General features: G+C 41.3%; 1 protein-coding gene across 4 annotated transcripts; it reads left to right on the top strand.

Moving 5' to 3' along the window:
• Positions 1 to 50,182: 50,182 nt before the first annotated feature.
• On the top strand, positions 50,183 to 444,957 carry EBF1 (EBF transcription factor 1). Of its 4 annotated transcripts, none has more exons than XM_033853521.2 (16): positions 50,183 to 51,181; positions 53,355 to 53,511; positions 54,075 to 54,138; positions 54,770 to 54,825; positions 65,837 to 65,910; positions 75,381 to 75,449; positions 301,885 to 301,966; positions 319,452 to 319,569; positions 347,546 to 347,676; positions 366,239 to 366,365; positions 412,194 to 412,282; positions 428,822 to 428,887; positions 429,907 to 430,084; positions 430,751 to 430,930; positions 434,711 to 434,905; positions 443,182 to 444,957. In XM_033853521.2, exons 1-16 carry the CDS (start codon positions 51,048 to 51,050, stop codon positions 443,211 to 443,213), a joined length of 1,752 nt encoding a protein of 583 aa, XP_033709412.1. In that variant the 5' UTR covers positions 50,183 to 51,047; the 3' UTR covers positions 443,214 to 444,957. The 4 variants fall into 4 exon arrangements, with proteins under 4 accessions (XP_033709412.1, XP_033709410.1, XP_033709408.1 ...); XM_033853519.2 differs by having other exon boundaries at positions 347,543 to 347,676; XM_033853517.2 differs by having other exon boundaries at positions 319,452 to 319,593; positions 347,543 to 347,676.
• Positions 444,958 to 537,512: the final 92,555 nt, after the last annotated feature.

Below are 537,512 nucleotides of genomic sequence, written 5' to 3'. Positions count from 1 at the left end.
CATGCACAGCACCCAACAGGACTGCTTTACATAACCCCATGAGACTTTTGTGTGCAAGTGGAAGAGATAAAAACAAAACTATTGCTGTCTTTTTGTGTCATAAAAATGATTTTTTGTCTCATTTAAAATATTTTTTTCTAAAATCCAAAAACTTGTCAGGCTAAAATATTGGAATTTCAAATATGGTAAAATCTAAGACCCTTCAAATTTCTTTCCAGTTTTGGTGATGATGGAATGCCGTCTCAGAGATATGACTTCATTAAACACAATAGGTAAGATTCCTTCATAGGCCTGATGGGGGAATATGAAAATAATCCCTGGAAAAATTTGGGCATTCTTTAGTTCTCAAGTATTGGGTAAGATGGTATTTAAGGGCCCTTCATTGCCCTATATGTGAATGCAGATCAATTGTGAGAGGTGGGGATAAAATAAGCAGCTTAAATAGCCTCTATATTTATTTGTTTGTTGTACTACTAGTAGAAAGAGGAAGGGTCAACATGTCACCATGGTTGATATAGCAAATAAGCTGCTTGAAACTACACAAAAATGTACCTGCTTGTATTTTCTGTGCAGTTACCCTCTCTTTTGTTGTGCCATGATACCTCCCTCAACTTATGTACCAATTCCAGCAGCATTACACAGAAATCCAAAGAAATGTATTCTTTGGAATTATGAGGAAGGGAAGAATCAAACATTTTATAGCATGCTTTATACAAGTATACATGTCACCATCGTTTTCTATGTGATGCCATGCATGGAGGGTCAGTAGGTTCAGGGGATTCTGGAAGCACCAAGGTCTGTGGGGTTAATCACAGCTGCATTCATGGGCAGTAAAAGAGAAGGGCCTTATCTTGGTCACTTTCTCAATGCTAGTAGCTACAAAAAGAAGAGGACAGCAGACATCTTAGGGAGAAGAGCCAACATGAAATGCAATGTCCTAATTACTCTAGGCAACCTCTCATGATAGCCTCCCATAGCTCCTTGAATCCCTACATACTTGCACAAGGGATAGTGTAATATTACTGGAGCATGTGACTCCAGATTAACATTATTGTCGTTGAAAAAAATAAAAACAGGTTCAAGTGATAGGGTTTGAAAAGGGTTCACAGTGGGAGGGAAACTACTGTAACAATGTAGACAGAACCCTTTGGATGGATTCATCATGTTTTTCTTTTTATTCTTTTTTTTTTTCTGCTTCAGAATCTGTAGTAGAGATTGCTGTGTTCCATGATGCATTCCCGCTTCTTATAAGTTTTATAGGGAATACCCCATTAGGAAGAAGTGCACGTTAGGATGGTTAGTGAGTCAAACTCCTCTGCCCTCTGTCAGAAGTGGGTGCAAAAGGATTTAGACCAAGTGCTTTCATCATTTGATGTTCAAAGTTTTCACTATATGAATGATGTTTTGTTTGTTTGCAGGTCAGTAGCCTTGGTTTCAATATCCCTGTTTAAAAGTGTTATCATGTGTCTGCCAGAAAGAATTGCTGATGATACTGGAAAAAATTGAGTTATCCTTAACAATTAAGGGTTTTGCAGCAACATGGATGGACCTAGAAATTGTTATACTGAGTGAAGCAAGTCAGACACAGAAAGACAGATATCATATGATGTTGCTTATATGCGGAATCTAATAAAGAAAGGTACAAATGAACTTATTTACAAAACAGAAATAGAGTCAAGGATATAGAAAACAAATTTATGGTTACCAGGGAATAAGTGGGGGAGGGATAAATTGGGGGATTGGGACTGACATATACACACTACTATATATAAAATAGATAAGTATTGATAAGGACCTGCTGTATAGTGCAGGGAACTGTACTCAGTGCTCTGTACTGGCCTATATGGGAAAAGAATCTTCAAAGAAAAAAACAAGGGGGGCTTCCCTGGTGACTCAGTGGTTGAGAGTCCGTCTGCCGATGCAGGGGACATGGGTTCGTGCCCCGGTCCGGGAAGATCCCACATGCCGCAGAGCGGCTAGGCCCGTGAGCCATGGCCGTTGAGCCTGTGTGTCTGGAGCCTTTGCTCCTCAATGGGAGAGGCCACAACAGTGAGAGGCCTGCATTCCGCAAAAAAAAAAAAAAAAAAAAAAGACACAAAACAAGGGTTTGGGGATTATATAATAAACATAAATGTGAAAAACCTTTAACACGAAAGGAAAAATCCATTAACTCTGTGGTCCCTGTTAAACATTTTGTCCCTTTAATTTTCAAATTTTGAAACCCAGCTCCCATGTTGATGGTATTAGGAGGTGGGGCTTTTGGGAGGTGATTAGGTCATGAGGCCAGAGACCTCAAACATGGGATTAGTGACCTAATAAATATAGCACACAGAAGATATTATGCCCATTACATGATTTTATTGCAGAGCCAGAAGACCCACATTATGAACCAGAAACTGGTCCCTCACCAGACACTAAGTCAGCTGGCAACTTGTTCTTTTTTAAAAAAAATAATTAATTAATTTTTTGGCTGCGTTGGGTCTTTGTTGCGGTGTGTGGGCTTCTCATTGGGTGGCTTCTCTTGTTGCGGAGCACAGGCTGTAGGTGTTCGGGTTTCAGTATTTGTGGCACAGGGGCTCAGTATTTGTGGCTTTTGGGCTCTAGAGCACAGGCTCAGTATTTGCGGTGCACGGGCTTTGTTGTTCCACGGCATGTGGGATCTTCCTGGACCAGGTATCGAACCCATGTCCCCTGCATTGGTAGACAGATTCTTAACCACTGTGCACGAGGGAAGCCCCTGGTAACTTGTTCTTGCATTTTTCAGCCTCAGCAATTATGAGAAAAAAAAATTCTGTTGTTTATAAATTACCAAGTCTCTCCTATTTTGTTTTAGCAGTCAAAGAGCTGTCTGAGGAGAAATATCTGTGAGCTTGAAGACATATCAAGAGAAACCTTTAAATCTCAAAAGAAAAGAGAAAAAGGGCAGGAAAGAAATCAACAGAACAGAGTAATCAATAATTGTGGAGCAATGAAAAATGCTATGACCTATACGTAATGGGTATAAGCAGGAGAAGAATAAAGATAACAAAGAACAGAAAATATTTTTTAAAAATGATTGAGAATCTCCCCAAATGAATGTCTGACACTAAAACCACAGCACCCAAACTTAGAGGAGCATATGAATAGTAAAGAAAACTCACCAATATCTCTCAGGAACATCAATACAAAAATCCTCAACAAAATATTAACAAATCGAATCCAACAATGTTTTGAGGGAGTTTTATATCGTGAATGAGAGGGAATAATCCCAGGTATGCAAGGCTGGTTCAACATTCTAAAATCAAATAATTATATCCATCATATCAACACCCTAAAGACAATCATTAGCATATCAATAGATTCAGAAGAGCTTTGAAAAAAATCTAACACCCATTCTTCATAAAAACTCTCAGTTAAAGAAATAGACTGGAGCTTTCTCAAGTTGATAACAAAAATCTACAGGAAACTTTTATCTTACAGCATGATTAATGGTAAAAAATATGAAGCTTTTCCACTAAGTTCAGGTAGAAGCAAGGATGTCCCCTTTCATCACTCCTTTTCCATATTTTACTCCAAGTCCTTGCTAATGCAATAAGGCATGAAAATAAATAAAATAAATACAGATTGGGTAGAAAAAAATGAAAGCAGCCTAAGTAAAATGTGGACCAATATACTTTATGGACACCTCACCAAAGAAAATAGACACTTCGCATGTAAGCATACAGAAGAGTAATCCAGATTACATGCTGCTGTGAAAAAGCAAATTAAAAATACAATTACATACCACTCTATAACACTTAGAATGGCTAAAATGTGAACAATGACAAGAACAGATTCTGTAGGGGATGTGGAACAATAGGAAATCTCATTTGTTATTGGTGAAAATGAAATATAATACAGCTATTTTGGTAGTCTGACACTTGCTATAATATTGAACATTCCCTTACTGTACAGTCCAGCAAGTGTTCTCATGTATATTTACTGAAAGTAGTTTAAAACATACTGTCCAGACAAAAACCTGCATATGGTTATTTATAGCACCTAATTCAATATTGCCAAAATGTGAATGAAACTAAGGTGTCCTCCAATAGGTGAATGAAATGATATAGTATTAATATATTCTGGGAATGGGATAATATTGAGCACTAAAAAAGTAAGCTATCAAGCCATAAAAATATATGGGAATTTTTTTTCTTTTGAAATTTAGGTGATTTTCTTTATTTTTTAATTTAAATTTTATTGGAGTATAGTTGATTTACAATGTTGTGTTTGTTTCAGATGTACAGCAAGTGATTCAGTTACACATATGCATATATTCATTCTTTTTCAGATTCTTTTCTGATAAAGGTATTCCCAGAATATTGAGTAGAGTTCCCTGTGCTATATAGTAGATCCTTGTTGCTTATCTATGTTATATAGTAGTATTCGTATGTTTACCCCAAGTTCCTGATTTATCCTTACCCCCCACCTTTCCCCTTTGGTAACCATAAGTTTCTTTTCCAAGTCTGTGAGTCTGCCTGTGTTTTGTAAGTTAGTTCATTTGTACCAATTTTTAGGTTCCACCTAGAAGTGATATCGTACAATATTTGTCCTACTCTGTCTGACTTCACTTAGTACAGTCATCTCTAGATCCATTCATGTTACTGCAATTGGTATTATTTTCCTCTATTTTATGGCTGAGTCATATTCCACTATATATATGTACCACATATTCTTTACCTATTCATATGTTGATGGACATTTTGGTTGCTTCCATGTCTTCGCTATTGTAAATAGTGCTGCAGTGAACATTGGGGAAGATGTGTCTTTTCGATTTATGCTTTCCTCCAGATATGCGGACAGGAGTGAACTTGTTGGATTATCTGGTAGCTCCATTTTATTTTATTTTATTTCATTTCATTTCAATTTCAATTTTTTTGGAGTATAGTTGATTTACAATGTTGTGTTACTTTCTGCTACACAGCAGAGTGAATCAGTTATACATATATCCAATCCTTTTTAGATTCCTTTCCCATACAGGTCATTACAGAGATTGAGTAGAGTTCCCTGTGCTATACAGTAGGCCCTTATTTGTTACCTCTTTCATATATAGTAGTGGGTATATGTCAATCCCAATTTATCCCACCCGCCTCCCTTTACTGGTAACCTCCGTTCTGTGCTCCATAGTAGCTGTTACCAATTGGCATTGCCACCAATAGTGTAGTATTGGTGGCACAGTGGTTAAGAATCCGCCTGCCAATGCAGGGGACACACATTCGAGACCTGGCCCGGGAACATCCCACATGCCGCAGAGCAACTAAGCCCGTGGGCCGCAACTACTGAGTCTGCGCTCTAGAGCCCATGAGCCACAACTACGGAGCTCATGTGCCACAACTACTGAAGCCTGTGTGCCTAGAGCCTGTGCTCCACAACAAGAGAATTCACTGCAATGAGAAGGCCGCGCACCACAGTGATGAGTAGCCCCCGCTTGCTGCAACTAGAGAAAAGCCGTGCACAGCAGCGAAGACCCAACACAGACAAAAAAAAAAAAAAAAAAAAAATAGTAGGTTTCCCTTTTTTCCACACCCTCTGAAGCATTTCTTGTTTGTAGACATTGATGATGGCCATTCTGAATGGTTCCAGGTGATACTTCTTTGTACATCTGATTTGCATTTGTCTAACATAAAGCAATGGTGAGCATCGTCATATGTGCTTTTTTTTATAAAGTGTGAGTAAAATTTACCTCTTGAAACAGGGTTATTGAAAGTTTGCCTTGTTTTGAAGTCTATTTCGATTACCTACCCCAAGACATTTTTTTGAGGACTGTTGCCATTTACAGCTCCCCAGGCATTGTGAATATGAATTGCCTATAAGGTCTAGTTTTAGAGTTGTTATGGGAAACAGAAGGTGGCAGGATTTCTATTGTCCCTCTCTGGTTACTGACACAACCTTAGATGTAGGGAAAGTCCTGTTCCTGGGTTTTAAATTAGAGTGGAATGTGCCTGACCAAGGGCTTCTGTCCCATTCCTTCTTCCCCCTTACCCTTCATCCCCCGAACAAGTATAAACACCTGCAAAATCACCTGTTGAGGGTGCTGTCTTGCAGAGTGGGATGACCCTAGCGAAGGAGTTTGGAGGTTGGAACCCAAACACCAGGATATGTTGAGACCAGGTGATTTTCCAAATGTCATCCAGCCCAGAGAGTCCACCATCCTTTGGGTGTCAGAGGGTTGGTTTAGTAGTATGAGGGCACACTTAGATCTGGAAATTGTGATCCCATGAGGAGGTAGCCAGGTACTACAGGTTCAAGGAGGGCGAAGTAGCTGGCATATCCTGCCGAGGCCCTCAGGCCCACAACAGTCCAGCCTTGGGACCAAATTGGGTCTGTGTCCAGGGATGTGACACTAGCAAGTTCACCACGAGTAAACGAATTTAGTGATCATTTTTCTTTTCTGTAATTCAATTTTAAATTTATAATGGAGTATAGTTGATTTACCATGTTGTGTTCATTTTTGATATACACCAACATGATTCATTTATACATAGATGACTATATATTCTTTTTAGAATTATTTTCCCATTGAGGTTACTACAGTGTGTTGAGAAGAGTTCCAAGTGCTCTACAGCAGGTCCATGTTGATTACAAGTTTTCTGTCTGTAAATATGTATATATTAACTCCAGCCTCATGATTTATGCCTCCAAAACACCTTTCCAGTTTGGCAACCATAAGTTTGTGTTCTAAGTCTGGGACTCTCTTTCTGTGTTTTAAGATAGTACCTTTGTATCAATTTTTAGATTCCACTGGTAAGTAATATCATATATTTATCATTGTCTGATTTATGACACTTAGTATGAATGTGTCTAGGTCCTTCCGAGTGGCTGCAGATGGCCTTATTTCATTCATTTCATGGCTGAGTAATATTCCATTGTGCATATGTACCATAATTTCTTTATCCATTCTTCCTTCCAAGGACTTTTAGGTAGCTTCCAAGTAGAGACTCTTGTAAACAGGGCTGCATAAAGGTTGGAGTGCCTGGGTCCTGTCAATTTATGTTTTTTCCAAGATACAGGCCGAGGAGTGGAAGCACCATATGCTCTGAAGCTCTGTTTTTTAGATTTTTAAGGAATCACCATTCACTTCTCCCGACTGGCTGTTAGCAATTTACATTCCCACCATCAGCTTGTCAGGGTTCCCTTTTCTCCACGCCCTGTCCTGCATTTCAGGTTTTACACTTTGTGAGGTTGGCCATTCTGACTGGTGCGAAGTGATACCTCTTTGTAGTATTGATTTGCATTGCCCGCCTGTTTTGTTGGCCAAAAAGGGAGTAAGGGTTTTTCCTGAATATATTTAGGAATAACGCATACGGCTTTTTTGGCCAACTGCATCATTGGCGATGTTCAGCAGCTTTGCATGTGCTTTAATGGCGAGTGCAAACTACCTCTTGAAATCCCTTTCCTGCAATTCTGCCTTGCTTACAAGGCCTTTATGAATACTTGGCTCAAGAAATGACTGCATTATAGGTGTCAGTTACAACCCTGCATGTCTGTGAATTGCAGTGCCCCTGAGCACTAGTTTTCAACTTGTTTAGGGAATCAGCCACAAAGGGGCGGGATTTCTACAGAACCATTCCGGTTACTGGGGCACCTGAAGGATAGGGAAATTCTTCTTCCAGATTAGGAAACTAGAGTGGCATATGCCTGTCCAAACATCTAGGGCTTGTGTCTCATTCCATCCCTTCATTCCTCTTCCTCACCCGGAAAATTCCAAGCTGTGCAAAACCAGCTGTTGAGTGTGCTGCCTTCCCAAAGTGGGGAGACTCTAAGGAAAGGAGCTGGACGGGGGAATCTGAATACCAGGAGACGTGGAGATGAGGTGACTTTTCCAAATTCTTCCCAATCAGACGGTGTACCATCCTCTGGATGTCCCATGCATGTTTTAGCTGTAGGAAGGGTCCCCTGCACCTGGAGATATGGGACCAATGGAATAGGGACAAGGCAGTATTACTCTAAAAGGGATGCATTTGCTGTCCCATCCTCACCAAGCCTCTCAGACCGACGAGTGTAGAGCCTTAGGTCCCATCCAGCTGTGTGTCTTGATGTGGTCAGTCCAGGTTGCATCACAGCCCCTGAACAAATTTTGTAAGAATTTCTCTCTCTCACTGTCTTTTTTTTTTTGTTCTTGTTATTTAATTTTATAATGGGGTATAGCTGATTTTCAATGCTGTGTTTCTTGCTGCTCTACATCTATCCACTTGATTCACTTAAAGAGAGACATCAATAAATTCTTGTTCAGATTCTTACCATTCTTATATATTCTTTTCCGGTGACAACAGTATGCTGAGTCCAGTTCTTTGAGCTATACAGTAGGTCCTCTTGATTACGTATTTTGTCTATGGAACGGTATCTTTGTTAATTTCAACCTCCTGGTTTATGCCTCACCCCATCCCACCTTTCCCCTTTAGCAGCCGTAAGTGTGTTTTCTAAATGTGTGACAGTTTCTGTTTTGTAATTTAGTTCATGTGTAGCCATTTTTAGATTCCAGCTATAAGTGATATCTTATGATAAGTCTCTTTTTCTGTCTGACTTCTGTCATTTAGAATGATGGTACCTTAGTCCCCCCGAGTTGCTGCAACGGGCCTTATTTCATTGATTTCACGGCTGAGTACTATTCCATTGTACATAAGTACCACATCTTCTTTATCCATTTTTTCCTTCCAAGGACATGTAAATTGTACCTAAGTTGAGGCTCTTGTAAACAGAGCAGCACTAAATGTTGGGGTGGCTGTGTCCTGTCGATTTTTGGTTTTCCCAAGATATATGCCCATGAGTGGAAGTGCCGTAGGCTCTTAACTCTGTTTTTTAGATGTTTTAGGAAACACCATACACTTCTGCAGAGTGGCCGTTGGCAATTTACATTCCCCCCATCAGCGTAAGAAGGCTGCCTTTTCTCCACGCTCTGTCTTGCATTTGTGGTTTTTACACATTTTGAGGATGGCCCTTCTGAGGGATGTGAAGTGATACCTCTTTGTAGTGTTGATTTGCATTGCCTGCTTGTTTCGTTGGCCAAAAGGGGCGTATGCGTTTTTTCCTGAATATATTCAGGAAAAATGCGTACGCCCTTTTTGGCCAAATTCATCATTGGCGAAGTTCAGCTGCTTTACATATGCTTTAATGGCGAGTCCCATCTGGCTCTTGAAATCCTTTTCCTGCAATTCTGCCTTCGTTTCAAGTCCTTTTCGATGACTTACCTCAAGACATTTTTCGACGATAGGTATCTTTTACAACCCTGCAGGTTTTTGAATTGCAGTGCCCCTGAGCTCCATTTTTCAACTTGCTTTTTTTGGAACATGGCCACAAAACAGCAGGATTGCTTCAAGCCCTATTCTGGTTCTGGGGGCAAGCTGAGCCTTTGGGCAATTTGTCTTCCTGATTGGAAATTAGTGACGTGTGCCTGTCCAAGCACCTAGGGCTTGTCTCTCATTGGATCCGGCCCTTCCCCTTCATCGTCCGGACAAATTCCAAACTGTCGAAACAGGATGTTTAAGGTGCTGATTCCCCAAGTAGGGAGATTGTTAGGAAAGAGGCTGATGAGGAGAACCCGAGCACCAGGAGATGAGGAGATGAGGTGCCTTTTCCAAACTCTTCCCGATCAGACTGTACCACACTCTGTGTGTCCCATGCATGTTTTAGCTGTTGGAAGATTCCCTTGCACCTGGAGATTTGGGACCCATGGAATGGGTACCAGGCAGTATTACTCTAAAGGGGCTGCCTTTGCTGACCTATCCTCACCAATCCTCTCATCCCAGTGAGTGTCCAGCCTTAGGTCCCATCCAGCTGTGGTGCCAGATGTAGTCAATCCTGGTTCCATCACAGCCCCTGAACGAATTTTGTAAGAATTTCTCTCTCGCTCACTGCCTTTGTTTGTTTTTTGTAATTTATTTTTATAATGGGGTATAGCTGATTTTCAATGCTGTGTTTCTTGCTACTATACATCCAATTGATTCACTTACAGAGAGACATCAATAAATTATTTTTAAGATTCTTACTAGTCAGATATATTCTTTTCTGGTGAATAGAGTGTGCTAAGTCCAGTCCTTTGAGCTATAGAGTAGGTCCTGTCGATTACATGTTTGGTCTAGCAAACGATTTCTGTGCTACTTTCAACCTCTAGGTTTATGGCTCACTGCACTCCACCTTTCCCCCTTTGCAGCCATAAGTGTGTTTTCTAAATGTGTGACTCTCTTTCTCTTTTGTAATTTAATTCATGTGTAATCATTTTTAGATTCCACCGATAAGTGATATCTTATGATAAGTCTCTTTTCTGTCTGACTTACGTCACTTAGAATGATGAGACCTAAGTCCCTGCAACTTGCTGCAACTGGCCTTATTACATTGATTTCATAGCTGAGTACTATTCCATTGTACAAAAGTACCACATCTTCTTTATCCCTTTTTTCCTTCCAAGGACATTTGAGTTGTACGTCGAGGTTCTTGTGAACAGAGCAGCAGTAAACGTTGGGGTGCCTGTGTCCTGTCGATATTTGCTTTTCCCAAGTTATAGTCCCATGAGTGGAAGTCCGTATGCTATGTAGCTCTGTTCTTTAGATGTTTTAGGAAACAGTACACTTCTCCAGAGTGGCCATTGGAAATTTACGTTCCCCCCATTAGCATAATAAGTCTCCCTTTTCTCCACATCCTGTCCTGCATTTCTGGTTTTTACACTTTTTGAGGATAGCTCTTCTGAGTCATGTGAAGTGACACCTCTTTGTAGTATTGATTTGCATTGCCCACTTGTTTGGTTGGCCAAAAGGGGCGTAAGCGTTTTTCCTGAATATATACAGGAAAAATGTATACGCCCTTTTTGGCCAAATTCATCATTGGCGAAGTTCAGCCGCTTTATGTGTACTTTAATGGCGAGTCCCATCTGGCTCTTGAAAGCCTTTTCCTGCAATTCTGACTTCCTTTCAAGTCCTTTTCTATGACTTAACTCAAGACATTTTTCGATAGTGAGTATCATTTACAGCCCTCTAGGTTAGTGAATTGCAGTGCCCCTGAGCTCCATTTTCCAACTTGTTTTTTTGGCAAGTGGCCATAAAAGAGCAGGATTGCTTCAAGTCCTATTCTGCTTCTGGGGGCAAGCTCAGCATTTGGTCAGTTCCTTTTTCTGATTGGAAATTAGAGTGGCATGTGCCTGTCCAAACACCTAGGGCTTGTCTCTCATTGGTCCCCCCCCCCCCCAATTCAGCTTCATTCTCCGGACAAATTCCAAACTATGATAAACAGGATGTTGAAGGTGCTGACTTCCCCAAGTGGGGAGATTGTTAGGAAAGAGGCTGGAGTGGCGAAGCTGACCACCAGGAGATGAGGAGATGAGGTGACTTTTCCAATCTCTTCCTGATCAGACAGTGTACAATCCTCTGGATGTCCCGTACATGTTTTAGATGTAGAAAGGGGCTCCTGCATCTGAAGATTTGGGACCCATGGAGTGGGGACCAGGCAGTATTCCTCTACAGAGCCTACATTTGCTGGGGCCTCCTCACCAAGTCTCTCAGGCCCACGAGTGTCCAGCCTTAGGTCCCGTCCAGCTGTGGGCCTGGATGTGGTCAATCCGGTTGCATCACAGCCCCTGAACCAATTTTGTAATAATTTCTTTCTCTCTCTCTCACTGTCTTTTTTTTTCTTTTCATAATTTATTTTTGTAATGCGGTTTTGCTGAATTTTATTGCTGCGTTTTGTGCTGCTGTGCAAACACTTGATTCACTTAAAGAGAGACATCAGTAAGTTCTTCTCAGATTCTTAAAAGTCTTATATATTCTTTTCTGGTGACTACAGTGTGCAGAGTGAAGTTATTTGAACTATACAGTTGGTCTTGCTGATTACATATTTGTTCTATGGAACGTTATCTATGCAAATTTCAACCTCCAGGTTTATGCCTCTCCCCACCCCGCTTTTCCCCTTTAGCAGCCATAAGTATGTTTTCTAAATGTGTGACAGTTTCTGTTTTGTAATTTAGTTCAAGTGTAGCCATTTTTAGATTCCAGGTATAAGTGATACGTTATGTGTCTTTTTCTGTCTGACTTATGTCACTTAGGACGATTGTATATAAGTCCATCCGATTTGCTGCAAGTGGCCTAATTTCACTGATTTCAAGGCTGAGTAATATGCCATTGTACATAAGTACCACATCTGCTTTATCCATTTTTTCTTTCCAAGGACATTTAGGTTGTATCCAAGTGGAGGCTTTTATAAACAGAGCAGCACTACACGTTGGGTGCCTGTGTCCTGTCGATTTTTGGTTTTCTCAAGGTATATGCCCATGAGTGGAAGTGCCGTAGGCTCTATAGCTCGGTTTTTTAGATTTCTTAGGAAACACAGTACCCTTCTCCACAGTGGCCATTGGCAACTTAAATTCACACCTTCAGCGTAACAGAACTCCCTTTCTCCAAGCCCTGTCCTGCATTTCTGTTTTTTACACTTTGTGAGGATGGCCCTTCTAACTACTGCGAAGTGACACCTCTTGTATTGTTGATTTGCACTGCCTGCCTGTTTGGTTGGGCAGAAAGGGCATATGCGTTTTTCCTGAATATATTCAGGAAAAACGTGTACGCCCTTCTTGGCCAACTGCATCATTGGCGAAGTTCAGCCGCATTTCATGTGCTTTAATGGCGAGTCCAGTCTACCTCTTGAAATCCCTTTCCTGCAAGTCTGCTTTGCTTCCAAGTCCTTTTCGATGACCTACCTCAAGGCATTTTTCGCCGATACGTATCATGTACAAGTCTGCAGGTCTGTGAATCGCAGTGCCCCTGAGCTCCATTTTTCAACTTGTTTTTGTGGCAACTGGCCACAAAAGTGCAGGATTGCTACAAGTCCTGTTCTGGTTCCGGGGGTAAGCTAAGCCTTTGATCACTTTCTCTTCCTGATTGGAAATCAGAGTGGCATGTGGCTGTCCAAGTACCTGTGGCTTGTCTCTCATTGGTTCGCCCCCTTCTGCTTCATCCTCTGGACAAATTCCAAACTGTGTGAAACAGGATGTTGAAGGTGCTGACTTCCCCAAGTGGGGAGATGGTTAGCAACGTGTCTGGAGCGGGGAAGCTGACCACCAGGAGATGAGTATATGAGGTGCCTTTTCCAAACTCTTCCTGATCGTGTGGTGTACAATTCTCTGCATGTCCCAGGCATGTTTTAGCTTAGGAAGACTCCCCTGCACCAGGAGATTTGGGATGCTTGGAATGGGGACCAGGCAGTATTCCTCTAAAGGGGCTCCATTTGCTGGCCCATCCTTTACCAAGGCTCTCAGTGCCACGAGTGTCCAGCCTTAGGTCACATCCAGCTGTGTGTGTGGATGTGGTCAATCCAGGTTGCATCACAGCCCTTAAACGAATTTCTCTCTCTTTCACTGTCTTTATTTTGGTAATTTATTTTTCTAATGCAGTTTTGCTTAATTTTTTTTTGCTGCGTTTCCTGCTGCTGTACAACCACTTGATTCACTTAAAGAGAGACATGAATAAATTCTTTTGCAGATTCTTAAAAGTCTTCTATATTCTTTTCTGGTGACTACAGTGTGCTGAGTGCAGTTCTTTAAGCTATACAGTAGGTCTTGTCGATTAACAGTTTGGTCTATGGAATGGTATCTATGCTAATTCCAACCTCCCGGTTTATGCCTCTCCCCACCCCACCTTTCCCCTTTAGCAGCCGTAAGTCTGTTTTCTAAATGTGTGACAGTTTTTGTTTTCTAATTTAGTTCATATGTAGCTATTTTTAGATTCCAGCTATAAGTGATATCTTATGATATGTCTCTTTTTCTGTCTGATGTATGTCACTTAGGACGATCGTAGATAAGTCCACCTGAGTTGCTGCAACTGGCCTTATTTCATTGATTTCATGGCTGAGTAATATGCCATTTTACATAATACCACATTCTTTATCCATTTTTTCTTTCCAAGCACATTTAGGTTGTATCCAATTCAAGGCTCTTGTAAACATGGCAGCCCTAAACATTGGGGTGCCTGTATATTGTCGATTTTTGGTGTTCCCAAGGTGTACGACCATGAGTGGAAATGCTGTATACTCTGTAGCTCTGTTTCTTAGATGTTTTAGGAAACACAATACACTTCTCCAGAGTGGCCGTTGGCAATTTGCATTCCCACCTTCCGCGTAACAGGACTTCCTTTTCTCCACGCCCTCTCATGAATTTCTTGTTTTTACACTTTGTGGAAATGGCCCTTCCCACTGCTGCAAAGTCATACTTTTTTGTAGTGTTGATTTGCATTGCCTGCCTGTTTGATTGGCCAACAATGGTGTATGCGTTTTTCCAGGATATATTGAGGAAAAACGCATACGCCCGTTTTCGCCAACTGCGTCATTGGCGAAGTTCTGCCACTTTTCATGTGCTTTAATGGTGAGTCCAATCTACCTCTTGAAATCCCTTTCCTACAAGTCTGCCTTGGTTACAAGTCCTTTTCGATGACTAACCTCATGACATTTTTCAATGATACGTATCATGTACAAGTCTGCAGGGTTGTGAATTGCAGTGCCCCTGAGCTCCATTTTTCAACTTGTTTTTTTGGCAACTGGACACAAAATAGCAGGATTCCTTCAACTCCTAATCTGGTTCTGGGGGCAATCTGAGCCTTTGGTCAGTTCCTCTTTCTGATTGGAAATTAGAGTGGGATGTGCCTGTCCAAACACCTAGGGCTTGTCTCTCATTGGTTCGCCCCCTTACACTTCATCTTCCGGACAGATTGCAAATTGTGCGAAACAGGATGTTGAAGGTGCTGACTTCCCCAAGTGGGGAGATTGTTAGGAAAGAGGCTGGAAGGGGGAACCCGACCACGAGGAGATGAGATGCCTTTTCCAAACTCTTCCCGATTAGACAGTGTACCATCGTCTGGGTGTCCCATGCATATTTTAGCTGGAGGAAGGTTCCCCTGCACCTGAAGATTTGGGACGCATGGAATAGGGACCAGGTAGTATTACTGTAAAGCAGCTGGGTTTGCTGACCCATTCTCACCAATCCTCTCAGCCCCATGAATGTCCAGTCTTAGGTCCCATCAAGCTGTGTGTCTGGATGTGGTAAATGCAGGTTGCATTCCAGCCCCTGAACGAATTTTGGCAAAATTTCTCTCTCTCACTGTCCTTTTTTTGTTGTTGTTAATTTATTTTTATAATGCATTTCCTGCTGCTATACAACCACTTGATTCACTTAACGAGAGACATCGATAAATTATTTTTCAGATTCTTAAAGTCTTGTATATTCTCTTCGGGTGAGTACAGTGTGCTGAGTGCACTTCTCTGAGCTATACAATTAGTCTTGTCGATTACCTATTTTGTCTATGGAATGGTATCTATGCTAATTTCAACCTCCTGGTTTACGCCTCTCCCCACCCCACCTTTCCCCTTTAGCAGCTATAAATTTGTTTTCTAAATGTGTGACAGTTTTTGTTTTGTAATTTAGTTCATGTGTAACCATTTTTAGATTTCAGCTATAAGTGATATCTTATCATAAGTGTCTTTTTCTGTCTGACTTATGTCACTTAGGATGATCGTAGATAAGTCCACCCGAGTTGCTGCAACTGGTCTTATTTCATTGATTTCATGGTGGGTAACATGGCATTGTACATAAGTACCACATTTTCTTTATCCGTTTTTTCTTTCCATGGAAATTTAGGTTCTATCCAAGTCGAGGCTCTGGTAAACAGTGCAGCACTAAACGTTGGCTGCCTGTGTCCTGTCGATTTTTTGTTTTCCAAGATATATGCCCTTGAGTGAAAATGCCGTAGGCTCTGTAGCTCGGTTTTATAGATTTCTTAGGAAACACAGTACACTTCTCGAGAGTGGCCATTGGAAATTTACATTTGCACCATCAGCGTAACAGGGCTTCCATTTCTCCATGCCCTGTCCTGCATTTCTCCTTTTTTACACTTTGTGAGGATGGCCCTTCAGAAGGCTGCAAAGTGATACCTCTTTGTAGAAATGATTTGCATTGCCTGCCTGTTTGGTTGGCCAAAAAGGGCGTATGCGTTTTTCCTGAATATATTCAGGAAAAACGCATACGCCCTTTTTGGCCAACTGAATCATTGGCGAAGTTCTGCTGCTTTTCAAGTACTTTAATGCCGAGTCCAATCTACCTCTTGAAATCCATTTCCTGTAACTGTCTTGCTTACAAGTCCTTTTAGAAGACTTACTCAAGACATTTTTCCATGATAGGTATCATTTACAAGTCTGCAGATTTGTGAATTGCAGTGCCCCTAGCTCCATTTTTCAACTTGTTTTGTTGGTGACTGGCCACAAAAGAGCAGGTTTGCTTCAAGTCCTATTCTGTTTCCGGGGTCAAGATGAGCCTTTGGTGAATTCCTCTTCCTGATTGGAAATTAGAGTGGCAACTGCCTGTCCAAACACATAGGGCTTTTTTCTTATTGGTTCACACTCTTACGCTTCATCCTCCGTACACATTCCAAACTGTGTGTAACAGGATCTTGAAGGTGCTGACATCCCCAAGTTGGGTGATTGTTAGGAAAGCGGCTGGTGGGGGGAAGCTGACCACCAGGAGATGAGAAGATGAGGTGTCTTTTGCATACTTTTCCTGATCAGAAGGTGTACCATCCTCTGGGTGTCCCATGCATGTTTTAGCTGTAGGATGGGTCCCCTGCATCTGGACATTTGGGACGCATGGAATGGGGACCAGGCAGTATTTCTCTAAAGGGGCTCCATTTGCTGGCCCATCCTCACCAACTCTCTCAGGCCCACGTGTATCTAGCCTTAGGTCCCATCCAGCTGTGTTTCTCGATGTGGTTAATCCAGGTTTCATCACAATCCCTGAACCAATTTTGTAAGAATTTCTCTCTCTCTCACTGTCTTTTGTTTTGTTTTGTTTTTGGTAATTTATTTTTCTAATGTGGTTTCGCTGATTTTTAATGCTGTGTTTCCTTCTGCTGTACAACCACTTGATTCATTTAAAGAGAAACATGAATAAATTCTTTTTCAGATTCTAAAAGTATTATATATTCTTTTCCGGTGACTACAGTGTGCTGTGTCCAGTTCTTTGAGGTATACAGTAGGTCTTGTCGATTACCTATTTGGCCTATGGAACGTTACATATACTAATTTCAACCTCCTGGTTTATGCCTCTCTCCACCCGATCTTTCCCCTTTAGCATCCATAATTGTGTTTTGAAAATGTGTGACAGTTTCTCTTTTTTAATTTGCTAATGTGTAGCTATGTTTGGATTCCATCTATAAGTGATATCTTATGTCTCTTTTTCTGTCTGATTCATGTCATTTGGAATGATCGTACCTAAGTCCAGCCGAGTTGCTGCCACTGACCTTCTTTCATTGATTTCATGGCTGAGTAATATGCCATCATATATAAGTACCACATCTTGTTTATCCATTTTTTCTTTCTAAGGACATTTAGGTTTTATCCAAGTCTGGGCTCTTGTAAACAGAGCAGCACTAAACGTTGGAGTGCCTGTGTTCTGTCGATTTTGGGTGTTCCCAAGGTATACGCCCATGAATGGAAGTGCTGTAGGCTCTGTAGCTCTGTTTTTTAGATCTTTTAGGAAACACAGTACACTTCTCCAGAGTGGCTGTTGGCAGTTTACATTCCCACCTTCCGCGTAACAGGCATCCCTTTTCTCCATGTCCTGTCCTGCATTTCTGGTTTGTACACTTTGTGAGGATGGCCTTTCTGACTGCTGAGAAGTGATGCCTCTTCGTAGTGTTGATTTGCATTGCTTGCCTGTTTGGTTGACTTTTCCAAACTCTTCCCAATCAGACGGTGTACCATTCTCTGGGTTTCCCATGCATGTTTTAGCTGTAGGAGGGGTCCCCTGCACCTGGAGATTTGGGCTGCATGGAGTGGGGACCAGGCAGTATTCCTCTAAAGGGGCTGTATTTTCTCCCATCCTCAACAAGTCTCTCAGCCCCCGAGTGACCAGCCTTAGGTCCCATCCAGCTGTCGGTCTGGATGTGGTCAATCCAGTTTGCATCACAGCCGCTGAACGAATTTTGTAAGAATTTCTCTCTCTCTCACTCTCACTCTTTTTTTGTTGTTGTATTTTATTTTTATAATGGGGTATAGCTGATTTTCAATGCTGTGTTTCTTTCTGCTGTACATCCCCTTGATTCACTTAGAGGGAGATATCAATAAATTCTTTTTCAGAGTTTTACCTCTCTTTATATTGTGTAAACACACAGTGGTTACAGTGTGTTCAGTCGAGTGTATGTGCTATACAGTGTGTCCTTATGGATTATGTATTTTGCCTATGGAATGGTATGTATGCTAACTTCAACGTTCCTGTTTATACCTCCCCAACACCATCTTTCTGGTTTTATAGCCACAATTGTGCTTTCTAAATCTGTGACTCTGTTTCTGTTTTGTAAGTTAGTTCATTTGTATCAAATTTTAGATACAACCTATAAGTGATATCTTATGATAAGTCTCTTCCTCTATCTGAATTATGTTTCTCAGTATGATCACATCTAGGTTTATCCAAGTTGCTGCAACTGGCCTTATTTCATTCATTTCATGACTGAGTAATATTCCATTGTACATAAGTACCATATCTTCTTTATCCAATTTTTCCTTCCAAGGACATTTATGTTGCTTCCCAGTCTAGGGTCTTGTAAACAGGGCTGCATATATATTGAGGTGCCTGTGTCCTGTCGATTTATGTTTTTCCCAAGATATATACCCAGGATTGGAAGTGCTGCATGCTCTGTAACTCTGTTTTTTAGATGTTTTGGGATACATCATACACTTCTTCAGAGTGGCTGTTGGCAATTAACATTCCCACCATCATCATAACAGTGTTCCCTTTTCTCCACTCTATTTGCTTTATTTCTGGTTTTACACTTTGTGAGGATCCCATTCGGACTGGTGTCAAGTGATATTTCTTTCTAGTGTTGATTTATATTGTCTGTCTGTTTGGTTAGCCAAAATTGGTGTATGTGTTTTTCCTTAATATATTAAGGAAAAACGCATACGCCGTTTTGGCCAACTGCATCATTGGGGATGTTCAGCAGCTTTTCCTGTGCTTTAATGGCGAGTCCAATCTACCTCTTGATATCCCGTTCCTGCAGTTATGCCTTTCTTTCAAGTCCTTTTTGATAACTTACCCCAAGAAATCTTTCGATGATATGTGTCATTTACAACCCTGCAGGCTTTTGAATTTCAGTGCAGTGTGCCCAGGTTTTCAACTTGTTGTTTTGGGAACCAGCCACAAAGAGGCAGTATTCCTTCAAGCCAATTCTGGTTGCTGGGGCAACCCAAGCATATGGAAAATTCCTCTTCCTGATTGGAAATTAGAGTGGAATGTGCCTGTCCCAAAACCTAGGGCTTGTGTCTCATTCCTTCCCCCCAGCTCCCTTTCATCTCTCAGACTATTGCAAGCCATGCAAAACAGGCTCTGGTGGGTGCTGCCTTCCCCAAGTGGGTACACTAAGGAAAGAGGTTGGAGGGGGGAACCTGAACACCTAAAGATGTGGAGATGAGGTGACTTCTCCAAACCCTTCCCAACAGTAGGATTCACCATCCCCTGAGTGTCCCAGGCATGTTTTAGCTGTAGAATGGGTTCCCTGCACCTCTAGGTTTGGGACCCCTGGAATGGGGACCAGGCAGTATAACTCCAAATGGGCTGTATTTGCTGGCCCATCCTCACCAAGCCGCTCAGCCCCACGAGTGTCCAGCTTTAGGTTCCTTCCAGCTGTGGGTCTAGATGGTATGACTCCAGGTTTTTGTTACCGCCCCTGAATGAATTTTTAAGAATTTCTCTCTCTCACTCTCTTTATTTTTGTAGTTGATCTTTATTTTTATAATGGGATATAGCTGATTTTCAATGCTATGTTTCTTTCTGCTGAACTTCCACTTGATTTACTTACAGAGAGACATCAATAAATTCTTTTTCAGATTCTTACCTGTCTTATATATTCGTTTCCAGTGATTACAGTATGTTGAGTCGAGTGTATGTGCTATACAGTAGGTCCTTGTCGATTACCTATTTTTTTCTATTGAACGGTATTTATGCTAATTTCTATGTTCTGGTTTACGCCTCCCCCACATCTCCTTTCCCCTTTAGTAGCCACAGGTATGTTTTCTAAATCTATGATTCTGTTTCTGTTTCGTAAGTTAGTTCATTTGTATACATTTTTATATTCCACCTCTAAGTGAGATCTTATGGTAAGTCTCTTTCTCTGTCTGAAGTATGTCACTCTGTATGATCGTGTCTAGGTCCATGCAAGTTGTGGAACTGGGCTTATTTCATTCATTTGTTGGCCGTTGTACATAACACCACATCATCTTTATCTATTATTTCCTTGCAAGGACATGTAGGTTGCTTCCACATCAAGGCGCTTGTAAACAGGGTTGCACTAAACGTTGGGGTGCCTGTGTCCTGTCGATTTTTGGTTTTCCCAAGATATACACCCGTGAGTGGAAGTGCCGTATGCTCTGTATCTCTGTTTTTAAGATTTTTAAAGAAACACCATGCAGTTCTCCAGAGTGGCTTTTGCGATTTACATTCCCACCATCATAGAAGCAGGGGTCCCTTTTCCCTACCCCTCTTCCTACCTTTCTGGTACAGTTTTTGAGGATGGCTATTCTGACTGGTGCAAAGTGATACCTCTTTGTAGTGTTATTTGCATTTTCTACCTGTTTGGTTAGCCAAAATGGGAGTCCGGTTTTTCCTTAATATGTTAAGGAAAAACGCATACGCCCTTTTTGGCCAACCGAATCATTTGTGATGTTGAGTACCTTTTCCTGTGCCTTAATGTCGAGTCCAATCCACCTCTTGATATCCGGTTCCTGAAATTCTGCCTTGCTTTCAAATGCTTTTTGATTACTTACCCCAAGACATTTTTTGTTGATAGGTGTCATTTACAACCCTGCAGACTGTAAATTGCAGTGCCCTTGAGCACAGGTTTTCAACTTGTTTCGTGACAGGCCACAAATGGGCAGGATTACTTCAAGCCCAATTGTTGTTCCTGGGGCAAGCTGAAGCTTAAGGAAATTCCTCTTCCTAAATGGAGATTAGAGTGGCAGCTGCCTGTCCAAACACCTGGGGATTGTGTCTCATTCCTTCCCTCCCTTCCCCTATAACCACCGAACAAATTCCAAGCTGTGCAAAGCAGCCTCTTCAAGGTGCTGCCTTCCTCAAGTGGGGAGAGTGTAATGAAAGAGGCTGGTGGGTGGAACTCGACCACCATGAGATATGGAGATGAGGTGACTTTTCCACATTCTTTCCGACCAGACGATCCACCATCCTCTGAGTGTCCCAGGCATGTGTTTCTGTAGGTTGCCTCCCCTGCACCTGGAGCTTTGGGACTCATGGAGTAGGGACCAGGCAATACAACTCCAATGGGACTGCATTTGCTGACACATCCTCAGCCATCCACTCAGCTCAGGAGTATCCAGCCTTAGGACCCTAGCCAACTGTGGTCTAGATGATGTGCTGTGTTTCTTTCTGCTGTAAATCCACTTGATTCACTTGCAGAGAGACATCTATATAAATTCTTTTTCAGATTCTTACCAGTGTCATATATTCTTTTCCGGTGATTACAGTGTGTTAAGTAGAATTTTTTGTGCTATACAGTAGGTCCTTGTCGATTACCTATTTTGTCTATGGAAGGGTATGTTTGGCCATTTCAACGTCCTGGTTTATGCCTTCCCCCACCCAGACTTCCTCTTTAGAAGCCATAAGTGTGTTTTCTAAATTTGACTCTTTTTTCTGTTTTGTAAGTTAGTTCATTTGTATCCATTTTTGATTCCACTTATAAGTGATATATTTGATAATTCTCTTTCTCACTCTGACTTATGTAACTTAGTATGATCGTATCTAGTTCCATTCAAGTTGCTGCAACTCTCCTTATTTCATTCATTTCCTGGCTCAGTGATATTCCATTGTACATAAGTACCACATCTTATTTATCCATTGTTTCCTTCCAGGGACATTTAGATTGCTTCCAAGTCGAGGCTCTTGTAAACAAGCCTACACCAATGTTGCAGTGCCTGTGTCAAGTCAATTTATGGTTATCCCATGGTATACGCCCAGGAACGGAAATGCTGTATGATCTGTAGCTGTGTTTTTCAGATTTTTTAGGAAATGCCATACACTTCTCCTGAGTGTCTGCTACCAATTTACTTTCTCACAATCAGTGTAGCAGGATTCCCGTTTCTTCACGCCCTCTCTTTCATTTCTTGTTTTTACACATCGTGGCGATGGCCATTCTGAGTGGTGTGAAATGGTATGTGTTTGTAGTATTGATTTGCATTTCCCTTGTTAGACCTGCGCGGTCTCCTAGGATTTTCGACTCGCCCAGGAAACAACAAGAGTCGGAAGTCGATGCAAAACGCAAGAGGTTTATTGAAGGCCGGTGCACCGGGGTTCCTTGGTCCTCACGCAGGAGGTCGAAGAAGGAACCCTTTTGGGCGCGAATATGTCAGTTTTATAGGTTCCCATTTCCCCGTATGTAAATTATAGATTTGGTTGTGTTCTCCTGCTGATTGGTCCCGGCTTAGGCTCGGACCAGAGAGGGAACTTGTCCCCAGCTGCCTGATTGGTCTTTGACAGACACCTTTTTTACATTTTGTTATCTCCCTCCTTCTCCCCAGCTGCCTGATTGGTCTTTGACAGACACCTTTTTTACATTTTGTTATCTCCCTCCTTCTCCCCAGCTGCCTGATTGGTCTTTGACAGACACCTTTTTTACATTTTGTTATCTCCCTCCTTCTCCCCAGCTGCCTGATTGGTCTTTGACAGACACCTTTTTTACATTTTGTTATCTCCCTCCTTCTCGGAAGGGGGCCGGACATCCTGGAAATTCACCCATTGTCTAAGAAGCCCCTATTGTCTGGAGAGTTCTTAATCATTAGCTGGAACAATGTCCCTCGAGTCCCACACCCTCATGTCTTGTTTGCCAAAAAGGGCGTAAAAACTCTTCCTTAATATATTACGGAAAAATCATACACCCTATTTTGCCAACCCATTCATTGGTGATGTTGTGTGGCTTTCCATGTGCTTTAGGGTGAGTCCAATCTACCTCTTCAAATCCCTTTCCTGCATTTCTGCCTTGTTCAAGTCCTTTTCAATTACTTACCCCAAGACATTTTTCGAGGTTAGGTGTCATTTACAACCCTGCAGGATTTGTGAATTGCTGTGCCCCTGAGCACCAGTTTTCAACTTGCTGTTTTGGGAAGCGGCCACAAAGCGGCAGGATTGCTTCAAGCCCCATTCTGGTTACTGTGGCAACATAAGCCCTTTGGATATTCCTCTTCCTGATTGGAATTCAGAGTGACATGTGCCTGTACAAGCACATAGGGCTTGTGTCTCCTTCCTTCCCCCTCTTCCATTTCATCATTGGGACAAATCCCAAGCTGTGCAATCCGGCTTTTGAGGGTGGTGCCTCCCCCTGGTGTGGTGACTCTAAGGAAAGAGGCTTGGAGTGGGGAACCCCAGCACCAGGAGATGTGAATATGACGTGAATTTTCCAGACTCTTCCCGCCCAGACGGTCCACCATCTTCTGGGTGTCCCATGCATGTTTTAGCTGTAGGTTGGCTCCCCTGCCCCTGGATATTTGGGACACATGGAATGGGGACCAGGCAGTACAACTCCAATAGGGCTTCATTTGCTGGCACATACTCACCAGTTCGCTCAGCCACACGAGTGTCCAGCCTTAGGACCCTAGCCAGCTCTGCATCTACATGATGTGACACCAGGTTGGGTCACGGCCCCTCAAATAATTTACTAAGAAATTTGTGCTCTCTTTCTGTTTTTGCAATTTATCTTTATTATGGAGTATAACTGATTTACAATGCTGTTTTTCATTCTGCTGTACATCCACTTGATTCACTTACAAGGAGACATCAATAAATTCTTTTTCATATTCTTACCAGTCTTACATATTCTTTTCCGGTGATTACAATCTGTTGACTCGAGTTCTCTGTGCTGTATAGTAGGTCCTTGTCGATTATCTCTTTTCTCTATGGAAGGGTATGTATGCTCATTTCAACCTCCTCGTTTATGCGTCACCCTTTCCACCTTTCCCATTTAGTAGCCATAAGTGTGTTTCTAAATCTGTGACTCTGTTTTTGTTTTGTAAGTTAGTTCATTTGTATCCATTTTTAGATTCCACAAATAAGTGATATCTTATAATAAGTCTCTTTCTCTGTTTGACATATGTCACTTAGTATGATCATATGTAGTTCCATCCGAGTTGCTGCAACTCTCCTTATTTCATTCATTTCATGGCTGAGTAATATTCCATTGTACATAATTACCACACCTTCTTTATCCGTGGTTTCCTTCCAAGGACATTTAGATTGCTCCAAAATCCAGTCTCTTGTAGACAAGGCTGCACTAAACTCTGTGGTGCCTGTGTGTTGTCGATTTATGGTTTTCCCTAGATATACGCCCAGGAGTGGAAATGCTGTATGCTCTGTAGCTGTGTTTTTCAGATTTTTTAGGAAACACCATACACTTCTCCAGGTGGCTGTTAGCAATTTACATTCCCACCATCAAGGTAGCAGGGTTTCCTTTTCTCCATGCCCTCTCCTGCACTTCTGGTTTTTAGAATTTCTGAGGATGGCCATTCTGACTGGTGGGAAGTGATAGCTCTTTGTAGTGTTGATTTCCTTGCCTGCCTGTTTGGTTGGCCCAAAATTGCATACGTGTTTTTCCTTAATATATTTCCTTATATTTTAAGGAAAAAACCTTACGCCCTTTTTGACCAACAAAATCATTGGTGATATTGAGCAGATTTTCATGTGCTTTAATGGCGAGTCCAATCTAACTCTTTAAATCTCTTCCTGCAACTCTGCCGTGTCTTCAAGTCCTTTTTGTTTACTTAACCCAAGATTTTTTTTTTGCGGTAAGTGTCATTTACTGCACTATTGTCTTTAAGAATTCCAGTGCCCCAGAGCACTGGTTTTCAACTTGTTGTTTCGGGAACGGGCCAGAAAGTGGCAGAATTTGTTCAAGCCACATTCTGGTTTCTGGGGCAACCTGAGCCTTCGGGAATTTCTACTTCCTGATTGGAAATTAGAGTGGCATGGGCCTGTCCAAACACCTCGGGCTTGTGTCTCATTCTTACCTCTCCTTCCCCTTCATCCCCTGGACAAATTCCAAGCCTGCAAAACCAGCTGTTGCGGGTGCTGCATTCCTCAGGTGGGGAGTCTCTAAGTAAGGAGGCTGGAGGGGGGAGCCCCACCACCAAGTAATGTGGAGATGAGGTGACTTATCCAAACCCTTCCGTCCCAGATGGTCCACCATATTCTGGGTGTCCCAGGCATGTTTGTGCTGTAAGTTGGCTCCCCTGAACCTGTAGATTTGGGACCCATTGAGTGGGGACTGGGCAGTACAACTCCAATGGGGCCGCATTTGCTGGCACATCCTCACCAAGCCACTCAGCCCCAGGAGTGTCCAGCCTTAGTAACCTAGAGAGCTCGGTGCCTCAATAATGTGACTGCAAGTTGGGTTACTGCCCCTGAACTAGTTTTTAAAGTATTTCCCTCTCTTTCTCTCTCTCTCTCTCTCTCTCTCTCTCTCTCTCTCTCTCTCTGTCTCTTTGTAATTTATCTTTATGTTTATAATGGGGTATAGCTGATTTTCAATGCTGTGTTTCTTTCTGTTGTACATCCACTTGATAAACTTACAGAGTGACATCAATAAATTCTTTTTTCAGATTCTTACCAGTCTTATATATTATTTTCTGGTGATTACAGTGTGTTTAGTCGAGTTCTGTATGCTATACAGTAAGTCTTAACGATTACCTATTTTCTCTACGGAAGGGTATGCATTCTAATTTCAACCACCTGGTTTATGCCTCCCCCCTTTCCACTTTTCCCCTTTGGCAATCATAATCTTTTTTAAAGTCTGTGACTCTGTTTCTGTTTTGTAAGTTATTTCATATGTATCCAGTTTTAGATTCCACCTTTAAATGATATCATATGATAATATGATCTCATATCGTTTCTTCCTCTTTCTTATTTATGTCACTTAGTGTGATCATATCTAGGTCCATTTGAGTTGCTGCAACTGCCATTATTCATCATTTCATGGCCGAGTAATATTCCATTGTACATAAGTACCACATCTACTTTATCCAATTTTTCCTTCCAAGGATATTTAGGTTGCTTGCAAGGTGATGCTCTTGTAAACAGGGCTGCACTAAGCGTTGGGGTGCCTGTGTTCTGTCGATTTATGGTTTTTCCAAGATATACTCCCAGTGGCGTTAGTGCCATTTGCTGTGTAGCTCTATATTTTAGATTTTCTAGGAAACGCCATACACTTTTCCAGAGTGGCTGTTAGCAACTTACATTCCCAGTGTCAGCTTAGCAGATTTCCCTTTTCTCCACGCCCCCTCCAGCATTTCTTGTTTTTAGAATTTGTGAAGGTGGCCACTCTGGTGCAAAGTGATACCTCTTTGTAGTGTTGATTTGCATTTCCCGCCTATTTTTCCTTAATTTCCTTAAATTAAGGAAAGACACGTATGCCCTTTTTGGCCAACTGAATCATTTGTGATGTCGAGCAGCTTTTTTTTTTTTTTTTTTTTTTGCGGTATGCGGGCCTCTCACTGTTGTGGCCTCTCCCGTTGCGGAGCACAGGCTCCAGACGCGCAGGCTCAGCGGCCACGGCTCACGGGCCCAGCCGCTCCGCGGCATGTGGGATCTTCCCGGACCGGGGCACGAACCCGTGTCCCCTGCATCGGCGGGCGGACTCTCAACTACTGCGCCACCAGGGAAGCCCCCGGCATCAATTTTTCCTAGTTACTGATGTAACTTCAGTCCGGCATCCTCTTCCAGTACAGTTGTGTCTCATCCACATTAAAAACCTGCTTGGGTAAATACACACCATCATCAATAATTTCTCAAAGTGTTTCCGGAAGTTCCTGGACAGCTACCCTATCTGAACTTGCTGCCTCCCCACTTACTTTTACATTGTGAAGGTTGGCTCTAGCCTTGAACTGATGAAACCAGCCATGGCTGGCATTAAGTGATGTGCCCTCTGATTCTTTGCCATGTTTCTTCTTCAAGTCTTCATAAAGGCTTTACTTACCCTAAGACACTTTTTTTTGCGATAGGTGTCATTTACAGCCCTGCAGTCTTTGTGAATTGCAGTGTCTCTGAGCACCCATTTTCAGCTTTTTTTGGGGAACCAGCCAAAGTGGCAGGATTGCTTCAAGCCCCAATCTGATTACTGGAGCAACCTGATTCTTTGGGAAATTCCACTTCCTGATGGAAATTAGAGTGACATGTGCCTGTCTAAACACCTAGGGTTTGTGTCTTATTCCGTCCCCTACCCCATCCCCTTCATCCCAGGGACAAATTCCCAGCCAGCTGTTCAGGGTGCTTCTTCCCCAGGTGGGGAGACTGTTAGGAAAGAGGCTGGAGGGAGGAACCCGACCACCAGGAGATGTGGAGATGAGGTGACTTTTCCAAAGTCTTCCCGGCCAAACGGTCCACCATCTTCTGGGTGTCCCAGGCATGTTTTAGCTGTAAGTTGGCTCCCCTGCTCCTGGAGATTTGCAGCCCATGGAGTGGGGACCGAGCAGTACAACTGCAATTGGACTTCATTTGCTGGCAAATACTCTCCAAGCCTCTCAGCCCCATGTGTGTCCAGCCTTAGGACCCAAGCCAGCCGTGGGTCTTGATTATGTGACTCCGGGTGGGTCACGCACCTGAACGAATTACATAAGAATTTCTCTCTCTCTGTCTTTATTTTTTTTTTGTAATTTATGTTTATAATGGGGTATAGCTGAATGTCAATGCTGTGTTTCTTTCTGCTGTACATCCACTTGATTCACTTACAGACAGACATCAGTATATTCTTTTTCAGATTCTTACCAGTCTTGTATTTTCTTTTCCTGTGATTACAGTGTGTTGAGTTGAGTTCTGTATGCTATACAGTCACTCCTTATCAATTACCGCCTTTGTCTATGGAAGGGTATGTATTCTAATTTTTAAACGTCCTGTTTTACGCCTCCCCCCTGCCACCTTTCTCCTTTGGCAGCCATAATTTTTATTTTTTTTTTGCGGTACGTGGGCCTCTCACTGTTGTGGCCTCTCCCGTTGCGGAGCACAGGCTCCGGACGCGCAGGCTCAGCAGCCATGGCTCACAGGCCCAGCCGCTCCGCGGCATGTGGGATCTTCCCGGACTGGGGCACTAACCCGTGTCCCCTGCATCGGCAGGCGGACTCTCAACCACTGCGCCACCAGGGAAGCCCTGGCAGCCATAATTTTGTTTTCTATATCTGTGACTCTGTTTCTGTTTTGTAAGTTAGCTCATATGTATCCAGACTTAGGTTCCACCTATAAGTGATATCTTATGATAAATCTCTCTGTCTGACTTATGTCACTTAGTATGATTGTATCTAAGTCCATCCGAGTTGCTGCACCTGACCTTATTTCATTCATTTCATGGCTGTGTAATATTCCATTGTCCATAAGCGCCACATCTTCTTTATCCATTTTTTCCTTCCAATGTCATTTAGGTTGATTCCAAGTCGAGGCTCTTGTAAACAGGGCTGCACGGAACGTTGTGGTGCCTGCATCCTATCAATTTATGATTTTCCCAAGATATAAGCCCAGGGGTCTTAGTGCCGTATGCTTTGTAACTGTATTTTTTAGATTTTTTAGGAAAAACCATACACTTCTCCAGGGTGGCTGTTAGCAATTTTACATTCCCACCTTCATGGAAGCAGGGTTCCCTTTTCTCCACACCCTCCCCAGCATTTCTTGTTTTTAGACTTTTTTAGGATGGCCATTATGACTGGTGCAAAGTGATACCTATTTGTATTGTTGATTTGTATTTCCCAAATGTTTGGTTGGTCACAAAGGGCATATGGGTGTTTCCTTTAATATGTTAAATGCTCTTTTTGGCAAACCCAATCTTTGGCGATGTTGAGCAGCTTTTCAAATGCTTTAATGGTGAGTCGAATGTAGCTCTTGAAATCCAGTTCCGGAATTCTGCCTTTTTTTTCAAGTCCTTTTCGGTTATTTACCCCAAGACATTTTTCGGGGGCTGGTGTCCTTTACAGCCCTGCATGCCTTGTGAATTGCTGCCCCTGAGCACTGCTTTTCAAGTTGTTGTTTTGGGAAACGGCCACAAGGCGGCAGGATTTCTTCAAGCCCCACTTGTGTTACTGGGGCAACCTGAGCCTTTGGGAAAGTCTTCTTCCTGATTGGAAATTAGAGTGGCTTGTGCCTGTTCAAACACCCTAGGGCTTGTGTCTCATTCCTTAACCCCTCTTACCGTTCATCCCCTGGACAATTTACAAGCCCTGCAAAACCGGCTCTTGAGGGTGCTGTCTCCCCTAGCTGGCGAGACTCCAAGGAAAGAGCCTGGATTTGGGAACCCCACCACCAGGAGATGTGGAGATAAGGTGACTTTTCAAATCTCTTCTTCTCCAGGTGGGTTCACCATTCTTTGGGTGTCCCAGGCATGTTTAGCTTAGCTTGGCTCCCCTGTACCAGGAGATATTGGACCCATGTCTTGGGGATTAGGCAGTATAACTCCAGTGGGGTTGCAGTTACTGGCACCTCATCATCAGCTCCCTCAGCCCCATGACAGCCCAGCCTTGGGACCCAAGCCAGTTCTGACTCCAGATGTTGTGACACCATGTTTGGTCACCGCCCCTCATCGAATTCAGTAAAAATTTCTCTCTCTCTGTTTCTTTTTTCTTTTTTTGTACTTTATTTTTATAATGGACTATAGCAGACTTACAATATTGTATTTCTTTCTGTTGTATAGCAACCTGATTCACTTATGCAGAGGTATCTATATATCGTTCTTCAGATTCTTACCAGTCATATTTGTTTTGGCTATTACAGTGTGTTAAGTCAAGTTCTACATGCTATACAGTAGGTCTTGATTGATTACCTATTTTCTCTATGTAAGGGTATGTATACTGATTTAAACACCCTTTTTTTATAGCTCCACCCCTGCTTTTCCCCTTTAATAGTCAAAAGTTTGTTTTCTAAATCTGTGACTTTGTTTCTGGGTTGTAAGTTCATTTGTATCAATTTTTAGAATCCGCCTATAAGTGATATTGTATAATATTTCTCTTTCCTTGACTTATGTCACTTGGTATGATTGTATCTAGGTCCATTCGAGTTGCTGCAAGTGGCCTTATTTCCTTCATTTCATGGCTGAGTAATATTCCACTGTACATATGTAGCACATCTTCTTTATCCATTCTTCCTTCCAAGGGCATTTAGGTTGCTTCCATGTCTAGGCTCTTGTAAACAGGGCTGCACTAAACTTTGGGGTGCTTCTGTCTTGTGGTTGTTTGGTCTTCCCAAAATATACGCCCACCAGTGGAATTGCAGTATCCTCTGTAGCTCCATTTTTTAGATTTTTAAGGAAACTCCATTCTGTTACCCAGAGTGGCTGTTAGCAACTTACATTCCCACCATCAGTGCAGCAGGGTTCTCTTTTCTCCATGCCCTCTCCAGCATTTCTTGTTTGTAGACTTTGTGATGATGGCCATTCTGACTGTTGTGAGCTGATACTTCTTTTTTTAATACATAATTTATTTGTCTATTTTATTTTTCATTGCATTGGGTCTTCATTGCTGCGTGCGGTCTTTCTCTAGTTGTGAGCGGGGGCTACTCTTCGTTGGGGTGCACGGGCTTCTCATTGTGGTGGCTTCTCATTGCGGAGCACAGGGTCTAGGACTGCAGGCTTCAGTAGTTGTGGCACGTGGGCTCAGTAGTTGTGGCTCGCAGACTCTAGAGTGCAGGCTCATTAGTTGTGGCACATGGGCTTAGTTGCTCTGTGGCATGTGGGATCTTCCTGGATCAGGGCAGGAACCTGGGTCCCCTGCTTTGGCAGGCGGATTCTTAACCACTGCACCACCAGAGAAGTCCCCCCGATACTTCTTTGTAGTGTTGATTTGCATTTCCCGAATATTTGGTTGCCCAAAAAAAGGGGCTTTCAGTTTTTTCCATAAGTTTTTATGGTCCTTAAGCCAGAAGGGTTCCACCTGCTTGTTTATTAAAGTGAAACATCTGCACTTGGATTTTTAATCTGAGGGGCTATGAGGGATGTAACGCAACTGCTGGTTACTTTGGTAACTGATGAACCAACCTGTCGTCACTTCCCCATATAAACAGTGGCCTCCTCCTCCTCTGAGTAGCGAAGATGACTCCCATGTCCTACCTGCCATTTGCCATTAAGTGGTGCGCTGTTGCTCCAGCACCTTTTTGCTTTGCAAGAGTAGGATCCTCTAACCAATAAATCATTGATGTCTCTGTTGCTTTCTCCTGGCTGTTTTCAGTCTCAGAGCTGGACAAGTATAGGCCTTCCAGGCCTGCTGGGTGCAGCCCACCAACCATATAGTGATTCAATATTTTTATAGATTATACTCCATTTAAAGTTATTACAAAATAATGGCTATATTCCCCTGTGCTCTAAAATATACCCTTGTTGTATATTTATTTTATATATGGTAGTTTGTCTTAATCCTATACCCATATCTCTCCCCTCCCTACTTCCCTCTTCCCACTGGTAACCACTAGTTTGTTCTCTACATGTGTGATTCTGCTTCTGTTTTGTTATATACATTGATTTGTTTTATTTTTTAGATTCCACATGTTGGAGAGGGTGTGGAGCAAAGGGAACCCTAGTGCACTGTTGGTGGGATTCTAAATTGGTGCAGCCACTATGGAAAACAGTATGGAGGTTCCTCAAAGAACTCAAAATAGAACTACCATGTGACCCAGCAATTCCACTGCTGGGTGTATATCCAAAGCAAACGAAAACACGAATTCGAAAAGATACATGCACCTCAATGTTCATACCAGCATTATTTACAATAGTCAAGATATGGAAGCAACCTAAGTGTCCATCAACAGACGAATGGATAAAGAAGATGTGGTATGTATATACATCCATACAATGGAATATTACTAAGCCATAAAAACAATGAAATTCTGCCATTTGCAACAAAATGTGGATGGACCTAGGGAGTGTTATTCTTAGTGAAATAAGTCAGGCAGAGAAAAACAGAAAAATGCCTTCCATCATTACTACTGAGAAAATAGTTGACTGTTGTTTAGAGGTCAGTCTAACTGCTATGCCTTTAAAGGTAATTGTCTTTTTTTACTCTCAGGATTTTTCTCTTTACCTTTGTTTTTTGCCATTTTACTATCATGCATCTAATTGCAGATTTTTGTTTTATTTATTCCTTCCAGTTTTATTGAGATCTAATTGACATACAGAATAATGACTTGACATTCATATATGATGCAAAATGATTACCATAATGTTTAGTCCATCACCTCATACAGTTACAATTTTTTTTTACCTTGTGATAGCTTTCAGGGCCTGCTTTCTTAGCAGATTTATTTAGATTTATTTGCATGGGGTTCCTTGGATCTCCTTGATCCATAGATGAATGTGTTTCTTCAGTTCTGGAAAATTCTCAGCCATTTTCTCTTCAGACATTTCTTCTGCCTCATTCTCTCCTTGTAGGACTTGATCAGATGCACGTTAGATCTCTCACTGTACCCTCCTTGTGCCTTACTCTCTTTTAAATTTGTTTCCATGTTTCATGCTGGAGAGTTTATTCTAATTTATGTTTAACATATATTTATATAATACATAATTAACATAAAATTAGATAGTTTCATATCTAAAAATGTCTAATTAATGAGTTCATTAATTCTTCCTGTATTTTATACAATCTGCTGTTTATCTCATTCATTGTATTTTAAAATTTTTATTTATTTATTTAGTTAGTTAACTATTTAGGCTGCGTTGGGTCTTTGTTGCTGGGCGCGGGCTTTCTCTAGTTGCGGTGAGCAGTGGCTACTCTTCATTGCGGTGTGTGGGCTTCTCATTGCAATGGCTTCTCTTGTTGCAGAGGATGGGCTCCAGGCACGCGGGCTTCAGTAGTTGCGGCATGCGGGCTCAGTAGTTGTGGCTCATAGGCTCTAGAGCACAGGCTCAGTAGTTGTGGTGCACAGGTTAAATTGCTCAGCAGCATGTGAGATCTTCCCGGACCAGGGCTCAAACCCATGTCCCCTACATTGTCAGGCAGATTCTTAACCACTGCACCACCAGGGAAGCCCCTCATTCACTGTATTTTTTTTATCTTCTCTGCAACCTGCCACCTCTTTTTGACCTTAGCTCTAGTAATCTGAGTGCTGGCTCTAGTACAAACTCATGGATTTATAGAGTCTAATTTAGACTCACAATTGGTTAGAAAATAGGACCCATAAGCCTAGACTCATCTTTTCTGAAGAGAGAAATATATATTGTGTGCTGTAATGTGAGGGAGAGTTGGTGTGGGAGTGGGGAGCTGAGTGGAGGGAGGGAAAGGCAGCACATCAAGTACAGGTGGCATTGATGTCAACGTGAGTGGCTGTCGTGCTGTAGCTGCCACACAACAGCATTTGGCCTAAGGTTACATTAATAAAGATATTGTCTCTAGAATAGGGAGGTGCTCTACACTGATCATTCATTCAACTGATATTTGTTGTGTGTCAGAGATATTACACAGTGTTTTTGCATCTAGGAAAGCTCAGTGAACTAAAAACAAGCAAACATTCCTGGCTTCATGGAGCATATGTTCTGTTGGTAAGGGGCGGACTGTATACTTTAAGCACAGTAAATGAGAGAAGTGTTTATATTAGAAGTTGGTAAATGCTTTAAAGAAGGTGATTCAGAGTACAAGTATGTGGGGAGAGGGAAGATGTCTGTTGCGGTCAGTGTGGGCCTCATTGAGAAGCTGACCTCTGAGAAAAGATTGAAGGACCTGAATTTACCAAGAGGATGTCTGGGGGATGTTCTTTCCAGGCAGGGAGGACTTCCAGTGCAAATGCACTAGAGCAGCAATGTGCCTGTGTCCATTCGCTGCATTTTTAACATTGGTTATTTTAATACTTGTTTATAACAGCTCTGTTTGTTTCTTTTTCAAGTTTGCTATGACAAATTTGATAGTTTCCTATAATGTAATCTGTTTCCTATGATATACCTGTTTTCTGCAGGTATTTCCAAGTTTGTCACTTAATTCTTTAAGCTTGGTAATGAATGTGATGTCTTAGTCTGTTTGATAGTCTCCATGTCTGAGGGGAGTGCAGATGTGTTTCTGCTTTTCTGCTTCCTTTTGGTTCTTCTGGATCTCAGAATGGAGGGGTGCTTCTTTCTGTTCCTGCTAACCTTTGACTGCTGGCCTTCTTTGCCTTTGTAAAGTTACTGGTAGGGTAAGCAAGGCCTGGCCCAGGTGTTCCCGCCCCCAAGAAGCTTTGGGTTCGCTCTGTCAGGGACCTGGGTCACTCCCACTTGGGTATCAACTTAAACCATTTTCACAGTTTGAGATTCCTTAGTCAACTCAGCTTGTGAGTCCCTGGGTGTCAGTTCTTTTGGGGTCCAGTCTGGACTCAAAAGTCGCCCAGTTTTGGGGAAAGAGGGATAGGGTTCCACTAACTTTGCCCTGACATTGAAAATTCAGCTTTTTGAAACCCCAGCTTAAAGTGAGCAGGTTTCCTAAAAATTTTTACCTTTCATAGGCTTTGTGCTCTGACTTTTGCTGCCCCTCCTACATGCAGTCCCTGAGCAGAAGCCCAAAACAACAATAACTTGAAATGCTTGCAGGCATAAGTGCTTCCTATATTCCACTTTTCTCTCTGGTTATGTGTCTTTCTCCAAAAATTTGCCTGGGAACAGCCAACTGCTGTTTGGGGTCCTCAGTCCATTTCAGGAGATGTTGAAAGTATTGAAACCAGTGTGTGCAGGGTGTGTTTGTGTGCAGGGGGGAGTGATCTGAATGATGGTTGTTTTTAGTCTCTCATATCCTTAAATGTGTTCAAGTTGGCATGGGATCCCCAGAACATAATGGAATTTGGGTGCTTAAATCCTTGTGAAGTGCTATACACATGGCCATGGACCAGCACAAGAGAAAATGCACTTTGTTTAGACTTCTTACCTATCTCCAGCTGTTTAAGAATGTGTTTCACGTCTTTACTAGACAACTGCTTGCATGTCTTAAGGCTATGATTTCCACAAGTCTTAATACAAGAAGCTGAGCAGTCTTTCTAATTGTTAACATATTTACTGGAGAGGAAATAGATTCATCTGTACAAATTATCAGGCTTGAGAAGTGAAGCCTTCAAAGATACACAGTTAAGGAATCGACAATTGCTCTTATTTATTAGGAATACAGGCTGTATTTTATATTTTAAAAATGTCAGTCTCATTCATGCTCTTATGCAAAGTTAATGAAATAGAATATTTTCATTAAAATATTTTCAAATAGCTATGTTACTGAAATTAGGACTACTGTGAAGACTAAAAAAATTTAACCCAAATTATAAAGCATTTTGTTCTGAAGACATAAGTGTACTCTTAATTGTCCTATGCTTACCACATTGTAAAGTTTAAAATCCTTGTGAAAATTGCAAGTGTCAACTTTCCTACTGATGCGGTACACAGATTTCAAAATCCAGTCTTTATTCTGTTTTATAGTACATGCGTTTTGAAGGGCACAGTCCATCACAGAAGAAAATATTTCTTTTTCTTAGTTATGCAACACATGTGTTCATGCCATTCAGTTTTAAAGTAGAGTGAGTTGATTGTTCTTCATTCTTTAAAAAGTAAAGTGAGATAATAATCGCCTTAAAGTACCTATCATAGAAAAGTTATTTCCTTTCTCTGTGGGTTCCAGCAGCGATGTTGAAGACAAAGTCGTGCCCTGAGTGAAGGTCGTGAGGGCCTTTCCAGGGCCCAGGGCAGTGGTGTGGAGCAGCATGGGTTTCTTTCCTTGTGCAAGAAGCCAGGCCAACTCAGCCCTTCCTGACTCCATAGCCTCTAGATGACCCACCTCAAGTTCCAGAGGGCTGAGGTTCTCAATGACCCCTGAGTAGCTGACTCGAGTCATCGTGGGTGATTTCTTCCACATTGGTTTTTGCACATTTACTCAGAAATTGGAATCTCAAAGGGGAAAGCACATCTCTCTCTTTAGAGTCAGCAGGGCAGAGTTGGGGAGGGGGCAGTGTGGTCTGGGTGGGGGACTGGGACTGAATGTTGATTCACCACTTACAGCCTTTGGAACTCACACAAACGCTCGTCTTTCTCTGCCTCAGTTTCCTCACTTGTCAGAGAAGAATAAGGACTGTTTCCACCTCATGGACTTCCTCTGAAGAAAAAATGAGGTCGTAAGTGGAAGGAATTTAGTCACTGGCATATAAAAAGTGCTCAATAAATGTTTGATTTTAATATTTAGACACGAGAAATGTTTTGCACAGATTTGGTTAACTCACCTGGGGAGAGTAATATTCTTGAGAGAGAGTTTTGAATGTAGTTCAGAAATAATTAAATGCCTTCCTTGATTGAAATAGAAAGGCAATTAAGACAATGAAGCATTTTTCTCTGTGTTATCTAGGACATATTTTTCTCATTTTCCTCTTGTAATGGGAAAATTTGAAACTCACACATAGTGGTGACAAATTACTCATCCTGAGGTTAATTGTTCCCCAACAAATACATTACCAGTAGGGAAGGTGGATGATTCCACAGGTTTCAGAATCCAACTGTGGGTAGCATGATGCTTGGGATTCACACAGGCCTGGGTTTCTGGTGTGGCCAGGACAGGATTTTGGAAAAGTTTTTTTAATCTCCTGCAGTCTCAGGCTCCCTCACCATAATTAGGGGTAAAAGTACCAAACTGCAATGGTGGTATCATCAGGTTTGTAGGTGACAGGCTATCACATGCCGAGCCACAACTGAAAGCTGACTTTGCAATATGTTCCAGGTGCTTACTTATTGTAAGAGGGAGCAACCTGTTCACATAAAATGAACCAATTAACCAAGCTCTGTTCACTTTACGCAAGCAAACTGTCTCCCAAATATGTGTCTCTGGTTATCTGGGATGGGGCACAAACAACACTAATATGTGCCCAGGAATAGGGTGATGGGATGGAGAGAGGGGACAGAGATGACTTTGAATGTCATAGCTGTTGCATCTATTAATTTCCCCATGCACATGATTATCTATTTGATAGTGTTTTTTAAATTTCACTAATATGTATTGGGAAGGCTTTGTGACAGATGAATAACTCACAGTCCCTGTCTTCAAAGGAACATAGGGCAGAAGAGGGACTTATGTGGTTGGGTATGATATCTGTTGGTTTAAAACTTCAGGAGCTTCCTGGGTGAAATCTGGCCTCTGTACACGGAGGGCAAGGAGAGACCGAAGAAAGAGACAGACCACTCCAGATTTGTAGGTGGCAGGTTTGATAAGCAAGAGAACTTACATGCAAGGCTTGTCTTGGGTAGCTGCAAGATGAGTAGATCTCTGCACGTGCCCGACCGAATCTTAAAAGTTTAGGTAGATTTGGGATGATGGGATTCAGTCTCGTATCCTGTCCAGATGGTCTCAACAACACATTGCTCTCTCAAGACTGTGTCCTTGAAAACAGTTCCCACTGTGGGAACAGAGGGCAAATGTATATTTAAAGGACAGGGGAGGGGGCTAGCAGCCTCAGATTGCCCTTACTCAGCTCGAGGGTCAACAGGAGGTCACGTCTCCTCCATGACCTCCTCCAAAAATGTCTGAGTAGGCTAACACTGACAAAACTCTAAAATCTCTTATGAGTTAACATAAGTTTATTTCTTGCTTGTATTAAAGTGCATTTCCTCGTGCAGTTTTAGGGACCCAGATGCCTTTGACCCTGTGATTCTAACATCCCAGAGCCGGAGTCAGCATGGCTCGTGGGTCAAATTTGAATACTTTTTTTGTGAATAAAATTTTATTGGAACACAGCCACATCCATTTGTATGTATTACCTGTGTTTTGTAGCTGCTCTCACACTACGACGGCAGAATGAGTACTTGTGACAGAGGGAGTATATAGCCCATGAACCCTAAAATATTGACTCTTAGCACTTTACAGAAGAAGTTTGTTAAGCCCTGCCTTATAGCATTGGAATCTTCTCTTGGATTATCTGATTCAGCTCACAGAAGGGGGAAGAAGGGTGGAAGATCCTGTGGGAGGTTTTTATAAGCTATATTTGGAAATGGCTTCCATCAATTCCACCTACATTTTATTGGCCAGAGCTCGGTTGGAGCTTCCCTGCTAGGGAAGCTGAGAAATAGAGTCTTGGCAATGGCCCAGGAGGAAACACAGCAGTTCTCCACAGACTGGTACTGTGCTAGACTCTTCCATTTACTCTATCTTCGTTGTTCCTCAAAACAACTGTTTAATGAGTACAGTACTACTTTGCTGATGAGGTACCTGAGGTTCAGAGAGGTTAAGCAACTTGCCTCAAGGTCGCTCAGCATCAAAATAGTGGGAGTGGGCATTTGATAGTCAGGATATCTTGCTCTGAAACTTGCACTATTCTCTCTGAAAAAAACTTTTTTAAAATTGTGGTAAAATACACATAACATGTACCACTTCAGCCATTTTTAAGTGTACAGTTCAGTGGCATATACAATATATTTTGGAGAGTGGGGAGTTTCTTAGATTTTGACAGGAATTTAAAAGCACAGGGCTTTCATTTCAATGATACTATTAAAAAGTTAAGCATAGTCAGACTTATCTGGTAATTTCCATAAAACCGAGTACTGACATAATATTTTTAATCTCACATTTTAGTTAGTGTTTATTGGTGCCAACAGTGATTCTTTATTGTCATAAGCTGGCAAGAAAGGGACAGAGGTGGATTTGCTACTGAAATAACTCCTTTAAGCTTTTCCACATGTATTAAGGAATGTTTCATGGTGGTTCAAAAAAAGAGAAAAATGGTAGAAGAATTGAGACATTACGCCAGACATAATTATACAGGATACCAGCCTCAAAGAACCTACTTTTTTGAACTCAGAACCATCTTGACATTTGAGTGGCAATTTAGTTTCCACAAAACAATGTTTTCCAGTGTTTTATTATTGTTCATTTATAAATCTTTGCTTTTGTGGTGTTTTTCATTATTTTTATAATTTGTTTTCACAGTTGTTTGTGCTATATGCATAAAGAATTTATCCCTAGTTTTATGCTTGTGCATATTTAAGTGAGATAGTAAAATTAATTTAAATTAAAACATGAGGGATCCAGGAGAATATTTTCTTTTTAAAAGGTATGTGTACAGTCGTCCTTGGTATCCGAGGGGGATGGGTTCCAGAACTCCACAAATAGAAGAATCCAAGGACGTTCAAGTCCCTTATGTAAAATGGTGTAGTCCAGTCGGCCATCCGTATCCACAGGGTTCCACATCCAGTGGATTCAAGCAACCTTGGATCCAGAACGCAGGGATACGGAGGGCTGACTGTATATGACTCAAGTTTACAAAAGACCACCCCACAGAGATAGTTTTCTTTTACAAAAGAGTTATATTTGAATTAGGAAACCATACCAGTCAGGGCAGACTAAGCTAAGCTGTGATAAGCGAACCCCAAATCCCTGGTGGCTTAAATCACTTGCTTACATTAAATCTATTGGGTAGGGCTTCCCTGGTGGCGCAGTGGTTGAGAGTCCGCCTGCCAATGCTGGGGACGCAGGTTCGTGCCCCAGTCCGGGAAGATCCCACATGCCGCGGAGCGGCTGGGCCCGTGAGCCATGGCCGCTGAGCCTGCGCGTCCGGAGCCTGCGCTTCCGGAGCCTGTGCTCCGCAACGGGAGAGGCCACAGCAGTGAGAGGCCCGCGTACCACCAAAAAAAAAAAAAAAAAGAAAGAAATCTATTGGGTATTGGCAAAGACCTCTGCTCATTGTGATCATGGGCAGCAGGACCCCAACTGATGGATCTACCCTTGGTAATACCTCTGGTTGAGGGGAGTGACTACTCTGGGTCCTCTCACTTCTAAATAAATGCTCTGGCTCAAGTAGGTCAGATGACCACACCTAACTACAAGCAGAGTACTGTAATTTTGGGGGAGTACCCAGAGGAGAGAGAAACCAGGAATCAGTTCACAGCAATAATGTGTGTAACAGAAAGCATCCTTCATCTTTCTGTCAAGTAGTACCCTGTGCCCTGATTTCAACACTTTCTATTCCCTGGTAGAGTTGCAGACAGCTTTCTTAATTTCATGGGCAGCTGTGGCTCTTGGGTTACAGCCAGACCTGGCTGCTTACTAGCCACGGGACAAGGGCAAATCTCAACCTCAGCTCCTCCCTTGTGAAATGGGGGAGAAATGTCACTTGCATGGTTTGTTTAGAGGAGTCAAGACAATAACTCATGTGAAATCTCCTTCTCAGTTGTAAACTATTATCCAAAGGAAGGTAATAGTATTGTTTTTGGTAGTCAGTCATACCACACTGAGGATAAGGAACGGAGAGTAATGATTTCACCCTACAGCACTTGTTACATGATCAATATTTTCTCACAAAAATTTACTGAAAATTCACGAGAAATTTCCTTAGGTGATCTGCTCTTGAAACCTGAAGAGAACAGCTCTCCAATAAAAAAGCAGAATGTTCCTCTTGGCTAGAAAATGAAAAAGCATTTTACATGGCCCCAAATCTATATGGTCCAATTTTCTAGCAGATTCCTACCTTAAAAAATGTGAGGTTGAAGAAAAGAAACACTATCTATCTTCTTAAGAAGCAGTAGCTTTAAGTTGGGGATCAGTGTGAAAAAAATTATAAGTGTCCCACAAAATAGTGCTGAGGATAGAAACAAGATTCTTGTACTACTGTAGTGTTGATTCCTAAAACTGAAATCACCCAAGTATCTTGGAGTTCTAGTTTAGTAGAACTGGATGGCATCCTAAGATGGTCTTACTCCAACACTCTTATTTTCCAGATGAAGAAAGTAAGGTCTGGAAATGTTAATTGATTTGCCCTAGATTATGTTCCTTAAACACAAGTTGATAAGTCAAGTATTTTTCCCTTTTCCCCAAGCTGAAATTATAGAGATGAACCCAGTGGAGAAAGAAATGTTTCTCTGTTCCCTCATACAATTGCTAATAAGAATCTTTTCTAATCAGAGCCTATAAAATTCCCTACATTGTGTATCTGCAAGTGGACAAAGGGCTCACTGGAAATTCTTATGAAGGTCTAGCAATGATTTTGAGATTCCTTTTCTGCCTATCTAAAATTCAATTGTTTCCCCATTTCAGAATTTTCAAAATGATGTTTTAATCCACAGGAAATGTATGAATTGAGTAAGAAAATAAGATATACCAATTTCTCATTGAATAATTTCGTTATCTGATTATTCTATTTAATTAGAAGTGGAAGTGTACTTTTCATCTTAGGAGAATTTTCACATTGTCTGCAAAAAGAAAAAGAAACATAAGCTACCTTCCTAGGCATATTAGTCAGGAGAGGCCGGATTATGCTGCAGTAAAAAATCTCTGGGACATACAGTAAGAAAAGATTATTTCCCATTCACGTTAAAAGTCCACTGTGGGTTGGAGGGCTCTTCACTTTTTGCAAAGAGTGGCAGGTGGAGCGAAACTCCATCTGGGGATGGCCAGCAGCTGTGACACGGGGAAGGGGATTTGGTGAATTGCACACTGGCTCTTAAAGCTTCTGCCTATAAATAACACATACTGCTACTGCTAATTCCTCATTTGTGAAAGCAAATTACAAGGTCATATCTAAATGCAGAAGGATCAGAATACTTTAATCTTACTATGCACCTGGAAGAAGAAAAATCATAATTTTGGTGAGCATCTCTAATGGCTACCATACTAGGAATAAAAAAAGAAGAAAATAAAAACAGAACAGGACCCACACAGCCCCACAGTACGTGACCCAGCTGTCAAAAAGCCAGCGTCTCACACCATCAGTATGAATCAAATCCCCAATCAGGGTTAATAAAATACCTGTCAGCTATACAACAAAATCTCTTAACACATTAATTTGAGGCAGGTAAGATTTCCTGCGTCCATTTATTCATCTTCATACATTAGTATTGCATAGAATAGGAAGCAGGTACAAATGAACTAAACTAAATGGGCTGGGATGAAGTTTCTAGAAATTCATTTTGGGCCAGCTAAATGGGGAGACACATTTATGCCTTTTGTGGATTTTATTAGACTCATTTCTCTGAGGAGAAATCAGTTCTTTGACATGATTATACCAATCAATAGAGTCTTTCTAAAATAATTTGACAATAGAAAAGTTAGAGCCTGATTAGATAGAAAAGTTCATATTCACTTAAATTGCTAGTAAGAGTAATTGTTTAATGGGTCACTCTACAAAGGCACCCTGAACCTTTAAAACTTAGCCTTTTGGGGAAATGTCTGAAGGTCTGGAATATGTTTAAACAAGCTTCATTTGTTTCTTTTATTTGGGTACAATTATTTGCTTAGATACATATTTTAAAACTTTTAGTGTATTACTAGCAACAAAGTGTTTCAAGTGGGGGGAAAAACTAGCCCAGAACATCCCCAAAATTAAAAAATAGTGTTTTGTACTTTCCAGAATAGTAAGCACTTTTATAGTCTGTCTTTAGATCCTTCTTGGTAAAAACCTACAAAGCAAAAGGAAAGGGTGAGAGTCAAAGTCTGCTGATCTACTGTTTAATTATATCTTCCCCCCCCACCCCTTAAAATCTTATAACAGAGCAGGGTTAACATTAACACAGTAACCACAGTAAACCAAACATATTTTACTACATATTTTATGTTCAAGATGAAAATGAAGATATAATAGTGAGATAATTTTATACAGAGGTACCATGAATTCTCTGTGAATAGGGGTAAGTCGATTTTGTGTTTTCTGCCTTACTTTCTTAAGCTATCATTACTAATTTTATAAATAGCAAACTTTTATTGAATATTGACTACAGTACCAGGGGCTGTACCAAATACTTTATATTTTCCCCTCACTTATTCCTCACAGCAAACCTACTTTTACAAACAAGGAAATTGAGGATGAAATGACTTGACCAAGGTCACCTATCTAGTTAACAGTGGAATCCTCTTTTGGGATAAATCATTGTGGTAATATTTCAACTAAGGTATCTGATAATTGCAGTGGTTTTCTAATCCAACTGTCCTGGAAAGAATTTAAATTGGCAGTGGTTCCTTTATTCATAAATATATGAATGCCCACTCTGTGCCTGGTCCTGTCGTAAAGCCTGTGGATATAGAGCTGAATAAATTTGCAAGGCACAGAGGTTAAGAAAAGTGGGTTCTGGCATCACACCAACAGACTTGGTTTGGGATCTTCAATGCGACCTTGGACAGGAACTCTAGCTTCACCTGAAAACTGGGAAATTATACTGATGCTTACTTCATGGTTTTCCTGGTAAATTAAATGAGATAATGAAAGTCAAGTGTTTAGAACAGTACATTGCATAAGATGCTCCATGATATGCTTTCAGTAAATACCAGCTTTTATTGTTATTTTTGTCGTTGTCGTTGGTATAAGCAACAACAGACATTGTCGAGGAGCTCCCTGTTTAGGGAGGACGGGGAGACATTTAAAGGATATTTTCCTGTCCGATATGATATGAACATTAGGCGAATCAGGAAAAGGCGTGAGTGACTGCCTATAGAATGGGTTTGGAAAGTTTTCGCGGAAGAGGTGAACTTGAGCCGGTGATTGCAAGGGGAGAGGAGCTTCTCTAGGTGGAGAAGGGTGTAGGCATTCCGCTCCTGTACAAAGGTGCGGCGGCAAAGGTGTGTTTGGAGGAATCTCTAGGCTCTGGCAAAGTGGAACATTCTAGTGAGGGCAAGAGGAATGAAAAGCAAATGGAAAACCAGTAGTGGGAACTTGGGTGGTCTGAATCAGGAAAGGCTCTGCCTTGGCCGGCAGTGACGGGAGGGAGGCCGGGTGATCGCGAGGTGGCGCTGTGGCTCCACGTAAAGGGAAGATTCGGGCACCCGCGGGGTCACTGCATGCCCAGGGCAGCCTCGGAGAGGCGGGGCACGGCGGTCTTGGTGGGCTTGGCACCATCTTCATACAGCGACCAAATAATGGCGGTGATAAAGATAATAAATACGCAGATAATCCGAAGCAGTCTCTTTTAGGACACACGGCATCAATAATCAGAAACCGTCCGCGAGGAACAATTAAGAACGCGGAACTGTCCAGCAGGGATTAGTGCGCGCGCATTCCGGGTAATTTGTGGACCCCGGGGGAACCTGCCTCGCCCGCCTGGAGCCGAGCTGGGCGCTAATCTGTAGCCTCTGGGCGGTTCCTGCGCCCTGTGGACGACCACCTCCTACCTGCATGCCAAAGGAGCTACAGTTTCCACGCCTGCCGTGGGGCGCTCAATCCGCATCCTGCCCGCACCTTTCCTCCGATTGGACCTGAGATCTTTGGGGGACTACTTCGCTGGGTTTCACATGCAGATATGGACACACGAATCACATATGAGCTCAGGCTCAGACACGTGTACGATGCTTTTGCACACATTACATGCACACCCACTCACATAAACGAGGGCTGTCTACACGTGGCACACGCACACACACTACACATGCACTCGTGTACTCACGGTTGTGTGCAAAAATCCTCAAGCACGCGCACACATGCACCCAAGTGCGCGATGTCACTCACTGCCACACACTCGTATTGCACAGACCCACGATATGCAACCACTCTTCGTTTGTACAAATATTTGCACACTCACATCACACACATCCAACAAAGACCTCCAAGCGCGGAGCGGTGCGTAAATATCCAGTGAATTGCACGTTAAAGAAAACACACTCGAGAACTTTTTGTGACTAGGGCATCTCGAGGTTGTCTGCTAAACTCGTCCTCTCTTCTACTTTCCTCTAAGCAAACTGGCCTTCTCCTTCCCTTCTGCTCCAAATCCTCGAAGGCCTCAGTTTCCTTCTTTCAGATTTGCACTACTGAAGGAATGCTAATTTCCGAACAGCCCGGCAACCCCTGTTCTCGCAACCTGGAGTCTCCTTCCGTGCGGGGAGCGAGGGCCATTCAGACTCCAGAATCAATCAGCCGGATCAGACTCCAATCCTGCGGGCTGGAGGACTGTGGGGAAGGGTCAGGGGAGGAGTAAGGTCGCGCCCTGGGGCAGCCTTTGACTGGGACCTTTCTGGCAGTGCCCCTAACTGTGTTCTCTCTGCACAGAGTAACTTCAGCTTTTAGCTATGGTCATTCCAAGGCCATACGGCCTTCCTCCATTAAAGCGCATCCGCAGGTGTCCAGATTTCTGCCCTCTGATGGGCGTCCCATGCATCCCCGCAGTCTTTAATTTATATTTCAATTAGGCAACTTTGCGTGCGCCTGGAGCTCTAAAACTTCAGCTAGGGCTGGGGAGAAGCGGCTGACTGGAGGTCACATAACAAATGTGGCAGAGCCAGGGCTGGAGCTGGCACGACCCTAGCGCGCCCTGCCGCTGGCGGCCCCGAGAGACGCGGGCATTTGTATCTGACCGCTGGAGTGCGCATACAGTTCGCGTATTAGGGCTTTTCAGAACCGTTTACCCTCCTCTCTACTGTCTGCTGCCTGCTTTCGGGGGGACAACTTGCACCCACGCTCCTTTCTCATCCAGGATACCTACAGGCTCGAGAGCTAAAGGGGTCTTCGAGCCATGGGGGTCAAGCACCAAGGCGAATGGGGGAGATAAGCGCCGAAGCTGGGTGAGTGGTTTGGATCCAAGGTTCAGAGGAGAGGCTCTGGAGAAATTTGGACTCGGCGAGTTTATTAGCAATGCGGCTGTGGACAAGTTGTTTCATTTTAATAACAGAGCGTCAATTTTCTCACCTGTAAAATAGGGGTGATCTTACCTGCCTTGTTTGTCTGTTGTGGGAATTCGGTGAGTTTATGCCCATAAAACCTTCAACAAATGGGATCTGCTCTTATCGGGGGGCCGCCCCAGAGGAAACCCGAGAGTCTGCAGGCTCGATCCGGGAAAGGTTTGCTCGAAACCCTGGCCTCAAGCCCTCGTCCCATGCAGACTAAGCGCTCCCAAGCCAGAGCCCCAGCGGTGTTATTTGCCTGATTTCGACCTCCTAGCTCTCTGTGGGTGACTTTGTCCCTCTCTAGGCCTCAGTTTCCCTGTCCGTGCTGTGGGAAGAGGCACGCTCCCAGGGTCTGGAAGTATCAGTCAGACTGGGTGAGCAAACCGGGGCTTCTCTGCAGTGCTGGGGGGTCGGAATCAGGGTTCATGGTCCAGGGAAATGCCCCCTTCCTTTTGCCGCTTGCCAGAGAGGACTGAGAGCAAGGAGGGAGGATAGACGGATTTCCGGTGGAACCGTGGCCTCCTGCTCCTACGCATTCCTCGAGGGCAGCGGGTAGACGTATTAGGAGGGCAGGGGCAGGGTTTTGCCGCGGGCGACCGGGATCCGTTGTTTGACCACCCCCGCCGGCGTCTGGGTGCTGCTCAGGGGCCACTGCGGAGTTGCGCCCCGCTCAGATCCTCTCTTTCCCAGGGCCCGGGGCCACCACCCTCCACCCACCTATCCTCCTCCTCTTTGGGGCAGTGCCTTGGCCTCTGTCCAACCCTGCCCGTGACTCCAGGCCGCGGAGGGACGCCTTCGGAGCCGGCCGCGCGCGGCAGGACTTTGCGCCTTTGGCCTTCATCGCCTCATCTTTCCTTTTTCCCTTCTTCCCAGCTTTGAAAGAGGCATCTTTCTTCCGGTTTCACTCTGAGTGGGCTCTGGCTAGCGGCAAAAGGTAGGGGGCACTTCCCAGACAGGCGGCCCTTCTGGGGGCGTGTCTTCATAAGGGGGACCGAAACGAAGGAAATTTCTAAATGACAGGTCCCAAGTCTGGCCTCCTGGGGGCGGACTAGCGGAGAAGATTCCCTCTTTCCCTGGGACGTCCCCCTAGTCTTAGATGGGCATCTTAGCTGGGCATCTTGTCTCCGCTCTTTTGGGGAGAGGGTGTGTTTCTATTTGCTCTCCCCGGAAGTTACCGCGGCGACTGATGCTCTTCAGGAAACGGACTTGATCTCTTTGTGCTTTAAGAGGGTTGGGATATCCAAGAGTGAGAAGGTGTCAAAGGTCGGGGTGGGGAGAAGGGCTTGCTCACAGGGCCTGAGTTACCCCCAACGCGGGGAGACCCCGAGGGCTGGGCAGCCTTGTCTACTGTCTGGAGCAACTGAGAGGAAGTGGGTGGAAGCTAAACCGCGTCCTGGCGCTCTGAGAAGCCCTGAGGGAGTCTTCACTCCAGGGGAAATATCAAGTCTTTCCAATTGCTCCTTCCCCATATAAACTCATTCTGCTGTATATTTTCCTCATGTACATGTTCTTTACCCCTCACTTTCTTCCTCCCTAATTCTGCAGGTCTGGACAAGGCCTGGAAATCTGCATTTCTAACAAAATTCCTCCTTCCCCCATTTGATTAAGCTGATAAGCAGGGTTTACCTTATAACTGATTACTCTGATAAGTTACCCTAAAGTCATATCACAGATATGCTACAAAGCCTGGGCAATGCTATACATACAAGTTTGTCTCTCCACAGAGGATGTGACTATAATGTAAAAAAGCATGAAGACAGTCTCAGTACATACTTTACAGTCACCCCTGTACACACAGGTTTTGCTTTTTGGAGGTGGTGCAAACCTACCTGAGGGAAGACTGAAAAGCGTTTAAGGGATTTTTCAAAGTTTAAAACTTCCAGTGCTAGTTCATTATTCACCAGAGGAAATCCACAAAAAGGTACCATTCTGCTGGCCTGGGTGTTGTTCCTAGTTTTCTATCACCCTCTTTGTCTCTTCTCCACCTTCTCTTTAGCTTCCTTCCTGCTTAAACATTTATTACTGGGTAAGAAAGCAAGATTGAAAGCACAAGGATACCCAGAAGAAAAACTACGAATACACTCTGCTTGATTAAAAGAAAGTACACTCACCATCCCAGGTGAAGTATCTGCTGCCTCTGCATAGCCAAATGGACTTGGTCATATCAAAAGATACTTGCCCCCTTTTATTTTTCCCCCCATGGCCTGGTGGATGTGGAGGTTGCCTTCCTCTTATTTAGTTCCTGGAGATTACTGGCTCTGGGGCAGGAATTGGGCTGCTGAAGGCTTCTTTCTCTGGGCCAATTTCTCTTTTGGATCACGCAGCTTCAGGCCCCTCCACAAACACATCATTTGCAGCGTGCTTCTAGATTTGCTTGACCCCCCTAGAAATCCATCTGTAGTGTTGCTGTCACTGAACCTGGTCCTCAGAGTGGCTGTGTCTCTCCTTTCTCTGTCACCTTTGGCAGTGATCTGATGCCCCATTGTGCGTTCCCCATCACTGGGGTATGTACCTCACCACACTCAACTTGGAGTCCTAGCACTGTTTACTGGGGAGTGAAATGGAGGCTCAGGCAATTAAAGAGATGGAGATCTCGGTCTTATGCCAGTGCTACCTGGGACTTTGATAGGAAGGTGGCCTCTGCTTCCTGGTCCCCCTTCTCTGAAGGATCCCCTCAGAGAAGGCAGGGGATGGTCCAGGAAGGGGAAGGGATTGGTTCTGGGGACCCTTTGGGCCTTGAAGGTTAAACTTGGAGCTTTGGGAAATTTTCAGCAGGCCAAGTTTCAATTGTGCACTTAAATTCTATAGAGATAGAGAATGTCCAGCTTCCCCTATTCCCTCTTCACAAAACTATAATCCTTCCAGTGTTTCCACCAACATACCCCTTATGAACATCTACTGTGTGCCAGGAACTCTGGTGGGTAGTGTGGGGATCCTGATGGATCAAACAGATCTCTTCGAGAGCTTCTTGGAGGAAATGGCATTAATTATGATATCAGGGAGGAAAAGAGCACATTAAGTGGTCCAAATTAAATGGTATGAGACTGGGCAGGCTTTGTGCACAAGAGATAAAGCAGTGTTGAAGACAGTGGCCGTGTATCCTCAGGCCTGAAACACAGTCTTTCAACTAGTTTATGAATCTGGAAGTGGCTCCCACTTTCCTGCTCTGTCAAGAGCACTAAATTTAACTTCTGCCTGTCTCCATTCCATTCAACATGAGCATGTGTACTTTTCCATCACTGACCCCATGAGCTCCCTAAATCAAAAGGCCAAGAAAGGCCGGCAGAAAGGGGACCTGGATTTCTGGCAGAGAATTTCCCCGAAGGAGCCCTTAGCAGATTTGGCTGCAGTCAGGGAGTTCCTTTGAGGGCAATGAAACAGAAGTTCACCATGTGCTTATTAGAGGTTACAACCTGCTAAAAAATGATGGGGCACGTTACGCAGAAACATCTAGCTATTTCCTTTGCCAGCCACAAGCTTACATGTTGAAGGGTCTGAGGAAGGAGATCATTTCGTCTTCCCTTCCTTCCTCCCTTCTTCCCTCTCTCCCTCCCTTCATTCCCTCCTTCCCTGATCTCTCTCTTTCTTGACAGGTGGCAGAGGCCGAAGTTGGGGGAAGGTTTGTTCAAGCCCCCATTTTAACAGAAAGAATGAGGAAGAGAGAAACCCTACACCAGATAACTAATCAGAGACGTTGTTTTTGCTTTGGTAGTTACTCTAAGGAAAAAACTATTTGGTGGGGCGGTGATGAGGGGGTGGGGATTTATTCCGAGCAAATTTTAAAACGCAGCCTGGCACAGCTCCAGTGCGAGCATTCGTTAGGTAAATGGTGGTTTACCTATCCCGCGGGATGCTCCAGAGAAGTGAGCATGTGAGGACAGTGCCTAACGCCGGCGGTCTCCAGGCTAGCCGCGGAGCGAGAGGGGTTTCAGTGACTTGACTAGGGGCAGAGCCCGGGTCCCCCACTCCCTGGGGATCCACAGCGCCTTGCTTGCCGGAGCCCAGGGTCCACCCCACCCTCCCAGCGTGGAGGCAGTGCCGTCCGCGAGCTCCCAGCGCCGATCTACACACCCATTTTTCCAACCCACCACCCCCTCCTCAAAGCGAAGAGGTGGGCACCTGGCATGCGCGTCCTGCTTTTTCTGCCCGGGCTCTCCCGTCTCCTCCACTTTTGCCCCCGACGTCCCAGAACAGCGGAGCAGGACACGGCCCTGGGAGGGCGCAGCCTGTGCGCCTCGAGCGCGCTCAGGGCGCGGCGAGGATGCTTAACAGACTGCAATGGCCGGGATGCAGACCCCAGCTCAAATCCCTGAGAAGAATATCCTCCTCCCCTTCCTTCTGTCTCCCTTCTCCTGCCCGGCTCTGCCCAGCTCAGCCCCGCTCCTCTCCAGCTCGGACACGGGTACTAAGCGATCCTTCGCGCGCCACTTTGCGAGGAACTTTGGCCGGCTCCCCTGCGCCACCCGGAGAGGGATGTTAATGAGGGAGCGTGGCCCTGTGCTGAGAGCCAGTAGGCTCCTGCGCCGCGATTGGCTGAGGCGAGGCGGAAGGATGACGTTATGCAAATGAAGGGGCGGGTCATTGCCGCGCGGGCCCCGCCTCCTCCCTTTGGGGTTAGTGTGCTTGTGTTTAGCTCTGGGGAGAGTCAAACTGGATTCCATAGGGAAAGCCTGCAAATCACTTCTATTTTAGCAAGGAGAAAACAGAATCTCCATTCAGCAGGGTCCACCTCTCTCTCTTTCTCCCTCTCCTCTCCTCTCCTTTCCTCTCTGTCTTTCCCTACCCCCCTCCCCCTTCCCCCCACCCCACTCTCCCTCTCTGGTGTATCTGTCTATGGCAACCAGCGTCCTCCTCATCTATACGCACTGAAAGGAAAGAAACATCTTTGGTTGGGAGAGAAGGAGGAAAAAAAAGAGAGAGAGAGAGAGAGAGAGGAAAAACTTGCCTGGTTGTGGAAAATGACACTTGAAGTAGCAAAGCCGGCAGCGCGAGTTGAGTCTATTGTTTCTTAAATTGCCATCAGGGTTTTTTTTTTTCTTCCTGCTTCTTCAAGTGAACGGTACCTCTACAAAAGGAAACTCCAGCCCCTCCTGTCCTCCACCGGCCTGTGATCATTACAAAAAAAAAAAAAAAAAAAAAAAAAGAAAGAAAAAAAAAAGAAAAAAAAGCACCCAAACCAAAAATTAACCAACCAAACAACCCCCAACAGCCAAGCATACATCTCTATTTTTTTAATTTTGGTCTTTTTGTTGGATTTTCCCTTCCTTTTTTCTCTCCTTTTTTTTTTTTTCCTTCGGGTTATCGCTCAGTTTTGAGCGAAGGTTTACATTTTTAAAAAATTTGCTTTCCAGCCCGTCTTGATCTTCTAGCGCGAGTTCAACAACTCAAAAAAAAAAAAAATCTCTGGCTGGCGTTTTTCTTTCCTTTTTTTTTTTTTTTTTTTTTTTTCAAATTTTCAAGGGGGAGGAGATTTTCCACAAGAAAAGGTTGTTTTCATGTTTGGGATTCAGGAAAGCATCCAACGGAGTGGAAGCAGCATGAAGGAAGAGCCGCTGGGCAGCGGCATGAACGCGGTGCGGACGTGGATGCAGGGCGCCGGGGTGCTGGACGCCAACACGGCGGCGCAGAGGTGAGTACCGCTCGGGGACCGCGGCCGGGGAGGCAAGCCGCGAGCAGCAGAGCCGGGAGGTGGTAGCGGAAGCCGCCGCCGCGGGGCCGGGCCGCGCTCTTGCGTCTGCCGCTCGGCTCTGCTCGTCTCCGGGGCTCCGCTCTCCCCGGCCGCTCTGTCTTGGTTGCCTGCGGCCGCAGAGCCAGGAGCTGCCTGCGAGGAGCCCGCGCTTTACCGGCACTTTTCCCTGCCTGGTCTGTGACTGTTTTCATTTTGTTTTAAGCCTGAAGAGGCGTCTCACCAGTATGATGTTGGATATCTGTGTTTTTCTGTGATTGCTGTTTCTTTTCAGGCCGCCTGTCTTTTTTTTCTTTCCTTCCTTTTCCTTTCCTATTTTCTTCTTTCCTTTCTTTTTCTTTCTTCTTTCTTTTCTTTGCCTTTTCTTCTCTATTTCTTTCCTTCCTCCTTTTCTCTCCTTCGTTCTTCCTTTCCTTCCTCCTTTTTCTTTCTTTTCTTTCCCCCCTTTAAAAAACTTTCCTTCTCCTTCCTTTCCTCCCTTTCTTCCTCCCTTTTTCTTCCTTACTCCTTTTCCTTCCTTTCTTCCTTCCTTTCTTCCTCCTTTATTTCCTTTCTTTCCCCCTTTCTTTTCCTTCCCTCTTCCTTCTTTCCTTCCTCTTCTTTCTTCACTTTCTTCCTCTTTCCTCCCTCTTCTTTCTTCACTCTTTCTTCCCCTTTCCTCTTTTTCCTTCTCTTAACTCCATTTCTCTCCCCTTTTCTCTTTCAATTTCCCCCTAGAATCATCTCTTATTTCTCCTCTCTGGTTCTCCCTCCCTCTCCCTTTAGCTTTCAGTTTTTCTTGGTCCACCCGAAGAACAGCAACTCCTAACTTTAATTCTGATGTCTCTTAAAAGTCTTCCCCGCCATCTATGACCATGGCCTCTTCTAGCCCCTCTGCCACTCTCAGCTCCTGCATGCTAGGCTGTATGGCCTAGAGGCACTGCTTTTGGAGATTGACCCGGGGGAACTTTCCTGGGCACCCTCAGTACCCATTCTGGGGACTCCTGGTCCCAAGTGAGAAATGGTCCCCCCCCTTTTTTTAGGCCACCAGCTGGGCTTGGGGGAATGGGAGATCTGTGGCTCCATGCTCTCTCCGGCCCAGAGAGGGCGGAAAGGGAAGAATGAAGATGACTAATTACATCATCCTCATCTTCTCCGGGCTGGGGACAAGTGTCCACAACACTGTTCCCATCCCCGATGATAATAAGGATGGGGGTGGTTGGCAGTAAGAGTGAGTTGGGTAACTGGGCTAGAAGCGAAAGTGTGTGTGTGTGTGTGGCGCGTGCGTGTGTGTGTGTGCGCGCCCTTGTGTCGGGCAGGTCGGGCTGTCAGTGGCCGCCCTGCGCCCCTGGTGCCCCAGGCTCCAGCCCCCGGGAGGGCGCGCTCAACCCTCAGCCCTTATCCATAGGATTTCTGGAAAGGGTGTGAGGATTTCTGCGGAACAGCGAAACTTTGTCAGGACAGGTCTTTTAAAAAAAACACCCAATTCCCTTTCCCACAGCGACCACTCCTGACTGCTCTGAGTTCCACCCACAGATCCTTTTTCTCCACATGCTTTATTTGTGGGGGTGGGGACAGACAGCTTCCCGAGGCCGGGCACCCGCGGCTGGCCGGGGGCGGGGAGGGGGCAGCACATGAGGTTTCCCGGAGGATGGCTGCTGCAGCGAGGAGCTGAGCATGTTCCCCATCCATTCTCACCTGCCCACGGGAGATTCGAGGGAGTGGCGAGAACCAACTCCCATGCCCACCCTCCCTTTAAGTTGTAAACGATCGGCTTTATTCCACGATCGCGCTTCACCTCATGCACCGCTACTTTTCTTCCTCCCCACGCAGCGCGCGTCTGGTCGGAGTAAACGCGTACAGCGTTTTATCTCTTGCGCAAAACCCAAACAAAACTTTCACACCTCTTCGTCAAGTTCGCGGGGCGCGCAGGTCCTCGGCGGGGAGGACTGGGCAGGCGAGAGCACGCATGTCCCGTCGCCGGGTGGGCCCGGGGCGCCTGAGGGGGGCGTGTAGGGAGCCCACAGGGCGTTTTGGGGGGGCAGAGGTGTTTGAGGGTTCGCGCGTGTGTAAGAGGTGACAAGGGGTCGCGGTTGTTGTCCCGCTTAGCCGTCTAACTCTGCGTCTTTGACCGCAGCGGGGTGGGTCTGGCCCGGGCTCACTTTGAGAAGCAGCCGCCTTCCAATCTGCGGAAATCCAACTTCTTCCACTTCGTCCTGGCCCTCTACGACAGACAGGGCCAGCCCGTGGAGATCGAGAGGACAGCCTTTGTGGGGTTCGTGGAGAAGGAAAAAGTAAGTGGGCGCAGCGCCGCTGCCCCTCGCCCCCAGCCGGGGAGCAGGCTCAGGCGCTTCGGGAGGCGAGCTCCTCGCGAGTGCAAAGCATCCATAACACACTCCCGCGCGGGGTCCCCCAAGCCACTTCCCGTTCTGGGCGAACCCGGACTCCTAGTTCCTGAGGTTCTGCTCCAAAAAAGCTCGTGCTTAGTCCCCAAAGATGGAGAGAGGCGAGCCCGTCTTCGCACTCCAGAGTCAAGGGCCCTGGGGATGAGCCCGCCCTCGACCGCGCGACCACGCGTGGCTCCTGCCTCTGCTGGCCCAAGCTCGAGCCCCCAGGCCCTAGGAACGGGATCTCCCGTGCGAGCCCCACGGAATTTTTTAGAAACTTAGAGGGAGCAGTAAGGGTCGGGAGGGCGGCAGAGGGATCACAGTTGGCCACAATTTCTGCTGCTCCCGGGCCTGTCCGGCTCCCAGGCCAGGGGTCCCTGCTTGGGGAAAGTTGCCTCGAAGTCTGTCCACTAGCTCACGCCGACCTCTCTCCTGCGTCTCTTGTGTCTTTGCGTCCTGCTGCAACCCAGGAAGCCAACAGCGAAAAGACCAATAACGGGATTCACTACCGGCTCCAGCTCCTCTACAGCAATGGTGAGGTTCCCGTCGGGTCTGCGCCGGCACCCCGGGGCTCCGGGTGAGGGTAGGGGGCGCGGGGAGCTTCAGGTGGACGAGAACCCTGAGCAAAGCTCAGTCGTCCGCCATCCTCGGGGTAAAACGGCCTCTCCTAAATTTCTCCTGAAGAGGTTTCACCTGAGGAGGCCCTGAGTGGCTCGAGGGCGGCGGCATTAGCGGACGCGTACCTGGGTCCAGGTGTGGCGCCTTGGCCCCCGCTGGGCTGCTTTCTTTCTTCTTCCCCTTCCTAAGGCCGGGTTCCTCCGCTTAGCGTAGACTTCATGCCCAAGTCCCTTGAGTTCAGGGGGCTACAGCGGTCAGGGCCTTGGTGGCTCCCGGAGAGCACGCAGAGGGACTCCAGCCGTGGGAAGGGAGAGAACCCAGGTGGGGGTCCGCCTTATTCCCAGCTGCTGTGCTTGAGGGTGGGGCCGCCTTCCAAATGCGCTCGGGCTGGGCCAGAGGCCCTTCTCCGGGAACTGGGGAAGGGGGTCCTGGCTGCTTCTCCGGGACAGTCGGAGTTCCATCAGCCTTGGAGCCCCATTCTTTGTTTCCTGCAGATCCTCTCTCACTTAATTCTCCTTCGTTCCCCTGTCCCCCGCCCCTCCCCCAGGAATAAGGACGGAGCAGGATTTCTACGTTCGCCTCATTGACTCCATGACAAAACAAGTAAGTTTCTTAAATTCGCGCCGCGGGGGTGACTCTACGGCCGCGAAATTTGGGAGAGTCTAGAAGCTGGCTACTCCTTAGCGGGAGGGCTGGGACTCGAACTCTCAATGCCAGGGCGGACCGCGCTCTCAGCGCAGCCTTCCAAATGCCCAAAAGCACGTTGACTCGCCGCGTGGAGGAGATGGCTCGACGTCTCCTTCTTTATAAGGGAAATTCAGACCTTGTGATTTAAGACTACGCGGAGTGCTGCGTGGGGAGAATATGGGCTGAACTTCCTTTGACCCGGCCGGGGAGCCCCAGGGGCGCAAAGGTGCGCAGAGACCCTCGTGCAGATCGGGCTGAACTAGTGAAACCCAAACCATCAGGGCCTCCCCCGGGAGGCAGAGGTAGAGGAAGCGGGTGAGGGGCAAAGGCAGCTTCCCCAGAAACGGTGAGATGGTCTGAGAGCGCACTTGACCCACTCTACACATTTTTTAAAAAAGAGATGGTGGTGGTGGTAGTGTTGGAAGACGGAGCGACAATTGTTAGAAGATATTTTGCAAAAATCCTCCTGGCTTTTGCCTCCAAGTTTGGCAAGAAGCCAGGCAGCATGAGTGAGCTTGTGGTCTTAAAGGTACATAGACGGCGTTTTCTTTAGCTCCCAACACGCGGGTGCCAAGCAGTATACATTAAGGTTGAGTTATGGTTCAAAAGATACAATTATGAGCCGAGTCAGAAAAGAGGTCTGACGTTTTTACGAGGGGCAGGAACATTTTCTCTTTTTAATTTTAAGAAAAAGTTTAAGAATTAAATATCTGGTTAGGTAGTTGGAGGATTTTGTGACAAAAAAGGAGACAGTTTTATAGGGTGGGAGAAAGAAATCAGAACAAAGAGAAAAGTTACCCATGTGTACTGACCACCAATTTAGTGAGAGGGTTAAAACTGGTTTGCTTGATTGCGATTTAAAAATATTCCCTTTAAAATAAGGGATGTAGTTTTCATAGATACTGGCTTGGAAGGTTTCAAATTAGAGAATACATGCATACTTAAAAAATGTTTTTAGATACCCATGGCTTAAATATGTTGTACAAAATGCACGTCAATAAGCTGTTGGGAGTTTTAAAATCTGCTCAGCAAGAACCAATTTAATAACAGCTAATTGTAATTTTTACCTTTATTTCATTGTGAACCAAGTAAAAAGCATGAGGGTATGACATGTATTTTTTAAAATGATAAATACATATCTCTTGAAATCTATTTCAAGTTATTAGCCTAAAATATTTGACTTTCTTAAAGATCTGTTTTATTTCTTAGTTGATAGTTCAGAGTAAACGCACATTTATGCTTTTACTCTTGGTATTATTATTGTTTTTTATTATTATTACTATACTGGTTCTGATCATTACATAGGATAATTCCCTTTGATTTGGACTCTCTGTATTTTGTTAAATTTTTTTCCTGCCAAGCAAAAAATGCAAAAGCCTTATTTCAGTAACTTTTTAAAAAAATGATATCAAAACAAAAATGTCTTAAGTGGAATTTTGTTGTTAAAAAATTGTCTTTGATACCCTGGGTATCTTTTCCTGCCATTCCCATCACAGGAAAGAAAAGATGGGAGGGGGAGAGGGAAAGTATGATTTCTAATACATATTCTTTATGTACTTATTAGAGTTTATTTTTTAAAGAATAAAAACTCCCCACAAACCAGTATGTAAGGCCTGTCTGCCTGTGAAACATTGGCCACTTAAATATTAAATTATCGGCAACTCTATGAAGTGAACAGTTGTAAGGCGCACAAAATTAGGACATGTTTGATTTTAGGCCCCTTAAACCAAAAGTGCCACAAGAATTGATCTTCCCATTATGAGATGAACTGACTTTACACACTCTTCTAAGTTGGAAGAATAATCTTGATTTTTATAAAGCAATACATCTAATATCATTTTACTAACAAGGTCATAGAGCTTAAGAAAAACTTTGGCTAAGGCATTCTTTGACTGCTTGGTGTCATAAATTCTATCGGTGGTGGGGGTGGGAGTGGGACCAGAATAAGATATAGTGTAGTAATAGCAGGTATAAGAGAGTTACTTGCCATACTGTGACATCTCACTGAAAGTTAAAATTATAAATGTAGGCAATTGTATATTTTGGTGGGGAGCGACCTGAAAAAAAGGCTTAGTAATTATCTGAATTTAGTCTAAAAATATCAAGAAAAAAGATTTTTCCAGGCATACCTGTTTGCTTTCATAATAGTTGTCTAATGCCTTCTCTGTAGCTTTTACTTTGAAAGGCAATCCCTGCCCGTTATCCGGTTGCTTTTTCCTTGATTATGTGCTGTAAGAGTTTGGGAAGTAGGTTAGCTTCTTGTGTACACAGCTAATACAATAGTCTTCAAAAAGCAGATCAGCGCGAAGAGCATGACTTTCCTTAGCTGTGACATAATTATTACGTTTTACCTTTGATGAGTAAAACAGTGGATTCTCATCTAGCTTGAAATTATTCTGTGATAATTAAATGCCAAGTCTGATTTTTAAGTTTCTTAAATTTTTTATTTTAGTTAAGTGTGCAGTGACCCCTTCAATCAGAAGTAAGTCTTGACATAAGGTGACCAATTAAACGCTTACTTCTTTTTCCCCTGTGAAATTATTCCAGGTAGATAGACTCAGGATTTTGATATTTAGAGTGCTGAATGGAATAATTACAGTGATGTGATGAGTTCTAATAACATCATAAGTTTCAGTGGGAGTATCTAAGCAGAGTTCAAGTGTCTTCTCTTAGCTGCTTATTTATCGCAACGTTTTTCACATCAGAGGTGCAGCTTTATGTATGTGATGTCATATCTTTGACTCAGAAGTTGGGGTTAAGACTTGAAGGGAATCTTTGGCAAGCAAAATTCAAAACTAGCTGTGCACTTTATATTTTCATAGAATGTTCGTGATCTTGGGTAGAGGTAGCAGCTTTGAGATCAAACAGAAATGTACTCAATCAACCAAGATGTATTGGTATGACACAGTATTTCACACCTTTTCAAAGTGTCTCATTACACTATTTGGGGTAATGACTCTTAATTTTTGACTCTACCAGGAAAGGGAAAGCTTTATTAGAAGTGAATGTGTGAGGATCTGAGCCCTCTTATCCCTATGCTTTTCTTATAAAACACTAAGGATATAATTATATTTAAAATATTTGTCCACCAGCTAGAAAACAAGAAGCTTGCTTTTGGGAAGGGTTTTGCAAAACCAAGTTTAGCTGGACTAAAAATAGGGTTTTTTTTTTTTTTTTTTTGTCATTGCTGTTTTTGGTATTCCATTAGTGAGCATGCAAAAAGGCCTGTAGGATCCAGAAGTTGATGGCTGTTGCATCCAGAAATGGTATCTACTGCAGAAACTCAAATGAACTCAGTGGGAGAGGTCTGAGTTTTAATGCGCCTCAGTTCAGATTTTCCTGTAGTATTTGAGATATAATTACATTCTGTGATTGCTTCAGTGAGTTATCTTTAAATAGTTTTTTTTTAAAAAAAAAAACAACCTTTAACTTATCTGCCCTCTTACCATCTTGCTTTGAAAAAAGGGACATTTTTATAATTCAAAGAAAGAGTACCAAATTCCATAAAGTTATCAAAAACAAAACATTCCCTGCCCCCAAACCAAAGCTCTTTTTTGGAAAGGGAAAAATAATAGTCACATAATCTTTTTGTGTATGGATTTGAAGGTAGGTGATATGGTGAGGGGACCCCTAAAAAGTCCCAGCACTGTGGGAAGTCTAAGGTACAATAATTAGAACTGCTGTCATAGTTCTCTTTCCAGCTAATCTTTATATATTTGTTTTGATATTCTCGGTATTTCAAGTTATTGATGCAAGTGCACTTTTTCCGATTGATTGTTTCATCATGTCCTGCCACAGCTATGTAGATTTGATTAACAACCCTTTCTGTTCATGGTTCTTCATTGGTAGATAAACACATTTTTAGTGTATCAATAAGTTCCTAAGGAATTCAACTAGGCCAGCAGAGAGGTTCTTTCATGTATTTGGGGAAACAAACAAGCAATGACAGGGCAAGTTTATAGTTAGGAGCCATATTTTAGCAGCTTTCTCTCTTCTTTGGTAACATGTCAAAAATGCAGGTGATTTGAATTTCCTTGCACATAGAGGAATGAAGAAGTTTGGGATTTTTATGCATGATCAGGACCTGTGTTTGGGAAAATGTAAACTCATCACAGTGGAAAATGTGTTGTTTGGAGTCTGGGGGTGAAAACAAAGCTGATGGTTTTGGAGAGATTGCCGGAGCCAGATGGCCTAGTACTTTCCCAGTCTGGCGGTCCAACTGCTCCCTCCTGGATAATATACAGCCATTTGTTCGGGGATATTTACGCTAGAGCTGTTTCCATGTGAATGTTTGAACAGCATTAAAAATGAACGTATTAGTAGTGATGCATTTATCGAACTTGTATGACTACACGGATAGTCTGTTCTTGTGTCTTTACTTATATTGCTGAGAGGAATGAAGGAGGGTCTGGATGTTGGTGAATTGTTTATATAGTTGTTGAGCAAGAATGATTTGGTCTTAGTTATTAAAATATGTAAGCATTTGGAAACTAATTGAGGTAATGGTAGCACCTACCTGGAAGCTCAGTTGTGAAAATTAAATGAATTCATACATGGAAAATGCTTAGAACAGTGACTAGCATACATTAAGTGCTTAATAAATTAGCTGCTTTTATTATTTTACTATTATTACTATTATTACCCCATTGAGTTGACAAAACCAGTTGTATCTACTAATATAGATGTAAATGTAGTTATCGTATGAGTGAAATATCTTTTATTACTGCTAGAAAAAGAAATATTGCATGATATTGTTAGACTGATTCAGTTTTTATCTTGGTGTTTGAATAATATGAGAGATTTTATTTCTTTGAGACACAAAAGATGCATTCTGAAGCTAACTGCTTTTGGTACACATTCTCTTTTTATTCAGGGCTGTGATGTAACTGAACAGCATACTGAATATGATATCATTCCTTTGCAACTTTCCTAATTCAGTTCTGCAAACAGGCCTGCTTAGCTGCTGAGCTTAAATTACATCTTTGTAATTTGTTCACCAGTAGCTAAGCTGCTAATTGAAGCAAAATAATTTTTTATTTTATTTCACTATTAATTTTGGATTGCTGTTTGACACAATTGTTTATGAAACGTCAATTTTGTAGTGTTTTCTTGGTCACAGGTTAATTTTTAACTAAGGCTCCCTCACATACTGGAAATTTCTTGAACCGCATTAGCTAACACTTTTTTTTATTTTAATGACAAGAAGTGGAACTTGGTGGTCGAAAGTAATGATTAATATTACAGCATGTTGATAATGTACGTGTTCATATTTTTTTATTAGTTTTGATTCTTGGTAATTTGCTGCCAAAGTCGTGTCGACAGTCTGTATTTATAGGACACTTTACTTCTGGTTGAAGGAGATACTTTGTACATTCATGAATGTATTCTTTAAGGTGACAAATTAGGTTTAGCCTTTTATTTTGTATTTGGAAAAAAGAGTGATGTATTTTCAAGGTTACTGTTTTGATTTAAATGGAAAATTAGGAGTTTTTGTTAGTTATAGGTAACCTATCTACCTGTCTTCCTTCCTTCCTTCCTTCCTCCCTTCCTTCTTCCCTCCCTTTCTTCCTTCCTTCCTTTCTTTCTTTCTTTTTCTTTCTTTCTTTCTTTTTCCTTTCTTTCTTTCTTTTTTTTCTTTCTTTCTTTTTTTCTTTCTTTCTTTCCTTTCATTATCTTTTTCTGTCTTTCTAAATTAATGATGACAAGTCTCCGATTGTTGGTTTGTAAACCAAGAAAGACTCCTAATGAAAACATTTTGTTCCTAAAAACCTTTCAGATTTTAATGAACCAAAGTCAAAAGTATTCTCCTTGCTCACTTTATTTTTGCATGGAACACAAAGAGTTAAAATTATTAGAAAAGTAAACAAAGAAAACTGTGCTCAATTCTCTGTATTTCTTTTGGCATCCCATTGAAGTGTGATCCCTGTGTAAGTTCACCATCTATTTTTTGTTTTACTGTGTGGTCTTTATCCATAGTAAGTTTCAATTAACTTTTAAGACCCAGTGATATTTTAGAAAAGTGGAGATGAACCACAATTCACAAGATGCTTTCTAAAACAGTGGCAACAGAGGCAGATTTTTTCTATTGATTGATTTCTTTTCGAAGTTGGTATAGGTTAATGTGTAATTGGGCATTTGAAACTGATGGCATTTCATCCTCTCACAGCAAACCTTCTGGCACTGTTGTGTAAGGATGTGAAAGTTTAACAATTCCTATTTTTTCCTTCATTTTTGTTATTATAAAAAACTATTCTTGAAAAAAACCTCAATCAGAAAGTCAACAAAGTATTAACAATAATTGTGATATTTCCATTATGCTCATTAGAGGAGAACGTTAAGAAAAGGGAGGCTAGTATATCAGAAGAATAAACCTGCTCCAAATATGTCAAGTTTTGACAACTTGTTTATCAGTTTCACCAGGTTTTTAAAGTTGAGATGAAGTTTGTGCTGTTTATTCTTTTACTTTTTTTCCTGTACAAGCATTCCTGCCACCTTAAGGGATTTATTTGCATTGGCAGGATTAATGTAAACATCGTTTTCTATTTTATTGTATTTTGTTGTTGTTTTTGTTGTTTCTTAGGTTAAAACCTCAACTTGCTTCACCATCAAATCATTTATTTAAATAATGTATTTGATATGCTTTCTCTCCCGCTCCCGCCCATCTCTGTAACAGGCCTCCCATCCTTACTGCTGATGAACACACTGGTTTCTTTAAACCACTGTTGTTTTTGTCACTCTCACAGCAGACTACCTTCCTCCCAGTGAGCAGATGCATGACTTACTATGGAGGATGAAGATAAGCCTTCTTCTTGGTGTTCCATTGTCTAGGTCCTAGACCAGCTGTCTATTAAAATGGTTTCACTTAAAGTAGTCAGTGCTGTTTATATGCTTCTGTGATCTCCCAACTGATCCGGCCTCAATGAGCTTCACTCACACCGCACAGAGGCACATATTTAAATTGGGAAAAGAAGCAGAAACTTCTCCCTAAGCTGGTGTTAGAGAACCCCTTTCCTTTTAGGCTCGAAGTCTGGGTTTGCTGAACTGTGAACCAGTCTTGACGTGTGCACTAAATGTACATGGTAGAGATTTGATATGTGTGAAAGCTGGAGGGAGAACTTGTAGGCATTTTTTAAAAGTCTGTTTTATTGTTGACACTCTACATTGAAGACGTTCATCAAAATAGATTTATCCTGTTTTCCTATGTTGGATCTCATCAGAATGTCGATTTCTTGGACCATACTTTTATATAATAGTGTGGTGTGTGTGTGTGTGTGGTGTGTGGTGTGTGGTGTGTGTGTGTGTGTGTGTGCATGTGTGTGTTTTAACAAGCTTTTTCAGTAAAAAAAAACTGCTTAGGCAAGGTTGGAGGTGGAGCTGCCTTTGACAGAGTTTCACTGTGTAGCTAACTTTATTACACTGAGGTTCTAGATTACTCTATTTCCAGAATTTTAGTTCTACTCCTTAGGAGAGGGAGAAGACTCTGTTTCACTTGTTTTTATTTCAGAAGTCACAGAAGCAGCAAGCACTTCTTCATCTGTGTTTATGTGCTGAAAAGTATTGTTCTGCTGAGGCCCCAAGGAAAGGGACAGAAGAAACTTCATGCTTCCTTCCGTCCCCAGAGTTTAACTATTTCTGAGCAAATCCAGACTCATGCTTTCATTTTTCTATGCTTGATGTAGAGAAGATTCTCCATTTTGACTCTGCTGCCAGAAGCGAAGTGGCAGGTTGACATTTGATAGACATGTATTACGGAGGCCATGGGCCTTCAACAAATGATGTCCAGTCACCAAAGACAAAAACATGGGATACCTGGGAGACCATGGGTCATCTACTGTTTGGGGGGGTGTCAACATATTTTCACTGCAGCATATCTTTAATTGAGTATCATCATGGGCCCACTGATTTCAGTGGAACCAGCAGCCTCAGTAAAAAATAATATTGGTATTATCTAGAAAGAGTCAAAATGAGAAGGTCTGATGTAATTGATACTCCTTTCTCCTCCCAAAACCAATTTTTTTTTTAAACAGGAAGGAAAACCCCATTAATACCTATGAATTTTATTCACCAAGTTATTTGAATTAGTTTAGCATGACAGAAAACTAAAGTTGAAACAGGTTTTCAGGGGTATTAAGAGAACACACAAAATGGTAGTGATAATAGGATTTCTCAGAAATGCATAATAGAATTTTTAGCACCATGTATGAGATCTAATCAGTTATTTACAGTGTCTCTGATTTTTTAAAGCAGTGATTGTAGTAAATAAAGCAGGCAGATATAAGTTTTGGTTTTGAAAACATTTTCAATTTACTTAATGCATTTTCTCGAGTAAAGCAACTTCCTGGGTATTTAAAAGGTCTTTTAAGATTGCAGGAATGCATCATCAGTGCATGCTAAAACTAATGGGTGAAAATTTAAGTCATAATATGATGTTAACATAATCTAGATGATTTCCCCAGAAGATAGTTATGAATTACTTAAAGTGAGTAGTAACTTTACGGTACACAAATCCGGCTGTGCTCTCTGATGGGTGGCAGGCACCCCCTTAACCAAATGGTCAGAGTTTACTGGCATTAGTGGAACGAGTTGACAGTGTGATGTGATACAGGGAGAAGAACTCAGCGTCATGGTTGTGGTATTCTGGCCCTGCATTACATAACTTTAGTCTAAGTCTGAGGAAACATTAGACAAACCCAAATTGAGGATGTTCTACAAAATATCTGGCCTATATTCTTCAAAAATGTCAATGTCATGAAATACAAAGACTCAGGAATATTCCTTATTGAAGGAGATATGACAACTGAATGCAGTGATTGGTGTTGGTTTTGTTGTTGTTGTTTGCTATTAAGGACATTATTGGGTATTTGGTGAACCTCAGATGTTTAGATTAGATTATTGTATTGTATCAATGTTAATTTTGTGATTCAGATAATTGTGCTATGGTTATGTAAGATAATTCCTTGTTTTAAGGAAATACATACTGAAGTATTTAGGGCATGTCTGCAGTTAACTAATAAATGGTTCAGGAAAAGAAAATAGAGAAAGAAAGAAGAATAAAGCAAATTTACTAAAATGTAAACTCTTGAGGCACCTGGGAAAGAGTATCTTGGAATTCTTTATATATCCTTACAACTTTTCTGTACATCTAAAATTATGGCAAAATAAAACATTAAAAAATATAGGGTTGGGCTTCCCTGGTGGCGCAGTGGTTGAGAGTCCGCCTGCCGATGCAGGGGACACGGGTTCGTGCCCTGTTCCGGGAAGATCCCACATGCCGCGGAGCGGCTGCGCCCGTGAGCCATGGCCGCTGAGCCTGCGCGCCCGGAGCCTGTGCTCCACAACAGGAGAGGCCACGGCAGTGAGAGGCCCGCGTAAGGGGGAAAAAAAAAATGTAGGGTTATAACAGGCTAACCATATAAATGCTTTTGATGGCCCAATGGTAGAAAATGTTTTCTCCTTATGCAGGTACTTTTTTTTTTTTTTTTTTTGCGTACGCGGGCCTCTCACTGCCGTGGCCTCTCCCGTTGCGGAGCACAGGCTCCGAATGCGCAGGCTCAGCGGCCATGGCTCACGGGCGCAGCCGCTCCGCGGCATGTGGGATCTTCCCGGAACAGGGCAGGAACCCGTGTCCCCTGCATCGGCAGGCGGACTCTCAACCACTGCGCCACCAGGGAAGCCCATGCAGGTACTTTCTGTCATTTTTAAATTTGTTGCAATTTTTGTTTTGTAATGGAGTTAGGTAAAAAAGTCAGAGCCTGCTCTGAAGGTCTGCAGGTCTGCACACATAGTGTCATAAGCTATCCTCCATCATTTACAGTTCTAAAAGTCTCAGGTTCATAAACAAGCACATTCTAGCCAACTATAAGTTAGTTACTGCAGTTTCTGTGTATTATAAAAAAAGGATAGTCTCTGGTTAACTTAAGTAGTTTCATCACCAAGAAATTGAGAGTTATCTGAATGTGTGAAAGTAATTTTGTTAACAATTTGCAGCTGTGTTATATTAGTACTATGCAGTGCTACATTGTTAAGTTAGTTAAAATGTATCCCCATGCAGAGCCCTGCTCTATCCATAGCTGTGAGCTTTTCTTTGGCCCAGGTGTTAACATGTAGATCTTCCAGTAAGCAGAGGTCTCAAGGAAACTTCCTGGTGACCTTAAGGAAAATGTTTGTACACATATTACTAAAAACAGACAAAAACATCTTGGCTGGTGAGGTGGTTTGGGACTCCAAATTTTGAGAGTCAGATGTAATTCTTCTTAGTTGAGGGAGATAACTATGGCTTAACTCCCCCTGCCCCAACCCTGCCTGTCCCCCCGCATATGCGGGTGAGTATTACTGTTTGGGTGGTTATACACCCCAGAGAGCACATGTTTTCAACCTGTAGGCAGGAAGGATTTCCCCTGATGGATGAATCATCTCAAGACAGTGAATGGACTCATTAACCATACCCTCACTTGTTTTCTACTACTTACCTCTAGAATATTACATGTTGGAGTTGGAAGTAGTAAAATGAGGCGACAAATACGAATCATTTAAAAATAAAATCCATGTGTTTTTCTATATTTTAAATCACTAGTATCTCAATCTGCTAAGCCTTCTGGGTTTTTCCTCCCCCATTGATTAGATTTATTTTTATTCTGAATTGAAGAGAGAATTGTGGTTGTCTTGACGACAGAAGCCCATCTCATACAAGGATCCAAAGATGTGCGTTATAATAAGGAGGTTGATGGGACAGAGAGGAACATATCCCCTTCCACTCAATTTGGGTTGATCCTTAACAACTGTCTTAAAACAATCAGCCCAGTGAGGCCTTTGGCTCTGAAAGCTAATTGGCCTTGCGGCAGTGGTGAATGGTCAAGAATTTGACTGTGGTAGTTTGTCCTCTGCTACTTGGTTCCATTCTTAGCTCAAATCATGCCTTTGTTTACAGGCCATAGTGTATGAAGGCCAAGACAAGAACCCAGAAATGTGCCGAGTGTTGCTCACACACGAAATCATGTGCAGGTAAGAAATACCTTTTTCTTTCCCTTTAATTAGCAAAGAGAAGATGAATTTGTATCTCAAATCTAGGTGAATTCAGGTTTATTTTTGGGTATATGTTTATCTTCTGTTAGACAATCTAAAAACTGTTAGATGTGAGTATTTGGTAGTAAAGTGTCAGGCATCACAGTGGTTCTCAATTATTTATTAGATTTCATCCTAAAAAACAAACGTTCCAATTTTGATATCGCATTGTTAATGGACACAAAGCAGTGCCCTCTCCTTTTTCCTTTCAATTGAGTAAAATACAGTATAACCCTTCTAGTGTTAATATATGTGCTCAACTGCATTGCTAGTAAAATAAGAGTTCTATTGAGGTCAGCAGAAACCTCTGTTTGGATAAGACTTGAAAGTTATAGTTCCCCTTTTTAATTCTTCCACTTAACAATGTGACTGTCCGTACGGTCACATAGGCATCATTCCTCCCCACACCAACCCAACATCTGATCTCTTAATCTTAGTTACCTTTTATATAACTATGACAATGTAGCTAACATTTCTTAAATGTAGTGAGCTTTTGGAAGGATGGCAAAGATGAGTCACTGAAAGGTATAAACATTCATGTTGTCCACAAATGAGTATCTTTATTTTTGTCTGAAGCTACGTTTGAAACCAGGCAAGCAGACCACATTCACTTCCATGGCCTCAGCCAACCCTCCACATGGGAGAGAGTAAACCAGAGAACAGCCTTGTAACTTGCAGTTTAGGATTCTAATTCTTTGTAAAATAACACTGGCACTTTGCTTCTGATATATTCTGAGTAATTGGATAAAGCATGACGATGACACTCTGCATCAGGGAAGGGCTACTAATTGCTTTGTTAGCCACGCAGGCTCTCCTGGCACAAAGCATGCTTGGCTCCTGACTGTTACTGACCAAACCATTTAGGAGTTTCAGCTGCTGCTTCGGCATGGGTGGGTTTATTTGCTGCCCACAGACTTGCGGGGAAAGCAATCTGAAAACTCTACAGGTGGAAATAAGATAGAAAAGAGATTAATGTGTTTCCTTAGTGAAGTCCCAAGTAGTAACTTCTTCTATATCTGTAATATGTATGTAAAAATTTCTTTTTCTCCTTTTTAAAAAACATTCTGCGAATATATTATTCTAAAATATACAGGAGTTTCACAAGTTTTCACTTTAGTGATTTGTAAAACTTGTTAATTGTTCCGAAAACAGGTTGCTTCTCTCTAACTTTAAAGCAGCAACAAAATCCAAAAATATGGTCATGGATTTCGTAGAAGATATTATTAGGCAAAATTAGTGTCATACTGTATACAACAATTGCACAGCTAAAGCTGAGCTGCGCTCTTCAGAATAAAATGAGTAAAATCATTTTGAAAAGCATTAAAAAAAGACCTCCTTTGTATTACTATTTTTCCAGCCATATCTCTATTTCGTCTTCCCACAATTAGCATGTTGATAGAATGAATTTTCCGTATTCTGTTCCATGTGATTCCAGCAAACAGGAGACAGGAAGATGGATCTCAACCAATAGGCCAACTAATATCTATAAATCATAGATTTGCATCTCATATCTGTACTTGTTTGGACTATGCTAGAAATTATTCTTAAGATACTTAAGATATATTATGCCTTTCACACACAAGCCTACACTCTGTTAATGCAATTTATATTTTTCTTGTTCTGGAAATTCATTGGTCCAAAGTACTTTATGATGCTGGTTGATGTGCTTTACTGCTGACGTTCTTTCTATATTTTAGAAACATAAAAATAGCAAAAAATAAAATTCTCAAGCCACTGAAGGCAAATGATGTTTGTACTGCATGGCTAAGAGGGAAGAGCCATATTCAAAATGTCATCCTGCTAATGCTACAGATGATGGTTTTCCTGGCTGCCTATAGATGTGTAAGGGGTACTGTTTGTTTACAAGGCCGCCATGACCCTATTACACAAGCCTGTCATCTATTGTGTGGCTAACAGTCTTTTAAATTGCAAATCTGATGCTCTTTAGGGGGCTTTAGGAAAAACATTCTCACTTTCCACACCATCCTATTTCTCTTGATTTCTTGCCGGTTGTAAGTGGAAGTTGGGATGTGCTGAATTTGCACCAGGGGTGCAAATGCAGGCTCAATTATAAGCATAAAATTAGAGTCTGTTCACCATTAATCAGCCTGGCTAATTGCTATGCACCACCATTAACCATATGGTGTGAAAGACAGCTTGCTCTCCCCCAGATGAAATTTCTTCACTGCAGACATGAAATAGTGAGGGCCCTGGATTTTAAAATAGGTTGTTTTAGATATTGAATTTCTAAACAACTTTCTGCAGTGCTTTCTATCAAGGCTAACGGCACAATAAAACTTTGCATTTATGTCACAAAAGAGGTATATTTATAGTATGTTGGAGCTACCGGTGAAGGAGACACAGAGAATTTAGATCGACAGGAAAGGGCTTGGGATGATTCTGTTTTGTTGTCATCAAAGAAAAAAGGAAAAAAATAAACACCAGGGAATTGTGTATTAGGTGGTTACAAATTTTAAAAAATCAGTTTTGTTCTGTTGAGAGGGTAACCCTATTGCATGAGCTGTCTAAAGGACTTACTGCCATGGGATTGTTATTGTTGTCTCTCTTTGAGACAAAACCCCTTTGACTTGATGGCATAAAACTCTTTCCATGGAATTCTGGGAGAGGTTCTGCATTTTTGGTAAACTGGAATTTATTATACCAATCATCATTATTACATTTTGCTAATACTTGGTGATTAAGCTCTTAAAAAGTATGGCCCAATGAAGGATTTTTAGAAGCAGGATTCATTCCACAAAGCATTTGATTATAAATGCATCTCCACATCCTGTGTTTAAAATGTGAATGGAAAATAGGAACTCTACTTGGTAGGTGTGTCCAGTTCCTAGCCCCCCAGGCAGGGCAAAACAGATTTTCTCCCTTTCCAGTGAACAGGACAATTGCAGGGGATGGGTGCTGTATTTAGGAAGGCATTTTTTCCCCACTGTCAGTGCCTAACATCTTGCGGACCATGAGCTCCCAGGGCTAGCCTGGTTCCTTGATATGGCTTGTTCTTCCTTCCTTTTTGGCTGGTGTATTCTCATTTTTTCCCTTTAGATTCCCACTTACGCATTCCTGGTTGTTGGCCTGAGCGAGGTCCCCTTATTATTCATTCCTGTGATATCCTGCGCTTTTCCTTCATAGCATGCAGCACATTGTAATTGTGTGTCCAAGGCCTGTCTTTCTTTGCTGGACTAAGAGCTCCTTGAAGACAAAGAAGTTACCCAGTTTTCCTCTCTGCTTTAGTTGCCCATGTGTGACATGGGGAGAAACTATTACTTCTCTCATAGGGTGGTTGTTAAGATTAAATGCTGTAATCCCGATAAATGCTTATCATGGTACCTGACACATAGTAAGTGCCGAATGTCTATTGTCATTATTAATAGTAGCAGCAGTAGTATTAGTATTGATATTAATAGAAGCAGTGGAAGTAGTGGGAGCAGTAGTAGCAACATCTGCAGTGCCTAGTTAAGTACCTGGCACAGAGTTGCTCAAAGGGAAAGACGGCAAGAGAATATTGAAAGGAAGGGAAGTGTCTACTAAAATGTTAACATGCTTTGTTCATTCTAGCTGTGCTGTTAAGGATATTTTCATTCATTCTTTTAGCACGTACTATGTGCAAAGCACAGTGGAATGAAGAGCCAAAGAGGACTGGCCCCTATAATAGGAGAGCTGACAGGTTAGCCTGGGAGAATGAGGCTCATAAAACAGATAACTAGACAGCAGTGTAGAAAGGGTAGACAGGGATAAGAGGTGAGGCCAAAGACCACAGCTGCTCAGAGAAAGGTGGGTTTTAGCTGCAGGGATTGGGAGGAAGGTGAAACAGGACCCGGATTTTAGAGGGTGCATGAAGGAGTATTTTGGTCCATTTGTTGGCAGTCCAGGCAGGATTTCTCTGGGGAGAGGTCTACAGATGGTGGGCCTTTGGCCTGGAGCTGGGCAGAGAGTCAGGGCGAAGGATCACCAACTTCTGAGGTCTTTTCTCAAAGGTGCAAAGTAAAGCTATGGGCTTACGTGGGATTGACAAGGATAGGTGAATAGAAAGAGAAGAGGCCATGGATACATCCTTGGGCAACAATCTCATTTAGTGTGTTCGAGAATTAGGAAAAAGAACCTTGAGCATACAGAGCATAGAAATAAAAGGAGGGTGTTTCAAAGTCTGGGAGCCATCCATGTAATAAGTGTAGGGAGATCCAGATAGACTTGAATACTGAGAAAAGCACCAGAAAGTCACTGGTGAACTTCAAGAGAGGACATTCAAGTTGGCGCTAAGGCCCAGAAGCCAGCTTTTATGGGGTTCAGGTGGCAAGGAGTGACGGCAACTCTGGCAAGGGGACAGTTGGACAGTGAAGAAACCAACTCAAGAGAAAAGAAGGAGTGTGTCTTTTTTTAAAGAATGGAAAAACTTAAGTTGGTTAACTGAGGGAAAGAATGAGCTTATTACTATTAATCAGACTATTCAGATAACTCATATATCTCATTCTCCAGCCACTTTGGCTAAATGGGTAAGATAATCTTGCTTTTTGTTGTAAGGCTTAGAGATGGAGCTGATGCTTTCCTCCACTTGAGAGAACCTCTACTTATGGGAAGACGTTCCATGTCCCTAAGATGAGGATCTGCAGGCCTCGTGACCAGGAAACAAGTATATGTTTCTTGCCATGATTTATGAAGCCATGTGTCAGTGCACTAGAGAGATGCCACCTGTGTCATGCTGCTAAGGAAGAAACTCACAAGCTTGCTTTTCCCTGGACTAGCTTGTCCGAGGGATGCACAATCTTGCTGGGGAAAGGGCTGCTGTTTTGAGTCCACAGTGTACGTAGGACACCGGGTGATGGGTCCCCACTCCAGTGATGGGCCACATTGCTCTCCTGCCACTTGGGTTGCAGGTTGCGAAGGGATGTGAAGTAGTGGGAATCCTGCCCTGTGACAGAGCAAATGAGGAAACTCCAAGCCCCCTGACAGATTCCTGCTTTAGGAAGCAAATGCCAGGTCTGTGCCTGGTGCAGTGCCTGACAAACACAGTAGGAGTCTAAAGAACAGCATTTGAAGGGATGAAGATCCATCAGTCACACAGTAATGAGGACATGATTGGCACTGTGATTTCTTCTGTTAACCTGGTAACTTTTCCCTTGAAGTGCTCTTGCATCTGTTGTTCCAGGTACTGTATTGTTTCAGCCCGAGACCTCTCCTGCCTTAAACACAAGTGAATCTGTTCTCCCTTCATTCTGTCCTTCTTGCTTAATGCCTGCCTTGTGTATGGTGCTGGTTGGTACCCACCTTTCTCAGTCCTTCTGAGTTCAGTAGAGGGACATAGGGAGCAGTTCAGCTTGGAGAAGGGAGGAAAGAGAAGGCAAGAAAGACCATCACAGGGAAGGAAGACAGGTCCTTGCTCTGCTTGGCTCTGGGTTAGAACTAGGGAGCTTTATGGGGTTAGATGCCAGCTCAGCCTAAAGGAAGACCTTCCTTCCCCAATTTGCAGTTGATTTTTAGTCTTTTAATAGGAAAATAATATTGCAATACAAAGCAGAAGACTGCAGGAGTACAGAAATAAAATATATATCCTCTATACTTCCCCACTTATTCCACTCCTTATAGGCTATTTCTTTGAAGTTTCTATTCATTCATTCAAAAAATACTTCCAGAGGGCCTACTGTGTGCCACACTCTGTTCTAGTTGCTGGGGACTCAGGGATGAACAGAACAGTCTAAGACCCTTGTACTCAAAGACAGACAATAAATAAGAAGACAAATATAAAAGATAATGTGATGAGTGCTAGGAAGAAAAGTGAAGCAGGCTGAGGGGCTAGAGAGCTCTGGGGGTAGTCAGGGAAGGGCTTCTGCAGGCTGTCATTTTGTGCAGAAATTTGAGTGAAGTGAGGGTGTGAACTGGCTTGTGAGACTATTTGTCTCTTCCCCTCACTCCCTTCCTCTCTCTCAGTCTTTCCTTTTTTTCTCCTAGAAGTAGGACCATACCGTACATACTATTCTGCAGCTTGGCTTTCTCAGGTCATAATATGATGTAGATGGCGTGTACAAACTTCTTTACATGATGGTGTGTACAAACCCACCTTCGTTCTTTTTAATGCTGCACAAGTTCCATATTTACATGTATATATGTACACACACATATATGTATATGTGTATATGAATATATTTTAAAAGTGGGCTTAAACTGTAGACACTGTTTTGTTGCCACTCCAGACGCAGAGCAGAGCCCAAGAATCCCGTTTTGGAGATGATGACTACGTGATGCAGTGACATGACTTGAGAGGCAGGAAAGCAGGAAACCTGTTGGGCTATTTTTCATACTTTGTATAGGGTTTTATAAATGATAAGTGACCTCCAGCCCTTAGTCTGTTTTCCTTTCTTCGTTATTCCTATTTTATTCCTATTCTATTAGTCCTATACACTTCTGTTCTTCGCATCTGCTTTTTTGCCTGGGTCCCTTGGGGCACAGCAGAGAGGGGTGGTTCTCACTTAGGCTGTGCTTCGATTCAGCTGGCTGCACTCCAGGGCATTTTTATTTTAAGGGGATGAAGACAGTGCTTAAGGCACAGGGCATATCTGAGGCCCAGTGTGGCCCTTGCTTGGGGAGGTGGTCTGGTGTATGGGGTGGGATGGAGGTGAACGTTCCTTTCCTCAGCAGTGTCTGCTCAGAGGGTCAGCTTGGCTTCCTGTATCTGCTACCTTCCTATTTTCTTGGATTGTATTTTCCCCAGTACATTACATTCATTCATGAAGTTATCCAATCCACCAACCAATATTTGAGCTTCTCTATTCTGTCCCAGGCCTTATGCTACTCCTTAGGTAAATAAAATTGACAGTGTGTTCCTTTATGAAGCATATGAGTTAGTAGGGGAGGGGGTGAGAGGAGACAGTGACAAAAAAAAATGCAAATATATATGTAAGTATATAATTTGCTTTGTGTTTCATGCCCTGAAAGGAAAAACCAGAGGAACCTATCAAGTGTCAGGGCTAGCTTCTCTGAGGAAGGAAGAAGCTTAGAGGCTGAGGCCCAAAGAGGGGGTAGAGGCTGGCTAACCAGGCAGGGCTTGGATGAAGAGCAGTCCAAGCCTGGAGGCCTGCCCAGACCTGGGCCTGAGGTCAGACTGAGCGTGGCCCATTAGAGAGATTGAAATTGGCCAGTGAGGCTGCAGCTTGGCAAGTTGGAGGAGAGTGACAGGAGACTGGGAGGTGGTCTGGCCATAGATGTATTCTCAGTGTGGTGGGAAGCCATTAAAAGGTCTTGGGCGGTAAAGTGACACAGTCCAGTTGACATTTTGAAAAGATCACTGTGGCTGTCATGGGGGAGGTGAAGAGTAGACACAGAGAGACCAGGTGGGAGGCCACTGCAGGAGTTAAAGCGAGAAAGTGAAAGTGACTCAGATGAGGGTGATGGCAGTGAGGAGGGAGAGAATCACATTGTCTTGAGATGTAGATTCTAGTCTGAAATTATCATCAGGTGAGTTGGAAGAGTCCCTGGAAGGCATTCAGTCCAGGCAGGACAATGGTGAGGGTTTGACCAATGGGGATTTGCCCAGTCGCTGTTTTGAAAAAGAAAGGAACAAATGGAAAATAGAAAGGAGAAATAGGCCTTCCCGTGCATTGCTTTTATCCCTGGGAAAAGACCTGGGCTCTGTCCCTGGGCTGCTTTTGGAGATCTGAGCCCTCACACTTAGAGGTGGGTACCACAATCGCCCCATTTTACACATGAGGAAACTAAGACTCCAGGAGGTGGAATACCTTGCTCCAGCTGCCACAAGCCACTCGGATTCCAGAGTCGGTGTGCTTAACCACTGTGCTCTTCTGGCAAAGCCCTTGAGATTGTAGGTGCAGGGGAGCAGAGTTCAGGGAGGATGGAGTTTAGTTTGTAAATTATTATTATCTTTTGTATGCATTTCAAAGACTGTACTCCTCATTCCCTTGTTTCTTCATCTTAGGTATTGGAATCCTTTGCGCTTTCTATCCCCAAAGTACTAGTATAGCAGAACTCAGGCCTGGAGGAAATAGTTTCCTCTAAATCAGAAAAGGAAAGGCTCTTAAGGGAGTGGCATGGTTTTTAGCTGGGGCTTTGACAAAGGAGATACAATTCTTGCTGTTGTTTTCTGAAGATACGAGAAGCAAATCGAATGAGCACCAAATATGGAAGCTGATTCTCTTTTCAGAGATATAGTTACAGCCAGAAGAGAGACTTCCTAACTTTGCTGAAAGACTCCCTGTGCGGGCATATATTTCTGGGTCCTGAAAATGAAGTTCAGTGTTTGTTTCTCTCTAGCAGCTCTCTAAATTTAGGCTCTATGATTCACTAAGTCGAATGAGTCTGTGTGTATGTTTGTGTGTGTGCGTGCGTGCCTGTGTAAGCGAGAGGGAGAAAAGTGCATATTGTGGTGCAAGGCAATGTATAATGCTTGGATAACTCCCTCACCTCCTTGACTGATCAAATACGTGCTTTTATAGTGTGCCCTTGGGTGTAGACTGGCCAGTGGACACATTTCTTATTTGCAAACAAGTCTCAGATGGATAGTTTTCCACTGACCATGGGTAGTTTTCAAAAACCCTAATTTTTCACTTTTTAGAAGCATCTCAGGTTAAGAAAAAACTGTCAACTTTAAGGTCACACATGGGGTGGGATTTTGATAGTAGGTGCTTTACTTGCCCACGTCTGCCTTTTCTCTGACCTAATAAAGAGTGTCCATTGCCAGGCTTTTGCCAGGCTTTGGAGCAACTGTCCTAAATGCTTCCAGGAAACTTGCACAGTGACCAGAGCAGGGCACAAAAGCCAGAGGATGTGTGGATCTCTATTTTCTTTTATCTTGCCTCTTTGTCTCGATTATTGTGTTGTACTTTTATTCTTACATTCTGAACATGGTTCAAAAGCAAACAGTTACAGTTTTAGGATTTGGGGAAGGTTGTGGTTGACGGAAACGTCTCCCATAAAAGAGGAAGGAGAAGAAAAAGGAATCCATTTAATACAAAATGACTGGAGGGGGAGAAATCACTCATACCTCATTATTGACGCGTTCCACACAATTAGTGTGATCTTGAGGGAAGAGTGTTTAAGCCACCCACAACCCTGAATATTCTCATTGGGTAGATGTAATAATAATGCATTTCACAGTGAACTCTTCCAATCCTGCGGGCAGTGGTGGGAAGACCCCATCTTAGGGCTGTCAGTCCTCGCTCTGTGGGAGTCCCTCTCCCTCCCTCCTTTGTGCAGGGAGAGGTTAAGCCTGGCCATTAACCCATAGGTGACCCAAATAGAACGTTCTGTCTCAGGGATCCGTTGATTGCCAGGTATGGCTTTGTGGTAATTCTAGCATTTGCAACCCAGCAATTTGAACCTTCTGTCTGCCTAAATGATGATTTTACATGGTAATGGTTGTACTAAATCCTCTTGCTTTTGCTCCATAGCCGCTGTTGTGACAAGAAAAGCTGTGGCAACCGAAATGAGACTCCCTCAGATCCAGTGATAATTGACAGGTAGGGACCGCTCTACTTTCTCTCGGTTCTTTTTCCTCATTATAATGAAACACCTGTCTTGCGTGGCTCATGGGTGAGGGTTAGGAAGGCATGTGGCCGAAATTTGCCTGTTGGTCATGACTTCAGCTGCGCCGAGCTATTGCGATTCCTGGGAAAGCCATATGGGATGTTCTTTGGAGGCCTGTTTTCTTGGATTGCTCCAGTTTTGTGTCTGATTCACGCTCCTAAAGGCATATTTTCTTCTTTCTTGCCTTTCTGTGGCTCAGTCCTCACGCTGTGCCAGGAAGCTTCAGAAATAAAATAATAATAGTTTGTGATTTATGAAATGTGGTTGGGTGCTTATAAATATTTAACTTTTATTTGAAAAATGTTTGAATCATTATCACTTTTAGCTACAGTAGTTCTGTTGGACGCAATCCATCTACATTTTAAGGTTTTATTTATGCATAAAAGCAGTTTTAAAGAGATCTGTGAACCAAGATTTTCTACAGTAATTTCCCGTGTTTGATTGTAGCTCACGCTGCCTTGTAGTTGATTAATTTATCCTGCTTGTCTTAATTATTGTGTTTTTAAACAGATCCATATTACTAATCTGACATGACCAAGTAAATCACTGTAGAACAATAAATCTGTTTTAGTTGTTCGGTGCAATTTTGAGTCAGTGTGTGCACAGATTATGCAAAGTTGCATTCCAAATATTCGTTTTATATTTTAATTATTGAAATTCATCGTATGGAAACATGTATAATAAACCATTTGTTACATAGCATTACTCATTGGGAGTTAAATGGCCTGGAAGGTTTATAGATACTGTCAGTTGTCAGCTAGGACAAGAGCTAGCGCCCTCCGTTAGCTGGAAGAGTCTTGCAGGTAAGACTGACTGATCCCTCATTGAGGAAATCAACAGCTGAACAAAAGTCCCTTTTGGGGTTTGGTAATAATGATTTTTGACACCTCCCCCCTGCCCCGCCCACCCATCTGTCTTTCCAATTCTTTACTTTTTGGAGGCTTGCTCTGTCATTTTTCAGTTGACTGAAAAAGTGTTTGCTTTACTGTAATTTGTGACAAAACATAGGTTGTTGATTTTGACTTATGTGATTCTTCAGGCTTAAACCCAATTTTGATTGCCAAGTAGCTTTATAAAACTTACATTTCAATCAGATATTTTAACTAAATATCTTTCACTAATACTCACCAAAGACATATATCTTTGCTTGATAAGTGACGATTAATATCTTTGATTCAAAGTTTGAAACATCAACGGTTTAGTGTGTAATGAAGTTGTGTGCTGCCTATAGAATTAGCATAGCATGTTTATCTACAAAAGCAGACATGCCATTATGTAATTTCTTTTTTCTGCAATGGCAGATAAATCTTCAAATGAATAAGATAAAAAATAAATATAACCTTTGTTGTTTGTTTCACTTAAATACCTCTCTTCAAAATGCCATTTGTTATTTTAAGCAGATTTTACTCTTCTATCAAAAAGAAAGTGTTCTGATCAAAGGACCAGCCCAAATATTCCCCCAAACTTTGAAACTATCAACATTCGGTTCTGCCACACGGTTTCTTTTGGTTCAGATGATAAGAACCTTACTTTGCCACCCGCAATGAAAACACTTTTTTTTTTGCTTTTGAATGGGTTAAGCTTTTAAGTTCTTCGTTTGGTTTTAAGCCGTGACTCTGATATAGAAGGTTGATATGACTGTGGTTTGAATAACATTTGATTTTGACCTGTTTCTGTGGGTTGCGATGGCATAAGAAACTTGACTCAGCAGCGCTGTAATTAGCCCGGCCCGTGTTTTTGAAACAGGATTGTGTTACCTGGATTGCATTAGTGTGGCTTCTATTGTTGCCGCCTTGCATCTGTCCCAGTAGGGTACTTAAAACCTTTTCTTGGCTGGGGTAGTTCAAACAATTTAGGCAAAATAAGTATGCACTTTATACTGTCGGTGGCTTTAGAGATATTACTCATGACATTTATCCTTTTCATTTTTTCTTTTTTGGTTTGACAAAGTAGAAAACGGTGTTAGCCAATCTTGGTCTCTTAAGAGAAGGATACTTGAAAAACGGCTGAAACCCAGGGTATCTGCATGAGTCCCAACATATGTTTATTTGCTGGCTGTTGCCACTGTCTCCCGTGAACCGTCTTTTCAAGCAGTGATGCCAGCTGATATGCACAAACCCATTTAGCTATTTTTATTTGCATCTGAGTTTTCAGAATTTATTTGTCCTTCAGTCTGCCAAAGGTTTTAAAAGCTCCAGTCCTGTCTGTGCTGATATGTGAAACTTCCATTTTTAACAACAAGCGAAGAGAATAACAACAGGAAAAGAACTTACACAGGGAAGGGCAAAATAGAAAAGATTTTTCAATTCCATAAAATTGCTGCAAAGGAAAAAAAAATGATGACAACCGTGTTTGAATTTCATACTTTCCAATTTGATTCTATATTACCGATTGCATAATATCTGTGTTACGTGCTTAGGGTTTGATTTGCTTTCAGATTTATGGATGCGAATCCCTGCATATTTTGTAAAAATAGGTTATGGGGCCTGCATTCAGTAGCAATAGTAACTGTTTTTACAAGATGCATACAATGTGCAATTATAGAGCTGAGGGTACAGGCAATCCTTGTGTTAGGATTTAGCATAGGTTTAACACGCAGTCACCTTTTGGGCACCAATAATTTTTAGTTCCCTTTGCTTGTCCTTCGGATTTTGGAAGAACAGTGCTATTTTTATCAGTCAAAAGACTTTTAGCAGTGGTTATTCAGGAAAACTATTTATAGGATTGATAGAAGAGGCTTTCTGGTCATACGGCAATGGTACAGGGTAAGCTATTTCTGTGTTAAATTTTGGCTGTATTTTTTGCTGCCGGTGATTTGGGGACATCAGGTCGGCATACTCTATCAAAAAAGTGAAATTAACAAAATCAGCATTTATATACTGTGATTTAGAAAATGTGTTTCTACTTTCTTCTTTTATATTAGCGTGCGACAAAGTAAGAAAAATATGACCCCAGCTCTTTTTACGATTGTGACAATTTGTCAAGTCACTTCAAACGAGTTTGGAGGAAAATTTCTGTAAATGTACAAAGTGGGCATGTGGAGTTGACTGCCAGGTTGTTTTTCTGCCTAATGCCAAATGGCTTGATTGAGAATTATAAAAATCCAGGCTGTGCCCAATGATCTAGATATCTGGGCTGTGTAGACATGGGAAAAGTCAAATGTGTTATGTTTAATACCTGATGACCAGGAACTAATAACAGCAAATTTCATTATCGTTGAGGTAAAGGGCTATGTGTGGTAATTATTGTTAAAGTAAAAAGCAAAAAATGACTTGCAGTTATTGGATTAAGGTGGAGATTGATTTAACATATTCGCGTAGCAACTCATATTTGAATTTAAAAGGTTTGCAATAAAATTCGTGTTTAGAAATTGAATAAATTGTAGTTTTATTAAAACATTGGATATCCTTGTGTCCTAACCTTTTTCATAGGAGTTATCTTAGTTCAATAAATAAAACCTCATTAGGCTATTCCCATTTCAACGAGTTTATTAAATTTTGCAGGAGTAATTAGCATAAGCTGGGCTAATTTTTCTGGAAGACTAATGAGGGAGGTTCTTAATTAGGTTTACTTTGTAAGAATCAGAAAAGATGATAATGACAAAAGTCACATAGGGTAGTCTGAATTGGGAACCCAGTTTTTCTGAATTCATAAAAAAACTTCCATTTTCTATGTGGAAACTTATTTATAAATGCTTGAACTGAATATATTAAGTGTGCAGACTGTTATTCCTTATCTAGTTAGTTAGGATTACTGTGCATTCTAGATTTGCTTCACAAAACTCTTTATTTTCCTTTGAGCAATGACATGGATGAATACAGATGGTCTTAACAAAAACATTTCTTTCTCCGAAGTATGCTATAGGATTCCTTTCACATAGAGCCCTAAAGTTTCCGGCCAGATTTGTACACTTACTTCCAGTAGGACAGGATAGGGGATGGCTCAATACTTGTTTGTTTGTTTGTTTGTTTCAATTTAAGATCATTGTGATTGATGAAATAGTTGGATCACTAAATAAAGGGAGAAAATAAGAGCCCAATTCTTCATTTCTTTGTGCTGTGGATCATGAGAATTGACAAGTGGACTGTTTTCTTTTAATAGATAGAAATAATAAAGGATGAAATTCCTCCTCAAATTATCTTCTCCTGTCTTGTGTGAATTTAGACATAGTCCTTTCGGGATATAATGTGGCCTGAGTAACTGGAGAGTTTTGAGTCCCTCACGGCCAATATTAAAAACATGGATTTTTAAAGCCTGCCAACTAATATCCTTGTAAAGATTTTGGGTTTGCTTAGTGCAGCTTTAACAGATTTGTCTTTCTTTTCCATTTATAGGAATCTCTGTATCTACATTTGAGATGTAAGCCCTGACATGCAACATTTAAAAAAAAATACATGAGTTTTGTAACATGAAGAATTTAGCCTGTTCGGAATTAGCTCTTTAGGCCACACTTACCCAAGGGTCTCCTAAAAAGAAAAAAAGAAGTGTATATTTGTCTTTTTCTAGGATTTTCTAAAGATCTTTCACAACTCAATCACTTTCACCTAGGTGACACTAAATGTGTTTTCTTTACGATTGTTGTCTGAAATAGAATGTTCAGGAGTGAAAATATTGGAATGGTCATTTTACCTGTTGAATTACGTCAGGGTTGTTCAGAGAAACAATTTTATTTAAGATCCATTCTTCATCTAAGAGGTTTAAATGCTGTAATAGGACTTTTCAGAAAAGCGCAGTGTTGTCTTATCATCAAGCTAAGTTCTCGATTAAATCGATCCTGATGTGTTTATGTAACATATATATTCATTTGTATAATAGGAAAACAACAGTAAAACTTCAGAATTAGAATATAATTGAGGTTTATTTTTAAACATTGAGCAGGGTGGGCTATATTCTAATTCCTATATCTACAATCCTAAAACGGTTGAAGGCATCAGGTTCCCTCGACAGTAAATGATTTCCCTGTCCTTTATAATCAAACTTAAATCTAAAAATTCACTAAAAGTTTTTCCTTTATTTTCTGTAAAAAAAAGTCCTCAACTAACATGAACATAAACATCCTTTTATTAAAGTTGCAGATGAGGCTTTTAGTCAGAGTTTCATGGCTTTATTTCATTGACCTTTCAACTCATTATTTTGGTCTTCATCAGTTTTTAGAAGGACCAACCACTAAACATAATCACTCTGCAAGGTGCACAGACAGCTATCTAGGGCTCAAGGAACCAGAGGTATCAATGCATTTCTCAGATTTCTGATATGACTTTTATATTGCCTGATTTCCTAACTTTGAATGCTCCATTAAAATAAAAGGAGGAGGAATTCACCCTTTAAAATTGCCGCAGGCAGGATAATTGCTGTCCTCTTGGTTGGTTTGAGAGGTTTGTGTTTTTCCAAAAGTGGAAAGGCAGCGCTGACCCAGCGCTGAGCGTGAATTTATGGTTGTTTATTAATCCTACCGTATTTAAACATTTGTTTTCTCAGTGGGAATTCATATGTGATTATTAGCGATGAGACTTATGTGAGAGACTATCATTCTAAATTTTATCACATATCAGATAATACCGTTCTGAATATGAGATGAGCCTGTATACTTGTGTGCAGTTTGCTACCGTGATAAGAAAATAATGAATACAAAAAAAAAAGAACATAACGAATACAATCAGCTAATAGCAGTCTATATTCCATTTGCTATCAGCTGTTCCCAAATACACAACCAGAATACATTCAAATGGATTGCAAATATGCTGACAATATATCATAATGCAAAGTACTTTTACATGGTATAATACTACTGCAGACACCGTATAATGAACAACAGTGGTTTTCCTGTAAAGGAAATAATGGCAGCAACTTCCAAGAAATGTATTTAACGGAGCTTCAGAGAATCAGCAGTGCATATGTGTAACTGGCCTGGGTGTCAAGCCCATGGTGTGGGTTTTAAATCCCATGTCATCATAACTTTGTTTTTGTAACAGTTCTGGAAAAATACAGAAAAGCAGTACAAACTCCTCTGTGTGTCATCTAACAACTTTGCACAGTTTGTGATGAGAATATATCATTATATTAAATATGCTTTCACTTTTCTAAAATAAATTGCTTAGAATGGGGGAAAAAACCCAAATCCCTCCCCAAATGCAACTCTCCATTGATAAATTTTACTTGTTTTTCCTTACTGCAGGCACCTGACCAGACTCTTTAATAAAAATTGACCAGATTTTAAAAACTCTGTTTAGAGGCCCATGCATATAAAGAGATGGCATTTTGGTCTTTTTAATTTGCATCAGGTATTATCTGAAATAGACCATTAATTTTTCCTTCTCTCTCCTCCCACCATCTCATCCCTCCCTTTACAAACCGTGTAATTGTATACCATCCTGGACAATATAAAAGTGACCTAAATACTCCAATTGCAATCAGTGAAATATGGTGAACAGTACAGGTTTGTCTTTGGTTGCTTGCTGCCTTTAAAGGTGTGTGTAGATGGAGATAAATCTCCCTCGCAAACTCTTTCTCCAGTTACAAGCTTTTGTCCAGAGGTAAATGAAGGTTTTAACGTTACAGTACTTATTGTAATAGAATTTTAATTGCCTTAACCCTGCTAATGTGTGAAGCTGAGTGTGTGTGTGTGTTTTTGTGTGTGCGTGTATTTTTCATGAGGAGGGGAATCAAGCCAAAAAGAAACCCTGCATATTTTTCATGGGGGGAGAGGGGGTCACATATGGTAAATGATGCAAACTTAATGAAACTGGTTCTGGGGAAGAGAATGCCATTGGTGTTTCGTCCATGTAATGTATATTCCACTTTCAGTGGGAACAGAGTGATCCTCAGTGTGCTTTGGGGATTTTTATTTTTGAAGGTGAAGTGCTTGGTTCCAGGTCCAAACTTGCCTCCAAACCCTACTTGGAAAGATGTAACTAGACAAGCTGGCAAATTATATAGCTTGATCCCACACAATAACCTCTAAAATGGCACTCGGTAACTATACCATCCTGCTAACTGTTTGAGGCACAATAGTTTTGTAATATAATATAAAGTAATAGTGTTAGCCAACACATCTTTAATAAGATATTGTTCGTGCCTTTGCCATATGCTACAGAGCAGCCTCTCACTCGGTGGGCCTTTTGATTCCTCTCAATAAGATTATTTCAAATACTCTAATCCTGAATCATTGACATGAATACAAAAGCCTAGTGACATCTAATAGATGCCTCTTAGCTTTGCTTTTCCTCTTGTTCCTTTCCTTTTTCTTCTCTTTTTACCTGACAAAAAGCTTATAGACACTTGGGCTCTGTCTCTCAGTAGCAGCATGGGGGGGGGCTCCTCATGAGATATAAAGGAGGAAAAAGGACTGACAGAGGCCTGATAAGCTACAGAGTGAAGGGCCATAGATTAAAAGTAAATGCCAGTAAATCCTACCCTGTACACTTAACTTGTCCTTTTATTGTTTTCTTTAACACTTTTCATGCCAGGAGAGGGAAAAAAGAGAAAATAATAATCACATTGCACGTGTCCATTTTTAATCTGGACACGGTCACTATACGTATCGTATAGTGTTTTGGCAAGATTCTCAAATTTTGGTTCATGTCAGTGTTATGGTGGTTTAAAAAAATGCCCCTTTAATCAATATCAGGACTCCCTCAAGAACTTTTTTTTTTTGCTCATTTGCTGCTTGATTGACCCAATATTGATACTACCTATGTCTGGTGGGTCAGTGGGTGAGTAGGTCAGAAGAGCCCTTCTGTAGGGTATGAACACTGATGACGTGGCATTTCCAGGTTGAAGTAACTTTTTCTTTTCTTTTTATTTTATTCATTTATTTAATTTTTGGCTGCATTGGGCCTTCGCTGCTGCACGCGGGTTTTCTCTAGTTGGTGAGAGCAGGGGCTACTCTTTGTTGCGGTGTGCGGGCTTCTCATTGCGGTGGCTTCTCTTGTTGCGGAGCACGGCCTCTAGGCATGCAGGCTCAGTAGTTGTGGCTCGCGGGCTCTAGAACGCAGGCTCAGTAGTTGCGGCGCACGGGCTTAGTTGCTTCATGGCATGTGGGATCTTCCCGGACCAGGGCTCGACCCTGTGTCCCCTGCATTGGCAGGCGGATGCTTAACCACTGCGCCACCAGGAAAGCCCTTTCTTTTCTTTTTTAACCAATGAATTGGAAATGATCAAAGTGAAAGATCAGGATATCTTGTTCCATGATGGTAGCTGATGCTTTTTTGTGTGACCTTGCTCCCTGCTGTGCCCCAAGCGTTGCCTGCGCTGGACGGTGCCTTCTACACAGGCTGGAGGTGAGACTGAGGCAGCAGAGTGCAGGCAGAAAACTTGGCTAATGGTCAGAGGTTGTTTGCCCTCCACCTTCCTAAAGCAACCATGATTTGACTAAAGCTTTTTCTTTTTTTTTTTTCTGTCGAAAGGTCAGACTATCATGCTATTTGCAATTTATTTATCATTGTTCAATAGAACAATAACTTCCCCCTATTTTGAATATGCTTTCCATTCTTTAGTATTCTGATCTGTTAGTAGTATCTTAAGGCATCATTTCTGATAGTCTTGGATGCACTATTCGTTGAAGTCCCCTCACAAAAGGAAAAGGTAGTTTGAAGAACCCTGGACCTGTGTCAGGTTTGGTTCCTCTCACATGTACACACACACACACACACACACACACACACACACACACACACACTTGTTACAAAGACAAAAACAAAGATGAAAAATGAGATGTCTCTTTTTTATTTATTAGGAAGTTCTTTAGAAAAGAAAGTTGGTTAAGAGATATCTTTGAAGCTATTACAATGTTGAAAACTTGGTTTTGTTACACGGTCTTTTTTTCTTAAAGCCAGATTCTAATCTCAGGTGTATGGCGTACATCTCAGAATATCTTTCAAAAAATTGAGTACTTCTTTCTGTGGCTATAGGAGTGGGAATGTCCTCTTCTGGCCATCTGGCATGTTTTCTTGAAGACCAGCATCTGAATCCTGGCCTATGAGCACCTTAAAACAAAAGAAACAAAATGCCTGACCATTGTGAATTTAATAGTAATTTACATCTGAATGGAACTTGCAAAGTTATTGGTGGCCTTTAAGGTGTAGTATTTCAGAGAGTTCTCTTCACACAAATGTTAGGGCACAAATTAACTCCATTTTACACATATGTAAACTGAGGCACACAGCTGAAGGAACTTTATTAGTGACAAAGCAAGTGATTAGAAAATCGGTGTCCTAGCTCTCAGCCTGATCTTTTTCCTTTTCAATTGCACAGCTGAAATAAAATACTGTTTTCAGTATTTCATGTGACCTCATTTATTTTTCTTGGAATCCACATTTCATCCTTTCCATGAATTAATCTAAACCTTTTTACCTAAACAGTTTTCTAGTATATCTGGCACTTAACTTCTGGGATTAAAAATAATAGTAATAATATAACATAAATTGTTGTACTCATTGCTAGAGCAATATTTGAGTTCTTGTGTCCTCATTTAATTTGATGAGTAAACCATTGTGTGTTTCACTAGGGGAGAAAACAGGCACTAATCCAAAGAGAAAACTGGGAAAAGGCAGAGTATAATGGAAAAGGCCTAGAATTTGGAGTCCATTGGCAGAAAATCAAATTCCTCCACCATTAATTCCCAATACCTGAGCCTCATGGGGTTCAATTTTTTTCATCTTTGAAATGGGAAAGTCATCTCAATTTTGAAGAATTGTGTGGGTTAAAATACCTAGCACAGAGTTCGGCATATATTAGGTGCTTGAAATCAGGCAGCTCTTGCAATCTGAATATAATATATTCCATGTGGATTGTTATTCTTAATGTGATGATTGCCATGGTACTTTCTAATAAGCAAAATTACCTTACTGAAGTTTATCGTGGTGACTCAGTCCTTTTGGTGAGGAGTTACTCATTTTTTTTTTCTTTCCACAAATACTAATTTAGCGTCTACTATATGCCATGCACTGTCTTCAGGGTTGGGGATAAAACAGTGAATAAGACACACATGGTTCCTGCCCTCGTGGAGCTTTTAGTGCCTCAGAGTTGAAAAAAAGAAAATTGGAATAGTAAGTGTAGAAAAGAATATATTGATTTTTTTAAATAATGGAGAATTTATTTTTATTTTTTAAATAATGGAGAATTTTTATTTTTTAAATAATGGAGAATGTTATTTCAGATAGATAGAGATTATTATTTTTTAAATAATGGAGAATTTTTATTTTTTAAATAATGGAGAATGTTATTTCAGATAGATAGAGATCATGGTGCAGAGGAAAAATATCCCTGGGTTCAAAGTTGCCTGTTAGCTCTTACTCAGTGGTATTGAACTTGGGCAAACTCCGTGGTTTTATTGCACTCCTCTGAGGCAGTCTACACTTTGGTTAAGACCACAGGCTGTGGAGTCAGACTGCCTGGGATCAAATCAGACTGCTCTGCCAGTGATAACTTCGGGCTGCGGTCAGATCGCCTCACTTCTTTAAGCACCAGTTTCTTCATCTGTAAGACCAGGATAGGAGTAGTAGTTCCTACTTTATAGGGTTGTGGTGAGGAATAAGTAGATAATGCATGGAGAGCACTTAGCACAATGCCTGGCACATAAATCACATTCAATAGAAGGTGGCTGTTATTTTTTTAAAAAAGGGCTGGAATGAAAAGATCTCTAAGATGCTTTCCAGCTATGAAATTCTGATTTGAGTTCCCTCTGGTATTGCTGAGGCTGATAAACTCTTTAGGAGGTAGACTGTAAACCCCAGCGGGCAGTGGTTTGCGTGTATTGGTTGCTGCTGTATCCCAAGCACTGAGCACATTTGCCTCACTGCTGTGTAGCAGGTGCTTAGAGTATATTTTTGTGAAATGAAAGAATGGAACTAGAAATGGAGTTGTTGAATCTGGTGGTCTCATCTCTCTGCCTAAAGACAGGCTTGTTATAACTACACAATAAAGTGAAAAGGCACTGCCATTAAAGAATGATGAGAAACAGAAAATGTAAGATAAAATATTAAATTTGTTACATTTAAAAATGTTAATCTTCACACGATTACCATGCAAATCCTCTCATTGCCTGTTTAACTGATCAAGTAAATCACAGAGCAGACAAGTGAAAAACCCTGCTGTTGACATTCGCACAAAGCACATTTTCAAGAATATATTCTGTTAACTAGTATGCCTGTTACACATGATAATGTGAATTTAACACACACGCGCGCATGCACACACACACACAGTATCCTTTGCAAGCAAGCAGATTTCAGAGAGTTTGGGGGGAAAGCTTTATTTTTGTATAGCAACTTGGTAATCTCCCATTATTATATCAAATGTGAAATCAGTGTTAGGTAACATATGTTTCAGCAGTGCCTTTGTTTTATATGACGTTAGAAGACTTAAGAGTTCACTGTTCTTTCTTTCAGGCAGGTATAATATTGATGTGCTACTCTGGTGATTGAAGGGTTAATGAATGTCCCCCCTCCCTCCAACGGCCCCCCCCGTCCCCCCCCTCAATCCCATCATGTGCCTGGTTGACTCTGAAAGAAGGGGCTTGAAGTTGCCCACAGGGCATCCCTTTTCCCAGCCTTCTCCAAGGCCACCTGGGCAGATGGGAGCTTGCCTCCTGTCCTTAGGACACAAAATCCAATCAGGCGCTGTGTCTGCTGGTCTCCCTGACCTGTGTGTGAGCTGGGAAGAGGGGGAAGAAGCAGAGGCCATTCACTGTTTGATAGGCTGCATCTTTGTGGCTTTGGGGGCTCCTGCGCATTCTTGAGGAAGGAAGTTCTCCCTTATTTTCAAGATAAGGTGTCATTCATGAGAGCAATGTGCTGAACTAATCAGGTTAATTGGGAGGCCCCGGATTGTCCTTATTGAGCCCCTCTCTTCTTCCTGTTAAAGGCAGATAGTGCAGACAGATAGATTACACATATTTTAGTTTTCCCCAAGCCCATGAAATCTGTAGGCGTTCGGGGAACGTAGCTTCAGTCGAGTGTCATTCAGGCTATCAGACTGTCGGAGCATGGGTTCTTATAGAGCACCACAGTATTAAAACAAAACACAAAAAATAAGCTCTTCAAAGGTCTGATCTCTTTTTTGTTTTCTCTTAATGTTGAAATAATGTCAGTGTTTCAGATCAGCCGGAATGACTATTTGTTCTAGAATCCAGATGGATTCCTCCCCGACTATTTTATTTAAGATTGAAACTTAAAAACAAAAATCTCATCGTGATATGCCATCATTGACAAGGAGTTTCTCCGGCTGTGTTTCGATTCTTCGGCGTCCAAGCCGGACACTGGGGGCTGTGGCCCTGACTAATGGCATCTCAGCCTCCCCTTGGAGCTGCAGCATGGAGAGAAAAGAGAGCTGCTTCCACCGGATTCCGTGAAGGGCGGGGATCCCTCCTCCTCCTTCCCCACTCCAGATGATTTGTCATAGTTTTAATTTTAAACACTGTCATTGACTATTCTTTCTTTCAATCCCACCTCTTTCCTCCTTTTTTTTTTTTTTTGGAAGTTCCAGGAATGACTTTAATTATCTCCACAATCAAATTCTCATTGCTGCCTCTGTGAAAGTGTGTAGTCATAGATGGCAGGGATTATTTTCTTTAGCACTTGGGGATAGAGAAACCGGTTGTTTCAAAATGAGAACCAGCTGCTTCCACAGAGCCCTATTTAATGGGGAGCCACTTTGTACACAAACCTTCACTCAGGTCGGTCATTACGCCAAGCCCCAAATCAGCAGTGTTTGGTGTATCACCCTTTATTAAATGTCGACCGAGGAGTGATTTAGCCAATAAGATAATAATAATAATAATTTAAAAAAAAACACACCCCATGTCTTTAATTTGCTTCTGCCGAACGAACACTTGGATTTAGAAGGAGCACATCTCAAACTTCCTCCTATGGTAATTATACTGTATACTAGTTTACCACTTCTCATAGATGGCGTGTGTGTGCGTGCGTGCGTGTGTGTGCGTGCGTGCGTGTGTGTGTGTGTGTGTAACTTTAACCCTCTCTAAATCTAGAAAATAAAATTAAGCTCCTCTTTCAACATAATCTTTCATTTGACAAGCACAGTAGATAGATGAAAGGTAGATAGCCAAGTTGTGGGTCCCATTAATAGAACCAATTGGAGGGCAGAGATAACCACTATTATCAAACATCTTTTATGCCATCCTGTAAAATAACGATGAGGGTGATATACCATTATATATTTTGCTGTCTTTCTAGCTTGTAGAAATTGGTTTGTTGTCATACCATGTTAATCTCTAGCAGCACCAGATTCGATTTGAAATAAGGAAAGTACTTTCACAGTTAACTGTACAAAATACTTTTGAAGCATACAAAGAAGGGAAAAAAAAGCATAAAAGACACGTAAAACCACAGTAGATATTCACTTATGGGAATGATTTGTTTTTGAACCTGGGTTGCATTTTTATAAGATAACCTAATTTTGGGGCTGCAACATTTATTAGATCAGGGTTTGAATGATTAAAAAAGAAAGAGCAGCTTCATAAAGATTTTTAAAAATCTAGTTTAACCAAATTTTGTCTTACAAAAGTGAGAGATTACTTTGCATTATTAATAAAAATATATGGCTACTTAAAAAATTATAACATGCTTTTAAAAATTTTTACATTGACATTAACACAATAAAATAATGTGAAAAAAGGACAAAAATTTAGAAATTTATTCTCACAGGGAGTTTGATCTGTAAGCTGAACACTGATATATATGCTTTTACTTGTTTTATTTTTAGGATTTCCATATTGAAACATAGTTTGTGGAAAATCTTACCTAATGATTTTTTAATTTCTTTGTTTACCAACTACTTTGATTATGTAATATCCCCTTAGTTCAAACTGTAATTCTATTGTATATTTCCTCTATCTGTATTTTTTAAAAATTCTGTGGGTTTTTTAATATAAAAAACAAATAACTGTTATATTTCCAGTCACTCAAATTTGAACTGAATTTTACTTCCTGTTTCAAAGGTCAGGGCAGGCTGACCTCAACAGCAGTGTGGAGGCTGCTGAATTATTCATATCATTGACTTTGTGTCAGCTTCCACATTTGTGGAGAGGGATGTTTTATTCATTTATCTCATTTAGGGTTCTTCTCTGCACCTGTTTCTACCATTAAGTACCCTGTAATTTGCATTTGATGCTAATTTAGTTTCATATCAGCCTGGTCCCCCCTTGTTAATTTAATTTTCTAAGACCCTTTTCATTACAGTAGAACTGTTTTCCTCTTTAAAGCAAACATCTATACAAGTAATTGTATAAACTGCCTTTTAAATAATATCTTTTAGAAGATTCCATCGTTTAATTCCTTAATTCCTATAATTAGCCATGGTTTGATTAATGTTTCAAAGGGTTAAATTAAAATGCAGAATTACTCAAATGCATGCTTGAATAATTTCTTATATACAGTAGTGTTAGTGTTTCGGTACTCTTCCTGATCATTCTCAGAACAGTACGTCTTAACAGCAGTAATTTTCTTTATTTAGAGTTCTGTTTAGTTTACAAATAGTAGTTTCTTTCAGATCACGGTGTTCTCAACATTTCTTGTGAGGTGTTAGTTTTTTCTTTCATCAAATTGCTGATAGACAGTGGCTTAAAAATGTTCCTGCAACATTAATAATGACATAACCCAGATAATCAGGGTGGAATTAGCTCTGATTCCTTGACATGTCATGGAAGTCTGGTATACTGAATTTCAGGAAACTGTGTTACATTTCATGTCTGTTTCTCCTTTTCCCAAGTCTTTTTATTCCTGTCTGCTGCTCAGAGTAGATTGCCTGGGAATGTCTCAGTTTCCCAGACAGGGTAGTTTTAGCAAGCTTTTGTTTGTATCTACAAGTACCCACTGGGCTTCATTTGCCACCTAGATATTGTAGAAATTAGACGTAAGTTGTTTGAGGGGGGCTGACTGAAATGGCGACTACTGTGGTCAGAGTGGCCATGTTCTTTGCGTGTCCATTGGGGATTTGGAGGTCATATAAGCCAGGTATGCAGCCCGGCCAGTCTGGGAAGAAGAAACTTTACCTCAGTCCTTTCCCTGTAACTGTTTGTAAGATCCTTGACGCAAACATGGCAGTATTCCTTATATTTGTAAGGTCCTTGACACAAACATGGCAGTATTCCTTGACACAAACATGGCAGTATTCCTTATAGAGGTGGGAATTTAAAACGGGGTATGAACTACGAAATCAAATTCTAAGGTACACGGAAATGGCAGAGAAGGAAAATTTGTGACAGGGGCTGAATGTTACTAAGAAATTAGCCCAAGCTCTACAGTGGCCCTTCACAAATCCACTGGGTTGGATTAGTTTTATCTCTTGCTGGTATTCTCCGGGGATGCCAAATGGTGTAGATGCTTTGGGTTCCAGGAGGATTTCAGGTCTATTGAAACTGGAGTTTGAAGGTGGCTTCTCTTGTTCTCTCAGTTATAAATGATTCTGGGGACTCCCACAAACAACTTTGTAATTTGTGGAAAAGTGAAAAGAAATCTCTGTTTTCTAGTAGATAGCTTCACCTGTCTGGTTTCAAGAAGGACTGTGGGTAGACTGTTTCCCAAGGGTCCCCTTCAGTTGGGGACATGTCGGGTATGCACCATCACTATGAATTTTTTGCATCCTATGGTGTATTAAGCTTGCTTTATGTTCTGCTGATGGGCCTAAAATAACGTGAGAATTTCCAGCAATGAAATGCAGGATCTTTATTCATTAGCAAACATGTAGTTACTGACTCCCTCCCCTTTCCCCTGCCCCATTTAGATATCCTTTGTAGTTTGGGCAAGTCTGTGAGCTCCACCAGAAATGTCTCCTTGAGGTTTGATTAAACAGCCGGGTTTAAAAACAATAAGGAATATTTGCAGAGCTCTTAAGATGGCAGGCAAGGTTTTCCCACCCAACTCTGGCTGATGCTGGGAATTCTACTGTTAGAGCCTCATCCTTTTAGCTAAGAGCTTTTGATCTTTACTAAGATATATATAACTTTGGGAAGGCTAACACTTTAATTCTATCACTCATTTACCTCTCTGAGGGAATGAAAGAAAAATTTTACATGGGTTTGGCTGTTTTCAGTTTACGTTCCTACTCTTTGGCCTACATCATTTTAGTTCCCATGGCAACCCTGTGAGATAAGCAGGGGGTTTTGTACCCATTTCCTGGAGATGGAGAATGAATAGTTTAGCTTCATCAAGCTAATCAATAAGCTACCCAGGTCTCAAGGGCAGGTCTTCTGAGGAATCCAGGTTGTTGTAGGAAGAGACGAGGTTTCTATCTGAGCTGAATGAACTCTCAGAGATTACAGTCCAGTCCCTTCATTTTACAGATGAGAAAGCTGGGGGCAAGAGAAGCTCAGTAACGTTGCCCAGAGATCTAATTAGCCTCAGAGCCAGGACCTTAAGCCAAGTCCCTGGCTCTGATTCCAGTGGCTTTTCTGCTACTACCCTGGGCCATCTGGGTCCTGCTCTGCTCTCCATTTTACCTTGTGGGAGATCAGCCTCAGGGAAGTGTATAAGTTGTATTTTCTGGATTTGGGTCCAAGGAAACCTGTGAGCTCGGTATCTCCAACAAGGCCCAGCATGGCGCACCACACATACAAGGAGCACGTGTTAAATTGTTTCTAAGAAATTATAACAGTCATGGGGAGGAGGAAGCACAGAATATCCCATCATATTATATTATTTATTTTTAAAAAACTCACATATTTCATTCATTTGCAACTGTGCTTGTTCACGCTATGTCATAACACTATGCAAAAATAGGATTTTCTGTTTATATTTCATCAATAGTCATCTTTCAGCAGGAATTTTAGAAAAGTTCTTTCTATTCTAGCTGTCTCATCGTGAGCAGTTGTCTCTATTATCTTTGTCTGGAAGGTACTGACATACATAAATATAGAACTTGGCAATTTTCAAAGTAAGTCCTAATTTAAAAATTATCTTATATTTAAACCTAAACAAATTTAATAAACTGCCCTTTCCAGAAATAATAATAAAGGAAATGCATTGTTATAGAATATAATTCGGAAGAAATCTTAGTGAAAGGGGAAAAAAAAGGACATTGAACTTCTCCCTGCTCAAAACTCCCTTTGTGTAGAGTGTTCCCTGAGCAGGTTTGTCACACCTTTTGAACTGCGAAGGAGGGGCAGAAGTCTGGGATGTGATGCTGAGAGAGACAAGTAGCCCCTGACATAGTCTGAAGCCGAGCTGCCAGAGAGTAATTCCAAAAGGCAAAGGGGGATTCACCTGGTAAGCTGGGGGTGAGGGGTGGGTAATCAGCAGCTTTTGTACTTCTTCAAGATATGGGGGAAAGGAGTAAGCAAAAAATAGCTCAGCCTCTGAATTCTACGCCTATCTGGCCTGCATAAATGATTGGGCTGATTTGGAAGCATTTTAGGTTTTCTGTCTTGGTTCAGCTCTGTGACTGCCTGTAGCCAAGAGCTATGTCTTTCTTTCCTGCATCCACTATCTGGTTATTTAGGGTGCATGCCCTAGTTTAAAAAAGATGAAAAAAGATATATCTTCTTTTCTTGTTCCCAAATTATCATAAACAAAAAAGCTGGATTTGCTTGTGCTCCCAAATATTTGGATGTTGGAACCCAGAAATAGTATTCCTGCTAAACCTATTAAAAATTGTTTCACTATGGAGTGTATTCTTGTTTTCATTCACAGAGGTGACGAGGACAAACACCCATTGATTTCATTGACCTCAAATAGGGAAAACGAACCAGCATGTTAATTTATTCACTAAATGTTCATGAAGCATCTACTGTCTGACATAAATTGTAGCCCCCATCCCTGAGTGGGGACTGCCCTGGAGGTACCATGTGACACTTACGGGGCACTCACTTATTAGAGACATTGCGTTCAGTGTAGAATCCCTTTCTCTTTTCTAGATCACCACCAGTTCCATTGAATCATTCATCTTTCTCCTGCCACCACCTGACCCCCTGCCCCACTCCCAATGTAAGATTTGAAGTAATTCATTATGCATCAGATTCAGTGTAGGTTAATGCCCTACTGTGCTAATTTTTGATCTTCAAGATACCCAAATTCAAGAATGTCCTTCTGTTATGAACCAGCATGCTTTGGTTCTATTATAGGCCTGGTAAGTTAACTCACTCATGCTGAAGTTGGATTTTTCAGTTATGATGAAAATGAGAAGCAACCTGGTATAGAATGCTGAACCAGGACAGAAGAGACCTGGTTTTTAATACTGCCTCTGCTGTTTTTAAGATATGTGAGCCTCAGCAAGTCTCTTAACTTCTCTGGGTTTCAGTTTTCCCATTTATAAAATGAGAGAATCGGACACTTAGGATCTTTAAGATTCCTTCTCTCTCAATGGTTCTAATCCTCTATACTCCTATAACTCTGGTCACTTCTTATATGTAACATTGAACAGTAGCCTATTATTAAACATTTGCTTGGGCATCACTTACTATACTACAAATAGCAACCTCAGAATTAAACAACCAGCAGTGTTCTCAACCAACTTTTATTCCTCCTCTATTACCTTGGTCCAGGTATCAGCTAGGTGATAAGAAGGTAAGGCAGTAAGCACAGCCCACATCTATTGCTAAGATTTATATTAAGGCAGGCGGCTTTGGGGTGAGGTCTTTAGATGATGTACCTTACAAGGCTAATTGAGTTGGTATATTTAAATTTATTGGTAGCGTAACTTGGGCAAGATGGGGAAGGGATCTAGTAAAATGAAAGCTGTGGGCTTGTAAAATGTGAGGCACGTGGACAGACACTTTCATCTACGTGAGATAGTAACCAGCAGAAGCTGCCTATAGGACATCCCAGAGCGGTCTAACCGGATTCTTCTGGTTTAGACTTGGCTTCCAGGTGAAGCCGACTAAATGTTGGTATATGTATGAAGATATATGATGAGTTGCACATAGCACATGCTCATGCAATAATTGTTCATTGTCAGCATATATGTACTTTTGGGGAGGATAATGTCCTTTAAGGCCAAATAACTCTGAGTATCTTTAGAATGAAGCTATGAAATTATATGCTCTGCCAGTATCCTGTGCTTGTATATGAGAATACAGTGGATATCCCTTAAGCTTAAAGAAATCAGAATCTCACAAAATGTCAAAAACAACTTTTTTGGGGTCATTATGTGCAGAGATAAGAGACTGAGAAACGAACTTTGTTCAGGATAGGAACAAGATTCCATATATCTATAGCTATTTTTAAATGTGAAATTCTTGAATCCTTTCATAGAAACATTGTAATATTTTGACAGAACCTCAAGGAAACAAACTTGTGAGTCCCATGGATAATGACTTCCTGAGAATTCCAGGTACAGGATAGGCCCTCTCAGGCTTTCCTGTTTTTTGTTTGCTTTCCTTCATTTCTTATTTTATGTCTAATAAACCTTTACCTTAAGCAAGATCAATTGTTAAACCAACTACAGAGCTAAAGTATAGAATATTAATTCTATAGTAATGCCCTATAAAAACCAAAAGAAATAAGACTATTAAAAGAAATCCATATGCCTCTGGAATTTTTATTTAAGTTTATATTAGCAATAATGACCTTGGTTCCAGGGAATTCAGTAACGATTAATGACCAGCAAGGGGTCACTGGCCCCGTGGTGCTTTGGGCCAACAATCCCTTCCAGCATGGGCAAGAACCGGTCATTTATCCCAAGGAAGTGCCCCGAGGTGAGGTCCTTATCCTTTGCCATCTGATTATAATTTAACCTCAGCTTTCAAAGGGCCCCGAGGAGCAGATACAATGGGTCCATGCTTTCAGATTTTTAAAGCGTTTGTTTTTGCCATGCAATTCATAGTTGAGTATCATTGAATGGAGTTGTCAAGAAAGGTTGATAATTATGTTCCTTTCTTTCTGGGGTGTGTGTACTCATTTTTCTGTGTCCATATCTGCTGGCTTTTAATGGTGTAGAAAGCATCTGTGTATATTCTTATACTTGTGTGTGTGTGTGTGTGTGTGTGTGTGTGTGTGTGAGAGAGAGAGAGGGGGGGGAGAGAGGGGGAGAGAGAGAGGGAGAGGGAAAGAGAGAGCTGTTGAAACACTCAATGAAGTATAAACAGTATAAAATAAAATTTAGGCTACAGGAACCTTCAGTCAAATAAGTTTTATTTGCCGCTTGGCAAGGATGTAGTTCTGTAATATGTAGAATATGAGACTAGAGGCAGAGTGAAATTAGTCTTTTCCTGGGGTACAGATGACCGGAGGCATGGTGACTGGCATTGGCTTTTACATGTTCTATGTGTTATTGTTGCAATTCCTATAATTACTGTTGATGATGGTGATGATAATAGCTAACCCTTATTAAGCTACATATTTGCTAAGTATTCTCTCATTCAATCCTTACAGTAACTCTATGTTGGGAGTATTTTTATTTCCCCCCATTTTATAGATGAGGAAACTAGGCTTCTGAGAGGTTAAATAACTCGCCCAAGGTCACCATAGCTATTAAGTGGTAGAGCCGGGAAGCCAGCCCTGCTGTGTCAGACCCCAAAGATCAGGGTCTTAATCATGACACCATTCTGCCTCTATTTAAAAACTAACATTTCCATTTTCTGAGTGCAGCCTTTAATATATTCATTTAGGCAAATTTCCATCTTTTGCTGGCATAATCACTATTCCTTTTGTTGGTCATTGCTCCCCTGGGCTTCCCTCAAACATGGTCAGAGGTGCCCTGGACTTTTTAAAGATGGAAGAAAGGCCACATGGCCCTGCATAATTTGACCGAGACAGCTGTGCAGTTGGTTGTCTCATTTAAATTACAACCACAGAAAAGATGTGCCAAGCTTCATTGACACAAGGCTGAGGGCAGGAACACAAAACGGTTTCCTGAACCTGCGCTGGGTTACTGCCAAAGGTAAGCAGGCACGCTCAGCAGGGTCTCATGGACCACTGAAGAGGCAGCAAGCTTCACTAAAACAATTATCCCTCCCTGGGCCTTTTCTAAAGGTTTGCAGCTCCAAATTCTCAGGGCAAAGGATCTTCTGGCTCTTAATTCTAGCTTGGAATGGCTGACACAGGCAGGACTTGAAGACAATTTGTCTGAGAGTTAGGGAGAAAAACAAAGATATGAGATTTAAAAGATTGGTGTTGCAAAGTATCATCCTGACAGGCTGTGGCTCAGATTTAGAGAAACCCCAAACTGATTTGCTGAAGGCTGAATGCAGAACCTCGTAACCACAGACCACGGAGGCATTCATGAGACCTGACAAGCCTACTTTTAATACAGAATCTGGTACAAAGTTTCATGTGTGTATTTTTGGTTTTTTTCTGCATCTTTTAGAGTTGAGTCTGATAGTCCAAATGGTATCTTTCATGTGCAGTATTTCCCTCTTTGCTTTGAGATAGTTTAGGAGCTTTCCAGGGCTGTGAAGCAATAAATCTATATCTACGGGATATATGATTTCTTCTTTTTTTCGGTGGAATTTTTACATAGTATATTTTTCCCTGTTAAATATATATATATATATATATTTTTTTTTTTTTTACAATACGCAGGCCTCTCACCGCTGTGGCCCCTCCCGCTGCGGAGCACAGGCTCCGGACGCGCAGGCCCAGTGGCCATGGCTCACCGGCCCAGCCGCTCCGCGGCACGTGGGATCTTCCCGGACTGGGGCACGAACCCGTGTCCCCTGCATCGGCAGGCGGACTCTCAACCACTGCGCCACCAGGGAAGCCCCCCTGTTAAATATTTTTAACATCAGTTACTTTGTTTTCTTTTTCATCTTTCCAAAACTTCATTCATGGAAGATGCTTCCCAAATCAGATTGGGTTTTATTAAAATTATTATGTCTTTCTGAAACACACATATTAAATCTTCCAGGAAAGTTCATTATAGCGATATAATTCTTTTTCTTTTTGCATGTGAGTGTATTATGGGCCTGAGTGTGTGTGTGCCATGTAGGTTTCTGTACTACAAACATATGTATGTAGTATGGGTTTTCTATTGCAGCTATTGATGACAAAAGAACATATTTTGAGACTAGTGAATTTTTAACTAATTATGATAAAAGGGAGGTGGCAGAGATTACCTTTTTTTCCCCTTATAGAGAAAAGAATTACAACAAAGTGAATGAGGACAAACCGCGTGTGTTGCGCTGCTGGGGGCTGGGCACCTCTGCAAATAGGGGATGGGCTCAAGGGAGGCCTGGGGGAGGGAGCGCGCCGGAGCCTTTTCCCCCCTACCCGTGCTCTCAGTGGTGGCATTGTGGGGACTCATGAATTACTTCTTACAGTCGGGGCTCCTTGCTATAAATCCAGCCTGGTGCCGAGAGCGCTGTGGGCAGCGGAGCACAGAGCAGAGGCCTCGGTGTTTGTGTTGTTGTTAGCGACACGTAGCGAGTTCCTCCGAAACGGAAAGGCCCCGGCTCCAGTTTGTCGCCAGTGAAAGCCGAAACATGAGTCGCACATGTGCGGCGGGAGCCGCCGGCCGCCGGGCGCGCAGGGGGAGTGCCACCGCCCACCGGGGTATTTGTTGGAGGGAGAAGTGGAGGGAAGGGTGGGAGCAAAGAAAATAGCTCCGGGGGAACCGGGCAAAGGATGCCCTGACCCTTAGCTGTTATTTGCCTCCCCGTTACTTGTCTGAATACTTGAGATAATTAAAAAAAAAAGAGGTGCCCTTTGTGATGTGGCTTTAAATGGCTTTCTTTCTCAGGATATTCTGTGTCTGTCTTGGGGTGGGTTTTTCGTGGGTTCCTTGGTTAGGAGAGGTCTTCTATCCCTTTAAGAGGTAAAAACATGAAAAAATGTAAATGTAGGGACTTTAACACTTCCCCCCTTCCTAACATTCATATAATTGCTGTTAAGCCACATTGAAAACCCTGGGGCCTGGTGTGCACCAGGGTAAAGTTACATTTCACAAGCAGAAAATTGACTCACCACTTAGGAAAATTGGCTACCAATTATGTGTCAAAGACTCTAAAGTCCGACCTGAGGTTTTCTTTTTTGCCAGAGACTGGAATTAAAAAGAGCACAGGCATCCAGCTTTGTGCCCTCTCCCCGCTCCCTGAGCGACTTCTTTCTTGCAGCTGAGTTTCTGAATTTCCTCTTGAGGCTTCTGGCCAGGGAAGAGGGCTCCTGGCCCACTGAGGGACAGGCTAGCAGGAAGAAGGGAGGCATGAGGAAAGGAGTCCATCGATAGTTAGAAGTTCAATCATGCACAAGGATTAAAAAATTTCTGCTTTATGGCACCTGGGGAGAACATTGCTTTTGCCCCAGAGCAGCTGACCCAAGGTCTGAGAGCTGTGACTGAGGCTCCTGGGGCCGAGGGGTGCTGGGGAAAGAGATGCTGGGGAAAGGAGGTGTCCTGGGACATCTGCTGTCTCTGGTGACATGGCATCATGTACAGAGCCCATTCAGGAAGCTCACTGATGCCTCCAGTTGTAGGAGGGGTCACCTGGGCTGGAGGGAGGGATGGATCCTCGGTCCTATGCGGAAGTGAGTCGTGGAAAGTTGGAGAGAGAACAAGAGCAAGAAAGGAAGAGTCAGGGATACAGAGACCACCAATGGAGGGAGAGAGAGAGAGGGGGAGAGAGAGACTGAGAACATGGGAGAGAGAGAGAGAGGGAGAGAGAGACTGAGAACATAGGAGAGAGAGAGACTGAGAACGTGGGAGAGAGAGAGAGGATATATGGAGGAGAGAAAGCAGAAGTAGATGGAGACGGGAGGGTGAGAGGGGAGAGAGCCAGTGCTCTGTACATCACCTTTTATCTCCCTACCCCTCCTCAGCCACTGTCCTTTGTTTCTCCTCTGTACAACTTGTCACACTCCTTGCCTTCTTTCAAGGTCAGCTTTCTCTTCCTGTTGGAGTGGCTTATCCCAAGTTTTATTTCTAATGCCTTGAAATCAATTCTTATTTTGTGCTTCATTTTCTGCCTCTAGAGGGAGAGAAAGAGAAAGCGTTAGGACTTGCCAAATTGAGTGAATCTGCTGTGGTGTGTTGGAGAGAGTTAGTTTTCGAGGACAACTGGGATGCAAATTCATACTGGAGATGATCCCAAGATAAGCACCCCTCCTGACAACAGGATGTGATATGTAATAATTTTAGTGAGAAAAACCATCCTTGTTTTGCCTTCTGGGAAATTTTATGCTAGCTGTTTCTGTTTGATTCTAACTTTGGAAAATTTCCAGACTTCTCAAGGGCCAACCATCTTAAATCCTCAATGGTTTAGACAGAAAAGACTGTTTTGTCTAAGGGACAGCAATTCTAAGGCTGAGTCTCACTCAAAATATCTAATTTCAATTTAGTACTGGCTTCTTAGCTGGAACAAAGAGAGAATTTATACTTTGCAGAATAGTTAGTTCACCTCAAAGTCTTTATTGGGTTAAAAAATATGTGGGTATGTGAATTTTTCTTATGTAGCAGTTCAGAATGCATAAAAGCTTGTTTTTCTAATTAAGACTAAAACATTTTGAGTGTTTTTCTCCCTCTGCCATCTTACATATTTAAGAGAGCTTTTCTAGCTTTAAGAATCTCACAGGCTCCCTCAAGTGATGCTTAATTAGAGAAGCCTTCTATCCACTAAGTATTTTCTTAAATGTATAATTGATTGTGCAAGGAAGGAAGAGCTGCAGGAGTGGAAATCATACATCATTTCATTATTAATGGCAATTTCTAAATAAAATGCAGACTTTGTCATGCTAATGGATAGCTGACTATGTTTCAATCAGAAGCTTTCTTTCTTTCTTTCTTTCTTTACTGTTCCGGGATGATTTGGGGAAGTTTAAGTAGCATTTAATATACTGACAAATATGTTCTAATGCGCTGGGCCAAGGTTGGAAAAAAGAGCCTAATCAAACTGAAAAATGCAAGGGAATGTTGTGACAAAACCAGTAATTTGGGGAAGCCACGTACATTACTTCCTTTCCTTTTTACTATAGTGAAGAAGCTGTATTTTTACCTGGACTTAATTTGCAAGATATGCATTTAGCACTTACCATGTGCTCTTTTCAGTGCAACGTTTCACAGATGTCCTCTTCATAGAACAACAGAACTGGAAGAGTTCCTGAATGGCCCTCGCCCTGTTTTCAGTGTGGAATTCATTAGCCAGAGTGAAAGTTGGAGTATCTCATGGACACTGAAATGGCTGCTTTTGATTAGAGGCTATCTTATCAAATAGTTTGAACTTCTCTTGAAAGTAAACCTTCCACAAGGATTTGGTTGCAGGTAGTTTATGTGAGCATGATCCTAGGAAGCAGGATGTGAGGAGAGGGAGAGCAGGTAAAGAAGAAAAACTAAGATAATGGTGCATTATCAAAGTCACTGGGTAGGCAATAAGTGTTTGATCCTGTTGGGATCTCCTAAGAGGCAGATTAAATATGCCTCCTAGAATTATGCTTCCGAAAGACAAGAGGCTGGGGCATTTATTCCCTGACTCCTGTCCCCAAGGTTGAGGGTTGTCCCTGGGTGCACTGACACCTTGACAGTTGTAGGCTGTGCTTGTGTTCAGGCCAGGCGGCTCCCTCAGAGTTCTCATGCCACAGAAGGAAGCCTTCTTGTGATGGCATGAAGTCAGGGTGAGATACGTGGCTGAAATCAGAATGGACCACAAAGATGGGAGGCAGGTATCAGAGACATCTGTTACAGAGGCTGAGTAGGAAAGCCTATGGGGAGGGAAGCTTCTGGTGCCTAATAGTCCATCCTTTGTTCTTTATTGAGCACCTGCAGTGTGCATGGGCATTGTAGGCATTCAGTGATTCTTTGTTGAATCCATCGATGAGCACACAAATTCAATAAATATTCAATAAATGTTTGATAAGTACTTATTGTATGTCTGAAGGCTAGTCTGTCTTCTTCCAACAAGTGTGTTCATGTTGTCAGACCAGGTGCTGTGATTTTGCTTTGAAAAATATGGTACCAGAATGTGGAAATACGGTCCCTATCTCTTGACAGGTCCAGGAGATAAAAAGGTGAATGAGACACGATTGGAGCTATGTGTCTTCAGCCTGAAATATAGACTGTTCTGGGGTGGGTGACTCTGTTAGGTGTTGAACATTTGCCTCTCACCAAGAAGCAAGGATTAGAAAGCAGGTTTTTTGATGGGGGATTTTGGGGAAGGAAATACAGATAGGGTTCCATGAGTTGCCTAAAGGTTTTGGGAAGCGGAAACTCCTGGGGGGAGGGAAATAGCATGGCAACTGGTGGGAAAGAAGGTTGGAAAGAAGGTCAGGGTTACTGTGTGAAGGCCTGTAAAAGCCATGATAAGAGGTATGGGTTTTCTACTGTAGGGAGCCATTTTTACATAAAGACGGGGAGTGGGGGGACCTAAAATCCATGTTGAAGAACTCAGTGGTCCAGACATGAACTCTCAATTCTGGTTCCCAAACCACGTCATCTTCCTTCTATTGTAGACAGATTTCTCTGTCCCTTCAGTTGTCGAAACCTGGGAATTATCCTCGATGCTGCCTTCTCCCTCATTCTGCACAGCCACACTAGGCATCTCTCAACCCTGTCCTCTCCGTATCATCCCCACTCCTACCATCACTCACCTTGACTCCTGCCCTATCTCCATGTTGGTGTCTCTGCGTCCATTTGGCCTTTCTAGAATCCACTCCTTCACACAGGAGCCAGAGTAAGCTTTTCAGAATTGACATCTGTTAGTGCCCTTCCCGAGCTTAGAACCCATCAGTGATTTCTTATTCCTCTTAAGATGAAGACCAAATTCCTTATATGCTGTGCCCGTTGCTTGTGTCAGGGACACTCCCTCCCTTTTTGATAACTTAAGTTCAATTCATCCATTAGGTTCTAGCTGCCTTTCTTTGGATTCTTAGACACTTTTACTGATGTCTCCAGCTGGGTCAGTTCCCAGCATAGCGTGCTGCAAGCTCCATGAGGCCAGAGGCTGTGGCTGTTTCATTCCTTCCCCGTACAGTGCCTGACACTTGGTAGGTGTCATATTCTACTTCTGTTGTAGAAGCATGTTTGAATTAGCAGTATTCTTGTCATCGTGGACCACTCGGCACAGTTAAATGAATAGCTAAATTCCACAGTACAGCTCATGGGTTCAATACAACGAGATTATTGAGGGTCTCTTTTGTGCGAGATCCTCTTGCTCGTAAGCTAGTGAAACAGAGGCTTTTCCTGCTCTCACATGCCTATACCCTTGAGAGGTGTAGATGTATGCAAACAGAGAGTTCACCAATAAGATGTGTTAGATGGTGTAATAGAGTATCGGGAGCACCCATATCGGGAACTGATTAATTCTGTATGGGGTGAGGGAAAGCTAGGAAGAAGTGATATTTGAGTTGAACTTGGAGGGATGAGCAGTGCTGTAGAGAGTGGAGTCCAGAGGCAAGGAGACCAAACTAAGAAGTTACTGGGATAGTAAGCCCCAGAGGTGATGAAATCTTGGTGGCAGGAATGGAAGGGAGTGGGCAGTGAACAAAGTGTCAGATTGGCTGTGAGGGGTGAAGGAGAAGAGAACCAAGGTGACCTGCCTGGATCATTTTCTCATCCACCCCTTTTTATGGTGGGAGGTGGGAGAATTGAAATTATCTAAATATGGTGTTTTAATGTCCGTTTTATCTTGACAGGACTTTATGACAACTTTATCTCAAGCTACAGCATTTTCAATAGCAATTGGATTGTAGGATACACAATTTGATTTTGCCAAACAGCTTTGGACTTGCACCCTATTTCATTGTCCCTGAGTTTCATTACTATCATTTTCTGCAACCTAATTCCATTTTCATTTGGATCACTCATTTACGTACCTTAAAGTTATGCATGCAGTAAATTCACAGGATAACCTATGCAAATAAGAAGTACCTCTCACCCTAGTCCTAAATAAACACTGTGGGTTTGTTAAATAAATTTGGGAGTTTCAGATCATTTCTTTTGTGTGATAAAATTGTAGCCTCACACTTTCAATTCATCTAGGACTCTTTTTTTTCTTCATTTAAATTCAAGGAGAAGAAAGAATATAAATATTTGCATTTTGAGTCAGAAAGGGAGGGGGGTGTAGAGGAGAGGGATGAAGGGGAGGGAGGGAGGGAATGTATACAGCTTCTTTTTTTGGTTTTGGCACAAAAGAGTAATTCCCATCAACTCAGCTTGGCTAAGAGAAGCCTTTGGATAAGAATTTTTGAGATCTTTGACTCTTTTCCACATAAAAAATTTTTTAAAAATAATAAAAAAGAAGAAATTACAAATGATCTGGTCTTGAAGTCTAAAAGTCTAACCTTTGATGTTGGCTTTTCGGAAGTTAAATAATAAACCACAGGTTTTTTTTTGTTTCATTCCTTTTTTTTTAAAGAGGGCTACTTTATAAAGCGTATTTTATAATAAAAAGAATGAAAACATAAATAAAAGACAGTCAAATATTTATACAGTTATTCAAAGGATTAAATGTATTTAGTAAGGTCCTAAGGTTATTTAGTATTTTCCCCTTCTTTGGAGTCTTTGTTTTTAGCTCTAGTATACTGAGGATATTTTTTTTCCTGTGGTTTTATTTATAAAAATTAACTAATTCCCTTACAATCCTGGCAGAAGTTACTTTAGAAATTTGCAAATGCAAATGAATGAGAGAAAAAAGAGAAGGTACAGATGAGATAAAGAAATATATATTTTTAAAATTTTATTTTATTGAAGTATAGTTGATTTACAGTGTTGTATTTCTGCTATCCAGCAAGGTGATTCAGTTATACATATATATATTCTTTTTCACATTCTTTTCCATTATGATTTATTACAGGATATTGAATATAGTTCCCTGTGCTATACAGTAGGACCTTGCTGTTTATCCATTCTGTGTATAACAGTTTGCATCAGCTAATCCCAAACTCCCAAACCATCCCTCTCCCACTCACCGTCCCCCTTGGCAACCACAAGTCTGTTCTCTATATCTGTTTCATAGATAAGTTCATTTGTGTCATATTTTAGATTCCACATATAAGTGATATCATATGGATATTTGTCTTTCTCTTTCTGACTTACTTCACTTAGTATGATAATCTCTAGATCCATCCTTATATCTGCAAATGACATTATTTCATTCTTTTTTATGGCTAAGTAGTATTCCGTCATATATATGTACCACATCTTCTTTATCCATTCATCTGTCAATGGGTATTTAGGTTGTTTCCATGTCTTGGCTATTGTAAATAGTGCTGCTGTGAGCGTTAGGGTGTGTGTATCTTTCCAAATTATAGTTTTTCTGGATATATACCCCAGAGTGGGATTGCTGGATCATATGGCAGCTCTATTTTTAGTTTTTTGAGGAACCTCCATACTGTTTTCCATAGTGGCTGCACCAATTTATATTCCCACCAATGGTGTAGGAGGGTTCCCGAGATAAAGAAATATTTGACTAATTACTGTGCTCTTTATATTATACTGCTTAGTTAACACCAAGTGTTATTGAATAAATGACAAAATAAAAAATGAGTAATAAGCTACCTGTCTGACTCGTAGATAAAACACCAGGAACCCATAGTCTGGAATAATATAATTTTGCTTTAAATTCTATATTACATGGATACTCTGTGGCAGTGTATACGTTCACATGTATTTTCTCCCACTTAAATTGGGAAAGATCAAAGTTTTTTGTAGCGTTTTAGTTTGTTTCATTACATCAGAATTTAAGTATCCAGACAGCAGTGTCTGGTGGATTAAAACAACAGTAACACCAGCCACAATACCTTGATTCACTTACAGCTCTTTGAAAGTCCCAATATAGTAATTTCTTAGCTGTTCAGTAAATTGGAGGTTGGAACCAAATATTCTCCACTAAGATCATCATCACTTTCCACTTAGGGTGAATTAAATTTCTCTTAAAAAAACATGAATGGGTAGTCTATATAATTAAACATTCTGGTTAGTAGATGATGTCTTCATATGGTATATACAGAAGATCTTTTTCAGGTATGATAGCATGGATATAATATAGTTTTATTCAACAATTATGTATTATATAAAGCCCCTGGAAGAATGGTGTAACATGGTTTCTACTCTTAAAGAACTTCTCACCTAGTGTCATTTTTCTATGATCCAGAGAATACCTTGGTGACTTGCTGTGAATTAGGGTCATAATTATGACCATAATTTATCATTGTACTGTGACTGCACAAGTGCCGGTTAATAGAGGATTCCGAATGACAGAATGCAGGATAAATCACTTCACCTTTTCCTGGAGCAGTGTCTTGGTGAGCTGAAGCAGAAGCAGAGAATGGAACTGATATCATTTCCATCCGCGAGCCCTCATGATGTATGAAGTGCCGTGAGACATTTATGGTTTTCTTGCTACCACCAAGACCTTTGGCAAAGTTCTAACCTTATTCTGGTCTCTCCTTTCTTCTTCTTTTTTTTTTTTTGTTAGCTATTTCCAGCTGTTTATTTTGTTTCGAGATGTTTAAATGAAGGGCATAATTTGAATCTAAATTGCGGTTGTCAGATCTGGCTAGAACAATAAGACAGCGATAGCAATTTGGGTTCTTCTGGCTATGTATTTTGTACTGAATTCCTCCAGGCAAGGGTAAGTTTGAAGCAGTGGTTCATTCGTTCATTCCTTCAGTGAGCATCTACTATGTGCCAAGCAAAGACTATTAGAGACACTGCATAGACTTTACAGTCTAGTGGGAAAGACAGACTTTCAAAGAATCACATAAACAATGGTGAGGTTACAGTTATGTTAGGTGCTATGAAGGCAGGTGCAGGAGGATGATATAAGTGCACACATATGTCAGGGAGGAGGAGATCTGACTTACGGAAGGAGTCAGGGAACATGGCTCCAAGGACGTGATGATCAAATGGAGAGCAAATCTCTATGTCTGCCTTCTCCTTTTAGTCAGAATTCCATGTGGCACAGTAGAAGTAGCATGGATGTTGGGGTCAGATGGACAAAGGTTTCAAACTTGTCTACTGACTAGCCATGTGACCTTGGATGAGTAACCTCATCTCTTTGAAACTTAGGCTTTTTAATCTGCAAAACAGGGAAAGCAGCGTCTATCCTGCTGGATTGTTTGGTATTGTAGAAATGTTATAGAAATAGTACTTTCCTTAAATGCCTGATTCCGTTAGATAGTAGGTGCTTACTACTATTATTTCATCTATGACAATATGTGAGTTATATAAATCAGGCCTTTTCCTTTCCAGAGAGATCTTTTTAAAGGGGCCTTTCCTGACCACCTAACCTAAAGCAATTTCCTATCATGACATCTTGTTTAACTTTTTTTTTGTACTGTTACTATCTGATAAATAAAAAATACTATATGTAACACTTATGCTATGCAGCATAATAATAAATCAAAACCTGAGAACACTCTACTGAACTTAATAACAGTCTATTAATACATGTGAGATCTATGGTATAATTCTGTGTAGAAGATGAATTTTTTTTTTAAGGAAGGCCAGAAATATAGTAATTATTTTAAATTTCAATACAGCTTCTGTTACTTGGGGACCAAGAAACAAACACAAACACACACACACACACACAAAGAAAAAAAATTTTTTTTTCCTTTGGGAAAACAGTGATATTCCTAAGCTGGTTTGGAAGAAGTTGATTGTTTCCCAACCAGAATGATATTTGGTATAACAATTTGAATTGATTGATCATGGTTTTAGGTAAATAAACTCTGCAATAGGGTCAGTTTTAGATGTATAGAGAAGGAGGCTCTGGGTTAGGATGCAGGAGGAGCACTGACTTCTGGTCCTGGCTTTGCCATTGCCTTTGGCTGGGCACCTGGGACTTGTTTGCTTTGCTTTTCCAGGCTTCAGTTTCCTCACCTCTAAATCCAATGGATAAAGAGTTTAACAGTCCTTCAGTCCATTCCTCTGGGATCTGTGCTTTTTCTCAGATCTTTCTCTGCTTGGTGAGCGGAGGGTACAGACAAGGGCCAGGCCCCAGTGAGTGAGAGAGGCTGCAGGTGTGTGTCCCTTAATGCCAACGTGCTGTCTCTGATGGGTTGGCGCCGACGGCAAGCTTCTTTGCATGGGAAAAAGTTCCCTTCCAATTACACAGCAGTTTTGTGGTGGCTGAGGGCTATAATGGGAATGCTTTGCAGCCAAAGCACTCTCATTCATAAATTCCACTGTGCCACTCTCTAATTTTTTTCTCGTTTGGATAGATCAGTATTTTGTGGTTCTCTCTACCACAGCCATGCAAGCAAATGTGAGTAGTTAAATATTGTCATGGCATTTAAGTCTCTGTAACAGATGGAGTTGACAGGGTCAATCATAGCAATATTCGGTGCAGTAAATAAAAGTAGATTGACCCTTCCAATGTCTTTTAGAAAGCTGACTTTATAATGAAGTACAGGAAGAAGCTGAAGATGGGAGCCGGTGTGTTTCTGGTTTATTTCTTTCGAAATAGATATTTTATCTTGGTAAAAGCCCTCTGTTCATCACACACAGCTAGATACATATGCTGAATGTCAACCCTTTCTGCAGGTGTGAATATCTATTGTAAATCATGGAAATTTAGGCTGCCTATTTTTTTCTTAATATTTGCTACATCTGTTTTTGCAACTTGCATTATTCCTGGGTTCCCTTGGAAGTGACTACAATGCAGAAAGCAAATAAAAGGAAATATTGTTCAAGAATAGAAATCTATAACATCACCACACAGAATCCATATGCGACATGGACTATTTTAGTATTTATTTATTTTTTAAACACGAGAAGTATATTCCCTCAAAGTCAGGGTATCAGTCCCTTTGGTGGTGATCTAAAAGATTTATGCTTCATGAAAAACCCATTCCTTTGAGAATCTATACCCTGTGTTTTTGTGGGTATGTATATTGCACAGAGCATTACAAGAGTTAACATTTGCTTTCTGCCATGCAGTGTTTGCTGTGTTTTCATGCAATGAGGGTTAAGCTTAAGTGTAATTTCAGAATTACTATTAGCTTATTAAAGCATCGAGGATTGGTCAGCCTCAGTTCAGATAACCATGGATGTGTGTGAGGATGGGTACCACATTGTGGTATAGTGAACCTGTAGATCATAACTCTGCCAAGGGTTTGCCTCTGTATTTCCCTTTGAAAAAGATGACTGTTCCTCTGTAGATATGTAGCACAGAATCTGTTTCTAAACAGTTCCAATAAAATCTGTTTATTGGTGTCTCTTGTCTACATACAGACACCTGTCTAAAAGCATAAATTCACATGTATAGAGTGGTCTGGTCTCCCCTGCATAAATATATGTCACCCCCATTGGCATCAGTGAAAGCTGTGTGCTTAGCAGCAGGAGAATAGATTCATATGCTGTGAAAAGGTGTGGAATTCTGATTTATGGTCTGTGTTGCTTTTAATGGATATACCTGCAATGGTCACAGAGCTAAAAACTGTAAGGTGTTAAAATAAAACATTTTACAGTGCAATATATTGCCTGCTTGTTAGTTAAAAGCACTACCAGGGAGTGCATTTTAGCTAAATTTGGTGGTATTAAAAATACATGCAGAGTATCTTTGCTTTCTCTTCTCCACTCTTTCTCTCTGTATTTCTCTGAGCATGATTTCCCTGTTCAGGGACTCACTGCCTGTGACCTCTGGGGCACTGAGGGTGGACATCCTGTGTAGCTTGAGACAAAACTAAAATGAAAGATTAAAGCAATTCTGAAAGATTTCAAGATAGGCTGCTGCCAAGTGGACTTTATAGTTTTGTTTTTGTTTCTTTTTTTTTTTTGGCTCCGTTGCGTCTTCGTTGCTGTGCGCTGGCTTTCTCTAGTTGTGGTGAGCAGGGGCTACTCTTTGTTGCAGTGCTTGGGCTTCTTATTGAGATGGCTTCTCTTGTTGTGGAGCACGGGCTCTAGGCATGTAGGCTTCAGTAGCTGTGGCACACAGGCTCAGTAGTTGTGGCACGCAGGCTCAGTAGTTGTGGCGCACGGGCTTAGTTGCTCCGCAACGTGTGGGATCTTCCGAGACCAGGGCTCGAACCTGTGTCCCCTGCATTGGCAGGCGGATTCTTAACCACTGCACCACCAGGGAAGCCCCCAACTGGACTTAAAAAGAAGAAAAAGGAAAAGAAACTAGTTTCTTGAGTCACCTGTACTCTAGATCATAGATAGCCATTTTGGTGTCAACCTCAATGGATGCAAAGTAGCTAGTGCTTTCAAACTCTTCATGCCAGGGCTCAAAAACCTTTGCAGAATCATGTATTAAAACGGGAAGGGGGAAGGGTAAGCTGGGACAAAGTGAGGGAGTGGCATGGACATATATACACTACCAAACGTAAAATAGAAAGCTAGTGGGAAGCAGCCGCATAGCACAGGGAGATCAACTCAGTGCTTTGTGACCACCTAGAGGGGTGGGATAGGGAGGGTGGGAGGGAGGGAGATGCAAGAGGGAAGAGATATGGGGACATATGTATATGTATAACTGATTCACTTTGTTATAAAGCAGAAACTGACACACCATTGTAAAGCAATTATACTCTAATAAAGATGTTAAAAAAGAAAAAAGAGTTCTCATCACAAGGAAAAAAAAAAAATTTAAGCATTTCCTTTTTCTGCCTCTTACTCAGCCACTCGGAGAGCCGGAGAAGAGCAGCCTTTCCTAAGCCAGTGAGGTGTCAGTGTGGAGCCGTAGTTCCTTCAGTTTATAGTCAAGGGTCAGCTTTGTTTTGGCAGATTATCCTGCAGCCAGTGCCCCTTACCCATAGCTGAGGGCTCCCGTGGTCAAAGGTACAAATGCCAATGAAAGCACCTGGATCCATGTCCTTCTGTGTAGTTATTAATTGAGGTGGCTTTTTAAAGAAATCCACGGCACTTTAGAGAATGGTTAATATTATGTATGAGCAGAAAACAATTTCAGGCAAAAATTTAGGATTACCTTAAGCAAAGCTTTTTGTTTTGTTTTGTCATCATTTAGAGGTACTCCAGGAAATACTTTAAACTTAACCATATACATCAAGAACTGGTGGGCTGGGACTTTCCTAGTGGCGCAGTGGTTAAGAGTCTGCCTGCCAATGCAGGGGACACGGGTTCAAGCCCTGGTCCGGGAAGGGTTCAAGCCCTGCTCCCACATGCCGTGGAGCAACTAAGCCTGTGTGCCACAACTACTGGGCCTGTCCTCTAGAGCCCGCGAGCCACAACTGCTGAGCCTGTGTGCCACAACTACTGAAGCCCGTGCACCTAGAGCCCGTGCTCTGCAGCAAGAGAAGCCACTGCAATGAGAAGCCCGTGCACAGGAACGAAGAGTAGCCCCTGCTCGCCGCAACTAGAGAAAGCCCGCGCACAGCAACGAAGACCCAATGCAGCCAAAAATAAATAATAAATAAGTAAAATTTATTAAAAAAAAAAAAAAGAACCAGTGGGCCTTATTATTAGAAATGCTGCGTTGTATACATTCAATATTTTATGCTTTACATGTTTCACTCCCTGCCCAATTGTTGCTTTTAGGTGAGCATGAATCAAATCCAAAGGGATATTTTTAGCTATTTCAAGAGCTCTTGCGAAGGAATAATAGTGTGAGTTGGTTTTAAGTTTCATGGTAAAACCACTTTTAATATTTAAATAATTTTTCTTCTGAAGTGGGGCAACTTCAGTAAGAAAATTTTTTAATAGCTAAGTTACTTTAGCAACTGACTTTCTTAAAATCTGGAACAGTGCTAAAATAAAGTATAATATAATATTTAAAATAAATGGACTTAAGACCTGTGAAAATGCTACTTCACAGCATTTGTAGGGAAATGTAATGCATGCAAAAGTATACAGTAGTTTATATAGTAGTTTTATTTTAACTAGTACAATATAAAAACCTGACATGCTGTGAAAAATAAATAACTTTTTGAAAATGCATTTTCCAGGTATGAAAGTGATATTGAAGAACGACTGAGGTAATCACTTTTGTATAGATTCTGAAAGTGGAAGAGAGGGGAAGAATAATTTATGATTTAATGCATAGAGTTGTGCAGAGGTGTGAAAGATTTTCTTTTCTGTGGGACCAGGAAGAATGTGCCATGCCATTTTGCCAAAAGACTCAGGGAACACAGCTGACATGTGAGCAAGTGCTTGTAGGAGTCTGGGCCAACTCATTTATACCCCGGACTCTCTTTATTTGGGTTTTGGGGTTTGCAGATTGAGTGAATGCATTTCTTTTTATTCCTTCACAGGAAAAAAAAAATAAAGACTCTTTTGGCTGTTAAATTAGAATTTTCCAAAGGAAGTAAACATTCCATCTCAGGCTTCTCACACGTTCTGATAAACAAACCACTTTGTATCACATAATGTTTATACAAAGGGAATAGCCTCTCCATTTTATGGATGAGGGACCAGAGAAGAGGAGACTTGCCCAAGGTCATACAGCTAGCTGGCATCTGGACCAGAATCTTTCTACTCAGTCCCATTCAACCTCCTGGTAAGAGTCACTGCAGAGTGTCTGAGACTTTTACAGGCAGCTAGGTGCCCAGGCACTAGATTGAGGGGAACATTGACAGTGTTGCTGATAGTATTGCTAATATAATAGGTCAGGCAACTCAAAACAAACCAAATGTCAATGGGTCATTGGCAACCCTAGGAGTGGCTCTGAGGTAGGGTCTTAGCCTGCCTGCCTTAGTCTCTATCAGTTCCTCCCAGACCTCCTCAAATAAACATACACTCTAAGTAAAAAACATTTGCTTGCTGTGGAACTTAGCTTCTAGATGAGTTTTTGAACTCTCCTCACTGCACACTCCCCAACATAATGACTTAAAGTCCTCTTCTGTTGTATTCTAGAGTCACCGCTGCATTAGGTTTTGTTTAAGTTGTTTTGACCCTGAGTCTTGATATCTCTCTTAGGTATGATTAGCTAGGTCCATCTTGATTGGAGAATATATACATAAAAAGTTATTTTCGTTGACCCTAAAAGTCTGAAATATCTGGGCTGTTACAAAAGTGCTCAGTAGAGAAGATGGGAGTGGGGGTGAGTGGGTTTCCCTCTGCTGCTTTCTGTGGCTTTTTGACTTTTTGTCATGAGGTTTGTAGGTCAAAGGAAAAGGAAGGTGAGTCTACCTTTTTATCTACCAAGAGGGATGGTGGTGGTGGGCATGGGTCAAGGGAGAATAGACTACTTAGAGAAGAAGAGATCATGAATCCCTTGGCTAGCAAGGAACAAAGAAAGATGAGGACAAAATAAAAATCAAGGTACTCTTCCTTCACAGTTTCCCCAAGAACTGTGATAAGTCCTTCAAAAATAGCCTTGGCAGCCAGCATCTCCTGTCACTGTGTCATTGTCCATGAGCCTAGGTGAGGGCATTTGCATAGAAATAGTTCTTGCAAATGAACATGCACCCCAGTCCTATTTTGCTAGAAGGTCTAAGGGCGTCTGGTGTGGCAGGTGGGAAGGTGACAGTGGTTCTTGTTGCTAAGGAAGCTTGGGGAATCCAAGAGGTGAGTTTGTCTTCCTTCCTTTCAGAAGCAAGGTACCCAGCAGTGCTGTCCCGTCCCTGATGAGATGAGGGAGCAGCTGAAGCACAATTCTGGAATCCTTCTCTTCTGATCTTTTACCCGCTTTCTTCAGTCTCTTTTCCTGCAGCATAAACTCCATCCCTCATTCTGCACACATGAGGCCAGTGCTCCCCAGGAGCCAAGTCTCTTCCGACCAGAGTCTGAATAGAGTGAAGTAGTTTCATGTTCTTCACCACTGAGTGGAGGGAGAAGGAGGAGAACTTCCATTTTAGATCTTCGGGAAGATAACCCAAGAACTGAATCTTTAATGGGAAAATTCAAGGTCCTCTAAACCCAAGAGAGAGATTTTAAGGAGTGCGTGGTTATCACAGTACTTTTGTGTATACGTGAAACTGGAAAGATCAATAGCCTGGAAGGTAAATTCTGATCCCCGCCATCCTTCAGTCCCCCCACTCATAAAATGAGACTGAAAAAATACGTCTTACGCATATGAAATAGGGGATCTGGTTAAATAATGTAGCCAACATTACTTATTATGTGCAAGACTGTTGTGGTCATCCTTATGGATAGATGAGGAAAACTGAAGCTTAGAGAAGGTAGGTGGCTTGTACAAAGTCCACAACTAGTTAGTAGAAAAACTGTGATTAGAATCCACGTAGTTTAATTTCACCGTCTCTGTTCTAAAGCACTGTTCTATACAGCATCCTGCGAATAGGGTCTAAGATCTTTCTCTCCTGTGATTTAGAGCATCAAATTTCTGCTGATAATTTAACCTTCAGTATTATTGAATACCCAGCACCACCAACTGGATTTTCTGACTTGGAACTGTCAGCTTCCGCCTGGCATTTATTTTTTTGTTTGTTTTGGTGGTTTTTACTGATGCTCCATACAGCAGAAGTAAAGCTGAGAAATTTTTGATGATTTGGGAATTTTCCCTTTTGCATAAGCTTTCAGTTGTTGGTGGTTGATAAGCCTTTGCATTTATTGCCCTCTTGATGAAACAGTGCCCTAAACTCAGCTGGCTTGGCTCCTCTGTCTCTGTCCGTCTCTCTTTGATGACTTCAATGAGCCAGTAATATAATTAAGTGCCCAAAATAGAGAATACCTAAGGCTTCTGTTTTTGTTTTCTAATTTTTATTGGAGTATAGTTGCTTTACTCTGGTTTGTTTTTGATTTTCTAGTAGGAAATATCCTCAATCCTTGATGTTCTCTTATATATGTTTTCCAAAGCTCCATGTTGAGCCAGGTCTTTGTTTATTAGGGAAGAAAATGGGGAAAGGGTACCATCCTGAGTGGATCAGGTAGGTAGGAACCATAGGGCCGGAGGATTCTGTGCTTTGCTCTTGGCTTTCGTTACCTGGAGCTCCATCATGAGTCTCAGGGTAGACTGAAATCCCATAGTGAGGCCAAAAGTGAAAGGAAAACCAGGACAAAGAAATCTGCAGGGCACGGGGCGGGGCTTGCTTAGCAAGGGCGGTGGAAAACAACGACAGTGAAGTAGCTTGTAGCTTGCTGCCTAATATGTGTAAAGCGTTGGTACAGGCAAGATGGAGTTAATTCAATAAAATAAATATAAAATACTCTCTCCTCTGTCAGGCCGTGCTGGAGGCGGGTCAGAGGTCACTGAGCCGCTTCACTGGAGCACTAATCGATTTGCTGTCAAGGTGGCCTGCTGGGGTTTCAAGCTGGAGAGGAATTGAGAGGAGCTCTGGCCCAATTTCCATAATTGCTCACTGCCTTTAGTGTACAACCTTTTATGAAACACAAAAAATATATCATGGAATTGTATTGATTACCCATTGGGCTGAATAATTCACTTAGTATTTATTACCTGACCCCAAGAGGTTAAATAAATCCACTATCTAACTTGGGTTTGTGAGAAATATTACTTATTCATTGAAATGTGGGCTGATTATTGCACAATAGGCCCGTATCTTTGTTTCTTGATTTTGCCATCAAGGTTAAGCCTTCTTGCATTCAGGGTGGGGGGCAATAAGTCGGAATGAAAAAAAGCATTGTTTGAGTTCTCCCCAAAATAAGCCTAAAATCACTGCTGAATATCATTTTGAAGCAGTTTTTTGATCTCGAATTTGAGTCATTTGAGTCGTTTCAAAATGGCCCCAAACTTGATGCATAATGATTATATATAGACATAAACCTGGTTTTCATTGCAAACACTACATTTTTGTAATAACAGGCTTACTAATGATGATGACATCCAAGCCCATTTTTATTACGTCATTTTTGGAAGATCATCCTGTTATACTAAATACTCATAAAGGAGTTGTTCCAGGAAACGAAGGAGTGTTGGGAGTGGGTGGGTAGGAAGACTCTTTCAGTCTTAAAGATGAATCAACCATGGACAGATGAGTGATATTCATTCCAAAAAAGGTGATTTCAAGTAACTTGAAAATGTGATGGAATTTAATCTGTTACCTGCCCTGGAGCTCCAGGGCATTTTATGAATTTGTAAACTTTGAGGTCATCATTAATTATTTATAGGCATTTACATATTTCTTTTACTCTGACTAAAGAGTCAATCCATTTTGATGTACTCTATATCCCAGTCACATCCAAATCTCATTATGTTCTCAGTTGCCACGAGCTCTCACTGTCAAGATTCAACTGTTCCTCGCCGTGCAGCCCTCCCTCCAAAAAACATTTTTAACTTTTGTGTAAAGTCTTTCTTCAGTTTCCTGTCCGCATCCTCCAGCATCTCAAAGCATTGTTTTTGAAGTTTAATGGAATTTGTTTTAGGTCAAGGAAAGGAAGCCACGTGAAGCTTTTTTTTTTTCTTTTTTGTCTCTCCCTTCAATGAAAGGGAAAGGAAAAAATCATTTGAGTTCAGTGCTAACTTTATGTTTGTTGATCGCTTAACATTTCTGTATCCAGGATCTAACCTTCCGATTAATGGTAGGAAAAGCCTGGGTTCTGGTGTTATACTCAGAATCTGCCTTTCCTGTGCTGTGGAGTGGAAGGAAGAGACGGCTGCAAAGCAGGGACAATACGCGCAGAGCTTCCTAAAGCATGTTCAGGTGTGCCCCACTTCGCATCTTCCGTGTGGCTGCCCATGTGAACTTGGGCATTGCATTTAATTTCTGTGTTCCATGTTAAAATGATTTGTTGATTACCACTTTGGGAACTTCACCTTCGAGTTTGGGCATTTGGTCTCTATATTTAGCTTGGGGGTGGGGCGGATGTGGGAGGGTGGAGAAGGTAGGGAAGGGAAAGAGAGAGGGAACCAAATATCGGAATTCTTTTTTAAGTGACATTTTAAGTCTTGCTTTCCTTCCCCTCCCTTCTCTCTGTGTGGGGCTCAGTTAAATGGAGAACATAGTTAACAAAATGACTTGAGAGCTCTTGATAGCCTCTTGAGTTAATTTGGTTGTAAGCACTGAACAAAATGCGTTCTCTGGATATGCTCATTTCAAGTGCTAATCGTGAATGCTAAATTTTTAAGGAAGCCAATGTCATAATACTGTTTATAGCAATTCCAAAATAAATATTAGTGAGACGCTTTAAAAGGACAGGGTGGTGTGAGAGAGAGAAAGAGAGATTGTTCTCTTCATAGAATTCTTCTGTTATTTAACATGGGCTCTGCCATAAGGCTCAGGCATTGCCTATATTCAAGAATAATAATATATAGGTGAGAGATCTATGTAAGAGACTAGAAATATCATTCTGTTTTATGCCCGCTTTACATAATAGTCCAAGGAAATTAGTTGAGAGCTGGTGGTATGTTTTGATTTCTAAATATAGCTGTTTTTGGAGGATGAGGAGAATTTATTCCTATGAAATAAATATAATGGGAAGAGGCTGGACTTTAGAGTCAGATGGTCTTGGGTTTGAATCCTGACTACTACATATACCTGGATGAGCTAATTAACTTATTTTGTTTCTTTAATTAGTACAGTGGGAGGAATAATACCTACCCTCACTGGGGTTGTGAATTGAGGACTGAGGATTATAGGAGATGATTGTGGCACATAATGTATGAACAAGTGGTAGTTGTACTACTACTGTTCTTTAGAAAATTAAGCAGGGATATTTGTTACTGGTCTTGGTGGAGATTCTAAACCTCAAACGATTACATATTCTAGAGCATTCCAGAATGTATTCACTAGGTAACCTAAAAGGAAAACACAGTTTGACATTTGGAAAAAAAAAATCTTTTTTTAACCATTAAAATTCCTTCAAAGAGGGGAGGAGTATGGCAGATTTTTAACTGCACCCACAAATATGGTGGTTTTGTTTTTTATTTTAACTAAAAGTGGCCAAGATTTCCCAACTGTTCTATTTTTACAAATTTTAAAAGTTTCATCGCTGGGTCAGATTTAGGGCCTGTGTGGGAAACGGCGCTCTCTGCCAGCAGCACTGCAAGATTCCTGCTGTGTTGTGGTTTCCATGTATTTTTACATTCCATGCATTGCTGAACTGTGTATAGAAGGGAGCTCTAAATCACTGGTGCCTTATGCGAGTTTGCAACCTTTTGATTTGAGCTTCAGAGTTAATGCATTATTTTAAAACTGGAGATTGTACACAAAGTGACTGTGCCCCAGATCATGCCTCCTCCCCTTCTCCCAGCTCCACCCTTCACTTCCCCAGTTGAGGTCGAAGGTAAACTTTATATAGCACAGGAAACATTTGGGGCTGCTAATAAACACATGTTACAAACGACGAGGCTTTAATTGTTGGATGTGTGCATGCACACTTGGGCTTTGAAGGAAGCCTGGTTTCGATGGGGAAGGCGAGAAGGGAGTTACTATTTCCCTCTAAGGTACAGACTTCTTAAGGACAGATAAGGTGTCTTAGTGGATTCCAGGCATGTTGCTGGAGAGTTCAGCCCCCCATCTCCTGGGCCCTACTCTCTACACACTCCACATGTCCCATCCACCGTGCACTAGCACTACAGCCACGTTAGTCCCCATCGAGTCCAGGTCTGAACATGTCACTTCCGCTCACAGACATTCACTGGAGCCCTCTTCCTCCTAAGTCAAGTCTAAATTATTTGACCTGTGGGCTCAAACCACCTTTCAGCTGCATATTCCTCGACTGTCCTCCAGGCACCTCACGCTTCTGCAACCCAGACTTCATTTTCCCAGACCAGTCAGCTCTTGCCCATCTCCAAGTCCTGACTTTCCTTCTTCCTTCTTCTTCCTGCCCTTCCTACCTGGCCCTTCAGCCCTCCAGAAGGAATCTCTCCTGCCTCTCTTTACTGCTTTATTTGGAGTCGGATCAATTTTAAAAATCTATTTATTCAACCAACATTTGTGGAGTATCTCTTCTCTGCTAGCTCCTTTGCTTTATTCTGGGAAGCAGATGATGATGATAATAATAACAATAATTAAAAAAAAACCCAGTCCCTGGCCCATCAAGGTTATTTTAAAATATTTTTTCTTTAACAAGTTATAAAAGTAATTTAACTACATTTCAGAAAAATTAGGATAGAAATAAAAAGGATAGATTCCACAATTCTACAATACTCATCATATTGCATTTTTTTATAACATCTTTATTGGAGTATAATTGCTTTACAATGGTGTGTTAGTTTCTGCTTTATAACGAAGTGAATCAGTTATACATATACATATGTCCCCATATCTCTTCCCTCTTGTGTCTCCCTCCCTCCCACCCTCCCTATCCCACCCCTCTAGGTGGTCACAAAGCACTGAGTTGATCTCCCTGTGCTATGCGGCTGCTTCCCACTAGCTTTCTATTTTACGTTTGGTAGTGTATATATGTCCATACCACTCTCTCACTTTGTCACAGCTTATCCTTCCCCCCCCATATCCTCAAGTCCATTCTCTAGTAGGTCTGTGTCTTTATTCCCGTCTTACCCCTAGGTTCTTCATGACCTTTTTTTTTTTCTTAGATTCCATATATATGTGTTAGCATACGGTATTTGTTTTTCTCTTTCTGACTTCACTCTGTATCATATTGCATTTTTAATTCATGTGTATTTTTAGAAAGTTATGATGGCATAACTACAATTTTGTATTCTTTGTTTTAAATTCCTATATATATATAAATTGCAATTTATATATGTATATAAAATGATTATGATATATAAAAATATAAAATTGCCCATGTCTCTATATATCCCATATTTAGTGAATAATAATAACTTGTTTTCCTATTTTTGAAAATTGAGGGTTTTTTTCATTTTTTATTAATGTAAATAATACTGATGAACATATTTATATTTATTTTTATAACTTGGTATTTCCTTAAGATAGTAGTTTCTTTAAAAAAATTAAGTATCAAAAACTCCCTTTTTAAGTAAACTCTGTTACATATTCAAGAACCTGAAAATATAAAACAGAACTGTGCTGCTGTCATGGGGTAGGGTATCTAAAACCCTACCCGTTCTTTCCCTTTCAAAATCACCAGAGACCTTGAGGCACCTCTGCCGAAACCTAGGGCTTTGCAGGAAATGCTTTGAAAGGCTTGTGATAAATCTCATAAGAAGAATTACTTCTTCAGACCTTATAAACATTTTCATGGCTCTCAATGCATAATGGCAGATTGTCTCGCAACAACTTGAGTTTCCAGTGCTCACCTCTATTGATTATTTGTGAGAGTATCACTTCTCTAGATCTTTGTGAACATTGTACATTATCATTAAATTTACTTTTTTAATAACTTAATAGATGAAAATTGGATTTAATATAGGCATACACTTCTTTCATTACTAGTGTGGTTGGACATTTTTTCCATATGTGCATTTATTATTTTCAAGTTGTTTTTTGTGACTTCTTTATTTCCTTTTCATTGAGGGTTTCTTTATTGGAATCTTAGTATTTTGATTATCAATTGGTTTAAATCTTTATATGGTAAAGATAATAGCTATCTAGAAATAATGTCTTGTACATATTTTAGGGTTATGAAACACATGTGATTGATTCTTCCATTTTGTTTGCAAAATAAATACCTAAGATTTCATTCTTATAAAACTTTGGCTGAGGGGCTTCCCTGGTGGCACAGTGGTTGAGAGTCGCCTGCCAATGCAGGGGACACGGGTTTGGGCCCCGGTCCGGGAAGATCCCACATGCCATGGAGCGGCTAGGCCCGTGAGTCATGGCCACTGAGCCTGCACATCCGGAGCCTGTGCTCCGCACCGGGAGAGGCCACAGCAGTGAGAGGCCCAAGTACCGCAAAAAAAAAATACAACTCTGGCTTAGCCCACTGAGGTAAAGGAGACTTTGTATTTTCCATAGCAATTGGCATTGAGTCTCTTATGTATCAGAGATTCTGAAAGTGCTAGTTGGATGGATAAAGTTACTATCACAGCTGCTTACTATTTTCCATCCTTAATCCTCATTATGATCCTACTCGTGTTCTCATCTCCAACCCTGCCCCTGTCCCCATTGCCCTGAGCCACTTCCACCACACTCTGGCCTCACTGGCCGCCTTCTGACATGCCAAACCTGTTCAGCCCTGAAGAACTTGCTGTTCTTTCTTTCTGGAACTTTTCCTGCAGAACATTCATAACTGCCTCTTTCTTGCTTTTCAGCTCAAATGTCACCTTCTCAGAGAAGTCTTTCTTGTTCACTTTTTCTCCCACCTTCCCTTCCCTCTTTCCGTTCAACCATCAAACCATCTATCCATCCAACCCTCCATTCATTCTTTAACAAATGTTTATTGCATCCACATTATGGTGCTTGGTACAGGGAATATGGTAAACAAAACAGATGAAGTCCCTGCTCTCATTGGAATATCTTGTTTCCTTGTTAATTATATAATCCCTTCACTTCTTGCTATAGAATCCATGTGAAGAAGTACTTTATTCTTCTTCCGCCCTATATATGCTAAATAAATATCTGCTGAATAAATAAATATTTCAACCCCTTCCCCCCATGCCCCCAATATGGTACCATTTCAATCGCTTGGAATGTTGATGGCATCTTTTCAGAAGCTTAGACTTTCATAGCCCAGAAGTCCATTTTAATTGGTTTCTCTCTTTCTACCTTGTCACCACATTCCTGGATAGAATGAAATTAAGGGGTGTTCTCCCTTTCCCCCACCCCAAGTCTTCCTGTTCCCATCCCACCACCCACTGGGTTTGGCCCAGAGGATGTTTTCTTCCTTTAGTGCATGAGCCCAGCTCTCATTAGTGTTAATGAGGGGGATGCTCTCTCATCTAGAGCCTGCTGGGATTTTTCAAGCACTAGCCACACACTTAAAATAGAGACACTTCAGAAATTAGGAAGCAGTTGCACAGAGCCCCAACTTCAACCTGCTTTTAATAATAGAAACCCTTATTTGCCAAGTCCATGTCAGTTTCTCCCTTGCAACCTTTATTTGGAAAAGGAATGGGCTGAAGTTCATTCTTCCAAAAGAGAGTAAAGGAAAGGTTCCTATGAGCTGGGGAACCCTGGGCATAACAAACCAGGGTTGAAAGTACTTTGTACAACTCAGGAGCTACAAAGATCTGTGCAAGATTCAGCGCTGGTCCACCCTGCTGAACAACTGCCCTGTGAGGCTGGAAAATTAGGACTAGAGGAGCAGGAACCAGAATCAGAATGTCCTTGTTTTATAACATTATTTATTTATTTATTTATTTATTTATGGCTGCGTTGGGTCTTTGTTGCCGTGCACGGGCTTCTCATTGCTGTGGCTTCTCTTGTTGCAGAGCACGGGCTCTAGGCACGTGGGCTCAGTAGTTGTGGCACACGGGCTCTGGAGCACAGGCTCAGTAGTTGTGGTGCACGGGCTTAGTTGCTCCACGGCATGTGGGATCTTCCCAGACCAGGGCTCGAACCCATGTCCCCTGCATTGGCAGGCAGATTCTTAACTACTGCGCCGCCAGGGAAGCCCCATCCTTGTTTTAAATCAGTGTTTATCGAATGCCAGCTACATGCTGGGCAAGGTGCTGAGTGGTGGGAAAATGACTGTGATTAAGACATGGACTAGAGGCCTCACAGTGTTAACATTTTGGGACAGTGGTATTTGAAGATCACCTGTGTGTGATTCACTTTGGTCAAATGAAGAGTCCTGAGCCTCTGCCAGAATCAGAATTTCTGGGAACAGACAACTGAAAATTTGCATTTTCAACAAGCTCCCCTTAGACTCTTTCACATGCTGAGGCCTGGAAAACAGGTCTGGTAGCATAGGGAAGAACGACAGTGAATAAATATTAAGTGTTGGATGTTAAGCCAGAGGAGGGTCTGTCAGAGCAGCCTAACCTGATGTGGGAATGAGCAGTGGTCTGGGAAGCCTTCCTGAAGAAGTGATATTTCTAGTGGTGACTTGGAGGAGTAGGGTTAACTGGGAGGGGATGGGGGCTAGGACTGGTTTAGGATAGACCATAGCATAGAGGAGGAATTTAGTACCTCTGAGAAGTATTCAGGTTATCAGAGTGAATGGGCATAATGTCCATGTGTTTACCAAGGATAAGGAATGGGAGTTGTATGCAAGTAGGAATTTCTTACTCATGAAAAAATCTGGCTACATAGACAGTGGCACTGCCCCTCCTGAAAGGCTGGGCATACCCTCTCCTGTTATCTAATGGAGGGACAGATGCATCCGGGATGGTCATGAAAATATGCCCTAATGGTACAGATAGTTGCCTGAGGCCAGAAAAGCCAACTGGGTGGAGTTAACAGAAATTAGGCAAGACCCAAACCAAATGCAGTAGACCCTGTTTCTTTTTTCTCTTCACTTTTCATTTTGTTGGATACCTCTCCCCAGCCCCCAACCTCCACTGCAGTGGGAATTTGTGTGTGCTATAGACAGATACCTATTTTCCTTCTTAGCTTAGAGACACAGGGAAGGTATGGAAGATGAAGGCAGATAAAGGAAGGCTTGATGGATAGAAGAAAGTGGCACTGACCCCATGCTTGTCTATCATGTCATTTTCTTCCTGGATAGAAGTTCTAAAAGATATTTGCTACTCTAATGTCATCAATGTCAATATCTAGAGTTGCATTAAGCTTTGGGAAAGAAAAGTTTGAGAATATGGATGGCTCCTAAGGCTTGTCGTTCTGACTTGTACAGTGCATGGAGAAGTGTGAGTCGGCTTCCAGGTTTTTTTCTGTGCTGGGAAACAAGGCCTGGAGAATCCGTGGGAAGGCAGGAGCAATGGTGGCCAGACTGGGAGTGCACATTGATGGAGCACATGGGCCATGGATTCTGTTGGCTGCTGGCATAGGTTTTGCCATCTTTGCTGGTTGGAAATGTTATTTTTGCCCCCATGGTTGTTAACTCTTATGTTTGCTCGGTTTGTAAGCACTGACTGGCTTCTCTCCATATCCTCTTCTTTCTCCTGTGGTCTCAAATGTTCTTGCACTGATCTGGCCACTTAAAAGTATGAATTTCCTGATATGGGATTATTTGTATTCATCCTGGAATTTTTCTTCCTTAAGTCTCAATTCTAAGAAAACTAGTCTTCATTAACACAAGAGTCTGCTCACCAAAATACTTACTAAATCTGGCTGTAGAATTTGACTTCATGACCTTTTAGGGTGGTGAATGTCAAAGACTGAGCCCAGGGCAGTGTGAAATAATAAACAACTGGGCTGTAAGATCCAGCTTGACGGGCATCATCTGAAATCACCTCCCTGAATTTATTAGCGTTAATCAATCCAGGCTGAAAAACGGAGCTAGGAAATCTCACCCACCATGCTCTATTTCATTCACACTTACATCGGGTAATAGATGTTTCTGAGTTTGGTTCACTGGTGGATTTTCTCGAGGCAATCAAAGGTGTCCCCAGATGGACGTTCCTTGGATGTAACTTGAAAAGTGATAAAATGCCCAAGAAGAAAATCACCAAGTTGTTTCACTTGAATTGCTCAAGGCTTTTTTCCAAAGGTAAAACTTATTCCTCTTCTTCCAAGGTGTATGTTGGCAGTGACTAACGTTAGCAGGAATCACATCTCATTTCAAACATCCAGACAGACCTGTAGAGACACATTAAGGAGACGACCCATTGAAAGAGAACTACCTGTAGAAAAATCTTTCAGGGCTCAGGCTAGGGCAGCTGCTCGTGACCTCAAAGATTGGAAATAAAAAGGCCACCGTTAGTTCCACGTCGGTTCTCAGGGTGAATGCTGCAGAGTGATGGAGGGTGTTAAGCTGTCAAATACAAGCAAGGGTTAATAAGGTTAAGGAAGAAATAAAAGCTGGTCAACAATAAAGCAGTACGGATAAATCAGGTCCAATAAATAAAGCATGTCACATCATGTATACACTGTGTGGGAAAAACAAAAATCATAACTCACAGACTCGAGCAATAGATGTGGAATTCTTCACTGAGACATCCCAGATTATTTCCTTGGGCATCTGGCATACTCACTTGGAGACCTCAACAGCCCTCTTTCCTCTCTGGAAATCACTTAATCGCTTCACTTGTGGGAGAATTCTCTAACATCAATCAGCGAGTGTAAATGTAAGAAGAGCAGATTCAGTGTAGCTTAGCACCTGATGTCAAGGAGAGGCCGTTACAAACCACTACACCAAGGAGGTGGTTCACTTTAGTCTCCTTTGACCTCAGCCCTGGAAAGGGAGGTCAGATAGATGTCTTCTATGTGGGCTGAGTTTGCCCAGCTGACTGGGGAAATACCGTGGCTCAAGGATTTTGCCATGTCTTTTGTACGTTTCCTCTAAGTAGTGCAAAGTCTTGAGGACTGTGTAGCCGAATTGCCTTCACACCCATAGACACTTTCCACTGACCACATCAAGGCTTCCAGAACAGTAATTTCAGAGGCAAGATGGCTCATTTTACCTAGGTTGGTAAGTGCCATGTTCTGGCTCGGTTTTAAGTGGTTGATAACTGGGCATTCTAGCTGACCCCTCAGCCTCCATTTTATTACTTCCAGACCCATGGGCTACGGAGAATACTTCTGATTAGTAGTCAGTCTCACTTAGAGATGATTCTATAAACCATAAGTACAAAGAGTCATGTGATGTATTTATTTTTTAAAGAAGCATAACCCCACTTACACATCTAAGTGAATAATTGCCCTTGTGGGAAGCCATGGGCTTATTTCATCTCTTTAAACCTTGTTTGCCCCTCAGCTTGTAGCATTTTATTTTGAATATCCTTGAGAGAGTGATAAATCTTCATTTTGGGCAGCTGTGTTTGGAAAGAGCCAAATGTTAGAAGTCAAACAGGTGGTCAACTTGGATGAGTGTTCTTCGTTGCATTAGATTATAAAGTATGAGTACGGATTTTTTTGGTCTGGTTTTGTGTGCAGTAGGACTGTGAAGGAATTTCTAAAAGAGAAATGCCAAAAAAGTGTCAAAGGCCATAAAATTGGAAAAACTGCCAAGTTACTCCAAGGTTTAAGTTCTGGTAGGCATGTTGGTTAAGCATCAGCCTTATTACCCTTTTACAGTCCTGGGTTATCAACTGCCGGTAAAGTTTGTGAAAGGTGAGGTTTCTGTTCTCACGAAGCATCTTCTAGCAGGCATTTGGAAGTCTATGAAAAGTGACTTTAGTGGCTTCTCTGCTTGGATCTGTTGAGACTTTGGAACTCCAGACATTGGCTGAGGAGTGTGTTGGTTTCTAGGATCTCAGCATCAGGAGTGGCCCAAGTCACAGAGATTTTGTCTGAATATTGTTGGCTTTTCCATTCTAGGAAATAAAATTTTATTTTCAGCTACTGTTTTCACCAACAATTCATCTTACCTTGCTTGAGTAATCCCAGTAGCAACCTACAGAAAGAATTTTGATTCCCCCCAAAAAACTCATAAAGCTATGGATTATCAGAAAAACATGCATGTTTTTCATGTGCCCGTCTCTTCTCTCTCCATTTTCCACTCTTTTCCCAACTCCACATTTAACCTTGGAAGGTTTTATTTAGGAAGCAAGACCTGATCATTTCTACATGGATTAATTTCCTATCATCTGTCGTGCCTCATGCTATTTCATGGTAAGCAATACGTTTGTGACTGTTCTTTTAGGATGCTTCTGGCTTTCCCTGTAAATTGGAACAGAGTGCTAGAATTTTGTTTTTGTGAGTACAAGGCAAAGTAATGTAAAAATTCAACAAATATAATCCTTTCCTATATCACTATCTGCATGTTCCACACCATACACATATGGAACTTTATAAATATAGTATGGTAGAGGAAGGGTTCCCCTGTTCCAAAGACTTAACTCCTTGAGGATATGTTTTCAGGACCCGCAGCCTAGTGAGCTTTATGGATATCACTGTGAGGTAGAGGCACAATGGGAAGACTGATGGAAAAAAGCATAACCTGGGCATCAGACAGACTGGATTTGAATTTCAGCATTTTCCTTACCAGTCAGAAGGCTTCACTTGGTTCAGTCTGAGTTTCATTTCCTTATCTATACAACAGGCATAATTCTTGTTTCCTAGGGGTTTTTGTACTGTATCTATCATGTAACTATCTTATGATAAAATGAGCACTCAATGATCTCTTAATTCTCTTTCTTTTGCCGAAAGTTATTCGCATAAAATGAATTGCGCAAACTTAGTATAATTTTTTGGGGAGTGAGAAAATTCTGGCATTGATGTAGAACATAAATTAATATTTGCTTAAGAGTTCTCTTTTCTACAAGTGAAACATAGCTTTTTATTACTGCAAATAGCCCCAAGCTTTCATAATTCCCAAAGTGAGAAATAAGCCCAGGAACTTTGCTCTATTGAAGGAAGAGATGAGAAGGCAAGGGCCGAATTCCCGGCCATTTGGAAGTACAATGATTTCATTTCACAATTCCTTTTCATATTTTATTTAGTGAATTACAAAATATTTTTTAAAGTCGCATGCTAAAAAAGAGAAACCTTTGAATATAAAAGTTCTTGCATGTTCTCATCTTTTAATCTGTCCCTCTGTTCAGCTGCATCTCATTGAATACCACTGAGGTGAGGAATCACTTTGAGAAAATGGTGTTGCATTGACCAAGCAGCCTGTACCTTTATCCCCCATGGCCCGTCTTCAGAAAACAGAAAAGACTCTGCTTTCAGTCCCTTTCCTCCTTCATTTTATACAAACTGCAAGGCACAAAGCCTTTTTGCCTGTCCTCTAATTCCTCAGCCCATCCTTAATTAGCGTTTTTATGGTTAATCCCTACCATATATCTTTAAGAGTTTCACATGAGTCGGCTCCCTACAAGTTTTATTGCATTCAAAATAGAGGCAAGCTGGCAGTGTGTGATGGTGGGAATATATACAGTCACCAAGAGGGGGGTTGGCTGTTACTTGTAATTGATTGCTCACTGAAGCCTGCCCGCGCACTTTACCCCGAGGCCTCACTTTCCTCCATATGCCTAGTGTCAGAACTTGGGAGCCAGCTGGTCAGTCAGCGCACATCCTGTGGGAAGCGGCAGACACAGGCGGCCGGGTAGCCATCAGCCTCCCTGAGCACATTTCCTCTGTGTTTTGATAATAGTTCTGTAAGCTTTAATTATGCTGTGTGACAACACATTCGTGAACTATCAAAATAAATCCTTTGAGGAGATGGCTGCTAATAAGTTTTGAAGCAACAGTGCTCATTGCAAAGAAGTACGGAGCGAGGCAGTCAGATTTTTCAGGATCCCCCCTTGACGTTGAAACCAGATGAAACATTCTCTTGCCTCTTTTATCGGGCTGACAAATGCGCCTTTGAAAGCTGTGCCCTTAAGAAGTTAACTGAAGACACTTATTGCAACACTCGAGTGTATCTGACACAAGGGCTTTACAATTAGCAGCAGTAATGCGAGCATAAAAGCTGTGCCTCAGTATTGGTATATAATCTGAAGAAACACTGCAGGGTCCATTAAGGCCATTTACAGTTGAGACGGAGACTAATGGTATTAAATTATTACAGCTATTGCTAAAGGGGCATTCTAAGCGAATCCCTTCCAGCTGGGTTGGTTGTATATGCTCTTTGTCAACAGCACAGTCCTTTAAGGATATCCTTATTGTTCACGATCATTTAGCCGTGATGCCGTGTGCTTTACTGAAGGTATAAATAACACCCAACAAAAAGACTGGGAATTAGTGTCTGATTAAGCTTGGCTTAGAGTAAAGTGGAGCCGGGTCGTTCTTGGGCAAAGCCCTCTTGTCTTTATACACACATACATGGCCTGTGGGCCCTCACATGGGATTGTCTGTGTTCATGAACTGAGTGTGACAGCATCCTTTTGCCTGGCTGCACGTGCACAGGTAGACCTGTAAGTCAGTCAGAGTTACTTGCATTGTTCTAATGCGATGGTTCTGTTTGGAACTCAGCAGATTTTAGGGAATTTGAGTGTCAGGAAAGAATTCTGTCTGAAACCCAAGTCCTTAAGAAATAATGGCAATATATAATCTTCAGCACACATTTATATCTTTTTTTCCCCTATGAATGTGATTGCCCTCTTTTGGGGTGAGAGAATATATGAATTTCCTTCAAGATTGTTTCCTTCAACTGTTGAGATATTTTAGCTCCCCCAACACCCAATCAAACAAGGGGAATTATTTTATAGAATAGTTGAGCCCTAGTCTTTGGTTTCAATTTACTAAAGCAAGGAAGTTGCAAAGAGAAACTTGGAAATAAATTCAAAGTTGCAACTGAGCTTGAGGAATGAACATAGCATGAATTAATAACACCAGAGGCACAAAAGAGAGAAGACTGAAGCACACAGAGTCACCCACCTTCTCAGACAGGAGGCAAAGGTCATTGCAAATAAGATCAAATTGGTTGCCACATTCAGTATATTCATATATATTACAGTTGTCCCTTGGTATCTGTGGGGGATTGGTTCCAGGACCACCCTCCCAATACCAAAATCTGAGGATACTCAAGTCTCTTCTATATTTGCATATATTCCATGCACATACTCCTAGGAATGGCTGGGTATACTTTAAATCATCTCTTGATTACTTATAATACCTAGTGTAGTCTAAATTCTATGTAAATAATTGTAAATACAAGGTAAATGTTATGAAAATAGTTGTCTGTGTGTGCAATGAATTCAAGTTTTGTTTTTTGGAATTTTCTGGAAAATTTTTTTTTTCCTGAATATTTTCAATCAACAGTTGGTTGAAACTGTGGTTGGGCTCTGAGAACACACATGGATAAGATATCGTCCTGCTCTTGGGGAACTTAGAGCCTAGTGCAGTAATTCTCAATCCATGCATCTTTCCACTGAAATAAAAATTTGTTTGCAAGGAATTTAAGGAACTCATGATCTCTTTGAGGCCCATCATTTGATTTCTTGATCTAGGGTTAAGAATTGCTGCCTCATGGGAATTGGGGGCCATAAGTTTGATTTTGAGGGTGCTTGGGACTTAAAATCCTGGCACAGGAGTTTGACTGACATGTAAGGCAACAAGGAGCCACTAAAGAGACCTCCAGAGAGGGTTAGAAATGGGCCATTGTCCATCCACCTCATTTTCAGGTGGGGAAGCTGAGAACCAGAGGTGGAGGTCGCTGCCCAAGCTCCACCAGCCATTCCTCAGGGCTCTTTGTCATCCTCAGCTGATTGGGTAGTGCCTGCCTGGCTCAGGGGCTTTGGGAACTATCAGGGTGGCAGCAAAGGATGCAAGATGAAAAACTGACCCTAGGTTAACATCTCCTTAGCAGAGATACACTGAGAAACAATCAGAGATGGTAAGAGAAAAGGAGACTTTAGGAGGAAGCTAAGAACAAAGGCTGGAGCCGCTGGCATGAAAGAAGCTCAGCCAAATACAGTTTTCATGCACATGGCTGTTGACCCCTGAGACACTTCCAGTGAGAAACTTCTTCTTGAACTTCGCAATAAAGTAGAGAATCTTTGCAATCTTTGAAACCTTTCACTTTGGAAATATCCACAAAACAAATGTGAAAAACAACCATTAATGAAGCAGATATAAAACACTTTGGAGAAAAAATAATTTAGCATTTTTATAGTTGCTATAGAAACACCTCAGCCCTCACTCTTGCTAATTAGTTGGATTTACACATTTTATATTTGGAAATGCAAATCAGTTTTCATAAATTATTATTTTTTTGTTTATAGTACTGTTATGCAGATACACATAGAAAGTCTAGGATATTATTTAGTTATCTAGTGTGACATATGTAGTTACATGAGCCTGATGTTTATATCCACAAGACATTTCTTAGTTTAAATAGTCTCCTGTTAAGTGTTGTGGGAAATTATACAGAGATGTATAATTTTTACAGAAGAAAATGTGAATGGTGGGGTGTTTGACTACAGTGTTTTCTCATGGCGTCTTGAGAGAGAGGGGGGGTGTCTCTTCCCCAGTGGACTATAAATAATAAACATTGAAAAACTTTTCTCTAGTCGTGGGAATTATGGTTGGTTTGGGTGTCTTCTGAACTTTTGGTACTAAACACTCCCATCTGTAAACACTTACTGGACTCTCACTGATTGGAGAAGACACAGAAATGTTTGGAGAAACGAGATTGAAGGACAGGTCCAAGATCTGGAGTGGCTTGTAGTCTTGTGGAGAGGAGGTGAGTGAACACTCAGATTCAGTCTGTGGGGATTATAGCTATATTACTGTGTTTTCAGGCTACAGTCGGAAGACAGGAGGAGTGAAGCGGTAGATTTGGCTTTATTATTGAAAAGGGGGATTCTTGGACAGAGCTGCGTTCAACTCCTAACCCTGCTACTTACTGTCTGCAAGATTCGGGGCAGGTTATTTGACCACTCCAAGCCTGTTCCTATAAAGTGAGGAGAAAGAGAATGACTTCTACCTCATAGAGTTTTTGTGAAGATGATAATAGAATATTTATAAAGTGTTTCGTTTGAGCCCAGACCATTACAAGTGCTAAGCCGGTAGTATCTATTATAAAATTATTATCACAATCGATTTTCATCATACATGCATTTATCCATTTTGTTCAACTATGTGTGGTTGAACAAAAAATAAAAAAGAATGCTGAAAGGAAAAGAACAGGGTCAATAATATTCTCCTTTCCACTCACAGTGTACCTGCCTCTGATTGAGCTCTAGATGTAAATTTGCTGATAATCAGGCCTTTATATATATGGATATTCATGCATCAGTATAAGACTGTAAATGCATGTCTAACACCCTCTATGTGTAATTTGTGACTTTCAAGCCTTATTTTGACGTTATGTAATTGTTATCTTCTACACTGACTTCAGAAGCTAACTCCCCCATCACAGCTGAAGCCGCTGTATTATAATTGTGTTGCTAGTGTTATTATTGGCCTGAGGTGAAGGAATCAGTAGGGTAGCTGATAGGATGACTTGAACCTTCAGTTGAGACCTTGAAATAAATCTAGATGTCCCTGGATGATTTTTGATAAGGAGAGAAAACAGGTAGCAGGGAAAAGGGGTAGGAGACTTAAATGTCGATCGAGTGTGAGGGAGAGAGAAAAAAAAGGGGAGAGGCTGAGGTGAGACGTGTAGGGAGGGGCTGTGGCCTTTTGCCAGGTGGTCTTGACAGGGCTGGTGGAGAGAGGAAATGAGTCTCAGAGAGGAGACCCAATGGGTGATTAGCCACATGTGGGAAATAAGGAACACAGAGAATAATGTTTATCTATGCTAGTATTTTTAGAGAACAAGGTCCTTCTAGTGATGGATTTGAATAACATTAGGTGTTCTAATGCTTCTTAGCCTTTTCAGTCTTATGTCCTCAGTTATTTGAAAAACAGAGTAAACAGGATCACTTCCTTCCCTAGGCTGATTTCCGTCTTCTCCTGAATCAATAAGCAAGGATTTGTTTCTTCTTTGTGTATATGACCCTATTTAAATTCAAGGTTCATGGTAACATAAATGGCAAGTGGGAGGAAAACAAATAAAGTACAAATACATAAATATATTTCTTTTTCAAAATTCGCCACATTAAACAAGCCAGTAGTTTTGATGTTATCTCCATAGGTTGTGGCGCTGCTCTTTAGTATGCCTACTGGGGTATGGCCAGGCAGGAAATGTAAGGAGCTGAAGCAGTAGGGAGTGATCGGGCCTCTGGTAACTGGAAAGCCAATGCTCCTGTTAAAGGGAAGTGCTGTAGCTGCTTGTCAGCTCGACCTGCTTGCTGCTGTTGGAGGATCAGAACCCAGGGTTACCAGACAGGACCTTTCAACAGAAGCCAGGAACTGGTATTTTAATGTGAAATCTGATTTTAAATGATGACAACCAATTTAAAAATTAAATCGCTGTCAAAGCCAAAACAAAATTATTCTGTGGGTGGCCTGTTTGTCACTTTTTTTTTTTTTAGAGCTGCACTGTCCAATACGGTAGCCCCTAACTAGATAATGGCTATTGAGCACTTGCAAAATGCTAGTTCCAATTGAGACATGCAGTAAGTATAAAATAAGCACAGGATTTTGAAGATTGTAAAATATATTAGTATTTTTAAAATATTGATTTTGTGTTGAAATGATAACGTTGTGGATATGTTGGATTAAATGAAACATTTATTTATATTAATTTATCTTGCGCTTCCCTGGTGGCGCAGTGGTTGGGAGTCCGCCTGCCGATGCGGGGGACACGGGTTTGTGCCCCCGTCCGGGAGGATCCCACATGCAGCGGAGCGGCTGGGCCCGTGAGCCATGGCCGCTGGGGCTGGGTGTCCGGAGCCTGTGCTCCGCAATGGGAGAGGCCACACAGTGAGAGGCCCGCATACCGCAAAATAAATAAATAAATAAATAAATTAAAAAAATAAATTAATTTATCTTGTTATTTTAACTTTTAAAAATTTAAATGACATATATGGTGTGCCTGTGTGGCTTGCATTCCGTTTCTAGTGGACAGGTTGTTATGTCTCAGCTTAGGTTTTGGCTGGCTGGCAGGTGTGCACCCAGCTGTACCTGCCTGAGCCCCCGAAGTGGTGACGCTGACATCTGGTGTCCCAGTCATGGGCACAGAGCCCTTGGTACCTGTGTTCTTCAGAAGCATTGGTGAACGACTGGGAATCACACTTCTTTTGTTTGCCTTAGTGTTTCTTAAAAGCTTATTTTTATTGAAAAAAGAGCAAACACTTGAAATTTGCCCATGGTGCCGATAAGCTGTCAGCATCACCATGGGAGTCACGTGATGCTCACATTTTAACTGATTCAAATGATTCAGTAACTAATCAAGGGTGGTGGCTGGTCAGTGGGGCCACAGCTAGAAACGCCAGCTTGGAAAGAGGGAAAGCTGCTGGTCAGTTCTTCTCTTCAGTTTTTCAGAGAACAGTGTGTTTGTGGATCTAATCAAGCAAAAGCACTAGATTCAAATCCAGGAAATATTGATCCACCTGCTAGGTGCTAGGTTCTGTACGGAATGTCTTCACAGACGTTATCTCATTTCATTCTCACCTCACGAAACACATCTAGCAGCCTCTATTGAGCTTTTATGTGCTTGATATCAGAGAGGAAAGTAGGAACATGTCAGAGTCTCCGCCCATCCCCAGACTTATGAGGGCTTTAATAATTTTCTGAAAGGCAGGATAGTTTGAATACCCAGATATGAACATATAGACTTCTTAATCTAGTTCAGTGGTTCTCAAATTTTAGTTGGTTGTAAATACAAATCCATATATATGGTATTTTATGAATGATGAAAGTGATTTTCAAGGGTGATTTTGACTACGTGTGATTTTTGTCTTCCATGCTAACTTTAGGGCTTGACTTCCTGCCTGAGATGTAATTCTTCTAAATGTGTAAGAGTTCTTAGTGTGTGATTCCAGGTGGCTAGACACAGAGATGTGGGGTAAATAGCCTCTGTTTCCAGAGCTTAGAGAATAATGTGTTCTTAATGTGAGGGTTGGTGGGGTGCAGAGAAAACCCACGGAAGCTTAGGCAGTCTCAGTGTTCCTGAGGCTGGGGAGTGGAGGGCTGACCAGTCTAGGGGAGACATTGTTTGGGAGTAGAGAGGGCAGCAGAAGGCAGTCTGGAAGGGGAACCAGCTGGCTCCTACAGCTGCCTAGGTTCAGTGGCCCACAGACATTACAGCTCCCTCCAGGTGCTTTGGCTTCACTTAAGCCAAATTCATGTTATCTCTAGAAGGATGTTCAAGATCAGCTCTAAGATGAGCCCCTGCAGCTTCCTATGGTGTCAGTTAGAGGGCCTACAACTTAAAGAACAGCCAGAACAGCCACCTGGATGTTGGAGCTTGGGTGATTGTTATGGATACTTCAGTGAAATTCATCAACTGAGAATTTACCATGAGTTGTGTTGTGCAAGGAATTTGGTGGTGGTAAGATAACGTTCTTTGAGGGCTTACCATTTGCCAGAGACTGTGCTAAACGTTGCAGTTACAGCATAGCTCATCTAATTCACACAATCCTCTGAAGTAGGTATTACCCATCCTGTTTTATAGATTGGGAAATTGAGAGAGGTTAACTAATTTGCTCCAAGTATCACACTTTTCTCTACGTGACTACATCAGCCATGGTTAGGTAGAGCTGCAAGTAAGGGAAACTGCCTTGATCCTCTAAAAAACAAAAAGAAGACAGTGACCTAAATAAGGCAGAAGTTTATTACTCTTACACAAATGAAGTCTGGAGGTAAGCAGTCCAAGGCCTCAGGGGAGGCTCTGCTTTATAAGCCCTCAAGCCAGGCTCCTTCTACCATATTCTTCCACCACCTGGAGGGTGGTCTCATCCCTGCTGTGCAAGATGGAGCCATGGCTGTCACAATGGCATTCCTAGTAGCAGAATGGAAGAAGGAAGAGGGCGGGGTTGATAGTACATACAGCATTCTGTTTGCATCTCATTGACCGGAACTTGGTCACGTGGTTGCCTAGCTAAAGGGACGTTGGGAAATACAGTTTTTATTCTGGGCAGTCATGTGCTCAGATAAAAATTGAAGATGTTATTACTTCAGATGAAGAAGAAAACAGATATTTGGGGTCAGCAATAGACTTTGGCCACCACAGTGACCTTGGTCACATCGCTAAGACTCCTCTTGATTTATCTGCAAAATGAAAATGCTGATGATAGTAGATTCTAACTCCAGGGATGTTATGTGGAATAAGTGAGGCTATTTGGAAAGCATTTAGTGTAGTTTCCCATAGCTGGCATCGTTTGAAACATCATAGCTATTTTTAATTATAAGATGACCGATCTTTCCTTATTTCTATTAGTTTTGTGTATATGGCAACATAGTTACTAGAGAAAGATGCTTATTTTCTACATTTTTTCCTTCATGTTCTATTATCACTCTTAAACAATACTTTTGAATCTTTTGGCTACCCTGTGACCTTAGTTCAATATCTATTTCCTTGTCAGGCTGAGGTGGTAAGATTCACTGATCATGAATTCTAAAAGATTGGGAAAAGAAATCATGAACACAATGTCAAGTTGGTTTTCCTTCTCTTTCTATTGATTCTCTCACAGATGGTTTCTTTTTCTTACAGAACTTAATTTTACATTGTGTGCTTGGAAAGCTGAGTGTCAATATAACCACAATTTTAAATAATTTTGGAATTTACTCGTCAAAGGAAGGGATTAATTGTGAAACTTTACATCTGGATCTGGATCTATCCTGGTTGTCACTATATTAGATTGGGCTTAAAAGAGAGGCATACCTTTTAAAACAGAGGCTTCTAGTTTTCTTTTTGGAACATGGAAGACTATCATTAAAATGCAACACCTTTGACTGGGAGGTTTGTGGGCTAGAGAGGTGTGCATGGGACAGAGTGTTATACCTTCAGTTTGCACCAGATCTTGACAAGTTATGCAGGAGATAGGGATGCACTGGGTGCTAAGCTAAACTCCTTCAGTGGTGTCCCTCTGGATGAGTCTATCTGGATTCAGTCCACAGTGGCAGTGGTCTGGCCCCTCTGCCTCACTGGCCCAGCATTCTCAGCCCTCCAACCACACTCAAGCTCCCTGCTGCCTCAAGGCCCTTCTGCAGTTTAATCCCTTTGCATGGAGGGCCTACCCGCCCTCTGTGCCTACCTACCTGGCCCTCATCCTTCACAGCCCACTTCCAGGAGGCCTCTCTGAGCTCTCGGGTTGGGCAGGCTTCTTGGTATTTACTCATAACACTGGGCTATTTTTTTTTTTTTTTCAGTGTGCCCATCTTGGGCTGTACAGATATGCTTCTTAGGTGATACTTGATTTGTGTCTGCCTTCCCCTTTAGCCTGTAAGCCCAGTGAAGGCAGGGACAAGGTCTGCTTTGGCTCAGTGCTAGGACCCCTGTGTTTGGCCTGGTGCTCAACAAATATTTGCAGAAGGAATGAATTTGGAAATCAATAAATTATCTGCGGGTCATCCTCTGGTGACTCATAAGACCTCTCTATAATCAACTTTTTTTTTGTAAGCTTGGCAGTTGCTTGGTGAGCATCACAGATTCTAGCTAACATGGAAGTTTAATGTTCTTTGCATCACAAGTTAACGTTTTCTAAGCAGAGACTAGAGTCACTTCAGCCCAGCCTGGTCTGGTTAGAGCGAGGCGAAGTCAGGAGGCTTCCGGATGACATAGAAAGAAAGGCAAAGAATTGGATCCGTAAGGTTGTGCGGTCCACATTAAAGAGCGAGATTTATTTTCATTGTATTTTTTCTTAACTGAGGGCATCTTATCTAGTTTGACAGGCTTATTTGGGACGAAATTTTGCTCTTTGTGACATTTGGAATTAATATGAGGAAATATTCTTTGTATTGCCTGGTGTTGAAAATGTCAGTAAACAAACTCAGCAGTCAAAGAAGGGGGAGCCCGGTAACAAAAGACATTGTTTCTTGGTGCAGGAGGTAAACAAGAGAGTTTAGAACAAAGGTTTTCTCAAAATAGGCTTTTTAGCAAACTTTGGAGCCAGGCTCTTGAACTCCACCCGACTCTATTCTGCTGAAGCGGGGATGCTGATGATAATACTTGTTATTTTAACCAGCCCCCAAAACTTACCAACACAAACACTGTCTTAATGTCTGGGCTGACAGCAGGGCTGGGAAGGTCCTTATAGGATCACAAAACAACTCGGGCAGTTGAGGGCTTCCGGCAGCCAGCTAACAAAAATATACTCTCAGGATGCAGCTCAGGGAGGCGTGGGACCCGCACAGCAGTGAGCCTGAAAGCCAGCCTTTCCGTTTTTATAGAGCTTCACCCTTCACATCTGGTGGAGCTGTGACAATCAGCGTTAGACCATTTTAGAAATCAGATACCCTGGGTACCAGGAAGTTGATTTGCCTTGCACTTCCTTAAGAAAACACACATTAATATTTAAGCTGGGTTTTCATAAAAGAAGGGTTGTGTGTGAGATGCGAAATAAAGTCAGGGGGCTGGGAAAACGCCCTCAGATACAGTGACCCTGATGCAATTCAAATTGTCCTCCAGATTTGAAAAGGAAAAGGAGAGGGGTTCACCCACCCCCAAGGGCTCATGGCATTTGGTATCTACTATTTTATGGTATGTGTCTATAATTTGGAAAGAACTGGATTTGAAGTTGTAACTTCCTACTCTGTAAACAGAAGTTGGAGATCCATGAAGGTTACCTTCTTAAGTGATCCCAAGAAACAGCGTTTATGATTTCTCCCTCAGTATTGTTTCTTAGCAGCTTTTTTCAATTAGAGGGCCGTGTGGCGCACATCTTCCCATTCCTGGGCTCATGGCGGCCATAGCGCTCCTGGTTCAGCCTTATTCATTTTCCTGCCCTCCTTGGGGTCCACTCTCTGTAGAGATGACTTTGAGATTGTATCAGATAAATCGGGCATGACAATCCTGCTAGTGCCATCTTGAATATAGAGTGTGATCTTGCTATGTCTCCAAAAGAGTTGTGGAGACAAATACAGTTCTTAAAGGGGAAAGGGGTTTTTCAAAGATCAGTGTAAATGGTTTACTTTAAAAATAAACATTTTAAATCACTTTGATCTTGGCTGTCCAAAAGATGCAAACTAGTCATGCTTCTGGGGAGTATTTTCCGGGGTTTTAAACCTAACATAGACCATTTCCTCTTTGCTTGCAAGAAGATAAATAATTTTTCGAACAATAGAACACATGAAGAAACCGTTGTGCGAGTAATAGGCAGGTAGGATATTGAAGGTGTTGTAAGAGCAGAAGTTGGTTTTGCATTTGCAAAAAGAGATTTGCTAACTTCTCTACGTAAGGTTATTCACCCAGATTTGAATCCTGCAAACTGCGTTTCCTCTCTCTGTTTCTATCCACCCACCCTCTCATATCCATTTCATCTGCAAGGATATCATGACATTTTTTTGGTCAGATACCTTATTGAAAATTTGCTCTCGCTTTGCCCTGGCATGTCTTCAATCTTTTGTTTCAATAATTAGACTTTACTCTTTTGGACCATATACTTGCCTGCTCATCAGGCATCATCATTTAAATATGATTCCAGCATGAACTGAATATCTGAATGTATGTGTATTTAGTATTTTGGTACAATGATTAATATTTTGAAGATTGCCTGAATTTTAGATTTTGATTAAGTAATACACAATTACAATGGGAGTAAGTTCTAATGTACTTTAAAAACCCAACCACAAGTTATTTGAAGATAAAATGAAATGATTTTGAGGTTTTCCAGATGTTTCTTTTGCATGGAAAAGCAAGTGTCAGCTGTACTAACATCACATACTATTTAATCCTTAAACTATTTTTTTTTGCTAGTTTTATATGTACTGTATAAAGTGGTTATCTCATGGATAACAGGAAGCCATCCTCAATAGATCAGCCATCTTTTTTGTATTTATACTATGAATTTTGTTACTCTAAAGATTAAGGAGGCAAGTGATCATTTTTAAGGAAGATGCTTTAAGACCAAGATTGACCTTTTCAACTGGCTTCCAATGGCATTTATTAAACAGGGCTTGCTTCTTTTTTTAAGTATAGTCATGAGGTTTGGGGGATGGTGTTGGGTGGTTCTATGTGGGTCTCTTACCACTATGAAGCAATTAGCTGAAAACATGTGCTCTTTCTTGCACAGACAGAACCACATCGTGGACAGAGGATAATCTGTATCAGGATATTTGAGTTCTAATCTGAGATCTTCCACTAACAAGCTATGTGATCCTAGGCAAGATGCTTAACTTTTCTGGGTGGTGGTTTCCTCACCTATAAGTTGAAGAGGGTTTGATTTGACAGAAAATTAGAAACATCTAGAGAATAAATAAAGGCAAAGCTGCTGTACTCAAGGAGACCGAGCCTGGGTAGGATTCCACTGGCTGGGTCTCCCCTCTCAGCTGCACAATGGTCCTTCTACTGCTAGCATTTTACATTCCTTATGTCTAAAAGAGATCATGTTAGCTAGAGCTTAAACTGATAAAGGCCATTTTGATTTCTTTGAAGTGTCTTTTTGCTGATATTGCATGTTGTAGAAAACTTGGAATATATGGGAAAGTTTGAAAAGGAACCCAAAATAATTCATTTTTGTCACTACCCACAGATATGCATTTGGAATACATTTCCTTTTTTTCTTTTCTTTTAAATTTCTTATCTGTCTCTTTCTGTTTCTTAATTAGAATAAAGTACATATATAGTATAAAATATAAAGTACATGTATGTTGTAAAATATATATTATAAAATACATATACTTTTGGAAAAGAATTCTAGTGATTATCATGTGTCATAAACTGACGAGTATGATTAACTGCAAACAAATAAAACCTGACCATCTGTATATGCTGCTTTGAATCATATAACTTCTATTCATATGATGTCACAAGGATTTTTCTATGTCATCCAGGCATATTTGGAAAATATTTCAGTGGTGATTTACTATCTCATTAACCACCCCCTCGTTATTGGATATTTAGGTTATTTCCAGTTTTTCATGGCCATAAATGTCATCGTGATGAATATCTTTGACTGCCACTCTGATTTCCGTCTTAGGATAGTTTCCCAGACAAAGAATTTCTGGGTCAAAACTTTAACTTCTTATACGTCTAGTGTATATTTATTTTATTTTTCGTTGGTCCTCCTTGTTTTGGTAGAAATAATCCCTTATTCTTATATGCGGAAATCTGATGAATTGTTATGTGAAATAGTATTCTGTAAAGTAGTGAACATGAAGCAGTTTTTACAGATTACAGAATAAAATACATCTCCTGTGTCATTATTAAATTGATAATTGTCCTCATTGAATGTTGTAGCAGAGAGTTGCTTTCCAATTTGGAGAACATGACCTGCAAAATCAATGCCATCACTTGTCATATAACTGGGATCTATCTGATTGCTAAGGATTTTCTTTCCTTAACATCATATGATACTTACCATTGGCTTAAACAAACAGAACTTATGTTGTTTCCAACTCCCTCGTTTCTGAACTTCTATTTTTGAAGAAAAATTTGGAACTGTGCATTTTGTGGGGAGTATAAATGCATATTTAAGGTATGAATGCTTCTTTCAAGAATCAATCTGCATCTTGGCTGGCAAACTTCTCAGGTGCACAAAGGGGCCCTGGCTACTTGGTCATTCATGGAGGAATATATTTTAAAACTACTTTCTTGACCTTCTTCTAACCTGGAGACAAGCACATTCCTCACTTTTTCCCAACCAGAGCGAACAAAATTTTCATGTGCAGAGAGTGTGTTTTCAGTGGATTAAACCCAAAGCTATGTTGTTCTAGAGGTCTTAGGACTGCTTATGTAGTGCACAATAAGCTTTGTAGCACAATTTAAATGTTCATTTTAACATATAAACAGTTATCTAGAAGCATTTCAGAAAAGCTCTTTTTAGGAATTGGCTTAAAAGTATATTGGATAATGATTTTCGAAGCATGTTTATTTTTTTGGTGTCTTTATTTAGGCATATAAAGTTTTTCCTTTTACTTGGACTCCATAAAGAAGTTCTGGGTCCGCCTTCTCTTTCTCTCTTTGTGCTCCCTCCCTTCCTTTTCCAGCTGTTTCTTTTATTCATCTGAGACATTAGGCGACGTTCTTTATTTTGCCGACAATGACTTATTTATACCTAATTGCTTCGATTCTGGGATTGTTAGGAAACTGTATTGACAATGATGATTTTCAGTTGTATCACAATGAGGGCACATGAATTAACACAGATCCCAATCAAAACATGGCAAGCAAGAAACAAAGCCCCCACCAGTGGCATGTTTCTCACATTGCCTTTGTTAAGTGTTGCATTAAATAGGAAGGTGACATTCTTTTGAGAAGTAAAGCATATGTAAATAGGACGAGTTTTTAAAAATAGAATTCTGCAAGTCAGACTCATTTTTATGGCTTCATAAGGCAGAGAACAAGTTAAACAGAAACCTCCTGTTTAATAGAGAATAGAAATTGGAGTTGTTTTCCTGCTTCATTTAGGATCCAAACTTTCTTGGGCATAGCTGGGTATGGTTGGGTATAAGTCTGACAAATCGATTCTGTGTTTGAAGTCATCACCATTGAGAACCCAAGATGGGCCTTTTTGGGCATGACTATGATTGTTTGTATGAGCTTGTGAAATTGCAAACCTAACTTCTGGGCAGCATTAAAAGTGGTATTATTTGGAATGGAGTCCCTGGTTACTTTGTGATTTGATGATTATGGCTCTTGATGTATTTCTCTTTCTAAGAGGGGAATAAAAGTGCTATACCCACTAATGACTGAATTGGTTGGTTCCACTTGTAAGCCCCATACAGCCTCTTCGCCATTCAGCCTTTTCCAAGTTAATCTATTGTAAAATTAGATTGTAAAAATGGACACAGTTGCCACCACCCTGGGACAATAGTGAAGGACTCATGATGTCAGCCCCACTAAACTCCCTAGGGGAAATCATTACATAATTCATTTGTGGTGTCACCCAGCTCCCCAAAGAGCTTGGCTTCCTTTTCGGTCTCAGTTATCTCTTGGAAGTGTGACCCTTCCGGTTTGATTGCCCTGAGAATGCAGTGTTTTCTCTTAATGCTGAAGCCCCCTCTCTCAAGGTCTGCTTCTTAAGTGACAGAGATGCAAAAGCAGCTCTCTCTACAGTGTTAATTCAATTCTCTATGCTATCATGCATAAACTGAGTAGCGCATCCAGTGGAGAAGACAGGAAGAGAGGGGTCAGGAGGTGTGGGTTCCAGTAAAATTTGAATAGCCACTGCACTCTCAAGGTTAAATGGTGAACGCCATCCATGACTGTTAGTACGCAGGACAAGTCAATTAGATGAACTGATTTTTCATGGTGTTGGGGGTTGTAATTCAGGGATTATTATCCTATAGGCAATTCAAGACTAGATTTTGAGGGGAGGCAGTGAAACTTTTAAAATGGATGGAACATTTTTTTATTAAGTAATTGATATTTTCCTAGGGCTAGGCTTTTATCAAAATCGCACAAGGGTCCACAGGCCAGAAAAGGTTAAGGAACTGGTGCCTTCCATCTTCATAATTTTTTAATGTTTTATTTTAAAAGTTGATGTTCTATTTCCTTTTATGCAGAAGAGACAAAAGCAGGCACAACTCTGATATGCCTTAATCTTTCATTTCTTCTCTCTCGTGGATGCCCAATAATAAATGTACAGGAAAGAAATACAAAACCCTATCCAAACTCAGCTAATAGCTCTGAGAAATGCACATTGAGAGTGCTTTAAAATCAGGTTACAAATATAATTTTCAATTTGCTGGGGAGAAAATAGGAAGGAAGAATCCTTTGGAATACAGAATAAATTCATAGTATGTACATTATCGGTGTGGGTTCATTATATTCCTTGTTGGCCTACAGCTCAACACGTCTTTAAGAAGCAAAAAGTGCGCACACCGTCCCTCTTGATGATATTTAGGGGAAGGCACACACGTTGTGAACTACTGTGAGTTGGGTTCTTGAAGTCAAAGAGGCAGTAGATGAAGTTTCATTCAAATTTTAAAGATGAGCAGTGCTATCAGTTAGGGACACTTAGGAGATTTGAGATATTTACTGCTCTTGGGGATTATTTCCTCCCTGGTGGAGTATTCTGAATGAGTGTCAAGGCCTTGCCCTGGTAGATTCCAGAAAATACATCCATCTTAATTTGCTGTGAAGCCTGGGAGCCCTTGTATTGCAGTCTCTGGTTCCCTGTGACCTGTAAATCCTGGAGTTTGTAGGAGTGCGCTTTTCCCTTTTTCAAATCCCCCATTTCCCACAACTGATTTTTATTATTTGGTGACATGCTGGAAGTGTTGCGGTGACCATTTAAGAAGTACAGGCAGATGTATTGCTGACTGGTTACTTACTGGAAGAGTTTCACATTATGTTTAGACTGGCTGTTGATTGTAAGCAGCTTTGCTAGTTTTACCTCAAACTTCTCAGGACTCTTAGCCTTCCCTCCTGAAAAATCCAGGATCAACTGAAGCTGTTGAAATAATACAACAGTGTATCTGGAGAATTCCACAGCACTTGGTAGCTAGTAGGGAAACATTGTATTTATTATATAACAAGGTAAGCAGTTGCAAAATGAAATATGGCAGCAACAGCTACCTTTCCACCAAGTGACTTTGTCACGCTTCAGTGATTTATTTTCTTTTTCATTTTGCTACTTTGTAGCAAAATAATGGACAGGAAAGACCCGAATTCCAGTCCCAGCTCTTCCAGTCATGGCTGTTGTACCTTAAGACAGTGCTTTTGCTCCTCTGGACTTTATTTTCCTCATCTGTAAAATGAGCATAATATTATCTGCTGACTTAATGTGGTTAGAGTGAGGAGGAAATGAGAAATCAAATGGCTACCACTTTATAAAGCATTTTAAAGCCAAGTGGAGGTTGCTCTTTCCTTGACAGAAACTTTCCCAACATTTCAGACTTAATCAGTAGACACGAATCTTAGTGGCTCATGGTTCTGGCTCTGGAGTCAGACAGGCTGGGTGAGCATCCTGGCCATCCCACTTACTCATATGTGACCTTGAATAAGCTGTTCGCCTAATCCCTGCCCCCGTCTTCCTCATCATGAAAATGGGAGTAATGGTAGTTGAGACCTAACAGAGTTGGAAAGTGGATCGAAGAAGGTAACTGTGCCTAGTCCCGTGCCTGGCATGTGGTGAGTGCTTAATAACAGTGAGCTCTTGTTAGGGTTTGGGTCCCTTTACCTACATCATTAAGAATGAGAACTTCCTGAAAACAGAGCCCTGCACATGTGATTTCAGAATACATGATACAGAGGCAAGCTGTCATCTTAAGAAGAAAAATCATCCAGGGTCTGCTGGTTAGTCCTCAGTAATCACCTTCTATCGTGATCACAGCGGATCTCCAAGTGGTGGCAGAGGACCAGCTTTTCTACAGTTCTCAGTTCCCTATGCCTTCCAGTGGTAGTCAAAATACTTCATGATTCAACTCAAGAAATTTAGCGCATCTTCAGAATAAATTATTATTGTCATTAGCACATTACCACCGAAGAAAATCTGTACAGGAACAGAATGCCCAGAGTGAAATGCTGCATGTTCATCAGCTTGTGAGCACCACATGTACGAGGATGTTTTTGTTTCGGTTGTCGCTTTTTGTACACCAAAGCTAAAAGCAAGACACACCCGATGGTGTTTGTTGACCTTGTGCCTAACGGAGTTAGCAAAGATCCAGTTAGGACAGTTCAGACAGGCAGAAAGATAAGTATGCCAGTGCCGAGAAGAGTCACAGAGGCAATGCCTCCTGATAAAAGGGCAAAGGTGACCAAGAGGGAACCATCTTACCTTTCTTCAGCTTATACATGTAAATGTGTCTGGCAATAAAAGCATTCCTAGCCTGCATTATGAGTACAGAAATTGAAAGGAAAATCTATTTTGGTAATTTCCAGGAGACTTCCTTTTGATGCGGATAGACGTTAATCAACTTTCCTATCCAGCTGTAAATTAATCCTCTAACTATCCATCCAGTTCACTGCTCTCTTTCCTGATTCTTGTCACATGTGGTTCAGCACCTGACATATCCCTCTTACTTTACAGCTTTCCTGAGGTGATAATTTCTGGCGTTTTACGTGACTATGTGTACTAAAGATGACGTTTTGCTTTAAAGGAAGTATAGTTTTAGGCGCCCAAATTGCTTCATCCTTTTGAATAGCATTCCTTCCTCCTTTTTACATATATATAAATATCAAGTATTTCAACCCTGAAACCAAACTAAAATTTCTTCCATTAAAGGGTATGTTCATTATTTACTTTGAGACAAATGCCCTATGGATCCTTAAACCTAAGCCTGGAAAATAGGAAATAATTCACTCTGGCTTGAAAAGGGTGGGGATTTCTTTGTTTCTTTTTATATTTATTCAGGAAAAGCTGACAATCGTCCCACATTAATGAACTACACCATCAATCACGGTGTGAACAATGAGCGGAAAAGCGAGGTATATGTCAGGCTGACGGCATATTGCCTTTTTCAGCGAGGGCATGGCTGTTTATAGCACTTTCGTTGGCAATTCCTTTTGCACTGGCACAGGAATAGAAAGAAGAATTAGAAAGGCAGCCAGTGGAAAGAGCTTTATGTTTTCAAATTATGGAAAAAAAGTAGTAGGGGAAAATTGAGAAATGATTATTTGTGTAGTTTGTGTACCTATCCCACAGAACTTAAAAGGTAAATGGAAAATGAGAAAGAAAGGGGTTTCTTTTATCTTTCATCGCATTCTATAGGGCTAGTTGTCTTTTCCTAAGTCCATGCCAAAAGGTTCAGAGATGGTGTATGTCAACTGCATTTGAACCCTGAAACTATCACACAACTGAATTGGTTTACTCCACCCTGAGCATCCGCATGTGTGTACGAGCTGGTGATTGATAATGAAAATGACTTCGGTGCCCTTAGGAAGTGATAGAGTTTTCTCTTTTGCCTGGCTCCTTCTCTCCTAGCACCAGCTGGTAAGAAGAGAGCTGAGCCCTGGTGGAATCACTCTGTCAGGCAATATTGTGGTAAACTGTGGCTCAGACCTAACAGCCTTGTGGCCACATAATCTATGAGGGGAGGCCAGCCTCATCTCTCTTTTGAGGGGCAATTTCTCCTCTCTTTCAAAATCTGAACGGCTTTTGCCAGTGTCAACTTAATAAGTTGGCCAAAAAAGACAAGATGAAGGTGATATCGGCAGCTCGTAATTATTAAGAATGCATAATGTGTTAGGGACAAATAGCCGTGACTTCATGGAATTCTCATAATAGCCCTGTGAGGGGGAGGAGCACTGTTATTGTTACAGATAGGAAACTGAGGTTCAGAGAGATTAAATGACTTTTGCAAGGGGCCACAGAGTCAATGCATGGCTGAACTGTAATGTGTGGGCCTCTCTTAACTACAGATTCCAGTTTCTTCAAAGCTACACCAGTGCTTATCAAACTGTAAGGCCGGGCTTCCCTGGTGCCACAGTGGTTGGGAGTCCGCTTGCCGATACAGGGGACACGGGTTCGTGCCCCGGTCCGGGAAGATCCCACATGCCGCGGAGCGGCTGGGCCCATGAGCCGTGGCCGCTGAGCCTGCGCGTCTGGAGCCTGTGCTCCGCAACGGGAGAAGCCACAACAGTGAGAGGCCCGTGTACCGCAAAAAAAAAAAAACAAACAAAAAGTGTAAGGCCTAATGACCTTATACTCTTAAAAATTCTTGGGACTCCAAAGAACTTTTATTTATGTGGCTTATATGTGTTCATATTGGCTGTATTATAAATGAAAATGAGAACTTGAAAAATGTTTATTTATTCCTTTTAAAATGACAGTAGCAAACCCATGTTTGCTATTAACCTAAGTTAATACATTTTAACATAAGTTATGTTATCATAAGTAATATATTGTAAAATGGGTAAAACTCTATTTTCTGAAACAAAATTAGTGAGAAAACTGGAATTATTTTACACTTTTACCAATCTTTAAAAAAATTTCTGGCTTAATAAAAGACAGCATTCTCATATTTGCTTCTGCACTAGGTTGCTATATGTTATTTTGGGTAGAGTATATGACGAAAATCCAGCTTTATCAATGCACGTAGTTGGGAAAAAGAGGACTGTTTTAATAGTTTAAAATAATTGTGAATATTCTTCTTTGATATTATACCAAAATTTTGACAAGTGGTAGTTTCTTAAAAGTTAGTTGTAGTGTTCAATCTGAAACCAAAACCAATGAACTTTTTTTTTGTACTCTTTATAATAAAGCCCACTGGTATATCTTTCACTTTGAATGGATCTTTTATCCACCATGATTTTTGTAACATCATGCATTGGTTATTTGGAAAATATTGGTCCTATGAATTATGTTCACTGAGCTGAATGACATTTTATTGTACAGTATTGAAAATTCATATTCATATTCATTAATATCCAAGTCAGTCTCAACAGAGAAGTTATTAGGAAGCTTTCAAGCTCATAGTGGGGGATACAAATTTCCCAAAATTCTAATTTTCACTTGAAAGCTTGAATTTTATCATTGGCAACATATGACTGTCAGTTGTTTTCCATGAAGTGACAGTTCCCCTTTGCTCATTTTTAAGAAGACGTTTGCCAAGTACCCAGTCTGAATAACCATTGTTTATCAGTTGTACTCACAAGTAAAAATGGTGTTCTGCCAAAAAAAAAAAAAAAAGACCTGTTTAGCTCACAATTCAAACAGTTGCACAAGTAGTTTACCTGAATATTATACTTCGGCATGCAGCAGAAAGCTCTATTTGTATTTCCCATTTCATCTCACAGAATCTTAGGAAGATGTAAGAAGGGTTGAGATTTAATACAATTTAATATTTTAATAAAGTTCAAGAAAATTAATAATTTTTGCTACTTCATCAAGAACATTTTAAGTGAAATGGTTTTTATGTTTTTTGTGTGTGTGCAAGTGTGTGTGTTTACTGGATGGTGAAGGATACAATGACTGTTGAGTACGGTTTGGTGTCACTGCCTTGATTCTCACTAAAGCATCGTCATTGCTTTATCCATCATTGCTTTTGCAATTCTGTACAAATGTCAGTACAGTGGTATTATGAGGAAAATAGGTTTGACCTCCTAAAAGAGACTCAGAGACCTTCAGGGTTCCATGGGACCACCTTTGAGCTGCTTTACACAATGCTGTCTCTCAAAAATGCCGGCGATGTAAGAACAACTTTCTGTAGCGGGAAAAGAAAACAGTAGGACAGCAAAACAGAAACTAGTTGGATATTACTATTTTTATAATAAAATTTTAATGTGTATTTTCATACACATATGTTTCTATAATGGTAAATAGAATGTTGGTAGGTTTTTATTTGTTATTAAATCTTTGTGCTTCATTTCAAATAAGGAAGAAAAAAATATTTACTATGGATCAGCGGAGAGCATACTTTTGAAGCTATCAGCCACTGCTGAACTTAGTTTTCACTTTTACCATGTCAACATTGGAACTTACTGATTCTCTGTTTACAATTCTGAAGACTAGCTATTTGGAATAGATGTAAAATACTTGTGTATAGTTGTAGCATTTTAAGAGGCAAAAAACTACCAACTTCTCACAAATGCTTGGAAAATATTCTTCTCTGTAACCAAAAACACCTCATCTTAGCCAAGAGAGAGAAAGTCTGAAGACTGATCCTTTGACTAGATGTAAGGAATTTTCTAAAAAACTAAGCTTAGCAACAAATTTTAAAAGACTCTTAAAGAAGAGTCCTGACTTTGTTGAAGTGAAGAAAATTTGGAGTTTTTATGGAAACTGATCATAATTACTACTATTTTTTAAAAATTATCCGTCCATTGTTTGGAATGACCATTGGCCATATTTCCTATTCTGGGGCATTACACAGACTCCGAAACTGTCTATGTCTCAGGCTGCAACATAGATAATTCTCAGATTTGAGTCTTTGGGTAAGAGCTGTCAATATGGGTCTTTCATTCTGTTTCTTTTTCTGTGAGAATTTTTTTTCTCTTTCAGAGAGAAAATGAAACAGAAAAACTCTTGTGTGTGCTTGAGGTTCATTCACTGCAATCTGAGAAGCGTGGTGTTTGGGCTGAGCCTTTGAAGCTTCCATGACAGAGAAATGCTTAGGGTATAGGCACTAAATTTTTCAGGTTGTGGCTATTTTTCAGTAGTAGGTGAGAAGCATGCATAATATACTTTGCAATCTGGCACAGTTCGGGAATCGAAGGTCTCTTTGATCAAGTCAACAGCATTTCCCAAAGTGTGGCAAGTTACCAGCCTATGTACCAGTGTTGGCCTGTAAGATAATTTTAGGAGACCCACAGGCATTTTCCATTTAATCATTCTACACCTATTTTTATGATTATCTTCAATTAGCTGCCTTTCTGTGTATAGTTTCCTTTGCAAATAATTTTACTTAAATGAGAGAGTGAATCATTTTAAAGTAAAATTATTAGGTAAATAATAATAACAGTGGTGGGTAGATTGGCAACAGATATACAAATGATAGAAGTTTGAGGAAGCTGAGATAGTTCAGATGTGTTTAGTGCATTCATTTACTTATCCAACACTATTTATTGAATGCCTGCCTATTCTAGGTACTGTGGACTCAACGGTCATTAAAATAAACAAAGTCCCTGCCCTTGTGGAACTCACATCCTAAATGGGGAAGATAAATACATATCTAATATAATGTCAGGTAGTTAATGTTATAAAGAAAAATAAAGTGGGGCTAGGGGCTAGAGCTTGGTAAGGGGGCTATTTTAGAGAAAGTTGAGGGAAAGCCTGGTCGGGAAGGTTGCATATGACAAGAGACCACTGTGAGTTGAGTTTAATTTCACTTTAGCAAGTATGTATTAGGTGTTTGGCTCTGTAATACAAATATAAATAACACTGGTCAGAAGAAGATCTGAATGGACGGTGCAGAGCTAGAAATTTAATAGAGCTCATAGTTTAATAAAATGGAATGCAATACAGGAACATAAGACAGATACTTTGAGAGCACAGAGGAGGGGAATGGCTGTCTCCAAGCAATGGGAAATGAGGTCCCAGAAGGTATCCTAGAAGAGGTAGTTGCCCTGAATCAAATCTTTCAGAATGAAGATGAGTTAGCAAGGGAAGGAGATGGTGGGAGGGTGGGGCCATTTACAGCAGAGATAACAGGATATGGAAAGGTGAAAAACATTCCTAGTAGGTGGAATCTGGATTTGGGGGGATTCAGAAGTAGATGGAGGGTGCGTAATTCTAGGAATATACATTTGCAAGTTTTTGAAAATTGGAAACTGTAAAATACTTAGTACTAAACTATAGAGAATACCCAGTGTTTCCATTTATTCAGAGTGTGGTTGAATGTCCTGTTAAGAGAGTCCTCTGCTCTTGGACTCTGCTCTTCAGAGGGCCCCAATTTGGCCCCGAGCCATAACCCTCCCGTGGATGAGAGGTCCATGGGGCCATCGGGAACCTGCCCACCCTCTAGATCACGCTCAGAGTTTCTGGCACCCAGGAATTTGAACCCCCAAAGGCCCTGAGCCCAATTCCAAAGGGCCTCCTGGTTCTCTCACCCAGGTCTACCCTCCTAGGGTGTGAGCATCAAGGTCAGAGGGCTGCTTGTAGAAGATGGGGAGGGAGATTGGATGTGAGGGCTGGAGTGTTCGTATGGGTGCATGAAGCTCCTTGAGATGTGGATCTGGGCCAGAGGTGGAAGGAGAAGAGAGCTAATGTGATGGGCTGGTCTCTCTGTGTCACCAAGCTCTTGAGTGGAACTTTGAAGAGTTCAAGAATTCTAAAGTCAAACCTGGCCTTCTAGGTCATTATGAAGGAATATTCATCAAGAGAGGAGGTATAACATATTTCACTTAAAGTTTGTTTTATAGCTTTGAAATATTTAGTCATGCGGTATGTGAGTCTCCTTTTATTAGGTATGGGCCTGAGTATCATAATTCTTTACAGTTGTTGCCTTTAAGCTAGAAATACAGTAATAATTGATAGAGATGTCCAGTTCCCCTAAGACCACTTAAGCAGACTTTTACTAAATATGCAGTTTTTTTGAGAAATTATATTAAAGTTTGCCTTACTTTCCATCATTTTTCCATGACTTTGACCTCCTCATTACCTCATAAATTCACATCCAGAATTGAATTAAATAGTTAAAAATAAGCTCACATTTAAAAATCACTTTTAGAAAGCAGATTTGGAGAAAGTAAGAGAAAAAGCCCCCCCCCCCCACACACACACACACTTTTTTTCGGTAAAAGATAGGAATCATAATGTTCCACATCCAATATCTAAACTATAATCTTTGTGATTAACCTATAGAGTGAAAGTTAATTGAAACGTTTCATAAAAATTAGGAAAAATTATGTCAAAACCATCACTAATTTACCAAGAAAGTATATTAAGAAATTATATGCTTACAAGTTTTTAAATAAAATTCTTTCTTGATTTGATTAAAAATACTAAGTACTTCCAGAAAAATTCCTTTCTAGATAAAAAGATCCAAGAAATCAGCATGATCATCAGATTTATCCAATAAAAAAAAGGGCGTAGGAAAGAGTGAATTCCAAATAAGTCCTGTGTAATGCTCCTGAAAGCCATGAGGTCACCAGTAAATTAAAGTTGGATTTGGGGCCCAGAATCTGTTAGAGCCATTTATTTTCTCGAAGGCTGGAGGCCAGACTCCCAGAAGCAGGGCTGAGATCCTCAGGGAGGCTGAATCCTCTTTGTTGCAGAACTTGACCCGTCATTGCACCCCTGGAATCAGTAGGTTTGAGCTAACACATTTGGGGAGTCTCTGTGCATCATGCAATAAAATTGCATTGCGTGTCTCTGACCAGAGATGAGATCATTTTTCTTAGCTCATAGTTTCAGGCCAGGACCACCCTACCCATAGGTGGAGTAGGACAGAATGTCTGTGCGCTGTGATGTGAAGCGGGGGGGCGGGGGGGGGGACCGCAGATTTTAATCTTTCAGCTACCCTGTGCCAGGCAGGGTGCTGGGTTCTTTCTTTAACTCTTCAATTAATCCTCACAACAGCCCTGCAAGAAAGGCAGAGGTTGAGGAATATATCCTAGCTCACAGAGCTTCACAAATGGCAGATCCTGGAGTCATAGTGCTGTTCACGTGATGCCTGATCTAGGCTCTTGCTTCGGCACCATGCTGAGGGATGTTGAAACTTCCTCTGCCCTGGGATATGGTTCTGCCTCCTAGACTTGCAGGCTCAGAGGGACTTGGAGTTTATACCGTCAGAGGATTCTTTTGGTGCTTGCATGCCCACTGCCACAATCCCAGCAGGTCCAAGCCAAACCTATCTAGAGCCCTCCGATCGTTGATCCACCACTCTGCTGAGAAATTTCCCCTTCAGTGACTGTGCCACGTTGAATCTTAGTCTCTTGTTAAATACAACATGACCCCAGGAAGATGTCATTAATAAATAGGTTAAGATTATTTTACGTCACTTGTATGCAAGCATCCAAAGAAGATAGGATATTGAGGGAGAAGTAGGAGAGGGAAAATCTGGTCGCTGAGGAAGGCCCTGGCATATCCTTAGTCTAATTTCATACCACTTTCTTCCATAACCCTGCTTCTCGCATCAAGGAAGAGAGGATTTCCAAGACAGAAGCTGACTTTTTTCCAAAGCTTGGCCAGGATAGGGGAGGGGGTGCCTGTCAGACAATGCAGAGGGATAGCCAACTAGAATATCCTCACTTCGCTCAGTCCACGGCTATTCACGCATGAGAGGGCTCCGTCCACTCTTTGAGTGGAGACCAGAGCAGGCCTCTCATGTATATAATTGATGGTGTTTTTGAAATGTTGAATCCAGAATGCACTTCCAAAAATCAAAATATGCTGGAAGAACTCGCTTTCTAGTTAAAGATCTTTACATGATGAGGATAAAAAACCAACCGTAAATTTTCTGCATTGTTAGTTTGAATGTTCAAAAATCAAAATGAACTGGCAAACTTAATCATTTAAGCTGGAGTCAAGAATTCTAACCTAATGAAAAAAGTCATTCATGAATTTTCTGCTTTACTAGTTTGAGCGAAATTGTGTGTGTGTGTGTGTTTGCCTTATTGAGGCTCTTAATGTAATGGTATATTTGAGATTTTGAGGTAGAAATGAATTTCTGATAAAATAACCATTCAAATGATGAAATGTAAAAATGGTAATGAAAGATCAGTCATTCTCATTATGAGGCATCAAGTTAACGTGATATAAGTGTTAAAGTTAGACAAAATTTTAGACTTAAGAGTTTCCAGGAAATACAGTACTTTACTCCAAAGGAATTCAAGTGATGTTTCCAGAGTTGTCACTGGCAGAGTAGACCCTGATGTCAGGGGATGCGCTTCACTCCACAGTTTGTGTTACTCTTTTGCCTGTGGTTATGTTAGCACAGCCCCCTGTAGCAAGGCACATTCACATTTTTTATGGTGGACTTTGTAAGTTCAAAGGTCCTTTGTCTCTAAGGGCAAGAGTTCAAAGAGGCTGGCTTACTTGCTGGATTTGGGTGAAGCCTCTCTATCTACAACAGTAACCAAGGCATAGTGGGAATCAGATTGTTCATTATGCCTATGGAAAATTGGGTTGTGCTTTAGTCTGTTCCTATATTTAGAATGTCACCTTTGTCTCTCATTGTTGGGAAAATTAAAGAGGAACTCGCAGTCATTTAATTTGGTGGACCCAAGAGATGAGAGATGTCCCTCATGTTGTCCCCCCTCTAAGGGACACCCACCTGCAGGCTGGATAAACCCATCCCACAAAGGGTTTGAGGGGCTTTCCTAATGCCTGTTCTCTGTCCCTTTTTCCTGGGAAGTGAGAGAGCCAACATTAGCGTGAGAGATGAGAACCCAAGTAACTCACCCCACCTTCCCATCTTCCTTGACAGCAAACTGGGATCGTTTGTCTCCAGTGATGAAAGTGGAGGGAGATGTTCAGAGGCAGGTCTTTCATGTGTCTGCTGGTTGACCTACATCAGCCTTATTTCCTTGATGGACTCTTTTCTCCCCATTGGGCCGGAATTTGAGATTTTCAGTCTGGTTTGTTTTGTCCCTTGCTTCTGACCACAATCTAAGTTTGTTCTTTGGTTTTACTTTTGCTGGTTTGTGATTGTGGTTCTCGACTTAGGCTTGATAGAATCAGAGAGAGGGACAAGGACAGTTACTTTGCACATTGCGAGGCTTTCTCTCATTGCCTTTTAAATTCAGAGCAATCTTTCGAGGCTCATAGGATAAGTATTATTAGTCCCATTCTACAGATAAGAAAAAAAGGCTCAGAATGATTGAAGGCCTCGTCCAAGGCCATTCCGCTAGCTGGTGTCTGCCTCCAAATATTTATTCCACTGTTTTCCTCACTAACCATGGTACTTCCCCTTAACACTGTTATTTCTGTGAGTAGAATTTTTATTCCTACTTTTCAACCAGAAAATACTGAGACTTTAAGAAATCTTTTTTTCCCCTTGATAATCCATCGCTTCAATAGCTGAGCCAGATACCAAGCCCAGGCCTTCTTGTAGGCCATGCTCACTCCCTAACAGGTCTAAAGAAAATGTTCTTAATATACCCCTTAGTGGAGATAAATCCTATAAAATTACATTTCAGCAGCAACATAAACAAGCACAGTAATTTTGGTGTGAAATGTGCAAAGTCTTATTTACAGAACATCTCATGATACTGTTCCCAGATGTCTTTTTAAAGAAATTTTTAGTTACATGCAAAGGAACTGAAAACCAGGAATATAATTGGTAAGAAATGTAAATCTGTCCAAAAAAAACAATTACAACAACTTGATGAGATATATATTTTCTCAGCATCAGCATGAAAGAAGGAACATTCTGATCCAGAAATGGTATGTAAGTAAATAAACTTTAATTGGTTTGACAATGCCCCTTTTCCTGGCAGTGCCAAGAATCCTAGCATTATAATTACACAGTTCTGGGCAGACATGTGGTTTCCATTAAGAAAGACTTGTGATTGACTGAGTTCATGAGGCATGTCAGAAAAAACACATCAATGTCTTTATAAGAAGGGAAGAGAAATGGATCTAAATGTATTTATAACTTCACAAGATACACAGTCATAAATTGTTCTAAAAGGGCATACATTTCTTTAATTCTGATGACAAAAAAAATCATTAAGGAAAGCCATTGGGAGCATTTTGGCCTCTGCTTCTATATGAACTCAACAGTTACTTGCATTCAGGCAAAAGGGCCACCTTTTGCCCTTACAAGGATTTATTAAAGGGTTCTGCAAGGAAAATGTTGAGGAAAGTCTTTGTTGAATAAGCTTTGGCTTTATGGGTCCTCGCTTCCCCCCCCCCCCCTTTAAATGGCCTTACCATTAACAGAAATATTTTTCAGATCTATTCTCTCTTAGCCCCACGTGGGAAGCTGGGGGAGGGCTTGTATTCTCCCTCAACTCTACCCCCAACCCAAATTTTTAGAAGAAGAGGAAACTGAGTCTTGGGAAGTTAGTTAAGTTGCTCAAGGTCTCAGAGCTAGTAAATGCCTTTAATTTAAAAAGTGTTGCAAAAACATTGGAGTGGGGGTGGATTGGGTAGGTGGTGAGGGGCATTTTTAGCCCTTGTGTTGTACAAATGCCAAAAACTCCACAGGTAACACAGAGGAAACTTTTGAAACAGTTTAAGTTTTATAGGCAGAAGGATAAAACTAGCTAGGTTGGAGAAGGGTGAATTTCCTGCAAGAATATTTTAAACCAAAACCTAATGACTTGCCTGAATCACCTAAAGTGACTAAAATATTGAATAGTTTATTTTCTGCTTTTGCATAAATACTTCTAAGATGACAAACATTTTTAGGCTTGCCAAATACTGTCATCTTTTGGCAATGTTAATATCTCAGGCTTGATCTGTTTTCTTGACAACAGAATAATTGTGTGTGTGCGCGTGTGCACCTTTTCTTGAAAAACATTTTGTCAAGAAGTGGCAAAACATGTGGTAGTGTTTTTAAAAAGACTATTTCTACAAAGGCATCTCTTACATAAAATATGAGATTTTTCAACTTATTTTAAATAAACCAGTGACTTATTCAATGGAATGTCTCAAACTGTTTTCATAAGCGATTCAGATATTTTTAAGCAGCCATCTGGTATGCTAGAGTGGATATGCAAAATGTTGTAGTTTGAAATTAATGAAACAATGCCTGTGATGTAAACAATAAAAAAAAATAACAATGAATAACAGCTACTATTTGTAAAGTGCTTACTATGAGCCAGGCACTATGCTCTGTGATACATATTTATTTTATACTTTCATTAGTATTAGGCGATAGAGATTATTAACCCTATTTTACAGATGGCGAAATTAAGGCTCAGTAATAAATTCCTCCAAGTTGCACAGACAGTAAACAGCAGGAGTGAGATTTCCTGGTTCTCTCTCCCGCCCCTGACATTATTTCTCTGTTGCTCTTTCTGTAATGACTGGGACACTGAGGCATATAGCATGTCCTGTGGCTGAGGTTCAGTGTTAGGATCCATTAATGGAATTCTCATACATATAATTGGCTCTTGTTATCACCTGGCTCACCAGTGCTCGGGAAAATGGAACGTGATGGGTTTCATTGATATTAGCCTGTGTCTAGAGTTGGATTATCTCTGACATAGAAGCCAGGAAAATACAAAGCCTTGAAGGACCACCTTATAGAAATAGTATAATTCTGTTATTAGCCTAGGTTTTTATAATTGTTCCAAAAAAGTGAAAGAACATTCACATCTGCCCATCCTAGCCCTAATTCCCCTTAGGTGTAACTACAGAGAGTGACAGACAAGGAGACCAAGGCACAGGGAGGTGAAAGTCACACGGCGAGCTTTGCTTGAGTTGAGGCTAGCAAACTTGAGCCCAGTTCTGGGTGGAATCACATTGCCTCTCAAAGCCAAGCCCGGTGGTTCATTTTCCAGGACTGAACTAGTGACATTTCAGTGAGAGCCCGTCTTCATGTGGCTACCCTTTGGTTTCACCACCATAGTTCAGGCCTGCCTCATTACACTTCTAATTTGTCTCGCTGCCTAGAAGTTTCCTCTTCTGATCTGTTCCTGCACACTGCAGCCAGGGAAGCCTTCTTTTTTTTTTTTTTTTTTTTTTTTTTTTTGTGGTACGCGGGCCTCTCACTGCTGTGGCCTCTCCCGTTGCGGAGCGCAGGCTCAGCGGCCATGGCTCACGGGCCCAGCCACTCCGCGGCATGTGGGATCTTCCCGGACCGGGACACGAACCCGTGTGCCCTGCATCGGCAGGCGGACTCTCAACCACTGCGCCACCAGGGAAGCCTTCTTTGTGTGCACTTCTGATTATGCCTCTTTCCAAGGAAGGGACTTCAGCTAGCTTCTCAGAGCTGTGACTGCTGAATGTTGGCTCACGGCCTTCCTGATATGAGCCCAAGGCCTGGTTTACCTGGGGTGTCCCCCCAACATGTTCCACTCCAGGAGAAGAGCACCGTCGTGCCGTCATGGTGGTATTTTTCCGAGTATGTACTTTATACTATCCAACTTGCCCTTTGACCCTTACCACCTCCCACCCCACCCCACCCCCGACTCCCACTCCTGTGTTTTGAATCCTTCCCATCCTGTGCCAGGAGGTTCATGTTTCGCTTCCTTCTTGAAGCTTCCTCACCTGCTTCTTAATCACCCTCTCCAACGGCTCCTCGGCCATCTACTGTTTTTTCCTGGGATCTCTCGTGTCACTTGTCACTTTCCACCTTGCATTCTAGTTGTTTTTCTTCATGTTAAATCTTCCTGCTAAGGCCATAAGCTCCTCACGGGCTGTGCCATCTAGAGCTTTGCCCAGAAATGAGGTACCTTATAGCACTCAGCACGGCAACCCAGGTAGTCAACAGGTGTTGTCTCGAATGACGGAAGGAGTGAGTAATAGCACGTCTTGGATGCCATTATAATCAAGTTAGTGTCTGGAACGAGCGAGCAGATGAATGAATGGCTGTGATGGACACTTGACCTCTCACAGGCCCTACCAGCATCTTGAGTGGAAGTTTTGAAATAGCTCTGCTGTCCTCTGTTCTTGGTGCTCACAGCCACTCTGCTCTCATGGTTATCAGCTGGGTTTGGAGCTGCACACAAAGAGAGGAAGACTTTTGTGAGCAGGGCTGCACCTGCACTGCACTTCAAGTGTCTGTCTCCATCGCAGGGATGCCTGCATTTGGTTTTAATTGGCAGTGGATTACAGTGATCGCCGTGACTAAGCGCTTTGTCTGAGGGATTCCAAGAGCCTCACGGCCATTTGTATACACCATTTGACATGAAGACATCTGTGTCTGCTCTCCAGTCTGACAAGAAATTGCCCATCGTTTGGCATCAGACCAGTGATCTCCCATCCCAGTAGCCTCCATTCAGGCCCAGTTGAGCATTTTATTAAAAACCAAGAAGCCCAGATCTCTGACCTGGGGATTAAAGAGGAGGCTTTGCAGAAAGCTCTCCTTCCCCAATCTGTCCTTTCCAGTTTCTCGCTGGAGCAGAGGGTGCAAACTACAGCTGTCCAGCTACTGTGATATTGGAGGCTAGTGGCTCGCTTAGGTGTTGGGGTGGGTGGGAGGATTTACTGCGTCTCAGAGAGCCGGGAAGTCAGCAGTCTCCTGCTGTGTCTCAGAGGCTGGCGAGCAGTGCTTGCATCACAAGTAGGATATGTCAACAGTGTTTCTCCTGGGCAGAGGAGAGGACTTCAGCCTGTGGTGGGCAGGACCAGTGGCTGCCAGCTGGTTTTCTGTTGGAATTGTGTAGGAGCTGGTTCAAAGGGAGACACCAGCTCTGAGTGCGGGGAAAGGAGAAGACCCCTTTGAGACTTTTCTCCCCTTGTCTCTGTGTCACTCCGCTGGCTCCATTTTGCCTAATTCTGGGCCAGAACGAGAGAAATAGAGCAAAGTATTTAAAGCAGGTTTCTCTCCCCTGCATCAGCTAGGGGCAACCCTAACTGGCTGTGCCCTTCTCTGTATTTATATTATTGATATGCTGTGGGAGACAGACTTGGGAAGAACAATGGGACCTATTTAAAGCCTCTTGGAATTGCATCAGCTGGTACAATAGCAACCCTATCCACTCAACTGCTCCCTTCTAAAGCACATGATCTTTTGGTTACAAGCAGTAGAAGGGGACTCCTAAGCAAAGCAATAGGGATTTATTGGAGAAATAACTGGTAAGCTTAAAAGTCAGAAGAGTTGAGTAATTAGGTGTTGGGAAGATGAGTATGTAAGGTAGCCCTGGGAATTTGGGTCATAGGAAGTAATGGTCTCCCAGGATGCCACCAGCCAAAGGCCTGGGCTCTTACCATTTCCTCCCCTGTGTTCTACTCTTCTCAAGATTCAGCATCTCAGGAGAGAGAAGTAGATTGGCCTGACTTGGCTATCAATTTCTCTAAGATAACAAAGAATGCACCACAGGCAGTTCACCAAAGGAAAAGTACAATTACAAAGAGATGATGGAGGGATTGGGCAGGTAAAATAACAAGACATCTGCCAGAATGGGCCAGGGCCACTGCAGATGGGCTCACAGCTTCTTCCATCTTTCTGGACAGAGATATTCATTCATTAATTTATTCAATCAGTCCACCTACTATGAGCACCTGCTATGGGGTAGATAATGTGCTCCATGCTGGGAATACCGTATTTAATAATTCAGTTGTCCAACATATACATGGAATCTAAAAAAATTAAAAATGGTTCTGAAAAACCTAGGGGCCGGACAGGAATAAAGATGCGGACATAGAGAATGGACTTGAGGACACGGGGAAGGGGAGGGGGAAGGGGAAGCTGGAACGAAGTAAGAGAGTGGCATGGACATAGATACACTACCAAATGTAAAATAGATAGCTAGTGGGAAGCAGCTGCATAGCACAGGGAGATCAGCATGGGGCTTTGTGACCACCTAGAGGGGTGGGATAGGGAGGGTGGGAGGGAGGTGCAAGAGGGAGGAGATATGGGGACATATGTATATGTATAACTGATTCACTTTGTTATACAGCAGAAACTAACACACCATGGTAAAGCAATTATACTCCAATAAAGATGTTAAAAAAAAATACTTCAATTATCCAGAGTGTAAGATGTGCTCTAGAGACAGGAGTTGGGGAGATTGATGTGCCTTCCCTACAGTGCTGCTGCAGTCAGCCCATAGGACACCATTCCTAATTCTAGTAAGTTTGCGACATGCATAGAAGGGGCCCCAGGCCTCTTACTGTCCTCCAGGAACTTCTTCATATGTCCCTATTCCAGCTTCTTCTCATGTTAGTCATTTCTTCTAGTGATTTTTTTTTTCTGTAAGTATTTATCCGTATGATTTTCAGTATATTAACTCCAATTCATTTACTTTTCTTCAGAAGTGCTCTTATAATTTTTTCCTGGACAGTTAGTTATATTATCTATATTATATTAATCTTCCAGGCACCCAAAGACAAATATAACGTTTCTACTTTTAGGGGTCTTCCCTGCCTAGTTCCTTCTTGAATGTCCAGTAATTGAAGAAAGCTCAGGGTTATTATGGAGCCTATGTATAGCTGTGTGACTTTGGAAGTCTAATGAACCTCTCTGTGCCTTCTTAATCCTCTCATCTGCCGTATGAGGTAATCCCTGTCTTACCTACCTCATTAGGCTCTTGGAAGGATAAAATGAAATAATGGATGTTCAAAGGCTTTAAAAAGTTAGAAGTGTTCTTAAAGCCCAAGGAAATATTAGGATTCTCTAACTTTAGGGTAAGAAGGCTGAATATAAGGAGTGATGACTTATAGTAAAGAAAATAAAAATAATAACAATAGGACTTCCCTGGTGGCACAGTGGTTGAGAGTCCACCTGCCGATGCAGGGGACACGAGTTCGTGCCGCGGTCCAGGAAGATCCCACATGCCGTGGAGTGGCTGGGCCTGTGAGCCATGGCCGCTGAGCTTGTGCGTACGGAGCCTGTGCTCTGCAACGGGAGAGGCCACAACAGTGAGAGGCCGGCGTACCGCCAAAAAAAATAATAATAATAATAAATAATAATAATAACAATACTAGTCCAAATTTGTTCAGTGTTTATTATTCTCCAGGCACTATGCTCTAAGCCTTTACATGGATTATCTCATGTAATGCCCACCCAGCAGCCTATATGGGAAATACTAATGCTATCTCCATTTTACAGAAGAAATGGAGGCTCAGAAAAGTGGAGCAGTTTGCCCAAAGGCACGTAATTAGTGAACATGGGAAGCCTGGATTTTACTAAAAATCTATCTGCTTTATTGCCCCAACTAGACCAACGTTTCCCCTGATATTTCTTGAGATCTCTTAGTTCTAAGATGGGACTCTTCATCGTTAACCCAGGGTTAGAAATGTGGGTGCTGGAATCAGACAGCCTCAGCTTTCAATGTGTCTGACACTTGAGATGTGTGTGATCTGAGTTATTTAGTCTCTCTGAGCCTCAGCCTCCTTACTGTGAAATGGTGACGATAACATACCTTATTCATAGGGGTGTTTAGTAGAAGTACACACGAAAAGTTATAAAAATAGTAATAATAATCATTATTAATTGGATGGTGAGTGATTGAATTGCTAAGCTGGGGTCCAGACAAGAGTCTTGTAAGTCTGGCAAATCCAGTGAAATGAGAGAGATTAAATTCTTAGGAATTTGCTCTCTCCTTCCCCCAACCTCGTGGCTTGCAGAAGTCCCCAAATATGTGGCTCCCTGACTGAATTCAGCCCTCAGATGCTTTTGGTTTGGTGTGCAGAATATTTTAAAATTTTGAATTGAAAACTTTTGAATTTAAAATTCTGAATTAGAAGCTAATATTATAAAATCAGAAGATTTCACATTCAAATCTGTGTACCTGGCTTTTCTTATAAAATTGGAGAATATGTAACCAGGGGCTCACATGCGTGCCTGGAAACCACCGACCCTTTGCTGAGTATAGCTCTTCTATTGACATGGGGATGTACACCTGTTGTGTGTTCCCATGGGCGCTTGAGGTCCCCTGCCTGAGAATCATCTTGGGAAAGCTAGGGGACGAGATAGAAGTGACTCTTTTTAATAAAAACGAAAGAAAGAAAGAAACCTAGTCCTGAAGTCATACCTGTTCTTAGTTTTTTTCATTATTTGTCATCAGCATTCTCTTGCACCTGTCATACCATGAAGTAGAGAGCAGCCAAGGAAGGGGAGACCAAGGAAGGGGAGATGAAAGGGAAAACCAGGGAGAGAGATTTCTTAACTAAGCTGGGGAAGGAGATAGGGGCTGGGAGAGACAGCATGGCTTGTGGCTCAGCATTTATCACGCCGTTGCCCCCTGAAACCGAGGGCTGTGCTGGACGGAAGAGCCAGGCTGCTCGGAATGGCTTTGCTGATATGCCATTCCTGGGGTAAGTAGTTATTGATGAAGGGGCTTAAGTGGCATATGGAGAAGGCCAGCCCTAGAGCCGATGCTCCAGGCTTCTGCAGGATCCACATTTCCCAGGGGATTTGCCCATAGACCTGCCTGCACTTGGATTCAGGAGCTGAACTTCATGGGTTCCTTGGCCTTCCTTCCTCTTACTTTCCTTCTCCCAGGTGCTGGACTGGGAGTTAGAAATCTGGATTGTTGTCCAGAATTCCTGAGTTTAACTCTGACGCCTCTGTCTTAATGGCTTTATTACTGATCTGAGAAACAGGAAAACAGCTCATCAGTAGCTTTTGTGGATAATGGTGGTTTGAGAGGTGTCACATCAGCAAAATTCAGAAAGCATATTTGTATCTAGAACTTTGAAAGAAAGAGAGGGAAGGTTTGGAAAAAAAAGAGAAAGTAAAAGCAGGGAGAAAACAGACTTCTGCATTTCTTATACTCTTTTTAGTGGCTTATTAAGATGCAGAAGATTTTAGAAATCGTTTCTCTCAGTGTTTCTTAGCGCTGGCCTGACATTAGAATTTCCTGGGAATCTTTAGAACAAATACTGATGTCTAGTCCCTGTCTCCAGACATTCTGAATTAACTTGTCTAGGGTAGAGCCCAGGAAGCAGCATTTTATAAAAGATCCCCAGGTGATTGTAGCGGACTGTCAGGTTAAAAACACTGATCTAACACTTTCACTTTATGATCAAGGTAGGTGATGTTCAGCGACTTCCAAATGGTCGCAAAGCTGGTTAGTGGAAAAACTATCATGAAAAGCTTAGATTGTCCGTTTCTCAGCTCTGGGTGCTTTCTCTTATGCCAGGGTTTCCTTGCAAACATCATTCTTGTACCTCTTCCATGACTTTTACCATATCCTTGTACCATCTGTACTATTTAAAAAAAAATAAATTTATTTACATCAACTCACTCTTTAAACTTGAATTTATTTGAAAAGGAAACTTTATGCACTGCAGTAAGTGCTAGTTTGGCCTCACCTGCAGTAAATGGAAGGTAACCGCAGAATACACGCAAGGGAAAGAAAGCAGCATTGTGATCTTCTAGCTGGACACTGCTGCCTGCCAGTGGCTCTGTTAAACGTGGAGGTTGGCAAGTGTTAGGTGTTCAAGAAATGCTAGCACCCAGCGGATACTCTCTCACTGACTTCAGAATAAGAGAAAACTGAAAAGGGACAGACTTCCTCACTGTGTGATTCAGTGCTATTTAATGCTTATGTTCTTGCATCACTAAAATCACCCTGAATACATTATTAGTACCTCTTTCTTTGCCTTAAAAAGGTGATATTTAGAAAAATACTCTAAAAAAGGGTCAAGTCCCCAGAAAATAGAAAAATGAAGTTTAAAATGAGGTCATCAGACAAGAGCCTTGAGAAGCCTAGAGAAGAGAAGTTAGAAAGCTGGAGTAAATCTTGGACAGTATCATAGAAATCAGTTTTCAAACCAAGTGAGAGTATTAACATTTCTGAGTTTGGCTACCGGGCTATATTATTAACATTTCTGACTTTGGCTACCAGGCTATATTATTATTAGCACTTTTTGTAGGCAGTGGTCTCCACTAAAGTGATAAGCTGAATTCAGAGGAGCTCCAGGCCCTAAAGGGTTCCTTTAGATATTTCACTCCATCTTTTGTGATTCCAAGTTTGATTTGGACATTTATGAGATTCATGGGAAATCAGCTACTAACTAAAGTGCCCAAATATCTTAACAGTAACCAGCAGTTTAATTCTACTTTATGTTACTGAATTCCCACTCTAAGAGACAATTCTCTCTATTTTACTTTATTTGGTCACACATACAAAGTTGTAGGATGAGATTCTGCCCAGATACATTACTAAAATGCTCTCAGGTATTATTAAAATGACCTGTCCTAGGCTTGGAACCTGTTTATTCTAGGTTTCGGTTGAGTATATTACCTCTGGTTTGGTCCTCACCTCCCCCTTCCATGCTCCCACACCCACCCATGTGGTAGCATTCCCTTTCCAAATTGAAATATTTGCTTCTTATTCTCTTTGATTTCCCAAAGACATTAGAACCGATAGGGAGCCTTAGTCATTCGGTCAATACTCTTTGATACATTTACCTAAGTGGCATGTTCTTCCCTGTGCTGTTGCAGCCACGCAATAATTAAATGTACCTTCAAACAGTATTGAAGGTAGGTAGTCTTTGAGCTTATTGCTTAATTAGTTCAGGTTTGTCCTATCATTTCCCATCACTGTGCAATCAATACTACTCTAGAGAACATTCCACCAACGTCGGAAAAAGATGCCTCCTGCGTCCACAAGTGGATGCGGCAGAGTTCAGATCGGGCTGTAAATTAGTCCTATCGGAAATAGCAAGTCAGTCATACTTTCAGAGAGCTTGCTGAGTGAATGTACCTCTTCAAAACAACTTATATACACAAAAAACCCCTACATGCTTCCTTGAGGCCCATTGTTTCTTCTTTCATGTTTTCAGGTTACTAAGAATTTCAACCACATGAAAGATACGATTTTTTGAAGGCTTGCTGCCAAAGGAGAACCCTTGTGCTGTTTGACCACCTTCTGGGCCATCACAGTAATTTGATTGAAAGGAAAAGCTGGTATTTTCCTGACGAGAGCTCTGTCCCGGGACTCAGGGAGTCCGAGCCTCCATGATGTATATCCAGGGCCTCTTATCAGATGATGTGTGGATGACAGGTCCTGTGAAGGCTCAGCCTCACGAGGTGACAAAACAGTATTTCTGAGCATTTTTTGTGTTGAATTTCCTTCCGGGATAATTCTGGTTAAATCAAGAGCTTCATACATAGGATGCTGGGTGGAAGTTTGGCCCTATTTAGACCACAATATCTATCTTTCCCCTTGAATACCAACTAGATTGTATTCTCCAAACCAAGGGATCACAGCTATTTCATTAAATTGCTTTTAGCAAGGGAGGAGCTTTCAACAAAAGCCAGCTAGATTTGTGATAGAAAAATCCAAGTATGGCAAAAGTAATTAGACTGTGAGTGCTTTGTCAACAGGGATTTTTGTTTGGTTATTAACTCATTTGTTCAAGAAATATTTATCGAGTATCTGCAATGTGTCAGGCACTATGCTAGGAACTGGAAACACAGCAGTAAATAAGGCAGACAGAGTTATGGCCCTCAGGTAGCTTAGTCTTGTTAATCTTTGCATCCTCATTGCCTAACACAGTGTCTGACATACAAGAAATAGTCCCTCAATAAATGACGATTAACTTGAGTAGAAAGTGTGCCCAAGTGCATCTTCTCCATCTGGGTTTTTAAGCTTTGGTCAATCTGCACCTTTGATTGAGCCTTACTGTGCAAAATAATACTTTTAGTAACAACTGTAGTGGCTAATGGTTATTTAATAAATGTCAAGCGATTTGCATTCATTAGTTTCTTGTCTCAGGGCACTTATCTATTTGACCTAGGATTTCTAAAGACATTTCTAGGCATGTTCTAAAACCTATCTACCCTTTACTACAGAGTTTCAATTAGTTTGTGGTTGGTCTAGGCTGCTAGTAGCTTATTTTGAATCCTCTTCCCCAAGCCATACATTAACAATTAAATTCCACATGCGTGGCTTATGTTAGGTGCATAGTAGGCACTCAGAGAGTCAGCTTGAGTGATTCGGATGCAATTTAAAATGATGCAGTTCGGAGCCTTGTTGAGATAAATCTTCAGATCTTTACAATAATGACTTAAAGTTATTATTGAATCCTGTTTGGCTATAAATGTCTGGTGGACCCTTTTTTTTTTTTTGAAAGTTTCTAGCAACACCGTTTTGATGAAAAATTTTAAAACAAAACAATAGCACTTTTTCTAAGTCCATCAGTGCAGTTCTGCAAAGTAATCTGAGCTTCTTGCACTGTTTTGCTAGGAGTTTAGGGATTACATCATATGTACAACCACCACATAAAACCTTTAAAAATCCAGAACTCAGAGTACTTGAACGTTTGTAAAGTATTTTTAAATTAATATTTAATGAGTTTTAATATTTTAATATTGTACTGGATTTTAAGTAAGAAAGTTTTTCTCATATTAGATGGTGGTGTACAATATTACTTGATGGGATAACGTTTAATTAAAATACACTAATTTATGTATTTGTTTATTAGCTTTATCCCTAAAGCAGAGAGAACCCCTGCATGATTTTATGAAAAATGTTAATGAGGGTTTTGGCATCACTAATAAAGTTAAATTAGCATAGGCAAAAATGTATGCTTTCACTTTCATAACTTTATAAATAGATCTTTAAGATGTTGATTTGACATATGATAGAGATCACTTTTCGGTGAAGAGATTAAACTCCCATGAAAACAACCTTCTATTTTTCTAATTTCCTTTGGGCTTTATTAGGTTTTACCTGATTTGTTCTTGTCTCAAAACACTTTCCCTTTTTTTCTGTAATTTCAGGAGTCATTTTGATGCAAGTATACTGTATTAAGATTTTTTTTTTTAACATTTGGAAATAGTTAGCTACCCTCACTCAATATGGTCCACTTTGAGTATTGATGTAGCAAATGAGAAACACCTTACTGAATAGTATATATTCTTTGGTGATTTTGCTTACCCCTAACTTAGATTTTACGCTCCTCAAGATTGGGGCCAGGTTTTTGTGAACTTTTGCTGCGGTTTTGACATCCCTCATATTTTAGAAATAAGCAATTTTATTATAGCCGTAACTTTATAATTATGGAACTTATTAGCTTATTTTTCCTTTTTTTAGAAAAAATGTTTAAATCTCTTGATATAGACAAGGAGAAAAAAAATAAGATGAAATGGCATAGCCCAGTTTTTCTGAATTTTATCTAAATGTTCTAGATATCAGTACACAAACACCTATTGTTTTTACTGCCCTGGGTGCCATGGATATACCTTCAGTAGCGTCATGTTTCCAGCAGAAAAGAAAACAGATTTGAAATACATTGAAAGGGGACAGCCCTGAGATATTTTCTCTCCATTCTTCTTTTGTTAGTTATTTATATTCACACTTCTTCACTTCACTACATTCCTTAGTAAACAGCTTGCAGGGGGGTTGACATTTGTTAATGAACTGTCAATAAACACATGTTCTCCCCGACTTCTTAAAAAAGACTGTTTTGGGGGTGAGCATGCGGGTTTCCAATTCCTGTTCACGCCATGGAGACACAGAAGGAATCTTGGCTGAGGACCCGGCCTCAAAGCTGGGCACGGCTTGCTGTCACGTGGTGGGAGTGCAGCCTTTGTGCCGGGAGGAGAGCGGCAGATTTTGATAGAGAGTGTGCTAGCAGTTATAGGAAGAAGTGGGGAAGTGTTTGGAAACAGGGCTGCTAGCATTCCCAACAAAGCTGGAGAAGTCTCTCCAAAGAACAAAAGGCAAACACACACTCAGAGTGAGGACTTGCATCTCTGTTGACATTCGAGTGAGTCAGAGGCTGACCCATGTTTGGAGAGAGAGGACAAATAATAACATCTTTGTCCAGGGAAATGGGTTCCAGTCATTTTCTCTTCTTTCTCCTGTTCTTATGCTCTCTTTGGCTCCTCTTTGCTCTCAAGAGCTAAAATCTCCACTGAAGTGTCTAATGAAGTCCTTATGACTATAAAATACCAATGGAGAGGAACCTCAGTCATTTGAAAAAATAACACTTTCTTGTCCGCTGTGGTCCACCCCAGTGACTTGTGGGCAGAAGGTGGGCAAAAGAATGATGCTGCAGCCGGAGGCTGGACTCGGTGGAGAGGGCAGAAGTATGCCTTTCATTGCTACACTACAAATTAAACGAAAGAAAGTTAGAACACCCTTTAAAGAAACCTATTTATAATTTCATTAGTACTATTACTGCCCTCTATTCAATTTGAAATAAATTGTCCCACGAGCAACAATTCTGGAAATCTGTGCTTTGGAAAAAAAAATGTTGTATTTCCCAGTATCCTTGTCTGGTGTGTGTGTGTGTGTGTGTGTGTGTGTGTTGTTTTTTTTTTCCTTAAAAATTTCATGCATTGTTAGGGAAGAAAAGTGTAGTCTAACTCACAAATGCATCCTTATTCTCATGTATATTTGATACCGGCCCCAGTCTAATCTGATAAAGTGCACTTTGCCTGTGGTGTCTTACAATAAGCTGGCTGCATTAGTGCCGGGAAAAATCAATACCGATTTATAATTTACCATCGAAAAAACCTATCACTTTTTATGACCCTCCATCCTGGCTCATTAATATTACATTAAAACACACACACCCACTGCAACAGGGGGAAATTGTAGCTTGTCAGGTCTACAGCCATAAAGAAACCTTTAATTGGGCTTAGTTTGGGAATTCAGGCACAGATTTTGTTTATTTGTTTTCTTTTTAATATATGATGTTTACCTTGGTGGATTTTAAGATGATGCATAATACACCTATTTTTCTGGAAAGAAAGAAGAAAAGCATGTCACAGAAATTCTGAAATACACTTGCACATAGCTCTCATAACACACATTTTAATTGTACCTAATAGAATCCTTCCCTATAGTCTCCAGACCCTTTTTACTTGCTTTTTTCTTTTTGTGTGAGTGTGGAATTTCTTTCCCCGTGTGGCTGCATTTCACCTGATGGTATTTCTCTTATCTTTTTGGCTTGTCAGAGTTGATATTTATCCCCCAGCCCCAGATCACGAAGAAGCTAAATGCCATCTTTTGCATTGTCTGTCTCCCAAAGAAAGGATGCATATTTGGTATTTCTTCCACACTGAATGGAGAATATTACGCTGACCCTGCTCAGAAACTGAGCGATTCTTGCAGTGCTTGCTCTGGTTCCCCAACAGAGAACTATTGTGTGTGTGTGTGTGTGTGTGTGTGTGTCCTCCATTCTTTCACCTTAAAGAAACCCCCAAAGAAAAATGAAACAATACTCTTCCCTTAACCAAGTCTATTAAGCAGCTTTGCCCTCATGTGTTTTTAGACTTAAAAGTCTTATATCTAAATTCTTTCCAGATAATGTAAAAAAAAAAAAAAATGATGTCACTGTTTATGTTGGCAGCCACAAGGGGCTCTATTTATTTCATACTATTCAAATAGTTTCCAGGGAATTTTTCCTGTTAATATCATGAAGCACCAACCTTACCACACGACTTGTTCCCTCTCCCTCACTGCCTGAAAGGTTAAGGTCTTTCCAACCCCCCTCCCCCAAAGAGGTAAAATGAAGTGTAAAGCAGAGCCAAATAAATAAATAAATAAGGGGAAGGGGAAATTCAGTGTGTTCTCAAGTGTGCAGTAGATCCACACCATGCAGCAAATACATGTCGTGATTGGGTTTTTAAAAGACGTCCGCCTCGCCCCTGACTGACAGGGCCTATTGATTTTTTAGGTTTCTGCCGTCATCGGTTTCCAGCCTCACAGCGGCCACGTGTCGGGGGTCAGGGCGCACCGGGGCACAGTGAGCCAGCCCTCGCCACTTCCCAAAGTGAAGGGCTGCTGAAAGAAAATCAATCATGTCATAAGTGAGAAGCATCAAAAATTTTCCCCCTGTATGGCCAAGACCCATCAGCCTGTCTCCACTCAGTAGCTAAGGTTAGGCATCTGTCAAGTCAGACTAGGTGAAAAGTATTAGAAATGCCAGTTAACCCATGGGTAGACTGTGTAGGTGTGATGCTGCCTGTTCCCTTTGGCCATCCCTGGATGACAAGTCTGGCGTTCTCACTTAATTCTGGAGCTGGGCACCCATTTTCCATCCCCTTCGCCTCTGTGTCTCTCTCTCCTCTCTGCTCCCTCTTCCCCAAGGAGGGGTGGATTGGAGCCTGCTACCCTGTTTACTTAAGAACTGGGGAAGAGTCCTAATAGAGGCTTTCCCTCAGCAGCCCATTGGGAGGGCAGCCATGTAGAGTTTTTACCAAGTCACAGACTGTATATCCTTAAGTGAAACAGATTTTCTCCACCCGATTTGTATTTAGCTTTGGAAATGCACATTACACGGATAAGTTTAATTGTAAAATTAATTGTGCACATCACATGGTAGAAATTTTTATTTGACCGCTGTGCTGATGCTTCTGAACTGATAGGACTCTAAATTTTCCTCCTGTTCAACTGATTGGGAGAAAATATATTTTCACCTCTAAGAGAAATGATCAGGAATATGCCGTTCATTTTAAAACAGCTTTTTATATTTCTTACATTCCAAATCTACATAATTCGCTTGTACAGTTTGGAGAAAGAAACAATATTAAGTGTCTAGCTTGGAGAAATCCTTTTATATGTTCCTTCTAATTCTGCGTTTGGTAATTGGTTAGAATGTAATGATAGATACCTTTCAATATATAAATTGTAGGTGATGTATTCTGTGGGAAGAGGCTAGGTTTTGATTCACAGATTTTAGATTGCGTTTATTTTAATCAGTCAAGTTAAAATGAATACTTTTGTTTGCTTGTCTGTTTAGCTGGACAGGAAGTGTGGGTGGGAGAACCGGCTGCTGTTAAGCTGGCCTCACTTCATGCTTTCCATCCACTGAATGTGTCTCTTTTCAGGCTTGTCTCTGATGGTTGACACTGGTCCACGACAGTCACTGTCAATTTGAGACCAGTTTCAAAGCTCCCGAGAAGAGCTTCTTTTTGGAAAATCTGCAGAAGGAGCTCGTTCGGGTGGAGGGGCAGATTCTAAGATCTCCTCCTCTGCTTGGGATGACCACCCAAGGAGCACTAGAGGATCCTGAAAATGGATTGAATGGAGGGCTGTGTTGTAACTTTCCACCCCTAAATTGACATTCACTGCCTGAACCAAGATATATACACACTAATAAATATTTTAGCTCTCTATGCTTCGGTGATTATGCTGGCCATTCCATACAGATAAAAAGACAAAATGTTTCTTTAATCAGTACTGTGATGTGAGACCGTTAAGGTAATAGTGCTTGAAACTATTAGAATCGGGAAGATATCGACTGGCTTGCTTTTGGCATGGCAATTATAATTACATTTTTAGGTTACATTTTATGGGTTTATACTAGTTATTCTAACATAAAAGAAATTTGCTGTCCAGAATTTTAACAGAGGGGAGAATGATCTAGCTTGAAATCCTCAGCCATCCAGGCATCAGGGGCTGCTAATATATGATCTAATTGTGATCAATACTTTTCTTTTCTAGTTTCTGTAACGACAAGGCCTTTGCAATAAAAACACTACCATCTTTTTGAAATCTGCAGAATGATAAATGACCCAGGCCAACGTGGGGGGGAAAGTGTAGTGTATTTTACATTCCTAGTGATTTATTATGGGTTTGTGAACATAGCTGGTGTGAAATCAAGCTCAGGAAAAAAAAGAGGAAAAGTACCCGACAAAGCAATCCATCCTGTCTGAAATGTTAGGTTTAAGTCCCATTACCACTGATGAGAGCCAAGTACTCTCATCACAGGCTTAGGTGCCCTTGAGTATTTAGATTCCTTTTGTTACATTACAGGAAAGGGAATGAAACCAACACAATGAAGCAGTACTTTGCTGTGTACAGAATGGCTAGGTCAGCCTAACTCATGTGTTACATAAAAAGGACCAATTCCATTCTGTCTTGACAATAAATGAAAGCTTGGCTTTGAAGGTACTCTTAGCCGGGGCTATTTGCTTTCAGAGACAGTATATTGGGCAGACTCTGGAGGCAGGTTATTTCAGGTGTAAGAAGGGAAATCTGCTCGTTTCATTAACTATTAGGGACTGAACTTCTTTTGGTGTAAAGCCGAGTCCAATCATCCGTGACCTCGTTTTGCCCGTACAGGGGTGCACTGCTGTCCTAATCAAACCCAGCTGGTCCTTCAGACCCAACAGGTAAGGTTTTTGAGGAAGCCCGGTAGAGATTTGTGAACTCTATAGTGTAAAAAGTGAAAAATGTGTCAACTCGAGCCCCCTGTCAGCCTCCACCCCAGTTGTTTATATCTAGTAGTGTTTCTCATGTGGTTCTGGTTAAGTTTCTCCATCTTTCCGTTTTTGACTTCTGTTTATAGGTTACCTGTGATATTTCGCTTCAGGCCAGCGCTTAGTATATAATATCACTGATGTCTTTCAGTCTTCCTTCCTTTTCTTTCTTGCTCTTTTTCTCCCCTCTCTTTCGTTCCATCCCCCAACTCTTTTTTTCTTACAAAAACTAAAACTCTTTTGTTAAAAAGAGTTGACAAAAAATATGAAGGCACTATATAGCATTCACAACTTTGGGGCCGATCCAATGTATTTTCTGCTGCTCACGAGACAGACCCTTGCATCTCTTAAGAAAATTTCCAGTGGAGCATTGAAGTGAATGCTTGTTTTTTTTCTTATTAACCAGAAAGTGTCCTGTTTTCCTGCCTTAGTAAACACAGCACACAGTCAGTACTAAGTACCAGGGCTAAGGGCTCTTAATCAAATGTGTTTTCCTTGCTCAGGACTGTGGACGGAGATACAGAAGGTGTAGGAGACTAGATTTTTACATGTGATTATTAATCATCTCTTTTCTCTTGAATCAGGCTTGAGATGAAAGGGGTAAAGAGTGTTTTCTCCTCAAATACCCAATTCATCCTATCAGATTCCCCACAGTGACTTTCTCCACTAAGGTCTTAATGCACTACTGTTAGAATGTCTCATCAGTGACCAGAGCTGATGGGGTCTTTGGACATTAGACAGTACCCATTAGTCAAGGTCCCTGGGCTAACATCTTCTGGATGGCATTTTCTTCTAAGTGTGCCATTAGTTAGTATAATGGACTGGTGTCTGTCAGCCTTTGGGGCAGCACAGAGGAGCATCGAAGACCCTTTGTCAGCAGCATGGTCTGTATTTTTTCTCTAACCTGGAAACATGTTCCCAGCAACATTTTTAGCCCTTGAGAGACAATAAATGTTAATGGCTTAGTGAAGTCTTTACGATCTCCCAGGTCAGAAATCTTTTTTTTTTCCCCTTAAAGTCTCAAATTAGGATTTACAAAATACTCTTCAGAACCATTATAGTCTTTTGGGTAAATAGTTTTCATTTTAAAACATTTTTATAATACACACACTTTAAAAAGTGTTCTAAATATGTATTTTTACAATTGATCATGACAGCTCCTTAAAGAACCATTATTGCCTATCAGGGAGATAACGTGTATGTGTGTTCAAGAAATTGCCTGCAAAAAAACCCCGTATCAAAGCTGTGTATATTTCCAATGAGAATTTTTTTCTTACCAGTAAACTTGAAAACATTATGTAAAACAATTAACATTTAGACAGATCATTACAGTGAGACAGTTCAGAATTGAGGATTTTTGAAATGCCTCTCAAATGGCAATTTAGATACTCCAGGCTGTGAAAGATCAGAACTGCTGGCTCCCCTTACTTGAGACAGTGAACATAGGTTACCAAAGCTGTGGGTGATTTGCCAGACTTTCTTCCTCAAGCCTGCGTGCTTTTGAAAGTGAAGAGACAAGGGATTGATTTTGTTGGGGCTCTCTGAATCATAGGTTGTCATCTAATCACAGAGGACTTGAAATCAGTCAGAATAGAGTAACTACTTGTTTGTTTCTTCAAACTTTTATTGAATATGTCACTGTGCTAGGAATTAGAGACAGAAAGAGAATAAGCTGCATTTATAATCTTGGGGAGCATGTAGACCTGTAGACACATTCAGAATGGTAAATTCGACAATGGAGGCGTGAATGAATGGGAGCACCTGCAAAGTGCATTAGAAATAAGAAGGAGGGTGCAGTTTGTAAGATCTGGGAGTCTGCAGGTTTCTTCAGGGTGCAAGGTGGGGCAGATAATTGAGGGTGCAGATCAGATGGGGTGAGATGGCAAGAATCAAAAGGTGACATTGTATATAACAATAACAATGACCACGGTTGCTACTCCTACTACTGTTAAGAGTTACTAGGCTTTCATGGAGCTCTTAGCTAAGAATAGTATATGAATTCATGTTTACTTCAGAGGATAAACTTTTAGTTCATTCAGCCAACAAATAGAATTGCATGTCTTCTGGGTGCTAGTAATTTGAAGCATAATGATAATAGACAGGGTCCTGTTCTCATAAGACTGTGGGGCCTGGGGCTCAGACATTAATTTAAAAAATCACACACGTAAATGAGAAATCTGTAATGGGATAAGTTCATAAAAGAGAGGACACTCGGGAATTTCCCGGTGGCCCAAGTGGTTAGGACTTGGTGCTTTCACTGCCATGACCCGGATTTAAGACCTGGTTGGGGAACTAAGATCCCGCAAGCCATGCGGGACAGTGTGGCTGGAACAGCACAAGCGAGGGAGAGAGTAGTAGGCGATGCTGCCAGAGGCATAATGGTGCCCTTCTGGTGGCCCTGTGGGCCATATGAAGGTCTTGGGCCTTTACTCTGCGTGAGATGGGAAGCCATTGAAGGTGGAGGACAGATAGACGGGAAGGTTTTCAGACAACAAGGGAGATGTCTGCCCAGTCTTTAATAAGCACGTAAATCCTAAACTTAAGGAAAGCATTTCCAGCAATGGGCATTGAGTATTAGAGGTCTCCTGGTGTTTCCTGAGTGAAACCCTAAATAAAACTACTGCAACTTCAGATTCATTTTTTTTTAGAATGGCTTCTGTGTCAGGTCCACTAACAGGGTTTTTAAGCTGACCTTGTTTCATAAAGATGTATTTTGGAACGTATACTTCGCCCCATTAAAGATCTGCTTTGATAACCCCATTGCTAAAACTCTGTCTAAACTGTCTAGTGATGTGACAGTTGTGTACCCAAATATGCAGTGTGTATGCTATCTGGGTGAGGTAAATGAAACAAACTCAGCTGAGGCCTAAGTGACAAGGCATTCGGCTGGGAGGGTGAAAGAGAGGGGAGGGAGAAAGCCCAGCTGGGACTGCAGATTGAGGTGGACAGGCTAGACAGTGGCCTGTCCTGATAAGCACCTTTCCACAAAGGTCATCAGTCAGTCATGAAGATGCAGCCTGGACACCTTGGCTTTTGTGTAAACTGAAGTTTCATTCTCTAGAGGAACCCGTGCAATCTCTGAAAGGAAGGTTAAAAATGACTGTCAATTAGCAAGATGACCAAGAAAAAGAAATACGTAGGTTGCAATCCGTATCCAAATACTTGTTTACCTGTTCTGTTTCCCTTTTTTAGCTATATTCCTTTGATATTCATCTTTGATATTAATCTTGCAACACTAGGAAGGAATTCCAAAGTTACGACTTAAGGTTCTAGGCACTTTTCCAAGGTGGAGGAGAGAGAGCATGTCCAGAGCCTTATCTCTTGATTGCAATACTGAATAGGTGTTGGGTCGCTGGTCTTTAGAGACTACAACAAAAATCTTCTGATGTTTATATCTCCTCAGGCTTTGATACCATTTGTGATGTCTCTGTTTGTGGTCTTTTGGTCATCTTCTGTGGCGTTTGTTCCAGAAAACAAAAAAGTTCTTATGAGGCTTGCAGCAAACTCTCCTTGATTTTCAATGAATATTCATCAGCACAGTCAGCCAGCTTCTTTATGCCTTGACCTGAGGTGGGGAGTGTGTGGCAGCCCACACAGAAGCCAAGAAGACCCTAAGAAGGGAACCACTGAGAGCCGGTAATCAGCCCACTGAGCCCAGTCGGGTCCTGGGCTTGAGGCTGAAAAGTGATTCCATTGATGTTTGCTTGTTCAAGTCCACAATTGCTTTTCTTACAGGTCCAGCTCCCAAATCTAGTTGACTTTTTACAATTGCTCTTTTGGCCACAGAGAACCAGAATTCACAGGCCTCCTGGACAGGCAATCTTCCGGGACCAATGGGAATAAGAACAAATAACACTCACTCAGTGATTTTTTATCATCAAAGTACTTTCTAAATATGAACTAATTCTTGTAAGAATCAGGTTAAGCATTCTTATCCCCACTTTATAGATGGGTGTGCCCAGATTTTATTATTCTGAAGATAGATTTTGAGTCCATGATAAGTGTACTTAGGATTATAGTCAATCGAAGATGAAAAGCCCTATTAGGTCCCAGGATTGCCCCTCCCTCTCCACCTCCACACAACCAGAGCAGGAAGCTCCCTGCAATCTACTTTCTAGTGCTTTGGCCAGGCTTGGTTTAAACATCCCAGGGGAACCTCCCTATAAGTCTAACCTTGGAGAAAGAATCTCTTTCTAAAAGCTGCTTTTGTGTTCTCAGTGCTGTGACCACCCCCCTCTGATGAAAGGCTCTTGGAAAGTGAGAGGAATATGGTTGGAAGTCTTTTTTCCTTTTTCTTTTAGGAGAACTACAAATTCCACGAGTCACATGGGTATCTTTTCCTTTCAGAGTAGATTTTTATATGCCTTTCTAGGTTTGCTAACAGACATAAAGGATTTTGAGTTACGGTTGGGACATGAGCTCATGAAATTAGTATTAACTGCTTTAACCCGTGGGTGCTCGTGTTTATAGAATAAGCAAGTCATAATCGCTGACCACAGCCATTAAAATCTGATGTGAGTCAACTTCGAGTACAAAGCCTTTCTATAAGCCAACCCTCTTGAAGCAGAAATGATCACAATTTAATATAACGAGAATAATTAATAAGGAGTGTGCCAGTGACCTTGAATATTAATATTGTTTCCTTTTTCTGTAAACAAACCGGGCTATTTTATTATTATTTTAGTGTGTAATTTGGCATAAACACTCCTTTTCACATAATTTCCCCAGGTGACTTTTGTCTCCTTGGCAATTTCCGGCTTTAATAAAGAAAACCTAATTAAGAAGGAGCTGTTGATTGGTGTGCTAGTGTAATTAACACAGGTGATGCTAATGAGTTTCTATGAAACTGGTGGCTTATGGGAAAAATAAACAGACTGCCGTTGCATATGGTCCAACTGATATCTGCACTCTGGAAGAAACGATGATTTCCCAGTCTCCTGTGAGGGGTCTGTGGGCATGGAATAGGCAGATAAAATATTTTATAAGATTCATTAGTGGAACTAGACCAAATTAGGAGCAAAAGTCTCCATGTTAGGCAACATTAAAAAATCTGATCTCTGGCTGTACTTGTTAGGGCTGTCGTTCATGTGCCTAAAAGGGGCAGATTCTTTTGTTTGAGTTGTGTTTCTGCCTTTTAATGTAGGCATTTGAAGTTGGCAAGGCCCCCAGAAGACTTTCTAGAAACACTTTAATGTTCATTCTCTTCTCCCTGACTTTGCCCATTAACCCTTGAGGATGAGTTGACCAGGAGAGCACATGGAATTCCTGCAAAAATTAAGACTGCTGAGAGCCTCCTTTCCTGGCCTACAACTGCTTCCTGAGGAACTCTTGATATTTATATTTTCAGTGGCATCCATGCTAGCCTGGTCCACCCACAGTTACTTAGAAGAAGGTGATTTTCTCTTTTTTTCCTTTCTTTGTTGGGCTGGGAGGGGAGGTGGGGACTGTGGTTCAGGTTTCATTTAACAACTTTATAAGCTGAACAAGATTCATGGCATCAGTGCAAATTTTCTCATTGTAAATTCTACTCAGCATACCTGGCAGTTATTTTGATAATTTATGAATACCTGGCTCAGTTTCAGAATAGATTTTTGATGTCATTGACATAAAAGACCAGTATATAATAAGACCTTTTATGTTTATATAGTTTTTCTGGACCTCTTCCCTTTTTCATTGGTGTGTCGTCTTCAAACTGGTTTTTGAAACATGTGTTTTCTCTTAATTTTCATCTCATTTTTATCATCAGCTGGATAATTCTTTCTTTTTGTTCTCCTGCCTCCAGAAATGCCTGTTCTACTTTGTCTCTCATCTATTGCTATGTGACAGAAAAGCCAGAGACATTCTGTGTCTAGCATTGCACCTCCAGGGACATCTTTTGAACTCTCATAATTTGTATTTATTGCCACCCACTTTGTAAGTTCACAGTTTAATTTGCCAGCAGTGGCAGTGTTAGGCCGACACAGTAAAACAAGATAACGTTAAAATGTCAGAATAAGAGGGGGCATGAATGATGCATTACCCCTACTAGGACTTGCACTTGTCATTCCTTTCCACCAAAGTGATGTTAACTACCTTTTGAGAGCTTTATCTGACTGGTATTACTCAGAAATAAGATCATTAGTTCACTGTTCTGATTAGGAAGCAGCTATGCTTGATTAACTCTTCTTAGACTAGGATCTCAGTGGAAGCATTAAATGAATCGTACTGACTTAGACATCTAGAACTAATTTATAATTATATTTTTGCAGTGATTGGTAGTTGTTGACATGTGTTTTTCCATGATGTGGTACTTAACAGGGACGAGTTAAACCTACTGGAGAACAGACAAGCATGTTTGAGTTGCACTTAAAATCCACGTTTCAGGGAGGGTCTTCTAGATTTTTCAATATTTTCCCTCAAGGACAGATGCTAAGCCATCCTTCTTAAGAGTATCCGTGTACAGTTTGTTCACAAAACTTTTTAAATTCCTGAGTTTTGGAAATTGGCCCTTTTGGAGTTTTCTCAGAATCATTGTCCTAGGAAGAAACTGGGTGAATTCATGTTAATTCATGGTGGTGACTTCATGTGCAAGAAGCAGGGTTAATGTGTATCTTGAGGAAGCTTCCCAAGTGATAAATCTAAGGTATTGGGACAGGAAACACATTTTCCCTTTCTCATTCCTCAGAACCACAGCACCTTTCTGTCCCTACCTAAATTATTTTTCCCAGTCTTGCCGCTGTCTGAAATTCTAGCATATTGATTTTTTGAATTCTGACCAAATACCTAGCTCTCTTTCCCCTTCCAAACACACACTTGACACTTGCACTTTAGTGTAAGAATCTTTTCAGAGCAGGTTTTGATAGGGAAAGTACTGAAACGCTAGGAGGTGGATATGGGCATGACACTGAAGAAGAGATTTGTCCTAGAACAAGGATCTTTCTTGATGGTAGTGAGGCCTCAATTTGTGTCTCACAGAAAAGGGCTTCATTTTACAATAAGATATGTATTTATTATGGTCCACAATTCAAGATGGTTGTATTTTAATTCAGACTTTTTGAAATAAGATCGTTTTTCCTTCTTGTATTTCCCAACAGAGTTAGAGATATATGGACCGGTCTGAGCGGGATCTGCGTATCTCTTGCACCTCTGTGTACACAGTGCCTCGTTCTTCTAGGGGCTCAGTATGCATCTGTTAAATTGAATGGGTGAAGCTATCCCTAAAGAGCAGTCTTCCCCAACCCCCCTCAAGTATTGCTCTCTGAATGTCTTATTTCCTGAAAGGGCTTTTTATCTGTGAAGATCCAGAAACTTGGGTTGTTATTGCAGATGCTGCTGATGAACCTGGGGTTACCCTGAGCATATTAACAGCGCCATCCCATTATGTTCCTTTATCATATACTTGACATCTGCCCTAAGTTACTATCCTTCACTATCTCCTCAAGTCAGCGTATGTTCTCTTTGGAGATTTCTTGGCAGCTAACCCTTGCTGTAGGTACAAATGAATTGGCTTTCGGCTCTTTGTATAAAAATGTAACCATGACTTGCTCTAAGAAGATGATTCAGCACTTGTTTTCAAGACCAAGCCAGGTGACTGTCTTTGGAGGAACAAGTTTCACTGGGTATCAGTGTAAGAATTCAAAGGAGGGCTTGGTTTCAGGGTAATGATGATAAAACCCTAGGAAGTACAGAAAAGAGAGTATGTGTTTGGTTTGCATTTCTTGGGTTTATTAATTGCCTCGTAAGAGTATACTTTTCGTCAGGGTGAATCACTTACAGTGAATTCCAGTTTGTTGATATTTTGCTCTGTGAGCCTATTTTTCAGTGGTTTTGCCCTGTATTTCCCAGAGAACTGATGCTCTCTGAGATTTGGCTATAATGCTGCTTTTGTAGAGAGGAAAAATGAAGCCAGAGAAAAATAAGTCGTTTTCTATAAGCTTATGTGAAAAGGTAGTCATCAAGTTGGAAAGACATTTTTTCCCTTCTCATACCTCTCTGGAGGAACCTTTTGATCAATATGGGTCAGGCTTGACTAAAATTAATGTTATTTTAAAACTGCTCTCATTTGGAAGTCCTCTTCCTAATAGCCTTTCTTAGAAGGGGAAGTTGGGAATACAGTTCTAAAAGAGATGTTTGGTCAAGAAAACATGAAAAATTTTCCCCATATCAAAGTTGAACATATGAGCATGTGCTTCAAGGAATCAACAAATACGACTTCCCCTAGAAATAATTGTTGTAACTGAATAATGATTACTTTCCTAAATCTGCCCCTCTGCATTATTCAAGGTTTCCTGTGTCCTGCATTGTCTCAACTAGAGAACAAAATGAAACTCTCACCAATTTTGTCTACCTCTTTTGCTCTAAGCCAAGGCTTTGCAGCACCATTAAGATGTAGATTATCATATTTAAAACCTGTGATGACACCGCTGTACCCATCTGAATGATTAATCTGCTCATTAAAAGAGTGCCGATGGGCTAGTCTAATTGGAACATGGATCTTCTTAAAGGACGTTACAGGGTCGGGAATAGGAAATATTACTCATAACATAAAGTAGGGATTAATTATGCTACCAAATGCTACCATGTGAAATTTACATATGGGTCTGGTTAGAGACAAGGATTAGAAAAAGTGTAACATCCCATTTTATAACTTTTATGTCAACTTTAAGACAGGTGGTGTGTTCCTATTTTAATCCCAAATCTTAAATCAACATTTGCAAAAGCTGTTATAAACTCAAATGCCACAGAAGGCTTAGAGGTTGGGATAAACACAGAATTTGCATATGTGAATCACTGATTTAACTGTATGGATTTTTAAAACAATTGCAAAGATCCAAAGCTGCAGAGCAATCTTTGCTCTCTGTTAAACCCTAACTTCTGGATGTTATTAATCTTCCTAGAGGAGAATGAGAGATGAACTGGGATCTTTAAGAAAATATGCAAATCCATTGAGCACAGGTTTACAAAGGTTTTTTTAAATAACCTTCCTTTAAACAAATAATATGTATAAAATATGTAAGAGGATTGCTGTAGTTGCAGAGGGGACTGGAGATTCAAAGCTCCACTTCAGAGCTGCTCTCTGTCCTAGGGATCTTGCGGCTGCACAAGTTAAAATACCTTATAAGATGGAGGTGATCCTAGTATCTTTGAGCTGAAAAGAATCTTGAAGGTCTTTTTTCCTAACTTCCTCATTTTAAGGCAAAGAAGCACAAAGCTTACACAGCTAGTGACAAGCCAGAGCTGAAAACCAACGTTTCTGACTCTGGTTAGAATGGTCCAGTGCTATTTTTGGTAAACGACATGGCATCTCTAGTCTGGTTACTAAGTATCTTGACACATCAGGTTATTTGTTTGATGCGTCATGTCTTAAGATATCTCTGTTTACTGAAGTCAGTCTGTTTGACAAATGTGAAGTACACTCTTACACATCTGGAGGATTTGTTGCGTCTCCATGACTTGAAAATTCATATTCCTTTTTACCTGTAGGCAGGTATCATGTCGTATGTATAGTAAAAATGGAAAGTTGCTGCTCCAGTGTAAACACTCTACCATGCTGGCTGGGCTAGCCGAAAAAGAAGTGACAGTCAGGGCACTTGGTTATCAGTTGGTCCCCACCTGTTGGAAGGACTGAAAGGACTGCATATAGTTTTTAGGGTGTTGCCAAGCTTAGAGAACTTCTTTGGGCATCAGTGACCATGTGATATTGATGTTTCTGGGACTGGGGTAGCCTTAAGCTGGGAATGCTGAGCTTAAAAAGGTACCCTCACAGGTTATCAGTTCAAGCGCCTTCATGCTTCTGGACCCTCTTAGCCACCTCTCACGTTTGTTCTCCCCTCTCCATCCCATTGCACTTGTCTGATGGAATTGACTTCACCATCATCTCTCACCCAGATCACTATCGGAACTTCCTGGCTACCTCTCAGCCTCCAGTCTTGACTCTTCTCCATCTGTTGTCTACACAGCAGTTAGAAGCATCCTTCTAAAACGCTTCTGAATCACTCTCTTGCTCAAAACTGGCCATCACTTGGACGGTCTGCCTCCTCATTGTCCCAGAGAGAAAAGTCCAAGCTTCTTAGCTCTGCGTACAGCATCCCTCCTGGCCTCATTTCTCGCCACTCTTTTCCTTATGCTGGACCACCTTGTGCTAACACAAACTCGCCATGCACTCTGAGGTGGCTTTTGTCTTGGCACCTGTTTTTTTCTGATAACTGGTATGTCCTTCTTGGCTTTCTCCTTGCCTCAGTTTTCATCTGGCTGTCTTTGACTAACCTCAGGGCTAAATTCAGCATTACCTGCTCAAAGAGGCCTTCTCAGACCCATTGGTTTAGGACAGTGTGCAACCCATCCTCTCTCCTAGCACTTTCTCACCTTGTGGTGATGCCTTACCATACGGCTCCGCCCACCAGTGGGCCCCCTGAAGGTAGGGAACATGTAGTGTTGTTTATTGTATTCCTATTTCTAAGTACTGTGTCTAGTTCAGAGGAGGAAATCAATAAACGCTGAAGGAAGGAAAGAAAGAAAGAAACTCTGACAAGAGTTTTCAGTCTTGTAAGTTGTGCAGAGGGAAGTGTTCTAGTGTTCTTTGGTTCCCTATTCCATTATATACCTTCTTTCGTTAATAGCTGGATCGTGCCTTTTTACATCAAGCTACAATGTCTTGGTTCAATAGCTTTGTTTTTTTTTACAAATCAAAGTTACCTGGATACAGTAGAAATCAGTTGACCACCACCTTTAATAACACTGTTTCTCTGGGGTTGTCCGTGGTGATTTCACTTCTTTGTAGTACGTTTCGCATGTAGGCAGAAGCCTGTAATCAAAAGAAGTTGGAGAGTTGTTTTCAGTTGGAGAGAAAAGCCTTTGTCATGGGTTTTGGAGTATTCTTTAAGCTTGAGTTGTGGCTTGTCTTGGCGGTCAGTTCTAAAGATATTCTTGCTGTAATCTGATGTAAGAGAAAAAATTTCAAAGAAACCTGTATTGCCATTCTGTGAAAGTTAACAGTGAAGTATCATTGCAGATCTGTTGGAAAATGTTTGTTTTCTGCGGTCAACCTCTGAACATTTTTAAGACTCAAAAGTGGTGTTCAGAGAACCTTTCTTTACAAATTCAAATCTGGTGGAGTACCATAATTGTCCAGTGGTGGAACAGACATTTGAGTATAATATTCTTCAGCGAATATCATTCATTCCTGGACCTCCACAGTCTGCAAGTGAAAATACAAACTATAGGCCACCAAGAAGTTAGAGACACATTATTATAGTCAAACCTTGTTGGCCAGAATGCCAGGAAAATGGAGCAGTTTGTGAATTTTTTTCCAACCTTGCTGGTGGAAAAGTAATTCTATGTCTTCCTTAGTGAATAATGGGCTGGCTGTAGAGATGTGATGTAAGAGGCATAGGAAGTTAGGCTGGATGTGAACTAACTCTTGGTACCACTGACTTGTTTTGCTAAGTTACAGAATTGTGGGCCTTTTGAGTCAGCAGGGAACTTACCAACAATCTGATAAAACCTCATCCTTAAAGAAGTGGAAACACAGGGCGCAGAGATGAATGAACTGGCCCGAAGTCCCAGAGCTAGGTGATCCCACAGATGGATTCATACCTGGTCCTCAGACTTCTAATTCATTGTTCTTTGTCCTTCAGTGTGAGTCCCTTCGTGGTCTTTAAAAAAGGCTCGCTTTTATGTTTGTTTGTTTTTCCTGATTATGAACTCATTACAGAAAGCAATGCTAGTTAAGTGAGGAGAGTGAATAGGATGTGGTAAGTTATAGTCTGATGAAACAACACTTTACTATAGTGACACTCTGGTTTATAGCACTGAGGTCTTCGTGATTCTATAAAGTCATAACAAAACATTTTCTCAGGGAGTGTGCAGCCTCAAAGTTGCAGATGGGCAGCTGTAATCATATTTGGCTTGGGGAAGCATTTTGTCTGGGAGGTGCAGTGCTATTGCCTTTTAGATGGGGTGTACGGTCTGCAGGTTGCCCTAATCCCCACTGCTCCCAGCAGCTTCTCTCTGTTAGATTATTGGCCTGGTCTCAGAAGCTTGAGTTTAGTGTGATGGTTTGTTTTGTTTGGGGCTTACAGGATGGTAAGCTGGAGATGCCCATTTTATTTTCAAAACATCTGAGAAGGGGGCTCCATGTATGGGATGGGCTGGTTGTTGACGATGTTGGTCACATATTTGGGAGCATACCGCCCCTCAAGCTGCCGGTGGCTTTATCAAATCACTTACACCAAGTCCAGCACTCCCATCATCACAGCTGGCAACCTTCAGCATTTGTCGGTGCATCGGCACAGATGCAAGGCATAAGCAAGTAAGATTAGTGCATTTGTGCCACTAGTCAAGTTTATACAAAAGATTTCCAGGTATTAAGGATTTCCTGTTTTATCTGGAAGAAGACTTTCTAGGATTTAGGATTTCCATTTTTCTCTCTTCTTGAAAATGTCTTCTCTCTCTTTCTCTCTCTCTCAGAAACATAGACAAAAAAAATTTTTTTTTTTTAAATAGAGATGACTTCCACACATGGGAGTTGTACTGGTTGGTGGGTGGTAAGTGTGTCATTTATCTCTTGCTTCTAAAATAATTTTAAATTAAAAAAATTAATTAAAAGAAGAACATGTTCTTGTAAAAATTTTGAGAGAATACGGACAAGTAAACGCAAATTATTTTTTATCCAAAGACTTGAAAAAAATCTCTCTTAACGGTTTCTACAGTTTGTTTCAGAATATTTTCTATGTGTTGATAAAATTGAATTACATATACTGTTTTGCATCTTGCTTTTTTCATTTAATACGTTGTGACATTGTGAATATTTTAATGAATCCCATAATTTAAAAAAATAATTGCACAGCATTACCTCCTATAGATATAACTTATTTAACCATCCCCCTTTTGTGGGATATTTAGGCTGTTTTCAGTTTTTTGAGATTGTTAAAATGGGGCAGCCTTGTGTATAAATCTTCAGGTTGTAATCTGTTTTCTTTAGGTTTGATTCCTTGAAGTGTAATCTTTGAATTAAAGGATATGGATATTTTTAAGCCTTCTGGTACGTTACTAAATTCCCCTCAAGAAAGACTATACCTATTTACACTTCCACCATCATTTTTTTTAAATTTTTATTTATTTATTTTTGGTTGCACTGGGTCTTCCTTGCTGCGTGCGGGCTTTCTCTAGTTGCGGTGAGCAGGGGCTACTCTGTTGTGGCACGCGCGCTTTTCATTGCGGTGGCTTCTCTTGTTGCGGTGCACAGGCTCTAGGCGCGTGGGCTTCAGTAGTTGTGGCACACCTGCTCAGTAGTTGTGGCTTGCCGGCTCTAGAGCGCAGGCTCAGTAGTTGTGGCACGCGGGCTTAGTTGCTCCACGGCACATGCGATCTTCCCGGACCAGGGCTCAAAGCTGTGTCCCCTGCATTGGCTGGCGGATTCTTAACCACTGAGCCACCAGGGAAGCCCTCCCACCATCATTTTAAGAGATTTCACTTTACTGGCATCCTCAACAGACCTCCCTCACTTAAAAGCCTCTGCCAACTTAGTAAGTTCAAATATGTTATTTACTCCTATTTTAATTGGCATCTTGTACTTATTCCTGAGGTTGAATATTTTTCTTTGTGTTTTTTTCATTTATCTATTTTATTTTTTGTGAATGGACTATTCATTTTTTTTCCTTCTTTTTTCTCATGGATTTTTAGTTAGGTTTAAAGCAATAAACGTTTATTATTCACATGAATTCAAGACTAACTGTAGTCATCTGAAGGCTTGACTGGGGCTGGGGGAACTGCTTCCAAGATGACACACTCACAAGGCCGTTGGCAGGAGGCCTCAGTTTCTTATTACGTGGGCTTCCTAGGGCTGCTTGAATGTCCTCATGGCATGGCGACTGGCATCCCCAAATTGACTGACCTGAGAAAGAGCAAACAGGAAACTTTAATGCCTTTTATGATCTAGTCTTGGAAGTCATACATTGCACTTCTGCCATATTCTGTTTGTTAGAAACAAATGACTGACTTTAGCCCACATTCAGGGTAGGAGAGCTAAATCCCACCTCTTGAAGCAGCACCTCTTAAAGAATTGGAGGACATATTTTAAAACCACCACAGAGCCTATCTTTCAAAAATATTTTTGCAATGTTTAAGTATTTTCCTCTGGTTTGTTATTGGTCTTCCTTTTTTTCACATTCAGAGATTTAAAGTTGTAATGAACTTAAGTCTAGTAATCATTTCCTTATCAAAATCTTAAAATTGTTCCATGCTGGTTGGTCAATAGCTGCTGCTCTGAGCCTCCCATCCCTTCCTCACCCCTCAGTTCAGACCCTTCTTTATCAATTAAAAGGGTCTCTTCTGGCACATTGAAGCGGGTGGATGTGATGCCTCCCAGGCTGAACCGCTGGTGTCAATGCAGGTGTTAGTCCTGCTGTTTTGAATATCAGCCCTCACTAAGGACATGTAGGCACATGGCTTCTTATTCTGTTCCATTGATTGGTCTATTCAGTCTGATTTCATCACTGTACAATTTTAATTTCTGTAGCTATATAATATCTTTAAATATTATAATTCCTTTCCTTTTTCATAACTATTACTGCTTATTTATTCTTGTATATAAACTATCGAATCATTTTTTAGGTTAAAATAATTCCTTTAAGATATTGAGCAAAATTTCATTGAAATCTGGGGAAGTTGACATCTATACTATATCTGGTCTTCCAACCTTGAATGAATATGTACACTCATTTATTCAAGTCTTTAATATCCTTAAGTAGAATTTTTCTGATATTTTTGGTTGGGCTTATTCCTGTTTATTTTGACATTTTTTTCTTGCTTTTGGGAATAACATTTTCTGAAATACAGGCAAAATGGTTTTTATGGTTATTTATTGTTCATATATGCTTATCGTTCTGGGGTTCTTGAAGACAGCAATTTTCCAAGTTTCAGAAAGTGAAAATTTGCTCAAGTCCTTTAAATACCTCCTTCTCCCCCTCGGATATGATTCACACAAATTCTGGTCACTGACATTGTATAACCAGTTCAGAATGACTTCAGGACAGCTTGAGTGACATGGGAATCACACAGGCCAGATTAAGGCTGATATCCAATATACCAGCCTTTGAATTTCCTGTTTCTGAATGTTTCTGCTCGAAATTACTCCTGGTTTAAAATGCAAATGGCGCATGGCATTGAACCTGGGGAATGTTGGTAAGTTTTGAACGGTTTGAAAACCGCTTTTCTGGTTTTATGTATAAGGTTCTTTCATCTGGATGGGAAGCTTGTTCCAGGGAATACCAGGCCTTTACCCCCCAATATTATAAAAATGATTGGGTGACTGTTAGCAAAGCAGTAATACCAGTGGGATGTGTATATTAACCTGTCTGTGGGGGGAAAATGCTGAGAGCAACAGGCCTATAATTTAGGTAATAGCGTTAGTCTATGAAAAACATGCTGCTTTTGCCTTGATGCTAATCAGGAAACCATCATACAGTCTTCCCTCACTGAGCAAGGGCAGGACTTAAAGGAAGTCAGCTGTCGTCATGTTTTTGAAGAAGAAAAAAATGAGAGGTGAACTGAACTCTGTGATAGGAACCTCACTCTAAAGCTGCTTCCTGAATTTAAAGGTGTGGTAGTCCAATCAGTAGCACAAATTGGAGGCATCTGATTTGCATGGATTAACAGGAGTGGGTCACAACCTTCTGATAGGTCAATGGCACCACTGGGGATTTGAAGGAAACTTTGATTCTTCCCCTTTTCCCCCTCTACCATGAAGCAATCATGCTGTTCTATTGTAAAAGAGGATCCCTTACTTATAAAGCCAAGCTTGTCATTTAAATTCACCCAAGTTAGGACACCACGGAGCTCTGTCAGATGTCAGTCTCAATACAGCAGGAGAATGTTTTTCAACAGCTTTCTAACCCCTTTGCCAGGGAAACACAGAGGCCTGGATAAAGGGGGAGGGGCAACTGACTGGGGCTTGGAGGGTTTTTACAAAGGCAAGATTGGAATTTTTCATTTAAGGCAGGTTTTCTTTTTCTTTGCTGCTGCTTCTTATTTTTCCCTTTTTTCTTTAGGCCTTGTGTAAAAGATATTTCCACAAAAGGGGAGTGAAAAAAATCAGATTGGTTGTAAAGACTCCTTCATTCCAGGGTCTCCTTGAAGGCATTGAAGCCTGGGAGTGAGGTTGGTACTTTTCTGCATCGGCGGTGCTGGCTGTTTGCCAGTCACTTCCCTTGCAAGATATTGTTTGGCTTGAAGGTAACTATGAAATGTTTGGCAGAGGAGCGGTCCATGGCAGAATATGGACAAAGAGAAATGGAGATTTTTCTGATTAAGCCTTCAAGGCCCTTGGTGCCCAAATCTGATCAAAATAAGAGGCACATGCCATCAAATTGGGGCTTAACCTGCACTGAAACACCTTGGGTCAGGGGGCTTCAAAATGGTAGTTGCAGAATCAGGAGCATTTTTCCTTAACCATATTTAACTAAATTCTCAGGAACTAGATTTCAGGAATTCTAAAATACTTGTTTGACACTTACTATTTTCTATATTTATTAACAGTTTTTTGCTCAGCATGTCCTACAGGTCAGATACTGTGCCAGGCCATTGGGACCCAACTTGCTACAAGATAGACTTAGCTCTTGCCCTCTTGGGACTTCCTCTTCAGGTCTGCCTCGTCAGTTTGCTTTTCTTACGTGTCTTGGTCTTTGCAGTTTGAATTCCTGGCCCTTGATGAAAAGGATCAATATTTCATACTTTCTTGCATCCACCACCGTGCTTAGCTTTGCAATACCTTACAGACGGGCTTGGTAAATAGTTCTCCTATTGTTTGATTGGTTATTTGTGTAATGTTTAAACTTTTGAAGCCTCAGTTTTCTCCTCTGTAAAACAGGATAATACTACCTATCTTAGAGGGTGCTTGTGAAGAATAAATGATATAATGCACGTAAAACACTCAGCAGAGAGCATGGCAGAGGGTGCTCAGGTGGTAATTGGGAGCTACTGGTGTTTTCATTAGTGTAGAAGCAGTGGAGGTATTAGAGGGAATGGTAGTGGTAGTGCATGCTTAACACCTAGAACTTCTGTTCTTGTTAATTTCATTGCAATCTTTCTACAAGAGTTTGCACTTCTTCTTTTAGTAAGCATTGTCAATTTCAAAGAATCAATGATTATTTGGATGCTTGGAAATAACTCGGAAGACACTAAAGTCATGAGCTGAAGCAAGTTCTTAATGGTGGTTGTAGACAGAATGACTGGAAGGTATGTGTGTGTGTGTGTGTGTGTATGGATTTTAAGATAAGTCCTGCAGTTAAGCTTCCAGTTAAATTTCTAGTTTTGGATTCCAGTAGCCAAATGCCTCTTGAACTTTCTCATTTCTTCTCTCCTTTTAATGGCACAGTTGTCCCTTCAGAGGTGATACTGTCATTCTCCTCCTGGTGAAAATGTTCAGAGACCATTGGGCTGCATCTCAGTGAAAGGAAACTGCCTCATAGGATTTCACCTGCGAAGGCTTTTGACATGACAGTGACGTGTCCCTGCAAAGTCGCAGTTTTGTTGGAATAATAGTATTGTGGATTGGATTGTGTGTACTAGAGTTCCACTTGGGTTCAAACCTTGGCTTTGTCATTTATTATCTTTGTGACTTGGGGCATGCTTCTAAATCTTAAAAACACACAAACACAAATCCACATGTATTTATATTTTTATTAACTTAATGCAGTGTCTGGCACATTCAAGCAGGAGCTTGTAAGAAATCAATATTTGTGGCATAAATGAACGAATAACCACTGTGACTACATTGGCTCTTCCTTTCTAATGTCATTGCCAAACGTGTTTTTGCAGGTCGTCTTCCTCTCAGGTGCTTGTTGAACCTGCAGCACCCTCTTAGGACTGTCCTCAGTAGTAGCACTCTTCCACTCTTTGAGGGTTGATTCGAGTTTTGGAAACAGTTTTGGTGCCAAAGCTGGTGTAAAACATTAGCCTGTTACAGACCATTTTGGATCAGAAATGCTGTGCGCCTGTAAGGGAGCTCCAGTGAGGTATATTCAGAGCTCTAAGCTGCAGATGCTCTCCAGCACAGCCTCCTAGAGAAACGGGTTGGGATGGGGTCAGATGCATCTTGATGTGCAGTTCAAGTTTGTTTAAAAAGCAGTCACACTTAAAGTCTCACTCTGGCCTCTGTGCTTTGGAAAGAGGGGGAATGAGATCTGGCTCTTGGTGAAATGAAAAGCAGAGGGCTGAGATCCCAGGCTGTCAAGTTGGTCCTGGGTTTGAATCCTGCCTGTCACGTACTAGCTATAAAACCCAAGCCTTCTTATACTTAAATCATCTACTCTGTAGTTACTTCTTTGTAAATTTTTATCCCTTAGGATTGCGGGAAAAAAATGTGCTTGGCACCTAATACTCCATGTTAAGATTCAGGATAATTGGCCCTTTTGCCTTATTTCAGTTTCCTTTTCACATACATACAAGGCTCTAACATGCATTGGCTCCTGAAGTCCTAGACAATAAATTCACGTGAAGCATTACTGCCTTGGTACCTTATTGTTTTGATCTTAAAAACAGTACTTACAAGATGCTGTCTAGACGGGAATAAAGACGCAGTCCTACTAGAGAATGGACTTGAGCATACGGGGAGGGGGAAGGGTGAGCTGGGACAAAGTGAGAGAGTGGCATGGACATATATACACTACCAAAGGTGAAATAGATAGCCAGTGGGAAGCAGCCGCATAGCACAGGGAGATCAGCTTGGTGCTTTGTGACCACCTAGAGGGGTGGGATAGGGAGGGTGGGAGGGAGACACAAGAGGGAGGAGATATGGGTATATATGTATATGTATAGCTGATTCACTTTGTTATAAAGCAGAAACTAACATACCATTGTAAAGCAATTATACTCCAATAAAGATGTTAAAAAAAAAAAAGGATGGTGTCTAGGAAGGGCAGTGCCTCATCTAGAGGACTGTGTTTCTAATTTTAGCATCTCAGGGATAGTGAGACTGTCATTTGAGGTCAGAGAGGCCACAGGGCCACACCACCTACCACACTGCTACCAGATTCCACTAGGTTGACAGGAAGGTTAAGCTTCCTGGAATCTGTTCTCCACTGCTCACCCCCTAGTTAGGTTAGTAGCGAGTACCAGTGGCACTTCTGTCAGAGGCGTTATTAAGTAGGGGTGCCCCTAAGAACACTTCATTGCAAACGGATGGCACATTTGTTCTCATAACATGACTTTCAAAAGCAGATTAATTATAAACTGGTTGAGGTTAATTCGGTTTGTCTGGATTGTGTGTTTGCAAGGCCTGGGAGTACATTTGGCACCGCTGCTGGCGCATTTGGATTTTAATGTCTTTGACAAGCCACAGCTTCCTTGGCCTGGGTAAATTGCCTACTGCCACACTTTCGTTGTACTAGATTGTGCCGGAGCGATTCTTTAGCTTCCGGGAGGGTCTGCAGCTTGCAGTCCTCACCCCCGCCCCCATTAGCCGCGTATCGATCTGAACGTTTACTGAGAAGCTGGAAACTGCAAGCTGTGCGAGGACACCCTGAGAAAATGATGGTTAATCACCTAGAAAAGTTTAACTATTTTGCATCAGTACAATAATACATAGGCACATAAGACTTTCAGTTCCCCAAACCCAAGAGGTGGTTTAACAATGCTGTGTGAAGTTTAACATCCTGCTATACATATACGTGTAAAAGGCAGGTTGGAAAAAATACGGTAAAATCCCCCCTCTTGTGCAGAACACTGTGCATATTTTTTCCCTAATTATGGAAAGTGCCTTTTTTTTTTTTTTTTTTTTTTTTTTAAGCCCGTGCTTTTAACATGCTATGAAACTGAGCTGTAAAACCAGGGGTTGAAAATCCGGCAAGGCCATCGGGCTACACTGTCCTTTGACTTTTGAGCTTCTCGATACTTCTAAGCCTCTGCCACTGGCTCATCCACTCCCCCACCATCGTGGAACTCCTCACCCCATAAGTGTCAAATTATGGTGGACTCAACTGGCAGAGTGGCAGCAGACTAATTAAGGGAAAAGAAGGAAACCTTTGGGTGGTATCTCATCTTCCCAAACTGTGGTTTAAGTCCCCCCCACGCCCCCGCCGCCCCAAATCTTCCTCTCCCTCTTCTTCTAAAACAATCTGTATAGTTGGCAGTTTTCTGAGCTCGGGAGATAGCCTTCCTGAGATTTGAACTTGTGACTCAAGGCACTGACTTCTGTGCAAGAGGCCCAAGCTCTTCAGACCAGACAGGTTAAAGCCCTCTCAGTCTCTGTGTTTCTGCTGCCTCTTCCCGAGCGGGATGGTCTCTGACGTTTATTTATCTGTGAGGCTTGCAAAATCATGGTCTGTCATAATGGTAAATAAAATGTGTTGGAGTTAATATGAAGAAGAAAGGAGCAATTACAACTGCTTAAAACAGTCTTAAAATATACTTAAGCGGAGGTTTGCCACGTAAACACACAATTAAAGCAGGAATTTGTGATGGATGCAAGGATATGACGGTCCTAGACCTACTGTTTACTGGTGTAGTTAACAGATGGATAAGTCAACTGATCCCAGCTGTGCAACTTACAAATATAAACTCATGTCTTACTAGTGATGTATGTCTGCAAGTAGCAACGTATTACTTTCTCTTTTAACTCTTGACTATTTGCTGGGGGTGACTCTGTAATATCCACTAGCTTAAAAAATAAAACAAAAGGATTTTTAACGGGTTTCCTCTTTCAGAAGTGGTAACCAAATATCTAGAAAAGGGAACTTTTGTGTAGGAGTTCTTCTAAAGGATAAGTTTAAATCGGTTTACTTTTTTTTTCTTTTAGGTTCAGTTATCTAAGCCTTATATCCCAAGCCACAGTTTTCAGATATTTGCAGCTAATTAATTCTTAGGGAATCTAATCTGAATTGAATTAATTTTCCCTTTTAGGGCACATGAAGTAACTTTTAGGTAGGAAAAAAAGGAAAGAACAGCTTTTGTTGAACAAAATTCTTGCAACTAATGCAAAGTAATATTGCCGTTCCTTTCAAATAATGCAATAACAAAACACCGAATGAAAGCATTGCATTGTATTGTTATATTTGCTGTTTAAATAATTTAGCTGCAAAAATCTGAAGGCTGCTTTAGCTGTAATTAATTATTCATTAATGACATGCTAATTGCACAATACCTTTGAATATTTAACAAAATGCAAAAGCCAGGCTCTGAAGTTACGTTTTTAGTGCAAGGAGGGGAAAAATCCTTTAGTCCATCACTGCATCAGGAGGACAAAAAAAGTCCTTTTTCAGATGTGAGGTAAAGTAGTAGTAGTGGCCTACTTTCCATTCTCCATCTCAGTCCCCCTTTGTGCAGGGGAATATAATGTCCTTATCTAGACTTAACAATTGACAGGGTGGTAAATCCCTTGACTTTTGTCCAAATGATTTCTCTACAAAAATGGGTTAATTATCGCCTTTCCCTAGCTTTTTGACTAACAAAAGGCCCTGGATCTCTTTTTTCCTTTCTTTCCTATTTACTGTAAGGAGCCCTTTGAAATGTGATAGTTTAATCGGCAACACCTTCTACAGGGGGAACACTGAGAAGCCGTCCTGGCTCTCGCCTGGAGCTCAGGTTGCTGTGTGAACATTACCGTGGTTAGGAGATATGACCTTTATTATGCCAAAGCCATCCTGGACTTTCAGGATGAAAAACTCCTGAGTGCTCGGTAGTCGACTTCATTTGTTTCTGCTAATAAAAGCTGGCGGGTTTTTAACAGTGTCTTTTAGTGGGTGGGATGACTAAAGGGCACTGGTGTTGAACTGGCTGAGTTGTGTTTCATTAATTCCCGTGCAAGGCCGGGAGCTTGCATCTTTCTGCGCCCTGTCTCTGTTTCCCGGCTTCAAAGCTCCTCATTGTCTCTGACCTGTAAGTCAAGGATAGTCTTGGTAGTGGATAAGCAGGGAACAGGGACTGGCTTTTTTTCTTTTTATTTGTCATTATCACCATCTTGGTCCCAATCAGAGAATCCCCGGCCCCCAATTCGGTACAAGGCAGTGAGCTGTGTGGCGGCTTGTCCTTGTGGTTGAGCATATATTTCATGCACTAGGGCCTACTTACTCAGTGATATTTTGCATTTGACTCCCATTACTATTAATGGCATTTATGAACGCACATTGGCGGGAAGGAGACCCCACTGAGTCTGTGCATTATCAGAGAAATGGGGAATTAGCATAGTCCCCCGTCTGGTCCTTGATGGATTTTACTCTGCCTTGGAAATACTTAGCAATTAAATGAGAAATCACCATTGCAGACATTCACCTGCTAGGAAGAAAAAAGAATGGAGAAAAGAAGGAGGAGCATTCACTCAAGTTGATGCCAAGTTCCTTCTTTTGCTTTGCATTCTCTTGTTTCAGAAATGTTACATCTGCTAGAAGCCATTGTTCAACATGGCAGTATATAATAGAGTCACTGTTTAGTAAATGCATGGCATCGTAGACCCACCCAGCCAAAAATGTGTCAGGGTCCAAAGTGTTTATGGTCTATTTGGGAAGTCACAGCCTGCTAAGTGAAAAGTGAAATGATGCAAAAGGGTGTATGATTCAGCACCACATGAATCAAAGAGTCCAGGGATTGCAAAATGGTAAACTGTGCATTTAGCCCAGCCCACAGTCAGATGTGTTTTATTTGATTTATATCTCTTTTTAAGTTTGAACTAATACTTTTAAATTGAGAGATTTATATAAAAATCCAAATTTCCATCTTCTCTCGAAAAGTCGGAAGGTCTAGCAACACAGGGCTTCCATTCCCACAAGGCAGCAGTTGGCTGGAGTTATGTACCATGGCCTTGCTCTCCTCAACTGGACACCACCTGTGCCTGGTTTCTACTTTGGGATAGGGGGATTCAAGGTGGGAGTGAGGCTGGGTTATAGTGGTCAGGGATGTCTCACTTTTGGATAAACTCGATCAAATTAACCCTACACACTCTCACAGTATTCAGCCATGATGAGACTTCAGATGGTTCGCATCACTCACTTGTAGCATGTTCCTTTCTCGTATTCACACCTGAATGGTGTCTGCCAGGTCACTGAGGAAATACCTCTGTTGCTTTCGGCATGGTCCTCAGATCAATGCCTATTTCACCAACATCTGAATTTCTTAGGATATGCTGTATTTCCTTTTAGATTTCAAAATAACTTTCATTAAGCATCTCCTTTTTGCGAGACACAGGGCTGGGCACTTTTCACATGAATCAGCTCCTTTTTGGTTCCATAAAAACTGGACTACAGCAGATGTTAACAGAAAATATTGGACCGCTGTGGTGGAATATTTGCCTGGACTGAAGTTTTGTTGGGAGATGACAGTGTGAAGAACAGGTTGCTATTCTTCACTGACTCTGGACCTTTCGTCTGCCCTGAGTACCTTTTCTTGAGTGCATTCACTAAGGATTAATGAGTGAGGTTGTTACCTAAAACGTTGCTTCTTCCCAAATCCTGATGTGAATAACACCCAAGGGAAGTAGGTAGGAGTGCCAGGAGAAGCCAATTGCATGAATGTTAATTAGAGACTTTTGGGCCCGGAAATAGAAAAGCAGCGGTAATCCATTTCTCCTTAGTCTACTGCCTCTGTGAAACCTTTCATTTTACTTAGCAGTATTAGGGAAACATCTGTGACCAGGCACCACCATACACCTCTGGGAATTGCTTAAAAGTGATACAACATTAATCTGTCGAGTGAGGAATACTGCTGTGGGGAGCATGACTTATAAACCATGTGAATACATGAACCCTTTTTCCTCGAGGTTTGGATTGAGCTGGGGAAGGGTGGCTACCAGAGGAGAATTTGTTCTTAGTGTGAATTAGGGGATGAGTGTTCAACATGTGACAACTAGAGCATGGGGGGTTCTTGGTTAAATACGGGTAGGGTGCGTTTGAGTTTGATCACGTTCATGGTTGGGAGACTCATTCAGTGAACATTTATTGAACACACACGACGGGGAAAGCCTGTATTTGTTGCATACGCAGCCATCTGAACCAGAGTCCCACAGTGGCCAGCTGTGTCCAGATTGGGCATGAGTCATGTTTTGTCTTCTGCAGAATTATCTTGTTGAAATGGCCTCTTTCGGGAAAAGCCAGAACATAATTTCTCTCTTGTGATCTATGCTGTTACTGATGAAAACGCTTTAAAAGAGCATGAAGGATGCGAAATGGGCACACCATCACGGTGTAGGAACTATGGTAAAACAAAAATTAAATCTGCTCAAATGCTTTTGTGGATTAATAACAGACAAGTGATTATGGATCAAGATATTAATATTCATCCACAAATTGAGGAAGAGTAGGAAAAGGTATAAGAGAGGAGATGTAACTTACTATCCTCCTATACACACAGGTGAAATCACAAATGTCTAGTATAAAAAAAGGAGGGGCCTTGAAATCCATTGGCATTTCCAGAAAATATTCCATGACCTACTCCTGTTGCAAATGTGCCTTTTACCATTGCAGGGTGATAAAATGCCACGATCCAGCTCCCGAGTACAATTAGGGGCTTGTGTGATACAGCAGGCAGCCGTTCCATACTTGAGAGTTTTCACTGTATAATTAAAATAAACTGAGGGCAGGAGACAAGAAATGAAGTGAGGGAGGAAGGTCCAGCTGAAGCATATTCAGACATGACATTTTCTGATGTCGATAACCATCAAAGCTTGGCTTCTCTGTCCAGGAAGACAAGAATGTCACGTGTCAGTCAAAGGCAGAGCCGCCAAGCGAGCTTGAGACTGAAGGAAGCCACGTAGGGTCCATCTGGCTCTGGCAGAGGTCAGACTGGCCTCCTCTCAGGCTTTAATTGTGCTTTCTTTGTGTCAAGGGTATCCACGTCCAGATTTCTTTTTGTTTTCTTTAAACATCTTTATTGGAGTATAATTGCTTTACAATGGTGTGTTAGTTTCTGCTGTATAACGAAGTGAATCAGCTATACATATACATATATCCCCATATCTCCTCCCTCTTGCGTCTCCCTCCCACCCTCCCTATCCCACCCCTCTAGGTGCACATCCAGATTTCTGATGAGTACTGATGAATACGGAGAGATAGCAGGTAGTGCAAAATTTGCTCTTCCCTTTCAAGCTGGGATTCTAGGCCATGCTTAATCCCAGTGGAATAGATAAAAATAACACACCCGAGAAGCAATCTCAGAAAGACTTATATTTTTAAGAGCCATTTTAAGCAGTTTTGGCCCTTATTCAGTATACCTGTGTAATGCCCCTGCTCCAATTGCATACTTCTTTTTTTTAAAGCATTCCAATGTACATTCCTCCATGGGGGGCTTTGTTGCTCTATTTATATCTTGTAGTAAACCAACATCCTATTCTTTGACTGAGCAGAAGCTGCCCTTGGTCTGCCCTCAGGCCTCTCCTGACATCACAGAGACAAGCAGACGTGTGAGAAGAACCCAGATCACCCCGAGCAAAGAAGGGAGTGAGTGTCCCACCCTGGAGAATGTTGGGGATGTTCTGACACCACCCTGCATCCTCCATCCTGCCCCCAGCACAGGAAAAACTGGAACGTCTGTTCCCCATGGCAGTCTGTCACTTTTGGCTCCTGAATAGTGCTTAGGAAGTACACCTACCCTCTAGGAATGAAGGATTTATTCTTTTACGGATCGTTACAAGTTCTTCAACATATGCTAATATTTTTCATGTTTCAGTTTTAGAGAAAAATATGGAGAGGGTTAGTGTTTTACAGGCCAAGGTTGGATTTTAATGGAGTGAGGATGCTTAGCTCTTTAGCGAGGAACTGTTAAAACAAGCTGCTCCACATTGCTGCTGTTCACCCCTCATTTCTACCTATGAGGGAAATGATTCTCATCCCAAGTCTATTTCAGGTATAGCTTTGCTCTGACATGATTACTCATCCTTACAATTTCTGTTGGCTGCAATCCTTCTGCTTGCCTCCCAAACTCTGGAGTTATTGGTTGCCGTGACATAGATTAGAAAGGACCTTAGTAACTGATGAATTTAAAATACATTTGTCTCTCCTCCTTACACAATTCCATTGCTAAGTGACTGCCTGGAGTGCTTTTTTGAGGAGTATAGCAAGGAAAGAGTGCTATGATAAAGCAGTGGCGTCTTTCCCTATACAACAATACAGCAGAGTGGAGTGACTGTCAGGTACTTTTTTTAATCATTGATTTTACCTAATCTTCTTATTTTCTATAGATTATGAGAGAGGTGATTCTAAGTGACTTGATGGGCCATGACTTATAGCAGTTGTGCTGTGTAGAATATTCCATTGCTTGCCGCTCCCCGTCCCCCCACCGCCCCATTCCAGGCTGTCTTCTGCCTTCCCTTTCTGCTTTCCGTTTCAGCTGAGATTTCAGGGATGGTTCAGAGTTCTCCCAGGCATACAGGCTGCTGCTTAGAACAGGCATGAGCACGCTCTTAGTAAAATCTACTCAGCTTGCCTCTCCTGATTCTAGAAGCCACATGGATTCTGAAAGTTAGGTAGGAGCTTTTATATTCGGATTCAGTAAAGGACCTGTCCTGTTTAGAAGCCTTTCCATAGGGACAGATCTGATCAGGGTGCCACTTATATAACACATAGCACAATTGGAATTAATGACTTATTTCTGAATTTAACTGTTTTATAGCTATCTATACATAGATCATAGGCTCCAACAGAGCAGTTTTGTTGTCTCTCTTCATTTCAGTGTCCTCAGAGCCTAGCACAGTGCCTTGTACATAGTGGGTACCCAATAAATACTTGCTAAATGAATTGAACAAAGGGCCATCAGGAAACTTTTGGACTTTGGAGGCCAGCCCTGAAGGATCCCTAAAGACTGTCTAGTTAGGATGATGACTGGCCTGTGTGTCATTCTGGCCACCCTTTGCATTAATGTCATAAGACAGGAGATGCAGTTTGTTCAGATGACTGCCCTCGATTCATCTCTGAGTCATGATTAGTCATTCTAGTCAGTCACCTAGAACAGTGTTTTCTCCTTCCCTCCCTCCCTCCCTCCCTCCCTCCCTTCCTTCCTCCATCCCTCCCTTCCTTCCTTCCTCCCTCTCTCCCTCCCTCTCTCCCTCCCTCCCTCCCTCCTTCCCTCCTTCCCTCCCTCCCTCCCTCCCTCCCTCCTTCCCTCCTTCCCTCCCTCCCTCTCTCCCTCCCTCCCTCCCTCTCTCCCTTCCTCCCTCCCTCTCTCCCTCCCTCCCTCCCTCTCTCTCTCTGTGTCTCCCTCCCCCTCTCTTTTCTCCTCTTCCCTCCCCTCCCTCCCTCTTCCTTCTTTAAAAACATTCTGGCCCTTTCCTTGCCCTTGCCTTTTCTAACATTCTGATCCAGAGATGTATGGCGTTAGCTTAGATCATTGCAGAGACTTTCTAGACAGCCACTGCGCTCAGCATTTCTCCCTTATAGTATGTTAAACCACATGGGTGTGTGCTTCCTTAAAGACCTCCTTATCATAACACTCCTCCTTCAGAAACCTTCACTGGTTCCCTATTTCCTTGTATGTGAAATTAAAACCCCTGTTTGAAATTCATGATAATTGGTAATCTGTTCCCATTCACCCAATCCTAGTGTCCACTGAAGCTTAAGAACCACTGTCATTTACTGAGGGCTAACCATGTCTCAGACTCCGTGATCAGTGCCTTTCCCCTGTGGGATTCTAGGTATTGCTGTTATTCCCAATTCATAAATGAAGTTATTGAGGTTTAAAGACTTTGACTATAGGTGATTCTGTTTCATTAGTCGATTGCCCAAGGTACCACGACTAGTCAGTGGTAGAGCCAGGATTTGAATGCAGGTGGTCTAATTCCAGAGCTAGAGCCCCTGACAGCTAGTTCACGATGTTATGCCTTCTGTACCTTGTATACTACCAGATAGGGGTTTCATAAGTACAGTGACATGTGCTAAATCCGGTGATATCTAAAGACACTGCTTCACAATGGTAAGTAAGCATTTTACATAGCACAGTATATTTATTTTTTATTTTACAGAGCAGAGTTTCTCAGTACAATCCCTTAAATGATTTATGTGTTAATATCTGAATTTTTACCCACTTCTTCCTTTCTTGTGTTCAATATTGGTAGTAAAAACATATTCCATATTTACAAAATGCATCTTTTCTCTAATAGTCACATGCTTTTTGTTACCTCAGAAAGTACTAAAGACAGTATCAGCTGGAAACTTTTCAGATATACCAAGGTTCCCAGACTCTTAAGGTATCCTTGGATACTTGGGAGGAGAAGCTGAGTTTGAATAATTCAGTGGAAACCCCGGATGATGTATGTGTGCGTGAGTGTGTTTCTGTCCACATAGTATGTGTATGCGTGTGCCAGGAACAGGAAGAGGACAGAGAGACAAGATGGATGAACAATATTATTAAGCTTTGACTATAGGGGATTGCTTCATTGGTTGCTTTGTCTTGGAATAGCCAAATTCCTGCCTCAAGAAGTCATTTTTCTAGAAGAGGGTCACTGCATTTGGACACGTTCCTGATATGACCCATCCAGTCTTGATTGCGTGGATCCAACCCCTCACAAATGTCTGTGTCTGGAATGAGTATCTCCTTCACTCACAGCAAACCTGAGGACTTGGTGCTTGAATGGCTCACAAAGCCCCCATGTACCATATGCTCATCCTTTTCATTTACTGTCCACCCCAGTACAGCTGGTTATAAGCAGCAACAGATGATTGCTTTCACTTTTTTTTTTTTTTTTTTTTGCTGTACGCAGGCCTCTTACTGTTGTGGCCTCTCCCGTTGCGGAGCACAGGCTCCGGACGGGCAGGCTCAGTGGCCATGGCTCACGGGCCCAGCTGCTCCGTGGCATGTGGGATCTTCCCGGACCGGGGCACGAACCCCTGTCCCCTGCATCGGCAGGCGGACTCTCAACCACTGCGCCACCAGGGAAGCCCCCTGTTTTCACGTTTGTCTTTTCCTGAGGCCAAGAGCTTTACCCTAATGATCTTCAAGGTGGTTGACATTTTCAAATAAATTCTGCTCGGACAGACATAACTTCTCACAAGAAACTGTCAGGAGCTATCTCCTGCCCAAACGTTACACAGATAATGATGATCATAATAATCAGTTTCAACTCATCCACAGGCCATTCTTTCATCTGGAGTGGTTTTAGACCAGGGATAGTCCACAGGGAAGAACCCTCGACTGGGGATTCGCTTCCTATTAAAGCCCATCCCCTATTTGACCAGTGGGGGGCAGTAGACTAGCTGTGCGGGGAGAGCCCATTCTATCTCCTGCCCTTATAAAAGGCTGGAAAGAGGGTGCCTTGTTAATAAACAGCCTGTCTTCTTTGTCTCCACAAGAATATTCCAAGAAATACAGCAGCCAAATTGCTTAGCAAAATTGTTGAGATCCTGGGCTCTGGAGTTAGACAAACCTAGGTTCACATCTCAGCTCTACCACTTGCCAGCTGTCTGGCCTTGGCGAAGCCATTTTACCAGTCTAAGCTATGGTTTCTTGGTCTCTCACCTTGGGCTAATAACACTAGTGTGCTTAAATGGCCTAGAATCCTGTAGTTCTGCAAATGGCAGTAGAGGCTGTTGTACTTAATACTGCTCTCTAGACTCACCGCCATCTGATGTGGGACCTCTCATTCTCTGGCAAATCCTACCCTTTTGGTTTCAGCAGGTGCATGGGCTGAGTAAACAACCTCCTTGGGCACAGTCTCCAAGTCATTGTCTCCTCTCCCGGGTGAAGCAGGTGGGAGGTGCCATCGCGATACCACTCTTTAGCTAGTTGCTTTGTGGTTCTCTCACCAGCAGAGGCCGAGGCTGACAATTCTGCTAAATAGAAGTGGGGGCAAGGGAAGCTCTCCCAGGATGCACCAGGGCAAGCTCAACCATGCAGCTTCCCACCAGCTAAATGAAACAGCAGGGCTGGAGTTGGAAGGGGCCTAACAAAACCCCTGGGCACAGCCCTTAGTGTGGAGAGCCATTAGAGGGCGTGCAAGTGTATTTCCTGCGACTATTTCAGAACTCTCAAGTAGAATATTCGGACTCCATAATCCAGGGCTTTTGTTAGTTTGGTCGCTGTATTCCTGTATGGGATCCTGGGGTCCATAGATCTAAGAAGGATGGATTTCCTCAATGGCAGTTGGGTAGACAATTTCTGAGGCAAGGGGCCATTTCACAGCCTCCCAGCTCCCCTGGGGAAGGCAGATGTAGTTGGCCCTCCGAGAATACTGACTGCTCACACTGGTAGGTTGCTTAAAAAATGGCAGACTACAGGTTTCCTTACAAATTGTAGCTCAAATGTCCACTTCCTACCAAGTCATACCACAGAGCAGAGTCTGATTGTGTCACTCCCTTGTGTACGTAATAAAGTCTAAACTTGATATTCAAGAGACTTTGTGATCAAGATGGCTTCCTTACAGTTGAATTTCAGTTGAATTCTCTTCTTGAGCCAGTGGTGCTAGAGATTTTCAGCTTCTGTGCCTTTGCTTACTCTGGTCTTTCTATCTAGTATTACCTGCTTTCTGGGTCATCTCCGCATCTCATGGTCTACCAGCCTGTTCTAGGAAGTCTTCCCAACTCCATTTCCCCAACCCAGCTGGAAATGTGTGTCCTGCCTCTGAATTTCCACAGCACTAAGTCTGAAAGCCACTTTTACCTTTGTACCTTGGATATAGGTTATTTATATGTGTATCTTCTCTCCCTGCCTAGTCCGTAAGTCCTTGAGGATGAGTTTCTATTCATCTTTGCATTTTCCAGAAGACCCAGCCCTTGTCCTATGTATGTTAAACACTCAGGTATGCACTGAATCTGTGAGGAGCACAGAGTACCCGTGGACCCCTTTTAATGTGATGCTTCTTGATTCTTTTACCCTGTGTGCCAGGTCTCAAAGTTACAGCAGAGTATGATATGGCCATAGCTCCTGTCCTCTTGTGGACTGGTGGGCAAGTAGGACAAGTTAACACACGTTGTATTAAGTGATTCCACAGAGATAAGTCTGGCACACCTCAGATGCTGATCGGAGGGGCCCTAGCCCACCCTGTGCCAGATCAGGAAAGACTTCCCAAGGCTAACATTTAAGGCTACGTCCTAAAGGAAGAGGATCAGAGCAATGATGTGGATTGAATGTCCCCCTCCTCAGTTTGTATGTTGAAGCCTTAACTCCCAGTATGATGGTATTAGAAAGTGGGACCTTTGGGAGGTGATTGGGTTTAAATGAGGTCATGAGGATAGAGCCCCCATGACGGGATTAGTGCCTTTATAAAAAGGGGACCAAGGACCAAAGTGTGCTCTTCTCCTATGTGAGGATACACAAGAACGAAGCTAGGTAGTCTGCAAACCAGGAAGGGGGCTCTCGCCAGGGCCTGACCATGCCGCACCCTGACCTTGGCCTTTCCAGCCTCCAGAACTGTGAGGAATACATTTCTGTTGTTTAAGCCCCCTTAAACTGTGGTATTGTGTTATGGCAGCCTGAGCACATGAATATAGTAATGAAAGTGGGGAGAGCATGAGAGTGTTTGGGAGCAGCAGGGACAAGTCCTAGAGGAGGAGGGGACACAGGTAGTTTGAGAAAGCCTAACAGGGGTACGACGCTGGAGTGGAGGGGCGTGGAAAGTGAGTCTGCAGAGGTTGTCGTGGGCACTACAATCCATGTTAGAAATATTGGACTCTCCTCTGAAAGCGAAAGGGAACCATTTAATCGATTCAGAGAATATATTAAAATATCTCAATTTTATATCGGCCACTCAGGATCCCACAGTAGGGATAAAGAGTGTCTTTTGAGTTGAAAGGGTCTCATACAAAATAAAACAAAAATATCACAGTTCCAGGAGCCAAGACTAAGGCACTTGAGCCAGAGAGAAAATTCCTCCTGCAAAGCTACGTTTTGCCTTCAAGTGGGAACACGCCGAGTCCACGGCGAGACATTATCCTCACGGCTCTCGCTGGCAGCAAGGAGCCGTGGAGGGTCTCTTGAAGTGAATGGGAATGTTTCTTGAGTGGCGTATTGAGAAAGCACAATGGCCGGGGGTGGGCGGTGGCAGTGCTCTCAGCTTTTGCTGGTGGGTGCCTGATGAAATACATCTTGACGTGTCATTGAAGTGCGGAGCCTGCGGCCCCGTGAGGTCACCTGTCCCACCCCCCGCGTGGGCAGATTGTTCCTCACTGTCTTTCTCTGCTGTTTGTCCAGCGGCTTTATGCACCTCAAGCGATGGGGCTTCCACCGCCTCCCTTGGGAAGCTGTTCCGCACTCGGATTGAGCCTGCTTGTAAGAAGGTTGCCCTGATCTGCAGCCCAAGTTTTCCTTTCTGTAATTACATCCCATCCCTCTCTGCTCTACCCCTCCGCGTGACCCTGAGCAATTCTTTCTCTTCATCGGTGTGCCTACACCCTTGCTCGGGGAGAGTATTTGATCCTTGGTCCTTTGTGTCCTCCCTGAGCTTTGCTTATTCCTGGCTGGTGCTGCGGGAACCCTTATAAGTAGCTCCTGCTGCAGTTCTCTTTAATCCTTGTGGCTTCCCTTCTTTTATTTCTGTCCAATTTGCCTATTTCTTTCAGGGTACTGAAGAGCCCAGAATGAATCCTAGGCTTCCTAACCGTAGTATTTATTAATCTTTTATATGGCAGACTTTCTCAATGATGCTAAACTGGGCTGGGTGGAATGTAAAAATCATTTAGAAAGACAGAGCTGATGTGAACCCCCTATGATAGGACTCCGGGCACTTCAAAGAAAAATGAATTTGACTCTAGGGACCAACCCCCCACCCAAACCTCAGTCCTCTGATATTCATGCACCTGCACTTCATTGTACTATTGAGGGCAGAGAGGGTGTGAATTTAAGCCACGGAGGGACGGGAATGACCCTCCCCAACAAGTCTCACTAAATCCAGCCTATTCTCCAAGGCCAAGCTTTCGGGTTCGCTACTCTACCACCCCTTCTTTGATCACGCTGACCCCCACTTTGGTATGACCAGATAACAGTAACCAGTCCTTCCTGTGAATTTCTGTGGCACTTTTGTAATGCTTACTTTTGTAGCACTTTCTCTTCTCTATTTTGTTCATATATCCATTCAGCAAACATTTGTCTAGCACATTCTCTGTTCTTGCTGTTATGGCTCATGCTGGGGGAAATGGAAGGCCAACAAGAATAAAACCCGGAGACAGAATTCTTGCCCTCAGGGAGCTTCCCATGCAAAGGAGGAAGCCAGTGCACAGCCACAGACAGATGCTGGATGGAGTTGGGCTGGGAGGACTGGGGAGCGGGAGGGATGCGGAATAGATTTCCCTTCTCATCATGGATCGTGAGTTCACGCATGTGGGAAGGATCACTGTCCGGTGCATCTGGGTGCCCTTCACGATGCCCAGCACGTGCCTTCAACGTAGTAGGTGCCTAGGAATGAATACCTGTTTGGAGCATTGAGACATGCCAGGCAGTGTGCTGAGCACTTTTTATGTGTATCTCATGAACTCATAAACAACTTTAGTTCCTTTTATGATTTCCATTTACCAAGGAGGAAACCAAGTCTCAAGGATATAAAGCAACTCACCGGAAGTCCCACAGGTGGTGAGTAGTGGAGCTGAGGTTGCACTGAGATGCTTCATCTCCAGTGTTCGTTCTCCTGTCTGCTGTGTTGTGTATACTGATCAGCCATTCATGCCTGGCTGAGATGGGAAACCGAGGCAGGAAAGATGTTCATGAGGGAGGGAATACAAAACCATTTTCCTTTCATGCCTGATATCATCCCTGTGCTGGTGCTGACAAACAGCAAGAATGGGATCAGCCAGGCATTTTGTACAGTCGGGCACCTTGGGAGCACACACAGATATTTATTTATCATTGGCGGTGTCAGGCAGAGGATGGAAAACCAAGCTTCTCCCTTTTTTTTTTTTTTTAAAAGAATCCAGTAGTATCATGTACATTCAGCCGGTCCATCTATTAGACCAAATCCTACTAGGGGGCAGAGGAAAATGGCCATCGAGTGGAAAGATAGCTGAATAAAAATGGAACATGAGTCATCTGCATATTTGGAAAACCTCTGGGCATTTAGCAGATTTTTGGTATCATGTTGATATTGTCTTGTGTACTCAGCACATAGTAGGTGTTCATTACACATTTGTTTAAATGAATACATGGCCACCACTTGTTCTGGTATATTTTATACTTTCTGGGGTGAGAGTTATTCTGTTGTTTAAGTGTGATCCAACCAAGCAATGGCTAATTGTAGTGATGGGATAGTATGGTCATTTTTAATGGAGTCGCTAAAGGGAAGAAAATTATAGTGTTATTTTGCCTTTTTGTATATGCTGCCCCCTTATTAAAAGACTTTTAGGGGGGTAGATCTAGTTTTTCTCCTGCTTACTCTTTTTTGTCTCACTGTGTGTGTGTGTGTGTGTGTGTGTGTGTGTGTGTGTGTGTCTGGCTGCAGCAAGAACCTGCAGCAGTGAATGTTGGTTGTTCTACTAGCTGGCTGGGTTCACTAATGCTAATCTGGGAGTGGACAGCAGCACCTGTGCCTGTGGTTCTTGGGAGGCTCAGTGGGCAAGTGGGGTGGCCGTGCTGCAGCAAGCACATTTGTGTCATGTCTCTGGAATGTTCCGCAGCTCCTTGGTGCCCATGGCCTGTGTTCTCTGAGTTCACCTTAACTGTGCCCTTGGAGCACAGCCTCTGACCAGCTGCTGCCTCCAAGATCCCTCTGGCAAATCCCTCCTTCTCAGCTTCTCTTGGTCAGAGGAGTAGGATTAGGGTCAGGGAGCCAGATGAAGGGCATGTGCCTGCCCATCACCTCCCTAGAGGCCAGGCAAAAACTGGGCCCATCATTTCTCAAGATGAACACAAGTGTCCACTTTCCTTTTTAATAGACTTTCAACCATTATAGATTAAAAATATATAGTGTACCCATTAGTAGCTCAATCTGGAGCCAGCCTTCCGGGGTTTCACCTTAGTTCTATCACTTTCTTGATGAGTCTTGGCCAAATTAATCTCTGTGAGGCTGCTTCCTCTTCTGTAGAATGGGGATAATAATAGCATCTACCTTGTAGACTTGTGAATACAGTCATATACATAATGCGTTTAGCGCAGGACCAGGGTATAAGTGTTACTTCTGCTTCTTTGGCAATGACATTTAGTGGATACTGTGTGCCAGGCACTGCACTAAACGCTCCATGTGCATTATGTCCCTTGATCTTCATAACGGTCTACTAAGGACACTGGGGCTCTGAGAGATTAAATAACTTGCAGGGGTTCGAATTCAAGTATGACGCCTAAATCTGTATTCTTGCCGAGTGTTTGACACGGCCCATTGCAAGGCCTGGGCATTTGAATAGCTTGTTTGAACTGTGGAAGACCTTTGAACTTGAGAATTGGGGAAAGAGGAAGGGAGAGTCCCAGATTTTTCACCCCAGAAGCTTCTATTTTCCTCCATCTTCCGAATAACCTCCCCTCCTAACTCTACAGAGTAACATGTCATCTAGCTTCCAGGTAACTTTGAGCATCTAAACCAGTCTGGCAATGGGGAGGTTGCTCTTGTGTGTGAGCGCGCATGCGTGTGTGTTTGTGTGTGTGTGTGTGTGTGTGTGTGTAGTATTGCGCTGCATCGCAGAGGTTGAATGAAGGAAGGAAGGAGCCGGCGTGCCCGTAAATGACACACGGCTCTAAAGTGTGAGTCATCTTCCATGAGCATTCAGGAGGGTCTGTGTCATCGCCACTGCTTGGTAATTATACGGCACATGCACTCATACTCCCAGCTCACATGCATTCTCATTTACTTAGATGTGTGTGGGATGTGGTGAAGATGTCCTGTGACTCCATAGTCTGTTTTCATCTGTAGTTTAGACACTAAACAAGGGCGAGGTTTGTTTTCCTGTGATCCAATAAAAGAGCAAAACACAAAGAGTCATTAAAATGTTGTGATGTTACTACAGATCGTCATTCTGTGTCAGTGTAAAGCAGAGGAGGTGCTTGTTAAAAGGTCTGTTCTTCAAATGTATTCACTCAGGTTCTTTCCTTTCGGGGTATGAGCAGATCCAATTTATTTGTTTTGGTGTATTTAATTCAAAGTGAACCAAAATCACCCAAAAAGATGTCAAGCACCTACTGTTTCTCCAGCTCTATGTTAGGTTACTTAACTTTTCAACCCCCTTTGAGAAAAGCCATGAACAGTTTAGAATTCATTGGCTCAGAGAGGTTCCGTCACTTCCTGAAAGTAATGGGTAAGCAACAGGATAAAGTTGCAAACCTGGGTCTCTTTATTCTCAGCTTTCTTTCCTCTTCCTCACAGCTCTGAAAAGGTTAAACAACAAACAAACAATCCATGAATCCTTTGATGAAGAGTTTAAATTTATTTTATTTACTCTCCAGTTGGGAGAAATCTGTATTATTTTCTGAGCATCTCCCAAACCCACATAAATCCAGTTGGGTTAAGAATGTGATTGGGAAATGTTCGGCAAACAATATATTGATCTTCTCATCTCCAGCTGACAAGGTAGCTTGTTGTGCACTTCTTTCCCTGTCTTCATTTTTGTTGTAATTATGTTATCCTTCAGAAGGATGATGCTTGCCTATTGTGGTAAAATTTCACCTTGTAGCTGGATTCTCCCCTCTTTTCTCTAGTGGAAAACATTTTCAAACGTTCCTTTGGGAAACAATCTCAGTAAAAAAAATTTAATTGGACATAAAAACATTTTCCCATCTGTGGCTTGAATTTTTATTTTTCAAAATTTAAATAATATACAATGTGTATTGATATATATATAGAGAGAGAGACAGTTTCTCACTGATTTAGGTAAACAACAACAACAGCACAGCCAAAAAATAAGCCTTGGCCACACGTGTCCTTAGCCCTGTGCAAACTTCTTTAACCTAACTGGAGAGTGGCTTCAGAAGTTCCAAGGAATCAGAGACAAGAGTGTCCATCATCGGTAATAACGTATAATGGAAAAGAATCTGAAAAAAATTGTGTGTGTGTGTATGTATATATATATACACATATACTTTAAGATATATATATATATCTGAATCACTTCGTTGTACACTTGAAACTAACACGACATTGTAAATCAATTCTACCTCAATTAAAAAGAAAAGGGAAAAAAAAGTGTGCATCACTGTAAGAGGAGTAAATGAAATCTTTAAGGAAAATATCTGCTCATGAGGATCCCAGATAGTTCTGTCAAACAATTTAGGACTTCAAATGTTGCAGTCTTCCCTCGTACAAATCTGTAGGACACTTTATACAAATGGAGACTACTACTCTGGTTATAAAATGTGAAGGCGGGCTTCCCTGGTGGAGCAGTGGTTGGGAGTCCGCCTGCCGTTGCAGGGGACGCAGGTTCGTGCCCTGGTCCGGGAGGATCCCACGTGCCGCGGAGCGGCTGGGCCCCTGAGCCATGGCCGCTGGGCCTGCGCGTCCAGAGCCTGTGCTCCGCAACGGGAGACGCCACGGCGGTGAGGGGCCCGCGTACCGCAAAAAAAAAAAAAAAAAAAAAAAAAAATGTGAAGGCATCTTTTAAAGGCCTGTTCTGGGAGTGCTGTACTGAGAGTCTCATAATAGTAGTTCCCAGCATTTCAATATTCTCTGAGCTTCCTGGGGCTGAACAGTTATGCAGTTAATAGAGAAAAAAGTGTTTAGACTGATGGTGTCATAAATTATATAAAGCTATAATTTATAATTTATATAATAAACTCTATAAAATTCCTAATACCATGGGTGCATTCTGAAAAAGATTATCGAATTCTACTTTCAATATTTATAAATGACTGATTTTTTACAAAGTATACAAAGTATAAAGACAAACATTCAAATTGCTTTTCATTCTGTTTTCCAGAGTTAACCGTTGTTTGCACTTTGGTATTTATTTTCTACTCGGTTTTTTGTGTGTGTGTGTGTGATATGCGGGCCTCTCACCGTTGTGGCCTCTCCCGTTGCGGAGCACAGGCTCCGGACGCGCAGGCTCAGCGGCCATGGCTCACGGGCCCAGCCACTCCGTGGCATGTGGGATCTTCCCGGACCGGGGCACGAACCCGTGTCCCCTGCATCAGCAGGCGGACCCTCAACCACTGCACCACCAGGGAAGCCCTCTACTCGTTTTTATTGCTTATATAAATAAATGTATTGAAATCTGTAAGTATGAGCACATATCATATATATAATGCCTAACGCCTTTAGCCCTCTTCTTTGTGGTTGTTATATTTATTAAGATGTGTTCCTTGAACATGTTTTTTAATGACTGCATAGTATTACATCATGTGGATATATCATCATTTATTTAACCAATCTGCCAAAGTTAGACATTTAAGATTTTAATTTTTCGTTATGATAAATAGTGCTTTGATGAGCATCTCTGATTTCCTTATGATAGATTCCTAGGAGTGTGATTATGGGATCAAGGGATGTGAATGTTTTTAAACTTTAGATGCGATACCAAAGTGCTTTCCAGAGAGGCCTTGCTGGCTGATACTGCCCCCCACCCCGCCTGGAGAAAGTGCTCACCCGCCACACCCTCACTGGTGCTAAATACTAACATTCATTTACATCTTTGCTGTTCTTTTGAGGAGCATCTGGGTGATTGCTAAAGTTAAGGTGGAGAAACCACAAAGAGAAACAGAAGTTTAAATTCCAGACAATAAACCCAAGTTGGCAAAGGCATTCTGGTTCTTCTAGAAACATCCTTCCCTTAATTCAAAGATGAGGATCTCCTGCTTCTAAGAAGCTGCCTCAACACTTGCCAGCCTCCTGGAGTATTAGGTGCCCCTCAGCCTCTCAATGTATGTTCTCGTGTTTCATTAATGCACAGTAGATAGGGATTTAGAGCTTTTACCACCTTGTTAATACTTTTGAGCCATTCTAATGTTTTTCCTATGCTCAACCCTCCAATAAAAAGCTGCTGACCTCTTGTACTTTCATGTGATACAGAGCATTTTGAGCTTCCTCTGCAGCTAACTGGTTGAAAAATGGCAAATTAAGTCAAAGTTTGATTTGCTCCACAGTACTGAATATTTAATTTTCCTGAGATGTTTTAGGGAATTGGTTAATAATTTTGGTGGAGACAGTCTTTGAGACATTCCATGAGGTCACCTAATCCAGCCTCCTGCCCCAGAATCGAACCAGCCCAAACCAGGGATACAGTGAGGAAGGAAAAAGCAAATTTAATTTCTCAGTCACAGTAGTTAAAAAGTATCTTGAAAAAGTCCACCAAACTTCTCTTTGTCCTGATCTGTGGCTGGGCAGCCAGTTAAAAAAAAAAAAAAAAAAAAAGTGCAGAGTCTGTTTAGTTTGCTGTGAATTAGCAGCACTGTTGTGAAAGAATCGTTACTGCTCTAAGTTAGGAAACTTGGTGGGTCAGAATGGGTTTCCTCTGGCGTTAAAAAACTCTAGACATGGAAAGCTTTGTGTAGGAGATAATCACTGTAGTCTAAATCCATGTAAGATGTGAAACTTGCTACCTTGATGAAGGGTTTGTCATTAGTGCCAATCTCATTAAAAGAGAAACAGAAACCTTGTAGCACTTTTAAATTTGTGCAAGATATGAAAATGGGCTATTAATTGAGTAACTTAAGAAAATCAAGAGTGAATATTTGGAACTGCAGAGGTGGTATTGCTTGGTGAGAAGAAGAGGAACAGGGATTATGCCTGTCTGCCTGCTCGCTCTTCCTCTGACCTGGGCTGAGTTACTTTGCTAGTGTTCCCTATCTGTAGAATGGAGTCATTTTATTGCTTCCCCCTTTAGACCTCTCAGAAATGTGAAAAATCATTTTCAGTTCTTAGGAAGCATGGAAATTCACAACGTGATAATTAATTTCCCGAAGTGGGTCGTACAACCAAATTGTACGTGGGAGGCTGAAACCATTTTAGAGGAAGAAGACACCAAAACGTCCTCATTCTTTTTCACATCAAGTGCTGAATGGCACAGTGGCGCAGCCTCGGCTGTGGGTGGTGGGGCTACTGAGGCAGCCACCCACGAGGCGGGCAGCTCCGTGCTGGCAGAGCAGCAGCATTAGTGACACAGTGGCCAGACTCATAGGAGCATCTTTTCACCCCTCATCACTCCCTTTGATTCCAGCTTTCCTTGATTAGTCATTTGCATGCTCATTTTTGTTCTGTTTCTCCCTGGGCAGGGTCTGTTACTGACTAAAGAGGGGAGACTTAAAAAAAAGAAAACAAGTCAGAGTGAGTCTTGCTTGCTAAAGTTTTGTTTTAGGTCCAGTAATTTTAATTGGCAGCAAAAGAGAAAAAACATGCAACAGATACACCTAACTTGCGTTTCTAACACTCAAAAGTACAGTGCTTATGGTAATGAATTTTATCTATTACGAGGGAAAACAATCACCTTTGATGACATTATAGAGTAAACACATTTAACAGCATGCTGAATTGCTGAAGTATCATTTTCAACGACCTCATTAGTGTCACTTAATTAAAACTTCCTGCTCTTGACTTTGATGCTGGTACAGGCAAAAACACAGAGGGAATTGAACAAACAACAACAAAAAAGGGTGGGGGGTGCATTTTCTAATGATAAATCGCAGAGGTTGCTAATGAAAGCAAATTATGTACCTTTTTCCTGCAACTCCGATAAAATAATATGAAACACACAGCAACTTTGCATCAAACAAATTAATCAGCTGTCAGCAGATTTGCCTTATAATAATCTCTTGCACTTATTGATCATTTAAAAAAGAGGGGGCTTTTTTTTCTCTGTACACAAGCATTAGGTTGGTGATAATTAAAGCTTCAGCTTCAGAAATGCCATAATAACCGTTAATTAGCAGGATGCTATTTTCAACATAATTTGCTAATTAGGCAGTGAGCTGGTATAGTGTATATACCTAATTATGAAGGGTCTTGTGCTGTAGACACATGTGACTGGAGTGTAAATGACACCATTATAGGGATCCTAGCGAATTTTTTGAAAATATAGTTTGTTCAGAGTGCTTAGTTCTTTGGAGGCTTCTTAGTACAGGGGATATTACCCTTGGCTGTTCTGCATGAGATTTAGAAGAAGAAACATTATATAGAAGTATACCATCTCTTTTATCTAGACAGTGGACAGACAGGATTACTAATTCTAAAGGGGCTTTGTTACCTAGTGCCTAATGCAAGGGCTGATAATTTAGGCACTGAAGTTGTGCTTTCTCTACCAGTAGAGAATTATTCTCTATTTGTCTGCCACACACAATTCATCTGTGCACCAATATGCTGTAAATATTTTAATAATACTATATGCCTACTGTACCTTGATTTTTCTGCCACAGGCTAATAACCTAAAACATGTATTTCTCTGCCTCTTGGTCTCCTCTCCCTCCTGTGTTTCCCTCTGTCATAAAGAAAACCTAGACTTTTCAAAAATGTATGGTTTTTTTTCTACATGGATTTTCTCCAGCCCATTTCCTAACGGTCTTGGATTAAAAAAAATTTTTTTTAAAGAGAGGAATGATAAAGTATGAAAAGTAAGGATGAGCTAGGATGCAAAAGTCTCAACTTATATGCATATTAGTTATATTTATGAGTTTAAATTTGGCTTTTCAGCAGAGCATAAGCAGGGTGAGATCATTTGCAGATATATAAACTGGCTTCCTGGATCATAATAGCCGATTTCTTTTAAATGTTTTACCTTGTTTCAAATAAAACTATATTTCTTTATTCCCTTTAAACGAAATGAACGCTTAATTCAATAATAAATGAGCTTCAGAGCAGCACAAGAGTCACTTAACTTAAATCTTTTTGTAGAGGTTCCCACTTAAGCAGCTTGAAAGACAGTAAATCATTCTGGAGAACGGACATCCCAATTTCATTGCTGCGCTGTAGAGAGCTGAATTAATGGCCTTTTCTTTAGAATGTATGGACGCGCTTTCCAGCTGCTGAGCCTGACAGTGTTATAGCTCAATTAATGTGATTTTGATGTAATTGCAGATAGGGAACGTCGTGCCAAAAAAATTACCCTTTTTCCTAAGAATTACATTTTATCATCCAGATGTGAAGAGGAGAGCTTTGAGGCTGAATATACGTAACAGGGACTCTATTTTTATTTTTAAATAATAGATCTCTGAAGGATAGAGAGAATAATGTCAACAGAGTTATTTGTTGAGCACTTACTGTGTGTCCTGCAGTGTGCTAAAGACTTTACTCCAACATATCAGTTAACTTCCTGTGAGGCCGGCCCTATTGTCATCCCTATTTTACAGATGAGAAAAGTGAGTCAAAGAGAGATCAGGCTAATAAGGGGCAGACCTAGGGTTTCAACCCCCGTATGTCAACATCCTGAGATCTTAATTAACCACTATGTGGGTTGCCTCTGTAAACTGTCATCAGAGGCCTCTGGCAGAATATGGTGGGAATCTATGAATGTTGAAATGCTTAGACTCACTTCCCAGAACATCACAATGTAGTGTGTGAGAAATAGGTTTTAGTCAGGCTGCCTGGGTACGAAGCCAAGATCTGCAATTTTCTAGTTGTGTTTGACTTTAGGCAAGCTATTCAAATCCTCTGAGCCTGAGTTTCTACAACTGTAAAGAGAGAATAATAATGGAGAGACTCTCATATAATTTGTTAGAAGAATTAAATGAGAGACTGTGTACAAAGTGCTTAGAACTGTGCCTGGAACATAGTAAGTGATCAGTAAGTGATAGCCGTGCTGACTGTTAGCTCAGTGCAAGCCAGCAGGGTCATCTGTCTCGTCCATTGCAATTTGCTTTGCCTCATCTTATCTATTGGGTGCAGGCTGCCTCTGGGAACTTGGCTGCTGCGTGTTTTCTGGGAAGAACCCAAAATGGCATTTAGCTTAATATGGGCTGTGCCTGTTATTGAGGTAAGAAGCCATTGCTTTCTTGTTTGGAAGCCATTTTAATTCCTGTGTTATTAGAATGGATAGTGATGCTAACTCAGAAAATGATTAGCTGGGTACCAGTTGGTGTATATAGCGTTACTCTTCAGCCCAAGCTCAGCTGACATCCATGAGGAAAGCACTGCTTCAAGGCACCATTTGGGACTCTAGGAGACAGAAAGAAGAACAAAATGATGGATTTGTGAACTAAAACAAATTCAGGAGACCTGTTAAGTTCACTGTAGGAAATCCAGTTAAGAAAATAGCACCGAGAATGACGATGACGATGATGATGTCATTGATGGTAACTGACATGTTATGAGTACTTACTATTTGCCAGACACTGCAAAATTATCCCATTCACTGCTCCCAGTATCTCTACAGATTAGAACTAGTGGATCCCTATTTACAGTGGACGAGGATGAAAGATCAAAGAAGTTAAGTAACCTGCCCAAGGTAATGTAGCTGTAAATCTTTGTCTCCATCCTCTCATCTCAGCCACTGACCTCTACCGCTTAGATGGAGAGTAGCCTCCTGAAATCAACCCTGAGGTCTGGGTGGAGGGAGGCATGAAGAGATCTGGATTACTTTTACTTCTCATTGTTTCTTGAATCAACAAAGAAGGCCCGCTTACCCACTAGCTCATCTCTTTGTAAATAATAATGTCCTCTATTTGTGGTTATACTGATTGAGTTGCAATTAATAAATTACTCAAGTCTCTATGGCCAAATTCGTTAAACAATCTATTATATACAAATAATGTACAATAAATTCTGGGCATTTTCATTGCTATGGGTCAATAATTTAACTATGATTAGCTATTTCTAATAATACACAGGATTGGAGCATTTTCATATAATAATACTAATTTGTATGGTGATGTCATTATTTCTTACTGTTACCTTCAGAATCAACATGTAAATATTAATATTAAATTTCGACAGCACATAGATACACTTATGTAACAAAAAGCACCATCATTTGCTCATAGGTGGACCTGAATAAAAATGAGTTGAATCCTTGGTATAATTGTCGAAATACAGACAATATGCATAGGTAGGCTTCATTATTTTTGCTGAAAGATAGTTCTGGAAAGGATTTTTTTTATTGTTGGAAATGTAACTCATATATTAGAGGCACATTTTAATGGTGAAAGTGTAAATACAATGTATCAAATAAGTACTATTTACTCTCATGATTTCGCTTTCTAGTAAGCCTCCAAGTTGGAGGCTTATTGAGTGAAATTCCTATTGTACCACCTGGATCCGTTTTCTTATTTCTCTATCCCACCGAACTTAGTTCCTGGACAGGTGAGTACTGGGAAGAGCATCTTGGACTGTGCCTGCTCACATGTAGTAACATATTGATTCCCTTCTGTGAGCACCATTATCTCCTACTTTGCAAACAGTGGGATAATTAATTAGTAATGAAGTTGCAAGTAATACCCTCTCATCTCCACCCACCACACCCTCATCAAATAACAATAGTTTAAGGTAGAATTTTTTTTTTTCTCCTGTCTAAGAAGTCTGGAGATAGTTGAGGGGTAGGTGGTGCTCCATTGTGTTGGGTCCCTGGCTTCTATTTTGTTGCTCTGCTGTGCATGGCTTCAATTCTCAAGGTCACCTACTGGTCAGAATTAGCTACTGGAGCTCCAGCCTTTGTCTCCACATCATAGCCAGAGGAAGGGGAGAAGAAGGGCAGGACCCTTCCCTTATAGGATACTTGAGGAAGTTATGCTTACCGCTTCTCCACACATCCCACTGGTCAGAATTGGTCATATGGCTACACAGGGGGTCAGGAAAGAAAGGGAAGCTCTGTGATCAACTAAAAATTAGGGGTCCTGTTACTAATAGGCTCTGCCACACAATGTCTTATCTTTCAGGAGTCATAAAGCCTTTGGGAATCTGATGAAAACTGAAACCTCTCACCTGAAAAATATACATAGTGGATTTTACAAATAATTTGAGGGCATTCAAGGACTTCTTAAAGCCCAGGTGCCCATGAACCCCAGTTAAGAACCCCTTGTTTCAAAACACTTTAAAACTCTTTCATTAATTTATTCAATTATGCATCATTTATTAACAGACATTTATTGTGTACTCACTATATGTTTGCTTTATTCCTGGCAATAGAGAGTTGAACAAGATCTGCAAATTCCCTGTTCTGATAGCTCTTGCATTCCAGGGGGAGGTAGACATTGAACAAGATAAAAGTGATACATACTTTAAGGAAAACAAAGCATATTGATATAATAGAGAGTTGAGTAATGGCCCAGGGTGGCAGTTACTTTGGATTGATGCAGTCAAAGTTATCTTTTCTGGAAAGGCGACCTTTGAGCTGAATGAAATCTGACTGATGAGACAGAACTGGCCACGTGGTGAGCTAGGGGACGAGAGGAGTTCTCTCATGCAGTGAGAACAGCATGTGTAAAGGCCCTGAGGTGGGAAGGAGTTTAGTATATTTCAGGAAAAGAACGAAAGCTAGGCAAGAATGGCATGAGATGGGCTTAGAGAAGTAGGCAGGGACTAGGAAATGGTGAGGGCTTTGTATTTTATTCTAAGAGCAGTGGAAACCATTTGGAGGGGAGGGGAGGATGGGTGTGTGTGTGATTAGGTTGGTCATATTTTAATAGATCATGGTGGTTGCTACAAGGAGAATGGCAAATGAAACGGACCATAGCACTGGACCATTCTGTTGCAGCGGATGTAAGCAGAGAGGGATTTACCCTCAGCTTCTCTTGTTTGTGTTGAACGAATGAAGGAGATTTTTCTGCCCAGTGGCATCCAGAGATTCGTCTTCTGCCACGGCTTTCTGATGTGGCTTTAGCAGAACCTGAAAGGCTTGCATATTTAGGGACACAGGCAAACCACATTTAAAACCACCTTTGTTCTGCAGCGCCCCTACATGAGGGACGGAGAGAGTTCACAGTGAAAAGGCAAGAAAACGACTGGCAAAATGAAGCTATGGTTCATCAAATCAGCTGTCTTCTCCACCAATTGTTTATTCACCCATCATGGGGCAGAGCAGATGTTAGCAGGCTACTGGGGACCAGGGTGAACTCAGTAGGAGAATGTTGGAGGATAAAAAGTTAGATAACTAAGAACATATGATTTTATCTTGTAAATCTCACAGGGGACAGTGTTTCTGTGAATGACACATCTGGGCTGTAGGGAAAGTCTCCAGTGTTTAAAACAACAAGCGATTAAACAGCACAAATCTGTGCGAACTTAGTTTCAAGTATGATCATTAAAATGATGCTGAAGCCAAAAGGGCTAAAAGAAAGGGGCGAGGATGTTAAGCCATGCCCTGGTTTGGCTTTGTGCTCAGAGGCAGTGGCTTTTCAATCTTCCTTAACTACCCAGAAGCCAAGGCTTGACTGGTTTATCACCAGTTCATGGTTCATGAAGTGTGTTTAAGATTCAGAATCATGGGCATTTGGATCTGAAAGGGACCTGAACTAGTCCAGTCCTTGGTTTTACACATGGGGAAAAATCTGAAGCCCGAGAAAGGTGTGACTTGTGTACTGTTTCTTGATTTAATGCTATTTCCTCTAGAGCTGACTTAAAGGAGCTAGTAGTATATCCCTTTGGTATAATGTGACTATTTTCAAATCCTGCCCCCTTCCCCAAACACTTTTATTTCTTGCCCAGGGTTGCAGAAGCTCAGCAGAGTTACACAGTTTAATCAAAATGAAATTTCCTGTTTTGAAATCAAATTGGCTGAGTGATCTGAGATCCACCCTCCAAAGAAAGGGAAATTTCCTTAAAATATTTTGAAAGCTGCAATATTTTCTCTCAGCAATAACTGAAAGATGGATTCATTTTCAGCTATAAATATGGGCTGAAAATTTAATCTCTAATTTTATGAGAAAAGGAAAGAGGAGGAGGAGATTTTTATGGATAAGGCAAGGTTGGACATTTACTTCATTTAGAATGTGAAGGTTTACAGGTGCCTGTTAAAATCTTTTAAAAAATTTCCCCCTTTGGGAGGGTGATGCAGTGCTTATTACCTGGACCTGGAGAATTTTAGAGCTATAGGAAAAAACTGACAAAAAGAATTCTCTGAATCTGAGCAGCCTGGCTCTGCTTTGATAGAGAGGCTCCTAACCCTCTTCCTGGGGTTCCTCCAGTCTGTTGGAAAGGCCTCGGCTCATGCCTTAGAGAGGCTTTCTGCATTCAAATCGCCCCTCCCCCAATGGACAACCTAATTGGCTAATTGTAGGCTCAGCCAGTTCACTTGGGCTGCAATTAGCCACTTATTTCTTACTTTGCAAATATAAGTGGGCACTTGAATCCTCAAAAAGTCCACTGTGAATTCAGTTGTGTCCAATTTCACCTGGACAGAGAGTAGTTAGGAAACAAAGTGAAATAAAATAAAAAATAGTCCTTGAAATAAAATCCCTCTGAAATCTGCCTCAGGCTTTCTCACTCCTGAAGAGACAATACAGAAACAGATAGTTCCTTTTAAAAAAAAAATGTATATGAAACATAACACACACAAATATCTCATTAACTGGAGACTTTATTTTTCTCCCAGTGTCCCTAATGTAGCACAGGGTGTACCCACCTGCTGGGTTTCAGCTTCATAACTTTCTGTAAGTCTACTTTTCCAATCCCCTTGATCTACTGTGTATAACTTAATTGGCTACTGTACCTTTCTGTGGAAAGTGAATGTGGTAACTTCTAGAGTGATGCGTTAATTCTCTTTGTTATCCTCAAAATGCGGGAGAACTGGAAGATCCATTTTAAATGTCTGCCCCTCACTGACTGTCTTAAAGCAAAGTGGAAGAGCTGTTGTTTTCCTACATCCTTTTGATGTGGTCGGTTATTGTTATGTTGGGTCCAAGAGACCTACCTGGGAGATGACGGGATGCAGACACTTTGCCCCCAGTTTTCCTTAGAAGTGCACAATAGCATTGAGAGGATCCTGGGTTGCAAATTGCATGGGGGGGGGGGGAATTCCAGAAAAGAGAAGACTGTGACCTCTGTGACTGCACAGTGTCAAGGACAGATGGGAAGAAGGTATAAATCAATATATGTCAACTGCACAGATGGTATAGCCATACAGTGTCCACGTCCTGATTTTCCATCCCCTGAAACTAAAATTAATAATGCCTTCATTATAGGCAGTAGATGCCAAGCAGTTGAGAGGACCCAGTGCACCTCAGGGCACTGCTCTGAGCAAAGTGTTTGAAACAAGAGTCTCTCTCTCTCTCTGTCTTTCTCTGTCTCTGTCTGTCTGTTTCTCTCTCAAGGTTAGCAATGCTCTGGATCATAAAGGGCAGGAAGAATCATCTTTTGTTGCTGAGTTACAGATTAAACAAACCAGAAGACAGGGAGACTGTGGTCGCATCCTGCTTTGTAATATTTTTATGCCAGTGCATCTTTTCCTGGGTCCTGGCAGTGCCGTAGTGAGAGGGTTAATTTTAGTGTGCCAGTTATTGAGCCTGGAGTGTTGAAGATCTCAGACAAGGGTTGGAAGTGGAGTGTAAAAGAAAAATAAGCAACCACAAACCGCCAAAACAAGTATTGGCACACCTCTACAAGCTCCGGCTAGTAATGATGAATTCAGTATTCATCACATGGACTAATTAATGCACGCTAACACATCCCAGTGCAATTTGCAAGTCACAGATTGCATTAGGTGATACAAATGACTCATTTGTGAACCTGAAGGATGACCTTTGGCAGGACTATCTGCTGACCTCAAAAATATTAAAGAAAGGTTATTTCACCTTGCCATTGTCTCCAAATGCCAAAATAGCCCAATTAAAAACCTTGACTTGGAACCATAGGAGCAGATGCAAGTCCTAAAGGGCATTAATTATTTTCAGTGTCAGCTGGTTGTATAACTGAGGCCAAATGAGAGTTTGGAAACCTATTAAGGCACTGTATTACATGCACTGGGTCTCAGATTTGAATTCAGAATAAGGCTCGATTTCGTCTATTTAGGCAAGCTGTATAGAATTTGTGCTGGCTGTCCTGTTAAGAATTAAGGGCTAACGTAGGTGAAATGAATCTCATCACCCTCGTTTGGGGTCCTCCCCTCTGCAATCATCCATTTATTTTCCCAAGTCTGTTTGCAGAAGCATTGTTAGTTACCATATTGTGAGGTCAAAAGCATAAACGTGTTCAGTATTAGTTTGCTTCCAAGTGGACTTTTTTCCCTCTCTATAAGCTTAAACACTACAATGATTCTGCAGTGTTTTCCCCCCAAATGTGGTGACAGATGAAGATATGTACCCAAGCTAGGTTCCCAAATGGCTAGTTTCTACATTTTTAACAGCGCACAGATTTCTAGGCAAATTGAAACACAAGGACCTCAGTATTCATGCCATTCTCTCTAGTTCTGTCATTTCTTTCTCCAGGTAGATGTTAGTGAGTCAGACCAGTGGAATAGCCTGCATTCAAAGGAGAAGGGGCAAGTCCATTAGATGGAATTGGCTCGCAGGGGATCCACTGGCTTTGGGAAAGAGTTTGCCAGATGCTCGTGGCTTTCACATCATCAGTTTTCACAGTGAACATTGTCCAGGCCCACCATGTGTCCAGGTGGCACAAAATGCAAGTGCTTGAAGGAGTAACACATTCCTTTTAGTCTCTTTATAATTGAAGTTTAGGATTCTGGTTTACCATCATCTACAGTTGAAAGGAATGGAAAAGGAAGATTTCACTCCTAGGAAAAGACAGAATAATGTGGTCGAAAGCCCAGGGGATGGGGGATCAGACAGATCTGGGTTAAGATCCCAGTTTGGTTAGGCGTTGTGTAAACTTGAGCTTGTAATTGAACTCCTCTTGGTTTCAGTGTCCTCACCTGTGACTTAAGAATAATACCTGATGGGATGGTTGAGGAGATCAAATGAAGTCATATATGTATGGCATAAGAGGTGCTAGGAAATTGTAGCTATCATTATTTTCATTGTGGGGAATTTAGGAGCATGTTTTCAAAGACACGTTTTTTCCTCTAGATTTTCCTTTCTGCACTTCTGTGGGGCTGTGTGCAATGTATTGATAACACGGCTGAGATATCTTAGTCCGCTTTTCAAATACCTCTGCAGTTGGGAATTTGCTAAATCTTGATACATTTCACACACCTATCTGTAAACTGAGATAATAGTACCTACCGCAGTGTGGTTTTGTGAGGATTAAATTGGATGATGGATGCATGTAGTGCTTAGCATTTGGTGGGTGTTCGATATATGAATGAAACCCTATTACCCGTGCTTCCAGGACATTCCTGTCCTTTGTCCCCACATATGCTACTAATGAGCCTTTGGTTGAGAGAAGATGTAGTTCTGTTTCAAGTCTTCTTCCCAGGCCAGTTCACTGGTGTTTTATTCTGAAAATGAGCACAGTTGTTGGAATACATCTTCTCTAAGCATTGGAGTAATTTCTCATTCTCAAGGGTGAGGGAAGATCTGCTTTCCCATTTGGTGTCTGTGTTTCTCCATTGTTTGCCAGCACATTGTTTGGCGCTGTCCCCTGTTACAGATCCAAGAACGGCAGGCACTGAGGTTGTTCTCGCTGGCCCCTCAAGCGTGGTTGATCTTATCCGTGGGATAAGAACCCTCTCAGGGGTTCCCCCTCAGGCTACTTAGACCACATGTTACCCAGGTAACATGACTACCATTTTCCCCTACAAGGTTGCTATTATTCTGAACTGCCATTAAAAAAATTCGAATTTTATTATAAGATCCTCATAAATGCCAGCAGTTAATGAAAGCGGGTTTATTCCTTGCTCTATGGGAGGTGACCACCCATGTCAGCCTTGGAGGGTGTCTGCACATCCTTGCAGGCCCAACAAGTGGTAAACAGATGGAGTCTGAATGCAGATTTTTTTTTTTTTTTTTTACCAAGAAAAAAATTCTTTCTTTCACCAAATAAGATTTTTAACATCCATTTGCAGAGAGCTCTAGGCCATGGTATATTGGGAGTGTTGGCTCCATTGATAATGAATGTATGAGTTGAAAGGCCACACAGACTCTATCAGTAGCTAATTTGTATATACAAGCCCACCCTTAACTTAAGTTTGGAGAAAACATGCATTTTCAAATGCATGTGCTGCCTTTGTACCAGAGTGAAACTTGCTATTGCGAAGTGGCTTATCTTTATTTTGGTATACATGCCTCACCCAGCACACAGGATGCTCCCTTGGATATCTGGTGATTAAGTCATAAATTCATGGTTGCACCATTCTCTTCAGAAAGGAACTCAGTTTAAAGGACACACCAAGTGTCAGAGTGGGGATACATGGGTGAGAGATTGCTTTAGTTACATAAGAACTAAGATAACTTTATCATAAGGTGGCTTAACCATAAAGGCAGTATTCCACTGAGGGATCAGAAAATTATGAAATCTCAGCTTCTCTTTCTCCCTTGGTCACAATCTCTTTTTCTTTCACTAGTGTTTTTTCTTTCAATCTCTCTCTCTTAGCCCTGCTGGTAATCCATCATTCCATCTTACTGGTTCTTAGGTCTTAGCTCAGGGTATGATCACTTAGGAAGCTACTTAAACGTGCAAATTATGGGACTTCACTCCCAGAAAGTTTATAAACAGACTGGATAGCGTCCAGGAATTTGCCTTTTAACAGATTACCCCACCCCACCCCAGGATATTCTAGCATAACTAGTCCTTGAGCCATATTTTGGGAGCAGCTGGACCACGCTAATGGAGACCAGTTTGCTTCCCCATGAGCAAGGTTGAACGGTACGGCAAGACTGAATATAGGAGCTTCCGATAGTTTGAAGATTTTTTATCGTTGCGTCAGTGGAATCCTTTTAAAAATCTTATGTCAGACTTTTTCTTCAAATGAGAACAGACACGGAGCTCCCAAATTAAACCTAACCTGAGTGGAGGTGCTCTGGCTGAACAAGGAGACTGGAGGACACTGCTGCTTGCTCTCTGTCCTCTCATCTTCAAGTGCCCCAGGGCAGCTCTGCAGCCTTCTTGGGGTTCACTTTCCCCTTTCTTCCCAAGTGAACCAAATGAAGGCCTGGCTCCCTGGGTAGAGGAAAGAGCACCTCCCTAGGACATCTGAGTTCCAGCTCCAGCCTTGCCTCTGCACCTCTCTGAGCTCCAGGAAAAAGAGGGGTTGGAGCTAGATAAGTTTTTCTGGAAGTTGTATGCGTCACAGAGTACCCTTGTGACGTTTGCTGTAGATGAGTAGCACCTAGAGTATTATTTACTCCATATTTGTGTTTATAATAATAATAAAAAAAAAATCTCTTCACCACTTCTTACCTAAATATTCACTTAGGTTTGGAGGTAGGCAGTGCTGTCTGTGAAAGCAAAAGTTTGATGTCTGTTTATGGTTTTTCTTTGCTAATACACTTAAAAATAATGTTATAACCACAAAAAAGTGTAAATGTAAAACCAGTGGTGGCATATAAACCTTGAGAAACGTTGAGCTGGAAGATCTCTAAATGACCTCCTTGCTCTAATATTCAGAGGGGTTAGTATCTAGATAGGTCTCTCTTGTTATTATCTTGGGAATTTGCAGATGGGGTAAGTTATAGGAAAAAACAAAGAAATCCTCTGGATACCGGAAGCATTTGAAAGACTAGCAGGGGTGGAGAGGAAAACAAATTGCTTGTACTGCTGGGAAGAATGAGGGCACTTGAGGCTTCGAGTGTATGTACAAAGGATTTAAATGGCTCAAAGAGAGTTTTTAATATTAATTTTGTGGAGACATAGGGCCACCAGCTGCTTAATTTTATTTGGGTCTAATAGGGAGCTTAATAACCGAGAACATCACTGGTTTCGTGTTTGTTTCTTTTATTGAGTGTCAAAGAGCTAACAGCTTTTATTACAGATCTCCCAGGGCCGAAGTTGGCTACTTAGGACAGTGGCAACACAGGCCTCTAGGGCAGAGTCCAAGGAATGAGCCTTACCTGGTGCCTGTCATGCTTTGAAAACTGAGCTCTAGATATATGGATTCCAAGAGACACTTTGTGGGAGGCAGTGGATGCTAAAGGGTTGCTTTCAGCCCACATTGTAGAACGAAAGACAATGTTAATGACCTGCTTGTTCCATGCAAGGGGGGACAATGAGTCCAAATGTACACTGGCTGAGCTGGCTTGGAAATGGCACAGGCAACTTAGCAGTCATGGTGGGCCAGAGCAAGGAAATGAAAATGTGATTGTAAAGTGAGGGGAACTATAGCATGATTCAATATGTCCAGCATCCAAGCACACTGTTATGAAATGGAAATCAGCCTAGGAAACATACTAGGTTAACAGCTTAGGCTGCAGAGACAGGCAGACCCAGTGTTCAAATCCTGGACAGGCAGACCCAGAGTTCAAATCCTGACTCTGCCAAGTCCTGGTGGTGATTCATTCGTTTTGCAAGGCACCTAATCTTTCTGAGCCTTGGTTTATTCACCTGTCGAATGGACGTAATATGTACTGCCAGGGTCACCTTAAGTGTTTAATGACTTAAACAACTTTGCACAATGTCTGGCATTTAGAATATTTTAAAAGTAAATTGTAAGTGCTTTTTAAAAAAATCACCATCATCATTATTATGTGATGGGTTTATTTAATTTATTTGTTATATCAAATCAAATGACTAGTATCATTATGACTAGTCTGATTCTTTGTTTTCTTACATCTTTATTGGAGTATATTTGCTTTGCAAAGGTGTGTTAGTTTCTGCTTTATGACAAAGTGAATCAGCTATACATATACATATATCCCCATATCTCCTCCCTCTTGCGTCTCCCTCCCACCCTCCCTATCCCACCCCTCTAGGTGGTCACAGAGCACCAAGCTGAGCTCCCTGTGTTATGTGGCTGCTTCCCACTAGCTATCTATTTTACATTTGGTAGTGTATATATGTCCATGCCACTCTCTCACTTTGTCCCAGCTTACCCTTCCCCCTCCTCATGTCCTCAAGTCCATTATCTATGTCTGCATCTTTATTCCTGTCCTGCCCCTAGGTTCGTCAGAACCTTTTTTTTTTTTTTTTTAGATTCCATATATATGTGTTAACATACGGTGTTTGTTTTTCTCTTTTTGATTTACTTCACTCTGTATGACAGACTCTAGGTCCATCCACCTCACCACAAATAACTCAGTTTCGTTTCTTTTTATGGCTGGGTAATATTCCATTGTATATATGTGCCACATCTTCTTTATCCATTCATCTGTCGATGGACACTTAGGTTGCTTCCATGTCCTGGCTATTGTAAATAGAGCTGCAATGAATATTGTGATACATGACTCTTTTTGAATTATGGTTTTCTCAGGGTATATGCCCAGTAGTGGGATTGCTGGGTCGTATGGTAGTTCTATTTTTAGTTTTTTAATGAACCTCCATATTGTTCTCCGTAGTGGCTGTATCGGTTTCCATTCCCACCGACAGTGCAAGAGGGTTCCCTTTTCTCCACACCCTCTCCAGCATTTATTGTTTGTAGATTTTTTGATCATGGCCATTCTGACTGGTGTGAGGTGATACCTCATTGTAGTTTTAATTTGTATTTCTCTAATGATTAGTGATGTTGAGAATCCTTTCATGTGTTTGTTGGAATCTGTATATCTTCTTTGGAGAAATGTCTATTTAGGCCTTCTGCCCATTTTTGGATTGGGATATTGGTTTTTTTGATACTGAGCTGCATGAGCTGCTTGTAAATTTTGGAGATTAATCCTTTGTCCGTTGCTTCATTTGCAAATATTTTCTCCCATTCTGAGGGTTGTCTTTTCATCTTGTTTATGGTTTCCTTTGCTGTGCAAAAGCTTTTAAATTTCATTAGGTCCCATTTGTATATTTTTGTTTTTATCTCCATTTCTGTAGGAGGTGGGTCAAAAGGGATCTTGCTGTGATTTATGTCATAGAGTGTTCTGCCTATGTTTTCCTCTAAGAGTTTGATCGTGTCCGGCCTTACATTTAGGTCTTTAATCCATTTTGAGTTTATTTTTGTGTAAGGTGTTAGGGAGTTTTCTACTTTCATTCTTTTACAGGTAGCTGTCCAGTTTTCCCAGCACCACTTATTGAAGAGGCTGTCTTTTCTCCATTGTATATTCTTGACTCCTCTATCAAAAATAAAGACCATATGTGCATGAGTTTATCTCTGGGCCTTCTATCCTGTTCCATTTACTTATATTTCTGTTTTTGTGCCAGTACCATACTGTCTTGATTACTGTAGCTTTGTAATATAGTCTGAAGTCAGGGAACCTGATTCCTCCAGCTCCGTTTTTTGTTCTCAAGGTTGCTTTGGCTATTTGGTGTCTTTTGTGTTTCCATGCAAATTGCGAAATTTTTTGTCCTAGTTCTGTGAAAAATGCCATTGGTAGTTTGATAGGGATTGCGTTGAATCTGTAGATTGCTTTGGGTAGTATAGCCATTTTCACAATATTGATTCTTCCAATCTAAGAACATGGTATATCTCTCCATCTGTTTGTATCATCTTTAATTTTTTTCATCTGTGTCTTATAGTTTTCTGCATACAGGTCTTTTGTCTCCTTAAGTAGGTTCATTCCTAGGTATTTTATTCGTTTTGTTGCGCTGGTAAATGGGAATGTTTCCTTAATTTCTCTTTCAGATTTTTCATCATTAGTGTATAGGAATGCAAGAGATTTCTGTGCATTAATTTTGTATCCCGCTACTTTATCAAATTCATTGATTAACTCTAGTATTTTTCTGGTAGCCTCTTTAAGATTCTCTATGTATAGTATCATGTCATCTGCAAACAGTGACAGCTTTACTTCTTCTTCTCTGATTTGGATTCCATTTGTTTTTTTTTCTTTTCTGATTTCTGAGGCTAAAACTTCCAAAACTATGTTGAATAATAGTGGTGAGAGTGGACAACATTGTCTTGCTCCTGATCTTAGAGAAATTGGTTTCAGTTATTCACCATTGAGAACAATGTTGGCTGTGGGTTTGTCATATACGGCCTTTATTATGTTGAGGTAAGTTCCCTCTATGCCTACATTCTGGAGGGTTTTTATCATTTATGGGTGTTGAGTTTTGTCGAAAGCTTTCTCTGCATCTATTGAGATGATCATATTGTTTTTCTCCTTCAATTTGTTAGTATGGTTTATCACATTGTTTGATTTTCGTATATTGAAAAATCCTTGCATTCCTGGGATAAACCCCACTTGATCATGGTGTATGATCCTTTTAATGTGCAGTTGGATTCTCTTTGCTAGTATTTTATTGAGAATTTTTGCATCTATGTTCATCAGTGATATTGGCCTGTAGTTTTCTTTTTTTCTGATATCTTTGTCTGGTTTTGGTATCAGGTGATGGTGGCCTCATAGAATGAGTTGGGGAGTGTTCCTCCCTCTGCTATATTTTGGAAGAGTTTGAGAAGGATAGGTGTTAGCTCTTCTCTAAATGTTTGATACAATTCGCCTGTGAAGCCATCTGGTCCTGGGCTTTTGTTTGTTGGAAGATTTTTTAATCACAATCTCAATTTCAGTGCCTGTGATTGTTCTACTTATATTTTCTTTTTCTTCCTGGTTCAGTCTCGGAAGGTTGTGCTTTTCTAAGAATTTGTCCATTTCTTCCAGGTTGTCCATTTTATTGGCATATAGTTGCTTGTAGTAGTCTCTCATGATCCTTTGTATTTCTGCAATGTCAGTTGTTACTTCTCCTTTTTCATTTCTAATTCTATTGATTTGAGTCTTCTCCCTTTTTTTCTTGATGAATCTGGCTAATGGTTTATCAATTTTGTTTATCTTCTCAAAGAACCAGCTTTTAGTTTTATTGATCTTTGCTATTGTTTCCTGCATTTCTTTTTCATTTATTTCTGATCTGATCTTTATGATTTCTTTCCTTCTGCTAACTTTGGGGGTTTTTTGTTCTTCTTTCTCTAATTGCTTTAGGAGTAAGGTTAGGTTTATTTGAGATGTTTCTTGTTTCTTAAAGTAGTATTGTATTGCTGTAAACTTCCCTTTGAACTGCTTTTGCTGAGTCCCATAGTTTTGGGTAATCATGTTTTCATTGTCATTTGTTTCTAGGTATTTTTTTATTTTCTCTTTTATTTCTTCAGTGATCTCTTGGTTATTTAGTAGTACATTGTTTAATCTCCATGTGTTTGTATTTTGTTTTACAGATTTTTTCCTGTAATTGATATCTAGTCTCATCACGTTGTGGTTGGAAAAGACACTTGATGTGATTTCAGTTTTCTTAAATTTACCAAGGCTTGATTTGTCACCCAAGATATGATCTATCCTGGAGAATGTTCCTTGAGCACTTGAGAAGAAAGTGTAATTGGTTGTTTTTGGATTGAATGTCCTATAAATATGAGTTAAGTCCATCTTGTTTAATGTATCATTTAAAGCTTGTGCTTCCTTATTTATTTTCATTTTAGATGATCTGTCCATTGGTGAAAGTGGGGTGTTAATGTCCCCTACTATGATTGTGTTATTGTTGAATTCCCCATTTATGGCTCTTAGCATTTGCCTTATGTATTGAGGTGCTACTGTGTTGGGTGCATGAGTATTTACAATTGTTATATCTTCTTCTTGGATTGATCCCTTGATCATTATGTAGTGTCCTTCTTTGTCTCCTGTAATAGTCTTTATTTTACAGTCTATTTTATCTGATACGAGAATTGCTACTCGAGCTTTCTTTTGATTTCCACTTGCAGGAATATCTTTTTCTATCCTCTCACTTTCAGTCTGTATGTGTCCCTAGGTCTGAAGTGTGTCTCTTGTAGACAGCATGTATACAGGTCTTGTTTCTGGATCCATTCAGCCAGTCTATGTCTTTTGGTTGGAGCATTTAATCCATTTACATTTAAGGTAATTATCAATATGTATGTTCCTATTACCATTTTCTTAATTGTTTTGCGTTTGTTATTGTAGGTCTTTTCCTTCTCTTGTGTTTCCTGCCTAGAGAAGTTCCTTTTGCATTTGTTGTACAGCTGGTTTGGTGGTGCTGAATTCTCTTAGCTTTTGCTTGTTTGTAAAGGTTTTAATTTCTCCATTGAATCTGAATGAGATCCTTGCTGGGTAGAGTAATCTTGGATGTAGGTTTTTTCCTTTAATCACTTTAATTATATCCTGCCACTCCCTTCTGGCTTGCAGAGTTTCTGCTGAAAGATCAGCTGTTAAGCTTATGGGGCTTCCCTTGTATGTTATTTGTTGTTTTTCCCTTGCTGGTTTTAATATTTTTTCTTTGTATTTAATTTTTGGTAGTTTGATTAGTATGTGTCTTGGCATGTTTCTCCTTGGGTTTACCCTTTATGGGATTCTCTGTGCTTCCTGGACTTGATTGACTCTTTCTTTTCCCATATTAGGGAAGTTTTCAACTATAATCTCTTCAAATATTTTCTCAGTCCCTTTCTTTTTCTCTTCTTCTTCAGGGACCCCTATTATTCGAATGCTGGTGCATTTAATGTTGTCCCAGAGGTCTCTGAGACTGGCCTCCATTCTTTTCATTCTTTTTTCTTTATTCTGCTCTGCGGTAGTTATTTCCACTATTTTATCTTCCAGGTCACTTCTCCATTCTTTTGCCTCAGTTATTCTGCTATTGATTCCTTCTAGAGAATTTTTAATTTCAATTATTGTGTTGTTCATCACTGTTTGTTTGCTCTTCAGTTCTTCGAGGTCCTTGTTAAATGTTTCTTGTGTTTTCTCCATTCTGTTTCCAAGATTTTAGATCATCTTTACTATCATTACTCTGAGTTCTTTTTCATGTAGACTGCCTATTTCCTCCTCATTGGTCTGGTGGGTCTTTACCTTGCTCCTTCATCTGCTGTGTGTTTCTCTGTCTTCTCATTTTGCTTAACTTACTGTGTTTGGGCTGCAGGTTCATAGTTCCCGTTGTTTTTGGTGTCTGCCTCCAGTTGGTAAGGTTGGTTCACTGGGTTGTGTAGGCTTCCTGGTGGAGGAGACTGGTGCCTGTGTTCTGGTGGATGAGGCTGGGTCTTGTCTTTCTGGTGGGCAGGACTGCATCCGGTGGTGTGTTTTGGGGTGTCTGTGACCTTATTGTGATTTTAGGCAGCCTCTCTGCTAATGGGTGGAGTTGTGTTCCTGTCTTGCTGGTTGTTTGGCATAGGGTGTCCAGCACTGCAGCTTGCTGGTGGTCATTGAGTGGAGCTGGGTCATAGCGTTGAGATGGAGATCTCTGGGAGAGCTTTCGCCGTTTGATATTACATGGAGCCGGGAGGTCTCTGGTGGACCAATGTCCTGAACTTGGCTCTCCCATCTCAGAGGCCCAGGCCTGGCACCCAGCCAGAGCACCAATACCCTGTCAGCCACATGGTCATATAAATGGACTTAAATTCCTTTGGGAAAACAATGGAGAAATCCATGCTCTATATATTTGCTGTCACACTGTGTAGCCCTCAAGTAGATCCAACTACTCCTTCAGTCAGTGCTTTGGGTCTGAAGACTAGCTTGAATCTCTTCTTGTGGGCTTAGCCTAGTTTTGTTTGCCTGTAGTGGGCTGTGTGCAGAAGCCTCGCACCTAACATGTGGGATTAGTGTTCCCAGCAAAGAACCGCAACGAATAATGTGACAGTTTGGCGCTTAGCCCTGTGGAGAAGTGCTGCCCAGGACGCCTCAATTCAAGATGGCGACAGCAGGCTCTGTGCACAGACGCTGCTCCTCACCCCCGCCTGAAGCTCCGGGTGCCAACTAGTCTTATTCTTGAAAAATTATTCCTTGATGGTCTTGAGTTACCGTGACAGGGTTATCCCCACATGAATTCTGATTAATTTTTCAGGGACAAGAAGTCTTTTGGATAGATAACTCCCGTCCTTGGAATTAAGGCACTTCTCAGTGGGTGTAGGAGAACTACATACAAGTAAAGAACTGTGACTTGCCTCTATTCTGCCAACATCAACCAAATTTGGAGCCCCCTTTGTCAGCAAGGGGGTCACCAGTAGTTGTCAGGAGCTATAGGTGTGGAAGGCATGAAAGAGCAAGGTCTGACAGGAGGCTGTGAATCGAGAAAACCAGACCCTTGCTCTTCCGAGACTCCCAGGAGAAGGTTCTTAATACACTTTCTCACCTGCCAGTGAGTGTGAAAGCCCCCAAATGCAGACCCAGTCTTGATACCAGTGGCATTTTTGCTTTGAGTTTTGGAATCAATTTCTGGAAAAGGTAAAGTAAGTTTTTTTTATAGCTCCTTTTCTTGTTTTTACTTATTCTGTCTTCATGTTAATTAACAACAACAATAAAAGAAAGCCAGCATTCTCTTGTAACATTAACCCTCTTCCCTACCTCCTTTCCTCCTCATTGAGAATGCGATGGGCATCTATTTCTTTAGGGTCCCTCTGTGCCCTTATTGTTCGTTTCGTAACTAAGAGTTGTGTGTGCCTCCAAGGAGTCCCCCTCCCCCAGTTGTTTCATATAAATGTCCAGTTATAATACTGGTTAAAAAGTTCTTGTTCCTGGTCTATCTGAGGAAAGAAACAATGAAGGGAAATTGAGACGGCCCCACTGCTATGGCTATATCCTTCGCCTGTGATGCATTACCATAAACTTCATTCCACATGTTTTTGGATTGTCTCTTCTTACATTTATCCTCTGAATATTGTTTCCTTTTGTTACAGCAACAGCTGGAAACGGTAAATTTGTGTTTTAAGCCAATGTTTTCTTTTGCCCTGGCATTTCTAAACATTTATTTTCCTATGAGCCAAAAATACCAGCAAAGACGCATTCTGAAAGATCTTCATCTCATGCTGCCCATCAACCTCCGATGCTGTCTCTTTAAATGAGGCCCCCAGAGTTCACTTTCTGAAGTTCATTAGCTTGTGTTATCAATAATTTAGGATAATACTCCAGTGGAGCCTGAGTGCCTGGCCCGCCCCATTTTCACTGTCAGTTTTCTCATACCCTAGCAGTCCAGTGAACTTGATAAGTGTCCCATCATCCTGTTAATCAAATTACTTATGAACTAAAATTGACAGTTTTCATTAATTATAAAGGATTATTCTAATTGCAATTCAAATTTATTCATTTAGAACAGACGGCATTCAGTAATATTTCAGGAAATTTGCATATTAAATGGAGAGGGTCGTCTATTAAGTATGGTAATGTATGCATATTTCCTTATTTTTAACTTCTAGGCCATATGCACTGCTGCTACTTCAGCAGGTGAAAAAGCAGAACGTGCTTAATTTGTTCAACAAACACAGGGGCCAGAGCACATCTTTTGGCACTCGGCTCTGGCCACCTTCTACCTTTACTCCTTCTGCTCTTCCTTTCCCCACCTCCCACATCCCTGCTCACAGCCAAAACCACGGGTGATCTTTCGAAGAAACTTTTTTGATAAACCTGGGCAATCCCCCCCTCCCTTTTCTTTTTCTTAAATGTAGGCACAGCTGGTAAGGGTTGATTGAAATGTTTTGCCATAGAAGCTGTGTTCATTAATTTCTTCAAGATGCTGAAGTAGGCATTAAGGTTGCCGGCTGGAGTCCTTCCCTGTGACATGTGGAACAGCAAGGGGCCTAATAGTCAGCCTTGTAACATCAACTGGTTACCCCCCTCGTGCGGCATGAACCTTTCCCCTCCAGTGAAAAATGAACCTGTCTGAGACAAAAGCACAAACCACGCATGCAATGAGACAGTGCCATTATTCACACCCATATAGGCTGTTTTCAGAGATCATTAAAAATCATATCTCCATGATATTAATAAGCACCTTCCCTGATCCAGGTCTCGGGTAACAGGGAGGTATATTTAGAGCCAGCCCACCACCTACCTAATCTGAGATCGTGAATCTGGGAGGAAAAAAAAAAAAATGCATGTAAGATAAAGGCTAACAAGCTGGTGTGCTAGGAGCCACTTGGCTTTTTAAACAGCTGGTGTGTCCCAGCGTTCCTTGCACCAGTCCTAGTGGGGAAAGAAAGGCTGTGGGGCCCCGGCCACATTAAGTTGTTGCTGGTGAGTGTTGCCTCCATTCCTTAGGAATTACTGATATCTGGTCTTAATGATTTGACTAAAGCATCTGCCAGCTCATTCATCTCCAAAAACTCCCATTGAATAACTGGTTACTCATTTAGCCTGGTTTTAAGTAGACTTGTTTTTCATTTTCTGCAGTTAAACTAAAAGCTTTGTTGTTTCACATACAGATATTTTATTTGCTGAGCATATTTATTTCAGTCTGTTTGTATAGCACTAGCGCTTTCGTGGCCATATGTTATTGATTGAAAAGCCTCCATGAACTCGAATTCTGAATAGGCGCTGTGTCCTTGGGAGGCGACCAAGAGGCATACATGGAGGGCCTGCTCACTGCCTTGCCAAACCCATCCTGAGCTCCTTCTCCGCCGCTCTCCCTCCTCCCAGGCAATACATAAACCAGAACTGGTGGAGGGTCTGATTCTCATTCTTCAGATGTTCACACAACCTCTCCCCACATCTCAGTGGGAGCACACAGAACCATGTTTCCTCTTTTTGGGGTACAGCCACTCCTGCTAGAATTACTAGGAATGACACCAAGAGAACAGACCACCAAAGGCTACTTGAGAAAACACTGATGGAAAATTCTCAGAAATCATTCAAGCCCACTGGCGTGTGTTGAGTTAAGGGAAATTTCCCCCCTGTGTAACATCTTTTCCTCCACTTAGTTCAGCTTTAGAACCATGAAAGCCCTGGTCTTAATCCTTTTTCTGATGAGAGTTAATTTTCAATCAAAGGTTTAAAAAATTTAATTGTCACTGATTACTGACATGCAATAGTAAAATAATATAAAAGAATGCCGCAAATGATTAAAGTAAAACTTAACAACGTATGCATTAAAAAAATCCCATAACTCTACTTTTGTTATGGGAAATATTAAGTTGCATAATGTGACCCAGTGGTACAGGATAATTGCTTAAGAGGCTGTATTATACAGATATTTTGTATATTATATCCTCATGTGCAGTATTTCTGGTGATTAATTCCTCAGCAGAGGGAGGCTCTATTGAACAGATGTTGATTATACAAGAATGTGGACCAAACGTGGTGCCAGGAATCGAGAGTGGGCACAGGTATGCCAGGCATCCTCTGGGAATATTGGGAGAGAATTTCTCGGGAATTGCTGTGCAGTCAGTGTCCCTACTATCTGCAAGAATAACTATTAGGTCACCTACAGAGTGCTACGTATTATTTGATGGAGGCTGATAGAGAGAGGGAAGGGTAGATGCAAGTGATGTATAAACATGATATAGAGCTGATGAGGTACATTTAAGCACAGTGGAGGGAACTAACCTCTCTGAGAGCCAGTTTTTTTTTTTTTTTTTTTTTTTTTGGTACGCGGCTTCTCACCGTTGTGGCCTCTCCCGTTGCGGAGCACAGGCTCCGGACTCACAGGCTCAGCGACCATGACTCACGGGCCCAGCCGCTCCGCGGCATGTGGGATCTTCCGGGACTGGGGCACGAACCCGTGTCCCCTGCATCGGCAGGTGGACTCTCAACCATTGCGCCACCAGGGAAGCCCAGAGCTCCATTTCTTAATATCTGTAAAATAGAGCTAAGATTTGCTCTGCCTTTTTCATGGGGCTGTTCTGTAAATCCCCTGAGATCTGTCTGTTTCCCAAACTCTCCTGTTCATCAGAATCACCTGAGAGTAGTCAAAAATACACATTTCCAGGCCCTTCTATCAAGAGATTCCAATTCTTTAGGCCTGGGATGAGGCTTGAGAATCTGTATACTTAGATATTTTCTGGTGATTTTTTTTTTTTATGATCCAGCCAATTTGGAAGGTATATACTGTATGTTAAGTGCTCTATAAAATACAGTACTCTGAAGGAGACAAGACTTGCAAAGTAATTAAAAAGTAGTTCAAGACTGTACCTTTACATAGCATGAAACTTTAATGGGAAAAACTCTAGATTATAGGAATTCCAAGCATTACCTACATTCTGGAATTTGAATTCTGGACAGGTAAGTCACTGGGACCTGTTGATAAAAAGAATGGCTGTCTGAAATTTGCAGTGTTTGTGCAGGAATGGGCTCTCTATGTGTCCATCCAGAAGGATCCATGAGGAAGAGCACTTATTCTCCCTGCCCCCCAATACGACACGTACAGCCCAGACTAGTGAGAGGAGCCCTCAGTCAACAGCAGGTGCTTTTGAACCAAATATCTAGGTCATTCTGTGAATGTTCTTTATAGTCAGATAGAATCTGGAGGTGAAACTGTCATTACCCACTAAAGAAATGAACTTGGAGAAATGGAAGAGAGAGCTGTTTCCTCTCTGTGAAAGCATATGGAAATGGTGATAGCGTTCAGGTACGGCTGTATTTATTAACCATTATTGACGCAGAACCACTTTGTACCATGTCAGAGGAGAATAAATTGGATAACAATGGGATGACAGCATCATCTAATCTTTTATCAGTGTTGCTTAATGGTTACATTTTAACTGCCACGTTCGGCTCATGGAGTGGGTGCTGAGATTCTTAGCTCCCAGTGGTCCTGACTAAGGATTAAAGCATGAATAGTAGGTATCCTGTCCTACTTGAGGCATCGCAGGCCTGGGCAAGGTGGGATGGGCTGAGTGACGTGATTTGCTCATCCACTATGCTGTCTTAGCTGGAAATGCCTGTTTTTTTAGGTTGCAGTAGTTACAGATTTTAGACTGGTTTTAGGAGAGATGGAAAAAAAGATAGGTCTTCCTTCCCTTTCCACCCCGGGGATTATGGAAGTTTAATAAAACCCCTATCTTCATCAAGCACTTTTTGTTCATCATCTAGTTGTAACTAGTGGACTGCCATGCTGGTTAGAGAAAGAATTAAACGGTTGTGTCTCTGACCTCTGGGAGCTGACAGCTTTAGTTAGTCATACTGAGTTAGGCATGAAACATAGAAAGATAAATGAGCAAGATTGAACACTAAAAGAGTAAATTTCAAAGGTCCAGGCATTTTGTGTAAAATGGATGTTACGTTTTAGTATTGAATACTTTAAAGAAAGGGAGGAGATTTGTAGAGGCTCCCTGTTCAGATGGGTGACTCATCGGGGAAAGTTTTCTGGCACTTGCTGCAATTTCAGGATGCACTTTCGGTGACAGAAGATAGAAACGAGCCTATAATACTTAGGAGAAGGAAATTTTCTCTGCTGAGCTGTAAGCACCTGCTCCAGCTTCCCCAGAAGCAGAAGCTAATTGGAAATAGAATTTTGTAGATTGCATAAGGACAGCAGTGCTTCCTTCTGGGGCTACATCTTGGACTTTACAATTTCCTACTGAATCATTGCAGCAAGCTTCGGCAAGCCTTTGTTTGGGGGCATTCCAGTACTTTTCAAGATCCTGCACAAATTGCTGGGGTGTGCATCTAGAAAAGAGGGGGCTCACTGTCTCCAGGCCTTTCCATAAACTGTAAAGGCCATTTGTTTTGAGAAATATTTGAAGATTGGAAAAAAGTTTACCAGGTATTTATGAGATTAGTCTGAGGGCATGCATCAATTAAATTTTCATTGAGCAAAGGAAATCACATCTAAATAAAATATATGGTTTAAAAAAATCATCTTTTCTGCAGAGATTAAACATACTGTTTCTTTAGTACAGGATCTAATGTCACCAAAGTAACCGAAGCTCACAGGTCTCCTTGAAGAACATTTTCCAAGCAAGAGGTGTGTTTAAGATTTAATGGTGCCTCACCTCCCTCCACACATCCCTATGCTCCTTTAGTTCCATGAATTTCTAAGTACTATTAATGGAAACGAAATGTGTCTCTTTCTAAGAGAAATATTGACAGAAGAGTATGCTTGTGTGAAAGATAGGAGGATAGGTCGACATGTAAAAGGCAATTTTATTAAACTGTTATAATGCTAGATGCCAGAATAGTCCTTTTCATCTTTGCAAGGACCGCTGCTTGGTGGGTGGCCTGTTTCTGCTTGGAATGGTGAATATTTATTTCCATTTTACAGATTAGGACACTGAGACCAAAGGAGGACAGATCGTTTCTGGCTAGTGCTAAGAGTCGGTAATAAAATGTCAGACTTATTCACAGCTCAATCTTTCTTCCAATCTTCAAATATTTCTCAAAACAAATGGCCTTTGCAATTTATGGAAAGGCCTGGAGACTGTGAGCCCCCTCTTTTCAAGACGCACACCCCAGGCATTAGGATAGTAAGGCCTCTTCATTTCAAACATATGCACTTGGGAAATCAGGAAACATACATCTGATTATATTAGAAACCCTCAAACTTGCTCTTCTGGTTTGGGCTCTGGTCTTTCCCCTGCTTCTTAGCTGATCTGTAACTGCAAAACCCCTCATAATGACTAGTGCCACTCGTCCTAAAGAACAGGGACCCAGAAGAGGGGTGAATTCTTCCTGACCCTACCAATGATCAGAGTGTGCCCTGAAGCATGAGTTTTGATTACTGTTAATTTAGTATGCATAACTTCAAATGGTCCTAATGGTCATAAAATTATCTGGTCCTCTTTAATATGCAACCAGAGTTCTTGGTGCTCTAGTAAGCTGGGGTATTTTTTCACATTATCCCTTGTTTGGCATTTATTTCTAAAAACACAAGAAAACAAACAAATTTTAAAAATTAAAAAAAAAAAATAACACTACAACCCTAACCTGAGCATATTTTCAGGCTCCGTCAGAGAGGAAACTCAAATATTCTGTGTAGTTTATGACACGTCCATACATTTCCCATCTCACATTTCCGTTGTTCTTTTTTGCTGCTGCCTATGAGTTTCATTTCCCCGTGTGCCATAATATTAATGTTTTTCCCTGCTGGCTTCCCAGTCCGGGGGTCACAGCTCATGTTTCACAGCACGAGACACCCAACCATAAATCTCCTTTAAATAATACAGACGGCAGGAGGGTCACTGTCAGGCGAGCCAGTCAGTCTGAACAAAGTGGCATTGATGCATGGCAAGCGGAACAGCTTGACCACGGCCCCGCCGGACAGGTAGAGTATGGAGCAGCCTTTAGTTAAGGGGAGGGAGGCAAGCACTCTGCACGGTTCCAAAGAGCCAACCAGTTCTGGTTCTCAGTAGGAGTTGGCTGCCAGTGATGGAGGCTTCCTGAAAATAATCACACCTCCTCTTGCTGGCTCTGGCTGGACCACCTGATTAGCATAATTTGTGTTTGGAGGTACAAACACATCTCTTTGGGTATAAATCTGCATTTCTTGAGGCCTCTTAGCCATATTTAAATTAAAACGAAGTTGGGAACTGCCAAGGTGGAAGTAACAATGCACACCTGATTGGAACGCATGCTATGCTTGTAAGGAAGCTGTTTCCCTATTGCAGGACTCAGCATGGTTAATTTAAGGGGACCAGAAACGGCTCGGTGAAACTCAAACCTCATAGCTGGGGTTGAGTTAATGGAAGCCTCAACTTTCCGAGGAACTCGATAAGATGGGGAAGGAAAGAGCTGAGGGTTTAGCCAGGGATTTGGTTTGTAGACAAAAGTTATAATGTATGGACACACGGACCAAGGTATCATGTTAGGATAATATATCTGTGACTACGCCTTTTGTGAGCAAAGATAATACACGTGCAAATCTGTATAGACACACATAGAGGGAATACGGGTAATGTGTACGAAGATAATTCCTTTGTGCATGAAGATGTATAGTGCATGTATCACACCCCAGTAGTTTGGGAAATAATTGGCAAGCATACAAGGTAATGTGTGTTACAAGTGAAGACGGGGCTAGTGAGAGGAGCCACAAAGTTCCCCCTGACATGATTTTTCAGGATTTATGTGTTGCTCACCAGTTGCCAAACTCCAGCTCAGTAATTTTCATCTGCCAAAACTTCCTGGTGGGCTGTTGGGGGGAAGATTAGCATCTCATATGTTTTTCTAGACTCTTTTTTCTGCAACTATTTAGTCACACTTTTGAAAAAAGTCAGTGTGACTTCGAATTCTTCAATTCCTTAACTCATTGTAGTGGTATGGGGTGAGGTTTCCATAGATGTGATTTCTAGAATCTACCACCTACCTGATAAATGCGCTGAGAACAAAAGAGTATGCATCCATTCAGGGGATGATTATGCTGGTTTTGGTTGGTTACATCCCTGAGCATTTGTTATTTTTTATATTGTTGACATTAATTGCTACTGTGATGTCATAATTGCTCAAAAAGTACATTTTGTGTGTTGGTAGTGGTGGTGGAGGAGAACTGATTCTCTTACTCATTTAAAATGACAAATGATATTGATTACGCAACAATTCATCTAATGGAACCAGGAGACACATGAAAATGGCAAGGTTTTGGTAACATTAACGTGAACTCTTGCTTATGTTCAGAAAATTTTGCTTTTTCAATTTCCTCAGTTTTACACAGGACATCTCAGAGATGAGTAAATATGTTACAAAATGACTCTAAATATCAGCTGACCATTTAATAAGTCTAAAATACATAAGCATTTTCTAATATTTGTAAGCAGTGTGCATAACTTCAGCCTCATCCTTTAAAGTTCATTAATAAACGTATATTTGCAATTCTTTGAAGAAGCCACATTTTTTTAGTTTGTTTCTGATTTTATGTATTTGGAAGACATTTTAGACCTAAGAGAAGTGTACCGGTAGCATCCTGTGTGTCTGTGCTGTTGCCGGGCACCATACTCCCCTCCTGGTCTCATTTACCTTACTCTGTAACTGTCTGAATCCCCCTTAGACTAACTGCTGGCTGAACGCAGGGCTGACGACTGTCTAGTTCACTATTGTACCTCAGGTTTCTAGCCACAGTTACCTTTAGGGTGACCTGCCCTGATTGCCTGGGGCTTTCTTGGTTTTCTCACCAAGAGTCCCAACTCCAGGGAGCCCCCTCGTCCCAGGCAATCTTGGCCCTTAGGTGCTCATCAGTATCTGAATAAATGAGATATCTGTAGGAATAAATCATCCTCCAGAGTTATGTGAGAGAAAAGTACACTCAGCTCCTGTTTAAAATTAGCATGATATATCTATACATCACCTCCCCTGCTGGTGGATAGGGATGGGAGGGCAGGGACTGTGTCTCTTCCATTTCTTTGAATTTCCCACGGTGCTCTGGAAACCCTTCAAGTTATAACTCAATCAGGTGCTAAACAAAACGTGATCAAATAGCAAATTGTTCTGTAGTGTCAACTCAGACTCTGTTCCTTCCTGGCTCTAGGAAGTTGGGCAAGCTACTTGCTCTATCATCTTTCTCTATTCTCCTCACTTGTAAAATGGGGATGGATGATAACAGTACTTTCCTCACAGGGCTGGTGCCAGGATTCAGTGAGACAAAGGCCAGAGCACAGCGTCTGCTCTAACAGCAGGTCTGTGGTGTGTGCAGACTCTTTCTCCTCCTGCAATACATGACGAATACTGAGTGTATTCAGGTAGGTGACAGAGTCTTTATGGTGGCACGTCTTGTTAGACTGAATTTGGAGTTATTTCTGTGTACAGTGGTCTGCCTGGAAAAAGAATACTTTTCTGTGTGTATGATCGGTTTCTAAAATGCCGCATCTGTTTTACCCAGAGTCTGCGTGACTTCTTTCCACACGGCCGGGGTTAGAAAGACAGGCAGCCAGCCAAGCGAGCTGTTACAGGTGGGACAGGATGAACAGGAAACAACACCCAGACTGGCCAAGAGGGAAGCTTTGGGTGGAGCCATACTGATTCTACCTTTACCCCTCTCTCCTCACCGAATCACCCTCCCCATGGTGGCAAAGCTGGGACCTGGTATGTCGGTGGCCAAGTTTATGTGCAGCTATCCTTAAAGGGACTAAAAGTATACTTGAATGAAATGAAAAAGTAAATCAGGAGTGATTTATAAATAGCTCCTGTTAAGGAAGGTATGTGTTTCGTGGAAATAATCTCATAAAAGTGACTGCTTTATTTTTTCTCCCTTCCTCTGTGTACCCATATCCTTCCTGCTACCCAGTAAATGGGGAAAGGGCAAAGGTTTCCTTACAGGTTCCTTGTTTTCTTAATTTTTCCGGTGGCACACAGTAGAACAGAGAGGAAGTGTCACTGGGACGGCTTTAGAACTTGAGTCATTCAATCCCCTTTGCCCCAGCCCTGGCGACATGACACATATTTCAATAATGAGCAAGAAAAATTGTTTTATGATAGTTTAATAAAAGCAGAAGACAAATGTTGCCCCTGTGCAAAGGAACTGAATTACACACTTCATGAACCAAATCAGTACGACAACATTTGGCTTTGTTCAAAAGGTGATACGCATTCACGGGCCCATGTTTTCAGCAAGTTAAATATGACACATACCAAGATTTCCCTGAAGTAAATATTGTAAATAATGAAGGCTCTGCCAGGGAGAGCTGAGAAATGACTTCATCCTCACCCAGTTACGCCGTGGTGCCAAGATGCCACTGTCCGAACTCGCCAACCAACTGCCCGTTTAATTGACTCATCTCACGATTAAGAGAGCGCAAGGCCCTTTAATTTTCCAATAAGAGTCAATATTCCTCAATTCTGGCTTAACTAAAATATTCACATAGGATCTAGGGCGTTTTATGGCATAAGCAAATTTGATTACCAAGTAACAAAATACATTTTGAGGACAGTTTGGAGTCACACAGCAGAAATGTTCACGTGAATAGGCGCAAATTGGGAGATTTTTACAGAAAGTAAAAGCTATCACTCTAGGCCTAACTCTTGTGTTCCTCCTTTAGTTTCAGCTTTTTCTGGTTTGACTCCAGTTAAAGTTTTCTGCTCACAAAATGGGCTGAATGTATTTCTTCCCTCCATTCAGATATGCTTGTGAGAAGCTGGGGTGATAAAGAGGGTGCATTGAAATGCCATAGTTAATATGAGAATTCACAGTGCCGGCAAGTGCAAGTCATCCGTCTAGCTCTAGGCCATCTTATGGCAGTTCCTGTAGCAGGGCCCTCTGTTGTCTTAGTGCTGGAGAAGAGACAAATGCAATTGCTGCCTGAGCCAGGCAGTAACGTAGATGGCTTGAGTATTGAGGTTTGAAACATGCATGAGGGAGTGGTGGGGACTGGGGTGAACTGGTGAGCATGTGCACTCTCTAAAGGTGGAGTCCCTGCTGAGTCCCAGCTAATTGTTGCCACGCGGGAATGCGGACCTAGTATTGCCAGAACATCTCATTTTCCAAGAAATTTGAGAAACCTTGATTTTTCTATGAAATCTCCCAATTTTCAAATGCTGGTCAATAAAAAAGTGAAAACAGGAAAGTTCTCTGTCCCCCCAAAAATGAAGGTCATGGGGTCAGAGTCTGCGACTTTTGCTTCTTTGCAGTTTAGGACCTGTAGCAGGACAGAACAAACATGCCGTGATGGACAGCGTGATGTGGCAGAGATGAGGAGGGCAGCTTGTGTGGTTGAGGCTGAGCTGTTTGCCAGGCTCTGTCCTCAGCTGTGCATGCTTCACCTCATTGTTTCCTCCTACCCCCTCAAGTAGGTGCTATGAGTAGGCGCTGTTACGTCTCCTGTTTTACAGATACGGAAACTGGAGCCCCAAGAGACAGAGGTGGGATTTGAATTCAGAGCAGCTCTGTGAGCTTCTGAGCACCACACTGCAGTTCCCCCACATTGATTTGTTGGTGTGACCCAACAGGAAGGAAAATGGGATGGGAGTCAGGCGCTTGGGTTTTGGTGTTGCGGTGGCCCCCTTCCTGTGAGAGTGGGTCCTTTTCTGACATTCATTCTGAGCTTGCACGTCTCACCTTGGCAGGTGGAGGTAATATCACCTGCCCAATTTGCCTCACAGGCTGCGGGGAATGATTATACCAGGAGTAAGTGCAGAAGAGCATGGAAAATTATGAAGTGCTCTGTCAACACGAGCGGGGGGAATAGTGTTCATAATTAATCAGAGGATGCAGAGAGGTGAGATTGTAAAGCCGCTCATTGTCTTTGGATCAAATACAATTAAAAAACAATCCCTTCTTGACTCTTCAACTCAATGAAGTGTCTATTTGTAGAAGTGGCTTAAAACTGAACTCACTTTGAAAATTAATCAGCCACTGCTAATGGCTAGAAAGTGAGCAGCCTGCATTTATTTTAAGTGGAAAAGAGCGAGAGAGAAAGAGATCCACCAGCTGAACAGTAGTTAACAGCCCAAACCTTGCCCGTTGTCTGCCAGGCTCGTGACAGGGAGGACAGAGGATGAAGGCGCCCCCACTGCCAGCGCGTTCCACATCCCCCAATCAAGGGACTCCCCTTCAGAGAAGTCAGGGAGAGAGACCATTGCTGGCCCAACTTGGAACTGTTAATTGATGCTGGCTGGTAGGGAAAACTCATCATGACCCAGACACAGTGAACATTCAAAGATGAAAACAGAAAAGAGACATACATGCAGGAAAGGTGGAGGGAAAATACCCCAAGGATGATGCAGAAAGATGTTGATGCATGTAGGCAGTGAGTAATCTTCTTATTTATAAATGAATGAGCTGGCCTGGGGAAGGGGAGTTTTGTGGCTTATCCCAGTCCCATGTGACAGGCTTCCTCACTGAAGGGGCTCTCTCCTCACTGACAGCCAAGTCCATGCGGTGTTTTCCTCTTCATCTTGGGGTCTCATCCTAATGGTGGTGCTAATTTGTCCCCTGAACTTTCGTTAACTGAAGATCCCCGCTCTTTGAACTTACGAGATCTACTTTGTTTCAGGAAGATTTCTTCCGTGAATTCTAGGTGTCCATGGTTTTCCTCTCCTCTCCTCTTTCCCCTTTTGCTCCAGCCTGGCAGAATCTCCCACTACCCTCCCATAGAACCTCTCCCATCTCTGGGATTTGGGTCAGAATATCGCACCCCCCCCGCCCCGCATTTGGAACCCTTGCCTGCTCTTCTCCGTGAACAACTGTGTCTTTGGGGACCATGCTGAAATCTGCTCTGCTCCTACGAGAAGCTTCTTTTGGCCTCACCCTACTCTGATCACTCCATTACTCAAGTATACTTAGGATTTGGGCACAGAGTCCCATCAATACTTTTGCTCTGTGATTGATCTGTGCTTCTTTCAGAGGTGGAGTTTTGATTGCATTGTGTGATTGTCTCTCTAATTAGTGAGAGGCCTTCATGTTAGCTTCCTAAGAATTTTTTCTCCTTTCCTATAGCAAAACAAACAAACAAACAAATAAGCCCACATAGATAAGCACTCCTTTATTGCCAGTCAGTGGAGGGCCATATATTGTAGGGGTAAGGGCATGGATTTTAGTATCAGAAAACTTGGTTTTGAGTTACCTCTTTACTACTTAATGTTGGTGTAAACCTGGCAAGTTACTACCCTCTTTAAACCTGCATTTTCATATCTCTAAAAAGGAAGTTAAGAGAATACCTGCATCATATCCCTATAGCATATATCTTGGTAAAGTACCCAACATGTACCTTGGTAAGCTCTTAATAAATGTTAGCTATTTTTATTATTATAATAGTAAGTTCTTGTTGACTGACTGAATCTATCACCTAACACTTTTCCTGGCACACAGTTGGTGGATATGCTCAGTTGAATGAATGAACAGAAGAACAAATGATTGAGTGGATTCATGAGTTTACCTGAGCCGGAAGACACAGATGTAGTCACCCATTTATTGTTGACTACTTATCTAGTGGCAGCTGGGAGTATAGCCGTGACTAAGGCAAACAATATCCCTGCTCTCATGGGCTTAAATCCTAGCAGGGACAGACAGATAATAAGCAAGTTGAATAAATAACCAAGGTAACTTCTCAGACGGTAAATTTTAGTGGTCACAGGTGAATATGAGGAACATAAGCGAGAACTAGTTGACTCTAGCCAACCTAGTGGAGACCAGAGAATGGGTTCAACTGTGGGTCCAGTGAAGTGTGTGAGAGAGAAATTATTCTGTGTTACTGCCAAGAGCAAGAAGCAGATCCAAATAGTGGAGGTGAACAAAGAAGTTGATTTTGGCTCTGATTAATTGAGACACTTCTGGTTCAGTAGTCTAGGAGTGGCATGGACTGCCTGGAGGGCAGCGAGAACATCATTGGAAGAGGAGTACAAGCAGAATCTAAGGGACATTCCAGCACCATTTGTAGCACTCTTTTGGATAATCTCTAAGGTTCTGTCCAGTGTAAGGATTCTTGACTTTTCCACTATCCAGTTGACAGATGAGCATGTCTCTTAACTTGTTTTGATAAACTCTAAGTGGTATCTGGGGGGAGGTGGTTGTGGTAGAAGGAAAAGAACACAGGCTCTGGGATCAGATAGAGCATGGTTCAAATCCCAGGTCTTCTACTTACTGTGTGTAGGACCTTACTTCTCTCAACTTTACTTTCCTCCTCTGTAGAATGGGTAGATTTATAGGAACGATGTGAGGATTAAATTAACTAAGGTACCTTGCATAGTACCTGGTGTCTAACAAATGGCAATTGCTGTTACAATTGATATTTCTGTGGTTATTGTGATTATCACCAAAACTTGGGAGCAGTCACCTTAGTCCTGCCAAGGCAGTGACTGGAGAATAAGTCAAGGGAGTAGCTCGAGGTAGGTGGGGAACAGGTGTTAGTTGTCATGTTGAAAAAAATTAAGGGTCGGATACGTGCTACCAGTTCCCAAGCCCAGTGCTCATATTATCATAAAATCAGACCTACCCAGAGAGCTCTCTCTCATCCCAGGTGACAGACAGTTCGTTTCTCAATTTTTCCCCTTCTGAGCTGCCCTTAGTGTTAATTAAAATTTGATTTGAGTAGGAAAGAAAATGTTGGGGTAGAAGGTGAGGGAGGAGTAAGGGCACAGTATGATTTGTTTCTGCAGCCACCCCCCCCCCCCCGCCCCCCAGCTCAGCACTCAGGCTTCCAGGGAGATGGCTCTGATACTATATTCATATATGCCATTGTATCCAGACGTCTTTGAGCAAAATATAACCCCAGTGGGAAAAACATAAGATCCGCTTCTCAGATAAGAACCTGCCAGTTCTTCTGGTCTAAAATGACTTTGTGTAAAAATGCCCTGCAGGGGAGGGAGGACACTCACAAACAGCAGAAGCATGAGACACATCTGGAGGGAACCCAAGCTGGGAACCTGAGGGCCTGACCATCTGCCAGAGGGCCAGATGCTGCTGCTGGAAGCCTCTCGCCTCCCGGCTTGTCATCTGGGTCCGATGATGCCATCCAAAAGGACCACAGAGTGGGAGGGCAATGAGCAATCCATCTTCCCCCACCCACAGTTTTGTATTGTGTGACATGGCCCAGGGGGCATGGGGAAGGGGATTAAAACATTTGCCCACAAAACTGCGCCTTCCTCGTGGAAAAGGCTGTCCTAAAACACGTGGCTCTGACCACCCAGAATGTATTAATTATTCCATTAAATATCCCTTTCTTATCCTTTAGTCTAAATAGAATGGACAGAGAGGTTTAGCTGTGTAGTTGTCCGTGGGAAGTGCCACCGTCTGTCAACTTGGGGGTGTATTGAGAGTGTCTAACCGACCGCATTCGTCTTTACATTATAGGATTTCCCGTATTGCAAGTGTTCTTCCTGTTAACAGCTTTGGTGTCTGATTTTGGCCAAAGCAGATCATTGGGATTCAGAGGGACATCCTTTTCTTTTTCCACTGCAGAAGCAATCAAGAGTCTGTGCATACGGCCCTCATAAAAGGAGAGTGATCAAAATCACACACACACAAAAAGGACTCTTAAACTGCAGATGAGATTACTGCTTCATGTGATTCCCACCATTCGGGAATGCCTTTCTGCCTCATAATTGCTCACTGATAGATAGACGACCCCCTCAGACAGTCTATCACTGCTCTGCAAATGTGGGTCCTGCCTCAGGCTTCATTGTCTTAGTGTGTAGCAACTTCTGCTGATTAGAGTTGCTTCTGGAACCGAAAAGCTAGGTTCCTGAGAGATAAAAAAGATAATCCACTGCTTAATGTGGGGATTCAGCCTCCACTGAATGCAGTGAGACTAGTGGAAAGTCTGAGGTTTTGAAAATAGCAGAAGTGGGGAAAATGAAAATGTGATGTCAATTTATATTCAACATTGTCTTCTATCCTTTTAAAGCTGACAGATGTCCCAGTTAGAAAAACCTCTGGTATTGGGTTGTGTGAAAAAATGAAAGCTACATTGTGAAAATTAAAAGAAACATCTCACTCTAAGACTGGGCAAATGCCTTAAGGCTCCGTGGTGGGAAGAACTTCTGATTCTGGTTGGTGATTCACCTCATGTGCTTCAAGGCCTTGGGCACATTTGACTACAACGAGTAATTTCTGAGAAAGTATAGTGAGGGGCAGGAACTTTTCTGCCAGTGTCAGAAATTCTTAAGTCTGATGTCAAATGTTTAGTAATGATGTGGAACCGTTGCCAATGCAAATATTGGTAAAAGGAGAGCACCTAGAGATATCAAAAAAGACCAGGGGCTGATCAGACCCAAGATGGACGTCTCTGGTGTTTAGTAGCTGATGACATACTTTCTATAATAATAACACCATTTTTAATATTGTTTTAATGTTTCGAAGACCAAGGGTGAACTTAAAAGTCATGGTCCTTAAATAGCAAAAGGGTTAGAGTCTTCTGGGGAACTGGACTCTGGCAAAACATTTCCTTTCACACGGTTTCGGAATTGACAGTGACTTTACAGTGGCAAATTGTAGTGGGTAGTGTTTGTCAATCGCTCTAGACACCTTGTCTGTCGACTTTTGTATATCGTCTCATTTCCTCCTTCCTGCAGCCCGGTGGAGGTACTATTAATATCCCCAGTTTCCATTGCTGAAGCTCACAGCACTCTTCACTGGTTGAGATGAGACATTTTTCTACTTTCCCAAGTTCATCATCTTGATCTTGTAAGAGGAAGGTGAAAGTGATTTGGCCAAAACAGCCCTGGAGACGGGGACAGAACTTGCGGACGCAAAACTAAGTCTTGTGGCTCTAGGCCAGTGCCATTTCCACCTTTGCATGATGGCTCTTCTGAAGTTTTGTTGCATGTGATTAGTATTGTCAACTTGAGAAGTTCATTTATTGATTTCATGTGTCTAAGAGCTCTTCTCTTGAACTAGATGAGAATAAGAGCGGTTTTAGTTGTCTTACAGTAGTACCGAGTGGCTAGTAGATCCTTAATAAATACAAACCGACTGCTCAGAATGTCTCTTGAGTTAAATGTGCCTTGGGCTGAAGTCAAGGGACACAAATGCTAGCCTGACCTCCATTATTGTCTGACCGTATGACCTTGGGCGCATCTCTGACCCTCTCATTGAGCCACCTGGTTAGGCTGGGTAGAGGGGAAACATCCAGGTTTCTCCTGATTCCCCAAGGAGAAAGATGAGGTATCAAAAAGCCTTTGGGTTTTTTCTACAAAAGATTTGTAAAGGCTTATTAGAGTTATTTTGGATATAGTTTTGATGGTGTCATGAAAGAAGGTGGCGAGATGATGGAAAACAAAGCAACCATCCGTGTGAATGTACCCTATGTGTGTAAATATGGACAACACATATGCACAACATCAGAGAAGCAAGAACTTTGAAATCATACACTTTAAGTCCCAGCTTCTGCCACTTAGCTGTGTGGTCTTGAGCAAATTACTGAAGCTTCTTAAGCTTTGATTTCTTCGTCAGGAAATTGTGGATAATGACACTCCCTTTAAACAAGACTAAATGAGAGAATTAAGGAAAACAGTCAGCACATGGGACATTATGAGTCAACAGAAATGGTAGCTATGACTACTATTATTGAATGAAATATTTATTGGGTATTTAGTCTTTCAGAAATTCGTATAAAGACTAAGGAGATACAATAAAGTATGGGGCAGAGCTGCTGCCCTCTGGGTACTTACTACCTAATCTGTAATAGATAAAGAAAAAAACCAAACCTACTTACTATCAGTGTAGCAAATAGTAAGGTACAGTAGATAAATGAATAATATAATCCTACACATAGAATCATACCATAGTCCTCAAAAGCTCTTTATCCTCAAGTGATTAAGGAACATTTTACTTTGATTGCAAGTGATTTGAAACTTGTCGTCTGTGAAGGGTAAACAATTCATATTATTTTCTCCTTTTATTGTCTTTGTGTCTAAAGGATCTTTCCTTGTTCAGCCTACCTTTGCCCTTAAGTTTTCTTTCATTTGTTATCTGTTGTCTAGAATACTTGCAATTTCTCTCTTCTTTCCCATCTTCTTTGAATCTCCTCCTCTTCCTTGAATATATTTCAGGAGAGGAAATGCTTATATGTGTCCATAGTTCCAAAAGTATAATGTGGCTGATCTCGGGAGTTTTATTTTTAGAACTTGGAAGTTGCATGTCAGCAGCTGGTTGGGGAACTCAAACTTCAGATACGTTTACAACTGGGAGAGGTTTCCACCTCTGCCTCAAGGGATCCAGGTTACAGGTTGGGTAGCTCTGGCTATATAGACTTCAGAACGTCCCTTGGTTAGGTCTCTCCTTCCCATTCGAATTGCTTACCCTTGTGCTCTCAGAAAGTAACTTATTAATTGGTGGTCCACCACTAGAATGATCGCGTTGTCTTCAGTCCCTGACCTGGGCACTTGACTTCTCTTCTTTAAGCCTCAGTCTCCCCATCTGCAATTTGGGCATAACACTTGCGATAGTTGTGAGTGTTAAATGAGGTAACGCGTGTAAAATGCTTAGGATCCATAGTAAGCACTCAGTAAATGTTAACTGAAGTTATTATATCGTCCTCCAAGTATTATTTTTTCTGCTTTTGTATACTTTCAAAATGCTGCACAGAGGGTTTTGCTTATAGTGAACACTCAGTGAATAATGTTGATGATCAACATTTCCTACTGACATCTGACTTATTACTGATGTTTAGAGTCCTATAAAAGAAAATGAGAATCCATTTTCTTCAAATGGCAAATGAGGAAATTTGGACAAGATTCTTATAGGCAGAAATAGATTTTGGTACTCATGATTTTATTACATTTAATGTTCATATTCATACATTTCACTGATGGAGTGTTACATACTATACAGTATGTATAGTATATGCACTGTATTACCTTTCTAAAATCTAAAGAATTCTGAATTCTGAAACATATGTGGCTCCTTAAAGGTGTTCAGATGGGGGATTGTGGATTTAGAGATGCGGAGGAATTCGTTCTTTATAATGCTTTTGTATACATTAGCCCATCTGATTGTTGCAAAAGTCTACTGAAATCGGTAGGGTGGGCAGGAGCTCTGTTTTACATGAGGGAATGAACATTTAGGGAAGTTATATGACCTGCCCCTCTGACACGGTAAATGGCTGAGTTCCCATGTTCTTTCTACAACATTCTCTGCTCCTCTCTGTGAAGCTGAAAGAACAACTAATCCTGCCAGTAAGACCATGGAGGAGGTGATATCAGGTTTGAGCTTTAAAGGATGGATCACTCTCTAGATCCACAAATAACTAGAAAGGGATGGACTGACGATTCTCGCTTTGGGACCTTCTTCATGTCACAGAGAATAATCTGCCTCTTGACTTAACCCAGGATAGTTTTAAGAGATATGAGCAAAAAAAGGGGAGAAAAAAAATCGGAAAGGGATAAAGTTGTATTTAGGTGTTAGGAGAATTTTACTTTTTTTACTTCTCTACCCTCTGTCCTATGTTTTCTCATGTTTGTGAATATAGATGACTTAAAAAAACCAAAGGAAAAGACCCTCAATACCCTTTTCCCTAACTCAAGCTTGGAAAAAGAACAGAAATCAGATTTGATTTGATTCCACTAATACCTATTCTCCCAGCATTATATTTTTGCATCAGAAAAGTTTAAAGATTGTTTCATTATACAATAAATAGTCTGTGAATCTTATCACTCTTGCCTGGAACTTGGAAGTGGCATTTTAGAAGCATGTTAATTTTTTAGTAGTGACTTTATTCCTTTGATCATTTGCAGGACTTTTAATATTTTGGCCAGAACTGCATAAAATACATTTTAAATGAAGCTTCTCAATCCTTCCGCCTTTTTTAAATGACATAAGCTTCGATTATTTGAAATGTTTTAACAGAGCTCTTTGAAGAACACCACATCTCTGCCACATTTCTCAGATAATATTGTCCTACACCTGGAACATGAGCCCCATTTTAAAACAGTAATTTGGTCCCTGAAGGGCCCTTCAGGCTCTGTCCTGCTGCCTGCCCTGGCTGCACTGTCTAGGAGTAAAGCCCAAGACAAATAGGGCTGGATTTATGCAGAGTAATTTAAAGCCTCCTGCCTATTCTTGCCTTTCTTTAGAGAATATACTTGGAAATTCGTTTTAAGTCTGAAGCATTCTTTGGACACCTGATTTTGTGATTCTGTTTTCTTCCTTCCTCCTCATAGAACCTTTATTAGAATGCTGACGAACCTTGGCCTCAGCAAAGGATTAAGTGAGCAGATTCTTCGAGCAGTAAATCTAAAGACATATTAAAAGCAAGGAAAAGGGATTTCCCCAGTGTTTTGGGGGGATTTATAAGTGCCAAAGGCTAAACAACTTACACGAGAAGTAAGATTGTCCCTTTTTCCAACCTGGACATGTTCTAATATTGTGACACAGGGTAGAATTAAGCTGGCTTACTAAGTAGAAACATGTAACATAATTGAAAATGCACAATACAGAGAGGAATTCTCAATACAGCGATGTCCTGTTGTAAAGATTACACTGATTTATAAGGAATGCCTTAACTCCTAATCCCAACCATGCAAGACCACTGAGTCGAGTCTTTTACAACCAGGGAAAGGGGGAAAAAGGCTTAATAATATATATTCGCCAAATTGAATATAAATTTGGAATTGGTGGTTGAGCAGGCCATTCATTTTTTCTAAAACAATGTAGCAATGAAAAACATTTTTTATTATGTTTTGACATGTGGATTTTCAAAGAAGTTCAGGCATTCTCTATTTCAGAAATGATGGGTATAGCCAAATCACGGAAGAGTAATGAAAATGAATGGTGTGTGCGGGAGAAGAATAAATATTGTGGGATATGAACTGTTTAGAAAAGATCAGCAAAGAAGAAAAGTGTCAGGCTAGTGAAATAAAACCTAAGGAATAACCTTATGTATAAGGTAAGGGTTAGAGAAAATTGAGGTGGAAGGGGACCTCGGAATTCATGCTGACGGAACAAAATCATTATAGCTTGAAATCAAGGATAATAAAGAATAGAAATTGAGTGCCCCATTTCTTTTCCTTTTTTCTTTTTGTAAATCATGATATCAGGAAAAGTCATATCATAAGCTCTGATCAATATGGGGAATTTTGAGAGCTGTTTATGCACCAGAGACACAGATTCCAACCTTGGCCAAGTTCTGAGAGGTCTGTTGATCCTTCCACCATAACTTTTTTCCTTCTTACCTGTGAAATGGGAAAATAATATTCATCACTCATGCTGAATTAGATGGTATATAGGTTGAAGAAGGAAATAGTATTGAACAGAATATTAAATGTATCAGGCAGAACTGTAAATGTGTGTGTGTGTGTGTGTATGTGTGTGTAGGAAGAAAATGGGGGGGTTCTTTGGAAGATAATATTCCCTGGTATGTTGCACAGTCACAGTAATGGTGAATAAAATCAATAAAGGCCAGGTTGACTGTATATACACAGTGAGGGGAGCTTTTGATTGAATAGTCACCAGTTGGCAAAAATAAATAAATGAATAAACAAACAAACAGATATTTCAAAGTAAAATAAAAATAAAGCCAATATTGCCCTTTGCTCCATTTGTTTTTCAGTGAGGCAAGAAGAATGGAAAATAAAATTCCCCCACATATTCCTAGTCCATAAGAATTGGAAAGCTATAGAGTAAGAGAGAGTTGAATATTCGGGACATTACCAAGGAGAATTTACTGAGCCAAGAATAGCAAATTACTGTGTAAAAGCAAATGTACAGTGTATACATACATACACATAAACACACACATATAAGCACACATATATACATGTGTATTCATACATGGACACATAATAAGCGCACGTATACACAAACACACACAAATGCACAATTTAGCTGGCCCTAAGAAGAAAAATACCAGTGAAAAGGATTAGCCCGAAGATGAGACTTGGGAAAGTGGTGGCTCTGACAGTGGCAAGGCTTTAGCACTGAGTCCACTTTGATTCCAAAGAAAAAATAACAGGGAGAGCTGCTGGGGAGATTTATTTTTTGTTTGCAGAGAATGAGCATTAGGGGGAAAATACACACATATGTATCGATAAGAAAGGAAGAGGATTTTGCTACCACAGGAGAAGGTTGAGCTCCTTTCCACAGTTATGGGTATGTAATTCCTATTGAAATCAATTTTCATCGTACTGAGTTTTCTAACTTCAGAAGTTGGTAACACACAGGAATGGGGTCTTAAAAAGCCAAAATAAAGCAGTGGCAACAGGGAGACATGGGGTTTAAAAAATGCCACTCCACTCCCCCCAAATCAGAAACCATCGTTGTGTTCAAACAAAGACAAGCACAAACCCAAAAGTGAGTGTGAACAGTGGGAAATGATGAGCTTTAATGTCCCCTGACTTCAGAGTAGTTTGTGATTCTTTTGTGGAAAAGAGACTACAATGTACTAGTTTGTTTGGGGGATTAGCTTCCTGAATGGACAGAAAGTGTGTCTTGTACTCCAAATTCGAGGTATTTTATTTGTCTTTAACATTTTAACATTTCAGTCAGGGGGAGGAAACGAATAGTGGCCCTTTGAGTGCCCGTAATGAGATACACACTAGCCCAGGTTGCAGAGAAACGGCAGTGACGCTAAGTGGCACTAAATCATGTCATGAAGACTTGGCTAAAAGGAGGGCAGAGCTAATGCCATCAAAGCTTATCATGTTTTATTTTAAAATGTTAAACAGAAAACCTACACCTTCAAGAGTGATCCATCCCCAAGTCAAGAGAAAATGGCATAATTTCAGCTGCAGAATATAAAACTCTCATCTGTTTGACACCAGACTCAATAGCAGGTTGGTAGGGGCAGGAGGAGGGACCAAAAACAAAGGCAGCAGACAAAATGAAAAGTATAAATAGAAGTATTGAATATACAGTAACCTGGAGGAAACCACTATAATGCTGCTTTCAGTACTCTTCTCCATTTGTAACAATGAGAAAGAAATGACTGAGGTATGTAACATAATTCTAGAGGAGTCCCAGGCTTAGACAGGAAGAAGGCCCGTGCCTTTTTTTTTTTTAAAATCACTTTTTATTTCATATTGGAGTCCAGTTGATTAACAATGTTGTGTTAGTTTCAGGTGTACAGCAAAGTGATTCTTTTTCAAATTCTTTCCCGTTTAGGTTGTTACATAATATTGGGCAGCGTTCTCTGTGCTGTACAGTAGGTCCTTGTTGGTTATCCATTTTAAACATAACAGTGTGTACATGTCAATCGCAAACTCCCTAACTATCCCTCTCTCCCACCCTCCCCGCCGGTAACCATGAGTTTGTTCTCTAAGTCTATGAGTCTGTTTTTGTTTTGTAAATAAGTTCATTTTTATAATTTTTCAAGATTCTGCATATAAGTGATATCATACGATGTTTCTCTTTCTCTGTCTGACTTACCTCACTCAGTATGACAATCTCTAGGTCCACCCATGTTGCTGCAAATGGCATTATTTCATTCTTTTTATGACTGAGTAATATTCCATTGTATATATGTGCCATATCTTCTTTATCCATTCCAGTGGACATTTAGGTTGCTTTCATGTCTCAGCTATTGTAAACAGTGCTGCAGTGAACATTGGGGTACATGTATTCTTTCAGACCATGTATTCTTTCAGACCATGTTTTTCTCTGGATATATGCCCAGGAGTGGGATATGATATCCCTTTTTCCTGTGTCTTTAGAAGAGAAATAAAACAAAAAAACTAATATAGGCTTGTTGGGAAGTTTGCACAGTTCTGAGAAGCACGAAGAAGTGGCTGGTGGCTATTTGTTTTGGTGTCACATATGGGATAAGGGTTTTTAAATGAATGAGCAAATGGAGATGATCTTTGACTTTCTTTGTAGGAAAAGAGTAATTATTATTACAAAGAGTAAAGGCTTTGTGCCCTGAACAACAGGGATTAAACAATTTTAAAATTATATAAGTACATCATTTAGGGAAAAATCCAATGTTGTTTGACCCCTTATAATATTCCTTGGGTGAAAGTTTTTGCTTTGCAACGTTCTTTTGCATCTAGCATATATATTTTCTTTCTACTCATTCTCACAACAACCTGGGGGATTAGAAGGGCGAATATATTGTATCCAATTAACAGAAGAAGAAGAGCAGCAAAAGTGAGTATTAAAGACCTAGATTTTGCTTCGGCTGTGCCAGTAGCTCGCTCTGTGTCTTTTCACGAATTCCCTTTATCCGTCAGCATCTTGGATCTACAAAATGGGAGTTTTTGAGCAAGTAATTGATGAGGCCGTTCAGCTCTAAATTCTAGGAATCACTGGATGCCTACTATCCCTAATGAATTAAGGATAGCAGAGGTTAAATTTCTCTTTTCTTGCTTCAGCATCATAATTGCCTTAGATGCATTTATTCTCAAGCTTTCTACTCATCTTTGCTAACATTTCTGAGGGTTCGCTCCCCTCTTTGGGTATACAACGTTTGGCAATAGAGCAATTACTGAGACTTGAACAAATTCACTTAAAAAATTTAACCTTAAGAAATCAAAGTAGAAAGACCATGTGAATACCTTCAGCTGTTCCAACTGAAAAGCTAAGCTTAAATATTATCTTTGGCAGAATTTTCCAGCGTCCTTCCTTTCAGCCATTTTATGCTTGCAAATCTACCCCCCCCCCCCCACCACCACCACCACCGCTGCCATCTATTGATTTGGATACTAGTGGTTCATTCAGCAAGTATTTATTGAATGCCTTCCATGGACAGGCAGGCTTATTGTATTAAGCGTTTGAATTAGCATTACAGAATGCCGGTCACTTTCTAAAAGGTGAGGTTTGAGGTCCTGGGAAATCAGGGTAGTTTTTGGTAGTGATGCGATCAGATCTTGCTCAGTAAGGTACACGCTTGGAGAAAGGCTCTAACACAGTCATTGGGAATTTGATGACTTGAGACATTGGTGAGATGGGGGCAGCAAAGGAAGAGAATTATTCAACGTATTGGTGGGAGAAATAGAAGAAAGAAAATTCTACTTGTGTTGATTAGGAGAAGGACACATCTATTCAGGGTAGGGCAGCAGGAGGAAAATCTGGTGGGAAAGTGGAGAGGAAGGAGGAGGAAGAGAATCTTAGGTTCATAGGTGGAGGTGGTGGTGCTTATTTCTGGGGTGGGTGAGGCCTGAGGAGAGTTTGATTGTGGGAGAGGTGAAGGAGGACTAGCAGAAATACACTGAAGCAAATTCACATAGAGACAGAAATCAAACCTTTTTGGTTACTATTTTTTTTCCAATTGCAAACTTTTCTATTCAGGAACGTATCAGTACCAGTTCCGTGGTCTTTAATATAATTTGTCAATTTTTATTGGGATCCGGTGGAGGTATAAATTTTAAATTGAGAAGATGTAGTCATAGAAAATGTTTTCTGCCAACTCACTGAACACATTTAGCACGTTGGGTGTGAACACTTTCTGTAGCTTTGCAGATTTATTAGCTTCATATCTCCAGACTCGGTGCACGGTCTTGCCCCTTAGGAATGTACAGAACTTTTTATGAGAACAATTAGGCCCACTTACGTTTTATTTGCCATGTTACATGCGAGCCATAGTCAATACTATGATATTTTGATTTTAACTCAGACATCGATTCCACACTCTACATACACAACATGCACACATACACAGAAGAAAAAAAAGAGTGAATTTTAAGAGCATCTTTTATTTCTTCAACCAAGAGAGAAAAATGGAAAAAAAATAAAACCCCTCAGAAGTAGGAACTGTTAATATATGTTGTCTTTGTGGCTCTCTTTCGATCAAATAAATAATCTGTAAGGCTCTGAGGGCAAAAGGATGTGACTTTTGCTGAGCCCTCACCTGCCAGCACCCCTCCATGCAGTCCGATTTAGACATATAAGCGGAGAAATCATTCTCCCCTTTCCCCTGGAAACAGAGCACCCAGTAGTAAGGTTAATCATTTGAATTTTGCAGTTCATATTGAGGCAAAACAGAAATAATTCTTCACCTTGGACCTTGGAAATTTGTTGACAAACATTTTAGAGCTCAAGATTAGACTTTTCTTCCCCTTTGAATCATAAATATGAAAAGCTTTAAATATATTATTTCATAACTTGATCTCCCACCAAAGTGAATCCCACTAGACGATATAAAATGGAGTGAAAAATCACTTCTAGAGTACCAGGTTAGAGTGAAAATAAACAGAGGAGTGTAAAAGGAGCTTCTGACCACAGAGGAGCTGGATGGGATGATGGTAGAATCTGCCCATGAAGGTGGTTATTCAAAGAGGTAATTTCCCCGTAAGCTTTTCTTCAGAGTTGTCTCAAAAAATTTATAAGGATATTGATCTAAGTTACTACATATGAAAATTAGGTTAAAACCATTTCTGATCAACAGGACATTCCAGAGACGAGCCTGAGCATAAAGCTTACTAATTCTACGACATAATTTAATAGGTACAATGGCTGGTTCTGAGGGAACTATGTATAAGTTGAAACCTCTTTTATTTTTTTAAATCTAGGGAAATTAAACTATGGTAAATTTTGGTAAATTTCAATGTGTACGTGATTAATAAAGGCTGTATCATTGGCCTGACTGTTACCACTTAGCAGAAATCCATGCACCTGCTAATTTTGTTGATCATAGTGATCACATCAAAATGGGGACGTGTGGTCTTATAAATCCACGAAAAGTTATTAGGAGAACAGAACAGAAGACATTCATTTGCTCAGTCATTGAAAACAAGTGTTTATTAAGTACCAACTTGTTTTTGCCAGCCAGTGTACCAGAAAGAGGCTATTTGAAATTGGGATCTTTGAAAAATCTAGGTTTCTACATTGATGGTGTCTCCTTCTGAAATGCAAAGTCTTCTTTTGTAAAGAGAATATTCCATCCTCTCTATATTTTGGAATTCAAACAAGTATTCATTTTCCCAAAGTGGCTATAATTAATCTCCTAGTGGTTAAGCAACACTACCTTATAAAGATGTTGGGTGAGAGTTAAATTTTTTTTTAGTTTGAAAGAAAAACAGAAACATCATTTACTTGAATTTAGTTTCAGATAGACATAGGCTCTGGGATTGGAGTTCCCCACGGCAAACACCCTCCTTTATCCCCAAATCGGAACAGAAATGCTTGAATTTGAGGAATGTGTTTGTGAATCTTTTGGACTTGAAAGCCCCAATGCAAAGCAAATGCCCATCCGTCTAACTTGGAATGTTATACTTCAGAAAATAGCATGGAATTTGTCAGTTATTGATGAGTATTGCTGGAAGACACAGAGCGTCTGGCTTTAGACCAGCACTTGATTTGCCAACGCAACACACGTCTGTTGGGTTTCTAAAGTGTATGGTTTTGCTACTGGTCCCTACTGCTTTTCCAGTGCCACACGCTGATGACAGAAATACCTCAGATTATGACTTTTCTTCTAAGAGGCTGCACAGATAACAGCTATATCCTTGCAGATAATCTGGAAGGCAAGCTTGATGGGTCCCATTTAAGGATCAGGACGGGAGAGCTGGGCACCGGCGGCAGCACACTTTTCCGTTCCCACTGAGCGCTGCGTAAGGCCAGCTTCCTAGGCCTGTTTCCTCTCTTCCTCCTGCCTTAGAACGACCTCCTTCAAACTGTGCGTGGAATGGGGGCTGTGGAGTCCTGCGGACGGCACAGGGGGAGAAGTACTTCAATACGTACTTTGCATAGTAGACCCGCTGGATTCAAGCACACATTTGCTGACATTTTACTATGCTAGGAAGAGAAAAATAAAAAAGATATAGAACATCATGGCAGCGGAGAATAATGATTAAGAACATAGACTTTGGAGCTTGGCACACCTGGGTTCGAGTCCCAGGGCTGCCACTCAGTAGTGCAGCATGTAAGGGACTTGCCCAGACTTTGTGGGTCTTGTTTCCTTGTCTGTAAAGGAGCAGGTATCTTGCCCACAGAGGAGTTAGAAGGATTTTATGAGCAGATGTGGGCAAAATGCTATAGCTGAGTGTCTGGCCCATAACGCGTGCTCAGTAAACCTCCAATAACATGGCGGTAGTAATTATCATGTGTGCCATTTCTGCTCTGCCAACTCCCCTGAAGCCTGGGTGTTATTAGCTGATTTTCTCCCCAGACCCAAGAGAACCACTATCCACCAGCTTGATCAGCCCCGAATGTGGATGTCACCTCACTGTATTTGCCTAGGTTGACTTCTAATAATTGAAATGGATGAGACTTGATTTAATACCACTGCAGCTATTCTATTCCATGAGCCAAATGCTTCTGAAAATACTAGAGCAGTGACTTAAGCATTCAGGGGAGAAAATGTTAACAAATGACAGTGTTGTACCAGAAACTTTCAGAGGCACAGGGCATTTGTGTACCTGTTGTGGCAGGTTTGTCCTAGAGGAAGGTGGGATGTGTGTACGTGCTGGAGCGCACAGTCTCCAGGAAAGCCCCTCTGCTCCCAGTCAGTGCTGAGCTACCCCGTAACTTTTTGCCCTGCTGAAATGAAGCTGGTTGGTTTCCACCTTGTTAGTTCATGGTGTTTGTGGCTTTTCTGCCAGACTGTGAGCTCCTCCAGGACAGGGGCCACGTCTTCTTTGTTGTAGTGTCCTCCCTGATTCCTTACACAATGCCACAGGGGTTACCAGGTTTTGGAGGCAGGCAGAACTCAGGCTCTGCAGCTTATCAGCTGTGTGGTTTGGGCAAGCTACGTCACCTACCCAGCCTTAGCCTCCCCATTCGTAAAATGGGGCTAATGACTCTTGTAGGATTGTTACGAGGATTCAATACAGTAATTTTTCAAGGTACTGAGCACAGTTCCTAGTACTGATTCAAGGCTACCATTGATGGAGTACATATCACGTGGCCGAACGCAGTACCTTTTCTATAGGAGGGGCTCTATAGTAGGGCTTGCTGAATGTTTTTTAACTACCCATGTACCTTGAGCATGTTTATCTACACTGATGTGTGTGTGTGTGTGTGTGTGTGTGTGTGTATAAATATAAAAGTGAAGGGAGGATATATACACGTATGTACATATATATATACATACATGTATACCTACCATAAATGAGTGTCCCTCTATTTTGAGATGGCCTGCCTTCACTTTTTCCAACATCAAACTTTTTGAAGAAAAAAAGATTGATAGGATCAGTGTTAGTGGTTGCAGGCATTTTATGAGCTTGTCGATTGTCTTCTCCACAAAGAAGTAATAAAACAAAAAGAACGAAGGAGAAAACAAACAGAAAAGATTGAGGAATGGAAACAGGCATTTTGCCCACCTCCTTTTTTTTTTCCAAGGGCTGTGTCCTTACCCACAGAGAAGTAAATTTCTAATACCATGCAGATTCAAGCATGAACAGCAAGGCTATGTGACATCTTGGGGTGTACATGTAGTGCTGGGTACTGGACAGTGTGTGACATGATCGTGTGTATTGCTCCATAAATATCCCTGTGTTAGTGAAGCCTCCTATTGGAGAAGATACGTCAGAAGACCACTATCTTTGTAGTCCAAAATCAATTGCACCTCTATGAATTATTGAGTTGTTTGCCACCACTTGCCTGTCCTTTCTTATTATAAGGGCTCTTTGCTGTGGTAAGGTTGGATAAGAATTTTTTTCGTTTAAGAAACTTGGTATATCTTTGTGTATTGTCACAAAATAATTAGGAGTGTCCACCTTTCTCCACACCTCTCTTTCCAGCTTGAGCATTTAAATGTTCCAATACTTGGATTTAGCCCTTTGCTGGTTGAGCACCAAGCTTCTAGCACATGGCAACCCAGAAGATGTGGCAGGCTCTGGGGACTCCAACTCATCTTAAGGAGAAGACACTCATTTTTCCTGTGACAATGAGCATGACATTCACATGCTTGCATCCAGTACCATCTTGCAGCTTTTATACCAAACGGAGAGACGTTACCAAATGAACATTTCTTGCTCTTATGTAAATAGATAGATTAATGGCGTTAAGTGAAAGCCAAGGCTGACTGAAATGTTAACTTCCTTATGGGGTTTTGAGTTTCTCTTATTTTTGATAAATGGACCAATCTGGCAATAAAATCCTTGCACAGTAGGTTAATAATGTCATAGCTGAACTGTGAAATAGTAATGTGTGTACCATCTCTCAGCAAACAATAATCCTTGAAGCCTGATAAATCTATTTCCAACCCAATTGCTGTTCATTGTTACCCAGGACTCCTTCTTTGCAAATACAAAGCAGTTTTGTCACATGCATTTTTAAGTAGAGGCAACTGGGGAGGCAAGGGCACATAGGCCTGTGAAAGCAGGGGGGGACAGATTCCTTTTCAGCTCTCCTGGGCCTCTGCTGCCCTCAATGTCTAAAGACCCGCCTCAGGATTCCTGCATTGCTGGTACGGGGGCACTGTATAACCTTCCGATCCTTCCGGCGCCCAAAGCACTGATGTGGTGCTAGAGGCAGAGAAGGATTGGGACCTAGGAAGCGAAAGTCCCCCCTGGCCCTTCAGTGTTCATTGATCACTTAGTAGCAGGCAAGGTTTGGTGCTGTTTACCCCAAATCCCTGATGACAAGAGAGGCGATGGAGACACTGCTCTACACCGACTTCCTGTAGAGCTGGGAATACAGGATCTGGCAAATGTCTGCCGGCTTCAGACAGCCCGCAGCACACACACACTCTGTGCGGAACACTTCAGTGCTGCGGATTCTAAACAAAAGACAGCCAAATGCCCTCCTGCTACTAAAACGAGGGAGAATTGCGCCCCCTCCCCCATCTTTAGCCAGTGGCGGTCAACTCCAAGGTAAAATTTATACTGTGCTGGTAAAAAGAGAACTGTATCCAAAATCATGGCCGATTTTGAGGGAATTATTTAAGCGTCAGAATCTAAGTAGCTTGGGGCAGTGCACATAAACTTGACAAACAGGCTACTTTAGTCCTGTCTGACTGTATCAGCATAATAGGGCAATGAAGCTTTTATTCATTCAAAGAAAGGTTGAGTTTGATTGGCAGGGCAGGCTGCCTGCGCGCAAGTGGCTCTTTTCCCCAACACTTCACTGCTATCAATTACCGTTTTGAATACGAAGTGTTTCTAATGTAAAATAATGCCAACCTCTGCCTCTATCCTCAGGCCAGAAAGCTTCTTTGTGTTATTTATTCCTAGTATGTGACTGCTCTGAACCTTCCTCTCTCTGCTGTTTTGTTTTCCCCCTCTTCTTTCCTTTCAGTATCTAAACGATGTAACATTGCCGGCAGAAGTGAGGTTCATGCAGAAAACATTCCTGTTCTTTATTTTAATCAATAATCTCCTGGGTGAATGACATTTCTACCTTAGTGATTTAAAATCAGTAGACCTGGGGATGTCCGTGCTTGTGAATCACCCCAGGTTCCAGGAACAAAGGAGGCATTTTTTTTTGTAATTTCCCCTTCGTACTACAAGCAACTGGGCTCTGAAGTTGATTTCATTTAGCAGTCAACTTCTGTCTAGAAAAATGCGCGCAACTGAACCGAATGCTGTTCTTATTTAAATCGGCAAGTGATTGCTGTAGCTGCCATCTGTTGGCCAGTTAGCTATTTTAATTTGATGCCTGATGCCGGGGATATTACCTGACTTTGTATATTGCATTTTGATCTGCATCGTGTTTGAGAAATGTCTGAAAGTGACTCTAAGGGAGAGGACTTTGAAGGATTCTGTTGAACAAATATGTACATATGTTAATACAGCGCTGGGCATACAAGCGTGGCAATATACAAGTGTGTATATTTACAGACAGCATGTGTTACATCTTACCTAATTGTCTTTATGACCAGATTGATAATAAATCCTTCGAACTTTTCTTTCCTCCACATTTCCAAGTAGCCCTCCTCATTTAAAGATCGTTAACCTTGAGCTTTCACGGTATCCTTACCCATTTTTCCAAAGCTGCAGTTTCTCTTGTTTGAAGCCCTGTTGATCAAGGCTTGGATGGAAGGGACAGTGTCGTGGAGGACCTCTGTACTCCTGAGGTACACCAGACCCTCTCTTCTGTCCTTTCTCAGAGCCCCCAGAGCTTGGGAGTGTTTACCGAGGCAGCAGGGCAGTCTGAAAAATGTACAGGGTAAGGAGTCAACAGGCCTGGATTCTTGTTGGTGGCTGAGCTTCCTGTCACTAGTTAGTTATGTGATTTGGGGACAGTCACTGAACCCATCCGCACCCCCATATCCTCGTGTGTAAAACGAGGTGATTGTACTGTGGAATCTCTAACTGCCTTTCCTGCCCTAATGTTCCAGGGAGCCTCGTTCAGGAGAGAGAAAAGAAGGCACGTGGCCCAGTCCTTGCCCTCAAGTTTCTCACAATCTTACTGAGACTGTAGGAATTATTCATATTCGCAGCTCATTGTAGAACCACGGGCGCTGATCAAGTGCTAGATTGTCCTCCTCTCTGTGTTTTTCTCTCTTCATTAATAAAGTCAAACTTCCTGCAACTTTTGAACGTGATTTTATGTTTCTCAGCCTCGCCTTTCATGTGATGTGCTTTTCTACGTAAGCTTCTTCCTGTTGGGTCTCTGTAATATTTGCTCTCTGTCTTTCTTTTCTCCCATTCATTAACACTCAGGTAGAAGTACACAAGGGCATTTCCACTTGAACTTGCCTCTCTCGACACAGCTTCTTTGCCAAACTCACCTTGATGCATGCAGTTCTCCCTTGGGTGTGTGTACTTACAAACGCTATGTAAGACTGAATGTTTTTTGACCACATTGAAGACATATGAGGTGCCTCGAGTTTATATGTTCACCGTTATGACCATGGATATCATTTAAGTGCCTGGTTTCATACTGTACAGACCAACCATCCTAGTCAGATATTTACGCACAGAACATTCAGGCAACAGAAGGGACATATCTGATCATAACAAGGCAGAAAGGATGGTAGAAATCCAGAAAGAGTGAATCATGGAATTTAGACTGGACAGAAAAAACTGTGTTTTAGTTTCAGATTTGGAATAATGGGAATCTATGTTTTTCTTCCAGTTATTGGATTCTTAGAGTATGGGAAGAAATTTAGGCTGGCTCATAGTTAGAAATGGGTGCTCTTGGGCAAATTATTTAACTTGTCTGAGCTTCAGCTTCCTCACTGAAAAATGAAGGCAATAATAGTATATACCTACATTATAGGGTTGTTGTGGGGATGAAATCACATAATGAGATAAAATGAGATAAAGCACATGTAGCAGGACACCTGGCCCACAGTATGCATGCAGTAAATATTTTCTCTTGTGGCTGTTGTTATGTGGAAGTCATAATACCAGAAACTAGTGTCTTAATTGGAGATATTCTCTTAGAGCATTGGGGCACCAGCTAAGACTTTGGGAGGCTCTGTAGTCAGAAATCACTCCAATCTATCCAGTAAACCTCGCTCTCTCACCTCTCTGTCTCCCCATGTCAGTTTCTCACGCTCATTTACAGGTTTTTTTTGCTGATAGTTATACATACAGATCTGTCCCCACCCGATAGCAGGTCAATATGCTACTCGTTTTAGTTGGAAAATTGCAGGTGATTTATTACTAGTGAAAATACTTTTGGGATTCCGCACTTGCGTGCTCAATTTATTAGTATTTTCTGGGTCATTTTCTGCTTGCACATTTGTTTAAACTTCTTCCAGGAGCAGCAACAAGCTCCCTCTGGAAGGGAGAGCTGCCTGACAGAGCTGCACTTGGTTTGGGTTCCATGCAGCAGCCACGTGGGGTTATGTTCTTTTCCACTGTGACTCAGGGGTTGGCGTTTGAGTTCTATTTCTTGTTGGTTTTACGGGCATCTGAAGCTATTATTTCCATAGCAAGATATGACAAACGGAAATGACTTCTTTTCTAATTATTCTAATGAGGCTTCCTGAGCATTACTGGAAAGGGAATCCACGGAAAGAGTGTATTATCACCAAACTTTGTACTTGCAGCATAGACTTAGGTCTAAAAAGGTCTCCGAAATAAAGTATCAATTAAAAAGGGGGCGTGTGCACATGTGTTTGTAGTATTTGGTTATCGTCATAACTCAGGGTCACCAAAATGTCTCTTTAAAGGGAGAACAGCCTAATCGGAATGAAATTATTTAGTCTCTATTTCTTATGAAGCTACAATAATATTTTTGAACAGTCAGCTGAATGCCTCCTAAGTTGCCTGGGTGACTAAAGGGCTTAAAAAGTTCTTCCATGGAGATAAATAAGCTGTCAATTCATGATGAAGAAAATCAAACTCATGGTGTTGATCTTGGCGGAGGTGGCTGTACAAGTATGAAAGAAATTTTTGCCGAGATGCAGCACAGCCCATGTGTTAGCAGTTAGCACTGCAGTGCCACACTGCGCCTCTGCTAGCCTTTTCGAAAGATAAACATGGTTGTCAAAATAAAGAAAAGAAAAGATTAACCCATTCAGGTGCATGTAAATAATAAATGACAGTCCAGCTGCTGAGAGTCTATAGGAAGAAAAGAGGCAAGGGTCCAGAGCGTGGTTTTTAGTCAGTTACTTGGGTTTCCTTTTCGGAACATCTTCTCAGGCTTGGGCTGGGAAGTGCGGGATGGAAGCTCTGAAGTGAAATCTGGGCGCAGTGGGAAAAGGAGGTGGCACAGGGAGAGGCTTAAAGGAAGTACGTGCCAAAAGCCAATGGTTTACTTTATTCCTTCCACTGTTACAACATCACAGTGTATTTCTCTGAACTGTGGTCTAGAGCCAGGCATATTTTGGAGTGAGTACCTAAAAGAAAATAGCAAACAGGATAATTCTGTTTATACCAGATTAGTGCACTAGTGTAAAAAGACGTGTGGGTGTTATCCTCCTGATACTAAAATCTAGAACTGGGCATGATCAGGGAGAGAGGGAGATTCATACTACTTTTATTTCCTTTGTGTTAATAAAACCCAAAGAGGGCTATTAAAACACAATACTAGCCTGCCTATCGGTTGCTGTGGTAGGTGGTATCTCAATTTATAGCCTTGGGCTTTATAGTTATGCCTCAAATCCAACACGAGGGGCACACCCAGTGGAGCAGTGGCTCAGACCTTTAACACTGAATAATAGGGGAATGCCAAATATTTTATGGAAAGGTATTGTTTCTCTTGACATTCTTGTGGCGCAGGTTATAGCAACTTCCTTTTTGTTTTTTGCCCTTGGAGGTCCTACAAAGCAGCAGGTACAGTAAGATGGAACACGTTGTGTCTCACACTTAGAAAGTCTCTGGTAAAAATCAATGGTTCTATGTGCTAAAGGTTCTCATAGCTGAGGCTTAAGGAGAGAATTCAGCAGTAGCTTGCTGAAGAGTACGGCCGATGGGAAGGGTCACGGGATTGAGGGTAGAAGATACTCTTAACCTGTTGAAGCCTCTGTTTCCTCATCTTTAAATGGCGACAGTAATGGTACTTACCCATTGGAGGTACTGAGAGGCTAAAGGAGACAGAACCTGCAAAGCACAGTGCCTGCCTTTTTGCAAGCTTTCTGTAAATACCTGACGTTGTTACTGATTCTTTTTGTTGCTAATATTCTTATATCTTATTATTGGTCCTAGTGTTTCGACTAGTCATGTGATATTGAAGATGCTCTAGAACAGGGGTCCCCAACCCTGGGCCATGGACCAGTACCAGCCTGTTAGGAACAGGGCCTCACAGCAGGAGATGAGCAGCGGGCCAGCAAGCAAAGCTTCATCTGCTGCTCCCCAGTGCTCCCCATTGCCCGCATTACCACCTGAACCATCGGCCCCCCAACCCCGTCCTTGGAAAAATTGTCTTCCACGAAACCGGTCCCTGGTGCCAAAAAGGTTGGGGACCACTGCTCTGGAACATTTTTTAGCTGTTAAACTTTTCTCATCTGCAAAGTGAAGGAGTTGGGCCAGATGATCTCTGAAGTTCTTTCCTGTAATAAGGTTCTAGAGTTCTCAAGGTCCATTGTTTTTGTTGTAATCAGGTGAAAAATGCCCACATTCATACCAAAAGTATCAGAAATCTAGAGCTCTTGTATGAAGGAACTGGGAAAAGCCTGAAAAGTTTTAGGTTGTAATTAAGAAAGTGGATTATGCAAAATTGACTCAAGGAAGGCAGTAGTGTTTCTCTAACCACATGGATATTATCTGGGTATGTGTAAATAAGAGATGGGTGAAAAAGATGAATACTAATCTCTGCAAAATTCAAATGAATATTAACTCTTATTCAGATAGTGCAAGTACGTTGCATAGAGAAATCAGGACAGGACATGAATTCTTATGATTTCATTTTTTTCAGCTGTGCACATCCTTTGGTTACAGAAGCAGCACAGGACTTGTGGTTTTGCTCATTTCCTAGTAAAGTATGACATCTGGGCTTCTTCTTTAAATATAGTACCTTGTTTGCTCAGGCTTATGGCTCAGTAATATTTGTTTTGTTTTATAAATGTAGTGAAAGCAGGGATTACAGGTATTCCTCAAGGAATAATTAGAAATAAAAGCTTATTTATACCAGGGAAGTTTTCGTGTAGGTGTGTTCTTGCTTGAGTCACAAAGAAGTGATACTGGTTTCAGTTTCAATTTTGATGCGTTGGAACGCTATGGTTTTTGTAGAGTCCATTTGGAGAGGTTAAAAAAAAAAAAATCACTCAGAATTCTCTGCACAAGTTCAGGTTAAAAATGGCTTGTTCTTCCTCTACTTCAAGCTCTTCTACCCTATTGGCAAGTCTGCTCCTCCATTCCTCTGTGTTTGGATTTTAAGAAATAAATTCGAGAAAGAAAAATATATAACTATGGGCACTGTTTCTGTAAAATAAAGGTGCGCCAGGGATCAAAGAGAAGCCTTGTCTTGGAATACAATTTGGCCACAACTGCCTGATGTGTGTGTGTACGTGTGTGCGTGTGCATGTGTGTGTGTGTGTCTGTGTTCATCTCTCCATGATTCATTCTGAGGGCTGTTTTAGCCTTCATAAAATATTCATGCTAGTTGTGCATGGTTCTATAATTGCCATCTCAGGCCTTGAATTATTTATAGGTTGTACTGTTCACATAGTCTCATTTACTGATAGAGAAGATAACACCATACGAGAGGATCCCAAACACTCTGAGGCCTGTTACTTTGCATTAAGTAGTGGAATTATATTACTGTAGGTGTAAAACGCTGGCCTTTTTTTCCTCCTCTCCCTTTAATATATCATTTTTGTATTTATAATATGCTAATTGTCAGGATGCTGTTAAGCCTCATAATTCCTGCCGAGTTTTGCAAAAATCAAGATGTGGCTGAAATGATTTAGCCCTTGATCCCAGAATGATTGTTCTAAAAAAAACCTGTCTTTACACACAGCATAATTTATTGAAATGATGTATGACTCTACATGCATACCTGAGCCCTTTTGTTTTGTACTATTGATCAGTTTGCATGTCTCAGTGTTAACCAACATGTGGTTGGTTTAGGTAGACATTTACAAGGAGGCTTTCAAGCTTGCTGTCCCTAATTAAATACTGATTCTCAATTTGGTTGTGTGACAGTTTCTCTGCACCTATTTATTTTACCTTCCTAATGCTTCTTTCCCTTTTCTGCCAACTTGATCTCTATTCCACATACATCATACTGTTTTGAAATTTATCCTAGGGTGGGAAGATATGGTGGTTGTATCTCTTCTCTCTTTCTGTGTGTAATTTAGTTTCAAAAGTACATGCTAATGTTAATCAATATCAAAAGCCAGATTTACCACAGAATGTACTTTTCTAGTATTTCAGTATCATTTTCCATGTTTAAAGATAAAAAACAGAGAAATTCATGGCAGCTCATAACCTACTGCTGATATATTTTTGCTCTCTCCTCCACCAGGGAAAACTCATGAATTTTCTGCTGGTTTAGGAACTTCCAACTCTTTACAAATCATGTAGCAAACCTTCCTCCATCTCCTCTCCCACAACTGATCAATTTTTTCCCTCCAGCCTTCTTGCCCTCCTTTCTGTGTGTGCTGTGCATTTCCCACACCTGTATCAGCTAACTCACTATTTCTCAAGTATACCTGCAGGCTGCTGCTGGTACATGGGATGATTTTAGGTTGGCAGTCAGACGATTTTTAAGTGGTACCCAAACTTAGCTTTTAGTAACACTAAATCAGCTAAGGAGGAAATAATTCCATGTAAAATTTCTTTTAGTCCTCCTAACTGGGCCAAGGTATCAGTTTGGTGCTAATCTGTCTTTAACACCTCTCTCACGCTTGCTTCATCTCTCTATTGAATAAATATGCTTTGGCAGGAAACAGTATCTAGCCAAAGTTTAGCTAATATTTTTGGGTTTGTTTTTATTGACTTTTATTTGTATTACTTCCCTTTATCTAAGGCAAGTGGCATTGGTTCTCATGCATAATGGTAATAGAAAAGTGTCACTTAAAAATAAATTTATTGGGAGTAAAAAGGAGGTGAGTCAATATCCATAAAGTATTAAATAAATACTATTATAGGTAATATGTAAAAGTGGCAAAAAATATGAAAGTGCTTTTATGAATGATTGAAGTTTAGAGGACAGTAGGATCATGCCAAGGCAGTGATGAATCGTTGCAGAGAGCTAGGGATTCAGTAGAGCCAAAGAGAAGGATAAGATTGAGTGATGGGCAAAAAGAGAAATTGATATGATGGTGAGATGAAGGCTTTTTTTTTTTTTTTTTTTGCAATTCAGCTATCTTTGTTTTTAGTAAAAAGTTCTACTAACTAAATAAGGTGCTATTCAATTTTTTCTTTGTTACTGAGGATCCACCTTTATGGATAAAAATGTTTTCTAATGGTGCAGGAGTCCCCTTTCCACCATAGTAAGACAGTGCCGGGGTGAAATTGACTATCATTAATGAATGAAGGCTTTTAGGGCTCAGAGAGGTTGTCGTAAACCACAGTGGATCTTATAGATTAATGTTGATAGGAGTGTAGGAAATCAGTGTAATTTTTTATAGAAGAGCCCTTGGACAAGCTACATTTCTCAATAAAGCCAGAATATTAGCTTGTTTTGTTATCTAAAGAGAATGTGCTCTGGAAGATTTCTGGCCTGTGCCCAGGGACAGCGCCTGGCATGTCTAGTGGCTTAGCACGTCTCCATTGTGCTTGAATTAGTGCTAGATAGCAGGGCTCTGATTAACTAATATTTCCCTAAAATTTACACACAGAAAAGTGAAGTATGATTGAAGATGAAATTAGATTACTGTTTCATCTGCTCAGTGTATCCTGTGGAGTAAATGCCTATGTCTGTACACTGAGGGGTGGCTGAGGAATAAATTATATAGTTCTTTAGGAGCTCATGGCAATTGACTTGACAAGACTGAATTGTATGCTAAGCAGGTTTTAAAATTAATTTTTAAAATTCAGATCTGAATGTCTTCTAATTTCTTAGAATCAGAAAAGACCAAAACCTTTCTATTTGGGTAGATAGGGGAGTCTTGTCTAAAGGCGGAAGAGGCTTAAGATTATCTTGAGGCTGAGATGACTGTCCCTTCTGGCTACTGGTTAGTGTTTTGGCAACAGAATTGAGTGGTGAAGCATTTTTAAAATTTTCTCAGCCAAGGTTTTGTGTTTTGGAAAGCCACGGCTGCAATTCCACGAAGCACCTCTGCACCTGCTCTGGTAACTGTCTTTCTTCTTTTAGGATTTTATCCCATTGGTTCTGACTCTTCCAAGCTCGGGCCTTGTGATTCCTTGAAGTTCCGTTTTTGTGTTTTCTTTCAATTTTAATTTTTAACATCTTTATTGGAGTATAATTGCTTTACAGTGGTATGTTAGTTTCTGCTTTATAACAAAGTGAATCAGCTATATGTATACATATATCCTCATATCTCCTCCCTCTGGAGTTCAGTTTTAAAAGGATGAATTTGGTGCATTGTTGTAGGAAAATGTCCTGTACCTCAAGGCCAGGTCTGAGGAAGGTTGTGACCCCAACTCTGCTGCCAGTGAACCATGTGTCATTCAGTAAGTCCACCAAGCAATCTGTTCTAATTTTTTATGGTTCCATCATTCACTGTTCACATCTATGGTGATGGAATTCAGATCCTTGGCCCCCTCAGGAAGTCAGAACATCATTTGTCATAACTTAAACAAGACTGCTTGTTGAACACTTTTAATTTCTGCCTCCATATACATGTGAGCACATGTAGGAAGGACTCTCTCGCTACTTCCTCCCTCTTCTGATTGTTCTGTATATTCTGTTCTGTTATGTAAATATATCTGTTAGCAACAGTTGTGTTAATGCAGTTGAATGGCATTTTTCCAAGATAGTCAAAGTATATCTAGAACATTATTTAATCAAAAAGGGGAAGAAGGTCGTGAAGAATTGTAGAACTTTGTTCTTTCAAAGTCTGATATTTGACTCTGATATCTTAATCTGTTTTCAGCAGCCATCTGCATGTCACAGGTTAAAACCCTCCAAGCTTCTGCTGGTCTTAGACTCATATGACTTGAAGTGAAATGAATGACCAGCTCGATGAGCCCCTCACTTCCCTGGTATTTCTGCCAAGTGGCGTCTGGTCTTTTCTTGAACATGTACAGTGATGGGGAACACACCATCTCATAAGGCAGCCCATCTCACCCTTAGAGCATTCTTTCCTTCTGTCGAAGAGACATCTGCTTGATGAAATGTTCACTCTTTGGTCCTTGTTCTGTCTCATGGGCTTTTAAAGAATAGATCTGCTGCTTCGGCCACAGAGCAAATGGTTCACATATTTAGAAACAGCTTTCTTGTCTCATCAAGGCTTCTCTCTTTCATTTATTTATTTGCCTTTGGGTGATTTTTATTATTTTTCAAGTATCTTTAAATTTGCATTAACGAGCTTATATTACCTTTATAAAGAAAAATAGACTTTTGAAATTTAATGTTAACGCTGCTCTCTTTTTAGACTAATATCTTTCACATTTTCTCCCTGTGACATTGAATTGAGTCCTCTGACCTCTTGACCACTCTATGCTAAACATACATGAGTGCAAAGAGCTAGACCATTATTAGGTCAATCAGATGTCAGTTTAGATTCCGGATGAGCTACTTACCTTGCTCTGGGGTCATGACTCTGTGGTTAAGCCTCAGATTTCTCATAATTAAAATGGTAATAATATTTGAAAATATCTACCATCATCCAGGGTCTATAGTAGGTACTAAATGAAATTTTATTGCTTCTCATTGTTAAACTTTTCTCTTTGTCTATATCTTAAATTATGACATCCAGAAATGATGTGGGACTCCAGGTGTACTGAGCACTTTGGAGAGTCGAGCAGAATCTTCATATCACCTCGGTTCTGAACACCATATTTCTAGTACTATGGCTAAATGTTACTTCATCTTTATTTTATTTATTTATTTTTAAAATTTATTTATTTTATTTTTAATTTATTTTTGGCTGTGTTGGGTCTTTGCTGCTGCGCGCGGGCTTTCTCTAGTTGCGGCGAGCAGGGGCTACTCTTCGTTGTGGTGCGCGGGCTTCGCATTGCGGTGACTTCTCTCGTTGCGGAGCACGGGCTCTAGGCATGCGGGCTTCAGTAGTTATGGCGCACGGGCTCAGTAGTTGTGGCTTGCTCGCTCTAGAGCGCAGGCTCAGTAGTTGTGGTGCGTGGGCTTAGATGCTCTGCGGCATGTGGGATCTTCCCGGACCAGGGCTCTAACCCGTGTCCCCTGCGTTGGCAGGTGGATTCTCAACCACTGCACCACCAGGGAAGCCCCTACTTCATCTTTAGTTGGAGTGGAGGATATGTGCTTTTCTCTTTCAGGCCCTCTATATCTAGCCCTTGCCAAGGTGCTTTGGCAAAAAAACGTTGACACCGGGTGGACTGCTTGTTGATAAACAGTAGCAGCTTTGGAGCATGAAATCCTGCTCTTTATGAGTATTTGGCATTTTGTGGAATTAGAGTTTTGCATTCTCTGGATTTTCTTGGCTTTCTTCCACAGCCTCCCTACCTGGTTCCCCACACAAGACAGCAGGAATAAATATCACCTTGAAACATGCCTCTTTCAAATTCAAAAGAATGGCAAGCAAACTGGTGTCCCCTAGAGCAGCAGAGAATGGACCCTCCACTCATCTTCATGAAAGAATAAAGATAATCTTCCCAAGTTCACAAGATGAAGAACTGAATTCTTATGCACCAGTCCAAGTCACTGGCCTGGATGAAAAGGCAGGATAGTGAAGCAAAAAGGGAACGGGGAAACTTTGGAGTTAGGTGGGTCCCCAAAGATAAAAACAAAACAAACAACAGAAGTTAGGAGGAGGAGGGAGTATGGGAAGTGCCTATGAGGACCTGTACCAAAGCTGGAAAAAGAAAAAGGACACCACCCACCACCAATATAGAAAAACAAATACTTTGGAGAAGAGGAAACATGAGGGTCTCATTGATTTCCTGTGACCAAGTAATGTTGAAGGGAGGGGTCCTCCCTCCTCTGCCCCCACAAACTGAACACCAATGTCCATCTCTACAATGGGCTGGACTCAGAACTGTGGATTTTTCTCTATGAGGATCCGATCCCTTGGGTCCCCAGATAAGCAACAGCATATTGTTATGCAAATTGTCCCTATTCCCTGCGGGATTTTGCTGCCCCTTGTGAAGACCTCTGCTGGGAAAAGCGCTTTTCAGCTGTCTCCTCCTGGGTTGATATCTTTATAGAGCGGCCAGAGCAGACGGCGTTCTGCGTTTCTTTCCACACAGTGCCTAAAATTCTAGTGTCTTCTACTTCTGCCTCATTTTTACGCCTACACACACCCAAACACCCAAGTGCCTTTTCATTCTGACACACCCCAGAAGACACCAGCCCTGGAAGGAGAAATAGTTGAATGCCTCACTCTTTTGGCTTCCCAAGGAAGAGTACACATCATCCTTCTTTTCTTTCCCCAGCTCTCTTTGTCGAGGGAACATAAAACCTCTTTTGGTCACTTTGAGTTGGTTTTATGAAGTTATTTTGAATCTTTTCAAGAGTAGGTTACAAGTGAATGCTTTCAACACCACACATGTTGCAAACGTCTCCAGCTTTGCTTATGCCATCCCCACCCCTTGCCCCCAACAGGGTATTGCCATGGCTCTTGTCTGCTGTGCAGCATTTTTTACCATCTTTACTGCCCAAAAGTTGTGCAAACATCAGGAAACTGGGGACACCAAGTCATCACACAACTTTGTGCACTAGTCCTTCCAGTTGGCTGTGTTGTATGTGACCCCAGACCGTACTTTGAAACCATTTTCTTGAGCACCAGACGTTGCCCAATTTAAAAATAACAAAAGAGCAATGTCCTTGCATCACTGTCAGTTTCTCTCCACTCCTTTAGGGTGTGTGAAGGGTGTTAACACTTGAACTAGACAGTCCCAGACCCCAAGGAAACAAATTGGCCAATGTGGTCCCCAGCAGACCAAGTGCAGCTCTCTTTTGTAATAAACATGTAATGAGGACATTTTTGCTGTGCTTATCTTAGTTTCCTTTACACTTCTGAGTGATATTTTTAAGGAAAAAAAAAAGCGTCATGTTTAACTCTCTAATGTTTCTTGGATCCAGATGAGAAGGACTAAACTCTCAGCCACACCCAAAATTAAAGTCTTTATAAACTCTGAGTTGATAAAATATGAATCTTTGTCTAGACATTCAAGTTAAAGCTCTTATTTATTACTATTAATTTAATGGTGGAATGGGGGAATATGGCAAAACATTTATGGAAGCCTTTTTTGTTGTCGTCGTTGTTGCTTACTTCTTGAACAACTATACTGTAAATGTTGGCCACTGTATTTGAGCTAAATCCTTGGGACAAAAACCACATAGAGAATTCCCAGATATAAACGTACACATATAACTGTGCCTTCAGGGGGAAATTTAAAAAAAAAAAAGTTTTCGGAGGCTTTGTATAGTCAGGTATAATGGTATCTTCTGAATCTTGTAAGCAAGTAGAAAAAAATAAGTGGAAATGGGTTCTGAGAGATAATGGTTTGGAAACATGTCAAAGAGGAGGCATAATGAGGAGCCTGTAGGATCCATTCCAAACTATGCAAGTACATAATTTTTCCAGTTTTGTTCATTTTAATGTCTATTATGACAATTAGTTTCTGAGGTTTAGATAGGATGTCATGGAGAAAGAAAAAAATAAAAAAATCTAACCGTATGCAAGTTGTAGTACTCGTCAAAAAATGGAGAGTTACGTTTTTCCAAAATCAAGGCAGGTGGAGAGAGATGTCGTCTACACGAAGGACTCAGCTCTCAAAGCTGCAGTCTTGAATGTAGACTGACTCCCACGGAAACCCCTGGTCTTTGCCCCGGACTTTTATCATTGTGTATAGCGCTCAATCCACGTGTATGAGGATCCGGCTCTTCCCTCATTGCCAGAGCTGCCTTGGACATGGGCAAAGTAATGAAAAAGGGACACCAGTTAAAGAAACATTGTCTCTCTTCTTGAATCTTGAATTAGATGACAAATACGAAGGTCAAGGTACACCCAAATTATATACTAACGATTTTGTGAAATATGAAGTCATGGCTTAGAAGGCGATTATAAATTATTCAGGTCTGTTTAGAAGCAAATAAGTACCTTCCCCCACCCAAACACCAAATGACCATCAGTTTTGCCATAAAAATGCAGACCCTTCCTCTAACTGTTGGTATTTTTGGCATCACATCGACCCTCCCCTTTTCATCAACCCCACTGGGGTTTCATTATTAGTTAGGATGTCAGGTTGTCTTGAAACCTGGCCAGGACTGATAGACCAGAACTTACAACAAATTTGAAGTTGACATTGACCACATTTATGGGACTGTCATGGTTCCCAGTGCTGCATGTTTAATATTTGAAGAAGAAAGAACAGGGGTTATAACTCAGCTCCTCACCACAAATTATGCATCACATTTATTCCACGTTTGTGCTGGTGTGTGTGTCTGTGTGCCTTGTTAGTTTGTGTGGGTATGTCTGTGTGTGTTTAGATGTATGTAATATGTAGCTATATATATATATATATATGTATTACTGGTGTCCCCAGTGTGTAGTTTATAGTTTGGAAAGAAATCATCTTCCATCATTCGTCACTGCCTAGCTGTTGTAGACTGGCCCAGAACATCATTTGTTAACTGCGACAAAGCCGCACTCATAAACGCCGACATGTTACATTAATTTATAGGCACTGAGTGACTTATTAAAAGTGACGTGTGAAATATAACAGGGCCCGGTATGGATGATTAGGTTTCGGGCTTTGAATTGTTGACAAGGCAGGGGTAATGAATTGCGGGACACCAGCTCCTGCGTTTCCCCCTCATTAGTCAGTATTAGCTGCATTAATAGTAATAATTGGATATATTCATCATTTAAAATGTTTTAATAAATGTTTGGACAGCACCCTATCGGAGCTGTCAAATATTAGGCTGGAAGCGTTGTGACAAGAGAAAACTGATGATGTTCCTTAGGTGAGAGAGATGTGCAGCTTTGGAGGATGCCAGCCTTGAGTGTCTACTCCCTAAGGAACTCTGAGTTCAGATGAGCTAGGGATACACACCATGGAAATGGGGAAACCCAACTCTCTCTGCCTCGTAGGACATTTCTGCTGGAAGGCTTTGAAGGAGGACAGAGGACCTGTCCAGGATTCAGGTCTGTGACTGGTTTGCTCAGGATGGTTTTCTGGGAAGAGATTAATTAAGAGTCCCATTGTTGAGCCAAGGAGGCTGTGTGGCTCTAGGCCAGTCCCTTCACCTTTCTGAGCCTCCGTTTCTGTGCTGATGATGTTTCATTTGGGTTCCCTTGAGACCTTTGAGAGCAAATGTGATCCTTTGAGTCTACGTAGACCTTTAATTGACTTCCCCCTTCCTTCACACTTAGCAGTATCTATTGAGGACTGATGTGTGGGCTCTGATGAAGGCTGAAAAGATGGATGAGACTTTTCTCTAGTCCCGAGAAGGTGATCCCCAAACACTGTTCAGTATATGCAGCGTGATCTGAGTCATATGGACCGGGTTATATTTCCTACAGTAACTGGGATCTAGAAACATCCCAATTTCATGGTTTAGCTCTTTGTGGATCTTTCTTTGTTACTGTGATCAGATTAGGGCTATTGTATTATACGCAAAAGACGTAGGGGGAAAAGGTCCAGTCTACATTCACATGGCTCCTAACCCCCAGCCCATTCCCTGGATCCCTAATGTAAACACAACAAAACAAAGCAAAAAAACCCACAAATGTATATTTAACTTGCATTTGAACAAATACAGATTTTAGACCAAGATGGAGAATGACTGAGGTCCCATAATAATAAGTAATAATAGTAATAGTAAACTTTATTGAACATTTGCTGCATGCCATTTATGGCCCTTTGGACTTTACATATATATATATATATATATATATATATATATATATATTATCTTATTTAATCCTCACAATAATCCTCCCAGGTAGGTACATTAATTCCCATTTCATGCATGAGAAGACAGGGGCTTAGAGAGGTTAAATGATTTGCTCAAAGTCGCATAGCTGATAAGTGGTAGTAGGCTCTACTAGATTTGCTCAAATGATTTGCTCAGAGTCACACAGCTTTTAAGTGGTAGTGGGCTCAAACTAGATTGGAACCTAGTTTGTCTGACTTCGTATCTTAGCCAGCCTGCTCACTGCCCCTAACATTTTGGGGGCCTGCTCAGTTCTGATGGCATAATTCAGGAGGGATGTCGTCTAATGAGAGAGTATTTGGAAAAGGATGAACAGGATGGTGAAGCATTTGGAGTCTTGTCCTAAGTTGGTAGAAGAATCAGGTTTGTTTATTTGGAAAAGAGGCCTGGGATGATAGAGTGGCCAGGTGAAATTATTTAAGGGTTATCCTGAGGAAGAAAGTTGGGTGTTGTTCTCTGGGTCCAAGCTACAACTGAAATTCCTGAAGGTGAATGACGGGAGAATTCAGTTCTCAGGAAGAGGGGGCCTCCTCACAGAGCTGTCCAGCATGGATGCCAAGGCCAGCCTCCCCCTAATGGGTGCTTTCTGTCACAGCTCCCTCTGGGACATTTCTAATCACTTTCTTCCTCGCTTACTATTCTTCAGTGGCCTTTGCACTTGCAAGGATGCTCTTCACCTAGACTTTGGCATGGCTTATCCGTATCCTTCAGGTCTCAGCCAAAATATCATTTCTGAAACCTTCCCTGACCACCTTTTTAAAGTTCCCCCTTTCTACCAGCAATCACTTCTCATCTTGTCTCTTCCAATAGCTCTAATCGGTAACTGACATTATCTTGTTTACTTGTGGGTTTTTTAAATAACTTGCTTTTTGTCTCTCTTCCACACTAGAATGTCAAATCCATGAGGGGAGGGAGCCTTCCCCTCTCTGCAGTCCGTCTCCAGCTCCCAGGACAGCCATAGAACTGCCAGAGCATCATTTGGCTGGGACATTGGAGAAGGGATTCCTTCTTTGGGCTGGAAGCTGTACTAGATAACGCCTATATTTCTCGCTCATTCTTGCAGCCTGTGAGCATCTCAGTGTTACAGTAGTTCGCCTTGTTTCTTTGCCTTATCAGAAAGACAAGAGAGTGTTTGAGATTTTATAAGACCTCAGTATCAGCTCTTGGTCGGTTTATAACCAGTACTCTCTTCATATCTAAGATAACCCCCAAGTTAATGGGTTTAATTTGCTCCCTCAGTAACTCTGTGGGAATTCTCTACATTTACTGCCAGTGAACTTCAGGTTCACGAGTATCAGCATGACATTTTGGCATCACTTATGTAAAATATGTTTAGAATGCACCAAAGAAAAAGTTTGGATTATACCAACGACACTTTACAGAATTGGTGTTTATTACAGATGACATTCCCCATTTCATGAATATTAAGATTATTGCCACATAGTATGAAACTATGGATGTTTTCCATTAGTACAATTTGATTTTGCAAACATTCCAGCATATGGTTCTTTTTTTTTTTTTTTTTTTTTTTTTTTTTTTTTGCGGTACTTGGGCCCCTCACTGTTGTGGCCTCTCCCGTTGCGGAGCACAGGCTCCGGAAGCGCAGGCTCAGCGGCCATGGCTCACGGGCCCAGCCGCTCCGCGGCATGTGGGATCCTCCCAGACCAGGGCACGAACCCATGTCCCCTGCCTCAGCAGGCGGACCCTCAACCACTGCGCCACCAGGGAAGCCCCAGCATATGGTTCTTTACAATAAGTCAAGATGCTCTGTACACACAGGTCACAGCTAGAATGTTCTGGTGTCCTCAGCTCATTTACTCTGGTCTTAGTTCTTTCTCAGGGGTAGGTAGCATTTTATCATGCTACCTCCATTATCTTATCATGCCACCTACATGCTTGTTTTTCTTTCAGAATTAAGCAGCTATTTATAAACTCTATCCCAGGTTCTGAGGATACAGAGGTGAAAAAGCATGATTCTTATCTTCCAGGATATTTACTGTGTAGTTCGGGAGGGCAGCAAGTAAGTAGAGAGTCACAGAGTCATGTGATAGACATGGTTCTGGAGGAGTGTGCCAGGGGAGCCCTGCGGTGGGAGATTGCATATCTGCCTGGAGGAACTTGGGAAGGCTTCTTAGACAGAGAGGTAGCGTTTGTGGTAATTCTTGAGCTACAAAGGATTCTTCTAGATCAGGAGTGGGCTGGAAGGGGTGGGAGGTCCATGTCAGGAGGAAGAAAGAGCATTTAAGGAGGCCTGAGAGAGCTCAGAGGGTTTTGTAGCATAGGGAAACATAAGGGACAAGGGATGAGATGGAGCTGACCGCGTTGCTGGAGGCCAGGTCATACATTGTAGCTTTTGTTCCATGAGGCAGTGAGAAGGCATCATAATATCAGTTATATTTGAGGCTGATGTCTCAGATAAACAAGATAGCTCCAGAAATCAGAGGCAGGGTCTTGGAGAAAGTCACTTGTTGGAGAACGTTAGTCTAACAAATGACTGCTGTTCCTGATGGGATGGTCTTCTTGAACAGTTTCCAGGTATGATTTTAAGAAAATGATAACCATATTGTAGGTCGCTTGCTTTGACTTTTTCCAAAAGCCTTAACTCACAATAGGATGCCTACTCTACAAAGGATGCAATTTCTCCCAGGGCATATGACTCCATTCAGTTTTTAAGCAGAGATCTTTTAACATGGGCTTTCTCTCACCCTACTCTTGATATGGCGTCGTTGTGGGAGCATGTGCCTGGTGGAAACGCTGACCATCAGTATGTGACTTGCTTTGCTCTAGTTGAATCCTTTTCTCAGCCCTGCAGCAGGCTCAGTGAGACCAGCATGAGCACTGGTGGCAGATAGAGAGCGTCTCTTCTGCCTCCTCCATTTGTGGTTAATTATAACTCCAGATGTTGACTATGTTGTCCTGGGTATCCACACATTCTATGCTTGTGGGTGAAACAGGTTGGACCTGTGGATATGCAATATATTCACTGTGTTTAGTTAGTTAGTTTGTTATAAACATGGATGCCTGGAGACTTCTGGGCCACTGGGCACAGCAAGGGCCACTGTTTAGAGTTTCTCCAACCTGGTTTGGCTGAATCTCGATTTACCTTGACTCATGTCAACGTTGTCAAATGAAACCACTTTATACTTGCTTTCAAACAATATGCCACTTTGACTTGGCAGTTCTTGTCCTAGGAAACTATAAGCAAATATTCAAATATGTGGGCAAAATTTTATGTACAAGGATGTTTACCAAAGTATATTTATAATAGCAAAAACTTGAGAGTAATCAAATAATAGGAGATTTGTTGAATATCTGCTATATATGATGAAATATTATAGAGTGAAAAAAATCACATTTTGAAGATTATTTGACACCAGAAAAGGAAATAAAATCTATATAGCATTGTAAAAGTTGTATATCCATGAAAAGATTGGGAGAAGATGAGATAGAGGTGGTTTTAATTTATTATTTTGAGTATTTAAACTTTTTTTCTTAGCAATAACTCAATTTTTATAATCAGGAAAAAGCTAGATACTATTTTAAAATATATTAAACTGGAATTTTTAAGAGGAATCTACATTTCAGATGCCATCTAACCAAAACAAAAAATGAAAGATAGTGCGATGCGTGATGGCAAGACAGTGGGAATTTCTAAGGTCAAACTAAAACTGCTTTGGCCCTAGCATCTTGTTAAGCACCAGAGCAGCATTTATTTAAGGCAGCATTTGACTAAGCTAATTCCAGACATTTCTCCCTACTCCTGTGCAGTTGGTTTTAAGTTGCAGAGGAGATTTCTGACTCAGGCCAATTGAGGGAGTATACATAAACATGGGGTTTATTTTGTCAGGGATGTTCTTGAGAGACTCAGTTTTTTACTGATCTTTTTTGTTCTTTGTGGCCATTTATTTACTTTTGAAAATACCCCCGCAGATCCTCACTTGAGTGAAAAGGAGATCTGTTCTCACGCCAGGGCTCAGTCACCAATCAACAAGGCTCTAAGAATTGACTCTAAATTCGGTTACTGCTGTTTTTAACATTCCAGCAGGTTGGCTTGCTTTCTGTAAATGAATGATGTTGCTTCACATATTTTCAGAAAATCCCACCCATGTTTCATATTCTGTGCTTACCGTGTAAAAGAAGGCATTAATAATGTTTCTCTACACCCTCCAGTTTCTTTTTTTCTTGTTTCTTTTTTGGCTTGCCTTTAACCGAGGTTCACGATGATGAAAGTTCTTACCTGCTACCTTGAATCCTTCAGGAAACATAAGAGACAAGTGACTAGGAAAGGTCTGAATTGATTCTACTCATCCCTTTAGTGAGTGCATGAGAAGAGAGGAGATTTACAGTTAAGGTCCTAAATCAGAGCTGGCTGTTAAAGTTTTTGTTGAGGATTTAGGGAGGCTAAAGCTAAAACTGAGTGTCATCTTGGAGGTTAATCCACCCGGCTCTGGAATGCGTGTCCCGCTGCCTGTGATACTGACATGGTGGAACAGCTGAGGGTGAGAGGCCCCGAGTTTGCCCGTGTGCGGGGCGTTGGAGGTAGATGTAATGATGGCAATGCCAGGGTTCTGAGGCCAAGGTGTTTATTCCCTGAGACAGAAGATGCTCCATGGGCTAGGGCTGAAGGGGAGCAGTAACGGGTGAGTCTGAGTGGTCATAAATGTCACACGTCTGTCTTGCAAAGCATTAAGCAATAGCCCTTTTAAAGTTCAGGTTGACCACGTGGACTGAGGAAAGTATGGCAGTGAGGGAGTCAAGAGGCTGAGAGGGCTTTCTTGTCCTTCTAAAAACCGAAAAGCACACAGTTGCACCAAAGAGAACCATGCAAAGATGGCGCCCAAGTCCATTGCCGATGGCTACCACCTTCCACATGATGGCACCTTGTCTCCAAACTCTGAATGGGACCACTTTTATACTCCAAATCCTCATTCCTATACCTGAGAGCCAGGGTGAGTAGGCAGGCAGAGTAAAAGTACCCTTCACAAGCATCCCGAGTACCCTCCGAATAGTGATAAGCTGGATACAAATTGTGTAGTAAGCAAGAACATGATTTTTGACCTTAGCCAGACCTGGATTTGAACCCAGGCTCTCTCACTTACTATATTTGTGACCGCAGACAAATGGACTATTAATACCATCTACCTTAATAGTTGCTACCTTAGGGTTGTTGTGGGAATTAAATGAGATAATATTAGTAACGTGCTCAGCAAATTACCTTGCACATAGTAAGCGCTCAAATAATAGTAATTCTAATAAGAACACAGATAATAGTAATCACGGTATTATCATGGTAGTAGCAGAAGTAGAAGTATTATTGCCAGTACTGTAGTAGTTTATTTATCAATACTTGTATTATTTCTGTGGAGATCCTGAAGTAAATATTCAATCAATGTCTGTTCACTCACTGTACAGTGGATGTTTGTGATGCACAAACAAGATTCTGCTGAGCACTGTGGAGGATAAGGGATCGTATAAAACATGATCCCTCCGCTTAGATGCTTATGATCTAGTTGGGTAGATAAAAAATGTAAATGCAGATAAGCTAAGGGACCAGTGTGGTATAAACAAAGGCTGTGGTAACTTAGTGCTATTTGGGCCAATGTGATTAAGGAGTCTCTGGCAGTGGCCTTGAAGGATGGATTTGATTTCCTTTCAGTAGACTGAATTCCATGCAATGGGAACAGTATGTGCAGAGGCTTGCAGGTGGGAAATAACAACCTTTCCGGGAACGTTGAGACGCTTGACCAAAGGTTAAGTGAAGGGCAGCTTTGGCTGAATTTGTTTCAGCCAGACATGGCCCCACACGTGGTCACTGAGGTTAGGCAAAATCTCAACACTCATAACCCTCCTGGATGTTCACAGCCAAGTGAACCAATCAGATTCATGCATAGATAACCTAAATATAAAATGACCTTGGGAAGAGCCCTGAGAAAGACACTTGTTGGATGCCTTAGGTGTATGGTGAAGTGAGACATTAACTCCAAATTGGGAGAATCTGGGCAGTCTTATTGGAAGGGGAAGAATCTTAACAAGACCTGGAAGGATGGTGGGACTTGAAGAGGGAGAGAAAGACATTACAGATCAGAGGAACAACGGAGCTAAAGCTTGGAGGTTGGAGAGTACTCTTTTATTTCCCAGCGAACATGGTTGTATCATGTTTGTGGGTTCACAAGGTTATTCTACTTTGGGATAAAGACCACTATAGTTTCCCGCGTGTCACTTGGCTAAAATGGAAGGCAGATGAGGAAGACCTCTCATCTGCTATTTCTTCACATTCCATCCAAGATGGGTGTCTTATAGGGAAAATGAATTGGGGCTGATTCTTCCCTTGATAAACAAACAAGAGGGAAGATGATTGCTGTGGACGTCCCAAGTTACCGATGTGTCCCAGGCAGAAGTCTGTCTGTATTCTCTATGCCTGGAACTCACTGTCCAAGGAACCAGGACAACTGTCCATTTTATCCATTGTCTCCCATCACTCACCCAGCCCCACTCTGACCTCATCAGGAAGGGGTTACCTTCCATTAGAAGTGAACCAACTACCGTAACACCGAAAGATCTGTTCAAAGCAAAGATCCTCTCCTTCGCTCTGAGCCCCCATCTTCCTGACAAGGCTGTAGACCATCTCAGTATGAAATACAGAGGCACAATTTTTTATCTGTGTTTCAGAAAAAAGGGAGCAGGAGTTCAGCCTCTACTAAGTGTCATTTAAACCTTGATTTCTCTACTACTTTGCTGCATAAAAGAACAAAATCAGGAGAGAGAAAGAGCAAGCTCAGTGTCTTGCAGATTTTTTATTTGATGATGACTTTGTTATCTAATGGTGACTTGATGTTGATGCGTGTGTGTGTGTGTGTGTGTGTGTGTGTGTGTGTGTGTGTGTGTTCTTCCCATCCTCTTCATTCTCTTGAGCCAACAGGTCTTGAAGAAGGCGGCATGTGACAGGCGCTGCGCTCTTTAAAGAATTGTGGTGTCTCAGCTTCTGAATTTCTTAGGCACCTGAACTAATGCTAGTTTACCACTAGAAAGCACTGAGTATAATGCGAGTGTCATATTACAATTAACAGTAATTCTGGTGGCTGTCATCACTTACTCTGAACAGAGGATCTCCACACAAGTATGACACCGTTATGGCTGCTAATTCAAAGGCATCGTGTGAACTATGACAGACCCTGGTGCACTTTTTATGCTTATTCAAATGAATGAAGTCTAGCAGTTTAAATGGAGTAGCGGGAAAGTTTTAACACATTTCTGTAGATAAGCCCAGGAAAGGTCAACTTGGAAAAAGAAGTTGTGTTAAGGAAAGTAATTAAACAGAGCCAGAGAAATTGAATATTAGTGTTTTAAAGAGTAAATGAGGATAAATTCTGTTAATTATGTGACTTTTTCCAGTACTAACATGATAATAAAGTACTCTAATTCTGGAGAGGCTTGTCACAATCCCAGCTGAAGCAGTGACCCTTCTTCTACTAGGTGAGACCAAGCAGCGACTTATAAAGCTTTCTAGCAAAAAGCAAGAAATCAGAGTTAAATGGATTTTTTTCTTCACTCTCTGTGTTTAGTATAGAAAACCACTACCCAACACCGACCCGAGACTGTTGGTGAATGGACTGTCTTACTTGAGACACAAAGCACTTGTACTTGCTTTTATGTTTAGTTCCTAAGGGAAGCAATGTGAGCAATTCAGAGTATAAATAGCCCAGTGCAGGATTCTAGTTCAATGATTAACAGCACCAAAAAGATTATACTTAGGATGTTGGTGAAATTTCAGTCTTCAAGACTTGAATCTTATAAAAATTGATGTCATGGTGAATGAGTGGGAACTTGTGTTAGGGCAGCAGAGAAATGAAACTTGATTGTTTGCAACATTATAATTATGGTGGGAGCACAAAGGAGAGAGTTTGGGGATATTGCTTTGGGAGGGTCAGGGCAGTGCCCTAATACATGTAACGTTTGAACTTGATCTTGACTGATGATGACTAGTTGCTCAGGTGAGAAAGGATGGGAGAAGGAAAGAGGAAGTGTGCTAGGAGGAGCCATAGCATGTGCAAAGGTGCAGAGTTAGCAAAGCAGAGAGAGTGATGAATGGAAGGAGAAGTGGTCCACATAAGCTTGAAGGTGCAAAATCGGAGGAAGAAGATTACAGGGGTAAGTTTGGTCCACATCGCGAAGGAGAGGGGTGCTTCAACAACAGAAGAAAGCTTAAAAATTTTCAAAAACAGATAGGCATTTGCACAGATTTTAGGACATAGTGTCTATGGACAGAGAGAAATACAATAGCTGTCAGTGCATGTTGACTGCTGTGTCCTCCAGGAGCGCAGAGAAACTATGTGCCTGGAGAGCTCTGTTCCAGCTCTTAGAGCACAGGCTGCCTAGTGAGCCCCTGTGTTCAAATCTTGTCTGTACTTGCCAGGAGCTGTCTGTTGGTAGACAAGTTAATCTCTTTGTCATTCAGCTGTTTTCTTCCCTGGAGAGTTGGGGCAAGGATGGAGGGTGAGTGGGTGGATGGAGGAGTGTCAGGTTGCTGTGAGGATTAAAATAAAGTGTGTACTCCCCTATGTTCATAGCAACACTATTCACAATAGCCAAGACATGGAAACAACTTAAATGTCCATCAACAGATGAATGGATAAAGAAGATGGGGTATATATGTACAATGGAATATTACTCAGCCATAAAAAAGAATGAAATAATGCCATTTGCAGCAACATGGATGGACCTAGAGATTATCATACTAAAGCGAAGTAAGTCAGAAAGAGAAAGACAAATACCATATGATATCACTTACATGTGGAATCTAAAATATGACACAAATGAACTTATCTGCAAAATAGAAACAGACTCACAGACATAGTGAACAGACTTGTGATTTCCAAGGGGGAGGGAAGGATTGGGAGTGTGGGATTAGCAAATGCCAACTATTATATATAGGATGGATAAACAATAAGTTCCTCTTGTATAGCACAGACAACTGTATTCAATATCCTGTGATAAGCCATAATGGAAAAGAGCATGAAAAGAATATATATATATATATGTATAACTGAATCACTTTGCTGTACAGCAGAAATTAACACGTTATAAATTCAACTATACTTCAATCAAATATAAAAATAAATGAAGTATGTACTAAGCACAGTATCTGGCACATAGTACTCAATAAGTATCAGCTATGCTTTTACTCACTACTATTTTTCTAAAACCCAACATTTGGTAAAATATTCAGTTAGGCTACTTTGGAGCTCTCTTTCCCTTAAAAAAAATCAGCCATTATCAGAAGGAAATTGGTATTCTGAGGCATGGTTAAGAATCATCGCAGTAGAGAGTGCATGCGCACTTGATCCTGTAATTCAAGGAAGAATACATGAAATCCCATATTTTCCCAGACTTTTCCCTTTGAGAACAACTTACCATCATCACTGTCTTTGTAAGGGAAGAGCCATCTTTTTTAAAAAAAAAGAAAACTCAAAACTCTATGAGTTCAGAGAAATGTTCTGGAAGTGGACTGTTTGGTTGGGAGAGAACACATACGGGGTTCAAGCAGACCCACTGCCCTCCACAGCTCCTAGCCTGAGTTGGGGTGGGGGGATTGTCAGGTTTCAGTTAGGGGCCTCTTTGTTACACATGGTAGCCATCTGAGGAGCACCCCAGAAGGAGATGAAAACTCAGGGAGAATTAGGGACCTCAACTGTAGCCTTTCGCACCCACCTGCAGCTTCTCTGCTTAGCTCTGAGGATGCTGTGCTTTCCATTAGGAAGGAACACTATTCATTTATCACCATTTTTCTTATCTCCACCATGTTGTGTGGGTCTTCCCACCAGAATTAAGAAGCTAGCCTTGAGTCAACTGGGAAAGACATTTAAGATCACGTGTGTGCATTTGGGGGTGGGGGTGGGGGTCACATCATGGTCTCCTTTCAGCAGATGACCCTTAAATACCTCTGGGGCAGGATTCATTTTTGTCTGTCACCCTCCAAGGGGTTCTAACTGGAAGTGACGGGGAGAAAATCCTTTTGTTTAGTCACTACTATTTTTTTTAATTTTTACTTTGTATTGGAGTATAGTTGATTAACAATGCTGTGTTAGTTTCAGACATACAGCAAAGTGATTCAGTTATACATATACATATATCTATTCTTTTTCAAATTCTTTTCCCATTTAGGTTATTACAGAATATTGACTAGAGTTCCCTGTGCTGTACAGTAGGTCCTTGTTGGTTATCTGCTTTAAATATAGTAGTGTGTACATGTCAGTCCCAAACTCCCAATCTATCCCTATTAAAAATTAGGAGACTCAGAAAATTGGGGATTCCCCCAGGCATTTATTCATTCACTTACTTGTTCATTCATTTCCCAAATATTTTAGTGCCCGACGTCAAGCCCTATCCTAGGCTCTGGGTAAAAAAGACAGTGATGGGGACTGAAGGGAACCACAGAGGTAGGATGCAGGAAAGTCATCCCTGGGGAGGCGATGTCTAAGGGAGATCTAAAGGATGAGAGACAACTGGGCCAGGTCATTCCAGGGCCCAGAGTGAGGAAGAGCTTGGCATGTTTGTGGAAGTAAAAGGAAGACCCCAAGGCTGGAGTTGAAATAGAGGCTGCCACTAAGCAACTGAGTGACTTTGGCCATACCACTTGACCTCTTTGAGCCTCAATAGACTAATCCATCAAATGGGGGCAACTCTACCCATCCCCTAGCACATCTTTCAAGAGTTTATTTTGAAGAGCAATTCAAGAAAAGTTAGAAAAGAGATGATTTTTCAAGTGAAGCACAGTTTAAAAAGTATACCATTATTTTTTATTATTGATTTAGCAAAGATTTATTGCTGGTAGACCTTAGCACAAGTTTGAATACCTGTTTTTCATCTAAGGAGCTTTATCCCTGGAAGTAACAGAAGCCCACTCTTATCCTATAGTTTCACTTTTAACTTGGTCCAGGGGTAGGCAGTGAGCCCTACACTGTAGTCTTGCTCTCTGCTATGAACTATAACCTGGCCTCAGGTCCTGGTTCTGCTACTTACAGCCTGGATGAGATGTTGTGCTCTTTTACCAACCTCTCTGGCCTCAGTATATTCACCTGTGAAATGGGGCCATTAATAGGACCTAACTGTCTGGGAGTGTCAGGATTCATTGGAATGATCCCTGTAAATGCCCAGTGCCTGGCACCTGCTGAGTGAAATGGGGGATCTAGGTGAAATCACGAGTGATTCCCATGCTAGTGAGGCCGCCCAGACTCATGTGTCCTCCCATTAAATGTAAGAAGGGAGAAAACTTGCTTGTACCGGGTTGGTAATATCTTCTGCCATAGACATTGTTCCAAACTGCTGACTTTCCAGGCCACAGGCTCTTCAGAAGCCAGGAGGAATGCACCGAGTCAGGTGTTTTGTTTCCTGCATGGTTAATTGGTTGTAAAATGCTAATAAAACTTACTGCTTCTGATTGAATTAAGTGCCCTAGGAAATCCAGCTCTGAACAGGTGGGCGTGGACGGTTTTCCCTGTGTCTGTGTTCATGTCTGTGGGCAGCCTCATGCTGGTAAATGTGCTTCTGGGTGCAGATGTTTTTCCTAACTTTTCCCATCACCCAACATGTCAGCTGCCAAAAGTCTGGGGGAAAAATCAGGCTTGAGTACATCTGGATTTCAGGTGACAAGGATTCTCAAAAATAACAAAACAAAACACGCCATTACCTCAAACGCAAAAACTAATTTTTTTTTTTATTATGAGAGGAGTCCCATTTAGTGGAACCACAGGGCTCCTTTTCTTTAAATTACTTTTTTAAATTAAAAAATGGGCCCAAAGAAGCCCTGCCCTAGCCTCAGAGACAAATCACCTGCTGCTAATTTGGTTATTACGCTTTAGAGCAAGTGATGCAAACTGGGACTCCACTCCCAGATCTGTTATATCTGGCCCTTATATTGTCTGGAAGACTGGCAGACTTCACACTTAATATGTATTTCCAGCTTCTCTCGAAATGGGAAGCTCTGGCAACACTGTCCCCAAGTTCCCCCATGGAGTCCGTTAGCTGGAGAAGAGTGAGGCTGCCCCACGTGGACCAGACATCCTCTCTTCAGTTACTACAGTTCCTGGTACTGTCTGAGGTGTTACATGTAGCCTAGTTCACTCATTGTTGTTACCTGCATGGAGAGATCTATCTATCTGTCTATCTATCTATCTATCTGGACAGAGAGTTGAGAAGGGGCCATAGCATATTGAGATTGTACAGCCTGAAAGTTACCAGGGCTCAATAGAGTAGAATATTCTTTCTTTCACATACACTTTTTTTGGGGATCCTTCCTTTTGCTACCTTCTCAGCTTCATCATTCTGTCAACATCTCCATCTCCACTTTCCTCCTCCTTTCCTGGAGGGCATCGGATGATGTGAACTCCTCTACATTCTCTCCTCCCCACCTAGCAGAGTCTCCTTGTCCTGCGGTCTCTATTAGGTGGGATACTAGTGGATTTTATTCTATTATGGTTTCATCTCGAAGAATAGAATTTTCCAGGACACACAGCCTCACATTTTTCCAGGTTCAGCTCTAAGAAGAATGGAGCCCATCTCTGTTTTGAGCCACTCAGGGAAAAGTCCTCCAGCTAGCTTGGACTGGGCCTGATTGGCTTGACTTGGATCACATGCTCATCTCTAAAGCAGTCATACAGTTGGGGGAGAGATGCCATGACCGGTCTGGCCTGGATTACAGGCACTGCTGGGGCCCAGGTGTGGAATAACTTAATACTGATGAAATACAAGGACTCTTGGGTGTGAACAAGGAAGTTTTTCAAAAGCAGCATGGAGGACTGTTATCAAAAATAGGGGAAAATGGATTCTGAGCAATCAACTCACTGATTCCTTCCACAATCTGGACCCATTCTACAGAAAAAAAGTATGGATAAAACTTTGGATACAACGTTCAGGTATTCAAGATCTGTATGTAGACCATCCATTGACTCTAGATTAAGAGTATCTGGACTAGATAATTTCTAAGTTCTTGTCCCATATTACTAAATGATCAACCAATTTTTGTGATAAAAGCTTCTTTGGAGTTTTGTTTCCAGTGTTTCTGGTTTAAACTGAAGCTGTTTAAGAGCGACTTGCTGGGAGGGGACGGCAAGGGAGTGTGACCTATGAGCTGCAAAGCACCCTCAGAAATCTCAATTATGTCATTGTTCATCAACAATATTGCTTTAGTTTCATATTCCATCAGCATCCTTATGATATCATGAGAAATAGTGCTTAATAACATGTCAGACTCTATTTTGCATTTTATGATTTTAAGATGATAAATTTTTTCTTATATTTTTATGAACTAGAACACACAGACTTATTGGATCGCCCATAATATAAACTGGAATAATTTGGAGCTCATGAGATTATTGTCAGTGCTCTGTGGGCATGATGACCACTGGTCATTTTTATTTGGAGACCGATCCTGAGCTTTAAATCCAAATTAAGGAGTCACTTGTTTTTGTCTGAACTTCACTTGTGTGGCATGTTGGAATGCACTGATTTTTTTCAATGAAAGCCATTGCTCAAATTAAATTCATTATCCCCAGTGGTGTGTGAGCCTGGAGGATGGGAGGCAACACAGAATGATGCTGAGATTGGGACGAGGAAGGATGTGTCCAGAAAAGTGAACAGACAAGGGGAGTGAGATTTTTAAAAAAGGGATGATGATGGTTTAAATAGGCTTCGAAATAATTTTCATCCTAGCAAGACTTCTTGCTTCTCTCTTGGGGAACAGCTTCTTCAGCTGATGCGTTTATCTTTTCTTTCCTTTTTGGTAGAAAAATGAGCTTATTTCTTTTCCTTGAAGCAAAAATTTGTCAAGTACAGCTTTCCCTGGCAACCAGGAACTCCTTTCTTTCTCTGTGGCTTATATTGGACAGGAGGTGGGGTGGGTGAATGAATTTAATTTTTCTTCTTACTCAGAGGTGATTTGACATAAGTTTTTACACCTGGTTTCAATGACACATGATTAGATGTCCATCCCTTCTGTGCAGTTCACTATTTCTGGTGTATAACTTTGCATTTGTCACATGGTATTGACATGACTTTTGACTTTAAAAAATAAATTAGATATCAAGGCTCAACATTCAGTGTACATCCGAATTATCTGAGTATCTTATCCCCTAGCTTACTCCCACCAGGGCAAGTTTCCCAGTTAATTCTGACACAGGTGGCCTGCACTTTGATGAGCTTCTATAAGGGCAGGGGTGAAGTTGTCTTCTGTGCTTGAGCTTGGCACGTAGTAGGTGCTTAGTTAATACTTAATGAAGGAGGGACTGAATAATTTAATGGATAACTTAAAGAAATAGGCTGAACCAAGAAATAGCAAATCACCAAGAGCTTTAACCACTGGGTTTCAATGAAGTCGTCAGAAGGGTATGTAGAATTTTGGAGAGAGGTGATCCATTTCATACTATTAGTTACATGACATTTTGTCCCTTTGGGTTATGCTTAAATGCTTTAAGACAAATGGCAAGTTTAACTTAAATAAAATATTTTAAACTTTGATGTTGAGGAATTTTAAAGTAAGAAATTGAGGATACCAATGGTGTGGAATCTGCCCAGCTGACACTCTTTTATGAATTATGCATATGAGAAACTAATAAATGACCTACATTTTACAGAGTATGAGATGGACTGCTCTTAGGTGTTCTCATTTGAATTAACTGCCATATCTTAGAGCATAAAGACTTTGGCAAAGACACTCATTCTTTTTAGTTCCTAATTTATCCCTTGCAAAATGGGGGCAGCATTCCCTAGGTTCTATTCTGAATGATATTCACTTCAATTTTTACAAAAATTAAGTTGTTTGTCTTTTCTTAAAGTAATGCCTATTCAGAAGAAATTCAGAGAACCAAGAAAAAAGTGGAAAAAAGAAAGATGTCATCTTTGTGCTGTAATTCAAAGTTAACTGCCATTAATACTAACGGTCTATCAAGTCGGATATTTACTTACTGTTTTCCAAATACAGCTGTACCTGGTGCTGTGGGGAAGATGGAGGCACTCTAAAGGTGTCTGCAGTGCTATGGAGTGGGTAGATGATTACTCAAGTGACTGGAGTACAGAATGTGAAGACCGAGTGTGACCAGAGCTGTAGCAGAGTGGAGGAGGGAATGATTAATTCTAGCTGAGGTTCTTGGGCTCAGTGCATTTAAACTGCACCTGGAAGATAAGTCGGATTATGGGAGGGTGAGATGGTGTGGGGTTGGGGAAGGCATTTCAGACCCAGGAATCCAGCCTTTGGGGAAGGCAGGAAGGAAACTTCATGTTCAGGGCGCGGGGTGTATCTCGACGTGACAGAAGCGAAGAATGCAGGAACGTAAAGAGTAGGGGACCAATGTGCCTGGAAAGGTAAAATCTTGACATTATTAGGGACTTTGACCAATCCCCTGATCCAGCCATGGCCGGAACACTCACAACAGATTAATACTTTACGAGTATTCAACCTTTCTTGGTAATTACTCAAAAACCCTATCACCTGCAGAGTCCATTTTTTTCCTCTGGAAGTTCTATTTTTAAGTGGTTTCGTTAAAAATAAAAGTTTTTTTTTTTTCCCTTTGGAGAAAAACTTGAACCATAGTCAGTGTGATCTTAGTACAGTTGGTATTTATTTATTGATTGAGTAAATGAATGACACTGAACATTTACAGTTCATAAAGTCTTGAAAAACAATAGTGACTTGGGTGTTCAAAAAAACCCTCATGTTTCAGTTACTGTGGATTTGAACTTCTTGATCTTTCTCTGGTGTCGGTCACCTCCGCAGGGGAAATTAATATCGAAACTCTTAGAGTCCTTAGGAGGAAAAGTGAAATTGTAACATCAGATTCTAAATGAGTCTGCTTTAAAATTTTATACACATAGGTATTAAACAGAGGGGTACTAAAAGCCTTTTATTTTCAACCTGTGGCTTTCTGTCTGCAAGAAAGACTTTCAAAGATAGTGACTTGTGGAACTGGTAACCACAGAGAGTATAACTAAATCCTTAAGGTGATGTTCACTGAGTCCTCCCAAGAGACCCAGGTTACACTGATTTTGCTTTGGCCATCATTCTCTGAACCTGGTTTGACTCTTATTACCAGACCCACTGGTCATTAATTGTGGTTAAAATGCATTTGAAATAGGCGAGGGTGTTCATAAGCAAAATCGAAACACATTAACATTTATAATTGGGAATATTCTAGTGGCAATACCAGAAATTTGTATGGTGACTTCACCTCTAATCTTGAATGAATTTGATGATGCTGATAAGAGAATAGCTAGATATGGTCAATGATCTGTACTCCCATAATATCTATCATACATATAACATACAAAGGAATGTAGTTTCATGGATGTGGGTTTTGGAGCCAAACTGCCTACATTCAAATCCCAGCTCTACCACTTACTTGATAGGAAACCCTGGACAGATCTCATGACCCCTCAGTAGTGTTATCTATAAAATGAGAATTGAGATAGTACTTCATAGGGTTGTTGTGAAGAGTAAATGGATTAATACATGTAAAGCACTCAGAGCAGTGTCTTGTACAGGGTACACTCATGTGTCTGCTGTAGTACCTGCTAAGTTGAGGTGTTGAGGCTCCTCCTACTTCACCTTTTAGGCCGGGCTTTGTGGGATGGGCCATTGTTATTGAAACAAAGTTGCCACTGCGTTTGCATCTTTTCCAGCCTGGGGAAGGATTTGCACCAGTGACCCAGAAATGCTTGTCTCAGATCCTATCCCTGGGTCTGCAGGAACTCTGTGCCATGTGATTCATTGCAGATCATGATCCTTGTAATGGAAACAGTTTAAGACAAATACATTCTCAGTCTATGCCCAGCCCCAAGAAGGACAAATACTTGGGTTTGTTTTTTGTTTTGTTTTGTTTTTAATTAATTTTTATTAGTATAGTTGGTTTACAAAGTTGTGTTAGTTTCTGCTGTACAGCAAAATGAATCAGTTATACATATACATATATCCACTCTTTTTTTGATTCTTTTCCCATATAGGTCATTTACAGAATATTGAGTAGAGTTCCCTGTGCTATGCAGTAGGTCCTTATTAGTTATCTATTTTATATATAGTAGTGTGTATATGTCAATCCCAATCTCCCAATTTCTCCCTCCCCACTTCCTTCCTTGGTAACCATAAGTTTGTTTTCTACATCTGTGACTCTATTTCTGTTTTGTAAATAGTTCATTTGTATCATTGTTTTAGATTCCACATATAAGCGATATTATATGATATTTGTCTTTCTCTGTCTGACTTACTTGACTCAGTATGACAATGTTTAGGTCCATCCATGTCACTGCAAATGACATTATTTCGTTCTTTTTTATGGCTGAGTAATATTCCATTGTATATATGTACCATATCTTCTTTATGCATTCCTCCGTCGATGGACAATACTTGGTTTTGTTATTTGCCTCATTCCTGCTGCAAATCAAACTACTAGGGTGACTCAAAATGTCTGCCCAGAGCCAAGGTTTGTACCTTAACACATTTTAAGCAAGAAACACTTGGCATTTGAGTAATCTTCATAAAAGAATATCCCTGAAGATGAATGCCTGCTCTGCCACACCAAGTTCTACAGTTCTTTGGATGTGTGATGCTTTCTCATTTAATATCCAGTCTAACCTTGTAGCAGTTGGTGTAAGCTACAGCACCCTTGCTCTGGCTTCCCTTCTCCATGTCATTTCTAAAGAATGGTGATTTATTCTTTCCCCATTGGCCACTGGTTATTCTGTCCTCTCCTCTCACTTTCCTGGTGCTTTTTCCCCACCTTTCAGATTTGACTTTGAGCGCCGGGAGACCTGTTTGTTGTGGGTCCTTTTACTGAAAACTATTTTTAAATTCTTTATTCTGCTGCTATGCTATCCCAAACACCTTTTTCTTTCTTTTTGGTAAATCCTTGCCACTAATTATGTCCTTCCATTACGGCCCAGCTTGAGCTCTGAGGTCACGGATGCTTTTCAAGTTGATCATGTTCGTCCCTTCAGGCTGAGAACACTTTCCAGAAATGTCTAAGATCCGAGAGACCTTGGCCAGGGGAAAAGGTAAACTCCTTGAAGTCAGTGGCCAAGAATAGGGGCAGCACATGCTCTCCCTCTGGGATCCCCAAGATAGAGCCACAGCTTGGTATCATTCCACCTCCCAGTGCGGGAAGGGAGGAGAGACTGCGCCTCATCTGCGTAGAAGCCTCTCTGTGATCCTCGTTCTCCCCTTCCTGCCTTCCTCATCTCTCAGACAGAACTGGGGGGGTTTGAGTCAAGGCAGGTCCTCTCTCAGCAGCGTACTTGAATATCAGGAAAGGAGAGGAGGTCAGCCAGGCAGTGAGAAACCTTTGCCCTCACAGAGGTTCAGCCTCCTCAGCCTGCCCTGGTGGCATCCCTAGGATTTTGGCAGACTTAGGGGTATCATATTTTCACAGGCATGAACTGTACTCTACAACTTTTCCTGTGGACTAGGAACCCAAAAGTGTTGACACTGAAAATAAAGTTTTCTCTTTCTAGCTGTTTTCGTCCCCTGTTTTGAAGGGAGATCTATTTTTCATGGCAGTGGCCATGGACTCGTGTTTACGTCTTCATGGCGGGCTCCCATGGAGTAGTGATGGCATTTCTGAAACAGTCTCTGGCATCTCGGGAGGTCTGGATAGGGATAGGTGCTTTCTGGTTAAATATTTTTAATTTGAGAGAATCCTTGTACTCCTGGAAAGTCTTCCTTGGTTACATCTGGGCAGTAGATCTGGTCCTGGAGCGGGCAGTTCTGCGCTTCGCCGTCAAAGCAAAGAGAATGGCTCAGTCTATGACAGGGACTCCTCCAAAGAGGCCCTTTGAATCATGAGGCATTTCTCTCTCTACCCTCCAGCGAGTGTGTGTGGGAACAGCTTGAATTTCACACAGAAGGGACCCCACAGTTGTTTCCACACAGCTGTTTCCTTCACTGGGCCAGAGTGAGTCTCCGTGTCTTGAATATCTTTGAGAAGGATCGTCTGCCACATAACCATCTGTGGGCATAAGTCAGAGGAACTTTCAGGGAGGCTTAAGGCTGCAAATGGGGCTTTTATGTCTTAGTTTAGGTGTGCCTTGATGCTTTTCCTTTCCAGCCTGGACATTATGAGAGCGGCTGAAAGACATGATTTTTCAGAATTTGGGTGGGGGAGGTGAAAACTCAACCTGCTCAGCCCAGATCTATTGCAACACTTTGCATAATCATTAATGATGTATAAGCTGTTGCCTAATGGACGGTTTTACTGTGTATGCCCTTCAGTTGTGACTAGCTGGAGTTCCTCTGTGATTTAAGCTACTGCCTCTCTCCTTTGTGTCTTGGCCTTTGGGTAGAGCTGCTGTAGTCATTATTATCTCTCTTTGGTTTCTTTTTTATTTCTTTTTGTAGGTCACTCAATGAAACCTATAGTTCTCGTCAGTTACATAGATCTTGGCTTCTTTTCTTAACCTTAGCATTCAAAGAGAGAAGAATACTTTCTGTACCTGAAAAAAATCTCAATATCTCCGAGTGTTAGGCAGTGAGCAGTGGCCAGGGACAAATGATAATGAAAATAATTATCTCTTCTTCTATGCCAGGTACTATTTAAACACTCCACATATATTACTCATTTAATTCTCAATAACCCTCTGAAGTAGTTTCTTTTATTGTCCCCATTCTACAGATGAGAAAATTGAGGCACAGAGAGGTTAAGTAACTTTTCTAAAGTCACACAGTTAATTAAAGAGTAAAGCTAGAATTATGATGAAAGCCACACCATGTTGCTAGGAGGGAGGTACTGTTATTCCCATGTTTTATTGAGGCCACTGAGGTTCAGGGAATTGTAGAAATTTACCCAGGCTTGTCTTATCTTTAACCCAGGCTCCTGTCCAATATACTCTACTGCTGTCTTCATTTTAGAATGTTCCCATTTCTACCCTTAGGAGGTCCTGGATTCTGTTTAGTTGTACAAATATTTACTGAAAACCCATTGGTTCTGAGTCTTGTGCCATGTGCTGGGTATACAGAGATAATTTTTTGTTATTTTACGTCCTCATATGGATGGGTCATATCCTCTTGGCTAATTTCATCAACTTTCCTTTTGGGGGGGCCTAGTGGTACCTTTGGTATCCAGCACTGTGCTTGTCACATGAAAGGTGCTCCTAATACTGAATATCTATTGGTTGGTAAAATGTGACACAAGGAAATCACTGAATAAAGAGTTATGTTCTACAGATGTGTGTGGTCGGTTCAGTTAATGTTCAACGATGGGTAATGTCCTACATTAGCCTCATTGGTGAACCTAAACACAACTTTCAATGGGATGTCACTTTTGGTTTTATGACTGTCACTTTCCTAATTGAGGTAGTAGACTAAGTAGTGCAGTAGCTCCGGTGTTGAGCTTTTATTGGGTTGGCTTTTGAAAAGCTAACGCTGTATTGGAAAAATCATGCAACTAGAAGTCAGGACATGTGGATTATAGTTTTATCTCTCAGAATGATTATAACTGTGTGAGTATTGTCGTGTCTTCTGATCTCTCAATTTTCCCACATGCACGACGAGGAAGGTAGACTCAGTGTTGGTTTTGGTCACTTATAAAGTCCTGTAAATCACGGAGAAAATTCATACCATGATGAGTCCTTTGGGCTAATATAGGGTATTAGTTTAGTTTTGACTGTAGATAAATATCTTAATTTTGTTGAGTCTTAGTTTTTTTTCACCATTCAAATGGGTTGATCATTCCTGGCCTGCCTAATTTGTAGGACTTTTGTGAGTATTTAGTGAGATTCTGGGTATATAAGTGCTTTGGATAATATAACACTGTATGAACACAAGATATTATTCGTATGGAAAGTTAACGGAAAGGTGTCAGGTTTCTCGCCACTCCTCCCCCCTACCAAAAAAAAAAAAAAAAAACCCTGGAGTTTGGTCCTGGTTGGGCTGTTTCCTGTAGTTTATGGAACTCTTTGGAACGCTAAAGGGTCAATAGGGGCTTTGTCCTGCCTTAGGTCAGTTTCCCACGGTTGGGGTAAGGCTGCACACTCTTTCCTCCAACAACGTTATCAAACACACCCGACACTCAAAATGTGGTAATTTGTTAGACAAAAGTGAGGGTTTGAGTTACACTAACCTCCGCTTTGTTCAAAGCACCCCCTCGGAATCTGAGATCTTCTCCATAGGCCAGCAGAAGTGCACGTGTCCCCCAGGTTTACAAATGCCTTAAAAACAGCCTGATAAATCATCCCCCAAGTTTGTGTACCATGTCCAACTTCGTGTCTCGGTGGGGATATTTTTAACTCCTGCTTCTAACTCCTCTCAGTTCCTTTAAGGAAGTGTGATCCGAAAGGGTCAGACATTTGGCATCTACTTGGGGGAAAACTTTGAAAGAGTTCCTGATGCTCCCCCTGGGGTAGGGCTGCCTTTCTCCAAAAGAACTGGCCCTTCAGAGTGTCTTTTCCACATAAGGGCTTGTGCGAGGCCCCAGGCACCAGTTGATGCCGTCTCTTCCCCACGACAGATGGTCAAGCCTTCAGTTTCAGCTAGTGATCTGCTGTTGAGAGGGCGGGCAGGAGATTCTGCCAGCGTGCCAAGTGACAGGGCTGCTTAGGGTAATGGGGATCTGGTGTGTGCCCGGCATAGCTTTTGTGCTAACGATGGGCTGGTGACAGGTGCCTTGCCCCGGCTCATCGCTGAGACAGAAGATCCCCTGCTCCCTTGATTCTGTTTCTCTCTGGCAGAGCTAGTGTCCTGTTTGCCGGTCTTTCAAAATCCATTTTGGCACCAGATGGACCCCCTCACGGTGGCTAGCAGTTGTCTGACTTGAAGATGTCAGAGGGTGTGCTGACAGCTCCTTCTAACACAACCTGAATCTGGCTGTCGAGTCTGGGCTCAAATGGCTTAAACACACACAGGCAGCAAATATTATCAACCCTGGGGAACTGGGAATGGGAGCCGGGTGCCCACTGGATGGAGAAAGGCAGCGACGTCTCCCTCCACAATATTCATGTTGACGGAGTGGAAATGATCGTACTAATAATTAGTCTTATGATTACACTTATTTGTGCAATTGCCATTATAGTACAGTTGCTGTCAGTGGTACAATTAGTATTAATATCAATACTGCACTACTTCTATTATTATTAAAACCACTATAGCATAATGGTTAAAAGCACAGGCTCTGTGCACATTTGAGTCAATTCACATTTAATAACCTTTGGGCAACTTAACTTCTCCGAACCTCAGTTTCCTCATCAATAAAATGGGATTAATACTAGAGTTTATTTAGGAGGCTTGAGTTGGGAAAACGAATTTGAAGTTCTTAGTGTTCTGAGCACAAAGTAAGCACCTAATACATGAAAGACATGATTATTTTTACTGCCACCATCACCATGCTTACTGTGTTCCAGACACTATGCATCATTGCAGTTAGTTTTCACACTTGCCCTGTATGGTAGGGACTGGTATTATACCCAATTTGTAGATAAGGAAAGTGTGATGCAGAGAAGTTCAGCTATTTATCAAAGTCACACAGCAGTACCTGTCAGAGTTTGGATGGGAATCCCATTCTGGGTATTTCTAAGGGTTGTGGCTTTTCTGTCATACCAAGCTGACTCTTACTGTCAACTTAGTGATACTCAGCCCTGTCCTGGGGTTTGGGTGGCTTTTAAATATTCCCTTCCAACCAGCTATGTTTGGAAGAAGCAGCCAGTTTTCACATCTCAGATGTCTTTGGATGTAGGCTTGAACCCCAGCAAGATGGCAGACTCACTGTCCCGACCTCCACCACATTGAACAGAGTCTGACAGCGGTGTGTGATCACTAGGACTACCCAGCATTTGCCTCTGAGAGTTCAGAGGAAAGGGACAGTGCAGAGGCACTTAGGATTGTGACCACTCTCTCAAACTCCTTTCCTTTCCCCCAGACTACGACTGAAGTCAGGAGTCAGCATGGCCAGTTGGGCTAGGGAATGACACTGTTGCTCTTTGAGCTGGATTTCATTTGACACAGTTGGGTTTCAGCAGTGTTCCATGAGTCATTTGTCTTGTTCAAAATGTTGATAAACTTTGGCCTCTGTGAAGAGAACCTGGAAGTAGGGATGAAGGATCGTTCAGAAGCCAGCTTTTACTGATGGGCAGTTGAATGTTGCATGATGTTGAAAGAGCCATTTCAGGAAGATGTTTACATTTTAAAATGTTATTTTTGGGTTAGCAAAGTCATTGTCTCTCTTCAAAGAGTTATTCCCACGCCATACTTCCCTCTTGGCAGATTCTAAGAGACCAGGGAGGAGAGAGATTCTGCTGGGCTCTCTCTCAGTTTGGTTTTCAGAAATTGGCTGAATTTGGTGCATCTTTGTGCCATGCTGTCATTACAGAGGTGTTATTTGGTCGATAGGCTTTGTACTCAGAGCTAAGTCCGGACTGAGGCATCCTGGAGTGATAGTTCTTCACAAATTATGTGTATTGAAGTAGGGATTTTACTCCAGTGTAGACTTGAAGTGGAGAAAAGAGGAAGACAAGAAAATTCCTATGGGAATTGAACTAATCAACATTTTAATGCAGTGTAATATTTTGGGAAAATATTTGGGCCTGAAATTCACAGCACTAAAAGTAAAAAGGAATGAAGAACTTTCGGCAGCTTTTAAAATGCTTCTTTCCCCAAACATAGGCAGGTGGAGAAGTTTCATTGTAGGTGGACAACAAGAATGCCCTAACTGGACACTTTTGATCCTTGCTGCCTTTCCGTGATGAACTTTTAACAACTGCCAGCTAAGAAATATAGAAATAACTCATCTAATTTATCACCCAGACCAGGACACTTTTGAAAGTTAAAGTGGGTACTGTTCATACTTACACTAATACAGCTGGTGTAAACTAGAATTATTCCTGGCAAATTGGGACCTTTGGTCACCCTAGCCAGTAAAACCCATGGATCTCACTCTAGAATCAATTCAGAGATCAAGGTGGCAGTGAGGCAGGACGTTCCTTCTTCCATCACAAATAGCTTTTGTCTATAGCATGCATGTAAGGAAAACGTATGGGATATGTTCAAGAAGCCAAAGGGCTTCAGTCAGTATGTGAATCTTACCTACTTCTCATAAGTACTCCTAATTAGAATATTTTATTTGGAGATGCTAAGATAAAAAGTGTTTACCATCTCCTTACATTCATCTAGCATGTATCTTGCCGGTTCATCATCTGTGAATTTACGGGGCTTAAATTACATGTTGTTGTTGGGGACTCTGAGTAATTCTCAGGCAGTTATCTCCAGTTGGACCCTGCCTTAAATTATCGGGAAGACTTACGCTCTTTACGAGTGAAAATACTTCCTTGGGGGCTTAATTCTTTTGTGACATCTGTTGGCAGCACGGAGAGCATTCTCTTCATAAAGAAGGTCCAGCTTGGATGCAAAACAAAGGCTAAAGCTTTAAACAAAATACTGGCTCTAACATCATTCTGAATATTTCAGGAAACGTGCAGAGAATAGAATGCATGACCCAGAAGTGACTTACTACTTTTTTCCCTTCTGTGTCAGGACTGAAATGCTAACCGTGATAATCTGTTTCTTCACAGGTTCTTCTTGAAATTTTTCCTCAAGTGTAACCAAAATTGCCTAAAGAATGCAGGAAACCCACGTGACATGCGGAGATTCCAGGTGGGTCTGTCTTGTCTTTCTTATACCTCAATAATGACATGAGTATTGGGAGAGGGTAAAAAAGTCTTAGGTGGAGAAGAAACAGAGTATCATGGTTTTCCCAGAGGTGAAGAGCAGGTGAGACTTTGGGTACCCTAGAAGTTGTTGTTTATATTAGAGAAGAATTAGGACTGAGCCACCTGCGTTCACTGGTTGAAGCAATGGTACCCTTTGAGCCTAGTCTGGCTTCCCAAATGGACTCATAAGCTTAAACCACTGCAGGTTAAGTGAAGTACATACAAAGTGATGCATCCTTTGCCGAAAGTTCTACAGGTAGAAAACTGGTAAATAGGACCTTTGTGCTGTTTTGGAATGATGTCACCTTCCACCCTCCTTTCTCTCTGTTTTCCTTTTCCAGTCTTGGAAATTGTTGTCAGTAATTATCTATTAAAAGTGGACCCCTGAAGAGGCAGGGCATATCTAGGGCGGTATGGGTGACACACAGTCTGTTTCAGAAATGTCCTTGTACAGCAACATGTAAATGTTTTCAAGCATCAGTCATATCTGCCACCATTTAAAGCATGAGTGGTATGTTAGCCTCATATAATTATACATTTACTAAAGGAAAAAAGATGTGAAAATACATGTGTTAACTTCCAAGACACAGACATGGTGGTTGGGTTCTAGGAAGGGTTGCTAAGTTCTAGATACATGCTTCTCAAGCCCTAAAGTGCTGAGAATCCTCCGGGGGTCTTGTTAAAATGCTAATTGAGGTGTGAGATGTGCCTGAAATTCTGCCTTTCTAACAAGCTCCCAAGTGGTGGCAAAGCCATGGACCACACTTTGAGTAGCGAGGTTCTAGACCCTTGTGTTGCTCTCCGTCTAATTTTATGACTAACTCATTTGCATGGTCAATGTTAGTTTCTCCGCCAGAGTCATGATTCATCTATGGATGCCCATGGGGTCTGTCAGTGAAAAATAGCATGGTGTTTAAGGTATGTTCTTAGGTATAGTTAGTCCGCTTTAAGTGTAGATTGAAATATATGATGTCTGAGAGGATCTTGACAAATTTTAGCTGCATATTCTCTGATGGGAGAAAGGGAAGGGATGATTCTGGGCACTGATTTTTGGATGTCAAGATCTCTTCATCTCCAAGATGATTATTGTTATTTTTATTATTATTTTTAACATCTTTATTGAGTATAATTGCTTTACAATGGTGTGTTAGCTTCTGCTTTATAACAAAGTGAATCAGTTATACATATATGTATATCCCCATATCTCTTCCCTCTTGCATCTCCCTCCCTCCCACAAGATGATTATTTTTAATAGGTGAGACTCAGTAGTCTCATGAAAGAACAAATTCAGTAGAAAGAAGACATTCTCTCCTGAGATTCTAAAGCAGTTCTGGAAATCATTTGGCCTTGCCACCTTTTGTCCTGACAGATAAATGGGGAGAATCCCTAGATTCCTAGTGTCCTGGAAAATGTTTCTCCTGGGGAGCTTCTGACCAAAGCGGGTAGACTTGGGTGCTTTCATTCCCACCCAGGACATTTTGTGTTGAGTTGGAGTCAGCTCTGCTGGTGAAACATGTGATGCTATTAAGTATGTGTTGCTGAGTGTCTTGGAATATGAGGTTGGGATTCAGTATAAACTGTGTTGTCACTTACCTTGGCCTTGAAATGGGCCATAGATCTCCTTTGACCAAACTTGGATTAAGAACAAGGCATATCCAAGCACGAACCAATTGATGTGTAATAAACGTGTCTAGTAGACATGTGTGATGCCTTATGAATACTGGGATCAAATTTGCTGTGCTTCTCAGGGCAGAAAAGTTAGAGATGGACTTTGGTGACACCAGGAATCTAAAAGAGTGTGTGTGTAAGATTTCTGGGGCCTTGTTTTTCCTCACAGGACCTGCCAGTGAAATGTCTGAAAGCTTCGAATTATAGGAATGTAGCTCTTGGATGAGATGAGAACCAACTCAGTCTATTATTTTTGAGAGTATCTAGAAAGCTTTATTTTTACAGACAAAATAGTTATTCTTGTTTAGCATAAGGGCTATTGAGTCAAGGAGGCGTGAGTTAGATTTCTGCAAAACCTCAATTTCCTCAACTGTAAAGTGGAGTAAAAATGATGATTCTGCTGATTTCACAAAAGACAGTATTTTGTAAGCATAACTAATTTGCACATGATCAAATATAAATGTAAGCTTTTGGAGAGAATATTTGCTGTAAACTAAAGCTGGGTCATTAGTTCAGTATCGGGTTTCTCAGCCTGGGCACAAATGACATTTTAGACTGAATAATCCTTTGTTTGGAGGTGGGGGTGGATTCGTCCTGTTTATCATAGGATGTTTAGTAGATGTCACTGGCCTCTACCCACTAGATACCAGTAGAGACCATCCCCCCACCACAGTCATGACAGACCACAATGTCTCCAGACATCGACAAATGTCCCCTTGTGGGGGTGGGAGTGCAGAATTGTCCCTACTTGGGAATCGTTGGTTTAGTCCTATACCTGATGACCTCCGACTCTCCCTGGAAATATCCAGCAACTTAAGCTCAATGAGCCCTAAACTCCATTGTCAGCCTCGTTTTCTGTGTGTGTGAGCCTCCACCCCAAGCTGGCTTCTCTTCCTGTGTTCCCTGCCTGGGTTCATTCCTAACTGCCTTAAGTGCTGGGGAGATGACTATTTACATTTGTGTCTGCATTCAGGGTGTTCCGTAGACATATGTATAACTATATGTGTCCATGTGTGTACCTTGATGTATGACTATGGACACTGTCCGTAATGATGATGATGAAACTAACATTTTTTGGGTACTCACTATGTGAGAGGTACTGTGCTAAGTATTTTACATGAGTTATCATATTTATCTTCACAATATATAGGGTTTAGGAATGTGCAAATAGGGATTATTCCCATTTTACAGATGAGGAAACTGAAGTCTAGAGAAGTTAAGCAATTTGCCCAAAGTCACCCATCTACTAAGTAGTGAGGCAGTGATTCAACCCAGTCAGTCCGACTCAGATGTTCTCTAGTGTCATGGAACAGTAAATAACTTGTCCAGAGCCTGTAGGCAGATACTTAGTGAGGCAGTAAAGAGGTTTCTCAACACCTGAGAGCCCCAGTGGCTACCCATGAATACGTGTTAGAATCCCGGGAAAGCTGAGGAGCATTTTCAAAAGGGGTATTTGCCCTGAATAGAACCTAAGGATACCGTCCGCATGCAGGACACCGGGATGCCAGCAAAGCTCACCAAGCAGTGCGTGGAGTTGTGTGGAAGGGGAAGAACTTGAGCACTGTTTCTGATCAGAGCCACAGTGTTGGTCAGTGTTTATTCGTATGAACTTTAGAGAAAGAAGCTGTTGCGCAGAAAACTGCCTGCGCTTCACCTAATCGATGGAGGTTTTAGCCACTTCTCCGGGGCAAGAAAGACCCCCTCACCAAGTGAAGCCTGAGTCCAGTGGCCCCTGGCAGCTCAGAGAGCTCTGTTCAGAAATCACACTGAAGTTCCCAACTGTTAGGACTAAATCAAGCGCGGGAGGATTAGTCTTCCCTGCAGCTTCCCTGGCTGACAGAGGTGTGTCCTAGAAACACTGGTGGAACTTTTCCTATGAATAGTCATTGATTTCCATCATTTTTCTCATAGTACGCTAATTAGGAAGCTGGTTTCAAATATATATATATATATATATATATATATATATATATATATTTTTTTTTTGCGGTACGCGGGCCTCTCACCGCTGTGGCCTCTCCCGCTGCGGAGCACAGGCTCTGGACGCGCAGGCCCAGCGGCCATGGCTCATGGGTCCAGCCACTCCGTGGCACGTGGGATCTTCCCGGACCGGGGCACGAACCCGCGTCCCCTGCATCGGCAGGCGGACTCTCAACCACCGCGCCACCAGGGAAGCCCTGGTTTCAAATATTTTGATGTCACTGTTGCCTCTGGGCAGGGGGTGGGGGGAGTGAGAGAGTGTCATTTGGGCACAAGAAAACTCCCTTTTACTCTTTACATCTCAATGTGACTTTTCCCCATCATACTGAAAACCGGAGGCCTGGAGACATCTGAGTGAGAAGGCACTCTTCTGCCAATTCAGTGGGCTCCCCCCACCTGTCGTGGGAGCCGCTTTTTCTCTCACCCCGTTTTGTATGCTTACCAGGCCAGCCTGATCTTCATGCAGCCGTGCCAGAGCGTGTCTCCTCTGAACAGCAATCAGGGGCCTGTGTAGGTGACTGAGGAGGACATAAGAAAGGTTGTTGATCTCTTGACATGTAAAGACATTCTGTCAAGCAAACTCAGACTCACAGCGACTGAGCTTCTGGTGTGTAAACAGAGACTGCTTAATTACACAGGTCATGTCAATTAGTGTGACCTTAGCGTTTTCAAGAAATTAATCACTTTCTGTAGAGCTCGGCTGTGTTCATATTTTAAGGCAGTATGGAATAAACCTTGTAGAGAATCTGGTACAATCTTTTTTCTTTTTTCTTTTTTTATAATGGATGTTTTCTTTTGAAATCCCCAGGCTGTGGTTAGGGTAACAAACTTGCTTAAATACAACAGTGGATACAGGCTTCATTCAGTTCTGGCGGGTGTGGGGACATGGGGAGGAAGAGAGTAGGAGGGAAAGCTGTGAATGAAGACAGCTCATGACAGGGAGAATTTCACTGTGACTAAATGAGCCCATTTCTTCATCTTGACACTAAAAACACGCTAATGTCAAAGGACTGTGTTAAAGCCATGTCACAGGTCTCGTTTTTAACTGACAGGAGCTAGACAATTCTAGGTTAAGATTTAAATCCTTATCAATAGCTTTCCTTGTTGGGGCTGGCGGAGTGGGGTGTTGAGGGGAGGAACAAGAATTGGGTACAAGCTGTCATCACAGTAGATACCATAATACCTGGAGACTGGGAAGTAAATTTCCAGGTTCATCTTATCTCTTTAACAAAGTTTTCCATAGGATGTAAATCTCTATCTGTGTATAAATGTTAGCTCTGTAACTACATGTGAACATAAATGTAATATATCTTTGTTCCTGCATGCATGCCTGCACTCAGTAGTATTTATTGACATGGAAGGTGGTGAGTGTACCGTGATGAACAAAAAAGACTGAGTGTTTGCCCTAATGAAACTTATATTCTAGTCAGGGTCTATTAGTTAGGTTAATACTAGCTGCTGTAAGAAATAGACCAAAGAATATATAATGGCTTGTGTACAAGAGAAGGTTGTTTCTTGCTAGTGTAATGGTACAAGGCAGGTGTTCCTGGTTGGTGAGCAGATCTTATACATGAAGTAGTCTGGGGACCTGTGTCTCCACCATTTCCTAGAACCTCGTTGTCTCCATCCATCCAGTTGAAGGGTAAAGAGTGCATGCAGGGGGCACGTGGACTTCTTAAACCCTGGTCTTCGAAGTGATCCTTGTCAAATCTGCCCACATTCCACTGGCTAGAAGTCTGTCACACAGCCATGTGTAACCACAGAGGGACCTGAGAGTGTCTAGTTGTACCACCCAAGAAGAAGAGAAAATGGATATATAAGGAACGATTACCATCAGCTGCTACGCTGTGTACAAATAATTACACATCATTAAAAGTTTTAATTATTGCTATAAAGGAAGTGAAACAGGATATTATGAGAGAGAATACCAGTGTGGGATCAGGGATGGGAACCTACTTTAAAGCAGGTGACCAGGGAAAACTTCTGAGGAGGGGACTTTTAAACTCCAAGATAATGGATAAGAATAACTCATCCTAGGGCTTCCCTGGTGGCGCAGTGGTTGAGAGTCTGCCTGCCGATGCAAGGGACGCGGGTTCGTGCCCCGGTCCGGGAAGATCCCACATGCCGCGGAGCGCCTGGGCCCGTGAGCCATGGCCACTGAGCCTGCGCGTCCGGAGCCTCTGCTCCGCAACAGGAGAGGCCACAACAGTGAGAGGCCCGCGTACCGGGAAAAAAAAAAAAAAAAAGAATAACTCATCCTGAGAAGAGCCAAAAGGATTTTTTGAGCAGAGAGAACAACAAGGCCCCAATTCATGTTTATCTCACATTTATCTGAGGAGATGAACAATCTTCTTTCACTTACTAATCATTTGGAGTGAGGGGTAGGAAATAGGAGAAACGACCAGGTTATTCTTCCCAAATTCCCACCAAAAATGTCTGGTCTTTCAAAAATGATGACATGGTAAATGACATTAAAAGACAACTCTCTGCCCCCCGTTTTTGGGTGAATTCTATAAATTTTGGAGAATCCTCGTTACTTATTCAGAAGCCCACAGTGAATGATTAGAGGATTCTTAAAATATATGCCCAAACCCTGCAGTTCCGTTCTGCTTTTAAAGGTGCTTAAATAAAGAAGGAAATATTCTTATCCCTTTTATTTCTCTCCCACTGTCCCCACCCCCTGTCTTATATTATTTTGACAAACAGCACATCTTGCAATTAAATTCTTTACCAACAGAACGCTAGGGGCCCGAGCTGCCATCACTTTCTTCCTACAGAATAATTTCAAGATGCACCATGCTGATTAATTATACTGAAAGCAGCTCTAATGATAGTTTCAGAATATAGGATTAATTCACATAACACGGTAAATACAAATGGTGGATTTTCAACCTGATATATTAAACCATTACGGCTTACTGGGCAAATATGTATTTTGGCATGAGCCTTATGCTGGGCCTTGGCAGAAAATATGTATCACTGAAAAGGAATCCTTATGAATGGGATTTGATGAGTGGTAGCTCTTCACTAGGAGGAAATAAATTCCTACATTAATTACAGTTGCTATTGAAAAAAATGTAAAATACATTAAACGATAGATGTAAAAGTGTTTGGTTTGATCAGTGTTGCCAATGGATATTGGTTCTGAGGATGCCTACACTTACTGAGACTTACCAACAGAAGGTATTCTTATATTCTTCCACTTTTTAGGTTGTAACTTATAGAGCTCTTAGTATGTGTGAGACCCTGTACTAAGTGTTTTACATATATAATTTTATTTATTTTTCTACCCTTTTCCCCTTGTTTACTTTCCTCCAAATGGGCACATTGGCTGCCTTTCTCTTCCATCATTTCTCTTCCCCAAATATACTAAACTCATTCCTGCCTCAGGATTTTTGCGCTTGCTTTTCCATCCCCCTGGAACTTCTTCTGCCATATCATTGAATGGCTGGATACTTCTTATTACTCAGATTTCAGCTAACATGTCACCTCCTTAGAGAGGCCTTCCTAATCATCCACTCAAAAGTAGCTCCCACCTAGGCGTCACCCCCCCTCCTCATTTTATTTTCTTCTTGGAACTTGTCACATTCCAAAATTTTCCTTCATTGCTTATTTATTTAGTGTCTGAAAACCCTTTTTTGTTCCCAATGGGAACTAAGCTCTTGATGGGTGAATACTTTGTCTTGTTCATTGCTGCTTCTGCAGTATATAGAATAATGCCTGGCACTTATTCCTATGATTAAATGACTTATCTAAGGTTACAGACTGGTAAATGATGGAGTCGGGGTTCAAACTCAGCACTGTCTGACCCTGGAAACTGAGCTGATGACTATATGCTACTTTCTTTCTCCCAGTTTCCATACCTGTGTGCCACGGTCCCATCGGCAGAGAGCGCGCATGGAAGTTCTGTTATGTTTGGGCTTACTGCTACTTAAAATGGCCAATGGGAACACATAAATGGAGAGCATCAGTTAAATGCCAATGATACCATTAAGAGTCATCAAAAGTATCCTGATCCAGAGAGAGAGAAACTAGGTTCAGATCAATGATGAGCTTTTTATGTCTACAGTGTGTCACAGTTCAGGAGACAGAAGCTGAGTCTAGTTTCCAATAGTCCAAATTAGTCTAGCACAAGAATCTGAGGATTTAGAAGTGTCTGTTCTTGTCTTACTGTTAAAAGAAGAGCGATTTTTGCCTTGAGCCTTAAAGGGCGGATTTAATTCAGCTACTCGCTCCCTCACTCCTGCAGTTCCACTCTGTTACATCCTGTAGGTTTATGCGTCCTCCATAATTTTTAATGAGTTATTTGGGCTCTTTCAACCAGATAGAAACTAGCAGTCAGGCTGGTTTCAGAGAATATCTCGTTTCATATCAGTCAAGGATATTTTAAAGGACAGAGTTAATGAAGACCCAACTGCAGCAGACCATTTTTATGTAAATAATACCTAAAGTGTGGTCAGCCAGATAGACACAGCGAAGTGTACTGGAAGAGACCAGAAGCAGGGGAGAGAGGGCCTAAGCCAGGAGCTTGTCTTGAGAGGCCAGAAGCTGTTGACGAGAGAAGTGGACCTGGAGTCTGAAGTTTCCCTTCGGGTTTGCCTCTGCTCTTAATTTATCCTGTGGCCTTGAGGGTGTTTTTAATCTCTTGGACCTCAGTTTTCCAAGCTGTAAAAGGAGGCATTGGACAAATTTGCAGTATCATAACTACTAAGGACTCCTTTTGTGATTTTCTTCTACAGATGTCTTGTGGTGACATATTTTTCAACGTAATTGCATTTATTGAGTAAGAATCACACTCTCTATTTTAAAATTAGTCAAGGTGATGTGAAACTGCCAATTTAGAGCTTCTCATGTGCATGAGATAACCGTGTTTCCACATAGAACTGTTATGATCCCATATCAATAAAGGCAGGTAACTGAATATTTTGGTATGCATCCTTACTATAGATGAATTTAGGATGCCCTCTCTGAAATGTTGTCCCCAGTACAACATTTGAAAACTTGTAGTTGGAAGCCACTAGATTGGCTGACCTCTTGGGTCCCTTGTGGCTTGTTGGAGGAGACTATAAAGAGTAGTTCCGTAGACAGGTTGGATGTAGAATGTGGGCTGTGTGAAGGAGAGGGTAGAATTTTGATCAGTAGACTTTATTTTGTAGAGCAGTTTTAGGTTTACAGAAAAATGAGGGGAAAGTACAGAGAGATCACAAATACTCCCTTAATACCCCCTCCCCAGTTTCCCTTATTATTAACACCTTGCATTAGTGTGATACATGTGTTACAATTGATGTGTCAATATTGATATACAATATTGTTAATTATCAATTAACATCCATAGTTTGCACTAGGACTCACTATGATGTACATTCTTTGGGTTTATACAAACTCATGATGTTATATATCTACCATTACAGTATCATATAGAATGGTTTCATTCCCTACCCACCCCCCAAATCCGCTGTGCTCTACCTATTCATCTCTCCCTCCCTCTTCCCAAACTCCAGGCAACCACTGATCTTTTTACTATCTCCATAGTTTTCCCTTTTCCAAAATGTCATATCGTTGGAATCATACAGTATATAGTCTTTACAGGTTGGCTATTTTCATTTAGCAATTTGCATTTAAGGTTCCTTCATGTCTTTTTGTTCCTTGATAACTCATTCCTTTTTTTAAAATTTTATTATTTTTTATACATTTTTATTGGAGTATAATTGATTTACAATGTTGTGTTAGTTTCTGCTGTACAACAAAGTGAATCAGCTATATGTATACACATATCCCCATATCCCCTCCCTCTTGAGCCTCCCTATCCCACCCCTCTATGTCTCACAAAATACCAAGCTAATCTCCCTGTGCTGTACGGCTGCTTCCCACTAGCTATCTATTTTACATTTGGTAGTGTGTTTATGTCAGTGCTACACTCTTACTTTGTCCCAGCCTCCCGTTCCTGCCCCGTGTCCTCAAATCCATTCTCTACATCTGCATCTTTATTCCTGCCCTGCCACTGGGTCCATAAGTACCATTTTTCTAGATTCCACATGTATGCATTAATATACGGTATTTGTTTTCCTCTTTCTGACTTACTTCACTCTGTATGACAGACTCTAGGTCCATCCACCTCACTACAAATAACTCAATTTTGTTCCTTTTTACGACTGAGTAATATTCCATTACATATATGTGCCATATCTTCTTTATCCATTCATCTGTCGAGGGACATTTAGGTTGCTTCCACGTCGTGGCTACTGTAAATAGTGCTGCGATGAACACTGTGGTACATGTATCTTTTTGAGTTATGGTATATGCCCAGTAGTGAATTTGCTGGGTCATATGGTAGTTCTATTTTCAGTTTTTTAAGGAATCTGAATACTGTTCTCCATAGTGGCTGTATCAATTTACATTCCCACCAACAGTGCAGGAGGGTTCCCTTTTCTCCACACCGTCTCCAGCATTTATTGTTTCTAGATTTTTTGATGATGGCCATTCTGACTGGTGTGAGGTGATACTTCATTGTAGTTTTGATTTGCATTTCTCTAATGATTAGTAACGTTGAGCATCTTTTCATGTGTTTGTCGGCAATCTGTATGTCTTCTTTGGAGAAGTGTCTATTCAGGTCTTCTGCCCACTTTTGGATTGGGTTGTTTGTCTTTTTGATATTGAGCTGCATGAGCTGCTTGTATATTTTGGAGATTAATCCTTTGTCAGTTGCTTCATTTGCAAATATTTTCTCCCATTCCATAAGTTGACTTTTTGTCTTGTTTATGGTTTCCTTGCTGTGCAAAAGCTTTTAAGTTCCATTAGGTCCCATTTGTTTATTTTTGTTTTTATTTCCATTTCTCTAGGAGGTGGGTCAAAAAGGATCTTGCTGTGATTTATGTCATAGAGTGTTCTGCCTATGTTTTCCTCTAAGAGTTTTATAGTGTTTGGCCTTACATTTAGGTCTTTAATCCATTTTGAGTTTATTTTTGTGTATGGTGTTAGGAAGTGTTCTAATTTCATTCTTTTACATGTAGCTGTCCAGTTTTCCCAGCACCACTTATTGAAGAGGCTGTCTTTTCTCCGTTGTATATTCTTGCCTCCTTTGTCAAAGATAAGGTGACCATATGTGTGTGGGTTTATCTCTGAGCTTTCTATTCTGTTGCATTGATCTATATTTCTGTTTATGTGCCAGTACCATACTGTTTTGGCTACTGTAGCTTTGTAGTATAGTCTGAAATCAGGGAGCCTGATTCCTCCAGCTCCATTTTTCTTTCTCAAAGTTGCTTTGGCTATTCGGGGTCTTTTGTGTTTCCATAGAAATTGTAGAATTTTTGCTCTAGTTCTGTGCAAAATGCCATTGGTAATTTGATAGGGATTGCATTGAGTCTGTAGATTGCTTTGGGTAGTATAAGCTCATTTCTTTTTTTTTGCTGCATCATCCTCCATTCTATGGATTACCAGTTTGTTTATCCGTTTACCTATTGAAGGACATTCTGGTTGCTGATGCCTTTTATTTAGTCAAATTTTTGTTATGGATATAATCATAGATTCACATGCAGTTGTTCAAAATTATACAGAGGGATCCTGTGTATCCTTTACTCAGTCTACCCTTATAGTAATATTTTACAAAACTATTGGGCAATATTACATCGTACCGTACAGTATTCATACAGGATATAAACATTGATACAGCCCATCCATGTTATTCATATGTCACTAGTTTTACTTGTACTCCTCTGTGTATGTATGCTTTTAGTGCTATAAAATTTTATCATGTGTAGGTCTGTGTATCTATCACCACAGTCAAGATATTGGATATTTCTGTCCACACAAGGATCCCCCCTGTTGTCCTTCTATAGTAGCCCCATCCACCTTCCCTCTGTCCCTAATCCCTGGCAACCACTACTTTGTTCATTTCTAAACTTTTGCTATTTCAAGAATAAATAAATAGAATCATGCAGTGTACTAGTTTGCTATGATTGCTGTGACAAAATACCACAGACCAGGTGGCATAAAAACAGGAATGTATTTTCTCAAAGTTCTAGAGGCTGGAAGTCCCAGCTCAAGGTGTCAGCAGGTTTGGTTTCCTCTGAGGCCTTTCCTTGGCTTGCAGATGGCCACCTTCTCACTGTGTCCTCACATGGTCTTTCCTCTTTGCATGAACACCTTGTGTGCCCAAAGTTCCTCTTCTTATAAGGACACCAATCAGATTAGATTAAGTCTCACCCGAACAGCCTCATTTTAACTTAATTACCCCTTCAAAGGCCCTGTCTCCAAATACAGTCACATTCTGAGGTTCTGGGATTAGGACTTCAACGTATGAATTTTGTGGGAGACAAAATTCAGCCCATAATATGCAGTATGTAGCCTTTTGTTATTGGGTTTTTCACTTGACCTAATTCTCAGGAGATTCATCCAGATGTATCAGTAGCTTGTTCCTTTTTATTGTCGAGTATTATTCCATGGAATGTTGCTTAATGCCTTTTTATTTCATGTACTTCTGGTCAGTGCATTTCATGCCTCATTATTAAGGGCTCTGAATTAATGCAAACATAGAATAAGCTAAACCCCGAGGTAAGGAAGCCATGTAATAGACCAACTTTAGCACTAATTTCCTTACACTGAATTATCATATATTAGCATTGAAAACCAAGATTTGTAATTTTTAAATCATTATTCAAAATTAAGTTGCTAAAGTGGTTATATTTTAGAGGTACTGCCTACCAAAATATTCTAAATTTAAACAGTGAAAATATTTTTATGATTTAATTTTCCCCCAGCGCTGTATTTGTTCTAGAAATATTTGAAGACACAGATTTCAACTCTTTTTGTTGCTTCTGTCCTAACCCCTTCTTCCACATGAGCTGCTACTTTTGTTAATGTGATCTGCCACTCATGACTGAATTTAGCTGCTTGTGTCTTTCTGAAAATCTGCTCATGAGACAGAGAACATGCTTCATGAATCTGAGATAATATAGTTGGGACATACAAAGTCTCCGGCTTGATAGGAAGGGAAGAGGGACAACCTAAGGAATGATAGCAAAGAAATAATTACCAATAAGAAAACTCTCAGAGAACCCCTCATTCAAATGAAGTATTGGGGAAACTAGACTGCATTGATAAGATGCAGAAAATTTATGGACTGTTTTCAAAGCTGTAAGGTTTTATTTCATTTCAAGCCTAGAATGTAAAACGCCAATAGGAAGATGGTTTATAGAGAGCAAAATTACATAAACCATAGAAACTTGCAATTCACAAGAGGTCTAAATTATATAATTATGTATCATGAGCACGAAGGTCTTTAAATTTGTAAGATTTCAGTGTTAAACTGATAGAGCAGTGAATGTAGAAGAAATAATTTCTGCAGCCTTGTATTTAAAATAAGTTTATAGACTCTTGAACTTTTTGACGAGATCACCAACAAAGCAACAACTATGCTACCACTGCTAACATTTGCTCTATAAGAACTGGAAACCATGCTAACCACTTTAAATAATATAAGCCTCACAGTAACCTTATGAGTTAGGTACTATTATCATTTCCATTTGAGAGTCAGGGACACTGGGGCTTAGAGAGGTTAAGTTAAGCTGGCCAAAGACAACATCAGCTAGGAAAGATTGAGAGTCAAAAGTCATAAATTTTGTGTTGAATTTTTTCTAATTCTAAATAGATGGGGGTAGATAGTAAGAGTAATAACCTTCAGGGAATTTAGATCCAGGATATAACAGAGAAAATTTCTGAACCACTGATATGAGCCAAGAAGTCAGAAACTTCATTGTAAAATCCCCGAAGTCTGTGGGTACCTGTGGACTTCCCTTCGCCCTTTTTATCCCCTCACCTGGAGGGTTGGTTGCAAACAGAAGATACCAGGGAACACACTGGGTATTCATCAGCACATCTCTGGATTGCTATACTAAAAAGCCATGCCCCTCCCCCAAATAGAAATTTCCTTCCAAAAAATACAGGGATAAAAACATATATGTATACGACCCTAAACATGTCCACCTGGCTTAATACTTATTTCAGGAGGAATAAATTGGGCATCCTCATGAATAAGTTGGAACAATTTATTTCAAAACCATTCTATAGGGCTTCCCTGGTGGCGCAGTGGTTGAGAGTCCGCCTGCCAACGCAGGGGACACGGGTTTGTGTCCCAGTCCGGGAGGATCCCACATGCCGCGGAGCGGCTGGGCCCGTGAGCCATGGCCGCTGAGCCTGCGCATCCAGAGCCTGTGCTCCGCAACGGGAGAAGCCACAACAGTGAGAGGCCCGCGTACCACAAAAAAAAAAAAAAACAAAACCATTCTATAGCAGCACTGTCCAGTAGAATATTCTGCAATGTTCTATAACTGCCCTATTATAGTGGCGTCCAGCCACATGCAGCTACTGACCACTTGAAATGTGGCTATGGAAACTTGGGAACAATGGAATTTTAAATTTTACTTAATTTAAAATTAAACAGCCACATGTGTGATTACTGTATTAGTGCAGTTCTAGATATATATAGTTCTAGATATATAGATATATATATCTATATATATATAGTTATATATAGTTATATATATATAGATATATATAGTTCTAGATATATAGTGCAGTTCTAGATATTTATAACAGATATCATAAAATTCTAAATATACCTGTTCCTCAACTTACCCTGGGTCAGGGGAGTGAGGAAGGAGGTTGAAAGGGAAGGGGTGGTTGAGTCCAAGTGTAAAATCATTTTCCATGTTTATCTGTCTCAAATTCAAGCTGGGTTTTGTTGACACAATTTGGGAAGGTGGAAGATTTGGCAGGTCCATCTGTCCCTTTGCCTGCATGAATGTGTCAGCACCTCATTAATCTTGTGTTTAAACTGTAAAGGCCCTTTTCCCTCCTACTATAGGCTTATTTTTAAAGGACTTTTCAGTGCTCCCTTTGCATCTCACCATTAGATTTTTTTTTTTTATTTACAAGTTGCTCTGTGGATTAATTGCAGCATTTATTTTATTTAACTATATCCTGATCATTTCCAAATTGGAATGAGAGAAATTTTTTCAGGGTAGGGAAGTTAAAATGTGTTGTGTTATGAGTTTTTGAGAAACATAATAGGTGTTTATTTGCTGGAAATTAAAGGCATGAGGGTTCTCTGTATCATCTTTCTCCAATTGTAACTGGTCTTTCAATGAAATGATCTTACTGCACATGTGGTCTTGGTGATCCTTCTCTTACCAAGAAAATAAAAACATATAGGGTGTAGTTTTCTTTTTTTTTTCTTAACCGTCTCGATATTTTTGTTCAATGTAGGAATTGGATGACAGGGTCTTTAAATGATACTGAATATTTTAAGCCTGTAGCACTCAGTCTTACAGGTGCACAGTGGATTGTCATTGCCTTTTTTTTTCTTAAGACAGACATCTAGAATAACCACTTTCTGTATTTCCTGACACTGCGAACAGATACCGTTTGTCATTCCTTTTATAGTTTCTTCAGCTAACGACTCCAGTGACCACTCATTTGTGGTCTTGCAGTAAATCAAAATTTCTCTGAAAGACCCAGCTCTGTTACATAATTGTAAATGCCCCACGAAGTCATCTTCTTAACTAAAAAGAAAAGTGAGTTTCCGTTGCTTTAAATAATATGGACTCTGCCACCACTCATAGTACTTTTTGAAAATAAAAGAATAGAGAACTTTCTTCTCCTCTCCCTCCTCCTCCTCCTCTTCCTTCTTCTTTTAAATTAACCTACAATTGATGAGACATACACAGAAACTTCAGGCTGTCACATCTGGTTGATCAATCATGAAGAAAGAGAAAAACCACTTTGCAAACTGCTGCTTCAAACTTACTGCATCCTTCCATGAATGACTTGCCCTGGCTGGAATTTTGGGTTTCACAATGACTAAAGAGAATACCCTGAGTCCCTGAATGGACTCTCTTAATTGTTTACTTTGCATTTTAACAAAATAGAGATAAAAAATAAAATCAGGCGAGGCTCCAAGTCCTGGTTGGGGGGTGGGGGTCAAGGTGAAGACCCTGAGGGAGGGTGGAGGGGATCCCACAGAAGCCCTCCCCAGCAGTCATCCCTGGGAGACCCCACGGCAGGATGACCACAGTGTTGCTTCATGGGTCTGAGAAATACTAGAGCCTTGATAAAAGGAGCAGGGCCTTGGGTCCGCAGAGGGGAGGGCCCGAAGGAAAACAACAACAACAAAAAATTTGGTTGCCATCTTGAAGGCAAGGGGGAAGGAAATCCGCCATATTTTGCCAGGATGCCTTTAGGTCAAAGAGGGGACAGTGGAACTTTTAAGTATGGCAACCATTGGTGGATTGGGGGCAGGGTGCTTTGCCAGGCAGGGCTTACGGTTCCCAGGCCTAGCATTTTCCCCTCTGCCCAACTCAGGTGATGAAATCGTAACATTGCTCAAGGCTCTAGAAGTCAGGGTCCCCTTTCCCCAACTTGGAGAAAAGTCTTCCTCAGAAACTGGGGCCTCAGTATGTGCCAATCCTTGTAAAACGTTTCACCTCTTCGGGGGCTTAGGCGTCTCAAAACCAAGAGCAATTAAAGCACGAGTCTTTCCAAGCAACCAGGGAATTGAGCAAAAATAAATCAGAAAACCTCAGCCTTGGCTCTGGAGGTTCGCCTCATTATAAGAGCAGATCTATTAGCCCTCTTGCCATTGTCTTTCATTTCTCAAGTGAGGTGATTCTAATTAAATTAATCTGCATGTCAATCTATCGGTGATCAATCAAAGAGCCTGAGGTCCCCCCTGTGCTGCAGGGTGCTTGCGGCTGACAGGGGCTGATAATGGAGGAAGAAATAAACTGTGGAGCAAAGTTAATTAGTCAACATAATAGGTGGATTAAACGGGAGCCGGCTGATTGCTGTTTCCCATGTCAGAGCATGAGGTGGGTGCTGAAGCTGCAATTACAGACAATTATTATATTTGGTTGTAAGAGGTCGCATGAATAAACATATCTCTGTGGGGTTGGGTTTTAATCCTCTTACCCATTTAATATAAGGAGAACTGTAGGTCATTTTGTCTCAGTGTTTTAGTCAAAGTTCTCTGAGAAAACACCTTTGCCTCTGTCCTTTCTGGCAAACTCCGTTCAGTCAGTTTATGAGACCGCCCCAGTAGCTGAATGTACCTTGGGCCAGGGCTATCTTTTTTTCTTTTTTTTCTTTTTTTTTGGCTTTGAAACACAGCTCTAAGTCCCTTGATTAGCGTGGATTTTGGGGTGGTGGTCGTGGTGGTGAGGGGGGCTTTGGTCTGATGTCTGATTAACTAAACTAATGTGGTAAGAAAAAAAGTACAAGAAACCCCAAAAAGACACCCAGGAGAGAGAGCTTCATCCCAGCTCTCACTGAAACCTCTCTTTTTCATTTCTCTATCCCCTTAACCCTGACGCAGTGCTGGGGGGAAGAAATATTTTAAAGATTCAAAAGAGTTTTATTTGCATGATCAACTGTGATATCTGCTTCAGTGTCTAAACTGAAGGGCAATTTAGGTGAAACACAACCACCCTTGTGTAAAAAAAATATGCTAATAAAGATCTTCCTGTTAAAATTATGGTTAACAGTGTACCTTCTGCTGTATAACTATAAACTGTGCAATTTTACTTAAAACTGCATCAAAAGCGTTCCATGCCAAAGACCCACTCATCAATAGCTCCTCTTGTTAGACTTGTACAGCATAAGCACCAGTTATTATGTGAAATAGCTATGCAATTTTCTTCAGCTCCCAGCTGTTATTTATTTAACTTGAGTTTATTACCCTCCATGCTTTTATATTAAAATGTTCCTTCATTTCTCTCTTCTGTCTCCAGGTCGTGGTGTCTACGACAGTCAATGTGGATGGCCATGTCCTGGCAGTCTCTGATAATATGTTTGTCCATAATAACTCCAAGCATGGGCGGAGGGCTCGGAGGCTTGACCCCTCGGAAGGTACGCCCTCTTATCTGGAACATGGTAGGCGAATCATTTTCATTGGTTGGCATTGCTACTTTAACTGTGCATTTGTTTGGTTTCTTTCTTACAACTCCACCACATGCTCTACCCCTTTTCAAATTTCAAATGTCCTGTTGAACAATATTGATGCTGAGTATTTAAAGACAGGAGGATGTCTTTGAGGGCCAGCCTTTCTTGTTGCATAGCTCCCTACCCTGGAAGTGGCTGACACATCCTTCCTTCAGGTTGAAAGACAGAGGGAGACTGGACCCCTGCTTTATTTTAAGCTCCCACTTGATTAAAAAATAATGAAGGGCCAAAACAGGGCAACAAAAATCATGATATATTTTAAGTTTATGGTTGACCTGGTTGTATAATGAACTTCACTGTCTTTACAGTCCTGCTGGTGTAGCTCTGTGACTACATACTTAACTTCTTTTGGAGATAAGCTCTCAAGTCTAGGTTGGAGGTGTTTTCTGAATATAAAGTCCAAACTAAATGTCCCTCCCATGCCCTGTGCACACCCCTACCCTCATTACCACATGATACAGTCTGCTTTATGTAGGTAGAATTTGGTGGGGAGAAATCACATTTGTCTTGATTTTATGGCTAATGAGTTGTACCCTTGAGTGGACTGGAGGAAATCAGGCAAAAATTTGAACCAAGGAAAGTAAATGCCACTCAAAGGAACTATAGGCTGGATTTAGCATATGTCCAAATGTTTCTGTGTTGCATGTATATATAATGTATCCCTCTGTTCATCCATCCATCCATCCATCCATCCATCCATCCATCCATCCATCCATCCATCCACCCACCCACCCACCCACCCAGGACAGTGACTGAGACTCTACTGGATATCAATCAACATGGTAGATTTTCTCCAGTCTCCTCAAATTAAACTCTTAACTCATTTCCCCACTTCACTTTCCAGTTTGCTAGGTCATCCAGATTCTTTTAAAAACACTATCACACAAACTACCACCCGATTGTCTGACTTTTTGATGGGCCATGAGCTGTCTGTGATATAGTTCATAAGGTAGAAAACTCCTTTCCCTGTCAGCGTCCCAATTTAATAAACACACCACTGTCATCATTTTGCCTGATTTTTTCCCCTGCAGTTAAGGAATACACAAAACTGTACTTTTTTATTAGTTAGCCAGGTGTAACACTCGTAGAAGGGATTCTTTACCAATCCAGTGTTACAGTCTTCTTAAATTAAACCAGCGTATTCCAAAAGCTACTTCTTTATGGTTTCATTAGTGCTGAGATGTATGGATATTACTTTTTGCAGGAGGCCATTTGGAACACCTGCTCGTGATTACATTCCTAGTTCCATTTCTGTACTTAAAATTATTCTAATCCTCACTTTACAGTAATGTTGCCTTTTAATACCCTTGGAGTCACTTCAGGCATTGTATGATTAGAGATATTTAGGTGAAAGGAAGAAGGAAAAAATAGGTAAATACTCAGTCGGTACAATTTGGACAGCACTAGCTTAAAAGCTAAAGTCTTGTTTTCGACTATGACTGGTTAGTTACTGTCGTGTCTGGGAACAGACTTGACTGTCATTTTGGTATCTAACAGTCATGGATTCACAGTTTCAAAATGTGCTCCAAGTGCAGACCACATCCAGCTCCCATGCCTGCCCTTGGGAAGGTCGTTGGAGAGCACACGATGCCTTGTAAATCATCCCTCCACCAAAAAAAAAAATCCCAACACAAACCAGTAAAAAACAACCAGCTAGCCAGGACGCCTCTAGGGCTTGGCGGTCAGGAACATTATTTGACATCATGATGTGGAGGAAAAAGAGCCTTGAAATAGGAGCTGGGAAACCAAATTCAGGTCTGAGCTTCATTTCTGGCCTTTGTGTGACCTTGGACAAGTCGACTTACCTTTTGGGATCCTTAGTTTCCTTCTTGGCAAAACGAAAGGGATGATCTGTAGGGGTAAAAAAAAAAAAAAAAATGTGTGCCTTGGGTGGGGGCAGGTCACGTGCACGGGGGAAGTGGGCTGGGTGGAGACTGCGGAAGAAGGACAAGTTCATGCTCTGCCGACCCCAGCCCCAGGCAGTTGTCACCCAGGGCAGGGAGAGCCGGGTGGGGTCAGATGCTCCAGTTTGACCAGAAGTAAAACTCTCCTATTTTTTAATTGCTGGTAACTAATTACAAATGTTTTAGCCCCTGAAGGGAGGAACAGGGGGGAAAGTCACTTAGGTAGAAGACAGCCACAGGCTCACATTTGGAGATCTCTGCATCAGAACGTCGCTAAGCTGCCTCCCAGCTCAAATATTCTCCCTTCTAGGTGAACATATTAATATTTCGGCTGGGCTAGCATTTCATTCTAAGTTTTTTTTTTTTCGTTGTTTTAATTGGGGTAATGATTAGAATACAGTTTGTCCTAGGTGTACACGATCTGGTTCATTCGTACGTCATATATATCTATTCACGTACAGATCCTTTTCCCATGTAAAAGATTACAGAGTGTTCCGTAGACCTCCCTTGCTATGTGCTCGGGCTTTCTGATATATGTACTTAATCTGTATTTGTATAGGTATGGTAAATCTAATCTTAATTTATCCATTGCCACCACCTTTCCTTTTAGATTCGCATAATTTGTAAAAAAAAAAAACAAAAAACAACAACAAACTATTCTAAGTTTTAAAGACAACATTTTATTCCTCTGCTGCAGGTGACCAGTCCACAAATGGCCACGTTCTTCTTAGCGTGTCACTCAAGAAAATGATGACATTTCACTGTTTATTTACGGTTAACCATCACTGGGGACTTGGGTGTGTCCTGTCTCCTTCAGCTAGGGGGCCTCCCTCTCACCAAAACCTGACTTCACTTCTATCCAGAAGAATAAAAAGGCAGACACTTTGAGGTTCTCAGTAATGACAATAATGTGGAAATCTGCTTCTCTGCAGAATGAATCAACCAACCACACATAACCACCCACTCATTTAGACGCTTCCCGCTGATACATAAATATCTACTCAGCAGAGAGTGACTATGGGCTCTTCATTGGTGATGTGTGGGAGTGGACTTAGATGCTAGTTTGCATCAATTTGGGGGCATGGTAATGCTTCATCTTGCCATTGAAGAATGCCCTGTTTAAGACTCACAGAGCCATGGCCCTCCTCGGCCGCTCCCGCCTCCACCCCACCTCACACAGCTGCCCCACAGCGAGACTGCGCGCAGTATTTTCACCTCCTAGGTGACCTGTAGGAGTCTTGTTTTCCCTCCTTCTGGGCTCTGTACCAACTCATTTACAGGTAGCCTGAATTATTTTGAGCCATTCTGCACATCTCTGTTTGTCTTGGGCTTGTCAGACGGTTGGAGGAAAGTTCTCTTCCACGGCTCATCTTTTTGCATATGAGAGAAATAGTGACCACGTGTTACATTCACGCCTGTGTGACCCATGGACTCACAGACCTCTGTGCTCGGATAACTGTCCCTGTATTTCAAGTAGGAGAGTTGACAAAGGTGGATTTATTTCACAGACTCTGGTGTGGTCCAGAGAGGGTGAATCCTGGCGCACTGGATCTCGTTGGTGACTGTCCTCCCTCCTATTTTTTTCTTCATTCATAAATACTGAGATTTCCTTTGGCTAGATATCTATGAGCGAGTTTAGGCCAGTGAGGTTTTTCTGTTTAAGCAACAGCTTTGTAGAAGATGTACCGTTGTGGGGAGAAGCAGCCTCAGAAGCTAACTGCTCTCAGGATTGTGATTTTTGGAAAAGCATAGGCTTGGGATCAGAGCCGCGGAGCTGACCCCATGGGCGGTAAATGCACAGCTCTGGCCTGTGTGCCCCTCCCACGCCTTCCCCATCGCTTGGGCAGACTGTGGGGCCTGTGTGCTGGGGATCTTCAGAGGGCCTGCGGAGTGTACTATCGCTGCTCTTCTGAGTTTCAGGTTGTGTTGACCTGAATGTAAGGCCTACCGTGGCGTCAGTTTCTCTCTTTTTTTTTTCCCCCGTGGCAAGAAGCGGCGCCCTCAAAAGCTGTAGTGCAGGGACCCTGTCAGCTTGCATGTGCTAACACTTTATTATCCAATGATCTAATATGCAACGAGGCAAAGTGCTGCTGCTCATCATTCTGACATAGAATGCTGGGAGAAGTGACTAAATTACTTTCTGGACCATTAGCGCTAGCAGCTATGGTGAACTCACCAGCAGCATTTATGCAAATGCCTGTGAATACACTACTGGCTTTGTTAGGGAGCCGGCTGACAAGCAGTTTAAATGCTCATTTTATTTTAGGGGACATCTTTTTTTTTTGGCGTGCATGTGTTTTTCTCCCTCCCTCCTTCCGCTCTCTTCCCTTGCTGCACTGTTGGGGCACTTGCCTTCTCCGGGATCATTGGGCAAATTTGAGCGGGTCGGGCGCCTGGCCAACACCCTTTCTGGGAGTGGGGTTAAGGCCCTGATCTGCTGTTCTTCAGATCAAGGTGGTTTTTTTTAATTGTTATGAATTTGTACAAACCTTCATATTTATTTGAAAAATCAGTAGGACTGTATTAATCAAGAGTTTTTATGTTATTTTATTTATTTTTTGAGAAACAGTTTGAACTTTTTTTTTTTTTAATTGGGGTAAAATTTCTTTACAATGTTGTGTTAGTTTCTGCTGTACAGTGAAGTGAATCAGCTATGTGTATACCTATATCCCCTCCCTCTTGGACCTCCCTCCTCCCCTTTCCCCCTCCATCTGGGTCATCACAGAGTTTTGAGAAGATAAACATTTTACTGTTCATGAGTTCTGACCTGAGGACTTAGTTTCCTGGCTCAAGCATAGATGTTTTAAAACACCTCGCTTTTTAAAATGGAAAGCGATTGAAATTTAGCTTTGTGAGCATCAGATACGAATGAATTAAATTTCCCTTCACAGTAATTACAGAGATTGACATGTGAAGTATAATGGTGCCAGGATCCCAAAATAAAGCAGAAGTGGAGTTTGGTCAAACTGAAAATCCTTTGTAGAATAAAGAGTGGTGTTAGACTTGCTGGGCCTATCTCCTTGCTGTAAGTACAGCAGTAGAGAAAGAATCAGATTTTCCCCACCACCAGTCAGTTCTGACCTTTCCATTGTAGTGGCCCCTTCCAGCTGCCCCTGACAATATGGTGTTATTCTTGCTCTTTAGCATTTGACCTTCTTTAATCCTTTTGCTCCAGACAAGCAGTTTTTGCTGCTGTTGGTTGCCCCTGGGTATCCGGCCCCATTGACTCCCAGCTGCACTTAAATTTGTTGTTTTCTGGACATGTGGAGAAAGACAGTTCAGGCTTGGGGAGATTACTCCAAATTGAGAGACAGCATGGAGCTTCCAAAGAAACAAGAGACTCCCTCTCCTCCCTTCTTTGTAATGAGGGCCTAAGAAGTGGCTAGTAAGTGTCCGTTGGATCTAATAGGACGAGGATCGGCTGTCTGACTGGAGAGCTGGGTCCAGTCCTGACTCTGCCGTTAACTAGCTCTGTGACTCTGGGAAGGTCCCTTTGCTTCTCTGGCCTCAATTTTTGTATGTTTTCTCAGAGCTGGGTGGGGCCGTCTCTAGACCTTTTAGCATGCACTATTTTTTGGTGCTCTGGACTGAAGCCATTGACGCGTGCCTTTGCTCATCTGATACCTCCTGAGGTGCCTTTGGAGAAACAGGTCTTCAGGAGAACAGAGAAATCCACTGGCTGTTTCTAGTGTAGCCCTCTCTTAGGTGTCAGTAAGAGATCATTCTTATGTCATGTCAGTAATGGATCATTCCTTCCTCCATTCCTTCATACTAAGCATCTATTACATGCCAGACGGGGAGCTAGGTGCTGCAGGAGCCCAGGTAGATACAGTGCCTGTCTTCACAAAATTATGATGTAAATAGAGAAGAAAGACGCTAAACACAACTTACAACTAACTCATCAGACTTGTGTATAAAAGGGGAACCGTAGGGCTTCCCTGGTGGCGCAGTGGTTGAGAATCTGCCTGCCAATGCAGGGGACACAGGTTTGAGCCCTGGTCTGGCAAGATCCCACATGCCGCGGAGCAACTGGGCCCGTGAGCCACAACTACTGAGCCTGTGCGTCTGGAGCCTGTGCTCCGCAACAAGAGAGGCCGCAATAATGAGAGGCCCGCGCACTACGATGAAGAGTGGCCCCCGCTTGCCACAACTGGAGAAAGCCCTCTCACAGAAGCGAAGACCCAACACAGCCATAAATAAATAAAAAAGTAAATAAATAAATAAAAGGGGGACCGTAAAAGGAGTGAGGAGAAGTGAGGTGTCAGGAAAGACTTCTTTGAGGAAATCTCATTTATGCCAAAACCTAAGAGATGAGTAAGTTTTCCCCTGACAAGGGGACAGAAACAAATTTCCAGGCAGATGGAATAGCATGTGCAAAGACTGTTTTGCTTAGGTGAGTTCAAGGAACCAGAAGCAGCCTGTGATGGTTCCTGTTGCTCTGGCCCCTGAGAGTGACAGGAGACAAGGCTGGGGAAGCTGCTGAGGGTCAGATCACGCAGGCCTGTGTGGATGCTCAGGCCGTGGTCAGAGACAGTTGTGAAATGTCACTTCTGGGGGCCACGCAAGCCTTTTAAGAGCTCAGTGTCAATTACATGGACTCCTAGCGTGTCGTAAAAGCCCAGGGCGAGATTGCTCTGAGTGGCTTATAACCTTGCGCTTCCCTGCCAGCCTTTGGAAGCTCATGACGGAGATGGCTGTGCCTTGGAGCTGTCCCCCTGATCACTTCTCATTCTATTAATAGTGCATGTGTTCAAAATAAGAAGAAAGTCCAACATTTGGAGAGTTCTTTTTCCAGATGGTTTTGGCTTATTAATTTTCTTCTTTCATAAGTAGCTAAGAAATTTACTTTCTGAACTTGTAGAGACTTACCTGGACAAGTGAAAATAAACTAAACCACAAAGAGAAACATGCTGTCCCAAGTCTCTCGCTCCCCTCCCACTGTGGTCAGCGACTGAACACACAGCTCACGCTGAGTGAAGACCCACTGAAGTACAGACGGTCATCTAACACACCCTTCATATTCCAGAGAAGGAAACAGACCTGGAGAGAGCATGTCACCTGCTTATGCTCACATTGCTAGTTTCCGTCCAAATCCATTTAGAGCTCTTTGCTCTTGCCCATGGTATGCTGGCTGGCAAGTATGGATTTTAGGAGTTGCACAGATGTCAGAGGGCATGGGGTCCATCCCTGATGGCTTTCCAGTTCCGGCTGGCCTAGGCTTGCACGGGTCTCTCTGCGATTCTGGGGATCATGAGAATAATGTCTGTAAAATCTCACCAACTTCCTGACAGAAATGCAATGCACCTTCAAAACACAAGGGCAGAGGATGAATGCTCAGAGCTTTGCATTTGGACAATGGCCCTTTATAGGACTGGTGTTGGTGCAGAACTCCAGCCAGCTCCACTTAGGTAAGAGCATTTTGGTGAAGGGTCTCGTTTAGCAGAAAAATACGGATGTCATCTTTTGTTACTGAGGGTGGCATGTTACATCTTACAATTGATTTTCCTACTTGAAAAAGCAAGACAGACGCAAGAACAGAACATTAGGGTTAAGAATATCCAGATGTGTCATAAAATAGAGGAAGGAGGCCCCAGATTTTCAAGCATCAAATCAGGCCTTTTTCTTTGAGCAGCGGGGAAGGTGTCTTTTGTCTTCCCTTGCAATAGAAAGGACCCGGCAAGAAGTCAAGATAATGAACAAGGATGTAAGTGAAGACTGATTTTCAAAGTATCCCTTGAGTAATCCATAAAGCAGGTAACACCAGAAATCCTAACACTGGGGATTTGGTAGCCAGCAAGCTCTCGGCATCAGGCAGATTAAAGAGTTCATGAGCCACAGGTCACTGCTAAGCAGGTGATCTACTTTATCTTTATTTGAATATGACACCAGCAACAGCATTGCCGACAAAGGAGAAACAGTGCTCAGACTTTGCTGCCCTGCTTAATAGTGACCATGCCAGGGAGTAATATGTATTCTTTTTCTTCTTCTTATTGCTGTTGTTGATATTTGGGGACTATTATCAGCTCACATTTTTGGAGCATTTACTGTGTGCCAGCACTGTGGTAATCATTTTATTTATATCATGTCATCAAATCCTCCAACAAGTCTTCTAAGCTATAACAGTTATTATCCTCATTTGACAGGTGGGAAAACTGGGATTTAGAGGGATTAATAACTTACCCAAAGGCACAATTAGAGTTGAAACTGGGAGTCAACCCCAGGTCTACCTAACCACAGAGCTCTGTGGAATAGTGGCACTAACTATAATGACACAAACACTCATTGAGTCCTGACTGCATTGTGCACATAGTGCTGTGGGCACCCTGCTGTAAAGATGAGGAAAATGAGACTAAAGAGATGTTAAGTAACTTGCCCAGAGTTGCACAGAAAATAAGTAGTAGATCTAGGATTCAAACCCAGAGAGCCCGACTTCAGAGTCTGTACTTTATAGACTACTTGCTCTATACATTATGCTGGTATTCTTTGCATCTCTTATCCTACTGTTCTTATTTTTCCTCGATACAAGTGAGGCAGTTTTGCTGGTATCTTAAACAGACCTTTCAAAAGTTAGCCCAGATATATCTTTTTTTGTTTCTCATGGGCATATTGTGTAAGTTTACCTTAGAGTTCATTTCCCTTCAACAGCCTACTTTTCTCATGGCTGTAGTCAAATAAAGAAAATGCTGGTTTTATTTGCTGACTGGTATGTTTTCCGTGGGGCTGGCAAGATAAGAGGGAGACTTGTAATATTTTATTTATTTACAAGGATGTTCTAATTCATCTAGAAGTGGTTTGCTGACCATATGGACTCCCTGGCATGCATACAAGGTAGAGAAAAAGGAGACCAGGAGAAAGTGTGAGATTTTGAGTTAGATGACAGTTAGGGTACTAACAGTCTCCTTGTTAGGGCACTGAAGGGTTACTAAACCTCATGCCACAGGGACCATGGGAAACGGAGATGGATTCGGGGAGGCAGTTTTCTTCTATGAATTTCTTGAGAAACCTGTGAATTGTGGGAAACTTCCAGTATTTGGTATTTTGTGTGACCTAATAAATGACTGAACCACACCTAACTTATTTTAATAAGCACACAGTGTCAGGGGAGGGGGTGGGGTGACAGAATAGTGCTTTCTGCCTATGTTTTGGACCAAAATGACAGAACTTTTCTTTAAGCCTAATTTTTTGTTTTTTATTTGGTTACAAAAGCATCATAATTCCAATCGTGTTTATCTGCATAATTGATTGTTTCAAGCCAAGGGCCTCTTCCTAATTACTTTCTACTTACTTGAGAATATGAAAGGATTCAAGTGATGTGAATATGCAGATGAGAGCTTCTATGTACTGGTCATAAATCTTATTAAGATGAGATATTTAGGGGCACTGACCAGGAGTGGGTTTGAAACATTTCTTTGTTTGAACATTTTCATTCACGCATGCAGAAATATATGAAAACAGAGCACTGTCCCTACTTTGCCACGTGACCTCCACTATGTACTTTGATTTCTTTGGGCCTCAGTTTCCTCATCTATTAAGTGGGGCTGGGGACAGGGAGCTTGATGAGCCCTTTAAGCCCTGATGATTTGTTGTTTGAGCCCAGCTGATCTCCTGAGCTGCTATACACACACTGCTTTGGTGAGTGACCACCAACATACCAAGGTAATGTTCACTCCACAGGACAGGTCTGAGACCAACTTCCTTTTGCCTTGGGCATTTCTGCAGGAGACTGACAGTGAGTTCCAGGAGGCCTGGAAAAACCACACGGTGTGGCATACACAGCCACTTGTGCCTTAGGTAGCTCTCACCCGGCTTTGTTCTCTCTGATTCCTTCAGCTGATATGGTGTAGTGTTGAATTCGCTTGGTTCACTGGTTAGCAGTGAGCTTTTTTACTAGGTTTCCCATGCAGTTAGGTGATAGAGAGAAAAAAATCATTCAAAAAAGTTTTTAAAAACAGTTATGTCTATCTTAATGCATAAGCAAAAAACAAAATCAAAAAAACAAAGCACTCCCAAGTTGTGGTCTCGCAGCTATTCTTTTTTTTTTTTTTTAACGTCCTTATTGGACTATAATTGCTTTACAATGGTGTGTTAGTTTCTGCTGTGTAACAAAGTGAATCAGCTATACATATACATATATCCCCATATCTCTCCCTCTTGCGTCTCCCTCCCACCCTCCCTATCCCACCCCTCTAGGTGGTCACAAAGCACGGAGCTGATCTCCCTCACAGCTATTCTTGCTGAGGGCAAGATTGAATTTAAAGAAAAAGTATAAAGAAAAAGTAAGTCAATGTAAACAAAAATAGCAACTATAATGTTAATTAAGTCATAGAGTAAGTGGTAGAGGATGGAGCAAAATCAGGACTGAAGCTTGAGAAACACTGTTTTGGAGGGCTTAGGGGTTGGGAGAAGTAATACTTTTCTCACGTCACCAGGAAACAGTATAGGACCCTGGGAAACACTTTTTTTTTTATGAGTCAAATATTGTTTTTTAATAGAAAACCTTTTTAGCTCAATTTGCCATGAGAATAGACTTAATGTCCTCACAGGATTTTGAAAATCAAAATGTCTCCCAAGCTGTTACCTCTGTTTTTATTTTTAAACAAGTAGTGTCTGCATGTCAGAAAGCAGAAATTAGTGTGGAAAGGAGGATTTGAGTCAAGGGAGAGCATCAGCCAGGGTCCACCCAGGCAGCGCATTATGATAATATATACGGAACCAGCTGGACGCTGAGCAAAGCTGACATTGTGTTGTCAGGGGCAGAATCGCCCATCAATTTCCAAGATAGGATTTGAGTTCAAATGACAGAAAGAGCAGCAACTGTGTTGAAACCGATGCATGGGGGAGGGGCGGGGCAGGCAGGAACCAGCCAAGCCTAAAGACAGGAAGTGCTGGTACCTCCGGAAGGGGGGTGGCTCTGTTTTCTCATCTGGCTGCTACCCTTCCTTCTAACCTTAACATCTGTCAGCAAGATCCACCTGGGCCCTTGCATGATTAGAGCCCAGTGCAGGGGGAGCTTACTGGTGCTAATTTTAACCCCCATGAGAATGGAGTGCCTGCTGCTAGAAGGGGGACCAGAGCAGCTTAGGAAACCGGATTCCACAGAGCCACTGCCTTATCCAGTGAGGAAGCCCAGTGTGGGTGTAGTGGCAGTTAATAACCACTGGAAGATGTCTCAACTTTTTTTAAGCTAGTCTGTTTAATGCCTTAATATGTTAACAACTCTGATGATTCTTCTTTAGTTCGCTGGCTTATTCGTTCAGCATTCAGTCACTCAGCTACTTACATTTATTTACTCACTGCCTACTCTATTAGACAATAGAGATGCAGAGATGAACAAGGCAGCCACAATAGTTGACATTATGAGGTATACAGTCACGTGCATGTGCATATTTATGTGTCGATATAAAGCAAATGATTGCACGTAGAATTACTTAAATTGAAATAATGGTAAGCACTCTACAGGAGAAATAGAGACTGCTAAGGGAGCTTTAAACAAGGGAACTCAGCCAAGTCTGAAGAATCAAGGACACTTAAAATTTAAAATAAGAAGGAAGGAGTAGCATTTCGTCAAGCAAGGAGGAAAGAGCAATTTAGGCAGAGGGGAAAGCATATCCAAAATTCCACATGGGAACAAAATATTAGAAGCTTAGGGGAAGAGTAAGCTGGGACAAAGCGAGAGAGAGGCATGGACATATATACACTACCAAAGGTAAAATAGATAGCTAGTGGGAAGCAGCCGCATAGCGCAGGGAGATGAGCTCAGTGCTTTGTGACCACCTAGAGGGGTGGGATAGGGAGGGTGGGAGGGAGGGAGACTCCAGAGGGAAGAGATATGGGGACATATGTATATGTATAACTGATTCACTTTGTTATAAAGCAGAAACTGACATACCATTGTAAAGCAATTATACTCTAATAAAGATGTTAAAAGAAAAAAAAAAAAGAAGCAGCAGCTTAGGGGAGACCCAAATGGGAAAGTGGCTTAGGTCTTAGATCCATTTTTGAGAAAATAAATTTGGAAATTTCCCATAGGTTGCTTTCTCTTTGACCTGGAGAAGTGGGTCCAATGTATTTTCACAATCACAGGCTAACAGACCTCTTTGCCCAGTAAAATGCTAACTTTTAGACCAGTGTTTCGAGTGACGGTGATTCTGCCGTTACGATAGCAGCCTTTGAGCGTTTACTAACATCACGTTTAATGCTGAGCACTTTATATCATCTCTTTTAATGCTCTTAACCACCATAGGAGGGCACTACTATTACTCTCTCCATTTAGCAAATGAGGGACCCTGAAGCCATCTTTCAAAAATTTGGTTGTGGCCAAAAAGAAAAAAAAGAGTCAGATTTTTGTATCTGCAGCATTTGGACATCCAAGTAGCTGACGCAGTCGGCCATCACCACTGTTCTTTCCCACTCTTTAGTCATTGCTGATTCCCTCACGTTGGACTTCAGAGGTGGAGAGAAATTCTCCTGCCATTTGATCATGTAATATAATTCCTGCTTCAATTGAAGCAAATTGACGACGTTACTCAAAGGCAAATTGAAAAGCCAGATCTGTGCTAAATCCCCAGGGTACGTTAGTTGGCATGTGCAGTGATATATGGGAAGGTGCTTTTCTGGGTTAAGATAAAAAAATCCTGGTATCACGTCACGCTATCAGGCACCCCATCTCAACCACTCTGTGCCAGCCCTGCAACTTGAAATACTCAGTGGACAGAAATGAAACTTTATAGAAATTAGGTGATCATCATCTTTATCAGATGAATATGATGCCATCAGCATGATTCTAGCGTCCTCAGAAAAAAAAGAGATTTACCTGGAGAGGAGCAAGGGAAAGTCTAAGGCATGGATTGTAGGGCTTTTCTGCCAGCCTGCCTTGGGCAAGTTGGCTAGGAGATGACCTAGTAATTAAAATCCTGCTTAAACGTATGCTGCTGGTCAGTCATAATGAAGGCACCAACATGGGAAACCAGACGGTAACCAGAGAAGGAAAAGAAAAGTGAAACACAAAAGTAACACTGTCGAGACTGTGGGGCGCAGAAATAGAACTGAATTGGCCGAATACTTATCTGACCACTAAGCATGAAAGTGGAACCCACGTATTAATATATTTTTACCCCAATCTGTGCAATTAATATTTTATGTGTGAACATACGCTCCTGTGTTACTGGCTTATTTAACTGACAGTTGCAATCAGCAGGACGCCAGTTGTTCAAACCCACATTCTTCCCCCCTAGTTCGGGAGCGATGTACAGCAGGAGAACATGGGGAATAGAGGCAGAGACAGCGCCAGGTTTGGGGCTTCTTCTCAACACATCAGTTTCTTTCATCCACCTTGGGGCACAGCAATAAAAATGTCAGAAGACATACAAATAGCAGTAGACTCTGGCTGTTATTTGGAAGAATGATTAAAATTAATGTGGTTGGTACAAATCGAGAACTCTCTTTTATTCTTTGGCTACTTCTCTTTTGAGCGCAGTTGGGAAGGCAGCAGGCTGAGCAGGTCCTATGCGCTGGTTTGGAAGCAGATGCTTTTAGGTGTGTTATGTGTGGGGCTGTGGGAGAGGGAAATGAGTGCCAGAGAGGTTCCAGAGTGGTTTGTCATTTCCTAGTAGAGCAGGAAAACAGAGTTTGGGTCATTCATTTTTTTAAAATTTATTTAGTTTTGGCTGCGTTGGGTGTTCGTTGCTGTGCGCGGGCTTTCTCTAGTTGCGGTGAACGGGGGCTACTCTTCGCTGCGGTGCGTGGGCCCCTCATTGCGGTGGCCTCTCTCATTGCGGGGCACAGGCTCTAGGCGCGTGGGCCCAGCAGCTGTGGCTCGTGGGCCCCAGAGTGCAGGCTCAGTAGTTGTGGCACATGGGCTCGGTTGCTCCACGGCATGTGGGATCTTCCTGGACCAGGGCTCGAACCCGTGTCCCCTGCTTTGGGAGGTGGATTCCCAACCACTGCGCCACCAGGGAAGTCCATGGGTCATTCTTTGCTAAAATATTCTGGCTGAATCACCACGCCAGCTGTGCTCTTCCAGTAACTGTTATGTGCAACAAATCTTTAAAGTCAGACCTCAGATTCCTCTACCTTTCAACTTTGGCAGAAACCTAGAAACTCTTCTTGGTTTGGTTAGCTAAAGCCTGTGGAATCCAATCCTTGTTGCTCAAAAAAAAAAAAAAAAAAAAAAAAAGACGAGTTGGGGAAAATGTTAAGTTACTGTTTTAGGATAACCTATTTAATCAGTAAACTTTTATTATTTTCTTTATATGTGCAAAATTCTATAATGAACACCACTGAGATGGATAATGTCCAAGTTGAAAATGAAAGTTAAGGGGAACTGCCCTACAGTTTAAAGATGTAAGTTCTCACAGTGCTGCTATCACTTATATTTGATGTTCGGACTCTTGACCATGGGTTTAGCAGCCCAACTTAACAGCAGTAGGAAAGCTTCTAAGCCTCAAAGTCTGGCAGTATTTTCAGTGTTCCTGTGTTTAAATTGGCACTTGTGGTATTATATTAGGATGCCATTTTTTTGAACTTGGAAACAGAAGAAGGTAAAGAGAGATTTTACTACAATTCATATGTGGGGCTGAGTCTTAGGGGGAAAATAACTTTACTTGGAAATCGAGTAGTAATATTCTGTAAAGTTAATAAATATCCACCCTCTATCTTGGGAATAAGGAATTTCACAACTAAGATTTTATGGGACTTTGGCTGTGTTTACATGGTCGAAGTTTAGCGAAACTGAGCAGAAATTTCAGATAAATACCAAAATTGAAGGGTAGTTTGGGTATTTTAAAGATCTGACTTTATCAACCAATATGGATTCTCAAAGTTTCAAGTTCAAGTGAGTCTCCAAGATTCAGTTACCTCATTTGTAAAGTGGAATTTAAAATAACATCTCCTTGCCCACCACTTGGGGTTGATATTAATTGTGATAATTATGGGCAACCCCTTTGAAAACATAACAGTGCTAGTTAATTGTCAGGTATTGGTTAAGTGCAGAGCACTGACCATCCAGTTTGTGAATGAATGAGGTCCCTGCCTTCAAGGGATGTGTTGATAGTTGGGTTGTTTTGCATATATGTATATATACACATGCCCAGCTGTATACACACACACACACACATCTGTTTGTATACAAAGATAAAAGTTCAAGAAAAAGTGAAGTAAGTGACAAATGAAGGAGTTCACTGAAGTTTTCAGTGTTTTGTAGACTGGGATAGAAACAGCTTCCCACAAAAGACCAGCCTTTCAGCAAAGTACTATTTGGGTGGAAGTGAGTGGTATAACCTCCTTGAAAAGAAATGGTGGAAACGTGCAAAGCGTGTTTGGAGACTGTATTTGGAGAGTCCGCCATCATCATCTTTATTTTCTTCTTCCCGACCTTCCTCCTCCTCCTCTGGCAACTCCTCCCCACCTTCCTTCTGTCTCACATTTATTCATTTCTTCTCTGTGCTGAGCTCTGTAAATTTAGGTGAACTCATTTAAACCTCACAATAACCTCATGAGGGGGGTTCTCTTTAAGTATTATCCCCAATTAGAGTGGTAGAAACTGAGACATAAGAAAAGTAAAGTAGGGGCTTCCCTGGTGGCGCAGTGGTTAAGAATCTGCCTGCCAATGCAGGGGACACGGGTTCGAGCCCAGGTCCGGGAAGACCCCACATGCTGCGGAGCAACTAAGCCCGTGCGCCACAACTACTGAGCCTGCGCTCCAGAGCCCGCGAGACACAACTACTGAAGCCCCCGTGCCTAGAGCCCGTGCTCTGCGACAAGAGAAGCCACCGCAATGAGAAGTCCGCGCACTGCAACGAAGAGTAGCCCCCACTTGCCACAACTAGAGAAAGCCTGCCCACAGCAACAAAGACCCAACACAGCCAAAAATAAATAAATTAAATAAATTAATTTAAAAAAAAGAAAAGAAAAGAAAAGTGAAGTAAGTTGCCCAGCCTGGTAAGTGGAGAAGCTGGAATGTGAGCTGAGACCTCCTGAATCCAGAACCAGTGGTCCCAAGTGCTGCTGAGCCCTTCTTCTAGTTTGGGATAGGTGGAGGGTGAGGTTGGAAGGGGTGAATCAGCCAGACTTGTAAGGGTGGACTTGATCCTGTAGGCTAAGGGGAAACGACAGAAAGCTTCTGAGCAGGGCAGTATTGTTTTGAAAGTGGGCATCAGAGGCAGGTTAATCTGGGTTTTGGTATGTACGTGGGACTTAGCACCTAATTAATAATCTGATAGTAGAAATGAATCATAAACAGGCAAGTGTGAGTACTTGCCCTTTGCAGTCCAGATAGAACAGCCCAGACTCCAAAGAGTAATTTTTGAGGTGGCCAAGTCAGTCCAACATGGAGTTCAAATGGAAGTGGAGCTCTCCCTCTTTTTTGCTCCTCTGTCTGGATAAGTTTGATGATACACATTCTGGTGCTTGTGACGTCACTGATCATCACCACGGAAACATCTGTGCTATGACAAACAGTGGAGTGCAGCATCACCGAATGTGTCAGCGAAGAGAGGAAACTGGCTCAAAACGATAAGGTTCTCAATAATAAAAGTTCACTCAAATACGTTAGCAGTAGCAGCCTAGGTTGTGGAGAGAAATGTAAGCAGTGCTATTCTGAAAAGCACAAAGCAAGAGTTGTGCATTACTAAAGGTTGGACAAGGTTGATTTTGAGATGCTGCTCACATTCAAAGCGTAGTTTCCTTAAAAAGTCACTATCTATGCTGTCTTGCATAATGACAGTAGAAATCCTTCAGGAGCACGGAGCTCGTCTCCCAGACTGCTTATAGAAAATCTGCACAGCGGAGGAGGGCTAGCTGGGGACTTCTGTGTTGTTCTGGGAGAGGGATTGAACAATCAGAGACAGAATTGACAGTGGTGTGGTTTGTGTCTGTTGTTTGATGAGTCGGTGGCAGTATTAGTCATGCAGTTTCAGAAATTAATAACTAAAAGATGATTGGCCCTCCAAGGATTTATAGAAGTTGCACACTGATGGATCAGATCATGGACTGAATCCAGCTCTAAGTCATATTTAGGTTTGGTTTGCATGTTGCTTTAAGAAACTATGTATTTGTTGCTTTACAATTAAAAATGAAGATGTTTTATATGAAAATCTGGATGTGCACATTCTCTTAATATTCAGAAGAGCTGGTAGGGCTGGTAGTACCACATTCTCAAATGGAAACAATTAGGTTAAACTGAGAAGTTGTGTCCCTCTTGGGTAGGGGATACACTCTACAGTTGGCCACACTCCCCACCTCTCCCACTGTGTTGCCTCTAGCCCATTTTATTTATTTACCTTCCTGCCTGGCCCTGTGAGCACTTGATTTTGTGATCACTGTTGGAGGGATTAGAGGTTAATTGTTCCTAGCACAGTTTCTGGCGTGTGGAGGGCACCCCGTAAATGGTAGCTCTGTTTATTCTCTGTCAGTGACAGGCTCAGTTATTTACACTTGAACCATAGATCAGCACTGTTCCATAGAACTTCCTGTGATGATGGAAATGTTCCATAACTGTACTGTCCTCTGTGATAGTCACTAGTCACATGTAGCTCTTGACCAATGTGGCTAGTGTGACCCAGAAAATAATTTCTATTTTTATTGAATTTTTGTTAATTAAAAATTAAATTTCAATAGCCACATATGGCCAGTAACTACCATATTGGGCAAAGCAGATTTAAGTAATGGGATTGAACATCCAATGCAGTGTCCTTGTTTAGGATAAAATGTGGAGAATAGGTGCTAGGACTGTGTTTGGTCAGCATGTCTATTTTACAAGAGATTACTTATAGCGGGCTTCATCAGTTAGGATCACCTATTTGGTACCACCCCTTATCACCTGACTAGAATTCTTGTCCATTTAAGGAGCCAGATACATATGTTCTACGAGAGTTATACCAATAAACCTAAGTCGTCCTAAGCTTGAATGGGAAGTCTCACTGCTCTCTGCCCCCTGACCTTTCATCGGTTAAGGGTATTGCGTATTTATAATAACTAGACCTATGTGTATAAAAGCCTACATTTTTGATTGGCTGCTTGCTGCTGCCATTCGTGGTGGCATAGAGGCAGGAATTAGGGTCACCAAGGGGGCTATGGAAAGCCGATGGAGCCCTGCTAGACTGCTAGGGGGATCCTCTCTTCTTAGGGCTGGGGCTGCACAGGCTGCTGGCTCTTGTGTTTCCATCACAAGCATGAATCCAACACACCTAATGACCACATTGCCCTAAACCAGCCACAATGTAGGATTCTGAATGATCCCTCTTTCATGCAGCTTCTTTATTCCTTTGCACCTTGGTTTGCTTCACTGAGCCCAGCAGTCAGAACCCTCCCCTTTCCTTTGTCACAGGGTTGGAAATCCCAGAACCATCTACCAGGCTCTGGCCCATTGACAACTTGCCCCAAGCCAGCTTTTCCAACTGAGAAATGAGTAACTTCACTGCTTCCAGGGATAGATGCACAGGAGGGCAAAACAAACATCAGCCTGTTTCATTGAAGATGGAGCTCTGAATTACAAACCCCCTCCCCTGAGAAAGCCTCCTTAAAAACATAGAAAACCTAATGAACATGATAGAAACAGCTGTTGTAGCTAATTTTATCAAACGGTGACTAATACTAATCCTCTTGAAATGGAGAAAAAGAACAAAGCATACATGAATATATTCTGCTTGGATCATTCATCCAGTCAGAATTATATGTCATCTCTTCTTAAAGTCGGATCTGCAGAGAGGATACAGGTCTTGCTTTTCTATCTTTATGTGCAAACATCAATGTAAACCCCTATTAGGACAGTGAATGGAATGAGTCCTAGAATTCAATAGGAGGAGGAAGACAAAGCCCTCTAACAAAAAAAGTAGATTCTCCGTACGTTTAAATTCCTTCTTAGGAAAATTCTTCGCAAAAATATTTACTAGAAAAAGACCAAGTTGATGTCAACCGACACTAAGTAGCGAAATGTTAAACTATCTGCACACATCTCTGTTTTGAATGCTGAATTTAGTCTGACTCCCAGACACAAGGAGGCTAAAAATTCATATTCAGATAAGGAAAGGCAAACCTTGGAGAACAGATGGAGCAGAGTTCAGCATAAAGGTTTAATCCTATCAGGCCGATTCCTGTATGACCATCTGGATAATCCGGCACACACATTCAAGGCCTGTTAAAAATACGGCTCCAGCCAAGATTAGCGTCACAGATTTTCCACTAGACTTGCTCATATTTGACTTTATGATTTTCCAGACCCAGGAAGATTGCTTGCAAATAAACACTTGAGGATTCCATGAAGAAGCAGTGACATGTTTTTTTTTTTTTTTAACCTGAAAATTGTTTCCTTTCTTCACAATATTGGGTGTCCTTTTTTGGAAAGTGACTTTCATTTCCATTTCTTCCCTGACTTTCATATCTAGAACTTTTCTTATAACAGGATAATCAGGAGAATTGGGCTAAAAATAATTTTGTGCATGAAAGTTCTCATCAGGAAGAAAAGAGTTATTTACCTACTGTATAATCGGAGGCAAGTGAATTTACTATTGTTGCAACAAATATCACAATTGGACCCATGAATAATTCATTTTGAGGATTCTTCCACCCTCCATGATAATTTTTCTCTGTTGCTTTGCAAAGGGGTGGCTGACAGTCATAGGACAAGAAAAAAGAAAAACTGATGGCATTATTTGCTGTGAGCTGCTCTAGGATTAATATTTTGTACATTTTAATTTTGGATTTGACAGATCAAACTTGAGGTGGAAAGCAGTACATTCTCACCTCTTTGAGTTATAAAATTCTGAGCTCCCGAAATGTTTTTGTTTATTTATTTGTTTGTTTATTTGTTTATTTTTGGCTGCATTGGGTGTTCGTTGCTGTGCGCAGGCTTTCTCTAGTTGCGGCGAGCAGGGGCTACTCTTCGTTGCGGTGCGCGGGCTTCTCATTGCAGTGGCTTCTCTTTGTTGCAGAGCATGGACTCTAGGCGTGCAGCCTTCAGTAGTTGTGGCACGCGGGCTCAGTAGTTGTGGCTCGCGCGCTCTAGAGCGCAGGCTCAGTAGTTGTGGCACACGGGCTTAGTTGCTCCACGGCATGTGGGATCTTCCCGGACCAGGGCTCGAACTGTGTCCCCTGCATAGGCAGGTAGATTCTTAACCACTGCGCCAACAGGGAAGCCCTCCTGAAGTGTTTTTAACAAACAATTTTTGCATATTATGAAACAATGCTGTGTTGCGTGTCATTAAATCAAAAAGCCATAAACAAGTCTTTCAGGTGCAATTTAGAAGTTACAGGTACATCAAAATGTCAAGATTTTTCACTGTTAAATTTTTAAATCACCCTGTGTAGTGAACCTGCACAAAGTTCTGGATCACAAATAGACAAACTCAGAAATCCCAAAGTGCTTGTCCTGGAATATTCGGATTACGATTGTTGCCCCAGGATTTCTGTACCAGGATTTCTGTCCTTCCCTTGTTCAGATCTATGTCCACTCATTGTTCAGGAATTTTTCTAATTCAGAACAGAATAAGAAATCTGCAAAATAAATGGCAAGTAGATATGATTTGGACTTGCTCTGTATTTAGCAAATGGCATAGTTTGGAACTTAGGTATTCTGCTAAGTTCAGATACACCTAGACAGCCCCACTGGGTTAACTCTGCCTTGATGTAGATGGATATTAGATCCATGTTTCCATCTAGCGACTATGAATTTTTCCTTCACTTGTTTTCTGAGAGAGCCATTAATGTCAAAGCAAAGGGCTTTCTTGCCAAATGAAGTCACTTTGGAATAAAGGATGAAAAACACTTGAAATTCTTGAACTCCTCATTTAATATTTAATAGATTTAATTGCATCTGGTGTTGAGAAATATCTATATCATGGGTTACAGTTCTCTTCAGAGTGACAAACACACCATCACACACAAACACCCACATACACACAGGGGGTTGGGAGAGAGAAGGAGGGAGGCTCTTTTGCATATATAATATGTGATTCTTTGCCAAGTAATATCTAGATATGCTGGTGGATGGGGCAATAAATGCAGGCCAATAACAAAACCAACCCAAATAAAAACCCTAATAAACAATAAAATGCTTAACTGCATAAAGCAATTACTAAAGAAAATAAAGGAAGGCAGAAATAAATCTGGTTAGTAAAGTTAAAGTAAGAGCGTAAGTGTTACAAAGACTGCTCCATCTTGAGTGAGGAAACTGTCAAATTTGTTTATCTGTTTATTAGTTGGCTAGGAGTCTGTGGTGAGGTTAGCATTCTGAAAGTGAAGTTTGCACCCTCTGGTGCTAGGGTTCAGGTCAGGCATTATAACTGCTACTGGTTTCTAAGGCTTCCAGTTGGAGGGTGGGTGAACCCAGAATAGATTCACTTCCTGTACATGGTGAAAATATACAGAGCCAGGTTTCCCAGGAGGGTCAAACCCTCTGTTTGCCCTCCTCCCTGGCCAGCAGCTACTGGATGTCAGGATCAAAGAATGCAGGTGTTGCTCCTGATGAGCTGTGAGCAGTCAGGAAAATCATCATTTCACTTTAGGAAAGATAATAGTTTTAGCAAAAATAATAGTTCCAATTAAACAGGAAGGGCAGATAACTGTGCACTGAGTCCAAGTGGGGGTACTTTGTGTCCCCATCCATCTCTGAAACAGGCTTGCTCCCAAGCACAACCTTACCAAAATCAAGTAGATACAAGGGAGAAAGGCCTGAGAGTTTATGAGGTCACAGGTGTCCCATAGAAATGAGCTGAGCTCGTGGGTTTCGCAGCATTTTCTGCCAAGTCTCAAGAGTTTGGGGCAAAAACATTAAAGTTAATTCCTCATTTCTGAAAAGATTGCCATTAATATTCATTCCAGGCTAATGAGAGCCTTAAAAAAAATTCTACTTTGTAATTACTGATGCCAAATTCACCTCCTCAGTAAGCTTAGCTATGTTAGCAAGTCACTGGGTTGGAAATTTCCTAGGGAAGTTTTACAATCTGCCTCATAATCTGCGATGGTGAGACTATGGTGTATTCTAGTAAATAAACTCTGGTTAGTGGGGAACTGATGATGACAGTAATTGTTATTATAGCAACTAGCGTCCTATGTGCATGGAACATAGTAAAACAGCAATACCCAAGCAGGCACTGTCTGCATTTTGCCAGGAGTCTGTGAGGTGGGTACCACCACTGCTTAGAGCGGGTGACTCAGAGAGAGGGTAAGTGACTGCTTCAAGGTCGCACTGGGTGGTAGATGTGGAACTTGAAAAGCTGGAGCTCTGGCCCATTTTCAGATGCTATAATACCCTGAACGTTAGAATCAACTTAACATAGTCGCATCTTTCTGTCTTTACTCAGAAGCCATTAAGGGCTGGTGCTGGCATTTTCACCTCCATTGTAAGCATCAGTATCTGCTCTGTAGAAATGTTCATCAGTAGTAGAGAGTTCTGGTTAACAGAATGCTGGAAAAGGAGGGTTTCCTTTTTTTTTTTTTCCATATACCATACACAAAGAAAATGGAAAATAACATTACCTCCACTTCAGTGGAACTTTATTTTGAGATTTGGAGTGGGATTAAAGCATTTCTAAATTTGTACCTTTTACCAACTGATTGAGCATTGTTTCCCCATGGCATTTAAACACAGGGATGGAGAAAAGAGCCAAACGACACATCTCTAGTGAGGCTTCTGTAATGGGACATCGACTGTCACAAAAGCCTCATTTTGGGGATAAGAGATGGTAAATGCTGCACCCGGGTCATCTATACAGCTACCCCAAACAAGTGAGGTATTGATCACAGTACAAAGAGATTTCAGAGGCAAAAGTAAGAGCAGCCCCAGGACCCTGTTGATAGCTGCGCACACCACTAATTCACCTCAATGGGCAGGCACCTCTGAGCTCAATTAACCCTTATTCCCAAGGCCCCCCATAAACCCCGAGGTAAACATGGTTCTCCCGGCCCTGGCTTTCTATCAATGAAATAGATCATTGCTATTGGAGGCTGAGGGGCGATTCCAGTTTATAAATTCACCTCGCTAATAAAAAGCCTGATACTTCCAGTGTGGGTGAGCAGGCATTCGAATCTTGTAATACTAATTCTATAAATCAGAAAATTTCAAACTGCTGAGGCCATCCGTGATTTCTTCTGCCTTCTGTGGCTTTTGGAAGGAAATATAAACCCTCTGGAAGTAGAGCAGGTGATAGCAAATGGCCCCTGGTGCAATTGTCTGCACACAGAACATTAGTTGTTAAATATGTACTGGAGCCTGAACGATTTCTTTCTTTCGTGTTTTTTTTTTTTTTTTTTCCCCTCGTTCTACCCTCTCTTTTCCTTCTCACCGCAACCATTGTTCAGAAGCAAATTGGAAATCTGGTAATTAGGCCCTGACTCACGGTGTAGTATTAGAGTTCCGAGCCAAAGTTCAACACCCTGAAATGAAATTTAAACCAATTAATCTGTTAGATTTTTATCGCTTGTCCGTGTTTTCTCAGCAATTCCCCCAGCACGTGGCCTTTGATCAACTCTCATACAAACGCTAAAATGTGTGCCTGCTGCTAGCAAGATGGGAATGACATTAACATGGTACTCATAAAACAATCAGAGCAGAGAAGCCCTCAAACAGGCAGGGCATAGTAATATTTAATAAAAGCGCACACATAATCTTCAGAATTAGCATTTTGCGCCTTGCAGTACCTTTGGGAGAAGAGCTTTTATTTGTGGAGTGATCATTATTATAACAAAGAAGAGCTACCTAATAATTTCCACTTTAACTCTGCAATGTGCCACGAGCATTTCAGAGCCATTATGCTAAACTGTGGTGGTATAATCATGTTATTGTCATAGTTTGAAGGAAGGAAAAATCTCCTTTACTTGGGTGGCTGTTGTGAGTGGGAGGAGAGGTTTAAAAAAAAACAAAAGAGAAAAAAACACCCAAACTTTTATTTTTAATGAGATTTAGAACCAGGAATTGGCTTACTGTCCTTGTGGAGACCCAGAGTGTGAAAATTCATTGGCGAGGAAGAAAGACTCTTTCATTAATTAAATCAAGATTTGGCCGGTAAAAGTGGTTTTGTATTCAAATCCACTCCTCTCCCCCATTCCATAATATTTCCTTGGAGATAGAATTGTATTGATTATTATACTCCTGGGCTGGATTGAACTCTTTCATGAGTCTTTTCACCTTCAGATTTCACTGAACACATCCACCGTGACTATTATAAACTATCTTCCCTCTGCATCTCTCTGGATATCCTGAGTGAAAGAAAAACAAGTCGTTGCAGATGTTCTCCGAGCTTTCTCAGAGAAAACACACCCCAAGAGAAGACGGAAGGGGAGGCTCAGGATCTGTTACTTAGCACATCTGAGCTTAAAAAAAAAAAGTAGTATCAATTTGCTCTAAAACGTATAACCTTTATGTCGCACAGAATTAAATGCTCTGCTGTTATTTTTTTAATTAAAACGTATTACCTTAGTATGTGCTCACTGGAAAAATTCAAACCATATGGCTATCTATAGAGTAGAATTTAATAGTCTCCTTTCTCTAGTCACCTTCCTTTTTCATATGGACCCACTGGGGACAGTTCGTGTACATCCTTCCAGACTTTTGTCTGTCATACCTGTTCACACGTACCTACACATGCTCATACATATAGGCTAATAGATATCAGTTTTTAAGTTAACAGAATCACACTATTCATCAGGCTACAAACTGATTTTTGTTTTACTTACTGACATATTTTGACATCTTTCCATGTCAGTTTATAGAAAATTTTTTTCGTCCATTCTAATGATACTCCACACATCCTATGATCACTCCCTTACTGGGGGCACCTAGACTCTTATACTGTTTACTGTCGATACTACAGTGAACATTTGGGTACTTGTTATTTTAGGCACGTTTGCAAGTACTTCCTGTGCTGCTTTTAGTCTGGCAAGTTTGTTTGTGACTAGGGTCAAAATGTAAGATGGCAGCCGATGAGTTAAATTTAAGTCCATAAACATTTTGTTTAGCCTACACATTAAAAAAATATATTGAATTAGTTGCCAGCATTTAAAGATTGGGAAATTTCACATAAAAATCTGGGCTCCTGGCTTCTTTAGAAAGATCAGAAGACCAGGTCACACTGGGACTGCCTCTGTGCGGGGATACCGATGGCTGGAGATTCCCCAATTCGGTACCAGCAACCATCCATCTCATGCTTATTCTGAGACCCTGAGCTGCTGTATTCATTTGTGTTTCTTGCCTTGGCCTGTATGGATTTGTGAGTTCTTAACAACTGCTCTTGAGCCTGGTTCATTTAGCTAGTCACAGTGTCTTCTACCCTGCATTATTGACATTATAGCATTCTTCATTTGCAGGACTGTCTCATGCATGAAAACTTAGCATCTTTGACTTCCAGGTACTAAATGCCAGTAACATCCCTTCCTCACCCCTCTCTCTCAGTGGGTCAGCCCATGATTCCTTTACATATTTTCCAATCTTCCCAGTGGGGGAGTGCCACAGAGCTTCCTCTCAAGACTGCCATGACACAGATGTATAGGAGCACCTTTGGAACCCTTTGAGGTCTCAACTTAGAAAGGGCTGCCCGACCGACTTGTTCTGAGAATGGCACTTAGTTCCCTAAGCAGGGATAGTGGATTGTGTTGAGCATAGAGGTAGGATGGATCCAGGGGTGCCACTCTTTTCCTTTAGTACTTCCTCCAGCGCTTTTTGTTCCTCCCCCAAAACTAAGAAGATGGTATTGTATATTGTTTCCTCACCAGTTTTTCTCTTGAAACTTGATGCTCACTTACCTCTGACTAGTTGACGTGTACCTTTTCTTCTGGATGGTTGAAAACATCATCACTTTCCTTAGGAAATGTTTGAACACATACACACACATCTATACATATATGTACTTACATGCCTTCTATATCCTACAAATAACAAATGGAAAAAAGAGAGCTGGGGTCAAGTATAAAATTGGCAGTTCTTGACCATGTTATTATAGCTTCTTTACAATAGGAGAGTCTGTCAAAGATAAACCAACACGCCCTTGTGTCTGCTTTTGTGCAACGATGAGAAAGCCTGGAGGAGTCCATACTTAACTAAAGGAACATGCTTGTGTGATTAAAAAATAAAATTTAAAAAATTAAAAGAAATCCCAAAGCTAATACAGATAATAAACACCAAGATTATTTTGTGTTTATGAGGGCAATCACAGGGTCAGCGTTTAATGATACCGTTGGATTCCACACTTTGCCATCAGGCAGGAATCTTTCAAGACCAGTTCAGTTTAACCAATATTCTAGTCTTCTCAGAAGTATCCGGGGATATAGTAATACCTGTTCTACTCCACTCTAGCAACTAAGTACTTACACTGAGTTAGAAATTAAGAATTAAGATTTTGAGACATTAACTAGAATGTTTCCAAACTGCTTATATTTTAAGAATTTTATATAGTTGTTAAATGTAGTTTATTTCTCTTATAAATTGCTTGGAATCATGCATCATATTCTATCATTAGTTTAGGAGTACTCAATTATGCATTTAAACGTGGTTACTTTTAAAGGAAGATTTTACAAAAAAGTCCTATGCCTGTGGAACATTGATCACAACCTTTATATGTGTCAAAAATTGAACAAGAATTTTCAAGCCGTGAATCATTTACATTTCCTTGATTAATTATTTTGTTTTTAGGAGAAAGTGGGGGAGAGAAAAGGCATCTGAACTGGCCAGTTTTAGTTGTAAATGCATTGCTGTGAGTTCAGCCAACATGAAATGTTTAGTTTGGATATTTCCAAATTTCTCTGTGCAATTTTATAAGATAAATTTGACTCAAAATCAAACCCATTCTGCTTGTTTGTGTGGTGGCACATGAGCAATGGTTCCAGCGGGCTGGGCTTCATATTTTCTTTTCTTCTTGCAAAAGTTAAAGCATGACATTTTGCCAAATTTGACAAAGTCCAGTAATTTTTTTGCCAGTTTCTTCCTGTTAAAATTAACTGGTGCTCTCATTGGCTTCAATACTTGGAAAGTCAGTCTAGGGTACTTAATAAACATTTTATTAAAGAGGAGGGTCTCATTTTCTCTCCTTAGACAATATCTCCTTCGCTTTAGAATTTTGCTTTGTTCCTTTTCATAAAAGTGATCATGAAAACAGCAGCATGGCATTGTGGAGTTAACAGTCCTCAGTGGTACGAAAGTACTCTCTGAGAGATTTCATTTTTGCCTAGTAATTCTGTTGAAAGCACGCCATGCTCATCAGGTAAACCACCTCTAGTGTGTTTGGAATCACAGTATTTGCAAATTATTTCCCATCTCCAAGGGCCATTTATAATGGAAAGAAAGGAGATAGGAAGTTTTGAAAAAGCCAGTTCTTGGGTTTTATGCCTGGGAATGACAACAAAGCAAAGGTCATGGGACTTTCTGTGGTTCAGCCCTGACTCAGCTATTTGGTTACATAATTCACCCTGAGTGACCTGCATACTTTGCATCTATAAAATGGCATCCATGACATTTATTGAAAAAAACTTAGTGACTTTTATTCAGGAATATTGCTCTGTTAGTGGTACAGACAGAAGGCATGGAACAAGAACGATGTTCTGCTCCAGCCTCCTTTCTTTCTTCCCTTCCCATCAAACAGCAATGTTTATCTAAAAAATCTATGAGCTTTCTTTTCAGGAGATGTATTTAATTATGAAGCAATTCTATGAGGTTTCCAGTGTATTTTAAAACATCACCCATTTAAAAAAAATCCTTAGCATTTCATAAATTAAATTTTGCTTCTACGTTTTATTTCATAAGATTTCAGGTTTGAAAAAGATTTGGGTAACATATATGTATCTTAATAGAAACAATGAAAAGCATGCTTTTAAAAACTGAAATTGCACCCTGAGGTTTCAGGTCCTAATGTGACTAGGAAATGCTGAGATCTTGAGGGACTTTCTGTTCGTGAAAAGATAAAAGATTTTTTTTTTTCTTTTCCTCAAGTCTCCCATCATTAAAGTTTGGTTCTAACAGCCGACTCCTTCTCTTTTTCATGTGTGTTGAAAAGCAGCTACTCCCTGTATCAAAGCCATCAGCCCGAGTGAAGGATGGACGACGGGAGGTGCGACTGTGATCATCATAGGGGACAATTTCTTTGATGGGTTACAGGTCATATTCGGTACCATGCTGGTCTGGAGTGAGGTAGGTGTTGTCTGAACATTAATATCTAATAGCTTGGTCTAGTTGAGGAGACTGTCTACACTTGCATTTCTAAGAGAGTGTATAGAATTTAGAGATGGCAGTCTGGGTGGGCCAGCTCCAGTCTATGGAACTCTGGAAACTAGGAAAGATGGGTTGGGTTTACCAGGAGGCATCACTTTCTACTGGAATGACTTCCATCCACTGGCCCATCAGCACCAGGAGACCTTCTGTTTTGTCATTTGTCCTCATGGGCTAGCCACAGTGTGGAGGTCCTATTATGTATTGGGAATTGGAAAGGAGATGCAAAGTCACAAAATATATAGGCAAAGCCCTGTTCAAACTGTAACAAGGTAGTAATCTGTGAACATTTGTAGATGGAGTCTATTGTAGGACCATCTTCAAGGATCACCATTCACGTGACAGTAATAATCCAGGTGCAGGTGGTTCTTGACTTATTCAATGACTCTTCATCAGAGAGTGAGCAGTTTGCCAGGGGAACCTAGAAGAATCCAGAGCCCTAGGAGTTTATACCTCTCAGGCGTCTCAGTGTGGGACTTCAACCATATGAAAATGACTATGCTCTAGTTTTGCAGTACTTTTCAAGCACTGTGATCATTATTTTAACTGCAAGTTGACTTGTCTGGCAATAATCAACATTAGCTCAAATTACAGAACATAAGTATCACCATTCCTTAAGCCATGGCAAACTTGCCTTTGCTTTCTAAATTCTGAGCCTCGATTTCTTAGCCAGCATGCCCAGAGCCCCTTTTCTTTCATCTCCCCGAAGTTTAGAGTAAAAACAAGGTTAGAACTGCAAGAGAGCATTGAGCTCACTTATCTCACACACTTTACAAGTGCTCATAGAATGGCTAAACTTTATTGAGACTTACTGGATTCTGGGCACTGTGCTGAGTTCTTGACATAGATCATCTTAATCTTCCCTCTACACCACAAGGTAAATACTCTTAACGTGTACCTTTTCTTGATAAGGATACTGAGACTTAGACATATGTAATTACATCACCCCAAAGCAGCCACCCAGAGCCCATGGAGTGTGAGTGATAGGTATGTGGCCACACAAAGGAGTCAGTACCAGAACTGGAGCTAGAACTCAGAGTTTCTATTTCCATTTCTGGTTGTCCTCCCATGACACCACTGTTTAGCCCATCCAGATGTTTTGATTGTGTTTTCTCTTTGGAGGGGCCACAGAGATAAGCAGAAAGTTAAGACTGTGACAGTTGAGTACATTTATCTTTCCAAAGCAGAGGCTGCCCTTCCTTTTAAGCCTTCTATGTGCACACCTCACTGCCAGTAAGCCACTCCGGCAAGCCCCTTGCCAGCCCGTTCTGCCGTTGCCTTTGTCTTTCCCATGCATCCAACAAGCGGCATGCTCTTGGCCAGAGAATCCAAGCTCCCTTAAAGCTGAATCAGAGATGGACTTCTCAGTCCACCAAACTCATTGCTGTCCACGTTAGAACAGCCCAGGTCTGGAGGTGGACTGAACTCCCCTGGCTGACTACACCCCATTCTTTGTTGGAAACATTGGGTTGTAACATTAGAAGCATCACGTACATGGCATATGTTTCTTCCTTGCTGCTGGAGACAACAGTGCTCACAAGGATAACCATTCCCAGGTCCCCTGGGCTGTGTCTTCATCCCTTCCTACCCCTCATTCTTTTGCTTGTCCTGGACCTTGAGAAGAGGGGAAGAATAAATAGAATATGAACTTTTTATCCAGGTCATAGCAGTCACAGTGAGGCCTGAGAAATGGGGCTCAGAATCAGCCATATTCTTGACCCCTGAGAATAAGTGGGGTTAGTGTGATGCTCCCTTTACAACCTCATGCCTGTCTTAGGCCAGGTGCACCACGTTGGATGTGGAATAAAGGACTTCAGCATATCAGGAAATTGTTCATTTTTCCCTCCACCTTGTCAAGGTCCCCCAGTTTCCTCTCAGTTCCCTCACTTTCTTGCCCTTTTTGGTGAACACGTAAGGGAGGTTAAATTCTACCTTAGATTTATCTAAATTGCTTTAAAGGATCTGTTTCCATATAAAAATCAATGCAAGTCATGAAAAGGAAAATCCACTGAGGTGATACCTTTGTCCTCGCCCCTCATGTGTCCCTCCACTACCCCTGCCTTGAGTGTACCAGAAGTCCCTCGTGATGGATCTGGGGGGTCCAGCTGGGAGGTGGGGGTTGGAGGGCGCATGCTCCTTCTTTGCCCACCTCCTCCTCACAAACTGCTCTCCTTTGTGGATATATCATAAATCAGCTATGACTCTTTCCTGGTGAAAGCCCACTATGTAGTTTCCCAAAATGTTTTAGCTAATATTCTTTTAAAATAAATAAATCCCCTGCAGCATTAGCAGTTGGGTGTCTGGATGGAGGACTTTAATTTGGCCTGTTATCATCATGATGGTCCTGACATTTGGAAAAATAAGTCTTGCAGAGGTGAACTTTTTGTAAATATTCTAAACTATTTATAAATTTAGATTTTCATCCAGGCTATTTGACAGATATGATGTTCTCTCTTTTTTAGTGCAGGGGGAGAATCTGGTACTGCTCCAAACCCCCAAATCCATTGTATACTGACGAGAAATTGAGAAGTAGCTCACATTTACTAAGGGTTTTCATGCATAGGCACTTTACGGGTATTATTTTATTTGCTTCTCATTATAGCCCCATGTTACATACATATAAGTAAACCAAGTGTCAGAGAGGGTCAGAGACCCACCATCACACTGACAGATAGGGCTAGAGGTGGGATTGAACCACAATGTATGTTTTTACAAAGGAAATACAAGCCCACGTTAATGAGAGAGCAAATAGGTAGAATATTGAGAGTAAGGAAGGACAGGAAGAAGAGAGGAAAAAAAGACAGGCACAGTAATCCACGTGGTACAGTAGTAGGGGTAGTAATAGCAACAGTAGTAGTAACTATGACTGTTGTTTTTAGTCAAAATTAAATTGTGTCTTTTATTTTGGTAGGGCCCAAAGAAATTGGGGGCCATTTCTCCAGGCTTCCACTGGATAGAATCAGAACTTGGTAACTGTGACTATTAAGAGAAGATATCTATGAAAGTAGAGTATGACTAATATTAGCTAACATTCATTGAGCACTTAGTTCCTGCCAGGCTCTCACGTGAACCTGGTGACAGCTCGCATGTGTAGCATGTATAGCGTGCTGTTCTCATTTCACTAACCGGGAAACTGCGCTTGGGGAAGTTAAATAAGCTGTTCAGTTATCAACTGGTGGAGATGCGATGTGAACCCAGACAGTCCAAATCCAGGGCTCACCTTTTTAACCGTCCACGATTTAGCCTATGCCAAAATTTTTACCCTAGGGTTTTACCGTATCAGACCAGGATGGAATTGCCATTGATGCCTTATACTTGATGGTATCTTAACAGTTACTATCACCTCCCAAAGTAAGCTAGACTTGTCATGTAGAGAACAGAAGAGCGGTCCCTTCATTTTCTAGTTGTGTAAGTTTGTGGGTGGAGCCGTTGGCTTACAGGAAGAATTTACCCTTATGAAGGGTATATGCTTTGTGTTAGAGGCAGAAGACAACCTCTTCTTTTTCTATATGAATGACTAAGTTACTTGTATATTTAAGACAGTTAACCTGTCTGGGCCTCTTCTCTAGAGTAGGACCCCAGTCTATCCAAATTCTTTGTCCCTGGCCACATTTTCTCTTGAGGTTATGCCACCTCTGAGATCTAGTACTTTTCATTTTAAGTAGACTTTCATCTCTTCTCCATTTCTTCACTCTGTAGCTCAAAGCACGCAGGAAGCGGGCTGGTGGGCCAGGACAAGTCGATAACATTTTAGATTAGCAGCTGATGCTATTATTTGGAGTCTCTTTTTAGCTAAAGAAGTTTTAAAAAGAGCCAGAGAAAATAGGGCTGGCTTTATTTACCCTCATCTGTGCCCTTCCCCTACCAACCCAATCTTTTGCAAGTGAGTAGCTCATTTTAGCTCACTGATAGCCCCCAGTTGGGAAGAAGACAGGTGGCACTGTCCCGTTCCTAACTCAGGGCTGCCTTCTGTGAGCTCCCAAGTTTGAGGTGAACCACAGGGCTTTCCTGTGAATTTGGTTTGCTATCTTTGTTTCTCTTCCTTATTGCTTCTCGCCCTTTCTCCTCTCTTTTTACAAAGCAAATTATCTTCCTGATACTCTCGTACTCCTTGTCATGTCTTACACCAGAAGACTCAAAAAAAAAAAAATCTTTGTAGTGTTTTATATATAAACCCAGAGAAACCAACAGGGTTGATGTGTGCTAATGTTTAACGTGGATTGAGTTTTTTTCTTGAATACACATGTACTTCATTGCTTTTGCTTTTCTCCAACCTGTGATTTGGAGGGGCGAGGGGCTCCTGCTACTGGTTTGTCGTGCCAATTGTTATTTTAATATCTCCTTCTGAATTCCTCTAATTTCTAAACAATGAGTACTGGTTGGCTTACCAGCTGGTGTGGAACACTGGGGTAGGTACTATCCGTGATTAAAGTGAATCTTTGTGGGATCTGGTATATTACTTAGAAAGACAGCTTGCTCTCATGTAGCAAATTAGAGAGTTACATAATATATTTATGCAATCTAGAGCTAAATTTGTGGTTTAAAATTCCAGCTAAGGTTCTAGAAGGCAGAGAGAGTAGTGTAGTCAGAGGTAGACTGTTCCAATAACCAATCAGGTTTCTATTATGTCCAGGTGGATCTCTGTGCTGGACGTTTTAGGCTCTCACAATCCTTTTAATTAGTCACTGAAATAGCTGAGAGAATTTATACAGCTTATGGTGTTTAAGCTGCCTGTAAAAAGTGTCCAGTGGTGGGATTGGCAGGGAGCAGAGGGTGGCGGGAATGGAAGACAACCATCCAAGAAAGGATTTAGATTTCACGGGGTAGCAGTGGGCTAGGAGCCAGATAGTAATTATAGTCCTTCCATTGTCCAGTCGGAGCACCTATATTTTAGTCATTGTTGGTCACTGGACCTCCATCTCAACATCTGAAAATGAGGGTCTTAGACCAAATCCTCTTGGAAACCAGCTACAATTCTAGTCATTCCTTTTATCTAGAATTCATTCCCTTGAAACCCCCCCAGCAGTAAGAAGGGTGGGAGTGAAGATGGGTGGGAAGTAACTTCTTCCACTATTGTTTGTTCTTCACTTTTAGAACACACTTGCAGTATACAATATCATGTTTATTTTGAACTTCATCAAAATGATTTAATTAGCCCCCAAACTGGATCTCCCTATTGATATCTCTTCAGTCCATATTTTCACTCTCTACACTTCAGATTCTGGTATCTGATCTACACCTGAGACTTATACCACAGTGTTGTTCTAATTCATCTTCCAGATAGTTCTATGGAATATACCAGTTCTTTGGGATTTTAATAGGCACCCCATGGGAGATGGGGGTGGGAGGTTTTTCCCAGTAAATTTGGGAAATGTTGAGTCAAACAGATTCCACTGGTCCTGTCCTAGAGTTTTCGAGGTACTTATATGCACTTTGACTATCTAAGACATAGTATGCAGCATGTTCCAAACTTTGTGACCACAGAACCTGTTTTTTCAGGGATCACTCTACAGGAAGATATACTGATAATGGCTGAAGTATATTTAGATTTCATGTTAATGAAGTAAAGTCATGAAACCCAATTATGAAGTGATTGGGCTGGTGTAGATGTAGGAAAATGTGAAATATTTGCAGAGTATTATTCAGATTAGACCAGCAATGTCTGGAGCTGTTATTGTTTAATCCTGCAAGGCTCTGAACAGAATTTCTCTCATATTTTGCATCTGGTTTTAGTCCGTGCACACTTGACGTTAGATGCCATGTGATTTTGTAGGACAGCTATACTTAAAGATTGCCAGGACCACTTAGCTCAAATGGCAGAAGCCAGCGTTACATTACTGTATGAACCAGTTAGCCTCATCCAGGGGCCACACACTGTCTTTTTCATCCAGATGAATGTTTTCTTCAACGGCATTCCCAGAGACAGGCAGAAGGCAAAAGAAGCCACTCTTTGGGAAACCTATGGGTGACCATGGTCAGGTAAATAGCAGTTTGTGGGGCTGAGAAGCAGTTTTGCTGCTTGAATCCGGAAGTCGGAAAATAAGGTTTTAAATGCAGTTATTGATTTCTTCCCTTCTTCCTTTCCATATCTACTTTCTATTCTCATGTGTGCACATAGCTCAGAGGAAGGACTGTAAATTTAAAAAAAGAAAAATAGTATTTGCTCCTCTGTGACATCAAAAAATGAATGACTACAGCTCATACATGCTCCCACTGTGAGTTTCCCAGGCCTTATATCCGGCCTTGATTTTTACTGAACCACATGTAGAGTCACAAAATTTTGAGGGCTTTGAGGAGCATTTCCAGTCATCAACTGCAGCTGTTTTATTTTGTAAGTGAGGAAAAAGAGGTTCCAGCGCCCGCCGGTGCAGTGACTTGTCCTGAGAATGCCTTAGCTAGTTAGTGCTGGTTCTCCAGCCCAGTTCTCCAGACACCAACCTCACTCCCCATTCAGCTTTCTCTTGTACCAGGATTTCTCGTGACATTTCCCTAGTTTTTAAACATACTTCCTTATATTTACCAAACCCTCCCAAGTTTTAAACATAATAGCATCACAACTCTAACGACTATTATGTATAACACATTTATATGAGATACAATTCCACTAAAATAAAAAAAATTAAGGTGGAGAAAGACATTGTGTCAAATATCTTCTCTTTCAAAAACTTTTAATATAAATAGGGTACAACATAAATAGCTGTGTCATCTACTTTACATATATTGAAGCTTACAGGTAGAAGTTTAATTCAAAGTTTATTAAATGCACAGGTTTTAAATAATTCCTAATTGCCTACTTTTTCCTAAATACATAAGTTGCCAAGTCTTTATTCAACCTGTACTTATTGATCATCTATTAAGAGGAAGATGCTTAATGCAAAATTTTAAACTTCATTTGTAAAGAATTAAAGGAGTAGCCTGAATCACTTGCATCAAACTTTGAATATGGCTTTGAAGAATACCTTTCAAGTCCAAGTTATTGCACAGGGAATGATTTCTAAGTGAGCCAGCGTATTTAAAAAACAGATTAAAAATAGTCCAATGGCCTTTTTAATATAGTTACATAGTTACAACCATGCTCACCTTATGCTTTAAAATCCTCTAGTCTATATTGCTACTTTTGACTAAGGCACTTTAAGTCTATCCTCTATGTTGATAATTACAGGTTAGTTAAAAGCACCTTTAGGTTGACATTTTCAGCTATTTATTTACAGTGCATTCGGGAGGTACACATATGTGCCTATAACTTGAAAACGGATAAACCACAGAAGTGTGATGTGTTTCTAATTTTAACGTGAATCAAAGACAGAATTCGCAGCTGGCTGCAGTCATGTGACTTTAATGAAGAAAGTCAATATTTACATAGTGTTGTGCTCATTTCATCCATGTGCTCAATGCTGATTGCTGGAATGGCTCCCTGATGATCTGACCTAAAGCCTTTCTCCTTATGCAACCTTACTGGCTTCCTCTTTCCTAAAGGCGTAACTCCGTAGTTTGGGATTCAAGTACAGCCTCGTAAGCCTCTGACCTTTCTTTTCAACATCCTTACCCACCATTCATCTTAACTTCTGCTCCAGTCACAATGAGTGATTGGATAAAGATGTGGCTCTTTATGCCTGCAGTGATTTTTTCACCTCTGCACTCTTGTCTTGTTTATGCCATTCCTCCTTCCACAATGCTTTTCCCTCCTTTCTGTGCCCAAATCCTTCCACCCTTTGCGATCCAGAAAAAAAATCATTTTTTTGAAATCTTCCCTCACAGCTCTAGATAATGAATATTTTCTCTTTCTCAATTCCTAATGGCCTTATCTGTACCATCTTATGTTCTTATCACTTTCTATCTTTGATTATTGTGACATAAGGGGCTGCCCTCTCCCTTGAAGGCAGGATCCATGCAAAATTCAGCTTAGTCTACAGAGTCTAGCACAGAGCCTTACACTTCAGAGGCATTAATTTATACAAAATAATGTTGAAGGGCACTGCTTCTCCTTTCATTCATTCATTCAATCAAACAAATGCTACTTTTTAGCAACTGTTATATTCAGTGCTGCTTCATAGTGTCAGTACCAGACAGATTGCAGTTTAGTTTTTGTTAATGCATGTATAATTAGGTAGTTTATATTTAGATATATTTATTGTGCAGTAAGGATGCACATAAATACCTTAGTGTAAATCTGTTGGTTATGGTGAGGATTAAGTAGTAATAAAACTAACACTTTTTAAGTGATTGATACCAGTGAGGCCTTCTCCTAAACTCATTATAGGTGTTAAGTCAATAAGTCCTTTAATAACACTAGTCAGATAACTAGCCCTTCCGCCTTCCCAGACAATGAAATTGAAGGCCAGAGAGGTTGAGTGACTTTCCAAAGGTCCCACAGCTGGTAATTTGCAAAACTTGGGCTTGAACCAAAATTCTTCTGACTCCAGAGCCATCTTTTTTTTTAACCATCTAAAAAGAAGGTAGGGAAAGCTCATCTATCCAGGGAAGAGTGTTCTAGTCACCGCAACTCTCCAAAATTCAGCATGAAACCAGAAGTGAACCAAAAAAAAAAAAGAGTAAATATATAAAATAACAGACTTTGAGGTAACCAGAAGAGTAATTTTAAACCAACTATGTTATCTGTTTTCCCAGGTCATAGCAAATTAGAAGGAGCAAACTAGAGGCGGGCTGTTAGAAGCAGGCTCAGTGACAGCAGAAGTGACAGCTTAATGTCAAGGGAAGGAAAGGAAAACCTAAAAAGCAGACGAAGAACTATATTACTGCGCAGCATGTTAATGGCTGTTCATAATGACAGTGGCCCTGAGTAGTCAAGAAAGAGATGGCAATTATATTCAATATCTTCTGTCTGAAACAGCGTGATGTGTGTAATGCATCCTCGAAAGACTTCAATGAAAGCAGTTGTGGTGGCACGGTATTTAAAGGGGGTTGGCTTCAGTTTTCCACAGAACTCACTTCCTGGAGGGATGTGTTAAATCAGGAATTACTGAGTATGTGTGCAAGGATCACCGTAGATAGGATGCAAATAGGAACTATACCACTAAAGAATGTGAGAATGAGTCACTGTTTAGCATCTTACAGCTTTGATATCCTTTTCTTAGAACTCTGAAAGAACCTAAAAGACTTTCTGGTGAGACGTGAATTCATTCCCTGCTAGTCCACCTTTTGGTTCTTACGTTTTTGTTCCTAATTCCTAATCTTTGCAGGCAAAGATTCTGCCCTGCAAACCACCAGCTTTGATGACATGCAGCCCCTTCCAAAAACGTATCTGGCTTTCCTTTTTCTTTTATATTTTAATTTTCAAACAAACAAAGCAGCAACCCAGGACCCTAAGCCAGGCCCAACTAGGGAATGATATTCCTTCTTGACTGAATGTAGAAAAACAAGCCTCGAGAAAGAGCCCATTGTGCAGTTTCAAACCACAGGGGCTGGCGTTACTGGTGTCCAGTCCTCCCCGTCTGGTATACCGTGGACCTCAGGATCTCACCAGTGCTTTTCCAGCTCCCACATGGTCAGGATGGGATCCAGTCTTTAATGGTGCCCAGTTGGCACAAGATTTACATCCTGGGAAGAGAGCTGGAGAAAGTTTATTTAAAAAATAAATTACCGAAAAATAAATAAATCAATCAACCCACAAAACCAAAGGTAGTTGAAGCATAATATATTTATTTTAGCCTTTTTCTCCCCAATCTGTTATTTTGAAAGATGATCTTATTGCTGTTTTGTTTTGTACAATTAACTGCATTGATTTAGGGACCTGGCTAGTTTCTCGGTCAGAAGAATTGGGTAGTATATTTTTGTGAATGTTTAATGAGGCTACCAGGAAGTCTGTGGGGGCAAAGTCAAAATAATTCTTTTTCTTTAGTAAAAAGATTTTTTGAATGGGGTGGTATTGATGATATCTTTTTGGTAGATTCATAAGAGACGTTATTGAATCTTTGTCCTAATTATTAGTGGTGGTTAATCATGTCACGGTATTTACTCATTCAATGTTCAATAAGTATTTACTGAATGTCTGCTAGGTCCAAGGCACTCTTAAAACTGGAAACAGAGTAGTGAAAACAAGAAAGACCAAGTTCGCATCCTCATGGGGCTTATATTCTAGTTGGGGGATGCAGGCAATCAATAGGAAAATAGATCTATATCTCTCTTCTGTGTATCTGTGTCTGTGTCAATACCTATGTGAGAGACATTTCAGACAGTATTAGGAGATACGACTGACTGTTAAAACGTAGATTTTAAATCCCCTTTTAACTCAATTCCTGAGACTTTAGTTTCAAAGGTCTCCTCTGACATTCATACATAAAGTTTATCTTTGGGAATTCATGGGACCCAACATATTTTGCTAAACATTGGTTTTGTTATTTTCTTGAAAGGACAAAAGGAAACCAGAATGTTTGTGAAACAGTAAATGCTTCCACGCGCTTTCTCTCACGTTCCCTGAGAAATCATATACTGCCTTTGAGACAGGCAATTCTTGGGAATGAAAAAACCCTGGGTTACGAAACCCAGAGAACCCTGATTAGGGAACAAACCAGGATACACTGAGAGAGAAGAGCTAGCATCCCCTGATTTATGTTGTACCCACTTCAGGGGAATAGAGATAAAATAGGTACAGCCAGCACAGTGCCCAAGAATATACACTGATCATATTTCAACTTGCTTTAAGAACTCCAGAAAATAATATTTTGTAAGCACCATGTTTAACTACGGAAAGATGAATGCCCCAGAGTGGAAGGAAAATAAGTTTTCTTGTGTGGTCACCATCACTGTGGTGTCTCTTTAAAGCTCCTTGGTCGATTTGGTTTTGAAGCTTTAATTATGCTTTTATGTTATAGTTTCCTTATTTAAGTGTCTGTTTTATGTCCATCACTCAGCACCCCCTGCCTCTCTCAAAAGAGATGGATATTATTATCCTAATTGAGGAGGAGGGAGAATGCTGTGAGAATTATTAATGCATAAATTAAAAAATTAATCTGGAAAGTGCTTTAGGGTCCCTAGAGAAGCTCTACGCAAACACAAAGCATATTTAACATTATTGTCTGTCCTCCCACAGAGCAGGAGCTGGTGCAGGATAAGGTGGTAAAGTGAGGCACAGAGGGTGACACTGGCTGAATGGGCCAGTGTACCTTAGAACCCAGACTCCTGGAGGGGTAATACCTAAAAACCACTGTACCAGTGCCCACTTTAGCCTTTTTCTAGTCATAACTGTTAATTATTTTTCCAGAGAAGAAACTTTAACTTTTCCTTCCTTTTACCCCTTCTCTTTAAGTCTTTGCTTGTTTTCGAGTTTTTTGGTTTTGTTTTTACTTTTAGTGTTGAAAGTGATTAAGGCTAAAATATTAAGTCCTAAGGGTGGTGATGAAAAATCACTGGTGCACTTTCTAGTAATCCCAGTTATTTTTTTGGCTTTGTAGCATGGAACTTCAAATTGCATTTATTTCATATAGTTCCATTGGTTGGAAAACGTGCATAAAGGCTTATCTTAGAATTGCTCTTTTGTTTTGCTGGGACATAATTCTCAGCCAACCTCTCACCAATGAGAAAGGTTATTTTGAGGACCTACTGTGTTCCCAGAACATTTTTGAATGCAGGAGAGGCTGAGGACCCATTCTACCCTGTTAACAGTGGAGGTAGGATGAAAAGTACAAGTGCCAGGAATTATGGAAAAACAATAAACAGTAGTAGGGAGGGACAGCTGTGGTTGTATAAAGGTGGTCATCAGTCAGGCAGACTTGCTTCTTATCGGTTCCCTGGTCATTTTTCTTAACTTTCCTGAAATTCATTTTTCACATCTGTGAACCAGCTACTACCCCTGCCTGTCCCTAATACTATAGGACAGAAATCACTGGAGGAGTTTCTCACAGTATGTGGCACAGAGTAAGAAGACAGTGAAAAGTCACTGCTGCTGGAGTCACCATCAAGGTCATCACCACCATCCATTTAGTGTGAGCTACAGGGATACAGATAGTAAGAGCTACTGGCTCTCAGAGAAGAAGGTGATTCCCAAGACTTGTCCTTTTCCCCTAGAATTCTCCAACATGTCTCCATTAATATTTTAAAATACTAGGTACTCTCATTCACCCACCACGTGGGTCACACTTTTGATCCTGCTAGAGACTTTTATAAAAACCATTTGGAGAATTATCGTCTCCCATGCCCCTCTTCTGGACTCCCAGGCTTTGCAGACTGCCTCTTTGGGGTTTTGTTTCCAACCCTGTGCATCTTTCATGATTCTCTGTGCACCCATAGAGGGAGTCGTTCCTCTTTCCTGTTTCCCGCTTCTGTCAAGGACAGGCCTCACCCACCGCCCCGCATGTCTGCATCCTGTCTCTCACGGTCACAGCAGCTTCACTTCGTACCCAGAGGCCACAGCAAGTGTGCCTCGCCTGGCCGACCACTCGGGACTCTTCTGCTCTTGTGCTCTGAGTCTGGAGAAGAGAAAATGCTCACACAGGCAGCTCGGAGGGAGCAAAATTGCTGTCACCGGCAGGTCCTTGGTGTGCTGGCAGCCTCTTCTGGGGCCTTGCAGAGACCATGTGTGTTTCTTTCATTGCGGTACCACACTTAAAAATGATTGCTTCTGATTATAATATTAATGCATTCTGATTGCTGAGAAGCCTGAAAATTCAGGGAGATAAGCGGAGGAAAATATAATTACCCGTAACTTTACCATCTAGTGGTAACTCCTCTTAACACTTTGATGATTTTCCTTTTGGTCTTTCTTCCATGCAAATATATATCGAATTCTTATATAATCACATGCAATACATATTGCACAAAACTGATAGTATTCTACTTTTGATTTTAGTAATATTTTTCTCATAATAAAAGTAATACCTGGAAATGTATGAATTTATTTATTCCAGAATTATATATATGATTATTATTTCCTGTGCGAGCACACGCATACTCTCTCACACACACAAATAAACACAGAAGTACACACACACACGCACACGAGGAAGAATCAGGAGAGACAGAAGATGTATCACATCTAATGTCATCAGTCTAGAAATAAACACTGCTGTTGGAGCATTGATCTTTTGTGGCCCACTTTTTAGTATTGCTTAACCATTTTTTTCTTTGTTTCGCCTTATCCCTTCTCGCTGGAATGAGTCCCAGACCTTTAGACATCTTCTTTTTTTACCACTTAGATGATATCTGAGCAGTAGTCTCATGCAGGGACCTGAGTGCTGGGCCAGTTGGATAATTAATTTTAAGAGCAACTTAGGGAATGAGGGTTAAATATTATCAGGTTAAGAACAGTGAGTTCTTATGGATAGGGATTGCTTGCTTAATGCAATCAAACATCTAGTAGAATTCTGGTCCAATTTACACAAGTATTTATTTCAGAAATATTTGGGAAATATCCTGTATGTAAGGCATTCAGTTTAATACTTTAGAGGATACAGATATGAATTAGACCCCGTAGCTGATCTTAGGGACCGTCTAATGGGAGAAAGATGTGTAAGAAAATCTTTATGGCACAAAGTAAGATAGGATGCTTTCTATAGTATACATTCCGTACTTATATAAGTTCTTACAAAGGTGCAGGTAACTGTGGATCAGGTAAAACTTATTGGAAGAGAGAGCATCTGGTGAGGGTCTTAAAGAACAAGAGGAATATCATGGGGGAAAATTTAGGCAAGAAATGGCATGAACAAAGCAAAGATGTTAGGCAAGGCCGTGGTGTTTTCATGTATCCGCATGGCCTTCAGAGTGTGGAAGGGCAGAGTGGGGAGGGTGACTAGCAAGGGTGATCAGCTGTCAGGCCTTAGAGCACCTGACTACCATGCCAAGGAGTCTGGACTATACACCATACACAAAGGGGGCAGGTGAGGTTTTGAGTCAGGGCATGCTGTGGTGAGGTTGATTTGAAGAAGATAGTTCTGGCGGAGAAGGTAGAAGTAGAGAGAGGCCATTTAGAAGGCAGTTACAATATTGCAGTCATCTGAGTAAGAAATGGTGACAACCTGAACAGGATAAGGAAGCCAGGCAAGGTGCCAGTGGAATTCAGTGGAGGGTAAAATCAACATGACTAAAAGAAAAGTTGAAGGGAGAAAAAACATAAGATGATCCTAAGTTTTCTATTTTGGGTGATTCAAAGGAGAGTGTTCCCTTAGCTGAGAGAGGGAACACAGGAGCAAGAAATTCACTTATAGGTAGGAAGATGATAAATTTATCTTGGGTCCTGTTGAGATTGAGGTGGCAATAAGACAAGTTCAGGGAGATTCTGTTACTCTGTTTTTCATAAAAATGTGGTGCTTGGCCAAAGAGATCAAAGCTACAGGTGTGGATTTGGAAGTCAGTTTAGGCGAGGTGATTGAGCCAATGAGTGAATTCAAGAAATGTCAGGCAAGTGAAAAAGAAAGAGATCTAGAACAAGCCTTGTGAAATTTCTACAGTTAACAAGTTGGCAGAAAGAAATAGTTGGCACATGAAGAGAACAGGAACCAATGAATATGAGAGGAGCCCTGGAAAACACTTAACAGGCGTAAGAGATGGGTTTTCTTCTACTGTTTCGAATAATGTTAGTTAACTTGCTTGACCCTCAACTTTTCTCATCTGGAATACATATCCCATAAGGATGGGTTTTAAAAGAGTGAATGTGAAAGTGCTTTGATAAACCATCAGATGCTCTGCAAGTCTTAGGTCTCAAAGTTAGTGTCACAGAAGTGAAGAAAGTGTAGACTTCCAAAAAGGAAGAAAGTAGTGTCAGATGCTACAGGGTTTCAGAAGAATATTTATTTTTAGCTCGTTTGGTTTGTGATTTAAGGAAGTTAAGTCAAAAGAGTGAATCTGTTCTCTAATCACTTAGAATAGAATTTCCCAAAGTGTGGGGTACGTGCCCCCTGGTTGTACAAGAGACCATTTTGGATTCGACACAGACATTAAGTAGAACTGAATCACATCATGAGAAAGTGATTTTCCTTTTATTTCTCTTTTAATCCTTCTGATTTATGTTAAGGGACAAAGTCTCACTTGGGGCAAAGAAGTCTGTAACGTCCAGCACTAGCTCAACTCCCTTTTCAGTAAACCCACGCAGGTTGTCAACATTATCTAGCTAGGATTTAACATCATATTAACCTTAAGATTACCACCCACAGTTCCTTCTTATTTTGGCAGGGGATACCAGTTGTGATAATAATATAGCTCCCTTTTAAAATAAGTTATTTTAAACAAAAAGTTAACCAATTAAAAATTTTTAAGTACATAATTGTATAGGTGGTTTATAGATATGGCAAAACTAAGAAAGCGGTATTCCGATGATGGAAGTTCAGAAAATTTAGACTTACTGGAGCCCTTCCTCCTTTGGTAACTTAGAGGGGCTGCCTTAGTTCAGCCAGGTTGGAACAATGTGGGAAATTTATCCTGAGATGGGGGGAGGGGGTTGGAGGTGGGTCTTGAGTTCTAGACTTCCAAATCTAGACCCTGTCTTTTCCCTAACATGTTGAGTCAATTTTCGAAGCCACTAGACTTTTCTGGACTTTTGTGTCCTTCGCTAAAGAAATGAGAGTGTTAGTTTTAAATGATTACTAGCATTCCTTCCCGTAATAAATACTGTAATTCTTTGAGTGATTAGTAATTAAGCCTCTGCTTTCAACTGACAGAAGTTAGATACAAGTTTTTCCTTCTGTAAGCCATCAGTATCATGTGTCAGTGCTAGAGCCTGTTCCCAGACTAACATCCACAGCAAGGAAAACATCAACAAATTCACTCTCTAATGATGATTCATATTCTACCTCATTTGCGAAGGATAGTTATTTCAAGAATGAATCTCTGCTTTAGTTAGAGTGATTGATTAAAACTGAAAATAAAATTGTAAATGAAAATTTGTTTCAATTTCCTGAGCCTAGTACTTTATGCCAACACCCCACTCTCTTAGTTTCTTTGCAGTCATATCTAATCAATTTGTAAGGCCCATGAATTTTGTTTCTTAGTGTATCAACTCATAGGTAATAAGTACTTATGCTTAAAAAGATGTCTCAATTGTCTGCTGATATCTTTCCATCTTTTAAAATGTATTTCCCCTGAGAAAAGGGAGGGCAGGTGAAGTATTTTGTAACTGGCTGAAAGTTCTCCTAAATATTCTCGTGAATTAATGTTACTCTACAGTCCAAGCAACTCTTAAGATAGAAGCGTACCACTTATTTGGAATATAACTATATGGCACCTTCCACCATCAAAAACATAGCCAAGGACCAGGCAGTAAGTGAAAAATGGATATAGCAGGTAGATTAACACACACACACAGTCTTTGGATCTGAAAATTTTGAGTTTGATAGTACCTTTAAAAAGTTTAAAGGTATGAATATAAACAATTTCTTTTTTATGATTAGATAGGAAGGATTTGTTCCTGTCGTTTTTTGAACTGCATTGGGGTCACTTTTTTGCTCTTATTTGCTCTAACGAGCGTGATTTGTGCAAGCAGTTTAACAATTTATGATTCTGTTTTCACATCTGAAAAAAAGCGATAAAAATACTTACGATCGTTCTGACCAAATTAGTGTTTGCAAGTAAAATCCTCGGCAATGTAGTAGATAACCTAGGTACTCAACAAGTGTTAATCCCAACATTGCACAAACACTGTCTGATCAGTTGAGATTAAACATGCACTTGATTTTGGAAGGTCATCTTTTACTGCTCTTCAGAGCCTCTTTTCTTCTCCTATTCTCTATATAATAGTAAACTTGATTTCCTGATTTGGATGCTTAAAGATTAGAAGAGCAGTATAGAAAGTGCAAAGGACACCAGGAGGAAAAAAGACAAAAAAAAAATGAACAAAATAGAAATAATTTAAAACTCATAGGTATCCAGGGCCATTTAGTGCAGGGGAAAATAGCCCCTCATACCTCAGTGGTGACTTAGGGCTTTTCTGTATTATAGAAGATATATAGATCTAAGATAAATAGAGCTTTGATACAAGATATAAGAAGGGGTGTTCCAAACGAAAATCTTGATTTATCAAGGCTAAATTAAATTATATATACTTTGCTTACTTTAGAAAACATACAGTGCATTTTGGAAGAATTTCAGTATGAAAAGGTCAAAATCTTAAATATTTTTTGTGCTTTTATGGATAAACCCTTAGCCGTCTGAAAAACTTAGCCATGGAGAGCTCAGTCTCCAGGGGTTCCACATAAGCACGGTATTACTGAAGTATCTTCTGTGTATTTCCAGCTAATAAACTAAGGGTCCACACATTCTGTGGAAGAGGATAGGCATTTCTAATTACTAAGTTAAAATGATTTTTATGCAGATGACCTTTATGTTTCAAGAAAGAGCATTTGAAAGAAATTACTTGCGGATTTTAGCAGTAGCAACTTTCTTACATTCTTTCTGCCAGGACTTTGTGCTAGGACAGTTTACCCAGGCAGGACGCAGGGGCTGGCATTTGTGGGTGTCACCTGGATTCTCATGGTGTCACCTGTGATTCTCTGGGCAAAACATTTGAATTTGCACATTGAAACAAAAGCCCTTTCTAAGTTATAAGAACAGCACAAACATGAGTTAGTATAAACTCAAGTGATCACCCATTGCATACTGACTCAGTACCGCAGCACTGATCTAAATGCGTCTGAAAGGAGTAACGGATGGGCTGTTGCACACACCACAGAGAGAGCGCGCAGAGTCCAGCACCATCAGAGAGGTCAGCCAGTCAAATACCAGGGCTGGGGTTTTCAAAGAACCAGATAATGCCAGTTTTATGGCCGTTAATAACATTTTAGTTATATAAACAAAGATACGAGTACTAAAAAATAAATTCTGCTTCGCAGTGTACTCTGGCTGCCAACAGGGTTCAGAAATGACCTTTCTCATTGTGCACGTGGCATTGCATAATGGACCACTGATCATCCTCCAGCCCCCTCCCCAACTTTCCATTTCCCTTTTATGGACAGTCCTTAGTTCTGCTAGATCCCTCAGCTATTTCAGGGAGGCACATTCTTGGGTTTCCCCTTTAAAGCTCTTTGATTGTGCCTCTGGTAGTTAATGCACCAAATGGTCTTCAGGGGCATTTCCTACATGTGCTCTGCAGCTAATCAGAGCACCTTGGCCCACTGATTTCCTACCTCTGTGTTTTGCACATGTTTAAGGGCTCACTTCAAACACCAGGCCCACCAGCTTCTGGAGAGGAGTGGCAGAGCTCAGCTCTGATTTGGGTGTCTGCTTCAAACAGAGATTTTCCAAAGGATATCCTGTAGTAGATAAATCATTTCATTAGGCCAGGTTCACTTTTCAAACCAGGAAGCAGAGTGCCTGCCGTGTAGGAAAACTCAGATAAAGTTGTTATGGCTGTGCTCAGAGCACTTGTAAATATTGTCGTCAGTGTCTTTTATACAGGTTCCATCACGATTGTATTTAAACACTGACAGGTTAATTATGTGTTTGAAGGCTATGTTTATTGAGAGCTGATAAGAAACATATGAAATGAGTCCTTTACATAATGCAGTGACAATGTTTTTTTTCCCAAATGTCTCCCCCCTAGTTGATTACTCCTCATGCCATCCGGGTGCAAACTCCTCCTCGGCACATCCCTGGTGTTGTAGAGGTCACATTGTCCTACAAATCCAAACAGTTCTGCAAAGGGACACCGGGAAGATTCATTTACACAGGTAAGAACTACTGCAGATGGTGGACAGAGCTGCCTTGGCCTTGTGGGTCTTTGACGCTATCTTGTATATATGTGTGTGTGTTATTCTAAAATCTATTTTCTCTTAAGACCCACTTTCCTTCTCCATTTCACCCTATGTTTGACCAAATGAGGTGCTACTACTAGTACTACTACTATCATTATTTAAGAATTCATCTGGGTGTCCGTGTTGAATGACAGGATCTGTTGAAATCATGGGTTGGATACCTAAAGCAGCAGCATGAGAAATAAGGGAAGAGGAAAGGAGTGCTCGACAATCCTGAGTCTCTCTGGATGTTAAACCATCTGTGTGGCAGTTCGTTTGCTTTATGGAGTAGGGGTGTGCTTTAATGCCCAGTACGACGTTCTTCTAGCTTGGTCGTGGCACTTGTATTAACGACAATTGGTGATTTTCGTATTTCATTCTGGATTGGTGCTTTCTTTCCCTGTAAGCTGCATTTTTCTCCCCCCCCCCCGCACCCCCGCAACCGACTGCCCCCTGCCACCCCAAAGAGCCTTGGCACGTGGACCTGCCTTGCAGTAGGAAGCTAGGGTTATAGGGTGAATGTGAATTTCCTCCCGTCACATGGGGAGAACCAGGCATGTTCTCTATGGAAATACATCAAGTGCGTAGTCTGAGTGCCCAGTGTGTACTTGAAGAGATCCTCAGATTGTTGTGTGCAAACCAGACAGTCTTTAGGGAACCAAACAGATCCCTAACCGAGGGATCTTTTTTGCAATCCAGATTCTGATTCAGTAGCTCTGGGTGGGACCTGAGACTCTGCATTTCTAACAAGCTCTGAAAACGAGGTGGATGATCCTGGTCCAAGGACCACCCTGGGAGTGGTAACATTCTAGGTCCTCTGCTGAGTAGCAGTCATCGCTGGGTAGCTGTCTCCAGAAACTGGCCCCATGTTTCCTTCTTCATTCAATAAAGGACCAGAAGGCCAGCTTAAGTACAGAGTGTAAGTTGCTTTCACACAAGGAGACTCCAGAGCATGAAGGGATAACTGTGCTAACACATCCTAATTATAACCATACAATTAAATGGACAAATTTTATTTCGCTGTGACATTTTACCTCGAAGCATCTTTCCTTTTGTATTTTAACACTACGAACAAAACCGACCGTGCTTATTAGTGACTCTCCACCCCACCCTCAAAATTATAAAAAACAATTAATGCATCCTGACCCTTGGAAATGCCTCCCAGCCCTTTAAACAAAATGTAGGTTTGGTGCCTGCCTGACTATTAGTTTTAGTTAATTGAAAATTATAGGATTGACCCAAGAGGAAAATTTTGTTTGCACTCCAATCACTTTTACAAATTAAGGAAAATTACCACAATTTTGTTTAGCTAAGGTTTCACACTGAGTTCAAGAAATTAACTCAGCCGTCCCAACAAAGTCAGCACTTTGTTAGTGAGCACTTGAAAAAATAATAGTCTATCTGGAGTTTTGTGGTGTATACAAACGAAGCATAGAGAAAGCGATGATGCTTTATAGAAGTAGGCCAAGTGTTTTTAATTAGGCTCATTGGTTCAGCGTAAGTTTTGAAGAACAATCAAACTAGCAGATTAGCTGTTTCTTTTAAAGCTAGGATTTCTTGCCATTCATTTTTCCCATGAGAACTTCCACATAGCGCTATTTTTTTTTTTTTTTTTTTTACAAGCCTCATTATGGGCCTGCAGGAAAAGGACCAAATGAAACTTCTGATACTGTAACATTCCCCACCATCATTCCGATGGATGGGAGTTTTTCACAATGTTCTTCACTGAACTCAGTGTTCTGGAACATATTACAAAACCACAGAGGCCAAATGTTTTCTCTGAGGAGTTTGGACTCTGTTTTTGGCCGAAAACATTTAGGCCTCGCTGGCTGCTTATTTACTCTGCCATTAAGGACAAGAAAAGGAGAAGAAAAAGAAGAAGAAGAAAATGCTCGTGTGATGGGAGGAACGAGAGGCGATCAGGCATGATTCCGCTTTGGTGACAACGTCCCTGCCCATTAATGGTTCCATTTTGTGGTCAAGACTCCTTTAGAAGAAATTATTTTTAATCAGTGTTCAACGAAATATCCCCTTGAGCCACCTGGCCATAAAAGTTAAAAAAAAAAAAATCATCCCCATTAAATTACTTAAGTTCTCAAAAGAAAATAGCTAGGGGACCCATCGTTATTGGGAATTTTTTTAACCATTAAAAAAATTGCTATCAATTTAAGAAATCACATCTTGGAAAACTCGTATGAGATGGGAATCAAGATCAAAGTTTTGTAAAAGCGGCCGATTTGCAAGTCTAGCAAGGTAGTTAAGGAAAAGAGAGAGAAATCCTGGGTGTGCACTCCAGGATTTCCCGCATGTGTGTAAGTGTGTGGGAAATTTAAAGTATGAAAAAATGCTTCTGCTGATCTTGCCTCAAACTGTGGGCAAGAGACAGGAAGACTTAGTTTTTTAAGTATTCTAAGAGAGACTCTCACCTCTCCGTGCATTGGAAAAATAAAAGTTTCAAAGAAACTGGTACAAAAACTTCCCTGTTGATGTAGCTGGCTGTTCACAGTCACTGTGACATTACACCATTTCTAGCAAAAGGGAGTCTCTGTTAATTTCTGAACTACACCTGGAACTCTTGATCATTATCATGAAGTGTTTATGGCTGCTGCTGCCAAGCCTCTGTGATTTGCTCAGTTTACCTCTCTGCTTGTCACCACTTTCTAGCGGAGGCACAGGGATGGGTTGTAAATCCTCTCTGTTCTTCATATCCGAACAACCGCTCAGCTCATTGGAAACCTGCAGCCCTCCCCTTCCGTCCACCCACAGAAGCTCACATTTCATTTTCTTTAACATCCACGGCATTTCAAGATGTGAGGCTTGGTTTTCTGGGTGGGGTGAGCTAACAGTTGTTTCTTAGTAGAATATCACTTGGAATTTTTCCCTTTAAAAAGAAAAAAAGAAATGTCCTAGGACTGAAAAACAACAGCCCAAACTAAGGCACTGTTGTTTTCTGAGAGTGTGTGACAGGGTTTGGGTGTGTGTATGTGCAAGTCTCTAAAAATCTATAATAGATGAAAAAAAAAAAAACCCCACACAACTGAGACAGGAACAGCCTGGCCTAATCTATGCAAATAAAGGCAGACTATTGGGGGTGGGGGGAAAGAATCTGACTAAACACAGATTGCCTGCAAGCTGGCTCCACTGGTAGGGACAGGAGGGCAGCTCTCCATCTTCGGTGCTTCAGACCAGGGACACGTGAGGTGTTCTCAGCTGCCAGCTGTGCGGTTCTCTGGTGTTTGCCCAATCAGAGTGAGGGAGGAAAGTGAAGCCCAACTGGATCAGAATAAAAAAGCTCAGGAGCGTAGCTCATCCCTGATCTGATTTATTGTGGCCACTTATTCTTATGTAAATGTAGAGCAAGGCTGACTTTACATTTTAAATCATGTTTTCTAATAGGAGGAAACAAAAACCCTTTCTGAGGACAGGACTGTTTTCAAAGCCCTCGCTAATCGTGTGTCTGGTCCGTCAGTCCAATGGGAAGTCAATCTCCATAAACCTCCACTGCCCTGGAAGGGGTCTCGCCAATATCTTTGTTCTTCTCGTAGCTTGCTTTCCTGCAGTTGTTATGTCTTGAAGCGACTTGGATCTCTTAGAATTGTAATCTCTCCCACTAAACTTTGAGTAACCTTGGGAGCTGATAAGAGACTCCCAGGAGGCTTTAGCTGCTTCTTCAAAGTTCTTAGAATTGGTTTTTCCTCATAAGAGGTGGCCAAATCCAAATGTACTTTTTAACTTCAGTCCAGTTCTTCCTCCACTGGACGGGCTGCTGACTTTGGGAAAAATATGACTGGAGACATGGGCCACCAGGATGTTGGACCCGCTTAGGTGTGCACCAAGAGCTATATACTGCCTACTGCCCAAAAGGTGGTGAAAGGCCCCAGTGGATGATCATCTAACAGCTCAGATGTTTGTGTAGGTCACATCTCAAATCCCTTCTACCACTGGGTTCTCCTATTCTTAACGTTTTCTGCCAAGCTTCCTGCCCCTGTGAAACATACATAATCCTTGTATGTTAGTCTCAGAATCCACTTTGACATAAATATTCTTCCTGGAAATGCTTCTTGTTTGTACCTCATGCCCCAAGTTACTTTGCATGTAGAAGGGGCCATGTTGGCTGCATATGTTCCGTGAAACTTGATGACATGTACCATGTCTTTCAAATATTCCTTTTTTCTTCCCATTCCTCTTATGTTCTCCCTCTGCCCCCACTCTCTCTTCTTCTTTCTTCCCTTCTCCCTCTTTTCATTCCTTCCCCTTAGTCTTTCCCCCCTCACTTCCAAGGAGATGATGTAGCATAGTGATTGAGTCCTTGGGTTTAAGAGATGATGGGTGTAGCTTGAACTCTCAGCTCTGCCACTTACCAGACGGGTTATTTTTGGGACATTGTACGATGGCTCTGAACCACAGTCGCCTCATCTTTACATTATCACAGGGAATAATAACTTACTGGGGTTGTTCTTAGTATTAGGGAAATGTGTATAAAGCACCTGGGGTGAGCTAGCATGAGCACTTGGCCAGATATTAGTAGTTTCCATGAATAACTGATGACCATTATAATTATTCATTCATTCATTTGTTGCTGAGTCCCTACCATGGTGTAATATTTTATATGTGTTGTTTATCTTCTCCACCATGTTCCTAGAGGTCTAAGAAATGTCCTTTAGGAATTTTAGCAACAAAACTATAGTCATCGGTAAATTAAAGAAGCAACATCAATCAACCACAAATACAAAGAGCACAGTGTAAGGCAGCCAGAAAAAGATTTATAAATGTGACGATAACAATTTTGATATAACAAATATTTTCTTAGAACCACCTCAAACAATACGTATTTTAAAAAGGCAGCCCAGATTTATAAAATTCTCAGGTGTTGAATTTTCAGGAACAACACACACCTGTTCTCTTATTTCCATCCCAAATTTCAACCCCTGATCTGGAGGCCATAGTAACATGGGTACCGTCTATCACCAACCCCCTTCAAAGGTGTTTAGGTTATAATCAGCTTCAATCCCCATTCAAGAGGTTTCAGGGAGAAAGCTCTCTTTTTAGTTCTTGGAAACCTCCTGCACAAATGAAGGCTGCCATCCTGGGATAAACAAAGTCATCAGTTTTAGGGAAAAAGTTTGCACCTAATGAATCTCTTGTTCTTTAGCCTCTTCTTAAACTAGTTCATTGCCAGATTAAGCTTCTGAAAAGCCACTTTCATAACATGTCCCTGCAGAGAAACCTGCCCTATCTACTCCCTGTATGTAAGATGTAGCCCAAGCCCCTGGGCTTGGCATTCACAGCTCGCTATGCTCTGGGCCCGGTGCTTCCTCGTCTCCACTCAAACCAGTCTCCTCACTATGCCTCACGCTCACTTCATGTTTAGCTACCTTGGACATGGTGATTCCTCTGTAAGTTCCAGTTCAAACTCTTATTTCCCCTCGGAGGTGTTCTCTGGCCACAGTAGCAAGTGGCCAGGGCACTGGGCTGAGATCAGGGAGGTCTGAGTTCTAGTCCCAGCCCTGCTGCTAACTGGCTATAAGACATAGGACAAGTTGCTGACATGCTCCAGACTACAGTTTCTTCATAGTAAAATGAGCCAATTGGACTAGGTGATGTTGATGTTCCCTATGGCTCATCTTGATTGATTGGAAGAGTCTCTGTCCTTGGATCTCTTCTGTCACATGTGCTTAGATGGCTCATTCATCATTCACTTCCTTCTACTGTTGGCTCTCTTCTTTTGATCTTAGGTAGACACATCTCAAGAAGTCCACAAGCTGCTTGAGGGAAGAGCGAACCTTCCCTAATCTTACACTGTTTTGCCCACTGTGTTGAAGCACCTTGACTTACTTGACTTACATCTTACTTGCAATAGGTGTTCTCTAATAATTGACTAACATATTGCCCAGAAGCAATGGGTCCTCATTGATTTTTGTGCTCTGGATGACAGGGAATGTAAATAAGAGCTGTTAATTAAGAATCTATCCCTTTTAACTTGAACTTACATGTAGAGAACACAGTCACTGGGGTTTTTGTTAAAGAAAAAAAAATGGGGTTCGATCTATATTATATATACGCTTCATTTTTTTGTCTGTAAAATGAGGATATTTTAACAGTACCTGCATCTAAGGAGTCAATAAGTAAATGTATGTAACACACTCCTGGCAGTGCCTGGTACGGTATGAATGCTCCCTAAAAGTAAATGCAGAAAGAGAGAAGCAGACAATAGGAATGTTTCTCTTCAAAATGCAAAGAATCGGTTGTTAGGGCACATTTTGTTTGGTATTATATGTGTGCCAGCTTTCATCTGATTAAGGAAATTGTTTCTTTCTAGGCCTTCGAGTCAGAATCAAAAGATCTCGGTTCTAATTCTGATTTTATGACTTTCTTTTGTTAGTTCGTTCACTCATCTCACAAATATTTGTGGATTGCCTGTTCTATTCTAGGCAGTGTTCTAAAACCATGTTGAGCAAAACCACACACAGTCCCTTTTTTCAGGGATCTTGTAGTCTAAGAGGGAACGTGGATATTCATAAGTTTACAATTTCAAACCTGCTAAGTGCCCAGAAAAACAGGAACAGAGGTTCAGACAAGAATAAAACAAAGGGCTGCCAGTCGGTCAGTTGGAGGTGTTTTCTCTCAGATAAAGATGCATGAGCTGAGGTTTGAAGGATGATTAAGAGTTAACCTGGCAACTGATGAAGGATAGGGGTCAGGTGGGGTTGGGGAAAGAAAACGAGTGCTCCAGCCGAGAGAGGCATGTAAGAAGGCTCTGAATGGGAGGAAACGTGGCATCTTGGAAGGCTGTAAAAATTCCAGTGAAGCTGAAAAATCAAGAGAGAGGAAGAGAATGGTGAGAGAGGAAAAGAATGGTGAGAGAGAAGATTGGGCAGAGACAAGCCTTTGAAGCCTTGTAGCCAGCGGGAGGAGTCTAGTTGTCATCTCAAGAGCAATCCTTAAGTGGTCAGGTGGACATAACCAGACTTTCATTTTGGGAAAATAAAAACAAAAACAAAAAACTCTGGCTGACTGGAGCACAGGAAGCCAGAATGGATGTTGGAAGACCTGTTAGGATGCCATTGCAGTATTCCAGGAAAGAGATTTGATGACTTGACTTTGGATGGTAATGGGTAGAGATGGAATATAGTGAGAGGATTCAAGCGGGTATTTAAGAGGGAAAGTGGACAGGACCTGGCGATGTGTTGGACGTGGGGGTGAGGGGATGGAGGGCTAGGCCCAGATTTTTGACTTCCTCCCACTTAATAGACGGTGGGGTCCTTCCTTCTCTGGGCATCTGAAGGGTCTTGTGAGTATCAGTGAAAGAATGGGCATGAAAATGTTTTGTAAGGGGTAATATTCTACACATATGTTAATTGTTATAAAGACAGGCCTAAGCAAACTCAGGAAGAATTGAGGAAAGGAAGGCAAGAAAGCGTTTTCTTTTATATCAGATTGTTTTCACTTAGGATTCAGCTGAAGGAGGGCTGTGTAATGAACACTTGACTAGCAGTTTTGCCTTAGCAGTGTCCTAATTGGAAAAGACCCAAGAAGAAGGAAAAATTAACAGGCTGCTCCTGTCCACATGTCTCAAATATTACTCCAAATGAGCCATTTACACACAAAGAAAAGAATTCAAGGCAGAGGGAATGTTTATTCTTTTTGCTTTTGTGATCTAAAGGCTAAGTCCCAAGCTTCTTCTCCGCTGCCAAAGGGAATTTTTTCACAAAATATGATTGCTCCTGATCTGATGTACATTGATGTGATTGGTGATCCTGAACCCACTGGCGTTTGTAAACTTAAACACTGTTGGTGCCATAATGGGGACAACAGCAGCAAGAATCACTAAAAGTAACCCATTGTACTTCTGTGACGTCTATAAAATGAAAGCCGTTTCTGCAAAGAATAGAGCTGGTCTGAAGGGAGCATATTATTTTGCATATTTTATGTACATACTTTCCAAGAAATACGACCTTTATTTCCTTTTTGGAGTGGAGTATAATCAGGACTTGAGTAGCTAGTGTAACAGGATCATTAAAAGGGATATTTTCACTGACATTAGAGGTCTAAATGGCCACTAGGCCTTATATACAACCTTGGCTTTTTCCTGTCTACCCAGAGTTAATAAGTGATAAGGCCAGGAGAGAGATAAATCACAGAAATCCCTGTCCAAAGAAAACATATTGACTACAGCCAAGCAAATAACAGACCATAACCAACAGTCCCATTCATCATTCATGTAATAGGGATATAAAGTGTTTCCTACCAATGAAACCGTATAGAAGGAAAAGGCAGATAAGCTTCCCCAATCTAAGGCATGTGATTTGGTTATTAAGGGACATGAACTACTTGTCACATGGCTTTAATCTTTAAGATGTGTTGCCATTTCTAAACTATAAATTTCTAGTCAGGGATTAGAAAGCTATTAACAATAAAGGTAGGAACTGAGTTTTATATGCACTCTTGCCAAGGTAATGCAATACTATAAAGTCTTGAACCTCTAATCTATTTAGTATAATATAACATGATTTGGTTTTCAGAACCAATAAACTATTTGGAGATTTTCAAGGCTGTTGTTTTTGTTTTTTACCCAGCATCATGATAAATTAACCCTTCAGTTTTTAAACTATGTACCTTGAAATGGAGGACAGTGAGTGGGAGGGAGATGAAAATAAATTTTTCTTTTTCTCCTTTCCTAAGATGTATTCCAAATGTTGGATGGAGGATTATTTTCTATTTTATTTGTCCACAGTTACAGTGGTACGGATACTCGTCTTTCTGTTCATTGTTAACTAAGTGGTGTGGTGCCCACTAGAGCATTAAAACTTGTTTTTCTTTCTTTATTGCAAAGTTGCCCACACTGATTTCAGATAATTTAGGAAGCACCAACAGAAAATCATTAAAATAGTATTAAAATTGCCCACATTTCTGCCAGTTCTTTAAACATAACAGTACATGTTAGCTATTCATATTATTTTTAATGGCATATGTCTTGTCTTTTTCCTATGCAGATTATCTGCGTCATTACCAAAATAGAGTGATACCTTACATAATATTAATTTGTTCTCTCACTTAACTATCATAAACATCAGGGCATTATGAATTTAAAACAATTTTTAGTCTCTCATAATCATTTCACACTTCAGTAGAATCTCATTGTGAGATACAGCTTCATCTTCTCGTTAAAGCATAGATACGTTGAATCTGGGTTCTCATCTCCTTTAGTTCCTGAGAAACATATAGCATGGGGTCATTTGTCCCATACCCTCGTTCTTGGCATCGCTATTGGTTGGGATTCATCAGTCATCCCAGCTGACTGCATGGAAGTAGCTCCGAAGGCCTCCTGTCTCAGATGGCCTGAGTCTCAGAGGTTGGGACCAACCCCCTGACACACAGCTGTTTGTTCTACCTGAACCACTTCTGGGGGTCAATGAATTCTGTAAATTTTCCCCCACTATGTGAAGCACTACTGTACTTTCCATAAGTAAAAATGAGAACTCATCTAAAACACTTAGTCTGAAACGTAAGTCCAAAATTATGACAATAGGTGGGGCGATGCAGGCCCCTCCCAAACCACCTTCCCCGGGATAGCAGCATTTCTCACTAGAGTTTTGAACTCCTTTCCTCTCTCTACCCTGTGGGCTTCCAACAGCCTTTCTTGACTTCTCTACTGTTTTTTCCCACTCTATCTTCTTTCTCCATCTTCTTCCTGTCTGTATTACTAGAATGTAAGGTATGTTTTTCCCCCTGAGAATCTGTGTAAGGCTGACCTATTATTGGCCCATTTTAAAGATAAAAACACTTAGAAAGGTGAAGTGTCTTCCCCAAGGTTCTGTAGTTAATAAATGGAGGAGCCAGAATTTGGACCCTGGTGGAAGGATACCATAGCCTGCACAGTTGTAACCCCCTGGGGTATTGCTTTCACTTATTCAGTTTTGGAATTATGTGATCCCCTAAATTAGATCGCTAGTGATGGGAGAGTGTGGGTATTTCTAGGACAGGTGAGGTCTGACAGGACCTGGAGCCTTACATATTTTAAACGAATCGTATCATTATGAACATCATGCATATTCATATAGGATAGAAAATTGAAAAAACATGAGACATATGAAGAGGTCCATTATCCCATCCCTCTGCTAATATTTTTTAGTCTTCTAATATTTTTCTCATAAACTCTTATGTATTTTTATGAGTGAATCACAGTATATGTATATAATTTTGTATCCTACTTTGTAATTTGAATTGTAAAGTAAACGTTCCTCTATTAGTTTAAATTCCTCCTAAATGCATTTTAGTGGGTATGTAATAGTCCATTTTGTGGCCACATCATAATTTACCTAATTGTTCTCCTATCATTGGATAACCACATCTTTTCTTTCACAGAACTTTCAACATCATATGTGCCAGAATAGAGCATACATAACACCTTGATATAAGGTGTTCCCTCATTTTCCTAACAAAAGGCTTTCTGTTTTAGGACCATGTTAGCCATATGCATATTTATAGATACCAGTGAATTATCAATTGTCTATTTATAGTATTTCACATGTTTAGTTAAGTATACATATTGAAAATCACATACATAATTTACAACATTTACAAATATAATTTTTTCCACCTTTAGGGTTTACACTTCTGTTCAGACTCATTACAGCCACTTTTAACATTAGTGCTTTTCTTTTTACTATCAAAGTCAGAGCCATTTTTAGTCCCATCATATTCTCTTCTGTGTTCGTTGTTTGAGATCTTCTTTTTGAATCTGTACATGATGCTTTCACTGAAAATTTTATCAAAGCCATAACTAACCATTTGCTATATTTTAATCTCCAAACATAACCACTTCAGCAATGTTCTTAAAGCTGATCTTTGAAAATCTTGTTTTGACAAACATTTGTAATGGTGAGACATCCAGGAAAAATTCTACATTTATGTAAGTTTTCTAATCGTCCTTGCTGTTTTTACTCTCTTCTTCAGGTGACCTCTTAAGTATTACCATGGATTATAGTTGGTTCATGCCCCAAACAGTACCTAGTTTAAAAATAACATAATTGGGAAAGCACTTTGTCTTAAGAGAGACTTTAAAATTATTCAGATATATAACAAGGGGACTTTTTTTTAGAAGGGTATTCTTTCCATATATGTCAGCACATTGATCCATCTTTCCTATTGGTGGGTCCTGTGGCCTATGCGATCCTTGGTGTGAACTGAATACTGTACCACATAGTATTTTTGATTTGAATAAAGTGGATCTTAAGTGGATCTTCTATTAGTCAGGGCACTGAAAGTGCAGGTGGAAACCATCCCATTAATGTCAGATTGGAGAACTTCTGCCAAACCTCTCAATGGTGAGGGAGTAGACAGAAGCTGGGACTCCCTAAATCGTGTGCAGAAACAACAACAGAAGAGCAGACTTCCCCTCATACCCACTGCTCTTTGACCTCCAAATGTAAGTCTTGTTACATCAACTGTGGCTTGCTTCTTTATAGCATGCGTGGAAGGCCTGACCTGCTGGGGAAGAGCCACCTGGGATCAGCCTCGGTGGTTAGTGTCAGGAAGCCTCAACTCCCAGTTAATATGGAGTTAATTTAGGCCTTTGTTTAGTGCCAAAAATATACTTACATTAAATATCTGCACAGAATAAGGCCTTCCCAGTCATTCTACACATGCGCGTGGTTTCCTTTTAGTGTTAGCTGATTTTAAAAGTGCTCACTGAGGCCAGGCCGACTCTTTGAGATTATTGGGAGGTTTGGGTGGAGGAAAGCGTCCCTGGAGAATCTGTTCTGAGCAAGCTTGTGTGTCTCATTCTTCTCCAGTTTGTTTAAGACTAGAAGGATGAAACGTGTACTGACTCAGAGGAAGACTTGGAAATTTTGCTTCATAAAATTACTGGCATCAAAGCGAACAAATTATTGTGACTTGTCAGAAAGTTATAAGTCAGGGACCAAAGTACAGGCTAGGCTATTGGACCTCTTTGTCTCATCTTTGTCTTATGTCTGTGTAATTAAATAAATTTACCTCAATGCAGTCTGTACAGTTGACCAAGACTTTCCCATTCAATTCTCTTTGGCAAGGTAGGTAGGACAAGTATTTTTAGCCCCATTTTCGGGTATGAAAAGTGAGGTTTAGAGAGAGGTAGAGAACAAATGTATGGATACCAAGGGGGGGGAAGGGCTTGGGACGAACTGCGAGATTGGGATTGACATATATACGCTACTAGGTATAAAACAGATAACTAATGAGAACTTACTGTATAGCACAGGGAACTCTATTCACTGCTCTGCAGTGACCTAAATGGGAAGGAAATCCAAGAGGGGATATATGTATACGTATAGCTGATTCACTTTGCCATGCAGCAGAAAGCAACACAACGTTGTAAAGCAACTATACTCCAATAAAAATTAATTAAAAAAAGAGTCATTTAGGTCACCTAGTGATGGGTCTGATATCAGATCTATATCACTCCAAGGAACTGATTAGACTCTTTGGTATTTCATATTTTTACATCTACAAATGAACTTAAAATACTTTTACTTCACTTTTTAAGTTTTCTACAGTTATAATTCACTAATTAGATTGGAGGCTTCTAGAGTCTTAGGCTGCCTCTCCAGCATTGCACTTTTATTATACATAGCAGTTTTATTTTATTCATAGCACTTACCACCAGTTGATACAATCTGGATTATTTCTTTGTTTACGTGTGCACAGTCTGTGTCTCTCACTAGAATATAAGCTCCATGAAGGCAGGGTCCTTGTCCGTCTTGTTCACCTCTGTGTTCTCAGTGTCTAGTACAGTGCCTAGCACACAGTGGGAACACTCAATAAATATTAGTCAAATTAATGAATGGAAAAATGTATGAAAAAATGACTGAAAAATCTAGCCATAAATTTATGAAATGTGAGCCGTAAAGATAACCTAATTACCCAAGTTGTTGATTTCTTTATAGAAGATGAAAACTAGGCTTACGGAATTTAAAAGACTTGGCTAAAGTTACTCAGCTGGTGCTAAATCTTTATACCAGAGCCCTTTTCTTTGGCTTGTCTCCACATTGTGTGTATCCCCTTAGGCTCATTTGGTTATAAAGAAACTGTATGACTGTAGATCTCTGGAGTTAAGACAGACCCCACTTTGAATCTAGCTATCTTCTTAACCAGTCTGAGACTCTGTTTCCTCATCTTTAAAATGGGGATGATAATATCTCATATGATTGCTATGAAGATTCGATTAGATAATGCATGTGAAAAGCTTAGCACAGTGCATGGCATGTAGTAAGTGCTCACTTAGTGGCAGATCTTATCAAAACAGGGTTTGAGAAAAACAGACTCTTATAAATCTGTATTTTAGAGCTGGAAAGGCCCTCAGAGATGTCCTGAACCAATCTGCCCATTTTGTAGAGGAGGCTACTGAGGCTCCTATAGGAAGAGCCTTTCCCAGACCGACATATAATTGATTTGTATACAGAACCAGAACAAATCATACATAAATGGAGTTAACTAATTATTTTGTGAATGGACTTCCATATTTATGAATATGTAAAGACATCACATTTTTGCATGGATAATAAAATCATTCAGCCAACATCACCATAGTATTTAGCAGGCTCGTTTTGAATTAAGGTCGTCAATCTTTGACCTTTCAAAGAAAGGGTGAGATAGTATAGCATGTTTGATTCCTTGGGCCTCCAATACGTGATCTGTTTTTTAAAAAAGTGTCATGGGCACCATTGTTCTGATTTGTTTACATTCTTGACTTTTTGTTGACAAGAGAAGAAGGAGCTTTTCTTCGCCTCTGAGTAAATCAAATTCCGAGAGGAAAGTCAAGTGCCATTTTACCATTGATGAAGTGGAGCCTTGCAATCTAAGGGCGTTTTCTTCATCCTATATTTTTGTGAAAGCCCAGCTTAAGGGCAGGACATCTATTGGTCACCAGAAAGTACTGGGAAACCTCATCGGACTAGACGGTCATTTTCCCAAGGTCCAGATCAGGGAGGGACTTGGCGGGGTCTGCCTGAATATACTGTCCCCTCCACATTCTCATGTCTAGTGCCTGTAGTAACTTAACGAGGACATCTGTGGACCCTCCACTCTGCCTTTAAATCTCAGTTCTCTGGAAGTCCTTGAGGAGATAAGATGTGTCAGGCTTTGCTGCATTTAGTGATCTTACGCTTACTAAGTGGGCTTGGAGGCAAAATCACCATCATTAGGGGCAATGAGAGGGAAATACTTGCAAGATGATGGTATCCAGGGACAAGATTAAAATCTGCCTGGGAAGAGATGTCTGCTATGTGCCTGGCACAGTGAGGTATTTCAATTACTGTTTGCTGCCTGACTGGTGACAGTGAATGAACATGTGAATTGTTATAGGCCTGTCCTGCAGCGATCTGGGAAGGATATCACTGTATCAGTGGCATATCCCAGTTCATAAAAAAATCCAGATTGTATAAGAGGATTCTGCTCTAAATCTTGCTTGGGGCTTATGTTCGAATTCAAATAAACGAGTTTTTTTTTTTTTTTTCCAGACCTTCCCAAAAAGGCACTCAATTGTTGGTGAAAAGCAAAAACGGGCTAAGCTGTTCATTGATGCTAAATGTAATGAGTAGAGTAAAAAGTAAAATATATTAATTCCACTTTCCTAACTGCAGCTAATTAAGGGTGGCTCATTTAAAACAGACCTAATTTAATCTACTAATATAAGTATTCGATTAAAGTTGTTCCCACTGCTTTCTGCTCAGACTACTTTTTTGTATACTTATATATGATGCATTCATGGTGTGAATCCTTCTAAGGGTCCAGGTTGTAATGGAAAAGTGGTTTCAGGACTTGATAATTGCCGAAATTAAATAATATATATGTAAATGGAGATTTGAGTGTAAATTGTGCACGGCAATGCTATAAGGAATTGAGTCCCTTTATCCTGATACCTTTCAGCCAGTCAGAATAAAGTGCTTCCCCTTTTATCCTATACCACTTAGGACAGTTTATTGCATTATTAAGTACATATTACAAGAAGCACATTGTTGTTTAAGACTCATTGATTTAAGCAGAACTATTCTTACAAAGTTTCGTAGCCTTTTGCATAAAAAGAGAAGAGGCCGTATACAATTATAAACTCTTAATGTAAGATAACAGCCTATAATATAATATCCTCCCATTTTCTAAAGAAGCCACCAAAGATTTTAATGAGTTTATTAGAAGTACTGTTTGTGAGTTCTGGGATGTCATGTCTAATTAGACTTCATGGATTTAAGTATTTCTTTAATGAAATCTGTAGCTTAACTCACCACGGTTATATTCCTTGTCCTCCCGCCCTTAAAATGATTTTACTTTATTTTTATTTTGGGTGGCATTAAAAAGAAATGAAAGACTATGATTCTGCCTCATCCTCAGATGGATATAGTGAAAAATACAGTGCTTATTATGAAGTTAGTGTGAATTACCATGTAATTACCACTGGCTGCACTGTAATGATTATTTAGTTACCACTGACTGAGCATCTCTGCCAAATAACACACATGATTTCATAGGAAGCATAGAATTAAGTCATCCCGGAGCTCACGGAGGGAGTATATACCCGATCTCTTTCCTTAAGTGTGGGTGCTGCTCACGTTAACGGCTAAATAATCAAGCTTGGAGCAAACTGACAGCAGAACAGGGTATGAGTTTACATGATTTGATTTGCTGATGTTTTAAACACTTAGCAGGGGACAGCTCTAGAAGCCAATTAAATCTCTCCAAGGTGCATAGAGTTATCTCCTTTGTGAGAAACAATTTAAGGGAATTGCATTGGCCCTTAAACTGGAGGGGAGATGAAGCATTAGGAATGAAATTTCAGATGCAAAGTGCTGATCAATCGTGCCTCCTTCTGTTGTTTTCAGCTTTGCGTTGTTTGGGCTGCTGCTGTTTTAAAGGATTTGCACTTTTATTTTGCAAGCACAGGGTTATGTTAAACTTTTCCCCTTAAAAACGTTCCTTTGGCTATTGATTATGATGTGCCTTTTAACAAGGCATTGTATCTAAAAGAGTAAAACAAAAACAAAAACAAAAACATGTCAGTACATTCCATCCCTTTCAAATACTGCATCTTATTTAGTGTACCGGAATTCCCAGTTTAAAGTAATCACAAAATTTATGGAGAAACGGATAAAAAAGGTTGTAAAATATTGATTTGGGGAAAATAATAACACAACTCATCTATAATAAGAAGAAAAATGAAGCAATAATTCAGGGGGTATCGAGCGGCTTGCTGCTGGGTGTATTGATCCAGTCCTTACAGTATAAGATCGCACCTGAGATTGCTCTGAAAGAAAGAACAGCATTCCTCAGCTCATTATTTCTCAGATACTATCACCGTGTTACACGGGCCTTGCAGAGTTGGGATTGTTGCAGCTGGGACAGTGGGACCCGCAATAATAATAATAAATAAATAAATAGCTCAGAAATCTATATTGCCTTAAATCCACTGTGCCTGGTCTTAATAACATATTGGCTCTGATTTTATAAATTCTTCATTGCCTTATAGTAACTAATGACAATTCCAACGCCGTGTGGTTCATTTAGGGACCAAAGAGATCTTCATCTTCTGTAATGGGCTCTCATATTTGGAAAGAATTCTTGTCTTGTCTGAAGACGTTTGCATCTGTGGTATTTCTTTGTTAAGTCACTAAGTTGAAAGCAACACATTTATGCCACTTTGCTTTGACATGGCATCATTTTATATTTTAAGACAATTTTTGGACTAGGCCATAGTATTATTGTTTCTGAGTGAAATCTTTTTTTTTTTTTTTTTTTTTTTGCGGTACGCGGGCCTCTCACTGTTGTGGCCTCTCCCGTCGCGGAGCACAGGCTCTGGACGCGCAGGCTTAGCGGCCGTGGCTCATGGGCCCAGCCGCTCCGCAGCATGTGGGATCCTCCCGGACCGGGGCACGAACCCGTGTCCCCTGCATCGGCAGGCGGACTGTCAACCACTGCGCCACCAGGGAAGCCCCGAAATCTTTAATATGGCGTGAAACTTTGACATTCATATTCACTAATTATGAATTTATAAATTTATCTCTAATGTTTAAGATGTTGACACATTAACTTGACAATATGCAGTCATCACTGTAACTCCTTAAGATGGTAGAATGTATTTCATTGCTGAAGAAGTCTAGGTTCTTTCTAGACTTTGATTATCCTATTAGTAGTGAATATTTTGCTCTCATTTTATTTAATTTTATTTTGGAGGAGAGAGTGGAATAACATTCAAATTCCAATTTAATAACAAAGTTTTGATACCAGTTACCTTCCAGGCATCTTTTAGTCTCTGTGACCCAGAAAAGTGAGGTTCTTCCCTTCGAGACACTTATATTCTAGTAAGAGAAGGAAGGCAACATGGAATTTAAGAAGTAAATAACATAATTGTCAGACTGGTAAAAGTGTTATGAAAGAATAAGAAGTGTGATCTGGTAGAGCATAATGGGGCAGGAGGGCTTCTTTAAATAGCAATTAGTACAGTAGAGTTAGAACAGTATATAAATGGATATCGCTTCTAGCCTGCACAGCATCACCCAGACACGCTTTTGTTTCTAAGCATCTGTGGATTTTCCCCAGTGCTAAAGCCATGCTATCATTTACACAGAAGCTTCACTTTCCCTACCCCATCCCCCAGCCACTCTGTGATCATCATCTAGAAATACGAGCCATGCCAGCTGACTATGTTCTCAGCAGATCAAGCTTCCTGAAATTTCAATAAGCATTGATCCATGTCATTGCACCAGATCCTTGAAATTGTTGTTTCTATAATATTTGTCTCTCCATTTCTGGCTCTAAAAGAAAAAAAAAATTCCCTGGAACAAGAGGCCAATGCCTCGTGTCAATAAAGGTGGATGGAGAGGGAAGGATGGAGAAGCAGAAAGAATAAAACATTTACCCATCAAGACTTACTCACAAAATAGCTTTCAATAAACTGCAAAGCATACCCCTCCTTCTTTATCCACAAAGTAAGATTGAAAGTCATCACTGAGCCTTAAACTGTGAATATTGAAATTGCAAGATGTGTGGTACATTCAGTGGAGACACTGGTGAAGTGCAGAAGTCATTTAAACTTTGTCTTTTAATTTTAAAGATTTATTGGCTGCAAGGAAAGAAAATATTTATAAGCATTCTGAGGTATTCACAAAACACATAGTTGCCAAACAGTACAAAGAATGGAAAGAAATCATCATTACGAAGCTGGATGATTCAGGAAGTGTGGTGATAAATATGGGCGGGACAACATATTATCTCAGCCCCTTCCAACTCCACATTTTTGAGTCATGATTATCAAGTGTGTCACTACAGGGAGTATGCTAAATCATTTGCAGCTAAAGGAATGTTAGTTTTAAAAGAATAATCAGGCAATGTTTGGGAAATACAAATACAATAAATGATGTCAAATCATCTTAGCTTGAATAAATATATACTGTATAATTGCTTCTACCCTCTAATTTCTTGTAATGAAAGGAAAGTGGCAAGCAACAAGAAGGCGATTAATTGCAACAATGATTACTTAGCTTCTGCAGTGCCCGAATTAAAAAGAACACCAAGATTACTTTTTCTAATAGATCATATTTTTAAAAAATCATTGATGCTTTTAAATGGCAGCTGTGTTTGAATCGTTTTAAAGCACTATTTATTTGCTTGTTGGCAAACAGATTGTCAGAATGAACTGTTGGTTGTTTAGTATGGTCCCAGATAAATAGAGATAAATGTCATATCATAGCTCATCTATTCTAATCCTTTTCTGCTGTGTGCTTCTTTTGAGACAGGCTGATTTTGAAAAACAAACTTGTGGCTGTCACTGTGATTTTACTTGTGTGTACTAGTTCTCTCTTGTCAACACAGAGTCTTGAATACAGCGGTACCCAGTGGTTGTTGAAGGAATGAGTGGACAAGAGCCCTGCTCTTTGGCTTTTGACAGGTTACTTCACTACTTAAAATTCTATTTTTTTATCTCGAATAACGGGGGAAATACACATATCTTCTTCACTAGTTTGTTGTAATGATTAAAATAGATAATATGAGTAAGACACTTAGCAGATTATAAATGGTGCACATTAAGGACTCAAGAAATGGAAGTTCTTATAACTGATGACTTTAAGTAGTTCTCAATCTGTGAATTGATTATCTGACAGTCTATTTCTATTGGGTTCACCAGAGTATTTGCAGTGCCTAGTACAATTTCTGGCCCAGAGTAGATGCTGAAAAAACGTTTGTTGACTGAATGAATCCCCCGATTCTCATTAACAAATAACAACAGCTATTGCTGCTAACACTTGAAAGGTACTTCCTATGCGCCACTCACTGTTTTGAGCATATGACATATTTTTAGACATCTGTTCTTAAAAAAAAAAACCTAACGCTGTGAGACAAGTACTATCATTATCCCCACATTCCACGTGAAGAACCTGAGTCAAAGAGGTGTTAAGAATTTGCTCAAGGTCACGGAACTAGAAGGTGGCAGAACCAGGATTTGCCTACTGGCAGACCGGCCTCAGAGTCCTGAGCATATAGCATTATCATCAGTATTTAGCCCAAAGGTAACGTGAAGTGTGGCACTGGGTGCTGATCATTCATTCCTTCATTCGTTCAGCAGACATTTTTTAATCATCGTCCATATGTTACTTACTGGAGATACCATGTATCAGATGGGCACAGGCCCTGCCCTCACGGAGATTATAGTCTAAAGTGTCTGATTTTCTCAAATTTCAATTCATCCCGTACTTTCCTCAGTGACTACTAGAATGAGAGATACTTAGAGGTCTTACTTGATGCAATAGAAGGAAGGCTGTACATGTGCAGAAATGAGAGTGCAAGGGTAAGCCTAAAAGGGTGGCACCGTGATGATTCTTGTGGGGTACGCAGCACACATCCCTCCTTCTCTTTAGAGAATATAGGATGCATGCCTTCTGAAGCCCTAGATCCTACTGAGGCTTTCTAATTCTGTGAGCAGGTGTGTGGCCTTGTCATCTGCATCACGCCAACCTCTGGGTCAGAGCTGAGCCAAGCATTGCTCCAGGCTAACCATGAGAAGACAAGCCTCTGGCTCGGCCCCTGGAGGAGGGTGATGGGGTATCTGGGAAGAGCCCACTTTATTTTCTTTTCTGGGCATCTGGGTCAGAAGTCATCATTTTTACAGAAAAGTCCCATCAACTCTTTTTTTGGGTTTTTGTGTTTTTTTAAAAAAATGGCCAGAACCTCAACCTCAAGGCCACAGGAATTAGTGGCCAATAAATGCCCACATTTTAAATCTGTGGCAGAATTCCCTAAGAATTTGTATGACTGTTCAGACAATGTCACATGCGTACATTTTACTCTTCTCTGCTTGTTTTTCCTATTTGGACTTGCCCTCTTCATGGCTTAGTTCACTCGGTCCTCATTTTCTTTATTTGCCAAATATTTGTTCAGGAACGAAAAATACACAGCTGGAAGGATAGCGTTTGCATTTTGATCACCTCAAGCACAATGCCTGGCGGAGAGTAAAAAGTTTAGTAATAGTTGTTGAATGGACAGATTGATGGATGGGTGAGTAAAAAGAAAATTAGAAAACTACTATGTTTATACTTAAAGAGATTATTTTTAATTAGGAATGGGTTCAAGCAAAATATTCAAAGTAACTCTTGAAGAAGGAATAAGTTATTCAATTAAAAAAAGGGCAAAAAAAAAAAATTAAAACCAAATCAAATTTGTCCCAGTAGAGTTGAGTGATTTTTACAAAACAAATCCATTGATTTAGATCTCCCAGTTTTGTCTGCCTCTGGCTAGGGTCACCAGTCAAGATGACTGATTATCCTGGGAAAGCTTCTGTAGCCGATCTCATAAACAGAAAAAAACTATCTCACACTTGGTCAGAAGGCAGCCCAAACACTTTGCCTCCAGAGGCTGGGAAAATTTAGCTGTGGTTGAGATTTGGCCAAAGGGAAAGCGCCTGGATCTGAGGGGCTCAACCATGGCCGGATGGTGTGAACCCCCCTCCAGGGCACAGCACACTCAGTAAGTTAGGACTCTGGCCCAACTCCAAAATTCCCTAAGGTTTGCTCCTGAGTTTTCTAACCTGTTAAAGTACCACAGACATTTTGTCCAGGTTAGAAATTTCAGGAAAAGAACCTTGAAAAAAAAGAAAAAAATCTGATTTCACACTTTGTTTTTTTCCAATAGAAAAGCCACCAGCAGTCTTGATCTACACTCTTTCATTTAGAGTCTTAGGTGATTGTCAGGTGATCTTTCACCAAACTATGGTTTGAATATATGGTATAGTGTTCACGTCTACTGTCAGACCCTGTCCTAGATTCCCTCATCAGTCTTCACAGCATCTCCCGACATCCCTCCATGGCAGCCATCTTCCAGGAAGTCCTTTCCCCTCCTCCTTGTTTCCCTTAGCGATGTGTTGTGCATGTGCTCAGCTCTGAGCGTACACTTGCTTTGTGCTAGGCATTGTACTGGGTCCCTTGTAAGTCTCAGGCTTTTAATGCTGTGAGAATTCCAGGTCCATCAAATACCTCAAAATGCCCTCTCAATTCCTGTCCTTTCTCTTGCCTTTAGGCCTTCAGCTAACTAATCCCAAGAAAAGTTTAGGAATTGGAAAATAAAATTAACCTCCTAAAGCAGAGAGAAGTCTGCTGTTCCCTTGGGTTTCATTCTCTGCCTTTTATTGAATGCCAGCTATGTGCAAAGTATGGTGCAAAGGCCCAGGGATCCAAATATGACTCCAATGCACAGCAAAAATAAATAGAGGGCCGCTGTGTTGGCACATGATGCCAATCAAACTGCTAAAATGCTCTGGTAGAAATCTGGGTAAATGGCCAGGGGGTGGGGGTGGGGTGGGAGGGCAGCCAACCTGGGAGTCCAGGGGACGGGGGACTGGGAGAAGGTTTTGCCTAGGGGACCGAGGATGTAGGATTCCTTTCAATTCTAGTCTCCTGCCTTCTCCCCTTGTTATTGAGCTCCAGCATCTCAAAAGTGGGCAGTCTTTATATGTGAAAATTATATATTTTAAGAAATTCTGCCCCACCCATCTCCCTCTCTTCATTTTTACCTCTTAGAATATGTTCTACACTACTCCAGAATTTATGTAAAAACGATTTCCTAAGCTCCTCGTTTGCATTGCTCCTCCCTGCAGTTATTCCATGCTACTCCCCCGCCCCCGCCGAGAGATTGGAGGGCATTTAGGGTATTTTTCTTCTATTCATCTTGTTAAGGAAAATCCTGAACATTCACTTGCATTCAGTTTTGAGTAAGAACAATTACCTGCACTGAAGTGAGTAGAGCTTCCTACCTTCATCCAGTGTCACCCAGACACTTTTTCTTAGAGAGAAATAAGAGTCAAATATCTGGGGATCCTTGTCAGGTAAACAGGATGGTGGTTTTTTTTTTTTTTTTGCGGTACACGGGCCTCTCACTGTTGTGGCCTCTCCCGTTGCGGAGCACAGGCTCCGGACGCGCAGGCCCAGCGGCCATGGCTCACGGGCCCAGCCACTCCGCGGCATGTGGGATCCTCCCGGACTGGGGCACGAACCCGTGTCCCCTGCATTGGCAGGTAGACTCTCTACCACTGCGCCACCAGGGAAGCCCAGGATGGTGTTTTTGATCTGATGTCGTAGATGTGTAAACAAGGCTGAAGTGGGAGGCACAGGTGAGGGAGTTCTTACGATAAATGTTTGGAAGAATAAATGAGTGAATGAAGAATGCCTCAGCCTTGGTTTGTGAGTAAGCCTTCTCGTATGCTTCCCTCTCAAGATGCCTTTCTGTGGATACCCCTCTAGCTAGCTTTTTGCATTTTGTGAGCATTTTGCTGTGAAATCCTCCCATTTTACTGCATCATCATTTCGATCAGACTATATCATCAGTCAAACACTGGGGACTGAGATACACGTGAGGTCTGTGCACAGTGGAAAGTCATTGCCTCAGGGTTACGTAACTTGATTGCTACAGGTAGGGAATAGCCTCTTTACCAACACATAGATTTATTGACTTCTGGATGGGAAAATTCAGCTTTTATATTTCAAGAGAGTAAATCATCTCTTGTTAATCGTGATGCCTTCAAAGGACATTTTGGATGGTGAACTTCTGCTAGAGCTTTGTGCAGTAACATGTAAAATATGCAGTTGACCAGAAGTTTGCAGTTTTGACTAATAGGATTATTAGTCAATGAGTAATACTCCCAAGTTTGCCAAGTCCCAGTTTATAGCTGGACCTTCATAAGTCAGAACTTGGTGTTCTAACAATCAGAGGCACTCTATACTTGGAACTTTAGCCCCAGATAGAAAAATTTTAGCAAATACTACAATTTGGCCCAAAAAGAATACCTAGGGGTACAACATTACACCGAGTAGTTGTGTTAAGGTTTGATCTGCTTTGTTTATGGGATACAAATAAAGCAAAGGTGATCTTTGGTCGTCACAGTATGAAAGTAAACGTTTTTGGAAGTAGAAATTGGAGGACGCCACGGTGGTGCTGTTACATAGCATGAGCCCTGGAGCAATTTGATCAAAGGAGATTGAGAATTGTGATGAAGCAGTTTATTATCTGAATAATATATTTTGCCTTATACTTAGAGATAGTCTACATTGCGGATTAGATGAAAGCAGTGGTCAGTTGAAGGAATCAAAGAATATATTCAACCCAAAGTTTGGCACAAAGGAGAATAAAACAGCTGGTTGACTGATTTCACTGTTTGCCTTCCAGCTGGTAGTTTTGGTGTCGTAGACACACATCATGGGCTTCCTGTCTCTAACATGCTAGTTCTGGTCCGCTCCCTTGAATACAGAAAGCATGTTGGTCTAACTCTAAGATTCTAGCCAGAACCCAGCAGATGGCTGTACTTTCTTTCCACTAAAGATCTCTTTCCTGTCTTTTGTTCTGTTTCTAGGTGTGCATTCCAATGATTTCGATATTAATTGTTTTCAGTATCAGTAGTTCTGTAGTCAGTGGCACTTTTGGAGAGAATAAGATGGGGATGTACACAGCCTTTTCTTATTAAGAGATTTCCTGTTATACAATGCATTAAGGTTGTCGGCTTCTACCCTGTTTCCTTTCATTCTTTCCTTCTTTCCTTTTTCACTTTAGCTTGTTTCACCAGAGGGAGAAAGACTAGCTCAATTGTATTATCCTGTTAGATGGCTTAAACCATGTTTAGATAAAAAATTACTCTACGCTTTTCTTACTACAGTTCATGATTTCCATTTTGTAAGGCATCTTTTCTAAATTTTGTGCTTTATTATTCTTGTGGTGTTGAGCAAGCGAAAACAAACTCTAGTTCATAATTCACTTTAAAGAACATACCCTTTCTTTCTATTTTCTTGTTAAAACCAAATTGTGTGCAATTTGTAGAAAATTGGAACCACATTTTTCACTTAACTTTCCAAAATTAAAATTTATGGGGAAAAAGAAGCAATAAAACAGTTACAATCTGGTCATCTATAATTATCTGTGTGGTTTGAGCAGTTCCACATTTGAAAAAAGTGACACTGAGAACTTATCAAGATTTGACAACCATGGGACCTTTCACTTCTCTTTTGCTGCTTTGGAGCCAAGACCTCCACAAAATGCTAAAAGTTATACTATGAATTTAGAAATTAGACGCATGAAGAGTAACTTTGAAATCCATACAGAACAATAGACATCTAAAAATAGTTGTTTTCCTCTCTCAGTAATGAAATTCATTACAGTAAAATTGACCATTCTATACCGTTATTTCGAGTGTTGTCTCTGATTTCAGTTGCTTTGACGTTCTCTTGTCATGCACTACCTGGTAGCAAAAAAACCACAGGGCCAGTGAGACATGCTATTTCTATTTATTGGTGCTGCCATGGCTCTCTTGGCACCTCCACTTCCATTGCTCCTTCTGTCCTTATGGATGCCCCGGGAAAAGGATCCTGGAAGGCATCTGAGTGCTGAGCTACAGCATTTTTCTCAGAATAAATAGTTTTTTTCATTGCCCCGCTCTTTTGATAATGCCGTCTCATTGTCTCCGTATCATAACAGTAAAAATAAGTTTTAGATCCTAAGAAATTTAACACTTGATTCAACTCTAGTTCTTAATATTTCCCTTTGTGGAAATATGCCCATATTTGGACAACTTGATGCAGCCAGGGTGAAGTACTTCATTCACTGGCTTTTTCACTCAGTACACATTTATTTTACACCTATTTAGTTCTGAGTCTTATCTTAGAGTCTAAGTATAGAGTAGCAGACGAAGCTTTACAAACAATACTGGCACATAGTAAGTATTCCATTGAACCTTAGTATCATCACCAACATTCCTGGAAATGGATGATGGACAGATCTTTGGCAAGTATGGAAAAACCATGTAAAACTACTACAGTCCTGAGTACTGACCTTAATTCAACAGAACGTTGCACTCCTGCCCCAGATGAGCTTATCAAAACACTTACAAAAACTCAAATGTTTTACATGTATTTTGTCCACTTCTTCCTTTGTAATTGTATTCTGATTAATACAAGTCAAAATTTTATTTTACTTATTTAACAAATAATTTAAGTATTTACACCACGTCATACTGTTCTAAGCGTTTTAAAGATATTAACGCATTTAACCTCCTAACATCTCTATGAGGTAGAGATGTCCTGATTTGACATATAAAGCACTGAGACATGGAACGATTAAGTCATTTTGCAGAGTTACTCAACTGGTAAGTGGAGGAGCTGTAGTCAGACCCAGGCAGTCTGGCTCCAGAATTCACCCCCTTAACTGCTCCACTGTGCTGTCCCTCAGAAGGACTTCGATATCTGTATAACCATATTCCTTCTTTAAAAATGTGATGATCCCTGAGTGTTCGATACTTACACAAGTCTGGTAGGACTGTAGAAAACTCACCCATAAATGGGTAGACTTTCAAACAGGAGCCAGAACAGATACCCCTGGCATGTGAGGGCTCCCAGATAACCTTGAACCAGGAGTAAACAAAACACGGGTCAAACCTACCATCCAATGCCAGTTGTCCGTCTGTCCTTCTTTCTATTATTTGTTTTGTAATTACATTATATATTTATGTAATTACAGTGATTATAGTATATATTATATAGAAATAATGTAAGCTAATTACAGAAAATTTAGGGACTAACAGGATAGGATAAGAGAAATGAACATTGTCCAATACCCATCACCCAGAGATAACCACTGCTAACATTTTCATATATTTCTGTCATATTTTTCTATGTGTAACAAATATATATAAACATTTTTTTCATATTTGTGGTTATACTGTGTATGTGTATACACACACAGTTTTATATCCTGTTTTTTTCACATAGCCTACTAAGCATTTTCCCACGCATTACAACTTCTTCATAAACATAGTGTTAAAAGGCTGCATAATCTCCCACAGTGTGGGTTTACTAAATTTATTTATCCATTCCTCTGTTGCTAGATATTTAAGTTGTTTTATATATACTTTAAAAATGATACACTCCTTGTTCTCTTTTCTATCTTTGACGCTTTAAAAACCATTGTCATTTCTGGCAATTAAATTTTCTAATCCCTTTTAAATATTTAAAAACATTGTTTAAGTGGTTCCTTTCTGTAGAAGGTAGAGTTTAAAAAATATTTGAAATGATTTTGTTTTTATTATTTTAGCATTTGTACTCTACGATAATGCTATAAAATATAGATTAAGTCATTTTGTGGATGTGGAAATAAGAAATATTTCCACAATAAGACATATCTTATTTCCACAAAATAAGAAAAATAAGAAAAGTTTCCACAATAAGACATTTCCACAATAAGACATATCTTATTTCCACAAAAATAAGAAAAGTGGAAATAAGATATGTCTAAGTGTACAAATGAATTTGTGATTAGCCTAGGAAACTATCTAACCATAACGTGAGCATATTATAAGTTCTTGTATATATTAATACAATCAGCCCTAATTTTTAATGTTTAAGTGTTTAATCTATCAATGTCCTTTCTCCTTGTTATCGCCCAGCTGCAAACTGGATTCATTTGGGATAATTACCTGTGGTACTAAATGTATATTATCTGCTCAGTTAAGAAAGAGATTGGAGAGAATTCAGAAATCAATAGTAATAAAGTAAACAGAGAGAATGGAATCTATTTCCGCTCTTAGAATTTATTTGGATCCACTCTACTAAAGACAGGGACCCTGTCTAATGGACTTTGGACAGAGGACTACAAATAAGACCCCCTGGGGCCAGCAATCCTTTAAGAATTGATCTGATATTTCAGTAAATATCCTACTGTTTGAATATTAAAATGTAGGTCTTTAATGCCCCCAAGAAAGCTTTGACTTCTGTTGTTTACAGAATTTATGTTAGTTTCTCTTTCAATGTTTATATATCCAACTGGGTGTGCCTCTGGTATGCCCACCCTCCCTCTGGCCTTCATAAAACTATTTTTGACAGAGGATTGATGTTGGATTCACTGTGTTATGCTAACCACAATCGTATTGTCCAAAGGGAAATAAAATCCAGTGCCCCATATTGCTGACTATAAAATAAGCTCTCTATAAAGTTTCAGTGTTGGTGTCATCATGAGGAAAGATAATTTAATACTCAGATTGGGACAAGTCAATGGCACGTCGCCTTCAGCACAAACGTGGGAGAGTTAGTTTACCTTGCCCAGACCTCTAAATATTCTGGCAGGCAAATGAAACTCAGAGAGTTGGCATGCGCAGCCTTCCTTGTTCACATTTTAAGTCCCAATGCCAAGAAAATATTCCTGCCACGTAAAGGAAACTCATAACTGCTGTTAATTCAGTGTGTGTTTATCTCCCTCATGTAATACTGTTATTTTGTTTTCTCTAAATCCTAAAATGTCTGGGAGCTTATGGGGTTATGTCACAACTAACGGCATTACTAGCAGGTGAACTAGAACCCTACTTTCGCATCATTTCCTACCAAATGTGGATTGCATTGTAGGGTGGTTGGTCTGGGATTCAAATGACCTGATTTGGTACCTTCAGTACCAAAGCCCAAGGTCAAGGCTGTGGCAAGTCAGGAGTTTCCCTTCCCTGCCCACGGAATTACAGTCATAGTTGATTTTAGAATCGTGGCCAAGGGGAACATGGTCAGATTCTGAGTTTATTTCAAAAAGCAAAATCAGGCTTTCGAAAACGATGGCATTGCCTGTTTTGGGAAATGGGTCTTCCTAGTGGTTTCTGACAATTTCATGACATTTAAAAAAAGTGTTGATAGAGCCCAAATAGTTCCCCGTGCAGTAAGAAATATGCTTATATCTCGTACCAAGTCTAATTATAAATATCTTAATCATCAGAGACATAATCTCACACCCTTCTGACTTCAAGAGGCTACACGCTCGGTAAGAGATCCAGCTGGCATAATTCTCCCTCAAGAAACCAGCTGCCCCCGGCACAGAAGGGCAGTTAATCCAGGGTCTCTTTCACGGGTACCTGCTGTGCTACGGGGAGCAACCTAACGAGAGTCTTTTGGGGACACACCTCAAGACCTTGCTTAGATCTTCCTGCCCTGGAGAGAGAAAGAAAAGTGGAACTTTGAAACAGATCAGATATTTCTGGAGAGAAATGTGCAAACAGTTTTTCTTTCCCCCTTCCTTTTACCATTAATACCGTCTTTTTACATCCACAAGACCACTTGCAAACCTCGTCTTCCCTCGTAGGCACATTTGAAGCCTGCTTAACTGACATTCCAAGAATGGCAGTATGGCATTATTTGTGATTCCCTTGCAGCTGACACAGAACAGTGCTGGAAGGATGTCAATTTTGCAAGGGCAGCATTATCCGCTGTTCCCCCTGCTCAGCCCCTGCTTGTTTGCTGGTGAAGATGAGCGCCTTGCTGCTCTCCCTTCTCTCTGCTGTCCCCTCCCCATTCCTGCTGAATCTCACATTCCTGGCAGCACAGCCCGGAGAGTGCCAGCCTCTCGACAAGCCAGAAAGAAGAGATGACGCTCTATGAAAATGGGGCATTAATGGTTTGTGAGTTCGAAGATAGTTAACTGCTGTGTGCATTCAGTTAAGATGAGTTTTTCAGTGAAAAGACAACCCAGGAGGAGAGGCTTCCTTCTCCTTTCTGGGTATGAGCAGTTAATGCAGAAAGCATATCAGAATTCTACCTGTGTTACCCAGAGCTGCCTCAAGATTCCATACAATTTTCAAGTTCCTTGATTAAGGAAAACTTGCCAGGTGAGATTAAACAAGGTGGAAGGTAGTAATGGAGAAGCGTGTGTCATTTCTCATCTCTTTTATGGGTGACATCACCACCATCACCACCATACACCTCACAGAAAATGGTTTGGGGCTTAGGTGTGATCCATTTTGGGAAGTTTCCCTTTTTAAACTCACATCTTCCTGGAGTCAGGTCTTTATGTAGCCTATGTGGGTATACATGTATACTTTCAAGTCAAAACCAGATAGTTTTGCTTGAGACATCTTTTATTGTTTGTATTCTTCCATGGTGCCTTAAAGGCAAGATAACATCATCCCTTCCAATGTATTAGCTAAATGCTTCCACAGGGGCGGTCCACTGTAAAGGGTGAATAAGCGGGTGGGCACTGGAGACTGCCTAAGTTTGGATCCCGGTTCCGCTCTTACTGCTGCAAAATTTGGGCAGGATCCATCACATCTCTGTCATTCTCAGGGTCTTCCTTTATCTGTAAAAATGGTGATGGTAACAGAACAGACCTCATAAGGATGGCTAAGAATTAATGATATTTAACATAGTACTGAGCACAGCTTCTGGTACATTCTAACTATGCATCATGTCCTATGGGCTACGATTATTATCACGTTTCCATTTCAAGAATTTAGGTCAAGTCAGAGCACATTGTTTTTAATTCCAGGGGCCTTTGCAAAACAGACTTTAAGAAAGATTGGCAATGGTTAAAAAAAAAATGTGGACACTTTGTAGACATGCTCCATGATACTTTCAAGATCCTGGGAGGCTTCGTTGGTCTTCCTTGCAGTTAGTATTCATTTTATAAAATGGCAGGGCCATTTGGCTTTGAAATGGTCAGTAGTTATAGGAGATGGATCTGTTAATGAGGATGTTGTCTAAAGGGCAGGTTTGATGTCTTTTTTCATAGATATAACCCAGTCACACTTCTTTTCATTGCCTACCCACCCCTCGCCATCTCCGTTTTCTCATCTGTTAAAGCAGGAATACCTACCTTTGGGGCCATTGAAGAAACAGAATAAGTTAAATTTAAAATGCCTAGTACTACCTCTCAGTAAATGATCCTTTTTATTTTAAATCAAGCTTATATGGAGGACTGATGTGGGACCTGGTGCGAATTAGGCTTTTTTTCTTTCTGATTCAACTGTTAACTAGCAGTTTGATCTTGCATTGATCAGTTAGGGTCCCCAAGCTTGGTTGTGTTTGCTGTAAAAGGAAGGATCTTTGCAGCAATAAAATTCTGAAGTTGATTGAATGGATGTGCTTTTGCCCCTCTACCTGACTGCATCAGGATCAAGTTGTTAATTCCAGACTTAGAAAGGAGACTTAGAAGAATGTATTCTTCCCTAAAAGTTTCGGTAGCTTTCGAAAAATGCAATCCAGTATGTTTGATTTTGTTCTTAAAGGGCCACAGTACCTATTGTCCCAATATAATCGTAAAAATTTTCCATCTGGGGATAGGTCAGCAGTTTATCAAGCCTAGTGTCTGCCCCTGCAGCTATGCCCCAGCCCTCTGAAAAACCCAGCAACAATATCTGACACCGTGGCCTCAGGAAAAGTAAATTCCACACATGGTGTTAAATATGTATTTTCATTTCCTCTAAATTCACCAGCCTCCAATGGGACAGGCAGATTGCAGAGAGAGAATATGGAAGGGAGGTCAGTTCTTTTCCCTTGTTCTCATTTGTTATTCATTTTAAGCCACCCCATCGCACCCATCAATCTAGACAGAATTGGAAGATTCGGTTTGGAGAATTTCAGTGTCTATTTCCAGTTTGAAGGAAGAGGAGGGTCCAGGGCAGTCAGAGCAAGAACAGCGTCTTCTTGAAACACAAGGTGGCATTTCTGAAGGCTGACAAGGCTGGTGTGACTGCCGGGAGCCTGTGTCCACTTGGAAAAACAGTGTTGTTAGAAGTGGTTTGTGTGGCCACCGGGCCTCCATTTGGAGACGCCTCCAAACTCATGATGATTTAGTCTCTAAACTTAATCTTTCATCCTCTCCACCCATAGATAGCCAAGTTGCCCTGCAGAAAGCTCATACCCGTTTCTAACCATCAGCGTACAAGAGTACTCGCATTTCCGTGCGCACTGCTGTCATTGAGAAGTTAACCTATAGAAGTCACTTTCATTAGTAAAACTCACCCTGCTGTTGCTTTACCAGCGGGCTCATGCTGTCTTCAGCATCCTGTCAGAATGTCTGTTCAAAATGCACAAACCTTAGGAGAACCGTTTGCAACTCTTAGAGTGCCTAAACAAAGATATTAACTAAACGTTTTCCCAAGAGCTGGAAATAATCAAAGGCAGCAAGTGAAAACAATCATGATATCTTTACACATGGACTGTGCCATGCCATCCTTAAAAGTTCTTGTCATAACTGTGGCTAAGGCTCTCCCCCACCCCCTACACCCACCCGCCCACGGTATTTCATGTGGATCGAGGAAGCCTCTCAGGCATTTGGGATGAGATGTGAAAGATCACAGCCTGCAAGCAGAGGCTGGTTTGTTTCTTCTGCGCGTATCGGTGGGTTACCAGTGTTTGCTCATACAGCACAGCCAGAATTTCCTTCCCCTCTCGGACAGTGTGGTCCATGTTCCAATTAGACCCCCTTACTTTCTTCTTCTTCTACATTTGGAGAACAAATTATACCAGCACGGTGATTACTCTCCCATGAAGTTTCTAAATCCCTTTTCTTGAGGGCCTGAATTCAAATGGGAACCTGAAAGCCTTGAGGTCAGTGATTTAGTGACTGGTCCATTCTCTTTAGCTCTTGAGAATTGCCATGGCATTCCTGGGGTACATTCATTAAAGTGCTTTTAAACAGATACGCAACATAAGTATTCTCCTGTGCACCTGGCTTAGGTGGGTAGCTTCAAGCTTCTTGCTCGCTGAAGGTCAGAACCAGTGTCAGATTTACAGCAAACCCACTTATGATGCTTGCTGCTCCCTTTGGTTTTTATCGGCACAGTAGGTTTAACCTGACCAAGAAGTAATTACACCATTATTTTTTATGTGGTGCTTTATCACTTGCTTTTCAAAATTGGATTCCAGCATCTCGTGAGCTAATAGCAACAAACGTCTGCTTGTAACATTCACTGCATCAGGAGATGTGGGGTTATTGCGGAAGTGGCCACATACCCATTGCCCACACAATAACTGTTACTCCAAAACAAGTGAATTGCTTAACTAAACAACTATTGATTGTAAGTCACCAGGGACCACTGTTAAGACCACCGACATCCAAAGGAGAAGATTAAATTCTGGTTACATAAACAAATGTATTTTGTAAGTATTTTGTGGCAAGGAGACCCAGTCCTCCTGGCTCACAAGTCCAGACCTAGAGTGGGTTAGAAGCAGTAGCGCCTCACTGGGGTGCTGTGAGGGATCAGCTGTGTTCCGTCCACTTCTTTAAAAGACAGGCTTCAAGATTGGGAGCAGAAAAACTCGACAGCCACGGAAAATCCCATCATCCTCACCCCTCCTACTGTACTAACAGAAACTGGCCAAAGCTAGCGGTGAACTTCGCATCATAGTTTTTGTCTCAGGGCACCTGGAGTTCTACACTTTCCTTTAGGACTGAAGTGACTCCAATCAGGGCTGAGTGTCCTCTCCTCTCTCTTACGCCTCTTGTGATTAGCTAAGCTTCAGTTGGGCAAACAGGTTTGCCATCATCCCTTACTTACTTGATGTGTTCAGATCTTTGTATTTGGGGGTTATTGAGTGAGACCAAAGGAAACCAGAGCCTCTGGGTTAGAGCATTCACGAGTCTTCATTTTGGAGTGGTCTCCTTTGACAGCTTCTCCCCAGACCTCTCCTGGTTGATTACCCAGCTACACTAGCTAGTGTGGACAATTTTAAGGTCCTCATTTGACTTCAGTGACATTATTCTCTCCTGACATTCTTTCCACTTTTTTGACCTGCCTTTGTTCTTTTTTGTCTCTGAGTCTTTCTCAAATTATTCCTTAACTGTTGGTGTTCCCCATAGTGCTGTCTGTCCTTGGTTCTCCTCTCACATCGATGTTTTCAGCTATTACCTGTATCTCAGTGTTACCCATAAAATTAACTCCATCCTTGATCTTCTTCCTGAATATCAGTCCTTTATTTCCAACTGTCTACTAAACATTTTCACATGGATATCCTATTGGTATCTAAAATTCAGCATGTCTGAAGGAGAACTCACGATTTTTCCTCCCATATATAGCTTTCTTCTTCCATTCTTTATCCTGATAAATGTCCACTCTGTTCATCTAGTCAGGTAAATTAGAAATATCAGAGTCATCTTCCACTTTCTTCTAATCCCTCACATCTACCATGTTACTAAATTCTTGTAATTTCTGTTCTAAAAATATCTCTGAAATCTACCTTTTCCTCCTTTTCTCCATGACCACCTCATTATTAGTTGGTCTTTCATTTTCCATTTGGATTATTATGATAGTTCTGACTTTAAAATTCATCTTTTACTGGACTCCTGTGGTTATGTCTTCGAAATTTAGATCTGATTGTATCTCTCCTATGATATGGAACACCTTTAATAGCCCCTTGTTACCTATCAGGTAAATTTCTTAGCAAGGCACTCAAGGCCAATACTATTACTCACAGTTACTCTTCAACACCCTACTCCCAATATATAAGCTATGCTCTTTCCAAACTGGAATATCTAATCTTATCCGAACACATCATGTCCTTTTATATCTCTGTGCCTTTGCTCTTGCTGTTTCTTTTGCCTCGGATTCTTCTCCCATCCTTTTCAGTAGAAAAATCCTACTTATCCTTATACATCCAGCTCAGATATGACGTCTTTGGTATATGTTTCCTTGGCTCCAGTACAGATAATTATTTTTCCTTCTCCTGTGCAATGTACTGTTACTACATCAGTAATGCTATAGTTTTGTATCTTTTTGAGTGGCTGATTATAGGCCTGTCTTCCCTGGATTATAAACTCCTCAAGGTCCAGTGATTAGGACCCCCTGCTTCCTCTGCAGGGGGCACGGGTTTGATCCCTGGTCAGAGAACTAAGATCCCAAAAGCCACTGCATGGCCAAAAATAAATAAACTCCTCAAGGGCACATCACAGTGCGTAGGAGAGTTTTCAAATGGAACCATCTCCAGCTGGAGAAGCATAGGGAAGGACCTGTGTTGTACTTCTCTCTCTCTTTTTTTTTTTTTTCATTTCCTTTAGCACTTGGCCTCATATATAGCAAGCGTCCAATCTCATTGAATTAATTAAGCAATGTAAAACATCTCAAGTCTGGGGGAAAAAAATCCCAGTTTAATTAGGTGTCTCTCACCTGTATTCCCATTTTGTCACAAAATTTATATTGTTTTAAAACAGTTATGTCCTATTCCAGACAGAGCTCTGTTTCAGAGTAACATTCGAGAATCAGAGGTGGTGGAATTCTTTGAATTGTAATTTCCAGTTAGTGTGAGTAAGGGGAAGAAAGCCTGAACCCCAAGGACAAGTGAAGCATGCCCGATGTTCTCCTATAATACTGCATCCTCACATTGTATTTATCACATTGTTGTAGAATTCTGTTTCGTCTTTCTGCCCCTCTAGACTCTGGAGTTTCTTGACAGTGGGGAATGTGTAAATATGTCTAATTAATCCTCTATTCCCCACACCTCCCCCGTTTCTAGCACACGTCAGGTATTCTGTTATTAGTAATTACAACTGCCTATTGAGGATTTATTGTGTGCAAAGCATCATACAAATAGTATCACATCACATCTTCACGTTACATATTAGGAGACTTAAAGAACGTGACTTTTCCAAAAGGCACATAGCTGGTCAGTGACATAGCCTGGATGATAATCTAGCTCTGTCTTACCCCAAAAGGGTTGGAACCGAGGCAAGAGTGGGCTGTTCGAGAAATGAGGGCATGTCAGATAAGGGCTGGAGTAGGACATAAGTTGGGACAAAGAAAAGAATTAGAATAGACTGCACATAGAGGGGTATACTGGGAGTAAGAAAAGCATTAGAAGAGTACTGCAGGTCCAAATTGTTAGAGACCTATCCTGGAGGCCTCTTGGTTATCCTAACTCGGCTTTTCTAGCAGAGAGGTTAAGAGCAGGGCTTGGGAGGCAGACTGCCTGGGCTCAAATCTCTAGCCTTTCACTCATTAGCTCTGTGGATCGAGGCAAGATGTTTAACTCCTTCAGGCTTCAGTTTCCTTCTCTGTATAACAGGCATAACAATAATACTTCCCTTTGGGGTTTTGGTAAAGATCAGATACGTTAGTCCATGTAAAGTGCTTGGCACATACTAAGTCCTCAGGAAGTGTTAGCTGATGCTCTTATTATATTAATAATACAAGAAAAGACACAATGAATGAATGCAATGGATTCTCATAGCATCTTCACATTAGTTGATTCTACATTTCTGAGTAGATCCATGTTTCCTAAACTTAGCACCAAGGTGTCCCTTCAAACATACAGGGGTGATGTGGGGTATTTTAAATTTGAGGGAAACAATGATACTTTAAGTCTGTCAGGTACCAGACAAACTGCTAGTTTGAGGTAGTTCATAGCTCAACATTAGATTGCACTGCATTCCTTCTGATGGTGTCATAGCTTTGCCAGGCTCAGTTTTTAGCAGTTGCTGTGATTCAAGGTAGTGTCCTGTGAAAATCAAGGTGGAATAGAAAAAAGGGCGTCGATGTCCAATCTTACTCCAGGCTTTGAGAAGTTGTACTGTGCTCAGCGGGAGCACGCATCCCATGAGTAAGTTCTTGTGATTATTTTAGGATGAATTGAAAGTATTATTGTATTATTTTTGCTTTCCATTTCTTTGTAATTTTTTCAAATGGCTGCTAAGTTGTTAGGATATAAATATTAAGGATATAAATATTAAGATGTTAGGATATAAACAATATTAAGCTGTTTGGACCTAAGTAGTTAATGAAACAGAATTGTTGGGCATTTCTTTTGGCTTGAGGGCTCTGTGAAAAGATTACTGAGGCACCCAAGGTACTGTGAACAGAGAAAGTTCAAGAAGCTCTGGAGCAGACAATGAATAGAGATATATTCAGAATGTGTGTCAAGGCTATAAAGGGAAGGGTTCCAGTGTCAAACATTCAGGCAGAGGAGACTTTCTGGCTGAGTCGAAGGCTAATGACATGCAGTAAAAATAATCACTTAGGTTGGGTCAATACTGCAGAAGGCTGGCTTCATTTACTTTATATCAAATGCTATTTAGGTTGGAGTTCAGGTCGGCCAAAACTTCTAGGCTCATCTGCAAGACCACTGTTAACGCTCCACATAGCATGCTTGTTATACGTTCTCTTTGAGTCCCTTAAAATATAACCAAATAAGCACTTAATCCTCTAATATCTGCCAGTTACAAGTACTTTCCTGTCTTGTTAGGAGAATTAATGGATTATTCGGAATCACTTTCATGTCACTTTTCTTCGGATTTTTTTCTCTCCTCCCAGTCTATCTGCAGAGCTCTGCTGTAACTTCATCATCCAGCTCTTCTGAAACCTGCCCCCTGGTTTAGAGGAGACAGCTCTGTGACAGTGGCAGTAGTTTTTTGAGTTGTCACATAAGACCATGATATTAACAGTAATAAGTGGGACCTCGGCCCAAAACTCTGTGCTCGGTTAGCAAAAGGCGCAGAGAAGGGTTTCCGAGCTTTGGAGCCTGACTCGGTGCTCTTCCCTGCTGAGAGCCATAAGATGCTGGTAGCTTGTTCTAGGAGAGTAATAAGTATTGTTGTTTAACAGTTGTGTTGTTGAAATTCAGCTCCACTATGTCTGACAGTATTTATCTAAAATACTTTCCCTGGTGCGTGTTCAAGTTCCAGTAAACCGTGTCTTATTGTGCGACCTTTTCATTTTCCAGTGAAAAGGGATCAGCTCGTCAGATAAAAGCTACAAGTCAAAGTACAGGAAAAATGCGTGCTCAGAAAATCCAAGCATGATTGAAAACAAGATGTGTTAAATCAATGCAGTTTATCGCCTGCCTATTCCCGGCAATTGCTGTTCTAAGCTCATCCTGAACACACGCTGGATGATAAAAGTACAGTGTCAAGCACTCGCTGGGGTGGGAACACAAGAAAACATGTTTATCAGACAGGCTGGGTGATTTTACCCCCTTGATAACAGTTATTGTCAAAACTCTTTGGGAAGAAATCTAAAGAACAATTATAGAAGGAATATTACTCTTGTTATATCAGAAGATATGCCAGTAGGGAAGAAAATGATGGATTTATCTTTGAACGTTAAAGGAGAAAGAGTGTGTTGGCCTCCAATACTTAAAACACCATCATCCATTACACAGCGACAACCATCCTCGTCTCATTCAATTGAGCAAATCTGGCTTTGAAACCTAATCATAAACGATGAATTAAAAAACAAACAAACAAACAAAAAAACTCCAAAATGAAAAAGATTGAAAGGCAAAAAAAAAAAAAAAAAATTCCTGGAGATATTCAAGCTTCTGTTTGCTTGAGGGATTTAATTTTAGTTTTATACTTGCATCAGATTTGGAAATCTAAATTAAGGATCCTGGAAGGCCAAGCTGTACAGAGCACATCATATGCAGTAACAGGGGCAACTTTTCTCATCAACTTTATCACAATTAGAGAGCAATACAGTTTTCCCTAATTATTGTACATTCACCTACTTCCCATTTTAGATAGAGTATAACCCTCCAGGGCAAAAAGTGGGTCTGTTTAAGAAATGCTCCACTTCTGCCAGTGAGTTCTCACCAAGGATCGTCTAGAAAATACCAACTGGTTGTGGTATGAAATAAGTTGGTTTAATGTATCTCAACGGCATTATGTGTCTCTGTTTCTCAAAAGACAAATCAACTTTAGAGAGCCAGGCTCAGTCCTGTAAGGAGAAGTTGATGAAACAGAAAGCACCGTTTCTTGATTATTTGTGGGGCAAGTTTAAAATGCCAGGGTGGCCTCTCCCACAGGTTTGTGCCTGTTGACATGGTGAGCTTTAAGAAATCTGGCCAAGTGATTGTTTACCCGTGTGAAGTCAGGAGTCTGGCACCAGGATTCCTCGTCGTGCTGGATTTCTGTTTCACAGATACTTAGTAAAAAAAAAAAACAAGTGCCATTTAATTGATTTGGTAGCTGGACTTGTCAATATGCTGCAAATTGCGATTTATCAATATGAAAATAAAAGAGTCATCTTGGCATAGTGAGTGAAGCACTGAGGGTTTTGTTCTGATTCATGCAGCCAGCTCTTTCTGTGCCTCAGTTTCTCACCTTCAAATTGGGAGTAATAAATTTTGACATTTATGTCAAGGGCATATTGAAAGACTCAGTGGGATAATGTCTATAAAACACTTTGATATTACTGGGAGAAGTGTCTTGTATGACCTCGGGGTATGTTTGAAATGACACTTCTCCAAGTAAAATCATTGTGATCGTTAACATCTATTAAAAACGTTCATAGGTCCTTATAACTTAGAGAATAATTGAGTTCAGGATGCACAGTCTTAAAAATTTGTTTTCTTCTGCAGATGCCTTTAAAAGTAACCTGTCAACATGTAAATTGGTATAAATTTGAGGAAGGATAGTTAGAAAATATATGTATCAAAAGTCTTGAAATGTACATATTCTTTTATCTAAGAATTTCTCCTGAAAATTTTGAGGAAAAAATACATCCCCATTAACAGGAGATTTGTCGCAAAAGTTATGGCCATCCATATAATTACAATATGCTGCAACCATTAAAAAGAATGAGGGGGATATAAATATGTATATAATCTATATTTATATAAAACAGTATTGTAAGAATGCCCGAAAGCCTACATATTAATAGAAATAGTGATTATACATGAGTATATGTATTATGAAGCTTTTTTCCTTCTTTGTGTTTCTTTTGTATTTTTTACACATTAAGAGTATATTCCTTTTAGACTTCGAAAAACAGTAAAGCTACTTCCATTTTGAAAAACAAAAGCGAGTCACTCAATTCTTGCTTCCTGCTCTTGATTGCTTTTGCTTCTGGAAGAGTTATTCATTTCCTAACATATGCAAGTCCTTTGCGTTCCAAGTGACAATCCTCAGGGTCTTCCATCTCTTTCTCCCAGAGCCCCTGTCTTTTTTCATCCTGGGCTCTGATCCACTTTGCAGATCTCTTTCTCTCTTCAGTCTTTACCTTGCAGGCTCTGGCTCCAGTCTCTGTAAAGAGAACGTAGCCGCACAGGCCAACAATACCTCTGATGGTACCTTCGGTAGAGAGAAGTATTACTTCCTGTGCTTGATTTTTGAATCTTAGTGTTGTTGCTCCACATCAAGAGGTTTGAAAACTACAAATAAGAGATCAGAGCATGTTGAAAGCCAGTTTGGAAATGTTCCTTTGGCTCCTACATTGGTAAATTCTGCCCATGTTGGCTTCATCCTGACACCCTTCTGGTTCAGTTATAGCTTTCTGCAGTTCAGTGAGCCTCTTCCCGAAGCTCTCCTGAACCTCCTTCCTGAGGCAGGGTGCCAGGCTGTGAAAGCTTTTCACACCGAAAGTAGGGGCTCTGCTTGCAAGGGACTTGGTGTTAGGTTTCTTAGGGAATGTATCCCTTCCAGGAAGAGATGACCCGGAATACCATGTGTGCACTGAACATCTAGGCGAGGAATGAAACATCCAAACGGCTGGAAAAGCAACACATTTCTTCCTTGACCGTATATCTGGCTCTTGTTTAGGTTTCTGGTTGATTTTGCGGTTTATATCTTTTAAAATCAGTCTTAAAGATAGGTTTGTGAAGATAACTTCCTGTTTTATTGTTTACCTCTGGTTGTTAATTTAGTGACTGAGGGAAAAATAGGGCCATTATGGAACAAAAAGACCACCTAACACATATATAATAACTCTTATGCCCAGCATGGATCTGCCTTGAAGGGAAATGCTCTGCTGTATTCCTTTAGTTCAAATATAGAATAGTCACCAGGGAAGCTTGGAGACCCAGGTGCTGGTTTTATCATTGCCTTTGCTATGAGGCTTTATTTATTACTTGGCATAGAGTCTAGATATTTGTTTGGACATTAAATGGCAATAGAATATAAATATTACCTTTCTAATATCTGCATTTCTTTTTATTTCCAGTCAAAATGACATCATGTCACATAACCATTAAAAAAAGGAAATTAAAACCCCAGAAATATGTTAAAGCGCTACAGTGAGTCACTGAGCTATAAAAGCAGTGGAACTCTGCGCGCTCACGTTGGAATGGCACCCAAACCACTTTTCCCCTGATGTTCGGGAACACAACTGTCCTGCCTTTCATTTCCATTGTTTCCAGGGATAAGTATTCCAGAAGTTAAGGAGGACTGAGGAGTGTTTTCTCTAAAAGGCAACTCTGAAAAGAGAAAAATCAGTTCTAATAACTGAGAATGCATTTGTCTTGACTACATGGTTTTAATTTGCAAATAAATCCCCTTAAAGAGAATTTTCTTTCTTTGATGTGTTTGTGGATAAAAAAAAAAAAGAAGACAACTAAAGGCATGAAAAGGCCACAATTCACATATACATTTGGTAAGGATTTACCCATTACCAGATGTTTTGAATGAATTTTATAATCTTGTCATTATTAGTAGGACATAAAATCTAGTTGTATTATTCTGAATTTTCTTTGCATATAGCATTTCATGCTGCATGAACATTTGGACACTGTAAATAGCTTTGTATAACCAGAGTTCTTCTGTCTTGACCAGAACCTTGGTTGAAGCCCAAAGGGGAAGGGCTCTGCATAGACTGGTTCTGTATGGAAAGTTACTGGTTTCCTTTAGGGGAGTCTGAGCTTGTGAGACTGGGTAGGTACCCAAAACCATTTATAAGCTGACCCCACACAAGGCCACATGAAGTGGTTTAATGTTTTTTAAAAATATTTAACTAACTTTTCCCTTTTGAAAAGTAATGACTTTGATACAGCTGAGCCTGCCCCATGCATGGGTCCCCTACTTCCTCCCTATACCCATTCCCCAGTATCCTGTCATAGCTGTGAGAGGACCCTTCTGAAATCTCAGCTGATACATCTGCCCTACAAGCTTGCTCCTGTGTAGAAGCATTTAATCTTGCCTTTTAGGAAAGTTTCACACTTCCTGTAGGATATGTACACAGCTCCATGAGGTCCTACTGAGGTTACTCAGCGAATATGTATCTACCTCTAAGTTTGAACAGGACAGTGGAAGACATCTTGAATGCGAATCTTTGTGGCTCCGCAGTGGCCTGATCACTCTATAAATCCACGTGGTCCTGTGAAGTGTAGTGTGAGCCTAGTGTCAGAAAAGAGGAGCAGGGCTTCCCTGGTGGCGCAGTGGTTGAGAATCTGCCTGCCAATGCAGGGGACACGGGTTCGAGCCCTGGTGTGGGAAGACCCCACATGCCGCGGAGCAACTGGGCCCATGAGCCACAATTACTGAGCCTGTGCGTCTGGAGCCTGTGCTCCGCAACAAGAGAGGCCGCGATAGAGAGAGGCCCGCGCACCGCGATGAAGAGTGGCCCCTGCTTGCCACAACTAGAGAAAGCCCTCGTACAGAAACGAAGACCCAACATAGCCATAAATGAATTAATTAAAAAAAAAAAAAAAGAAAAGAGGAGCAGCGGTGGTGACCCACCATCTGACCATCAGAGAGGCAAGAGAACGGATTGCTGAGCAGGAGGGAGGCCTGGCCATGGGAGCTGGAACCAGGTTCCAACTCTACAATCATAGTAGTTCATTTCTGAGGTGAGATTATGTACACCTCTCAGAAAGTTTATTTTTAAGGGCTTATGTGACGTAAAACAGTGAATTCCTACCAGTGACATCTGAACACTTGGTAGGCAGTAGAAATGATTATTGAGTCAATGGACAGTTTATTATCTCGTGGAATGTTTTTAATGCCCTCACTGGTCCCATTTTATTATGCTGATTTAAAAATTGAGGCTTTTCTTCTTTGGGATTATGGATTTTGCTAAACCTCTGAGCCTCCCTTATTCCGTTACCACCCCTAACTGGTTGAGGAGAACACCCTCTCAAACCCTGTTGAAAGTGTGGGTTAGGTGCTTGGAAGTGGGGTGACACGAGAAGCTCTCATCATTGCATTCCTTTTGCAGTTAACAGTTTCATCTGTTTTTTCTTTTTACAACCTAAGATACTCATGCTTTATTTGCGGTTAATTATGCGCAGTTAAATTTTTTTCTTTCTCTCCTGGATTCTCGGAATTGTCTCAAGTTTTAGGGGGGAAAACTTGACTAGTCCCACTTCTTCTTCTGGTGCCCCCTGAGCCCTGTGCTTGAATACAATGAGGTCACTTTGTTGAAGGATTAACTTTATATTACATTCTTGCAGAGTAGATGTATGTCCCTAAGGTACGACTACCCCCACTGATGAAAACAAATATGCCATTCTTTATGATTCCTCCCCGTTACTCTCTCTGTTGATTTTCAGAGAGTTTATGAATAGTCACATATTTATATAACTGGCCAAAAGTATACTACTTATTTTTCTTATGGTCTGTAATAACCTAGGCAATGTTATTAAAGGGTATACAGACCCTTTTTCAGGCAAAGCTTCTTATGTCATTACTTTATACAAGCAGGTCAGATTCCATCCTGGGAACACTCTCTTGCTCTTAACCTTTTTCTCTGATTATAAAAATAATATATGTTCATTGTGGAAAATGTAGACAATGCACAGCCTAAAGAGAAGGAAGAAAAGCACTTCAAGACTCACTTCTTAGAAATGACTACTGTTAGGCAGTTTATACACAGAAACCTTTTCTGTATTCTCTGTATATGTTCATTTTTTTAAAAAGTAACCATATTGCACATATGCTCTTGTAATCTGCTTCTTGACATAGCAATATATTTTATGCCAGTAAATTTATTTTTCCAAAAGCATTGCTTTTGAGGACTGCATCATATTCCTATGGGTGTGCCGTAATTTAACCATCCCCCTCCCTAGACAATTAATCTGTTTTCAGGGTTTTTTTTTAAAGTAACAATCTCTATCAGATGGCCCCTCTCACTCAATAATTGGTTTAGTTTTTTTCTTTAGTTACTGCAATCAGAGAAATCATCAGGCACCTTTGAATTTAAGACAACGAACTTTGCTTGCATATCTTTAGCGTTACCTTTGTTTACAGCACTCGACAATGCCACTGTAATACTCAATATGTAGATTGAGGGCAGGTTAATATAGTAAAAAATACGAGTGTAGAGCAAATCATAAAGGCATGGGAAATAAATTAAAAGCCTTTGTCCCTCTACTGAAATATTTCCTCTCACATAGCGTACTTCCATAGACTAGATGCTTATTTTTCTTTGAATAATGAGTTTAATATATCTAATTCAATTACTCTTTCTGGCAGCAGAATGACTTCTCCTGAGCTCTTTAGCTATTAGTTCCATATGATATTTGAATCAGTTCTTTTAATTGTGGATACTGAATGTCAGTCATTCTGTTGTGAGTTGTTCCTATGGTCAGAGAAACATATCCTCCCCACCCCATACATCAGTCATTCAATTAACAACCATGGGTTTCTTGACACAGTAGGAATTAATTCATTATGCAAACAACTGAAGGGGTGGGTCAACAAGTCAAGTTTTATTGGTGGCTTACACTGGAAAATAAAACCAAGAATTAGAATTTTCAGGATGCTGAATCATATCTTCAAGTGTTAAAATGATACATTTAATTGCCTAAAGCTCTTTTTATGGTTAAACATCTTTGTTGGCAATTAGCATTATGGGTGGGAGATAGATGTGATATACAGCTTAACCTGGGGCTCATTCCTGTCATTCTCGGGCATTTCTTTATTAAATACTGGGATTTTATGAGTCACAGCTTCCCTGTGTAAAGAATTGTATGGCTTTTTTTCTACAAGTCTAATTTGAAAAAAAAATTTTTTCTCAAGGGTTTAGAAAGTAATTCATGAAATGGGAGGAACAATAAATATTGTGCCTTAACTCATGTACCACTATAGAGAGATTTGGTACACCTGGGTGTAATTTTAGTTAATTTCCACAAGAGGCAGGTTGAAAGTTTACCGTTTGGAAGGGGGCGGGGAGAAGGTGGGGGAAATGGCTAAACCTCATATTTGCAAAAATGATTACATTGTCTTAAATGGCTACTCTATTAACAGCTTCAACAAGCATTGCATTTGGGAAAAAAGATCTTCTTAAAAAAAGTTACCTGAAGTTCACTCCAACTTAAAATATACAAGTGAGGAAAAAGTACTTACTCTGATTTATATGTCTTTTGGAGGTGTAATTATTGGCTTTTTACTCACCTATGTAAAACAATGTACTTTTGTAAATGGATTTCTGGCCACTTTATGCAGCCTTTTTTTTTTTTTTCCTCCTTTTTTTTTTTTTTTACATAAAAAGTAAGCACTGTCAATCAAGGAATTTTAAGGTTTATTTCCTCTTTAGAAATGATTGATAGCCTTTTAGATTTACAAGTTGACAAGTTAAAGGGTTCTATTGGTATAATTATGTACTAAATTCACAGTCTTTCAATTTAAATGTCCTTTTAAAACCACAAGATTATCATACCTGTATTTTGAAAAGTGGGCCAGTCAGTTTGGGTTGGTATACAAATTGCTTCCATTAGCCTTGGGACCTATTTGAATTTAATACAGTTTTTTAAAGTTAGTGGTAGTATGGATCTTACTTTTAAAATTTAGGTTAATGGAAATGCATTTTAAGTAAAGCATGTGGCAACTTGTTTTCTAAATGTATATAGCTAAATGTCAGAACTACAAAGACTGTCTTTTTATTCAGTATGGGAGAAAATATGTGGTTGAGTACTTTGGTTACATGAAAAAAGAAAAGAAGAAAAAAACCCACTCATTACTGAGAGGAGATGGGGGATGTGGGTGGAGGATGGAGCCGCCATCTTTTCCTGGTCAGGCGAGGAAAGCTGGAGGTACTTCATATCCTGGGGAGGAATTTCAAAAGTGATACACCAGAGTCCACTTTGTATCGAGTTGAATTTAAGGATGCTTTGAAGAAGGTGTAATCAATATGGGTACAAGAAGGCCCACTGTCTCCAAATATTACTACAGGTTTGCTCTTCTTTTAGTCTTTTAAAAAAATTCTTCTTGGAGAGCCAGCTGCTCTGAGCTAGTGCTCCGTAGAGGTTAGCCTTTTCCTGAAATAATATTGATACTGGTGAATCAGTCTTTCATCTTAGATATGAGGGTGTCGTATCAAGGGCACTTTCAATACCTGTCTCTTTTCGGACTCTTCCAAGGGTAGAAGAGGCTTTCTGGCCTCTGCCCCACCACACTTAATTGCTCCCGATGGCATTGCGACACTGTATCTATCAGCTGAGGTCCACTTGATATTCTGTAGCTAAGCAAGTACTTTTAATTCTGCTCTTTATACCTGTAGATACCCTCCAGTGTTGTAACTCAAGCTTCTGACTAAAGGGAATCCTAAAACCTCACACCAAGTTCCATTTTACCTTCCATTTTCAACACTGTAAGGAATATAGAATTTGGCCAGAAGAGCAGAGTTTAGGACCTGCGACTCATGTTCTTTTGAGTGAGTCAGTCCCCACCAAAAGGGATCATTCGTCCAATCACTTTATGATCTAATTCAAAAGTCTCAATGAAACTTTCGACTTCCCAGTTATTTCTGCACCATAAGTATTGCAAATCATGTGCTGTTTTATTTCCTGAAATTGTTCTAATTGTACGACTTCTTCATTGCAGCACTCAATGAACCCACCATCGATTATGGTTTCCAGAGGTTACAGAAGGTTATTCCCCGGCACCCTGGCGACCCTGAGCGCTTGCCAAAGGTAGGATACCTCCTCTTTGGGTTAGGGTCTCTGGAAACACGGGCTCAGGTGATTGGCAGAAAACTTTGCCATTGATAAAAGTTAGTTCATAGATAAGCAACTCAATATTTTTGTGCATTGTGTGTTTAGTATTATAAGGTAAGCAATAATCAAAGTAGCAAGCACTTATGTGCCAGGTAATGTTTTACTTATATCATGTCATTTCTTCCTCTAAAAAACCCTCTGAGGTTGGTGCCATTACCACCTCTATTTTAGAGAAGAAGATAACCAAACAAAGAGAGGTTAAATCATTTGCCCAAGGTCACACAGCATGCAAATTGCTAAACGGAGATTCAAACCTCTAAAGCCTGGCTCCTAAGTCCAGGTTATTAATCATTATATCGTATCAGTTCTCAAGAGGAAAAAGAACATTGCTTTTCTACCCCCATGAGGATCTTTACTTTATTTCTGGTGAGGGGAGAACAGCTAGAGCTCAAAGGAAAGCATATTGGCACACCTTGCACCGGGGCTACTAAGACATGAGTCTGTTCCCTCCAGAGGCATCCCACCTAAGACACAAGTGGGAGAAATTAGACACAAATTCAAGGTAGAGCAATATATGTCATACAGCAATGGTATTAATTGCCAATGCAGAAAAAAAGGAAATGCACAGTTATTGGTTTCTATTCTGTACCTGTTGTCAATGTTGGGGATATTCCTATCTCTCTACCCAAGGAACTCGGACGCCCTGTGGGAGAGAAAGCCAAATACAACGCCATACAAAACAGAAAACAATAGGTACATTTAACAAAAGTGCAACCAGAGTTCTGGGAGGACTCAGAGGAGAGAACAGTTAAATGCTATAGAAGTTCAACGAACGGAATTGGTCGAGCTACCATTCACTGTTTACTGACAGCAAAATGAAATTTCATTTACTACACAAGTAAAAATTAGTATAAATTAAATGAGTAGAGGAAAGGTCCTCTCCATGCCACAGCAAGTCTAGAGATATGTCATGTCCAGGTCTGTTTCTGCTCGTAATACACTTATAAAAATGAAGTTGGCATCCTTCCTAGCTCAGCGAACCTCTTTGGGCGATCATTTCATCATCACATCTTACCTGTGGGCCCTGCTGCACTGAAGCGGCAGGACCACTGTCAGAACAGGCCTGTCCAGGAGAAAGCTGCCCCTCCCCGCCGAAACTGATGCACAGATGTGAGGCGCTGGGGGGTGGGTATGGGGCACTGCCTGCCCAGAGAGAGGAAGAACCGTGACAAGCAAATTCTGCCCTCTCCTAGACCCCAGGGGAAGACCCACAGAGCCTTCAGTCTCAACCCTGAGTTCCCATAACAGCCTCACTTCCACTTAGCGCTGTTCACCTTAAAAAAACATCTTGAGAGCATTTCACCTGAGGAAGAAATCATATGATGTGTCGGTCCGTACATATCCTTGTCTTTGAAAGGGGCCTCCATCTTACACCTCCTTCCCTTTCACCCTGACTTATTCTTGGTGAGCAATTACAGAATCTAACAGTAATAGTGAATGGCCCTCTGCTTCCACAGATGGGTGTGCCATGAAGAGAATCACCTTTAGGTTCCTGTCTGGCAAGAACCCAACTCCCATGCATTTCCTATGGGAAAATAATCGGTAATTTTATAGCACGAAGATGTAAATAATGTGTGTCCACCCAATGGTGGGAAGAAGCCATGAGGGCATTGCCAGATTCTTCCCATTGTTTCCATTTGGGGACCATTTTCACTTTCATTTTGGCATTTGATGTCCCTAGAGTCTGCTGAAGGGACTGGAGAGCTCTGTGGTCTGGGTCAAAATTCTTTCTCCCCACCCCCCAAATTCTGAACCTCTCTGTGCCTCAGTTTCCTTGTCTGTCAAATGGAGATGGTCATACTTCCTACTTTTTTGGGTTGCTTTAATCACTCATTTAGCAGTCCACAAAAGGTAGCTATAATTATTTGCCAGTTGAGTGAGAGTGGGACCCTGGCTTCTGAGAGCTCTCCTACCCAATCTCTGCAGAGCAGGAAGTCCTGATTCAGGTCAGCAGTGGAGTGTATGGTTTATCATCTGTGTCTCGGTTTCTTCATCTAGAAAATGGGGGTGAAATAATCGTGCCAACTTCACTGGGATCACATAGGACAAAAAGAAGTAATCCTGTGGGAGCCTCAGCATAATTTCTGGCCCACAATTGCCACTCTATAAATATTGATTGAAAAACAGGAGACAGATTTGGTTTAATGGCTGAGGTCTACAGCAGCCAAGCAATACTTTTCTTATTCATAAAGAAAGGAGAGAAACAGGACTATATGGTTGAGTTTTGTGTATTTACTTTTCATAACATTTTCACGGCTGCACATCACGTTCAGAAATGTTGAACAAATAGCACAGGCACGTGTCACTTTGTCCCCGGTGGCCTGATGGTGAAATTCCCAGCCCCGTTTTCCTGGGTTTGGGAAGAGTAATCAAGGACACAATGGGTTTGTGTGTTAAGGAAACACTCCACAGTGTGCATCCAGCCACTGGACCGTGCGAGGACTTTGGCCAGAGCCCACCCCAGGAAGCTCTCTGTGTGACTCAGATCAGAGTGGTGTCCTCTTGGCTCCGAATGTGAAGGTGGAGCGAGAGTTCAAGAGCAAGGTCAGGAAGTGGCGGATGGAGCCAGCACGAGGTATTCCTGTGGACCTGGGAGATTTATAGTCCCGCTGTCCATTGTTAGGGGGATGAAAACGGGCTCCGCCTTTCTTAGAATCATGGTCAGTGTTTGTAAAACAGGAGTGTTTCAGTGAGCCATGGACCACACACCTTAAAAAACAAACTCCACTTTATTAAACCCATGTGTTTGCGAATAGACAAAGCTAGATTCATACAACCACCCACATATTCTGTCAAATGAAACTGCTCCAAAGACCAAGCAGACAGCTTTCCATGATAATATGCCTTTGTATACTGGCTTGTGCTTTTTCAAAGAACTTGTACATGCGTTGTTTTATTGGAGCCCCTCTTGTGAGAGAAGTCGGGAAAGCAGACATCATCCCTATTTACCAAACGAGAAAACAGGAGCAAGCCGAACCCTTCCTTCTCTGTAAATTATTTTGTCCCTGAAAGCCACCATCAGTGATAGTTGCTGTACACACAAATTTAAAATACTATAATTATGCCAACCCCAGGTGTGCTTTGGTTTCCTTTTTCACGTGCACGTGGAGGAGGGCAGGCGAAGGTTTTTCAGCTGCAGCATTCCATTCTGTGTCATACAGACAGACGTGCCTTCCTCTCTGGATCCTGGCAGGAGGGAGAGGAACATGTGACCAACTTTGGGGCAAAGGTTGACTTTTCTTATAATGTAGAGGTGCGGAGGATGGGGACTGTGGTCGGTCAGAAACGCTGAGATGCTGAAATGCACGAGGCCATCCAGAAACACTGAACAAGGAGCTGTCTCTGTTTTGAAGGCCAGAGGTGCCTCTGTCCCCTTTCGATTTGTAGTTGTCTTCCTGAGTGGTCAGTGAGCATTAGCACAAAGGCACCGAGCTTGGCTGGCATTCCGTGTGTTTGCAGTGAATCCCAGGGAACAGGTAACCTTTGCGTCATGCCCTCGATGTGCCTGGCACGGCTTTATCAAGGTTTTTGAAGGGTATTGAGGCCAAGAGAGTGGGCTCTCAGGTCAGATGGACGTGGATTTTGAAAACCACTTGCACTGCTCCGTGCACGGGACTCACCCTTCTCAGCCCCCGTTTTCTCCTTTGTAAAGCAGCTGTCCCGCAGCATGGCTATTGGGCGTTAATGAGATAATGTACGCAACGAGGACTCTCTGGCATATAGTGAGACTTCAGTAAATGGGGGCTACTATTCCCTGCAAGATGGGTACTCCCCATTTCACAGGGTCAGAGTTCCCAGAGGGCTGGTGGCATGCTACCACTCACAGCAAGCATATGGGAAAACTGAGATTAGCACCTGGGGCCTCCGGCCTTACTGCATCAAGTTCCCATTTCCCTCCCAGGTCTGGAAACCCAAATACTTCTGCCTTGAGGTGACTGGCTTCTCTCTCCTGTCTCTCGCCTAACCTCAGCCCCTTCCTACTCAAATACGCACCAGCTTCTCTCATTCCCCACCCAGAGGGGTTTGCGTGGGGACCTCCACAGGGCAAACGTGTTTTTTCTTCCAGAGCCAGTCCCTCTTTTAGAGAAAATAAGGCAGTTTGAGAAGAGTAACAAAGGCGGCATTTGTGTGTTTTGCTTTATGGAGCTGAAAATATCTGGTAAATTGATCCGGTGGGAGTAATAAATACACATTACTTTATCTTGTTCTTCATGTCCTATATCCCTGAGCCTTGATAGAGCAACACCACTTAATAGACTTAAAAAAGAGTAATTACACTCATTGGTTGTGTGATTTTTCAGCCCTCGCAGCCCTGCCTGACCTTCTAATTTAGCTCACCGCGTCTAACTAATGCATTTATATTCATCTTTTATGAAGCATGTATAGTACAGAATTGACTTTAGAGCCTTTTTCAAGCTGTCCTCCCCGGTTTCCAATCTGGTGAGCAGTAAGGAGAATGGGAACCCTCCATGTCCCTACGTCCGCACCTATAGATAACCCATACACATGGCTCACAGCATTTTCTTTATCCTTTATGAAACATAATAAAAAGTAGTTATTACAGTTTTCGTTTAAAGCTTTTATACATTCTAGCATTATTTACAGCTAAACATGCAGGCAAAAGATGCGAGTGTTTTTAAAATGATTACTGTTAATGTTTCTGCTTGTCAGAAGTACTTAAATTTTCCTGCACTTTGTCTAAAAACTTAGTACTGTTGCCTTTTAAGAACAACACATTTAAAGGATCTTGCAAGTCAGATTTGCAAACACTGCTGACAGTTTGTGATGAATGATATTGCAAAATTTGCAAGATGTTTGTCATTTCGCACAGCTGACATATTAAGGAACAGATTAAGAAACGCGAAACCACTATGGAAAACAACCATCCCAAACAAACCTCAACCAAACCTTGAACCCAGAGAGCACACGCACCAGAATCTCTCACCCGGGTTTTCTCTCCCAACTTCCCACTCAGCCAGTGGAACCCAATTGTTCTCAGTGCATTTTCTCTCACCATATGGTCTCCTCATTACCATACACTAAGAGTCCATATGGGAAACTTGTGAAATGAACTGTATTCATTTTAACTGCCAGATGAGCAGCCTTTTGCTTTGCAAGCTTAGCTTAAGTCATCTGCTGTCTTCGTGTTGTTATGGCAACACGGTACCCATAAAAAATTCTAATCTACTGTAAGTGATCACAGTATTTTAAGTGCTTGCCTATAACTGCCCTCAAAGGGGAGGAAGGAGGAGGGGGTTATCTTTGCCCAAGGAGCAAAGGGTTGTTCTTCACTCCAGCAGGTGTCAGTAAAGAAGCTTGGTGACATGGAGAGTGAGGTGCTGGGGGGTCCGTGTAGCAGGTGTAGTAGATGTGATGGTAAGGGAGGTGGATTGCAGAGGGATGGATGGTAGTGAGGATGGACTGTAGACCCTTTGGGTGGGCTGAGAAAAAACACTGACTGTCGGACACCATAGTTCTCCCAGCAGACACATGACTCTGCTGGTGCGGTGCACCCCACCATGAATAAAACTCAAGGTTCTGAACAACAACACAGGCAGCAGTTCCTCGTGGTAACTTCTCCTGCACTGGCATGCAAAAAAAAAAAAAAAAAAAAAAAAAAAAAAAAAATCCCAGCCTCCTCTTCCTGTACACGGGAATTAGTCATTTCTAACTCTTAATGCTAATTAAGAGTACCTTAAAGTAATGGAAGTAGGCAGCAACATCCTTAAATATAAATCATTTTCACCTCCGCAGGCCACATGATATGTTTCATCTCTGTCGCTCTATCTGTATTGAAAGTGAATGTTTATAGTCTCAGTTCATCAGTTCACATTAGCCTCATGCTGAATATTTAAACACAGAACAATTTGAACACACCACGAAGGAAGGCAGTGACTGCACTTTCATTTGGAACAGCAAGGGCTCATCTAATAATAATTTAGTAAATCAGCCATTTAGTGGCTCGGTTGTGCACTGCATTGTGCCAAATATTATTCAGTTCCACTGTACTCTTGCAGAATTGAAATTCAGCCTCTAGTCACAGGCACTGTTTTTGCTCAATGGAGAGACGAGACCCAAAATCACCCTCCCTAAAGAGCAGTCGTGTTAGTGATTTATCATAAATACAGAGCTGGGGCAAAATAAAACTGGAGTCGGCTGTATACCACGTATTCTAATTATGCTTTTATTGTTTTAGTCTTTATGCAAAGACTATCCGTAATTCAAAACCTGCAGTTGCATCAGTGAAAATACACATAAGAAATTTTTGCATAACCACACTGCCTGTTAGCAGAAAAGGGGATGACTAAGGGTTTCAGAAAAGGATAAAGAAAAACCGTGCATCTTTATCTTCCACACTGTGACACTGGACGTGCTCTCTCGTCTTATTCATTTATTTATTTTTTTAATTTCAAGAAAATCTATTAACATTTTATCTGGGAACCAAAATGACTCAAACAAAAAAATATAGCAACAAAAGCAAATCATGCAGTATATTCAGCTCTTAGGAAAAGAATGCTTGAGTTTGATTCCAAAAACCATTTTGTCTCTGCATTTTCTTGTCAAAAACACACACTATGGAATGCGGTTCTTTTTCCCCCTCTCTCCTCTGTATCTGCCAGAAAACTCACGGGCAAATTCCACTTCCCCATTTCGATGATATGCTCAGTTTAGGGGCTTGGTAGCCCCTCCTACTTATGCTTCTTTCATCAGGGGAGTTTAGCCTAGTTCTGTGCACCCTTGAAATTGTATATAGAATTGTGTGCGTGTGTGTGTGATGAGTATGCACACACATGCATGCACATACGCACATATTTTTCTGGGGAGTGAGATTATAGCTTCATTAAAAAGGCCATGACCCCCACAAAAGTTTTAATTCTCACTTTTTTTAGATTATTTATTTTATCTTTAACTGACTGACTCTGCAGTAAGTTACTCTGTCGTTATGGAATCATGCCCGATTTAGAGATGAGAAAACTGAGGCTCAGAAGGGACCACTCACACAGCTGTCAGGGGAGGCTTTCTACCTCACCGGACATCCTCACCATTAGTCTGTTCAGAATCTTTCCCAGTGTTTTGCAGATAGGATTGCACCTCAAGGAGCACTCAAAGCATTGACTCTAAGAATGCATATAATTTGCCCAAGTTTTCTGGAAAACAAGTGAGGATTATCAATATTATTGCTGCCTCTTGCTCAGTAAGCACTCACTGTGTGTCTGCTGAGCCAGATGCTGGTCTGAACCGTACTTTACAGTTGAGGAAACGGAGGCATGCATTTACAATGCTAAAAAAATGGCAGAGCAAGGATTTGAGCCAACTCTATTGGACTCCAGAGCCAGTATCTCTAAGCACTGATTCCTAGAATTAAGAAAAGGGAATTTTAAGAAAAAAGGCAATTTCGTAAACCAATTTTTTAAAATCCCTCAAGCTTGGCCAGAGGGGGAAGGGGAAGGTGCTAGCATAGACTGAGGGTAGCTCACAGATGGCTTAGCCAGAGGGAAGTGGCAGTAGGAGTTAAAACACACACACATACAAACCTGGGAGATAATTCTCCTTCTCTTTAGCCCCAGAGTCATTGCTGTAGGGACTCTGTAATAACAGTTACTCCAATAGCTGAATTCCGGAACCTCCTTCAAGTTCTTTTAGCACTGAGCTCTTGACAAGGGGGGGACTAAGTTTAACCTTTGTATCACACCCTGTGTACAGGGGCTTTGAATATAATTACTCATTAGTTCAAGAAGAAGTCACAGGAGTAAACAGGGGCTCATTTCTCCTCCTAACCACCCAGCATCCTCCTCTTCAAGACTGAAGCCCTTAGAAACAGAGACACTAGGAGGCCTCTGGCCGTGCTTACTATTTTCAGCCTTGAGTAACACTTCAATTAACCACTGGAGTAATAAGAAGTGAGCCCCAGCAGTCTTGAGGCAGTGGATTTTAATTGCAGTTATAGTCAGGACCATCAGTAAAGCCTTGGGAATCATCATTTACAGATACCGTTCTTCTGGAGGTACATATCATAACTGATGATGTTCAACAATTTAAGAAACCAAAAGCAACTCTATTTTCGCCTTCCTTAGATATCGTTAAAGTCCAGCATAGTTCCAGCCTGCACATAGCACTTACTCAAGTTTAACTACATGTACTTGTCCAAAAATATAAATATACACATACATTTGTATATACACACACCAAACACATACACAGACATACAGGGACATACATACGACAATAAGTCTCTTTGTTCACTCAGTGTTCCTTTTACTTTCAAATTAGATATTTATTGTCCTTTGCCCTAGGGAAAGGGAAGCCACAGCCAAAAGACAAAGAGAAACACAAGTGGTTAATTTCTGGCTTTTGTGTTTCTAAGAGCCCAGGCCTTGGCAACTTAAAAGAGTTTCAAGGGTAATTTTGACTCTAGGCAGTTTTTGTTTCATGTGCTGACTTTACAACCTAGCCCTGAAAAAGCCACCTCTGTCCACAGCCTTCTCTTTAAGCAGAGACTTTCATCCTGATCAGAAAGTCGATTTCCAAGGCCACTCAGCAGGATCTAACCCAGAGCGTTGGTCTTAAACCAGTACAATGAATTGGAATAAGAAGAGCCAGCCAGAGGTTACCAAGTTCAGCTCTGTACCTCCAAGCAGGTCATATTCACAAGGGTGCAGACACCATTTTTCACTGTATTTGTGCCGGGAAGCACCCCAGGCTCCCATTCACCAATTACCATGACACCATTTAGAAGAGAATGCCAGGAGACCAAAAAGAGGGGGAAAGCCATTGTCATCACTCTTCTCAGGAATACCTGGCTTCACAATTTATACTTAACTGCTGACACTTGAAAAGTCAAACATTTTGGTGAAATGAATCAAGTGTAGTGTTTCTTTTATGAGATCCCCTTGCAGGAAAGGGAGGTTTCGCACCTCGTGGAGACCAAGCTTGGTTATCCATCATAGTAAAGTCAGCTGTCCTAGCCAGCTTCTCAGAGGTCACGCGATCGAATCAGCAGCTCTTACAACTATATTATTGCTTACGGAACAGTAATTGAGGCACCAGATAAAAATTACCTGGTCTAATAGGCAGTGAACAATTTTCAGTCAATAAAATTATAAACCAAATCATTCATTTCATAACACTCTGGCTAATTTATTTGTTGACCTTTTAATTTCCATAGCTCTTCAGTGGTATTAACTGCAACTCAGACAAAATCTCTTGTTCATTTCACTTTCATTGATTTTTTTTTTTTCTTTTTCCCATTGAGGCAATAACAGCTGCCTGAAAACAGCCTTTTCCTTTCCACTGTAAAAGTCAGTCATGTAAGTTAGTGTGTCTTACGTTGATGTAGCAGCGTTAGCTTACAACCTACCTTAATTTCATGTGATTCAGAAGTCTTCCACGTTTGTAACAAAGGCAAAGCTTTTGGGCGCGTCTCCAGCCACGCGGCACGATGATACTTAATCATATGTTTGAGAAGTAAGAGGGGTGTCATCTAATCTGAACACAAAATCATCTTTAAAATTAGAGGAGGTTCAGAAGCCCACCCCCTTCAAGCCCCTGCATTTTCTTTAGACTAGAACACTTCCGATGCCTCTTGTGTGAATAGCAGTAGACCCTTTTAAAATATTTGATTCCTTTGTTTTGAATATTTCTGCAGATTTTGATTATGGTTTGAATTTTATGTTTCTTTAAAGACTATGGGCAATGAGTGTGCACTAGAATGTTCGTTCGGTAAGCTTCAGCTGAAGCTTCTTCTATAATAAAATGCTATGAAGTCTTCAGAATGCAGGGTTGTAAAATATAATTGTTACACATTTGGCATTTTATGCCTCCCTAGAACTAACCACTTGCTACCTACACCTCATCTATGCTCCTCCTTTCCATTTCAATTTACTCTAAAGTGGTCCTTAGCCATAATGAGAATGCCCCTTTCAGCGGAAACATGTTTAATTATATCCATGCTAGATGAGAGTGACTCCTCTCGGTCATAGGGCTTCTGAGTAAAGCGTGTTTAAAGTGTGACAATAAAGGTTTCTAATGATCTGCGGTAAGCTCTTCGAGAAGTTCATATTACCAGAAAAAATGAAAAATTTAAGGAATGTCTCAGAGGATCGGAAGCTAAACAGTGCTCAAGTATTATTTTGGTTTGTTTTACCCCTTCCCTCACTGCCCTCATTCTATGATTTTTTAGGATGCAAAGTCTACCACTGTGGAATTTTCCATTTGGCTGAATAAACACAACGGAAGTTGGGACATAATACTACCCTCCACAGAAATACCTCTCAGTCAACTAGTATTTATTGCATTGTACATCCAGCTCTGCAGGATATGGGCTGCCAGAAACTTCCAATCACTTTTTCAGCTTTTAGACTTTCCAATCAGTAGTTTCAGAAGCAAGTGGGGAAAGAGCTAGAAGTTAAAGGCTAGTAAGCTGAATATACTGTTTAAAATTTGGACCCAATAGTAAACTCCAACGTGAGGAGGTGAACAGATCCAGTGCTGATTTCAGTGCCGATAGGTGCTTATCGACTTTAAATCAGGAGTGATTTTGCCGGTCCTCTTCATTTTGTTTTGCTGATATTTGAACCCACTGTATCTTGAATCTCCTGATAGGGCAAAGTAGAGTGGTGATAAATGGGCGACAGGGCAATGTGCAGTGACAGGAAAGTATTGTACTTCTTTCTCGGGAATCACCCAGGTCAACTTGACTTTGATAATTGATGTTTACGTTTAGCTTCTGTTTTCTTCTTCGTCCCTCAAAACATTATTTTCTAACTGAGGGAGCATAAAGCCAAGCACAGGTTGTCTTCCCAAATTACAGAAGCATCCCTGGGCTTGAATTTTATGAGGGAGTTCCCAGAGTCTCAAAATCTGATCCTGAGATTTGAAATTAATGTTGTGTTGGTAAACGGGTAACCCATCTGGCTTTATGAGTTGGTCTACATGTGCTCTGAATGAAAGAGAGTTCAGGCCATCTCCCCTGCTCATCTGGGTTTGAATGACTCAAAACATGGAACTGGGTTTATAAATGGGCTCAGTATTGGGTGGTTAGACAGCCTTCCCGCCTTCCCGTTCTCTCTGGAAGGCTAGGTGGGCCCAGTGAATATGAGATTATTAGCAACACATTTGAGATCAGATGCTGCAGAGAAGATTCACATGGAAGGTGATTAATCCTCAGCGGGTTTACTGTCATGAAATGGAAGGAAAGGTGAATGAGCCATGTCTGCATATCAGACGTGATACGCCTGGTTCCTAAGAGTGTGCAAATACCTAAGTATTTCTAAGAGCCTAGGAGTATAGTTAATAAAAGGCTGACGTACATCAAGACAAACCTCATGTTGTTAGCAGCCTATAACTTGAGATAATGTCTGTACCCGACATGATTCATTATATTAATCACAAAATTAAAATGTAAGTACAAGCCAGCAGGAGTGAAGGAGCAAATTCACTTAAAAAAAAAAAGTGGTATTAAAAAACCCCCCAGTGATCAAGACTTGACCTTTGGGAATTTATATATTGGATTTAAAGGTCTAGAGCCAAATGCAGCACCAAATTTAAGTCTTCTGCTTTTATAAACTATGCCAAATACATGACTTGGTCATTTCCTCATGTAAATTAAGCACGTGCTTTTAAAAATCAGTAATGATCTTAGAATGAGCTCTTCAACAAGAATTTCTCAAGGGCTGTAGTTTGCTGAACATAGTGCTAGGGGCTTAGAGAAGGAGATTAGGACCTCAAAGAGCCTGTAGTCTGGTTGTGGAGATTGTAGGCTCACACATTTAAGACCAGAGCAAAATGACCCCCCAGTGTCCACTTCTGTGCAGTGCTGGGCAGTGCATTCAGCACTATTTTTCAGAGGAATGAGAGAGGTTAGGAGCTGGGGTCTCAGTGAAGGTGGAATTAGTTCTGATACGATAGTGTAATTATGAAGAGCTCAGGCTCTGATGTCTAACAGGCCTGAGATTGAATCCCTGCTCAGCCATTCATTAGTTGTGTGACGTCAGGGCAAGTTGGCGGACCTCTCTGAGTCTCAGTTTCCTCGTCTGCCAAATGGCGATACGGAGTCTCACCACAAAGACTGAATGAGTTAATGTTTTCCTTTCCATAAACAACAGTTATGTTTTCCACTACTCTACCACCACCACCAGCACCACCTTCATTATCAGGCCCTAGAGGATGGGAAGATATTGTAAATGGGCACAGACTGAAGCCAGCTTCCCAAATAAAGGCAAAATGAGTAAAGGTATGGAGATAGGAAGGAGCCCAACATGTTACTTCCAGGCTGGAGAGGACTAACTAGCCCAGAATAGAGGGCAGTTCTTCAGATGTTTAGGGAGAGGAGATTGGATAAAGAGGATAGGACCGGATGGTGGCGGAAATCTTTTGCAATTCCCACAGAACGCCGTACCTTAATTCTGGGAAGACAGGGTGCCTTGAAAGGTGCTGGAGAGTAATATCAGTGTGTGACTGCTGGGACAAGAGAAAGTTCAAAACTTATTTGCTAATTGATTGGGTTGCAACATACGAAGTAAAGCCAAGTCATCTCTCTGCATTTGTAGCCCATTCAGCACTTTCATTATAAAGGTTCCAAAACATGGTAAAACTTGTACCAATTATACTTGAACTGTTTCTCGAACCCCACTCATCCTTGAATCTTCCTAGTGTTCCTACTAACTCTAAGCAGATTTAGTATGGTTCATCCATTTTTTTTTTTTCTCTCCAGATCTCCATTCACATAATCATCAGTCGATGGTCATAGCAAGGCAGGTAAAGACAGGTTTTAATTGAGAAAGGAAATAGGTCAGCAAAGAGTTGTTGCAGTTTTTAAGGACTATACATTTTCTCTTTCTTTAAGAGAGAAGAAATCCAAAGCCATGAAAAGAAAAATAGTCTGACTCAGGATGTAGGTTGGAGAACAAGCATTAGCTCTATAAGGAGACTCTGAGGCTTTTCACTATTTAGGGTAGTGGTATTTGTCTTCTTAATTCCCCAATGGGATATGTATTTTTTTAATCCAAGGATAGGATTAATTATCTTGGAAGAGTCTAATCTCTACCCTCATGTTTTAGACCGCAAGCAGCGAGACGTTTTAAACATTATGAAAAGAAGAGACAATCTCTCCTGACAAATAAATGCTTTGAAAAATTAGATATTAGTACTTGTCAAGTGCTCTCTCTTTTCAGAAATACTAAAATTGCATATTAGAATGGAAGGATCCTTACACGATGCTCCCTCCTAAATGTCGCAAAAAATAAGACTTTAGGAACAATTTCAGAGACAAAAGATTATATGAAACATGCAGCTTGTCCCCTTATGGGAAATTTCTCTCTTTAACATCCCAGGCTCAATCATTTCCTAATGTGAAATTACAGAATTTTCAAATTACCATATAAAACTGCAAAAAAATTACACTTGTGACCACCGAAGAGATAGCATATACTATCAGTTTGATTTTAAGAGGCATACATCTTTTATACTACCTGTCATTTTTATAATGCCTTTTACAAATTTAATCAATACATTTTAACATTCTATATACTTTAAGTGCAATATACAATAAATATTCAAGTTTCATCTTAAACATGCTTTAGCCTTTAAATTGTTAAAACTGCAGTGCCCTTTCAATCTACTTACATAATGTCATAAAATATACATTTCAAGGTAAATGAAGTCAGCTACTTCAATTTAGTCCCTCAAACTGGTAGTAAATGAGAGGTTAACACTATGGTGCCAAAACCATTATTGAGTAAATTTAGCACCTTGGACAGCTCTGTAAAATCTTTATTGCTTTCCTGACCTGCTCGTCATGTTCTGTCTGTGTGTTCAGTGGCTCTCAGCTCTGATTGAAAGGCAATATATTAGATCCCCAACACAAACACGCTTGGGGGCTAGTTCACTGGGAGCATAATGACATGGAGGTGAGAGCAATTTTCTGGTCACCGAAATCCAAGCACCTTGCAGGTCCACTGCACTAACTCACAGAGGACCCAGAAATTTCCTTTCTCCTTCCCATTTGCAGAAATAACTAATGGAAGCTGAATCACATTGGCAAAGCTGAGCCAAAAGTGGACCCTCCCTTAAACCCCACAGTTGATACCACGATGAAGGACATTTTAAAATAGGCGAGATATCATTTAAGGGAGTCACTTCCAGGACACAACATCAGATTCACGCACTGTCCTCAAGACTGCTGGTCTGAAGCAATGCTGGCTGCTGACCCACCTACAGTGGCAACATGCCTAGTAGAAAGCACGTCCCGGCTCTTTGTATTGAAGGAGGCGGCAACTCTAGGAAGTGAGATGCACAAGCTTCATTTTCAGAGGATTGAATGGTGATGAGAGCCCTGGGTACTGAATAAGGAGAAAAAGGAACACTGTAGATTATGTTATTGAAAAATGTTATCACCAAAAATATATCGGTTTAAATATATTTATTTAAACCGATATATATATTTATACAGCCTACACTGATAGTTGGAATTTTTCAGGCACAAAAACTTCAAAGATCTTGGAGTTTATTGTGGAGTTTACCTTCCCTCATCCCTGGTTCTGTGAAATTAATTAAAAGAAGAAGCACTGCTCTAAATCCTCAGTGATACTGTTCCAAGATTGAAGTTTGCAAGTGCAGTTTCTGACTGCACCTTATCTTGCTTTTGACAGAGACTTGTATTTTTTTTTTCCCTGAAATGAAAAGAAAAATACCTTCTCTGCCAAGCCCAAACACTGGCATAAATATTTATTTGAAGAAATAAATGAATATAGACCCAGAGAAGTCAAATTTTGGTAAATAAGCTAACCTGATCCTGTTTTGTTTTCATCTTTCCTAAGAGCCAGATAAAGCCGTGAGGTTTTAGTGAAGGCAGCACAAGCTGATTGGATCTGGGGATAGGGTTTACTGTGCCCATACCATAGTAAATTATTAACTGCTGTTGTCAGACAGCACTGCAAACAAACAGTGGTAGATTATCTTGTAGCTTGCATTAAAAAAAATAAAGAAATTATTTCAGATGTATTGATTCAAACCCCATTGATTATATAATGTTTTTCACTCCTTATATGAAAAATAACAGAACTGTTTTATAAATGGGGTCTAGCAGCTTAAGGCAAGCATAAATGTTTATTGAGAACTGAAAACCCCTCTATCTCATTTTTGAATTTAGGACATTATATATGTCACAAGTAGTTACTGCAGTATGACAACTATTTTATCTTATAGAGAATTTAAAATCGAAAAATGCTAATATGTATCTAAAAGCGTGTCATTTCAAGAGTTGTTCAAGAATTTTTGAAGAGGCTATGGTGACAGCAAAATGAATGCAATTATATCCCTATTTTCTGATCAGCGTCTGCAGTATGTGAAAATTGAACAGCACTGCTTCTCCATGCAGAACTCTATTGTGTAAAATGTTTAAAGTTAAACTTCTTTTTGAAACTTTACCCACAGCAAAAAAAATTATAAACATATCTTCTTGCAAATCACTTCTGATAACCACACCACGCCTTCATGTTTGCTCCTCTGATAAACCTCCATTTTATTTGTATCAAGCTTAACTTTCCTTTTCACATTCCAGTATAAATGAATCTGCAGAAAATTAGGGCTGAATGAAGAGGGAACGATTTCTTGTGGTTAGAATGAAAAAAAATTACCACCACACACATTTTTGTAGAGCGCCCTATATTATTAGAAACAAGCATGCTATCTAAATATGGAAGCCCACCTAAATGAAAAGGAGACATTTTTTCTTCACCTGGAGTGAACAGTGGAGCATGTATCTAGAAGGAGAATTAATGAGCAAATGGGGAAAATGACAAACAATACTGAAATAGCAAAGAATTGCTAGAAGAGAAACAGACTCTGCCGGTCATGAAAACTGGTGCAGAGGGAGCTTCCAGGGGCAGGGAGAATTCTTTTGTGAGAACCTCTGACAAAACAGTGCATTGCCCCAGTAGATGGGTTTACTACATCGCTCCCTTATATCATGACTCTGCCGTGCAAGGGAGATAAACAAAAGAAGTTGAATGCTACATGCTTCTAGTTGCTGAAGATTGATTGGACATCTCTTGAAAATGACCTGTCTGATAAGGTCATGGTTCCTGGAATAAGCAGTTAAGTGCAAAATAAACACATCTCAGGGATTCATAACATGCACCAACTGACATCCATCATAGTAATCTAGTAAATGACCTCGCAATTGTATTCAGCAATAAACATATGAGTGCTTTATCGTGCTTATGGCGCACTATTGAGTGATGTATTTTATCTTGCAGTACCAATGATGCTCACCTTTTGACTTGATTAAGTGTGTACGTGAATAGGGATACATTGGTGATTTAATGACATTCGGGGGTTCTTTTAAAGCAGTGCGTTGGCAAAGGATGGCCAGAGGAAAGTGGTACGTGATCATGTGAAAAGATAATGACATCCTGCCTTCACTCAGAGGATTGTATCTGTTTTTCTCCTTGACAGGAAGTGATACTCAAAAGGGCTGCAGATCTGGTGGAAGCGCTGTATGGGATGCCACACAACAACCAGGTGAGCATAGTGGGTTTCGAACCTTCCACATTCAACTGAAGTGCCTGGAGTCCTTATTAGACTTATAAGTCCTTATTAGTCTTTATTAGAATGAAAAAGTATGAAAAATACAAAAGTTCTTGCACGAGTTCAGTGTGTAAGTCATTCGGACCTAACGGGTTGCAAGGCCATTCGCGTCTTCTCTCTTCTTTTGTAAATCTTTTAACGCCTTTTCTAGGGAATAATTTTTTCTTACGAGAAAAGGTACTTTATTTAAAAGGACTCTTCTGTGGGAATGTAGTTCATCACTGAAGAAGAGAGTTACCGGTGCTTGGTTTTATTCCTCTCAGGTTTTCAAGAAAATTTAGGAGGAAAAGGGGGATTTAATTTCTTCTCCTAAAAAGTATAATGAGGCCTGAATATTGTCTGCTTCTATTTCGTAGAGCAACTCCATGTATCTGACTCAACTTGCTCAGGAAACTGAGTCTGAGAAATCCTCCTTCCTTGCTTGTGTCATTTGAATCAGTGTCCAAGGGACACAGTCCCATTAATACTCAGGGACTCAGGGACACAGGTCATCATGTAAACTTGCCCTTAACTTCATATGGGGAGATGAGTCGCAGGGTGTGTGTGTGTGTGTGTGAGTGTGTGTGCGTGTGTGTGAACCCAGAGTTCTCTGTGTTACCTGTGGGGAAGGAAAGCCCCAGGTTGCTGTCCTGTACTGCGAGGTAGTATAGAGGGGACTGGCTGAGTTAATGGGCTTTCAGAGTCAGACGAACAGGGTTATGCAGCCCAGCTCTCTCCTTAAATAGGTAAGTGTCCTGAAGTGAGGTCTTGGCCTCTCTGAGCCTCAGTTGCCCCATCCGTGGTATGGGCGTGATGATGATGAGACTGAACACCCAGGTTGGTTGAGAGGGTTGCAGAAGTTAGTGCCGTTAACCGCGGAAAGCCCTAAGCACGGCCTGTAGTAAACACTTGGAACGTGGTACTCCTGGGAATCTGACTGGGCAGCTAAGGGGGATGTTCCTGTTACTTTTCAGGAGATTATTCTGAAGAGAGCAGCTGACATCGCAGAGGCCCTGTACAGTGTCCCCCGCAACCACAGCCAGCTCCCGGCCCTCACTAACACCTCGGTCCACGCGGGAATGATGGGCGTGAATTCCTTCAGTGGACAACTGGCTGTGAATGTCTCCGAGGCGTCGCAGGCTACCAATCAGGGTCAGGAGCCCCACTCTTCCCCTCCCCATTTCCCTGCCCCTTCCCAACCTCAAGCTACCCCACCCCCATTTATTTGGCACAAAACAGTGTTTATTTTTAAAAAGGCTTTTTTTTCCCCCCCAAAAGGGGAGATTCCTAGTCTGTGTGTATCAGATATTACTGTAGAATTTTGGTTCTAGCCATCATGTCTGGTAATTTGGTGGAGGTGCTAGAAAGAATGCATGCATTTAGTTACCTCACCATTTGACTTTTCACTGTAAACCATGAATGACAGATCACAAGGAGGGGTGGAACTAAAGTTCTGGAGGGGCCAAAGCACATCATCCTTGCCCAGGGAGTAGGAACCGGTTACCTCCAGGGTAGTATGTCTCTTAGATTGGGATTTATTTCTGTTCCCAAATGATAAGTGATTGATAGGTCCTGCATTGCCACTTCTCACAGGCCCGCTAAGTATCTATGATCTCCTGAGAAATGTGTCTTTTGCTCGCTTCCCATTTTAATCACGGTGCTAGCACCACCAATCCAGCCATGAACCACCTGGCCCCTTCCCTTCAGGATGCAGCGATGGGGCAAGAAACAGAGACCTTCCTTTCCCCAAGCTTCTCAGACCCGCCACCCATCCGCCACCCACCCAACCTCATCCTTGGTTTTGCCCCCGCCCCTCAGGTTTCACCCGCAACTCAAGCAGCGTATCACCACATGGGTACGTGCCGAGCACCACCCCTCAGCAGACCAACTATAACTCGGTCACCACGAGCATGAATGGATACGGCACTGCCGCCATGTCCAATTTGGGCGGCTCCCCGACCTTCCTCAATGGCTCAGCTGCCAACTCGCCCTATGCCAGTAAGTAGAGATGTGTGTCCTGTGTTTCTGCACACTTTTGCTCTAAGAACTGGGCGTCGTGCTGTGTGGCCCACTGTGCAGGTCTCCCCGGTCCCCAGTCTGAGGGCCCCTGCCCCGCCAGGTGATGGGACCAAAGCCAGCACTGTCCCCGGCAGGAATCTCTGCCCTCCTTGCTCACCGTCCTCCCCATCTCCCTCACAGAACTCGGCTGCAACCCAAACAAACAGCAGCGTGATGTCATTGCAGGAACCCAAGCTTCCAGTCAGATGGAGTTGGGTTTGACTCTTTCTTCTACCAGTTGCTGACTGGTGGCTGCGGGCAGGTTCATCTCCCCTCTAAACCTCAGTTTTCTTTATCTGTAACACGGGGAAGGAACCAGTACCCGCTCCCATACAGTTGTTGTGAGACTTGGATAAAATAAGGTACGTAATGAGCTCGTCCTGAGGCCTGGCGCATAGGAGATGCATTCAACAAATCTAGGTACTAATGATAATGACAGAATGATATTAGGTGGTGCTGGTAGTGTAGCATACTAACAACTATCCAAACTTGAAATCTCTTTTTTTAGTGCTTGGAAAGTGTTTCCCCTTTGTGTTCGATATGTACAAAGAAAAAACGAAAACTGAACAAATCAAAAAACACACATTATTTTTTTCCAAAAATTTGGCATGATGAAAAAAAATTACGCACACACAAGAAATTGTTCTTTGGTGTCTCGTCCCTGTCTTACAGAAGCTTAGCTTAAAGGATTTTTTTGTGCACTGTTTAGATTGCATCTAAAGAACCTCAGGGAACTGGCATCTTTACATATAAAATGTCATAGGCTGTGTTTGCGCAATCTCTTTGTCGCCCTTTGAGGAGCTTTACATAGAATACCAGGTTCATCTTGGACAATGTGGGTGGCTCTTCCGGTGTATAAAATATGTAAACTCTTAGAATTTTGTGGGATGATAGCCGCTGTGTTGTTTGTTAAATGAAAGAATGGTCATGTTTTTAAAATGAGAGTCTCAGCTAAAAATACGGAAAAGGATGCTTTCTCTGATGATAGTGGAAATGTGGAGTGTGCTAGGCTGTTGAAAAAGGAAAGATCATTCTTGGCCTTTGTGAGAAGTTATTTCTGAAAGTAATACTTAGGGCCATTTACCTTCTTGGTGAATCTGTAGGCTCAGGGTGTCCTGTGTTTCTGCACATTTTTGCTAAATCTCTATATTTCTTTATTTCTACTTGATCTGCTTGGAATCAGCAGCTTGTTGAACATTTAAAATCCCCCCTAATAATCTGCATAGATTACGTCTGTCTGCTTGAGCATCAGTGTTTGGGGTCAGTTTCACATTAGATTTTGATTCATCAAAAAATTGTTTCTCACAGATCTATCATTTCAGTGTCCTCCCTTCTACTCAATCAGAAAATGTTTCAATCATGACCTGAAAATTAAAAGGTGGCGTTCTTAATTAAATCAATAACCTAATCGCTACGTGGCAGCAATTCAGTTGAGGGGCTTGGATTGCTGTGTCTTCCCAAGCCCTTGCAGACACCCAGCGACTTGAGCCTGAGATTGCATCCGTCAGACCACGAAACTTCGAACATTTAATTTCCATTAATTGATTTCCTCAGTGCTCACAAATATAGTATTAAATTCTCAAACAGGCTCTCAGATGGGACAGTTTTATCTGCATAAATGCAAATAAAACAATAAACACAAAGCCCAGCTGATTTGACTTTTTGTCTCCATAATATTTAATTATTCATAAACCACTCATGTTGAAAAATTCCAAACAGAATAGAAAATAATATAAGACATTCCACTGGTGAACACACTTTCTGGTATAGTGGCTGATATCTAATCATGTTATAACAAATGGAACTGCCTGACTATATTTCACCCCTTCCTCTGGTAACGCCCCCTCCCCAAACTCCCCACCTCTAAATACACACAATGATCGCATTTGCCAAGGAGATTAATTGCCTTCCTCAGTGAACCAGCAGGATTTCAAGTCTACGAATATTTAAAAAATCAAACCTCCAGTGCAGGAGTTTTGCAATTTAAATGGGTGTTATTATTGAGCGTATTTTCACATTTACAAATCCTCAGAGATGTATAAAAATGCTGGTCTCATTAAAAGAAAAAGTACAGTTTAGAAAATGTTTGTGAAAATTCTGATGATGGCGGCTCTGGGTTCTGCTCCATAAAGCATCCAGTGCGTCTGGATTGTGTAGTGCTGAGGGCCGATTACGAGGGGTCATTTCCCCTACCCCCCACCACCCCGATGCCAATTGCTGCCTGTGACCGATTTGATAACCACTTCCCTAACTTTCCAAAGCCAGTAGGCCGAGGCGGAGGCCACCTAACTGGCAATTTGGACTCTGGTGTGCTCATGGGAAGGTGCCTGTCCGATGGCAATCTGTTTGCTTAGCAGGGTAGCCCAGTAGAAAGAGCACTGCATTTGGGTTTGGTTCCTGGCCTCACCTTCCAGCTATGGCCCTGGGGCAAGTCACTGGACTATTTTCTGAGTCTCAGCTCGCTGGGTTTGCTCAGGTGTCAAAAGGATGTAATAGGTCCCAATTTAAGCTTGCTTGGCCAATGACATAGATGAAAAAGATGTGAAGATTCTTGCAGGTGATAAAGCAATATATAAGGTTTATGACATAATGTGAAAAATAATACAGTGAAGGAGGAAGTGCCTAGAATTTGAACTAAGTTGCCTGAAAATCATCAGGCAGGATTCATACTTTTTCCCAGGAGACGGAGGAAATGGAAGGTGAGTGTGTGATGGCACCAGTCCTGAGTGTAGAGGGCTTTCATGTGCTCAAAATCTGTCTCCTAAAGTGACCTGAGATTATTAGCAACTATCAAAAGATGAATGAAAGGCCGGGCAGAGAGGACTGTGGTTGGTGGAGAACGTGCATCGCCCAAACTCTTTCGTCTCCCCAAGCAGCTAGGTTTTCTCTCTCTCTCAACTGCCGAAGGTCTCCTATCATTGCTAATTCACGTCCCCACCACTCCCAGACTGTGAGTATTTACATAAGGCTCCGATCCTGCTGCTTATTAGTTCACACTCATCTCTGTACAGCTCCGCGGGGGATAGAGAGAATTTGAAACTTTGACTTGTAGTCCTGCGTTATTCACACGTGTTGCACGTGGCAGACTGTTTACCCGCCTGGCTTCCGACCTACCTCTGTCTGTCTTGTGGAGCATGAAGATACAGTCATATCCTTCAGGAAGCTGTAGCTCCATGGGGAGACAGGCGACACACACACACCACCATCTGCCAGTGCCTTAAGCTGGAATCCTGGTGTTGCCTTCAACTCACTCTTCTTCCTCACACCTCTCCTTCCACTGGTGACCACACTCTCTCAGGTTGGCTTCCTCCTGTCTCTTGTATCCCCAGACCCTTTGCTAGAACCTTAGTTTAGGCCCTACCTGCAATGCTTCCCCTGACACCTCCTCCATGAAGCCTTCTTTGGTCTCCCTTCCCTGCCTCCCCAGAGTTGGCCATACTCACCTTTGAGGCTATCATGTGGTACTCTACCCCTTATAAGAGCGCTCTTGTTTCCTGGCTTGGGGTGCTCTAGCACGCTGCCTGGTACATAGTCGGCCTACAACAAAAGGAAACACATGCTGAGTACCAAATGATGAGAGCAGACAAGACCCTCAGAGTTCAGGGAAGGCTCCTTCTAGAAGGGCGGCCTGAGAAGGATGGGTGTCAGGGTCGGAGCTGAGATGCCTTGTGTCAGGACACCAGGAGAGGCACTGATTTCTCTTTTCCCATTGCCCCTTAGTCGTGCCATCCAGCCCCACCATGGCCTCCTCCACAAGCCTCCCCTCCAACTGCAGCAGCTCCTCCGGCATCTTCTCCTTCTCACCAGCCAACATGGTCTCAGCCGTGAAACAGAAGAGTGCTTTTGCGCCTGTGGTCAGACCCCAGACCTCCCCACCTCCCACCTGCACCAGCACCAACGGGAACAGCCTGCAAGGTAAGCCCCAGGCCCCACCCGGGCCAACCAGACGCCCTGACTCACCTTCCCAGGGCCTGAAGCAGATGCGCCACTGTTGCGAGGGGATCGGCCTGGGGCCTGCCTGCTTCTGTCCACCCTCATCTATTCTGTTCCTTTGTGTTCGCCCTCGTCGGCCCTGGTCCCTGACGCGCCCCCCTCCCCCGCCGCCCCCCGTCCCCGGCATCCCTCCTCTGCTGGAGTTGCCTGAGCAGTTCTCTTTCCAACTCCAGCAATTCTGCTCAGGCCTGGGATTTGCTTGAGAATACTGTTTCCACTTACTAATGCCATGGTTTCTCTTTCCTCTCTCATTCCCTGTGGTCGCCATAATCAGATCAGTCTTTTGTGGACTCTAGCAAGTTCTCCACTGCAGGGTCTCTCCCGGGACTGGCCTTCTCCTGAAGTAGGTTCCCTTCCTGTTGCCTGTGTCAGCATGCACATTTGGTGGGGCTGATAATGGGGAGGGGGTGAGTTGGCCAAGCCAGAGCCCTGAGGCTACAGCATCTTAGACCAAAGACCCAAGACTTACTACTGGGAACCAGAAACCCTGAAGTGCTACTAGAGGACTCTGGTTCATATCAAAACTGTTCGATTTCCTCCCCCTCATGGAATATGGAAAATAACAGAGTAACCAAATTTGAGGTGACCTTTCTATTCATTGAGAAGAAACCCAACCTTTTAAGACGGGTCCCACCATTTCTTACACTTTTCTTACTGGCACTGAGTTGTGGCGTTGACCCGCATGACCCCCCTCCTTCCCCACAGTGGGATCGTGTGATCAGCACTCAGAGCCCCTACCTTAGAGACGAGAAAGCGAAAGGTCAGCGAGGTCATGGAGTGGCTTGACTTCCGACAGGGGTGGGTGGCAGAGGCTGGCTTCAAACCCAGGCTCGAGAGTTCATCTCCTCCCTCCAGCTTCCAGGCACTTTACTGCTCAGAGCGGGTAAACGGGATGTATCCAGGATTCGTAAGGCAGCTGGCAGGGAAGTAAGATCAATAAAATCATCAGCTGCCATTCCTTGAGCGCTGACCAGTGCTCAGCACTGAGCCTGCCTTATCCTATTTAATCCTCACAACTTCCTGATGAAACATGAGGACAATTATGCTCTCCACTGTACAGAGGATAAAACTGAGGCATAAGGAGAGAAAACACCTGCCCATAGGCATAGCCAGAAACAGTGGGGATGAATATAAACCCTCAGGGTCTATGCCCTAACCCTTAGCCTACCCAGTGCCCCGCGGAGCCTTCCTTCACAGCCGGCTTGCCCATCTTCACTGGTGGAGGTGAGTCATGGAGGTCGAGAGGGGTCAGGGGGGCAGCCCTGTTTCTTATATCTCTATCTATTTATACTTCTATACACGTACTCTGTACGGGACACGTTACACTGATGTAAACTTACATCCATTCTCTTGAAGACCCTATGAGGTTGGTACTACTCCCATTATATAGATGAGGAAATCAAGGCCCCGTTTGCTCAAGGTCACATATCTAGTAATAGTGGAGCCCAAACTGAACCCCATCTGTGTGACTCCTGAGCCTGAGCTCCTGCTTCCTTTTCTGACTCCATAAGGGCTCAGCAAGGCACTCCTCGGAGACCTGCTGGCCAGTCTGCCCAGCACAGCCAAGGTCAGTGCCCCTGCCCCCTCCCTGAAATATACATACACTGCAAAGCCATCTTCTTAGAGGGAAAAGGAAGATGATCGGACTGTGGAACGACATTTCAGGCAACGTTCCTTGTGATAGGAAATGCCCACCCCACAAAGGGGAGCCACCCATTCACGCAAGTCTCTTCTTCCGCTAAAAATAATGCCTTGGCACGCACAGTACACCCCCAGCTGGCAAACTGAGGCTATAACGCTTAAGCGAACGTAACTTATAACGGGTTTAAGTAAGGATAAAACCCATGGAAAGCAGAAATCTACCATTCTTGAACTGCCAATCACAATGCTTGTTAAACACAGACCTGACGTCAGGAAGAAGGTATAATGGGGTTTGTAATCCGCCGTGGAGGGCTGGCGCTTGAGAAGAAAAGGCCCATGGCCCTTGCAGGGTCACAGCTGTATCACTGGCCACCGGTGACTGAAGTGGGCAGCTGTTCTGTGAGGCCGAGTGTCTTTTCATGCCATGTGGGCCGAGGAGGGAGCAGGAAGGGACTGAAAGTAGGGACTCAGCTTGAGTTTTAGAACCTCCTGGATCTAGGGAACATCGGGTGGTGTGGGGGGGTGTGTGGGTGTGTACACTTAAGTAATGATGAAATGGCATCAAGACAGGGACACATAGAAAGTCTGTGCATCTGTCACCCCCAGGGCATCTCTAACCCATGTCTGCACAGATTCCGAAAGTACAGAGACTGCTCCCCGCTTCTCATCAGCGGCTGAGTCTCCGTCTCGTTTCTAATGCACAGCTCACAGCTGGGAGGGTTTAGGGGGACACGCTTTGTGCTGGATTTGCTATTGTGGATGACGCTGCCCTTTCCTTCTAGTTGAGCACGTGTCCCGGGGACGCTTTCTGGTGGTTTTTGTTTTTCCAGTACTGTCATGTACCAAACGTCCCTAGTTTGGGGGAGGTGGCAGCAGAGGAGGAATGAGTCGAGAAATGAAAGTCACGTTAACTGATACCACCTTGGAAGCTGTCCTCCCTCCTGCCCACTCCACTCTTCACCATCCACCCGCCAGGCAGGGCCCACACACCTGGGGTCACACGTCTGTCCTCTGCACGCTGTCCCTGCGGACACGGGTGAGATGCAGCACGGTTTTCAGGGAGCTCTTGCCTTGGAGTCTCCCCTGAGAAAAGTGACATTCTGACTGGAGGCTGCTAGACCCATAACTAAAGAATTACTTCATCTTCAGCTGTCTAAATTCCACTTCTATTAAAAAAAAAGAAAAGAAAGGACACAGGTGGGTTGTAGAATTGAGGGTGAGGATCTCTGAAGTGTTGCAGCCCTCCTCCTTTGCATTGTTACAGTAACACCTGCTTCATTTGGACCCACCTCGTTCAGAATTGTGATCATTAAGACAGGGCAGGTGACGAAGGAAGAGTTGGTTAAGCAAACTGACCACATAAACAAGATTAGAGGTGACACATTTAGGTTGTTTTAAGTGTTTTAAAGGTCTTTTTACCTCCAGCTATCACTCTTAATTGTCCATCGTTCTTTTTTTTTTTCAAGCCAACTCCTTAGAGGCCCTTTTCGCTACCAGCCCTTTCTCAGCCTCCTCTGGTGACAGCACTCACGTTTATTCCCCAACAGATACGCACTGTGGTCTCACGTGATGGTGATGACAATGGTCACAGCCACTAATGTGGGAGGGAGGGCTTCTTCCCAGCCTGGCTTTTTCACTGTCTCATGTGTTCCTCCCAACCAGTCTTAGATATAGGCTGTCTATTGTCCCCATCGTACAGATGCAGAAACTGAGACAAAGCCAAGCTGGCTCATCCAGAGTTACGCAGCTAGCACGTAGGGGGAGCTTGGGGTTAAATCCCAGGCTGACTGACTACTGTATCAGCCCTGTGCTAAATGAAATGGTCGTAGTCAAGCCACTGGGCTAGGACCATGTGGACCAGCAAATGCTGACCTTAAAAGCTTTTCCTGCGTTAGGGGAAACATGACACCAGGGGAAAGAAAGCAGATCTGTCTGGGAGAGGCTGGATGCCCAGCTGTGGAAGTTCAGAGGAGGGAAAGATTAGGGGGAGTTCAGAGCAGCCTAGTGGAGAAGGGTGCCTTTGAACTGGACCTTGGGTGAAGGTCAAGTAGGATTTGGGTCCAGGGAGATGGGGGAGGAGCATTTCAGGCAGAAGGATCAAGGATAACCTGAGCCAGAGTCATGTGTAGGGGGCTGTGCACCCTTCTGCAGCACAGGCACCAAGAAGCAGGGAGAAGCTTGAACAGGAAGTCCTTACCTGGGAGTCAGAAGTTCCATTCTTTACTGATACTTTAAAATTCACAGTTTCTACTGTGATTCCAACTGGTTTTCTCTCCCAGGTAGCTAAAACCTTTGACGATTTACGATTCGTCTGAGAAATTTTTTAGGACAAAGCAACTCTATCTCAGTACTTCTGGGGTCCCATAGATGTTCTGTTAAAAAAAAAAAGAAAAAGAAAATGTTATGGTCAAACAAACCTAGAAGTTGGTGTTTACTGCATCACTGTCTTGGAGTCACAATGCACGTATGTTTAACTAAAGGCTCTGAGACACCCTGCGGTTAAAGATAAAAAGAGTCTCCCATTCTGTTCTCTGCACCTCTTTGCCCACAGAACACTTTTCCGAATGTTAACACCAGTGAACATCCCATGAAACACTTGGGAAATTCAGACATATTTTGAATTTAAAGACAAAAACACAGAGAAATCTCCTTCCATTCTTATGTAGATAATGTCACTGATCAATCCTGATCTTAGAGTCCCCAAGTGTGTCTGTTTTCAGAGCCCAGAGACCTGAGTCACTTCGTACGCTCAGCTATTGTCCTGGAGACATCCTTTCCCTTCTCCTAAAGATGTGCCCCTACACATGGATTCTCCGCAATTTCAGGCCTCAAAGGACTTCACTAATCAAGAGACAGGCAGCCCCAAGAATGCTGTCACCATGCCATTGGACCTGTCCCCAATGTGGGGAGTTGAAACCCCAACCATGTCCCAGACAGTCTCCGCAGCGAAGAATTAAAAACAAAAAGGCCAGAGTGATTTTACAAAAATTGTCCGCACACTGTGCCGCTTTCCTTCCCCACCTCCCTGAAGCGCAGGCTGGCTGGCCTCACCCAACTATCTGCAGCCTGGTAGCAAATCTCCTGGAATTGTCTTTCGCTCCACGCATATGTTCAGTTTGTGCAAGCTCTCCCCCCCATTCTGTTCCTGATTAGCTCCTCATTCTTTCTTACACATATGGTGGTTCAAGGAAGACCACATTCCACCCTCTCGCTCCAAACTCTCCCAGCTCGGCAAAACTTTCCGTTTTGTCTTTGTTCTTATCACACTGAAAAATGCACTGCCTCTCAAGCCAGTAGTTTTCTGCGCTCTGGTCAGGGCACGTGCTCACCCAGCAGCCAGGGGAATGGCAGAGCCTCCTCCGTCTTGTGATGTCTTTGGCACATGTTACTGAGACTGTCGTGTCCTCATGGGAATCTTCACGGGCCCTACTGGGCCAAGTGCGTGTGCCAGTGGCATTTCTGGAACATTCTAAGCCTGAAACAGCCATCCCTCTCACCCACGTAAGTAATCTTGGGGATTACAGCACGGATACAAGAAAAACAGCTTCTAACATTCCGGGAGCTTCCCTGTAGTCGTGCAATGAGGTTTCTTTATTAAACGGCCACTTTAGAGGTGCCTAAATTCAGAGGCCACAAAGGGAGCTCCTTTCCCAAAATCTACTCATCCGTGAGGGTTCTGCGTCTGGACTTTAGGAAGTGACCGATGAGATTTAGGGAGCTGTAACCCCCTGATATTATGTGCAAAACTCTGGGTGTAAGTACCTCTGGGGCTTCTTCTGGAGAGAGGTTCCCTGGCTTTTGTTAGACCCCCAGAGGAATCTGAAGGCCAACGGAGCAAAGGTAGGAAACTGCGGGCAGACCACAGCCAGCCCTAGATACCCCCAGATATGTACAGTTGTTCATTTGGTGTTAATTTTAACTTTTTGCTAACACATATAGACTGGGCTATTTTATCTTTTAAAAAATCCACCTGCCCACCTTCTCTAGAAGTAATTGGAAAGCTGGGTGGCTGTGAGCAGGCATTCCTGCACGGCAGCACCAGGGCAGCGTTTAGAGTGCCACCCACCCTACAGACCTCAGTCCACGCTGAGGGGACCTTGCTCACTCATGATCCCAGCCTGGGCTCTCAAGGTGCTGGACGTTTTGACTCCTGTGTTCCAGACTAAGAAGCAGTTATCTGTGGACTCGCAGCACATCACTTAGCTTTGCTTTATAGCTTTTAATGTGGCCCTAATAGAAGTTTTATCTAATTGATCTAACATACTATTCAGGTAGCAGAACACTGAGTAGCTCTTTTTTAAAAAAATTCTGGTCATCTAGAATTTAAAAAAAAAAAATCCAGATGTTTTTAGGGCCCAGCTGATACATTCTGGCTGGGTCCACTGACGGTAGTAGCAGGAAGTTGGTCAGTTTTCTACTTTGCTTTGTATCATATTGACGCTGCCTGATGTATGCTGCAGGAGACTGCCCTTTAATGCCAGGCACACACAGTAGATTTTGGCGGAAGGCATAAGGAGACACGCTTATTTTGCCAGAGGGTTAGAACTCCCACGGAAAGCCCCGCCTTTAGTAAAGGTGCCTGGACGCACCTCCAGCCTGGAGGAAAAGATCCTTAGGGAGGCAGGACCATGCTGAGCTGTCACACCGCAAAGACCCTCTTGCTCCCGCTACCTCCCCCTTGCCTTTGGAGCTACAGCATCTTGAATTCTCAAGGCTTGGATTGAAAGACCCAGCTCCCCATTTCAGTCAAATCCAGGGCTCACTTGAATCTTAAGGGGACTGCATCTCCAGTGGATCCCAAACCTTTGGGGGTTTAAGTTGGTCTGCATTTGGCAAGTGACACTTCCTGTTTCTAAGAAAAATGGCTTATGATGGCTTACAAAAAAGACTCCAGGAGCTTTTGGACTGCGAAACGGCTCTTGCAAAACAACATGTGGATGATTTACGTGTAAATGAATCAGAAACATGTGGATTAAATTTCCTTGTGAATACAGATGGGTTTAAAAATTAACGGAAAAAGTGTTTGGCAAAATACTTTTTTTAAAAAAATTGAATTGAAAATGCCAGGGCTGGGGTAGGGGAAGCAGAGGAACGTGGGGCGCACAGGGCTCACAGCCTCACCTGGCCTTCCGACGTCTACTGCAGGATTTGTGGTAGTTGGGGCTCGCTTACCAACAAAGGCACATTCTCGCAGACGTGAGAGTTGGGAAGTTTACAGGGTCACTTCCTAGATGCAGTCACCACTGACAAGGACATTCATTTAAATTTAGAATTGCCAACAAAAAGAAAGCAATGACTTCCTCTCTCTGCCTGACAGGATGTTAAGCCATCATTGGGAGCCAAAGATGGCTGCCTCTTGCTTCTAATGTAAGCATCGCTCTCCTCTCCACATACTTCAAAGTTGCCATCCGGAACGCTGCACTCATCCCTTTATTCCTCATACCCATCCTGTGAAGTGTTCCATATCGGATGGTACCTAGTTCATGAGGAAACACAAGCCCGGAGAAATTAAGCAGTTCGCACCGGTCACACAGCTAATTTAGCGGCAGAAGTTAAAAATAACAGCAGCCCACCTCTATTAACTAGGAGCTGATCCGGGCTAAGCACTTCGCACTGGTTGTTTCATTTAAATCTCCAACAACCCTAACAATATCACGGCCCTTGCAAATACCGATACGCTGCATTTCTAGCTGAGGAGGCAGAGAGGTGCAAGGAGACAAGCAACTAGCTTTGGGGGGGGGGGGACATACCCAGCAGGCAGAAAAGCCAGGGGTGGAACGCTGTCAGATTCCATGCTTTTCTAAATACAGCTGTGTGTGGGTTCCTAACACGGCTTTGCAAGAGTTTTGATTATCCCATACAGCCTTCCCTTTGCCTAGGATCTCTCTTTAGCTTCCCTAGGCTACAGTTTTCTAGGGACATGGTCAGACCATTCCAGAAACCCTGAGTGAAGCAGTGGCACAGAAGACATTCTGCGTCCGCATCCTCCAGTGAACAATGCCTTCTGGAGCCAGTATCCCCTTCTCCCAGGCCTGAGGACCTAAATGGAGTCACTCAGATCACTGCTCTGAGCCTCCGTCCTCATGCTCACACAGAGCACAGGCAGAGCCACGGGTTGTGGCAGAAACTACTGGCTGTTACAATGGACCAGTTTTTTATCGTATATTTTGGAAGCGAAGGGGAGGGGAAAAAAAAGAGTGACAAACTGAAAATTCTCACTATTTTGCAAGCGTTGGGCTGCAACTTTCCCAGCAGCATGCAAACTATGTGACTTTCCAGTTACGTTTTAAAATTGAAATCAGATTGGGAGGGACGCTTAGGATCTTCTTTTCTGTTAAAGACACATACACATGCTGACATACTATCATTCTTAATAAAGTACATGTATATTTTATAAGAAAAACTCCTTCCAGGGAAGATGAGAAAGCACATGTGTGGCTAATATTCAACCAACATAGTGGCGTGTGGGTGTTTTTTTCCATCTTTTTTTTTTTTTCCCCTCTTTCAGTGAGAAGTTTGGATGCAAAACCATTTACTCTTGTCTTCTCTTTTCACAGCGATATCTGGCATGATTGTTCCTCCCATGTGAAAGAATTGCCTTGAAGAATTTTATTAATGAAGAGGTTGGATTCTGCTACAGAAAGTAATCTGATACAAGTCCCAGAGTGGAACTTTTAACTCAGGCCTTTTTAAGAGGAATCACAATAACTGCAGATTTTTAAACAAACAATATCACCGACCTTGCAAATACTGAAATTGGAAGGGATCTGCTAATGCAGGGTGTTGGTTCCAGTTGTACCTCCCAAGTCCTTGGGGGGATATATTTATTCTGTGTTGATAAAAGCAAATCCTCTTTTTCTTTCTCTCTCTCTTTTTTTTTTTAAAGCTTAACTCGGCAATCATTTGTCTTTTATAAACCATAAAGCTGTATACAAGGGACACTATAAATAAGACTCCATGTTTTAATTTATGATGTTTTTAAAGCTGTGTAAAAGGAGAATGAAATGGTGATATTTACAAAAAAGTTTAAAAAGAAAAAAAGAAAAAAAAAAAGCTTGTATGGGACAGAATAGGAATGCCAGTTAGATTTTTTTAGAAAACTAAGGGTCGGCTTTTGCGCCTTAAAGCATATCAAGTGGTAGTTACTCGGACAGTGCATTTCCAATATCTAACTTAACATGCCACCCCTTAGCAGTGCAAGCTTATTTCTCTCTTTTGTATTGTTGTCTTAAGTAACTGTGTAAATAAATGCAGCCTGGAAAGTTAAAAAGTGATGTAAGTGATCACATTTTCCCCTTCTACTCAAAAATCCAGTGCCTCTAGACAGATCTTAAAACTGCATATTTAAACCTGACAGCACTCTCTCTCTCTTGCTTATGTCAACTTCTTCGGAAGCCGATGGCCTCTCGAGAGCTTGGTGGCACACGTGCTGTGTGAGAATCTCCTTTGAGACTTCATGGAACAGGGTCAGGCACAGAATTCCACATTATGCCCTCCAGTTATCAACCCCAAATCCCACTTACACTCCGCCATTTACATGGTTAAAGTTTACTCATCCTAAATGCTGACTTCATACCAATCCTTCAAAAGCTGACAAAAGCAACATGGCAGGTATTTCAGATTTCCCATCCGAGATAGCGCCTCTATCAGTCGACCCTTACCATTTGTAACATAGTAGATTGAAACCACAGGTTAAGTGCTTTGGAATTAAGAATAAAAGGAAACTGGGAGAAAGGAGAAGAAGGTTGAGATCTCCAAAACATGGTTTTCTGTTTGATGGGAATTTTTGCTCTCATTATCTGGGAAGTGTTCTTAAAAATAGGAATTAATAGCAAAGATGCAGCAAAGCTCTGAGGATGCATTTGCCTGATATTTTTTTCTTTGCTGTTGTGTTTTGTATGTAGTTATAAATACTGTAGATTTTTTGTGATTTTTTGCCAAAGTTGTTGTTCTATTTATACATTTTAATGTCTTAAGACAGTTTTTCAATATCACAAAAAAAGATTTTACTGCATATTTTGCAAAGAAAAAAAGCTCACTACCTTTAGCTTGCACATACTTGCAAAGTTAATTAAAAGGCTTTTTGTTTTAAAGGGGATTTTGTAAGATATCCGTATAAATAATGTATTTATCTTTGGAATTTGTACATTGCTTTCCCCTTCCTCCTTTTCCTCCAACTCCCAGTTTATTTTATTGTGTATGTTTGCTATGTGAAAAGTGCGTATTTGTTTGGCCACCTATAGTTATATTAGCTATTTCAATGTGATTTTTAAACATTTCATTTATAGTTATTTTTAGTATTGTTTTAAACCATGCTTCATTTTTTTAATTTTCACCCAAAAGCCATTGTCTATTTTTGTATTATTTGTAAGTTAAGAAGTTTTTTCCAATATATGGCAAAAAAATAGTAGCATATTATTCTTGTAGCATTTAGTTCTGTAGATTAAAAAAAATGTATCCTTTGCTTTGGAAGCTTACAGAAAAAAACCCTAATGCTGTTTTACTCTATTAATATGCATGGAACCTCTCCCTTTGGAGTGACGCATTTTGTGCATTAAATTCCGGGGAGAAACTTCATAGAAATCAATGAACATACTTTCTTTCCTAAGTCTGCTTGTATATTTCCTCTGTCTTTCACATAAATATAAACCAGCAGATTGGATGCCTTAACAATGCAAATCATATTCATTTCACTTGTACATTGTAACTGTGCACCAGAACTGTCAATCATCACTAACATTCTAAGAAAAAAGAAAAAGAAAAAAAAGAAAAAAAAAAAAACAAAGAAATCGAAAAGCACAAAAGAACTGTTTTGTTACCTTAAGACAATGTAACTTTTTCTAGTAGAGCAAGAAATTTACAACAATGCTGCAACTGTGCATGCCCCCGTATGGATTTTGCAATGGTTTTCACTAGACTGTCAGAGTGCGATTTTTATGGGTTGGGGAGGGTGGGGGAGGGGTGTTGCGGGAGGGAAGGGAGGGGAGCAAAGCTGATTTTTCTTGGTGAGAAATAATAATAATGATTAATAATAATAATAAAACTGGAAAATGTAAGCAAAGTGGACGCGTTGCTTCTCGGTACTCAGAAAGGTTGTCTGAATTCGTGTGCTAAGCGCTGGCCTGAAGATGTGTACAATTTAAAGCCGTATTTTGTCTGGTGAGCCCCTTAACTGTTTGTGAAGGACCCGGGTCAGCCTGTGAGGTGTCGGGCTCAGACCTTGACAACAAACGCCACCCACCGTCAGCCATGTGTAGTGGTTAGAAGTTTTCTTGAAAGTCCAAAGAGCCTTTAAAATGTGTATAATTTGTGTTTTGTTGCCTCTATTGATACGGATTAGATGAAAAGACGTTCTGGCCCTCTGACCCTCTCTCTTCTACACAGAACTTTTTACCAGTAAACGATGTTACCCTAAATACAGAATATGGCTTTAAGAAGAAAATGAAATAGCGAATTCAATTAAGATTTCAGTTGGGGGCGGGGGGTGGGGGGGTGGGGGGGTGGTGGAATACAGCTTCTGGATGACTGGATTGCAGAACATGCCCTGGCCTCACATTGTACTAGGATGCAGCTTAATGAAGTCATCTCTAAATCTAACCTTTCACCTTCTTATCAAACTTTTGGAATAGACACACACTGTACAGTTCAATTGTTAGAGAACCTAACTACTGTAGAGATTGTTATAATTTTTTTTTTTGCAAACATTCAAGCTGTAAAAACTTTTCAACTTTCACAATATTTAATTAAAGTTACTTCCTGTCTGTGATGGCAGCTCCTAGTTGTGTATTCATTTCTCTATTTCAGATGAGTCCGAGTCCAACATAATGTAAAAGGTCTGTGTTTGCAATTACTCAGGACAGTGCTGACACCCAGAGAAAAGCAGCAAGAGTAGTCTGGGGACACCCACTTTCCCTCTTTGTCAATCCTTGGGGATTTGCTAATCTGGGATGCAAATTGAACACACACAGCGTACTGCTGCCCTCTGCTGGCAGCAGCTGGACGCGCAGTGCCCATACTGGCCCAAGGAGAGGCCAAGAGCCCCAAAGATTACATTAGGCAAGCAATGAGATCCCCCGGAAGTGACTGAATTATGAATCCAGGATCTGGCAACTCTGGAAAGCCATCCTCCGTGCTGCAAGTCTGAACCAAGCTCTTCACATACATCTGCTAATTAATCCCAGCGAGACTTCTGGTCAATTAATTATGTGCCCTGGCTCATTGATGAGGAGGCATGTGTGAACACAGAAACTTCTATGATCTATAGTTTTAAATCCCATGTGGATATGACACTTTTCCTGTTGGATAAAACCAAATTTATCTGGTGTCGGGCTTCCCTGGTGGGGTGTCGGGCTTCCCTGGTGGCGCAGTGGTTGAGAGTCCGCCTGCCGACGCAGGGGACACGGGTTTGTGCCCCGGTCCGGGAGGATCCCACATGCCGCGGAGCGGCTGGGCCCGTGAGCCATGGCCGCTGAGCCTGCGCGTCCGGAGCCTGTGCTCTGCAACGGGAGAGGCCACAGCAGTGAGAGGCCCGCGTACCGCAAAAAAAAAAAAAAAAAAAAATTTATCTGGAGTCAAACATTCTACAAACACCCAATAGGTCCCTGCTCCTGTAAAACGATTTCACTTTAAGTTCCATCATCATCACAAGGCTTTCCAATTGCACATTCAATGCTTTCCCTACTTTTGCAATTACTGGACAGAATAAGGTTAATGATGCTTGTAAAATGCCTTGAAAACTCAGCAAATAGGCCATGGACCAACAGAAACTTGATGACCAGAGCTAATAGGTCGTCCTACAACCACCATCACGATCATTTGTAAGTGTGCATTGCTGATACACTTTTGCTCTGGATAGAGCCCAATCTGAGGTAATGAAAGACGGTAATGAATAAGTTAATAAGAAGAGAAGCTACTATCTTCTTCTTTAAAAGAAATCTATGTTGATTAGTTTGGTCATACAATATACATTTTTGGAATTCTGTATCAGGTGCAGGTCTCCGTATTAGATGCAGAAGATCAAAAAAAGAATGAACAAGAGGCCCCTGCCCTCAGGACACTCATAATCTCAGACAAGAGAAATCTATACTCAAAGCAGTTTAGAATGTTTAGGGCAAAACAGTCATGTCATAATGCTCCACAGAATAAAACAGATATCCACACGTCTACATACTGGTTTCTACTTTCCTTAAGGCCTATTTCCTGGAAGCATCCATTCATTCATGTAGACCTTGAGGGTTTATTGTACATCTGGCACCAGGTGAGGCCTGGTGGATTCTATAACAAGCGCTGCAACACCGATCCTCCCCTCACGGATCTTACAGTTGAGCGAGGCAAGGAGACATTAAGCCACTGTACAAGTCTAAACTAACAAACCGATGATGGCAATGAAGAAGAAGTCTAGAATGCTCTGAAAGTATATTACAGTGGGATCTGATTTAACCTGTAGGTTGGGGAAGGTTTCCAGAGAAAGTGACACCTAAGATGATATGTGAAGGATGAGGTAAGCAGGTGGGGTGGGCACCTTAAGCAGAGGGAATGAGGGCAGATGTAAGGAGCTGGGCTCTGGGCGTGCACATGGCCCACTCAGGAACAGGAAGACTGTGTCTGTAGAGTATGCGAATGTGCAGGATGGCACCGTGGAGCTTGGGAAGTTCAATTCAGAACACATACTGAGGACCTACTATGTGCTTGGCACTGCGCTAGATGCTAGGATGCACTAGACAAACCAGTCATAGGTCCAGCCTATAGGGCCTCAAGCATAGCTCATAAATTCAATGCACCGTATTTGTCCACAGGGACCATGCTGGTAAACCATGAAGTGGGTGAGCTGGGGTAAGAACAGACAAGGAACACCTCGCTTGCTCCAGGCACTTGTTCCCACATGGGAATGTGGCCCCAGTGACGCCCATCTTTCATTTTTCAAGAATGCCAGATATATTATTGAATTTTTTTTTTTTTTTGCTGTGAAATTCTCATTTTTTAAATGTTGTCATCTAATCCAAAAATGGTGCTTTCAAAACACTGCATTGGGCAAAAAAAGAAAGTGCACGAGCCTCTAAGAATGTCAGTTTGGGACTTCTGGCCAAAAGACAAGTTACTAAAGGAGATGTTTACCCAGCTTGACTTGAGGGTCCTACTGCTAAGTCCTAGAACTAGGTCAAGGAAGGCTGTAAAGAAGGGCCTGCCTGAGGGGTGCAAATAGACGCTCTCCAGGCAGGTAAGGGAAAGCAGGGCATAGAAGGCCATGCTCAATGCCTCTGGAGCTGGCTGTAGGAGAAAATCAACATTCAATTAATCAAAAGGAATAGTAATCTGGGGAAATGGAATATATAATTGTGAGAAAACTCTATATCCTACAGTAGCCATGTCAATGTTAAATATACAGATCACTTTTTTGAAAAATCTCCTTTTGCCTTGCCGAAACGCCCTCGTCAAAAAGTTCATTTTTAAATAGACGTCCAGAGAAGTAAACTCTTTCTGGCACACCATGCTCATGGCCATGCCTGTCCTAGCAGGCTCCAAATCACTCACGTTCTCAAGAACGTTGCTCCTGAATTATCCTCCTCTCCCTCCAACATCTCCATTTCTTCTTCCTCAATATTGCTATCTAATCAGTCCACACATATTATCTCATCTTAGGGAAAAAGAAAAAACTCCTTGACCTCACTTTGCTCTCAGTCTGCCCATCATCCTTCTGCTCCGTTTTATAGCAAGTCCTCTCTAAAGAGGTGTCTGTGTCTTTCTCTTCTTCTTCATCTCTATTCTCTTATTATCCATATTACAATAGATGTTTGCTGCAATGATGAGTAGTGGGGAGTCTTAAACACTGTAAACAAGGGATCGAACACATATTTTACAAGTATCCTTGTAGCTACCTAGAGAATGAATTGGAGAGAGGCAGAGGGGAAAGAGAGAAAAATTAGGAGGCCATTACCATGGGCAAGGCAAAAATGCATAGCTTGGACCATAAGAATGGAAAGAAGGAGAATAGATAGGATTAGATATATTTAGTATCGTGATTATAGTCAACAATACTGTATTGTATACTTCAAAGTTGCTAAGAGACTAGGTCTTAAATGTTCTCACCACAAAATGAAATAATTATGTGATGAGATGGAGGTGTTAGCTAGTGCTGTGGTGGCAATCATATTGCAATTAACATGGTGTATACCTTAAACTTATGCCATGGTAAACGTCAAGTACATCCACTAAAAAATATTTAGTGGATAGAACCACTAGGATTGGGTGACTGATGCAATGTGGGGATTGAAGGAGAGGAAAAAGTCAAGATAAAACTCAGTTTTCTGACTGAGGCAACCGCTATTAAAGAAATGGTCGATTTCTCTATTTGGGCTGTTTCCCTGCTATTGAGCTACAGAGCTTGACGGTGAAATCCCTTCCTACTGTTCCCTTTGCTTTCCTTCCCTCTTCCAAGTATGATCCTCTTCTCCAGAGGCTTCTATATTTACATTAGGAATGAAATTCAGTTTCCGGAACTGGAAATATTTTGCTACTTTTTTTTTTAACTCAAGCATCAAGCAGTTTTCTCTCTTCTCTCTGGAGAGTTATGCTACAGTGGGACTGATTTTTATCTACTTGGCATACTTTTTTCCCACTGATTGTAGAATTTCCACATTCTATATTAAGAAGGAACGTTCCGAGCCCTGGAATGAACCACAGGCCTGAGAGCTGACCTTCTGCAGGAAATATCTTGCACAGGGAATTATGCTATAAGGAGAATCCAGTACTCCACAAAAGAGTCAACAGAAAGGAGGGAGTCCCACGAAGTTGATTCATTCAATAACATAGATCTGGGTGGGATTCTGCCAGGAAAGTCACGGCCATAAAATGAGGGAGAGCAAGGAGAAATGAATTAGAACCAATAGCCATGCCTTCTCTCACACATTTGCCTATTCAATATATTCTTACCACGGACCTTCTCTGTGTCAAGCACTGTGCTAAGGGCTGGGGTTTGACTGTATGTTAAATAGACCCATTTCCTTCCCCCATTACTACCTAAGGAGGATTCTTTGATATGAATCGAAGAATCACAGGAACATCATTTCATACTGTGATAAATGCTGCTGTAACCCTAATATATCTGAGCAAGCATGTGGCTCTATCTCTGCACATATTCAAGCCTACTTCAACACCCACCTTTAATTAAAAAGAAATGGATTCCTTGTTCAAATCCCTTAAAGGCCAGTAAAAAGAACCTAAATGTAAAGTCCACAGCAATACCTACGAAAATTCTCTTTCTTCTACCATCCTTTTCCCTACTCCTCAACTTACTCAGAAGCTATTGTTCTCAATCCATCTGACAAAAGCCTATTCTGAGTTTGCATGATTTTTCTTTTTACCTCCTCACTTTCCCCATGTCTCTCAATGCATTATTTTCTTTCTCTCATTGCATTAAGACTTTCTTCCAGCAAGAAAATCTTTCTCCTTTAGCAGAGCTGGGGAAAGGGGAGATATTGGACTGGCCAAGCATGATTTCCTTTGGCAAGCTGGGAAGAGGGGAAAGTCCGTAAACACTTCCTTGTTAATAATGTTTGACGTGTTGTACTTTCAGGGGCAAGGATAGGGAGCCATGAGCACATAGAGCGAGAGTCACGGATGTGGTCCTGTTTGAGCGAAGACCTGAAGGAGCAGAAGTCAGCAGGGCCAAGCTGGGGGTGGCGCAGACAGCATCCCAGACACAAGCAGGCCCCCCGGAGGGCAGGGCTGGTGCCATTCGAGCCTTTCCTACAGAATGCTGCCCCTTCTCAGTTCACCTCCCTCCTCTGTCGTGTCCTTTTCTTCTGCCTTCCAACATGGTTTCCCTCCTCTCTGTCTATGCAACAGTCCTGATCAGCGTTCAGTTCACTGGTAGCTCTTCAAGCAGAGCCATTACCTTACTGATTCTGGTACACCTCTGGGGAGACCCTCTCCTTCTCTTTACCTTTACTCCTGCCTGCCCCATGGACTTATTGCATGGGATTCTAGGGATGTGGTGAAATTTTCTTTAATCCTTCAAAAGCAGCTGAAACCAGATGAAAGGTTAGGGGTCCCCAATATTGCTCTTTATAATTCAAAGGTAAACATCCCTACCCTACACTTCATGCCCTAGAAACCACCACAGCCCAAAGTGCTCAACTGGAAAGGCCAACCCTGAGCTCCCATTTCTTCCCACAAGCACCGTATACTGTGGCACAAGCTCATGTCCAGGAAAATCAAGGAGGTGGTATGAATGGCACCTGGCATTCCCTTGCTGGGGGCCTATTTTTACATGAGGTGATGTTCTATTAACTTTATGGAATATGTTTATTAAATTCTCATAAGGGTCATGAAACAGGGGTGTAATTGTCCTCAACTAAAACTGAATTACTCACCAACTTTGTATGAGGATGGAGGGTCCCTGCTGGACCTTGAAGGCCATCTATTTAAGACATATGGGCACAACAGTTACTCTTATCTATGGAATGAATTAACCCAATAATCAGCAGATATTGAAAATGACTCCAAAAAAAGAAGTCACTCAAATTTTCTAATCCTCAGCTTCTCATCTATAAAAAAGAACTGATAATAAGAGTATTTACCTTAAAAGGTATCTAAGAAGATAATGTTAAATAAGCCACATAATGAGTTATCATTCAGTGCCTGGAACGTATTAGCCAGTCTGTCAATGTTAGACATTGTGATTCCATTGTGTGTGTGTGTGTGTGTGTGTGTGTGTGTGTGTGTGTGTATGGATGGACAGATAGATAGATAGATCATAATATGTTTAACTGATTTCAGACTGATAGACATTAAGTTGTTTCCTATTTCTTGATATTATATGCAACACTATGATAGATATGCTTGATTTAAACAAAGTTCTTGCAAGTCCTTCCTACTGCTTAAAAGCTAACAGTATAGTATCCCTGGCATCCAAAGCGCCACCTCAAGAAAGGATTCCTCCTTTAACAAGAAAAAACTATCCCAACAGATCCCAAATCAAACCAGAAGATGATATGTGGCTGATGCGTGTCATAAGTACAAGAAAAACAAAGATCCCCCAAATCATTATACTTTGGTACCACAGTAGGTACCAGTGAGCTCCAGACAGGAAAGAAGAAGAGTCATTCTGAATACCATCATATGTCAAAGGAAGGGGACTCTGGGCAATAAATTTGCAGGGCAAGGACCTAGCACTGATGCTGAGGATGAGACAAGACAGAGGTTGAGATGGGTAACTCGGGGACACAAGGAAGAGAGTAAAGAAATATTTCTTGTATGTTGGCATCCGTAAGTCATTTCACGACGTGTGAACCTGCTAAGCCCTCTCATAGTTCAAAAAAGATAAGTGAAACAGGCTTAGGTGAAATTAGATGAAATTTAGACATGATTGACACAGTTATGGGATGGACTATTAGAAGCCTATCTGCCTCAGAACAAGAAATCTCTTGAAATCACTTATCCCTTCTTTGCTCTCTCACTCTAATATGTAAGGGCCTAGTATGTGCCAGTCATTATGCTAGGAAATAAGTGTAAGAGCAGTTGGACGTGGGCAATAATTCAGCACACAAAAAAGGAAATTAATAAGCAAACGTATAATTACATGTTGAGAAGAGCCCTGTGAGGGAAACTGGCCTGGATGCTGTCTGCCTGCTCATCTTACTGATGCTGGGCCTGGACATGTAACTTGCTGAGGTCCACGGAACATGAGCTGACATGATACAGGCAGAGGCCATAGATGTGATTGTGAATTCTGACTAGGTTCTTACACTCCAGAGATCTGCCAGGAGGAGAGCTTCCTCCAGAAAGCTGTTGAAATGTCAACCTGGATCCTGAAGTGTCTACACACAGCACAGACCAGAGGCCACTGACATCTCAGAGCTGAGCTGCACTGACCCTCAGCCTGAAGCAGAGTCACCCAGCCATGCTGACAATATCAGCTGCTCCTTAGATCTACTGCCCTGCAAATCTGCAAGGGTGAGACTTAAAATTTGCTGTGGTTGTAAACCCTTGAGCTTTGTAGTGATTTGTCATGTGACATTATTGTGGCAATAGCTGATTGACACTGAAATAGCAGCCTAGAAGTGGGTGCAGTTATAAGAAAAAACTGAAAAAAAAAATTAGTTTAAAACTCAGTGGCGGGTGGTGAGGAACCAATGGGAGGTTGGGAGAATCACGACCTGTGTTATACAACCGAGGAAACATTTAGTAAGAATTTAGTAAAACATGTAGTAAAGGGAGTCCCCGAGATAATCTAGACAGGAGACCGGGAGTGGAGTAAGGAGATTTGGAAACGAAATATTAAAAGCCTGAGCTGGCTGTAGGTAGCCACATTTGACAAGGTGCTACATGAAAGAGATGAGCTCAGAAAAAAATGGTCCAGTTTACAAACACAATTAAGAAAGAATGCAGAGAACTCAGAAAACTGGGCACATGCTGTGTTGGAAAACGATACTGTTTTTCATCTCTAGACTCTTCATCCAGTAAAATATCCTCTAAGTAAAATACAGCCTAAAGGGAAAGACCGAAACAGGGACATAGCCATTAAGATACAGCTCAGGAACATAGTCTAAACCAAGAATGTGGCCACCACAGTCTTTGTTAAGACCTCTGAAAAGATTAAGCAGATTCCTTCAGCTGGATGGAGAGCCTCCCAGAAAGATCACACAGAAGCCTGAGATGTCCACATTAAGAAGCACAATTACCTCTAAAAAGAAAGGCATTTTTGACAAGAATTATGAGTATGGCTTCAGTGAACAGAATTCAGTGGAATTCAATACATAAACAGTCCACTCAGGTTTTGAGACAGTTGTATTGGCAGTTAAGTAGCCATGCTGGATTACAAGAGATTGTGGCCATTAGAGATGTAAAAAGACATCTGAGTCACTTACATTTCTAACAGGCAGGAAGCAGGCTGAGAAAGTTTCTCAGTTACTGAGAAGGAAAAACCCTTTCCTTGCCGTTTCAGAAATGACTACAGAATAAATGAAAGAGTCTCCCGAAGGCAGAGCCAACAGTTGTGGAAAAAATAGTTGTCTAAGAATGTACTTCAAGGAGGCAGAATGTGGGTGGAGTATAGTACCCCAACTCATTGATGTTGGGTTAGCCATATGACTTGCTTGGACCAATGGAATGTCAATGGATATGATGGAAATGGAAGCCATGGGGCATGCTCAGATGGCTCTGGTCTGCATTATTGTGGCAACAGCTGACACAGCAATTCCTGCTCTTGCATAGAATTTGGACCATATGAACCTAAATGACCCTGAACACCCAATTAAAGCAGGTGCTTTTAGTCATCCTCTCTGACATCACCACTTATTATTTTCTTCATAGCCTCTTTTTCTTTCTGGAATTATCTCATTTACATATTTGTCTATTTGTAAATATTTTTATTTACTGCCTCATAGTCAAGTGCCTAGAACTATTCCTGACACATAGTAATGATAAATAGATGCCCTTTGATTTAAAGTTCCTTTCTCTCTCAAAGAGTCTGTAATTCTCACAAGCTTAGACTGCACTGGGGATATTATGAAGACATTGTTTTTTGCCTTCAATAACGCTTCAAAATACTGGTATCATTAGTTTAAAGGGTATCTTTGATCAGAGATAGTTATAACTCATTGGGAATACCCATATCGTATGAACTCTGATTTAGTGATTTCTGGACAAAAGCAGGAAGTAGAATCATTTCCAAGTAATGATTCAGGAGAACAAGTAATCTGGGAGACAGTCTTCTAGACTGACTTGTGATGAGCAGAAGACCACGGTGTTAATTCCAGTATATCCATCTTAAATTGCTGATAACGTTGTCTATATAGGGCAAAGTGATAATGGAGATAATGATGGAAACTGATGAAGTCAAAACTAGGCACCACAAAATAAACCTTAACTGTAAGGAATAAAACCCAAGAAATGTCAAGCTATCTTTCTCAATAGCTATCAATGTACCTCTGCATTTTTGGTCCATGGAGATCTCTCAAGGTTGAATTGGTTTCTTTATTCAACTGGCAGTATGCTAGGTGCTGGGCGAACCATGGTGAGCTAAGCCAGAAATGGTCTTTGCTTCAGGAAGCTTTCCATTTAGTAAGAGAGGCAGACCTTAGTAAGATATATATGTGACTAAATGCAGTATGTTAAACCCTTCTAGGGGCCATGTAGGAGGACAGGAAACCAAGAGATCATCTAAAGACCGACTTTCTTTGAACCATCAAGGAAAGCTTCCTCTGAAAAAATGTTGTTCAAGCTGAGATCTGAAGGATGAATAAGGCAAGAAAGAACATTACAGAAAGAATGAATATCATGTGCAAAGGACCTGAGAGAGATCACTGTGGCTGGAACAAGGGAAAGACAGGTGAAAGATGAAGCTGTACAGACAGCAAGACCCAGATCACAAAGAGCCACGTGGTAAGGAGTCTGGTTTTTGTCTAAAGGGTTGTTAAAAAAAAAAAGAAAAGCCATTGAAAGGTTGACTGAGAAATTTATCAACCAGCTTCCAAGACACTTAGGTAGACACTGCAGACAAATATTGGGGGGCACTTGGAAGACAGTTCTCAAATACTGATGACTCTCCTCCACTAGTGAGCACCTCTGGGCTAGAACCAAGGAAGAGTTCTGTTTGCCGCATCTTGCCCAGGATGCTATGTGTCAACTCGTAATGCTTGGTTCACCTTTACCTTTCCATGGAGCCCATTATGTTTTAAACAATACCCATCAGATCTTGTAAGGCTTGATATTTATTTTATTTCAACTATCACTCTTTTTTGTCAAGTCCAGTCTCCTGCACAGCAGGTGAACCTTAATGGCTTAAGGAATAAATAGAAAGCTGATGGGCTCACACCCATTAACTAATGGATTACTAAGCAAAAGGGACTATGTTCCACCCCAGCGCACTTAGCCCAGGGTTGCTAGGAATTTTAAAGACTCCAAGCTAATGCTTTGCTTCACGGGCCCAGGGGAAGGGAGCTCAAACTCAAGTATAGTTCCTTTGATAGACAGGTGAATGAACGTGGCTATCATTATGTAATCACACAACTTAGAAGTTATTTATTATCGACTGCACAACACATTCTAGAAACATACTGGAGACACTTGGCCTGCCAGCTTGGTACATATGTTGGCTGTAACCTGGCAGACAGAAGGATCCTGATGGGAGAATCACTTAGCTCTCTTGCTTGTACTCACTCCATTGGTGTCCCAATATTTCATGGGAAAATACGTAAGGAAAAGCAGGCTATTTTAAATACATTTCTTTGAAGTAAAGGTGCCTGACATTCTGTTATCTGGAATGCTCCACACCTCTGTAAATTAGCCACCTTGCATGTTGTGTCCAGACCTTCTTTCCATAGTCTTTAATCAATTGTTTCAGATATATGTGTCTCGTTAGCATCCAAGCAATGCAATCACTTTTTAAAATCCCAAATCTCATGATTTTATTGTGCTATTAAGAGCTTGATTTGTGGGCAGTGGGAACAGCAAAAGAACTCATGCCGTTGATCACATTTTGCAGAAGGTGTCCAGCAGAATGAAGAAACCAGCAAGTGAAGCCCCAGAAACACACGCAGGGTGTGTTTCTCACATATCAGCCCAAGCAAAGACTATCGCCCATATAACCACCTTTGAACACCTTTATTTGGCGGATTAGGAGGTGGGAAGGAAGGGATTGAAAATTAATTGCCTTCAAAGGAGATTCTGGACATGTTAAACCCAAAAATGGGGTGTCAGAAAAAGGGACCAAAAAAACACAGTAAGAGGACCGCTATTTGCTACTAGTCTCACACTCAGAAAAATCAGTTGCTAATGATCAACCTCGATCTTTGCGCTGATCCAAGGCCAGAGAATCATAGACCTTTATGAGCTGAAGGGATAGCCTTAGAGATTATTTTTATAATGCCCTTACAAGATGAAGAGACTCAGGAAGGGGCAGACTAAAGTCACATATCAAGGGCAGAGCTGGCCCCAGACCCCCCCATCTCTACCCTAGTACGAGAGTTGACGTTCTCACTCCCTTTTTGTGCTCCCCTAGTTTCCGGGGCAGTGAGAACAAAGATTTCTCACAGGAATTTTTTTTTTTTTTTTTTTTTTGCCATGCCACATGGCATGTGGAACTTCCCCAACCAGGGATGGAACCTGTGCACCCCGCATTAGAAGCGTGGCATCTTAACCACTGGACCACCAGGGAAGTCCTGTCACAGGAATTTTTAAAGCTGAAGAGTTGAATCTAGAAAGTCCTTCTCATTGAGAGGTTTTCACAAAATAATATCCAAGAAATATTAAAATATGTCAATTTTAGAAAGCCCATGTAATTCCTAATTTTTGAAGTCAGTTTAATGATGTACCCAATAATATACGGACAGAATTCCCTGGAGGGATCAGAACAGTTAATTAGCAAACAGGCAGATCTAGGCTCCTCCTTCCCAGAACTGGGTCCAGCTATGAGAGAAGCTGTCCTGGTAGAGTCTGGACACCGGGGAATGCTTGCAGCTATTTCAAGGCAAGAGAGGGTGGCCCTTCCTGACTGCCTCTCGGCGTCTCTTCTTATTCTGCTTGCCATTTGCAGCAAGTGTGGTCTGCTTAAATCCCAAATCAGACCATGTAATTCTCCATCTTAAAACCTTTCAATAGCTTCCCATCACACTTAGAAGGAAACACCTGCCTCTTTTGGCCACTGAGCACTATAGGATAGGAGCCCTGTTTATCTCTCCAAACATATCTCGTACAGGTCTCCCCTTGGCTCATTAGGCTCTAGCGATATGCCATGCTCTTTCCGACTATACGACCTTTGACCTTGTTCTTTCCTCTGTCTGGAAGGATTTTTTTTCCCTTTCTCTTTGTATATCTGCTATCTTCTTATCCTTAAGGTCTTGGCTCACATGTCACTTTCTCAAAGGGACTATCCCTGAATCTCCCAAATCTCAACTCTTCTCCAGTCCAGATGGCTCCTACCTCAAGCCCTATGTTTCAGTCTTCCAGTACTTAGCCCGAGCTCCGATTATTTTATTTGTCTGTTTGCTTGTCTCTCCCATTAGAATGTCGGTACCACAAGGACAGAAGCCATGTCTGTCATGCTCACTATTGCATCCTCAGTGTATATTACAGTGCCTGGTGCAATATAGGTGTCAGGAATTATTTTAGGGGGAGGTTATGACTACTATTTTTCCATAGAGAACTGAGGCCCAGCACTTGCCTAAGTGGATCAAGAATTAAAACTTAATTTCCCAGGATTTACTGGTACTGTATGATAATTGGCAGGGGTTTCGCCAAGGCTGCACCTGTAAGCAAAGATGCTAGAAAGGGCTCCCGTGGAGTTCATGAAGCAACATAGTGCCTCCAAAGCTTTTGAGAGACTTTCTGAGGCTCTGTCTGTCCTTCTCCTCCTCCTTCTTCTTTTTATTTTAAATAGCTCTAGATCTAAGGAGAATTTTTTTCTGAGTTGGCCCCTATTCATTTCAGAGAGAGAAATTTAATTCTGTAACCTGTCTTCTATGCCTCTCCCTATCCAACTTCTTTGAATCTCTCTAGTCCACAGACTGACAACATAAAAATAAGGTCAAGATGAGGAAGAAGTTTTCATTTCCCTTATATCATTCATGACATTTTTATATGCCTCTCCCTTCTAATAATGTAGACTATATAATGTGTTTCCCTTTTTACTTTGCCTTCTAGGGAGCTCAGGAGAAAATTTAAACTTCAACCACAAAATGTTACAAACAGCATCCCCTATTCAATGTAATACATTCTTATCATTCCCAATTTTAAATGGATGAGATATAAATTAAAGAAAAATTAACTTAGAAAATTGATCTACTGTTCTTCCTCTCAATCAGTCTGTTCATCCAGTGAGATGACCAGAAGAACTTCTCTCTCTGCCACCCTTTAATTTTGGCTATAAATTACCACCTTCATTCCATTTCACTTCACATTCTGAGCTCTTACACTACAGATCTGCTCTCATAAGAAGTAATCTGTTCCGTGGTAATGTGTAGAAATAGAAGATGAATAATAAATATTTACTACGTGCTAGGTGTTGTGCACATCTTAGTTCATCTACATCGCCTAATAACACTAATGTAATTCACCCAAGGACCTGGAAGCTTACAGAAGTTCTTTAAGTTGCGTAAGGCCAATGAGCTGTTAGGTGAGTGCAGTACTGGGTCTGATTCCAAAGCTCATGACAGTGCTAATTCAAAGACTATAACCTGCCATGATAAATGATCTGAAAGACTGTTAAAAGGAACTACTTAGGGCTTCCCTGGTGGTGCAGTGGTTGAGAGTCCGCCTGCCGATGCAGGGGACACGGGTTCGTGCCCCGGTCCGGGAAGATCCCACGTGCCGCGGAGCGGCTGGGCCCGTGAGCCATGGCCGCTGAGCCTGTGCGTCCGGAGCCTGTGCTCCGCAACGGGAGAGGCCACAACAGTGAGAGGCCTGCGTACCCCCCCCCCCCAAAAAAGGAACTACTTAGTAAGATGATCCTGGTCACCAGCATTAACTACGTACACTATTGTCACTGGCTCTTGGTATGATAGAAAAGTTATTTAAACGGTCTCTAAACAAAGGACAGGTGAATTAAGCTGGTTAATTAGCTGCAACGAATATTAAAAAGGGGGGGATAGCTGGTTTACAGTGGCTGCACATTTTTCTTTTCTTCCAGATTTCCCTTCTCCATATCATTCCCACACAACAGTCCAAGTCGCAGGTTCTTAAAATGATGGTGACAGGATTCACAGCAAAGAATAAAGAAGTTTCTTTCAGGCTTTTGTGTTTCAAAAGCCCTTACAAAGAGGGTTCTAGGCCTTCACAAAATGTCTGGGAAAGCCATCATGAGTCAAGCAAGGAGGCTCCAGGAGAACTGGGCTTCGCCTGAAGACCAGAAAGTTCCTCTGGACTTGAGGAAAGGGAGAGGTGGAGGGGATGTGTCGAGGCAGAAATGTGAGGGTTCCCAGAGAAGGGCTCTGTTCTCTGCTTCCTCAGAGTGCCCCAAGACCCCTGGAGACAGAGTGGGCAGTGGGGCATGAGGCAGATGGTCTACACAGCCTGGTGGGGATTTCCATGCTTCAGTGAGAAACCTGGTCACCCAACAGCACTCCTGTCCTCGGGAGTAGACGAGTGCCTTGCCAGGGCTGTGGGATGAGGCTGAAAAAAACAAGGGATGCCTCAGCAGCGACCAGCCGGGGTTGCAAGTGAGGACCACACAGGCCACAGCAGCTCAGAAAAGATGCTGAGAATGCTGCTGAGCTGACCTCCCTAAGTTCTGGGAACCATGCTGATCATCTAGACCTAAAACTCACCCTTGGGGAAGAGGGACTAAGGAAAGCCCAACTTGACAGAGATTAGGTTTCTGCCTCATCAGGAGAATCGTCTGTGAAACCAAAACTTAGTTTAGAAAAAGGAAGAGTTCTGTTTCTTGTACATCTGAGGGTATGGACGTCAACCTGCATCAGCTACGCCCATTTCCACAGGGCCTCTGATCACGTACAGCATCGGAGACTCAGCATCTCAACACGGACCCTGAGCTACAGTATCCACTGGGTAAGGAAGGAAGAACCTAGCACCCTCCCACGTTCTCAGAGTTTGCAAGGGGAACAGTCTTCATATCAATATACACAAGACACTCCAGACTGCAGACATCAGAGCTTGCTAGCCCACATGATCAGCCTGCAGCCCCGACAGCACGGGTGCCCGATCAGACACGTGTGGGTACATGGCTGCCACTTCCATCAGCAAAGCCTCTCCATCCGATTTAAATTGAGTTTCAAGTTGATTTTGGAGAAAATTTATACAGTTTACAGGTTTAAAGCCTTTGCTTCATCCCTGAGGACAAGCAGGCGAGGGAAAGGGAGTGAGGAACTGCTAACATTATTGAGAGGAGAGAAAAGCAAGGCATCCCCAGGAGACAGGGAGGAATGAGACCAGAGACGCAAAAAGGGAAGATGACAACTGTCAGATGAGTTTCATCACTCGACTTTGCCTCTACCTGTTCCCAGCTTCTCAGAAAAATTGTCCTTTGGGGCCCAAACTTTCCGTTTAGCCCAAAGATGAGTCTCAGCCCAAAGATGAAGATGAGTCTCAGCCCAAAGATGAGTGAGTAGAAAGTTTGAGAAAATTCTTTCAGGCATCTTGGAGTTATGCATGCAGGGAATGAAATGACATTGTTTCCACTTTCAAAATAAATAGAAGGGTTTTTGGTCACGGAGAGCTCAGGAATGAGAAGTGAGAAATGGCTGAACCTTCAGACTCCAGGAATCCCACAGCTCTTGTAAGCAAACAAATCTCAGAGACTTGGGAGAGAATAATCTGAATAAAGAAGATGCAGGAGTTTGAGGGGGGCAGGGAGGTAAAGAAGATTCTGTTAGCAAAGTGAAACTTTTTTAGTTTAGATTCCATAATTACTGGGGGGGAATGGAAACCACAGGCCAGTTCTTATACTCTTATTCTTATACTCTTCTGTTCAACCGCCAAAGAGAAGAGAACAAAATTCCCCTTGGTAGGCCTCCAGTTCTTTATAATTTTCCAGATGAACTGTATGGTTCCAAAAGGACAAAGCTTTGTGCTTTTCCTTCTGGCATCCTTCCTTTTGCAAATAAATGGCTATTTTAAACACAACAGCTTTAAACACAAACAACTAATAAATACCTCTAAATCTGGAAAAATAGCAATTGCAAGAAAGATGCACAAAATGGGTTGTGTATACTGTGCAGGGGCTGAGAAATTAGCGCGAGGCACCTTTTCCGCTGGTATTTCTTAATCAGTAAGTGCCTCATGGGTCCAAGGTGGCAACATTCGGTGCAGGTTACATAGCTACGATGATGTCTCTTTGGGTCTCAATATTCCTTACTGATTTAGCAAATACGCAGTCTGGAAAATGGGCTACCTAATACCTATTTCCCACTCCGTGCCCACGTGGCACCATCACTAACTTTAAAACATGCCTCACCTCTTTCATGGCGCCCTGCAGACAGAGCTATAAAATGGCAGAGGCAGGCACGCGTGCATGCACGAGACATGTGCTTTAAACATCTCAATCTATTACCTGTCTGGGTCTGGCAGGCAGCAAGCATCTTGACTGCTCTGCGGAAGCATATCCCTCCTGCCCTCCCACCCTTTGATATGCAACGAGCTGAGGCCAAATAAGCCACTCTATAATTTCAACTGTAGGCATCTTTGGAGATGAATGCTTTGGTAGAGTGGTGCCGGGGTCCCCATTTGGACTCCATAACGAAGCCCTCAAAGCTGAGAGATTTTGCAGAATTTAATGGGCTTTGGGGGCCAATTTTACAGGCTGATTTCCAGGAGCACAAATATTCAAATTTCTTAGCCCCTATTTGAAGGCACATCTGAAGGTGCACCCTACAACCTGTGTGTAGCAGGCTCTTTTGAATCTTGTCCTTGAAACAAAAAAAGGGAAAAAAGAAAGAAAGAAATGCGGGGCCCCCTGGGACTTTGCCAGCAGAGACTCTGGGTAAGTGCAGAGTGACTGCAAAGCCCTGCCAGGAGGCCTTGGGGCTGGAGGGAGGAAGTGGATGAGAGAGACCGGAGATGAGAAGGCCCTTCAGCAGCCATCGGGGAGGCGGTGGCGGGGGGTGGGGGGGGGGGTGGGGGGGGAAGAAAGGGAGACATGCACTAAAAACAACAGAAACACAGGTGGAAATGGCCTTGTGGGAAATCAGCCTGTCAACAAACAAAGCTGGAGGCTAGAAACCGCTGCCTCACCAGCCCAGCTCCTGGGCAAGGAGATTGTTCTGTAAATAAATTAGCTGTGGCTTTGACTGCTTGGAAATTAATACTGACACCATGAAAGCTGCAAATGACTCCCTTTTATCAGGAGCAGAAGCGCTACACTTTGCAAAGGGATCTTTTTGCCATTCCGCCTTTTATTTTGCTTTGTTTTCTCGGGGAAAGTAAATTAGATCCACTTACATCAGCAGCTCAGGTTAAAGAAAGGGGAAGAAGAAAGAGAGAGAGAAAAAAAATAGTTTCATTTCATGTACCAGTGGTTTAGAACCTCATTTACAGCTAATCACACCTCCATCTTCCTCTGAGCCATTTCTGACAGCAACACAGCCTATGGGAGACGCAGGCACCCTGAGCTTTGCTGGAAATGCACCAAAGGGCTAGGCAGAGGGTCCTGAGGTTTCTGTCAATGGTCAGGGAAGTTCAGTCTCTGGAAAGAGAAATTAACTTGTGGCCAAGTAAGCCAGGAACTAATTGTTACGACCTGCCCGGTGTGGGCTTTTCCAGAGCATCTCAGGCATGTCCTTCAGCTCTGGTTCTTCCTCCAGAAAGACGGCTGAACTTCCCCCATCAGAAGATAGGAGAGGAAAAGCCCCAAGTTTATTCAGTGGAATTACTACCCTTATGAATGTGATGCAAATGGGCAAAGCAAAGGCCCTGAAATTGTAATCACGTTTATGCTCTGACTAGAAATTACAATTTTTCTTTCTTTCTTCCCCAGTTCTACCCTACTACCCACACCCTCCCTGCCCCCAACAAAACAGACTAGAGAATCAGACACTTTTAGGAAAATTAGCACATTACAAATTCTATCATTCAATATCCTATTAGTTAAACCTCTCCCTTAACAATTTCCATACTTCTATGGTTAACTCAAAATGGATGCAAGTAAAAAGGATTTTGAAGTCTCATAAATTCTAAAAGTATGCTCTGGGCTACCAAAGGTACAATTATTTGATCTAATTTTCCAAGAAATTACATGTTGTTTCTTTATGTCCCGGAAAAACGATAATCCACACGTAATGGTTGTGATGACTAGAGTACAGCCAGAATTCTAGATTAGTGAGCGTTACTCCGACACCACCAGATCAGAGGCTTTACTGCACATTAATTCTTTAGCTGGTATAGAGACAAGATTACTAGGACTCTTGCTGCTACTTTGTTACAGGTACAAACTCCTAAGTAGACAAGAAGCAAAAGTCAAAAGAAAACTCAGCCCTTGGACATCCAGCAAATAAAAAGTATTTTAAAGGATACGTTGGGGATCACCCTCAAAGCATCACTACAAGTTGGCTGGTTGAAGTGAAATAAAGAAGCTCTGACTAGCTGTAGAGGCCCCTCAAACTTTGAGAACTGAGAAGCACCTGGCAACAACTCGTACTGGAAGTGACACAAGGAAAGCAGAGGAAAGAAAGCGGACCTGTGTCGCCGATGTTGGGCACATTAGTGATGAGCCACAGTGGCGACAAAGGGACCCGTGCTGCAGCAACAGAGATGGCACAGCCCGTCCTGCTGTCTCCCTCACCCCTACACTGCAGAACAGAGCTCTTACCAGGAAGGGCCTCATTTTCATATGAGGCCACTAGGATGTGTGTGAATTGGCATCGAGGGGCCACTGGGAAGCTCTCTGGACAGTTGCTTCATGGGAGATAGACCAATTTGCCAAATGAGCAATTCTGAATAACCAATTTGTCAAATTGTAAAGTTTACAGAATTCATACTGCATGAACCAATATCTAAAGGCTTTGAGGATTTTTAAAAAAATTTTTCAAAGTTAGAGTTTCAGCAATTAGTAAAGTTGTCAAAGACTGCTGAAAATCAACATGCATGTAAAGGCACCATTTGGGAAAAAAATCAAGCCCACCAAAAAAAAAAAAAGAAAAGGATGCAAATTAGCATAGAACTGCATTTAAAAGGCACAGAGGGCTTCCCTGGTGGCGCAGTGGTTGAGAGTCCACCTGCCGATGCAGGGGACACGGGTTTATGCCCCGGTCCGGGAAGATGCCGCGGAGCGGCTGGGCCCGTGAGCCATGGCCGCTGAGCCACACGTCCGGAGCCTGTGCTCCACAGCAGGAGAGGCCACAGCAGTGAGAGGCCCGCGTACCACAAAAAAAGAAAATAAATAAAATAAAAGGCATAGATATCCTTTGTGTCTGAATGGTTGAGACTTTTGAAATTTGAACCACACAAAATACACATTTATTCAAGCTAGTTTAACAAATCATTGAACTAAAAGATGATGGAGACTCAGCAGACTGGACCCAAATAAAGCGTTAGAAGAGAATCTCATTCTTTTATATAAATCTGGACTCAAAACATGCACAGTGCCCCTAATTTAAAATAGAAAAGAAGTTTTCATTCTGAAGATTCAGAGGTGCCAAAGAACAACATAGGCTATACTGGACTTAGACTGGTTTCTGCCAAATGCCTGCGGCAAAAGGGTCCAGCTGGTCTTTTAGACCTGGTTTAAGGCATTTGTCTGAGAGTATTTGGTGACTTGATAACTTGTCAGATTGGTCATCTGGTGAATCTGCGTTTGGAAAATAGACCTAGAGTCTGCCCACTGGTCCTCAAATGCACAGTGGACTGTGTTGAAGGTAGCTGGCTGGCATAGGGTGGGGGCGATAAGCAATAGCTCATTTAAAGGTGTACAAACAGCAAGATGCTTTTGCATTTTAGCAGTCACTCTCACTACGAGGTTTCACAGCTAAGCAAAGAACAGAAGAATTCCAAAGTTGTACTAAATTTAAAAGAAGAAGAAATGTGCACGGGGATACAACTTGTAACCATGAATATAGTAATGAATAAGATAATACATAATACTTGTTTATGATATAATACAGCAATTTAGGCCCAGATGATTATACACAATGCTTGATCTTCCAAGCTTTTTTGGGAACAACACAAAAAACTGAGAAATATTCTTTATCTGTGCATAAAGGCAAAGGGCTGCTTTCTATTTTCTTCACGCTCTTTGACAAACCTGGAGAGTCTAGCCTACTATCCCCTGGAAATATGTCCAAGATTCTGACCGCTCAACAAGCAAAGGCTGCCAACTGCCCATAGAGTACCTTGGTGCAAATTAGAGAATGACAACTCTTCCTTCAAGATACCTTATTTCCATGGGTCAGAAAATGACTGTAATGTGCTAATTTTGCTCCAAGTGGATACTTTACTGTCATCTGAAGAAAAACTGTCATAATAGTTTTACCAATCTTAGTGATGTCGACTATGTAAATTATGTTCCCTTAGATAGGACATCGTGTGCAATCTGCACAACTATACTTGGGGGCAGTGGGCCTGGGGGCAAAATATGGGTATAGGAAGATGAGACACAGACCTTGGGGTATTAGCTGTAATGGAGGGGAAGACGATAGATAAGTGGTCTGAGGTCAAAGGATGGGCGCCAGCTTAAGAGGATAGGGATTACCTGTAACACTACAAGTGCTTTCCCAATGACCACTGCTGGCCTAAGATAGAGTCCAGACCTACCTCATTTCCCTTCAGTCCTCTCTGGGAATATTGTTGTTCTGATTTCCTAATTCTACTAATATTTCAGAGTCTATTTTGACTTCCATTTTTCATCACTGAAGCCTGATACTTCTACCCCAAAATGATCATCTTCCCTTCTAAGTTATTCACAATATTTATCATGCATAAGATATGTATTGGCATGATTACAGGAGATGGCTGGCATTCACATAGTTGACATTCTTGCTCAACCATTTGCTTACTTTCCAAAACGTCCAATTCAGAATTACTGGTCATTTGGCTGAGGCAGAGATTTTAAACTTCCATTCCTCCCATGTGGGAGCCCCTCTAATCAGCATTTGCTCAGTAATGTTCTTACCCCATGCATCTTATAAGAAAATTTTATATATTGGGGGATTTACATACGTCTCTGGACTTACCCTTTTTGAATGTCAAGCGTCTACTCTATATTCAGTTTGGTTGTTAACAACATATCATTTTATATTGTTACAGCATTCATTTGTGTGAGTCTTACCTTCCCCTTGAGGGCAGGAATTATGTTCCATATATTTTCTTTTTTCCAATACTTAATTCAGGGCATATAAGAAATTATTTGCAATAAGCACTTACTACGGTTAAGAATTCACTCTATGACAACATTCTAAGCACCCCTCACCACAACATGAGTGCTACTGCCAAAATATCTGTGGCAGATCTCACAATTGACTTTGTCCCTTCCGTTGGCTGTGACTCAGAGGTGAGACAAAGAGGAACTGAATTTCTTCAGAATGCTTCAATATACTAATTTAGATCAAATTGTATAGACAGCGAGGTTTAAAGGTTCCATAAATTCTTACCCACCAGACTACGCCCTCACCTTTTCATATTTTTAGATGAAGTTCAGGGGAATTTAGTGGAATCTAAACAGAGGTAAGTTCCTGGTGAGTAGTTATGAGGCTATGAATCAGGGGACTCAATCTTTGCTCCACTGATATCCTCCATGAAGCATTCTGGGGAATCTTGAAGGGTCAAATCATAGCCCTTCCAGAAGGAAGAGAGGTCAGAATGTAAGGATGAAATCAAGGGAATGACGACACTGGCTATACAGCTCCAAAAAGCACCTCCCAAGTTTTATTTCATGGGTCATCAGTCTCACTCAGGAGATGGGCAGACCTGCTTCACTTTCCCGTAAGTGCAAGAAGCACACAGAGTAACCTGTCTGGAGAGTAAAAATGTATTACTAATAATGACATAATAAAGGCTTCATTTGGTCTCATCTGGGCTTTTCCAAATATATTTGCGCAAGGAACCCCAACCCCTTTTTGGAAACACTCATTAGCATCTTCCAGAACTCAACTCGTGCTCCATGGACTGTGCACCAGGGAACAAAGCTTTGGAAAAGGGAAACAAGACAGCCAAAGACAGCTGGCGAAGACCTTAATGTATGTAATTATTAATGATGATAATTTAATGTGCTAAACAATATATACCTGGATACAATGTTTATATATAGTTGGCTGAGAAGAATTTGCAATATATAGGCTATAACCTGCAAATAAATAATAAGGCAGCTTGAAGATAAAAACAGCTTAAGCCTAATGTACAACAACTAAACTTCCTTACACTTTAAGTGATGGGAAGCAAATATCTTCATTAAAAACACACCAGTGATACATTTAGTAAAACACACAGCTGGTCCATTGCTTGCCTCTTCTGTAACATAACCAGGATTCCCCAAATGATCCCCATTACTGATCAAGAGCCCACCCATAAAAATCAGGCAAATTACTTGGAAAGACAAACATTCTAAGGATTTGCCTCAAACCTCAACCTCAGGTGTATAATGTGTATATATATATATATATATATATATATATATATATATATATATACATACACACAATGTAATTTGTGTTATGAGAAGGTGGATGTTTAATAGATGGGAGAATTAACAAGAGATCTGCAGACAAAGTATGACTAGAGTGATAGAAAAGTCCAAAGCACAAGGTCAATGCCTGCTTTAGAGTTCTTGAATAATTGTATTGACAGAGCAACTTCCAAACAATATCAGAACAAGAGATAACATTTCTAGGGCAACTTCTTTCTACGCTGGAAAGTCTTTAATGTGATATACTTAAAAATCCATATTTTCCAGAATCTGGGACAGATTCACCTCTTCTCCAAGAGAGGAAAAAGGAAAACCTTTGACTGTGAAAGACAAGGAGTTAGGTGAGTCTAGAGACAAAACAAACAGATTAAATCTATTCCACTGAAACAGAGATACATAATTTCTCTCCAGAGAATACCAAAGACTGACAAAATAAACAAAGAAATAACATGTTTCTTAACTTGTGAAATGTGACAGTCAATGGCACATGGCAAAACAAAATGCAAGGAAACAATGTTATAAGTTTTCCAATGTTTGTAGCTAAGGAGGATGTGGAAGGCATGTCTCTCCTCTTTGAAAGTAAGTGCTAAAAAGAAGTCTCTTTCAAAAGTCCCTTTGTAAGAGAGCTCTTCTTATTTTTACCATGGGCGGTACTTTGCAGTTTGGGGACAGGAAAGCAAAAATGCCCGAGTCAACTATTCAGAATTGTCTAGGGTACCTGCTTTGTCTGCAAACATCCTCCTCCTGATAACAAAACTGTCAATAGAACCAATATCACTTTCACTCTTAGGCCACGTCATGGGCACATGACACAGATGTGACCACTAGGTACACCCCTTTCTTTTCTAGCCATAGTGACTGATTCAGGGATGTGCATAGGACCTCTGGTGGGCCAATGAGAGTCATACCCGGCGCATTTGACAGAGCTAGTGGGAGAGAGGCGTTCTTGTTTCCTGGGGAGATTGCTAACCTAGGAGGCTAAAACCCCAGAGCAGCTGATACCACCTTTGCTACTATTTGGTGAGGTCTTACCTGAAAGAAAAGCCAAGGGTGAAGAGAACAGGGCTAAAGCCTATAAAGAGACAGATTCTTGGTATTATGTGAATGCATTGGTCTGACCAGGATGAACTTTTCACCTACGTGCATTAATAAACCACCTTTTATGCTTATCTAGTTTGAAGTTTTCTTTTTTCTTTTCTTTTCTTTCTTTTCTCTTTCCTTCCCTCCCCTCCTCCTCCTTCTTTTCCCTTAGCAACCTAACAGTAAAGAAGCTGGACCTAGACCAGTGGTTACGTGGCTTGATTTGAACAAAGAGCTGGTGACTACGATTCATGAGCAACAAATAAGAAAGCTATGCATAGAATAATCACAGTCACTTTTAGGGCTGCGCTCAAACAAACATACTCCTAAGTCTGATGAATAACTGATGGTCAACAAATTCATTATGCTGTGTGGTAATTAGTTACGGATTCTAAGTAGTTTGTATACTTTGTTCTAAGTACTTCATATACATTATGAAGAACCTGGCATATGGCTGGCATTCCACTTATGAAGGAAATAAACAGGACTTCCTGTATTTGTTTTGGCATGTTCAAATTTACCTATAATCAGATCCTAGGAATGTTGCTAATAGTTAATTATTTCTCGAGCAGGAGGACAGAGATAGGTTGAAACATAGTTTGATGTATATATTAGAAAACAAAGAGTTAATACCCTAAACAGATAAAGACAAAAGGGACTAAGGAGTCAGTAACCAACCTGCAGTGCTGATAAGCAAAATTTTGTTTCAAGGATGTTAAATAAAATATTAAATCTTCAGAGAGAACTACTTCTTTGAATTTTAGGGTTTGTTAAGATTTTTAAATTTCTCTTCCTCAGTCCTTGAATAAAAAGCAAATACCTTCTACAATATGCCAGCTCTAGAAAGGATTATTCAGTAAATGAAGAGAAATGGTTATTTACTGGAAAACAAGAAGTCATATTCTTATCTTACTCCACATACCATACTCTATAACCTATAGTCAGACGGAATGTGAAAAATAAAACAATAATTAAGATGATTAAATAAATAATTTATAGGAAAATCATGACAGACTTGCCTTGTACCCCCAAAATGGTATAAAGAAACCAACAAGCAAGCAACAAACTGGGAAATAATGTTTGAAATACAGAGTGGACAAAGGGTTGATATTCTAAACATGTATAAAGTACATAATATGCAATTCACAAAAGAAATATAAATGGCTGATGCACATATGCAAACAATGTTCACTTCTTACAGGAATAAAAATTACAAAAACAATAAATCAAAATATAATTTCTTTGGCCCAGTAAAATGGAAAATATGAAAAAGAATCATAATCCTCGATCTTGGCAAAGGAATGGCTCCTTCCATAAAATTTGATTGGAGTATAGTTTCGGTATTTTTTGGAGGATGATTTTAAAACATGTACTAAAGGCTTTTTAAAAAGTTCAAAATTGCATTCCTCTTCACCAGCAATTCTACTCTTATGTTTAAAAAAAACCAGAAATGAGTATGATGACTCATCGATGATATATTTTAACAATTCATATGAAAGGTCAAGTCTACAAACAACCATCATGCCCAACAATAGGGGACTGGTTTAGTAAGATTGGATATGTTCCAGCAATAATATTACATATTGACATTGGAAGATGGTTGTAGCATATTATTAAGAAAAAAATCAGATTATAAAGTAGGGAATATAGTACAATTCAATTTTTGTAGGAAAAAGAATACATGTACTCAAGTGTGCATAAACATGGAATGGAAAAGCATAATCTAAACTACTAATCATGGTCATTTGGGGTTAATGGGTTAGTGGGACCATGGATATTCATTCCTTGCCTTTTTCTTTGTATTGAGAGATCTTTGAATGGAGTATATATGTATAACATACATACAGAAAGGTACACACATCATATGTATAGCTTGATGCATTTTTCAGGAAGTACAGAAATGTATACAAGTCAAGAAATAGGATATTTTGGTACCTCCAGAATTCCTCCTTTTCCTTTTTCTAGTCACTGATAATTCTCCCAATTGTATTATTATGACTTCTAGAAGCATAGAATGGTTTTGCTTGTTTTGCATTTTATGTAAATGACATCATACAGTATAAAGTCTTTTGTATCTAGCTTCTCTCATGCAACATCATGTTTATAAGATACATCCAATTTATTGTATTTAGCTCGAGTTTGCTCATTCTCATTGTTGTAGAATATTCCATTGTATGCACATACTACAATTGACTTATGCAGTCTTCTTCTGATGGGGATTTCTATAGTTCTCATTTGGGGGTTACTATAAACAGAGCTGCTATGAATATTCGAGAACATGTCTTTGTGCGAATATACATACACCTATTTGTTTAATACATACTTAGGAACGGAACTGCTGTGCCATAAACATGGTACAATCAGCTTTAATAGATACCTCTGAATAGTTTTATAAAGTGATTGTACCAATTTACTGTTCTACCCTCAGTATTTGAGAGCTAGACCCTAGCTTTTGTTCACTCTGTTATCCAACTCTTCAGGCAGTTGTGATGTTAATCAATTGACTCTATTTCTTTTATACAGATGCTCCCTGGGAAAAGGTTTTTTACATGGCAAGCACCGAGTCAGGTTAAAAAAAGACAGCCTCCCAAGTGAGGTCTTCAGGGAAACACCATATAGAACAAAGAATGGGAATGAGGTTTGAAGGAGCTCCAACACCGTATTTCCTCCTTGTTTCTACCTGGCTGATGGTTTTCACCACTCTAATGGGCTGTGGGTTTTCAAGGTGGGTGGGAGTGATATGGAAATAGGGCAACCGAAAATGTCAAAAAGCCTCTGTCCTTACTGAGATGCAATTACAATCCTTTAATAAATGCTCCTTGGATTGTTGTAAGCCTTTGATTAATTTCCAAGTTCTAAAAAATTGATTCTGACAATCTTTGCCCATTTTCTCATTGCTTTTGTGGAGGAGATAATTTTTGGAAGCCTAAGACTTATTTATTCCTCCATTGTTGCTGATATCAACTCAATATGCCTTTTGAGAATTTAATCCTCCCCCCAATCCTATGAGACAGATATAATTGTCGGACCATTTTACAGGTTATGAAACTAAGACTGAAGGAGATTAGGTAATACCCTCAGGGGCACAATTAGTAAGTGTCATTGGGGCTCAAACTCTGGTTTATTGAACTTCCCTGCTTGAATCTTAGCACCACATTTACTACAGAAAATTGAAGGGGGGCGGCAAACAAATGCCTCCAGTTTTGGCCCTCTTCCTTTCGGACCCATTTCAGGAAGTGCAGTGGTGTTCGGAGAGTCCCTGGCATTATTTTCCTTAGCCTAGGAATCCAAAGATTCTGCATACAGAAATAACATGCTCTGAGGTCCTGGAAAATTGGTGTTATATAAGAGGCAGTACACTAGAAAATAATATCTTACAGCACTCTCAGAAAAATGCCAAACAGGCCTAAACTATCATGTCCTTCCTGGGGGAGCTTCCTTCATGAGCAGGAAGGACCCCTTGCCGTGTGGGCTGGGTTCCACGAGTCAAGCTTTTTAGCTTACATGGCTGTCAAATCAGAGTTTGTCCTCTCTCAACTCCACGATTAAATGGAAACAAGAGCCGGGACTACACCAACTTGAGGAATAATGTTCTTCTCTGCATGTTTAACCTTCAGAAGGATTGTTTTGTTACTTCTGTCACCAGAGTCTATGGAAACAGGGAGCTCCATTTTTCAAGAAAGGGATGGAAACAGGACTCACAAGCGGTCCCAGATTCACTCATATGAAAACAATAACACATTCTGTGACTTGGAGGTCTGGAGGTTTATGTTGGCATCAACTGGAATGCTAATGTGCAAAGAATCTGGTCTCTCCTCTCAAACACTAACAAACACCAGTCATTTCCTACTGATTGGTTTCAACCTAAAAAGCATTTTGTTGAGCCCAAAAGAATAGTTCATTTTAGAGTATTTAGATTATGCTGATTACTCACTTATGAGCCATAAGTTGGTCAATGAAGAGCAGATTGCTTCAACTTTGTATCCCCCACCCACTCACCACCATCCCTACCACCACCCAGAATTAATACTCATACACAGAACAAGTTATCACAGGAAAAGGATCTACAGCTTTCTTAAATTCTTCTTGAACTTTGGCGTCTCAGGGACCGCTTTGAGCATATGATAGAAGCTGTGGGCATCTTCACCTGTGAAATGGCCCTACTTACAGAATCGCACATTCATCTCGGGGCTCACAGGCTCTCCAAAAGCTCATTCATCAGTGAGAAGTCGAGTTCTATGGTGGACCTCTGTCCAGGGCCACTAATACCTTGGTCATACAGGTTTCAGAGTTCATATCATAGAACAACTCTGGGCTCTTCATAGGCCAAATTCTGCTTTGACTTCAGAATCTGGCATTTACCGATGAATGTGGACAATCATTTCTGGAAGACTGCTATCAATTGTGTGAGCAGATTCTGACAGAGAGTATAAAGTGTCATGGGATAAACTGTGGCCCCCGCAGTGTCATGGAATGGCACTGATTGCTTAGATATGTGTGTGATTGCTATTTACCAAGGAGGTTTTTTATAATAGATAGCTCTTCATTTCCTATTAGCATGTATGGGATATATCAGTGCAGGTATTAAGAAATAGGAAAACAGGGCTTCCCTGGTGGCGCAGTGGTTGAGAGTCTGCCTGCCGATGTAGGGGACACGGGTTCGTGCCCCGGTCTGGGAGGGTCCCACATGCCGCGGAGTGGCTAGGCCCGTGAGCCATGGCTGCTGAGCCTGCGCATCTGGAGCCTGTGCTCCACAACGGGAGAGGCCACAACAGTGAGAGGCCCGCGTACTGGAAAAAAAAAAAAAAAAAAGAAATAGGAAAACAGAAAATAAGCAACTTTGAGGTCATTTTAAATATGAGTAAGTAAAATTATAACTAGGCGACGATTTTAGTTTTCACTGTTCTGCACTGCTGAGTATGATTACTTACAAGCACAAGTACCTTCTTTGCATTGAACTAACTTCAATTCAGTAGGTACTGGTGAGTAGCAGGGAAAGGGCAGGCCATGTGATGGGCTCAAGATGGATGAGTTTCTTGAGGAGCTTGCAGTCTCATGGGGAGCACAAACATGCAACTGATAGTTTCCTACACATACCAGGGTTGGTCTAGGTAATACTGGTACCCAAGAGGGCTCTGGCAGCACAAAGTGTGGTCCATCTGGGCAGAGAGAAGGTGACTTGAAAAAACAGACTCTTGAATGAAGAACAGAGGGCAAGGCATTCCAAGGGAAGAGGACAAGGTTCTAAAAGGCACGAAGCAGCTGGTGCACGGGGGTCACAGTAGGTTGTGCTGTTTGACTTGAGTGTGATGTGTACCTGGGGACATGGGAAGAATGGAAATGAAGAGGTAGGCACGATGGCTGGTCTTGTTTACCCTTATAGGAATAAGCCTTTGTCCAAGAAGGCCCAGAAAGTTGTGCGAACAGGGTAGTGATGTGGTCAGGCCATGTTTTAGATGGTAGAGTCTGGCTGTAATAGGGAGGATAGATTTAGGGCAGAAAGAGAAGACCAGGAGGGAGACGGTTGTACCTGTCAGGGTGAGACGTGGTGAAGGCCTGCCCTAGGGAAACGGTGTTCAAGGCAGAGAGAAGGGACCAGCTCAAGGAAAACTTCAGAGAAAGAATTGCTAGCCATTGGTGATTGATCAGATGTCGGCATGAGGAAGATGGTGCAGAAGGATGGACAGTGCAGTACCATGGGAGGCTATACGGGACAAGGAACACCTGGTGTAGGAGAAGAAGCCTTATTGAGTTTTGAGGTGCAGATGGAGACACCTTGACAGTATCTGAGAGTGAAGTTAAGGATGGTGGTTAAAACCATGGGGGTAAGAGATCACACAGTGGAAATCAGTAGAAAACTAGAGTCCTTGACCTTTTGGAGTCATAAACTCCCAGAAGGATAGGAAGGCCACAAAAGTGCCCCTGAGCACACAGACACACATGACTTTACTATCGCTTCAGGGGGTCACAGAGTTCCAGCTCAAATCTGTGAAGTGTGAGAGGAGCATCGTAGGCTGGGAGGTGAGGAGTGTTGGCGTCAAGTGTCTGGCTCATGGGTCAAGCAAGCCTCACCTCCTCCTGACGGACCTGAGCTTGGAATGGGGGAAAAGAAGCGGGGAAGGCTTAGTGATGGCTGGTGCTCCCTCGGTTTGGGGGCTGACGGCAGCTCTGGAGAGTCGAGAGTTGCTGAACTGAAAAACTGCTTCTCCTTTCCTCTAATTTTTCTGCCTCCGTCCTCAGACCTCTGCCTCTCTCACCTTAGCACTCACAGATGCACGACGACAAACGCATCCTCCAGACACGTACCGTGTGTGGCGGCAGGGCGGGTCAAAAGGTGTCTGAGTTCTTGCCCAACATACGATTGTACAGAATAATTTTTCCAAGGAATTTTTATACTCAGTATTTCTACTACTTCTATTACATGCCCAGAAATTTTCCGTCTTGCAATTTATGGGAGGATCTCAGCCAGGGAAGAAGTAATGGATATGCCTAAGATCACAAAATAATTCAAGGAGGGAGATCGAGTCACAGGCCCATTTTCTAGCTATAAGACTGTTAATTCAATCTAAAGATCCATGGAAACATGTCAAAAGAGAACTAAAAGTGAAGTATAATATTCTTACCCTTATTAAAATTTTCTTTAAGTAACAAACAACCACAACATTAGTATAACGACCTGTCACTTTCAGACGAAAAAGAAAGATCCAGAAATAAATGTTTCTATGAGTTTACTGTTAACCAAGTTTGGCTTTTATTTATTTTGTTATTTTTATTGGTTTCTCTATGTTTTGCTTTAAGAGGGCACACGTGTTTGAAATGTATATTAATGTGTCTTAAAAATCCATAGTGTTAAGGGAGAGGCTGAATTTATTGAACACCTACCATACACCAAGGATAGCCCTATACATATGTGCTTTAATTTAACACTCGCAGCAACGTTAAATGTCATTACCCACATTTTATAAATGATAAAAGATAAGATCAGTGAGTTTAGATCTCACCCATGGTCACATGGCTTACATATGTCACAAGGAGAACCTATATCTGTCCAGTTTCAAAACAAATGTTTTCCCCACCGCACCATGCTGTCTGCTTTGCACATGACAGAAAGCTCAGGAAGCTCAGTGTTGACCATCACCAAGTGAGGGTAAATGCTGGCACAGTCCCTTTGCATGTCACAGACGATGAATGCTGCCCCGTCCCTCTACTACAGGCATACTTCTCTTTTCCTTTCTCTCCTTATACCTCTGCTCCCTTGCTCCATATTATTTAATCTTCTCTCCATTTTGCTTCTTGAATTTTCTAAAAGAACTAAGAGCTAAAGACTCAATCCTTCACAGACTCAGTCATATTCATTCTTTCAATCCCACTCTCTGTAACCTCCATTGAGGGAATTGAGTGTAGTAGTTCAGGGTAAGAGTCCTGGAAACAGATTTCTCTGGTTGAAATGCCATCTCTGACACTGACTAGCTCTGCGACCCCACACCAAGCCTGTAACCTCTGCTTGCTTTCTCTCTCTCTCTCTCTCTCTCTCTCTCTCTCTCCACCACATGAGGACACAGCGGGAAGGTAATCATCTTGGAAGAAAGGAAGAGAGTCCTCACCAGAACCCAACCATGTTGACCTACTTATCTCAGACTTCCAGCCTCCAGATCTGTGGGAAAATAAATGTATGGGCTTTTCTTTTCATGGCATCCTGAGATAAGAAACACAATTTGGGGACTGCCGTTTTAGACTGGATAGTCTGAGACGGTCTCTTTTAAAAGCTGACATTTGAGGTAGGACCTGACTGCTGATAAAAAGGCAGTCAGGTGAAGACCTGGGATAAAGGAGTAAATCTGTGAGTAAGAGGGGTGTATGAGGAAGACTGGGCCTTTGTATAATTATGGCAGAGACAAAACTGGACATCAGTTCGCCTCTCCTCCTTTCCCCTTCCGCAGAGTCTACGAGTAACGCCTCATGCTCAGGAACTCAGTGCCCTTAACTGGTACCTTCAGTCCCTATGGAACCGTCCATGGTCCTACCCTTCTCAGGAAGACTTCTGGGCTTGTTATTTTCCTGATTTTCTTTCTTCATCAAATTTTGCCTTTTCTCTGTCCCACTTCCTCAGTCACACATATGTGCTAACATCAGTAAGTGGCATAAATTACTCTTCCAGAAGCCATCTGCATTTCACAGGGACCTACTAAAGGCAACGTGATTATAGACAAATGGCAGAGAAGAGGAGACGCAGGCATCATGGGGGCCTGTGAGGGTGTATTTTAGAGCAGACGGATCTTACGGTACCTACACTAGCCAGCATAGAGAGTTCCATATTCCCTTTCAGGGCTGGCATCACCCATGTGCAGAAATTACTGACTGCCTAGAATATACTCCAAACTGACACTTAAGAAAGAATAAAGACTTCTATTTCAATTCCAAACACAACTGAAAATGGAGCTAGGTTGCGATTTAGGGCAAATATTGACAATATCTCCAATAGACTGTATCCCAGGACATTTATATAAGCTCTAGATTGAATAACTCCTTGTGAAAGGATTTTAGGTGAGTATCTGAGTTTTAAATGTTGAACCACAAAGGAGTTGCTGAAACCTCCTTAAGAAGGTAAAATCTAGTTCCCAAATCGCAAGAAATTTGGCCAAGGAAGATATTAAACAGAGCGGTGTCACTAGTCAGAGCTGATGAAATGCAAGTACGGAGATGGCACCTATCAAAAGGAAAATTAGAATAAATGAATATTAAAATATTTAAATCTATAATAATGTGTTCAAAACACAGTTCTGAAGAACATTATCATTGGAAGTGAGAAACCAGTGCTAAGTCACTTACGATCTTTTCTAAGCAACCTTCTCCCCCTATCTCAATGCATTAGGATAATATTAGTTTCAAGTAGAATGGTGCAATTTTAACTGTACTGCACACAAATGGCTGGTTCTCGCTCTGACAAGGGTTAGCCAAATCCCTCTCGGCAGACCTTTAGCATGCTACAACGCTGGACAAACAAGAAGGAATGAGGCATTTAGAGATTAAAAATATGGAGTCAGGACAGCCAGTAGATTATATTTATCTAGAGAGAGGAGGAGAATGCTTCTAAGTTCTCTAGTTTAGTGGCTACCCTTTTAAGAGTTAAAAAAAAAAAAAAAAAGAAAAACAGAGACTTTGCCATTCTTGAAATGCCCTAGGCACCACAATACTTTATAGAGTACAATGTCATAAGACACAGCACCAATCTAGATCTCTGATTTTTACTGTTAATCATCTGAAGGATAGACTTCTAATAGAAGAACGAACATACACACACACACACACACACACACACACACACGCTTCTTTAAAGTTCTAAAGGTCAAGTTAACTTCTGCCAAACAGCATAGAGCAAATACATCTTTTTAATGCTCCATGACCACTATCCAGTTTTCCTAGCTAGAAAAATGGAAAGGGTAGGAGCTACCTTGAAGGTTTCTATGAGGATTAAATAAGGTAGTGACTGTGAAACACTTAATACAGTGCCTGTTACACAGTAAGGACTTAGAAGGCAGCTGTCATTCTTACTATTATAATTACCATTAGCCACATGGTAAATAAAATGACTCATATATGAGTGAGAACTGAGGATCCCAAAGTTCTTCCACATACATTTTTACATGTGAACCTCAAAACCATCTGGTGAGACAGGCAGATAAGAACCCTCATTCTTGCAGATGAGTAAGTTAAGACTTAGGAGAATAACCTACTTGCTCACGATCCCATAACTGGAATACAACCTAGATCTCCTATGCCCAAGTGACCCACAAAGCCTCCCCTTGTTTTTCTTAACTCTTAATACCCTGGACTTGCATCTATCCATTCACTCATTCAACAAATATTTATCAAGAGGCCACTTTGTATGAGGTATTGTTTCCGATGCAGAGGCCACAGGAGGGAACAAGACAGACAAGGTGCTCCTGGTCATGAACTTAGCTTCCCATGTTTGGGGCTTATGGAGTTGAGACAGAGAATAATGAACAAATGTAATAAGTAAGCTACCTAGTGTTATAGGCTAAATTGTGTTTCCCTCTCTGCCCCAAATTTATATATTAAAGCCTTAACCCCCAGTATATTCTGAGAAAAGTGAGTGGTTTTGGAGATAAGCCTTTAAAGAGGTGATTAAGTTAAAATGGGGCTGCTGGGATGGGCCTTCAACCAGTCTGTTTGGTATCCTTATAAGAAGAGGAAATTTGGACACAAGGAGAGACACCAGGGGTGTGAATACAGAGAAAGGACCATGCGAGGACACAGCCAAAAGGTGGCCATCTGCAAGCCAAGGAGAGAGGTCTCAAGAGAAACCAAACCTGCTGACACCTGACCTTGAACTTCTAGCCTTCAGAACTGTGAGAAAATAAATTTCTGTTGTTTAAGTCACCGTTTCTGTGGTATTTTTTTATGGCTTCCCTAGCAAACTAATACATCTAATAAGAGAAGTTGATAAATACTCCAGAAAAAAAGTAAATGAAGAGAATGCTAAAGGTGATAAGGAGCTTTGGAAGAACAGATTGCAGTATTTAAAAGGGCCTTCGATTGGGAGGAGAAGATGTGAGCAAAGGCTTGACGAAAGTAAGGGAATTAGCTACAGAGATATTTGGAAGAAGGGTTTTCCAGGTAGAGGGGACAATTGGTACAAAGGCCAATTGGTACAAAGGCCAATTGGTACAAAGGGTGGAAGTGTTCCAGGTACATTGAGGAACAATTGTTGAGAAAGATGTGGCTAGAGAAAAATGAGCAGAGGTAGCAATAGGTGAGGCCAGAGAAGCAGGGGAGGGACAGGTCAGGCAAGACCTTGTAAGCCATTGGAAGAACTTTGATTTCTGATCTGCATGAAATGGAGTCGCTAGGTTCTGCATGGAGTGACACTACCTCATATATTTTAAAGGAATCAGTTTGGCTTCTGTGTTAAGAATAGACTTAGGCTATACTCAACATTTTGTGGTGACCTATAAGGGAAAGAATCTGAAAAGAATCTGAAAAAGAATCTATATATATGTATAGCTGAATCATTGTGCTGTACACCGAAAACTAACACATTATAAATCAACCATACGTCAAAAAAAAATAAAACTGCTAAACAATTTTAAAAAAGAACAGATTTAGGCTATTGCAGTACTTTACCATCAAGAGATGATGGTAGGTTCAAACTAGAGTAGGCATGGAAGTAGTAATAAATGGTCAGGTTCTGAATCTATTGTGAAGGTGAAGCCAACAGGATTTCCTGAGACACTGGACATGAGATATGAGAGAAAGAGGAGAGTCAAGGATGACCGCAAGTTTTTTGGCCTGAGCAAATGAAAGGACATCTATATCCCTTCTGAGATGGGGAAGGCTGCAAGGAGAAGTGATAGGAAGAGGAAGAAAAGTCATTTAATTTTTGAGGCATTGAGTTTGACATATCAGACATCCAAACGGAGACATTAAATTAGCAGTCTAAATTGGAGTTTGAAGTTTGGAATAGAGAACTGTGCTAAGGATAGAAGAGCATGAGTGTAGTAGAGACAAAACAAAAACCAAGACTGAGACCCAGGGAACCCTAGAAGGAGGAAATCAGGTAGAAGAGGAAGAATCAGCAAAGAAGACTAGAAGAAGCAACAGCGTCTTGTGTTGCCCTAGAAACCAAGTGGAGAGAATGTTTTTGGGAGGAAAGTTTGCTCAGCTGTGTCAAATGCTGCCATTAAGTCAAGTAAGATGAGTTCTGTGAAGTGACCTTTGGATTTAGCCTGGAAGTCACTGGTGACCTGAAGAAAGAAATGTCTGTGCAGTGTGAGCTTCGTTGGAGTGGATTTATGAAGATGAGAAAGGAAGTGGAGACAGTGAACATGAGTAACTTCTTCCAGCAGCTTTGCTGCAAAGGGGAGCAACAAAATGAGGCAGTATGGGTGGAGGAAAGTGGGAGTCAAAAGGAGATTTGACATTTTCTTGAAGGATTTTTCTTTTAAGAGAAAAATAGGAGAAATACAGAATGTTTGTATTCCTATTAGAATGATCCATTCGAGCGGGAAAAGTTGATGAAAAGGACAAAGGAGACACTAGCTGGGGTGATACCCTTGAGGAGGTCAGCAGGATGGCATGTAGTACATCGAACTGGCTTTCACTAGAAAGGTGCATAGTTAATGTTCCTGCATAGCTGAGTGTATGTACAGATGGGGCTTCCTGATGGCTTCTGTTTTTCTCAGCGAAGAATAAAGAACAGTCATTGGTGGAGAGTGAGGTCGGGCAAGAGATGCTGATGATTTGAGGTTAGAGAAGATGTGACAGAATGACATATCTGTTTGCATAACAAAGTACCACAAACTGGGTGACTTAAACAACTGTATTTTATTCTCACAGTTCTGGAGGCTAGAAGTCCAAGATCAAGGTGTCAGCAGGTTTGTTTCTTTCTAAGGGCCCCGAGGGAGACTCTGTTTCACACTTCTCTCCTCGTTAGTTTCTGCCAATCTCTGGTGTTCCTTGGCTTGTAGAAGTAACACCCTGATCTCTAAACTTCATCTTCACCCTCCCTGTGTATGTGTCTGTGTCCAAATTTTCTTCTTTTTACAAGGATATCTGTCATGTTGGATTAGGGCACACCCTCATGACCTCATCTCAGCTTACTAATGACATCTGCAATAGTATTCCCAGATAAAGTCACATTCTTAGGTACTGGGGATCAGAACTTCCACATATGACTTGGGGTGCGGGGATGACACTATTCAATCCCACTGGAAGCAGGATAGGTTGGAAGTATACTGTGCTTACCTGGCAGCAGCAGGAGCCACATAACATTTGTGATCATAACTCCAAAGTGAGTCCATTCAGCTTGGGGAGACCATTTTCCCCACCCACATTCAGCAGCACGAGTGCAAGTACAGAGTAGAAAGACAATGAGGTTTAACCAAGCCTGTGCTTTTACCTGATAAGTTCAGCAAGGAATTCAAGGATGTATGCCAGTCGGTGACTGTTATGATTCACTATGCAGCTTAAGCTGGGGCAGGAGGGAAGAGAGAACTTGAAGGTGGTAAGGGACTGAGAAAAAGTGTTAGGATCAATGGATCAGGGTTCTTGGTGGGGTGGAAAGATGAAGTTGGGGCACCTGAAGAAGGTAGCTGGAAAGTCACAAAGTAGTAAGAAGAGAGTAAAGCACGTGAAATTAAAATACGACAGTGTTTGGTTACTGTTAGTTACAATGTCTCAGGTATGACAAGGGAGTGGTTGAGGCTGGGGAATGGAAAGGATTGTTGGAGGAGTAGAGGCCATAGTATTGAGAATCCAGTATCTTGGAAGCTTCATCTATGTGTATGTTGAAATTATAAAGTTTCCATTCATTCATTCATTTCTTCATTCAAATATTTATGTGCTGGCCATAAGGGAAAATGGAGTTCTACTGAGAGCAAGGCTCATGAAACTCAACAAGAGAGCCTGTCTAGCCCAGCTCTCCCTGCCTGAGCTTAGAAGATGGTCTTAAGATTAGCCTATATTGAGTCATTATGGGAGCAGAAAAAGAAAAGAAAAAAAACTGGGTGAAGTTAACTTTGAAATTCCTTTGATGCTCAAATAACAATTAACCCCAGAGGAAAGTAAAAATCTCATGCTCTAAACATCCTTCACTGCTTGTTTTAAAAATTATTATTATTATTTGGTCTCCTCAGTAAGCTTACATTCATTGTGTTGATGTGTGTTTCCTGGGGATTCTACACACTCCAAAATCTGACGAGTAAGCAAAAATAGTGCTTCTGCTTAAACACTTCACAGTTTATAGCCACATTTACATAACATTAAATAAGTCAACAAAGGCATCATTAGCTCCCATTAAAATATGAGCAAAGAAATTTAAATGAACAAGACAGGCTAATTGGTGAGTAATGTTGTGTATCAAAAATTATGACTGTAAGATACCCCAGTTAATGAGAAGCCCTACAATCATGTTTACTACATATTTAAAGCTTAAATGAAGGCAAATAAAAGTTAACAGAAAAGATTTTTCCCCTTCATGGATGCTATTGTGTCTATTCTCAAAGTTAAAAGTAATAAGGATTATTTTAGCCATCCACCTCGACAAGAGATCTCCTTGTAATTGATGTGATTTTTACCTTTTTTGTTCTACTTGGGTCATCAACAGGGAAGCCATAGCCCAGATAAAGGGCAAAGGCAGAACTCTTGAACTACATAGGCTGATCTGGTCTGATCTCAGGTCTTGGTTGTTAGAGGAACTCGCCCCCTTTCCTTTCTCTGTGGGGGGTCTGGGCCCAATCCTAGGCCAAGTGTGCCCTGCAAATCAGCCTCAGGAGGAAAGCAGTGTGGTCACCACTGCAGGCCAGAGGGACGGTTGCTCTTAACGTTGTCACCTAGAAGGATCACCTGGGGTGAAACTAAAAAATGCTGATGCTTGGGCTCCACTGCAGACCAATTGAGTCAGAATGTTGGGAAGGGGGGCCCAGGCATCTGTTTTTCAGAAAAGCTTCCCCACTGATTCTAAAGACCAGCCAAGGTTGGACACCACTGTCCTAGTCCTCTCATTACTCACATAACAGCTCCCATTTACTGAGTGACCTGTATATACAAGGCTCTCTAATAGGAACTTGAGCAGGTTATATTTTCTTTCTTTTCTTTTCCTCAATAATTTATTATGACAATTTTCATACAGCAAAGTTGAAATAATTTTACAGTGAACACCTATGTAAAGATCACCTAGATTATACCATTAATGGTTTACTATTTGGGGTTTTTGTCATATATCTGTCCCTCTAACTATTCATCAATTCATCTATTTTTAAAAAAATATTTCAAAGTAAAATTACAGACATCTGTACAACTTCCCTTAAATACTTCAGATGCATACCATTAACTAAAGTATGATATTTATTTACTTTTTCTTTTAATGTAAGCTTTCCAAAAAATAAAATGCTCAAATCTTAAGTGACTATTCACTGACTTTGGACAGAGGCATCTATCTCTGTAACTCAAACTGCTGTCAAGATATGGAATATTAGGCAGGTTATTTTATACTTGATTTGATGTAATTTAAGCCTTTGCTATTTAAAGAGACTACACAGAAAGGGCAGTACTTTATCCCAAAGAAGGACCACCTAATGGAGGAATTTCAGACACTGAGGCTTTAAGTAGAAAACTACTCGGGACGGGAGAAAACAAATGGAATATCTGCCTGGCATCCTTCAAGTGATTCAGACAGGGATATGTCAAACCCGAATCACACTGTGTGATGTAGGCGCCTTGTGGATGGCATGTCCGACATGGAAGCCATCTTGCAACACGGAGCCCTATGGACCGTGTGTATGTGTGTGTGTGCGCGCGTGCACGTGCGCGCGTGTAATGAGAGAATATGTGTTTTGGTTTTCTTTTGCGGTACGCGGGCCTCTCACTGCTGTCGCCTCTCCCGTTGCGGAGCACAGGCTCCGGACGCGCAGGCTCAGCGGCCATGTCTCACGGGCCTAGCTGCTCCGCGGCATGTGGGATCTTCCCGGACCGGGGCACGAACCCGTGTCCCCTGCGTCGGCAGGCGGATTCCCAACCACTGCGCCACCAGGGAAGCCCAGAAGGTGTGTTTTTGACACTTTGTTTAGCTCAAGACTCTAATATTTCTTTGAAAGTAGATGGCTTTCTTTATATACGTCTCCTCCTGACTGGCAAAGTCTAATAATAGATAAGACAGCTGGCCCTTCCAAAAGACCTGAGAGAACCCACATCACAGGCTGCATCAACTGCCCTACCCCCTCACTCTAAATCCAGAGCTGCCCAGGTCCTCAGAGCCTCCACACTTGATACTGTCTGTGGAGAGAGGTTTCTAGAAAGCAGAATATTACGGGAATCAAGGCCTTTAAATGCTAATGGCACAAGGAAATTCTCTTGCTTCTAAACTCTGAAAATCAGAGTTGATTTGGAAAACCATAAAGAGTTTTCAACAACGCATCCAACTTTTAGTAAAAAGACACATCTTGTGTGACTGTGCCGGGGTTCTCCACTTCTTCCCTTCCGTTTGCAAAGCTGTGCTCCTGGGCACAGGGGAGCCTACACGTGGGTACTCTCAAACGATGACTTTTCACTTTGTGGCCTCTGAGTTACAAATCCTCTGCCTAGAAATTTGAATCTGACCTTCCTCCTGTGCTGGAATGGTCTTCACCCTACGTCTAACCCATCTCTCTTCCTTCCTTTAAATTTCTTCAGAAATCCCAAATCCTTCTAAAGACTTAGTTCATTCATTGGGTCATTCAATGATATTGAATAATAGTGACTAGCAACTTACTCTATGCTACACACTGGGCCAGGTGCTGGGAATGCAGTAGTGAACAGAGCAATTGTTGTCTTTGTTCTTATGAAGTTTTGTCTCACAAGGAAAGAGGATAGTTGATAGGTAAACAATTACTTTCTTGCAATTGATAATGTTTTGAATATATAACAGAAGGGCCTGACCTAGTCTGTGAGGTCTGGTGGGGTTGAGGGAAAGGAATTCCTGAGGAAGTGCAGCTCAGATAAGACCTCAAGAATGAACTGAACATAACTGGGTGAAGAGCAGAAGTGAGAGCATTTACAGCAGAGGCCACAGACATGCAAAGGTGCTGAGGCGGCAAAGAACAAACCAATTGCCCTGAACTGAAAACAAGGAGGTAGGTCACTGTGGCTGGAGTAGAATGAGCCACAGAGACAGAAGATGAAAGGTAGGAAGGCTGGTGGTCTTAATAAGGAGCATGTGTTTTATTCTAATTACAGTGGGAAGATGTTCTTGTAAGAATACAAGTGAAGATACAGTGAAGATATTCTTATAAGCAAGTGGGTGATATAATCAGATATGCATTTAAAAAAAAATTTACTCTGGCTGTGTGTGGAGGTCAGACTGGAGAGAACTCATGTTGATATTCAGATTGACTATCTTGGAGATGCAGTTATCCACTGATGCAGATGATGACCTGGGCTGGGGTGGGGGCCTTGAGTGTCTGAGGTTAATAACAGCTCATCTGCCCCTGCAGGTTCTTGTTTACCATGTCCACTTGAAAGTGTGAATTCCAGTCCACGGACTCACAAGGCAGATACAGGCCTTACCAGTAAATAAATAGAAATTGGCATGCCTGGGAATTGTATATGGCTTGAAAGACCAAGAGAAAAGATTCTTTTACATGAGCCAGCTGCACAATGGAATAATACACAGACCTCTGTGAATCATTTCATGGTTTATTAAACAAAATTCTGTTTGCCATTGGCAAGTTAGGAAAATAAATGTCCATGTTTGTTTTCACTTTCTGTCTCTTTGGTTTTTTCAGAGACTTATACCCCAAATCTTAGGGCTGTCCTTGGAGACCCAGGAAGCAGACCTGGACCCCCGGTTTTGAATGTCCCGGTGAAATCAGTCACAGATCGTCATTAACCCCAGTGAGAACAAAGAGGAATTCTCCATGTTGTTCCGTCATCAGAGCAGGCACAAGGGCTGCCTGCCAGGGCCGGCAGGTACTAACCTCTTATTGTGCATTACAGCTCCAGACCCCTCGGACCATCTGCTCTTCCCAACTAAGAGAATGCTGTGAAGGATCCGTGGGCAGAAGAGCTTTGCCTTTTCTGAGAAGTGATACTCTGCCAGTATTTACCTACAATCTCATTCAAGAGGTGTGCATGTGTGCTGGGGAGTGGGGGGGATTTAGTTGGCTTAATCCTATTTAGGTGCCTGGTTTCTAAAGAGGACAAAAAACCTGAGTGTGCACCAGAATTACTCGGATTGGTCAAAACACAGAGCGTTTGTCTCCACGCCCAGAGTTTTTGAGTCAGGTCTGGGCTGGAATCTGAGAATCTGCATTTCTGACCAGTCTCTGGATGATGCCGAAGCTGCCAGGCTGGGGACCATGCTTTGAGAACCACTGGTCTACGTGACATAGCCCCACAGATCAGCTATATTCAGTGAACACATCAGCTAGCAAATGCCTCCTGTGCCTGGCCCTGTTCCTCCTCCAGGTGTTTGAACATCCAGTTTCTTTGGCTTGGAAATTTTCTGGAGCTTTCCTTACCTCCAAGGCTGAGTTCATCTGGGCTCCTGGGACCTCACCTGTGCTTTCTCCACCATGAGTTTATCTATCACTGTGCCCTCCCTTGGTGGCAGGGTCATTCTCATTCTTCTGTGTGCAGCTCTTGGCACATAGTAAAGGTTAATGTAAGCAAAATCATCAACTTTTGGTAAATGAATGAATGAGTGGTTCAGAATGGATCTTTGACCCAAGACATCTTGGCAGCATCTAGAATATTTACCTGGAACTGAATCATATTTCTATTGACTTCATCATTTAATAACATATTTAGGGCCTCTAATATGTGCTCTGTTTTATACTAGGTAAGGCATTATCTCTGTGGGCAAGGATTTTAAAATCCAATTATAGCAAAGAAAACAGTCAAATATAAAATTACAATATGAGGATAACCTTTACTGTTGATTGACAATATCTAAAGTCACTAAGCACTTTAGGCATCGGGAAGAAAAGGTCATTTTTGCTGTGCAAGTATTAGGTAAGTCTTTGATCTGATACGTTTATGAAATCAGTGGACTCATTCATTTACCTTATTCATTTCCCAAAATTCTTATTAAAGGACTGCAATGTGTTAGGCCAGGCCCAGGAGAATCTCAGCATTGTGAGAAGAATTAGGATTAATTTAGTGTAAGCCATTTCCAGATACTAGAATTCCCCTCAAAGCTTACCCATACCGGATGGCTGTTCAACAACTACTTGAATACTTTTAGCAACAGAAGACTCACTACCTCATGTGGCAGCCAATCCTTGAATTACTGCTGCTGACTGTTAACCTTTCTTATATTAGGATGAAATCTCTCTCCCTGAAGTTTCTACTACTGGCCCTATTTTGACCTCCTGGAGTAGCAGAGGATGTTTTATTTCTCTTCTCCTGACGACACACTAGATGATGGAAACGGATTTGGCACAGTGGGGCCCAACATGGACACAGGAGCTAGATGGCCCAGCTTTGAATTTCAGTTCCCAAATTTACTAGTTGTGTGACTTTGGACAAGTTCTTAACCTCCCTGCGACCCAGTTTCCTTATCTGTAAAAAATGGTGATAATGCTTCAAATGTTTCATTTTTGTTTTGAAGGTTAAAAACTTTACTGCCTGCAATGAATTTAGAACAGGGTCTGGCATATAATTAATGATCAATAATGTTAATTGTTACTGTTACTCTTATTCTTTGTAAAGAGGTCTCTTGTCTTCTCACTTTTAGACTAAGTATCCTTTTATCAGACTACCATGACATGGCTGCTCTCATCCCCTTGGTCTTTTCCAGAACCAAATGTGTTAGACCCAGTGTGTTAGATCCCTCTTATCATGGTGATCAGAGCAAAGCCCAACACTAGCGGTTGTCTGAACAACACAGGATAGACAGGGACTTTCCTCCCTTCTTAATTCAGCTTTGTAATAGGAGGGTTTTTAACAATAACAAAACATACATTAAGTGCCTATTAGATGTAGATATTTTGCTAGACTCTTTAAATGCATCATTTCTCATTCTTCTAACAGCTGAGAGGTTGGACAGGGACATATCAGTAAGGTACAGAGGAACCAGGATCCAAACAGATCCCAGGGCTTCAGAAGGGGCTCTCTTGCCACCTCCATGCTGCCTCACTGTATACAGTGAATTCCAAGAAATGACAGGACCCCTGACTTAGGCAGGCAGGTCAAAGTTGTAAAATGAGTTGCAAGCCCTGCAGCACCGGTTGGGGACAGTGTTCAGATTACAGCTTTATTTATTCATTCCTGCAATAGCTCAACTCTCTCTGACTTGCTCCCCGAGCCTCTTGAGTCAGGCAAAGAAAACACTCTTGGGCAGAAGAGAATAAAACCCTGAAGCCACTCAGAGGACCAAGCCTGCTGCATTTCAAATACCAGTAAGATGGGTAAGTTAACATCAAAAGAATGCAGCACATTGGGCATTACCTTCTCATGTCATCCAGGCATTCCTGGTTCCACATCACAATGCTTCTTACTGTTAGTGAATACCTTGTAATAATAAGTGTACCCCCTCATCAGCACTGTCATTAGCAGGGACTGTTCAGTGGATTAAAAGCAGCACAGCTGAAAAATCCACAAACAATAAATGCTGGAGAGGGTGTGGAGAGAAGGGAACCCTCCTACACTGTTGGTGGGAATGTAAATTGGTGCAGCCACGATGGAGAACAGCATGGGGGTTCCTTAAAAAACTAAAAATAGAACTTCCATATGATCCTGCAATCCCAGTCCTGGGCATGTGTCTGGAGAAAAACATGATCCAAAAGGATACATGCACTCCAATGTTCACTGCAGTGTTGTTTACAATAGCCAAGACATGGAAGCAAGCTAAATGTCCATCAATAGAGGAATGGATAAAGAAGATGTGGTACGTATATACAATGCAATATTACTTGGCCATTAAAAAGACTGAAATAATGCCATTTTCAGCAACATGGATGGACCTAGAGATTGTCATACTGAGTGAAGTAAGTCAGACAGAGAAAGAGAAATATTGTATGATATCGCTTATATATGGAATCTAAAAAATAAAGAAATGATATAAATGAACTTGTTTATAAGACAGAAACAGAGTCACAGGCTTAGAGAACGAACTTACGGTTACCAGGGGGGAGGGTGTGGGGGAAGGTTATTTAGGAGTATGGGATTGACATGCACACACTGCTATATTAAAAACGGATAATCAACAAGGACCTACTGTACAGCACAGAAAACTCTACTCAATATTATGTAATAACCTAAATGGGAAAAGAATTTGAAAAAGAATAGATACATGTGTATGTGCAACTGAATCACTTTGCTGTTCACTTTAAACTAACACAACATTGTTAATCAAACTGTGCTCCAATACAAAATTAAAAGTTAAAAAAAAGCAGCACAGCTGACATTCACCGAGCACTCACTCCTCTGCGCCAGGCTCTCTGCTAAGCGCTGAAGGTCGTTCTCTCACTCTGACTACTTGTGCTAATGCGCTGAGTGAGCCACTACGCTGTCTCTCCTTCTCAGATAAGGAAGCTGAGATTCAGGCTGGTTAGGGTTAAATTCCAGGCTGTCTGACCTCCTCTGCAGCCACAATTCCATCTTGGAGCTGTTTCTACATGGTTCCCATTTTTCTCTGACTAGATATCCAGGAGTCACGCCCCCTCCAAACACCCATACCACTGCCCCCACCAGGATGAAGGAAGGGCCAGATGGAAGCCAGGGGGCTCTGGCAGGGCCCTGGAGGCTGTGGGCCTTCCCGTGGGGCAGGACACAATCACCACCCCTTAGCCACATACGAGCCTCACAGACAGTTCTTAAGGAAGGACGTGGCTCCCCCGACTAGAAGGATGCCAAATATTAGTAAACACAACTCCTTAGTATATACTTTACAAAGCATTGCCGTGGATATTAAATTATTAAATGCCCACAATGTGAGGAGGGTATAGTTATCATCACTGTTTTATAAGTGGATCTGAGGATGTGAGAACAGGTTCTCAGCCAGAATGAGGCAGGGGCAGGACCTGAGCTTTGGAATCCCTATGTATTTTTATTTTCTTTTGGTGTCTTACATTTTTAGCTTTTAATTTTAAATGGAAATATATGTATAATACACTTGAACATGCTAGGAAAAAAGGGAGACTATAAATAAGCAAAGAGAAAAAAAAGTAAAACTACCCCAATCTCCAGTTTTAAGACAATCTCTGTTAACATTTTGGTCTACTACCTTCCAAACATATATTTTTTTCAAAATACATATATTTTGCATTTTTTTTTAAAGAAAGAGATATCATACACATTAGATCATGGCCCATTTTTATTTCCCCCATGATATACTATGTATGTGTTTGCATGTTAGCCTTTAGGAGGCTGTGTATATAACCATGATTCATGGTCCATTCTATCCCACTCTTCAGTCTCCTAAAGTTAAACAAGCAGCCCCTATTCTTCCAACCCGTGCTCCACGTCCAAGGCCATTCAGGGAGTGATGGACCAAAGAAAACACAGCAAAATAAAAAGCAAAACTTTCCCTTCCCAACAGTTTTAGCAGGAACCTTAAATCTCTGTCCTGCCCCTGCCCTAAATCCCACTCCAACATAAGCCAGCCTAGAGTGTAGGGCAGCTCTAAGCTGGAATGTACCATGAATTCAGAGAAGCATCTTAAACTCCATCCAAGCGCGGAAATCACAAAGGGATTCCTATTGCCTTCTTTGGGACAGGTTTTTGTGTTTGGTAAGAGAAAGAAAGGCTTCATGTTACCGTATTCTGACCACTCCGATAAGGGTGAGGTCTGCAATCTTAGCTAATGCCCCTAAACCTTTGTAGTGGGCAAGGAGAGAATCCCACCTGCTGACTCGGACTCTCCCCAGAAGAGAAAATGCACCCAGCCATTGATGGAAGACCTTTCCCAAGCTCTCCCCTTACCAGGCATTGTCCCAGTTATAACTAGATAACTCTCTCTGTGTGTACATCCAGGCCCCGCTTGCTGCCCCAGGATAACGTTTGTCATTAGAATACAAACTACCTGCTTTGGAGGTTTGTCACTCTCTGCCAGATCAGATGAAGTTTTCTCTTTAAAGAAGGAAAAAAAAGGAAAGAAAGAAAATAAGAAACAGGAAAAAAAAGAGGCTGGAGAGAAGAGATCAATTTGGTTAAATACGTATGGGGAATGTTTTAAACGAATTTGCTATACTCGCTTAGTGCTGTATTGAGGCTTCCATTTTAAGGTGTCGTATTCATTAATCCCCCATTCTTCTTTGCATGTGTGAGAGAGAATTTCTAAGTGAAGTACACTTCCATGCTTTGAATCCATGCCAACAATCAAAGGTATCCAGCGGGACTGCTGAATGCAAGAGAAGGGCTGGTGGAATCTTAATAGCTCTGGGAACTCACTCACTCCTTCCTCTCCTCGGAGCCCTATTAATAGTACAGCTGGTAACATCAAATGATTTTGATTCCCTTTTTCCACAACTGCTATTTTGGCTCCTTTGCCATCTTCAAACTATATTTCCCGTGGTAATTATTACATTTCCTTTATTTCCAATGTCAGCTGATTTTTCAAAGGAAAAAAAATACCACACCATACAGCTAAAGGACCCAAAATAGAACAATTTGTTACATTAAGCAAATATTTATTTGCACAATTGTGACTCCCATTTCTGTATTAGCACAGCAGCAAAACCAATAGTCTTCAATTCAGAAGGACACAGTATGCAAGACCTTAAGTCTTACTGGAGAACAGCCAGTGGGGTAAATAGCAATTATCATGCCCTCCAAGGCCAATGTCCTCTTGCCAGTTAGAAATTTTCCCTACCATACCACCTGCTGCCCCTTACCTTATTCCTTCAGGGAAAATGTTTAACATGTTTGTTTTTTTTTTTTTTTTTTGTAGTACACGGGCCTCTCACCGTTGTGGCCTCTCCCGTTGCAGAGCACAGGCTCCGGACGCGCAGGCTCAGAGGCCATGGCTCACGGGCCCAGCCGCTCCGCGGCATGTGGGATCTTCCCAGACCGGGGCACAAACGCGCGTCCCCTGCATCGGCAGGCAGACTCCCAACCACTGCACCACCAGGGAAGCCTGACATGTTTTATAGATTAAATTCTATCCTGATGTTACTTTTAAGATGAAAATTTGGTATAAGGTTAAAAACAAACTGGAAACCAGAATGTGAGATCTTTGTGTTTTTCTGGAAAACGGTCTCCAAAAATAGCCTCAATTTATCCTAAGAGAGATCAACTATCTCTCCTAATAATTCCTGAAATAAAGCAGGTAAATCCAAAGAATTCTGTTCATTTGTGATGTTATTGCCTGAGCCTTGCTACCACACGGATTTATGCAGGAGGTGGGTCTGTTCTAGGTCTCTTGAAATGGGAGTTGACAATAAGACAGTCTCAAAGCATGAAGCCTAAAGGTATGTATATTAATTTATATGAAGTTGAATAACCTTTGTAGTTTAAATGTATAAAACATTGATTATATGTTGACTCAACGTGCTGCCACAGATAATACAATAAGGGGTGATTTTGTTTTTATACAGAAAAGAATTTTCAAGATCATTTCATGTTAGCGAGCACATGAAAAACCATACTACTTAAACTGAGAACCAGTCTTTTCTCAGCTGGAGAATCTATAGCTTTCTGATCTAGGTTCTTGGTCATTTAGGGGAAAGTATCTCATATCAGAGGTGACCCTGAGATTAGGCCTTTCAAGATTCAAGCACACAACTATGTAATTTGAAGAGCTTAGCTGTTTACAACAGGAGCTGTGCAGTCACATATGGGGAAATACCAACCCTGGCACTTAGAGCTGTGTGACTCTGGCCATGTAACCTGACCTCTGGGAGCATCATTTTCCTCACTTGCAAAAGGAGATCAGGAAATGCCCATCATCTGGGGTTGCTGTGACTTTTAAAGAGATAAGATATATGTGAAGCGCTTAGCAAGGTTCGCAGCACATGTGTCAACCAAGAGTCTTCACTGTTAATGTGTGCTCTAAAGTTGTTAAGAGAAACAAACAAACAAACAAAAACTAAAAAAACCCTTACTTCTCAGCTCAGTATTTGGGAAAGCCACATGATAAATGAGAAATCCAGGCGCCGGGTGGGAGAAGGGAGGTGCTAGGTAAGGTGTGGGAGGGGTTGGTGATGCAGAAATCCATTTTAATCGCAATTTGAAACTAGAATCTTGACCTTCCAAAGCGGCAGCATGATCTTTTGTCATCGGAGCCTCCATTAGTCAGAAGTGGGGACTTGAAAGTAAGGTAGTTTCTTTCAAATTATTCACTAGCATACCACAGGGATCTTTTTCTCCTCCTCTAGAATCTTCTGCTAAGGTTACGGAGTTTATGGTTCCCATAATGCACACGTACAGTATCTATTTCATTTAATTTGCTATTAACACTTACAGTTTCACTTACTTCAACACAGCTGGATAAAAAGAATTGAAATCAACCATCTAATGGTAGAATTGGAATGTAGCTATTAGCAGTTTCAACTGCCAACCCACCGTACTCTCACTTTACTTGTGTCATGGCACAAATTCCACTCAATACACAATTATTACACACAGATTTCTGCCAAGCACAGCCACTATGCTTTCCCCAGCAAACCCATGTCTTACACCAACTCTGCTGCACCTCAGTGTCACCCAAGGGTGTAAGAGACTTTTGTAAAAATGAACCAAGTAAACAATTTTTTAAAAATCCCCATTATTGTATATAAAAATTTAAATCTGTACAAGAAGGACCTGTATGAGTGCTAGTTACAGAAATTCACCTATGTAACTAGTTTAAACAAAGGAGAGTGACCTATTTCTGGGTCTTAGATGGACTAGAAATGGAAAACCATCCATTTTCGAGCCATCTATGCTTACCATGTTTCTCTTTCTGGGAACACGTCATCTTATATCCTTTTCTCTGTGCAGCTGATCAAACTTCCCACTTCTCTGGGCAGATTGGCTTTCTCTGCTAATCCTCTAGCTTGCAGTGGGCTGAAAAAGCCTCCCCTCTTCCCTTTCCCATCTGAATGTGACCTTTCAATTTAGGAACCTGCCATTGTCTGATCTCAGGCACTGGGTCTCTTAGTTCAGATCTTCAAAGGAAAGACAGAATTGGATTAGTCATCACCTAATCCATGGACCAGATCCCCTGGGCCATGAGTCTACCCCTGATCTAACCAGCTGTAATAGGGGAGAGGTAACATGGTACAAGCCTGCTGCCCTAGACTCAGCACTCACAAACATGTCATAATGAAGTCACTGAATCAAATTTCTCACTTCCTCTCTCAACAGAAAGAGTACCCGCTGGTAGTGGGAACTCACGATGTGACTCTTCAAACTACTTTCAAACTTAAAACCCAAAAAACCTGATCCTTCTTCAGAAGGCTTGTGTTTCAAATGCACTTAAAATTCTCCCGTTTCTCCCCATTCTGATTCTTTCTAAACTAAATTCCTTTAAATGGGTATCTTCTACTGGTTTCTTTAGGCTGTTCACTTGTGTCAGAGGACACAGTGTAATGATGTCAGTAGTCACGTGGAAAAAATATTTTCTTCCACATGACTGGAAATTCTCATTTGAATCTAGTTTTATTTTGTACAATGAAAATTGTGGACAAGCTAATGAACATACAGTTAAATCACTTATGCTGAATGAAAATTGCCAACACACACAATATCCCATTGTTTCGCATTAATTCTGAAAATTGTTCCAGAAATAATATTTTCAGAACCCTCCCTCTGCGACGGGGCCAAAACCCTCTTGTTCATCTTTCAATATATAGCTAACTGCAGAGGGCTATATCAAGCTCATTGTTTATTCGGACGAAGCCTTTCACTTCCATAACTCTCCTTCCCTGTGCAGGAGGGAAAAACTGGGGGTGGGGGTGGGATAGGGTGGGACACAAGGCTCATTTTGAAATGTATGAGAGTTGGATACTCCCAAAATTCCAGCAAGATTACACACACACAAAACTCTCATCTGGTAAATATTACATTCTGTTTTTGTCTTTGCTTTAGTTTTTACACAACTTGACAGTTTGTGGTATTGTGCCACATTTCAGAGCTAAGGTTTACAAATATCTGGCTCATGGGCAACATTCCATTCCCTACGGCCCCCAGTGTCTCCAGGATAAAGTGTTTGCAAAATACCAACCGAGGTGGAAAACAAGAGTTTTCCTAGAGAACAATGAGGGTAAGCAAGGCATTCTGCTTCACAAGATTCCTCTGAAGGAGGGCCTTTGGGCCTCTGGAAAAGTTAACCCACTTGCTGCCACCAAGATGAACTTCAGAGACTTGGGAATTCTTGGACCCCTCTGCTGAGTGACCAGTTAAGTGGATCCCTTTAAGTCCCTAGAGATGTAAAAACTTACATAATAAGGTATCATAACACTGAAGCAATACAAACTCTTCTGTCATTTTAATGGAGTCTTTTAAATCCTCCTTCACCCTGGATTCTGTCCATCTAGGAATTAGAAAATATTTTCCTTTTCTGGTAGATTTCATGGAAGAAGAGGTAAAAAGATCATATATCAATATATTAGTTAAAGCACATGGAATAACGCCTAGTACTTTGTAAGAGCTAGTTGAGTTTTTCTTTCAACAATGCCATCATTTCTATGTTGAACGTCAATGTATACAGAGGAAAATTATTCTTAAATGGTCAGATTTTTGATGTTTAATTATAATAGATGATATGCCATATCTGTCTCTTTTTGTTATCCTTTCTTCTCTTCTTGTTTAAATGTTGCAAAAAGATATTGGTATATTGTCCAAAGCAAGAAATTCTAGTGTTATTGTAACTCTTTTTTAATGAAAATGTCAAAACTGAAGACTGTTGTTTGGAATGCTTCCTAATAACTCTAGTTCTTAAGAAACAAACACCAAGTATTCTATATCATAGGAGATACCCCAAAAGGATTGTTATCTTTCCCTGAGGGGATTACCTCAGTAAGTCTCCAGAACTTGTGGCATTATTAACCTGCATGGGGGGAGGTCCATAGATTCTCAGGAGGGTCCATTTAGTCCCTGCAATTGTGTACAAACTCGTGTATGCATGGGCTTGCATTTTCCTAGGAAGAGGGCCAATAGCTTGCATCAGATCAGATCATAATATATAAAAAGCTAATAACTAGTTATAACAGGGGAGTGAAGATAGCCAGAGTGAGGAAGAGTTCTATGCAGAATTATGAAGGAAGCAAAGTCTCTTTCCTCTAAGCATACCCTTTCCTCATCCCCACACTGGCCTTTATCCTTCCTCAGACACCAAGCACCCAAATGCAATCTTTCCTGACTTCCCTATGAAAACTTAATCTTGATTCCTAATTCTCTCTGAAAAATGTACATAACAGCAAATGTTTACAAAAGGTTTCTTTTTGGAGACTGAAGTCTTCATCTAATGGGAAAAACTAGGGAACGAGACTCTCAGACTCCATCAGCTGGTGAGTGCTCTGGGCTTATGTCATTTCTGTTTACAACCATGCTGTCCCAGAGTCACTAGAGAGATGTGAAAATCATCTTCCTCAAGGCAAATGTGAGACATGATTCCACTGGGATCCTAGAGCCTTCAGTTAAGTCATCCACAAATAGCCCTTGAGCATCAGCTCTGTGTAACACAGTACTGGTGGCCATGGGGGAAGAAGAAGGCAGCTCTGGTCAGCAAGAATCTAGCACCCATGATGGAACAACACGAGTCGGTATCTCCACACAATGCGAAAGGAGTACACGGTTATTCTGCACTTACTGGTGCCAAGCACGGTGACAGACACACTGACGGGATAGAGCCTGGGCTTTGTATCAGGCAGAACAGGGGTCAAATTCTCACTGTACCACTCGATGAAAGGAGAGCCTTGGTCATGTTGCATAACAGCCCAAAGCCTTAGAGTCCTCATTTATGAAAGGGACATGATTGTAGTACTTTTCTCTTAGGATCATGATCAGGATTACACAGGAAAATATGTACATCAAGGGCATGGTATGGTCTCTGGTACATGGTAGGAACTGAATAAATTTTAGTTATAGCTGATTCTCTCACTGAAACTTCCCAACTTTAGATGGCAGGTAGAAGCCTTCCTATTTTGCAGAGGGGGAGACTGATGTTAAGAGAGGAAAAAACATGACTGAAGCCACATGGCCTTTAAGTGGCAGAGTTGACCTCTTTTTACTGTACGAGAAATTTCTCCAATATAGTATGCATATCACTGATCATTTAATGGGATGCTAATGTGAATGGTAAACGGGAAAACAGTTATGCATTTATACTAATGCATATACAAAAATACAGCTACTACTGATCTCATGTCTCATATATTTAGGATTAAACTAAGTATAAAAAATTAAGTTGATTTAAAATTACTAATAATACAGATGAGACAGTGAAATGGCTAAAATTATGAATGTGATTTACAGAAGCAGAGGAAGAGAGAACTATCTTCTCATTAACGTACAACAGGAAAAAGATCAAGAAAAGGGTACAAGGTTGAGATTCAGACATACAGGCTGGAATATATATTTTTAAAATTCATCCTAGAATTTCAATATAACTTGCCAACACATCCTCACTACAGCTGTTAGAGGTCTGATTATGGCATGTGACTCAAGCAGTTAGTTCCTTCCAGGGAATATTGGTACTCCACATCACCCAACTAATAACCCAGTGAGGAGACCACTGTTAATGATTCTCATGACAAGAAGCTTATCAAAAGGAGGCTGGGCCTTGGAGGGCCTGTGTGAGACACAAGGTAGAGACCCTATGGAAATAAAAGAAATAGTGCACCCGATTTTGATCCCAATGTTCCCTTTAGCAAATCCATCAAACCCCCATGAAGTAGCACCTGGTACCCATTTCAAAGCTATGAAATATTATTGGTGGATGATGAGGTTTCCAACCCGTTTTACCGTTGCTTTCTTATAAAATATCTTTCTCCTCCTTCTTCCAGTATTTTGTCATGCAGCATTAAGCTTTGGTGCTGGAGAAACAGAAAAGTAGGACAGTTGTTGATTTCCCCTCTCTTACTTGTCTTGCTCTCTCACTTTCCACAAAGGGAGTTATTTTTACTTTCAAGAGAGGAATGAGGGAGAAAGTCCTTATAGAGAAGCCCAGTTAAGCCCATGAAGATTGGGAAAACAATGCCATAAACATGGAGGTCTCATGTAGTAAAAGGAGACTGTATTTCATGACCAGATGGTAGAAGGTTCAAGTCTTACCTGTATGTCCAAGCTGAATCACCCTGAACAAGTCATTTAAGTTTTCTAAGCTTAAATTTCTTCATTAAAAAATAAAAAGATACCATTAAATACCCCAATGTTGTCATGAAGATTAAATAAACACCAGGTAAGCAAAGAACCTAGCATGTAGTGCTCAACAAGATTTAGGCTGTTGATCCTTTCTCCCTCTTGTCATGTCAGTGTCCTGTACCATAAGAGTTGTTATCCTGTCTCCATTTCTTGGTAGTAAATGGAGATGTTCTAATCTAATTCCAAATGTTTTCTTCCTGCATCAGGCACTCTGGCTAAAGACCCATTTTCCAAACCTCTGTCTCTGAAAATTCCCTATCTAAAAACTGTCAACACAGGCCTGTGAAATGTTAGCCAAAATCTGCTTTCATGCAAGAGCGAAGTCTTGCCATATCCAGGGAGATGAGCTTTTCCACTGGAGGTGCCAAAGGGCTGTGCACCTCCCAAAAAGCTCATCCATTCTTAGAAAAGTCATTTAACACACTTCCTTGGAGCACTTTTATTTTCATTGCATGACAAGAGAATGTATAATTACTTTCAACATTCTTTTCCTTCTCTTCCCCTGAACATGTATACATATATTTTTTTGACTTCTCAGCACCACCAGAAGATTCCATGCATCTGAACAAAAAATTTCTGAACATTTGAATATCAATTGGAGGCCTGTCCCTCCCATTAGGAGACCTGGTAATATTTAGATTCTAGTAGAGGGTTTACAAAAGTAAACTACTCCATCACCTTGGGCAAAGGCAGAGCTGGTACTCCAAGGGTAGAAGATACCAGGCAACATGAGAAGGATCTAGTCTATATTTATCACCTTCTCTACCTACACCATTGTAATCCAAGCTACCTTGGTCTTTTGCCTTGATCATTAAAATGGTCACTTAAGCAGTCTCGTCGTATCTATTTTCGGGCACCTCTCTAATCCATTTTCTAAGGTGTAGCCGGAATACTAGTTTCAAACACAAATGAAACACCAGGTCCCCACCTGTTTAAAATCCTTCAGTGAATTTCTATTCCCAAATGGATAAAGACTAAAATCTTTAACATGGCTTTAAAAACCCTTTATAGCTCTTCTGTTTCGCTCTTTCCTGGCCTACCACTCTGTCTCCACTTGTGCGACCTCGGTACATGCTTACAGATTACATAGAATACAAACCTAATGCTTGTAGACTATGTAAAGTACAAATTTACTGCTTGTAGATTAGGTAGAAGATAGACCTAATACTCGTTAGGGACAGATTCCTTTGTGATTATGCCCTCACATTCCTTTCCGATATATGCTTATCGTAATTACTGTATACAATCATTAGCATCATTATTTTACTAATTTCTCTTATTGGACTCTAAGCAAGAACATTAACAAATCTGTTCATCATTGTAATTCCAAGAGCCTTGTTCAGGGCCAGAGACATAATAGTAATACTAACGAACAACAGCCATCATTACCCAGTTCTAAGCACTTTAGGTGTTAAGTCTTAATTTTCACAACAACTCATGAAGAAGGTATTATTATCCTCCTTTGACTAATGGAGAAACTGTGGTACAGAGAGGTTAAATAAGCCACCCAAAGTTCCACAGCTAATAAGTGGGACATTCTGGGTCTTGAACCCATGTAATTTGGTTTCAGAACCCATGCTCTTAACCATTACACAACCGCCTTCTAAAGTAGTAGGTGGGGCTCAAGTCATAGTAACTACTCAATAAATATTTGTTAATTCAGTAATGAATAATGAATGGATTATTGCTTAAATGACCCACTGGGAAGCCCAAGGCCCTGGAGTCTGTTGAAGATTGGAGAGAAAGTCATCGAAATGGCATAAGGTCAGCATCATCTGGCAAACCGATGCAGTAGTGAATACCAAAGAAGCAGCCCTCATGAGCTGTGCTCGTTATACTGGAAGCTGCTGTGTCTTTCTTGCTGTTTGGAAATGCTGGCAGGCAACATCTCCGCTCCTGACTAAGCAAGACCAAGTTTAAATATAGATGAGGGCTCTAAAAATGCTGCTGTTGAGGCTGTAACAGGTGACGGTATACATTTTTTTTTTTGTAGGTAAGCACATTACAAAGCCTTTGAAAGTTGAGCCTGAACAACGACTACCCTTGAGTGTTTATCCCCAAGAGTTTTTAATGAGATGCTGGGGACCACTGTCATTTACTGAAGGATTCGTCTATTTGCTACGAATGTCAAGAGACTGAGAACTTGTCTATTTACCGTGAATGTCAAGAGACTGACATTCATAAAGATGAACAAATACCTTTTACCTACAGAGGCTGTGCCTTTGAGGAGGTCATCTGGGGCTGATGGCAAGTGAACAGCATAGAAGAAATTCTAGGGGGATTCTTTTGTCATCAAAGAACAAGGAAAATGGCAAAATAAGGATTCTGCTGACCTCTTTAAAGGATTTAACATTTGGAGAGTTACTTTCTCAACACTTGGTCAACAATATGGACAGGGGACATTTACACAGACCAGACCAGAGCATGGGTCGGAAGGAGTGATAAACAAGGTGGAGAAGATGGGGCCCTGTCCTTGGAGAGCTGATACTTTAGTTAGGAAGGTCAAACACTCAAGTAATGTCTCAGCAATATTTCCAAAACAACTAACACACCAGGGCAAGTGAAGTGTGCAAACTGAGTGGGGCAATGCAAAAAGGACAGTGGGCAAATCACTGTGTGTGCTATGTTAGAGATGAGACAGAAACACAAATATGATTTTTCTATTCCTTAAGTAGCTTAAAAATGCGACGTGGAAATAGACACATAAACCCAGATGTGATAAATGCTAAAACAGAGGTACCCAGAATTTCAGAAGTCCAGAGGATAGGGACTAACTTGGAGTGAGATGGGTCAGAGGAGCCTTCCCAGAGCTGAACCTTAGAGCATAAGGAAGGCATCATCCGTGCTGGTGGGAGGAGATGTAAGGTGAAGAAGATGTATTTCACATGACACAGAAAACCAGTGGTAATGCTAGGATTTGAACCCAGGTCTATCTAGTTCCAAATCCCCTATACTTGCTACTACACTAAGCAGTCTTCAAAGTCATTAAATATCTACTTAGTATTTGCTATGTGCAGATACTATGCCATAAGGTTTGCTCCTACTCCTTAAATGTACTAATCTTGACCCTTAATTATGTAAGAGCTTAAATGATTGAGCCAATATGCTAACTTCAAGTGCTTCTGTTTGTTGCTAAAGCTTAAAATCTGGCATAAAGTAAGCACTGAATAAATATTTGATGAGTATACTGAATGGACAAATAAATGAGTGTATACGTCCATGCATAGGTGATAAGAAGGTAGAGACAGATAGACTGACGGATGAAGGACATGGAAGAGTTAGTCTGGAATAGAGTTGTGAGGGAAAGGAGGGCCATGAAAGGGCAAAGAGAAATCAAAAAGAGTGAATTACAAGGGCAAGGAGGAAACACTGACTAGGTTAGGCACAGCACTCTCATTGTTTCAGTAAAATGACAGCCATAATATCAGTGTCACTGCCAGGCCCAATGTGGTTTAGTAAACATCTACCATGTGCCAGATTTCATCTTATGCCTTTTTGTACATGTGGCTAATCCCTACTACAGACCTACAAGTCAGGTGGTATGATTTCTATTGCATAGTTGATGATATAGCTTAAGAAATATTTGTAAGCTGGCATAGCAAAAACAGGAGACAGAATTAAAATTCAGGTCCCTTGACCTAAAGAACCCGTGTTTTTTATTTTTCAATATTCTCCCTTCCAAGGAGCTACTAACTGTAAGTATCAGCCACATGCTGTACATTCAACCCCTCCCTAAGTTTACAATATAAGTGTGGCCATAGGCCTAGAAACTACCTACTTTTCCATACATTCCAATCTAGATATGATACAGACATTCATCTGTCCATTTGTCTGGGAATTTAATGTATTGGCCCTTGACTGTATCATTTCAAGTAGCAAAAATTCTATCCTTCACTCACTCCTAATTATTTATTGACCACCTATTGTATGCCAGGTAGTATTCTAGGTGCTGGAGTTACTAGTTAGGCCAAGAATGTGCCTTCAGGAATCTTATATACTAGAGGAAGATGTCCAGAGAAACAAACAAGTAACATAAATAAGACTTTCCAAGCCTATGAAGAGAATAAGAGCAAGTCCTGGGAGAGCTCGTGACCGTGGGGAGGGAAAGGCTACTGAAGACCATCTTCCCTGAGCAATGCCCTGAGTGATGAGATGAGACAGGGGTGAGCATATCTGGGGGAACCATGTTCTTTGAGAAGACAGTAAGTACAAGGGCCCTGAGATGGGAATAAGCACCACGAGTTTAATAAACAGAAAGACCCCAGTGTGACTTGATCCTAGAATGAGGGTGAGAAGAGAAGGAGGAGGAGTTGAGAGCTGTAGGCAGGTAGTCAGGGGACACACCAAATAGGACCTTGTAGATGATGGTAAAAAATTCAATTTTGGTTGAAATAAGAATCCATTAGAGAGTTGTAGAACTGCAGGAAACAGTCTCCTAACCTCTTGATAGAATATAGATTTTAAAGGACAAGGTAGAAGCAGGGAGACCAGTGAAGGGATGCTGCTGAAGGGCTGCTGCTCTGTTCAGGTACAAGGTCATGGTGTCACTGACTAAGATGGGAGAAGTGATAAAAATCTGGAATATATTTTAGAGGTAGAGTTGATGGGACTTGCTGATGGAGTTACTGTGACATCAAAAAAAAAAAAAAAAAAAAAAGAGAGAGAGACAGAGCATTCTGGTATAACGCCTAGGTTTTTGACCCAAACAACTGCATGAATTAAGTGCCATTTCCTGAGATGGAAGGGATATAGGAAAGGCATAAGTTAGGTTTGAAGGGAAATGAAGATCTGTTTAATTCATGCTATGTATGAGGTGATGTGTATTCGATATGTAAGTAGAGATGTCACATAAGCAGTAGGACTCAAGAAGGTGGGGCGCCAAGGGGAAGTCAGGGTGGAGATAATAATGAAGACATCATCACAATACTGAGATTTAAAGCCCTGGGTCCAGGAAAGAGCCCCGATGTCAATAAAGGAGAGGAAGTTTGAAGACTGAACCTTGGGATGCACCATCATGCGGAGGCTGACTGAGAAGGAAGCACCAGCAGAGGTAAAAGGAAGACGAGTGGAGTGTGGGGTCATGTGAGCCTGGGGAAGAAAGTGTTTCAAGAAGAAAGCAACAGTTAATTGGTAGGAAATATAACTGAGATGCCAAACAAAATGAGCAAAGAGAATCTGCCGTCATAATATAGCACCAAGGTAATTGTAGGTTTGTAGACTGCATCCTGCACAAGGACTGTGGCTATGGGGGTGAGATCCAGCCCCTGCATCCATGCACCAACACCTGGTGGCTCCTTCCCACTTCAGGCACTTCATACCTGCTGTTTTCTCTACCTGGAACACTCTCCCATCATTTTCCTCTTCCTTGCAGCCCTTTCCTCTAAAACTAATTAATTTCTTCTCATTCCTTTAAGCCTCAGCTTAAACAGCTTTGCTTCTTCCTGGAAACCTTTCCTGACTGCCCAAACTTCTGTACATACTTTTCATTAATAACAGCAGAAATGGAATTAAATAATTTACTAGATAATTAATCTTTCCTGACTTGTCTTCCCTGCTACTGTGTAAGTTCTGGGTAGGTAGAACCATGTTTGGATTGTTTATCTCATGATCTCCAGGGCCCAGCATAGTACCTGACACACAAAGACTCAATATCTCTTCATGGATGGATGGATGGATGGATGGATGGATGGATGGAAGGATGGAAGGATGGAAGGAAGGAAGGAAGGAAGGAAGGAAGGAAGGAAGGAAGGAAGGAAGGAAGGAGTGCATGAATGAATTATGAGGCCTACTGAAGTCATCCTTGCTCCCTTCAAAACTGGATGGCTGGACCTAGAATCCTGCCTGCAATGCTCCTCAGCATCAGTTAAAATGATGTGGATATTGGCAACTTCTGACTCACAGTCCTGACCCTCCATCTCCCTCACTTCCATCTTTGCCTCCAGCCCCCAGGTCTATCACCTCTTTGGTAAGGCAATGGTTCTAAGATTGCAGTACTTGGGACTCTTTCTACTCCTATGTCTTTATCATCTGTGACAGTGTTAAGACCCATCACTTGTATTTTCATGTTGCCTGGCAACACTGCCATGTCCACAATGGGAACATACTGATCATTCAGAATAAATTATGATTCCTATTAAAAGCTTGTGAAATCCAAGGGGAGAAAAGTGGCAATTGGTCTCATGAGGCAGTGGATCTCAGCCTTTTCTTCTCGTACTATACCCATGATGTTCACGCTCATCACATTTTCCCGAGGGCTAGCCATATTTTGACCCTCAAAAACCTCTCCACCCCACAAAATAAATGAGTGTGAGGAAGTAGAAGCATTTAAATAGACACAATTCTACAGCTGGATCAATAAAAGTCATAAATACAGTAGGTTGAGGGTTAGTGAAATTCTTGGCATAAACTAGAAGCAATTCCACACTTTTCTTTCCTATTCAAGAAAATATAGTTTTGTACATGAAGGACAGTGATAGAGTTATCATTACAGCTTTGAACTGGCTGTAATCAGCATAAGAATGTCTATAATAAACATGAAAAGTCTTGGCTTTTATCATGATATAGACAAATAAGTCTTTTTTTTCTCAATATGAAGATTCCTATTTTGATAAATACCTTATTATATATTTCATGAATTTTAATTTTTAATGATACCAAAAGCTACAGTAGTAAGTACTGTTGAGAATGAATCATGTAGTTCTGCTTTAATATTCAAATAAATGAAAACAATGGCTCCTGTGATGGTGAATTTTATGTATCAATTCGACTAGGTCATGGGGTACCTAGACATATGGTCCAACAGTATTCTGAGTGAGGGTTTGGCTTTGGAAGAAATTAAAATTTGAATCCATAGACAAAACAGATTGGCCCCTCTAATGTGGATAGGCTTCATCCAACCAATTGAATACCTGAATAGAACAAAAAGGTTGAGTAAGAGGGACATTATTCTGCCTGTTTGAGCTGGTCACTGGTTTTCTCTTGCACTTGGACTGGAACTTACACCAATCGGCTCTCCTGGTTCTCAGGGCTTTGGACCCAGAATGGAACTATACTATTGGTTTTCCTGGGTCTCTGGCTTGCCAATTGCAGATCTTGGGACTTCTCAGCCTCCATATTTGCATGAGCCAATTCCTTATAATAAGTTTTTATTAATAAGTATATATCCTATTGGTTTATTAATAAAAATTAATAAATATCCTATTGGTTCCATTTGTCTGAATAATCCTAATCAACTTCTTATACCCTTCAGTTACACCACAGTAATTCCAAGCATTTTCAATAAAATATAGCCTGGTGGGTTTTGTATGATGATACTGGTTTAGTGGCTAAAGAGAATCAAAAGTTGGTGATTTGTGTAACACACGTGGAAAGCCAAGGGCAGCTCTTCCTTTCATGTTTTAAACAGTGGTTTTCAACGTGTGGTCCCGATTAGCAGCAATACACCTACTTGAAACATATTAGAAACACTATTTATTAGGACCGATGCCAGATACTGAATCAGAAACTCTGGGGTGGGAACGAGCAACTTGGGTTTTAACAAGGCCTTCAGGTGATTTTGATATGTTCTACAATTTGAGGACCACTAATCTAGAATCTCAACCTAACTGTTCATTAAGGAGAGAAGTAGTAGATTTTTAATTATGGGGCCAAGTAAAAAAAAAAAGAAAAACCTCCCAAAAACCAGGATTTGTAATCCTCAATTCACCAAGACACTGAAGAAAAGGTAGCCATCATTGTAAAAACAGTGGCCAAAAATCAACTGGTGTGAGAGGGCAGACAGCAGAAGCAAGAGGAACTACAATCCTGCAGCCCATGGAACAAAAACCACATTCACAGAAAGATAGACAAAATGAAAAGGCAGAGGACTATGTACCAGATGAAAGAACAAGGTAAAACCTCAGAACAAGATAAAACTAAATGAAGTGGAGATAGGTAACCTTCCAGAAAAAGAATTTAGAATAATGATAGTGAAGATGATCCAGGACCTCGGAAAAAGAATGGAGGCAAAGATTGAGGAGATGCAAGAAATGTTTAACACACACCTAGAAGAAATAAACCAAGAAATGTTTAACAAAGACCTAGAAGAATTAAAGAACAAACACCTAGAAGAATAAAGAAAAAACAAACACAGATGAACAATACAATAACTGAAATGAAAAATATACTAGAAGGAATCAATAGCAGAATAACTGAGGCAGAAGAACAGATTAGTGACCTGGAAGACAGAATGGTGGAATTCACTGCCATGGAACAGAATAAAGAAAAAAGAATGAAAAGAAATGAAGACAGCCTAAGAGACCTCTGGGACAACATTAAATTCACCAACATTCGCATTTTAGGGGTACCAGAAGGAGAACATAGAGAGAGAGGACCCAAAAAAATATTTGAAGAGATTATAGTCGAAATCTTCCCTAACATGGGAAAGGAAATAGCGACCCAAGTCCAGGAAGTGCAGAGAGTCCCAGGCAGGATAAACCCAAGGAGAAACACACTGAGACACAGTCATCAAACTGACAAAAATTAAAGACAAAGAAAAATTATTAAAAGCAACAAGGGAAAAACGACAATTAACATACAAGGGAACTCCCATAAGGTTAACAGCTGACTTCTCAGCAGACACTCTACAAGCCAGAAGGGAGTGGCACGATATATTTAAAGTGATGAAGGGAAGAACCTACAACCAAGATTACTCTACCTAGCAAGGATCTGATTCAGACTCGACAGAGAAATCAGAAGCTTTGCAAACTAGCAAAAGCTAAGAGACTGCAGCACCACCAAACCACCTTTACAACAAATGCTAAAGGAACTTCTCTAAGTGGGAAACACAAGAGAAGAAAAGAACCTACAAAAACAAACCCAAAATATTAAGAAAATGGTAACAGGAACCTATATATTGATAATCACCTTAAATGTGAAAGGATTAAATGCCCCAACCAAAAGACACAAACCAGCTGAATGGATACAAAAACAAGACCCATATATATGCTGTCTACAAGAGACACACTTCAGACCTAGAGACACATACAGACTGAAAGTGAGGGGATGGAAAAAGATATTCCATGCAAATGGAAATCAAAAGAAAGCTGGAGTAGCAATACTCATATCAGATAAAATAGACTTTAAAATAAAGAATGTTACAAGAGACAAGGAAGGACCCTACATAATGATCAAGAGATCAATCCAAGAAGAAGATATAAGTTATAAATATATATGCACCCAACATAGGAGCACCACAATACATAAGGCAACTGCTAACAGCTATAAAAGAGGAAATCGACAGTAATACAATAACATTGGGGGACTTTAACACCTCACTTACACCAATGGACAGATCATCCAGACAGAAAATTAATAAGGAAACATAAGCTTTAAATGACACAATAGACCAGATAGATTTAATTGATATTTACAGGACATTCCATCCAAAAGCAGCAGATTACACTTCTCAAGTGCACACAGAACATTCTCCAGGATAGATCACATCTTGGGTCACAAATCAAGCCTCAGTAAATTTAAGAAAATTGAAATCATATCAAGCATCTTTTCTGACTACAATGCTACGAGATTAGAAAACAGTTACAGGGAAAAAAAATGTAAAAAACACAAACACATGGAGGCTAAACAATAGGTTACTAAATAACCAAGAGATCACTGAAGAAATCAAAGAGGAAATCAAAAAATACCTAGAGACAAATCACAATGAAAACACGATGATCCAAAACCTATGGGATGCAGCAAAAGCAGTTCTAAGAGGGAGGTCTATAGTAATACAATCCTACCTCAAGAAACAAGAAAAATCTCAAATAAACAATCTAACCTTACACCTAAAGGAACTAGAGAAAGAAGAACAAACAAAACCCAAAGTTAGTAGAAGGAAAGAAATCATAACTATCAGAGCAAAAATAAATGAAATAGAAACAAAGAAAACAATAGCAAAGATCAATAAAAATAAAAGCTGGGTCTTTGAGAAGATAAACAAAATTGATAAACCATTAGCCAGATTCACCAAGGAAAAGAGGGAGAGGACTCAAACCAATAAAATTAGAAATGAAAAAGAAGTTACAACAGAGACCACAGAAATACAAAGCATCCTAAGAGACTACTACAAGCAACTCTATGCCAATAAAATGGACAACCTGGAAGAAATGGACAAATTCTCAGAAAGGTATAACCTTCCACACTGAATCAGGAAGAAATAGAAAATATGAACATACCAATCACAAGTAATGAAATTGAAACTGTGATTAAAAATCTTCCAACAAACAAAAGTCCGGGACCAGATGGCTTCACAGGTGAATTCTATCAAACATTTCGAGAAGAGCTAACACCCATCCTTCTCAAACTTCTCCAAAAAATTTCAGAGGAAGGAACACTCCCAAACTCATTCTTCGAGGCCACCATCACCCTGATACCAAAACCAGACAAAGGTACTACAAAAAAAGAAAACTACAAACCAATATCACTGAGGAATATAGATGCAAAAACCCTCAAGAAAATACTAGCACGCAGAATCCAACAACACATTAAAAGGATCATGCAACATGATCAAGTGGGGTTTATACCAGGGTTGCAAGGATTCTTCAATATACACAAGTCAATCAATGTGATACACTATATTAACAAATTGAAGAATAAAAACCATATGATAATCTCAATAGATGCAGAAAAAGCTTTTGACAAAATTCAATACCTATTTATGATAAAAACTCTCCAGAAAGTGGGCATAGAGGGAACCTACCTCAACATAATAAAGGCCATATATGATAAACCCACAGCAAACATCATTCTCAATTGTGAAAAACTGAAAGCAATTCCTCTAAGATCAGTAACAAGACAAGGATGTCCACTCTCACCACTGTAATTCAACATAGTTTTGGAAGTCCTAGTCATGACAGAGAAGAAAAAGAAATAAAAGGAATAAAAATTGTAAAAGAAGAAGTAAAACCGTCACTGTTTGCAGATGACATGATACTATACATAGAGAATCCTAAATGCCACCAGAAAACTACTAGAGCTAATCAATGAATTTGGTAAAGTTGCAGGATACAAAATTAATGCACAGAAATCTCTTACATTCCTATACACAAACAATAAAAGATCAGAAAAAGAAATTAAGGAAACAATCTCATTCACCACTGCAACAAAAAGAATAAAATACCTAGGAATAAACCTACCTAACGAGGTAAAAGACCTGTACTGAGAAAACTATAAGACACTAATGAAAGAAATCAAAGATGACACAAACAGATGGAGAGATATACCATGTTTTTGTATTGGAAGAATCAATACTGTGAAAATGACTATACTATTCAAAGCAATCTACAGATTCAGTGCAATCCCTATCAAATTACCAATGGCATTTTTTATAGAACTAGAACAAAATATCTTAAAATCTGTATGGAGACACAAAAGACCCTGAATAGCCAAAGTCATCTTGAGGGAAAGAAATGGAGCTGGAAAAATCAGACTCCCTGACTTTAGACTATACTACAAAGCTACAGTAATCAAGACAATATGGTACTGGCACAAGAACAGAAATATAGATCAATGGATCAATATAGAAAGCCCAGAGATAAACCCATGCACCTATGGTCAACTAATCTATGACAAAGGAGGCAAGGATATACAATGGAGAAAAGACAGCCTCATCAATAAATGGTGCTGGGAAAACTGGACAGCTACATGTAAAAGAATGAAATTAGAACACTCCCTAACAGCATACACAAAAATAAACTTAAAATGGATTAAAGGCCTAAATGTGAGACTAGACACTATAAAATTCTTAGAGGAAAACATAGGAAGAACACTCTTTGACATAAATCACAGCAAGATCTTTTTTGACCCACCTCCTAGAGTAACGGAAATAAAAACAAAAATAAACAGATGGGACCTAATGAAAATTAAAAGCTTTTGCACAGCAATGGAAACTATAAACAAGACAAAAAGACAACCCTCAGAATGGGAGAAAATATTTACAAACGAAGAAACCAACAAAGGATTAATCTCCAACATATATAAACCGCTCATGTAGCTCAATATTAAAGAAACGAACAACCCAATCCAAAAATGGGCAGAAGACCTAAACAGACATTTCTCCAAAGAAGACATACAGATGGCCAAGAGGCACATGAAAAGCTGCTTGATATCACTAATTATTAGAGAAATGCAAATCAAAACTACAATGAGGTATCACCTCTCACCAGTTAGAATGGGCATCATCAGAAAATCTACAAACAACAGATGCTGGAGAGGGTGTGGAGAAAAAGGAACCCTCTTGCACTGTTGGTGGGAATGTAAATTGATACAGCCAGTATGGAGAACAGTGTGGAGGCTCCTTAAAAACTAAAAATAGAATTACCCTATGACCCAGCAATTCCACTACTGGGCATATGCCCAGAGAAAACCATAATTCAAAAAGACACATGCACTCCAATGTTCATTGCAGCACTATTTACAATAGCCATTTCATGGAGGCAACCTAAATGCCCATCAACAGATGAATGGATAAAGAATATACAATGGAATATTACTCAACCAGAAAAAGGAACGAAACTGGGTCATTTGTAGAGACATGCATGGACCTAAGGACTGTCATACAGAGTGAAGTAAGTCAGAAAGAGAAAAACAAATATCATATAGTAATGCGTGTATATGATATCTAGAAAAATGGTATAGATTAATCTGTTTGCAAGGCAGAAACAGAGACAAAGATGTAGAGAACAAATGTATGGACACCAAGGGGGGAAAGTGGGGTCGGGGGGGATGAATTGGGAGATTGGGATTAACATATATACACTAATATGTATAAAATAGATAACTAATAAAATCCTGTTGTATAAAAAAATAAAATATAAAAAATAAATAAAAGAAAAAAACCAAAAAAAAGAGAATTAAGTGGTGGCAGCAAGATTAAGCAGATTGCAAGACTTTCCTTCTAAAGCCAAGGATACATTTTCTCCAAATAAGATTGAAGCAAATTAAAAGTCAAACTACAAAATATGAAATATAATAAAGGAAAATTGGCTTCTACACAAAGTGTAACTAAATCTATTCAAAACATAATTTTGAAAATTGGCAGCTGGCACTGAATTCATCAGAAGATGTCTGCCGTAAGATTCCCACCAATGTCCCAGTTCAAAATTATATATAATATACTCATATATAAACTTGTTACTGAGAAGCGTGAGAACATCAAGTAAAACATAGTTTTTGAATCCTCATCCAAGAAGACCAGGCAACTCAGAAGAGCTGAGATGGTTCCCAGCGAGATTAGGATTTATGGAGAAATCCCTTCATCTTAACCCCCACTCCATCCCACCCCAAATGGCAGCACAGGCTGAAGACAGATCCCTGAAACAAGCTATTGGAGCATTCAGAAGATGCTCCCAGGATGCCTGACACCTGGTCCTAGAGACCATGAAGTGAAATGGAAGAAGTCAGGCCAATATTTTCAAAACCTCCCAAGGGCAAATTACCTGAATTCACTGGGACACTAAGGCAGCAAGTAACAAGGACTAATTCCTGGCCAGTTTAAGGCATAAAAAAGAGAATTTGCTATGAGATAAAAAGGTGTCTCATAGAAATCAAGGTCAGGAATTACTTGGATCTCAGGATATAGAACTAGGAAGTTGAAAGGAACTCTCTCCATCTCTCCCTTTCTCTCAGCTTAGTCTCTGTTTTGTTCTTCACTATCTCTGCATCTTAGGTACATGTGGCTGAATTTGGCTACCTCCAATTTGAGTCTACATGTTGACTTCTAGCCACACAGACAAGCTGACTCTATCTTCTCTTGGCCCTAGTTATAGATTTCCAAGAAAGAGAACCACATGACCCTGCTTGCATCATGGCCAGCTTTGGCCCAATTTGCCAGTGAGGGTATAGTTGTTCATTACAGAAATGGCTGCTGGGGTCCTTCCTGGAGGAAGGAGAGGAATAGGCAGTTTCCAGAATAACATGGGAGTAGATGGCTCTGTGGTTAGAAAGATACCTCAAGATGACTACTGCCCTACCAGAGAAGTATATCACCCAAGACAAACCAATTAGCTCTCTCTATCTGAAAACTTCTCAGGTGGTTAATGGAGCTAATCTGGAAAGGCTGCATGGACGAGGTGTTTGTAGCATCTCTTATAGTACTAATTTTCAATATAATGGTATATTGGGATGAATAGAGAAGCAAATAAGTGGTCACTCACCAAAGTTTGCAACTTTTGACTTACCTTAGTTACCAAACTATTATCATCATACCCAAACCATATGGTGAAATTTTATAGAAAATCTTTGGTATAAGTATCATAATGCAACTCAAGAAACAATACGCCATTGTCTTCATTTATCTGAGTATTAAAGCCAGAACTACACAACTCATTCCTGACCGTACTTTTTACTACAGTATTTGACATCCTTAAAAATATAACAAGATTGCTGTTGAAATAGAGTTTTTCTTACTTAGGGAAAAAAAACGATTTTTTCCCTGTCATGATAAATCCAAGATTTTTGATAGGTTGGTGAGATTCAATGTAAATGAGATTGAGAGCCACTAATATGTACTACATGGGATGGATAACTAAGATTTGCCTGGATTTTCCCACTATTATCAGGAAGAGGGAAAATCATGAATGTACTTTTCATGAAGCAAAAAGTATGTATATAAATTTTAAGATTCTTCCATATCTCATCAAGTAATGAGTCATGTCTACTATCTGTTGTTGAAAGAAAGTGTTGTAAGGTACGTATATAGAATTCACTGTCCTTTAAAACCTCACAAGAATCTTCTGGATAAATAAGTCCCTTTATAATATATTTTCTTAATCATGTACATGACCTGAGTAATTCTGGATTTTTCTCTCTTGTGACTCTTTTCACTTTTTTGTTCTAAGATTTGTGAATATGTCTACATAAAAGGGATTTAAATTGCTTCACTGTATAGCATAACCAATCACTCCCGCAAACTATCTTAGAAAATAGTACCCCGAGCTAAGATTAGGAACTAATCTTTCCTTTCAAGGTTCACATTCAAAGAAAGAAATAATTTGGCCTGTAGACACATAGAGGTAAGTCCACCCCCAACACAGTCCCCTTTGACTCTAAAATAGACCCTGTGATTTCTGAATGCAAATCAAGCTTATAAAAATAAAATAATCTGAGTTAGATGGCAAATTAAACCGTTCTAAGTCAATAGCATCTTAGTCCCAATTACTTTGTTAGATTTTAATGGAGCCAAAACCAGAGCTTTAAGGGAATGTGATGCAGATCTGGTAAGTTAGAATTTGGAGACTTCATAAGACTTGAAAAGAACATAGAGAATTGATACACTTGTCTACTCAACTATTTTATAAAACCCCAGGGCTCATTCTACTGTGCATTTGCTCATCAAACAAATTTAGTCAACAAATACAAATTGAGCATATACTACTGATGTAACGCTATTCCAGGCAGTGGAATGAGAAAAGCAACCTCTGCTTGGTGGCTGAGAGTAACATACATTTCCTAACTTAAAATCAAGAGTAACCCCAACTGGGTTAAACTGCCCCTTGGTCCAGGGAAGTTTATGTCATAAACCAAAATAAAGGCACCCCTTTAGAAGAACCTCATTACTATCAAAGATTCTTTGAATTTATAGGCGCTTATCAATGAAGTGTTTAACACTTAAGTGCTGTTTTATTTTGGATCATGGACTCAATGTGATGGCTTTTCTTGAGGAACCTTGGATCCCAGCTGTTAGGATCAAATCCACAGAGATAAGAAGAGTGAACTTCCCTCTTCCTCTCTCTCTTCCTGATTGAAGGACTTTATATGAACTTGGTATGGGTGGGGAGGTGGAATCATGGGGGCTCAGAAAACTCAGCAACAGTCTCCACTGCTTTTCCTCTTTGTTGGTCCAAAACTGCGACTTGGATTACCATGGTTTGGGAATTGAAATTCTGACATGAACAATTAAATTCTGTATTTATGTTCCTAGCAATTTCATCTTGTCACTTGTGGTTTTCTTCAAATTACAAAACAATTAAATGAAGAATTTGGCAAAGAAATTGAACCAGATGCAAGTTTCTTGTCCTCACTCCTCCCCCCATTCCCTTTTAATGGCAGGAAAAGGAATGTAATTTTAAGTCTCCCCAGCTCTTCAGCTGTGGAACAGCTGAACAGGCATCTTGAAGGAGAAAGTGTCTCTTTCACTAAAGAGTGTGATGTAGTGTTTTATCTGCAATGTTGAAGAGAAAAGCCCTTGAAGTACAGAACTCCCTAAGAGAAATGAAACACACACATACTCCAACCTCAGCATTTATTATCCTGACATTGCAATTTAGTAAACAAAAGACACAAAAAGTGTCATTCCAGTCTACGTTTTGGTAAACTATATATATGAGGGGTTCCTTAAAAACGTAATAAAGTTGAAAGCTTATTCTTAAATATAAATTAAGATCTAACATCTAAACTTGTCTAGTATACATCAAATGATATTGTCATATCTGTTTAGAGGAATACTCAGAATTTTAATTCTTTTCTCCAGGTGGACGGTGCATAAGAGCAAATGCATTTCATATACCTCTCACATTCTGTATCTCCATTTCATCAGAGAGGTAGAGAACTTATTTTTGATAGATTTAGATTTACCACCTGCATAAAATCTTCGCACCTTTTAAAGATCCTTCCATTTATTGCACTAGCAAGGAATCTGATAAACAGGCCCAGGATGCTCTTACAGATACTCGGAGGATGAACTCCAAGCCATCTGAGAGCAGAGCATCTTCAATCAGGTAATGGAGTGCAGACAATTTGGAAGACAATATATATCAACAAACCCAGAAAGTTTGGCTGTACACTTCTCAAAGTTAAACCCAAAGTATCATGTTACATTTTATTCTGAAAGAGGCAACAGAGCCTCTGCATAATGATTTCCTATGCTGAATCAGAGAAAGAACTTTCCCATTTTTCCTGACCCATAACTTACTATCAGGCAAAAAGGCTATTAGGTGGAGGAAATGCTATTTGCTTGAGTGGTTCCATTTTTTGTCTCCATCACCTTCCCCCACCCCCAAACATACACACTGACTGAAAACAAAGAAAGCTAACCTTTTTGAGTTTTGCTTCTCCTTCTAAGGAACAAGGCAAGGTAGGGAAAGTAGTCTTTTGAATTAGACAAAAGTGGATTCTAGTAACACTGGCTGTGAAACTTACTAGCCATGGGATCTAGGACAGGTAATTTTCTCTGTTGTATGATGAGAGTGATTATGAGATATTTTCTCTGTTCTAAATGGTTTTCTCATCTTAAAAAAATAGAGAAATACCATCACTTACATCATGAAGTTACTGTGAGGTAATGTATGGAAAATCCTAATGAAGCAATTCTCAGCAGAGGGCAAGCATTGCCTGAATGCTATCTATCATCACTGATATCAGAATTCAAGCTCAGCTGAAGTCCCACTGCCTCTGATGACTTCTTAGTATTTGCTCCCTCTTCGTGCTCACAAGATTTAATGTCAGTACCTATGCCTGGCATTTATTTATTCCCTGGAATTTGAATTACTTTTTTTAATATTTATATTTTGTCTAACTTTCCTAAATTGAATGATTCTGGTTTTTTTTTTTTTTTTTTTTTTTTTTTCGTTACGTGGGGCTCTCACTGTTGTGGCCTCCCCCGTCACGGAGCACAGGCTCCGGACGCGCAGGCTCAGCGGCCATGGCTCACGGGCCCAGCCGCTCCGCGGCATGTGGGATCTTCCTGGACCGGGGCACGAACCCGTGTCCCCTGCATCGGCAGGCGGACTCTCAACCACTGTGCCACCAGGGAAGCCCCAATGACTCTTATTTTAAAGAAACATAATTTTTCTGTACTACAAAAACAGCACATGTTCCAGATGACAAATTTAGCAAATTGATATAAGAAATGTAAATAAAAATCATCATTGTCTCATGCCTAGATGATAACATTTTGGTACATATCCTTCCAGGTTTTTGTTTGTTTGTTTTTTTGTTTTTTTGCTATGGGTACATATCTGGCTATCATAGTATAAAATATGTTTTCTTCACCTATTTTCTCCCAACAAATATAGAGAATATTTTAGATCTTCTCTATAAGAGAACACTTAATATAAAAATATATTAAATATTCTTATGAAACATTGATTCTAATGACTGCTACTATGTGGCTGTATGGATCTAAGGTAATTGAATCAAACAATCCCCTATTGTTGGATATTTAGGCTATTTCCAAATTGTTGCTTTAATAAACCAAAACTTTTTAATGCAAGATTTTTAAGAGGAGGATATATCTTTTTTCGATTTGAATGCCCTATCTGTCTAGCATACAGCCATGGATCAACACAGTAAACATCCGTGGATCAGGTGTGTTTGGGATTCAGAAGTATGGATGAGAGTGAACCTCAGAGACTGGGTTGTACCAGAGGCTCAGTGTGGAGAGAAGACATGGCAGCCCCATCCCTATCGATCCTAGAGAGCCACATATTTGTTTTAAAGACCACCACATCTCGGCATTTCTCTTTCCACCTGCCTCTTCCCGGTGGATCTTCCTGAAGCCTTCCTCGTCTCAGTAAACTTCCAAAATACATGACTATCTTACCTTAGTAGCCAAGCTTTGGTTGTGTGTTCATCTTTTTATTGAAGTAAAACATACATAGGAAAAACGCACATGTAAGTGCAGTTCAATGAATTTTCATAAACTGAACACACCCATGAAACCAGCACTCAGATCAAGAAACAGAGCATTTCCAGAACCCTACAGCACGCCCACTTACGCTCCCTTCTAACCGCTGTCCTAACTTCTAACACCATAGACTAGTTTGCATGATTTTGTACTGCGTATAAGTGGAATCATACAATTCGCACTCTATTTTGCCTGGCCCCTTTTCTCAATATTGCACTTATGAGATTCACCCAGGCTGTTGTGTGTTGTTCATAATTATGGTCAGCAGACTGTTCCATGTGCGACTTGAAAGTGGTTTTTCAACTTTTATCTTTTTCAGCAGTAGAAACTTTCTTTGACACAAAACCTCATGTGGGATTCCATCATACAAAACAGCAAATAGGAGAGAAACTGTGCTGGTAGGAGCAGAGGTGGAAGGCCTGGGTCACCATCTATTACTTCCCTTTGACCCACTCTCTACTGTCTCCAATACACACTCAGCGCTATGATTGTGACTGATTTTTATTTGTGCTCTATAATTTTCTCTATTTCCCAAAGAAAGTTTTATATGCATACATATGTACGTGTGTGTGTGTGTACATCTTTGTCACCTTTATCCCATGAATATACCGTCCATTTAAATGCTACGCTGTACAAGTCTCTCAAAATGATGTATTTCTCACTTCAGCCAGTGGAGCCATGACAGTTATGACAAAACCACATCCAGGTCTGGGATTGGAAAAAGTCTAGGGTGAAATGTTTACAGAGAAGAGAAATCAGTTATCAATGTGGTGGTTCTGAGTATCTATGGGCCAACATAAGATGCCTCCTTAAAAAGGGGGAAAAATGGTATCCAAACACAACCATGGTTCACATCACCGTTTAACCAGCTGTCTGCCTTTATTGGAGTCATAGGAACAGATCTGTCCTGTAGAAGGAGAGCTCTTTCACTGGGACGTGAGGAAAACAACTAAAGTGCAGTGACTGTCATCCCTTATAACCAAGTCAGCAATTGCAATGCTCAAACTGGATGTGTTTTTCTTGGCATGGCCAAGCTAAACTTTTATCATTCACTAAGCAGACATCCACCAAATTAGAAACATTGGGACAGGCAATTTCTCTGATGTTTTGGTTTTAACAGTACTGATCTGTAATTATTTCTCCAAACAAAAAGAAAGTGTTTGACAGAGACATTTAAAGACCTAAAACAACTTTCTTATAGGAAACACATGCTTCTTCTCCAAATTAACACACACCATTATGCTAATAGGAGGACACTCAGCAAGTAGAATTTGCTAGGGATTTGTTGCGGTGAGGGGGAGCGCTGAGGGGGTGATGAGAAGGTAAGAGACAACTGACTTTTGTTAGGTGTCCTGAACAGATGCCAAAAGAGTGAAGTCCAACAAATGTGTCCTTAAAATGACCCTATTATACACACTGGGCAAGTATCTTTGTTTTTCATGGGATTGTACAAAGTTGAGCTTCAGAAAACACATGGAGAATGAATTTCTCGTTCGTATTAGTGCCTTCTCACCTAGTCCCTATATTGGATTATATGGCTCTCTAGGCTTGAAGACAAATAGGTTTGTACACAGGTAATGAGGGGGGGCTCTTTGTAACTTCTGTGGTACAGCCTGATGTGAGAACATAAACTCAGCCCTTTCTCAGAAAGCACTTCATCTTCGTTCTCATTTTCCCTCCATCTTCAAAACCGACCACAATCTCAGTGATAATCAGAAAGGAGGGACACATCAACGCACTTAGTATATACTTGGAGATACTTGAATTTGGAGATGAGGCATTTATAAAGCACAGTAATAGTCAGGAGGAAACTTGTACAATGAAGTACTTTTGGTGATTAGCAGCACCAAGCTTGATAAGAAAACAATGAATTCTAGGATGTTTCAGTAAACTTCTATATTACTATGCACTTAAGGGGTGGTTTCATTTGTGTGATGGTGAGTAGCCAGGGATGCAAAGAGAAAAGTGCAGAGAGGCAAGTTTTTGTGAAAGTCACGCTTTCTTGATTTATTTTTTTAATAAAAATTAAGAAGAATACTGCCAAATTTTTTTCCCATTTATCATTACTCATACATTCCCTATCATCGTCTTTATTCTTAGGCATCGCCTCCATATCTTATGAGACTCTATCCAAGCTCCTTTCACTCCAGGGCTGGTCATGGCAAAAATCTCCAAGATCATCAGGGACCCAGAAATTTCTTTGGTTTGTTTGCTTTCGTTTGTTTGTTTTCGAGGTGTGCTTTCCTTTGTTTTTGTTTGCTAAAAAGAACATTCCCTGCCCAGTCCATCCCCCCAATAGCTTTCAGTTTGCTTACAAAATACGTTCAGGTTCCATTTCTATAAGTGTCATATCCATATTACTCATACTTGCACTTAGCACATTCTAGCCCCACATCAAAATGTAAATGGTACCAGGAAGGGACATCACTTTAACCTCTTATCAATTATCACTGCTTCAGTATGAATCGGGCTATCTGCCTATTTCTAGAAAAATTAATCACTCCCTCCTCAGAGAGCTGCCATATAGCCCAGTTTTCCAAGTACTTTCCAATTTCATGTAATTGCTCCTTTCAAAAGGATGACTCATTAAACTTTTACCTACTTATTTGTATACACTCATAATATTTTACATAAATTGAAATGTCAACCAAAAAAAAAAAATCTTGTGTCAAAGCATGTGTTGTGCATTTTCATTCTGAAAGTACGGTGTAGGCCTGGGGAGTTTGCATGTCACCAGCTTCAGCAGTCACTGGGATGTGTCACAGTGGTTTGCATACATGGCCCAACTTCCTCCCCAGATGATGTCTCCTCAAAGACAAAGTCCATTGCTGGTGCTCAATAAATGTTTCCCTATGATTAGTGGAGAACAGGATTCTAAGTGGGCCATGAAATTTGGATTTAAGAAATAAATGAACCCAACAACGTGTGCACTGGTCTGGGTAAACGCGATCTGACATAGAGAATTACTGGAGGAAAAGTGGTCGAAAACAACAAGTGACAGCACGAGACTTTTAAAGCAGAGGTTCTCAATCATCTCAGGGATGATTCTGCTCCCCACAGAATATCTGGCAATGCCCGGAGACATTTTATGGTTGTCACAACTGAGGGGATGCTAGTGGCATCTAGTGGGTAGAGTCCACGAAGGCGGCAAAACATCCTACAATGCACAGAACAACCCCCATAGGTCAGAATTACCTGACCCCAAATGTCAGTAGTACGGAGGTTGAGAGAACCTTCTCCAGGGCATTAAGTCAGTGGATTTGGGTGGGAGAAGTACGGGTGGCGTGGGGCTGAAACTAAAACAATAATAAAATAACATGCATAAATTATCTCCTTTAATACTGGCAACAATTCCTTGAGGTAGAAATTATCATTATCATACTTTATGGATGAAGAAACTGAGGTACAGGAACTTACTCAAGGTCATACAAGTAGTACATAGTACAATTGGCATCTGAAGCCAGGGTCTCTTAATCTCTTAACCACTCCCACAAACTGTGCCTCTACTGGGATAATTTATTAGATTCTCATTTCCAATTAATAAAATTAAAGATAGCATGCAAAATGTAACAGCATGTTAAAATGAGGTACGAGTAAAACAAATAAAAAAGCATCATGGCAAGAAAAGGAAGAACTATAAAATGCAAGAAGTGAAAAACACACATTGGTACACATTGACTAAAGCTGGCCTTCAAAGTCGGCTTTGAATTTCCAAGTGGACAAAGCAAAAAGGGAACTGCAATCAGTTATATAATGCACATTGTTCATAAGATAAAAAGCCCACCAGCCTTACAAAACTAAACATACTCTTACCAGAGGATCCAGCAATTGAACTCCTTGGTATTTACCCCCAAGAGTTGAACACTTATATCCACACAAACACCTGCACACAGATATTTATAGCAGATTTATCCATAATTGCCAAATCTTAGAAGTAACCAAGATGTCCTCCAGTAGATGAATGGATAAATAAACTGTGATAAATTCAGCACTAAAAAGCAATGTATTATCAAGACACGAAAAGACTTGGAAGAAATTTAAATGCATATTACTAAGTGAAATGAGCCAACCTGAAGAGCCTACATACTGTATGATTCCAACTATATGACATTCTGAAACAAACAAAACTACAGAGACAGTGAAAAGGTCAGTGGTTCTCAGGGGCTGGGGTGGGGTGGGAAGAGGGATGAATAGGTAGAGCAAAAAGTTTTAGCGCCATGAGACTATTCCGTATGATACCATAAGGGTGGATATATGTCATTATATACTTTTTCTAAACCCAAAGAACGTACACCACCAAAAGTGAACCCCAGTGTAAACTATGGACTCTGGATGATAACGACGTGTCAGTGTAGGATCATCGGTTGTAACAAATGTACCCCTCAGGCGGGGGTGTCGACAGTGGGGAAAGCAATGCATGCCCCGGGGGCAGGAACTATATGGGAACCCTCTATACCTTCCTCTCAATTTTGCTGTGACCCTAAAACTTCCTTAAAAAGCAAGTCTATTTAAAAATAAAAACAAACAAATAAAAACCGCCAAAAAACCCAAAACAAAATCCTACTAGTAACTCAGTAGGAATCAAAGTTTGCCAGCTCAGAGCACTGAGAAACCTTTCTCAGAGTCTTCCTAAGTAGGCTATTACTTGTACCTTCAAGAATATCTGGATAATAAATAAAATAGTGAGTTTTGTTTGGCCATTTTTCTCAGCATCCCTCAGAATCCAAAACAATTTGTTCAAAGTGACGGATTATACATGGATCAAAAGGGTCCAAAGGTGCAAAGCTTTCATGGTCTGACTGAGATTAGGTACCCAGACCAGAAGGATGGGTGAGCTACAACACCATGCATCAGTCCTTTTGGGATCCTCACTTTACCTTTTGAGAACTCGGTTTCCACATACGTAAAATGGGAATGTTAATAGTGTATACCTTGTTAGGCAATGGTTTATCATTTTTTAATCCATTCAGCAAATACTAATTGAATGCTTACTTAATGTTTGCCACTGTCCGGGGCCTGCACCTGGGTTACAGAGATGAACAGGACAGTTATCATCCCTGCTGTCACAGAGTTACAGCTTAACAGTAGAGAAAGAGATTCACCGACACATACAACATAAAATCATACATCCAACAAACGTTTACTGAGCATCTAGAATGGGTTACGCGCTGCATTGTAATGGATATATCTATTTCGTTGCTGCTTTAAAAGTGATCACTGTAAACAGTTCTGTCTTTTTGGATTCTTGCACTGAGTGGGGGCTGAGTGAAACGGCTAAGTGACTAACTGAAGCAGATCTGAATGAGGAGAACTGGTAGGGCTGCTCCTATTCTTGTAAAGGTCTCGCACCTTTACTTGAGGGGGCAACATCCATACTGCAGTCTAAGTGAGCGAGGTTGTCCTGAAGGTGTGCGGTGCCCAACCTGCACTACTGACTGGACTCTCTGGCACTTGAGCCCAACTATCCACCCATCTAACTCTAGGCTACAAAAATCATTCAGTTTGGTCCCAAGAAAACCAATAGCAAGCTTCTTCAATATAGGATCAGATAAACCTGCACTGTACAAAATCACGGTATTCCTTTGAATGTGCAGTGTTGAATCTATCAGTTCCACGAATCCAATCTGCTCAGTCAGTATTACTAATATCCTCCGATGTTCAGCTCTGGCAGAAGGTACTTCTTTCCTCCCTGAACACTGGGACATAAAAGAGATTCATTTCCCTTCTGAAAGGAAGATCTACCAAGAGAAAAGGGAAAGAGAATGTGTTTTGTCACCTCTGGGCTAAAACCATTGTATTTCTCTAAAAGCAATCATCTTTAGACATTACAATGGCACGTGCAAGGCACCGCATAGCCTTTGTTTCAGTTGGTGTGCTTTGTCAGTTCCACCCCAGTCTGGATTCATTCTTCTCCAGAAATCTCACCAATCTCAAAAATCGAGTTTGATTTTTCCTATGAAATGACATTTGGCTGCACAAACACGCTCAAGTGTATTGAAGGCACAGTCAAGAACACCAGCCTCTCAGTGATACAAACCCAGCCCGGATGAGAAACATCAGAAGCCTTCAAATTCCCTACGCTTCCCCCCCCAACCCCCGAAGAGTTCAAAAGGTCTAATTCTTTCCCACTTAGCTCTTGTCCATTCCCAGATCTGAGCTGGGAAAGGAGAATGCAAGAGTTTATTTTAAATTATAGTTGGCTTTAAAAAGTCACTGTGTTTTCAATTCTGAGAATGAACAAAAGAGAACTGTAGTTATCTGAAAAGACAGCGAAAAGGCTGTGCTCTCTAAATCATGCTATAATCTGCAACTGTTCTGTTATTACTAACTCTACCTAGTGTACTGTTAGACAAGATATATTATCTGGAAAGCTTACTTGACCCAGAGGGAATTGCTGTTCCAAAACAGCAAATATTGATGTGCATTTAATTGACGTTCAAATGAAGTTCAGCCTCTCAGAGATAAGATGTTTAAAGATACAAAACTAACCTGTTAAGGGGAGATACAGTTGATAACATGCTAAAAGATTGACTAATTTTATTGATAACACATATTTGCAGAACTAAAGATAAAGCTAGAGCTTGCCTTTTGACCAAAAGCTAATAAATAAAAAGATGTTTCTAATTTTTATAGTAAGCTTAAACTTCCGAGATTTTATATTTGCCACCCAGCAAACAAGTTCTGTCAACACTTTCAAGAAGCAAAATTTCTGATCAAGGGAGGCAAGACTTTGATAAAAACCCTTAAAAATGGAAAGGCCAATAATTGCACAATTAATTAAATTGATTATTCTTTTTGTGCCAGGATGAACAAATGCTAGTTGTAACATTAATTATGACAATGATATGACAGTTACCTAAGCTATGAGATTATCTATACTATGTTTTGTGTTTTTCTTTAAAGAGGCATAAAATGAGTATGACAAGGAGCTATTAATTACTATGCACTTAATCAAGAAAAGATTCATGGAGAAGAAAAGTAGGCTTTTAGGTTTTGTCCATTCATATCTACCTACTTTAAAAACTAATATGAAAGGAATTAAACTTAGTATTTTGTTTTAGTTACATAGTCAATTGTCCTATCACACCACGTAATGGGCATTAAGAGCCTTCTCCTGAGCAGTACCTTCCAGAACAAGACCAGCAAAGAACGGGGCCTTTGAAGAGGAGATGTGATGTTTCGTCCTTCTACATTATTTTCCTTTCCACATTGGCACTGAACTAACACCTAGAGGTATGTCTCCCCGTATTTTAATAAGAGCATATTTTTAATTGTATAAAAAGCTTCAGGGTAGTACCTGAAAATAGAATACCCCTAAGATGCTAGGGTCTATTTCATATCAAATGACAGTTGTTTATTTATGGCATCAATTTATTTTTCACTTGGCAATTACGTAAAAATAGCAATAACATGGCAAGGGAGATGATGCGATTGATCCGCATGCTGAATTATTCATTCGATTTCAGCTGTTGACTTCACATCAGCCATCTCCCAATGTACAGGGCATAAATCATGAGGAGTCCTTTTGCCACAGCCAAGCAAAGAACCTATCTCATGCTTTTTGTATCCATTTAGGCATACAGCCTGGAATTCCTGGTATCCCCTTATCTAGGTGCAAAGTGATACCATACATCAAATGCTGAAGGGTGGGGCTCCAGCAAATGGTCTCCCGGAAGTGGCATTCTTTTCTGAGGAAGCTCAGTTACTGGACTGACCACAAAAGGACGTAATTTTCTAGATTCACTGTGTAATCGTATTCACAGCACCAACATCTCAGCAAGGTACAAAATGCTCCTGGTGCAGGATGGTTATTTTGAGCAGTTGGAATCCAAATCCTAACCTGCTGCGGTTGCTCGAATGGTCTCCACCATGGACCAGACTGAACCCCTTGCCTTCACATGTGTGAACTTAAAGGGTACTTGAGTATGGAAGGCTTCTCTCATTATCTAGGGTAAGTTAGGGACCTTGCTATGTGATCTCATGGCATCTGTATTTCCCTTTATGGCGTGCACCCATGACACTTAATTGAGTATTATTACTGGCTTAAGGTCATTTGTCCCCCAGACTAAATACCTCCATACCTTTCCTTTTCCAGTCTCCTCACCTAATTGCTGGCACATAAAAGACACTTGATAAGAATATTGACTGAATAAGTAAAAACCATTCTCACCACTCAGCAATAGCTATAGCTCTCTTGGATACAATAATTCTCTTCATTGATGAAAAAGCATTTGTTAACCTTTAAACAAATATGCTCGTAAAACATCAAATAAAATACCATTATCTCATCCCTCATCATTTTCTAATCCTCTCATACCCTACTGGTTTGGCAAAAATACTAAATTGACTTAAAAGATTTCACTCAGAATAGAAATCACCATTTCCTGAAGAATCCTTCCATCAGAATATTATGTCTCTGTCTTTGTTCCAGGAAGCTGAATTTGCAATATAATAACAAGATCTATTAGCTTAATATAAAAATACATATTTTCATGGTCTAAAATCCCCTATTCTATGCCCAAAATGTTAAGGGTGGTTTTGGGGGGTTGTAAGGTGATGGGTGATTTTTAAAAATGTTTCCCATGTTTTCCAAATGAATTTAAGAATTGGAATTTTTTTACTTTTGGAAGTAGAGTGGAAAAATTAACTACTAAAAGACCTATTTCCAGACAAAGGAACTACTATATTAGCAATGTAAGCAATATTTACACTCTGGACTTGGTAAGAGATATAATCATATCTATTCAACAACGTAAACTTCAGTCTGTGAGTTTCTCCCAAGTGCCTATAGAAACAGTGGCAGTTACACAGTCACAGATTTAGATGTAGATAAATCTCTATCATTTGTTTGAAGAGTGAATTTTAATATTTTTGTTCATCTACTGCCCTCCTTCTAGCACTATGGATCTGCCACATAGCAGGGACTCAATGAACATTTGTTGACGTACTACATGAGTGAATAAATTTCTTCATCAGAAAGCCCGAGTTCTGAGAGGTTAAATTACTCCAAGAGGCATCATAACTCAAAGTACACTGTCGGATATTCCCTTGGCCATCTTGCCTTTGTGCCCAAGTGTGCCCCTGTCCTTACTCACTGAGACTCGATTTTCTATGGTACATTGGAAATATATGACATCAGAGCATTGCTGTCAGATACAGCAAACTATTATTCCCTCAGCCTGTCTCACCTTCACTCCTGGCCAAGCACTGGGCTCTGGATACTGGGCAAAGGGAAAGGGAATCTTGCCAAGTGCTAAGGGAAACCTGCTTTGCCTAGCTGCCAATGCTTGGGATTTGGCACGCTAAGGCATCAGTTGTGGTTGTGGATTTGAGTTGAGTGATTCCTGCTGAAAACACTGTGAATAATTCTAACAATTGCACTGCATGCTGTTGCCCTGCTCTTTCTCTTCTCTGGGTCATGTTTCTAGCCACAGACGATTAGTAATAAACACTAATCAGTAAACTGGTCAGAAAAACAATGCCAAAGCCAAGGGCTGCCAAAAGTGTGCTCAGAGGATACCAGGTTCTGATTTTGTTTTTAAGTGGGTTTGGGGGAAGGGGGTGGAGGACTGAAAAAGAAAAGCAGCAGCAGGGAACTGATCCTCTGGCAGGTTAAGCATCATCAATCTTGCTTCTTTTCCGAAGCTAGAAAATACAGTCTTAGAAAGTTTGTGCCACATTATTTGTTCCACATGTAGGTATGTGATAGAGGTTGGATCTCCCAGAAGGCTCAAATTAGGGTCTTGTTTCCTCATGCTTGGTAGCTTTCCATGTCCGTTTGTTGACTATATATATATATATATATATATATATATATATGTATTTTTAAAACATTGCCAGTCTAAAAATACACCTGCACCTAATGGAGAACTTTCTCCTAATGAGAACACATCCCCCATCTTTCCTAGACATCAGGGGCAGAAACTGCCTTATTGGGTTAACGTAGCCAGTGAGAAGGACTGCAGTATTTATGCTTAGCCCCATTTAAATGTCATCTTAAAAAAGGATCATTAAAATGAGTAACATTAGCTTTTTATTTTTTGATCCTATAGTATTCAAACAAGAACATTTCTCAAAGCCACTGACTCTCTTACCCCATAATCTTTGTCCACAAAAGCCACTGCATATATACCTGATATGTGTTTTGGCCCTACTTCATCTTAAGAAATATCCAGCCCTCCAACATCCAAATTTATATTTCTTCTCCTTGCAGGAGAATCATCATCCTCATCATCAATGTCATCATCCTCTTTAACACTGAGTTCTTACTATATGTGAGGCACTGGACTAAATAATTTACACAAATCATTTATCCTCACAAGAGCTCTATGAGATAGGTGCTAGCATTACTTCCGTTTTACAAATGAGGAAATCAAAGCTCAGAGAGGTTAAATAGCTTGCTCAATATCATACAGCTTATGACAAGTAGAGTTAAATGCTAATGCAGGTATCTGATCCAGAGCTCATGCTTGTAAACGCTAAGATAGAATTAGAAGCTTGAGAAATCACAGCATCTCAAAGAAAGAGGGAATTTAAAGTTCATCTGTTCCTGAGATTCTTAGGCTAAGTGGTGTATTAAACTCATGTAGGAAACTTTTTAAAAACTGGTGCTCTACTCTCATCTGAATCAGAATCTCAGGTGGTGGGACATGGGTATTAGTAACTTATGAAAAATCCTCAGATGATTATAAGATTGGGACTGAGATTTGGTTCTCAAATTTCACCAAAGATAGTGTCATCTGAATTGTTTTTTTTTAATATAATAGCTTTTTTTTGAGATGTAATTCACATATCATACAGTTCATCCATTGAAAGTATTCCATTTGATGGGGCTTCCCTGGTGGCGCAGTGGTTGAGAGTCCGCCTGCCGATGCAGGGGACGCGGGTTCATGCCCCGGTCCGGGAGGATCCCACATGCTGCGGAGCGGCTGGGCCCGTGAGCCATGGCCGCTGAGCCTGTGCGTCCGGAGCCTGCGCTCCGCAACGGGAGGGGCCACAACAGTGAGAGGCCCGCGTACCGCCAAAAAAAAAAAAAAGTATTCCATTTGATGGTTTCTAGCATACTTACAGAATTGTGCAACTGCTACCACAATCAATTTAGAACATTTTCATAACTCCAAAGAAATCACATATCCACTAGCAGTCACTCCCCATCACCCCCCAATGCCTCCTAGCCCCAGGCAACCACTAATCTACTTTCTGTCTCTGCAGATCTGCCAAATATTTTGGCCATTTCATATAAATAGAATCACACAATATGTGGTCTCTGTGACTGACTTCTTTCACTTATCAAATGTTTCCAGGGTTTGTCAATTTTTCAGCATGTACTTCATTCTTTCTATGGCTGAATAGCATTCCACTGTATTGATTTATTTGTCCTGCATTGCATTTTGGAGATGTATTTTCCTTAGACCTACTTTATTAGACTCTTTGGATTGGAGCATAGGTTTCCAATGATCGTTCAGATTTGTGAATTACTGAATTCATGCTCATCCACTTACCACATTTTTACAAATACTGTGCTTGAATATCCCTCCTGAAAAACTTATTGCTGGTTGCTGGCTATCCCACAAATCCCTTTGGTAAGCTCAGAATTTGTGTAAGACAGTGGGTCACTTTTTCTATTTATTGCAGCACACAAAATTTATATACTTCTGCATTGCATACCTGCTGGGGACTCATTTAGTTTTCTTTTCTTTTCTTTTTTTTTTTTCTTGCGGTACAGGGGCCTCTCACTGTTGTGGCCTCTCCCGTTGCGGAGCACAGGCTCCGGACGCGCAGGCTCAGCGGCCACGGTTCACGGGCCCAGCCGCTCTGCGGCATGTGGGATCTTCCCGGACCGGAGCATGAACCTGTGTCCCCTGCATCAGCAGGCGGACTCCCAACCACTGCGCCACCAGGGAAGCCCCTAACTCTTTTTAATGATACTAAAATGAAGTGGTTTTGAGCTCTTTCATCTTCCTGGTGGCAATCAAGTTGAACTAAGTGCCAATATAGGTCTCTTGAATCATAGTGCCATGAATGTTAAACCTAACATTCTGAATATGACCCAGGCTCACTTATAGGCTGAGTGAAATGTAGCGTATGTGATCCCCAAGTAAGGGGCAAATCACACAATAGGTCAAGTCCATGTGCAGAATCATATGCCAAGCAACATACGCCAGCAGAAAAATCCAAGAAAACAATTTAAATCTTTAATGACTCTCAAAGGACAGGAAAAGAAGTACATTTGTCTACCGTACACACTGAAAATGCTCTCTCCTCATCTATGTCATTCTATGTCCTGCACACTGATGACCTCTAATCTCCTCCAAACTTGCTCCCATTCTCAACTCCGAAACAAGTTCTTTTTTTATACCCAGCTGTGAGTGTAAAGGTTGGGTGGGGCTTCATCCCTTACCCACCATGCTTCCTTTCTCTTTTTTCTGTTCTCCCTTGATTGAATCTTGTCCCTTTCCAAACAAGACCTCCATTCCTAGCTTTTCCATTTTTCCTCTCCCTCTCCTCTGCACTGTTTAAGCAACACAATAGCCACAGTTTGGAGTCCTTAGAGAACAAGGTGAGAGAGCCCCTGAGGTGCAAAAACAGAATGCTCCTTAATGAGTGAAAAGAATGGAAGGTTATAAACAAATACTGTTAGGCTCCTGTCACCCCAAAGTGGGAAGCAGTCTGATGTAAGTTCAAATACACCAGACATGCCTATCTTCTCAGAATCTCCTAAGTCCCAGGTTCCCCAAAGCATTCAGACTGAACTCAATGTCCTGTGCCTCCCATGACGTTCTAAGAATTTTTCTCTTTCCAGACACCTGAATCTCATTGAAACTGTGTTTTTCCCATCTGAGATGGTTCCATTTCAAACACATTTGAAAACTCTTTTCCTTTGGGATACAAGACTCATCCCTAATGGAAGCGCTTAATGGTGGAGTTGTGTGACTCCAAGACAAATATAAAAAAGATCCCCTGAAAACGTATTAAAAGAAAACTAGGGCTTCCCTGGTGGTGCAGTGGTTCAGAGTCTGCCTGCCGATGCAGGGGACGCAGGTTCGTGCCCCGGTCTGGGAAGATCCCACATGCCGCGGAGAAGCTAGGCCTGTGAGCCATGGCCACTGAGCCTGCGCATCCGGAGCCTATGCTCTGCAACGGGAGAGGCCACAACAGTGAGAGGCCCGTGTACCGCGGGAAAAAAAAAAAAAAAAAAGAAAAGAAAACTAAATGAGTCCCCAGCAGGTATGTAATGCAGAAGTATTTAAATTTTGTGTGCTGCAATAAATAGAAAAAGTGACCCACTGTCTTACAGAAATTCTGAGCTTCCCAAAGGGATTTGTGAATCATTTAACTAGGTGATCAATTAATCTGGCAAAAGGTTGCCACCTGAAAATTCAGAGGCCTTCATGAAATGAACGTTTGCAGTGATTTACAAAGCCTTGGGCCTCCTGAACATTCTCTATGTGTGAGGTATCTTTAGTTCAATTTTAGAGAGTTGAATATTAGCATTTGGATCTGCAAGTCTTTAAAAAAGCATGCTGGACTGAAGCAACTCCCCTGATCATTTTTGATTAATAAGCAGATAACTAATGTGACTTTTCTTAATAGGAAGGCAAAGATTACTCAGACAAGTTCCAATGGCTTCTTGAATTTGGGGGCAAACAGAAGTCTACGAATGAATGAGTTAAGGCAATATACACCTGAGTATACACAACAAAATTTACTCAGGCCTCACGTTGTTGGGGGACTACTAAAGAAAGGTTTTCAGCAGCGAAACAGGGATTCAAAACCAGCTTAAGCACGAGGAACTCCTTTGGGAAACCCACGATGTTAAGCTCTTTTCCTTCATTATCTCATTAGTCCTTACAACAGCCTTATTAGGAAGATAAAACAGTATTTCTTAATCCTTATTCTGCCACTTACTAACTGCTTGAATGTGAACATATTATTTAATTTGCCTGTGCCTCTGTTTCCTCATCTGTAAAATGGGCATAATAATAGCACCTACTTCAAAGGTTACTGTCTGGACTTAACGAATGAATTTATGGACGTCTGTAGGGACAGTTAATTAATTGACATATTAAGTGCTCAATTATTATTATTTCAGGATGGCTAGGAAGAGAAACCAGTCAGGTAAAAAAGTATAAAAATGGTATAACTCAAAACAAGAAAAAGAAAGCACTGTAAATGAAAGAGAGAGATCCTAAATGAACAGCCCTAAGTCATAGCTAGTCAGTGAAGCAGGGATTCGACCCCAGACCTGCCTGACTGCATCTAACCATGACAGTACAGGAACTCTTAAAACCAGAGCCCCGTGGAAGAGAGGTTCTTCACCCTCTGTGCACATTAGAGTCACCTGGTGAACTTTCAAAAGGATAAAAGGATACCCGGGTTCTACCCTCAGGGATCCTGATTTGATTGGTCAGCCTGGGGCCTGAGCATCAGTATTTGTTAAACGCATCTTAGGTGATTCAATGTGCAACACATTTGAGGTATATTACAGTAAGGAGAAAGGATCTAATCTCTCTCTGGACTTAACAACGGCCATCAGTAACCTGGTTAGCACCCTAATGGCGGAGTCGGAAAAAATCACAGTGCTATTGTGTAGCTTGGTAGTTTCTGTCCTGAGGAAGAATAAAACACGAAACATAAACGCGCAACCCCTTGGCCTCAAGAAGGCCCACTTGCCTTCAATATCCCCAATCTACCTGAGCATCATGGCAGCCAAGAACAGAGATGAGGACAAAGACTTCCTTAATTTCACTGTTAAATAGTAAAACAAATGAGCCACCTCCAAGTGCTTGAATTTTTGTGAAGAAATGTGCTCATGCAATGGGTCTTTTCTCTTTCTCCTAATCTTTGTGTTTAAATAGAGAAGTATTAAGTAGTTTTCCTAATCCTTCCTTCCAAATAACTAGGGATAAAAACGCACTTCAGTATTTGAATTTTCATCCTTAAGTGGCTTACAAGGGTAGCAGATCTTCAGAAATCAGTAGGAAACTTATGAAGAGCCAAACACAATTTTAACAAAAAAAAGTGAAGGTGGCGATAGCTTCGTTGTTGAAGTCACCCTCCAAGAGACATAATTCTCAATCAGAACAATAATGCAGTTTGACAACCACTAGAGAAGCACACCACAAAAACTCCCTCAAGTTGCAGAACAATAAATGGCCTTAAATATTAGTGGGACTTGAAAAGTCAGGTTAGCCTTTAAGTAGCAGGTGTATTTCACCCACAAGCAAAGACAGGAAGTGAGCAGAGGGTGAGGATGTGACTCTGATTGGGAAGGCCAACACCAGAGGGGAAAGAACTGAAAATGATCATATCCCCATTCATATATATATATATATATATATATATTTTTTTTTTTTCCTGGAAAGAAAAAAAAACTTTCCATGGAAATTGACTATTGCCTGCCTGTAACCCTAAGCCTTGTTCTGAAACTCACTGGTGAGGCAATTACATAGCACAGAACTTTTTGAATGTGTCAGACACTACTTCTGACGATCCATGAAAAAATTTTAGGGGATTCATGGATGGATTTTAAATTTTTTGATAGTTTTATGTTTATTGAAATGTGTTTTAGGAAAATAATACGCTAACACGGACAAGTATTGTCACTTAGAATGAGACTAGAGTAGACATTTAAATAAAGTTGATAAGTATATTATCCTAAAATCTTGAAGGATGATGGAACACCAGCATAGGAGTGAAAAGAACATGTGAGTTAAGTTCCTGCTCGACCTTTTACTAGCTGAGTGACTTTGGACAAGTCATTTAACCTCTCCGAGCTTCAGTTTCTTCATGTGTAGTGTAAGGTGGTCTGTTAAACTCTTGGAAGCCAGAGAGGATTAAAAATGCTGATCTTACAAAGGAGCTGCAAAGATGCTCTGATAGGACCAAATATCTGAGACCAGATTGGTTGTTATTTCTAAAGCACTGAGGAGACACCATGTTATAAGCGAAAGCACATCCACAAAAGTTACTTGGTCAGTTTGTGGTCATTTTATTAAGAAGCCAGAAGAATTTAATACTGCCTCATTACTATGGGGTGGAGAGGGAGGATACGTATTCCTTGGACCTTTTATATTGTGTTCCTCATTCTTTATCATGAGATAATTCTCATGATGTGCTGCCATGGTCACAGATAAACATACGTTAGCCTGGGGCAGATTATTCCCCAAAGCAGGACATTTCAGACCAGCATAGCAGTTAAGGACATGGGCTATGGAAACAGATTTGGGTTCGGATCTCTGTTTTTCCGTTAGTAATTATAATACTGTAGGGAACTGAAATAACTGCAACTGAAATAACTCTAGGAAGCCTGAATTGTCCCACCTGTAAAATGTAGATGTCATACATACCCCATAGTGCATTCTCTTTCTAAACTGTGCATGGAGACAAGGTTTGTTTTTGCTCATCATGGTAGGACCACAACAAATGAATGAACAAATGAGTGAATAAGAGGCTGTGGGGATAATATTAGGTAGTACCTGATAAAGAGCTCTCAACAGCAGTGAGTGTTCATATTTATCATGGATATCTGTTTTGGTAACTCTAAACCCTTGGGCTTCTGTAGAAGCCCATGACTTTGTCATGTCCCCACCCATGACTATAGTGATTGGTTTGGAGATGGGCCAATGACCTAATTACAGCAGTGAGACATTGGCTAGGAGTCCTGGAAAGAGATCATCAATTTTCTTTCTAGGAAATGAATCAGAACAAAAGGAGCATCTCGGACTGCTGCAGCCGTTCTATGAGTACGTGGAACCTATAAAAAGAGCCAGCATTGAGGGACAGGTCACTGGGAAATGGAGAGGAACAGGGCCCTGGTGACATCATTTGAGCCATGCAATAAGCAATAGGTAGAGTCATATCTACCCTGGTCTATTTGACTATTTAAACTTTATTGAAAGCTTCTTGTTTGCTTTACCGCTTACAGCAATTTGAGTTATGCCTGCTGCAACAAAAGAATCTGGATATAGCAACATTATCATCATCATCATAAATAAAATAACATTATCATATCACAAATAAAATAACATTATTATCATCATCATAAATAAATTAACAAAAACTAGGGTCAAGTGTCTGCAATTCAACAACTGAACATTTTTAGTTTTGCTTGGGCAAAATTTGAGAGAGGACTTAGCTTCGAGTTTCTTCAGAGCACAGCCACTTCCTTCTTGAATGGCTCATATTGGTTCTTTCCTGATGTCCTGAGAGATGGGGATCTGGCTAACACAAATGTTTAGAAAGGCAAGTGTGTACACACTATGCTTTTCTTTTAAATCCCGTAAAACATCCTGTCTCCCTGGTAGACAAACAGGTCAGCCATCCTTTTTCCTGGCAGTGACTGCTTTCAATGCATCACTATAATTTTCTCCTTCCCAACTGACCTGTGTGGGACCACCTCCTCAAATCACAGACAAATACAAATTGAAATGCAAATTGAATCACATGTATTCCAACCAACCCATTATTTATTTTATGGCTACACTTCAGTTGGACAAAAATGAGCAACCCAGGACTGGAAACCCTCATCTCATTTCACGACTCCCTCCTTTCTGTTCCACAGGGTTTTATTATTTTAAGAGTTTAATGTTTGTCCTTAAATTTAAATTGGGAAGTCTGGGTAACTCACTCAGCATAATGCTTTTATAATTTCAGTTATAAAGTGATATGACAATTGAAAGCCAGACATCTTTCAGTTTCCTAACACTGGGATCCCCCCACAATTTTTTGTTAATATAATATCAGAGGAATAGGTTGCATGTAGATTCACCCTAGAAGTTATCCTTCTGTAGGCGGTCAACTCAAGCGTTCAGGAGTCTGTCAGTGACTAATTCCTCGTGCACAAGAACCAACAACATGGAAGATGAACAGACCTACGTTTTAAATAAAAGGATATAGGAAACTATTTTCCCATGTCCGGGTTAAAACTTTGATATTAATTCTACACAAACTCTATAATATACATTCAACCAACAGTTGAAGCCACTGACTATTCATGGAATGATGCTAGGCACTCAGGGAGAATTCAAAAGAAGTGGAAAGCATAGTTCATTTCCTCAAGAAACATCTACTCTAATTGGAGAGAAGAGACGTGGAGATAGCACTCATTAGGCAGGTAGGTTTCAAAGTAAGCTTATAGATTGCTCCTTATTGTTAAGTAGCAATCAGGTAATAGAGACAAGTCAGAAAAGGGAGCTATCCATGTAGGCTAGAATGAGGAAGAAAGTGCCTAGGGGAAGGAAAACGTACAGGGTTTTGAAAGCAACAAAGGATGATCACCAAAAGGGTCTTCAAGAATAAACACGAATAAACAGTCTCATATTATCAAGTAATATTTTTGGAAGTACTAAACCTCCTCTGACCTGTCCAACAGGTGCTAGGGGCTAGAGGGGAGCAGAAAAAAAACCATTTTGCCCATTTTAAAGAAATGGCTGAGAAATCAATTTCCTCAGAGTTCCATACCAAATTAAACACATACCCTGAGCTCAACTACCTAGTGAGCCACCAGCTGAGACAAATCAAAGGAAACTGGCCTCTTTTTACTCCTCTGGGCAGGATACATACTGAGAGCTGGTAAATGCCAGACATTGAAGGTACTATGTTTAATAAAAAATAATGGTTCAAGGCTTCCCTGGTGGCGCAGTGGTTGAGAGTCCGCCTGCTGATGCAGGGGACACAGGTTCGTGCCCTGGTCCGGGAAGATCCCACGTGCCGCGGAGCGGCTGGGCCCGTGAGCCATGGCCGCTGAGCCTGCGCGTCCGGAGCCTGTGCTCCGCAGCGGGAGAGGCCACAACAGTGACAGGCCTGCGTACCGCCAAAAAAAAAAAAAAAAAAAGGTTCATTTTTATGAGCACTTCTAATTATTATTATCTTGATTTTACAAATGAGAAAATGAGACTCAAGGAGATTGAGTCACTTGTCTGTGCACTGTCTAGTCCTAAAGTCCAGATTCCTCATCCCTCTCCATCAGGCTCTCCAAGTGGGGGCTTGAAATACCAGCATCACGTGGGGATGCAAAGTCCCAGGCCCACCCCAGAAACTCCAGGGCTGGGGCCCAGCGATCTGTGTTTTTGAAAGCTTCCCAGATGATTCTGATGCAGGCTCAAGTTGGAGCCTGTTTACACCATTTCTCTGACTTTTGGGGGTTTAAGTGGGGTTTAGTGTAAGCAGGGGCAGCAAGGAAGGAAGTCTTTTAAACTAAGTATCCACGGGAGGACCAGAAGCTTTTGAATATCTCTGAACAGCTGATGAGTCTACACCTGCCAGCCAGTCCATAAATGGAGCAGCTATTTGTGAATGAA

This window comes from Tursiops truncatus, chromosome 3 (genome assembly GCF_011762595.2).
Source record: "Tursiops truncatus isolate mTurTru1 chromosome 3, mTurTru1.mat.Y, whole genome shotgun sequence".
NCBI lineage: Eukaryota > Metazoa > Chordata > Mammalia > Artiodactyla > Delphinidae > Tursiops > Tursiops truncatus.
Note: the sequence above shows the minus strand (reverse complement) of the source record. Positions and strands in the feature narration are given on the sequence as shown.

Excerpts from the sequence above, each read along its gene's own strand:
- EBF1 (XM_033853517.2), top strand. The coding sequence starts at position 51,048 with ATGTTTGGGATTCAGGAAAGCATCCAACGGAGTGGAAGCAGCATGAAG. Across the intron at positions 366,366-412,193 it reads GGGAAGATTCATTTACACAG|CACTCAATGAACCCACCATC; the intron begins GTAAGAACTACT and ends TCTTCATTGCAG. Across the intron at positions 430,931-434,710 it reads TGCCAACTCGCCCTATGCCA|TCGTGCCATCCAGCCCCACC; the intron begins GTAAGTAGAGAT and ends ATTGCCCCTTAG.